This window comes from Bubalus bubalis, chromosome 8 (assembly GCF_019923935.1).
Source record: "Bubalus bubalis isolate 160015118507 breed Murrah chromosome 8, NDDB_SH_1, whole genome shotgun sequence".
NCBI lineage: Eukaryota > Metazoa > Chordata > Mammalia > Artiodactyla > Bovidae > Bubalus > Bubalus bubalis.
In genome coordinates, this window is record NC_059164.1 from 5,465,848 (window position 1) to 6,042,563 (window position 576,716).

The 576,716-nt window shown below is 41.6% G+C and overlaps 3 protein-coding genes across 12 annotated transcripts; 1 reads left to right on the plus strand and 2 right to left on the minus strand.

The window, feature by feature from the left end:
- Window positions 1-56,388: 56,388 nt before the first annotated feature.
- Window positions 56,389-121,025, minus strand: SPATA48 (spermatogenesis associated 48). The gene is made up of 9 exons (XM_006069707.4): window positions 120,269-121,025; window positions 111,828-111,925; window positions 91,243-91,319; window positions 87,943-88,081; window positions 86,063-86,130; window positions 71,525-71,566; window positions 70,098-70,205; window positions 59,648-59,755; window positions 56,389-58,484 (listed from the first exon to the last, which is right to left on the minus strand). Exons 1-9 carry the CDS (start codon window positions 120,825-120,827, stop codon window positions 58,361-58,363), a joined length of 1,323 nt encoding a protein of 440 aa, XP_006069769.4. The 5' UTR covers window positions 120,828-121,025; the 3' UTR covers window positions 56,389-58,360.
- Window positions 121,026-123,801: 2,776 nt separating this feature from the next.
- On the plus strand, window positions 123,802-321,116 carry LOC102400060 (zona pellucida binding protein). Of its 9 annotated transcripts, XR_006552609.2 has the most exons (9): window positions 123,811-124,022; window positions 127,873-127,953; window positions 140,527-140,652; window positions 150,059-150,208; window positions 169,665-169,883; window positions 202,871-202,947; window positions 225,768-225,945; window positions 255,791-255,879; window positions 284,192-288,133. XR_006552609.2 is itself a non-coding variant. In XM_044946407.2 (8 exons), the coding sequence occupies exons 1-8, from the start codon at window positions 123,896-123,898 to the stop codon at window positions 320,103-320,105; spliced, it is 1,068 nt and encodes a 355-aa protein (XP_044802342.2). In that variant the 5' UTR covers window positions 123,809-123,895; the 3' UTR covers window positions 320,106-321,082. The 9 variants fall into 9 exon arrangements, 8 of the variants coding, with proteins under 8 accessions (XP_044802346.1, XP_044802344.2, XP_044802342.2 ...); XM_044946407.2 differs by lacking the exons at window positions 255,791-255,879; window positions 284,192-288,133 and adding an exon at window positions 319,996-321,082 and having other exon boundaries at window positions 123,809-124,022; XM_025290807.3 differs by lacking the exons at window positions 255,791-255,879; window positions 284,192-288,133 and adding an exon at window positions 227,773-230,996 and having other exon boundaries at window positions 123,809-124,022.
- VWC2 (von Willebrand factor C domain containing 2) lies at window positions 312,399-443,378 on the minus strand. Of its 2 annotated transcripts, none has more exons than XM_006069641.4 (4): window positions 442,929-443,378; window positions 440,268-441,069; window positions 414,079-414,208; window positions 312,399-312,773 (listed from the first exon to the last, which is right to left on the minus strand). In XM_006069641.4, exons 2-4 carry the CDS (start codon window positions 440,964-440,966, stop codon window positions 312,622-312,624), a joined length of 981 nt encoding a protein of 326 aa, XP_006069703.1. In that variant the 5' UTR covers window positions 440,967-441,069; window positions 442,929-443,378; the 3' UTR covers window positions 312,399-312,621. The 2 variants fall into 2 exon arrangements, with proteins under 2 accessions (XP_006069703.1, XP_044802347.1); XM_044946412.2 differs by lacking the exon at window positions 442,929-443,378 and adding an exon at window positions 442,307-442,444.
- Window positions 443,379-576,716: the final 133,338 nt, after the last annotated feature.

The following is a 576,716-nucleotide window of genomic DNA, read 5'->3' on the forward strand; positions in this document are numbered from 1 at the left end:
GCAGCTGTGTCCCCTCTCACAGACCAGGCAATTAAAGTGCCCACTGTGCCTGTCAATGGAGGGGCAGCTCTGAGCCGGGCAAACAGATAACTTCCAAATTTCACGTGCCAAGCCTCTTAGGATCCCCTGTTTTACAGATGGGGAAACGGAGGCCACATCCTACATCCTGGGAAGTAGTCCCCTGAGATCCCCACCGCTCCTGAGATCTGACCTCACATTCCTGTCCTTCCTGGGCTCTTTGCTGGCAAAGTAAAAGCCACTCCTGTGAGGGATCTGAGGAGGCGTATGCTGAAAACATTCAGTGAGCTGGGGTCCCTGAAAGTGCCCAGATAAGGCCAGCGCCTCCTTGCGGCACCTAGGTTGGAGCCAAGGCCTGTTTCAAGCATTGTCCAGCCCTGAGTGCCACGTGCTTTGGGATCAGAAGGCCAGGCTTGGCCCAGTGATGGCCGTGTGTCTGGAAAGGGAACTAAGTGTGTGTGGGCTCTGTGTGTGGGGGAGTGGGATGCAGAGGGCAGAGCGTGCACATGTGGAAAAGCCAAGAATAGCAGCCTGCTCCAGCGGGGAGGAGACCCCTTCCCACCGGGCAGAGCAGAGGCTGTTGGGAGGAAGCGGAGGCAGCTGGCGGAGCCCAGGGGCTCTCCAGCATGGGGCAGTTCCTCTAGTGTCGAAGCCAAGGTACGGATGTGGTTTCCAACTCTCTGGAGGCCCCTGAAGATATGCATCCTGGCCGCCTGTGTGCTTGATTTAGAGATAAGTGCTGGTCTGGTACGAAGATGGGGAGGGAGTGCCCAGTGCAGAATCTTGGTGCTCCCCATCGACCAGGTTCCCCTGTGTCTGCTGCCTCCCTGGCGCCCTCTCTCTGGCCCTGCCCTCCGCCCACCACCCCAAGCCATGTTGCTGCCTCCAGTCTGGCCTGGAGCCCCTGTCCAGCTGAGCCCCTGCCCGGCTGAGCCCTGGTGATCTGTCTGTCCAATGGCCACATACAGGCCCTTGGGCTCTCGGTGCTCCAGGAAGCGGCTGGATCAGGGCTTAGAGAACTTAGCAGGGGTATGCCTGAGACACTTGCCAGCTTTGGTCCTGCTTGTAAGAGGTTTTGCAGCAATGCCCTGTGCCCGGCTCATCCCTGGGCTAGACAGGGCCAGTCTGGCCCATCTGCTCCCCTTCAAAGGGCACAAGGCTGCCCTTGCCTTGGCCTCCCGCTGAGTAGGGGACGTCAGCAAAGTCTCTACTTAGGCCTCATCGCTCCAGCTCCTCAGCCCAGGCCCAGGCCACCCCCCTGGGCACCTCATCAGCACCCTTTCTTGTTTTACCAGTACCATCTCCTAGCACATCTGCATACCCAATATATTGTGGCCTCAAACACGGAGCCATGTCTCCCTGACTTCATCACCTCCGTGGTCTTATAGGTGCCTTTGTAAGTTACATACACAAACACCCTCTCTGCCCGCCTCTCCTCCGGCATCCCGAACGCACCCTAACCAGGACCGAGAGCATGAAAATGCATCGCAAACTGCACTGTGAACTGTGTACCCCACGATGCAAGGACAGCGCAGGGGACAGCAGGCCTGGGTGAGGAGGGAAAAGCCGGGGGCACGTGGGAGGGTATGGACAGGCACTGCCAACCGCTGGGCCCTGGGCATCCACCCCGAGGGTGCCACATGGCCGTGCTGGCCCACGCTCAGCTTCCCCCAGCCTGGGAAGTGGCCTGGGCCTGGGGAGGGTGGTGACTGGCCCCCAGCCCCATGAGCCCAGAACAGGTGTGGCCGTGGTTGCCTCCTGTTGCCAGCTAGTGTCTGAGCTCAGCTGCCGGGGCTTCTGAGTGGGGCCTGGAACACGCCTGGCTGATGTCCCATCTCTCTGTCCACATGGCTGCATTGCCCCAAAGCGAAGGCTCCATCCAGCGAGGCTGCCGGTGGAGGAAGGCATCGGGAATGACCCAGCTCCCATCCCCACAGCATCCCCCCCTGGCCCACCGCTCCATCCTAGGGATGCACCCACGTGTATCAATGCGATCAACATGGCCACAGAAACCCCACCTCCCAAATGAGTTAGTGTTGGACCTCTGCTGAGTCATTTATGAACATTTTCAGTATCAAACATGATGTTTGCCACTTGGTGGGTATTCAGTGATGGTTATCACATGAATAAATGAAACAAAGGATGATGAAACAGTTCTTTTCATCCACTGGTGCCCTTTTGGCTGTATTGACCAGGAAGGCTCGGGACTGAACAGAGAGGCAGACGCATGGGGTGTGAAGAGAATAAGCACCTTCGAGTGCCCCCACCCTCGGCCAGCAGCCGACTGCTTCTCCATCTCACGTAATTGATGGGTATGCCTTATGTCACTCCCAGAAGCTATGCCATCAGAATTACTCATTTTGTTAACTCTTCTCATCCTGATTAAGGATGATTTATGTAATTTTCTTTGATAAATATTAATACAAGAAAGAAAGGAAGTGAAGTTGCTCAGTCGTGTCCAACTCTTTGCCACCCCATGGACTATAGCCTACCAGACTCCTCCGTCCATGGGATTTTCCAGGCAAGAACACTGGGGAGGGGTGCCATTTCCTTCTCCAGGAGATCTTCCTGATGCAGGGATTGAACCCAGGTCTTCCACACTGTAGGAAGACGCTTTACCATTCGAGCCACCAGGGAAATACAAGTTATGTTTTAATTCTATGAGATAGAGATTTAATACTACAAAACAGATTTTTATATGAAAAACTATTATAAATTATGTCCTTTCCTAAAAAAAATAGCAAACAGAAACTATTAAAAAAAAAATTTCATGACTAAGCACAATTCGTAAATGTGTCTGCTTCTCTACCATCTGGTTTTCTGATCCATCACCTCACTCGCACTCCACCGCACCCTGTGATGTGGGTAATGTCATTCTCATTTCACCAAAAAGATGCTACAAATACTCAAAACTAAAGTCACAAGGAGGAATTTATTTTGATATGTGCATGCTCTAAGGACACAAAATATGAGATTAAAAGTGGCTTCAGGGGGAAGAAAGGGATGGATGGCAAAGAGACGAAACTAAGATGAAGAGGCAGGAGGCGACCCTGATGTCTGTGGGCAACAGGTGTTCCAGACCCAGGGCTGTGATGTCTCACATTTTGCAGTTGCGACCCAGGGAGACAGATGGGCTCGCTGGTATGATGATGAGTAAAATTCCATCCCTTTGTATCTGCTGAGTAACTTCCGCTCATTTGATACTCTCTTATGAAGGAGGATGGGCAGGCATTTATTACAACACCTCAAAGAGGGGACACTGGGGCCGGGGCTGGCTGGGCCCAGCCCAGCCTTGGGAGCAGCGAGAGGAGTGGGTGGGACTCCTATCCCCAGCCGGGGCCTCCCACGCCTGGGCTGAGGCCCCACGGCCTCCCAGTTCTCACACCCTGGCCCTGACAGTGGTCTTGGGTAACAGGGCTCTGGATGCAGAGGTTGCACAAGTGCTTCTCAGTGAAGCCACCGGGTGTCCTCTGGGCCTGCGCTGGGGACACGGTTATTGCACAGCGGAGGCCGCCCAGATAAGGAGAGATTTGCGAAGTTCCCCAGCTGGTGTGCACACACTCGCAATTGACCCAATGAAATCACTCGCTGGTGGGTGAGTTCAGTGAAAACCATGGACACCACCTGCTAACTCAGTGACCTCGTGGCTAGTGCAACGCCTAGCTGGTGTCCAGGGAATGTTCCACGTGGATCAGCAGCAGGACGAGGTTAGGAATCTGTGATCTGGAGGCCCAAAGCCCCCGACTCCAGCTCCAGCTAGTTCTGTGAGATTCCGGCGAGTGCTCTGGGTGTTGGTTTCCACCGCGGGGAAAAGCATTGCCCAGACAGAGTTTATTTCACAGGGCGCCGTGCAGGAGCAAGAGCAAGAGCCCTGTAAGCACAGACTGTCTTTCTCCCCCTGCAGAACTGCAGGAACCACCTCTCCTACTCTCTCAAGAATCATCTAATTTATCTGCTACTTCGACGAGTATGACTGATAGAAGTACTTTTGGTAGCATCTCTCATTAGCAAGGGCTTCCCAGGTGGCTCAGAGGTTAAAGCGTCTGCCTGCAATGCAGGAGGCCTGGGTTCGATCCCTGGGTCAGGAAGATCCCCTGGAGAAGGAAATGGCAACCCACTCCAGTATTCTTGCCTGGAGAATCCCATGGATGGAGGAACTTGGTGGGCTACAGTCCTCATTAGCAAGAGGATGACATCCAGGTCACAACTCTGCTCTCATCCCAGGCCCCCTATTCCCATCTGAAGAAGATGGGCTGGCCTGGTTGTGTTGGAGTCTCTTCCATCTCAGATCTCCCTCTAGAAAGGGGACGGGTCTGTCTAGGGCCAGTGGTGGGGGGGTGGAAGATACAGGGGGTTATCTGAGTTACACTCAAAGGAACCACAGAAGGTGAATGTCCAGCAGGCAGACTCTGGGCAGTGAGGTAAAGGGAGAGCCAGCGACCCGCAGACCCCAGCCGGGCACACAGGGCCGGGGCCCCTGCACGTGACCACTCCTTTCCTGGCTAAGAGATGCTTCTGTTTGAGTCCAAAGGCTGCTGGCCTGGCCTGTCATCTCACTGAAAATATGTGAATTTACATCCATCAGACTTTGCAGTAAAGGTTTTCAAAATCTTCAAAATGTTCTTTGAAGGAAACCAGGAAAACATTCTTTCCAGCAGGCATTGTGAATGCGCCCATTGCCTTGTGACTCTTCGACCCCTGCTCCGGATTCCACATGGGCTGTCATAGAGGTCAGTGGGAAACCCACCCCTACACCCCAGCCTGAAATCTGCCTTGGAAAGTCATGTGCTCCTGGATGAATGCTGAAGTTTTCTCATTTGAAAAATAACTGCCTGTTAGTTTAGAGCAATCAAATTATGGATGGTAGCTTTAAAAAAACAATCTATTAAGTATTATGTTTTAAATATATATATATATATACACACACACACACATATTTGGGACCAAAAAATCTCAATATATGGATTTACTCTTTCCCTTTGTCAGGAAACCAACTTAATTTTCTGCTTTAAAGCCTAAGATTCTGTGTAAATGCTTGAAAATATTTTGTTCTTGAAAAGTATTGTGATGACCAATAGACCTTCACACTTGAGGACAGTTTCTTCAGGGAAACATAAAATAATTTCTGAATGTTGCCCATATGCGGGACACCTCTGTCATGGTTATGGTAACACCGTGAAAGTTTGGGGCTCCTTAACAGAAATGGCTTCTGTCTTCCACGCCGTGTTTCTCTTCTTGAAGAAAGAAGAGAACAATTTCTAATCTGACAAGACAGTTCTATGACTTCAGTTATGGCCTCATTCTATCTGCTTTCGTCAGAAGGACTTGGACATATGGATGCCTTTTGTAGTTAATAAGGAGGTGGGAGACCTCACGCTGATCAGCGCTAAGAAAATAAAGAAACAAAATAACACAGGCAAGCTGGAGAAAGGTGGCTGACAACACAGAAAGCAGAGCTTCTTATGGCCAATTAACTGGACTGAGTGACCAGCCTGCGGAGGAGCGTGAGTCTGTGATGAGGACCAAGGGCACGACCAGCAGCCAGGTAGTGCCAGCCCATGGTGTGTGCTGGTGAGAGAGGTGCCAGGGGGAGTCAGGTGAGCATCCAAGTCTCTCTATTCATTATTTGATAGCCAAGTGAGCTGCCATACTCCCACACATTACATTATTTGGTACCCAAGTCAGCATCCCTACTCCCACCATTTGGTACCCAAGTCGGCATCCATATTCCCAGCCATCATTTGATACTCAAGTCAGCATCCACATTCCCACTTACTATTCGGTACCCAAATGAGCATCCATCCTAAACAAAATCAGTCCTGAATATTCATTGGAAGGACTGATATTGAAGCTGAAACTCCAATACTTTGGCCACCTGATGTGAAGAACTGACTCATTTGAAAAGACCCTGATGCTGGGAAAGATTGAAGGCAGGAGGAGAAGGGGACGACAGAGGATGAGATGGTTGGATGGCATCACTGACTCAATGGACATGAGTTTGAGTAAATTCCAGGAGTTGGTGATGGACAGGGAGGCCTGGTGTGCTGCGGTCCATGGGGTTGCAGAGTCGGACACGACTGAGCGACTGAACTGACTGACTGAACTGAGCATCCCTACTCCCACTCAATCCTGCATCAACTGAAAGGTGGCTTTCACCAGAAACCTCAGACTGAGCTGCCGAGTCTTTGATAATGTCATGTCACTATCTGCAGCCGCATCGCCCCAATGTCACAGGGTGGATCTTTCAAGGGCATTTCATCCAAGTCTCCTTTCTCTGTTCCTCTTTTTCTGCCCTGACACATCTACTCCATCAGCAGATTCTCACGCCTCTGCCTTCAGTTCTAACATCCTGCACCTACACGCTTCTCTTTATCCCATCTGCAAACTCCTGCCCCCTCTCCCTGGACCACGGCTGTGGCCTTCCACCACTGCCTCACGTGCATGCTTGCCCTCTAATCACTTTCCACATATAGACCAGAGAGACAGCTGTACTCACCTCTGGCCTCTGTTAGCTCCACCTATACATCCCTTGGCCTCCCTTGTTCTTGGAGGAAAACCTGCCTCCCTTCCCACCTGGGTGCCCCACCTGAGGTGCCTGCTGGCTGCAATCCCCACCTCCTGCCCGGCCTCCAGGTCCCAGGGGAGCTGGGTTGCCTCTCCCCTCCTCACTGTTCCTCTGGTGCCTGGAGTGGCAGCTTCAGGACCCAGGTCTTCCTCAAGCCCCTTCCTCAAAGAGGCATCCCCTAGTCACCCGGGTGCCCTAACCCCCAGCCGCCACCGGACCCTTGGGAGGAAAATAGCTGCATTGACTTTATCTCTGCCTGAGCTCCCTGTGGGAGATGTGGTCCCTTTATTTCCCCTCTCTACCACCAGCACTCAGCCCAGGCAATACTGAGTGGCTGAGTTTGATGTTCCAACCAACACATCACTTTTCCAACTGCGGCTTCTCCTGAGCCCCTCGGCTTGTACCCAGACTTCTCTCCTGGACCTGAGTGTCCTGGGCCAGACACAAGCTGGGGCCACCACCCGAGGCATCCATGTCTCCTCCTGCTTCCCTCCTCAGTGTGGCCGCCTCCCCAGACAGCTCTGTCCCCCACCCCCTCCTGCACCATCCCCCGAGCACTGCTGTGGGTAGCACTATCAACAGGATGAGGCTGATGTGAGCACTGGAGCATCTTTCTAGCAGTTTACAGAGCTCTCAGATTTATCTAGGGGACGACAGACATGTTAGTTGGTGACCCCGGGGACACTGGTAAGAGAGAGGTGACAGGGGACACTGTGGAGCTCGTGGGGGACCCCGGCTCAGACCTGGGTGGTGCGAGTGTGCGTGGACTCCTCTAGGCCCATCCCTGCCTCGTTCCCGCCCCACCTGAAGTCCTGGTCCAGTCACTCAGTCCAAGAGGGATGTCAGCCTGGGTGGCCAGTCTCAGGAGTGGACTCTGATGTTGTCCTGTCCCATGCAGGAAGGACCCAGCTGCCCTCTTGGCTTCTCACCTCTCCTCACCCACCCCGCCTGCACGACCTTAGGCTGCACGCTCCCGGCCCCCAAAGGCTGGCTTCTGGGGCAGGCTCCTCCTGGGAGCACCTGCCCCCAGCCTGGGGGAGGCAGACAGCAGCCCCCTGCAGACCCCAGGCCTAGATCCCTGCAGGACTAGTCCTGCTCCCCAGATGCGGGACGGAGAGCTGAGGTAGCAAAGGGACAGACTTGGCCCAAGAGAGGGAAGATGCCAAGCTGCTGCCCAGCTGACCGGGAGCCGCAGGCGTGAGCGCTACCCACCAGGTGGGCCTGTTTCTCATCCAGGTCTGGGCTGGGCTCTGATCCACAGGTGTAGGGACCCATCACTACTGCCACCTGCTGGCCAGGTACCTCATCTGCAGGCTCAGCTCCAGCAAGGTAATTCTGATCTTCAGGTTGGTGCAATCATTCCTTCCCTAATCTTAGGGGAAGAAGCCTTCCTCTAGGGTGAGAGGGCCAGAATCTCCTCCCCTTGCTTTCCTCTCCCACCTCCCACCAAACCCAGATGTGTGCTTCCCACAGACAGCTCCTGAGGGAGGAGTGCGTTGGAACTGAGGATGTCTGTCCCACCTCCAGTGGGAGTTCAGAGTGGCCTGGGTTAAATTCGTCTCCAGGCCTTCAACAGCACTGATTGCGCATCAACCAAAATGAATCATTTTAAAAATGTGTATTAAATACCAGGCCCGACCAGCCACTCCAGCTGGTTTACGTTTCCTTGTGCCTCCAATCATTCATGAAGCAAGGAAGCACTGACCGCCAGCAGCGCCCCTCTGGGCTGTCAGCATCCTCCCGTCAGGACCTTCATTCCAGCAGATGGTGACCGTGTGTCCTTGTCCTCAGGCCTTGCAGTGACGACCTGACTCCTCAAACACGGGCATCGAGTTCTCCTAAAAGCCAGGCTCTGCCATCAGCCCGGGCAGGCTGTCCAGGCAAGCAGCCCACAGGAAGCCGCGTCTGTGTGTCTTCTGGGTGAAGGTGTCTCTTCGCGCGTTCACGCTCCTGCTTCTGCCTTCCCTGATCCTCCTGTGTCCTCACCTGTGCCCCGGGACCAGGTGGCTGTTAAGATGCCCAAGATCCGCACTGTAGAATCTTGCATTATGCAAGCCTTTCTGTTTTCTCTGTCTCCGAGTTGCAGCAAGGCATGGATGGGACCTGACTTTTGGGTTTGGAGTATCTGAGGGGCCAGGAGAAGGCTCACAGGAGTGTCCCCAGTCATTCTGGGAGAAATAACAGGAAGGACTCTCAGAACAGAGCAAAGTCACGAGGCTCCAGGTTGAGGACATGAAGGAGGAGGAGACGAAGGCGGGCCGAGTCTCCTGGGAAGGACCCTACTCCCATGTGAAAGCTTGTCCTGGGACCTTACTTGGCCACCTGCAGGCTCGTGGGATATCTCTGCACACCACCATCATTCATTCGTTCACTTGCTCATCAAGTAATCATTGAGCATTCACTGCCAAGGATCATACCCGGGGCGGGGGCAGGATGTTAAGATGAAGCCTCTATGGTTTCTGTTCTCAGAGAGGGAGATGGAAAATCACCATAATATCACGTGATGGGTGTGAGGTGACATGGAGAATGCTACTTTGTACATGACAACATGGAGCTAAGAAACTCGCCTATCCTGGGCTCCGATGGGCTTCCCCAAAGAAGGGGGAAGAGAACTTGAGACAGAGGAGAGGCACCTCAGTTACAGGTAGAGGAGGGATGGCCCCGACAGAGGTGCCGAGGCTCAGTTTCCGGGGCGGGAAGCAGAGTGGCCTCTTTGAGGATCTGAAAGAAGTCATGAGCTGGGGCAGGGGGCTGCTGGGCTGTGGTCCCCCACCCAACCCCTGGGGGCCCCGTGGGAGAAAGCACAGTGAGCCCTGGGTGGTTTCTGTCCTGGGGGAGATGAGCAGACAGCTGCATGAACCGCGAGGTGGGCTGTCCAACGCTCCTTCAGAGGATGTGCAAGGAGAGCCGCGGCTCCTCCCAGACGGGGGTGTCTGCACCCAGAGCAGCGCCTGAGCTGCCATGGATGCTCAGTGTTTGCTGAGTGAATGAAAAAGTCCTCTGCCCCATCCTTAGGACATGGCCTCCAGCCCAGGGATGTTCCCAGCTCCTCCTGAGTTTTCACTTCCTCTCCCTCAGCTTCAGTGAGGAGGATGTCTCTGGATTGCTCAAGTCCAGGCATAATGAATGGACCATTTGAGAGACATGACAGAAACAGACCCCTGCTTTCTCGTTCCGTGGCTCTGGTTCTCATCTCTGGAACTGTTCCTACTTGCTGGACCTGTCCTCACTTACCGTCCCAGCGGTAGGAATGATGTTACAGGTTGAGGTGGAGGAAACCAAAGATGGAACGGGGTTCATCCCCTTCTCTCCTGGGTCTAGGCAGATGGTGCCCCTGGAGACAGTCCACGTGTCTCAGAGGGTCCGACACACATGGGGTTCTGCTGAGGCTGCGTGGGAGGCTCAGGGGGCCCCGGGCCCAAGGTTCCAGAGGCATTTGGGGACATCACCACTTCTGTCTCTGTTGTGTTGATTTTTGAAGTCGGACTGTGAAATAGCATTCAGGGTGAAAGTATAAGGGTTGAAGACAATGGAGGCATGAAAAAAACTTCAGATAAAGAAAGAAAAACTTAGAGAGGCTAAGTAACCATGCTGAGGCCTCACAGAGAACTCTGTCATGGAGGGCGCAGCCCTGGGTCACCGGGCTCCAGAGCTTTTTTCTAATGCCTGCCTGGGAACCCCGGGGTGGGGGGTGATTGTGCAGATACAGGTTCCTGCACGCTTGTGGGAACCTGCAGAATATGGGCAGTGTGTGCGTCCTCAGTTGTACTTGATTCTTTGTGACCCCATACTTTGTAGCCCACCAGGCTCCTCTGTCCATGGGATTTCCCAGGCAAGAATACTAGAGTGTGTTGCCATTTCCTCCTCTAGGGGATCTTCCTGACCCAGGAATCAAACCCACATCTCCTGTGAGTCCTGCATTGCAAGCAGATTCTTTACTGCTTGAGCCACATGGGCAGAGCTTCCTTCTAAAGTGCACCGGTATCGCCTGACAATGTGATTCTGTGGCTCTTCCATCCAGAAGGGGCGTGGATCTCTGAGCCCTGCCATCTGGAGTTGTGACTAGTGTTGATACAGTTGATGGAAATGGGATTTTGAAAGTTCAGGGTCTAAACCTCTGGAGATCTGGTGGTTTTGCTTTTGACCCTTTGAAACTCTGCCCTGAGACCACCAGCTAGGGGGGCCTATCTTGTCTTCTGGAGGCCAAGCGATCACACAAGAAAAACCAAGGCCAAGACCAACTACCCAACGTGTGAGCCCAGCCCTGCTGAGCTCACACTGAAGGTAGCTGAATGGATGAGATGAGGCCAGAGGATTGGAGCTGCAGCCATTCTCATGGCCCTCAGGAATCTTACTCGTTGGTGTCTGAAGCTGCTGAACTTTGGGGAGGTTGGTTATGCATCAGTAAGTTGCAGCAACATCATGCTCTTCACACCAGGAACTCATCCTGCATCATCTCGCCCATCCTCACAACAACCCGGCCAGGCTCTTATTTGTCCATTTCACAGATCAGGAAACTGAGCCTCCCAGAAATGGTGCAAAAGCAGTAAGTGGCAGAGCTAATGTTTGCACTGTCTACCTGGCCTGCATCCTGCACTCACCTGGTTTCATTCACTTGTCACCAACCAGAGATGAAATCAGACAGCGTGGTAAGTTCTGGAAACAGCGGCTCCTGTCTAGGTCTGCTGCATCTGGTCACAGGAAATGGGGAGTCAAGGAAGGCACCAAGGCCTCCAGGACCCCAGAGAAGAAGGGATGGGCTTGGTTCTGTTGGCTTTACTGAACAAGAACTAAAAACTCTTGTGAGTCAAAAAATACCGTGACTGAGACCCACACTCTTGGCTGTTCTGCAGAGCTGCACAACTTGAGGATGTAATGGAAGAAAACACTGGTGGTATTGGGATCTACTGCTCGTCTGCTGGGTAACAAGCTGTCCCCAAGTTTAGCAACTTAAAGAAATCCAAGGGAGACAAGATTTCAGTGAAGTTGTCAGCTAACATTGCAGGATGTCAGCCATGGGAAGAGGTTGAAGCAGGTCTAAGCATGTGGCTGATGGTGGGAGGATTCAATCCATCGCCTGGTCAGGGAGGAAGAGGGAGAATGAAGGAAAGTCAGCACCTGATGAATGACTCAGGGAACCCAAAGTCAGAGCTCTGTGACAACCTGGAGGGGTGGGGTGAGGAGAGAGGAGGGGGGGTTTGGGAGAGAGGGGACACGTGTATAACTATGGCTGATTCCTGTTGACGTATGGCAGAAACCGTCACAGTATTATAGAGTAATTATCCTCCAATTAAAATCAATAAATTAATTAAAGAATAAAAACCTTTTATGCCTGAATCTAGGGAGCCCTTAATCAGGTGGGGGATGCAAGAGGGGGGTTGGTGGGGTTCATGGGGTTCGACCCAGGGTTGTTACAGCCACCTCCACTCCTGTACAGGATAAAATACTAGCAGCAATGTTCCCAGGTATTTGCAGGAAGTTTGATCATCTCTGCCCCAGTAACAAACAGCTTAGTGACTTGTGACCCTGCAGAGTGACCATGTAAAGTCTGTATGCCTGTGGGATTTGAACAGAAGTGAAGGAATTATCTGATAATTCAAAGAAAAAGTATGTCATTTGATTTCATCCCCCTGGAAAATATCCACACCTTTCTAAATGCCTGTGAGTCTCCGCCAGCCTCTAAAGGATTTAACATTTTCCAAAGGGAAATGGAGGCATTGCCTTCGGATCAACAATCTGGCAATTCTATGATCTCAAGTCTTCACTGCAAAGGGTGTTTCCTCTGCCAGGATGGCCCTTTCCTCTGTGGCACCAAGTGCTACCCAGCCTTTCCTTGCTTTCTATTTTAACTAAATCTATTTGATAAAGATGGAAACATTCCCCACTCAACTTGCTGGTCTTTGATCAAAGAACTGCAGGAGGCAGAATCATTCAACAAAAAACAAGAGGAGCAAGAAAAGAGAGAAAGAAGAGTACAATACAAGAACTTAGCTGAGGGAAAATGGGGAGGGAGCCTGCCAGTCACCATCATCTCTCAGACTGTCTGCTCCAAACTCTCAGTGGAAGGGCTCTCTGTGAAAGAGGATCTGGTCTCCAGGCTTAAGTTTCCCTCCCAGAGAAGCTAGAAAACTGCAGGTCCACTTGTCCAGAGGCTGGAGTGACCTTCAGGCACTGGATCGCTGCAACCCAACACCTGCCAGAGGTTTGCACACTGAAGACAGAGCCAGAGCTCTCTGTACCCTGAGGTCTGTCAGGTCAGCTAGACAGTGTGTACTGGGACCGCCTTGAATGTCTGTGTGTGCTCTGCCTAGAATCTGGGGTGAATTAGAGCAGGATTTCTCATACGGAAGGATCGTAATGGCTAAACAGTGTTTATGAAAAAAGGAGCTTTTCCATTTAAAATTTTTGTGTTAAAATACCTATAACATAAAATTACTCTTTAACATATTTAATTTTTGGAGTATAGTTAATTGACAATATCATGTTTCAGGTGTACGGCACAGTGACTCATATATGTTTATGTATTATATATTTCAGATTCATTTCCCTTACGTTATGATAAAATACTGAATGTAGCTCCCTGTGCTATATAGTTGGACCTTGATGTCTATCTTATATGCTGTAGTGTGCCTATGTCAATCACAGACTCCTAATTTATCCCTCCCTATCATACCCCTTGGAGAAGGCAATGGCACCCCACTCCAGTGCTCTTGCCTGGAAAATCCCATGGACGGAGGAGCCTGGTAGGCTGCAGTCCATGGGGTCTCTAAGAGTCAGACACGACTGAAGCGACTTAGCAGCAGTAGCAGCATAATACCCTTTCCTCTTTAATAACCACAAGTCTGTTTTCTATGTCAGTGAGTCCATTACTGTTTTGTAAATGAGTTTATTTATGTAGATATATTTTAGACTCTGCTTGTAAGTGATGTCATATGAATATTTGTCTTTCTCTTTCTGACTTACTTCAGTTAGTATGGTAATCTCTAGGTCATCCGTATGCTGCCAATGGCATTATTTCGTTCCTTTTTGTGGCTGAGGAGTATCCCATCATGTATATGTACCATATCTTCTCCATTCATTCATCAGACGAAGGCCATTTAGGTAGTTTCCATATACTGGCTATTGTGAAAATCGCTGCTTTGAACATAGAAGTGCAATTGTGCGTGTGTGCCCAATTGCTTCATTCAAGTCCAACTCTTTGCGACCCTGTAGGTTGTAGCCCGCCAGGCTCCTCTGTCCATGGGATTCTCCAGACAAGAATACTGGAGTGGATTGCTTGCCTTGGCCTCCTCCAGGGGGCCCCAGCAATAGAACCTGCGTCTTCTACATTGGCAGGCAGGTTTTTTTTTTACCATTAGTGCCAACCTGGGGTGCATATATCTTTTCAAATTAGAGCTTTCTCTGGATATATGTCCGGGAGTGGGATTGCTGGATCATATGGTAGTTCAGTTTTTAGTTTTTTAAGAAACTTCCACACATTTTCATGGGCTTTCCGGTAACTCAGTTTAAAAGAATCTGCCTGTCAGTGCAGGAGACACGGGTCCTATCCCTGGATCAGGAGATCCCCTGGAGGAGGGCATGGCAACCCACTCTAGTATTCTCGTCTGGAAAATTGCATGGACAGGGGAGACTGAGGGGCTACAGTCCACGGGCTCACAAGGAGTCACACACGACTGAGCAACTGAGCACACACACATACATTTCCACGGCGTGAAGCACATTCCCAGTGCTGTACAGCTGTTGCCATGATGCTGCCAGGACTTCCTCCGAAACTCTGTCCCCACTCAACACTAAGGCACTATCCTCTATCCCTCCACCAGCCGTGGCACCCTCATTCTCCTTTCTGACTCTATGAATTTGACTAAATGCTTCATATGGTGTAATCATACAGAATTTGTTTTTTGCATCAAACATTTCACTGAGCATAATGTCTTCAAAGTCCATCCATGTTGTAGCACTGTCAGAATTTCCTTCCTTTTGAAGGATGAATACATTTTGTTATATATGTACACACACACACACACATACATCTCTATATATCTCACATTTGTTTATCTATTCATCCATCAAGGGACACTTGAGTTATTTCTACCTTTTTGGCTGTTATGAATAATGCTGCTATGAACATGGATCAACAAATAATTTTTGAGACTGTCCTTCTAATTCTTTGGAGCATATATCCACACGTGGTTAGTCCTTGATCATCCTTGATTCTCTGCTTAATCTTCTGAGAAATGGCTGCCCCATCTTGCAGAGTGACTGCACCATTTTATATCCCCATCAGCAACGAAAGCTTCCAGTCCCTCCACATCCTCCCCATCTTCACCAACACTTTCTTTTTTAATAGTGGTTATCCTAATGGATAATGTGGGGCTTCTTTGTTTAGTAGAACAGGAAATGAAGACTTAGCACATTTCAAGCCTTTGCTTAAGGTCAGCCTGCAAATAGCTGCAGGGCTGGGGATGGCGCTCAGAGCTCTGAATCCAAAGGGAAGGGTTTTCTTTCACTCCTTTCCCCGGTTCACCACACACCAGCTCAGGCTTAGAGGGGCTCTTGCCATTTGCAGGAAACAGCTCGTCATGGGGATCTGTGCTCAACGTGCATCGCTGATGAGGCAGAGGTGAAACTATCACCAGTGGTTAGAAGGGAATCTGAAATTGGTTTGATCAAAAACAAGTCAATAACACGAAACAGATAAAATCAGAATACTTCCTGACGTTTGGTGTAAATGCCCAGGGATCTAAATGTGGATAATTTTGGAAGCCAACTGAAGAGATGAGTTATGACTTGTCTCAAGGCTTCCTGCTTTCGGTTGGGCCTGGAAATGGCCGTGCCAGCCCTGCCAGGAGGTCTTCGCTCGTGGTTTTACTGGTTGGGGCTAATTTAGGAAGTGCTGGAAATCTCGTAGAAACCCCTTGGGAAATTTTTACCTTGTTTTCCTGCATCAAAAGAAGTTCCACTCAGTTCAAAAACCCTCAGAAGTGACATCTGGTCTCCCTACTGGCTTATCTAGGCTAACCCTCACGTTCTTTCCTCGGTGCAATTTGCTATCAGGCAGCACGGCCCGGGCATGGAGGCTAGGCTGGGCAGAGAGATTTACCGTGCAATCTGCGGGCACTTGCCTGTGTCCTCCTATTTCACACACATGTCACCCTGTGAAATGCATGTTCATACCCCTGTCTCACCCCAGAAGACCTGGGGGCACAGAAAAGGTGAGTGAACTGATCCAGCGTCCCCCACCTAACAGTCAACAAATGTGAACACACATATAGCTCCCCCAGTGACACTTTTTTCAAGCCCCTGTTTCACAGGAAAGTTGGAACTATTACTATAACAGGTGAATGTTCAAATTCCTCCATCCCGCAGAAAGCATCCCCTGGCTTTAGGTTCGGACTCCCGCCCTCTTGGGCTTCCCGCCTCGTCTCTGGCAGCCATGCCTGCCGCCCTCACACCTGGACAGGCCTGCCGCTCCCGGCTCCCTTCCTTGCCTTGTGCTGACCCCTCACAGGTCCGCATCCTTCCCACCTTTTGAGGCCCTGCCCACGGGGTCCATGAGAGATCCATAGCATCTCCCCTCCCTCTCCAGTTCCCGCAGCACGTGCCCAGAGCTCCCCCCACATGCCCCACCATGAGCTATCCACATGTCACCTTAAACCTAAAAGAGATCAGGTGCACAAAACACCCAGCCTGCTGGTGATGCGCTCAGGAGTTCAGCAGAGGAAGACATGAGTTACAGCCAAACAATGAAAGGAAAAGGTCTTTGCAAATCTCAGGGAAAAGAAAATGTGAACTTGAAGCAGCAAATGAGGAACCCATAGAGGTTAAGATTTGAACGGGTTACTTCGTATTAGTACTGTTTGAGAGTCAACAGAAGAATGGATGAACGAGGGTCGTTGTTGCCAATAGACACTGTTCTCCCTATGCCAAAAATTAAATAAAATGTGGATTTTAAAGTTCAAAAAGAAAAGGTGGGCATGGTTGAGATTTGAGGCTGGCGAAACAGAGGAGGCAAAGGGTGTAAGGGACAAGAGGCTGCAGTTCAGAGTGAGGAGGGGGCTCCTCCGGTTAAGTTAGGTTTTCTTACAGCACACGTCCATTGTAAAGAGATGCCTGGCAGTTAACAGATTTGAACGGGGGGATTCATCATTTCATCCCGGAAAACTGTGTCCTACAGACATAGCATTACTGGTGGCAAGGTTGTAATTACATTTGCTCATGGCTACTCATTAAGAGTGGAAGATCAGGAGAGAAATTTCAGCTCATGTTTTCTTCCTTACAGTCAATTTTAATAACTAGGAACTGTGCTTCATGGCAGGCTCATCAAATTCTCTTTCTGTGAAAAGCAAAATAGGAAAAAGACTTCTTTTTAAATTGGAGTATAGTTGATTTACAATGCTGTATTAGATTCAGGTGTACTGTAAAGTGAATCAGTTATACATATATTCACTCTTTTTAAGATTTTTTCCCATATAGGATTTTACAGAGTATTGAGTCGAGGTCCCTGTGCTCTACAGTAGGTCCTTATTATTACTAGTTATCCATTTTATATATAGCGATATATATATGTCAATCCCAATCTCCCAGTTTATCCCTCCCTCCCACCCCAGTAACCATAGGTTTGTTTTTCACATCAGTGAGTCTATATACTCTTACTCATAAAGATACAATAGACACATTCTGTCTTGTTTTCTTATTCTGTGATTCAAATATATTCTCAGCGATTTGGAAATTACATGTAAGGTTTTCAAACTGTATTTACATATCCAGCAACATGTTAAGCTCAAAAAAGAAATTCGAACCGGAACATCACTTCTCTCTGGACAACTAAGTGCCCAGGCTAATGGCAGTGCCTCTGTTAGTCACAGCCCATCATTTCCATACGCCCACCAAGGTGGGCAGGAGGTGCCCCGTGCCCACGGAGGGCGGTGAGTCAGAGGAACTGGGATCTGTCACCCACATGGGGCTGGCTCGATGGTGTGACTCACCGACACCGAGCCTCCAGTAACCCCCCTGCCTCTTCCCTGGCTATGCGTCTGCGGTGCCGGGTTCCCAGGGCCCAGCTTCTCCTGTGACTAGGGAGCACAGCCTACAGGCCTTGTGGACCCACTGGTTCAAAGACGAATAAGTTATTTTTACTTGGAGACAGTCTCGGGGGGTTGAATCAGTCTGGCGGAAGGTTCTTTCTCTGTTCTCGGGCGCAGAGCGATCTGATGCTCCTTTTGGTTGCATAGCGGCTTCTGACTGACACAGTCCACCTGTGTTCTGAGGCTGTGGCTGGAGGCAGCGATGGAGCTGGAGTCTGGGGGGACATCCTGAGGAAGAAGGGGGGAACCCCAGCACCACCGCAGCTGAATTGAGTTCAGGAGGGGCTGCAGGAAGAGCATCTGAGCGATGCCAGGAGCAGGACTAGCTGACATGCCTCCCTTCTACACTATAATCCCCTGTGTTAGCCTCAAACCTGAGGAGAGTCGTTAGAGGTGACAGTCTGGAGTGTAGCTGTGATTTGAGCCTAAAAGGGATAAGTTCTGACAGTGATCTCATCAAGAGCTGGCTGGAGGCTTCTAGAAAACTGGAGGCAGGACAGGAGCTGACAGCCCCCACCAGGATGGTTGTGGGGAAGTGAGAGCTCCTCGGGGGGCTGCTTGGAGGATGGGTCAGCCTGGAGCTGACTGTGGCGATGGTGGGAAGGGCAGGGCCGCTGGGGGTGGTCACACACCGTTTTCTGTGTGTGCATACTCTATGGCCTCCAACTCTTTGCAACCCCATGGACTGTAGCCCTCCAGGCTCCTCTGTCCATAGAATTTTCCCAGCAAAAACACTGGAGCAGGTTGTCATTTCCTCCTCCAAGGGATCTTCGTGACCCAGGGATCGAGCCTGTCTCCTGCCTTGCAGGCAGATTCTTTACAGTTGAGTCACCAGGGAAGCCCCAGAGGTGGTCAGGTGACGCTTAAATTCCCCCATTTTAGTGCAGTTCTAGAAGAAATTTATTATAAATTGAATCTCAGTTTGTCCTCAATCTAAGATCTATTCACATATAATTCTGGCAAAGAAGCAAGCTTAAGAGCATATCCTGGGAAGATACATGTGATCCAGAAACACAGAGACCCCCAAGGCCAGAATGGAGAGGTAGAGGTGTGTAGGCAAAGACCTCAGGGGAAGGGAAAGGGCCAGCCGGGGCCGTGGAGGCTGTCTGGATTGGAATTTACCCCATATTAAAGTGAAAGTGAAAGTCACTCAGTCATTTCTGACTATTTCAGACCCTATGGACTATACAGTCCATGAAATTCTCCAGGCCAGAATACTCAAGTGGGTACCTTTTCCCTTCTCCAGGGGATCTTCCCAACCCAGGGATCAAACCCAGGCCTCCCACATTGCAGGTGGATTCTTTACCAGCTGAGCCACAAGGGAAGTCCAAGAATACTGGCGTGTGTAGCCTATCCCTTTTCCAGTGGATCTTCCCTACCCAGAAATTGAACCAGGGTCTCCTGCATTGCAGGCAGATTTTTACCAACTGAGCTATCAGGGAAGCCCTACCCCATACTAAATATTAGCAAAATGGCCTCAGCCAACTGACAGGTCCACCCACATCAGTTGGTCCACCCATGTCCACCTACACCCAGACTGAATGCCTAATCTTCACTTGGTGTGATGGCTAATCTTATGTGTCAACTTGGCTAGGTTCCTGTGGCCAGTCTTTGGCCAAACAACCACTCTGGATGTTATTAAGAAGGGTTTTTGTTTGTTTATATTTTAGATGAGATTAACTCTTGAGAGTCCCTTGGACTGCAAGGAGATCCAACCAGTCCATTCTGAAGGAGATCAGCCCTGGGATTTCTTTGGAAGGAATGATGCTAAAGCTGAAACTCCAGTCCTTTGGCCACCTCATGGGAAGAGTTGACTCATTGGAAAAGACTCTGATGCTGGGAGGGATTGGGGGCAGGAGGAGAAGGGGATGACAGAGGATGAGATGGCTGGATGGCATCACTGACTCAATGGATGTGAGTCTGAGTGAACTCTGGGAGTTGGTGATGGACAGGGAGGCCTGATGTGCTGCGATTCATGGGGTCGCAAAGAGTTGGATACGACTGAGCGGCTGAACTGAACTGAACTGAACATTGAAATCTGCAGGCACTGAGTTAAGCAGATTGCCCTCCATTTGTGGGTGGGCCTTATATAATCAGTTGAAGGTCTTCAGAGCAAAGACTAGATCTCTTGAGGAAAAAGAAATTCTGCCACACACACTACTCTTCTGTTAAATCATGAATATGCACATACATACATGTTTTAGGATCTGGCATCCTAAAAGAAGAAGAAGAAAACAATCCCTCTCTTGGTCCCATATCACCTCTCCTGCTCCTGTGCCCTTTTCCTACTGGTTGTCCAACCAAGCTCCCTTCAGGGAGGTTCCTGGGTATCCAGCCCTGCTGTGCTTTATCCAGTCCCCTAGCCCCTGCAGCTCTTGCTGGGGTGCTGAGGAGCTCCAGGCCACAACCCAAAAGACACATTCAGAGCTTATCTAATTCAACCTCCGGCCAGTGTTCAGCACCATTTCCTTTTTAAATCTGCTTCTCCTGCAGGCCTCTGGGGACCTTTACCCTATTTTCTTCCTCTGATCTCTGCTTCTTTTCTGTCTCTCTGCTTAGTGTTGAGACATTGCTGGGCGCAGCAAACCTGATCTGGGCCTCTTTCTTGTTCACCTGCCCTTACCTGAACCTCATCCAGCTCTGTGGATTCAAACACTGTGCTTGCACTCTTTACCCCAATTCTGTTTCTGCTGGTCTGGCCACTCCCTGAAGATCCAGGCTTTCACCTCCACCCTCATAGTCAGCTTGTCTGTGTGGGTGTCTTTCCATCCTATCATGGTCAGGCCGAGCTCTTAGCTCTCACCACCAGGAAATGGGTATTCCTGTCTCGTTAAACAGATCTATGCCATTGCTCAGCCCATAAATAGGTATGAGGTTTCTCTTTTTATTTTCTTCTCTATTTAAGTTTTCACAGCTTTATTGATATATTATTCCATACAGCAAAATTCACCCATTGAAACTGTGCCATTTAGTGTTTTTTTTTAATATATTCACAGAACCGTGCAGCTATCACCATGAACTAACATATTTCATCACTCGAAAAAGAAACTTTGTACCTGCTAGTAATCACCATATCCCCACCCCAACTCACCTCCCCAAGCCCCTGGCAGCCAATAGTCTACATCTCTGTAGATTTGCCTAATCTGCACATTTTATAGAAACAGAGTCATGTAATAGGTGGACTTTTGTGTCTGGCTTCTTTCACTTAGCACAGTGTTCTTGAGGTTCTTCCACGTCAAGTGTGTATTGGCCCTTCATCTCTTCTCTGTTTTGTTTGCTTTGCTTTGTTTTTGGCTGTGATGCACAGCAACTGGGACCCTAGTTCGCTGACCAGGGATCGGATCTGTACCCCCTGCAGTGGAAGCTTGGCATCTTAACCACGGTTATCCACTCCAGTCTGCTTGCCTGGAGAATTCCATGGACAGAGGAGCCTGGTGGGCTACAGCCCATGGGGTCACAGAGAGTTAGACATGACTGAGCGGCCAGCAGGTTTACACTCTCACGAAGCGGGAAGCGGGCCTCTGCCAGACACCAAATCTTCTGGTGTTCTGACCTTGGATGTCCAGCATCCAGGACCAGGAGAAATAAATGCTTGTGGTTTAGGCTCCAGTCTGTGGCATCTGTTACACACCCCGAGCTGATGCCTTGCTGTTCCAAGAACTACAGAGCCAGCTGTGCAAATCTGGGGAAGTTTTTCTGGGACTTGGCGTTTGAACAGGTGTTAGAAGGATGGAGAGGATTTCAGTAGCTGTGGGGAAAAGGCATGAGCAGCATGAAATATTGTTCCCCTTTGTAGGGTTTGTCTGTGACCCTGTGGCTGAAGCACGGGCTACCCCGTGATGTCTTGTTGCCTGAAGCTGGAGGCTGCTCTCTGAGTGCTTCAGGTGTTTTGGTGGCTTAGATGCTGGGGAAGGACAGTCACGACCAGCTGTGGTTCTATCCCACCCCTGCCCCATCTCTGTGTCTTTCCTCATTCCCTAAAGAGCCCTGTCCTGTATCCCATTCTACAGCCTGGCCTTACATGAGACCCATTAAACAAATGAAGAATCAGAGTTAGAGTTTCTCCCCTTGAGACATTCAATATACTACATGCATTGGCTGCCATAAAACACCCCTGTGGAAGTCTCTTGCTTCTGGTCAAGCTCTGGAGAGCATGGAAGGAACTGCCAAGTTGAAGGAGATGTCTCCGCTGAGCGTTCTGCACGGCAGAGGTGGTGGGGAGCTGGGGCTGTGCTGAGGAGCCCGGTACGGCTGCAGTGCAAGGTGGTCAGAGAAACAGGGTGGACGTACCTCCGCACAGGTGATGTTCATGGGACTCCAATCAGGGAGGCACCAGGAATATTACTGCGAGAGTGTGAGACGGCAACAGAGGTGGCTGGAACTGCAGAAGCCAGGAAGGGGGCACCAACAAGACAGAGCTTAATTTTCTCTACACATCAGGTGTACTAGTGTTTAAACAACGAATACCTGGTTTTAAATTTGTATTCATTTAATTACTTCTACCGCAACTTTGTGTAGCAGAAGCAGAAATCCACCTTGGAAAGGAAGTCTGTTAAATAGATAAGTAGTCATTTGAGTTAAATCTCTCAAAAGGCAGGAAAAGATAGAGCGACCTCTCATTTGACTTTAGGCAAATGATAAGGAAAACAAATGTGATTTTATTTTTTCACAAAAAAATCACATACTGATATCAAGAGAGAAAACTGTTTTTCACTCGAGTAGGTAAAAATAGCTGACTTCTCCAGACACAGCTAATGGATCCTTGTTGCTCACAACCCGTAGAAAAAGTGATGGAAAGTCAATACCCTGGTGTTTTCTGTATATCACATGAAGGAATTATCTGTGGGCATTCTAAAATTTTTGGCAAAGGTTAAATGCTGTTATTATGTAGAATCTAAAAAATAATGGTCCGAATGAACTTATTTACATATCAGTAATAAAGTCACAGATGTAGAAAGTAAACTGCTGGTTACCAGAGGGTTAGAAGGGGTGGGAAGAATTGGGAGATTGGGATTGACATATACACACTACTATATATAAAATAGATAATTAGTAAGGACTTGCTGAATAGTGCAGGGAACTGTACTCAATACTCTGTAAGACCTATATGGGAAAAGAATTCTAAAAAGAGTGGAATGTATGTATGCGTATAACTGCTTCACTTTGGTGTATACCTGAACCCAACACAGCACTATAAATCAACTATATTCCAATACAAGTTATTTTAAAAATTCTGTTATTGTTTGCCTTCATCTCTTCCCCTGATGATGCCCCTCCCTCATCCAGTTCAGTGGCCTTATAATGAGAAACCAAGTCCCCATCAATCTCTTGGTACAAACGACATCGTGTACACCAGTTGCAGGTTCTGGGGTTCTTTGTCCTGGACCTGTACCATCCATCTCATAATGGCCGTGACTTTTCTAAGCAGCAAAGAAAGGAGGCAAGTCTGAAAATCGGTGCCCAGTTTGATGATCAGTTTTTATTGTCTGAAATCTCAGCAAAATCATACCATTTCCCTGGGCTCTGCGGGGACGTTGAAAGGATGCGTGAGGCTCAATGAGATGAGAAGCGAGGGCTGCCTCCCTTCTCGTGTTACTGGCTGCTTGGAAATAGTTTGTCAAATTGTATTTATGGTTAGACAGGTTCACGCGGTAGCTTTAGAGTTACCCGCCTGGAACTATATTGGAAATGGAAAACGAAGGAGCAAGAGAATAATAAAGGGTCAATTAAGGCTCCAGGGAAGAGAGGAGAAGAGACAAATTCAGAAAGAATGGTAAAAGGAGTCAGAGATTTTTTTATTACTGCCTTAAAATATCAAGGGAGAGGATTATACAGGAGAGACTCTCCATCCTTATACAGAGAAAGCAAACTCAGAAAGCACTGGGTAACAAACTGCGGCGAGTTGTCCCCATCAGAGCCAGCAGGCGTCAGGTGACGGCTCTGGCCTGTCATCTGGTGTAACCATCGCCATGTGTGCAGTGAGCCGGGCTTACTACCCCAGCTTCACAGCTGGGAGCAGTGAGGCTTAGGGAGCTGAGGTGACCTGCCCAGATTCACCCAGAGGTCACTCATGGAGCTGGTTTTTCCGCCTTACTTTCTAACTCCTAAGCACTGCTCTTTCTGCCAGACTCCTGCCTCCAGTGTGGAGGCAAGGATGCAAAAGCTTCAGCCAAGTTGTGCTCCTTTCTGAGCTGTCTCCTCAGCGAGCCGGGTGGAAGCTCCATCAAGCTCCGACCCAACTGAGCTCAGGGGGGGCCAGCGGTGCCATGGGAGGGGGACTGACGAGTCCTCTTTGGGGGCAGCCCCCTGGCTCAGAGATGAAGCCTTGGTTCCCAGCAACACAGAGAGGGAGGCAAGGGCCGGTGGGCAGGGATTGGTACCCAGGATTTTGGATGGGAAGAGAGAAGGGACAAAGTCCGACTCGGGGGCTGGGCTCCATCCAGTCAGGGCCCTTGGAGGGGATGGTGGGATGCACCCAGGATTATGCTCCTGGGGTCACAGAGGAGGGGCATCTGTCCTCTGGCTCCAGCCCTGGGGAGGAGTAGCACCCCCTGATGCCTTCACCCCTCACACTCTTCGTTGGGCCCAACTTCAGCATCTGCCTCTGAGGAGGACAGGCCAGCAGACAGGGGTCCTTTCTGTGTGTGGTCGCAGAGCCGTCAGCAAGCCCAGAGGACAACCAGCCACAGGCCATGGCTGGAGGAAAAGGCAGGCGCCCGCGGAGGGGAGCCGGGACACAACCGGTGCACACAGGTCTGCTTCCAGACAGGGAGGAGTCTGAGCCTGTGCGTATGCATTACGACGGTGGGCGCTTAATCAAGGGCTTCTCTTCTACAAGAGGGTGGCCTCCTCCTGGCTGTAGGATGCCCCAGGGTACTATCCCAGAAAATCTCCAAGAGTATTTTCTAGGTTGGACCTGTAATATCTTGTTAGATTTGCACAGAGCTTTATGGTTTACCAGGCTTACCTGGTGATTCAGTGGTAAAAAATCTGCCTGTGCTGTGGGAGACCTGAGTTCAATCCCTGGGTCAGAAGATCCCCTGGAGAAAAGAATGGCTACCTACTCCTGTATTCTTGCCTGGAGAATTCTATGGACAGAGATCCTTGTAGGCTACAGTCCATGGGGTCGCAGAGTCGCACATGACTGAGTGACAAACACAGTTTCCCAAGCATATCCATACACAGTATCTCACCCAATTCTTCTGGAGCGCCACGAGCTAGTCCGTGCTCAGAGCCCCATTTTACCAAGGAGGAAACAGATGTCCCGAGGGGCTACTCAATTGTTAAGTAAGGGAGGCCCATTTCAGAGTTTTTTACTTTTACTAACAGCTTCAACTTCTCACTGTTTCACATGATTACACAATGTGGATACTCATACATGTCTTTCCCCAGACATGACTGAGCCCTCTCTGCAAATAAAATCTATTCTGGCCCCCGGCATGTGGTCTATGAAGCCACATGTGCACTTTGAAATGGTGGGGGTGGGGGGCCCAGGAAGAGGAACAGTGGGGACTTAGGTCTTCTCCCAAGAGGGGACACTCACTGTTCTTCTTTCTTTCCATTTTGCATCTGCACCAGACGGTCCTATAGTCATGTCATCACAAAACAAATAGAGCCGTGAAGATGGTTCACAGATTTCACACTGCCTCGGTTCATGTATCATGTCTCTTTCCTGAGTGCTACATGCCAAGCACGTATGCCAGAGAGTGTGTTGTCTTCCCAGCAGTGCTGAGCACGCGGGGACTGCTGTCCCCGTCTCATAAACAAGCCTGGGCTCCCGGAGGTGGGGTCTTCCTCAGATGTGCATGTCTAACAGGCCCTGCTCAGACCCAGTTCCATGGTGCCTTTGGAGACAGCAAGGATGGAAGACACTTGGAGACAGACATCACCCCTCCTTGGAGAGGAGCTTGTTTGTCCAGGTCATACAACCAGTGCTCGTGAAGCATGGGGGTGTCCACTGAGCCCGTCATCCTCCTGCTGCAGCATCGCTGTCTCTGGGCTGTGGCCATGGGGCTGGGGCAGGTGTCATGGTCATAAAATGCACTTCTGCTTAGTGAGGATTTCTCTTTTCCAGGGTTGTCTTGTTTGTCAAGATGGGTATTATTAGCGTACCTCTTTTATAGACAAAGAAACCAAGCCTTTCAAAGATTAAAAACAAAAACAGTCTCACAGACAGAGAAAACAAACATGGTTACCAGGGGGGAAGGGGGAGGGACACATTATGAGCATGGGATGAAGAGGTACACTGCTATGAATAAAATAGATAAACAATAAGGATATATTGTTTAGCACAGAGAAAAGCAACCATGGTTTTATAGTAACTTTAAACAGAGTATACTCTACAAAAATTTTGAATCACTACGCTGTATACCTGAAACCAATACAATATTGTAAATCGGCGAGGTGCTCTGCTGTGCTCAGTCGCTCAGTCGTGTCCGACTCTTTGCGACCCCATGGACTATAGCCCGCCAGGCTCCTCTGTTCATGGGATTCTCCAAGCAAGAATACTGGAGTGGGTTGTCATGCCCTCCTCAAATCAGCTGTACTTCATTCGAAAACTAAGTATGCTTAAGGATAGAAGGCCAAGCTGCATTGGAGCTGAGATTCCAGCCTGGCCCAGGTACCCGAGAGAAACAAGAAGTCCAAGGAGAAAGGAAGCGAATGTCTTGAAGCGAGGCTTGGTTGGTCCTGTCCTGAAAAACAAGCTACTTAGAGCTCGTTAATATTCCATAACACGTTTACGAAGCAAAGGCCTTATGGGGGTTCCGATATAAGGCAATTTTACAAAAGGATAAGAAGTTTCACCACACGGAGACAGATTGTGGCCCACAGCGCCTCTCAGCGCCTTCCAGGGAAGAAACACAGCAGACTCGAGGGCGTGTCCTTCCCTAACGGTGGCTTCAGTGGTCTGAGAGCCTCTCGAATCACATGCAGGTGCATGGATAAAGAAGATGGGACACAGATACACAGTGGAGGGTTACTCAGTCGTAAAGAAGAATGAAGTCACACCATTTGCAGTGACATGAATGGACCTAGAGATTATCATACTGCGTGAAGTGAGTCAGACAGAAAAAGACGAATATCACATGGTATCAGTTATACATGAAATATAGAAATATAATACAAAGCAGACTCACAACAAACAAGCTTATGATTATCAAAGGGGGAAGATGAGGAGAGGGATAAATTTGGAGTTTGGGCTCAACATATACACACTATTATATGTAAAATAGATGAACAAGGCCCTAGTGTTTAGCATAGGGAACTCTACTCAATTTCCTGTAATAACCTACAATGGAAAAAAAAAATTTATATATATGTTTGCTGTATACCTGAAACATTGTAAACCAACTATGTATGTGTTAGTTGCTCAGTTACGTCCGACTCGTTGCAACCACATGGACTGTAGCCCGCCAGGCTTCTCTGTTTATGGGATTCTCCAGGCAAGAATACTGGAGTGGGTTGCCATGCCCTCCTCCAGGGGATCTTCCTGACACAGGGATTGAACCTGTACCTCTGGCACTGCAGGCAGATTCTTTCCAGTGAGCCACCAGAGAAGCCCAAATCAACTATACTTCAATTAAAAAAATTTTGGAAAGAGAACCAACTGTCAGTCAGTTGGTTTACTTTGTGCCTCATGCAGTTAATGGGACTTCAACCATGAGACTCTGGCTTATTCAGTTCAGTTCAGTTCAGTTGCTCAGTTGTATCTGACTCTTTGTGACCCCATGAACTGCAGCACGCCAGGCCTCCCTGTCCATCACCAACTCCTGGAGTTTACCCTAACTCATGTCCATTGAGTCAGGTGATGCCATCCAACCATCTCATCCTCTGTCATCCCCTTCTCCTCCTGCCCCCAATCCTTTCCAACATCAGGGTCTTTTCAAATCACTCAGTCATGTCCAAATCTTTGCGACTCCATGGACTGCAACACACCAGCTTCCCTGTCCATCTCCGCCTCCCAAAGCTTGCTGAAACTCATGTCCATCGAGCTGATGATGCCATCCCACCATCTTATCCTCTGTCATCCCCTTCTCCTGCCTTTAATCTTTTCCAGTATCAGGGTCTTTTCCAGTAAGTCAGTTCTTCGAATCAGGTGGCCAAAGTATTGGAGCTTCAGCTTCAGCATCAGTCCTTCCAATGAATATTCAGGACTGACTTCCTTTACGATTGACTGGTTTGATCTCCTTGTTGTCCAAGGGACTCTCAAACATCTTCTCCAACACCACAGTTCAAAACCATCAATTCTTCAGCACTCAGCTTTCTTTATGGTCCAACTCTAATATCCGTACATGACTGTTGGAAAAGCCATAGTTTTGACTAGACAAGCCTTTGTCTGGCCTATTAATCCCTAATAAAAATTTCGTAGTCATTATTCTCAAAAAGTATGTGTGTGTATGGAGGGAGGCAAGACACTCGGGCCAAGGGCACGAGTGGCATGCTCTACTGCCCGTCCTCAAATGTTGGCATCATCACCTGCACCAGCAGAGAGGAGCTGAGTGTCACCCTCAGCAGGGTGGATGGGCTGGTGATGGTGAGTCGGAGGAGAGTGCTGTGATGATGTCCCCAGCGTGGGGCCAGGACACATGGGCACCTCTGCACACTGGCTGTGTTCGTCCAACTTCCCAGGTATGCTGAGGGTCAGGTAAGCTACGCTGAGGGCAGCAACTAGGAGGATAAGGAAGGGGCTCATCCCTCTGCCCCAGCTGCTCCTCGTTCCAGGACCGGAAGGAGAAGCTGGATTCCCAACAGCAGGAGCCCGTGAACACCACACCCCTGCAGCCTGCAGGGGGCCAGAGCTGGTAATTCCTGAACACTTTCCTTTTTGTGACCCTTATGTCCAACCCTGTGCCGGTCTCATGACCATCAGGCAGAAGCCCTGGATGTTGGTTGCATTTTGCCAAAGTCCACCCCTGGGCTTGAATACAGAGAGGAGCGTTCTGGTCTGAGCTAGTGAAGTGTTACATTTTTGAAGTTTCATCAAGAGGCAAGCACTGAATATGTGTACACATCAGTGAGCAGGCCCATTGGCTAAAGGATAGAGTACTGATTGACATGACCACGTGTTGTGAGCACATGTCTGCCAGGTAAAGGGGTTGGGGGTGCTGGAGAGATGAACAGAGTTGTACTGATGCCTTCAGAGGTGCCTGAGCTCAGATGGGAGGCAGGCGTGTGCATCATCAAAGGGAAGCAGCGGGAGAGGCCGGATGGGAACTGAGAACAGGAATACCTTCTAGTTTCGGAGCCACAGCCCTGTGTGGTCCTGCCTGGGGTGGAGGATGCACTGAAGGCTGGACCCAGGATGGCTTTGAGAGGCTGTGGCATCATAAGACCCACTGAACTTCTAGGCCCCCGCTTCCCAGAGTTTAAGACTTTTCTCCCTCGGCAGCAGTGGGAGGGACTCTCGTTCCTTGCGCTTCTTTCCCCCCGGGAAGTCACCCTTCTTATAACTACTGCTCACCCCTCATCAACTGGAATAATTTACTGACTATGGTCCCTGTTCCTCTTCTCTCTTAAGAGACTATACACAGAGATATGATGATTATTAGTATGACTTTTTAGAAGAGAATTAAAAAAAAAAACTTTTTTAAAACCTCTTATTCAAAACCATGGCATTTGAATCATTTTTGAGCTAACAAACGGAATTTATTTAGGCTAGTTTAAAGGCTAATTGATACAATTTCAATTTCAAATTGAAACGCTACTTATAATGCATTGTCATTCATCTTAATGGGTGTTAATGTTGAGACATAATTGAGACTCTTTGCATAAGAGCATCATTAACCCCGTTATTGCTGATCAATGTACAGAGATGTTCAAATACAGATGCTCATCCGCTCCCATTGGATGCGCGGTATGGGTCTCCCATCCCAAGAATCTCTGGAAGAAGAAGCTTCCAAACACTTTGGTGTGTAACCCTTGGATGCCGGGGAAATAAACAAGACAAAACATGAGGTGCCTAGCATCCTGCCTGGGACATAAAAGGACTCAATGATTAGCTTCCGTTTCTCATGTAGATTGTAATTTTTGCTGCTATTCTCCAAAAGTTATATTGCTTTTTGTTCTCCAAACTGCTCGGAGTTTCCCACTGGATCTAGAATATGTGTTAAAATACAGTAAATGTCTCAGAATGCATATTCATCACAATCCTCATTTGCACTTTCTGTACAGGACAGGAATACTAGAAAATCTTTCTTAGGTGGTAGAACACCAGTCCTCTCAGTGGCCCCATAGAGTAGGCATTCCTTTGCCACTTTGCATCTGAGGATACGGAGGTTTGAAGATGTTAGAAAGTCCCCAGATGCATAGATAAGGTGCCTATTAAGCGATGGAGCTGAAGTCTCATCTGGCGCTGTGGCACAAGCTCTTGATGCCTGCACTGATGGGGGCCTGGGCGGCACCTGGCCCAACGCAGGACGCTCCCCACAGTCCAGCAGAGAAAAGGGACTCCAGCTGGGCCTGCTGTGTCAGAAACCTCTGCCCTTTTCAGTTCCCTTTTCCTCAGGCATCCCTCACCGTGGAGACCAGAGCCCGCCACCATGACCATTTCCCTGAACAGACTCCTGGGTGCTTCCTCAGCCATCAAGGATGTGGTGAGTCCCACCTCTGCCCTCAGCTCTCAAGGGCAATGCTTCGGAAGCATCACGAGAACTAAAACATTGGGGCTTGTCTTTCATTGATGGTGCTTTTGAAGGTCTCTACTGACAGCAAAGACCACAAGAAGTGGGTCTCGCAGACTCCCCCCAGGGAGTCTTCCTTTTCTGGTTCAACAAAGTGCAAAGTGCATTCAAAACCTGCCAGCATCAGCCAGCCAGGCTCTGCTGCAGCTGGGCATTGAGCCAACGCATTTATCCAAAGCAAGTTGTGCCAGAGCTCTGAGTGCTGGGCACACGTATGTGGAAAGATCTAGCCTCTGGTAGGAAAGGAGTTGCCTAGAGTTTAGTGCAGAAATGCAGGTGTGAGCAGCGCAGTGTATGAGATAATGAGGTAATGACCATGACAGTACTGGACTTTACTGAGCCTCTGTCCTAGGTGCCAACAGGCTCAATGTGGATCAGTCCTCATAGTGAATCCTATGAAGGACCATGTTCCATGTGGGGCAACTGAGGGCAAGAGAGGTAAATGACCTCTTCCAGGTGATGCGACCATCAGGAAACAGGATCAGTATGTACGTCTCTGTAGTCTGACCACAGACCGCGAGATTTCAACCACTCCACGGGGCTCCAGAGTGGAAGGAAGACAGAAAGCACAAAGGGAAAACCCAAGGAGGCTGCATGGAGGAAGCACCATCTGACTGGAATCTCAATGCTTGAGTGAGAACTTGCCAAGTGAACAAGAAGAGAGGAAAATTCCCAGTTGAAGAAATAGTCTGCACCAAAGCCTGGAGGTCAAGGTCCTCTCTTGTTTTGGGAACCACATGCAGTGTTACTGAAGCTGACTTCCTGGTGATGGGCGGGGCAGGATATAGGGAGAGAAGAGGAAGTGGCAAGCAGGAGGTGGGGCGGATCACAGTGGGCCCTGAGGCCCTGCAGTGCTGGGGGTTTGGTCCAGCTGATGATGGGGAGCCCTCAAGGAAGGCAGGGACTCCAGAAGTTGGGCCATCAAGTGTCTGGGTTAGGCTGACTGCATGGCTGCGTGTGTGACAGGAGCAAGGTGGGTTGCAGGCAGGAGAGCTGGGTGTTGGGACCAGTCATGGGGCTGCCTTGGTGGTCCAGGCAGGGCAGGATGAGGCTTCATTCACGGGTAGAATCATCAGTACTCAGTGACAAGAGAATGAGCACACGTGGTGGGGACGGTAACAGGGTGTTACGGTCTGCATGGCAAGCAGCAGAAATGACCCACTTAAGCGAAACAGGGACTTTGTCTCAAGAAGTTTAGTTAGCATAACACGGAGTTATGAAGAGGTGAAATCCCTGCCTCAGAGCTGAAAGGCCTCCATTCCAGTCTTGCTAATGAGAGCAGGTGGAGTGAAGCTCCATTTCACCCGGTCTCTTTGGCTCCAACTGTGACCACATGCTATTAGGTCAGACAAACACATGTGTCCACAGGAAGTGAGGGAGGGGATAGGGGTCCCTTGTTAAATGGACTTGGTAGAGGATGGGGTGGCGTTTAATCAAGTGCCCCCCCAAGACTGCAATCCTGCCTTCCCGTCTAGAAAAGGGCAAGATGAGCCTGAAGCAAGCCAAACCAGCTAATTTTTCAATGAGTGGAAAAGATTTTTAGTGCATGGATAGCATCTCTGACTGTAAAGTACAAACTGATTTTAAGAATTAACCGCCCCCCTCCCTCCAATTGAAAAGGAAGTTCCCCTGAGATAGAGGTTTTCAGTTTATGGAGGAGGGTGTCGACCTGGGGACCCAGCTCTCTGAGGACAGAGCCCATTGAGGGCCCTGTCCCCAGTAACCACCAGGGTCTGAGGACCAGGCTACGAATGGAGTCAGGTACCCTGTGTGTGGACGTGCAGACAGCAAACCCACAGTCTGTGAACCCAGGACTGTAGACCAGCCCTGGCAGTTACTAAGCCGAGTGTGAGGATCAGTTTCCTCACTGACATTTTGCTGAAAGATTTCAGCAAATATGTCTGCTATAGACCACACCTCCTTAGCTTCTGATTTAGGGAGTTGAGTTCTTGAAAAGTTCCACAGGTTCAAAACTAGAATGAGGAATCACTGGTTAGGACAATGATGGATGAGGTACAATGATGAATGGCTGGCATCAAAAAGTCCACACACAACAAGTGCTGGAGAGGCTGTGGAGAAACAGGAACCCTCCTACACTGTCCGTGGGAAAGTACATTGGTGCAGCCAACTATGGAAAACAATACGGAGAGTCTTTTAAAAACGAAAAATAGAGCTACTATAAGATCTGGCAATCCCACTCCTGGGTGTATGTTCAGAGAAAAATCTAATTTGGAAAGACTCAAAGCACCCCAGTGTCCACAGCAGCACAGTTCACAGTAGTCAAGACGTGGAAAAACCTAAATGTTCAAAGACAGATGAACAGACAAAGAAGATGTGGTACATTTATACAGTGGAATTCTGCTCAGCCGTAAAAAAGAATTAAATGCCATTTGCAGCAACATGGATGAACCTAGAGATTGTCATACTAAGTGAAGTCAGTCAGACAGAAAAAGACAAATACCATATATCACTTATTACTCCTTGAAAGGAAAGTTATGCCGAACCTAGACAGCATATTCAAAAGCAGAGACATTACTTTGCCAACAAAGGTCAGTCTAGTCAAGGCTATGGTTTTTCCTGTGGTCATGTATGGATGTGAGAGTTGGACTGTGGAGAAGGCTGAGCACCGAAGAATTGATGCTTTTGAACTGTGGTGTTGGAGAAGACTCTTGAGAGTCCCTTGGACTGCAAGGAGATCCAACCAGTCCATTCTGAAGGAGGTCAGCCCTGGGTGTACTTTGGAAGGAATGATGCTAAAGCTGAAACTCCAGTACTTTGGCCACCTCATGGGAAGAGTTGACTCATTGGCAAAGACTCTGATGCTGGGAAGGATTGGGGGCAGGAGGAGAAGGGGACGGCAGAGGATGAGATGGCTGGATGGCATCACTGACTCGATGGATGTGAGTCTGAGTGAACTCCGGGAGTTGGTGATGGACAGGGAGACCTGGCATGCTGCGATTCATGGGGTCGCAAAGAGTCGGACATGACTGAGCGACTGAACTGAACTGATAGGTGGAATGTAAAAAATAGTACAAGTGAACTTGTTTAGAAAACCGAAACAGACTCCCAGATAGGAAACAAACTTATGGTTGCCAAAGGGGGAAAGGTGGGAGGGATAAATTATGAGGTTGAGATTAACATATATACATCGCCATATGTGAAATAGATAGACAACACGGCCCTACTGTATAGAACAGGTAACTCTACTCAACACTCTGTAATAAACCACAGTGGGAAAGAATCTGATAAAGAATACACATGTATAACTGAATCACTTTGCCATACACCTGAAATTAATACAACATTCTAAATCAACGATAATTCAATAAAAAGGTCCACAGGTCATAGGAGGAGAAGCAAGGGTGGAAAACCGATCAACTGGAAAACCCCAAAGCAACCATCTTTTCAATCATTCACTCACCTAACTCCACCGTGTGCCAAGGTCTGTGCTGGGCCCCAGGACCAGAGTAATGGACGAGAGAGGACCCATCACCTTGTGGAACTTACTGTCTTGGAAGCGGTCGTCAGTGAACAAGCCTGATTACTGGAGGAGTCGCTGAAGGAGGAAGCACTGTCATGTGTGATAACATGTGTGATAACACATGGGGTGGCCCCTGGTTATCACCTGCTAGAAGCTTCCTGGAGTCTCCTTAGCTCCTAAACTCCTGAAAACTTTTCCTTGACAATTCTGGACTTGGAGATGGTTTCCATTTGTGACCCTTGCCATGTTCCATCATGGGAAATTTTAAAAAGCAGGAGGGCAAGGTGGGTGGGCAATCTTGGTCCCTAAATGAAGCCCTTTCTGCTTACGTACCTGGTACATCACAGTGATGACTTTAGAACTGCTGCGTGGCACGTTTTATGAACATGAGCATAAGTCTGTGGCATCTGGTCCCTGCCCAGTGCATTCCTGACGCCCCCTACCTGGGCTCAGCCCCTCCTTCAGGGAAGGTTCTGAGCAAAGCAAGTGAGTATCAGGGGCCCTGTCTCCCATCAGCTAGGGAACCAGGCTGGTTGTGTTGCTATAGATACAGGTCAGGATGCTGCATTGATTTAGAACTCAGAATAGAGCTTTTCAGACAATCAGAGAACTTAAGGGCGGTAGACCAGACTTCAGACTGAGTCCACTCATGAACTGGGTAAGCTGCACTGCCCAGTGATGTGTGCCTCCACGGGGCAGAAGTCAGGAGCTGGCACTCTGGGAAGAGCTGCCCTGGTAGAAAGAGGAAGCTGGTGTGGTCAGGATTGGGGAGGACGAAGCAGGAGCTGAACAAGGGGCTGCCCGGGCTTGGGGGACTCAGTCCTGTTCTCCACGACAAACACGGCGGTCTGAGAGGCTAAGGGAGGATGTGAACACATGTCTCTAGGCAGACATAGAGGGATGGGGGGTTTTAATCTGGCATCCTCATGGTCTGGCATCTGGCTCAGAGCGGGTGTCAGTGAGTGTTTGAGAATAAAAGCCTGGCTGATGGAGGGAGTGGAGAAATGGTAGAAGCTTGATTATAATAGCAATACTGAGTGCTGAAGTTGTGTTTGGTGCCTTGGAGATGGATCTAGGCTTGTGAGCCACCCCACTTTCTCCTCACTATCAGTTCTGCTCAGTCGTTCAGTCCTGAATGACTCTTTGTGACCCCACTGACCACAGCACTCCAGGCTTCCCTGTCCATCACCTACTCCCAGAGCCTACTCAAACTCATGTCCATCACGTCAGTGATGCCATCCAATCATCTCATCATCTGTTGTACCCTTTCCCTCAGCATAGCCTTGTAGTTAAGCTCATGGACCCTGTTTAGTTTGAGGTTCAAATTCGAGCTCTGCCACTTATTAACTGAGGCCATGAGTGTGCTATTTAACTCTCCATATGCAGATTTCCCCAACTGTAAAAGGGAACAATAATAGTACCATGTATGTGTGTGTGTATGTGTGTGTTGTGTGTGTGTGAACTCTGCCACCATAAGTGAGATGCTTAGAACCATGCCTAGCACAGAGCTAAGTGTCTGAAATTATTAGCTAGTATTATTAGTTGTAATGGCAGCTGTATATATTTGAACACCTATGTAGTCTAAGTTCCAATTTTCACATTTTCTGACTGTATGTATAAACATTTATCTCCTTTGCAGGAGGAGAGGACTGTAAAAGATGAATGCAATAATGAGGCAGATGGAATCTGACCCCAGACTTCCCTTATCACTTGACTGTTTCAGACCGAGACCATCCAGTTACAATTTTGTATTGCCCGCATTTTTGCTTCCTTTTTTGTCCCTCATAGCTGAAAAGTACATACACAGAATGCAAATATGTTCCAAAATAAAATGATAATTAAGGTTTCAAATGATTTAGCAATTAGCAGAGAGAGGTAAGGACAGAATGCATCATTCTTGTACCTGATGAACATGGTTTGTAAATCTTGGCATTTATGGTCCTGGTTTATGGAATGGCCCTCCATCTCAGGGGCCTCATCAGTCCCAATGAAGCATCATTTCCAGGAGTCAATGCTTCCCAGGTGGAGCTAGTGGTAAAGAATCCACCTGCCAATGCAGGAGATGTAAGAGACAAGGGTTTGATCCCTGGCTCAGGAAGATTCCCTGGAGAAGGGAATGGCTACCCACTCCAGTATTCTTGCCTAGAGAATCCTATGGACAGAGGAGCCTGGTGGGCTACAGTCCATGGGGTCGAAAAGAGTCAGACAAAACCGAAGTGACTTAGCATGCATGCAAGCATGCGTCTGAAACCTACACATCCCTCCCTGAAATCCCAGGAGGATGTTGCCAAGATGGCTGAGGCTGCAAGCGTGGATCCCAGAAGCCCCTACAGCAGGACCACCGCAGAGGTCAGCTGGCCCCCAGCTTCCTCAGCCCAGGCACTGGGGGACTTTTTGGTTGGGACCCTTGGGCAATCCCCCGCTGTTACCCAAACGGTCACAGGGTCTGTCTGGGACCAAGCACAGGACGGGCTTCTCTGAAAGTTTCTCCTGAGAGGAAATGTGATCGAGCAGAGGTGCTGGATAAAGGGAACTTCTGGGCTGGCTTCGTCCAGAAATTTCCTGTCAAGTGTTTCACTTCACGTTTAGGAAAGGATTGAGGAACTCTTGGGAATCTAGTTAACAAAGGTTTAGACTCAAAGAAAAGCCGTTCTCCACCCAAGCCCCTCCTCAGAGCCTGGGACGCTGCTTCCCAACAGTGGGTGGAAGGTTGTGTTATGAGGAGGTGGTTTTACGCCTTGCCTTTTTGTCTCGACTTGCTGGTGGTCCTGAGCTTGCACTTGGCATTGTCGATGCTTTTTTCTTCCTCCAGGTCTCAAAAGAAAAAAAAAAAAGAAAAACAGGAAATACTGTAAGTGGCTCACGTCTACAACACAGCCTGCTCTGCAAAGTGCCTGAGTAACTGTGGTCACTCCATCCCCGAATGCTGTTCTCTTTCTTCCAAACTTTTATACCAATAACATGGCCCCAGGCCAGACCCATTACTATGATACTTCTACTAAAGTCTGCACTGAAACTTCATGCAGTAAAGGATATATATTTTTCAAAGAGGGCATCTTCTCGGCCCCCCTCCATGGGTTTTGAAGAGCAGAATTTGGAAGACTGGAGAGAAGAAAAGAGGACGGGATATTCTTTTCATTTCATGGATCCTTACCCCATATTTAATGCAGCCTCCGGATTTGAGACACAGCAAGTGAGCTCGTAATTATTTCAAACAGTTAAAAAAGCTAGTTAATGATGTTCAACATAAGTAATCATGTTAAATAGTAAAATTTAATTTCTTAAAAACTTAAATCCTCATATCTTCTGGAATGCATTGTACTGTAGGATGTCTGAGTAAATTAAATCCTCTCCTGCACTCTAAAGCATCAATTTCCTTATGGTAATTATCTGCTAGATTGGATCTGTCAGAGGCAGGGAAGCAAGCCTGACATTATACCCTCTTTACAAAAAATGATTACAAAAAATTAAGACGAATGAGTAAAATTAAGGCCGCGGCTGGTGAGCCCCTCAAAGCTCTCAGGGATCAGTCTACATAAGATACCATTGTGCAGGGGACTAAGCTTTTAATGACTAGCCATATAATCAGGGCAAGTCCATTAAAGGACACCAGAAGTTACCGATCGCAGAGATAACAGCAAGAAATGATTTTCCGCCAGGGAGAAGCAATTTATTATACACAAAAACGCGTTTCTGATGGAAGTGTGTGGAGAGAGGGGGAACTTGGTAAAGTTGACAAGATCCCTTCCCTGGAAAGTCTGACAAATGGGCATCACTAGGCCCGGTGCTTGCTTTGTGCCTTTGCCCCTGGCATGCCTGGGGTCCACGGGGCTGTTCTGAGCTGGAACTCACCAGGTCTTGCAGGGGCTCCTCCCGGGCTCACTAGGCCCCCAGACCCAGCTCTGTGGTCTGGACCCCTCAGAAGCTCATTTGGTCAGAGACAGCCTTTGGATCTGGGCTGGACTCGCTGAAGGCACTGTGGCAGCCAGGTTGTTAATCTGCTGGCATAAAGCCCAGCCATGTGTGAAGGCGCTCAGGGCATATAATTGCACGGCTATCACGGCCAGCACATTCATTTAATGAAGTCTAAGGCTAAAGCAAAAGCAGAATTGCCAGTGGAACCCAGAGGAAAGCTGCCCAATCTCTGGGCACAGAGGAAAAATGAATGACTTGGTGTTCAAGGTGCTGCATCAGTTGCCCCATGCCTCCCACCCTCCCATCTGCAAGATACCATCTCTGCCACCAGCCTGGTTGTGTCTTGGTCTGGGCTTGTCTTTCTGTCCATTGATTTCCAAGGATGCCCCTGTCCCACTGTGATGACAGAGTGTTGGTCCCACTCCCCCACTCTGCTATGGGTTTCACACCATTTCCCCTGAGTTACTGAATGTCTCCAGGCCTCAGTTTTCCCATCTGTAAAATGGGATTTCTCATGGCAGCACCACCTCTTGGGTTTATGGAGGCATCAAGGCAGTGCTGGTCTGGCACATTCCAACCGGAGTGCAGTTTCTGCAAACAACTGCAGATTCTCCTGGCTTCCCAGCCACCTCTGTGTGTCCATCTTCTGTTCTCTCCTGCACTCCCGAGGGTGAGGAATGTGCTTTGGTTTTTGTTACATTCCCAGAACCTAACACAAATGCTGGCAGATAGTAGGTACTTTAACATGATGGCTGAATGACAGGCGTGGGGGATTGGAATATTGCAGTCTTGAGTGAAAACTCAAGTTTGAAGCCTCAATTTTCCTCCATTTGGATGCCCTCAAGAACCTGGTTTACACCGAGACGCATCTCATTTTCCAGGGATGCACATGGCACTTCCTGAGGGGAGTTCTGGGGACAGCTGGAGGCGGGAGTGGGGTGCAGCAGGGAGGCCAGGCCTGTCCAGCTCAGATGGCCACTGCAGCCAGCCCTGCCTGTCTTCATTACCCGTTGAGGCACTTCACGGCTAGGTCTCCAGAGCCTGCTTCAGCACGTGCAGTGGTCCCTTCAGCATCTCTGTGCTGTTGCCCAGTCGGCACCTTCCTTCATTGTCTTGTTCTGAAGTTCACGTTCCGTATAACAGCTTCTCTAATGTTCTCAGGGGAAAAGGAGCTGCTTTCAGGACACATTGCTTATATGCCCCTAAGAGCACTGATGAAATTATCGTGCTGGCTAATATCGTCTGTCTCCCTAGCTACCTAAAGGTATGGGGTATATGTTTATTCTCTGTATGCCCACAACGGTCTGGAAGCCTGTCCTGGCATAAACCAACACCAAAGAATACCACCTAACTGTCAGTTGACCAGGAATATACAAGGTATACACAAGGACTGGTGCAAAATATATATGCACCAATCTGACTGAGAGAGCTGCTGTCCCTCCAGACCTGGATCCCTGGAGCATCCGATGACTCATCTCTTGTTAGTCTTCTCCCTTCTTTCTTCCTGTTGCCAATACTGACCATTTCTCATAGCATAAGAATTTTTTTTAAACTGTGTTAGAATACACATAACAAAATGTACCTATTTTTAAGTGTGAAGCTTGGGTTCAGTACATTCCCATCATTGGGCAATCTCCAGAAGTTTTTCATCTTGCAAAAATGGCACTCTGTTCCCTTGAAAATACTGCCCTTCCCCTCTGCCCCGCCCAGCTCCTGGCAACCACCATCTGGCTTTCCGTCTTGATAATCAGACTTCTCTATATAGCTCATATGATGGAATCACACAGTATTTGGTATTGGGTTTGTGTGTGTGTGTGTGTAGCTCATTTCACTGAATACAATGTCCTTAAGGCTCATTCATGTTGTCGCACATGTCAGAATTTGCTTCTTATTCCTTCTAAAGCTGAACAATATTTTATTCTATGTACAGACCTTGTACAGACCTTGTTCTATTGTCCATTCATCCCTGGGTAGACACTTGGGTTTCTTCCAGTCTTTTGTTATTGTGAATAATCTTGACAAAACATGGGCATGCAAATATCTCCCTGAGATCCTTTTTCAGTTCTTTCAGATTTATACCAGAAGTGGAATTGCTGAATCATATTTTAAATTTTTTGAGGAACCTCCATACTATTTTCCATAGTGGCCACACCATTTTACATTTCTACCAGCTGTGCACAAGAGTTCTAATTTCTCAACACCCTCACCAACCCTTGGCATTTTCTTTTCTTTTTTTTCTTTTCCTTTGATAGTAATCTAAGTGATATGTGGTAACATCTCATTGTGGTTTTGATTTGTATTTCCCAAAGGGTTAGTGACATTGAGAGTGTTTTCACATTCTTGTTGACCATTTGTCTATCTAATGTGAAGGAATGTCTACTCAAGTCCTTTGTTCATTTTTAATTGAGTTATTTATCCTTCTCTGTTATGCTCTGAGTTATTTATACATTATGGTTATTAACTCCTCATCAGGCTTGTAATTTGCAAATATCTTTCCTTACTCTATTCGTTGCCTTTTCACTCTGTTGATCATGTCTTTTGATCTACAGGAGTTTTTAGTGCCATAGTCCAACTTACCCAGTTTTATTTTTGTTGACTATGATTTTGGTGTTAAATCCAAGAAATCATTGCCAAGTTCAATGTATGAAGCATTGCCTCTATGTTTTCTTCTAATACTTTTCTAGTCTTAGGTCTTATATTTAGGTGTTTGATCCATTTTGAGGAAATTTTTGATATGATGTAAGTAAGTCAAGGATCAATCTTCTCTCGTAGCATGTTTTATGCTAACAAGATTTTTATTTGTTAAAAGGAATGGGAAGGTTAAAGCCTAAAAACATCCTAAAATACAAGACAATCTTGTCCTGCTATATTTGTGTTTACCAACACCTAATCTAGCAAATATTTGTCAATTGAGTAATCCATTCACGGTTAATGAATATTGAATTTGTGCCTCAGCCTAATCTGTGTGCACTCCTTGCATTTAGACCAGAATCATGCTCCTTCGTTTGGCATTTCTACCAGCTGAGCATTTTTACCACCATTGATGGGTTTAGAACAAGAGGGAGAGAACCCTCTTCCAGGAGGTCTGAAATAGGACAACACACCCAATAAATCCAAGCCATGGCTCTGATCTAAGCCACGGTTCTGGAAGCTGAAGAGTTAATACAAATTTCCCAGAGTGTTGGAGGAGGACCTAAACATGAAGAAGACTGAGAGGGAAGAAGTGAAAAAAGGTACACGCACAGCAGGGCAGGTAACGTGGTCACACAGTGGCCACTGTGAACCCCATGGACCCTTGACACCCTCGACAAGTCCTTGGCCCAGCCTTGGTCCTGGGAAGATGGCCAAGGCCGCCTCAGAGGTCTGGTCTGCATGCAGCGAGGTGCACCTGGAGTAGTGGGTTATGAAGCCCACCACAGTCTGGAAGGGCTTGGCCAAGCTGGGCTCCAGGGCTGGGCAAGGATCCCTGGAGCAACTTGAGTCACCCCACAGAAGCTGACAGAATGCTGTTGGGTCACTTTTCTGTCTGCCATCTCATCCCACACACTCCCCACCCAGAAATGCTATTGGGTGAAGCTTGGGCACCTAGGACCCTTAAGATAGGGACCTAGACCCTGAGAACTGGGAGCTGAAGGCCAAAGTTAGCAAAACCGCATGGTCCAGCTTTATACCCAATGTACTTTGTGTGAACCCTCCTCCACGATTCTGTTTAGGCAGTAAGTGAATAGTCAAATGAGGACCCAGAGATCTAAGGAATCATATAAACCCAACAAGCCTCTAAAGTAGCCCACATGGTCCTCAAAGTGCTTCACAGCTGGCTGCTATGGTCATGCTGCTGCTGCTAAGTCGCTTCAGTCGTATCCGACTCTGTGCGACCCCATAGACGGCAGCCCACCAGGCTCTCCGTCCCTGGGATTCTCCAGGCAAGAACACTGGAGTGGGTTGCCATTTCCTTCTCCAATGCATGAAAGTGAAAAGTGAAAGTGAAGTCGCTCAGTCGTGTCCGACTCCTAGCGACCCCATGGACTGCAGCCTACCAGGCCCCTCCGTCCATGGGATTTTCCAGGCAAGAGTACTGGAATGGGTTGCCATTGCCTTCTCCGGATACAGTCATGAAGTTTGTAGCTACTCACAATATTCTGAAGAGGTGGATAAGAGCTTAGAAATTCTTGAAATCTAAACCTTAACTTACGGGGGGTGCATCTGAGGCCCAAGGATGCCATATGACCTCCTTGACATATTGCAGCTGATCAAAGGCAGAAGCCAACTGTCCCAATATCTTTTCTAAGTTATTTCTGCTTCCACAGCTCCTTATAGACCAGTTGACATTATATAAGAAAATTCTTATATTTTATTATAATTTTATTAAAATTTATTATATTATTTATGTGCTGTGTGCTTGTGCTCAGCCGCTCAATCATGTCTGACTCTGTGAGTCCCATGGACTATAGCCCACCAGGGTCCTCTGTCCATGGGGATTCTCCAGGCAAGAATACTGGAGTGGGTTGCTGTACCCTCCTCCAGGGGATCTTCCCAACCCAGGGATCAAACCCAGGTCTTCCACATTGCGGCAGATACTTTACTGACTGAGCCACCAGGGAAGCCCAAGCTCTGAGGTCATCATAAAAATAAAAGTATGATTATGTGAAATACTTTTGCCTAAATAATTATGGGCTATTTACCTAAGTTTTAATACTTCAGTTGCCTAAGAAAAACATTTTGACGTGATGGTCATCCACACAAAGTACCCAGGTGTTCTGTAAGTAAAATTAATAGCAGAAAAGCAGAAACTGTGCTTCAAAATGAACTCAGGAATTATCTGGGATGTTAGACAGAGATCTCACCTGGGACATGAAATCGAGGAAGTAGGTTTACAGCTAATGAACAGATGGAAACATTTCTTTTGAGTTAAGATAGCAGAAAATCAGTCTTACAGGGGAAGGATATGAGACGGTTCAGTGGCATATTTTCCCACCTGAACCAGTCAGTGACCTGGATGTGAGCAAAGGACTCTTGCTGGTAGTAGAAATGCTTGAGGAGTAGAAATCCTTGAGGAGTAGAAATCCTTGAGGAGTAGAGCTGGATCAAATTTCACTATCACATGGCAGAACCAATACATTTGTCCCGATCATTTCCTCTCCTACTTGACCAGCTCTCTTTGCCGGACTAGATGGGGAAATGCTTCTGTTTTATTCATTTCTATCTGGAGGTAGAACACAGGGTACTTTTTTCCTGGGCTATTGTAAGTTTTTGGTGTTTCCTAAAATAGTGAGAGATTGAAGTAAATGAGTTTGCAATTTTCCCCTCTCATCTTCAACATCTTAGGAGTAGATAAGATGTTAGATAAGATGGTAGACTTATAAATGAATACATGATCTCTCTTTCTGCCAGCAATGCAGGAGACCCAGGTTCTATCCCTGGTTCGGGAAAATACCCTGGAGAAAGAAATGGCAACCCACTCCAGTATTTTTGCCTAGAGAATTCCATGGACAGAAAATCCTGGTGGGCTACAGCTCTTCTACAATCTTCATGGATTGGTGGGCTACAATCCATGGGGTCACAAAGAGTTGGACACAACTGAGCGACCAACAGTTTCACTTTCAATCTCTCTTCACATGCCTGAATCTCAGTTTACTTCTTCCAACACCCATTGAGTTCTCAGTATACTCTAGGCAATGTTTCTACCCTGCTGCTGCTAAGTTGCTTCAGTCGTGTCCAACTCTGTGCGACCCCATAGACGGCAGCCCACCAGGCTCCTCTGTCCCTGGCATTCTCCAGGCAAGAATACTGGAGTGGGTTGCCATTTCCTTCTCCAATGCATGAAAGTGAAAAGTGAGAGTGAAGTCGCTCAGTCGTGTCTGACTCTTAGCGACCCCGTGGACTGGAGCCTACCAGGCTCCTCTGCCCATGGGATTTTCCAGGCAAGAGTACTGGAGTGGGGTTGCAGGACATAATTTCCAGCCTTACAGGACAAACAGGCATATAGCTTAACAATTATGAGGAAGTTTATTAAGTAAATAGATATATGTACAAAATGCAATTAAAACGATAGAATAATTAATTCCTCTAGGGGTTAGCAGGGCCTGGAATATTAGTACTAAGTCTTTAGGTTTGGGGTGAGGAGGTTTGTAGGAAAGGCAGACCTTCCAGGCAAAGCAAGTGAATTCCTGTTACTGTTGTTCAGTCACTAAATCTTATCTGACTCTTTGTGACCCCATGGACTGCAGCATGCCAGGCTTCCCTGTCCTTCACTAACTAAAGGAGTTTGCTCAAACTCATGTCCATTGAGTCAGTGATGCCATCCAACCATCTCATCCACTGTCACCCTCTTCTCCTCCTGCCTTCAATCCCTCCCAGCATCAGGAGCTTTTCCAATGAGTCAGCTCTTTGCATCAGGTGGCCAAAGTATTGGAGTTTCAGCTTCAACATCAGTCCTTCCAATGAACACCCAGGAGTGATTTCCTTTAGGATGGACTGGTTGGATCTCCTTGCAGTCCAAGGGACTCTTGAGAGTCTTCTCCAGCACTACAGATGAAAAGCATCAATTCTTTGGTGTTCAGCTTTCTTTATAGTCCAACTCTCACATCCATACATGACCACTGGAAAAACCATAGCCTTGACTAGATGGACCTTTGTTGGAAAAGTGATGTCTCTGCTTTTTAATATGCTGTCTAGGTTTGTCATAGCTTTTTTTCCAAGGAGCAAGTGTCTTTTATTTTCATGGCTGCAGTCACTGTCCACAGTGATTTTAGAGCCCAAGAAAATAAAATCTGCCACTGTTTCCACTGTTTCCCCCCATCTATTTGCTATGAAGTGATGGGACCGGATGTCATGATCTTTATGAATGTTGATTTTTAAGTCAGCTTTTTTCACTCTCCTCTTTCACTTTCATTTAGAGAGTTCTTAAGGAGGTATAAACAAAACTGGCCACCTTGTGATGGTGATGTGGAATGAGCGGGAGGCAGGCAGAACATGATCCGAGAAAGAAAGGTCGGGTCTGTGCCGTGTAACAGCGTGGATGCCCTGCTAAAGGCTGAGGATCTGTTCTGGGATTTGTTAGGATTTTTCCTGAAGGTAGATGGACTCTTAGAAAAAAAAGTTAAAGTTTGAAGTTTTGTTTGAAGTTTTCCTCGAGCAACACTGAGAAACAGAATGAAGGAGAGAGGGTGACAGAACACACTGGAGGATGTTACAGAAATATCAGACCCGGAATGAAGGAGGTCTTAGGGACGAGAGATGCTGCTGCCCTATCAGTAAACCAAGAATGCTGCAGCCGTCAAGCCATCACACTACAGCCACCAGATGCTGAGCCCAGAGAGAACTCAGAAGGGAAAGAAACCAACTGCCCGCTGCCAAACCCACTTAACCATCATCCGCTGCAGTCGCCGCCCTCCCCAAGGTGTACCCTGAGCAGACTCGGGACGTGAAACACAGGGCACTGGCCTGGGTATCTGAGGTGCAAGTCAGAGGGATGATTCCAGTGCGCCCAGCCTCCTGCCTTTTCCCACATATAGAAAAGCACTACATTCTGTAACTTGAGGTGTCTAGTTTCTTTAATTAATAGTCATCTCTTCATGTTGTGATTTTCTGGTCTGTGTTGCAAAAACTCCTATATATTTTGGCTGCTCCCACTCCGTAGTTCTTCAGAGCAGTCCTTCAGAGCTATCTGAGAGGCTGTGTCTAGGGCTTAAGTCCTCAAAAAAAGTCCACTGAATAAAACATCATTCTCAACTTCTAGGCTGTGATTTTTTTTAGTCAACAAACCAGAAAAGCAGAACCTGTAACATATATGTATATGTGTAGGTGTATACACATATAGGTGTGTGTGTGTATGTATATTTGTATGTAGATAATTTGTATATTTGTATGTAGATATACAGATGTATGGGCTTCCCTTGTGGCTCAGCTGGTAAAGAATCTGCCGGCAATGCAGGAGACCTGGGTTTGATCCCTGGGTTGGGAAGATCCCCTGGAGAAGGGAAACGCTACCCACTCCAGTATTCTGTCCTGGAGAATTCCAGGGACTATGCAGTCCTTGGGGTCACAAAGAGTTGGACACGACTGGGCAACTTTCAATTTCATACAGATGTATATGTACAAATGCACATACACACAGCCTGGAGGAGGCCATGGCAACCCACTCCAGTATTCTTGCCTGGAGAATCCCCATGGACAGAGGAGCCTGGTGAGCTAGAGTCCATGGAGTTGCAAAGAGTCTGACATGACTGAGCAGCTAAGCACGTGCACACACATGCACACACACACACACACCGTTTTCAATGAACCCAATACAGAAGGCTGTGCCACGCCTGAGGCTGGAGCCCCGAGCCCACTGGGGGCCATCAGGACGAATGACTGTGAGCAGGCTGGAACCCCCAGGTGGAGCTGGAGCATTATGAGGACCCAAGGGAAGCTGTGCCTGTTCTTGCTGCCTCTGCTCTTAGTGGTGAGGTTTCCTGGGAACGTCAGGTCCTTCCTCAGTAACCACACTCACACTCCCAGGAAGGGAGGCTGGCGGAATGGCCTCCACTCCTTGTGTTTGACGGACTAGTCTTTGAGCATCTGGACGACAGGGTTCCAAAATGCCACTGCCTCCCTTCCACCTTAACTCTGAGGAGAAAATCTCCCTCTACCTTGCCCTGACAGGAAACACACTAGACGAGGAATTCTGGGAGTGGCCATCACAGAGTGTGAGTATGGTTCAGTTTCCACATTGTAATTAAGCTTGAGGAAACTACCACGGGTTCACTTTTTACATAGAATCAAAGAAGAATAGTTCCACTTGTCTAACAAGTCTGTTAAGACTTGCTTCTCATTACCAACCGCCTATGTGAGACCTCACTCTTCTTGCATACTTCAACCAAAAGCACCCGTTGCCACAGATTGGCAACACTGAAGTAGTTACAAGAATCCAGCTGTCTGCCAGTAAGCCAGATACCAGAGAGATTTGCAAAAATTAAAACAATGAAACGCCTTTAATTTTTGTTGTTTTGCAAAATATAGTTATTTTCATAAGAAGTCACATGTAATGACATTGTGGTTTTAAAAATGAATAAAAATTTTTAAAATTATTAGTTTTAATTTCTAAAACAGTAAACATGAATGACATAACCCAGATGAGCAAATGCCCTTGGTGACTTTCATCATTTTTAAGAGTGTCAAGGAGTCCTGAGTTCAAATGTTTGAGGACTGCCAGTCCACATGATGTAGGAAGTCTGCTCAGATGCAGATGTGTATTTCTTCCTGTGCTCTGCCTCCTCTCTGCCTCGAACAGTCTCCTTTCCCATTCCCTTAGTGAACCGCTAGAGTCACGGACCCCCACAAAGCGCCGTCTGTTTTCCATTCCTCTCTAATAGCTCCCTAGCTATATCTAGGACATTGCTGTCCCTCACACTACTTATCTCTGTGACTGGGCCACATTTCACCCACCCTCCAGAACCTAGTTTTGCTAGAGTGAGACCCCAACCTGAGATGCCTTAGCTGAGGAACCAGACCAGTTGGCACAGCACATTCAGATCCATGCTGAAGACAGAGATGTACAAGGAGCTTGATACAAAAGAAAGACAGTGGATGTCTCTACATTCAATAAAGTGGATCTCATGTCCAGAGAAACAGCTGAGGACAGTCACTTTTTCTGGAATGGAACATACACGTGCAGTGAGGTGCTGCTTTTTTGAAGGAATTTGGCAGTTCCATCTGAAAAGTAAAATCTGAATTACAGGGTAATTTCCAAGAAATAGTTTCTTCTCCTTCACTGACAATTAAAATGAGTGGTGCTTTATTAAATATAGTTTGCAGAAGAACCTGCTTGCCAATGCAAGAGATGTAAGAAGACACCAATTTGGTCCCTGGGTTGGGTAGATCCCCTGGAATAGGAAATGGCAACCCACTCCAGTTTTCTTGACTGGAAAATTCTGTGAACAGAGAAGTCAGGCAGGCTGCAGTTCATGAGGTCCCAAAGAGCTGGACATGGCTGAAGTGACTTAGCACACACAAGTTGCAAAAAAATTCTCAGTTGTCTGAGGGGGTTAGAGGTAGCAGATCTACAGATGCCAAGTGTTTTGAGGAAACCAAACAACAGCTAGATTCCTCATGCCACCAAGAAGCAGGGTGTAGCCTTGGGCACCTGTCTGAATTCAGTTCCTTGTCTGCAACGTGCAAGAAATAATACTGTCCCCCATAGGGTAGACGGGGCTGGCGACACTTTCACCCCTTTGCTTCCCTTCCCTTCTGTCTGCTCCCCCAGTTTTACTTAACTCAAGGTGAGGTCTCCAGTCCACATTCATCGTTCCTCTTACAGTGCTGTTTACCTCTTCACTTCACAAATTCAGAGAAAGTATAGTAAGATTATTTAACAATCCTGATGACTGGGTCCGAGTTACTGAGATTGTGAAAGTGAAAGAAAGTGAAGTCGCTCAGTCGTGTCCGACTCTTTGCGACCCCGTGGACTGTAGCCTACCAGGCTCCTCCCTCCATGGGATTCTCTAGGCAAGAGTACTGGAGTGGGTTGCCATTTCCTTCTCCAGGGGATCTTCCCGACCCAGGGATCGAACCCGGGTCTCCTGCATTCCAGGAAGATGCTTTAACCTCTGAGCCACCAGGGTCCGAGTTAGTGAGATTGTACTGGATAAAAATAACCTTTAAAATTGACTTTTGCAATTCTTTTCTATTTTCACCCATTTCCACATCTTTCAAGGTTGTTCTCAATTTCCTTGACCTGAAAGTTTTTCTCTGAAGCTCCAACATATGTATACTTTGCAGTATATAATTTAGACCTTGGTGATATACGGTTAATCAAGATTCTTAAGCTAATAGAAGAACTTAACCTGTTCTGTGTCCCAGATGTGTGTGCATGCTTGCATACATGTGATTTCAGAAAGTTCAAGGTCCCCCAGCTGGGAAGGGAGACATGCTGATACCTCTTCTCAGCAATAAGCAGAAATTAAGTGCTTCGCCAAATGCTCCCTAATGGGGATGGAGCAGCAGATTCAAATTGTAGGCAATGAGGTAGGGATGGGGAGAGCAGAGGGAAGCAGAAGACAAGAGTAGGAAGGATGATCACCTGAGCACAAGGTAAAGGAAAATGGTTTGAGGGAGGAAACACAGGAAACAAAAGGAGGGAGGAAGTGGAGGTACAGCCAGAGAAGAAAAAGTATAAGGAATCCTGATTTTCAGTTTTATTGGTTGTAGGGTCAAATTCACCTTCTGCTAAGGGAACTGCTCAGAGTACGGGGTGAACAATTACCCATCCATCCATCCATCCCTGTGCCTGTCCGTACATCCATCAATCCACCCATCCATTCATCTACCCATTCATCCAACTATCCATCATTCATCCATGCATACATCCCTCCCTCCGTCCACCCACTCATTCACTATTATGTAGATATTTTTAACTACTTAGTAAGTGCCTGGCTAGGTATAGAACTTGGGCTTCCCTGGTAGCTCAGCTGGTAAAGAATCTGCCTGCAATGTGGGAGACCTGGGTTTGATCCCTGAGTTGGGAAGATCCCCTGGAGAAGGGAATGGTAACCCACTCTAGTATTCTGGCCTGGAGAAGTCCATGGACTGTACAGTCCATGGGGTCACAAAGAGTCAGACACAACTGAGCGACGTTCACTTTCAGGTATAGAACTTGGTTGACACCGAGATAAATAAAACACAATTCTAGACTTCAAGGGATGGAAAAGGAAAACACATAAACAGATCCTATCGTGACAGGTGCTATAATACATTACATACAAAATCTTAGTAACACAATATTAGCAGGCATGGAAATAGGAGGGCTCATTTGAGAGCTGTAGCAAAAGAGAGAACAAGTAGAATTCAAATTGGATGTACGATGACTCCCAGCTTCCAGCTTCAACTTGTGGTGAGTCATGGAATCACTGGCTCATTGAAATCACGGAGGCTGAGTTGGGTTGGAAGCCACAGGACATGGTTAGTGGCGGGAGACTGGCCAGTTATTACGTGATTGGTGCTTCCAGTCTAAGAAGGGAAGCTAAGGTTTGTTCAAGAGGAATGTTACTTTTCATAATAACAATAATTATTAGTATTATTCAATATCTCTAAGGCACCAGTTACCTAAGAATATTCTCTCCTTTGAAACCCTCAACCACCCAGCATTTCCTTAATGAGAAATGTGAGGACACGAATTTCCTGCCACAAATCAAAGCAGGTGCCATGCAGTCTCCCTCCCCCAAGCCCACCTGCTCTGGGGAAACACTGAGTTCGACCTGGGCTGGAGAGTTGGCTGTGAGGGAGGGGTCTCATGGACTCAAAGCCGCCTTTCAAGGGGACAGGTCACTGTCTTCATGGGATATGCATGTGAATTTTGGAAATCTGGGGTCCCCCACCTGCACACCTAGGATAGCTTCTCTGCTCTGGACCCCAGGGAAGCCCTGTCCTCCTGTTTCTCCCAGTCTCCCTCCAGTTCAGACCTTGCTTTCTTTTCAAGCAGGAAGTGAAAAGTTGCTCACAAGAGGTGCTTCTGATGGAAAGGTTTACCTCTCGGTGGTGCGGCCTGCGGGGAAGGGAGGGGTGTGGTGGCCGTGATTGAAGAGGGCTGAGGATTTCTGAAGAACAGCAGCTTCTCTCAGGAGCCTGCTTCAGGCACCACGAAGGGTGAGCCATGAAGAATTCAAAGGAACTGTGATCAAACCACAGGCAACACAAACATTGCCTCCGCCTTCACTAACTTCACCTTCTGAGCAGAAGAGGGCAAAAGGTTCTGCAGAGGTTCCTGGGCTTTGGAGAAATGTCTGATGCTTCCACCTCCATGGTGTGGTGGTCTCCACCCCAGAGTCATGGGGGGCCCTCTCAGAAGGCAACCCAGCACCCGGCACGAGGGTGTGCTCTCCAGGCCCACAGGAGGACGGCTGCACCACCCACAGCCCAGGCAGAGCCTCCCTCGTTGGCCCTTGCAGATCCATCTCCAACTGCAGGGGTCCGCGGACACCTCAGTGTTCTTCTCCTCAAACACGCAGCACCCAGACCTCTGCGGGTGGCCAGGAGCCCCATCTGGGTCTGCTGGGGAAAACTGCACGTGGGTGGGGTGTTGTCCACCAGATTGCCCCTCAGGAGGGGACAGGTTCCTACACCCAACTTCCTGCCATGCACCCTGCACAGTCTTCCTCTGCACACAGAAACACACACACACCCCATTCCAGGAGACTGGCTTGCTCTGGCCCCCCAGTACCTTGGATCAGGTCTCGCTCACTCACCCGCAGGGCATGTGGACCTTAGCCCCCTGTCCCCCTGTTGGTGTCAGAAGGTCTCTTTGAAAGCCCCTTGTCTATTTCCCCACTGACCTCAGAGAGATCCTTTTATTTTTCAACTGGTAGGTTCATCATTAAATAATTCTTAGAGAGATACAGGCCACTGATTTCCCGCAATTTGCATCACCACACTTTAACCTGTGTTGAAAGCCGAGCCTCTGGGTCCTCTGGATTTAGAAGTACATTAAGATTTCTGTGACCTTTATGAGACGGCAGTTGAGACATATTCTTTTAAATAGCAAATGCAACAAAACGGATCACCTAAAGTGCATAGAACTGACCTTAGTTTGATAAACAAATTAAGAGAGAGAACTCTTTTCCCAAAGGGAACAGAAACTCAACAGATGCTATCAGATAGATGACAGATAAATAGATGATTCCAATGTTTTGCAGACATGATTAAGTTCCATCTTTTGATGTGCTGTGGTGCTTTATACAACAGTTCCTTGTTATATGTCAGGTAACTTACTTGAGTTTTTAAAGGATCACATAAAGGGGAATGGCAACCCCCTCCAGTATTCTTGTCTGGAGAATCGCATGGACAGAGGAGCCTGGCCAGCTATAGTCCTTGGGGTCGCAAAGAGTTGGGCACGACTGAGCAACTAACACACACACACACTTAATCAGTACCTGGATGACAGAACAGGTGGGAGAGAAAGCCAGGGATCAGGGTGCACGGCAGCCGTGACTCCAGGGCACAGCCGCAAGTCCCTCTGTCTGCATCAGTGCTGCTCACGGCTGTCAGCACCTCTAGGACTGAACCTGCCCTCAACATCTAATTTATTTTGCAAGAACCTGCACCCTACTGGGTCCAGGCAGTTGAGCCGCAGTGCCCCCTCTTGCCACGTCCACACTGCCAGCAGAGTTCGGCTGAGGGAATGAAACCCTGTAAGCAGAGCCGAGGTCATAGGAGCAGAGGGGACCCGATGGCCAAAGTGTCTCTGGAAGCCAAGGGTCCTTCTTGACTGCAACCTTGCGATCTTGGCCTAGGTTCCATGTTGGACTAGGGTCTGCAGCAGCCTCTTGGTTGTCTCAGTAAGGACCCCTAAGACATCTGGCTCAAAACAGTGTGACTTTCAGTGACGCTTTCCGGGAAGACGTGCTGTGTTTGTCTGCTTAGGTAACTAGCTGAGATGAGAGAGTGGCCCTAAAACAGTAAATGCTAGAGAATATTTACCCCATCTAGTGAGATGGGCTTGAAATCTCTGATCTGCATAAATTAGACCATGGGACCACTGTTTAGGTCTCCTTTTTCCTCAACTCTGCTTCGCCAGGGCAGCCCCACCCTGCTGCCCACCCCCTCCCCAGATCCGCCCTGCTGGGAGCCCAGGGCTGCTCTGTCCTCTCGACAGGTCCCTGGGGCTCTCCCTACCAACACCCAACAACCCCGAGGACCCGTGCCCGCCTGCCCTCCTCCTCAGCAGCCTCCCACCCAGGGCACACCACCAAGGCTGGTCTGTCTGCTGCGTCCTGGCCCTGCCCACAGAAGACGATTTCTGTAAATTTAATGTGACACTTTATTTCCAAAGTGGGAATGCAAGGAAGTAAAGTTGTTTGCATTCACAGTTTAGAAGTTGAAGCGGTGGGGTTTGCCCTTCACACCCACCCTGGGTGAGTGCCCTGTGGGGGCGGCCCTCTTCCTGTGCACCTGCCATGAGAAGGTGTGCCGGGCGGGAGCAGCCTTTCATGTCAATTTCCACCAGGGTGTGGGGAACCTATGCTGGGGGGTGAGACGAACTGCTTTGATCACAGCGAGTGTACTCAAAACCAACCATAGTAAGAAAATACAAGCACATCAAATGAAACCATAGTGCAGTGTGCGAACCATTTGGATAGAACACAGGACTGACTGTGAGTCAAAGTCAGAAAAAAAAGTGCTAAAAATCAGGGCGTCCAGATACTGCCCGTGCATGAAACTGTATTAAAAAAAAATTAACGGAACATACTGGATACCTAGTACTCCTACAGTTTAGAAGTTTCTATCTCCTCCCTCCCCAAAGCTAATATAATTTATTCCCATTTTCAAGAACAGCAGTGATTTGGATAAACCAAGATTTTTTATGGCAAAGATAGATTCATTCCACTAGATGATCCCTTACGTGTATTTGCGTGTATGCGTATATACAAGAATGCCTGACGATAGGAAATATTTTTATTTTTAAAAATGCAAAGTAGTGTTTTTGAAGAAAGATTACTCAGTTTATGACAATAAGGATTTAATTTGTGCACGTGTTTGAGCTGAGATGAGCACATGGCTACTATCTGCCTCCTTAGCACAATCAACACGTTTTTACATTTTCCACTGCTCCTGTTTGCTTGCTGGTGTGAATGCTGGGTGAGGGCCACAGCTCCCGAACCTCAGGCATCTCATCTCACACGATGTTTCACCTCAGAGTATTTGCTGAATGATGAATGTGCACCAGACGAGTACAGCCATCCCCTTCACTGTCTCAGAGAACGAGCTTCTCAGCACTGTTGTGGCTACCATCATACCCAGGTGTGTGGCTGCAATCACTGCACTACCTCTATTGCCTATGAATAAAAGTGTGTGCTCAGTCGTGTCTGACTCTTTGCAACCCCATGAACTGTAGCCTGCCAGGCTCCTTCTGTCCATGGGATTTTCCAGGGAGTGGGTTGCCATGCCTTCTTTCAGGGGATCTTCCTGACCCAGGGCTCAAACCCATGTCTTTTGTGTCTCCTGCACTGGCAGGCAGATTCTTTACCACTGCTTTGTCTGGGAAGCCTCCTATGAATACAGGAACATATTATTCTCCTTCCCTTTCTAAAGTGTGCCTCAGAGCCAGGAAGCAGCTCATGTGGACAGTATGGGAACCAGGACTTGGACCCCATCCAGGCTGATTCTCAAACCCATGCTTGTAGCCAGGATGTCTCCTCCCTGGCTTTACAGATGAATGGAGATGAAAAAACAACATCTTTAAAGCTGATTTTTAAAAAAAATCAACCCTGAAAATGTATTTTGCAGAGAAACGCATCTTAGTTCATCGTAGTTATTTTGCATTTTCTTATTCACCTTTTATATGCTAGTTTATAGATCACAAAGCAGAACTCTTGGATTCCCAAAGATGAAGACAACCCAGTCTACTCTAGGCCAAGGGGCAAGGAATGAATCTACTGTGGAATATTCTCACTTATTAGAAGACAGTCCTGGTCACCAGGTCATGCCTGCTGCAGGGTGATTTGACTCTCACCTGCCACCAATCTGCTTTGGGCAGGACCAACAGGGCTGGAGGGTGCCCCCAACAAAGGCAATTGGGACAGTTTTGACCACTCGGTCCCAGCTTGGGCTTTTCCTTCCTTAGCCAGTGCTCTTTTTATTTATTTATTTTTTGCATGAAACTCTAATGGAGAAACATTAAACACTTAATGTAATGTATATCCTAGAAGTTTCCCCAAGGGTGAAGGCATCTCCCTAAAGTATAAGTCTCTTTCGGTAGAAACAGAAAAATCTGAACCCACATGGAAAGAGGGAAAAGCAGGTACAGTGTCCCACAGAATCAGTGGTCTCAGACTTGGGCATGGGCCAGAGAACTGCAGGGGCCTGCGTGCGTGTTGAACCAGGCGCCTGGTTCAGATCTGCCCTGGGCTCTAAGCTAATTTGGCTTTGAGCTTCCTGGCAGGCATGGGGAAATGGGAGCACTTCTCATTTCAGCATTTCCACTTATGGGAACTGCAATTTCACTCCTGTATATATTAAAAATCATCAAATTTTAGAATATACTGAGGCAAATGGCTAACATAATTCTCATATTCTGACACCAGTTCTTCAAGAGGGACAAATGTTTTCCTGGTACTCGATTCATAGAAGAAATGTGTGTGTGTGTGTCAGGGGATAGTTTCTTTTATAAGGGATTTCAAAGTTTTAAAGATAGTCTTTTCATAACTTTTCAAAATTTTCAACTTTAAAGAAATACATGTCTACTATAGTAATGGTATAAAATATAGAATTAAAACTATTAACTTTTTAAATATTTTCCTACATTATTCTATATGTTCATATATAAAATTAAGATAACAAAATACATACTGTTGTAAATCTGATTTTGGCACTTACCAATAATTGCATGTATGTCTTTCCATGATATAAATACACAGAGATAAACATAATAATACAGAGATAACAAAACACACAGATAATAAACTCCATCGTCTTTTAATACATGTATTCTTATATATTCATGGACAGCACTTTACTAACTTTTCTCTTGATGAGCATGAAGTTGTTGCTAATTTCTGTTATGAAATGTTGTGCCTTCAATCTCTTTGTAAAATATATTTGCTCACTGGTGAAATTATTTGCTTGAAAAAATCATAAGAATGAAATTGCTAAGTCTGAACTTTTATCACCTGGAAAAACTCTTGAGACATTTTTCCAAATGGAAAGGGTTAGCAAGGTCAAGACCAACTAGTGGAAGGTAAAGATACAGACCTCTTCCCATGAGCACTGACCATGGGTAAAAAAAGAAATACCACCCTATTTTTCTAATATTCCATAGATATAAATACTTATTTATTGGTCATTGATATTTTTAATGTATTTGTTAATATCCTTTGACTTATTTCTATTGGTATACTACTTTTTGTCATTGGCTGTTTTTGTAAGGATATGAACCTCCTGTTCAATATACTTTCCCAATAGTCTGAAAAAAAAAAAATTGGCGGCATTTTTGATGTTAAAAGCAGTTATTTCTTTTTCTTCATAATTTCTGGCTTCAGTGGCCTCTTTGGAAAAATTTTCCACTATCCACATGTTATAAACCAATTCTCCTGAATTTTGAGGTCACCTGTCTGAGGCTGTAAATTATCCATTTAAAGCTGTATTATAAGAGCGGTTCTCTTTCTCTTATGGCTGAGACCTGGATCTTCCTTTCTGTTTTGTTTCCAAACAGTTGTCTCTGTACAGGAGAGTGTGTAATTTCTTTGGTTCTGTTTTGCAGCAACAGAAATGGTGGCCCAGTTACAGCTCGGTTATAGCTCAGCGTTTTATTCACAAACAAAGGATAGTACACCCTTGAGGTATGAGGACAGGCCAACCCAAAGGAGAGGCCTCCACCCATCTTGGCTCCTTCTTTTTTTGTCTCCTCCCCCATGAGCCTGCCCTATGCAAATTAGGGCGGGCCAGGAAGGGGATGTGTTTGTTTCACCTGAGGTTCTTACTCTGGTCTGTGGATTTTTCCTTTGTTCCCTTTTCACAGGCTTTTCCCTTTCTTTGCCTTCAGCTACCACCATTTTGGACTCCTTTTCCCTATTCTAGGGCTTCCCTTGTGGCCCAGCTGGTAAAGAATCCACCCACAATGCGGGAGACCCGGGTTCCATCCCTGTGTTGGGAAGATCCCCTGGAAAAGGCCTTTCCCTCCACTGTTGTAGCCTGGAGAATTCCATGGACTATACAGTCCGTGGGGTCGCAGAGTCGGACACGACTGAGCGACTTTCACCTCACACTTTCTGTTTTAACTACCTAACAGTATCATCAATTGAAAAAAAAATCTGTTCTGGGCTCAGGTTTAAAATGATTATCTGTCCATTTCTAGACTTTCTCTTCTGCTCTCCCACGAGTGTCATATCTTCATAGTACTTGTGTAATATTTTTACAATATTATGTTGTAATATCCTTATTTGCAAGAATAAGCTCATTAGAATGCATTTTCTCTTCCAAGTGAATTATTTAGTGATTTCTGACACCGTCTTCCGCCTATGTTTTACAAAACCCGCATAGGTTCTGTGTGTGTGTGTGTGTGTGTGTGTGAGTGTGTGTGTTTGTGTGTGTTATCCCTGGGGATAAATAAAAGCTGAGGCAGTAACTGTCAGAAAGACTGAGCTTGGGGAGAGGAGCCGAGGCCAAGTGGCTGCCCTGAGGAGGAACAGGGATGTTGGCTCCCAGCCCGTTGGAATAAACCAAGACCCAATTCAGAACTTGATGAGCAGATGGAAATCCCTGCAGCTCTCTTCCTTGACTTTTATGATTTTCAGTTGAACTGCTGACCATGGAAACCCAGGTCACAGGACTTAAAACACTCAGAGGTTCTGGTAGTCAGTCAGGCCAGAATTCTGGATCCGTGGTGAGCAGGGTTTGCATTTGACCTTTACGCATGAGAAGTCTGAGCTGGTTACAGTGAAAATGAAGAGCTGCCACCTCACCTCTCCTGGAGGTGGCCCTGGGACTCTGCAGACAAGGCCACTATCCTTCCAGGAGCAGCTCTGGAGGCGCTCAGTCCTTGGATAGTGTCCAGGGGCCGGCGGCATGGAGGGTGTGAACGGTCGCCTGAGGCTGAGGGGCATCAGGACTGGGTGCCACTGGTGCCCTGCTCAGAAAGGCCCAGAATGATAAACAAGGCCTCGGACCTGGGGCAGCTGTGCCTCCTGACAAAGTGGCCTGCCAGGGATGTTTACTGCAAAATGTAATCTCAGGTCCCTGCATTCATCTGCTCCCTGGACAGGGCTCATCATTCCCATCTGTGTCTGGGTGAGAATCTTCCAAGAGATGAAGATTTTTGTTTTGGTCAGATTTTTTGACAGAATTGCTCTTTTCTGAAAATAATTAAGGCTACAAGATTGGGTTCAGAAGCCATTACTTTTCTGCGAAGGCCGATCAGCTCCATAGCACAGATGGAGGGTGGACGGCAGCCTTCCTGTGTATCCTGGCAGAAGGCAGCAGCCAGGGAGGGCGGCAGTCAGCTCCCAAGTCTGTGTAGGGGTCAGCTGAGGCAACACATGATCCTCAAGCAAAAACATCTGATTTCGCCCTTCTGATGGGAAAGCAAGGCCAAACTACCTCCGAAGGATTTACACATTTGCATGGAGTTCTGCGGGATCCCTAGCTCATTCTGAATCTCTTGGGAGAAGAGGCATTCTGTCTCTAATTTTTTTTTAATAACTCAGGGAAGGTTATTTGATCTATAGCAGCGAAAAAGAGCAGCAAAGGTTTCTAAATTCAGAAAGCTGGGTTCTAGTTCTAACTCCACTATGAGTTGTGTGACCTTTGATTAATATTTTCCTTCTCCTAATCTCAGCCTTCTTATTCATAAAATAGTAAGATAGTCGCAAAATGCCCACTGCGGGGTTGCGAGGGCGAACGAGCTAAGGTTTATGAAAGCTCATGGGATCCACAGCCGTGTGGATACAAATACAACCTCATGTGAGAGGATGGAGGGATCTCACACAGTCCACTTCCATGACCACGTGGTTCTGGAGCTGGAGCTCCGCTTGGTCAAGGCCCCGCCAGACACACTGAGAACGTGCCTTTATTTGGCTTCTGTTACCTCCCCATCACATCACACCCAGCACCTCTCCCAGGCTCGGGGGTCACTCAGGGCGGGTCCCTTTCAGTAGCTTGTAGTTTCCTTATCCTTCTTATTGAAGGGATCGTAGGGTGTCACAGTTGTGACCATTCGAGAGAGCGGCCCCTGGTGACGGAAGAGGTCAACTGCCATTCCTTTCCGTAAGACACTAACAAAATGGAGAGAAAAAAAGACATGTGAAATAAAGTGAGACATATAACCTCATGTATTCTCCAACTAATGATACACAAATGGGAGAGATGAAGAGAGAAAGCGATAGGAGTAGAGGGAGAGAGAAAAAGGATGCACAGAACAGAGAGAGGGTGGAATGGTTAATCCTTGTGAGTCCTGTTTCCTTTATTTCATTTATTTGCATTCAGTTCATTGACTGCATACTATGCATTATATCACAGGCTGAAAATCTATCTTGTGCCTAGAATTACAGTTGGTGCCAAGAAGACAGAAAATACAGACAGAAGGAGGTGAAGCTGCAGAGAGGCCAATGAGTAACCAACAGCTACCACACAAAGCCTTGGGGGTGTGGGCTCAGGGTGTGAGGCTGCCCAGAGGTAGAGTCATCTTTCTAGACTGGAAAGGGACCTTTCTGGTTTTGAGAAATGAATGGCTTCTCCACCTTTCACCAACAAAGGAGAAAAGGCACCCTTTTGGGGGACTGCCTTCCTTCTCCTCCCAGATGCACACTGACCTAACTCGAGAGCTTATACTTACATGAGGCCAGTCTCTGGACCTGGCTTAGATGCATTTGCATTTTCAGAGCTGTGTCACCTTACTGGCAAGGCAGGGTTTTCATCAAATGTTTTCAAATTTGAGATATAATGAGCAATAACCCCCTGCTTCTCACTGGCAGCTTCAAAGCACGGAGTCTGCACTAACCTCCCATCAAATGCCTCCTGTTTTCAATTTGCAAAATGGTGTTTAATATATATATATATATATATATATATATGGCTTTTAACAGAATGTTGTCTTTTATGAAAAGTAAGATGGCTATCCACAATAAGTGAACGTGTGTCTCATGTAGTATGTTCTATGCATGTTCTAAGGATAATGCAGAAGGGTGATAAGTATGCAGAGTTGAGTCCAAGAGGCTAAGATGCTGTCCGCTAAGATGCTTTCAATCTCTTAATGCCCTCCTTCTAGCAACAACAGTGGGAAAATGAACTCTTCTGTCTTTTTGGACTTGACACCCTATTTTTTAAACAATGTAAATTTACTCCTAATACTTAATTGCTCTTTAATGGAATAATCATCATTAGGATTTCCCCCTCCCCAATATATCCAAGCATGTTGAGTAATAGGATTCATACTTACTGGTGCACTTCTGAATCTGGTGAGGGGGTCGTTGATGGACGATCAGAATTTGCTGGATGGGTGGCTGTGAAATGAACCTTACCAGTGTATCCTGGAATATTTGCAGAGCTAAAGGAAAGAGTGAAAAGAGGGGAAGAAAGGAAATGCACACAACAATCTGCCAAAGAGTCACGGTCACCAGCACCCAATTATGAAAACATAAAGAAGGACATAATCTAAGGGTTTTGTCCCACGTGAAGGTCTGGAAGTCGGATTGCCAGATAGGAACGCATGCAGGCAGGGGGCAGAGATGAGTAGGTGACAGCCTTCCTCTCAGACTGAAGAAGCTTATTTCAAGTCCATGTTTCTCTGCTGCTTGAATTTGCATGTGTTTTTCATACCTGATCCACCATGGAGCTCTGTTTCCTAAGGAAGGTGGACATGCTTTCCTTACCAAAAAGCAGACCTGGCTCCCGAACAGAGCTCTGCGGTGCCGACTCCAATGCTGGTGGACACACAGCATGATTTTTAAATAATACTTCTTTCTCGCCACCACTAATGTACTGACTTCACACAGTTTATCAAATTTAGCACAATTCCACATACTCCTCTGTGATCATGGCCCTTTTCCTCCAGAGAGAGTAAAAGAAACACACAAGAATGTATGGCAGGTTTTTCAGTGTGGGTATGAAATTCGTCTTGATGAAGGCAAGCAAACATCCAAAACAAATATTCTATTGGGTAATTCAGAGGTGTGTGAATAATAACTACTGTTTTGACATTTTTACAGCATACAAAACCCTTTCCACGGATCATTTTCTGGGAAGAGGTGGGGCCAGTCCGAGTGCTGCTTGAGACACGGGACCTCATCCCTGGGTGCGAGGGAAGATGTGGGGTTGAGACTATCTCAAAGAGCAGAAACATGCTCTCTGCAATCACAGGGCACTTCAAATAACACCGTCTTTGTTAAGTGCAGCTCTCAGGGTCCTCCTGGTGCCACAGTAAGGAGAGAGGAAGGTCAGCTTGCCCCGGCCACTCCCTGGTCCCTCCTCTGGGAGCGGGACATCCCTCGGCGAGGGCCCTTACCTGCCATGGATACCCAGACACAAGGTAAGGAGCAGCGAGGACTGAGTCCCATGGGAGGCGCAGGGTCGGCTCCTCTGAGGGGCCCCTGGTTTGATCCCATCCTGTCCACATGTCCAATAAGGGGACCTCCAAGCACCACTGATGGCTGGAGGAATCGTCAAAACACTCAGTTTCAGAGAGGATACACATGCAGTGGCAGGCGATGAGCAGGCAGTGCGGGGCAGGGCAGTGAATGGTGAGTGCTCAGGGGCTGGGACTCAGACCTGGGCCTCTGACTCTGCTTGTTGACTCGCAGACCCGCACACAGACTACGCCCCTGGAAGCCTCGCTGCCTCGGCTACGAGCAGGGTGACAGGACCAAGCTCAAGGCTGCAGTCAAGAGGGAGGCCAGAGTCTACCTGTGTCTGTGGGCAGGCAGGTCCTCTGGGATCCTTCCGGGCATTAGCACACGAGGGGACAGGACATACAGGGCAGGGCCTGCGCCAGTAAACATTCTGTGTCTCTTCCAAGCACGTCAGTCTGTGACTAGCCGGCTTTCAGGCAATAAAATAGGAGACCCAATGCAGACAAAGGGAAGGGCAAGCACATCAAGGGCCACAGCAGAATGAGCGGTGCAAGTTAACGGATACGGTAGGCTGGGAAATCAGGGAGCCAGGCCTGCCTCCACCCCTCCAGCAGCTGTGAGATTAAGCGGGGAGAGCCCTGGGCGGCTGCAGCCAAGAGTGCACGCAGCCTCCCAAGGCCCTTAGGGTCAGAGGGATTCAGTGAAGGTAAAAGCAGCTGGCAAGTCTTTAGCACTTAGTAGGTGCTCAACTAATTGTAGTCCTAATACAAGATTTCAAAGAAATAAGAAATGTATGAAACAGCAGCCTGGCAGTGAAGAATGCAGTTGATCCGGGACAGGCAGCTGGAGAGAGAGGTAAAGACAGTGGTTTCCCGACGCTGCTGCGCCTGACAACTCGGGGATTTTTCAAAGGTACCAACGCCTGACTCCCACCCACCAGACATGCTAATTTAATTGGTAAGTGCTGTGAGCTGGAAATTGGTTTTTTTTTTTTTTTTTTTTAATCTCTCCAGATAACTCTCATGGGCAGTCAAGTTTGGAAGTCTCTGTTTCAGGTTTCAAGTTTGTTGGAGGGCCCTGGGTGAGTGAACCACCGCTGCCAAATTCTAGGCAGGACCCTTCAGGATTTCTTGGAATCTTCTCCTAGAATTGCAGCTGTATGTCAGAGTGGGAGCAAAAAGTGGGGCAGAGTCATTCATATGTTATATCTCTCCCCGAATTCATCAAAGGTTCCATGCATGTTATGAAGGAAACCCCCGTCCTCTGCGTGAGAGTTTTTTTCCACTGCCTCTAAAACACCTGCAGAATGAAAATGCCTCTAAGGTCACAGCCTTCCATCAGAGCAGTAAGAAGCCAAGATGGAAGCTCGGCAAGGGCTGGATCTAAAACACCATCCGACTATCGGTGCTTTACCTGCGGCGTACAGGTTACTGATGTTAAATAGTATTCTACGTCATGTTATAATAATGAGATTATATTACATCATGTCTAAAAATAACAAACATGAACTAGAGGACTGTATTAATGATAAGCTGCTTGGGCTTGAGAAATGAATGCAGTTGCATAATAAACTGCCACCTATTTGAAAATGAAAGTCCTCACCCACGCTGCTTCTAGAATCTATTCCATTTAACCCTTTTTCAGGGACAACAAAGGGGAACTTTTTTTCCATCTTAAGTGCAACAAGACTACAGGAGAGCAGATTCTGGGGGATGCTCTATAGACCCATGGCTGATGGGTGATAAGCTTTTTCAGATGAAAGACACTGAAAAGTACAGGCTCTGAGAGAATTTCCAAGTCAGCTGCATGATCAGACCCGTTCCCTCGTTTAAGGAAAGCTAACGGAAGCAGGAACCCATTTAAAAATAAGTCGTCTTCATGTCTGTCTTTGCTCCATAGTTGCTAGTCTTCTGAACACCTTCTGTGGCACCCAATTCCCAAAATAAGCCTAGGGTTGGTCCACTATGGGTAACTGAATAAATTACTGCCTAAGTTTATAACTAACTGGCTTTTCTCAACAAAGCATAATAAAATAGAAATTAAATAACTTGAAAAATATAAGGAAGTTTAGTAAATCAGTTAGAGAAAAAGGGGCCCAGATGGCATATAATTAAAAGACAAATAGAAAAATAAAGGAAACATGGAGAAAACCATGTTATATGTAGATTATAAGTCATGCATACGTGGATGAGAATGCCAACAGGAACAGGCTGTCTGTCTGTAACACAGGCCCGAATAATCCTCAGGAGCCCGTACCCTTTGTGACCCTTACGTGGGCTGCTTTATTTAATCTCCCAACACTCCATGTCCTTGGTCCTGGGACCATGCCATGGTAGAGATGTGGGCACTGAGGCTTGAGCACAAGTCTAAGCCATGTGCCCAGAGACAACAAGGCTGGCGGGTGGTGGAACCCCTGAAACCCAGGCTCCCAGCTGAGCAGCATCTGTCACCTGGAGCCTTGTTTATCGAGAGCTATTCTATGTCAGGACTCAAACAGGCTAGGCTCCTGATCACTTTCACATTAAGGAGGAACAGAACCCAAGTGGGGCAAAGACGACTGATGCGAACTAGGAGCGGGGGCATCAGAGAGGGATGCAGCCAGATGCTTGCGCTGAGTGTGCTGGGGGCCGGCATCTGCCTCCAGGGTGGCACCCCTGCCCTGTGACCCTGGACCGGGTCTTTCAGGACGACGTCTCCCCAAGTTGGGGTGATGAAATTCACAGTTCCCTTACAGGGAGTGTGGGGTCAGGGTACCTGGGCAAAGTGTTGGCCTAGTGCAAGAGTAGGGAGAGGAGGAGGCAGGCCTGGGAAGGTGGGGCAAGGGGAGGGAAGGCTGAGGGAGCCGCTGAGAAGTCCTAACAGCACCAGCATGCTTCTGGTCCCTGGGCTGTGCGTCCCTGAATATAATGAGATACTGTGGCCCCAGGATCTGCTCAAAAATTAGTTTCACTCTTATCATCATTGTGCTCTACAGGACATGCTTTTCTCCTTCTGTTCTCAGGGAACCTTTACCTCTTCCGTCCAAAAGGGACACAGAAATGAGCCAACAGCCCCGACCAGAGCAGGGCTGAGGCCCCAGGAAGGATTCACTGGCCGCAGGTGGCCCAGGGGAGTGGGAGCCCTGTTCTCTTAACTGCTCACAAAATGAGTGTCTGGGGCTCTTTAATCATTTACTCTGCCTCAGCCTCCTCATCTGTAAAGTGGGGAGAGAGCCTGTTCCCCCACCTTTGGCCTCATCACACTACTTTGAAAAACAAATGAGAGAGTCGATGTGAAAGTTCTCTGAAAAGGCAGAAGTGTGGGCCAATGTAAGGAACTGCTATTCATAGCCTGGCTTGAAGCTGGGCTGTGGTTAAGATTTTGTTAAAGGTGCAGCACACCCAGGAGGGCAGGGCGGTCCCCTCTGCCGGCTCAGGACTCAGCCCATGGCCGCCCTGGGATCACTTTGGACAGTTACGTGTTATTTGCAAATACTTCATCAGAGAGATAACTGAGCTAAAGGCACAGCGAATGTGAAACTGGGTGAAGTCCTGAACTAAAAGATTGAGATTTAGTGGAAGACGGCACGGTGGAAGCACCAAGCGGGTTTGGGAAACGGTGGTCTGGAAAGCACCGGGTGTGGTGGGGTTGGGTGTGGGTCAGAGGGCGCGGGCTCTGCTCCGTCACCTGGATGTGCCCCCTCCTGTCCTCCTTGGTAAAACAAGGGAGGGGCTGGGCCAGCTGAGATGCACATACCGAGACCCCGTGTGGTCCCTTTCAGAAGAAAGCCCCATTCCCTTTTCTCAGGAAAGGGCAAGGTTCCATGCTTTGGGGTCCTGACTTGGCACAGATCTGCTGTTTTGAAACCATGTGGAACCACAAGATAGGTACTAACAGAAAAAAACTTCTCTTCCACCCTGTTCATTACGCTCTTGCAAAGAATATGGCTCTAGTATTTAGGAGAAAGGTAAAGAACAGATTTGGTAAAAATTGGGGGTTCCTTATGTTTCCCTTGCTTGCTTGACACAGATTATAAGTGAGGAGTGACTTTGTATCTTTTTTTTTTTAAATTCCTACTCAGTTCCCTGAACTTCCAGAACTCCTGTTGAATCTAGCGGATACTATGGATTCTACTTCCCAAAGGAGGCTCAAGTTAGAAGTTAGGAACTTCAGTGGAGACTGAATTACTGTCTTGAATCCCTTAACTCTGAATATCCTTTAATAATACGTCATGCCTGCCGAATCAAAAAATATTTTAATGCAAAACTCATGCAAGAATTCTGCTTTTAGGGATTTGTTCTAAAAGAAATGTGTGCATGATTGTGCAAAGATAATGTGGAGGTTTGTTGCTGTATTTTTTTAACAACAGAAAAAAATTTCAATAACTACTTGGCCCACGTAAACTATACCTTGCAGTGGAGTATCATGCAGCCATTAAAAAGGATCTTCACAGCCCCCCCACTGCTGAGGAGCGTGTCCACTGCACCTGTCAATCTCACTCCTCTCCACACCGCCCCCCTGCACACACACTGATGTGCAGCTGCCTGCACACAGACATTCATGCAGGCCTGGCAGCAAAGTCTAAAATATGCATCAACTTTCAACACTGAGACTGAAAGGAAGAGGTAATTTACTTTTTACAAATATAATTGAATTATTTTTATAATAAACACATTTGGAAGGAAAAGAAGGTGCTATCTGGTGAGCTTAAATGCGAGCACTGAAGGTGTGAGGACACACACTAGACGTAAACTATGGTTCCACTGCAAATATGTTTATATGTTTTGACCTCATAGTCCATTGCAAGAAGTCTCCCTTTAGTAAATAACTCCAAGTTATGGAAAAGATTCACTTAAAAAGTATTTGACAACATTATTTATCATAGTAAGAAACAGAAAACATTTACATATGTAACCTAGACGCTAGTCAACGACAGTGCTGCGTGTGCTGTGCTTAGTTGCTCTGCTGCTGCTGCTGCTAAGTTGCTTCAGTCGTGTCCGACTCTGTGCGACCCCAGAGACGGCAGCCCACCAGGCTGCCCTGTCCATGGGATTCTCCAGGCAAGAACACTGGAGTGGGTTGCCATTTCCTTCCCCAATGCATGAAAGTGAAAAGTGAAAGTGAAGTCGCTCAGTCGTAAGTCGCTCAGTCGTGTCCGACTCCTAGCGACCCCATGGACTGCAGCCTACCGGGCTCCTCCGTCCGTGGGATTTTCCAGGCAAGAGTACTGGAGTGGGGTGCCATTGCCTTCTCCTTAGTTGCTCAGTCATGTCCAACTCTTTGAGACCCCATGGACTATAGCCCGTAAAGCTCCTATGTCCTTTGGGATTCTCCAGGCAAGAATACTGGAGTGGGTTTCCATGCCCTCCTTCAGGGGATCTTCCCAACCCAGGGATTGAACCCAGGTCTCCCACACTGCAGGAGGATTCTTTACCATCTGAACCACCAGGAAAGCCCAAGAATACAGGAATGGGTAGCCTATCCCTTTTCCAGGGGATCTTCCTGACTCAGGAATCAAACTGGGGTCTCCAGCATTGCAGGCAGATCCTTTACTGGCTGAGCTACCAGGGAAGCCCCCTGGAAGTCAATGACAGTACATCTATAAAAATAAAAAAAATTATGGTCTACACAAATAAAATATTATGATGAGTTCATAATAACATGTGCCCATGATGATGCTATAAAGTGAGTGCAGTAAAAATTACATATGTAGCATCATTATAGCTGTATAAATACACACAAGAAAGATGAAGGATGCAGATGACAGATGGAAATATGCCAAAATCTTCATACCAGCTATGTTTTTATGTGACAGTTTAGTTATATTTTTATTATCATTAATTTTTTTCTGTACTTTTTTCTATAATGATCAGATTCCGTCCTACAATTTTAAAAGTTAATTTTAAAACCATTAGCATAATCACCACCAATCCACTGGGCATGTATTGGTGCCCAGAATACAAAATCAATGAATAAGGAACATTTGAAAGCATTCACCTTTTGCGGAAACTGGTGATTCCAACCACTGAACCCAAGAGTCTGTAGCCTTGACTGTGTCTGAAATACGGCTTCCACTGAAAGGGCGGGGCAGGCAGTGTTCCTGGCCTAAGTGTCATGGGTTACGAGGAAATCCTTAAAGATGATCTCATAAAGACGTTTCCCTTTAGGAAAGTTTAAGGTGAGAAAACCAAGGAAGAGTCATTTTTGCTTTCCAGTAGGATGGTATTCTACTGGGCACAAAGTAAGTTTATCTGTTTCTGGGGTTTGGACCTCACGTAGATGACATCACATTGCATGCGTCTTCTGTACTTGGCTCAGTGCGGTACTGAGGAAACAACACAGAATTTTGTTTAGAGGTTCAAGTATATGTAGCAAAGCTACCAAGCAAAGCAAGCAGAGGATAAGCACGAAGACTGATGCGATGACTTCTGGGTTGGGGAAGGAAACTCAGGAGACGAGGTTGTAAGGGGTATACAGGCAGTGTAAGAGATGTGAATAAAATACTATTTCCTTAGCTAGGCCTGGGACATAGGCATTTCCTTGTTATTTTGCTTTATATTTTAAATATGACACTACATATTTTGTATCTATCTCTCATAATAAAAACAGAAAGTCTTTTTCTGTGTTAAAACGTTACAGTGAATGAAAGTGTTAATTGCTCAGTCACGTCTGACTCTTTGTGACACCATGGACCGTAGCCCACCAGGTTCCTCTGTCCATGCAATTCTCCAGGCAAGAATACTGGAGTTGGTAGCCGTTCAGTTCTCCAGGGGATCTTCCTGACGACCCTGGGATCAAAGCCAGGTCTTCTGCATTGCAGGCAGATTCTTTACTGTCTGAGCCACCAGGGAAGCCCTAAAGGGGTCTGAGCCACCACGGAATCCTTAAAGGGGACGCTGCGGCTGCATGGGTGGGAAATCCAACGCGGGCCTCCCGTGGGGCAGGTGAGAACTCTACCACTAACCACCTATGCTCCATTAAAATTCTATTAAAAATTGAAACCTCATCCAAAGAAGAAACTTTGCAACCTTGGATGCCCTCTAGTGCCCAATTTAAGTAAGTACAGTTAATGTCCAATTCTACATGATCCACTCAAATTTCCTTTTCTTAAAAACACTAACATCAAGATGAGGTAGAAGGGCATGCTCCCAAATTTATTCAAGTTAAACAGTATGTTATACATCAAATTTTTAAAATGCTGCCAGACTGCTCTTTACTCTCCTTGAAGAGTGATCCAGAAGAATATATTCTATTCTTCAGCAAGAATGTTTCATAAAACACTTCAAAATTCAAATGTACATTTCAAAGGAAAAATACTAGAAAATTTGATGCCAGCAGGTTTTCAATTGAGTTTATCCTTATGTTCATTCTTAAACTCTTTTTTTACAATCTCTACTTTTAATAGCAATCCTTTCCCTGCAGAAATTAGGCAAGAATCATAACAGACAAATCCTTTCTTAGGACTTAGCTAAAACATCACAGCCTTCAAGGCTTGTGGATAAAAGTGACCTCTCCATACAACCAAGATCAAGAACACTAAACTTGCTTCTCAGGAGCCTCACCCCATCCTGCCTTATACTATCATTATTGGAGTGTGGAGCTCACCGGCCCTTCAGGCTTGCAAGCTACGTGAGGGCCAAGTGTTTGGTACAGTACCTGGGATACTTTATGTACTCTCTCTTCTTTTCTTCCTTTATTTCTTACTGGTTGAAATATAACAACTCATTTATTTCTTCAATGCATTAAGTTGTAGAAATATAATTTAAAACCCAAGTTACTTTTGAAAGATAGTTTACTTTGGTCAAGTAGTCAAAAGAATTAGGGTGTCAGAATGTGTAACACATGAAAATTCAAAATTATTAGGGGATGTAGAGCAGGTATGAAGGACAGCCAATGTGAAACTGAGCTGGTTTGTTATTTTGGCAAAACGGATGTTTAAAAAAAAAATAGAGCAACTGACATTTAAAATACTGTTGGTGATTCACACTATAGGCTTACATTCTCCTGCAAGCCTTCCAGTCATCACAGAAACTGAAGGTGTACCAGCAGTGATGTGCAACAGCTCAGGGCCTAATAAAGAAAATTTGGTCCATGATTACCACAGAATACTACTCAGCCAGAAAAAGAACAAAATAATGCCATTTGCAGCAACATGGATGGACCTAGAGATTGTCATACTGAGTGAAGACAAAGATAAATGCCATATGCTATCACTTACATGTGGAATCTAAACAAAAATGGTACCAATGAACTTATTTACAAAACAGAGTCACAGACGCAGAAAACAAACTTATGGTTACTGGGGAATAAGGGTTGGGAGAGATAAACAGCAGACTGGGATTAACATACACATACTGTTTTGCTGTTGTTTGGTCGCTGATTCTGTCCAATTCTTTGTAACCCCAGGGACTATAGCCTGCCAGGCTCCTCTGTCCATGGGATTTCCCAGGCAAGAACACTGGAGTGGGTTGCCATGCCCTCCTCCAGGGGAACTTTCTGACCCAGGGATTGAACTTGAGTCTCCGGCTTGGCAGGTAGATTCTTTTACTGTTGAGCCACCTGGGAAGCCCTTGTACAGACACGACTATATATGAAGTATATAACTAATATATAACTAATACAATCCCTGCTGAATAGCACAGGGAACTCTACTGAACACTCTGTAATGATCTATATGGGAAAAGAATCTAAAAAAGAGTGGAATATATATATATATATATATATATATATATATATATATGTATAACTGATTCACTTTGCTGTACAGCAGAAACTAACACAACATTGTAAATCTACTTCAACAAATTTTTTTAAAAAACCACACAGAACATCGGCTTATTGTAGTGTGTCTTGTGAATTATCCTAATGAAGCAATTTCTGAGCTTCAGTATTTCCATGGGTGAAAGCAAATATATATATATATATATATATATATATATATATTCATACAACATTGGATGTAAACCCAGGTTAGTCAGTGTTCAAAACTGTAATCTCCTTTGTGAGAAACTATAGTTCTTTCAGGAAACAATATGTTTCTTCTTAAGTTGTGGTCAGTACCAGGCCGTTTTCTGTTTTTTTAATTATTGAAGTACAGTTGATTTAGAATGTTGTTCCAATTTCTGCTATATGGCAAAGTGACTCAGTTATATACACATTCTTTTTTATATTCTTTTCCATTATGAATTTATCACAAGACACTGAATATAGTTCCCTGCACTATTCAGTAGGAACTTGTTTATTCAAGGCCATTTTTCTATTGCTTCATTCACTGAAAAGCCTTAATGACCACGTTTCTTCCTTAATAATAACGTAAGAGGCATAATCACAGGTGGAACTCACCGACTTGAGTTTGTATAAAGGATTTCAGAGCTACGAGGCTTGGCGAGAGATGTGACGTCTCCACAGCGGTTGTCAATGTCATCAGCATTTGTAGACTGAACGCAACCACTGTTGGGAAGCAAAGACTTTTTTATAGTTTTTATTAGAAACATAGAAAACATAGGTGAACATACCCTAACTTGCAAAGGAAATCTTTCCAAAACAGATCAAAATTCAAAATGTAATACATTAACCACAGTGATGGAACAATTTGCCCTAAAAAATAAAGTAAGGAGATTTTCCTTTTTAGAGTAAGAATTGATCTTCGGTTTGGGCCAGAGTGAGTAACAGCTGGCCTGTGTTACTGAGCAAAGAAGTAGGCTGTCTGCAGCCATGAGCCAAGTCCTTCCCTGGAGCCTGGAGATGGCCTGGGGCAGGCAGGAGTGGTGTCCCAGAGTGGAGGAGGCTTCTGTGGAGACGGAAACAGGCCTGGGGTTCTGGGAAACCAGCAGTGTGCCTCCGGGCCTGAGAGAAGGCCCAATCCATCAGTGGAAGTGAGAGGGTGTCCTGGAGGCATTTCTGGGGCCACTCATAGAAAAAGGAGTCAACTTAGCTGGGGAGCAGAAGAGGCTAGAGTAACGGGGGGAGCGGGGGTAAAGATGAAAGGCCCAGATTCTTCCACTTCTTGGATTTTCTTTGTTCCAAGTTACTGTGATCTGAATGTGTATGTCCCCCCAACGAAATGTATATGCTGCAATACTAACACCCAAAGGTGATGGTATCAGGAGGCGGGAGGTACCTGAGTCATTAGTGTCCTTATAATAGGGACCCCACAAGCCCCTCATTCCCTACACCTCCTGTGGACACAAACGTGTGACCAGGGCCGTTCCTGGGCCATCCCCGCTGTCAAGACTGCAGAACTGCAGGAAATAAACGTCTGCTGTTATCAGCCCCAGTCTGTGCCGGGCTGTGCCAACACCCCAAGACTTCTAAAACACAAGGTGTTTCTCCAGTATAAAGCACAGAAGACCCGAGTGGAGGGTGACGCACTTCTCTGCCACCCACGGGAAGTCAGATTTAAATTTAGAAAAGCGAGAGGTCGCATTTCCTGCCCTTCAGCATGTGAGCCCCATTACAGCTTCCACGTCAACTGTAAAAGTCTTTCTGGTTGACAACACCTAATATGAGCAGTATCCAAGGTATTTTACTTCATAAAATAACCAATTTGGGAAAACTGAAAAAAATGCTAACGCTTTATTTCTTTTATCAAAATCTTTAACACATTTTTGATGAAACTGTCGACGGGCACCATGCTAGGAAAACATTACAAATCTGCTAGAAAGTGTATGTTGTTTTAAAGAGTGGGTTACAAACGTGACTGAGCTGTAAGTAACTACAATACAGATGTAAATCTAGTAATTTTTAAAACATTAAGAAATGTTACTTACGTATAGAGAGGGATGTATTTGCTTCTGGAACTTGGACTCACACTTAGAAAAAAAGAAAATATGGGCGACTGAGTTACTGACGTTAAGAAAAATTAGGTTGTCAGAGTACTTCTCTTACTAAGTCTTCAGATATATCTCAAAAGAATGTGCTTCCAGAAGTTTGTAATTTTAAACAACAGAAGAGACTTGAAAATGTAGCTTTACGTGATGAAAAGCAAACACAGAACAGCCAAGGATGAGTAAATCCTTGCTGACTCCTATGATTTAGTTCCAAAGCCTCTTCTCCTAGTTTTTGTTTGCTGTTTTCATCCTCAATGATTACATTGGCAAAGTTGACCTCTAGTTTTCTTAGGGGCTTCTCTGGTGACTCAGATAGTAAACAATCAGCCTGCAATGCAGGAGGCCTGGCTTCGATCCCTGGGTTGGGAAGAACCCACTCCAGGATTCTTGCCTGGAGAATTCCAGGGACAGAGGAGCCTGGCAGGCTACAATCCATGGGATTGTAAAGAGACACAAAGAAGGCAGACATTTGAGTTGACTGAGCCTTGGGTGTAACCCTCCATGGTGGAGAGAAAGCCTCCGTGGCCCAAAGAAGTTCGGTGTCTCAGACAAGACTACAGTTACCTAGGGCACTTCAGGGAGCTTAGGGTTTATTTTGTACTTTCCCTGCTCCAACCCCAGAATTAGCCATTTCTCCAAGGATCTTACAATGTCTTCTATTGGAGAAGGGCATTTTAAACCAACATTTTGGGGCTGGATATGCTTCAAATGTATGTATGAGTGTATATGAACCCGTGTGTGCCTGAAAAGGAAGTGAGAGTGCTAGCTATTTAGTCATGTCCAACTCTTTGTGACCCCATGAACTGTAGCCTGCCCTAACTCCTCTGTCCATGGAATTCTCTAGGCAAGAATACTGGAGTGGGAAGCCATTCCCTTCCCCAGGGAATATTCCCCACCCAAGGATCAAACTCATGTCTCCTGCATTGCAGGCATATTCTTTACTGTCTGATCCATCAGGGAAGCCTGTGTACCTACATGTCTACATATATTTCTGAATATATATATATATATATATATATATATATATATATACACACACACACACACTTATATATACATGCACACACACATATACATGTATTAAAATAAAGGGATACAACAGAGATATTAAGAGCTTGGTAATAGATCACGACAATAAAAGTGAATGAATACCACCAGTAAAGTGAGTCACACCAATATTTTGATTCCCCAGTGCCTATAACAATTATGTTTATACTATACTGTAGTCTATTAAGTGTACAATGGTATTATGCCTAAAGTCAATATCTTAATATTAAAATACTTAACTGCTAAAAAATGTTTACCATACTCTAAGCCTTTAGCAAGTTGTCAAATTGTTGCACGATTGTCAGGGGACGTTCAACTTTAAGGGATCCAATATGTCGTTTTCTTCCTTTGTGTGCCGTTTCTCAAGGACTCTCTATTCCTTATCAGTTTCTGGAAAACAGGAGCGAGCAGAGCTGCACGCAGTTCTCAGGACTGAGATCAGGAGAAAGAGCACCTGCTTGGATTCCTTTCAGTGACTCCCTTCAGTGACCTTTTACTTAAAGGTAATCTATTCAGTTATGCCCCTCTTACTCAGGATACGGAATGCTTTCTGGCCCTTTGAAGATTGTTATTTTCTTGGCTCTGTTTTTGCTCAAATTTTTTTTTACTGCCTAAAGCTGCCTTGTATGAAGATATATAAGCATGCGTTTCTGCAAATAAAGTACACTTGTTTCACTCGAGACTTGGGTCCCCTGCGTCCTTCTCATCGACTCCAGTCCCCAGGTCCCGGTCTACGAAGAGCATGACAATTGGCACCCAAACGGACGTGGTGAACGCCCTTGGTAAGCGGATGGAGTGACTATTAGGACCTACGGAGGTCAGTAAGTGCAGGGTTATAGGACAAATGGGTGGAAAGCCCCACCACTTTTCTACTTTACTTCAGCATTTATTTAAGGTTCAGGGACTTTTGGTTTCATGTCAACGGATGGAGGCTTGTCTCCAAAGAGTGGTTGAATATAACCCCTGGTTCCCTGATGAAGGCAGTTTCGATTTAGAAATTTGTAACTGGGCTAAAGAGAATGTTGAATGAGCCACAAGACGGGGAAAAAATATTCCAATAGATTTCTGGCCCTTATGGGTCCTCATTAAAGCCGTGATCTTGCCATTTCAAGGCAACTCTGGCCCCCCTGATATTCGTCAACAAGCAGAATGCTCATTATATGAATATGAATTAGATGATGAGACTTTACAAAAGGCCCAGTTAGAGCAACATAAAATGTTTCAGAACTTTCCCACCATCCCTGCTCCAACTGTCCCATGCACTCCTCCTCCTCTTGTAATGGGCACGAAACCGAAGGTCTCCTGGATTCGAGGACAAAATGAATCTGATAATGATTCTTCTGATGCTCTCTTTGACACTAAAGCCAACAATATTTTTTTTGATGACAATGATAAACCCCTAACACGCACTCGTATTTATGAAAACGGACGGTCCACCCCTTCTCCTTCATGACGAAGGCCTTCTGATTTACTGGCTTTGCAATCTCGAGTCTCTGAGGCCAATGATCTTTTTGCCCTTCCTGTGTTAAGAAATGTTAATGCTCAAGGACAACTAATACCTCAATATGAAGGCATTGATTTTTCTCACATGCAACAAATGAAAAAGGCTGCAACTATGTATGGCCCTCATTCACCTTTTTCTAAACGCTATGGCATCTTCTATTGGAAATTTTATTCCTTATGATTGGTGAATTTTGATAAAAGCTCTTCTTAAACCAGGAGAATATCTTCAATGGATAATGTGGTTTCATGATGTGGTCCAAGATCGTGCCAATTCTAATGCTAGAGCTGGCACTCCCCAAAACCAAATTACTTTTGAAATGTTAACTGGTATGAGGCAATTTGATTCAGTGGAAGCTCAGATACAATGCCCTCCTTTGTTGCATGAGCAATTGAAAGAAGTTGCCCTTGAAGCTTGGGATCGAATTACTCCTCAAGGGGAACCTAAAGGTAGCTACACAAAGATATTACAAGGGCCTAATGAAGCCTATGCTGATTTTTTAGCTAGACTGGGAGTTGCTATCTCCTGTAGTGTTATCGGAGAGGAAGTCAGAGTGCAGTTAGAAAAACTGCTTGCATATGAGAATACGAATCAGAAGTGTCAGAGAGCCATCACTCCGATTCGTGAGTCCAGGAATATTGATTATTTGAAGGCTTGTCGCAACTTAGGATCAGAAACTCAGAAAATGCAAATGTTAGCTGAAGCAATGGCTGCTGCCTTTAAAAAGGGGAATGAAGGATGTTTTGTTTGTGGGGATAAGAACCATTTAAAAAAGGACTGCCCTAAAAAACGCACAGAAAAAGTTAAAACTGTTAAAAAACCGCCAGGAGTCTGCCCTCGCTGTCGTAAGGGGGTACATTGGACTAAAGAATGTCAATCTAAATATGATGTTGAGGGAAATCCTATTTCAGGAAACTCAAAGATGGGGACTCCCTGGGTCCCCATCAACAAAAACCAGGGGCAAACTCCATCTTTTCCCTCAAACCCTCAACATCCGGCAGTCGATATACCAGCTCTAAATGATTTTATCCTTTTTCCTCAAGCAGTCCCCTCTAGAATACCTACCGGACCTTATGGACCCCTACCCCCACAAACCTTTGGTCTTATACTTGGCCGATCTAGTCTGACTTTTAAGGGAATTACTGTTCACCCTGGAATAATTGATTCAGAATATAAGGGAGAAATTCAAATTATCATGTCATCTCAGATACTATGGCAATTCAAAAAGGGGGACAAAATTGCCCAATTACTTCTTTTACCTTACATTTCTATTAACTCCTCTAATGGTATACGGACAGGTAGATTTGGTAGTACAGATCAAAAGCAATCCTTATGGACATCAATAGTATCTGAATATGCATGACCAAATATAAATATCAAAATTAATGGCAAAATATTTTCTGGTCTTCTTGACATTGGATCCGATATTACTATTATTTCCAAACATTTATGGCTCAAATCTTGGCCTATACAGAGAATTTCTTGCCAAATTGCAGGAGTTTCTCAAACCAAAGTACAAGAGGTTTATCAAAATGTCCAAATATATCCATGTGAGGGATCAGAAGGCCAGCCTGCAACATTATGACCTTATGTGATAGATGCACCCCTCAATAGGAAGAGATTTACTTATGCAATGGCAAACTCAAATATATAATCCACATTTTTCCTAGGGGCCACTGCTCATTTAATTAACAATACAATTATTAAAATAACTTGGAAAAATTACGAGCCTATTTGGACAGAGCAGTGGCCCCTTGTAAAAGAGAAATTAGAAGCTGCTAAGGAACTTACAGATACACAATTGAAATTAAAACATATTGAAGAATCTTGTTCCCCTTGGAATTCTCCCATTTTTGTAAAAAAAAAGAAATCTGGCAAATGGCATCTCTTAACAGATCTTCGAAAAGTTAATATATCTATGAAACCTATGGGTGCATTGCAATCAGGAATTCCATCACCTACCACTATTCCTCAAAACTGGCATATTATTATTATAGATTTACAAGACTGCTTTTTTACTATACCTTTACACCCTCTAGACCGAGCGAGATTTGCTTTCTCTCTTCCTTATCCTAATCATATCAGGCCTCATAAACGGTATCAATGGACTGTGTTGTCTCAAGAAATGATGAATTCTCCCACCATGTGTCAATATTATGTAGCCAAAGTCCTTGAACCTGTGAGAAAACAATTTCCTGACTTTCTTGTTATTCATTATATGGATGATATATTGTTTTCAGCTCCATCTATTTTATAAACTCAGCAGGTGTTTGACATAGCTCAACAATGCTTTAAAGCTTCTGGATTAATCATTGCCCCTGAAAAGATTCAAACATCTACACCTTACTATTACTTAAGATTTGTTGTTAATAGACAACATATTACTCCCCAACTAACACAGATTTGTATTGATAAATTATCACCTTGAATGATTTTTAAAAACTTTTAGGCGATAAATATTGGATTAGACACTCTTTAGGCATTGCAAATTATCAACTAATTTATTTAACACTTTAAAAGGAGATCCCGATTTAAATAGCCCTCGTTCACTTTTACAAGAGGCAGGAGAGGAACTCTGTTTAGTACAAAATAAATTGCAAAAGCAGTTTCTTACTCGTATTAGACTTGATTTACTTCTAGAGTTATTTATACTCCCCTCTCTCCATTCTCCCACAGGACTTCTTACCCAACAATAATACCGGATAGAATGGATCTATACCCATTTTAGAGGGACAAGGTCACTTACACCCAATCTTGATTTGATCACTGTAATCATTATCAATGGAAGAAACAGAGCTAAGACTCTAATTGGCTCCGATCCACATAAAACTGTAGTACCTATTAATAAATCTTAATTTGAGAATGCATTATAAACTTCTACTGATTTCCAAATAGCCTTTCTGGAATATTTTGGAGAAATTTCATTTCATTATCCGTCTAACAAACACTGGAATTTCTTCAAAAATACTGAATTTATCTCTCGCCTTGTCACATCACAACCTATACCTCAAGGTGATGTTTTCTATATAGATGGGACTAAAAACGCCAAAGCCTCATTCTGGTCTCTCAAAGAATATAAAGTCTTTTATACTAAATTTCACTCTGCTCAACAATTATATGCTCTCATTCAGGTTATTCACCTACATTCTTATCCTATTAATATAGTTTCTGACTCCTTATATTCAGTTTTTGTATTAAGAAATATAGAAACTTCTACCATAAATTCGAATCAATCTATTATCCAACAACTTTTCCTTGAACTATAATCTATTATTAGGAACCACACTTCCCCCATTTCTATTACCCATATTCGAGCACATTCTTGTCTTCCTGGCCCTATGGCTCATGGCAATGAACAAGCTGATAAACTTGTCTCTTTTGCTACTCCTGAAGAGCAACATGCTCTATTACACAATAATGCTGGCTCATTACATCAAATTTGGAAAATTCCATACTGACATGCTAAAGAAATCATTAACGATCGCTCTACTTGTAGGCCCCTACATCTTCGACCCATTGCACAAGGCATCAATCCTTGAGGATTACAACCCAATGAACTATGGCAAATGGATGAAACTCACTGCCCTAAACTTTCTCCCTCTTCCTTCTTACATGTCTCAATCGATACAAATTCTTCTTTTATATGGGCCACACCTCTCTGAGGTGAAGCTACATGACATGTTATAACCTACCTGTTAGCTTGCTTTGCATAATGGGAACACCTAGTTCTATAAAAACAGACAATGGCCCTGCCTGTATTTCTAGGCAATTCAAACAATTTTTACAATCATTTTCTATTAAACATACTACAGGCATTCCTTATAATCCACAAGCACAGGGCATAGTTGAACAAGCACATCACACACTGAAACTACAAATAAATTAAAAAAGGGGGAATACACAGGAACACGTCTATCTTCCTTATCCAGAGCAGACTTTACTAGATTCCAATGCAATGTATTTTTTAATCCTATAACTATTTTTAATACAGCTTTACTTGTTTTAAATTTTTTAAACCTACCACAAGGAGATATTTTGACAAAAGTAGAAAAACATTTTGAGGCATTGAAGGACACCTCCCTTCCTCTGCCCATTTGGTATCAAGACGGGTTGACTAAACAATGGAAATCTGGAAAATTAATATTACAGGGGAAGGGGTATGCTTGTATTTCTTCGGATGGATCCAACGAAATCAGCTGGCTCCCTCTTCAGAAGATCCACCCCAGGGGAGCCACTGGCATTCAAGATAGAGAAGAAATCCCCAGGAGGAGGAGATTCCAGTACAAGCCATGGCAGCTTTAAAAATTTCCAAGAAAGGCCACACTCGACGTCATCCACCTTATGATCTCCCTACTTGGGGACAGATAAAAAACCCTTACTAATCAAGCTGAAAATCTGGTTTCTCAACAGGGAATGCCTCAGAATCCTGAAAGTATTTTTGTTGCTATGCTTGCTTTGCTTGTTTTTGCTTCCCCCACTCAGGCTGACTTGATTAATCACACCTATTGGGCTTATATACCTAACCTCCCTTTATTGCAGGTTGTAGAATGGACAGATATAGGACTGGTCGTATCCTCTAATGACTCAGTACATATGCCTCCTCCTTGGAGCTTAGAGGGGCCCTCTAATCCTGAGGAAGAAGGAAGACTAATTAACATTTCTCTAGGCTATGAATCGGAGAAGGCAATGGCACCCCACTCCAGTACTTTTGCCTGGAAAATCCCATGGATGGAGGAGCCTGGTAGGCTGCAGTCCATGGGGTCGCAAAGAGTCAGACACGACTGAGCGACTTGACTTTCATTTTTCACTTTCATGCACTGGAGAAGGAAATGGCAACCCACTCCAGTGTTCTTGCCTGGAGAATCCCAGGGACGGGGGAGCCTGGTGGGCTGCCGTCTATGGGGTCGCACAGGGTTGGACATGACTGAAGTGACTTGGCAGGCTATGAAATCCTTCCTTTATGCATAGGCCCAGCAGAATTATGTATTAATGTTAGTTGACAAAGGTGGGCTTTTGTCCTGCCTCCAAAAAAGAACTTCCACACATTGCTTGGACTGTTTGCTGCCCTGTCTTTTTATGAGAACCATGTCAATACTACCAAAACTCTAGGAAAAGCACAAAAGTGGGAATGTAAGGGGTTTACTTATAAGCATTTTAAATATACTCCTGTTTATTGGGATAGATGGTCAAGCTAAATCAGGAAAATTAATGTTTGTGGCCAATTACACCATTGTTGATTGGGGACCCCATGGTATGTGGTTATCTAACTGCTCAGATGATATTAATAGTACTATGTGTGATTATGTTACTCAAGTAGCATGGAAGGCTACCAACAGTTCAAGGGAACACTTCCATGACAAAGGACTCCTTGGCTGGCTTGATGGTGGAATGGCAGACTCCTCGCCCTCAAATCGTCCTCAATAAATGGATTGGGCCTGAACAATGAGACATTTGGAAACTTGCTGTGAGTACTGGAAAACTTGGAACTTGGGCTGGATATTTCACAGGGACCAGTCATAGTCATAGTAACCATTCCTTCCGTTATAATCATTCATATTTTATACAAGCTTGTGTTCCCCTTCCTTTTGTTATAGCCATAGGGAACTTACAATTTAATAAGACTTTAAATTCTGTGACTTGTATAGATTGCAAATTGTATGCTTGTCTTAATTCCTCTATTTCTCTAAAAAACGAATCCCTTTTGATTCTTCAATCTCGACGTAGTCTGTGGCTGCCAGTAGATCTCCAACGACCCTAGGAAGAGAGTCCCATGGCAGGACTTGCCTCCCGGTTACTCACTAAATTGCTCCGCTGACCTAAGCGATTCGTTGGATGGCTACTTCTTGGCATTTCGGGTTAATTTGCACCACTTTGTGCACCATCTGCACCACTGCTGCTGTTGCAGGCACTGCTTTCCAAACTTCAATTCAAACACAAAACTTTATTCAAAATTGGACTAAAGATGCTCATACTATATGGGCCACTCAGGCTCAGACAGATGAAGAAGTTCAGGATAAAATTCAGGAATTAGAAACAGCCATCCAAAGGGTTGGAGATCAATGAATAGATTTACAAAATCAAGTATTATTAAAATGTGATTGGAATTCTACTTAATTTTGTATCTCTCCTGTTCGGTTCAACCATAGTGCTTACAATTGGGAACAAATCAGATTTCATTTGCAAGATATACATAATAATGCTTCCTTAAAAGTACAATTGTTGCAAAAGGGAATCTTTGAAACCTTCTCTAAGAGTCTACCCTCTTCCAACAATTTGGAAACCTTAGCTGAACAGCTAACGGATCAATTATCTGGGCTGGACCCTCGAGGATGGTTTCAAAGAATTACACACAGTTTTGGATCTGGAACTATAATGCTGATAATTGTCCTGGTGATTATATTTGTACTATACCGATGCCTTTCAACTAAAATTGTTCAAACTAAACAAACTCAACTGGTCAGGGCCTTTTTCACAAAAGTATCTACAGTCACCCCCAAGTATGAAAAAATAAAAAAGGGGGAATTGTCAGGGGATGTTCAACTTTAAGGGATCCAATATGTCATTTTCTTCTTTGTGTGCCATTTCTCAAGGACTCTCTGTTCCTTATCAGTTCCTGGAAAACAGGAGCGAGTAGAGCTGCATGCAGCTCTCAAGACTGAGATCATGAGAAAGAGCACCTGCTTGGATTTCTTTCCATGACTCCCTTCAGTGACCTTTTACTTGAAAGTAATCTATTCAGTTATGCCCCTCTTACTCAGGATATGGAATGCTTTCTGGCCCCTTGAAGATTGTTATTTGCTTGGCTCTGTTTTTTACTGCCTAAAGCTGCCTTGTATGAAGATATATAAGCATTAATTTCTGCAAATAAAGTACTCTTGTTTCACAAGAGACTTGGGTCCCCTGCGTCCTTCTCGTCGACTCCAGACCCCAGGTCCCGGTCTATGAAGACCGTGACCCACTATTAACAGAGATCACTGATCACAGATCACCATTACAAATATAATAATGAAAATTTTTGGAATATTGTGAGAATTACAAAAATGTGTCACAGAGATGCAAAGTGAGCAAATGCTGTTGGGAAAATGGCACCAAAAGACTCACTAGATGCCGGGTTCCCACAAATCTTCAATTTGTAAAAAAAATGAAACAAAAAAAGAACAAACCCACAAAATCAAAAGCAAAATCACAGTATCTGAAGTACAACAAAAGGAGGGTGTGCCTGTCAACGTAAGCTTCCTGGAATGTCCCCAGATCTAAACAGAACCACAGGGTTCATCTTAACCTTTTCTCTCTGACAGTATGAAACCTGACTCTAGCCATCTACCAAAGGCCTACTTTTTTGTTCAAACCTAGCATACATGTAAGAAGTTTTAAAACTGCCAATCCATTTCTGGTGAGAAACACATTTACCAAATAGAGTATAGATAGCACTTATATACAGTTCTTTTTGTCTTGAATCTTACAGTCTTTGGTCCAAACACTGTTTCCAAGATTATGAGGGTTCAAATTTAAGACCACTCCTGATTTTCTCCATCCACTTAAATGTAGTTATGTCATTTGTCTGTAACACAGATTCACTTGTCACCATCTGCATCCCAATCTAGATTTTCCCACTGTCATGGTATCTATCAATCTACGTCTTTCTTTGTGTTCAGTAAAGCTTGCTCTCTGTGGTATACAGTTCTGTGGGTATGACAGAGTGTCCTGTGGCCAGCACCACAGAACCATGCTGTCCCATCTCCCTAATGTTAGTTTACAGGCTCTTTGTCTGCAGCTCTTTCCCTCTCCTCCAATTCCTGGCAGCCACCAACCCACTTCCACCCTGGTAGTTTTGCCTTTTCTAGAATGTCATATAAATGGAATTGTGCAGTATGAGGCTTTTGGGTCTGGCTGCTTCCACTGAACAAAATGCATTGAAAATTGACTTGTGAGCTGTGTGCTGTGCTTATTCTCTTTCATTCCTGAATAGTATTCCTGGCTCTACTCTAGTATCTTCATCTACTAGATGTTTTCCATTCACCTCTTGAAAGCAATCTTGGTTGTTTCCAGATTTTGAAGATATAAATAGAGCTGTTATGGGCATTCACATATAGATTTTTGTTGCTCACGAGAGCAGCATTTGCTAGATAAAGGTTCCAGGGTGAGTGGAACCCTCAGGAGTTCTGAGACATGACAGAACTGGTAAGATATATGGCTTTTAGTTCATTAAATGATTCATCATTAAAACAGTAAATGCAATGGATCCATAGAAACTGGGTGAGCTATTTGCTGTTTCACTACATGACATGTAAATAAAAAAAAAATGTTTATAAACTCTTTTCTTTTCTTTTCCTTTTTTGGCCATGTCACATGGCTTGTGAGATTTTAGTTCCCCTATCAGGGATCAAACCTGGGCCCACGGCAGTGAAAGCACCTAGTCCCAACAACTGAAACTCTAGCGAATTCCTGCAAAAAAAGGTTTTTTCATTAGCTCTCACATAACATTAAGAGTTAGTACCCATAATTTATATCTTTATTCTCTTAAAAGATGTTTGAGTGAGATTATCAACTATTTCAGCTTGCTATGTTTAAACGATCTTAAATTTTGAATGTTTCAGTCTTTTATTTACATTCAGTTCAGTTCAGTTGCTCAGTCGTGTCTGACTCTTTTCGACCCCATGAATTGCAGCATGCCAGGCCTCCCTGTCCATCACCAACTCCCAGAGTTCACTCAGACTCACGCCCATCGAGTCAGTGATGCCATCCAGCCATCTCATCCTTTGTCGTCCCCTTCTCCTCCCACCCCAAATCCCTCCCAGCATCAGAGTCTTTTCCAATGAGTCAACTCTTCGCATGAGGTGGCCAAAGTACTGGAGTTTCAGCTTTAGCATCATTCCTTCCAAAGAAGTCCCAGGGCTGATCTCCTTCAGAATGGGCTGGTTGGATCTCCTTGCATTCCAAGGGACTCTGAAGAGTCTTCTCCAACACCACAGTTCAAAAGCATCAATTCTTCAGCACTCAGCTTTCCTTATAGTCCAACTCTCACATCCATACATGACTACTGGAAAAACCATAGCCTTGACTAGACGGACCTTTGTTGGCAAAGTGATGTCCCTGCTTTTTAATATGCTGTCTAAGTTGGTCATAACTTTCCTTCCAAGGAGTATGTGTCTTTTAATTTCATGGCTGCAGTCACCACCTGCAGTGATTTTGGAGCACCCCCGAAAATAAAGGCTGCCACCGTTTCCCCATCTATTTCCCATGAAGTGATGGGACCAGATGCTATGATCTTAGTTTTCTGAATGTTGAGCTTTAAGCCAACTTTTTCACTCTCCTCTTCCATTTTCATCAAGAGGCTCTTTAGTTCCTCTTCACTTTCTGCCATAAGGGTGGTGTCATCTGCGTATCTGAGGTTATTGATATTTCTCCCAGCAATCTTGATTCCAGCTTATGCTTCTTCCGGCCCAGCATTTCTCATGATGTACTCTGCATTATTTACATTATTACCATTCAATTTATACATGAGAATCTATTATTTTTATTGGGGTGCTTTACACATGTTAAAACCATCTTTTAAATAATCGTTATTAGAACTTAACAGATTATTTTTAGAATTGGCTCAATAAAATCTGTTTGTTGATGAGACTCAATTATTTTTTTCAACACTGTCATTGTTTGCAACTTCAGATTCAGCATTTAAACCTGATTATGATTTTGCATGTTTCCACTTCATTAGTCTTTTTTCTTATAATAATAAAAAATCCTGCTATAAAGGGAAATTTATGTTGGCTCTATTGAAGTGATAAAATTGTTAAAATATTTGAAAAATATCACTTTGATATTATTTTTCCCTAACTTAAATTTTTCAATAACTTACTGATTTTGCTAAGGCTAAAATCTCCCATACTTTGCTTTACAACGAATTGTGGATTAGGTAAATATAAAGTTAAATGTACAAGGTTAACACCCTTCCACTGAGGTGATGAAATTCCAGGGAACAAAAGATGGGATAATCTCACTGTGGGCACATGTATTTTTCTTATACATTATCTGTCTCACACTATTCTTCATAACTGGCCACAGTATTTGTTGCAAAATAAAACTATCTCTTTAAGGTTCCATGTGATTCATTCTTATATTTTCTATTCTACTTAATTTTCACAAAAATTCTGGTTGTGACTCTCCACTAATGGGCTGCAACCAACAGGCCACTACTCAGCAGTCTACTTACTAAACTGGGCCAGGACACCTGCCTACTCCTGGTGAGAAATAGGTTCCTTGCTCAGGCCATAAGTAAAAATCAATTTCAAAAGGTTTAAAGAAATAAATGTGAACAGCAAAATTTTAATTGTTTTAGGAAAAAAGTAAAGAAGGATAATATCCTTATTACTTCTGGACAGGGAAAGATCTATTTAAAATTCCACAGAAAATAACAATATACTGAGGGAAATATTGATGACTTTAGTCATATTAAAATTAAAAACTTCAGTTCAGCAAAGGGCACCACAAAATAGAAAAGTCACAGACTAGAAGGAGATATCTTGATGCATATTACCAATAAAGGATTTTTATCCAGAATAACAGACATAAAACTTTCTACAATCAAAAAGTAAAAGACAAATAACCCAGATGCAAAATATATGACAAGGTAATGTATACACATGAGCATGCAAGTAAGTCACAACTTACAAAAAAATATTAGTAACAGTGAATATTAAAATTATAATGAAGCACAATTTTATACTTTTAAAGTTAGATGTTTAAAATTTGGAAATTCCAAATGCAGGCCACAGAATGCAGCAGTGGGAACTCAAGCATTATTGATGGTTGGTCCACTGGCAAAACTCATTTGGAGAATAATGCTGCAATGTTAAGAACATAAAGGAGTTCACATCTCTAGATGCAGCAATTATAGATGTAAGGATGCATATATAAAGCCCAGAAATATCTTTATACTTTATAAAGATGCAGGGACATTGTTTCCAACTGCAAGAGAAATCAGACAAAAAATTAAATTACGAGAATGGACGACTAAATGGCAGTATATCCATTCACTGGAAGACTGTGTGTCAGAGAAAGTGAATACCTAGAGAAGCCAGCATGTGTGGGTCTCACAAACACAACGAGGAACAAAAACGTTAAGCTGTATGACTGTACGTCTGATATCACTTATACTGAGTCTCCACATATGGAACACAATTTCATATCTTAGTTAGGAATGACATATATGTTTTAAGGGTGCAGGAATATATGAAACATCAAGTCCAGAATACTGTGATCCCTGAGGAAGGCACATCTTCTTGGAGAGAAGTACATAGGGGCTTCTGGGTATTAGTAATGGTTTGTTTCTAAAGCTGGGAAGTAGATACACAGGTTATATCATATTTCTATTTTACATTTTTATATAGGAAATATTCAAAATTAAATAAAAAAAATAAAAACAGGTGATGGCTGGATTGTGAGTTAAAATTAGAAGAAAAAAAAAAAACCCAAAACAGTGACATTTTCAAAGACAGAAATACCAAGTATTTTTAGACTAAATGCATAAAATTATATTTGTGGAACGGTTAGTAATAAAGTCATTGCTTTTAGTGTTAACAGAACACAAAATAACTATAAGATACAAAAGTTGATGGAAAATAATTTATAATCCCTTGAAGCCCAGGTATTTTACAACACTATAAATCTTCATATCAAATGATATAAAAACACTCCTAATTTTAAGTGGTTGTGGTATATTTGATAGTCTACACTTTAAGAAGGGTTAAGGGAAAACCAGAGAAAGCTGGAACACGCACTGGGATTTGGGTTCTCTCTCCAGCCACAAGGACGAAGTGTGAGGGCCTCTGGGATACTCTCCAGAGGATGTGCTCCTCACCCTTGGGCTAAAGCATCCGATGATTAAAGATAAATATGTGACAGTGATGAGAACATTAGGAGATAAAACTTACAAATTAATTGGCTTGACTGGGGCCGAGAAAGATCTTGTTTGAAATCTGTCCCAGAGTCCACCAACCATCTAAAATCATCAAAATGAATGACAAGTATTTAACAAAGTGACTGTAATTTCTAGTATTTAAATTTCAATTGCTGCGATTTCTGGTATGTAAGTTTCAAGTACCGTAATTCCTAGTACACAAGCTCAGTCCCTCCTATCACAGGCGCGGGCCCAGGGTACCTAGTGGAGGCACAGCTGGAGCATTGTCACCTACTCAGAGGGCTGCTCCGGAACCGCTCCTGCTCTCTGCTTCGCCCTCAGGCCCTCAGCGTCAACTCTGTTTTCAGGAGCTGGACTCTGACTCATTAGCCACGTCCTCTGGACCGAAGCCCTTGTTAAAGGTCTGACTTGAGTTCTCATCTCAAGACGGTGCTTTCTTGGCTTCTCAGCCTCAGGATAGTCTCTCCCACCCTGAGCCTGAGCTCTGAATCTCATCCTGCCGTGAAGGACTTTGGACACAAGTATAGTTCAACACCAAAGAATATGTAATAAAAGACCAGCTCTCACAAGGTATAAAATATTTTAAAGGAGTTGAGAGAGCCTTAAAAATATTAATACTTAGGAATCCAGACATATTTTTGGTCCTTTAATTGGTTTTAATTTCTGTGTGCAAATCACATGCTGAGATTTTATACTAATGCTTTATTTTCTCCTCTTATTATCATTTTTTTCACTATAAAAGCTGAAGTGTTTCAAGATAATCTAGACTTCTTAACCTGTAGCTCATGAACCTCTTAGGAGTCCATGTTTAGAACTGTATTTCAATGTATAGCTGATCTCTTTTATAGTCCCGTGTATTTTACATACTAAAAACTTCATTCTGAAAGGTGGTCCCAGGGCTCAGATTTCCCCCAAAAGATGAGGGAATCGAGGGAAGCAGAAGGTGCTTTGCAAGCACAGAGCAAGGACATCCCATGCAACTGTGAGGCCTAAAGGAAGAACTGAATGGTTCTCGAGATATAGCCCAGAGAAAACAGTGGTGAAGGCAGCGGACCACTATCCACAAAAGACAAGGCTGGAGGAAGCAGCAGGTGGGCTCGGAGATTTGAGAGCAGCTCAGCACAGAACGTGACGTGCAATGTGGAGGGTGAGATGTCGGTGGTGGAGCAGAAGCTAGAGGAAGAGATGAGAGAGATGAGGATAAGATGGAGGTCATGGGCAAATAACAGAGACCTGGGTATGTGCCATGCAAGGAGGATGAGTTTTACCTTCTAGAAAGTGATGGGTTTTAATCAGTGTGGTAACATGGAGTGATTCATCCTTTAAGGAAAGCACCCTGGCTTTTATGTGGATATAATAATCCCTGTGATGAGTTTCCCCCTACCCCATGATAAGTTCTTGATGTCAGAAATGAAAACAATGAACATCTCTACCAATAATTGGGTATGCCTGTCACAAAAGCTTTATGATTCATGGATTTTTCCATTCTGCCTCAAAAAGTGCAGAGCTAAGTTCTGGATTTAAGGACTGTTCTCAGCATAGGCTCTCTGGAGGAATCATAATCATATTTCTGTCTTCATTACTTACTCCTTCTTTTGCAATTTTTAAAGTAAACACAGTATTTGAAAATAACTTTTGAGAAAGAGGTGGTCTTTAAATGAAATTTGAAAAGTTTCAATATAGGTATGAATGCATTTGAGGTTATTGATGACTTATGATTATGGAAGTTTCAGTTCCATGAATGTATGTATTTGCTTTGCTCTTTTCATAACAATAAAATAAATATTATTGTGGTTTAAAGTCTGGTTCAGTAATAAATGCATTATTTCAAAAAAATGTAACTATAAAGTAAAAGGGATTGTGCACACATAATTAAGGTCCCTAATCACTGACCTGTGTTATTGCTGGCAATCCTTCGTATCTTTTCAGTGTAAAACAATGTGAAACAGGGTCAGCGGCTTTTTCCACTGTTGTTTCTTCTGGATCAAGTTTTGGTGGTAGCATCTTGTCCCAAGGAACCATTTCATAAGCTCTATAAAATTATTAAATAATGACATTTTGTGAAACATACATATCCAACTAGCATGGTTCCTAACAATATCGCATTCTGTAGTAGGAAGATGTCCCTCAAGACTCCTGCCCCTCATGTACACACTGTACACAACCACTAGTGTGAGCAGAGCAAATGGCTGTGAGAGGTACCACTCCTATGACAGTTTCTACGGCAAATTTATATGGCAAGAGGGATTCAGTTCAGTTCAGTCACTCAGTCGTGTCCGACTCTTTGCAACCCCATGAACCGCAGCACACCAGGCCTCCCTGTCCATCACCAACTCCCAGAGTTCACTCAGACTCACGTCCATTGAGTCAGTGATGCCATCCAGCCATCTCATCCTCTGTCATCCCCTTCTCCTCCTGCCCCCAATCCCTCCCAGCATCAGAGTCTTTTCCCATGAGTCAACTCTTCGCATGAGGTGGCCAAAGTACTGGAGTTTCAGCTTTAGCAACATTCCTTCCAAAGAACACCCAGGGCTGATCTCCTTCAGAATGGACTGGTTGGATCTCCTTGCAGTCCAAGGGACTCTCAAGAGTCTACTCCAACACCACAGTTCAAAAGCATCAGCCTTCTTCACAGTCCAACTCTCACATACTTACATGACCACTGGAAAAACCACAGCCTTGACTAGACGAACCTTTGTTGGCAAAGTAATGTCTCTGCTTTTTAATCTGCTGTCTAGGTTGGTCATATGGAGAAGGCAATGGCACCCAATCCCATGGATGGAGGAGCCTGGTAGGCTGCAATCCATGGGGTCACTAAGAGTCGGACACGACTGAGTGACTTCACTTTCCCTTTTCACTTTCATGCATTGGAGAAGGAAATGGCAACCCACTCCAGTGTTCTTGCCTGGAGAATCCCAGGGACGGGGGAGCCTGGTGGGCTGCCGTCTATGGGGTCGCACAGAGTCGGACACGACTGAAGCGACTTAGCAGCAGCAGCAGCAGCAGCAGCAGGTTGGTCATAACTTTCCTTCCAAGGAGTAAGCGTCTTTTAATTTCATGGCTGCAGTCACGATCTGCAGTGATTTTGGAGCCCCCAAAATTAAAGTCTGATACTGTTTCCACTGTTTCCCCATCTATTTCCCATGAAGTGATGGGACCAGATGCCATGATCTTTGTTTTCTGAATGTTGAGCTTTAAGCAAAAGGGATTGCACACATGTAATTAAGGTCTGTAATCAGCTGAATCTGAGTGAATCAAAAGGTGGCTCATCCTAAGTGGTTCTAACCTAAACAGGTGAGCCCTAAAAGAGGCAAGAAAACAGCAGCAGACACTCTTTAGTTATCCTTAAACAAAACCAGTGAGTCCCGCAGCTGCACTGAGCCGAATTCTGCCAACAATCCAAATGATCCTGGGAGATGAGAACCCAACTGTCACTGATGTCTTGATTCCAGCCTGAGAAACCCTGAGCATTGAACACAGTGTAGACATGCCAGCACTTTCATCTTATGGAAATGTGAGACGATAAATGGGCATGATTTAAAGCTGGTACATTGTGGTAATCTGTTACACACTTTTTTTTTTTTTTTTCATTTGGTCTCTGCAGCAGGACAAGAAGAACATTAATACATAAATAAACTATGGCTTAGAGAACTGAGTTTGTTTGCTTGAGGTCACTCAGCCACTGATGGTCAATTAGGACTCCCATCTCGATTACTGGCTTCTGAAGGGTCAGTTATATTCACATGATGTGAAGCAGTTCATCCCCCTCCTCCCTAAAGCCATCTCTGCATCTTCTTCCTCCTCTACCTGTTGCCTCCTCTTGGTCTCTTTTGCGGGCTTCCTTCTCTCCTTTTCCTTGATGTACACATGCCAAGACTCAAGCTCTGCTCTTCTTTGGCTCATTCAATGCTGTGGCTTGACATCCCTGCCTATAAATCATGACAACCATATGTATTCCTCCAGCCCAGCCCTCTCCCCACAGACTGCAGACCCACAGCCCACTTGATATATCCACTAAGATGCCTAATGAGCAACTCTGATATTCAGCATGTCTAAAACTGACCTCTCTTCTTTCACTCCAAACCTTCTCTACCTGCCTTCACCGTGACAAGCAATGGCTTCAGTCCATGCGGCTGCAGAACCTAAAACCTTGGAATCATTCTTCATGCCTCTTTCTTTCAGACTCATACCCTCCAGCCTGGAAATTGTGTTGGCTCTGCTTTGAAAATGTATCCAGAGGCCAATAACTGTTAAAACTTCCTACTGACCTCCTACCTGCTTTTACCTCTGACCTAGATGACAGTGGCAGCCTTCTAACTGGCCTGCCAGCTTCTTCTCTCACTCAATCCACTCTGAATCCAACAGCCACCATGACTGTTGATATACACACCCGATCTGGCCACTTCACTGCCAATGCCCTACTATTTACAGTTTCTTAATGTGCCCCATGAGATCTGGGTCCTGGCACTTTCTGACTTCTTCCACTACCGCCCCCTTACTCTGCTGCAGACCCTGACCTTTGTTCTTCCTTGATAGACACCTCAGTCACATGTCTGACATGGGGCTGTTACTCTGTAATCCCTTTGACTGGAAAACAGTCCCTCCAGACATCTTCACATCCCCTCATCTCCTCCAAGTTTCTGCTCAAATCTCACTGTGCAAGGAGGCCCACCCAGACCTCTCAGTTGTTCCAGAAGCCTATTACCCCACATGGGCACTCCTGATCTTATCATGTTTTACTTTTTTTCTCATTTTTGCATTGACTTATTACCTTCTAAGATATGATCTGTCTACCTATTAGGCTTGTAGCTTAGCGTCCATCTCCCTTTAGAGTGAGTACTCACTGGAGAACCTCAGCCTGGGGTGTAGACACATAATAGATACTTTGTATGATTCTCTCCTTCAAACTTCTCTGCTCTCCTTTTTCTATGCTGCTGTACCCTTATCTCATCCTCTCTCTCTGACCATTTCCTTTCTGTTCTGGTTTTATTTTTCTATTAAATGTAGGTTTTCCTCCATTCAACTGTTTATTTTAGCAATCAATCAATGTAAGTAAGTAAAGAATTGTGTCTGAAGTTCTTTGAAGTCCTCGCAGGACCCTGAATATTGTGCACAGGAAGGAGATGTGTTATTAAAGAAAAAATAAATAGAAATATATTTTTAAATCAAATTCTATTAGGAAAAAATGCTTACTTTTGTGTAGAGGACTTGTAAAATGAGTCTTTTGCACTATATTTCTTGTTTGATTGTAAAACTGGTTCTTCATTATCCTAGAAGGGGTGAATAATGTTAAAAAGATAAGATATAAATGAGAATTGCTAACGTTTTCTATTCATCATTATTTCTTTTCTCATCTTTCTGCATTTTTCTTTTTTCAAAGCATCTCTTGGATCAACCAGATTTAATGCTTTCCTACTGTCCTCTATTATCTTGAAAATTTACACTGTTTACACACACACACATACACACACACACACACTGCTACTGATTACATTAAAATTTACAAATATATATTATTCTATTTATCTTTTTAATCTCCCTGATTTTTGGCTTAATCATTTTCTTAGTTTAAGATTGTAATTTATATAATTAATTCTAGACCTTTCTTATTTTCTAATATACACACAAAAGACTAATTGTTTCTTCCTAAACACTTTTAACTCCTTTATATAAAATTATCAGTTTTATTTTCAAATTTATAATTTAGGTTAAAAAAACATTTTCTAATTTCTCCTATGATTTCTTCTTTGACCCATGAATTATTTAGAGTCGTGGTACTTCATTTTAAAATATTTGATGCTTTCCCAGACATCTTATATTATTTATTTTTAACTCTGTGGTAGTTAGGGGCTTCCCAGGTGCTGCTAGTGGTAAAGAACCCACCTACCAACGCAGAAGATGCAAGATGTGGGTTAGATCCCTGGGTAGCGAATATCCCATGAAGGAGGAAATGGTAACCCATTCTGTATTCTGGCCTGGAGAATCTCATGGACAGAGGAGCCTGACGGGCTACGGTCCATAGGGTCACAAAGAGTCAGACACAACTGAAGCGACTTAGTATGTGGTAGTTTGAGAACACATATAGTAAACTATAGTCACTGACTTGGAATTCTGAACCAAATTTGCAATCCTGGAATAATCCCCACTTAGTCCTAATGTCTTATCCTTTTTATATATCACCAATTGGTCTTCCCAGATGGTGCGAGTGGTAAAGAACCCACCTGCCAATGCAGGAGACTGAGGAGATGCACGTTCAATCCTTGGATTGGAAAGATACCCTGGAGAAGGTCATGGCAACCCACTCTAGTATTCCTGCCTGGAGAATCCCAGGGACAGAGGAGCCTGGTGGGCTACAGTCATAGGGTCACAAAGAGGCGCACATGACTGAAGCGATTTAACATGCAAATTCAATTTAGTAAAATTTTGCTAAGAATATTTTTCATATGCCTGTTCATAGGCATATCAGACTAATTTTTGTTGTAGGATCTTTTTCACATTTTGATGACAGGCTTCTTTTGTTCTCAGATATATTATTTGGGTCAGATGATATTATTTCTGCCTTAAACATCCTTTTATTCATCAGTAAAACTATCTAACCCTGGAGTTTTTCTGTGAAAAGTGTTTTAATAATCAATTAAACTATTTTAGTAGATAAAGGGCTACTCAGTTCAGCTCAGTTCAGTCACTCAGTTGTGTCTGACTCTTTCCAACCCCATGGACTGAGGCACCCCAGGCTTCTCTGTCCATCATCAACTCCCAGAGCTTGCTCAAACTTATGCCCACTGAGTCAGTGATGCCATCCAACCATCTCATCCTCTGTCGTCCCCTTCTCCTCCCGTCTTCAATCTTTCCCAGCATCCAGTGTTTTCCCTGTGAGTCAGTTCTTCACATCAGGTGGCCAAAATAGTGAAGCTTCAGCTTCAACATCAGACCTTCCAATGAATATTCAGGACTGATTTCCTTCAGCATTGACTGGTTTGATCTCCTTGCAGTCCAAGGGACTCTCAAGTGTCTTCTTCAACACCACAGTTCAAAAGCATCAATTCTTCAGTATTCAGCTTTCTTTATGGTTCAACTCTTACATTCATACAAGACTACCAGAAAAACCATAGCTTGGACTAGACGGACGTTTGTTGGCAAAGTAACGTCTCTGCTTTTTAGTATGCTGTCTAGGTTGGTCATAGCTTTTCTTCAAAGGACCGAGTATCTTTTAATTTCAAGCCTGCAGTCACCATCTGCAGTGATTCTGGAGCCCAAGAAAATACAATCGGTCACTGTTTCCCCATCTATTTGTCATAAAGTGATGGGACTGGATATCATGATCTTAGTTTTTTGAATGCTGAGTTTTAAGCCAGCTTATTCACTTTCCTCTTTCACTTTCATCAAGAGGCTCTTTAGTTCTTCTTCACTTTCTGCCATAAGGGTGGTGTCATCTGCATATCTGAGGTTATTGATATTTCTCCCAGCAATCTTGATTCCAGCTTGTGCTTCATCCAGCCCGGCATTATGCATGATGTACTCTGAGTATAAGTTAAATAAGCAGGGTGACAATACAGCCTTGACATACTCCTTCTCCAATTAGGAACCAGTCCATTGTTCCATGTCCAGTTCTAACTGTTGCTTCCTGATCTACATACAGATGTCTCAGGAGGCAGGTAAGGTGGTCTGGTATTCCCATCTCTTTAAGAATTTTCCACAGGTTTTTTGTGATCCACACAGTGAATGTCTTTGGTATAGTCAATAAAGCAGATGTTTTTCTGGAACCCTCTTGCTTTTTCTATAATCCAATGGATGTTGGCAATTTGATCTCTGGCTCCTCTGTCACTCAGACTTTATTATGTCAGTTTTGATAAGCTGTGTTTTCAAGGAATTTGCTCATTTTAACTAAAATGTCAAGTTCACTGACATAAAGTTGTTTACCATATCCTTCATTAAAAGATAAACTATATTGAGATCTTTAATGAACTAAATCTGATTAATGCATATGATTTGATATTATAGCTATATATATATATATTTTTTTTTCATGAAACCACCACAACAGACAAGATTCAGAGTATTTATATTTTGAAAAAGCATTTCTCATGCTTCTTTGTATCCATATATCCCTATGTTCCCAGTCCAGGTCAACAAGTAATCTGCTTTTTGTCACTCTATGCTGTTTTGCATTTTTAGAGCTTTAGTTAAATAGAATCAGCTAATATATAATATTTTGTTTCTGGCTACTTTCATTCAGTATAATGATTTTCGGTTTCATTCCTGCTGTCACATGTATTAGAATAACAGATTTTACTTGCTGGATATTATTCTATTGTATGGATATGCTACAATGTGTTCATACTTTCACATGCACATGAACAATTTGTTTCCACTTTTTGGCAATAAGGAATAAAGCTTCTCTGAGTATTTATGTTCAAGTCATTGTGTGGACATATATTCAAATTTGTCTTGTGTAAATATCTAAGAGTAGCTTGTCTGGACACTTGATAGGTGTGTGTCCAACTTCTGAACAAAGTGTTAAAGTTTCTGCAGTATTTGTAACAATTCACGTTCCCACCAGCAGGGTGTGAGAGGTCCAGTGTTCTGGATCCTTGTCAACAGTTGGAATTTTCAGTCTTTTAAATTTTAGCTATTGAGATATACTGTATTTAAGTTGTATTTCACTAATGACTCAGCACATCAAGCATTTTTTAATGTGCCCATTAGCCATTCTTATCTTTTTTACTGAGGTGTCTGTTCAGATCTTTTCAAAATTTTTCATTTGGGGTGTTCATCTTGTTCCTGATTGATTTTAAGTGATGTTTATACATCTTAGAAACAAATCCTTTCTTATTTATATGAATGTGAATATTTTCCCATTATGAGGCTTGCTGATTCATTTTTTTAATACTGCATTTTGAAAATCTAAATATTTCAAAAATTTTATAATCTTAATTTTATATTAAGGCTTATTATCCATTTAAGATTATTTTTTGTACAGGTTAATGGTATATCCAGCTGTTTCTGTAATACATTAAAAGACTTTCCTTTCTTCACTAAAATGTTTGGCACATTCGTGGCTGTATTTCTGGACTCTTAGGTTCCATTAATCTGTATGTCTATCATTTGCCTATTGGTAAATGGCAACCCACTCCAGTACTCTTGCCTGGAAAATCCCATGGACAGAGGAGCCTGGTAGCTACAGTCCATGGGGTCGCAAAGAGTCAGACACGACTGAGCAACTTCACTCACACTCATTCACTGATTATTGTAGCTTTATAGTAAGACTTGAAAGCAGGTGGAATAAATCCTCCAACTTGTCCTTTTTATTCAAAATAGTTTTAGCTATTTTAGGTTTCCATTGTATACTGATTTTACAATCAGCTTGCCAATTTCTTCAAAAGTGCCTCTTAGGATTTTTATGGGGTTTGCATTTAAACTATCTACAGATCAACTGGGAAAGTACTAGCATATTAACACTAATAAGTCTTTCTGTCTATAAGCCTGGTTTGCTTTCCATTTATTTAGGTCTTCTTTATTTCACTCAGTATACTACTCTAGTTTCAGGGAAGAAAATGTGCATCAGTTCAGTTCAGTTCAGTTCAGTCGCTGAGTCATGTCCGACTCTTTGTGACCCCATGAACCGCAGCACGCCAGGCCTCCCTGTCCATCACCAACTCCTGGAGTTTACCCAAACCCATGTCCATCAAGTCGGTGATGCCATCCAACCATCTCATTCTCTTTCATCCCCTTCTCCTCCTGCCCTCAATCTTTCCTAGCATCAGGGTCTTTTCAAATGAGTTAGCTCTTCGCATCAGGTGGCCAAAGTATTGGAGTTACAGCTTCAACATCAGTCCTTCCAATGAACACCCAGGACTGATCTCCTTTAGGATGGACTTCTTGGATCTCCTTGCAGTCCAAGGGACTCTCAAGAGTCTTCTCCAACACCACAGTTCAAAAGCATCAATTCTTCGGCACTCAGCTTTCTTCACAGTCCAACTCTCACATCCATACATGACCACTGGAAAAACCATAGCCTTGACTAGACGGACCTTTGTTGGCAAAGTAACGTCTCTGCTCTAGGTTGGTCATAACTTTCCTTCCAGGAGTAAGCGTCTTTTAATTTCATGGCTGCAGTTACCATCTGCAGTGATTTTGGAGCCCAGAAAAATAAAGTCTGACACTGTTTCCACTGTTTTCCCATCTACTTGCCATGAAGTGATGGGACTGGATGCCATGAAGTGATGGGACTGGATGCCATGATCTTCGTTTTCTGAATGTTGAGCTTTAAGTCAACTTTTTCATTCTCCTCTTTCACTTTCATTAAGAGGCTCTTTAGTTATTCTTCGCTTTCTGCCATAAGGGTAGTGTCATCTGCATATCTGAGGTTATTCATATTTCTCCTGGCAATCTTGATTCCAGCTTGTGCTTCATCCAGCCCAGCAATTCTCATGATGTACTCTGCACAGAAGTTAAATAAGCAGGGTGACAATATACAGCCTTGACATACTCCTTCTCCTATTTGGAACCAGTCTGTTGTTCCATGTCCCGTTGTAACTGTTGCTTCCTGACCTGCATATAGGTTTCTCAAGAGGCAGGTCAGGTGGTCTGGTATTCTCATCTCTTTCAGAATTTTCCACAGTTTATTGTGATCCACATAGTCAAAGGCTTTAGCATAGTCAATAAAGCAGAAATAGATGTTTTTCTGGAACTATCTTGGTTTTTTGACTATCCAGCACATGTTGGCAATTTGATCTCTGGTTCCTCTGCCTTTTCTAAAACCAGCTTGAACATCTGGAAGTTCACGGTTCATGTATTGCTGAAGCCTGGCTTGGAGAATTTCAAGCATTACTTTACTGGCATGTGAGATAAGTGCAATTGTGTGGTAGTTTGAGCATTCTTTGGCATTGCCTTTCTTTGGGATATGTTTGGGACAAAATTCTATGTTAGTTTTGGTTTGGTTTGTAAAATATAATCTTAAATTTTCATTTCCCAATTGTTTGCTTCTGATATGTAAAGATACAATTGGATTTTGTACATTAAACAATAAACCTGTGCCTTTAATTGACTCAGCTATTATTTTTAGTAGTTGTTTTGCAGATTCCTGAGGGTTTTCTATATAATATCTATGTAAAGATGGATTTGTTTCTTCCTTTCCAATATCTATGACTTCTACTTCTCTTCCTTATGTTACTTTAATAGCTATTACCTCCATGAGATGGAAATGAAAAATGGCAAGAGCAGGCATTTCTTATTCCTGATTCTAAGGAAAGAAAATTGTCTTTTATCATTACTTTAACCTTAGTGTACCACAGATGTCCAAAATCAGGTTGACGAAGTCCCCTTATAAATCTAATCTGTCCATAGCTTTTATTAAAAATGAATATTGATTCCACTCCCTTGCTAAGAATAGTCTTGGTTATTTATGATTCTTAGATTTCTGTATTCATTTTATAAAGAAATTTTCAATTTGCAAAAAGCTTGGATGTTCATAGGGCTTTCTGTATCTCCTCATACTTTAAAAGCCAATTTGATTTTTATTGTGATGTCATATTCCAATTAACACATTAAAATTGGCTTTTAAAGTATGAGGAGATACAGAAAGCCCTATGAACCCTTCCACTGTACTTCTAAAGTTGATTGTAAGAACAGAAAAATGCAACATAACATCATTTTTTATTAAGTCTCCATCTTTTAAAGATTCAAGGCCATTTAAGACTTTAGAATGAAAAGCCAGGACTAGACCAGGCAGAATATGCTATAATGTATGCTGTGACGGACACTCCCTTGTGTGCTCTCCACAGGAGTGTTGAATATGCTCTTCAACTTCAGGGATTTGTAAGCAGTATTGAATTTCATCTCATGTTCAGTAATCTTTAAGTCCCAAAAGTGTGATAAGTTTTAAAAATTACTGAGCAAATGTCTACAACAGGCAAAGTGTTTTCTTTTGTTCTTTCCTTGCAATTCCATTCCCAGTTGGGTTTGAGGGGTTTTACAGGGTAAAACTACTTATGGGAGTAGTATGCACAGCAGTGTTATTAATAGCTATGTCCCATGTATGAAATATGCACTGGTGCATATCCAGCCTCAGTGACTTGCATGTCGCTCTTGGTAGGGTCTGAGTTGCAGTCCATTTCATGAATGGTCTTTTAGTGGACCAAACAAGTGTAGGCTAAATACTTGACCTATTTTTTGGGAAACAAATCTGTTTAAAATATTTATTTGAAGGACTTGGATGTAAACATGATTATTTGCTATTTACCAGCCTAAGATCTCTACTCTTTAATGTGATTTTTTTTTCCATTTTTAAGAGTAGAAAAGTGGAAAAGTAAGTTTGATATTTTTGTAAGATAATTTATTGGGGGATTCCAGTCCCCTATTAGACAATCATGACCTTTTCCCGTTGCCTTTTTATATGTAAGTAGCCTTTTTATATGTAAGTAAGCTGTTTTTCGGGAGAAGGCAATGGCACCCCACTCCAGTACTCTTGCCTGGAAAATCCCATGGACGGAGGAGCCTCGTGGGCTGCAGTCCATGGAGTCGCTAAGAGTCAGACATGACTGAGCGACTTCACTTTCCCTTTTCACTTTCCTGCATTGGAGAAGGAAATGGCAACCCACTCCAGTGTTCTTGCCTGGAGAATCCCAGGGACGGGGGAGCCTGGTGGGCTGCCGTCTATGGGGTCGCACAGAGTCGGACACGACTGAAGCGACTTAGCAGCAGCAGCAGCAAGCTGTTTTTCACTTGTTTAGTGATTAAGAAGATGTGCTAGAATGTAGATGCCTCATCCAATCATCTGAAACAAAAATAAAAAAGTAAAAGGTAAAAAAAAAAAAAAAAAAAAAGCTCGGATGTTGATTGGAAATGCACTAAGACTAAAAATCAACTTAGAAAGGTCTAAAAAAATTTTAACACTGAGCCTTCCAATCCAGATGAGAGCAAATTGCTCTATTTGGGTACTTTTTAATTTTTCTCAATACACTTTGTATTTTTGCCAGAGGGTTCCCAAATATTTGTAACTGCTGGTTAAAGCATTCTTAGTTGACTTTTTAAAAATTTACTGTGTCCTCATTTTCTTCTGGCTTGTACAGATTCTAACAAGAAGCCTCTGCCATTTTTATATGTGCTTCTTTGTATATACATTTCTTCCTCTACCTGTTTTAGGATCTTCTCTTTTATCACTGTTTTTCAGCAATGTGATTGATGTACATGGGTTCATTTATATTCAGCTTGGCATCTGCTGAATTTCTTGGGTCTGCAGATTTATAATTTCCATCCGTTAGGAATAATTTTGGCTATTATTTCCAATAATTTTTCCCACCTTCTTTTCTCCCCTGGGATTCCAACTACATGTATGTTAGGCTGCTTGAAATTGTCCCACAGTTGACTGCAGATCTTCTCCCTGTGTTTATTTTGGACAGTTTCTATTCCTATGTCTTTCATTATTCTTTTATTTTGCAGGGTCTAATCTGCTTTTGGAGCTGTTTATCTTTAATTTTAGACACTGTATTTTTCTCTGTAAATCCTTTTGCATCTTGTTTGTGCAGCCAATTTTGCACATTGTCATGGTTGTGGTCTCCTCCACAGCCTGAATGTAGGGAACAAATTTGTAACATATTCCTGTTGTTTCTTCATGTCTGTCACTCCTGTGTCTGGTATTATTGATTTGTTTTTCTCTTGACTAGGGTAATATTTTTCTTCTTCTCTGCATAAAAATAAATTTTTTTTATTGTGTGTCTATTTTGCACTTTAGTTTGTTGGTTGCTAGAAGTAGTTTTATACTCAGTAATAGACTCTATTTCAGTGCAAAGTTCAATAATTGAAATCAGTTGGGTGCTTTCGAGGGTTCCTTTTAAACTTTGTTCGTTCAAGTCCAGAGGAACCTTTAGAGGACTGTCTTGACCTGACTAGAGGTGATATCCTTCTGAAACATCTACTGATATCCCATGTATTAGGTGTCTTCCTTCTTTGTGGGGACATGAACCATCCTCTGACTGTCTGAGTGTCAAGAGAATGATTATGAAGTTCTTTACAATAGGTCTTTGCCCAGCTTTGGTAATTTCCTCTTAAGGACATGCAGATCTACACTCAGAGACCTGTGCATTCTTTGCCCCACACCCAGGTCTCCAGAGCCCCTTCTATGTAGCTCCCTCCACCCTGATATCCTACTATGCACATTTTGCTTGACTTAGTCACCTGCAACTCCAGTTTCCTCAACTGCATAAGCATGAAAAGCTTTGTATGATTTCCCTTCCTTGGGCTGTGGTTTGGAAACTGTCACTATTTTGTCTATTTTGTCTCCACTTTGCTGCCCATTTTCTAGCTTTCTGAGAAGGTATATTAATTCAGCAAGGAGAGTTTTACTGGTGTTTAGTGGGGAGAAACTAGGAAAGCTGCTAATGATCCTACAATGCACACAATGTCCCGCACAACAAAGAATTACCCAGCCCTTAATGTCAGTGTGGGGCTTCCCTGGTAGCTCAGCGGTAAAGTATCTGCCAGCTGATTCACGAGATGTGGGTTCAATCCCTGGGTCAGGAATATCCCCTGGAGAAGGAAATGGCAACCCACGCCAGTATTCTTGCCTGGGAAATTCTATGGACAGAGAAGCCTGGTAGGCTACACAGTCCATGGGCCAAAAATGAGTCCGACATGACTTAGCCACTAAATACCACCACCACCAACAAACGCCAATTGTGTCAAGGTTGAGAAACACTGGTTTGACATATTATACTAAGTCTATTATTTAGCTCTTCTTCAGGGACTCTAATTATATATATATTGTTTCTTCTTTCATTCTGTCTGCCCTCTGATGGTTAAGGATGAGAGGCTTGTGGAAGTTTCCTGATGGGAGAGACTGACTGAGGGAGAATCTGGGTCTTGTTCTGATGGGCAGGGCCATGCTCAGTAAAACTTTAATCCAATTTTCTGTTGATAGGTGGGGCTGCATTCCCTCCCTGTTGTTTGGCCTGAAGCCAAATCATGGCAGAGGTAATGAGAATGGTGACCTCCTTCAAAAGGACTCATGCCCATGCTGCTGTGTTCAGTGCCCCTGACCCCACAGCAGGCCACCCATGCCTCTACCAGAGACTCCTGGACACTCACAGGCAAGTCTTGCTCACTCTCTTGTGGGACACTGCTCCTTTCTCCTGGCTCCTGGTGCACACAAGGTTTTGTTTGTGCCCTCCAAGAGTCTGTTTCTCCAGTCCTGTGGAAGTTCTGTAATCAAATCCCACTGGCCTCCAAAGTCAGATTCCTTGGGGTTTCTCAGTCCCTTTGCCAAATTCCCAGGTTGGGAAATCTATTGTGGGTCCTAGAACTTTCTTAACATGTTGAAAATTATTTTGGTATAATTGTTCTGCAGTTTGTGGTTGTCTGCTCAGCGGCTCTATGGTGGGGCTAATGGTGACCTCCTCCAACAGGGCTTCTGCACATGCTGTGTGTCCCAGGTCTGCAGCAGCCAGAGCCCCTGTCTCCACAGCAGGCCACTGTTGACTGGTGCCTCTGCAGGAGACACTCAAACACTCAAAGGCAGGTCTGGCTCATTCTCTGTGGGGTCTCTGGGGCCTAGTGCTCACAGGTTTTGTTTGAGCCCTCTCTGCAGGGAATGGGGTTTGATTCTAAACATGATTTCACCCCTCCTACTGTCTTGCTGGGACTTCTCCTTTGCCATTGGATATGGGGTATCTTTTTTTGGTGGGATCCAACATTCTCCCATCAATGGCTGTTCAGCAGAGAGCTGCAATTTTGGAGCTCTCATAGGAGAAGATGAGTGTATGACCTTCTACTCCACTGAATCCCTTAGAAGAAATGGAGTATCCCTCATAGTCAACAAAAGAGTATGAAATGCAGTACTTGGTTGCAATCTCAAAAATGACAGAATGATTTCTGTTCGTTTCCAAGGCAAGCCATTCAATATTACAGTAATCCAAGTCTATGCCCAAACCACTAAAGTCGAAGAAGATGAAATTGAACAGTTCTATGATGACCTACAAGACCTTCTAGAACTAACACCAAAAAAAGATGTCCTTTTCATCATAGGGGTCTGGAATGCAAAAGGAGGAAGTCAAGAGATACCTGGAGCAACAGGCAAGTCTGGCCTTGGAGTATTGAAGCAGGGCAAAGGCTAACAGAGTTTTGCCAAAAAAATGGACTGGTCATAGCAAAACCCTCTTCCAAAAACACAAGAGATGATTCCACACATAGACATCACCAGATGGTCAATACTGAAATCAGATTAATTACATTCTTTACAGCCAAAGATGGAGAAGCTCTATACAGTCAGCAAAAACAAGACGAGGAGCGGACTGCACACAGATCATGAACACTTTATTGCAAAATTCAGACTTAAATTGAAGAAAGTAGGGAAAACCACTAGACCATTCAGGTATGACCTAAATCAAATCCCTTATGATTATACAGTGGAAGTGAGAAATAGATTTAAGGCATTAGATTTGATAGACAGAGTGCCTAAAGAATTATGGACGGAAGTTCATGACACTGTAGAGGAGACAGTGATCAAGACCATCCCCAAGAAAAAGAAATGCAAAAAGGAAAAATGGTTGTTGGAGGAGGCATTACAAATAGCTGAGAAAGGAAGAGAAGCTAAAGGCAAAGGAGAAAAGGAAAGATATACCCATCTGAACGGAGAATTCCAAAGAATAGCAAGGAGAGATAAGAAAGCCTTCCTCAGTGATCAGTGCAAAGAAATGGAGGAAAACAACAGAATGGGAAAGACTAGAGATCTCTTAAAGAAAATTAGAGATACCAAGGGAGCATTTCATGCAAAGATGGGCTCAATAAAGGACAGAGACGGTATGAACCTAACAGGAGCAGACGATATCAAGAGGTGGAAAGAATACAAAGAAGAACTATACAAAAAAATCTTAATGACCCAGATAACTATGATAGTGTGATCACTCACCAGAGCCAGACATCCTGGAATGCAAAGTCAAGTGGGCCTTAGGAAGCATCACTAAGAACAAAGCTAGTGGAGGTGATGGAATTCCAGTTGAGCTATTTCAAATCCTAAAAGATGATGCTATGAAAGTGCTGCACTCAATATGCCAGCAAATTTGGGGAACTCAGCAGTGGCCACAGGACTGGATATAGTCCATTTTCATTCCAACTCCAAAGAAAGGCAATGCCAAAGAATGCTCAAACTACCACACAATTGTACTCATTTCACATACTAGAAAATTTATGCTTAAAATTCTCCAAGCAAGGCTTCAGTAGTATGTGAACTGAGACCTTCCAGATGTTCCAGTTGGATTTAGAGAAGGCAGAGGAATCAGAGATCAAACTGCCAACATCCACTGGATCACAGAAAGTTTCAGAAAGAGAGTTTCAAAAAAAGACATCTCCTTCTGATTTACTGACTACACCAAAGCCTTTGACTGTGTGGATCACAACAAACTCTGGAAAATTCTTCAAGAGACGGGAATACCAGACCACCTAACCTGCCTCCTGAGAAATCTGTATGCAGGTCAAGAAGCAACAGTTAGAACCAGACAGGGAACAACAGACTGGTTCCAAATTGGGAAAGGAGTACGTCAAGGCTGTATACTGTCACCCTGCTAATTTAACTTATATGCAGAGTACATCATATGAAATGCCAGGCTGGATGAAGTACAAGATGTCATACCAATAACCTCAGATATGCAGATGATACCACCCTTATAGCAGAAAACAAAGAGGAACTAAAGAACCTCTTGATGAAAGTGACAGTGAAAAAGCTGGCTTAAAACTCAACATTCAAAAAACTAAGATCATGGCATCCAGGCCCATCGCTTCATGGCAAATAGATGGGGAAACAATGGAAATAGTGACAGACTTTATTACCTTGGGTTCCAAAATCACTATGGATGGTGACTGTAGCCCTGAAAGTAAAAGACACTTGCTCCTTGGAAGAAAAGCTAAGCCAAACCTAGACAGGATATTAAAAAGCAGAGACATTACTTTGGTGACCAAGGTCCATGTAGTCAACGCTATGGTTTTTCCAGTAGTCATGTATGGGTATGAGAGTTGGAATATAAAGAAAGCTCTGCCGAAGAATTGATGCTTTTGAACTGTGGTGTTGGAGAAGACTCTTGAGAGTCCCTTGGACTGCAAGGAGATCAAGCCAGTCAGTCCTGAATATTCATTGGAAGGTCTCATGCTGAAGCTGAAGCTGAAGCTCCAATACACTGGCCATCTGATGCGAATAACTGTCTCACTGAAAAAGACCCTGATGCTGGGAAAGATCAAAGGCAGGAGGAGAAGGGGACAACAGAGGATGAGATAGTTGGATTGCATCACTGACTCCATGGACATGAGTCTGAGCAAATCTGTGAGTTGGTGATGGACAGGGAAGCCTGGCTTACTGTAGTCCATGGGGTTGCAAAGAGTCGGTCACGACTGAGTTGACTGAACTGAACTCTTTCTTCTTTGCATATCTTCCTTTTCAACCATTTTCCCTTAGCTATTTTGAACTAATTCTTTATTGCCTTTTTATTCTCTTGGATGATTTTCATTAAATTTTTATTTTAATTGCCTTTTTCTTGGGTTTCATGTAATGAAGTCATAATTTCTGAATGAATCTTTATTTTACCTAAAATTTTATTTGCAATTATTCTTTGAATTTCTGTATGAAATTTCTGTACTTTTTCACATCCCCAAATGGTTGTTTGAAAATATATAACAAACTTCGGAGTGTATTACAATGCTCTTCTGTTTTATAGTTGGTTTGGGGAGTAATTGTCTTCACTGAAGTATTCTAATTCTTGTTTTCTGTTTTATTACAGTTTAATTCAATCTGTGAATTTCATGTGGTTTATAAAATTTAAAGTTCAATTGTGCCCTCTTTTGTCAGTGTAGCCAAGTACAATTTCTTTTTTTTTTAAATCTTATTTGACTGTTAGAAGATGGGCTGTGTAATCTCCAATTAAGTAATTCTTTTTGCCTTTCAGGATCTTAAATTTTCTTCTTTCCTTCCTTTTTTGACCCTTTGTCACCCAACCTCCAAAAAGTGACTCTCATTCCTTTTAATCTTCTTCTCCTACACAAACAATTCCCTTCAGAAACTGCCATCACAAATCATGTGCTATTTTAACTCATTCTCTGTAGACTTAGACTTTAGGTTTAGGCATCATTTATATTTCAGTCTTAGTAATGTTTGTTGCTCAATTTTGTCCAACTCTTTGTGACCCCCCAGCCTGTCAGACTCTGTCCATGGAATTCTCCAGGCAAGAATACTGGAGTGGGAGGCCATTCCATTCTCCAGGGGATCTTACCGACTGAGGATCAAACCTGGGTCTCCTGCACTGCAGGCAGATTCCTGTCTAAATCACCAGAGACTTAGTCTATTTATCCAGGTTTTTTTTTTTTTAAAACAAACAAACACAATTTTAGGCTGCCTTCTATTTACCATGTAATTTTTGCAAGACTGTTTTCATTTACCATAAAAAGTTTTCTGTTGAGAACTTCAGGCATGACCTGTTTTATTTTTAACTTCCAGTAATTTCAATTTTAGAGTTTCTCTGTCTTCTAGTTATGCTGATTTTTAAAAATTATTTTTTTATTGAAGGATAATTGCTTTACAGAATTTTTTTGTTTTCTGTCAAACCTCAACATGAATCAGCCATAAGTATACATATATCCCCTCCCTCTTGAACCTGCCTCACATGTCCCTCCCCATCTCACCCCTCTAGGTTGATACAGAGCTCCTGTTTGAGTTTCCTGAGACATACAGCCCATTCCCATTGGCTATCTATTTTACATACGGTAATGTAAGTTTCCATGTTACTCTCTCCAAACATCTCACCCTCTCCTCCCCTCTCCCCATGTCCATAGGTCTCTTCTCTATGTCTGTTTCTCCATTGCTGCCCTGTAAGTAAATTCTTCAGTACCATTTTTCTAGATTCTGTATATATGTGTTAGTATACGATATTTATCTTTGTCTTTTAACTTACTTCACTGTGTATAATAGGCTCTTGAAAACTATTGTTTGTCGTCTTATGAATTGTTTCTGAGTTTCTGTGCAGAAGGCCAGTTTTATGTGGCCACCATTATACTGGCTCCCCCAAAGTTATATTTTTATTCTTCTTGACTGGCACTGACAGATAACTATCAAATGTTTTTCAGTGAACCAACTTGTGGCACTGCTGATCTTTTAAAATGTGTTTGTTTTCTATTTCCCTAATTTCTTATTTTATCTTTATTATATCCTCCCTTCAGTTAAAAAAAAAAGTCCTCTTTTTCTCACTTTTTGAGATGGATGCTTGCATAGTTCTTAAATTTCCAGGACTTCTTCTGCTGTATTTTTTAAGATTATATATTTTCCTCCAGAGATTTTTGTAATTGCATTCCCACACATGTTGCTACAATACTTCCATTTTTAACTGAAGCTATAGTTGATGTACAATATTATATGTTATAGGTGTACAATATAGTGACTCACAATTTTTAAAGATTATACTCCATTTATAGGTTATTATAAAATACAGGTTATATTCCTTGTGTTGTATGATATCTTATTATTGTTCAAGATATTTTCTACTTTTCCCTTATGATTTCTTCTCTGGTCAGTAACTCATTGAAAAACATATTTTTATATTTTCAAATACATACTCTTTAAGTATATTTTGATTTAATTGTCTTGTAGGCAAAGAATATATTCTGTATGGTTTAAAACATTAAAAAAAATTAGACTTGTTTTATGGGTAATATGTAGTAATTTTTATCAATGATTATTGCAAAAATATTTATTTATGTATGTCTATTAGATCAAGTTGTTAACTGTTTTGTTTTATTACACTGTTTATAGTTCTAGGTTATCTCTAGGTACTATACTCCCCAGTATCCCATTGTCATGTTAATCAGCACAGTTTATGATGACTCATATTAGCAAGTCATCAGCAAATATTTCAGTGCCTTTGCAGATAAAAATCCATGTTTAGCGCAGAAGTCACCAAAATCAAACCAACACTGTTAGTGTTATGCATGACTAACAAATACGAAATTTATGCCAAACAAATTGGTGCTACCTCAATATAATTTCTACATCTGACCCATACACATAGGAAAGAATAAGAGCTGTGTTAGAGATGGTCCCATCAGTTCATGGCAAATAGATGGGGAAACAGTGGAAAGAGTGAGAGACTTTATTTTTCTGGGCTCCAAAATCACTGCAGATGGTGACTGCAGCCATGAAATTAAAAGATGTTTGCTCCTTGGAAGAAAAGTTATGACCAACCTAGACAGCATATTAAAAAGCAGAGACATGACTTTACCAACGGAAGTCCTTCTAGTCATACTACAGTTTTTCCAGTAGTCATATATGGATGTGAGAGTTGGATTATAAAGAAAGCTGAGTGCCTAAGAATTGATTCTTTTGAACTGTGGTGTTGGAGAAGACTCTTGAGAGTCCCTTGGACTGCAAGGAGATCAAAGGAAATCAGTCCTGAATATTCATTGGAAGGTCTGATGCTGAAACTGAAGCTCCAATATTTTGGCCACCTGATGTGAAGAACTGACTTACTGGAAAAAGCCCTGATGCTGGGAAAGATTGAAGGTGGGAGAAGAGGGAGACAACAAGGATGAGATGGTTGGATGGCATCACCAACTCAATGGACCTGAGTTTGAATAAACTCCAGGAGTTGGTGAGGGACAGGGAGGCCTGGCTTGCTGCATGATCCATGGGGTCACAAAGGGTCAGACATGACTGAGTGGCTTAACTGAACTGAACTGAGAGATGGAACAAACAAGTAAAACCAATGGGATCTACAGTTAAAAACGAGGCATGGAAAAATACAAAATCAGATCATTTTTTCAATTTCTAAAAAGCATTCTAAATTACAATTATAATTCATTTAAAATATTTTAGATTGTGAACTTTTCAGTAATTTACAAGATCTGTCACAATTAACTTGTTTCCCATGGCTAATTATTGATAAAATTGGTGAGTGATGTGTACCTAAGACTGGTCCTCTTCTAGTTTTAGTGCAAAATTTCTGAAATCTGTCATTTCTTATTGTTCTTAAGAAGATAGCTAACAGGGTCTGAAATTATGCCTCTTCACTTTCTGGTGATCCCTATTAGTGTCCATCGTCATCTTGGTGTATCACATCTTTGGTATCATGCACAGTCTTTCACTGGAAACTGGATTTTTTTCAAATACACAATCTCTTCCATTTCCTGATTAGTCTTGTAAGACAACACTTCTATGTTATGTATCTTCAATTTCTTTATGAACTATTTCAGTTTCCAGGTCCTCAACTTTACATAATCTACATCATTTCTTAATAAACATTCATTTTCTAGTAGCTATTCTTTTGCGGGTGCATCTTCTTTCTACTTCTGTTTTCTGATTGTTTTGCGTGTACTATTTCATAAAGAAGTGATTAAATTTGCTCTTTGACTTCATCTTTGGTGTTCTTGGAATCTGATTCAATGGAGACCTATACTAATGACTCTAGATCTAATTTCTTAGATTCTATGACAAGATTGATGACACTGAAGGAGACCTCTTTATGTGCTAATACTTGAGCATCATTCCATTAAGATCTTCCATCGCCATCATCACGAATGTTTCAGTTTCCTAGAGCTTCTTCATGTTGAACAAGACCTAACAAAAGTTAACAACTAATGCTCAGATTTTTAAACAATATGATTACTGTAAACAATATGAAGAAAAAACTTTCAAAAACTCTCTACTTCTTTCCACTTTTGTGTCTTCCATGCTTTGTCTTTAAGACTTTGCTGCCATGTTTATTGGCTGACACCAACAGCTTCTGCTGTCATGTCTGGCATTCTGTATGGAACCATAACTAACCCTTAATGTACAGCAGACACTGTGAGGGGATGCCCCAGGGAACTCCAGAAATAAACAGCAGTGGGTATAATAATTGTATCTTCATATATTGCTTCTATACTAATCTTATACACATCTGGGATTCCAAATAAACATATGTTCTTTTTCACTGTATTTTCTATGCTTTTTACTTTCCCATAAAAGTAAACAATTTGGTATTTTCCATCTTTTTATAAATTTGCGCATCAAGAGTAGTTTCCTCTCTTTTATCCACTGTTCTCCAATTCTCTCTCTAACCATGTCTGATTCACTACAGGATCCATTTATGTTCTCTGTTTGTTTTATTTTCCAGTTGAACTTTGCATTTCACAATTTCCAACTTGTTTACTAAAGTGTTAGCTCATTTCTTTTTCTTTTCAAACATTTTGTGCTACTTCCAATGTCCATAATCAATTTGTGAGTCTTTTTGTTTTTTTCTCATTTTTTCTGGTTCTCACTCATGGTGTCCATTCTCTTTTTGTGTTTGGTTACAGTTGATTGTGTATTAAACACTATATTTTAAAAGTTATTGACAGAAATAATTTAAGGCTTAGTAATTAGTATATTATTTTTCTCCAAATAAGTTTTCTTTGTATCTGCCTGGAAATGATAGCAATCTTGGGTCACTTTAACACTGGTTAAAGACTTAAAGTTTTCTCATTTATTCTGAAGCCAGTTGTAGTTTTTTTTACTATTGATCTACCCTTACCTTTAAGGTGCCAGCCTTCAGGCATTTAGCTCAAAATAGTGGGTGGTTTTCAAAGATCAATTCTAATTTTTGATGACTTATACCTATGAGACTAGCAAATGTTCAGTTAAGAGTAGTTTCCCCTTTCAGAGCAGCAAATTCCTATCAGGCCAAAGTGACCCTAAGTGCTGGCTTACATTTTAAAGTTTCTAACCTTTCATTGGTTCAGCAATTTCTCTCCATTAGCTTTCTGATATTAAAAAAGTAAATATTAATCTAGTTATTTCCATTGGAAATATTGTCCCATGTTACTTAGTTAGCTTCCATTACTGGTAGGAAAATATCAAGATTTATCTTGACATAAAACTCTATGCTTAAATTTAAATAAGTATGCTTTATGAGTTTTTGCATGACAAGAACTTCAGAATTCTAATTCTAAAATAGATAGCTAGGTAAAGCATATAGCCTTGCCATAAATTTACAGCCTTCGATGGGGGAAAAAATGCATCAGTGCCTTCAATAATAATGTCCCCTTTCCAAGCTCTCACAGGACTTATCAGAAGGAGCAATGGATTCTTTGAAGAGTCTGGAGATGGAATAAGCAAAATTAACACATACAAATTCTCCTTACTATTGAAATCAAATTCTCCATTTCATCTGAATTTAGAATAGTTCAAAACAGGGAAAATCTCCTCCATTTTAATGCCACGATTTTCTTATAGAAAAAAATGCAGACAAGAATAGACATGAAGTCCTGGCATGGGTGGATGGTATCTTGAGTAAAGGAGACACAGGTGACATATATTTTGAGTAACCTTTTTATTCCATGGCCATACACCCTAGTATACCTGATGACCTGTGGGAGGTATGCTCCATTTCTCTTTGTGGTAGAATTAGAAAAGGCAAAGGGAGAGGTGGGAAAAGGAGAAATCAACTTGAAAAACTACGGATAAATTTAGGCAGATCAACTTTAGGAAGGAATAAATACAAGAGTTACAAAAATGGAAATAGATTCCTTGAAGATATCCATAACTTTACTGATAATAGACATTTTTTTTTTTTTTTGCGGGGGTGGTGATGAAAATGTTCAAAAATTAGACTGTAATAATGGTTGTACAATTCAGTGGAAAGCCAAAGAAAAACCCCACTGAATTGAATACTTCAAATGGGCAAGTTTTATATTTTGTAAAATAAACCTCAATAAAGCTGCTTAAAAAAAGAAACATGTCATATCTATGTATCTCTGGAGGAGTCTCCAAGTAATTAGAGTCTACTAAATCCACATAGGAAGATTCAGAAATATATCCAGATTTAAAGTTTGACTTTATCTTTGTGGTCAAGTCAGTTGCTTTAAATCACTAGGTTTCAGCTTTCTCAAATAATATGAGATAAACACATTGTCTTGTCTAGAAGCAGGAACTGAACACACTTTTTTTTTTTTTTTCAATTAATACATGGTAGGAGTGCTCCAGGTGAAGTGTAGGATACAACAAGGAAAGGACGCTGATGGGAATGTGGTTTCAGCTGAAGTCTAGCTTTATTCTTTCCTCAAGGAAGTCAGTCACTGGCAAGTCTGAGTGGTCATGAGGGAGGGTGTATTGTCCAGCTGGCAGCCGTCAGACACGTAGTGTGCACTGCCCGCTGCTACTGGGGAGGGTGCGCTTGCCAGCAGAGGGGGCCTGGTTGAACATACCATCATCCACTACTCACTCCTCTTCCATAGTGTTGCTGTAGGGATGCACAGACAATGAGACTCTACAATGACTGTGAACTTCTGCACAGGGCCTGACAGGTAAGGAAGGAGTACTTTATAAATGGTAGCTATTAAAAAAAAAAAAACAACTTATATGCTAGTTGACTAACAATGCTGTGATAGTTTCAGGTATATAGCAAAGTGATTCCATTATACATGTACCATTCTTCTTCTAATTCTTTTCCCATTTAGGTTATTACAAAATACTGAGCAGAGTTCCCTGTGTTATACAATAGGTCCTTCTTGGTTATCCATTTTAAATATAATAGCATGTAAATGTCAATCCCAAACTATCCCTCTCCCCACCCTTACCCTCTAGCAACCATATGTTTGTTAGTTCTTTAAGTCGGTGAGTTTGTTTCTGCTTTGTAAATAAGTTCATTTGTATCATTTTAAGTGCTATCAACAATATTTCTCTCTCTTACAATTCAGTATGATAGCTATTTGTTTACAGGGCATAAAATATCAAATACACAATGAAATAAGTTGATTACAAATATTACATAACCCATCTAGTAAGAAATTCTTACTGTACATGTTGCTTCCTCATCAAATGTATATGGGTGATTTATTGAGTGTTCTCCATGATGCGGTTGGGAAGGAGTAACTTTCAGTGGGCTCGTCCAACCTGAAAACAAAAATGTATGTGGTTTGGGTACATACATATGAAATACATACAAACAAAATGCAATAGAAATTTATTTTTCCACCAGAACTGTTTTCTACTAGAAAGCTGAACTTAGGTGGTGTTTATTTTTCAATGGGTTATCTAAAAACTTTTCTCATTGAGAACAGAACAGCCCTGAAATTTGTATTTTAGTATAATGATAATAGTGTACAATTATCGGATACTTATTACTTATTATTGTAAGAGATCTCTTGGGTACTATTAATCTGTGTATGTGCATGTACACATGCTGGAGATGCTGGTGACACAAAGGAGTTTACTATGTAGATGATTCAACCTAACAATAAGAGACTAGCAAATATAAAAGCTGCCTTCAACAAATATTTACTGCCCTATAAATGAAAGAGGATGAATATTTAAAGATGGAAAACAGGTTTCCTGTTTTTAGGTGCTCATGAACAAATGGAAAAACAGACATGTCAAGTAGGTAATGCAGTATAATGTGTTAACTTTAATAACAGTTGAGCTCTGAGTGCTGAGGGAGTGCAGGGGAGGGACATCTAATCCAGCCAGATTGCAGGAAGTTAGGAACATCTTTCCGACAAAAGACGACTTCATTTGACAACTGATTACAACTCGGTTAACAACGGAAGTGGCAGAAGTAGAGTCATTCCAGACAGAGGAACAGTATGTGTGATGGCAGGCTAGACCTGTTGAGCAATATCAAAACTCTTATGAGAAATTACTGAAGGTTGGGTATAGCTACATGTTGAAATGGCAGCCAGCGAATGGTAGAAGATAAACAGAAGAGGTCAGCCAAAGTCACGACATGAAAGTCTTGGACTTAACCTTCAGAGAGATGGCCATTACAAAGTCCTTAATCAGAGAGACTGATAACTTTGTAAATTACTCTGGTTTGGACAGGAGACTAGTGTAGGTGTAGATAATGGTTGTACCACAGAAATCCTTTCCCTACTGCATGGGGGCTTCTAATTTGGTCCTCTACTTTTTAGCTTGGGGCTTCCCTGGTTCAGCTGGTAAAGAATCCACCTACAATGCAGGAGACCCTGGTTCAATTCCTGGGTCAGGAAGATCGCCTGCAGAAGAGATAGGCTACCCACTCCAGTACACTTGGCCTTCCCTGGCGGCTCAGCTGGTAAAGAATCTACCTGCAATGCAGGAGACCTGGCTTCAATCCCTGGGTTGGGAAGATCCCCTGGAGAAGAGAACAATTACCCACTTTAGTATTCTGGCCTGGAGAATTCCAAGGACTGTACAGTGCATGGGGTTGCAGTCAGAAACAACCGAGCAACTTTCACTTTCAACTTTTCAACTGTTTACCTTTGAAACCCCATAAATTAATCTAACTTAGCAGATGATGAAACTAAAATGTTAAAATGTGGGGCTAGATGGACAGTACATAGATGTTTAAACATAGTTAGAGGGGTTTGGGATAACACAGGAGTACCATGGTTACCATTGATCCCAATCTGGTGGAGCTCTATAAGAGAGGGCTGCAATTCTTAGGGCTTAATAACATATATACTTCCTGGCTAAGATGCCAGTGTGGCCTCATGAATTGTTTGACCTCCTCTGAGTCTTCTTTTCCTCACCTTTAATGACTGCTGTCACAGCTGTAAAAACTACAACTGTATTTAACGGAACTGGCAAATTGGCATGAAGTCCACATCTTTATTTACAACTTTATTAATTATCAATTAGGAGCTATAACATTATTAGTACCCATGGAAGTAATATCATTTTCATGATGATGATGAAGATTCGGTCAGTATTTAACCAAGGAACTCAGGACAGAATCTGAAAAGAGAAGTGGCAATGGAGGGCCAGAGAATTGGGACCCTCTGTGGAGAAGGCAATGGCACCCCACTCCAGTACTCTTGCCTGGAAAATCCCATGGACAGAGGAGCCCAGTAGGCTCCAGTAGGCTCCATGGGGTCGCTAAGAGTCGGACACGACTGAGCAACTTCACTTTGACTTTTCACTTTCATGCATTGGAGAAGGAAATGGCAACCCACTCCAGTGTTCTTGCCTGGAGAATCCCAGGGACGGGGGAGCCTGGTGGGCTGCCGTCTATGGGGTTGCACAGAGTCGGACGTGACTGAAGCGACTTAGCAGTAGCAGCAGCAGTGGATCCTGAGGGAAGTCAGAGAGTAGCATGTGAGAAGGCCTTCAACAGCACTGCTGACTGTGAAGACGGAGCTGGCCATGTGAGAGGGCTCCAGGAGCACAGTGTGTCCCCTGGACATCAAAGAGCAAGGAAACGGGTGCCTCAGATGTCAGGGACTGAATTCTGCACAACTGGAATAAACCCCAAAGCAGATTTCCCCCAACTCTCTAGATATAAACAAAGAGTACACCTTGATTGTGGCATCATTGGATCTCAAACAAAGAACAGAGTGGCTTCTGACCCACAAACTTGTGAGTAATAAATGTGTTTCATTTAAAGCTGCTAAGTCTGTGGCAGTTTGTTACAGTGGCAAGAAAAATTAATACAGAGGCAGAGGTGAGAGGCCAAGAGGCAGTGCTGATTTCCACAATCATTTCAGCTTTGAGAATGATAATTCTGTGACTCAGCTGGCCAAAGAAAATCCTCCAGAAGATTCTCATGCCAACAGCAGACACATGGCACTTTTTGGTATCCTCTGATTTGAAGCCATTTTTACCAGATGCTTAGAAAAAACAAAAGAAAATAGAAAAACAAGAAAACTAAAATTCTGATTTTAAGCCAGAGTAGAAGTAAACAGTGGAGAAGGAAATGGCAACCCACTCCAGTGTTCTTGCCTGGAGAATCCCAGGGACGGGGGAGCCTGGTGGGCTGCCGTCTATGGGGTCGCACAGAGTCGGACACGACTGAAGTGACTTAGCAGCAGCAGCAGCAGCAAAAGTAAACAGGGCAATGAATTACGGCTACACTGTATTAATACCTTGCGGCATCACACGTATGATGACGCCCTTTCTTTTACTGTTTCAGGATCTACTGCTGCACAACAAACACCGCCAAACCTGGTCATGTAAACAACCATTCATCATCTCCTAGGATTCTGAAGCTCTCTATGTGATATGGCATAGCTTCAATAGCTGGAAAGGTCCAAAATGACCTCACTCACATGGCTGGCAGGTTGGTGTTGACTATTAGCTTGAGCTAGGCTGGGCCTGAAGACCAGTGCCTGTTATTTTTTTCCTATGGATCTAGATTGGGTCTCTCCCAAAATAGTGACTGAAACTTCAGGGGAAGAATCCCAAAAGGACCAATCTCAATGTGCAAGTACTTACCAAGCTTCCACTTGCATCACACTTGCTAATATCTTATTGGTGAAAGCCACTCACGTGTCCAAGTCCAGAGTCAAGGTGAGAAGGAAACAGACCTCATTTCATGGTAAGAGAGTTAGCAAGCACACATCAGAAGGCAGTGAGTTGCCAAAAGCACTTTTGGGAACAGCTATTACACTCCTCTCCTTCAAAACCCAGTCCCACTTCATGCTACCAAATACATATCTAAGTCTTTTGTCAAGGAAAGCACTACGGTATTTCCTCATTTATTAGATATTTAACAAGTTAAAAATTGTGATTTTTTTTTACATTGAATGGGTTTTCTGTGTAACCCAAAATTGTATGAGTCCGGAAGAGTCTATCATGAATACTATTCTCCTATAGGCTTTATTTTTATTATAAAGTATTTCTATAATATGCTGCCTTTAAGGAAACCAAAACATTACAAGAAAGATTTGAGGGCTATTCTATGTATTTTTTAAATTCATGTGTTATCTCTCCTCTAATGGTTACACTAGGTCTTATACACACACACATACACACACACACACACACACACAATACCCTTTGTAAGTTATTTTCCGTAAATTTTCTCTCTCAATATAGCAAAAGGTAGGTGAATTATGTTGACACTTTCAAATAACCAAATTTAGGTTTATTTTATTTTATTTTTTTTACTATTTTTCTATTCTCTATTTTATTTCTATAAACCAAACATTTGACCTTCAAAATATATGATGCAAATATTGACAGACTTGAAGGGAGAAACAGCTGTACAATGATAGTTGAAGACTTTAGAACTCTACTTTCAATAACAAATAGAACAGCCAAACAAAGATCAGTAAGGAAATAGAGGACTTGAACAATAATTTGATCCAACAGACATATACAGAACACTCTAACCAACAGAACACCCAAGCAGAATACACATTTTGCTCAGGTGCATGTGGAACATTCTCTAGTCTATACTGTAGGTGACAAAGCAAGTCTTGGTAAATTTAAAAGGACCAAAAGCATGCAAACTATATTTTCTGATCACAACCAGAAAACAATAAAGTGAAATAAAATTAAAAATTGATATATGAAAATTAAACACCACACCCCTAAAAAACCAATGGGTCAAAGAAGAAATAACATGGAAAATTAAAAATTATCTTGAGACATATGAAAACTAAAATACAACAGAAGTTATGGGATTCAACAAAAGTAATGCTAAGAGGAAAACTTATAGGTATATAAATGCTTATATTAAAAAAGAAATAGATCTCAAATCAACTACCTCAACTTACACCTTAAAAAAACTATCAAAAGAAGAAACTAAATCAAAGCCAGAAGAAAACAAAATAATAAAGATTAAGTCAGAGATAGACAGAATAGAGAATAGAAAAATAATAGGGAAAATCAATGAAAGCAAGAGTTGGTTCTTGAAAAAAATCAACAAAATTGATAAGCATTTAGCTGGGTTGACTCAGAGAAAAAGAAAGAAGACTTAGATAACTAAAATTACAAATGAAAGAGGGGACATGACAGCTGATGTTTGTCCGAGGAGGTCACTGAGAGGCTGTGACCACCCACTGGCCCATGAGGTGAACTCAGGCAATCCAAGGCTCCTTGTCCCCTCCCCTGTCCATAGAATGTATGCTCTGTCCACTGTTCCCACAGTTGGAGCTGTTTCAAGGATACAACGCAGAGACTAGAGTATGGTTGTTGAGGCCACAGTGTACATGATCGAGCCCTGTCAAGTCTTCTGTGTAGGCTTTAGGATTCTGGCAGGCAGGTGTGGAGATCTACTCATCTTGAGGCACCTATGACAAGCACCATAAATAATTTCTCTGCTCATTTAACCTGCCACCCACCCATCTGGGGTGTCTGCCTCTTCCTCTTTGCCCTTTGAGTACAGGTTCAGTTCTGTATTTCACCTGAGGAACTCCTGAGGTTTTGAACAAACTATTTTATAGACATAAAAAGGATTATAAGAAAGTACTATCAACAGTTGTATACCAAATAACTTTATAATCTGCATGAAACGGACAAATTTCCTAAAAACACATGACCTACCAAGACTGAATCATAAGGAAACAAAAAATATAAACGGGTCTGTACTGTATAATTTTCTCATATGAGGTAGGTAAAGTGGTCAAATTCAGAGACAGAAAGTAAACTGATTGCTAGCGGGTGAGAATGGGACGGTATGGAGTTGTGTTCAACGGACATAGATTTCAGTTCTGCAAGATGAAAAATTATGAAGATCAACAGTTCTGACGGCTGTACAATAATGTGCTTAATATCGATGAACTACACACTTAAAAATGGTTAAGATGGTGATTGAAGGAAGGCTTGTGTACCCCAAATTCATGGTGCAGCTCTTATGATGCATCATATCATCAACAATATGATGATATTTGGAGGTGGGACCTTTGGGAAGTAATTAGGTTTGGATAAGGCCATGGAGGTGTGGCTCCCATGACAGGATGGAACCAGGTACAAAAAAACAACTGAACAAAGTTAGATGTCTAGATAAGGTTAAAATAGGATAAAAAATCAGCAATATAACCTTTCAGGATCTTGTTTTGATATCTAAGAAAGCCCACTGGAATGTGATATAATTAATTCTGATAAGATATCCTTCTTTATCAGAATGTATCAGAAATTATGTGTATTAGGTTGGCTAAAATCTGAAAGTACTTATTATTTATAATTAATGATTATTTCCAGAAGCCACAACATCTTTGAAAGCATAGGACAAATTATATTGAATGCAATCCCTAAACTTTGATTGCTCTTTGAACTGTTAAAAGCTAGTAACAGCTACTATTACTTAAATGCTTTACCAGGTTCCATGAATTTTGCTAAATCCTTTGCCTATCTTAGCTAATTCAGTTCTTACAATTTTATAAGAAAATTTAAATACAAAGGAAGTGAAAATTCTGAACTTTGCTTAACTTTCTAACATCTAACAAATGTTATTGTTTCATTCCTTTCTGTCAGATATTTTTACATGAATAACATTAAATAGCCCTCGCTATTAATTTATAAAGTATAACTAGTATATCAATTTTACAAATAAGGATACACAGGCACAGAGATGAGCAATGGCTCCTGGGTCATAGTGCAAGTAAGCTTTCTGCCAGGATTTGAGTGCAGATAGTCTGACTCTAGAGCCTATCTTCTGAATTCTGTTGTACTGATCTAAGCAGTGACATAGAGGCTAGATGAGCTCTATGCTTGGTTCTCAGTGCACATCTGTTAACCCTATGTTAGTCACAGGTTAGCCTTAACAAATTATTTCTTCAACCTCTAATGTGCTGGAATGTTTTGACAGTTCACTCTTTGAAAAAGTCACCTCCCTAAAAATCAACAATAATGTTCTTAAAAATTACACTAGGCTGCGATTTTCTGCTTACAAGCAAAGTGACATACTTGTCTAAAATAGGACAATGAAAAATAATTTTGATTCCTTTAAAGAAGTGTCTTTGACAATGACTATTTTTATTATACATTGAAACATTAGCAAAAGACTGAACTCAAGCTCCTTTCTTGACAGAGAATTGGGTCACTAGTGCAGAATCAGTGAAAATGTACTATGGCTGTGAGATTGACATGAACTCATCAGTGGTTCCTTCAGCGTGAAGTGCATTTGTTTCTTGTAGTATCTTATTACCCTAGATGGTATTTTCCAATGAATTATAGAAAAATAATTGGCCTCCCTGGTGGTTCAGTGGTAAAGAATTGTGGGTTCAATCTCTGGTTGGGAAGATCTGCTGGAGAAGGTAATGGCAACCCATGCTAGTATTCTTGCCTGGGATATCCTATGGACAGAGGGACCTGGTGGGCTTTAGTCCACGGGGTTGTAGAGTCAAACATGACCAAGTGCCTGAACAACAACAAAAATAATTCTTTCTTAAAAAAGGTAGTGAACCTCGTATGCATTATTTACATGAAAATTCCAAACTAAGGAATGTCCCCCTTAGCTGCTGAGGCCACAACTGTAGTGCACATTAAAAGTGTAACTATTACCCTGCACTTCTCTCTCGCTAAAGTACTCTTATCTCATTTAAAAGTTGGCATCCAGAGGGAGTAGCTTGGGACCACTACCTTGTGGGGCTTTGCACTGCTACTCCCTTTAGCCTTTACCCATATTCCCTTCCTGGTCCCAAGTGCCTATGGCTTCTCTTCTTGGAGGAGCGGCAGGAATCGTTGAGTACCCACTGCTCCGAAAAATGGTGATGTCACAGTTTCTCCACACAGCCTCCCTGGGCCTCTGGTCTGTGGTTGGGTGCTCCAGAGGAGCAGGGAAGTGGGCGCAGCCCCGGAAGGCTAGCCTAGGCTCAGCATCTCTTGCTACAGCACCCGGCCTTTTCCTTTCCCAGAAACTCAAATGTGTTAATCTCTTTTCACTCCCTGCCTGTCAGACACATTCCATACAGGAACACTGCCCATGGTTTTTCTCCGAAAGTGTTTCTCAGCACTTCTGGACCAGGCTTGTGACATTCTCTTACAGAGAATCCATAAGGTGCAGCTGTCAGTAACTGTCATCAATTCTGCCTCCAGGGTTGTCGTGGAGTAATTTATGCAGGGGTTGCCTCTCTTCAGCGCTGGTTCTTACCAGACCCTCAAATTTTCTTTCAGCTACTTTCTCACTGCATTTCAGCCTGTGTAAACTTTTTGATAATCATCAGCAAAGTTATTTTTTTCAAGGGAAACAGATAAGGTGGCATGATATGCAATTATCAGAGTTAAATATATTCCTTTGTGGCAAAATTAGGTTATCTGTATGTTTAGAATAAGTTATCTGATATACACGTTGTGTTTGTCACTTACACCAATGAATGCACTTTTTGAAAACCATTTTTTTTACAAACAGGTTTATAAAAAGCTTATCATTCTTACTACATTTTCCTTACAGTCTGTAATTTAAAAATAAGAATTCCTTATTTGGTTCTTTACAATTTTATGTCAAATGAACTGCTAAGTACTGAATGAATCTTAGATCCATGCTCTTCTGTCATTTGAAAGTTTTAAAAATTACAAAGCCCATATCACTTCATTTACCTCCAAGTCTTGCTCTGATGGAAATGTCTGGTACTGCTCTGGAATTCCATCTTCTGTCCTGTTTCAGTTCTTCCAATAAAACTGTTTTCCTTTTTAATGTCATCTGAAATCCTGTGTCTGGCCTGGGAACTCGATGTTGAGGTTTCACATCACTGAAATCTACTAGGCTTGGTATGGTCCTGCCAACGCCAGGCTTTAGGTCAGCATCACCACCAGGACTCAAAAACCCTGAACAGGGGTCTTGTAAGGGTACATCATCCCGAAGTGGAAATAATGGATAATCTGGCCCATACGGCGGGGGATATGGATAGTGTAAATGATAGTCCGGCAGGACTGAAGGGGGATAAGGGTGAAATTTAAGAAAAGTAGGGTTGCATTTCTTCTCCATTCTGCCATAGTCATGTCTGTCCTCAACTCCTTTCACAAAAGGCATGTTCAGCTTTCTTAAGAGAGCACAGTAGTGGGGGTAATCTATGTTCTCAACAGCCTTTGTTCTTGAAAGGAAGGATCCTTCAGAGATACTTATCTTTCCAGGTATGAGCTGTGAATATGTATCCATGGCCTCTAACTTTAAAATTGTGGATTGACAGTATATTAATTGTTTCTGATGGCTTCTTTCTCTTTAACTAAAAAACTATTATATTTTTAATCACTGAGGACTGGTTAAACTAATAGAGTTATTGATTTGGCTTTCTCAATGCCAATAGAGTAGTTTTTTTTTTTTTTTAAGGCAAATATTTTTTCTCCAGTAAAGGAAGTAAGGGACCAGCACAGAAAAAACAAAAAACAGAGCCCATGTTGCTTGGCAACAGTTAGAACTCTAACCCACTGTATCACTATATACAGCATAATTTAATTCTTAGGTAACACTGTATCACTATATACATTATAATGTAATTCTTAGGAAAAACAATTAAACAGACTTGTTAGTAAAACCTCCATGATAGTTTCTTCAGCACTGCTCAGGAAAACTGTGCTCATTTATTTTTCAATTTTTCCATAAGTTGATACTTTACGGGCAAATGATATTCAGTAAAGGGTATAAATAAAGCAGTTAATGAAGAGGCAATATATTTTTTAAGGTATTCTCTCATATATTTTAAATATTTTACCTCATAGATATAATAAACTACAAAACATGCTACCTATACAAATGTAAACTGAAAAGTGCAAAAAATGGATATATATTACACTATAGTTAAATCAATATATCTAATTTTTAAAGAAATTTTACATTTATAATCAAAGCATGGGTTTATCTTTTACATGTCCTACATTAGCCTTACTTACCTTTTTTCCACCATGATGGACAGAGTAAGAGCAATGAGGTTCTTAAACTCATTTCAAGAAAACTACAGTAAGCACCAGCTATTAGCTCAATGCAAAAAAAAAAAAAAAAAAAAAAAAAACATCAATACACTCTTCATTTAATAGCTCATATCAACTAGATAACTTGGTCTTGCATGAAAACAGCTATCAAAGGAATTCCAGACAGTAGAATTTGGGCATGAAACTCACACTATCCTTACTGGAATAAAAAATGCAAATACAAATGACAGACCTACCTTCTGATTTTCAGCAATCAGCTTTCATCTTTAGAATCACACCACATATTAACTAAGATTTCCAATATTACTTCATATTCTCAGGTTGAATATTAGAAATTTACATAGCAGACTAAGGCAGGAGGGACTGGTGAACTGAAGCAAATTCTTGAAGACAGAAAACAGAGAGTTCAGAATTTTGCATGGTGTGATAGTCTTCTCTACCCTCCAAGGTCATTTGCTAAAAATCATGTTGTGCAGGTTGAGTTGTTTATAAAAATTAAAAGAAGTTTTAGCAGAACACATCCTCAAACACAGTGATTTACTGAGTACTATTCACTGAAATTTGTTTTCCAGGTATGCTCAAACAAGTGCAAGACCTTGACCAAAATGCTGGTTGGATCTAAATCATCCAGGTCTCTGTTTACTAAGACATGCCTAGACAGGTAAAATTCAATTTAGGAGTTTATACAGATTAGCAAGCATTTCTAAAGAAGTGAATCTACTCAGTGGAATAAACCGTACTGCATACATTTTACCTATTAACACCTGCATAAATATATCCAGAAAGTCCAGGGAATATGCAGAAATTTCAACTCCCTTTGCTATTAAGATCCAAGGACTTCTTCAGAAGTAGTCCTTAAGAAATGTCTCCATTGTAGTCCCGGTCCTAGTCTCAAAAGAACTCTTAACTCCTTTCTACTAGATGTTTCCTTTTCAAAAAAGTGTATGACTACTGGAATGCTTGCATTATACCAGAAACTAGCCCAGCAGTTGAAGTTAAAATATTTGCAAAACAGACACAATCCTAGCTCTGAAGATACAGCATGTAAAGCAGTCTAGCTGAAAGACAGCAAGGGGTCTACCTGTGGTGCAACCAAGATACACCCGAAGGTATCACTACTGGAGTCACTCTACCAAAGAAGAGTGGAGGTTAGGCTGTCAGTATGAGATTCCTCCTGTGCAATGGACACCCACAGACGGCTTTCAGTCCATTCTAGTTCACTCATACCTTCCTTTTATACATGGTTATTAGGCATTATGTCTTCAGTTGCTTAAACTCCATTCATCCAAGTATTTGAGTTAATTGCGTATTTGCTCAGAGAAGGCAATGGCACCCCACTGCACTACTTTTGCCTAGAAAATCCCATGGACGGAGGAGCCTGCTAGGCTGCAGTCCATGGGGTCGCTAGACTTGGACACGACTGAGCGACTTCACTTTGACTTTTCACTTTCATGCATTGGAGAAGGAAATGGCAACCCACTCCAGTGCTCTTGCCTGTAGAATCCCAGGGACGGGGGAGCCTGGTGGGCTGCCGTCTATGGGGTCACACAGAGTCGGACAAAACTGAAGCGACTTAGCAGCGTATTTGCTTCTATTGTAGCTCTGCTCATGTTAAGTAAATCTTTCTGCTGCAGAAATGCAGAAGACTCTAACTTGTTCTGGCTATAAAGGAACACCCACTTAGGGGGGACAGGTGGTTTTATACATCTTGCTGAACTCAGGTGATAACGTTGCATGCGGTCAATTCCATATAAGGTTGTTTCCCGTTCTTCCCACTCAGGCTCTTCCAGGGGCTCAGGGTCCACTTCCACTCTCGCCTGCTGTGTGGGGCCAGTACATCTGAAGGTAGCAGCAGCCAAGGTTGGGAGAAGCAGGCAGCCCTCTGGGGCTGCACCAGCACTCGCTTCCCTGACCCTCACACCGCAGGCCGGGTTTGGCCTCGACACTCAGATTCGGCCAAGCAGTCTCTAGGCCCACGAACACGCGCGAACTGCGGGGCCCGCGGCTCTTCTCTGGCTCCAGAACCTTCCATAGGTCGCCTATGCAATTCGGATTCCCTGAGATGCTGCGACGTCCCGAAGACTAACAACATTTAGACCCTCCGCGGGGGTCGGGACGACGAGGTCCAGTGGCCTAGTCTACCTGCCAAGCCCCGCCCCCGCCCCGCCCTGCCGGAAACGACCGCCCTCTTCCCGGCCACCCTTCCGGCCCACATCCCTCCAGCTTCCGGCGGGCGGGGTGCGCGCGCCGCCTAACGACCTTCTGGGCCGACGGTCGGCAGGCGGCGGCGGCGTGTGAATGGAGGCTTCGGCCCCGGGCCGGGCGCGGCGGGGCTGGCGGCGGGCCCGGGCCGCGGGCTCCCCGCTCTCCCGGGCCGCGGTGGTCCTGGTGGTCTCCGCGCTGGTGCTCTGGGCGCCCCCGTCAGGTGAGGCGGCGGCGAGCGGCGCGGGGCCGCAGCTCCCGGAGATTTTTGTGTATCACACGTGCGCCCTCTGATGGGAAAGCCTGTATCACAGGTCCCGCCCATATGTTTAATAAGATGTAAGTGCTCAGGAACCAAGGACTTGTCACATTTATGTCTAGATGGGTGAGGTTATTGAAACATCCACCGCTCAAGGCTTGAGGTCAGATGGGCTGTTCATAACCCCCTAATCAGCCCACAGGTCCTTTGCCAGCTTTCCACGATGTTCTGGGCTCTGGATTTAAATATATTTCAAAAACCAGCAGACATCCTACGGCTTTGTCACTTCCCATGGACCTGGAGCTCCATCTGTTGGTTTTAGCTATAAAGTACAAAGCGTGGGATTTTAAACTTTTGATATTTTGCTGTCGCCATTTGTTTCCTGCTTTGTATCCAGAAATCCGAGATACTTCACGTTTTCAAAATACAGTTAAGATATTGAAGGGAGAGCTTAATTAAACGGTCGTCATTTAATCTGAAAGGTTTTGGCTGCGTTATTTTGCGTTCAGGTTTTAGACTTTTTAGAAATATTTAATGTTTCTACCAGAATTGAATCATAGAAAGGATAAAAGAGGTGTGTTTAGAAAAAAGTTGTGTAGATAAGGGGCGATGAGAAAAGAATCCCACCAAGAATTTGAGTGACGAAGGGCTGCATAGATAGGCAGGGATAGGAGAATGGAAAGAAATGGAGTGAGTGGATGTTACAAAATATGCCAAAGTCTTGGCATTAGCTGTCCAAAGGTCATTGCCGTATAACTAGACAATAGCCAATAGCCTTTAGTTACTTCTGTAGGAGAAGGATGCTTCCTGACCATGGCCCATGATCTTATATTACTATTAGATACGACTGTGTGTGTTTGTGTGTTTTTTGATCCAAGAACAAGATCAGGCTTGAGGGTATAAGACATAGAATAAGAAGGCTGTATCTTAATATGTAAGGTATGAATAGTGAAGGCAACATTTATGTAGCATTTTATAGTTTGTACAATAGTCCATTTAGTTCCTACAATAAATCTAGAATTTAATCTCACTTTACAGATGAGAAACTGAAGCTCCTGGAGTTTTAAGTGAGTTTCCAAACACTCATCCAAACACTCATTTCAAACTGGGATTTAAATCCAGGTCATCTGACTTTGAATACCGTACTCTTCTTTGTGCTGTACCCACTCTCTGTTAACAACAAAGAGGACTTAGTTCCAAGTCATATTGCATTTTTTTGTTGTTCTTCCATTTGTTCTGTGCACACACCTGTGTCCATCACATTTGCTTGTTCAAGGATAACTGAACATCATAATATATATATTTAATATTTGCTATGTGCGAGGTATAGTGCCTGGTACAGATTATTATTTTTTTCTTAAGTCTTTTATTTACTTGCTGGTTTTCGCAGAGTGAAAGAATGACTTACAAAAACCTTCCTAGTATCACCCAGCTTCCTCTTCTGCTTCCCATCCCTGTCTTCTCCAGGTTTAACAAACTTACTTTTTATTCTGGTTTCATTGAAATATAGTTGATATGCAGCATTGTATAATTTTAAGGTATACAACATAATGAGAAAAAATTGTTTTCTTGTGTTGTAAACTTCAGATTTATTCTCTCAATGATTCATACATAACTTAGTGTTAATTACATTAATCATATATTTATCATAATTTATATTATTGTATGACCAACCTAGATAGCATATTGAAAAGCAGAGACATTACTTTGCCAATAAAGGTCTGTCTAGTCAAGGCTATGGTTTTTCCAGTGGTCATGTATGGATGTGAGAGTTGGACTGTGAAGAAAGCTGAGCACCAAAGAATTGATGCTTTTGAACTGTGGTGTTGGAGAAGACTCTTGAGAGTCCCTTGGACTGCAAGGAGATCCAACCAGTCCACTCTGAAGGAGATCAGCCCTGGGATTTCTTTGGAAGGAATGATGCTAAAGCTGAAACTCCAGTACTTGGGCCACCTCATGCGAAGAGTTGACTCATTGGCAAAGACTCTGATGCTGGGAGGGATTGGGGGCAGGAGGAGAAGGGGACGACAGAGGATGAGATGGCTGGATGGCATCACTAACTTGATGGACATGAGTCTGGGTGAACTCTGGGAGTTGGTGATGGACAGGGAGGCCTGGCGTGCTGCGATTCATGGGGTTGCAAAGAGTCGGACACGACTGAGCGACTGAACTGAACTGAACTGAACTGATGGCATATTACATCCCACGCACTTACTTATAACTGGAAATTTGCGCCTTTCAACTGCCACCTACCGAATGGGAGAAGATACTTGCAAAGAATATAAATGATAAGGGATTAATATCTAGAATATACAAGCAACTTGTACAATGCAACATCAAAAAATGAAGAGCCTGATTAGAAAAAGGGCAGAGGATCTAATAGACATTTTCCAAGGAAGACATACAGATGGCCAGTATGCCATGTGAAAAGATGTTCAACATCACTAATCATCAGGGAAATGCAAGTCAGAAACAGAATGGGATATCACATCACACTTGTCAGAATGGCTGTGATCAAAAAGGCAATAAATAAGTGTGTGAGAGGATGTGGAGAGGGGAATCCTGTGCATTCTTTGTAGAAATGTAAATTTTATATAGCCACCATGGAAAACAGTATGGAGGGTCCTCAGAAAATTAAAAATAGAACTACCATATGACCCTACAGTATCCCTCCTGGGTGTTTATCTGAAGAAAACAAAAACACTAGTTAGAAAAGGTATATGAACCCCTGTGTTCATTGCAGCATTACTTAACAGCCAAAATATGGGAACAACCTAAGAGCCCATCAACAGATGAATGGATAATGAAGATATATGTACATACAGTAAACTCTTACTCAGCCATAAAAAAAATGATGAAATCTTGCCATTTGTGAGCAACATGGATTTTGACTTAGACAGTATTATGCTAAGTGAAATAAGTCTGACAGAGAAAGACTAACACTGCATGATTTCACTTCTGTGTGAAATCTAAAAAACAAACAAACAAGTGAACAGACATCAAAACATAAAAAGTTGCAGGTGGAGAACAAAAGGTGTTTGCCAGATGGGAGGAAAGAAATAGGTGAGGGAGATTAGTGGTATGAAATTCTAGTTGCAAAATAAATGAGTCACAGGTTTGAAATATACAGCATGAGGAGTATAGGCAATGGTATGTAATGTCTTTGTATGGTGATTTATCATAACTAGGCTTACCATGGTGATCATTTTTAAATCTATACAAACATCAAATTACTATGTGTATAACAGGAACTAGCATAGTGTTGTGGAGTAATTATATTTCAAAAACAAACTCACGGAAAAAGAGATCAGATTTGTGGTTACCAAAGGAAAGGGAGCGGGCAGAATTGGATGAAGGCAGCCAAAAAATACCTGTTCTTGATAAGTTGACATAAACATTGATCCTACTCTTGAGCTTATAATGAAATAAGGAAAATTGTATCTGCATGAAGAACTGTGATACAGTGTAGAGTGATTGTTGCAGATTATGTACTAAAGAGATAAGAATGAGGAAGGCAAACAGAAGGTTTGAGGGAGGAAGGACTTATGATGTGTGTCTTGAAGGGTGGGGATTTGGATTTTTAAAAATGAAAGTATTCTAAGTGGATGTAGAAAAAGTTGGAGCTGAGATAAATAGGGGAAGCGGTAGGTATGTTAATTTCATTGGAGCTGAAACAGGTACCAGGTGTCAGATGTTGACTTATGGCTTCCCTTAAACAAATATCAAATATTGTAAGACAGTGTACTATTTGAATGTTTTGAAATTTCTGGTGAACCATACTGTTGATTATTTCTGTCTTTTTTTTTTTTAATAGTTGGATATTTGGATCGATTACCAAGAAGTGCTCAGTTACCCCAAGATGCCGTGAAAATAGTGGGATCACCAAATATTCCAGGTATTATTAGATTATCAGTAAGTGTAAGAAAGTAAATGGCATTTGTTTTAAATTTTGTCAATCTTTTGCCAAAAACTAATGTTCCCTATATTGTCTCCTATGGCCCTTTTCCTTCTGTGGAAATGGATTAAAGTTGTTTCCACAGAGTTAGAGTCATATAGTCCAATTCTATTTGCTGTAACTGCTTAAAAGTACAAAAATAATTATTTCTAAAAGTTATCTAATTAAAGTTGCCTACAGTGATTTTGCTTGTATAATAAACATAATATTAGGTATATGCAGTTCTTATGCTAAAATTTTTTTAAAAATGAGATCTATACATCATAAAGATTTTGGATTAATGAGATTTTGCAGTAGTAACATGAGGTATAGCATCTATAACTTTTTTGCATTTTTTAAATTGAGGTAAATCCACATGCTTTAAACTTCCTTATTTAAAGTATCCAGTTGAGTAGTTTTTAGTATATTGACCAGATTGTGAAATCATCAGCACTATGTAATTTCACAATATTTTCATCACTGTAAAAAAAAACCTCACTATTACCCATTAAATAGTCACATTCCAGCCCCTGGAAACCACTAATCTACTTTCCATGAATTTGCCCATTCTGGACATTCCATTTAAGTGCAATCACTCTGTGTGATGTGTCTGGCTTCTTTCACTTAGTTAGTGTTTTCAAGGTTCATTTATATTATATAATGTGTTAGTATTTCACTTATGGCTGAATAATATTCCATTGAATGGATATACTACAATTGTGTATCCATCAACTGATGGATATTTAGGAAGTTTCCACTTTTTGACTGTTTTGAAAAATGCTGTTATGAACATTTCTGGACAAGTTTCTATGTGAACATATGTTTTCAGTTCTCTTGGGTATGTACGTTGGAGTAAAATTGCTGGGACATATGGTAACTCTGTGTTTAACATTTTGAGGAACTTACAAACTATTTTTCAAAGAGCCTGAACTATTGTACTTTGACACCAGAAATTTATGAGGATTCAAATTTCCCAGCATCCACATTAACATTGATTTTTGTCCAAATTTTAAAATTGTAGCCATCCTAGTGTGTATGAAGTGGAGTCCCATTGTGGTTTTTATTTGCATTTCCATATTTGACTAATAAGGTGGAACCTCTCTTCATGTGATTATTGACCACTTGGATAGCTTCTTTACAGAAATGCCTTTTCAAGTCCTTTGCCAATTTTTTAATTTGGTTGTCTATTATGTTGTTGAGATGGAAGAGTGTTTTTTTAAAATATGTTCTGGATAGTAGAGCATTATCAAATATTTTCTTCTGTGGATTGTGTTTTCACTTTTTAATAGTGCTTTTTAAAGTACACATTTTAAACTTTGATAAAATCTGATTTCTACTTTTTCTTTGGTACTAGTGCTTCTGGAGTCATGTATCAGAAATAATTGCTAAATCAACAGCCATAAAGTGTTATTCCTCCATTTCCTTAAAAGAATTTTATGGTTTTAGCGCTTATATTTTGGTCTTTGATCCATTTTGAATTGAATTTTGCATATGGTATGCAGCAGAAGTCAAATTTCATTCTTTTGTGTGTGGATATTCATTTGTTCCAGCACCATTGGTTTTAAGAAACTTTCCCTTCTCTATTGAATGTCTTGGTGCTCTTGTTGAAGAACAGTTTGCCATAGATGTATGTTTTTTTATGGACTCTGAATTTTTTTCCTTTGGTTTTACATCTGTCTTTATGCCAGTACCACACATACTGTCTTAATTTCTGTTGCTTTATAGTAAGCTTTGAAATTATCAAGTGTGAGTACTGCAGGTTTTTTCTTTATCAAGATTGATTTGGTTCCTTCGGGTCCCTTGAAATTTCATGTTATTCTAGAATCAGCTTTATCAAGTTTTGGGGAAAAAACCCATTGGGATTTTAATAGGGATTTCATTGAAACTGTAGATCAATTTTGGGAGTATTATCACCTTAACACTATAGTTTTCCAATTCATGAACATGGAATGTCTTTGTTCATGGAATTCTCCAGGCCAGAATACTGGAGTGGGTAGCCTTTCCCTTCTCCAGGGGTCTTCCCAACCCAGGGATTGAACCCAGGTCTCCTACATTGCAGGCGAATTCTTTACCAGCTGAGCCACAAGGGAAGCCCTTGGTATTCTTTAGTTTCCCTCAGTGATGTTTTACAATTTTCAGTGTATGTCTTGTGCTACTTTTGTTAAATTTATCCCTGAATATTTTATTCTTTTTTTTGATGCTACTGTAAATAGGATGTTTTTCTCGATTTAGTGTTTTGATTGCTCAATGCTGTTGTATAGAATTGTATATAATTGAGATTTGCAAATTGATATGGTATCCTTCATCTTGCTGAATCATTTATTAGGTCTATTTTTAACAGGAGGCAGGGGGAGTTTTTTTAAATTTTATGCATATAATATCATGTGATCTGCAAATTGAGGTAGTTTTATTTCTTCCTTTACAATCTGAATGCCTTTTTTCCCCTTGCCAGTTGTTTTAGGTAGAACCTCCAGTTCAGTATTGCTGTTAACAGATAACCTTTTGTTCCTGGACTTGGAGGGCTGGGAAAGGTTTTATTTTTAAGTATTAAGTACTATGTTAGCAGTAAATTTTTGTAGATGCCCTTGATTAGATTAAGAAAGTTCTCGTCTGTTGCAAGAGAACTGTTCTTAGTAGTTCAGCTAGTAAAAACCCACCACTGGTTCAGTCTCTGTGTTGAGAAGATCCCCAGGAGAAGAAAATGGCAACCTGCTCCAGTATTCTTGCCTGGAAAATTCCATAGACAGAGGAGCCTGGCGGGCTACAGTCCATGGGGTCACAAAGACTCACAAAGAGTCAGACATTACTGAGTGCCCATGAATGCACTCAGTTTGCTTACTGCTTTTATTGTGTTGGATTCAGTCAGATGCTTTTATCCATATACTATGATAATCATGTGGTTTTCATCCATTATAATGATATAATAAGGTATTGCATTGATTGATTTCTGTAGTTTGAACTAGCCTTGCATTTCTGGAATAAATCTGAGTTGATTAGGATGTATAACACTTTTTCATGCTGCTGGGTTTGGTATTTTGAGGATTATTATGTACATATTTTTCAGGAAAAGTGGTCTGTAGCTTTCTTATCTTTGTCTGATTTTGGTTTTAGAGCAATAATGGCTTCATAAAATGAGTTGGGTTGTGTTTTGGGTGTGTTCCTTCCTCTTCTTTTTTTTTATTTTTTATTTATTTTTTCTCTTTATTTTATTTATTTTTTAAATTTTATTTTATTTTTAAACTTTACATAATTGTATTAGTTTTGCCAAATATCAAAATGAATCCGCCACAGGTATACATGTGTTCCCCATCCTGAACCCTCCTCCCTCCTCCCTCCCCATACCATTCCTCTGGGTTGTCCCAGTGCACCAGCCCCAAGCATCCAGTATTGTGCATCGAACCTGGACTGGCAACTCATTTCATACATGATATTTTACATGTTTCAATCCCATTCTCCCAAATCTTCCCACCCTCTCCCTCTCCCACAGAGTCCATAAGACTGTTCTATACATCAGTGTCTCTTTTGCTGTCTTGTACACAGGGTTATTGTTACCATCTTTCTAAATTCCATATATATGCGTTAGTATACTGTATTGGTGTTTTTCTTTCTGGCTTACTTCGCTCTGTATAATAGGCTCCAGTTTCATCCACCTCATTAGAACTGATTCAAATGTATTCTTTTTAATGGCTGAGTAATACTCCATTGTGTATGTGTACCATAGCTTTCTTATCCATTCATCTGCTGATGGACATTTAGGTTGCTTCCATGTCCTGGCTATTATAAACAGTGCTGCGATGAACACTGGGGTACACGTGTCTCTTTCCCTTCTGGTTTCCTCAGTGTGTATGCCCAGCAGTGGGATTGCTGGATCATAAGGCAGTTCTATTTCCAGTTTCTTAAGGAATCTCCACACTGTTCTCCATAGTGGCTGGACTAGTTTGCATTCCCACCAACAGTGTAAGAGGGTTCCCTTTTCTTCACACCCTCCCCAGCATTTATTACTTGTAGACTTTTGGATCGCAGCCATTCTGACTGGTGTGAAATGGTACCTCATAGTGGTTTTGATTTGCATTTCTCTGATAATGAGTGATGTTGAGCATCTTTTCATGTGTTTGTTAGCCATCTGTATGTCTTCTTTGGAGAAATGTCTATTTAGTTCTTTGGCCCATTTTTTGATTGGGTCATTTATTTTTCTGGAGTTGAGCTGTAGGAGTTGCTTGTATATTTTTGAGATTAGTTGTTTATCAGTTGCTTCATTTGCTATTATCTTCTCCCATTCTGAAGGCTGTCTTTTCACCTTGCTAATAGTTTCCTTTGATGTGCAGAAGCTTTTAAGGTTAATTAGGTCCCATTTGTTTATTTTTGCTTTTATTTCCAATATTCTGGGAGGTGGGTCATAGAGGATCCTGCTGTGATGTATGTCAGAGAGTGTTTTGCCTATGTTCTCCTCTAGGAGTTTTATAGTTTCTGGTCTTACGTTGAGATCTTTAATCCATTTTGAGTTTATTTTTGTGTATGGTGTTAGAAAGTGTTCTAGTTTCATTCTTTTACAAGTGGTTGACCAGATTTCCCAGCACCACTTGTTAAAGAGATTGTCTTTAATCCATTGTATATTCTTGCCTCCTTTGTCAAAGATAAGGTGTCCATATGTGCGTGGATTTATCTCTAGGCTTTCTATTTTGTTCCATTGATCTATATTTCTGTCTTTGTGCCAGTACCATACTGTCTTGATGACTGTGGCTTTGTAGTAGAGCCTGAAGTCAGGTAGGTTGATGCCTCCAGTTCCATTCTTCTTTCTCAAGATCGCTTTGGCCATTCTATGAGGCCACCATCACCCTAATACCAAAACCTGACAAAGAACCCACAAAAAAAGAAAACTACAGGCCAATATCACTGATGAACATAGATGCAAAAATCCTTAACAAAATTCTAGCAATCAGAATCCAACAACACATTAAAAAGATCATACACCATGACCAAGTGGGCTTTATCCCAGGGATGCAAGGATTCTTCAATATCCACAAATCAATCAATGTAATAATACCACATTAACAAATTGAAAAATAAAAACCATATGATTATCTCAATAGATGCAGAGAAAGCCTTTGACAAAATTCAACATCCATTTATGATCAAAACTCTCCAGAAAGCAGGAATAGAAGGAACATACCTCAACATAATAAAAGCTATATATGACAAACCCACAGCAAACATTATCCTCAATGGTGAAAAATTGAAAGCATTTCCTCTAAAGTCAGGAACAAGACAAGGGTGCCCACTTTCACCATTACTATTCAACATAGTTTTGGAAGTTTTGGCCACAGCAATCAGAGCAGAAAAAGAAATCAAAGGAATCCAAATTGGAAAAGAAGAAGTAAAGCTCTCACTATTTGCAGATGACATGATCCTCTACATAGAAAACCCTAAAGACTCCACCAGAAAATTACTAGAACTAATCAATGACTATAGTAAAGTTGCAGGATATAAAATCAACACACAGAAATCCCTTGCATTCCTATACACTAATAATGAGAAAACAGAAAGAGGAATTAAGGAAACAATTCCATTCACCATTGCAACGGAAAGAATAAAATACTTAGGAATATATCTACCTAAAGAAACTAAAGACCTATATATAGAAAACTATAAAACACTGGTGAAAGAAATCAAAGAGGACAGTAACAGATGGAGAAATATACCATGTTCATGGATTGGAAGAATCAATATAGTGAAAATGAGTATACTACCCAAAGCAATTTATAGATTCAATGCAATCCCTATCAAGCTAGCAACAGTATTCTTCACAGAGCTAGAACAAATAATTTCACAATTTGTATGGAAATACGAAAAACCTCTTCTTTTTTTTTTGGAAGTTTGTGAAGTATTCATTCTACTTTACTTGTTTGGCAGTATTCAGAAGTGAATTCAAGCGATGCTGGACTTTTCCTTGAAGGAAGTTTTAGGTCTATTCAGACTTGCTGTTTCATTATGGTTTCTGTTGAAATATAAGCTGCTTTTATTGAGGGTCACATGTATGTAGTGAGTTGCTTTTCTCTTGCTGGTTTCAAGATTCTTTGTTTTTGGATTTTCACAGTTGATTATGATGTGTCTAAGGTGTGGATCTATTTAATTTATGCTAGTTTGAGTTTATTGAGCTTCTTTGATGTGTGAATTGTTTTTCATCAGTTTGGGAAAGTGCTATTATTTCTGTCCTTTTCTCTCCACTATTCCATGGGACTTTTATATATGTGTGTGTATATATATATGTGTGTGTATGTGTGTATACATATGTATATACACTAACATGTTTGATGGTTTCCCAAAGGTCTCTGAAAACAGTTTTTATCAGTTTATTGTTCTATCTCTCAGATTTCCTGTCTCTCACACTGATATATAGTAAAATTTGCTGACTTTTTTCTCCTGTCTGGTCAGATCTGCTGTTTATTCTTTATTGTCAATTTTTAGTTGCTATCGTATGTTTTAATCCAGAATTTCTCTTTTTAAGATAATTTCTATTCTGTTATTGATATTTTCTGTTTGGAGAGACATCATTTTCATACCTTTTTAAAGCCATGATGTTCTTTGATCATATTTAAAATAATTGATTTAAAGTCTTTTTCCAGTAGCTCCAGACTTTGGCTTTCCTGAGAGACAGTTTCTATTGGTTGCTTTTTTTTCCTGCCTATGACTATGTTTCCTTAGTTTATTACATGACTCATATTTTTAGTTGAAAACTGGATTTTTATAGGTACTATTATGTAGTACTCTGGAAATCTGATTCTTCTTCCTTACTCAGTATTTTTGTAGTTGCTATTTGTTGCACAGGCATCCTCAGAGATATTGCAAGTTTGGTTACAGGTCATCACAATAAAGTGAGTATCACAATAAAGTGAGTATCACAGTAAAGCAAAGCACATGAATTTTTTTGGTTTACCAGTGCACATAAAAGTTATATTTACACTATACTATAGTCTGCTAAGTGTACGATAGCATTTGGTTAAAAACCAGTATATGTACCTTAAATAATAAATACTTTATCCTTCTCCTGGGCATATATCTGGAGAAAATAATAATTTGAAAAGATATATGCACCTCAGTGTTCATGTATTTTTTGCTGTTAAATAGCAGCACTATTTACAATAGCCAGGACACGAAAGCAACTTAAATGTGTATCAAAAGAGAAATGGATTAAAAAAAATGTGGTACATATATACAATATACAATGGAGTATTACTCAGCCATAAAAAATGCTGTTTGCAGCAACATGGATGGACCTACAGGTTGTCATAGTAAAATAAGTTAAGTAAGTAAGTAAAGTAAGTCAGACACAGAAATACAAATATCATGTGACTTTACTTATATGCGGAACCAAAAGAAGGGTACAGATGAACTTAGAAAATAGAAGAAGAGTCACAGATGTAGAAAACAAACTTATGGTTACCAGAGGATAAGGGCGGGAGGTATAAATTGGGAGATTGAGATTGACATATAGATATGACTATAAAAATTCCACAGACAGAGGTTCCTGGCAGGCTGCAGTCCATGGGGTTGCAACAATTTGGACATGGCTGAATGTGCACACACATACACGTATAAAATAGATAACTAGTAAGAGCCTTTGCTGTGCTGTGCTCAGTCGCGTCTGACTCTGTGCGATCCTATGGACTATAGCCCACCAGGCTTCTCTGTCCCTGGGATTCTCTAGGGAAGAATGCTGGAGTGGGTTGCCATGCCCTCCTTCAGGAGATCTTCCCAACCCAGGGAATGAACCCAGGTCTCCTGCACTGCAGGCGGATTCTTTCCTGCTGAGCCACCAAAATAAAGTGAAGTGGCTCAGACGTGCCCAACTCTTTGTGACCCCATGGACTGTAGCCTATCAGGCTCTTCCATCCATGGAATTTTCCAGGCAAGACTACTGGAGTGGGTTGCCATTTCCTTCTCCAGGGGATCTTCTCAACCCAGGGATTGAACCAGGGTCTCCCGCATTGCAGGCAGATGCTTTACCATATGAGCCACCAGGGAAGCCAGAAGTGAAAATCAGTCAGTCCTGTCTGACTCTTTGCGACCCCATGGACTATACAGTCCAGGGGATTCTCCAGGCCAGAATACTGCAGGGGGTAGCCTATCCCTTCTTCAGTGGATCTTCCCAACCCAGGGATTGAACTGGAGTCTCCTGAATTGCAGGCAGATTCTTTACCAACTGAGCCACCAAGGAAGCCCCAAATAAGAGCCTGCTTCTACTCAATACTCTGTAATGGCCTATATGAGAAAAGAATTTTGAAGAGTGGTTATATGTATAAATGATTCACTTTGCTTGTACACCTGTAACTAATACAACACTGTTAATTAATTATACTACAATAAAATCTTTTTAAAAAGAGAAGAAAATACTTTATTGCTAAAAATGCTAGCCATCATTTGAAACTCAGAGTTGCTATAAACCATTGAAGATAAAAAATGTAAAATCTGTTAGGTACAGTAAAGCAGAGTCTAATAGAACGAGGTATTCCTTTAGCATTTGTTTAGTGACTTATCTGAACTCGCTTTTAATTCTGTATTCTTTGCCATCTGTGGTCACTGAAGTCTCTGCTTCTTTAGATGGTTCAAGAGAGATTACACTAAACACCTGAACCAGTTAGTCTCCTAGCATTTTCTGAGAATCTTTGTGTGCCTGTTGTGGCATACCTTAAACATTTAGCCAGGCAGTTGACAGCTCTGTTGTATCCTTCACTTTCTGCTTTGCAGAGACTCAGTTTCAGCCAGAGGTGAGAACTTTAAGGCGTCTTATTCTTACTGAGCACGCTCAGTCTTGCTCACGTGCCCTACTCTGTGCATGCTTGTGGCCTTCTTTTTTCCTAGGAATGTGATCGAACTTCTCAAAGCTCCCATAGACATGTCATACCCAGCTTTTCCTTGTAAGGTTTTGGTTAGAATGATGTTTACCTCAGATGTTCCCACTGCTTCAGGCATTTACAAAGTTAAGTAGCCTGTAGTTGTTTTTAAACAGATTCTTTGAGGGGAAAGCCTTTTTTACAGTGGGTGTGCTCTAAATTAGGTCAGGTATGAGCTAAATCAAATCCCTTATGATTATACAGTGGAAGTGAGAAATAGATTTAAGGGACTAGATCTGATAGAGTGCCTGATGAACTATGGATGGAGGTTCCTGACATTGTACAGGAGACAGGGATCAAGACCATCTCCATGGAGAAGAAATGCAAAAAAGCAAAATGGCTGTCTGAGGAGGCCTTACAAATAGCTGTGAAAAGAAGGGAAGCAAAAAGCAAAGGAGAAAAGGAAAGATATAAGCATCTGAATGCAGAGTTCCAAAGAATGGCAAGAGAGATAAGAAAGCCTTCCTCAGTGATCAATACAAAGAAATAGAGGAAAACAACAAAATGGGAAAGACTAGAGATCTCTTCACGGAGAAGGCAATGGCACCCCACTCCAGTACTTTTGCCTGGAAAATCCCATGGACGGAGGAGCCTGGTAGGCTGCAGTCCATGGGGTCGCTAGTGACTTCACTTTCACTTTTCACTTGCATGCATTGGAGAAGGAAATGGCAACCCACTCCAGTGTTCTTGCCTGGAGAATCCCAGAGACGGGGAAACCTGGTGGGCTGCTGTCCATGGGGTTGCACAGAGTTGGACACGACTGAAGTGACTTAGCAGTAGCAGAGATCTCTTCAAGAAAATTAGAGATACAAAGGGAACATTTCATGCAAAGATGGGCTCAATAAAGGACAGAAATGATATGGACCTTAATGAAGCAGAAGATATTAAGAAGAGGTGGCAAGAATACACAGAAGAAGTGTACAAAAAGATCTTCATGACCCAGATAATCATGATGGTGTGATCACTCACCTAGAGCCAGACATCCTGGAATGTGAAGTCAAGTGGGCCTTAGAAAGCATCACTGTGAACAAAGCTAGTGGAGGTGATGGAATTCCAGTTGAGCTATTTCAAATCCTGAAAGATGATGCTGTGAAAGTGCTGCACTGAATATGCCAGCAAATTTGGAAAACTCAGCAGTGGCCGCAGGACTGGAGAAAGTCAGTTTTCATTTCAATCCCAAAGAAAGGCAATGCCAAAGAATGCTCAAATTCAGTTCAGTTCAGTCACTCAGTCGTGTCCTACTCTTTGTGACCCCATGAATTGCAGCACACCAGGCTGCCCTGTCCATCACCAGCTCCTGGAGTTCACTCAGACTCACGTCCATCGAGTCAGTGATGCCATCCAGCCATCTCATCCTCTGTCGTCCCCTTCTCCTCCTGTCCCCAGTCCCTCCTAGCATCATGGTCTTTTCCAATGAGTCAACTCTTCGCATGAGGTGGCCAAAGTACTGGAGTTTCAGCTTTAGCATCATTCCTTCCAAAGAAATCCCAGGGCTAAGCTCCTTCAGAATGGACTGGTTGGATCTCCTTGCAGTCCAAGGGACTCTCAAGAGTCTTCTCCAACACCACAGTTCAAAAGCATGAATTCTTTGGCGCTCAGCCATCTTCACAGTCCAACTCTCACATCCATACATGACCACACAATTCAGTTGGTTTTTTTAAATACATTTTTCCTGGGTTGCTGCAAGTCTTTGATTAATTTCTAGAGTTCTAAAAATGTTGATTCTAAGAGTATGTGCCACATTGTTATTTTTCATATTACATTTATGAAGGGGGTGATTTTGGGGTTCCTTACTCTGCCATTTTCACTGATATTACAACTTTTATTGCAGCTTTTGTTTTAAAGCTATAGTTTTTAAACCTGAGTTATAAAACAGTCATATGTAACTACCTTCCCTTTTTATTACTTTCTTTTATAGGATATGCTTAAATGCATCCTTAAAATGAATTAATATTTCAGTTAAGAAAAACAATTGAGTCTCAGTATGGTGGGCTAAATTACGCTTCTCCGTAAAGTCATATGTTTAAGTCCTAATCCCCAGTTTCCTAGAAAATGAACTTATTTGGAGACAAAATTTTTATGGAAGTAATCAAGTTAAAATGACGTCATCAGGGTAAGCCCAAATCCCACTCAAATAGTGTCCTTACTAAAGGGCCAGTAACTTGTGCTGAAGAGTGACACTTTAATACTAGAAGCATTTATTAAAAGTAGAAAAAAGAAGAAACATTTAAACTGAGGTAAGTAGAAAATAAGAGGAAAAATTGAGACCAGAGAAGAAGTGGAATGGAACTAAAAGCTGCCTTGTCTCATGAAAGAATAACTCATGTATAAAAATATTATGAATAAGATATGGTGAAGTTTAAATATCATAGCTTAATATTCTGAATAATTTTATATAATAATCTTGTAATGAATAACTATCAAAATGTAAGCTTCTAAAACAGACTTGATTAAAGTACTTAGTAAACTAATAATTAAATTTTCCTGATTGGTAATAAAAAGTTTGTTTTGCTGTTTCCTTCCTTGCCAAAAGTAAGTACCAGACTATACAGTTTCCAGGGACAAAAACACTTTACATATTCTTTCAGGGAACATTAATAGGAAAAATCTGCCTAATTCTTTTTATGTGTCTATTATAATCTTAGATGCCTAACTTAATAATGCTAAATAATAACAATAATGCTAAATACTAAATCACAAATTTTGTACAAATTGGAAAAGACAAAGGATAATATAAGAAAATTATGCACATTACACTTATGAATATAGGTGTAAGTGTCCCAGGAAAACATACTACCAAGAATAGAGGGGAACTTTCTTAACCTAAGCAAGGGTAGCTATCTAAAAGCGGCATTCAATACACACGATGCTGTATGGTAAAAGTTTAGAGAGAGTCTCTGTACAAAGTCAAGGAGAATTTTAATTCTCATAAACAATTTTTATCTTACTGGATCACAGAAATCTTAGTATATGGTTGATCAGTGAAGTATTGCTATGAAATTGCTGAGGACTTGCTAGAAGCTTTTCTAAAATCTTCCTTATCAGTAAATTCAAAATAACTGAATCTTCACTGTGTTCCTTTTGTATCTTCTAGACAATACTATTTTTGCTTGTTTAATGAACAGTATTGTTTAAATTTTAAAGCAAATTGAGAAAATACTTGGTAATTAAAATCAATCAAAGCACATATTTGTCAATTTTTTAATCACATTACTATTCTAAAATTCAGTATGTTGTGTTAGATCACTGTGGATAATGTATCATTCCTATGATCTAAACAAATTTATCATGTCAGTTTCTTTCAGATTTGGTATCTTGGCAAAATAAGTCGTGATATAGAATTATCTTAATACTTTGTAATTAAAATAGTTTTCTGAGAGTGCAATAAGTATACATGAACTCTGAATAAAAAGGCCAATAATTTATACTAAGATTAAGATATACCCATACACACAAATAAAATAAGTGTGTATTTTTTAAAGCTAGTTACTGGAATGCAGTTAAATTTAATTCTTACCAAGCAATAGCAATAATCCAAAGAAAACTTCTGAACACAAGTTGCCCAGACTACAAAAATGTAAGCCATTATAGAACATGAATGAACATAAGATATTATTGGGACATTTTAATATTGTATTTTCAGTGAAAGTATATGTTATGCTCCATCAAAAGAGTCCACATGTGTTATGTGTAACCCAGAGGCTGCGGAATTCTGAACTGATAGACCCATCATTCCAGTGGCATGGGCCTAAAGGAAAAATCATTTCAGGTAGGACTCTGTTTCAGTTGTCATAATTAAAAATGATATGTATGAAATGAACTCAGAACAAAAACAATATTTTTATCTCATATACATTTATCTAGTAGAGCACTTCTTTTTCTTGTGATTTGTTCTTGGAGTTAGAATCTACAAATGTAGATAGTGTGACCATTTTTCATAGATCTTAATTTGAGATAGAGACATAATGAATGATTAAACTGGGAATTCTCTAAGCATTCATATTTCAAAAAATGTTCCTTTTATTATAAACTTCATAAAATCATTTTGGTTACCTGTTATACTTTTGTTAACAAAGTATGTATGAAGAAACAAATATGATTCTTGCTTTTGTTAAAAATACAAATGAGTACTTTGAGCTCTAGATTTAAAACTCTGGTCTTGTTTGCTTTATATAACCCCAAATAGGGATAACTTGAGACTTTATTAATAGTTATGATTTTATATTTCTTATCTTATATTTCATTCTGACCAAAATCCTGACCAGACAATATGGATTATGTTTGAATTTAACTTAAATTAACTTGATTCTAAAATAGCTCAAGGTTTAAAGAGCTACTCCACTTTCTAGGTTAGGTGATGTGTCTTCAAAGTGAATTATTCAGCTCTTAGCTAGTGACTACTTGGTGGATGCCATTGTGCTAATGAGTTTTGTGGGAGATGCGAAGAGCAGACTTAATCTCTGCCTGACTGTAGTACTAGAATATAGAAAGGAATCTGCGTAGGTAACAGAAATTCTGAGAAGTTGAGCAGTTGATACAAATCAATGAAATGCGCCAAGTGTAAAGGCATCCAATACTGAAAATATAATCAGATTTTATTTTTATTGCTCTCTTAAAGCACATAATATAATGAAAAGATATACATTATGTATATTTTACATTTGATATTAAAACTCTGAGAGTTCAAAAAAGAGGCATTTAACTTACTGATTTGTAGTTTGTTACCCCTTTGACTTGGAAATTGAGATGTGAAAGTCGTTGTTCTCTAAGAAGCCAGGAGAGGTCTTGCAGTTTGTATTGCAGTGTATAGAATGTACGTGAATTTGTAATCCTTTAACTGGAAATGATATTTTATTTTACTCACTTTCATAATGGAAAATAGATGTAAAAAATGTAGCTGTTTCCAGGTAAGGATAAAATCATATTAATGCAATGGTTTTATATTTATAAAAACTATTCCCAGAAAATTCTAGAATTCTGACAGCATGATTACAGTTTGTTTTTCAGTGCAGTGTCATATCATAGTTTGCTGTCAGCTGGCTTTAAAGCTCAGCCCTATCACTCTTATTGTTGAAAGACCTAGGAAATGTCTGCTTTTCTTAAAGCCTGAAAAATAGAGCTTTTTGGACTGTAGGTTAAACTACACTGTACTTGGTATATTTTTATGGATATTCCAAAGATAGTTCTCCTCCAGTTGACCCAAAGAAACTTGTAATTATGTACTTGAGCATTCCTTTGGAGAGAAATACCCAGACTATTTAGATGGTTTGGAAGTGTAGGGACCAAGTCTTAGATTTGGTCAGTTCTCGTTCTCTTTCCCTCCCCTGCCCACTCCCACGCCTCCCCTGGTCTCTGTCTCTCTTCCAAAATTTTTGGTTTAGAAAAGTAGTACATTTATTACAAGGAGACCTGTATCTCTTACTTCAGTCCTAATACTATTCTGATGAATTAACTCTTTTTTGGTGTGTGGACTTACCCACTTTTCTAAATATTCAACAAACCTATGAAAGCACATGCACACATGTATGTTGAGCTCTACCGTGTAATTGCATCTTTATTATGTTTTTTAAAAATGAGATTGTAGATTATTTCTTACTCTGATATTTTTGTTATGAAGTATCTGATATATACAAATCTGGGTAAGATATATATATATATGTGTGTGTGTGTGTGTATATAAATTATGAAGCATAATAAAACCAACATCTTAGAATAGAAGCCAAGGTATACCATTCTCAAGACTGTTGAACCTTCTGATGTTTAAAAATCCCATTCTTCTGTCCCCAACCCCTGTCAGCTAAATTCTATCCTAAACTTTTACAATATTATTCCTTAACTCTTTTTAATGCATTTACTACATGTATGAATACACACACAAATACATACATATATCTATTGCATGTGTATTCATACATGTAGTGAATGTGTGCATACACACATATATGGATATATTCTGTAAATGTGTTTTTATTTTACTGTTTTTATTTTCACTTTTATAAAAATAATGAGCAGGTGTACTTTCATCATGTAGCAGATACTGTTCTGAGCAATTTACATACACTAGTCATTTAAATTTCATAGCTCTTTGCAGTAACTGGAGCCATTTTCACCCTTTTATATGTGGAAAATGAAGGCACTGAGAAAGCAAGGTACTTTCCTGGAAGGCATGTGCCTTTGAAGTCTGGCTTTAGAGTACACAGATGGCAATCTAAGGAAGGTAGGACTAGGATTTTCCCCTCTCACCATTTTGTGACTTTCTGTAGTTTTTATCTTTCAAGGAATTTTGTCCATCTTAGATTTTTCAACTTGTTGAGTTAATGTGTATAGTCTGTGACATTTTCTTGTTATCTTTTTATATATTCAGGATCTCTATGATATGCCCTTATTCACTCCAGACATTGATTGTGTCTCTTCTTCATTTTGGTCTTTCTGGCTGCAGGCTTAACAGTTTTATCAATCACTTTAAGGGACCAGCTTTTGACTTAATTTTTCTTTGGTACTTTTCTGTTTTCAGTTTCATTGATTTCTGATTATATCTTAAATTGGCTTATCTTTTTCTTTTGATGGTTGTAGAATTCTGGACTGGCAGGTTTTTTCCAGCATTCCAAAGATGGCATTCTGTATTATTTTTGCTTTCACAGTTTCTTATGAGAAGGCTGCTATAGACTTGTTTTGTCTCTCTGTAGGCACTATGCCATTTTTTTCTGATTAATTTCAAGGTTTTCTCTTTTCCTTTCACTTCAGTGATTTAAACACTAAATGCATTTTGTTGTTGTTGTTGTTATTTGTATTATTCTTCTTTGTTTTCTGCAAGCTTCTTGAATCTGTTTTTTTGTTTGTCATTAATTTTTAAATTCTCAGTCACTTTATTTTCCAGTGTTTCTTCTGCTCATTCCTGTTCCTCTGCTGTTTCTGATGTTTCTATCACCCTTATGAACACTGTTTGAAATTGTTCTGTAACTCTTGGATTCATTCTTCTTGGACGTATTTTTCTCTTTGTGATTCTGGCTTGGTAAATTTCTTTTGACCTAACTTCAAGTCATTGATTCTTTTCTTAGCCATGTCAAGCCTCTTTATGAGCCCATTGGAGGAAAACTTCATCTGTATTACTTTTTTTTTTTAATAATTTTTGTTTGTTTTGGTTTTAGTTCCAATATTTCCATTCAATTATTTCATAGAGTTTCAATCTCTACTGAAATCTCCTATCTGATCTTGCATGCTTTCTATAAAATTTTCCATTAAATTATTTAATGTATCTTTCATAGTTATCTTAAGTAAACTGTCTGATACTTCTGACATCTGTGTCATAGCTTGGTGTTTTGGAAATGTGTCATTTTTTACCTATCTGTATGCTTCTTAATTTTTGTTAAAGTTTGACATTTTGAATAAGATAGTAAACATTGAGTTAAGTATTGTTATATTTGAGATGAACACTTTTAAAAATAGTATTAAACCTTACTATTAGGAGTTTTTATTAGTCAAGAATTGTCTGACTTTGATATTGGTTATTGCCATGGTTACTAAAAATTTTTTTATCTCCAGTATCTCATCTTTGGCTTTGATTTCTCTTTTTCTGATTTCCTCAGAGAGAATCTCTTTCTTACTACTCTCTTAGCTTGATTTAACTGTGTTGCTAGGCTCTTATTAGTGATGGGCAGTTGGGAGAGAGGAGATCTCTAGTGTTCGGATTAAGCCTTAGACAGGTGTGATATCCCTGATCTTGTAGGTATGGCCTTCAGAATTGCTTCATCCTATCCTCCATCCAGCTTTAGTGTTTGCCTGGTACTTCTTGCTGACTCTGCCTCAAGGATGATTTTTTTTCCTTCCTGTTTCCTTCCCTTGTGGCAAAATGTTTCCCCAGTGCTCTTGATAATGATTTTTGTTTCTTCTCCCATTGTAGGTTAAAACATTGCTCCTTACCTAGAGGCAGGGGAAATGAATGTGGGTAGAGTTTTGACAGGGCTTCTGGACCCCCTCCAGCCAGCACCCGGTGAGACTCTTGCTCAGGGTTTCTTTAATATTCCTTTTGAACACCCAGAGATTTTCATGAAGGACAAAGCCTGTAGGAGGGTGCAACTTCCTCTACCCATCCCCCATCTCTGATCCTCAGAGGTTTCACATGCACACACTGTTTCAGTCAGTTCAGTTCAGTCACTCAGTCGTGTCTGACTCTTTGTGACACCATGAATTGCAGCACGCCAGGCCTCCCTGTCCATCACCAACTCCTGGAGTTCACCCAAACACATGTCCATCGAGTCGGTGATGCCATCCAGCCATCTCATCCTCTGTCGTCCCCTTCTCCTCCTGCCCCCAATCCCTCCCAGCATCATGGTCTTTTCCAATGAGTCAACTCTTTGCATGAGATGGCCAAAGTACTGGAGTTTCAGCTTTAGCATCAGTCCTTCCAATGAACACCCAGGGCTGATCTCCTTTAGGATGGACTAGTTTAGAATGGACTCAGTGCAGTCCAAGGGACTCTCAAGAGTCTTCTCCAACACCACAGTTCAAAAGCATCAATTCTTCAGCACTCAGCTTTCTTCACAGTCCAACTCTCACATCCATACATGACCACTGGAAAAACCATAGCCTTGACTAGATGGGCCTTTGTTGGCAAAGTAATGTCTATGTTTTTTAATATGTTATCTAGGTTGGTTATAACTTTCCTTCCAAGGAGTAAGCGTCTTTTAATTCATGGCTGCAATCACCATCTTCAGTGATTTTGGAACCCAAAAAAATAAACTCTGACACTGTTTCCACTGTTTCCCCATCTATTTCTCATGAAGTGATGGGACCAGATGCCATGATCTTCGTTTTCTGAATGTTGAGCTTTAAGCCAACTTTTTCACTCTCCTCTTTCACTTTCATCAAGAGGCTTTTGAGTTCCTCTTCACTTTCTGCCATAAGGGTGGTGTCATCTGCATATCTGACGTTATTGATATTTCTCCCAGCAATCTTGATTCCAGTTTGTGCTTCTTCCAGCCCAGCATTTCTCATGATGTACTCTGCATAGAAGTTAAATAAGCAGGGTGACAATATACAGCCTTGAAGTACTCCCTTTCCTATTTGGAACCAGTCTATTGTTCCATGTCCAGTTCTAACTGTTGCTTCCTGACCTGCATATAGGTTTCTCAAAAGGCAGGTCAGGTGGTCTGGTATTCCCATCTCTTGAAGAATTTTCCACAGTTTATTGTGATCCACACAGTCAAAGGCTTTGGCATAGTCAATAAAGCAGAAATAGATGTTTTTCTGGAATTCTCTTGCTTTTTTGATGATCCAGTAGATGTTGGCAATTTGATCTCTGGTTCCTCTGCCTTTTCTAAAACCAGCTTGAACATCTGGAAGTTTACGTATCATGTATTGCTGAAACCTGGCTTGGAGAATTTTGAGCATTACTATATACTAGCATGTGAGATGAGTGCAATTGTGTGGTAGTTTGAGCATTCTTTGGCATTGCCTTTCTTTGGGATTGGAATGAAAATGGACCTTTTCAAGTCCTGTGGCCACTGCTGAGTTTTCCAAATTTGCTGGCATATTGAGTGCAGCACTTTTGCAGCATCGTCTTTCAGGATTTGAAATAGCTCAACTGGAATTCCATCACCTCCACTAGCTTTGTTCATAGTGATGCTTTCTAAGGCCCACTTGCCTTCACATTCCAGGATGTCTGGCTCTAGGTGAGTGATCACACCATCGTGATTATCTGGGTTATGAAGATCTTTTTTGTACAGTTCTTCTGTGTATTCTTGCCACCTCTTAATATCTTCTGTTAGGTCCATACCATTTCTGTCCTTTCTCAAGCCCATCTTTGCATGAAATGTTCCCTTGGTATCTCTAATTTTCTTGAAGAGATCTCTAGTCTTTCCCATTCTGTTGTTTTCCTCTATTTCTTTGCATTGATCGCTGAGGAAGGCTTTCTTATCTCTCCTTGCTATTCTTTGGAACTCTGCATTCAGATGTTTATGTCTTTCCTTTTCTCCTTTGCTTTTCATTTCTCTTCTTTTCACAACTATTTGTAAGGCCTCCTCAGACAGCCATTTTGCTTTTTTGCATTTCTTTTCCATGGGGATGGTCTTGATCCCCTCTCCTGTACAATGTCACGAACCTCTGTCCATAATTCATCAGACACTCTGTCCTATCTAGTCCCTTAAATCTATTTCTCACTTCCACTGAATAATCATAAGGGATTTGATTTAGGTCATACCTGAATGGTCTAGTGGTTTTCCCTACTTTCTTCAATTTAAGTCTGAATTTGGCAATAAGCAGTTCATGATCTGAGCCACAGTCAGCTCCTGGTCTTGTTTTTGCTCCCTTTATAGAGCTTCTCTGTCTTTGGCTGCAAAGAATAGAATCAGTCTGATTTCAGTGTTGACCATCTGATGATGTCCATGTGTAGAGTCTTCTCTTGTGTTGTTGGAAAAGGGTGTTTGCTGTGACCAGTGCATTCTCTTGTCAAAACTCTATTAGCCTTTGCCCTGCTTAATTCTGTATTCCAAATTCCAAATTTGCCTGTTACCCCAGGTGTTTCTTGACTTCCTACTTTTGCATTCCAGTCTCCTATAATGAAAAGGACATCTTTTTTGGGTGTTAGTTCTAAAAGGTCTTGGAGGTCTTCATAGAACCATTCAACTTCAGCTTCTTCAGCATTACTGGTTGGGGCATAGGCTTGGATTACTGTGATACTGAATGGTTTGCCTTGGAAATGAACAGAGATAATTCTGTCGTTTTTGAGATTGCATCCAAGTACTGCATTTCAGACTCTTTTGTTGACCGTGATGGCTACTCCATTTCTTCTAAGGGATTCCCGCTTGCAATAGTAGATATAATGGTCATCTGAGTTAAATTCACCCATTCCAGTCCATTTTAGTTCACTGATTCCTAGTTAGCACTTGGGTTTAGCAATTCACTGAAGCCTTTCAGCCAATTTTGAAGCAAATGCTTGGGTTCAGGCTCTCCTTGTAGGCACTGTACATTCCTAGATTTCAGGTGATTGGTGGCCCTACCTTCCTGAGGGGTTTGATAGGTTCAAGAGAGTTCATTGACTGACACTTTGTCTGTCTTTTCCCTTATTGTTGTATGATGTTGATGCTCTTATATTTACTCTCTGTATCTGAGCAGAAAGCAAAAGGATAAACCTATTTTTTGAAAGAGTAAGCTAAAATGAAATTGTGCTTAAATTCTGCCATGTAATTTTAGAGAGCTCTGAGGCATGGGTTTCTAGAAATTGAATCCAACTCTAAAGTTTTAGATGACCAAGCTAAATTCTAGAGAGAAAAGTACAGAGTTTAGTTCAATTATTTATTGACTGTTGTTATATGAGTTCTTATAGAGATACGTTATTGCATCCCATTTAAACTTAGTTATTTAACAGTCAGTTTGGTAAGTGGTATTTGTTAAGTGGATTCTTCTCCTGCCTGTGAAATCCCTGGGCATTTCTTCAAAGTGTTTGACTTTTAAATGTTTTAAAATAAGAATGTAGCTGGAGAGTATTTTCTTACAAATTGTAATGATACTAGATTTTCTGGTTGTCATTATATTTAATGTTGTAGTAGGCATTCATATATATTAATACATTTTTAAATTGATACTTCTGTTTGGGGAAATTTCAGTTTCAAATTAATGCCAGGGAATACATAGCCTCATTGCTGACATATTATTCTAAAATTTCTTTACAACTTGTGGGAACCTTTTATCATATGATATGATATATGAGTCTTTGCTGAAATACAGTATATCAGGCACTTGAAAAAGTTTTATCTGTTCCAAAAAAGAGACAATATGTTATGATAAATATATACTCTTTCATTAAAAGATATTCATGAGGAAATAGGCAATACAATAGAAATGCATTCTAAATTTATGTCACATTTTTCAGCTTCATCCAGGATATAGAAATGGGAGTTCTCAAGGCATAATGCTCTAAGTAAAGCACTTGAGGACAGGTGTATCCATCTATTCATTTCTCCTTCAGTATCTGAAACAGGGCTTTTCATGTCTAGAAACTGAACAGATTTTTAGTGAAAAATTAATGATGAAAATTGCTTAATAATAACACTAATTTTTTTGTCTTATTTTGAAGTAATTGCTTCAAAATAAATTTCAATTTGACAATTATAGGCAATAAATTATTTTCTTAAAATAGAAAATGATGAACAATTATTTACTGAGATAATATTTTCAATTGTTATGAATGGTTTATTAAATTATTAAGTAAGTGAGTTTTAATGTCTAATAATTTTTCTATTGCAGAACCATGGTTATGAACTTTCAGAATAACAACCTTTAATTGCTTAAGGACTTACAGCTTTTTCAAGTAATTTAGCGTTCTTTGATTTGTTATACAAAAACAATTCTATGAGATATATTATCATATTTTATGATTCTTTGTTGTACAAATGAATCACAAAAGATTGTGATTATCCCTTAGTTACAGTTTGTGAGAAAGGTACACCTCAAATCCAAGTCCTAATCCTTTTAAATCAGGCTTCTTTTCCATCATATAACACTGCTTTCTCCAATTTGCTACTTTAAGTAATGTTGAAGTTGCAAGAGATCTTACATCCAGTTCTGACTTTTAGCACAGCAGTTCTGATTGTGACTCTGGGCATGAAGTTATCCAACCTATATTTTCTTTCTTGTGCAACCCTTAGAGTTGTAATCCAGCTTTTGCCTAATACCTGTGTAATGACAACCAATCCCTAGTTGTCAGTGATTATATTAAGTCTTTGTTCTAGATACAGTGTTTCATCCTTTTAATATATAGTTTATATGCTAACTGAGAACATAACTCATCTATAAAATATTTATATGCATATATATAGATATAGTTACTTGACAGTATATATAAATATATAGTATTTGATATGTTTATGAATGTTGATCATGCCATCTCAATGCAGCAGGCAGATTAGGAGCACATCATGTATGTGTGATTTTTAGCCTCTTACCACTTAGGCAGCTACATACTTCATGAATTCTGATTAGTGAAATTCTGATACTCAGAAGTACATCTTGGCACCTACTGTCAAGAAACACCAGACACAATGACTGTGTTCCCTCGACTTCTTTAATGTATAGCAGGTAAATTTGGATGGCTTTTCTCCGTTTAGAAAATAGCTTGTTACTTTATCTCCGTCTCATGTTATTTAAGCCACTGATCACTGTATCTTCTTATCTATTAGAAAACAGCACTGCACAAATCACCTCCACAGGAAGCCTTGTATTCCAGAACTTTGAGGAAAGCATGAGTGGTGTTTACACATGTTTTCTGGAGTATAAACCTACTGTGGAAGAAGTCATCAAAAATCTCCAACTGAAATATGTTGTATATGGTAAGAAAAGGTTTTAGTTCTAGTTTAATATTTCTTAACGTTTTCAAATATTTACATATTTTAACAAGTTTGTTTTAAAGGGATTTTGTTATTTTTAGTCTTAAAGAAAAATTTATGCCTGCTTGTATTTTGCAAAGTGCTTTGTAAGCAGTTAGTGGTAAGGGAAGTTCTTTTTTCTTCAGGAGAATGTTGACTTTTACAGATCAATTTAAGACAGTGAATAAAAACAGGATGGTAGAGAAGTCATGTTTTCAGAGTATGAGGGTGATACTGTATTCTGTTCTGCCTTTAAATTCTGAGTATCATTTTTGATGGTTCACTGCCATCCTCCTGAACAAGAACATGAGTTGCCACTGTGTGTAAAACCCTTTTGTGATAACAGTTGGATCTGTTGATGTCTGAGACTGACAGCTGAATTAGTAGTGGAGTGGCCAGGGGAACAGCCTGAATGGAGGTTCCCTGTCATTGGTGGGACCTACATATGGAGACAGAGTCATGGTTGTCAAGGATGCCCTTGTCTCACCTTCAGAGTTTCTAAACCTGTTACCCTACAGTAGCAGGTTTTATAGGTACAATTAAGTGAAGATCTTGAGATGAGAGAGCATCCTTAATTACTTGGACTGGCCCTGGGCATCCACAAGAGTCCTTAAAGAGGAATGCAAGAAGGCCAAAGGCAGAAAAAAAAAATATGATGAAATGAGAGGCTGGAGAGAGGGGCCGTAAGCTAAGGAGGCAGCAGATCTCTAGATCCTGGAGGTGGCAGAGAAGTGGGAACCCCCTGGAGCTTCCAAAGTGAATGTACCTTGATTTCAGCCTTGTAAGACTCACCTTGAACTTCTGATCTCTGAAACTGTAAGATAATATATTTGTGTTATTTTAAGTGACTATGTATGTAGCTTAAGAAGTTAATATACCATTGGAAGCAGTAGGAAACTAATGTACCATTATTTTCACAGCTGGGATACAGAAAATGGCTGAATTATTAATAGTTTCTTGATCATTTTTTGGTCAATAAAAAACACTATCCCATATATTCAAAGAAAGACATAATTTTCATGAGAAATTATATTAACTTTGTTAGGCAAATAATTTGTTTAAACTTTATAATCAGCCACACTTCATTTTTGTTGTAGTTTTTTTCTATAATATATGATATAGGCTTGATATAGCTCCAGTTAAGCTATTTCAAATCCTAAAAGATGATGCTGTTAAAGTGCTGCACTCAATATGCCAGCAAGTTTGGAAAACTCAGCAGTGGCCACAGGTCTGGAAAAGGTCAATGCCAAAGAATGTTCAAATTGTTGCATAATTCCACTCATATCACACGCTTGCAAAGCAATACTCAAAATTCTCCAAGCCAGGCTTCAACAGTATGTGAACTTCCAGATGTTCAAGCTGGATTTAAAAAAGGCAGAGGAACCAGAGATCAATTGCTAACATCCATTGGTTCATAGAAAAAGCAAGAGAGGTCCAGAAAAGCATCTATTTCTGCTTTATTGATTATGCCAAAGCCTTTGACTGTAGATCACAACAAACTGGAAAATTCTTCAAGAGATGGGAATACCAGACCATCTGACCTGCCTCCTGAGAAATCTGTATTCAGATCATGAAGCAACAGTTGGAATTGGACATGGAACAACAGACTGGTTCCAAATCGGGAAAGGATTATATGAAGGCTGTATATTGTCACCCTGCTTATTTAACTTAAATGCAGAGCACATCATGAGAAATGCTGCACTGGATGAAGCACAAACTGAAATCAAGATTGCTGGGGAAATATCAATAACCTCAGATATGCAGATGACACCACCCTTATGGCAGAAAGTGAAGAAGAACTGAAGAGCCTCTTGATGAAAGTGAAAGAGGAGAGTGAAAAAGTTGGCTTGAAACTCAATATTCAGAAAACTAAGATCATGGCATCCGGTCCCATCACTTCATGGCAAATAGATGGGGAAACAGTGGAAACAGTGACCAATTTTATTTTTTTTGATTCCAAAATCACTGCAGATGGTGACTGCAGCCATGAAATTAAAAGACGCTTACTCCTTGGAAGAAAAGTTATGACCAACCTATAGCAGAGACATTACTTTGCCCACAAAGGTCCATCTAGTCAAAGCTATGGTTTTTCCAGTAGTCATGTATGGATGTGAGAGTTAGACCACAAAGAAAGCTAAGTGCCAAAGAACTGATGCTTTTGAACTGTGGTGTTGGAGAAGACTCTTTAGAGTCCTTTGGATTGCAGGGAGATCAAACCAGTCAATTCTGAAGGAAATCTGTCCTGAATATTCTTTGGAAGGACTGATGCTGAAGCTGAAGCTCCAATACTTTGGCCACCTGATGCAAAGAACTAACTCACTGGAAAAGACCCTGATGCTGGGAAAGATTGAAGGCATGAGAAGGGGATGACAGAGGATGAGATGGTTGGATGGCATCACTGACTCAATGGACATGAGTTTGAACAAGCTTTGGGAGTTGTTGATTGACAGGGATGCCTGGCATGCTGCTGTCCATGGGGTCGGAAAGAATTGGACATGACTGAGCGACTGAACTGAACTGATGATATAGATATGTTATTTTATGTAGTTTATATAGTTTATAGCAGCTATACTTTGGAATCTCTCATAAGGGTATATTCACATAAGCTAAGAAATGTAACAGTGCTTAAAATGAATGCTGATTTATAGTAAGGAAAATGATAGCCAGTATTTGCTGAGCATTTATTATGTGCCAGGTAATGCTGTCTTTTTATGTATAACTATAGTAAGAGCAAAACACATATAATACTTATTTTTTTTTTTTTTTTTTTTTTTTTTTTTTAATTAATTTTATTTTATTTTTAAACTTTACATAACTGTATTAGATTTGCCAAATATACTTATTTTTGCAAGGCATTCTTTTTAGATTTTTAAATTTATATTTGGCTATGCTGGATCTTTGTTGCTGTGCACAGGCTTTCGCTAGTTGTGGTGAGTGGGGGCTAGTTTCCAGTTGCAGTGGGTGGGCTTCTCATTGCAGTGGCTTCTCGTGTTGCAGAACATGGGTTCTAGGGCTTGATCTCAGTAGTTGTGGCACATGGGCTTAGTTGCCCTGCAGCATGTGGAGTCTTACCAGACTAGGGATCAAATGTCTGTTCCTGCATTGGCAGTTGGATTTTTAACCACGGGACCACCAGGGAAGTCCTTCAGATTTTTTTTCCCTAACTTCTCTTTTGATTTCTTCTTTGACACATTGGCTACTTAGAATTATGTTCTTTAATTTCTACACATTTGTGAATTTTTCATATTTTTTTCTATTAACTCTAATTTTATTATATTATGGGGTCACCCAGAGTCGGACATGACTAAAGTGACTTAGCAGTAGCAGTCAAAGAAAATACTTTGTATTATTTCAGTCCTTTAAAATTTATTTTGATTTGTCCCTTAAAATAGTTTCTATCCTGAGAATGTGCCATGAGCACTTGGGAAGAATGTATGTTCTGCAGCTGCTAGATGGAGAGTTCTGTAGATACCATTTATGTATATTAGGTTTTGGCGTTATTTAAGTGTTGTATGTCCTTGTTGATTTCTGCATAGTCGTTTATTATTGTAAGTGAGGTATTGAATTCTCTGAGCAATATTTTTAATTGTTTATTTCTTTGATTATTTCTTTTTTTCTTCTTTTGCTTCATTTTAGTGCTTTGTTCTTAGATGTGTGTGTTTATATTTTTCTCTCTTCCTGATAGGTTGTCTTTTTTAATCATAAAAAAAATGTTGCCCTTTATCTATGGTAGCATTTTTTGTTCGTTCTAAAGTTTACTCTGCTTGACAGTTGAATAGCCATTCCTACTTTCTTGTGATTGCTGTATATATGGTGTATTATTTTCCACCATCACTTTCAGTCTATTTGTATCTTTGCATCTAATGTGTGTCTCATGTAGACACTAAGTTCATTGCTTTTTAAATCCAGATTCACAGTCTCTGCCTTTTGATTATATAATAATTCATTCACATTTAATGTTATTTATACAATTGGATATACTTTATCATTTTACTTTATATTTCCCTGTCTTGTGTGTTGCTCTATTTCTCATTCAGTTCAGTTCAGTCGCTCAGTCATGTCTGACTCTTTGCGATCCCATGAATTGCAGCATGCCAGGCCTCCCTGTCCATCACCAATTCCCGGTGTTCACCCAAACTCATGTGCATCAAGTCGGTGATGCCATCCAGCCATCTCATCCTCTATTGTCCCCTTCTCCTCCTGCCCCCAATCCCTCCCAGCATCAGAGTCTTTTCCAATGAGTCAGCTCTTTGCATGAGGTGGCCAAAGTATTGGAGTTTCAGCCTCAGCATCAGTCCTTCCAATGAATACCCAGGACGGGTCTCCTTTAGGATGGACTGGTTGGATCTCCTTGCAGTCCATGGGACTCTCAAGAGTCTTCTGCAACACCACAGTTCAAAAGCATCAATTCTTCAGCACTCAGCTTTCTTCACAGTCCACCTCTCACATTACATCTTGTGAATTAAGTGAATATTTTCTAATGTAGCATTTTAATTACTTTAGTGATTTTTACTCTATATATTTTGAGTCATTTCCTTATTAATTTCTCTAGAGATTACCACATATATCTTAACCTATCAGAATCAGCTTGATATCTTTACTAACTTAATTCTAGTGAGATATAGAAACCTTAAACTTAAGTAGATGCGTTCCTTTTCCATGCTTTTTGTGGTATATTATAAATATTATATCTGTAAATGTTCCAAAACTAACAATACATTTCTATATTTATTTTTTGTATAATTTTATATATCTCAGAGAAGCTGAAATTAGAACAAGTATATACTTATAGACTTTTTTACATAATCTTGTTTATCATTTTTTATTTTCTTAAAATGTTCCTATTCTTCCAAGCTTCCATCTGTAATCATTTCTTAAGCTAATACAGCCTTGCTTCTACCTACTTCCCTTCTGTTTCTATTGGAAAATCTGTATTTATGTTTGGTCCCAGTGATAACATCATGCACACAAATTCTTTTATATAATTGCTTTTTAAATCAGTAAAGAGGAAAAGTAGAAATAAGCACTTATTCTGTCTTTATAATTACATAATTTACTGGTGTAGCTTGTTTTTTGTGTATTGAGGTCATATTCTTTCAGTCTTGAAAATTCAAGAAAATTTGAAGATCTAATTAGTTTTATCCACTTTGATTAAAATTTGGTATTGGGACGTTTGTGAAAAAAGTTTTAAAACACTTGGTCAAAAATCATCAGTCACTGTGAGACAATACTTATTTCTTAACCAGAGTTACAAGAGATAACACAAGTAAACGGAGAATCACTTAAAAGCAAAGAACCTCACATAATATTTTATCAGAAATGGCATTCCAAGAAAACTTTATTTTCTTAACAGAAAGAAAAATTTAATCCAAGCCTTACCTTAGCTTGCTACCAACATAATCAGTTTACCCAACTAAATGCAATCCAATCTGAGAAAATCCTGATCGTGCATAACTCTTTCAATACTTTTTCATAAATTCTCATGCCTTCTTTTACTGAAAACATATCTTACTTTCCTTAAAAGATTTTTCCACACCAAATTACTTTTCTTGCTGACAGATTTTCAAGAGATCAAAAGTCTAGTAAACCTACGTACAACAAAAGTATTATGCTTAACATTGATGACTCCTGAGACTGTATTATGTCTGTATTAATCTATATTAATCAAACCAACAAGCTTAAGCTACCTTCAGTACCAAATGTCAGTTTGGTACTGAATTCTTTCCAGATGACTTCATTCTGGCCACATTACTTTATATGTCTGAGTATTTATATAAGCATTTAATTTCCCTTAAGTCAATTAAATATAGCTTCTTTTGTGAATTAACACACAAACACAGAGGCCTCATATTTCCTCTTCCAAATTTCAGCCATGAATCAGGTACAGCAATGTAAAACCCATCTGTCTGCAAGAGTTTGGTTTAAATTTGGATTTCTAGCAGATGGGACAAATCAAGCTCACTTCTCTAGATAGCTAAATCCGTTTCACTAATATTTAGGGAAAGGATGCTCAAAGTTTGTATTTTTCTTTGACAAGTTCCAAATTATTTACTCTCTTTTTCAAAATTTACATTTAAAAAAGATGGCATAGAGAAAGGTTTCTAGAGAAAAACCAGGTAGGATATTTGCATCTTAAAGGCACAGGCAAATCCCTCCTAGGATAACTTTGTTTCCCCTTTGTTTAGTACTTACAAACCTCTTAAGATAGATGGGGAAGGTTTTGGGAGTGCTAAAAATATTGCTGGGTTTTGAATTATTTTTGGAGCTACACCTCTGGTCCTGTAAAGACTAGATTTGTAAAACAAAGTTTTTTGTGTTTTTTTTTTTTTCCCCCCTTTTAAAAAGGATTGGGTGGCTTCTCAGTGATACTGAGGGACTAATATACCCATTTACCCATGTTGGGATGTTTTACTTTCCCTCCTGTAGGTTAGGGGAGAAGGCCTCTTTGAAATTTCTATCCAGGAAGATCCCCTGGAGAAGGGAATGACTACCCAGGGCAGTAGTCTTACCTTGAGAATCCCATGGATAGAGGAGCCTGGCAGACTACAGTCCATGGGGCCACAAAGAGTTGGACACAACTGAGCGACTGAGCAATGCACATACACATGGTTAGCTTAGTTGGATCAGTGGCCTCCCATTTTGGTACTCTATTTTCAAACACTTTTGGGTATCCTCCCTGGCTTTAAGAAGCTTCCCACATAGCTCAAGTAGTGAAAAATCTTCTGCCTGCAATGCAGGAGACACAGGAGATGTGGGTTTGATCCTCAAGTTGGGAAGATCCCCTAGAGGTAGAAGTGGCAACCACTCCAGTATTCTTGCCTGGAAAATCCCATGGACAGAAGAGCCAGGTGGGCGACAGCCCATAGGGTTGCAGAATTGGACATGAATGAGCATGCATATTCGTGTTCAGACCTTTGATCTGAGGAGGCTTGCCTACTGCCTCTCCCATTGGCACTCTCTGCTTGAATTCTGTAAGCACACAGATGGAACCATTCATGACACTATGGGGTCTGGATTTGTCCATTCAAAGGCAAATAGATAATGGGAGTCTGGGTGCAGGGAAGAAAACCACCTAACACTGTGAACCAGTTCAGCCACCCATAGTTTTACAGCTTAGATGGGCTTGTCAACTGAAAGAGATGTGCAACTTGAGAGTAGTGAATCAAGTTTTATTTGGGGCAAAATGAGGATAGCATCCCAGGAGGTAGCACCTCAAATAGCTCTGAGAGACTGCGCCCAAGAGGCAGTGGGGGAAGGTCAATATATAAAATTTTGGTGAAGGGGAAGTTCAGTACAATTAAGCACTCAATTTATAAAAGATTTTCTGCTAGTCATGAAATGCTGAGGTCCTCATGAAGGGAGTTAGTGCTTTTCTAGATATGAAGAGATGCAAGGATTGGGATCATGAGGTCAGTTCCTGAAAACATCTAACTATCTAAAGACCTGTCCCCCACCAGATTCCCTGGAGCACAGAGTGCCTCACTCCACCCTGAACTCCTTCAGGGGTGTTGAAGGTCAACAGCCACAGCACAGGTTCAGTCTCCTCAGAGGCAGATGGCAGACGCCCTCATTGTCCAAGCACTGGCAGTGCTCTTGGCAGGTGTCGTTTTGTATCTGACAGGATGGAATGGTGATCTCCTCTAGTTTGAGACTGTGTTAGATTCCTCTGGCCAAGACCAATTGTTTGTCCTGGTGGCTGCCATCTCCATAAGGATCTCCAGCTTGGGCTGTTTTCTGGAATTTAGTGAGCAAGTCCCTTCCCGACAAGCAGATGGGGCACTTGGATGTGAGCAGAAATGGATGTGCAAAGGTAAAGCCTTCTAGCAAGCAGTTGAGGGGAGGGGTAGATTACTTGGTTTGGGCTTTCTGTCCATCCCTGTTATACAACATTGAGAAGACAAGGGTCCAGGGACATGATAGCACACAGTAGACAGTCCCCATATTTAGTAAGAAAATGACTTTCCTACCTGCCACATCAAAGATTACCTCAGGTTCCTCTGGAGAAATGACCAGGTATCCTTTGGGAGCCAGGGAAAGTCCTGGGCTCCATCAGTCTTCGGTCCTCTTACCATCATTGGTTTGGTAGCCCCAGGTCCCCTTTGGGACTGAGGGAAGTTCCTCTTCCAGTGACCTTTTCATTTTCATATCAAGCAGAGTCCCAGTGGACTTTTTCCATATAGGCAGCATTTGTTTTTCCAGTGACCCTATTGGCCACACTTAAAACAACAGATATTTTCTCAGTGAGACAGAGGCTTGATCCAGGCTTCCTGGTTCTTGTCCTCACCATGGGTTTTCACAAGGGTGGGTAACCCTGAGGTGGTGTATGGGTTAGGGCTGCCTCTGGTAATTGTGCTGTTAGCTTTTGAATCCTTTTTGCCCTTTCAACCCTATCTCTATTGTTAAATACTACAAAGGCCAAATCCATGAGCTGATTTATGGGGGTCTAGGGTTTCACTTTCACTTTTCACTTTCATGCATTGAAGAAGGAAATGGCAACCCACTCCAGTGTTCTTGCCTGGAGAATCCCAGGGGCAGGGGAGCCTGGTGGGCTGCCGTCTGTGGGGTCGCACAGAGTCTGACACGACTGAAGCGACTTAGCAGCAGCAGCAGGGTTTTCAGGTCCCCAAAGGGGAGTTACAGATAAATGGTCTAGATGACTGTCCCCACTCAGAATTGGGGGGAGTAGGATTTCCCAGCTGTGGATCTCAGGGAGGTAAAGTCGTAAGGGGATCATCTGAAACATCAAGCTCCTGAAGGGGAAGAAGGCACTTTGAAGGGATGTGAACCAGGCACACCTGGCTGGAGTTCTTCAGACCTGGATTTTGTAATAGCGTCATGGACCTTTGGATGGATGGGACTTACTCCCCCCGCCATTTTCCTTTCCTTTTACAAAATAGGCCCAGCTGCAAGATGGTATTGTAATTCAGTCATCCAACTTTTTTTTTTGGCCACATCTCTTGGTTTCCTAGTATGTATTGGGATCATGCAGTATTGCAAAAGAAAATTAATTTCTTTTCCTTAAACCATCCTGTCTAAATTTTCTCCAGTTAGCTAATATGCATCCTAGCAGGGAGTCCTTCAGGATGCTTGTAGTCGCCACCATTTTTTTGGGGGGTATTTTGATAAGACAGGGGTCTGATTGATCCTTGTCAGACAGTAGTTATTTGTCCTGGCATTCTCCCAGTGTCAACAGTGGGGTCCCTGTGAATGCCTGAAATCTGCCACATTGGTTAGCTTGAGGAGGCCGCTTAGATTAGTTAAGAAAAGGAATAAAAGACAGTGGGGGAAGAAGCAACCAGAATCCCAGGACCTAGATCCGTTAGAGACAGAGGGAGGAGACCTCCCTGAGCCAACTGAACAGATTACCTTTATCACTGAAAGAAACAAATAGAGCTGAAGGGTATCTCTCCTCAGGATGTGGTCCATGTGATGTTGAGGAGGGCTGTTGTTGAGTCGCTAAGTCATATCCATTCTTTGCGATCTCATGGATGGTAGCATGCCAGGCTCCTGTGACCTCCACTATCTCCCCGAGTTTGCTCAATCTCCTAGCAATTGAGCAAACTCGGGGAGATAGTGGAGGACAGAGAAGAGCTACCTCTTCATAGAATTAAAAGAGGCAAAACCCAATCTGCCGGCAAAGCCAGCAAGCAGGAGCAGGGATCAATAGATAGTCCAAGAGGTCAAGAGAGGAGTATATAAGAGAAATCTAGGACAGGAGGGAAGGTGTACAGTCATGATGCTTCCCAAGAGACATGTGTAAGCCCACTACCTCCTCTCAGGGGTTGGCAAAGTCTGCCTGTGACCCCCACGAGATAAGTGCTTACCCACACTTCTATTCAAGGGTGTCTGGGCGCCCCACCAGATGTGACCCTTAAGAGGGAGCATGACACCTGGCTTGGTATCACAACTGATGATGGGGTTGAAATAAGGAGGAAGACTGAGTGGGGCTAGGAAGGTGCACAGCTGCAAGCTTCATTGCAGGGAGGACCTGCAGCCCTCTGGAGGGAAGTGCTTGCCCACAACATTCTCTTGGGGATGCAATGATGCTGTAAGCCCCAAAAGTATTTGGGGAGGGCCAGGCTACAAATCTGAAGGAGGATTCAGGGAATTCTCCAGTTTGGGCCCTCTCATAGTTCCAGCATCCTGGAACTGGGGCTGGGATGAAGGATGAGCAGGGAGGGGAGGAGCCACAGGGGAAACTCACCCAAGCAAGTTGTCAGTTGCGTGTGACACAGTCTTTATTTGAATGTCCAGTGGTCATCTTGTGGATCTTCTCAAGTTCACAGAGATAGAACAATAGAGGAAAGCAAAAGATCGAGGGCCTTGGGCCTTGTGGGCTCCTTCACAGACAGAGAACTGGTCTCTGCCAGATCCTGCAGGCAGCGTCAGCTACCACCTAAGGGGCTACTTGAATCTACATGGCTTGTGACAAGTCCCTGTCACCCTTCAGAGTGGGAGCTGTAGCCTAACAGGTGGATGGAGATTATGCTCTTTGAGGCCCCTCTTGGGCAACAGAAAAGATGTTGAAGGAAAGAAAGTGGCGCACAAAAGGATTGTCACGTCCCAGGTCTTAGAGTCCCTGGGATGGCTGCCAAGCATGGGTTCTTGGCTTCTAGCAGGACAGAATTCAAGAAAGAGCCATAGTAAAGAGAAAGAAAGCTTATTCAGGGAGATACACACTCCATAGACAGAGTATGGGCCATCTTGGGGGACAGGAGACACCTGAGTATGGGGATTATCACTTTTTATAGGGCTGGCTAATTTCATAGGCTAATGAGTGGGAGGAGTATTCTAGCTATTTTGGGGAAGGGCTGGGGATTTCCAGGAATTAAATTAGGGCCTTTCCCACCTTTTGACCTTTATGGTTTGGAACTGTCAATGGCGCCTGTAGGTGTGTGTTATTTAGCTTGCTGATGTGTCCCACTGAGCCTGTACTGAGGTGCAAGGTTAAGTGGAAGTTTACTCCCTGACCATCTTGAACCTATTTGCTTCTAATCAGTTTATGTCATATCCTCAGGCTTTGTCAACCTTTTAAAGGTTGTGCCCTGTGGATTCCTTTCTCGGTAATGTGCATATCTATTGTTTTCAACAATCCCCTGGGGCATAAATTCCTCTAAAACTGATCCAATTAAATGTGGGTTCCCCAGGTCCTTCTTTGAGCTGTGTTCTGACCTCGGGGTTGTTCCTTCCATCTGACTCTTCAGGTGTTGCTCTCTGACAGACTAGGCCACCTGCCATTTAGCCTGTATCTCCAATGAGTCTACAAACCTTCTCCAGGTTGTCTTTCTCCATACTGCCAGTGTTTCTGAAAGTGCCCCACAGTTGATCACAGAGTTCCTTCGAGAAGAGATTCTGAGCTCTCTGTTCTGTGGTCTGTTTGTGTTCTCATCCCTGACAGACTCTCTGAGCTGCAGCTCTGGAGCTGGGGCTGGGGACAGTGGCATTCTTCTCTTTGAGTGACACCCTGCATTAGGCTTCCCTGGTAGTTGGTAAAGAATCCACCTGCAATGCAGAAGACCCGGTTTGATTCCTGGGTCAGGAAGATCCTCTGGAGAAGGGATAGGCTACCCACGCCAGTATTCTTGGACTTCCTCTGTGGCTCAGATGGTAAAAAATCTACCTGCAATGCAGGAGACCTGGGTTCAACCCCTGGGTTGGGAAGATCCCCTGGAGAAGGGAAAGGCTACCCACTCTAGTATTCTGGCCTAGAGAATTTCATGGGCTGCATAGTCCATGGTATCACCAAGAGTCGGATAGGACTGAGTGACTTTGACTGCGTTAGGAACTTAGTGTTTGGTGGAGGGGTAGCAGTAGCAGCCCCAGAGCTCTTCAGTGTGTTTCTCCTGGTGTGGAGCCTTCATGCGATGAGCTAGATCAGGGTTGTGGGCTCCCAGTTTTCTCAGAATTGCTATAGCCAGGTTAGAGCCTCCATCTTACAATGTGGGGATGACAGAGGAGGGTGCGAGCCCTCACCTCTCAGCTGTCCTCACCTGCAACTTCCATGTAGCACCAGATACCTCTGGTCTGCACAAGAAAGACTTTTTCTTGTCCTTTCTTGTCTTCACCAATCTGGGTTTCCCTCAGTTGAGCTGAGAAGTGGAGAGAGAGAGAGAACCTGGGTTCAGATCCACAGAGTCCCACTGTTCTTACTGACTTGCAGTAAGAGTGTTTGGTGTTATTCTGTTTCTTCCCCAGTGGCTCGGAGTTAAAAGCTTCTGCCTGCAATGCAGGAGACGTAGGAGATGCAGGTTTGATTCCTAGATGGGGAAGGTCCCCTGAAGGAGGAAGTGGAAGCCCACTCCAGTATTCTTGCCAGAAAATCCCATGGTCAGAGGAACCTGCTGGACCATAGTCCTAAGGGGTTGCAGAGAGTCAGACATGACTGAGCACACATGTGGGCAGGGCTGGAGTGTTCTGTTCAGACATGCTTGAGGAGGTTTTTTGGCTTTATAGGGTCTTAGCTATGGCACATGGTATCGTCTTTGTGTCATGCAGGATCTTTCATTGTGGTGTGTGGGCTCTCTAGTTGTGGGGCATGGACTCTATTTGTGGTGCATGGGCTCTCTAGTTGTGGTGTGTGGGCTCTCTAGTTGTGGTGTGTGGGCTCTCTAGTTGTGGGGCATGGACTCTCTAGTTGTGGGGCATGGACTCTATTTGTGGTGCATGGGCTCTCTAGTTGTGGTGTGTGGAATCTCTAGTTGTGGTGTGTGGGCTCTCTAGTTGTGGGGCAAGGACTATAGTTGTGGTGAGTGGAATCTCTAGTTGTGGTTCATGGACTCTAGTTGTTATGTGTGGGCTCACTATTTGTGGTACGTGGGTTCTCTAGTTGTGGTGCGTGGGCTCTTAGTTGTTGTGCATGGGCTCTCGGGTTGTGGGGCATGGGCTCTCTAGTTGTGGTGTGTGGGCTCTGTGGTTGTGGGGCATGGACTTTATTTGTGGTGTGTGGCCTCTCTGGTTGTGGCATGTGGGCTCTCTGGTTGTGGGGCATGGACTCTAGTTGTGGTGTGCGGAATCTCTAGTTTGGGGCATGGACTCTATTTGTGGTGTGTGGGCTCTCTGGTTGTGGGGCATGGGCTCTCTAGTTGTGGTGTGTGGGCTCTCTAGTTGTGGTGTGTGGGCTCTCTGGTTGTGGGGCATGGACTTTATTTGTGGTGTGTGGGCTCTCTGGTTGTGGTTCATGGACTCTATTTGTGGTGTGTGGGCTCTCTAGTTGTCATGTGTGGGCTCTCTGGTTGTGGGGCATGGGCTCTCTAGTTCTGGTGTGTGGGCTCTCTAGTTGTAGTATGTGGGCTCTCTGGTTGTGGGGCATGGACTTTATTTGTGGTGTGTGGGTTCTCTAGTTGTCGTGTGTAGGCTCTCTGGTTGTGGGTCATGGGCTCTCTCATTGTGGTGTATGGGCTCTCTAGTTGTGGTATGTGGGCTCTCTGGTTGTGGGGCATAGACTTTATTTGTGGTGTGTGGGCTCTCTAGTTGTTGTGTGTGGGCTCTCTGGTTGTGGGGCATGGGCTCGCTAGTTGTGGTGTGTGGGCTCTCTGTTTGTGGGGCTTGGACTCTAGTTGTGGTGTGTGGGCTCTCTAGTTGTGGGGCATGGGCTCTCTACTTATGGTACATGGGCTCAGTAGTTGTGTCATGAGAGCTTAGTTGCTCCTAGGCATGGGGGATTTTAGTTTCCTGACCAGGAATTAAACCCATTTTTTTTTTTTTTTTTTTGCATTGCAAGGTGGGATCTTAACCACTGGACCACCAGAGAAGTCCCCTAGAAATGTCTGAGGGATTTTAATTGTTGATTTTACTTTTAATTCAATGTGTCAGAGAGTGTGGTTTACATAATTAATTTTTAAATTTGTTGACTCCTTTAGGATCTCTAAAAATCTTGCCCTTTGACTATTTTTATTTCTGGAATACTAATTAAACATATTTATTCAGTTCAGTTCAGTCGCTTAGTCGTGTCCGACTCTTTGCGACCCCATGAATTGCAGCACACCAGGTCAAACTCACATCCATCGAGTCGGTGATGCCATCCGGCCATCTCATCCTCCGTCCTCCCCTTCTCCTCCTGCCCCCAATCCCTCCCAGCATCAGGGTCTTTTCCAATGAGTCAAGTCTTTGCATGAGGTGGCCAAAGTACTGGAGTTTCAGGTTAGCATCATTCCTTCCAAAGAACACCCAGGACTGATCTCCTTTAGGAGGGACTGGTTGGATCTCCTTGCAGTCCAAGGGACTCTCAAGAGTCTTCTCCAACACCACAGTTCAAAAGCATCAATTCTTCGGCACTCAGCTTTCTTTACAGTCCAACTCTCACATCCATACGTGACCACTGGAAAAACCATAGCCTTGACTAGACGGACATTTGCTGGCAAAGCAATGTCTCTGCTTTTTAATATGCTATCTAGGTTGGTCATAACTTTCCTTCCAAGGAATAAGCATCTTTTAATTTCATGGCTGCAGTCACCATCTGTAGTGATTTTGGAGCCCAGAAAAATAAAGTCAGCCACTGTTTCCACTATTTCCCCATCTATTTCCCATGAAGTGATGGGACCAGATGCCATGATCTTCGTTTTCTGAATGTTGAGCTTTAAGCCAACGTTTTCACTCTGCTCTTTCACTTTCATCAAGAGGCTTTTTAGTTCCTCTTCACTTTCTGCCATAAGGGTGACGTCATCTGCATATCTGAGGTTATTGATATTTCTCCTGGCAATCTTGATTCCAGCTTGTTTCTTCCAGTCCAGCATTTCTCATGATGTAGTCTGCATATAAGTTAAATAAGCAGGGTGACAATATACAGCCTTGACCTACTCCTTTTCCTATTTGGAACCAGTGTGTTGTTCCATGTCCAGTTCTAACTGTTGCTTCCTGACCTGCATATAGGTTTCTCAAGAGGCAGGTCAGGTGGTCTGGTATTCCCATCTCTTTCAGAATTTCCCATAGTTTATTGTGATCCACAAAGTCAAAGGCTTTGGCATAGTCAATAAAGTAGAAACAGATGTTTTCCTGGAACTGTTGCTTTTTCGATGATCCAGCAGATGTTGGCCATTTGATCTCTGGTTCCTCTGCCTTTTCTAAAACCAGCTTGAACATCTGGAAGTTCATGGTTCATGTACATATTTATTAGGGTTTCTCAATTTATCATCCATATTTTTGGCTTGTATAGTATCAATATATGCAGATCTTTAAATGTTTATAGCCCTGTGTTTTAGGTACCTTTATGTGATTTGTCAAACTATTCTTCAAGGATGTGATGTCTGCAGTTCAGCTAGTCTGTTCACTTAATGTTTTAACTTTGGTGCCATTTGTTTTTCTGTTTCAGTGACTGTACTTTCCACCTCCAGTATTTCCAGTTGTATCTTTGTCTCTAAAATCTCCACTTATTGTTTAGTCATGTCTGCTGGGCTTTGTTCTGTAATTTCCTATTCTTATTTACTACTTTAATACTTTGAGATACATTTCTTAGTTTTGTTTTTAAATTTTCATAATATGTGTGAAAACTTGTTTGTATCCATATCCTTCACAAAAATAGGTGTTATTGCTCTTTAGTTTGTATAGTGAGTATAAAATGCTATGCCACTGTCATGATTGCAGTTTCCTTAGTACTAGTATCTCTGAGCATCATATTCTGTGTTTATTATTCCTTCTGAGATGTTCTATTTCTGTTTTTTACCTGTTTTTCTAAGTTGTGTTCTTACCAATTTCTAGTAAGTTCAAGTACTCTAACTCTGAATGTATATATGAGTAATTTTTCAATAGTGGTCTAGGGACTCCTGGGAGTCCTGAGTCCCTTTCAGTGGGTCAATAAGGTGAAAACTATTTTATAATTATACTATGATATTATTTACTGATTTAGCTGTGTTGAGATTTGCAGTTATAGTGGGTAAACTACTGTGGAGTAATCCACAATTACCCGAAAAAGCTGTTAAAATGTTTCTTGCCAACCAACTACATATCTCTATGAGGCAATAAACCGGCATGTCACATGTCATTGAATGCACAAGCCAGTGTACAAATCCAGCTAACTTCTCTTAAACCAAATATTAAACAGCTTTTCAACATATAAAACGATACTGCTCTTCTCACTGATTCTTTTTGAAGAATGTTATTGTGCCTAAAAGGGTTTTTAAATATTACTGCCTGATGAGTTTTTACCATCTTAAATTTGATTAATAAACATTTTTAAAGTTTTTCAGTTTGAATATCTAGTAATTTAAATATTGGTAGCTACATCCTACATAAAAGTTCTTTGATGGATTCTTAGGGATTTTTAAGAATGGATGTAAAGGGATCCAGAAACCAAAACTTTTGAGAACAGCTCCTGTAGATTTTTCCTGTCATTTTTTATCATTTTTATTTTTCTAGAGCCATATATATCTATCGTCTTTTAAAGCCTCTGATTTTTGCACGAGGGTTTGATTTTGTGAATTGTTGCAAGGGTTCACTGCAAGGACTTGGAGTTATATTGGTGGCTAAGGCGAGGAGTATACAGTAGGAGCAACATGGGGATCGGCATGGACTGAACCCGGAGGAGTCCCGTTCAGGCCTCCTGTGCTCAGTCCTTCCAGTGTGAGGCCACATTGAAACTCTCGCTTATTTAGTGGTGAGAATCCAGTAGCCTGTGTGCCGACTCAATACCCAAGCATTGATTAGGAGCTAGTCATAGAGGCTGACAACAAAAGTCCCAGACTTCAGAGGCGCAGGGTTTACTTCCTCGAGTGGGAACCAGTTTTATCATGTGGGGAACGATGCCTGTTCAGGTAGGAAATGTTTACCAGCCAAGGGCCAGTCCTGTAGGTAGCCTGCGGTGTTCTCTTTTATACAACTTGTTAATAACTCTTTGACACCTACACGTGGATCCTGAATTTCTGTGTGTGTTAATGTGTACTTCTCCCAAAGTTAAGGAGCACTCTTCAGAAGAGGATACTCTTGACACAGTTTTTGAGAGCATTTTGGAAGTATTGTGGCTTATATTCAGGCTTCTTTCTATGGAAGGCAGTAACATGATACATGCCAGAATTCTTGAAAGAAAAGAGAGTTCCTTTTTGGTCCATGAATAGGGAACACTTGCTCTGTTTGCAGTCCTTGTGGTGAGTCTTGCTCCAGCTTCCAGCTTCATCTAGTGAGATTCACTCTTTTTTTTTTTTTTTTTTGTGGTTCACTCTTCTACATGGTGCTTGTATCACATCACATGGCTTTGATGTGATCAGTCATGATGCAATCATTATAAATCAATTATTTATCATATGGCAATGTATGTATCAGAGAAGGCGATGGCAACCCACTCCAGTACTCTTGCCTAGAAAATCCCATGGAATGAGGAGTCTGGTGGGCTGCAGTCCATGGGGTCACTAAGAGTCGGTACGAATGAGCAGCCTCACTTTCACTTTTCACTTTTATGCATTGAAGAAGGAAATGGCAACCCACTCCAGTGTTCTTACCTGGAGAATCCCAGGGACAGGGGAGCCTGGTGGGCTGCCGTCTATGGGGTCGCACAGAGTCGGACACAACTGAAGCGACTTAGCAGCAGCAGCAATGTATGTGTCAGTAAATGCATGATAAGTTTTTAAGATTTATGTAGAAATGTGACATTTTCAGTTTTCTTATTCACAGTTTCATGGACCTTTTTGGTGTGGGGACACAAATCTTCCTTTAGCTTACAGAGCATTGTCCCTTTTTGTCCCTGATTAATTTCTTCTCTGTCTTCTCTGTCCTTTCCTGGAACTCCTTCCGTTTGACATTGTATATCTAGGATCTCTCTTCCTTTTCCCTTATTTTGCTCTTCTAATTTTGCTCTTCTAATTTTGCTCTGCACTACACAAGAATTCCATTACTTCATTTACAAACATATAATTATATTTTTAACCTCATTTTCATGTATTCAGTTGCTTTTAAAATTTTCAGTATTTGTATTTTAAAATTTTTCCAGAATTATTTTCATATTTACCATCTCCTCTCTTCTACAGTAGCTTTATAGTAGTTTTATGGATATGTTTTCTATATTTACTAGTTAGAATTTTACATATTTACAAATGATTCCAACATTAATTTCTTTTATGTTATTTTCCCTTGTTTTTTCATTTTCATATTTTTCTTTAATGCTCCTGTATTTCCCCAGATTTGGTTAGGAAAGTCTGGTTTTAATTCATGATTGTAAATGAAACTGGTAGTTTTCTCACTAATTATAAGCTGTCTGATGTCAGCCTTGAAGACAAAGCCTGGCAGTACTCAATCTGTGCATTTAACTTTGGCTCAAATGAACAGGTAGGAAAGTGAACGGTGGTGGCTCTCATCTCAGTGCTGGTGGTGAGTGTTGCCGCGGCCTGAGAGCCAGGAACAGGCCCCTTATTAGCAAAAATAGCAGCAGAGCTCCCTTTCTTGGAAAGTAAACTTTTCTGATTTTTAGTATTGTAGATTTCTTACCATTTTTCTATTTCTTATATCATTTCAGTGAGATTTTGAAATTTATAGGGGAAAAAAAGGCATTCTTAGTTTCAGATGTTATAATTAAACTCAAGGGACTTCCCTGGTGGCTCAGAGGTAAAGGATCAGCCTGCCAAGCAGCAGACATAGATTCCACCCCTGGATCGGTAAAATCCCTTAGAGAAGGAAATGGTAACCACTTCAGCATCCTTGCCTGGGAAATCCAATGGACAGAGAAGCCTGCTGGGCTAAGTCCATAGGATTACAAAAGACATGACTTAGCGACAAAACAACAATCAAACTCAGTATAGCTTGTAGATATGTTAGAAGCATGCTTTTTTTTTTTTTTTTTTTTTTTGCCTATTGTTAAATGACTAATTTCTTCCAAGATAAATATTTGAACTTACAGAAGTTTCTCTTCTGAGTTTGAGGCATCAAGACATGGTGGTAAAGGGCATAGCCTCTGGGCCAGGCTCCGAAGCTGGAGTCTCAGTTTTCATAGCATAGACATTAGTCATGTGATGTAATTCCTGCCTCCTTCAGTTTCCTTGTGATGGATGTAAAGATTATCCAATATTAATAAATTAAAGAGATTTAAATGAGTTACTGTTTGTAAAGGGCCTCTAATAGTACCTATAAGTCACTTGTAACTGCTAGATGAGTATTTGTTAAATTAAAAATAATATATATATACAGCTATATATAAAAACATACACAGTTGACAGTGTGGGTCCAATCATACATGGATACTTTCAGCAGCAACCATGATCCACATCCTGGGATGCAGAGCCCAGGATACAGAGAAACAGGTAAGGAGGACTGACTATAAATTACACGTGGATTTTCAACTGTGACTGGCGAGGGGGTGTTGGCATTCCTAACCCTGTGTTGTGTTGTTCAAGGCTTAACTGTATTATGAATTTTTTCAAAATAATAATTTGTCTTGAAGAGTTGAGATGTATTTGAATTGCTTAAATAACCGTCACCGTGTTCTCTGTTTAATTTTTTGCAGCTTATCGTGAGCCGCATTATTATTACCAGTTCACAGCTCGATATCATGCAGCTCCCTGCAACAGTATCTATAATATTTCTTTTGAGAAGAAACTTCTTCAGATTTTAAGCAAACTTGTTCTTGACCTTTCATGTGAAGTTTCCTTACTTAAGTCTGAATGTCATCGTGTTAAAATGCAAAGAGCTGGTTTGCAAAATGAATTGTTTTTTACATTTTCAGGTAAGTATATGCAATTCTTTAAGGAAAACGAAGTTAGAATGTGAACTAATTCTAGAGCTGTGTTGTGAATTACCAGAAGCGTTTTTAGAATGTAAATACTATAGATCTGAATGTTTCATATTCTTCACTTTCACATCTTAGTTCTAATAGCCCTCAAATAAATTTCTGTTAATTCATATACTTAATGAAAAGTTTGGATTCCCAAATAATTTAAACATTGCTATCATAATTTACTACAGAATAGAATTTAATGTAAGGAATATCTATCATGGTATTTAGCTACCAAGATTTAATTTGTAAAACCATGTAATTATATAATAAATAGGTTAATAGTGTAGACCAGAGAGACCGTTCTAACAACTTAGCATGTTTTTCCTAATAGTGCAGAGTAAAAGCCCAATATTTTCTGGAAAACCAAGAATTGGTCTTCATATCTGAGGCCTTAGGTTTATAAAGGGTCTGTTTATGAGTTAGCATTTAGGAATAGCCATGCATATGTTTTTAATGAGTCCCGGTGGCAATCTCAGTGTGCTGTTTGCTGTTTCCTTTCTTTCTTCCTTACTCTCTGTCCTTGATTATCTGTTTTTGGTGTTTGATTGCACTTACCATTTCTCTGATATTCCCTTTGCCTTTTCTTGGTACATCTAGAATTGAATGATTAGATATGAGTGAGAGATGTGAGACTTTCAGGGAAAAGAGTAAGTTGGGTTCAACACCATTTTCCAGTCTTTTGTCTTCTTTACTCATTTTTTCTTCTGCCAAAAAACTTGGAGAGTTGTTTTCCAGTATCTGAGGCAAACTATGAAAGACGAATTATGAAAGATGCTTTCCTTAGCTCATCACAGACCCACTGTTAGCATTTCTAAGAGTTATGAGGTATTTGTACCTGGTGTGTTTAATAAATGCTATCAGTAGGTATTTAATATTTATTTTTATATTTTTAATTGGAGGATAATTTCTTTATAATGTTGTGGTGGTCTCTACCGTACACCAACGTAAATCAGCCATAATTACACACACACACACACACACACACACACACACATACATTATATATATATATCTATCTCCCCTCCCTCTTGCGCCTCCCCTCCATTCCAGCACTCTAGGTCATCACCAAGTGCCGGACTAGGCTCCCTTTTTAGCTCGCTGCTAGTTATCTGTTTTACAGGTGATAGTGTATATATGGGAACTTCCCTGGTGGCTCAGTGGTAAAGAATCCGCCTGCCAGTGCAGGAGACACAAGAGCACGGGTTTGATTCTTATTTTGGGAAGATGAGCTGGAGAAGGAAATGGCAGCCCACTCCAGTATTCTTGCCTGGAAAAGCCCATGGACATGTCAGTGCTACCTTCTCAATTTGTCCACCAGTCCATTCTCTACGTCTGTATCTCTCTTTCTTCTCTAAATAGGGTCATTTGTACTATTTTTCTAGATTCCATATATGTGCATTAATAAACAATACTTGTTTTTCCCTTTCTGACACTATACCAGGCTCTAGTTTCATCCACCTCACTATATCTGACTCAAATTGTTCCTTTTTATGGCTAATATTCCATGGTATACATGTAGCACAACTTCTTTATTCATTCACCTGTTGATGAACATCTAGGTTGCTTCCATGTCCTGGCTATTATGTGCTGCAGTGAACGTTGGGGTACATGTGTCATTTTGAATTTTTGTTGTCTCAAGGTATATACCCAGTACTGGGATTGCTGGATCATACAGTAGTTTTATTCCTAGTTTGCTAAGAAATCTCCATACCGCTCTCCATAGTGACTGTACCGATTTACATTCCCACCAACAGTGCAGTAGGGTTCCCTTTTATCCACATCTTCTCCAGCATTTACTGTTTGTAGATTTTTTTGATGATGTCCATTCTGACTGGTATGAAGTAATAAACTCATTGTAGTTATGATTTGCATTTTTCTAATAATGAGCAGTGTTGAGTACCTTTTCATATGTTTTTTTGTCCATCTGCATATTATCTTTGGAGAAATGTCTGTTTTGGTCTTCTGCCCATTTTTTCATTGGACTGTTTGTTTTTCTGATATTGAGCTGTATGAGCTGCTTATAATAACTTGGAGATTAATCCTTTGTCAATTGCTTCATTTGCAATTATTTTTTACCACTATGGGAGTTATATTTTCCTTTTGTTTATTGTTTCCTTTGCTGTGCAAAAGCTTTTAAATTTAATTAGATCCCATTTGTTTATTTTTGTTTTTATTTCCATTACTCTAGGAGGTGGGTCAAAGAAGATCTTGCTGTGATTTATGTCAAAGAGGTATTGCCTAAGTTTTCCTCTATAGAGCTTTATACTTTCTGTCTTTACATTTAAGTCTTTAAATCCATTCTGAGTTTATTTTTGTGTATGATGTTAGGAAGCATTCTAATGGCATTCTTTTACATGTAGCTGTCCAGTTTTCCCAGAACCACTTATTGAAGAGCCTGTCTTTTCTCCATTGTATATTCTCACCTCCTTTGTCAAAGATAAGGTGCCCATAGGTGCATGGGCACCTTAACTTTGGGCTTTCTATCTTGTTCCATTGGTCTATATTTCTGTTTTTGTGCCAGTACCGTACTATCTTGATGAGTGTAGCTTTGTAATATAGTCTGAAGTCAGAAAGAGTGATTCCTCTAGCTGTTTTTCTTTCTCAGAATTGCTTTGACTCTTTGGGTCTTTTTGTATATCCATACAAATTGTGGAATTTTTTTATTTTACTTCTGTGAAAAATGCCATTGCTAGTTATATAGAGATTGCATTGAATCTGTAGATTGCTTTGAGGAGTCCTTCCATGCCTGGGATAAACTCCACTTGATTCATGGTGTGTGATCTTTTTAATGTGTTTTTGGAGTCTGCTAGAATTTTGTTGAGGACTTTTGTGTGTATGTTCATCAATGATATTGACCTGTAATTTTCTTTTCTGTGGTATCATCTTTGTCTGGTTTTGGTATCAGGGTGATGGTGGCCATGTAGAATGACCTTGCTAGTTTTACTTTCTCTGCAATTTTCTGGAATAATTTGAGCAGGATAGGTGTTAGTTCTTTAAATGTTTGGTAGAATTCATTTGTGAAGCCATTTGGCCCTGGGCTTTTGTTTGTTGGAAGATTTTTCACCACAGTTTTGATTTCAGTGGTTGTGATTGCTCTGCTCATATTTTGTTTCTTCCTAGTTCAGTCTTGGAAAGTTGTACTTTAAAGAATTTGTCCATTTCTTCCAGGTTGTCCATTTTCTTGGTAAATTATTGTGTGTAATAGTCTGTTAAGATTCTTTATATTTCTTCATTGTCATAACTTTCCCTTTTTCATTTTTAATTTTATTGATTTGAGTCTTTTCCCTTTTTCTTGATGAGTCTGTCTAATGGTTTGTAAATTTTGTTTATCTTCTCAAAGAACCAGCTTTTAGTTTTATTGATCTTTGCTATTGTCTTTTTCATTCATTTCTGCTCTGTTCTTTATGATTTCTTTCCTTCTTCTAACTTAGAGGTATTTAAAACTTCTTTTTCTAATTGCTTTAGGGGTGAGATTAAGTTGTTTATTTGATGTTTTTCTTGTTTCTTGAGGTAGGCTTCTATTGCTATGGACTTCCTTCTTAGCATTTACATCCCGTAGGTTTTGAGCTGTGTTTTCATTGTCATTTGTTTCTAGGTTTTTTTTTTTTTTTTTTTCCTCTTTGATTCCTTCAATGATCTCTTGGTTATTCAGAAGCGTTTTATTTAGCCTCCATGTGTTTGTATTTTTTACAGTTCTCTTCTTGTATTTAATATCTAATTTTATAGCATTGTGCTCAGAAAAAAATGCTTGAATCAGTTTTTTTTTTTTTTTAATTTACCAAAGGTTGATTACTAACCTAAGATGTGATCTATCCTGGGTTCCATGTGCACTTGAGAAAAAATGAATTCCGTTGTTTTTGGATGAAATATCCTGGAGATATCAATTAGGTCCATCTGGTCCAATGTGTCATTTAAGGCTTGTATTTCTTTTTAATTTTCTATCTGGATTATCTGTCCATTGGTGTGAGTGGGGTGTCTAAAGTCATCTAGTATTATTGTGTTACAGTCAATTTCCCTTTGTATCAGATCAGATCAGTCGCTCAGTCGTGTCTGACTCTTTGCGACCCCATGAATCGCAGCACGCCAGGCCTCCCTGTCCATCACCAACTCCCAGAGTTCATTCACTGAGACTCATGTCCATCGAGTCAGTGATGCCATCCAGCCATCTCATCCTCTGTCATCCCCTTCTCCTCCTGCCCCCAATCCCTCCCAGCATCAGAGTCTTTTCCAATGAGTCAACTCTTCGCTGAGGTGGCCAAAGGACTGGAGTCTCAGCTTTAGCATCATTCCTTCCAAAGAAATCCCAGGGCTGATCTCCTTCAGAATGGACTGGTTGGATCTCCTTGCAGTCCAAGGGACTCTCAAGAGTCTTCTCCAACACCGCAGTTCAAAAGCATCAACTCTTCGGCGCTCAGCCTTCTTCACAGTCCAACTCTCACATCCATGCATGACCACAGGAAAAACCATAGCCTTGATTAGACGAACCTTTGTTGGCAAAGTAATGTCTCTGCTTTTGAATACGCTGTCTAGGTTGGTCATAACTTTCCTTCCAAGGAGTAAGCGTCTTTTAATTTCATGGCTGCAGTCATCATCTGTAGTGATTTTGGAGCCCAAAAAAATAAAGTCTGACACTGTTTCCACTGTTTCCCCATGTATTTCCCATGAAGTGGTGGGACCGGATGCCATGATCTTCGTTTTCTGAATGTTGAGCTTTAAGCCAACTTTTTCACTCTCCACTTTCACTTTCATCAAGAGGCTTTTGAGTTCCTCTTCACTTTCTGCCATAAGGGTGGTGTCATCTGCATATCTGAGGTTATTGATATTTCTCCCGGCAATCTTGATTCCAGCTTGTGTTTCTTCCAGTCCAGCGTTTCTCATGATGTACTCTGCATAGAAGTTAAATAAACAGGGTGACAATATACAGCCTTGACGAACTCCTTTTCCTATTTGGAACCAGTCTGTTGTTCCATGTCCAGTTCTAACTGTTGCTTCCTGACCTGCATACAAATTTCTCAAGAGGCAGATCAGGTGGTCTGGTATTCCCATCTCTTGAAGAATTTGCCACAGTTTATTGTGATCCACACAGTCAAAGGCTTTGGCATAGTCAATAAAGCAGAAATAGATGTTTTTCTGGCACTCTCTTGCTTTTTCCATGATCCAGCAGATGTTGGCAATTTGATCTCTGGTTCCGCTGCCTTTTCTAAAACCAGCTAGAGCATCAGGAAGTTCATGGTTCACATATTGCTGAAGCCTGGCTTGGAGAATTTTAAGCATTACTTTACTAGCATGTGAGATGAGTGCAATTGTGCAGTAGTTTGAGCATTCTTTGGCATTGCCTTTCTTTGGGATTGGAATGAAAACGGACCTTTTCCAGTACTGTGGCCATTGCTGAGTTTTCCACATTTGCTGGCATATTGAGTGCAGCACTTTCACAGCATCATCTTTCAGGATTTGGAATAGCTCAACTGGAATTCCATCACCTCCACTAGCTTTGTTCGTAGTGATGCTTACTAAGGTCCACTTGACTTCACATTCCAGGATGTCTGGCTCTAGGTCAGTGATCACACCATTGTGATTATCTGGGTCGTGAAGATCTTTTTTGTACAGTTCCTCTGTGTATTCTTGCCATCTCTTCTTAATATCTTCTGCTTCTCTTAGGTCCATACCATTTCTGTCCTTTATCGAGCTCATCTTTGCATGAAATGTTCCTTTGGTATCTCTGATTTTCTTGAAGAGATCCCTAGTCTTGCCCATTCTGTTGTTTTCCTCTATTTCTTTGCATTGATCGCTGAAGAAGGCTTTCTTATCTCTTCTTGCTATTCTTTGGAACTCTGCATTCAGATGTTTATATCTTTCCTTTTCTCCTTTGCTTTTTGCTTCTCTTCTTTTCACAGCTATTTGTAAGGCCTCCCCAGACAGCCATTTTGCTTTTTTGCATTTCTTTTCTATGGGAATGGTCTTGATCCCTGTCTCCTGTACAGTGTCACGAACCTCATTCCATAGTTCATCAGGCACTCTATCTATCAGATCTAGGCCCTTAAATCTATTTCTCACTTCCACTGTATAATCATAAGAGATTTGATTTAGGTCATACCTGAATGGTCTAGTGGTTTTCCCTACTTTCTTCAATTTAAGTCTGAATTTGGCAATAAGGAGTTCATGGTCTGAGCCACAGTCAGCTCCCGGTCTTGTTTTTGCTGACTGTATAGAACTTCTCCATCTTTGGCTGCAAAGAATATAATCAATCTGATTTCGGTGTTGACCATCTGGTGATGTCCATGTATTGAGTCTTCTCTTGTGTTGTTGGAAGAGGGTGTTTGTTAGGACCAGTGCATTTTCTTTGCAAAACTCTATTAGTGTTTGCCCTGCTTCATTCTGTATTCCAAGGCCAAATTTGCCTGTTACTCCAGGTGTTTCTTGACTTCCTACTTTTGCATTCCAGTCCTCTATAATGAAAAGGACATCTTTTTTGGGTGTTAGTTCTAAAAGGTCTTGGAGGTCTTCATAGAACCGTTGAAGTTCAGCTTCTTCAGTGTTACTGGTTGGGGCATAGACTTGGATTACTGTGATATTAAGTGGTTTTCCTTGGAAACTAACAGAGATCATTCTGTCGTTTTTGAGATTGCATCCAAGTACTGCATTTTGGACTCCTTTGTTGACCATGATGGCCACTCCATTTCTTCTGAGGGATTCCTGTCTGCAGTAGTAGATATAATGGTCATCTGAGTTAAATTCACCCATTCCAGTCCATTTCAGTTCGCTGCTTCCTAGAATGTCGACATTCACTCTTGCCATCTCTTGTTTGACCACTTCCAATTTGCCTTGATTCATGGACCTGACATTCCAGGTTCCTATGCAATATTGCTCTTTACATCATCGGACCTTGCTTCTATCACCAGTCACATCCACAGCTGGGTATTGTTTTTGCTTTGGCTCCATCCCTTCATTCTTTGTGGAGTTATTTCTCCACTGATCTCCAGTAGCACATTGGGCACCTACTGACCTGGGAAGTTTCTCTTTCAGTATCCTATCATTTTGCCTTTTCATACTGTTCATGGGGTTCTCAAGGCAAGAATACTGAAGTGGTTTGCCATTCCCTTCTCCAGTGGACCACATTCTGTCAAATCTCTCCACCATGACCCGCCCGTCTTGGGTTGCCCCACAGGCATGGCTTAGTTTCATTGAATTAGACAAGGCTGTGGTCCTAGTGTGATTAGATTGAATAGTTTTCTGTGAGTATGGTTTCAGTGTTTGCCTTGCATATTGAGCTATTCATATGCTGAGTGCATATATATTTATAATTGTATTAACTTCTTGGATTGATTCCTTGATCATTATGTCATGCCCTTCCTTGTCTCCTGTAATGGTCTTTAAAGTCTGTTTTATCTGAGTATTGCTACTCCCAGTTTCTTTTGATTTCCATTTGCATGTTTTATTTTTTTCCAGCCACTCTCTTTCAGTCTGTATGTGTCCCTACAAACAAAAAAAGAATGGACAAACCCTCAAGACAAATGATGAGGGCAATACACTCAGACAGGAACAGCCAAAGAAACACTCACAGAGAGAACAGAAGAGAGAAAAAGATTTAAAAAGAATGAAAACAGGAACCATAAAAGAAGAGAAAAGTCAATCCAATAAACAAGCTTAGAAGTAAAAACATATACTAAAAACTAGACTGGCAAACTACAAAACCAAAATCATGGATAAAAATGCAATATGATGAAAAAGTATTGAAAAATTAGATGAAAGTAAAATAAAAATATTTAAAATAAAAGCATTTAAAAAAGCAACAAGTATAAAAATAAGAAATTAAAGGAATAACAAAAAAAGAACAATAATAGAACAAGACCAAAAAAGACCAAAAATATATATGTAGAGATAGTGGTTCAGTTCAGTTCAGTCACTCAGTCGTGTCCGACTCTTTGCGACCCCATGAATCGCAGCATGCCAGGCCTCCCTGTAGATCACCAAATTCCGGAGTTCACTCAGACTCACGTCCATTGAGTCAGTGATGCCATCCAGCTCTCTCATCCTCTGTCGTCCCCTTCTCCTCTTGCCCCCAATCCCTCGCAGCATCAGAGTCTTTTCCAGTGAGTCAACTCTTCGCATGAGGTGGCCAACGTACTGGAGTTTCAGCTTTAGCATCATTCCTTCCAAAGAAATCCCAGGGCTGATCTCCTTCAGAATGGACTGGTTGTGCTAGTAAGAGGAATATCCTCCTGTGTTCTCCATTGTACTCACCACACAGTGACCTCCAGCCAATCTCCCTATTCAGAAAGTTCTCCAATATTTCTGGGAAGATCTCTGGACCTGCTCTTGGCATTATGGTTCAGCTCATACTCAGATCTGGCCTTAGTCCAGCTTGTACTTGCTACCAAAGTCCACAGTTACCCCCAAAGTTCACAGTCTCAAGCAAATTGCAGGGATTTAATCTATTGCACCTGCAGCTGCAGGAGCCATTTCCCATCCTCTTCCCTGGTCACACACCCTGTAGTCTGTTTTGGTTTTAGCGCTGCCTCTGCTTGTAGGCTTCCCTTCAGTGTCTGTTCCCCACCCAGATAAGAGTAAGAGACAGTGGTAGCTTATTAGGGCTCACTTGCTTAGTCAGGCTGGGGAGAGGGAGAGGTATGGTGGACACAGTTGGGGTGTGTGGGGAGTGCCTACTGTGGCTGAGGCCTGTGGGAAGCTGCCACAGTCTGAGTCAGGTTTTGTGCTCCCCCAGGTGTTGATCTTGGAATGTGGGTCTCAGCAGAGTCAAGCTACCTAGGCTCCCAGGAAAGGGTGGACAGGGACTTACACCTGCTCACAACTTGGTGGCGGCTGTGATCTCTTGGGTCAGGACTGGAGCAGCATCTTGTCCCCTGCTTCTGGCATTCATGCAGGCTTTGGCAGAGCCAAGCAGCCTGGCTCTGGGATCGCAAACTGCAGTTATGGCTAGTCCTGCCTAGGGTGGTGGCCAGCCAGTGTATCTACCTCTGGGGTCATAACCCTTGGTTCATCCCAGCTATGGTACTTGTTAAGGCTGTGTCCTGCAATCTGTGTGCATGTGGAGTCAGAAACTCTCTGCAGCAGTGCTCTCTTGCCTCTCTGGTAGGCCCAGGCTTTCCCTGGTTTTCCTCAGCTTTGTCATACTAGCCGCCTCAGAGTACCTTTATGGCAGTCAGCCCCAGTCTTCTCCCTGGGGTCTAACCTGTGAAGTCTTAGTCTCAGCACCCAGAACCCGCTTGCCACAGCAGGCACGGAAACAAGCATTTCAGGCTGGGGATTGCTGGTTGGCACTGATCTCTGTGGTGAATTCTCTCCATTTTGCCTCCTGAGCATGTGCTGCTGTGCTCCTCTCTGAGGTTGCAAGGCTCCCCACTTTCTCTGCTCAAGAGGGGTTCCTGAGTGAGCAGAAACTTTTCCTTCTTTACAGCTCCCTTCCCAAGATGCAGATCCCATCCCAAATTCTGTTGTCTCTCTCTCTCTCTTTTTTTTTCCTTACATCTTTTGCCCTTCTTCATTCTATGGAGGTTAGCTTGCCTTTTTGGAAGTCTAGGGTCTTCTGCCAGCACTTAATAGGTGTTCTATAGGAGCTGTTCCCGGAGAAGGCAATGGTAATCCGCTTCAGTACTCTTACCTGGGAAATCCCACGGATGGAGGAGCCTGGTAGGCTACAGTCCATGGGGGCTCGAAGAGTGGGACACAACTGAGCGACTTCACTTTCACTTTTCACTTTCACGCACTGGAGAAGGACATGGCGCCCCACTCCAGTATTCTTGCCTGGAAAATCCCAGGGATGGGAGCCTGGTGGGCTGCCATCTATGGGGTCCCACAGAGTCAGACACGACTGAAGTGACTTAGCAGCAGCAGCAGCAGCAGCAGGAGCTGTTCCAGGTGTATTTTAGATGTGTTCATGGGCAAGAAGGTGATTTATTTCTGCAGTAATGAACTTTAAAAATCTATTCTTTTCAGTTCAGTCACTCAGTCATGTCCGACTCTGCGACCCCATGAATCGCAGCACGCCAGGCTTCCCTGTCCATTACCAACTCTCAGAGTTTACCCAAACTCATGTCCATCGAGTCAGCAATGCCATCCAGCCATCTCATCCTCTGTTGTCTCCTTCTCCTCCTACCCACAATCTTTCCCAGCATCAGGGTCTTTTCCAGTGAGTCAACTCTTTGCATGAGGTGGCCAAAGTATTGGCATTTCAGCTTCAGCATCAGTCCTTCCAATGAACACCCAGGACTGATTTCCTTTAGGATGAACTGGTTGGATCTCCTTGCAGTCCAAGGTACTCTCAAGAGTCTTCTCCAATATCACAGTTCAAAAGCATCAATTCTTCGGCACTCAACTTTCTTCACAGTCCAACTCTCACATCCATACATGACTACTGGAAAAACCATAACCTTGACTAGACGGACCTTTGTTGGCAAAGTAATGTCTCTGCTTTTGAATATGGTATCTAGGTTGGTCATAACTTTCCTTCCAAGGAGTAAGCGTCTTTTAATTTCATGGCTGCAGTCACCATCTGCAGTGATTCTGGAGCCCAGAAAAATAAAGTCAGCCACTGTTTCTACTGTTTCCCCATCTATTTCCCATGAAGTGATGGGGCCAGATGCCATGATCTTCGTTTTCTGAATGTTGAGCTTTAAGCCAACATTTTCACTCTGCTCTTTCACTTTCATCAAGAGGCTTTTTAGTTCCTCTTCACTTTCTGCCATAAGGGTGGCATCATCTGCATATCTGAGGTTTTTGATATTTCTCCCCACAATCTTAATTCCAGCTTGTGCTTCTTCCAGCCCAGCATTTCTCATGATGTACTCTGCATATGTTAAATAAGCAGGGTGACAATATACAGCCTTGACGTACTCCTTTTCCTATTAGGAACCAGTCTGTTGTTCCATGTCCAGTTCTAGCTATTGCTTCCTGACCTGCATACAGATTTCTCAAGAGCCATGTCAGGTGGTCTGGTATTCCCATCTCTTGAAGAATTTTCCACAGTTTATTGTGATCCACAGAAAGGCTCTGACATAGTCAATAAAACAGAAATAGATGTTTTTCTGGAAATCTCTTGCCTTTTCGATGATCCAGTGGATGTTGGCAATTTGAACTCTGGTTCCTCTGCCTTTTCTAAAACCAGCTTGAATATCTGGAAGTTCACGGTTCACGTATTGCTAAAGCCTGGCATGGAGAATTTTGAGCATTACTTTACTAGTGTGTGAGATGAGTGCAATTGTGCAGTAGTTTGAGCATTCTTTGGCATTGCCTTTTTTTGGGATTGGAATGAAAACTGACCTTTTCCAGTCCTGTGGCCACTGCTGAGTTTTCCAAATTTGCTGGCATATTGAGTGCAGCACTTTCACAGCATCATCTTTCAGGATTTGCAATAGCTGAACTGGAATTCTATCACCTCCACTAGCTTTGTTTATAGTGATGCTTTCTAAGGCATCACTCTTTTAGCAACATTAATACAGTATTATTCCCTGGTGGCTCAGTTGGTAAAGAAACTGCCAGCAGTTCAGGAGACTCAGGTTCCATCCCTGGGTTGAGAAGATCCCTTGGAGAAGGAAATGGCAATCCACTCTGGTATTCTTCCCTGGGAAAGCCCATGGACAGAGGAGGCTGCCGTTCTACAGTCCATGGTATTGCAAGAGAAGGACAGGACTTAGCGACTAAACCACCACTGTTATTAACTCTGATCACCATGCTCTACATCAGGGGTTCCCAACCCCAAACCCCTTGTCTTGTTAGGAAACAGTCTGCACAGCAGGAAGTGAGTGGTGGGTGAGTGAGGAAGCTTCATCAGCTGCTCTCCATATTCACATTACCACCTGAACCATCCTCACCTGCATCTGTGGAAAAATTGTCTTCCACAAAAGTGGTCCCTTGTGCCAAAAAGGTGGCGGTAGGGTACTTTACATCACATCCCTGAACTTGTTTGTATTCTTTGTCCCCTTCCATTCGTTTCCCTCATCCTCTGCCCCTGGCAATCAGCAGTATGTTCTCTTTTTCTGAGTTCAGTTTTTTGCAGATTCTACGTGTGAAATCATATAGTATTTGTCTTTCTCTGTCTGACTTGTTTCACAAATGCCGTTAAGTTTTATCTGTGTTGTTACACGTGGCAGAATGTCCTTCATTTTTTATGGTTGAATAATATTCCTGTTTCATGTGTGTGCACCATATATATTTTCTTTATCCATTCATCTGTTGATGTACTCCAAGGTTGTTTGTCTGCCTTAAGTATGGTAAATAATGCTGCCGTGAACATGAGAGTACAGATAATCTAAGAGATAGTGATTTCATTTCATTCATATATATATATCAGTTTATATCCAGAAGTGGAATTTCTGGATCATATGGTAGTTCTTTTTTTCTTTTTAATTTTTGAAGAACCTCCTTACTATTTTCCTTAGTATTTATACCAATTTATATTCCCACTAATGGTGTACAAGAATTCCCTTTTCTCCACATCCTTGCCAACATTTATCTCTTAGATAATAATCATTCTAACAGGTGTGGGTAATCTGTCATGGTTTTGACTTTCATTTTCCTGATAATTTTGGTTTTGAGCACCTTTTCACTTATCTATTGGCCATTTGAATCCCTTCTTAGAAAAAATTGTCTGTTCAGGTCGTTTTCAATGTTTAATTGCATTATTATTATCATTATTAATTTTTTTTTGCTTTTGAAATGTGTGAGGTTCTTATATATTTTGAATATTCTTGTCTTACCAAACTTAATGGGATTAATCAAATGTTTTATACAGTTCTCTAGGTTGTTTTTTCAGTTTGTTGACTGTTTCTTTTGCTCTGAAGAATCCTTTTTCGGTTGTATGTAGTCTCATTTGTGTATTGTTTTTCATTGCTTGTGATTTGTTGTCATATTCATAATGTCATTTCTAACACCACTGTTGAGGAACTTTTCCCCTGTGTTTTCTCCTAGGAGTTTTATGGTTTAGGTTTACATTTAAGTCTTTAATCCTTTTTGAGCTAATTATTGTGAGTGGTATAAGATAGGAGTATAGTTTCCTTCTTTTGCATGTGAATATCCAATTTTTCCAGTATTGTTTATTGTGTAGAGTACCTGTTCTCAGCTAAGTATTCTTGACTTTCTTGTCAAATATTAGTTGACCTTACATGCATAGGTTTATTTCCTGAACCTTCAGTTCTATTCCACAGGACTGTGTGTCCGTTTTTATGCCAGTACCATATTGTTTTGACAATTACACCTTTACAAATTACACCTTTACAAATTACACAGTATAATTTGAAATTACAAGTGTGATAATTCCAGCTTTGTTGTTTCTTAGGCCTGCATTAGTTATTTGGGGTGTTTTGTGATCCTATACAAATTTCAGGATTTTTTCTATTTCTGTTAAAAAATACATTGGAATTTTAGGAGAGATTGCATTGAATCCATAGATTGGTTTGAGTTGTATGGTTATTTTAATAATATTAATTCCATTCAATTTATGAACATGAGATAGCCTTACTTATTTGTGTCTTCTTCAGTTTCCTTCATCATTGTCTTATAGTTTTCATTGCATGGATCTTTTGCCTCCTTGTTTAAATTTAATTCTACATATATTTTTTTATGGTATTGTAAATAGGATTGTTTTATTTCTTTTCAGATAGTTTGTTATCAAATAGAAATTATACCAATTTTGGATATTAATTTTACATCGTGAAATGTATCTGAATTCTTTTTTAAATTTTATTTATACCAGTTTATTGCTACCAACCCATCTCCTTCCACCCTCCTCATGCATGTGTGCTCAGTCATGTAACCCGATGGACTGCAGCCCACTAGGCTCCTCTGTCCATGGACTTTTCCAGGCAAGAATACTGGAGTGGGTTGCCATACTGGGTTGCCATTTTCTTCTCCCCAAATTCTCTTAATAAGTGTAACAGTTTTTGGTGCAGTCTTTGGTCATATGCAGACAAAGACAGTTTCACTTCTTGTTTGATTCAGGTGTCTTTTATTTGTCTTGCTTAACTAGCTAGGACTTTAGTTCTGTTATTATCGGGATAATGACAATGGGCATCCTTTTCTTGTTTTTTTAGAAGAAAATCTTTCAACCTTTCATATTCAGCATGATGTTAGCTGTGGACTTGCTGCATATGGCCATTATTATGTTGAGGTATATTCGTTCTGTATCCAATTTTGAGATGTGTTATTTTGAATAGATGTTGGATTTTGTCAAATACGTTCTTGCATATATTGAGATGACCATATGGTTTTAATTCTTTCATTCTGTTAATGTAATGAATCACATTTATTTATTTACATATGTTGAAACTTCCTTGCATCTCAGAGATGAATTGCACTTGCTCATGTTGTTTGATGCTTTTAACCTGCTAATCATTTTGGCTTGGTACTTTGTTGAGAATTTTTCTATCTATATTCATTGTGAATATTGGTCTGTAGGATTTTTTTTTTTTTTCTGTTAGTGTTCTTATCTGGATTTGGTATCAGGCCTTGTAAAATCATTTGAGCATGTGACCTCCTCTTCAATTTTTGGAAGTTTGAGAAAGATTAACATTAGTTCTTCAAATATTTGATGCAATTCCCCAGTGAAGCCATCTGGTTCTGGAGTTTTGTGGTGGAGGGGGGTTTGGTTACTGATTCTCTCTCAATTACTATTGATCTGTCGAAAATTTTGTATTGCTTTATGATTCAGTCTTGGGGGGTTTCAGTTTCTGGGAATTTATCAGTTTCTTCTAAGTTGTTCAATTCTAGGTGTGTGGTTACTCACAGTGGTCTCTTCAGCTCCAGTGTATTTCTATGGTATCAGAGTAATGTCTTCTCTTTAATTTCTAATTTCAATTATTTGGGTCCTCCTTTATTTCTTATTCTAGCTAAACATTGTCAGTTTTGCCTATCTTTTCAAAAATCAAGTTTTGGTTTTGTTAATCATTTCTATTTTTCTGTCTCTATTTCATTTATTTCTGCTGTAATCTATCATCTCCTTTCTTCTGCTAATGTTGGCATTAGTGCGATTTTCTTTTTTTTTTTAATTCTTTGAGATTTAATATTAGGTTTTTTATTTCAGTTCATTTTGCTTGATTTGTATTCAATTTGCTTCTTTCAAAGAATTTTGAAGTCTGCTGTCCACATTTGGGTCTCAGATTCATTTTGAGTTAATTTTTGTATATGCTGTGAAATATAGGTCCAACCTCATACTTTGTTTTTGTTTTTTAATCTTTATATTTATTTATTTATTTATTTTTAATTTTATTTTATGTGGATGTACAGGTGTCCCAATACCAATTTTGAAGAGACTTTTTTTCTCATTAAATTGTCATGGTAACCTTGTTGAAAGTTATTTAGCCACAGATATGTGGGTATATTTCTGGACTCTTAATTCTGTTTCATTGTATGCCTGTCCTTGTGCCAGTATCACACTCTTTTAATCATAACGTTTTGATAGAAGCTTTGCTGTAGTAATATTTGAAATTGGGAAGTGGCAGTCCTTACATTTTGTCCTTCCTTTTCAGCATTGTTTTGGCTATTTGAAGTCAGTTGCAGTTCATATGTTTTTTCACACTTGCTTTTCCATTCCTGCCAAACAAGGTCATTGGGTCGAGAGAGGGATCTCGGTAGGCATTGTGGTACATATTGAATCTATAGATGTCTTTGACCAGTATTACCTGCATAACAATATTTTCTTTGAGTCCATGAACACAGGATATCTTTGCATTTGTTTAGGACTTTGTCTTCATCTGCTGTAACAAATACCATAAACCAGGTAGCTTATAAACAATGGAAATTTATTTTTCACATTTCTGGAAGCTGTAATTCTGAGGACACAGTGCCACCATGTTTGGCAGGAACCCTCTTGAGAGTTACAGATTTTCATTATATCCTCACATATCAGAAGGTCTGATGATTTCATTGAGGCTCTATTCTTGTGACTTAAGCACCTTCTACAAACTCTATCTCCTAATACCATCATAATGTATGTACATAGGATTTCAACATGTGAATGCGAGAGGACATAAAATACTTAGACCATAGCAGACTTCTTTAATTTCTATCAGCAATGCTTTATACTGTTCAATGTATACGTCCTGTACCTTTTGATAAACTTATTACTATGTATGTTTATTGTTTTGAAGCTATTTAAGTGCAATAATTTTCTTTTTTCCATTGTTCATCACTAGTGTATAGAAATTGTTGGATTTTTTTATGAATCTTGTATCTTGGTTTAATTAATTAATCATGTCCCACCACACAAGCTATTGGGTCCAGGGTGTTCTCTTTTGGAAGATCATCAGTTACTGATTTGATCTCTTTGTTATATGCCTGTTTGTATTTTGTTTCTTCTTGGGTCAGTTTAGATAATTTATATTTTCATCTAGGTTATCTCTTAATAATTTTTGGCATACAAATATGCATAATATTCTTACAATCCTTTTTATTTATGAAGGGTAGATAATAATGTCTTCTACTTTCATTTCTTGTTTTTCTTTGTCTAGGTGTTTGTCAATTTTGTTGATCTTTTCAAAGAACCAATTTTCATTTTATTTTTTTCTATTCTTTATTTTATTTAAATCTCGTCTTTTATGTTCCTTCTTCAGCTAGTTTTTATTTCATTTATTTTCTCTGCTCATTTCTTATTTTTCATTTTATTCATTTCTGTTCTAGTTTTTATATTTTTCTTCTTCTGTTTTCTCCTATTGAAGTTGTCCTTTTTTATTTTCCTAAAAGTAGAAGCTTTAAGTGTTGATTTTGTTTTTCTTCTTTTCTAATTTTTTAATTTGACACTAAGTTTTTCTCTAAACACTGCTTTTACTGAATCCTGAAAATTTTGGTAAGTGGTATTTTCGCTTTCATTTACTTCAAAATATTTTCAAATTTCTCTTGAGACTTCTTTACTTGTGTGTAACATAGTAGTCTGTTATTTAATGTCCATGTGTTTTGGGACATTCCAGGTATCTTTCTGTTACGGATTTCTAGTTTAATTCATTGTAGTCTGAGAGCATACATTGTATAATTTCTATTTTTAAAAAATCTTCAAAGTATTTTTAAAGGCGCAGAATGTGGTATGCCATGGTGACTGTCCCATGTGAGCTTAAGAAGAACTTTTATAGTTGGATGAGATATCCTGTAATTATCAGTTGGGTCCAGTTGATTGATTGTGCTCCTCAGGGCAACTGTGTCCTTACTGATTTTTTTGCTTTTTAGAGTTGTCAGTTACTGATACATATTGATGTTTCAATGTATATTTGTGGGTTGTACTTTCTCCTTATAGTTCTGTCAGTTTTTGTATCATGAATATAAACAATGTGTTTTAGGCTCATATATATTAAAGCCTGTTATGTCTTCTTGGAAAATTGACTCCTTTACTGTTATATAATGACATTATTTTTCTTTGATAATTTTTCTATCCATGATGTCTCTTTTGTCAAAAGTAAATATTGCTGTTCCAGCTTTCTTTTGATTTGTGTTAGCATGATATTTTTTTCTATACCTCTGATACTTTTAGTCTATCAGTGTCTGTGTATAAAGCAGGTCTCTTGTAGACAAGATATAATTAGGTCTTTAAAAAATTCATTCTGACATTCTGTCTTTTAATTGGTGATTTTAAACCATTGACTTTAAAAATTATTATTGATGGAGTTAGATTAACATTTACCACATGCATTACTGTTTTGTATTTGTTGCCCATTTTTTTCTTTTTTGTCTTCTTTTTCTGCCTTTTCTGGTTTTGATCAAGCATTTATATGATCCATTTGTTTCTCTTAGCATATCAATTATAATTTATTTTTACTCTAGGTGGTTGCCCTATAGTTTGAAGTAGACTTTTACAACTAATACAAGTCTACTTTCAAATAATGCTGTACCATTTCATGGGTAATACAATCACTTTTAGAAGAGGTGGCAAGAAGGCTTCCTTTGTAGCTCAGTTGGTAAAGAATCTGCCTGCAGTGCAGGAGACCTGAGTTCAATTCCTGGGTCAGGAAGATACCCTGGAGAAGGAAATGACAACCCACTTCAGTATTCTTGTCTGGGAAAATCCCATGGAGAGAGAACCCTGGCAGACTACAGTCTATGGGGTCGTAAGAGTGGGACATGACTTAGTGACTAAACCACCACCACAATCACTTTATAATAGAATTGCAAAGTTTGTCCTCTGTTCCCTTATAAAAATGTAGTAATTTAGTTTACTCATCCATAAATTTTACTCAATTAATACATTGTTCACATTATTATTTTGAACAGTTCAGTTCAGTTCAGTCGTTCAGTCGTGTCCGACTCTTTGCGAACCCATGAATCTCAGCACGCCAGGCCTCCCTGTCCATCACCAACTCCCGGAGTTCACTCAAACTCATGTCCATCGAGTCAGTGATGCCATCCAGCCATCTTATCCTCCGTCGTCCCCTTCTCCTCCTGCCCCCAATCCCTCCCAGCATTAGAGTCTTTTCCAATGAGTCAACTCTTCGCATGAGGTGGCCAAAGTACTGGAGTTTCAGCTTTAGCATCTTTCCTTCCAAAGAAATCCCAGGGCTGATCTCCTTTAGAATGGACTGATTGGATCTCCTCGCAGTCCAAGGGACTCTCAAGAGTCTTCTCCAACACCACAGTTCAAAAGCATCAATTCTTCGACACTCAGCTTTCTTCACAGTCCAACTGTCACACCCATACATGACCACAGGAAAAACCATAGCCTTGACTAGACGGACCTTTGTTGGCAAAGTAATGTCTATGCTTTTGAATATGGTGTCTAGGTTGGTCATAACTTTCCTTCCAAGGAGTAAGCGTCTTTTAATTTCATTGCTGCAGTCACCATCTGCAGTGATTTTTGGAGCCCAGAAAAATAGAGTCTGACACTGTTTCCACTATTTCCCCATCTATTTCCCATGAAGTGATGGGACCAGATGCCATGATCTTCGTTTTTTGAATGTTGGGCTTTAAGCCATCTTTTTCACTCTTCTCTTTCACTTTCATCAAGAGGCTTTTTAGTTCCTCTTCACTTTCTGCCATAAGGGTGGTGTCATCTGCATATATGAGGTTATTGATATTTCTCCCGGCAATCTTGATTCCAGCTTGTGCTTCTTCCAGCCCAGCATTTCTCATAATGTACTCTGCATATAAGTTAAATAAGCAGGGTGACAATATACAGCCTTGAAGTACTCCCTTTCCTATTTGGAACCAGTCTTTTGTTCCATGTCCAGTTCTAACTGTTGCTTCCTGACCTGCATATAGGTTTCTCAAGAGGCAGGCAGGTGGTCTGGTATTCCCATTTCTTTCAGAATTTTCCACAGTCTATTATGATCCACACAGTCAAAGACTTTGGCATAGTCAATAAAGCAGAAATAGATGTTTTTCTGGAACTCTCTTGCTTTTTTGATGATCCAGCAGATGTTAGCCATTTGATCTCTCATTCATATGCCTTTTCTAAAGCCAACTTGAACATCAGGAAGTTCACTGTTCACGTATTGCTGAAGCCTGGCATGGATAATTTTGAGCATTACTTTACTAGTGTATGAGATGAGTGCAATTGTGCGGTAGTTTGAGCATTCTTTGGCATTGCCTTTCTTTGGGATTGGAATGAAAACTGACCTTTTCCACTCGTGTGGCCACTGCTGAGTTTTCCAAATTTACTGGCATATTGAGTGCAGCACTTTCACAGCATCATCTTTCAGGATTTGAAATAGCTCAACTGGAATTCCATCACCTCCACTAGCTTTGTTTGTAGTGATGCTTTCTAAGGCCCACTTGCCTTCACATTCCAGGATATCTGGCTCTAGGTGAGTGATCACACCATCATGATTATCTTGGTCGTGAAGATCTTTTTTGTACAGTTCTTCTGTGTATTCTTGCCACCTCTTCTTAATATCTTCTGCTTCTGTGAGGTCCATACCATTTCTGTCCTTTATCGAGCCCATCTTTGCATGAAATGTTCTCTTGGTATCTCTGATTTTCTTGAAGAGATCTCTAGTCTTTCCCATTCTGTTGTTTTCCTCTATTTCTTTGCATTGATCGCTGAGGAAGGCTTTCTTATCTCTCCTTGCTATTCTTTGGAACTCTGCATTCAGATGTTTATATCTTTCCTTTTCTCCTTTGCTTTTCGCTTCTCTTCTTTTCACAGCCATTTATAAGGCCTCCCCAGACTGCCATTTTGCTTTTTTGTATTTATTTTCCATGGGAATGGTCTTGATCCCTGTCTCCTGTACAATGTCACGAACCTCCGTTCATAGTTCATCAGGCACTCTATCTATCAGATCTAGGCCCTTAAATCTATTTCTCACTTCCACTGTGTAATCATAAGGGATTTGATTTAGGTCATACCTGAATGGTCTAGTGGTGTTCCCTACTTTCTTCAATTTAAGTCTGAATTTGGCAATAAGGAGTTCATGATCTGAACCACAGTCAGCTCCCGGTCTTGTTTTTGCTTACTGTATAGAACTTCTCCATCTTTGGCTGCAAAGAATATAATCAATCTGATTTCGGTGTTGACCATCTGGTGAGGTCCATGTGTAGAGTCTTCTCTTGTGTTGTTGGAAGAGGGTGTTTGCTATGACCAGTGTGTTCTCTTGGCAAAACCCTATTAGCCTTTGCCCTGCTTCATTCCATATTCCAAGGCCAAATTTGCCTGTTACTCCAGGTGTTTCTTGACTTCCTACTTTTGCATTCCAGTCCTCTATAATGAAAAGGACATCTTTTTTGGGTGTTAGTTCTAAAAGGTCTTGGAGGTCTTCATAGAACCGTTCAAGTTTAGCTTCTTCAGCGTTACTGGTTGGGGCATAGGCTTGGATTACTGTGATATTGAATGGTTTGCCTTGGAAACGAACAGAAATCATTCTGTCGTTTTTGAGATTGCATCCAAGTACTGCATTTCGGACTCTTTTGTTGACCATGATGGCCACTCCATTTCTTCTGAGGGATGTCGACTTTCCTAGAATGTCGACTTTCACTCTTGCTATCTCCTGTTTGACCTCTTCCAATTTGCCTTGATTCATGAACCTGACATTCCAGGTTCCTATGCAGTATTGCTCTTTACAGCATCGGACCTTGCTTCTATCACCAGTCACATTCACAACTGGGTATTGTTTTTGCTTTGGCTCCGTCCCTTCATTCTTTCTGTGGTTATTTCTCCACTGATCTCCAGTAGCATATTGGGCACATACCGACCTGGGGAGTTCCTCTTTCAGTATCCTATCATTTTGCCTTTTCATACTGTTCATGGGGTTATCTTATTCATACTGTTATTTGAATAAGCTATTGTCAAATCAATTAAAAATAAGAAAAATATATTTATATTGCCTTCTTTTATTCCTTCTCTTATGCTCTTCCTATATTTTATTTATTTTTTAAAAAATTATTTATTTTATCTATTTATTATTATTATTATTATTATTAGCTGATTTGGGTCTTCTTTGCTGTGCACAGGCTTTCTCTAGTTGTGGAGAATAGGGGCTACTTCCCATTGCAGTGCATGGGCTTTTCATTGTGGCGGTTTCTCATGTTTCAGAGCACAGGCTCTTGATGCAAGGGCTTCTGTAGTTGCAGCATGCAGCCTCAGTGGTTGTGGTGCATGCGCTTAGTTGCTCCAAGGCATGTGAAATCTTCTCAGAGCAGAGACTGAACCCATGCTCCCTACATTGGAAGCATGGAGTCTTAACCACTGTACCTCCAGGGAAGATCTGAGTTTTAGGTACATATTATTTTTCTTCTTTATGAGAAGTTCTTTTAATGTTTCTTGCAAGGCTGGGTTTTGGTGACAGATTCTCTCAATTTTTGTTTTTCTGAGAAAGTGTTTGTTTTTAACTTTAGTTTTAAAGAATAATTTCATGGAATTTAGTATTTTAGTTTGGTGGCATTTTTTTTCCCCTTTCAATACTATGTTTAAAATCATTCACACTGTTCTCTTCTTGTTTGCATGGTTTCCAAAGAGAAGTCTGATTTAATTCTTTTATTTTTGTTTTTCCATTTTTCTTACTGTGGTAAAATACATATAACATAAAATTAATCTTAATCATTTCAAGTATACAGTTAAGTTGTACTAAATTCATTCATGCCTATTTGTTTTCATTATTCATCTCCAAAACACTTTTCATCTTGGAAAGCTGATATTCTCTTTTTGTTAAACAATAAGCTGCTAATATCACTGCATCCCCTAGCATCTACCATTCTACTTTCTTATCTATGTGATTTTAACTAAATTCTCATGTAAGTGGAATCGTACAGTAGTTTTCTTTTTGTTCTGGCTAATTTCACTTAGCAACAGGTCCTCATATTTCATCCATGTTCTAACATATGGCAGGATTTCCTTCCTTTCTGAGATCTAATAATATTTCATTCCATATAACATAAACATTTTGCTTCTCCATGGATGTACCAATGGCTACTTGGGTTGTTTTCACAGTTTACTGTTGTGGATAATGCTGCTTACAGGTGTATACGTATCTTTTTGAGACCCCACATTCAGTTCTTCTTTGGGTATATATTCAGTGGTGTATTTCCTAGGTCATAATAATAACTTTTTTTCTTGAGGAACTGCTGCACTGTTTTCTGCAGTAGCTACACCATTTTACATCCCCACTAACAGTGTACAAGAGTTCCAGTTCACCACATCTTCACCAGCTTGTTATTTTCTTTTGTTTTCATTGTAATCATCCTAATGGGTATGTGATAATGTCTCATTATAGTTTTGATTTGCATTTCCCTAGTAATTGGTTTTGTTAAACATATTTTTCTGAGCTTATGGGCCATTTGTACATCTTATATTTGGGGAAATGTCTATTCACGTTCATTGCCTATTTTTTAAATCTGACTGTTTTTTTGATATTGAGTTTTAGGAATTCTCCAAATATTCTGTATCTTTATCCCATAGCAGGTATGCAATTTTCAAATATTTTCTCACATTCTGTAGGTTGCCTTTTGACAAATTGTGTTTTCATGCACATAATTTTTTTTTTCAAATTTTTGTCTATTTTTTCTTTTATGGCTTGTACCCTTGATAACATATCAAAGAAACCATTGCCAAGTCCAGTTAAGCTTTTGCCATAAGTTTTCTTCTAAGAACTTTGTAATTTTAGCTCTTAAATTTAGACGTTTGATCCATTTTCAGTTAATTTGTATATATGCTATTAGGTAGAGATCCAAAATCATTCTTTTGCATGTGGATATCTAGCTTTCTCAGCACCATTTATTAAAAGACCATCCTTTTCCCATTGAATAGTCTTGATACCTTGTCAAAAATCATTTGGCCAATTATTTAAGAGCTTATTTCTGTGTTGTCTATTCCATTAGTATATATTTCTGTCTTTATGCCAATAACATACTGTTTTGGTTACTGCAGCTTTGTAGTGAACTATGAAAATCAGGAATTGTGATTTCTAGCTTTAGTCTTCTTCAGGAGTTTTGGCTATATGAAGTCCCCTGTGATTCCACATGAATTTTAAATTGGATTTTTCTGTTTCTGCAAAAAATGTGGTTGAATTTTGATATTGATTGCATTGAGTCTATAGATTTTGTCTGGTATTGACATTTTAGCAATATTATATTTCCCAATCTATGAACATTGGATGCATTTGAATTTACTTATATTTTCTTTCACTTTTAACAATGCTTTGTAGTTTTCATGATATAAATCTTTCATCCCCTTGGTTTAGTTAATTCCTAAGTATTTTATTTTGTTCTTTTTGATGCTACTATAAGTATAATAGTGATTCCATTTGTAATAACACCAAAAAGGTATTCATTGTAGTGTATAGATGGAGAAGGAAATGGCAACCCACTCCAGTGTTCTTGCCTTGAGAATCCCAGGGATGGGGGAGCCTGGTGGGCTGCCGTCTATGGGGTCGCACACAGTCGGACACGACTGAAGCGACTTAGCAGTAGCAGCAGTAGTGTATAGAAATGCAACTGATTTGCATGTTGACTTTGTATTGTGCAGCTTTGCTGCATTTATTTATTAGTTCTTACACTTTTATTTTTGGAAACTTTAAATGTCTACATATGAGATCATATCATCTGTGAATAGAAATAATTTTTCTACCTCTTTTCCAGTTTGGATACTTCTTATTTTGTTTTCTTGCCACAACACACTGGCTAGAACTTCATTAGTGTCTTGAGATATAATGGCAAATGTGCACCTTCTTGCTTGTTCCTCAATGTAGAGGTGAAGTTTTTAGTCTTTTGCTCATCAACATGATGTTTGCTATGGATTTTCATATATGGTTTTATTATGCTCTGTTATTTTCCTCCTATTCCTGTATTTTTTAGCCTTTTTCTTCATGAAATTATATTGATCTTTGTAAAATGCCTTTCCTGCATCAAATGAGATGTTCCTGTGGGTTTTTCCCCTTCACTCTTCATGTGGTATATAACAATGATTAATTTTTTTACATTGACCCTTTCTTAAATTCTGACTTACTCGTGGTATAAATAAATAAATAAATAAATTCAACTTACTCGTGGTATATAATCCTGTTAATAAGCACCTGAATTCGATTTGTTAGTCTTTTGTCGAGTTTTGCATCATTGTTAATTAGGATTATGATCTGTAGTTTTCTGTTCTTACAGTGTCTTTGTCTGGCTTTTGTGTTCAGGTAATGCTGGCCTTTAAAGATGAGTTTAGAAGTGTTAGCTCCTCTTCAACTTTTTAGAAATGTTTGAGAGGACAGGTATCAATTCTTCTTCTGACTGTTGTTAGAATCCACCACTACAGTTATCCAATTTGGGGTTATTACTGTGTTATTAATAACCTCTATTTCCTTAGTTATCTTCTTTCTGACTCTTCTATCCAATATTGTGAGATATTGAAGTCTCCAAATAATATTGTAGACATGTACATTTCTCTTTTGAATTCTGTTAATTTTTACTTCAAAAATTTTCATGGTCTGATTTATATGTGTTTATAATTGTTACATATTCTTGCTGTGTTAAACATTTTATTAATATATAGTATCTTTATTTGTCTCTTATACCCTTTCTTGATTTTAAGTCTATTCTATCTCTCGTGAGTATAGCAACTCTTAAGTGAGACATTATATAGTTGGATTATGTTTTTTATTCCTTCTTAAATCTTTATCATTTGATTTGAGAATTTAACCCATTTACTTTTATTTATTTATTTTTTGTTTTAAACTTTCAACAGTGATTTTATTATTTTTTTAATTTAAATTTATTTATTTTAATTAGAGGCTAATTACTTTACTTTTCAAGCCATACATCAGTATGAAAATATGAATCCAACACAGGTGTACATGTGTTCCCCATCCTGAACCCCTCTCCCACCTCCCTCCCCATACCATCTCTCTGGGTCATCCCAGTGCATCAGCCCCAAGCATCCTGTATCCTGCATCAAACCTGGACTGGTGATTCATTTCTTATATGATATTATACATGTTTCAATGCCATTCTCCCAAATCACCCCCCCGACACACACAGAGTCCAAAAGACTGTTCTATACATCTGTGTCTCTTTTGCTGTCTCACATACAGGGTTATCGTTACCATCTTTCTAAATTCCATATATATGCATTAGTATACTGCATTGGTGTTTTTCTGTCTTGCTTACTTCGCTCTGTATAATTGGCTCCAGTTTCATCCACCTCATTAGAACTGATTCAAATGTATTCTTTTTAATGGCTGAGTATACCCATCACTTCATGGGAAATAGATGGGGAAACAGTGGAAACAGTGTCAGACTTTTATTTTTTGGGGATCCAAGATCACTGCAGATGGTGACTGCAGCCATGAAATTAAAAGACGCTTACTCCTTGGAAGGAAAGTTATGACCAACCTAGAGAGCATATTCAAAACCAGAGACATTACTTTGCCAACAAAGGTCCGTCTAGTCAAGGCTATGGTTTTTCCTGTGGTCATGTATGGATGTGAGAGTTGGACTGTGAAGAAGGCTGAGCACCAAAGAATTGATGCTTTTGAACTGTGGTGTTGGAGAAGACTCTTGAGAGTCCCTTGGACTGCACGGAGATCCAACCAGTCCATTCTGAAGGAGATCAACCCTGGGATTTCTTTGGAAGGAATGATGCTGAAGCTGAAACTCCAGTACTTTGGCCACCTCATGTGAAGAGTTGACTCATTGGAAAAGATTCTGATGCTGGGAGGGATTGGGGGCAGGAGGAGAAGGGGACGACAGATGATGAGATGGCTGGATGGCATCACTGACTCGATGGACATGAGTCTGAGTGAACTCCGGGAGTTGGTGATGGACAGGGAGGCCTGGCGTGCTGTGATTCATGGGGTCGCAAAGAGTCGAACACGACTGAGCGAATGAACTGAACTGAACTGAATACTCCATTGTGTATATGTACCACAGCTTTCTTATCCATTCATCTGCTGATGGACATCTAGGTTGCTTCCACGTCCTGGCTATTAAAAACAGTGCTGTGATGAACATTGGGGTACACATGTCTCCTTCAATTCTGGTTTCCTCTGTGTATATGCCCACTAGTGGGATTGCTGGGTCATATGGCAGTTCTATTTCCAGTTTTTTAAGGAATCTCCACACTGTTCTCCATAGTGGCTGTACTAATTTGCTTTCCTACCAACAGTGTAAGAGGGTTCCCTTTTCTCCACATCCTCTCCAGCATTTATTGCTTGTAGACCCTTGGATCGCAGCCATTCTGACTGGTGTGCAGTGGTACCTCATTGTGGTTTTGATTTGCATTTCTCTGATAATGAGTGATGTTGAGCATCTTTTTATGTGTTTGTTAGCCATCTGTATGTCTTCTTTGGAGAAATGTCTATTTAGTTCTTTGGCCCATTTTTTGATTGGGTCATTTATTTTTCTGGAATTGAGCTGCAGGAGTTTCTTGTATATTTTTGAGATTAGTTGTTTGTCAGTTGCTTCATTTGCTATTACTTTCTCCCATTCTGAAGGCTGTCTTTTCACCTTGCTTATAGTTTCCTTTGTTGTGCAGAAGCTTTTAATTAGATCCCATTTGTTTATTTTTGCTTTTATTTCCAATATTCTGGGAGGTGGGTCATAGAGGATCCTGCTATGATGTATGTCAGAGAGTGTTTTACCTATGTTCTCCTCTAAGAGTTTTATAGTTTCTGGTCTTACGTTGAGATCTTTAATCCATTTTGAGTTTATTTTTGTGTATGGTGTTAGAAAGTGTTCTAGTTTCATTCTTTTACAAGTGGTTGACCAGTTTTCCCAGCACCACTTGTTAAAGAGATTGTCTTTTCTCCATTGTATATTCTTGCCTCCTTGGTCAAAGATAAGGTGTCCTTAGGTGCGTGGGTTTATCTCTGGGCTTTCTGTTTTGTTCCATTGATCTATATTTCTGTCTTTATGCCAATACCATACTCTCTTGATGACTGTGGCTTTGTAGTAGAGCCTGAAGTCAGGCAGGTTGATTCCTCCAGTTCCATTCTTCTTTCTCAAGATTGCTTTGGCTATTCGAGGTTTTTTGTATTTCCATGCAAATTGTGAAATTATTTGTTCTAGCTCTGTGAAAAATACTGTTGGTAGCTTGATAGGGATTGCATTGAATCTATAGATTGCTTTGGGTAGTATACTCATATGGACAGATCAACTAAACAGAAAATTAACAAAGAAACACAAACTTTAGATGATACAATAGACCAGTTAGACCTAATTGATATCTATAGGACATTTCACCCCAAAACAATGAATTTCACCTTTTTCTCAAGTGCACATGGAACCTTCTCCAGGATAGATCACATCCTGGGCCATAAATCTAGCCTTGGTAAATTCCAAAAAAACTGAAATCATTCCAAGCATCTTTTCTGACCACAATGCAGTAAGATTAGATCTCAATTACAGGAGAAAAACTATTAAAAATTCCAACATATGGAGGCTGAACAACACGCTGCTGAATAACCAACAAATCACAGAAGAGATCAAAAAAGAACTCAAAATATGCATAGAAACGAATGAAAATGAAAACACAACAACCCAAAACCTATGAGACACTGTAAAAGCAGTGCTAAGGGGAAAGTTCATAGCAATACAGGCATAGCTCAAGAAACAAGAAAAAAGTCAAATAAATAACCTAACTCTACACCTAAAGCAACTAGAAAAGGAAGAAATGAAGAACCCCAGGGTTAGTAGAAGGAAAAAAATCTTAAAAATTAGGGCAGAAATAAATGAAAAGAAGCAAAGGAGACCATAGCAAAAATCAACAAAGCCAAAAGCTGGTTCTTTGAAAGCATAAATAGAATTGACAGACCATTAGCCAGACTCATCAAGAAACAAAGGGAGAAAAATCAAATCAGTAAAATTAGAAATGAAAATGGAGAGATCACAACAGACAACACACAAATACAAAGGAATCATAGGAGACTACTATCAGCAATTATATGCCAATAAAATGGACAATTAATGCCAATAAAATGCCAATAAAGTGGAAGAAATGGAAAAATTCTTAGAAAAGTACAACTTTCCAAAACTGAACCAGGAAGAAATAGAAAATCTTAACAGACCCATCACAAGCACGGAAATTGAAACTGTAATCAGAAATCTTGCAGCAAACAAAAGCCCAGGTCCAGACGGCTTCACAGCTGAATTCTACCAAAAATTTAGAGAGGAGCTAACACCTATCCTACTCAGACTCTTCCAGAAAATTGGAAGTATCATGATACTGATACTGGCCTGTAGTTTTCTTTTTTTGTGGCATCTTTGTCAGGTTTTGGTATTAAGGTAATGGTGGCCTCATAGAATGAGTTTGGAAGTTTACCTTCCTCTGCAATTTTCTGGAAGAGTTTGAGTAGGATAGGTGTTAGCTCCTCTCTAAATTTTTGGTAGAATTCAGCTGTGAAGCCGTCTGGACCTGGGCTTTTGTTTGCTGGAAGATTTTTGATTACAGTTTCAATTTCCGTGCTTGTGATGGGTCTGTTAAGATTTTCTGTTTCTTCCTGATCGAGTTTTGGAAAGTTGTACTTTTCTAAGAATTTTTCCATTTCTTCCACTTTATTGGCATTTTATTGGCATTAATTGTCCATTTTATTGGCATATAATAGCTGATAGTAGTCTCCTATGATTCCTTTGTATTTGTGTGTTGTCTGTTGTGATCTCTCCATTTTCATTTCTAATTTTATTGATTTGATTTTTCTCCCTTTGTTTCTTGATGAGTCTGACTAAGGCAATGGCATCCCACTCCAGTACTTTTGCCTGGAAAATCCCATGGATGGAGGAGCCTGGTAGGCTGCAGTCCATGGGGTCGCTAAGAGTTGGACACGACTGAGTGACTTCGCTTTCACTTTTCACTTTCATGCATTGGAGAAGGAAATGGCAACCCACTCTAGTGTTCTTGGCTGGAGAATCCCAGGGACAGGAGAGCCTGGTGGCTGCTGTCTATGGGGTCACACAGAGTCTGACATGACTAAAGTGACTTAGCATAGCATCACTGATGAACATAGATGCAAAAATCCTTAACAAAATTCTAGCAATCAGAATCCAAACAACACATTAAAAAGATGATACACCATGACCAAATGGGCTTTATCCCAGGGATGCAAGTATTCTTCAATATCCACAAATCAATCACTGTAATACACCACATTAACAAATTGAAAAATAAAAGACATATGATTATCTCAATAGATGCAGAGAAAGCCTTTGACAAAATTCAACATCCATTTATGATAAAACCGCTCCAGAAAGCAGGAATAGAAGGAACATACCTCAACATAATAAAAGCTATATATGACAAACCCACAGCAAACATTATCCTCAATGGTGAAAAGTTGAAAGCATTTCCCCTAAAGTCAGGAACAAGACAAGGGTGCCGACTTTCACCACTACTATTCATCATAGTTTTGGAAGTTTTGGCCACAGCAGTCAGAGCAGAAAAATAAATAAAAGGAATCCAAATTGGAAAAGAAGAAGTAAAACTCTCACTGTTTGCAGATGACATGATCCTCTACATAGAAAACCCTAAAGACTCCACCAGAAAATTACTAGAACTAGACAATGACTATAGTAAAGTTGCAGGATATAAAATCAACACACAGAAATCCCTTGCATTCCTATACACTAATAATGAGAAAATAGAAAGAGAAATTAAGGAAACAATCCCATTCACCATTGCAATGAAAAGAATAAAATACTTAAGAATATATCTACCTAAAGAAACTAAAGACCTATACATAGAAAAGTATAAAACACTGGTGAAAGAAATCAAAGAGGACACTAATAGATGGAGAAATATCCCATTTACTTTTAAATTGATTATTGATAATGCAGGATTTACTTATGCCATTTTGTTACTTTCTTTTTGCTTTTGTTTTTCATTTCCTTCATTATAGTCTTTTTTGTCTAGTTGACTTTTTTGTAGTTAAATGTGAAATCTTTCTCATTTCTTTTTGTGTATATTCTGTATTTTTCTTTGTTTTTCTGTGGGAATTACATTGAACATTCCTAATTTTATAACACTGTAGTATGAATTACACAAACCTAGCTTCTATACTATATGTGAAAAATCTCCCTTAAGAGCTCTATTCCCAGTCTTTTCAGTAGATGATGACATAGAATTACTACTTTATAAATTGTGTCCCCCAAAATATAAATTAATAATTAAATTAATTAGTCTCTCAAATTATATAAAACAGAATGTGGAGTTACAAACCAAAGTTACAATAATACTAGCTTGCCGGGGTCCAGCCCCGGCTGATCCAGGGTATTCGAAGGAGAGACGGCTAGGCGACCTATTCAAATGTTAATTAGAGATAATAAAGAGGAATAGAATGAGGATAGCTCAGTAGGAAAATTCAGTGGAGAAAAGAAGCTGAGTGGCTTGGTTTACGCGGAAAATCAATATAACCCGTGACACCAGGTTAGCTCTGACCACGGAGGCCGCAGGCGCCCTCTCGAATAGCGGAAGGTGCCCCACCTTAGACGCCTTCTCGAGTGGGTCTTAGAAGCCCAGGCAAATAAATGGTCGCAGAGGATATCCACGCTCCAGATGGACACTCAGCTGGAAGTTAAAGGGAAGAATGACATGGGGAGACCAAGCGTTGATGAGCAAGGCCCATAGCTTTATTTTCAACAGGGGCTTTTATACCCTAAGTTACACATAGAGGATAATAGGGGATGCAAAATCAGCAGTCTTTGATGCTTATCAAAACCAGGGTTTCTTTCCTGCAGATTTATCGTATACAAATGGTTTAGGTGATTTACATCATCTTCTGGCCAGAGGCCTATTAACATTTTATGACTCTTGACAAGCACTTATCAACAAAGACTTATTTTCTCTAAGAGTAATTATTTTAAGGTTTGGCGCCATCTTCCGAAGATAAGATTACGTTCCTATAGGGTGGATGTGTAATGGGTTTACAAAGGAAAGAATTTACTACCTTAAGGGTCTAAAGTTACTAACACCAGGCCACTACTTATTTTTTCTACATACCAACTGTATTAATTAATGCACATTCAAGGATCAGGGGATGTGAAAACTTGGCAACGAACATTGGCTCATCAATGAAATCTTTTACTAGTTTTATTCTGACAGTTTCTAATTCTCTGAGAGGCTCTAAGCTATTTGAATATCTTAAGCTTCCCGTGCCTCTGGAGGCTGGGAGACTGTAAACAATCGTATGCATAGCTGTAGGTGTCCGGGTAAACTTGTCAGGCGAGTTAGAGAGCCATCTGAGGGGTTTGGATTTAAACACTCCTAATTGCCCAGGAACTTTATTAATTGGAGCTGTAAGTTAACTCTTTGACAGAGAGAGTGAGATGGTGGTGAGGGACAGCCCCCAGTAAAGTCAGAGGTGAGAGCACAAAGCAATAAAGTAGGCAGACTCTGGTTTTTTGGGGGGTAGATGCTCGAGAATATCCGGGGGCACTCCCGAGGCTCGATCCCGCCTTTGCGTATGCCGAGCCCCCTTCCTCATGACCTTTGTCACGAGTGGAATGTCTCTCGCCGGCTCCCGGCACTAGCTTTTAGACTGTTTTTTTGTTAAGTATATTAGACTCTTAAGTCATATATATAAAATCGCTATTACAATCCCATCTGAATCCAATAATGGTAGCTTTTATCCTTGTCCATGTATTTACCTTTGTCGAGGTCTTTATTTCTCTTCACATAGCTTCATGTTACTATCTAGTGTTTTTTCATTTGGCAAGTCTAGGGGTCACAAACTCCCTCAGCTCATCTTATTTAAGAAAGTTTTAATTTCTCTTTCAGTCTTGAAGGGCAGTTTTGTATGCTATAGAATTCTTTCCTTGCTCTTTCTTTTCTTGTATTTATCACCCTACAACACAAAATGTTTCTCTAATGATTATTGTTTATTGTTTGTATGTATCATTGTTTATTCTAATTTTGTGCATTAGAATGTAATTTCAAAAATTCAGGGAGTTTGTAGATTTTGATCACTTATGTATTTGAGCCTCCTAGACTAAAAGTAATAGACTCTTGATAACTACTTAATGAATAAATAGGTACACGAATGCACTCATTTATGAACATGTTCATTTTAGTTACCATGGCTACTACTGTAGTTCAGCTTCTTTCATTTCCCAGTATTATAATGATATATCTCTCTGTGGAGATTAAGAATTGAGTCAGTCAGGTGATATACACAATATTATATGGGTGGAGTTTAGTAGACTATGGAATGAATAAATACATTTATGCATACATATATCCACATATATGGTACAAAAGATAAAATAATTTATTTATTTAAAATAAATACATATATATATTATATGGTACAAAAGATAAAATAATTTCATTGTCAAAAATTGTATGAAATGAATTGCCAAATACTATCAAATTAGTTGATTAATTCTTAAGTTTACTGCAATGCTAAGGTTTTCCTAACTTATATAAAACACATAATTATCTTAGATTTTTAGTTAAAAAGAGTGATTTAACACGTGGAAAATTGCTTTAGTTTTTATTGGAATAGAAATATTAGACACATGGCCTGTTTTATATTTCAAAAGCCAATTTAAATATTGTAATATAGTACTTTAGAACCATGATAAAATATAATTTATTTTCTCAGTTTCATCTCTAGACACTGAAAAAGGACCCAAGCCATGTGCAGACCATAGTTGTGAATCTTCCAAAAGACTATCTAAGGTATGTTACATGAGGTGAGAAAAAAGAGAACATACTCAGTGTATAAGTAAGCATCTTAGCTATTTATAAAGCACATCACCACTACCCTCAAAACACATTCTTAGGGAATTCAACAATAAAAATAAAACTTCATCAAATAACATCAAATAATAAATAAGAATTTAGTAGAATTAATATTTTTAAGAAATGCTTTGAAATTTAGCATTTTTAACTGATTATATTAGGAAATTGATTTTCCCATTTATATGGTCTTATTTGCTATTGCAAATTAATTTATAACTAATAATCAGAATTCTCTCCATGTCACTATTATTCATCCTAAATAATAAATTTGATCTATACTGTTTGTTAACTGTTTTCATATTGCTGTGTACCCAGCATCTTGTATCTATGCTTAGGATGAAAATTATGCTGTAATTCCCAGCAGCAGTTTAGTTTAGTTTCTCTTTTACATTATACTTAACATATTATTTATGCTCAGTAAATTTATGGCAGATTTTCCTACTTCAAATTATTCTTCAATGATCCTGAAAGTGATAGTGTTAGTCACTTAGTCATGTTCCTCTTTTTGCAACCTCATGGGCTGTAGCCTGCCAGGCTCCACTGTCCATGGAATTCTCCAGGCAAGAATACTGGAGTGGGTACCCATTCCCTTCTCTAGGAGATCTTCTCAACCCCGGGATTGAACCAAGGTCTCAGTACATTGCAGGCGGATTCTTTACCACTAGTGCCACCTGGGAATCGCAATGACCCTGAACACTTCATTTAAAATAATATTTTAAAATATTTAGTATAAAATAATTTACATTATGTTGATTGTGACAGTTTCTTACGAAAATCATAGGTAATGCATATTTCATATGCATTGACCTATGAAATAATGCATATTTCATAGGTCAATATTTATTATGTTTACCCAGTGAAATTGACAGGAGAATGATTTCTTAAATTAGTACTCCCTAAGCTCTGACCAGTCCATTCTGAAGGAGATCAGCCCTGGGATTTCTTTGGATGGAATGATGCTAAAGCTGAAACTCCAGTACTTTGGCCACCTCATGCGAAGACTTGACTCATTGGAAAAGACTCTGATGCCGGGAAGGATTGGGGGCAGGAGGAGAAGGGGACGACACAGGATAAGATGGCTGGATGGTATCACTGACTCAATGGACATGAGTCTGAGTGAACTCCAGGAGTTGGTGAGGGACAGGGAGGCCTGGCGTGCTGTGATTCATGGGGTCGCAAAGAGTCGGACACGACTGAGCGACTGATCTGATCTGATCTGAAGCTTCCTGAAGGGCTTCCCTGGTGGCTCAGATGGTAAAGAATCTACCTGCAATGCAAGAGACCTAGGTTTAGTCCCTGGGTCAGGAAAATCCCCTGGAGAAGGAAATGGCCACCCACTCCAGTATTCTTACCTGGAAAATTCCATGGGCAGAGGAGCCTGGCAGGTTGCAGTCCATGGGGTTGCAAAGAGTCAGACACAACTGAGCAACTAAGTAACTTAGTCTCCTAAAAGACAGCTTCAGTTCAGTTCATTTCAGTTCACTCACTCAGTCGTGTCCGACTCTTTGCGACCCCATGAACGACAGCACGCCAGGCCTCCCTGTCCATCACCAACTCCCAGAGTCCACCCAAACCCATGTCCATCGAGTCAGTGATGCCATCCAACCATCTCATCCTCTGTCATCCCCTTCTCCTCCTGCCTTCAATCTTTCCCAGCATCAGGGTCTTTTCAAATGAGTCAGCTCTTAGCATCAGGTGGCCAAAATATTGGAGTTTCAGCTTCAACATCAGTCCTTCCAATGAACACCCAGGACCAATCTCCTTTAGGATGAACTGGTTAGATCTCCTTGCAGTCCAAGGGACTCTCAAGAGTCTTCTCCAACACCACAGTTCAAAAGCATCAATTCTTTGGTGCTCAGTTTTCTTTATAGTCCAACTTTCACTACCACATGACCACTGGAAAAACCATAGCCTTGACTAGACAGACCTTTGTTGGCAAAGTAATGTCTCTGCTTTTTAATATGCTGTCTAAGTTGGTCATAACTTTACTTCCAAGGAGTAAGCATCTTCTAATTTCATGGCTGCAGTCACCATCTGCAGTGATTTTGGAGCCCAGAAAAATAAAGTTAGCCACTGTTTCCCCATCTATTTGCCATGAAGTGATGGGACCAGATGCCATGATCTTCGTTTTCTGAATGCTGAGCTTCAAGCCAACTTTTTGACTCTCCTCTTTCACTTTCATCAAGAGGCTTTTTAGTTCCTCTTCACTTTCTGCCATAAGGGTGGTCTCATATGCATATCTGAGATTATTGATATTTCTCCCGGCAATCTTGATTCCAGCTTGTGCTTCTTCCAGCCCAGCATTTCTCATGATGTACTCTGTATATAAGTTAAATAAGCAGGGTGACAATATACAGCCTTGACATACTCCTTTTCCTTTTTGGAACTAGTCTGTTGTTCCATGTCCAGTTCTAACTGTTGCTTCCTGACCTGGATATAGATTTCTCAAGAGGCATGTCAGGTAGTCTGGTATTCCCATCTCTTTCAGAATTTTCCACAGTTTATTTGTGATCCACACAGTCAAAGACTTTGACATAGTCAATAAAGCAGAAATAGATGTTTTTCTGGAACTCTCTTGCTTTTTCGATGATCCAGCAGATATTGGCCATTTGATCTCTGGTTCCTCTGCCTTTTCTAAAACCAGCTTGAACAACTGGAAGTTCATGGTTCACGTATTGCTGAAGCCGGGCTTGGAGAATGTTGAGCATTCCTTTACTAGCGTGTGAGATGAGTGCCGTTGCAGCCGCTGTGCTCGAGGTTGTCATTGCTAAGGCCAATATCAAACTTTTTTTCTCAATATTTTCTTAGATATTTTAGTTTCATGCCTTACATTTAAATCTTTAGTATATTTGAATTTATTTTTGTATAAGGTGTAAGATAAAGATCTACTTTTGTTCTTCATCTGGAAAAATCATTTGCCCAGCACCATTTATTGAAGAGACTATTCTTTCAACATTGTGCATTGTTGACTCTATCACTGTCTGTGTAAGACCAGTGGACAATATATATGTGGATTTATTTCTGAATACTCTATTCTGTTTCATTGATCAGTATGTCTGTTTTTATGCCAGTATCGTATTGTTTTGGTCAATATAGCTTTGTATAGTAATTTGAAATCAGAATGTGTGATGCTTTCAGCTTTATTTATCTTGCTCAAATTTGCTTTGACTCTTTGGTGTATTTTGTAGTTCCAGATGAATTTTTTTTTGCGAGAGGGAGAAAATGCCATTGGGATTTGGAAACATTGCATTGAATGTCTAGATCCCTTTAGATGTTCTGGACATTTTAACAATATTCTTCCATCTGAATGTAGGGTGTCTTTCAATTTATTTATCTAAAAATTTTTTCTCATCAGTGTTTTATAGTTTTTGATGTACAAGTCTCTCATCTTTGTACTTAGTATTATTTATAAGTATTTTATTTTTCTTTGTATTCATGTAAATGTTATTATTTTCTTGATTTCCTTTTTAGATAGTTTCTTGCTTATGTATAGAAATGCAGCTTTTCTTCTGTTGATTTTATATCATGCAGCTTTTACTGAATTTGCTAATCTAAGATTCCTTTGTGGAGTGCTTAGAGTTTCTTGCATATATGAACATGTCATCTGCAAGCAGAGATGATTTTACTTCTTCCTGTCAGATTTAGATGCCTCTTATTTGTTTTTCTTTTCTAATTGTTCTCCTTAGGAATTTCAGTACTCTGAAATTAAAGTGGCAAACTGGGTATCCTTTCTTTGTCCTGCTCTTAGAGAAAAAACTTTCAGTTTTTCACTTTTGAATATGATGCTAGCTGTGGAATTTTTGTATATGAACTTAATTGCAGTGTTGTGTTTAAGTAAGTTCCTAATATTCCTACTTTACTGAGAAATTTCATTATGAATGGATGTGAAATCATGCTTTTCTACATCTATTGTGATAATACATGATTTCTATTTTTCATTCTTTTAATGACTGATTTGTATATATTGAAAGATCCTTGCATCCCAGGGATGCATCTCACTTGGTCATGGTGTATGATTCTTTTAATATGTTGTTGAATTTTATTTTCTAGTGTTTAGTTGAGGATTCTTATATGTGTGTTAATCAGGAATATTATAATTGTTTTTTAAATTTTGGTGTCTTTGTTTGGTTTTGGTATCAGAGTGGTACTGGCCTCACAAAATGTGTTTGGAAGTTTTCACTCTTCCATTTTTGAATGAAATTTAAGCAGTTTTGGTATTAATTCTTTAAATATTTGGTATAATTCATGTATCAGACATCTGGTCCTGGAGTTTTTTAGCTAGTAGGTTTTTGATAACTGGTTCAGTCTTCTTGTTATTGATCTGTTTATCTTTTTTATTTTCTTAAATTTTTAATTCAGTCTCTGTATTTTGTATGTTTATAGGAATTTGCCATATATTCTAACTTATTCAGTTTATTGGCATATAGTTTTTCATAATAGTCCTTTAATCACCTTTTATCTTTCTGTGGTATCAGTTGTAATATGTCCCCTTTGACTTCTGATTTTATTTATTCAAGTGTTCTCTCTTTTTTATTGTTGTTAGTCTTGATAATTGTTTGTCTTTTTAGATTATCTTTTAAAAAACAGCTCTTGGTTTCCTCATTGTTCTATTGTTTTTCTCTTTTCTAGTTTATTTCTGCCCTAGTATTTTTTTTTTTTTAATTTATTTCTTTTAACTTTGAATTTCGTTTGTCTTTCTTTTCTGGTTTCTTCAGATATAAAGTTAGGTTGTTTATTTGATATTTTTCTTTTTTTCTGATGTAGGCTTTTATTGTTGTTAATGTAACTTGTAATATTGTTTTTGCTGCATCTTATAAATTTTAGTGTTTTGTTTTCATTGGTCTCATGATATTTTCTTATTTGCCTTCTTTGACCCAGTGGTTCCAGGATGTGTTAAATTCCACATATTTGTAGATTGTTTCATTTTCCTTCTGTTATTTATTTCTAGGTTCATTTCATTGTGATTGGAAGATAATACTTCGTTTGACTTTAGTATTTTAATATTCATAATGACATGTTTAGTGATCCATCCTGTAGAATGTTTGTATGCACTTGAGAAGAATACATATTCTTCTGCTAACACTGGAACATTCTCTGGAGCATTCTATGTATTTAAGTTCATTTGGAACATTCTGTGGAGCATTCTGTGTATCTGTTAAGTTCACTTGATCTGTTGTATTGTTTAAGCCTGAGGGTTTTTTAGTGATTTGCTCTCTGAATATTCTGTTGGTTATTCAAATTGGAGTATTGAAGCCTATTATTATTGTATTGATGTCTGTTCTTGCTTTCAGATCTGTCAGTGATTGCTTTATACATTTATTTAAATGCATTGGGTGTTTATATACACCCAATGAGAAATTGGGTGTGTATAAACACCCAATGCATTTAAATCAGGATATCTTTTTCCATGTTTCACTTTCAGCCTCTCAGTGAAGTGTACTTAAATCTAAAGTTAATCTTTGTAGACAGCATGTAGTTGGATCACCTTGTTTTATCCATTAAGCTATGGTATATTTTTCACTAGAGAGTTTAATCGGTTTATATTTATGGTTATTATTGATAGGTAAGGGCCTACAGTTGTCATTTTGTTAATTATTTTATGTATGTTTTGTAGTTCCTTTGTTCCTTTCTTCCAGTGTTGCTGTCTTCCTTTTTTATTTGATGCTTTTTTTCTGCATTGATACTCTTTGATTCCTTTCTTTTTTAAAAAGTTATTTTCTTTGTTGTTACCATCAAGCTTATATATAAATATTTTAGTTATAATAGTCTATTTTAATCTGATAACTTCAATTGCATACAAAAGTCTATATTTATACTCATCCCTGACCTGGTGCAGCCATGAAATTAAAAGACGCTTACTCCTTGGAAAGAAAGTTATGACCAACCTAGATAGCATATTCAAAAGCAGAGACATTACTTTGCCAACAAAGGTCCGTCTAGTCAAGGCTATGGTTTTTCCTGTGGTCATGTATGGATGTGAGAGTTGGACTGTGAAGAAGGCTGAGCGCCAAAGAATTGATGCTTTTGAACTGTGGTGTTGGAGAAGACTCTTGAGAGTCCCTTGGACTGCAAGGAGATTCAACCAGTCCATTCTAAAGGAGATCAGTCCTGGGTGTTCTTTGGAATGACTGATGCTAAAGCTGAAACTCCAGTATTTTGGCCACCTCATGCGAAGAGTTGACTCATTGGAAAAGACTCTGATGCTGGGAGGGATTGAGGGCAGGAGGAGAAGGGGACGACAGAGGATGAGATGGCTGGATGGCATCACTGACTTGATGGATGTGAGTTTGAGTGAACTCTGGGAGTTAGTGATGGACAGGGAGGTCTGGTGTGCTGCAGTTCATTGGGTCACTAAGAGTTGGACACGACTGAGTGACTGAACTGAACCGAACTGACCTGGTATGTTATTGATGTCACAATATACATCTTTTATATTGTGTATGTAATTATAGATTTTTTATACTTTTTTCTCTTTATTATTATACTTTTTTCTCTAACTTTTCTACTGGTTTAAAATGTGATTTATGTGTCATCCTTATAGTATTACATTATTCTGTATTTGCTGTGAGATTTATACTTTTTTATGTTGCTTTTAAATGCTCTTTCAATTTGCTTGTTGGACTGATTTAGCAGTTCTTATAAGGCAGTACACTCACCAGGGCAGAGCCCTGAGATGCTCAGACTTCTAGTGGTATTAAACTCTTTCATTTTTTGTTCATCAAGGAAATTCTTCATGTCTCCTTCATTTTAAAAAGATAATTTAAAGATATATACATATATATTATATACTTTTATAGATATATGGTTTTGCAGATGTACACTTGTATATATAGCTCGGACTTCTAGTGCTGTTAAATGCTTTCACGTTTGTTTGTCTAGGAAATTCTTCATGTCTCCTTCACTTAAAATGATAGTTTTACAGATATATACACTTTTACAGATATATATTTATATATATATTTATATATATACACACACACACACACACACACACATACATACATACAGCGTCTCCATATTTGGCTGCAATAGAATCAGTGTGATTTTGGTACTGTCTATTTGGTGATGTCCACATGTAGAGTCATCTCTTGTGTGGTTGGAAAAGTTTGTTTGCTATGACCAGTGTGTTCTTTTGACAAAACTCTGTTAGCCTTGCCCTGCTTCATTTAATAATCCAAGGCCAAACTTACCTGTTACTTTTAAGTATCTCTTGACTTCTTACTTTTGCATTCTAATGCCTTATGATGAAAAGGGCATCTTTTTTTGGTGTTAGTTCTGGAAGGTCTTGTAAGTCTTCATAGAACTGTTCAACTTCAGTTTCTTCAGCATTAGTAGTTGGGGCATAGACTTGGATTACTGTTACATTGAATGGTTTGCCTTGGAAATGAATGAAGTCATTCTGTCATATTTGAGATTGTACCCAAGTTACTGCATTTTGAATTCTTTTGTTGACAATGAGGGCTACTCCATTTCTTCTAAAAGATTCTTGCCTGTAGAAGTTGATAGAATGGTAATCTGAATTAAATTCAACCATTCATGTCCATTTTAGTTCACTGATTCCTTAGATGTCAGTCTTCACCTTTGCCATCTCCTGTTTGACCATGTCCAATTTACCTTGATTCATGGACCTAATGTTCCAGGTTCCTATGCAATATTATAGCATTGGACTTTGCTTTCACCACTAGGCACATCCATAATTGAACATCATTTATGCTTTTTTCCAGCCATTTCATTATTTCTGGAGGTATTAGTAATTGCCCCCAACTCTTCTCAGGTAGCACATTAGGGGGCTACTCCCTAATGGGGGATTCATGTCATATCTTTTTGCCTTTTCATACTGTTCATGGGGTTCTCACAGCAAGAACCCTGGAGTGGTTTGCCATATTCTTCTCCAGAGGAACATATTTTGTCAGAACTCTTCACTATGAACTGTCTTCTTGGGCAGCTCTGCATGGTTTGGCTCGTGGCTTTGTTGTTACACATGCTCCTACGCCATGACAGAGGAGCTCTGTCATGAGCTCCTTATTGCAAAGTTCAGGCTTAAAGAAAGTAGGGAAATCCACTAGACCATTCAGGTATGACCTAAATCATATCCCTTATGATTATACAGTGGAGGTGATGAATAGATTCAAGAGATTAGATCTGGTAGACAGAGTGCCTGAAGAACTATGGACAGAAGTTTGTAATATTGTACAGGAAGCAATGATCAAAACCATCCCAAAGAAAAAGAAATGCAAGAAGGTAAAGTGGTTGTCTGAGGAGGCTTTACAGATAGCTGAGGAAAGAAGAGAAGCGAAAGGCAAAGTTAAAGGAAAGGCGCACCCAACTGAATACACAGTTCCAGAGAATAGCAAAGAGAAATAAGAAGACCTTCTTACATGAACAATGCAGAGAAATAGAATGGGAAAGACTAACAATCTCTTCAAGAAAATTGGAGATATCAAGGGAACATTTCATCCAAGGATGGATGCAATAAGGGACAGGAATGGTAAGTACCTAACAGAAGCAGAAGAGATTAAGCAGAGGTGGCAGTTGTTGGTGGAAATGTAATTGATACAACCACTATGGAAAATAGTATGGAGATTCCTTAAAAAGCTAGGAATAAAAACTACCATATGACCCAAGAATCCCAGTACTGTGCATAGACCCTGAGAAAACCAAAATTGAAAAAGACACATGTACCCCAATATTCATTGCAGCACTATTTACAATAGCTAGAACATGGACACGTTCTAAATGTCCATCAATAGGTGAATGGATAAAGAAGCTGTGGTACATATGTATAAGCAACTATTACTTAGTCTTAAAAAGGAATGCATTTGAGTCAGTGGTTATGAGGTGGATAAACCTAGAGCCTATTATACAAAGTGAAGTAAGTCAGAAAGAAAAACAAGTATCATGTATTAATGCATATATATGGAATCTAGAAAGATAGTACTAATGAACCTATTTGCAGGGCAGCAGTGGAGATGCAGATATAGAGAACGAACTTGTGGGCATGGGGATCAGGGGTGAGGGAAGGCGAGAATGGGACAAATGGAGAGAGTAGCATGGAGGTACATACACTAACATATGTAAAATAGATAGCCAGTGGGAATTTGCCTTATGACTCGGGGAACTGAAACTGGGGCTCGGTGACAATCTAGAGAGGTGGGATGGGGTGGGATGTACGAAGGAGGTTCAAAAGGGAGTGGACATACATATACCTATGGCTGATTCATGTTGATCTCTGGTGGAAACCAATACAATATTGTAAAGCAATTATCCTCCAGTTAAAAATAAATTTTTTACAAAGAGAAAAAACATCTAGTTGAAATTGAGATGTTTTTATGTATAAAATATACATAGAATTTCTGGGATTTACTATAAAAATAAAGATGCAAATTAGATCAATAATTTTCATTGATTTCATGTTATGATGTATGTTGATATACTGGATTAAATAAAATATGTTCCTAAAATAAACTCATTTCACCTGTTTAAAAAAAAAGAGGTAGCAAGAATACACAGAACTATACAAAAATGGTCTTAATGACCTGGATAACCATGATGATATGGTCACTCACGTAAAGCCAGACATCCTGAAGTATGAAATCAGGTAGGCCTTAGGAAGCATTACTACAACAAAGCTAGTGGAGGTGATGGAATTCTGGCTGAACTATTTCTAATCCCAAAAGAGGATGCTGTGAAAGTGCTGCACTCAGTATACAAGCAAATGTGTAAAACTCAACAGAGGCCACAGGACTGGAAAAGCTCAGTTTTCATTCTAGTCCCAAAGAAGGACAATGCCAAAGAGTGTTCAGACTACCAACAATTGCACTCATTTCACATGCTAGTAAGGTTATCCTCAAAATCCTTCAAGCTAGGCTTCAGCAGTACATGAAACAGAAACTTCCAGATGTACAAACTGGGTTAAGGAAAGAGGAAAAGGAGATCAAATTGCCAACATTTGTTGGACCATAGAGAAAGCAAGGTAATTCCTGAATCTACTTCTGCTTCATTGACTATGTTAAAGCCTTTGACTGTGTGAATCACGGCAAACTGTGGAAAATGGTTAAAGAGATGGGAATACAGTACCACTTTACCTGTCTCCTGAGAAACCTATATGAGGGTCAAGAAACAACAGAACTGCACATGGAACAGCACACTGGTTCAAAATTAGGGAAGGAGTAGTTCAGTTCAGTTGCTCAGTCGTGTCTGACTCTTTGTGACCCCATGAATTGCAGCACACCAGGCTTCCCTGTCCATCACCAGTTCCTGGAGTTTACCCAAACTCATGTCCATTGAGTCGGTGATGTCATCCAGCCATCTCATCCTCTGTTGTCCCCTTCTCCTCCTGCCCCTAATCCCTCCCAGCATCAGGGTCTTTTCCAGTGAGTCAGCCCTTCGCATGAGGTGGCCAAAGTATTGGGGTTTCAGCTTCAGCATCATATCTTCCAATGAACACCCAAGACTGATCTCCTTTAGGAGATCTCTGGTTCCTCTGCCTTTTCTAAAACCGGCTTGAACATCTGGAAGTTCACGGTTCACATATTGCTGAAGCCTGGCTTGGAGAATTTTAAGCATTACCTTACTCCCATGTGAGATGAGTGCAATTGTGTGGTAGTTTGAGCATTCTTTGGCATTGCCTTTCTTTGGGATTGGAATGAAAACGGACCTTTTCCACTCGTGTGGCCACTGCTGAGTTTTCCAAATTTGCTGGCATGTTGAGTGCAGCACTTTCACAGCATCATCTTTGAGGATTTGAAATAGCTCAACTGGAATTCCATCACCTCCACTAGCTTTGTTTGTAGTGATGCTTTCTAAGGCCCACTTGACTTCACATTCTAGGATGTCTGGCTCTAGATGAGTGTTCACACCATCATGATTATCTGGGTTGTGAAGATCTTTTTTGTATAGTTCTTCTGTGTATTCTTGCCACCTCTTCTTAATATCTTCTGCTTCTGTTAGGTCCATACCATTTCTGTCCTTTATTGAGCCCATCTTTGCATGAAATATTCCCTTGGTATCACTAATTTTCCTGAAGAGATCTCTAGTCTTTCCCATTCTGTTGTTTTCCTCTATTTCTTTGCATTGAACGCTGAGGAAGGCTTTCTTATCTCTCCTTGCTATTTTTTGGAACACTGCATTCAGATGCTTATATCTTTCCTTTTCTCCTTTGCTTTTCACTTCTCTTCTTTTCACAGCTATTTGTAAGGCCTCCCCAGACAGCCATTTTGCTTTTTTGCATTTCTTTTCCACGGGGATGATCTTGATCCCTGTCTTCCTGTACAATGTCACGAACCTCAGTCCATAGTTCATCAGGCACTCTATCTAGTACCTTAAATCTATTTCTCACTTCCACTGTATAATCATAAGGGATTTGATTTAGGTCATACTTGAATGGTCTGGTGGTTTTCCCTACTTTCTTCAATTTCAGTCTGAATTTGGCAATAGGAATTCATGATCTGAGCCACAGTCGGCTCCTGGTCTTGTTTTTGCTGACTGTATAAAGCTTCTTCATCTTTGACTACAAGGAATATAATCAGTCTGATTTCGGTGTTGACCATCTGGTGATGTCCATGTGTAGAGTCTTCTCTTGTGTTGTTGGAAGAGGGTGTTTGCTATGACCAGTGCATTTTCTTGGCAAAACGCTATTAGCCTTTGCCCTGCTTCATACTGTATTCCAAGGCCAAATTTGCCTGTTACTCCAGGTGTTTCTTGACTTCCTACTTTTGCATTGCAGCCCCCTATAATGAAAAGGACATCTTTTTTGGGTGTTAGTTCTAAAAGGTCTTGTAGATCTTCATAGAACCGTTCAACTTCAGCTTCTTCAGCGTTACTGGTTGGGGCATAGGCTTGGATCACTGTGATATTGAATGGTTTGCCTTGGAAACGAACAGAGATCATTCTGTCATTTTTGAGATTGCATCCAAGTACTGCATTTTGGACTCTTTTGTTGACCATGATGGCTACTCCATTTCTTCTAAGGGATTCCTGCCCACAGTAGTAGATATAATGGTCATCTGAGTTAAAATCACCCATTCCAGTCCATTTGAGTTTGCTGATTCCTAGAATGTCGACGTTCACTCTTGTCATCTCCTGTTTGACCACTCCCAATTTGCCTTGATTCATGGACCTAACATTCCAGGTTCCTATGCAATATTGCTCTTTACAGCATTGGACCTTGCTTCTATCACCAGTCACACCCACAACTGGGTATTGTTTTTGCTCATCTCCATCCCTTCATTCTTTCTGGAGTTATTTCTCCATTGATCTCCAGTAGCATATTGGGCACTTACCAACCTGGGGAGTTCCTGTTTCAGTATCCTATCATTTTGCCTTTTCATACTGTTCATGGGGTTCTCAAGGCAAGAATACTGAAGTGGCTTGCCATTCCCTTCCCCTTCGGCAGCCGCCCTGACCTCAGAAGTAGGGAGCGGGAAGGAGGGAAGGAGTAATACAAGGCTATATATTGTCACCCTGCTTATTTAACTTCTATGCAGAGTACATCATGCAAAAGGCTGGACTGAATGAATCACAAGCTGAAATAAAGATTGCTCGGAGAAATTTCAAAAGCCTCAGATGTGCAGATGTTACCACTCTAATTGTAGAAAGTAAAGAGGAACTGAAGAGCCTTTTGATGAATGTGAAAGGGGAGAGTGAAAACCTGGCTTAAAACTCAGCATTCAGAAAACTAAAATCATGGCATCCAGTCCCATTACTTCATCGCAAATAGATGGGGAAAAAATGGAAACGGTGACAGGTTTTATTTTCTTGGGCTCCAAAATCACGGCTGATGGTGACTGCAGCCATGATATTAAAAGACCCTTGCTCCTGGGAAGAAATGCTATGACAAACCTAGACAGTGTATTAAAAGAAGAGACATCACTTTGCTAATGAAGTTCCATATAGTCAAAGCTATTTTTTTTTCCAGTAGTCATGTATGGACATTAGAGTTAGACCATAAAGAAAGCTGAGGGCCAAAGAATTGGTACTTTCAAATTGTTGTACCAGAGAAGACTCCTGAGAGTCCCTTGGACTGAAAGTATATCAAGCTAGTAAATCCTAAAGAAAATCAACCCTGAATATTCGTTGAAAAGACTGATCTGAAGTTCCATTCCTTTGGCCACCTGACACAAGAGCCGACTCATTGGAAAAGACCTTCATCCTGGGAAGGATACAGGGCAGAAGGATGAAGGGGCAGCAGCAGATGAGAGGTGTAGACAGCATCATGGACTCAATGAACATGGTGTTGAGCAAACTCTGGCAGTTGGTGAAGTACATAGGGTCACAAAGAAAGGGCCACGACCTAGCGACTGAACAACAACAGAACAGTCAATATTTTTGGTTCATAGCTTGTTTCCGCAGTTTGAATGTATCACTATATACTCTCCTAACCTAAAAGGTTTGTGCCAAGAACTCCTCTGATAGTATTATTTGAGGAGGAGGATGTCCCCTTTATTTGATGAATTTCTTTTCTCTAGCTTCTTGTTAATGTTAATAACAGTATTTCTTGGTGTAGTTTTCTTTAGGATAACATATTTGCTTATATCCAAGGTTTATAAATCCGAATGTCCATTCCCTCTGCAGATTTCTTTGGCATTATTTTTTGAAATAAGCTTACTGGTACTTCCTCTTCTTGAGGGAACTCCCTAGTGAATGTACTGATTTAGTGCTGATGTCAAATGAGTTTCATTGGATTTCTTTACTCTTTTCTTCTTTTTGTTTCTGTGACTGGGTCATTTCAAATGATCTGTCCTTAACTCACTGATTCTTTTTTTTCTGTTTGAGTCTGCCTTTGAAACTTTCTCTGTTGAATTTTTAAGTTCAGTCACTATATTCTTCTTGCTAGAATTTCTGTTTAATTCTTTTTTATGGTTTGTGTTTCTTTGTTCCACTTCTTGGGTTTTGTATGTATCCATATGTATATACATTGTTTTTTTGATGTTTGTCTCTCAGTGTGGCTTACTGAGTTTCTTTAAGATCATTTTGAATTCTTTTTAGGTAATTCATAGATTTTTATGTCTTTGTAGCTGGTTATTTGACCTTTTTTTAGTTCTTCTATGCTCTCATGTTTTCTTGATTCTTATGATCCTGGTAACCTTGCGTTGGTGCCTGGGCATTTAAAGAGAAGTTTCCTCTTCAATCTTTGTATTCTGGCTTCCCAGGTGGCTCAGAGGTTAAAGCATCTGCCTGCAATGCGGGAGACCTGGGTTTGATCCCTGGGTCGGGAAGATCCCCTGGAGAAGGAAATGGCAACCCACTCCAGTAGTCTTGCCTGGCGAATCCCATAGATGGAGGAGCCTGGTGGACTACAGTCCACGGGGTCGCAAAGAGTCAGACACGACTGAGCGACTTCACTTTCACTTTCCAGGGATAACGGCCTTTACTAGACTAGAGCTTCTAGGCGTCTCTCAAGCCTTTCTTCTCATCTCTTGCTTTTTCCTTGGGGATGTGGAGGATGTTTTGAATTGTTTCTTCTCTCAGTCTCACTGAGTCATATTAGGTTCTGAGAGTCGTATCAGGTGCTAAGTGCGAACCAGTCCTTTTCTAGACAGCAGTGCCTGAAGTGTCAATACTTTTTGTGAATTTTCTGTTTCTCTCCTTCCTTCCTGAAGGGGATGTCTTGGACTTTGCTCCTTCTCTGTTGCATGCCAAGTCATGCCAAGTGCTCGAGAGTTAACTTTTTCTTTTCTCCAGGGTAGCATGTAGAGTCTCCATCTCTCTTCTCTCCTGAAGGGACAGTCTCAGGGTTGTGTGCCATTACCATATTTTGTAACGTTAAACTAGTTGCTGGATTCCGTACTGGCTGCTTACATCTGTGTGCTGTTTGTGGGGCATGCGTGCCAGGTGCTGTGGGTTTCCAGCCCTTTTCCCATCCAGAAGCAGTCCTTGTGGGGAATGACACAAAGGCTGGGACCATCAGACTTTCACTTTTCATTTTCTTTCCCCTGAGGGAGAAGTTGTGACTTAGATGTGGTCAAAGTAAAACTGTTTCTCCTACAATTTTCAGTAGGTCTAATCTTGGGCTTTGTTGTCCATGGGGATGCTGGAGCCTTTCTGCTATAATCACTAGTTCTTAGAAAAGTATTTTCATCCCTGAATGATTGTTATATCAGTGTTTTTGTGCAGTGGAAATGAACCTCCTGTTCTGCTATGCTGCTGAACTATTAACTGTTAACAATCCCTGCCTCTCAGTTAGAATATTTAGACCAGTTACATTTAAATTACCTGCCATTTGGATTTAAATCCACCGTTTCCCCATTTTTTCCCTTTTTGTCACATCTGTTGTAACCTTTTCATTAGTGCTACTATTTTATAGTCTTGTTCATTGCTTTGTGTTGTTTTTGTTCAGTTGCTAAGTCATGTTCAGCTCTTTGTGACTCCCGTGGACTGCAACACTCCAGGCTTCCCTGTCCTTCACTGTCTCCCAAAGTTTGCTCAGCTTCATGTCCATTGAGTCCATGATGCTAGCTAACCATTTCATCTTCTGCCTCCCTCTTCTCCTTTTGCCTTCAGTCTTCCCTAGCATCAGGATCTTTTCTGATGAGTTGACTCTTTGTATCAGGTGGCCAAAGTATTGGAGCTTCAGCTTCAGCATCAGTCCTTCCAATACATATTCAGGGTTGATTTCCTTTAGGATTGACTGGTTTGATCTCTTTGCCATCCAAGGGACTCTCAAGAGTTTTCTCCAACACCACAGTTCAAAAGCATCATTCTTCAGTTCCCAGTCTTCTTTATGGTCCAACTGTCACATCCTTACATGACTACTGGAAAAACCATAGTTTTTGCTCTACAGACCTTTGTCAGCAAAGTGATGTCTTTGCTTTTAAATATGCTGTCTAGATTTGTCATAGCTTTCCTTCTAAGGAGCAAGGGTCTTTAATTTCATGGCTGCAGTCGCTATCCTCAGTGATTTTGGAGCCCAAGAAAATAAAATCTGTCATTGCTTCCACTCTTTCCCCTTCTTCTTGCCATGAAGTGATGGGACAAGTTGCCGTGGTCTTAGTTTTTTGAATGTTGAGTTTTAAGCTGGCTTTTTCACTCTTTTTTTTCACCCTTATCAAGAGCCTCTTTAGTTCCTCTTCACTTTCTGCCATTAGGGTAATGTCATCTGCACATCTGAGGTTTTTTATATTTCTCTGGCAGTCTTGTTTCAAGCTTGTGATTTTCTAGCCTGGCATTTCACATGATGTACTCTGCATAAAAGTTGAATATGCAGGGTGACAATAGATAGCCTTGTCTTACTCCTTTCCCAATTTTGAACCAGTCCATTGTTCCATGTTCAGCTCTGTTGTTTCCTGACCCTCAGAGGTTTCTCCGGAAACAGTTAAGGTGGTCTGGTATTCCCGTCTCTTTAAGATTTTCCACAGTTTCTTGTGATCTACACAGTTGAAAGATTTAGTGTAGTCAGTGAAGCAGAAGTAGATGTTTTTCTGGAATTCTCTTGCTTTTTCTATGATCCAACAAATTTTGACAATGTGATCTCTTGTTCTTCTGCCTTTTTTAAACTCAGTTTATATGTCTGGGCTTCCCTATAGCTCATATGATAAAGAATCTGCCTGTAGTGCAGGAGACCTGGGCTCAATCCCTAGGTCGGGAATATCCCCTGGAGAAGGGAATGGCAACCCACTCCAGTATTCTTGCCTTAAGAGTCCCATGGACAGAGGAGCCTGGTATCACGTGGTGAATGGGGTCACAAAGATTTGGACACGACTGAGGGGCTAACACTACTACTACTATACATCTGGAAGTTCTCGGTTCATGTACTGCCAAGGCTTGCTTGAAGGATTTTGAGCATAACCTTACTAGCATATGACATGAGTTGTATATAGCAGTTGTACACTAGTTTGAACATTCTTTGGCATTGCCCTTTCTTGCTTTATTGTTTTTAAATCATAGTACTGCTTTATGTAGATGGGTTTTGATTATTCCATTACATATCATTTAACCTGGTTTTTTACTCTTCAAGGTTTGCTCCTCGCATTTATTTTTTTTTAACATATATTTTTAATTCTTTTTGTATGGATTTGCTTCAAATTTTAACATTCTTAATAGCAGAACCAAAAGTTACTTAGTGTATATAGTACCTTCCAAAAAAAGTGTAAGAACCTTCCTTAAAGACCTTTAACTCATGACCTGCCTTCATCTCTCAAGTTTTTGTTCCATAATATTTTATTTCTTTTTAAAATTTTTTTCACTTATTATTAAGATTATTTCAAAATGTCAGTGTCTGTTTAGATTCGCCCATGGTTTTATCCATTTCTTTGCTGACCATTTACTCTTGTGTCTCTCTTTCCTCATCATGTCATTTTTCCTTCCTCCTGTATTCATTGTTCCACTGAAATCTGAAGACTCACTGCTTTCTCAATTCTGGAAAATTTTTCTGCCTGGACAGCTTTGAAGATTACCTTTTACCCCATTTGCTTCTCTGCAACTCCTATTTAGTATGTTTTAGATTATCTCATTGATTTCTCCATCTCTCTTACTTTTTTATATGTTCCTTTTTCTGTGTGATTTCTTCAGGTATGTATTGTGTTTAATTATTCTTGCTGCAGCTTGGCCTAATCCAATGTTCAGTCTGTCCACAGTTTTTAATTTCAATCTATTTTTTTCTCCCTTTATTAACTGTAATGTAAGGTTGTTTTTCAGATATACTTTCTCTTTTATAATGATATAAATGTCCTTTACTATTTTCATTACCACTTCTGTTTCTGTATGTGTTTTAAGGCTCCATGGTGTCATTTTTGCTATTTTAGTAACTGAAGTTCTCTTGTATGAATCTCTTGACCATCTCGTGTGGCAGTTTGTTTCCTCTTCTGTAGTTTCTAATTCCATCCGCCACTTCATAATTCTGGCTGATAAGTAGTATTTGTCAGTCCTTTATCAGTAGATATAGCCTCTTTGACGTAAGTTGTGTGTGTTTTTCTGTAAAGTTATTATATTTGCTTTTGACTGTTCTCAGGCAAAGCCAACTTTTATGTTAATTTCTGACTTGGTGATTTTGTATCCCATAGAAAATACAACAAAATCCCACACCCACTTTGAAAGCAAATCATTGAGTAGTTAGTAGTAGCTAAACCATTAGTTTAGCTACTACTACAAACCATTCAGTTCAGTTCAGTTCAGTTCACTCACTCAGTCGTGTCCAGCTCTTTGCGACCCCATAAACCACAGCACACTAGGCCTCCCTGTCCATCACCAACTTCCAGAGCCCACCCAAACCCATGTCCTTTGAGTTGGTGATGCCATCCAACCATCTCATCCTCTGTCGTCCCCTTCTCCTCCTGTCCTCAATCTTTCCCAGCATCACGGTCTTTTCAAATGAGTCAGCTCTTGGCATCAGGTGGCCAAAGTATTGGAGTTTCAGCTCAACATCAGTCCTTCCAATGAACACACAGGACTGATTTCCTTTAAGATGGACTGCTTGGATCTCCTTGCAGTCCAAGGGACTCTCAAGAGTCTTCTCCAACATCATAGTTCAAAAGCATCAATTCTTCGGCACTCAGCTTTGTTTATAGTCCAACTCTCACATCTATACATGACTACTGGAAAAACCATAGCCTTGACTAGACGGACCTTTCTTGACAAAATAATGTCTCTGCTTTTTAATATGCTGTCCAGGTTGTTCATAACTTTCCTTCCAAGGAGTAAGCGTCTTTTAATTTCATGGCTGCAGTCACCATCTGCAGTGATTTTGGAGCCCCCCAAAATAAAGTCTGACACTGTTTCCACTGTTTTCCCATCTATTTCCCATGAAGTGATGGGACCGGATGCCATGATCTTCGTTTTCTGAATGTTGAGCTTTAAGCCAACTTTTTCACTCTCCTCTTTCACTTTCATCAAGAGGCTTTTTAGTTCCTCTTCACTTTCTGCCATAAGGGTGGTGTCATCTGCATATCTGAGGTTATTGATATTTCTCCTGGCAATCTTGATTCCAGCTTGTGCTTCTTCCAGCCCAGCGTTTCTCATGATGTAGTCTGCATATAAGTTAAATAAGCAAGGTGACAATATACAGCCTTGACATACTCCTTTTCCTATTTGGAACCAGTCTGTTGTTCCATGTCCAGTTCTAACTGTTGTTTCTTGACCTGTATATAGGTTTCTCAAGAGGCATGTCAGGTAGTCTGGTATTCCCATCTCTTTCAGAATTTTCCACAGTTTATTGTGATCCACACCATTAATAGTAGCTAATATTTGGTTTGTAATTTTCATTTTTAGCATCTTTTTCTGCCTGTCTTCCTTTTTGCTTTTTCTTTCTCTCTTATTGTTGAAACATAGCTACACAAGATCTTTGCTCTGTTATATGTGGTTAGTTGATATTTAGCAGGAGGATTTTCCAGAATATCTGGTGCATCATATGGTTGGAAATGGGAAATCTTTTTCTGATTTTTAAATTTCATTTCTGTCCTCTACTTCCATCTTGTCTGCTTTTATCAGTTAGAAATACACTACTATAAAAACCTTAATATGACAGCTAAATCTCTAATAAGTTTAAAACCTGAATTATGAATTATCTCTCATCTTTCTTCTAAAGAATCTGGTGTTCCAGTGCAGGTTTCATTTCCTGTGGAACAACTACTGCTTCAGTGACCAACTCTGAGTGAAGAGTTGATCCTTTTGCCCATTGCTTCAGGACTCATGTAGACTCTACATTGCAAAGTTAAATTTTCCTTTATTCTAAAGTTCTAGGATTGGTTGTGCTTCTTAGGAATGGATTCCACCTTCCAAGGAATTCAAACTGTTGTATAACCTTTTACTTTCCTTCCTGATCTGAGTGTGTATACATCGTTTGTGTTGGTGTTCCTACCATGAGAGGGATGACTTTGTGTTTTCATTTAATCTTCTTCAACAGTTAAAAAGGACGTTCTCCTATAAGATACGGACATTGGAACATTCTCCTGTAAGATCTGGACACCCTACCTCTCATTTGCTCACTGAGCACCAAGATCACCAGTTTTTTCTGTGCAGATTCACAGTTCTTTCCATTTCATTCAAGATACCTTAAGACTCTTCTCCTTTTCTTTTGTTTTTTGTTTTAGTTTTGCTTCTTAATTCCAGTCCTATTCGATGACTCTAGTCATTTTCCAAAGAGATTCCCAAATATAGGTGTTAACCAAAGTTTTGCAACAGATTCTATCTTAGAAGTGTATTGTTTGTAATAGCTGGTACGTAATGAATTCTCCCCTCATGGTTATTGGAGCTCCAGTCTAAATCTGATCCTGTATAATGTATAGCATTTTTTGCCTATCCTAGGAGTTCCGTAATTTTAAATTGTTGTTGCTTTCTGGGCTTGCTGGACTAATGTAGTGCAAATAGTAAAAGCCTTCCTAGTCACCTTTTTTAGTACCTAACTTGGCATGATCATAGGAACAGATTATGATACTCAAAGGAAGCTGTTCAACTTCCCCATGCAGAAGTTTATATATACATGCATATATATATATATATATATATATATATATTTAATGATTTCTTGTTCTAGTCTTGTAATCAATAACTGATAACTACAGAACATATTCCTTCCATATATGTTTAATCATTCTGTAAAGTTTGGGGTGAAGGGAATAGTAGCTTAGGCTAGGTATTATGATGTTTGTTCTGTAGTATTCTTTTTTTTTTGTTCCATAGTATTAATTCTTCATATCTTAAATTAGGTGATTAAACTATGAAGAATTTCTATAATCATGATTTGTTCTTATGTCATCCAAATTGGTCCAAAAATTTTTGCTTTAAAATCTTTCATTCTACCCAACTTGGAGAATTCTCCAATTTCACCCTTTATTTGGTACAGTTGACCCTTGTCAACCATCAACATAGTCATTATTTAAAAAATTGAGCCAATGATTCAAGTAATTTACTTTCTTTCCATTTCTACCAAATGAGATACTTATCCTCATTCTGCTTTTTAGAAGAAAAATAGGAAACAGAAATCTGATTTGCATGATTATTTTTGTTCATCAAGTCCAGTTTTCCAGATCTAGTTTCATTGTTGTTGTTTTCTGCATAGAATGTTAGGAAGCTAAGTGGTTATGCGTGTGCTCCTGAAAATTTTATTTGTAGTCTTGTGCTTCCCTGGTAGCTCATATGGTAAAGAGTCTACTTGCAATGCAGGAGACCCGGGTTTGATCCCTGGGTCTGGGAGATCCCCTGGAGAAGGAACTGGCAACCCACTCCAGTATTCTTGCCTGGAAAATCCCCTGGATGGAGCAGCCTGGCAGGCTACAGTCCATGGACTCGCAAAGAGTCTGACACGACTGAGAGACTAACGCTTTCACTTTCACCTGGTAGCTCAGCTGGTAAAGAATCCGCCGGCAATGCAGGAGACCCCAGTTTGACTCCTGGGTCAGAAAGATCCACTGGAGAAGGGATAGGCTACCCATTCCAGTAATCTTGGGCTTCCCTAGTGGCTCAGCTGGTAATGCATCTGCCTTCAATGAGGGAGACCTGGATTTGATCCCTGGGTTGGGGAAGGGAACAGCTTCCCCTGGAGAAGGGAAAGCCTACCAGCTCCATTGTTACAGCCTGGAGAATTCCGTGGACTGTATAGCATGGAGTTGCAAAGAGCTGGATATGACTGACTGACTTTCACTCACTATTTAAATATAGTTAATTACATACCAGACTTGTAGCTAATTAATTTGTAAGCACTTCCTTAACTAAAAATAAATAGCAAATTTAACAGAATTTATTAGAAATAAAAGAAAACCATGTAGACTGTAAAAATGTAGTAATTCAGTAATAGACTGATTGAATTTAGTATACTGAAAAAATTTTTACAATCACTTGTAGAAATTTTCATGGCAGGAATATAATTTGAAAGATATCTGAGGAAGTCAGTAGATTGAGATACACCATTAGTGGTTATAGATCAACATGAGTTGCTTCATCCCTGCTTCTTACTGTGTTAGAGGTGAATGTTAGCGTAGAAGAACTGAGCTGAACTGACTGACTTACAGAGGGTGTTAACTCATGACCATACCTCATGCTTTACCAGGTAAAGCTTACTAGTCACTGAAAAGTATAAGCCTCTCCTTACTTTTAGGAGTCAAGACAGAATAATTATTATAAATAAAAAGGTAATTAATTATAGGTCAGAATTATGCCTTAATTATTTTGAAAATTTGATTTTTGAAACAGAGCTAGAAGTTTTAATATGGGCTGTATTCCCTCTTGTTTTTAAACCTAATTTTTCTTATGGAAAGAGTGGAGCAGATGCCTCAGCATTTGCTTCTTAAAGATTCTTAAAGTACATTTTTTAAAGAACATTTAATTGTTAGAGTACATTTCTGAAAGTACATTTCATTTCAAAGAACTGTCTTATTTTTGCTCTTATGCCATAAAGAATCTACAGTGCAGGAGACCCAAGTTTTATCCCTGGATCAGAAAGATTTCCTAGAGAAGGGAATGCTACCCACTTCAGTATCTTCCCTGGAGAATTCCTTGGACAGAAGAGCCTTGCAGTCTACAGTCTATAGGGACGCAAAGAGTCAGACATGACTTAGTGACTGTAACACTTTCACATATTATTCAAAACCAAAGAGACCAAAATGTTTGGTTATATATTTAAATAGTTTCTCTGTGTTGTATTTGAAAATATTTGAGGTTTATAGTTGAAATCTTTTCAGTTTTATAGGTGCTATTTATATCCTTTGAATTCAGAAAAAATAAGGACCTTGAGAATTTTTCCTGTTTCTAAAGACATATGAATTCTTATTTGTTCTAATATTTACATTTATGCAATAATGATTTTTCATACTGTATTTCTGTCTCAGGCCAAAAATCTTATAGAGCGGTTTTTTAATCAACAAGTGGAAGTTTTGGGCAGACGTGCAGAGCCATTGCCTGAGATATACTATATTGAAGGTACCCTCCAAATGGTTTGGATTAATCGCTGCTTCCCAGGGTATGGAATGAATATCCTGAAACACCCACAATGTCCTGAGTGCTGTGGTATGTAATGAAATCTGATTTTATGATTTATTCACTTACCTTCATTATGCCTAAGTGAATGTCTCTCACTTTTATTTACTATCATTTAGGTTTGAAGTAGTGTGTTTGAAAAGACTCAGCCTGAAGATTTAAAAGAAAACATCTGGCTTAATTCTGGCCTTGATTTAATATTAAAGAGGGATTGGGGCATCAGGCAGTTGTCTGGGAGGAAAAACAAATGCTAGTTATGAGACACCTAGAGTTACTTATCTTAATGGCCAAACTATATTTATTTTAGAACCAATTTTTGAGGAGTTTACATTCATATAGCCTAGGTTAGGTATCTGTTTACTTTTTTAAACAATAAGTGTGTGCGTTGCTTTACTGCCAATCCTCCTTCTAGCCTTTGATCGTCCCACTGAAGGGTCTGAGCAGCTCTCTGGATTTCCTCCATCGTGTGCTCTTATTGAAGCACCTGTAGAGGCTGTTATCATGGGGACATGGATGCAAAGTCTTTGAATTTCTAGTTTCAGTTGTTGATTGAGCCAATTAATCCTCAGAGACTTTCTAATAAAAATACCACTAAATTAGTACCATTTTCCAAGTCTCTGTTTCTTCCCCTTTTCTTCTGTTATCTTATGTTCATTTGATAGAGCTCTAAATATTATTTTTACTTCACTTTACTTGGTTAGATTTTGCTCTATTTTTTCATAATTTTGTTTTTGTTTAGGGATATGAATTTTGACAAAATGTTCTGAAAATTCGTCTTAGGAAATACAAATTTAACAAATAACACACTTACAAGTACCAACCTAGTGACTGCTTTGTGAATCTGTGCTTACATACATCACTAGAGCACAGAAAATGATGAAGAAAATCCTAGGAATGCCAAACAGTGAAAACAAAACCCAGTAGTTTAGCTGTCTATTAAATGCATTTACATTATCCATCAATAAGGTCTTTTAAGACAAGCTAAAACATTTAAATAGTTGTATGTCATTAATTCCAAGACTTTGAAATAGTTAAATGTAGCTCTTTCATGTGAAATAATAGGTTTCATCATAATTATTATTGTGATAATAATAATTTCATCATTAATTTTTTTGCATTTATAAAAGTTCAGATAGCATAATTTTCAGATATTCTCATTTTACCATGTAATTATAACATTCAAGTTATTATGTGTTATACTGTTTGATTAGGTTCATTAAGTACCTCTCTTATTCTTGACAACAGACACCTTGGGAAGTATAAATAAAATATGTATAAATATCTAAAATATTTTCTGGCTCTGAAATGCTCTCCCACATGCATGTCTTGGCCCACAGAGCTTAGCGATACAGGAGATATATCCAGGAAACAATTAGTGAACAAGAGACCATTACACGACAGGGAAAAGAACAGAAAGGAAATTATATAAAGCAAACCAAATTAGAAATAGGATGAATCTTAAAGGATTAATGTAATTGGCAAAAAGGCTTTCTGAGTAATTTGATACTTGACGTAGGACTCTGAAGATTCAGGCTTAGCAAGTACCACCCAAGCAAGGGCATGATTGAGCTTCAGATTTCTGGGGGCATTTCACTTGACTGGAGCTAGAGGATTAGTATCAGAAGGGCATGGCAGGCTTTGAGAGCAAAGTGGGAGAATTCAAATTTAATGTGGCAGTATGAGCTGTATCTTTGAATAGAGGAGAGAAATGGCATTTATTTCTTGAATTTTATGGGATTATTATCATTGCTTAGTATACTTATCAACTAATGATTTGTTATATTTCAATTTTTGTCATTCAATGATAAATAAATATTTTAATTTAGATTACTTTTGTGTTATTATCATCTCTGTTAGACTACTTAAGCAAGATGGAGCTCCCTTTTTGCACAGAACTCATTAAGTACAATGTGACCTTCAAGTCCTCGTCATATACAGTTATTTTTGTCTATATCATATGAGGCTATCATTCTAAAAATTTTAAAGAGCACCTGCTACTCAGAAGCACATTTACTTTGTTCTGCAAATTGAAAGACTCTGTAAAATATAGTGGGCTTCTCTGGTGGCTCAGTGGTGAAGAATCCACCTGCAGTGCACGAGACGTGGGTTTGATCCTTGGATTGGGAAGATTCCCTGGAGAGCAATATGGCAATTCACTCTAGTATTCTTGCCTGGGAAATCCCACGGACAGAAGAGCCTGGCGAACTACAGTCCACGGGGTCGCAAAAGAGTAAGACCCAACTTAATGACTAAACAAAAACAACATAAAATACAACAATACTTACAAGACAAAATTAACATATTAAATGAACTTAAAATCCATTCAAGTGTGAAATGAAATACTAGATAGAAGCACATAAAATGTATGAGGTACTGTGTAAAATAACTTACTTCCAAAATGAAGACACTCTATGTTCAGCACAGACTGAAATAAGCAGATCTATTATGTGAGTTTATTTACTTTCTCAACAGTCGGTTAAATAGACAGTGATGTTTTCTTTTTTTCTGGATATCTTACTTTACTCATTTAATTTTCACGTCTAGACCACAGATAAAGATTGTTTGCTTATAAGCCCGGAAACTTAACATTTCTACCTCTACTATTTTATCATTTCTAGTTAACTTAGCATTTTAAATTGATTTTTACTAAAAAACTTCAACTTCACATTTAGCATTGCTTATTATATGCATCATTTTGCCTATAATTTTGACATGAATAATTAAGAAGTTCTAATTTGTTAATTATAGATATCTCATAATTTCATAAATTATATCATAAAAGTACTACAACTGAAGTCCAGCTGGAATATTATACTGTTTCTGATAAAATTTTTTTATAATCCTTATTCTAAAATATGTTTCACTGTATAATTTCTGTGGTTTCTACTATTTCTGTAAGACTCTGTATATCTTGTTTTCCTCTTTATTTTATTCCTATTTAACCTCATCAAACAGCATTTTTGGGCATAATATCCCACTCCTCCTTTTTCTTCTTCTTTAAACTATGGCACTGTCTTAAAGTTACCTGAAGATCTTCTCAAAAATATATCCGAGGTATGGGAGCCAGTCAGCTACATTTATAAGTGTCCTAGGTGGATTGATGTGCATGAAAGTTTAAACCTGCTGAATATTGGTATTGATAAAGCAGTACCTAGATGGGATGCCTTTCCTCCTGCTGAAGCAGTAGACTGGTTTTCATTGATTATAATGGGTGAAGAGATAGCTTTCTGACACTTTATGCAGCATTGTTGTTTTCTGTTACTTTCTTTATAAATAAAGCTTTCTGTCACACATCCAAAGCTTTGGGGAGTCCCAGGAAACTTTAGCAAGATTATCATGATGATGTAATGTCTGTGTTAGAAGTAATCAGCTTACAGGTTAAACATTGGATAATTTTATTAATAAAGTATACTTTCACACTTCAATTTTTCAGTGAAAGTGAATTATTTAGGAGATATAGTTGTTTTTAATAAGGTATTTTAGACTCTAAAAATTTATTCTGCTCACACATGTGTGAACTCTTACTTTAATTTTATATTCAAGCACCAATAAAAATAATAACAAAAAAAGCTGATGTCAGCAAAGCAAACTTTAAGGCAAGAAGTCTTACTGTTACACAAGGAGGCTTTACATAGTGATGAAAGGATGGGTCCAATAAGAAGAGGTGACAATACAGTATTTCTGAATTTGTGAGGACTTAACATAGGTCTGAAATACATGAAAACTGTCAGGTAATACTGGCATATAAAGCAGTATAGAAAAAATTAAGGTTGGACTCAGCTAAAAATCACTTAGTGATGTATTACAAACATAAATAGATCAAGAACTGTAAACATTTTAGAATATAACAAGGAAATATCATCACATCTTCAACATCAGAAAAAGATAAAAAACACAAAAATCACTGATTTTTATAAAAAAAGGTTGTTAATTTTGTCTACATAAAAATTAAGTACTTAGGTTTATCAAAAGATATTCCAAAGAGAAGATAATCCAAAGAGTGGGAAATATATTTGTAATGGATATAACCAACAAAATACTAGGTCATATAAAAAACCTATAGAAAACATTTTTGAAAAAGACAAGACAATTTTGAAAAAAATGGAAAGAGGTTTGAACAAGTAATTCACAAGAAAGTAATTCCAGATGGTCAGTGGATCCGTGAAAATATGTTCAACCTTTTTGTAATCAGGAAAATGTAAATTAAAAACTAAATGAGATCCTGCTACGCAGTTATCAGATGGGTGAAAAGTAAACAGTCTTAATACACTATGTTTAAAGGCTGTGGAGACTTGGGGTACACTGCCTGAATGGATGTGAGTCATGTGCCCGGGGAAGCGGTGTGGCATTATTATAAGCGTGATGATGCACATACTCTATGATCTAGCATGTGACTCTCAGGAAAATTTCTTCACAGCATATGTTTTCATAGTCCCAAACTAGAGACAACCGAAATGTCCATTCATGTTAAAATGTACAAATGAAAGAGTGATATATTCATATAATGGGAGTGTTATATAGGAATGGCTATAATGGGTGAATGGGAATTACAACCGTGTAGATAAGTTTTATAAACATAACTGATGGAAAAGAAGCCAATCAAGCACAGTGTAATCCATACAGTTTGGCATAGCTGAACTGTGTTTTATGGAGATTTATTTATGAATGCTGAAAGCTAAAACTGCAGTGCAGTCGACGGAAATTATCACCGTGACGCACATGACTAGTGCTGACTTGTGATGGGGACAGGGAGTGAGTGGAGTGGGACACAGGAGCAGTGTTGAGAGGTGGCAGGCTCCTATTTTATGTTCCTTAATTGTTTCTAGACAGGTCTTCTGTGCAAGCATTCATTATATTGTACATTTCTATCTTATTTTTTTGTGTGTGTTAGAGTTCAGAATAAAAAGGTAAACATTTAAAATTTTCCCTTAAAGCTTGAGCACCGTTGTTAAAACGCTAAAGGCATGCTAAAGAAAAACATTCACAAGTGTTTCCTTTCTCTAATAATTCAAATTTATCATTTGTGTATGGTATCACCTGATCTTTGTATTCATAAATTTATAATTTTAACAGAGCTATATCAATAAATGGTTCAGCAGAAATAATGAAATTATTGTGACTTTTTTTCTGTTGACCATTAAGTTATAAATGCAGTTGCATGTTACTCTACTCTATGCATATTACTTTTATTTATTAAAAATAGCTAACTAATCATAGGAATTACATTTAAACATTTTGTTTATGTTAGAAATTAGATTATTTCCTTTTTTATGATTGTATTAAATGTTTACACTTTTGCTTAACCAGCTTATTTTTTTTAGTTACTTCTTTGTATAAATTTATAGAAAAATGAGTATTAATCTTAAATAATGGACATTTTGATATTTTACATTTTTTGGTGTGTTTTATAATAGTTTAGCATGTTCACCCTATCTTAATCTCTCTTAAAATACGTGTGTAACAGGGATTACAATGTTATAATGTTTTGCAGTGTTATAATGTATATGTAACGACAGACATTTTGGTATGTCTTTTAATAGATTCTGAGTATGACTTTTCAAAAATTAAAAAGCAAAATTTTATAGCCCTTGAAGTCAGGACCATGTCTCTCACCCTGCTGCATCTGCTTAGACTAATTCCTTTATCTGGGAGATTTCACAGGTCTGCCACTCAGGACTTGTTAACTGGACAGCAGTCCTTTGCACTTTCCAGGTTTTCCTTCTCTTCACTCTGCCTCACTGCTCTTCTACAGTTAATTTCTTGTTCAGAGGTTTCACCCAAATTTATCTGCTTGATTTCATTCCCACTGTAATTTGGATTTCATTGTTTTTTGCCTGGAATGATTATAGTCTTTTCCTAACTGGTGCCCCTTTACTTTTTCTCCTTTGCAGTCCGTATACCATATTGCTTCTGATTATACTTGTGAATTCTAAATGTAATCATCTCATTACTTTAAAACCTTCAATAGTATCATCCTTTACCCAGTGCTACATATTTGTGTCTCTATAGGTAGATATGTTTCTGAATACTTTCTTGTTCCACTAATGGGTTAGTCTATCCCTTCAACAAATAGTTACAACTTTTAATGAGTCTCAAATCTCTGATAAGCCCTGTCCTTATGTACTATGAGGGCTTCCCTGATAGCTCAGTTGGTAAAGAATCTGCCTGCAATGCAGGAGACCCCAGTTTGATTCCTGGGTTGGGAAGATCCCCTGGCGAAGGGATAGGCTACCCACTCCAGTATTTTTGGGCTTCCCTGGTGGCTCACTGGTAAAAAATCTGCCTGCAATGTGGGAGACCTGGGTTCGATCCCTGGGTTGGGAGGATCCCCTGGAGAAGGGAAAGGCCGCCCAGTCCAGTATTCTGACCTGGAGAATCCCATAATCCATGGGGTTGTACACAACTGAGCAACTTTCACTATGTGCTGTGAGGTCCATTGCCTTTCCAGTCAGACTTTTGAAATCATCTTGTCAAGTTCTATAAAAATAGCTGTTGGATTTTGATTGTCACTTCATTGAATCTATCAGTCTCTTTGGTAGAATTGTCATCCTACCAATATTGAGTCTTCCAACTCATGAGCATGATGTGTGTGTATCTGAGTGTGCACGTGCATATGCTTGTGCATCTTCTTTGAAATATATCCTGTTAGGTTTTCATTTAAATGTATCCCAATTATAATTCTTCTTATAGATGTCTTAGAAATATTTTACTTAGATTTGTATCTAGGTAACTGATTGTTTTAAACCTTTTGTTTTGATATAAAATTTAGACTTCAGAAAAGTTAGGAAAATAGTTCAAAGAATTCCTCTGTACTTTTCACCAAAGTTATATCCCCTCAAATTCATATGCTGAAACCTAATCCCCAGTGTGGTTCTATTTGGTGGTGGAGTCTTTGGGAGTTGATTTTTGTATACAATGTAAGAGTCCAGCTTTATTGTTTTGCATGTGGATATTCAGTTTTCCAGCACCAGTTGTTGAAAAGATTACGCTTTACCCATGGAATGGTCTTAGCTTCCATGTTGAACATCAGTTGACCATGTATGTGAGTGTTTGTTTCTGGGACCTCTGTTTTGATCCGTTGGTCTGTATATCTGTGTTTATGCTAATATCACACAGTTTTGATTACTATAGCTTTTTAATAAATTCTGAAATCAAGAAATGTGATTGACCTAGATCTTTCTTTTTCAAGATTGTTTTGTTATTCATGGATCCTAGAGTTCCTTGTGGATTTTAGGATGAGTTTTACTATTTCTGAAAAGAAAAAACCACACACTCAAATTGTGATTTTGATAGGAATTGCTTTGCATCTGTAGATTGCTTTAGGTAGTATTTTTATCTTATTATTTAAGTCCTGTAATCCATGAACACAGGATATCTTTTCAAATTTTTGTATCCTGTTTCAAAACTCTTTCAGCAGTGTTTTGTAGTTTTCAGTGCGTGAAAGCTACAAATTCAACCTTCTTGGATGAATTTATTCCTAGATGTTTTGTTCTTTGTTATTCTGTTTTAAGTGAATTGTTTTCTTGACTCCCATGTTGGATTATTCATTACTGATTTCTGGAAATGCACCTGTTTTAGCATATTGGTTTCATATGGTACAATTTTGCTGAATTTGTTTATTGGATTTAATAAGGGTTTTTTTTGAGTATTTTATACATGTAGGATCATGACATCTATGAACAGAAATACTTTTATTCTTCTTTTAAAATTATATTCATTTATTCTTCTTACCAAATTACCCTGTCAAAAATTTCCAGTATGTTGAATATAAGTGGCAAACGTGGCCATTCATGTTGTTCTTAGGAGAAAAAGCTTTCAATCTTTAACTGTTGGATATGATATCAGTTGTTAGTTTTTCATATATGACTTTTAAGAGAGTTTTCTTCCATACATAGTTGATTATTGTTATTATGAAAGAGCACTGACATTGGCAAAATGTTTTATATAAATTGAGATGAGCATTTTTTTCCCTGCTTCATCCTGTTAATGTGGTATATATAATTGATCAAGTTTTTGTATGTTGAATCATCCTTGCATTCTGGGAATAAAACCCACTTGGTCACAGCATACAGTCTTCTAAATATGTTGCTAAATTTGGTGTATTTTGTTGAGGATTTTTGTCAGCATTCATAAAGGATATTGGTTTAATTTTCTTGAGGCTTTGGTATCAGGATAATGATAACTTTATGAGTTAGGAAGTGTCTCCTCTGCATTACTAGATGAGTTTGAAAAAGGAATTATGTTGCCTCTTTAAATTTTAATAGAATTCACCAGTGTAGCTATCTGGCCCTGGGCTTTTCTTTATGAGGAGGTTTTTGATTGCTAATTTAATGTCTTACTAGTTACAGGTTTATTCAGATTTTCTATTTCTTTATGTGTCATTTTGGTAGATTATGTGTTGTTAGAAATGTGTCCATTTCATTTCAGTTATCTAATTTATTGGTGTTCAGTTATTCATAGTGTACTTTTATATTTCTTTTTGTGTAAAATCAGTAGTAATATCCCAACTTTTACTCAGATTGTTATTTTAGTGTTTTAAGTCTTTTTTTCTTTTATTCATAGTCTAGCTAAAGTGATTAATTTTGTTAGTTTTTTCAAAGAATCAGCTTTGTGTTTTTGTTAATATACTTTCCTATATATTTATATATATATATATTTTTTTTTTGCCTCAGTTTTAATCTTTATTATCTTCATCATTCTGTTGGCTTTGTGCTCTGTTTGTTTCACGTTTCCTATTTCCTTAAACAAAGTCGGGCTTCCCTGATGGCTTAGCTGGTAAAGAATCTGCCTGCAATGTAGGAGACCTGGGTTTGATCCCTGGGTTGGGAAGATCCCCTGGAGAGGGGAAAGGCTAGCCACTCCAGTATTCTGGCCTGGAAAACAGTCCATGGAGTTGCAAAGAGTTGGACATGACTGAGAGACTTTCACTTTCACTTTCACTTTGAGCAGTCAGTTTATTAATTTGAGATCTTTCTTTTTGGATCTAAGTATTTAGAGTTATAAATAACTCTCTTAACACTTCTTTTGCTGCATCTCATAAGTTTATTGTCATTTTCATTTTTCTCAAAGTACCTATTTCCCTTGTGTTTATCAATTGATTCATTAATTAACAGTATTATTTGATTTCCAAATATTTATGTATTTTCCTGTGTTCCTTAATGTACTGATTTCCAGCTTTATTCTATTGTAATCAGAAAAGGCACTTTGTATGATTTCAATCTTTTGAAGTTTATTGAGACTTTTTAGGGACCTAACATATGATCTATCCTGAAGAATGTTCCATGTTCACTTGATAAAAATGTATATTTAGCTATTCTGATGGAGGCCTCTATATATGTCTCTTAGGTCTAATGGATTTATAGTGTTGTTCAAGTTCTCCGTTTCCTTATTGAGTTTTTGTATGGTTGTTATTTTTAAAAATGAGTTATTGAAGTCACTAATATTATATAAAACTCTATTTCCTTTCAGTTCTTTCAGTGTTTGCCTTATATATTTTGGAGTTTTGTTGTTGGGTGAAAACTACATATACATTTATAATTGTTATTTCTTCTTGATAAACTGAATTTTCTATCATATGTAATATTCTTTGTATCTTATAATAATTTTTGTCTGAAAGTCTGTTTTTTCTGATACTAGTATAGTCACCTAGCTTTCTTTTGGTTAATCTTTGCAGGTAAAATTTTTTTTTCTATGTAAGATCTTTTTCTGTTCTCTCACTTTCAGCCTTTTTGTGCTTAAGAACTGAATGAGTCTCTTATAGTTAACACTGGGTGAAACATTTCCTTTTTTCCTTTCCTTTGATCCATGTTGCCGGTATCTCTTCTTGACTGGAGAGGTGAATCCGTTAATATTTAAAGTCACTGCTTATGAAAGGACACTGCCATTTTGCTGTTTCTTCTCTGTACTTCTCATACCTTTGTTCCTCATTTCTTCCATTCCTGCCTTCTTTTATGTTTAGTTGATTTCTTTCTTTTCTTTTTTTTTTTTTGTGGAAGTAAATTTTTTTTTTAATTTTATTTTATTTTTAAACTTTACATAATTGTATTAGTTTTGCCAAACATCAAAATGAATCGTTGATTTCTTGTAGTGACACTTTTTGATTCCCTTCTCATTTCCTTTGTAAAGTTCTTTACTCTGTGGCTCCATTGAAGATGAAATATAGCATCTTATTATAAGAATCTAATTATAACTGGTATCAACTTAGCTTCATTCAAGTATAAACACTCTCCCTCTTTACAACTCTGCGTTCCCCTTAACTTATTGATGTTCTAAATTATATCTTTAGAGGCTTCCCTGGTGGCTCAACAGTAAAGAATCTGCCTGCCATTTCAGGAGATGTGGGTTTGATCCCTGGGTCGGGAAGATCTCCTGGAGAAGGAGATGGCAACCCACTCTGTGTTCTTGCCTGGGGAATCCCATGGACAGAGGTATCTGGTGGGCTACAGTCCATGGGGTTGCAAAGAATGTGATGTGACTTAGTGACCAAACAGCCACAACAAATTTTATCTTTAATATTGTGTGCCCAATAACATAATTGATAATTGTTCTTATGCATTTGTTTTTTAAATTTTACAGAAAATAAAAATAGTGGTTACAAGCCAGAATTGCCATAATTCTGACATTTATACCCACTGTGTGTTTACCTTTACTAGAGATCTTTATTTGTTCATCTGACTTGGAGTTACTGTCTAGCAATCCTTTAATTTCTACTTTGAAAGGACTCCGTTTAATATTTCTTGTAGGACAGATCTACTGGTAATGAATCTCTTCATCTTTTCTTTATCTTGGAATGGCTTTATGTCTCCCAAATTTTTAAAGGACATTGTTGCCAGATATATAATTCTCAGTTGACGCTTTTCCCCCAGCACTTTAAATATATCTTCCTACTCACTGCTGGCTTCAGGAGAGAGAAATTAGCTTAGTCTTATATATAATCATCAAGGCAAAGACAGAGAATACCTTCTATTTTGTCTTCTTTTTTGAGAAGTGTGTTTTGTTTTACTAAAAATTCAATTTCTTTAATACATATGATTAATTAGGTTGAGTAAGGGAGAACATTCAGATAATGTGTGGCCTGTAAGGTATACATTTGTCCCTAGCTTTAGTGGCACTTCACACATTTTGTCATGTTTTATTTTCATTTCCATTTATTTCAAAATGCTCATTTCTCTTCTGATTTCTTCTTAGGCAATTGATTATTAAAACTGTTTAATTACCAACTGTTATGGAAATTCCCAGAGGTCTTTCTTTTATTGAAATCTAATGTAATTCAATTGTTAAAGGGAATGTGTGGTATGTGAATACTTTTGGGGCTTTCCAGATGGCACTAGTAGTAAAGAACCCACCTGCCAATGCAGGAGACATAAGAGCCAATGCAGGAGACATAAGAGATGTGACTTTGATCCCTGGGTTGGGAAGATCTCCTGAAAAAGGGTATGGCAACCCACTCCTACAATCCTGGTGGGCTACAGCCCATAGGGTCACAAAGAGTCAGACTTTTTAATTATTGAAACATGTTTTCTGCTATATGTTTCTGGTTATATTCATGCCCTTATCATTGTGAGGTATTTTTTATTCCTTGTAATAATCTATCCTCTGACTTCTGTTTTGTCTAATATTAATACTACCAACTACAGATTTATTTTTATTGGTGTTATCATGGATTATCAGTCATGGTTCCACTAGAGAAGACAGTCAGTAGGAGATACATATTGAGAAATTTATTGCAAGAAATTGTTTGATATGATTATGACAACTAGTGAGACAATTCCAGAATTTATAGGACAGGCTCTCAGGAAGGGCAGGCAAAAAACTGTTGGCCACTGTCTGAAGCTGCAGTCCACAGGCAGAATTTCTTCTTATTTAGGGGAGTTGTAGTACTGTTGTTAGCCTTTTGACTGATTAAAACAGTCCCACCAGGTTATCTCATTTACTTAAAGTCAACTGATTGTAAACAATCATCTTATCTACAAAGTATCTTTACAGCAATGCTTGGATTAGTGTTTGAATAACTAGTGAGTATCACTTAGCCAGGTTGACACATAAAATTGATCAGTACAAATGCTGTATCTTTTACTAGACCCTTACTTTAAACTTATGTCTTTATGTTAAGATGTACTTATTTAGATAACATGTAATTTTGATCTTGCTTTCTAAATCTAGTCTGTCAGTGAAGTGAAGTGAAGTCACTCAGTCGTGTCCAATTCTTTGGGACCCCATGGACTGTAGCCTACAAGGCTCCTGTGTCCATGGAATTTTCCAGGCAAGAGTACTAGAGTGGGTTGCCATTTCCTTCTCCAGGGGATCTTCCCAGCCCAGGGATCGAACTCAGGTCTTCCACATTGCAGGCAGGTGCTTTACCGTCTGAGCCACCAGGTGAGCCATTATTAAAGTTCTTTAATAATTCAATTCAATTTTACATTAATATACCCTAACAGCAAAGAACTATCCAGGAACTGAGTCTTAGTAGATAACTAAGACTTAGTTCTAAGTCTTAGTAGATAACTAAGACTTAGAAGAAAAGCCTCCATTAACAAACTGGGATTTACATTCATTGAAACATCTCTTCCTCCTTAAAATCACCATCATTTGTACCAAATCTAACCAAATTAAGACCTGTTTGTATTATAGGTCTGTTCTCAATAAACTTGGCCTGATGACTTATATAACCATAATTGATCAGACTTTTGTGCTTTGCTGAGACTTTTATAGAGTCTCAGACTGAACTTTTTTTTTAATTATAAATTTATTTATTTTAATTGGAGGCTAATTACTTTACAATATTGTATTGGTTTTGCCATACATCAACATGAATCTGCCATGGGTGTACAGGTGTTCCCCATCCTGAACCCCCCTCCCACCTCCCTCCCCATACCATCCCTCTGGGTCATCCCAGTGCACCAGCCCCTAGCACCCTGTGTGGTGCATTGAACCTGGATTGGCGATTCATTTCACATATATTATACATGTTTCAAGGCCATTCTCCCAAATCATCCCACCCTCGCCCTCTCCCACAGAGTCCAAAAGACTGTTCTATACATCTGTGTCTCTTTTGCTGTCAGACTGTCAGACTAAACTTTTATTTATTTTTTTTGTTTGTTTTGTTTTTTTATTTTTTATTTTTTGTTTGTTTTGTTTTTAATTTAATTTAATTTTATTTTTAAACTTTACATAATTGTATTAGTTTTGCCAAATATCAAAATGAATCCACCACAGGTATACATGTGTTCCCCATCCTGAACCCTCCTCCCTCCTCCCTCCCCATACCATCCCTCTGGGTCATCCCAGTGCACCAGCCCCAAGCATCCAGTATCGTGCATCGAACCTGGACTGGCAACTCGTTTCATACATGATATTTTACATGTTTTAATGCCATTCTCCCAAATCTTCCCACCCTCTCCCTCTCCCACAGAGTCCATAAGACTGTTCTATACATCAGTGTCTCTTTTGCTGTCTCGTACACAGGGTTATTGTTACCATCTTTCTAAATTCCATATATGTGTTAGTATACTGTATTGGTGTTTTTCTTTCTGGCTTACTTCGCTCTGTATAATAGGCTCCAGTTTCATCCACCTCATTAGAACTGATTCAAATGTATTCTTTTTAATGGCTGAGTAATACTCCATTGTGTATATGTACCACAGCTTTCTTATCCATTCATCTGCTGATGGACATCTAGGTTGCTTCCATGTCCTGGCTATTATAAACAGTGCTGCGATGAACATTGGGGTACACGTGTCTCTTTCCCTTCTGGTTTCCTCAGTGTGTATGCCCAGCAGTGGGATTGCTGGATCATAAGGCAGTTCTATTTCCAGTTTTTTAAGGAATCTCCACACTGTTCTCCATAGTGGCTGTACTAGTTTGCATTCCCACCAACAGTGTAAGAGGGTTCCCTTTTCTCCACACCCTCTCCAGCATTTATTACTTGTAGACTTTTGGATCGCAGCCATTCTGACTGGTGTGAAATGGTACCTCATAGTGGTTTTGATTTGCATTTCTCTGATAATGAGTGATGTGGAGCATCTTTTCATGTGTTTGTTAGCCATCTGGATGTCTTCTTTGGAGAAATGTCTATTTAGTTCTTTGGCCCATTTTTTGATTGGGTCATTTATTTTTCTGGAGTTGAGCTGTAGGAGTTGCTTGTATATTCTCGAGATTAGTTGTTTGTCAGTTGCTTCATTTGCTATTATCTTCTCCCATTCTGAAGGCTGTCTTTTCACCTTGCTAATAGTTTCCTTTGATGTGCAGAAGCTTTTAAGGTTAATTAGGCCCCATTTGTTTATTTTTGCTTTTATTTCCAATATTCTGGGAGGTGGGTCATAGAGGATCCTGCTGTGATGTATGTCAGAGAGTGTTTTGCCTATGTTCTCCTCTAGGAGTTTTATAGTTTCTGGTCTTACGTTGAGATCTTTAATCCATTTTGAGTTTATTTTTGTGTATGGTGTTAGAAAGTGTTCTAGTTTCATTCTTTTACAAGTGGTTGACCAGAGTTCCCAGCACCACTTGTTAAAGAGATTGTCTTTAATCCATTGTATATTCTTGCCTCCTTGGTCAAAGATAAGGTGTCCATATGTGCGTGGATTTATCTCTGGGCTTTCTATTTTGTTCCATTGATCTATATTTCTGTCTTTGTGCCAGTACCATACTGTCTTGATAACTGTGGCTTTGTAGTAGAGCCTGAAGTCAGGTAGGTGGATTCCTCCAGTTCCATTCTTCTTTCTCAAGATTGCTTTGGGTATTCGAGGTTTTTTGTATTTCCATACAAATTGTGAAATTATTTGTTCTAGCTCTGTGAAGAATGCTGTTGGTAGTTTGATAGGGATTGCATTGAATCTATAGATTGCTTTGGGTAGTATACTCATTTTCACTACATTGATTCTTCCAATCCATGAACATGGTATATTTCTCCATCTGTTAGTGTCCTCTTTGATTTCTTTCACCAGTGTTTTATAGTTTTCTATATATAGGTCTTTAGTTTCTTTAGGTAGATATATTCCTAAGTATTTTATTCTTTCCGTTGCAATGGTGAATGGAATTGTTTCCTTAATTTCTCTTTCTGTTTTCTCATTATTAGTGTATAGGAATGCAAGAGATTTCTGTGTGTTGATTTTATATCCTGCAACTTTACTATAGTCATTGATTAGTTCTGATAATTTTCTGGTGGAGTCTTTAGGGTTTTCTATGTAGAGGATCATGTCATCTGCAAACAGTGAGAGCTTTACTTCTTCTTTTCCAATTTGGATTCCTTTTATTTCTTTTTCTGCTCTGATTGCTGTGGCCGAAACTTCCAAAACTATGTTGAATAGTAATGGTGAAAGTGGGTACCCTTGTCTTGTTCCTGATTTTAGAGGAAATGCTTTCAATTTTTCACCATTGAGGATAATGTTTGCTGTGGGTTTGTCATATATAGCTTTTATTATGTTGAGGTATGTTCCTTCTATTCCTGCTTTCTGGAGAGTTTTTATCATAAATGGATGTTGAATTTTGTCAAAGGCTTTCTCTGCATCTATTGAGATAATCATATGGTTTTTATTTTTCAATTTGTTAATGTGGTGTATTACATTGATTGATTTGTGGATATTGAAGAATCCTTGTATCCCTGGGATAAAGCCCACTTGGTCATGGTGTATGATCTTTTTAATGTGTTGTTGGATTCTGATTGCTAGAATTTTGTTAAGGATTTTTGCATCTATGTTCATCAGTGATATTGGCCTGTAGTTTTCTTTTTTTGTGGGATCTTTGTCAGGTTTTGGTATTAGGGTGATGGTGGCCTCATAGAATGAGTTTGGAAGTTTACCATCCTCTGCAATTTTCTGGAAGAGTTTGAGCAGGATAGGTGTTAGCTCTTCTCTAAATTTTTAGTAGAATTCAGCTGTGAAGCCATCTGGACCTGGGCTTTTGTTTGCTGGAAGACTTTTGATTACAGTTTCAGTTTCCATGCTTGTGATGGGTCTGTTAAGATTTTCTGTTTCTTCCTGATCGAGTTTTGGAAAGTTGTACTTTTCTAAGAATTTGTCCATTTCTTCCATGTTGTCCATTTTATTGGCATATAATTGTTGATAGTACTCTCTTATGATCCTTTGTATTTCTGTGTTGTCTGTTGTGATCTCTCCATTTTCATTTCTAATTTTATTGATTTGATTTTTCTCCCTTTGTTTCTTGATGAGTCTGGCTAATGGTTTGTCAATTTTATTTATCCTTTCAAAAAACCAGCTTTTGGTTTTGTTGATTTTTGCTATGATCTCTTTTGTTTCTTTTGCATTTATTTCTGCCCTAATTTTTAAGATTTCTTTCCTTCTACTAACCCTGGGGTTCTTCATTTCTTCCTTTTCTAGTTGCTTTAGGTGTAGAGTTGGGTTATTTATTTGACTTTTTTCTTGTTTCTTGAGGTGTGCCTGTATTGCTATGAACTTTCCCCTTAGGACTGCTTTTACCGTGTCCCACAGGTTTTGGGTTGTTGTGTTTTCATTTTCATTCGTTTCTATGCAAATTTTTATTTCTTTTGTGATTTCTTCTGTGATTTCTTGGTTAATCAGCAGCGTGTTGTTCAGCCTCCATATGTTGGAATTTTTAATAGTTTTTCTCTTGTAATTGAGATCTAATCTTATTGCATTGTGGTCAGAAAAGATGCTTAGAATGATTTCAATTTTTTTGAATTTACCAAGGCTAGCTTTATGGCCCAGGATGTGATCTATCCTGGAGAAGGTTCCATGTGCTCTTGAGAAAAAGGTGAAATTCATTGTTTTGGGATGAAATGTCCTATAGATATCAATTAGGTCTAACTGGTCTATTGTATCATTTAAAGTTTGTGTTTCCTTGTTAATTTTCTGTTTAGTTGATCTATCCATAGGTGTGAGTGGGGTATTAAAGTCTCCCAGTATTATTGTGTTATTGTTAATTTCTCCTTTCATACTTGTTAGCATTTGTCTTACATACTGCGGTGCTCCCGTGTTGGGTGCATATATATTTATAATTTTTATATTTTCTTCTTGGATTGATCCTTTGATCATTATGTAGTGACCATCTTTGTCTCTTTTCACAGTCTTTGTTTTAAAGTCTATTTTATCTGATATGAGTATTGCTACTCCTGCTTTCTTTTGGTCCCTATTTGCATGGAAAATCTTTTTCCAGCCCTTCACTTTCAGTCTGTATGTGTCCCCTGTTTTGAGGTGGGTCTCTCGTAGACAACATATGTAGGGGTCTTGTTTTTGTATCCATTCAGCCAGTCTTTGTCTTTTGGTTGGGGCATTCAACCCATTTACGTTTAAGGTGATTACTGATAAGTATGATCCCGTTGCCATTTACTTTATTGTTTTGGGTTCGAATTTATACACCGTTTTTGTGTTTCCTGTCTAGAGAATATCCTTTAGTATTTGTTGGAGAGCTGGTTTGGTGGTGCAGAATTCTCTCAGCTTTGGCTTGTCTGAAAAGCTTTTGATTTCTCCTTCATACTTGAATGAGATCCTTGCTGGGTACAATAATCTGGGCTGTAGGTTATTTTCTTTCATCATTTTAAGTATGTCTTGCCATTCCCTCCTGGCTTGAAGAGTTTCTGTTGAAACATCAGCTGTTATCCTTATGGGTATTCCCTTGTGTGTTATTTGTTGTTTTTCCCTTGCTGCTTTTAATATTTGTTCTTTGTGTTTGATCTTTGTTAACTTGATTAATATGTGTCTTGGGGTGTTTCGCCTGGGTTTATCCTGTTTGGGACTCTCTGGGTTTCTTGGACTTGGGTGATTATTTCCTTCCCCATTTTAGGGAAGTTTTCAACTATTATTTCCTCAAGTATTTTCTCATGGTCTTTCTTTTTGTCTTCTTCTTCTGGGACCCCTATGATTCGAATGTTGTGGCGTTTAATATTGTCCTGGAGGTCTCTGAGATTGTCCTCATTTCTTTTAATTCGTTTTTCTTTTATCCTCTCTGATTCATTTATTTCTACCATTCTATCTTCTAATTCACTAATCCTATCTTCTGCCTCTGTTATTCTACTATTTGTTGCCTCCAGAGTGTTTTTAATTTCACTTATTGCATTATTCATTATATATTGACTCTTTTTTATTTCTTCTAAGTCCTTGTTAAACCTTTCTTGCATCTTCTCAATCCTTGCCACCAGGCTATTTATCTGTGATTCCATTTTAATTTCAAGATTTTGGATCAATTTCACTATCATTATTCGGAATTCTTTATCAGGTAGATTCCCTATCTCTTCCTCTTTTGTTTGGTTTGGTGGGCATTTATCCTGTTCCTTTATCTGCTGGCTATTCCTCTGTCTCTTCATCTTGTTTAAATTGCTGAATTTGGGGTGTCCTTTCTGTATTCTGGCAGTTTGTGGAATTCTCTTTATTGTGGTGTTTCCTCACTGTGTGTAGGTTTGTACAGGTGGCTTGTTAAGGTTTCCTGTTTAGGGAAGCTTGTGTCGATGTTCTGGTGGATGGAGCTGTATTTCTTCTCTCTGGAGCATAATGAAATGTCCAGTAATGAGTTATGAGATGTCTATGGTTTTGGGGTGACTTTGGGCAGCCTGTATCTTGAAGCTCAGGGCTGTGTTCCTTTGTTGCTGGAGAATTTGCTTGGTATGTCTTGCCCTGGAACTTGTTGGCCCTTGTGTGGTGCTTGGTTTCAGTGTCGGTATGGAGGCGTTTGATGAGCTCCTGTCAATTAATGTTCCTTGGAGTCAGGCGTTCCCTGGAGTCAGGATTTGGACTTAAGCCTCCTATTTCCAGTTATCGGTCTTAATTTTACAGTATTTTCAAAACTTCTCCTTCTATACAGCACCACTGATAAAACATCTACGTTAAAGATGAAAAGTTTCTCTACTGTGAGGGTCACTCAGAGAGATTCACAGCGTTACATGGAGAAGAGAAGTGGGAGGAGGGAGTTAGAGGTGACCCGAATGAGATGAGGTGGAATCAATAGTGGAGAGAGTGGGCTAGCCAGTAGTCACTTCCTTATGTGCACTCCACAACTGGACCGCTCAGAGATGTTCACGGAGTTATACAGAGAAGAGAAGAAGGAGGCAGGAGACAGAGGTGGCCAGAAGGATAAAAGGGGGAAATGAAAAGGAGGGAGACAGATCCAGCCAGTAATCAGTTCCCTAAGTGTTCTCCACCGTCTGGAACACACAGAAATTCACAGAGTTGGGTAGAGTAGAGAGGGGTTAGGGAGGAGATACAGGCGACCTGGTGGAGAAAACGGAGAGTCCAAAGGGAGAGAGAGCAGTCAAGCCAGTAATCTTGTTCCCTAGTGAAAAATGGGTCCTGAAGATTGGGTTTTTAAAGGTACAAAATTGGTAACAAATACATAAAAGCAAAAATTAAAAATCTAGAGTAGAGTTTGGAATTTCAAAAATGTGATGTTAATGAAAAGAAGAAGGAAAAGAAAGAGAGAAAAAACGAACAAAGAAAAACAAGCAAGGTTGCGAAAATTATAAAGAAACTACAGGTACAAAATTGATAACTAATACCAAAAAGCAAAAATTAAAAATTTAGAGTAGAGTTTGGAATTTCAAAAATACAATGTTAAAAAAAAAAAAAAGAAGAAGAAAAATAAAGAGAGAAAACAAACAAACAAAAACAATGTCGCAAAAATTATAAAGAAAATACAGGTACAAAATTGATATCAAATACCAAAAAGCATAAATTAAAAATCTTGAGTAGAGTTTGGAATTGCAGATATACGATGTTATACAAAAGAAGAAGAGAAAGAAACAGAGGAAAAAAAAAGTCACAGAAATTATGAAAAAAACTATACGTACAAAATTGATAACATATACCAAAAGGCTAAAATTAAAAATCTAGAGTAGAGTTTGGAATTTCAAAAATACAATGTTAAAGAAAAGAAGAAAAGAAAACAAAATAAAACAAAACACGGTCAAAAAATTATAAAATATATATATGAAGTTTGCTGAAGAAGAAAAAAAAATAGGATCTTTTTTTTTTTTTTTTGCAAAGTAATAGTTATAAAAGTGAAAATTAAAGGACAATAGAGGACTTAAAAATTAAAAAAAAAAGAAAAAAAAAGAAAGATTGATCGTAAAAATAGTAAAAATATATCTAGGTCTTTCTCTGGTTTTGTTGTGAGTATTGTGGGTTCAGTTCATTTTTGGCTAGTTCCTTGGTCTGACTTATATTTCTCAAGATCTATAGGCCCCTTCCTATGTAATCCGTAGTAGCCACAGGGTTTTAATCTATGGTCTGTAGCTTCCAAGGCGTTTCCCTCTGTTATAGCTTCTTCTGTTTGCTGGTCTCTTCAGTGTCTGGTTCCCACCCTGACACAAAGGGGACGGTTGAGGACACTATTTTTTATTATTATTATTATTTTTTTAGGCTCACTTGTTCAGGCGCGCTGTGGGGAGGGAGGGAGGGATGTTGCAAACAGATAACACTGGCATGCGCTCGCAGTGCCTCAGCCACACTGGGTCTGCCCCCGCTCACGGCGCGTGTAGCCTCCCTGCCCACACTGCTTGGGCTCTAGGTTGTTCCGCCGGGAACAATCAGAGGCCGGCCCTGGGCTGAGCTCCCAGGTCCAAGCTGCTCAGGTTCAGGCACTCGGGTAGTCCTCAGAGGCGCAGACTCGGTTGGGCCTGCGTTTTGTGCTCTTCCCAGATCCGAGCAGCTCAGGTGATGAGGTGTTTGGCGAGCGCCAATGCTGCGACTTATCGCCTCCCTGCCACTCGGTTATCTGGGTGTAAAACCGGCGCACCTTCTCAGGCAGATGTTGACCGTCCAGACCCCCAGGAAGTTTTAGTTAGCAAAGAAGCCTGCTTACAGTTTTATAGATAGTGTCTCTCTTGGGCTGCGATTGCCCCTTTACGGCTCTGGCTGCCTGTCACCGGAGGGGGAAGGTCTGCAGCTGGCTATCTCTGTTCAGTCCTTTGTTCTGTGCGCGGGCCTGGCGGTGTCTTAGGTTAGGGCTGGCTTTTCGCGTGGTAGATATCCCACAGTCTGGTTTGCTAGCCCAAATTATTTCGCTCAGATAGCGCTCAGGACATTCGGGCCGATTCTTACTCTAAGGGACACAGCCCGCGCCGTGCTTCCCTGCCCAGCCCCCGCTTGCTAATGCCGTGTGCAGGCGTCTGCGCTGCTTCTCCACTGGGGGAGTTACCGTAGGGCTCACAATCTGCGATTTTTAATTCTTTATTTATTTTTTTTCTCCCTTTTATGTTGCCCTCTGTGCTTCCCAAGCTTGGAACAGATTCGGCAGTGAGAAGGTTTCCTGGTGTTTGGAAACTTCTCTCTTTTTAAGACTCCCTTCCCGGGACGGAACTCCTTCCCTCCCTCTTTTGTCTCTTTTATTGTCTTTTATATTTTTTCCTACCTCCTTTCGAAGAGTTGGGTTGCTTTTCTGGGTGCCTGATGTCCTCTGCCGGCATTCAGAAGTTGTTTTGTGGAATTTACTTGACGTTTAAATGCTCTTTTGATGAATTTGTGGTGGAGAAAGTGTTCTCCCCGTCCTACTCCTCCGCCATCTTGGCTCCTCCCAGACTAAACTTTTAAAATAAAGCCCTTCAGGGCTAGGAAAACCATCCTTTCACTTCAGTCATTCAGTCGTGTCCGACTCTGCGACCCCATGAATTGCAGCACACCAGGCCTCCCTGTCCATCACCAACTCCCGGAGTTCACCCAAACTCACATCCATCGAGTCGGTAATGCCATCCAGCCATCTCATCCTCTGTCGTCCCCTTCTCCTCCTGCCCTCAATCCCTCCCAGCATCAGAGTCTTTTCCAATGAGTCAACTCTTCGCATGAGGTGGCCAAAGTACTGGAGTTTCAGCTTTAGCATCAGTCCTTCCAAACAACACCCAGGACTGATCTCCTTTAGGATGGACTGGTTGGATCTCCTTTCAATCCAAGGGACTCTCAAGAGTCTTCTCCAACACCACAGTTCAAAAGCATCAATTTTTCGGCACTCAGCCTTCTTCACAGTCCAACTCTCACATCCATACGTGACCACTGGTAAAACCATAGCCTTGACTAGACGGACCTTTGTTGGCAAAGTAATGTCTCTGCTTTTGAATATGCTCTCTAGGTTGGTCATAACTTTCCTTCCAAGGAGTAAGCGTCTTTTAATTTCATGGCTGCAGTCGCCATCTGCAGTGATTTTGGAGCCCCCAAAAATAAAGTCTGACACTGTTTCCACTGTTTCCCTATCTATTTGCCATGAAGTGATGGGACCAGAGGCCACAATCTTAGTTTTCTGAATGTTGAGTTTTAAGCCAACTTTTTCACTCTTCTCTTTCTTTCACTTTCATCAACAGGCTTTTTAGTTCCTCTTCACTTTCTTCCATAAGGGTGGTGTCATCTGCATATCTGAGGTTATTGATATTTCTCCCAGCAATCTTGATTCCAGCTTGTGCTTCTTCCAGTCCAGCATTTCTCATGATGTACTCTGCATATAAGTTAAATAAGCAGGGTGACAATATACAGACTTGACATACTCCTTTTCCTATTTGGAACCAGTCTGTTGTTCCATGTCCATTTCTAACTGTTGCTTCCTGATCTGCATATAGGTTTCTCAAGAGGCGGCAGGTCAGGTGGTCTGGTATTCCCATCTCTTTTAGAATTTTCCAGTTTGTTGTGATCCACACAGTCAAAGGCTTTGGCATAGTCAATAAAGCAGAAATAGATGTTTTTCTGAAACTCTCTTCTTCCATGATCCAGCAAATGTTGGCGATTTGATCTCTGGTTCCTCTGCCTTTTCTAAAACCAGCTTGAACATCTGGAAGTTCACGGTTCATGTATTGCTGAAGACTGGCTTGGAGAATTTTGAGCATGACTTTACTAGCATGTGAGATTACTGTAATTGTGCGGTAGTTTGAGCCTTTCTTTGGGATTGGAATGAAAACGGACCTTTTCCAGTCCTGTGGCCACTGCTGAGTTTTCCAAGTTTGCTGGCATATTGAGTGCAACACTTTCACAGCATCATCTTTCAGCATTTGAAATAGCTCAACTGGAATTCCATCACCTCTACTAGCTTTGTTCGTAGTGATGCTTTCTAAGGCCCACTTGCCTTCACATTCCAGGATATCTGGCTCTAGGTGAGTGATCACACCACTGTGATTATCTTGGTTGTGAAGATCTTTTTTGTACAGTTCTTCTGTGTATTCTTGTCACCTCTTCTTAATATCTTCTGCTTCTGTTAAGTCCATACCTTTTCTGTCCTTTATCGAGCCCATCTTTGCATGAAATGTTCTCTTGGTATCTCTAATTTTCTTGAAGAGATCTCTAGTCTTTCCCATTCTGTTGTTTTCCTCTATTTCTTTGCATTGATCACTGAGGAAGGCTTTCTTATCTTTTCTTGCTATTCTTTGGAACTCTGCATTCAGATACTTATATCTTTACTTTTCGCCTTTACTTTTCACTTCTCTTCTTTTCACAGCTATTTGTGAGGGCTCCTTAGACAGCCATTTTGCCTCTTTGCATTTCTTTTTCTTGGGGATGGTCTTGATCCCTGTCTCCTATACAGTGTCACGAACCTCCATCCATATTTCATCAGGCACTCTTATCTATCAGATCTAGGCCCTTAAATCTATTTCTCACTTCCACTGTATTATATAATAAGGGATTTGATTTAGGTCATACCTGAATGGTCTAGTGGTTTTCCCTACTTTCTTCAATTTAAGTCTGAATTTGGCAATAAGGAGTTCATGGTCTGAGCCACAGTCAGCTCCTGGTCTTATTTTTGCTGACTGTATAGAGCTTCTCCATCTTTGGCTGCAAAGAATATAATCAATCTGACTTCGGTGTTGACCATCTGTTGTTATCCATGTATAGAGTCTTCTCTTGTGTTGTTGGAAGAGGGTGTTTGCTATGACCAGTGCGTTCTCTTGGCAAAACTCTTTTAGACTTTGCCCTGCTTCATTCCGTATTCCAAGGCCAAATTTGCCTGTTACCCCAGGTGTTTCTTGACTTCCTACTTTTGCATTCCAGTCCCCTATAATGAAAAAGACATCTTTTTTGGGTGTTAGTTCTTAAAGGTCTTGTAGGTCTTCATAGAACAGTTCAGCTTCTTCAGCGTTACTAGTTGGGGCATAGACTTGGATACTATGATATTGAATGGTTTGCCTTGGAAATGAACATAGATCCTTCTTTCATTTTTGAGGTTGCATCCAAGTACTGCATTTCAGACTCTTGTTGACCATGATGGCTACTCCATTTCTTCTAAGGGATTCCTGCCCACAGTAGTAGATACAATGGTCATCTTAGTTAAATTCACCCATTCTATTCCATTTTAGTTCGCTGATTCCTAGAATGTCAACGTTCACTCTTGCTATCTCCTGTTTGACTACTTCCAATTTGCCTTGATTCATGGACCTAACATTGTAGTAGGCTCCTATGCAATATTGCTTTTTGCAGCATTGGACCTTGCTTCTATCACCAGTCACATCCATAGCTGGGTATTCTTTTTGCTTTGGCTCCATCCCTTCATTCTTTCTGGAGTTATTTCTTCACTGATCTCCAGTAGCATATTGAGCACCTACCGACCTGGGGAGTTCCTCTTTCAGTATCCTATCATTTTGCCTTTTCATACTGTTCATGGGGTTCTCAAGGCAAGAATTCTGAATTGGTTTGCCATTCCCTTCTCCAGTGGACCACATTCTGTCAGCCCTCTCCACCATGACCCGCCCATCTTGGGTGGTCCTGCAGGACTTGGCTTAGTTTCATTGAGTTAGACAAGGCTGTGGTATGTGTGATTAGACTGATTAGTTTTCTGTAATTACGGTTTGTGTGTCTGCCCTCTGATGCCTCTCGCAACACCTACCGTCTTACTTGGGCTTCTCTTACCTTGGACGTGGGGTGTCTCTTCATGGCTGCTCTAGCAAAGCGCAGCCGCTGCTCCTTACCTTGGACGAGGGATATCTCCTCACAGCCACCCCTCCTGACCTTGAATGTGGAGTAGCTCATCTTGGCCCTCCTGTGCCCGTGCAGCCACTGCTCCTTGGACGTGGGGTTGCTCCTTCAGCTGCCGCCCCTGACCTCGGGCGTGGGGTAGCTCCTCTCAGCTGCCGCCCCTGACCTCGGGCATGGGGTAGCTCCTCTCAGCTGCCGCCCCTGACCTCGGGCGTGGGGTAGCTCCTCTCAGCTGCCGCCCCTGACCTCGGGCGTGGGGTAGCTCCTCTCAGCTGCCGCCTCTGACCTCGGGCGTGGGGTAGCTCCTCTCAGCTGCCGCCCCTGACTTCGGGCGTGAGGTAGCTCCTCTCAGCTGCCGCCCCTGACCTCGGGCGTGGGGTAGCTCCTCTCAGCTGCCGCCCCTGACCTCGGGCGTGGGGTAGCTTCTCTCAGCTGCCGCCCCTGACTTCGGGCGTGGGGTAGCTTCTCTCAGCTGCCGCCCCTGACCTCGGGCGTGGGGTAGCTCCTCTCAGCTGCCGCCCCTGACCTCGGGCGTGGGGTAGCTTCTCTCAGCTGCCGCCCCTGACTTCGGGCGTGGGGTAGCTCCTCTCAGCTGCCGCCCCTGACCTCGGGCGTGGGATAGCTCCTCTCGGCCATGCTTCTGCATGGTCTGTCACAGCTGGTGCACTTCCCCGCAGAAAGCCATGTCAAAGGCTGTCACAGATTTTGCCTAACAGATCTAAGTAATTTCCTCCCTTCTCAGGGTCTCCAAAATTCCTTGAGATTTCTGTACCTGTTATTCAGATAACCTTCCTAACTTATAAAGTTACTGGAAACTAAGAGCTTCCAATCTCTGGAGGGTTTAGATATAGAGAAAAGATAAATGTTTCAATTTGTTTATAAAATATGTCTTTTAATTGGGATCTTTAAACCCAATTTACTATAACTACTCTTACTGTCAAGTTCAAGTGTATCATCTCACCACTTTATGTTTCTCCAACTTATTTTTTGTTCCTTTTTTACTATTTTTCTGCATTCGATTAAATCAGTTGAAGTGTTTGTTCTTCTACATATCTGCCTTATTGACCTGTTACAACTCTGTGTTTTTTTATTGTAATGGTTATTTTAGGTTTATAGTGTATGTCATTAATTTATCACAGTCTGTATTTATTATTATACCACTTCATATAAAGTATAAGCATCTTAAAATATACTTCCATTTCATCCCCTCCTTATTGTTGACATCCATCCAGTTTAGCTTACCTGTGTCACAAATCCCACACTATGTTGTTCTGTTTATTAAACAGTTTATCTTTTATGGGAATATAAATAAGAAGAAAAAGTTACATGTATTTGTTGTTCAGTCACTAAGTCATATCCGACTCTTTGTGACCTCATGAACTGCAGCACTCCAGGCTTCCCTGTCCTTCACTATCTCCCTAAGTTTGCTCAAATTCATGTCCATTGAGTTGGTGATACCATCCAACCATCTCATCCTCTGTCACCCCCTTCTCTGCTTGCCCTCAGTCTTTCCCAGCATCAGGGTCTTTTTCAGTCAGTCCACCCTTCCCATCAGGTGGCCAAAGTATTGGAGTTTCAGTTTCAGCACCAGACCTTCCAGTGAGTATTCAGGGTTGATTTCCTTTAGAATTCAGTGGTTTGATCTCCTTGCTGTCTAAGGGACTTTCAAGAGTCTTCTCCAACACCACAGTTCAAAAATATAAATTCTTCAGCACTCAGCCTTCTTTATGGCCCAACTCTCACATACATGACTGCTGGAAAAACCATAGCTTTGACATATATGGACATTTGTCGGTAAAGTGATATCTCTGATTTTTAATACGCTGTTTAGATTTTTCGTCCAAAGAGCAAGTGTCTTAATTTTGTGGCTGCAGTCACCCTCTGAAGTGATTTTGGAGCCCAAGAAAATGAAATCTGACACCGTTTCCACTTTCTCCCCATCTATTTGCCATGAAGTGATGGGACCAAATGCTATGATCTTCATATTGTGAATATTGAATTTTAAGCCAGCTATTCAGTCTCCTCTTTCACCTTCACCAAGAGGCTCTTTAGTTCCTCTTAGCTTTCTGCCATTAAAGTGGTATCATCTGCATATCTGAGGTTGTTGATATTTCTGCCGGCAGTCTTGATTCCAGTTTGTAAGTCATCCAGCTCATTGTTTCTTATGATATATTCTACATTTAAGTTAAATAAGCAGGGTAACAGTATACAGCCTTGACATACTTGTTTCCCAATTTTGAACCAGTCTGTCGTTCCATGTCCAGTTCTAACTGTTGCTTCTTGACCTGCACACAGGTTTCTCAGGAGGCAGATAGGGTGGTCTGGTATTCCCGTTTCTTTAAGAATATTCTACAGTACTTACCCATCTAATTAGCCTATCAGTTAGTCTTCATTCTTGATGTAGACTCAGTTCCATGTACAATTCTCTTCCTATGGCCTGAAGGATTTTATTTAACATTTCTTCTGGTGTGAGTTTGCTACTGATGAATAGTCATTTTTTTGTTTTCATTTTTGAAAGTTTTGTATACTGGATATTGAACATATTTAAATGTTGACCCTGTATTCTCACTTGAATTGTTCCAGTTGGAAATCTGTATCATCCTCATTTTGTTCCTCTATGCAATCTGTGTGTTTTTTTTTTTTTTTTGAGGATTCTTTTAAGATTTTCTTTTTATTATGCTTTTGAGGAATATAAATATGATGCATTTTGGTGTTGATTTTTTCTTGATTCTTTGTTAGTAGTTTGTTGTTGAGTTTCTTGGATTTGTGGACTAAGTGATCTTCAAATTTGGAAAATTGTATTTATTCAAATAATTTTCCTATTAATTACTTTTTCTCCTTCTGAGATTCTAATTAAACGTGTATTAAACTGACTGATATTTCCCTCATCAATCCAATTAATGGCATCTCTGAAAAGCCTCCAACTAGTATCACACCTAGTTAGGAAAGCCTGTGGGCCCTGACAACTGGAAGAGAAAAGGAATGCCAACTCTCACCACTTTTGGTGAATAGTTTTCTGAACATTCTAGGAAGACTAATAAGAAATCAAGAGCATGAAAACTGTAAATAAAGCAGTGAAACTGTCTTTATTCCTATGTGAGAAGAATGGGTATGAAAACAATCCTAAAAATAAAAAATAAACACTTAGAACTATGAGTTTTAGCAAGGCCATGCTAAAGTGATTTAACTAGAACACAGGTGAAGCTTCCTGTGAAGGCCTCGACAATCTATTGTCTTTGCTTCTGTTCAGATATATCTATTATCAGAATTTGATATTTTTTACCTCAAATCAGGATTTTATGCTTTCAACCCTATTGTGGCAGTCAACACTAGCAAATAATTGGTTTGCTTGATAATCAATGAGTAGTGTCTTATCTTGAATAACTTCTGAAATTTGCGTTGTTTGTGTTCACCATTGACATACAATTTAGTATACATGTTGAAATTATGCAGTTTAATGACTTGGACTATATTCATCCATGAAACTATTACTGTGATCAAGAAGAGGATCTTTGCCATAATCCTGAAGTTTGCTTATACCTTTTGGTAATCAGTCCTCCTTCAATATCCATTCCCAGGCTAACTTTGATATTGTGCTCTGTATCACTACATATTTACATACATTTTATAATTTTTAATAAGTGGACCTATGCAGTATATGTTCAAGCTGGTTTTAGAAAAGGCAGAGGAACCAGAGATCAAATGGCCAACATCCGCTGGATCATGAAAAAAGCAAGAGAGTTCCAGAAAAACATCTATTTCTGCTTTATTGACTATGCCAAAGCCTTTGACTGTGTGGATCACAATAAACTGTGGAAAATTCTTCAAGAGATGGGAATACCAGACCACCTGACCTGCCTCTTGAGAAATCTGTATGCAGGGCAGGAAGCAACAGTTAGAACTGGACATGGAACAACAGACTGGTTCCAAATAGGAAAAGGACTATGTCAAGGCTGTATATTGTCACCCTGCTTATTTAACTTCTATGCAGAGTACATCATGAGAAACGCTGGACTGGAAGAAACACAAGCTGGAATCAAGATTGCCGGGAGAAATATCAATCACCTTAGATATGCAGATGACACCACCCTTATGGCAGAAAGTGAAGAGGAACTCAAAAGCCTCTTGATGAAAGTGAAAGAGGAGAGTGAAGAAGTTGGCTTAAAGCTCAACATTCAGAAAATGAAGATCATGACATCCGGTCCCATCACTTCATGGCAAATAGATGGGAAACAGTGGAAACAGTGTCAGACTTTATTTTTCTGGGCTCCAAAATCACTGCAGATGGTGACTGCAGCCATGAAATTAAAAGATGCTTACTCCTTGGAAGGAAAGTTATGCCCAGCCTAGACAGCATATTGAAAAGCAGAGACATTACTTTGCCAACAAAGCTCCGTCTAGTCAAGGCTATGGTTTTTCCTGTGGTCATGTATGGATGTGAGAGTTGGACTCTGAAGAAGGCTGAGTGCCAAAGAATCGATGCTTTTGAACTGTGGTGTTGAAGAAGACTCTTGAGAGTCCCTTGGACTGCAAGGAGATCCAACCAGTCCATTCTGAAGATCAGCCCTGGGATTTCTTTGGAGGGAATCATGCTGAAGCTGAAACTCCAGTACTTTGGCCACCTCATGCGAAGAGTTGACTCATTGGAAAAGACTCTGATGCTGGGAGGGATTGGGGGCAGGAGGAGAAGGGGACGACAGAGGATGAGATGGCTGGATGGAATCACTGACTCGATGGATGTGAGTCTGAGTGAACTCCAGGAGTTGGTGATGGACAGGGAGGCCTGGTGTGCTTCGAATCATGGGGTCACAAAGAGTCAGACACGACTGAGCAAGTGAACTGAACTGAACTGATGCAGTATATAATCTTTGAATTCTTTCACTCAGCATAATGATTTTGAAATTCGTCAGTATAATTGCGTGTAGTAATAGTTTGCTCCTCTTTATTGCTGAGTAGTCGTCCATTGTATGGATATACCACATTTGTTTATCCATTCACCTGATGATGGACATTTGGGTTGTTTCCAGTTTTAGGCCATTACAAATAATGCTGCTATGAATATTCCTGTACAAGTCTGTGTGGACAATACCTATGACTGCGATTGCTGGGTCATACGGTAAGTTTATGTTTAACTTTATTTTTTTAAAAAGCCAAATTATTTTTAAAGTGGCTGTAAAATTTTCATGTTCTACCAGCAAAGTTGTGGAGTTCCTGTTGTTCTATTTAATAAATATTTTCCAAAGCATAGAGTTGTCACTCTTTTTAATTTTAACCATTCTAATCTGTGTATGTGTAGTGGTATCTCAGATCAGATCAGATCAGTCACTCAGTCATGTCCGACTCTTTGCGACCCCATGATTCGCAGCACGCCAGGCCTCCCTGTCCATCACCAACTCCCGGGTTCACTCAGACTCACATCTATCGAGTCAGTGATGCCATCCAGCCATCTCATCCTCTGTCATCCCCTTCTCTTCCTGCCCCCAATCCCTCCCAGCATCAGAGTCTTTTCCAATGAGTCAACTCTTCGCATGAGGTGGCCAAAGTGCTGGAGTTTCAGCTTTAGCATCATTCCTTCCAAAGAAATCCCAGGGCTGACCTCCTTCAGAATGGACTGGTTGGATCTCCTTGCAGTCCAAGGGACTCTCAAGAGTTTTCTCCAACACCACAGTTCAAAAGCATCAATTCTTCGGCGCTCAGCCTTCTTCACAGTCCAACTCTCACATCCATACATGATCACAGGAAAAACCATAGCCTTGACTAGACGAACCTTTGTTGGCAAAGTAATGTCTCTGCTTTTGAATATGCCATCTAGGTTGGTCATAACTTTCCTTCCAAGGAGTAAGCGTCTTTTAATTTCATGGCTGCACTCACCATCTGCAGTGATTTTGGAGCCCAGAAAAATAAAGTCTGACACTGTTTCCACTGTTTCCCCATCTATTTCCCATGAAGTGGTGGTATCTCATTGTGGTTTTAATTTTAATTTTCCTTTTAATAAGATATTTTCAAGTTTCTATTGGATGTTGGTTTTCTTTTGCACAATGTCTGTTCAGATATCTTTGCAGTTTTTAAAGTGGGTTATTTGTCTTATTGAGTTGTTACAGCGTTCTTAGTTTAGTATGGACAAAAGTTATTTTCTGGTATATATAATATGAATATATTCTTCCAGACTAAGGCTTGCATTTTTGTTTTCAAAGCAAAAAGTTGAAAAAGTCCAGTTTATTAAGTTTTTTTTTTTTTTTTTATTCTGTGGTTCATGTGTTTTTGTGATCTAATAAAACTTTTCCAACCCTAATGTGACAAAGATTTCTACTGTGCTTTTTATTTAGTACTTTTGGGTTTAGCATTTAAGTCTATGCTTGAATTAATATTTCTGTTTGGTATGAGGATAAGGATCAGTATTCATTTTTCACAATACAGGTAGCCCATCTTGGTGATCCAGAACCATTTGTGGAAGACTTTTCTTTTCTCATTAAATTATCCTTGGTGCGTGCTAAGTTGCTTCAGTTGTTTCCGACTCTGTGTGACCCTATGGACTGTAGCCTGCCAGACTGCTCTGTCCATGGAATTCTCCAGGCAAGAATACTGGAGTGGGTTTCCATACCTTCCTCCAGGGGATCTTCCCGACCCAGGAATTGAACCCACATCTTTTATGTCTCCTACATTGGCAGGCAGATTCTTTGCCACTAGCGCCACCTGGGAAGCTCCTTGGTACTGCTGTCAAAAGTCAAAAATTCAACTGAATTAATTCTGGTCCACTTATCCTTATATTTATCATTTCACCAATATCATGTGTCTTTATTAATGTAGCTTTATAGTAAGTACTGGAGAAGGCAGTGGCACCCCACTGCAGTACTCTTGGCTGGAAAATCCCATGGACGGAGGAGCCTGGTGGGCTGCAGTCCATGGGGTCGCTAAGAGTCAGACACGACTGAGTAACTTTTCACTTGCATGCATTGGAGAAGGAAATGGCAACCCACTCCAGTGTTCTTGCCTGGAGAATTCCAGAGACGGGGGAGCCTGGTGGGCTGCCGTCTATGGGGTCGCACAGAGTTGGACATGACTGAAGCGAATTAGCGGCATAGTAAGTACTTTATTTAAAAATTTCTTTGCTTATTCTGTGTTTCTGAATTACTGTAACATATAAGAATGCAGTTGATTTTTAAATATTAACCTGGATCCAGTGTCTCTGTTTAATTCAAATGATGAGAGCTCATAATTATTTTCTAGACCCTGTATATATTTTTTCAAGAATAAATGTATCATCTTCAAATAAATTTTATTTTTTCTGATATTTGTTCCATTTTTTCCTTTACTTGTTTTATTGCCAAGACTAGGTCTTCCAATACAATGTTGAGTAAAAACAGGCATTCTTATCCTGATTCCAATATTAGAGATAACTTTTTCGGTTTTCAGAATGATATTAGCACTAGGACTGTCTTAGATACTTGTTTTCAGCTTGCTGTAGTCCCCTACTATTATTTTCTTTTTTTAGGATGTATTTATTCATTTTTGGCCATACTAGATCTCATTGCTGTGTGCAGGCTTTCTCTAGTTGTGGCAGGCAGGGGCTACTCTTTGTTGCTGTGCTCGGGTTTCTCATTGCAGTGGCTTCTCTTGTTGAAGAGCACAGGCTCTAGGTGCATGGGCTCAGTAGTTGTGACTCATGGGCTTAGCTGCCTTGTAGCATTTGGGATCTTGCCAGAGCAGGGATTGAACACGTCGTCTGCATTGGCAGGCAGATTCTTAACCACTGTACCACCAGGGAAGCCCAGTCTCCTGCTGTTCTAAAGTCATGATCGTGAGTAGTTAATGAATTTTGTCCCATTCTTTATCTGAATTTTTTAAAAATATATTTTTATTATATTAGTATAGAAATTTACGTTGGTTGATTTTCTAATGTTGAACTAACCTTGCATTCCTGAGATAAACTCTACCAATCGTGATCTTTTATTCTTTTGACTTACTGTTTTATTTCATTTGTTAATATTTATATGTTTTTCAGCAAGAGTATTCATCTATTTTTTTAAATGTCTTTGTCATGTTTATGAAATACAGTTATGTTGGCATCATAAAAATGACTTGGGCAATTTTCCCTCCATGAGTTTCTGTAAAACTGATATTATTTCCTCTTTTAATATTTGATGGGTTACTCAGGAAGGTGATCTGTTTCATTGATCTTTGTGTCAGGTTTTTCTACCAAAACTTGTACTGTACTGTAGCTACTGAGTACTAAGATTGGGTAGTGTGATTCTCTTTTCTTCTCTTGCAAAGTTGTGTTAGCTATTCTAGCTCATTTGTTTTTTCTTATAACATTTTCAATTCATTAAGCTGCCTTTTTTATATTATTTGATTATTTTAAGTATTATAGTTAAAACATTTAATGCCATTTTAGTTGTATTTGATTCATTTAATTTCCTTTTTGACTGTACTTTTTATATGTTTTTGGTAGTCTAAAGACTATACAAATTTAAAATTTCATTGTCTACTTAAGAGTTGATATTACACCAGTCCACAAAAATGTAGAAACCTTGCAATGCTTGAAATCCCTTATCTGGCTACCATCTCACCGCTCTTTATTTTACAATCATATTTATTACTTATTGGTACACTGAAACGGCTTCCCTTGTGGCTCAGGTGGCGAAGAATCCACCTGCAATGCTGGAGACCTGGGTTCGATCCCTGGGTTGGGAGGATCCCCTGGAGAAGGGAAAGGCTACCCATTCCAGTATTCTGTCCTGGAGAATTCCATGGACTGTATAGTCCATGGGATGGACACGACTGATTGACTTTCACTTTCACTTTTCACACTGAAAAGTTCTCCAAACCATATTGTGATTTTTACTTTTAATAATCTTACATATTTAAATAACTTAAGGAGAAAATAGTCTTTCATGTTTATCTAGATGTTTTCCATTGCTGATGGAGGTTTCCTCTTCCAGATGTTGTCTGCCAGATATTATCTTTCACATAGTATCTTTCAGGTATTATGTCATCTACAAGAATTTCCTCAACAGTTCTTGTAGAGCAGGTATGCTGGTGGCAAATTGTCTTAACTTTTCTCTGTCTAAAGATGACACTTCTCTATCTATACATCTCTGTTCTTCATTTTTTGATGGATATTTTCTCCGAGTATAGAATTTTGGGTTGAAGGTTTTTTTTTTTTTTTTTTTTCCAGTTCTTAAAACTGTTGTTCCACTGTCTTCTGACCCCTGCAGACTCTGATTTAGAAATCTACAGTCACTTGAATTGTTGTTTCCATGTATATAGTTTGTCATTTCTGTCCAACTGCTTTCTGGATTTTTATTATATATTGTCAACCTTTTGAATGTGATGTTTTTAGACATTTTGAAAAATAATACCTGTTTAGGATTCTATGAGATCCTTGAATCTGTGAACTTGTCTTTCACCAAATTATGTAATATCATTTATATATATTGCCAGATTAACTATTTCTGTTTTCTTCTTCAATATTGACAGTGATACCCATATATTATGCCTATTGCTACTGTAATATAGGTGCCTGAGGGTTTAGTGTTTTTCAAGGTTTTCTGTCTGTTCTTCAGTTTATTTATTTATCTACCTTAGAATAATCTTGTCTGATAGTTCAAGCATCTGTTATCTTGAGGTTAGCATTTGTTTATCTTTTCTCTTGTTAATAGGTCACATTTTCTTGGATTTTTAGGTGTTGATTTACTTTCTATTATAACATTATAACTAGTGAATGTTATGTTGTGTATCTCTGAATTCTGTTATAATCATCTGGAAAAGGTTGATGTTTTTGTTTTAGTAGGAAACCTAATTCAAATCCAGTTCAGTTCTTCTCAAAGACTTTGTTATTGCTGGTTTGGGGTCTTTTCCCTGATTATATGTTCAGGAGTTAGACAGCAATTTGTACAGTTTCAGATCTAAGTTTAGTTCTCTAAAGTCTTTGTATATTGGCTTGGGTCTGTGTAGTGTACATGTGGCACAGGAATTTTGCTGAGTCTTGTACAGGCTCATAACAGAAGTAAGGGAACTCTTTCTTAGCATCAGTTGCCTCCAAGACTTCCCTCTCACCCTGTTGTCTCTCTGGGCTTTATTCCTTGATTCCATTGACCAAAAGTGTGTCACGTCTTCAGTTGAAGTTTTATCTGCCTGTACAGCAATGCTTTGCAAATCAGTCAACCTTGGTGGCATGGCTGGGAGAGAAAATTAAAATAAATGAGACACTTGTCTTGCTGTGAGTTGCTTCTCTTAACTACCTTTATGAATTCACCTAAAGTCTTTGCTTTTTAGACACCCTCAGGTAGTTATTTCGTTTTTGGTTCTGGTTTTAGTCATAACCGTTGGGCTGAAAGGGCACTAGCCCATTCAGCGTTTGGCATTAGACCACCACCACAGCCGAACTGTAGCTCCCTGTGGGAAGAGTTGTAATTAAAACGGTTAACTGACAAAGTGCTTTTTGGGTTTTCTGGGTCCATTTTTATAATTTTATGTGCAAGATGTTTGTCCATTTTCTTTAAATGGTCAAATCTATTCCACAAGCTTAGCAGTATTATCTTATTTTACCACTAATGTCATAGCATCTGTAGTGATACTTCTTCCATCATTCTGGTGTTACTCATTTATCTTGACTAATTTGTTCCTGGTTTTACAAGCTCTAGTTGGAAATTTATGTATTTTATTAGTATCTTCAAAGAGCCAACATTTAGTTTATTGAATTTTTCATTTATCTGATTTCTTTCTTATATCTGATCTTACTTTAACATTTTAAAAATATTATTTTTGCTTTCTTTCTCATCTGAAACAATGTGCTCCACTTTATTTAGTTTAAGAGAGCAGCATACTACATTGATTTATATCTTTTTCTTTTCTTATATAAGTATTTAAGGCTATATGTTTTTCCCTGCCCTTGTTTTACCTTCATCCCACTATTTAAGTTTTTCACTTGGTACAAAATGTTTTCTAAGTTTCTTTGTAATTTTCTTTGTCCCAGGGCTCTTTTTGTAGTATCCTATTTAATTCCCATATAATTTATCATTTCCAGTGTATCTTTATAGTGTTGATTTATAACTATTTTTTTTCCTATTTAGAAAACATGCTGTATATTACTTGGCATTTTTAGTTGTTTTGGGAAGTGTATGGCCCATCTTGATGAATGTTTCCATGTCCTCTTTAAAAATATTTATTCTGGCATTTAAGGTAGAAGTCAAGTTTTCTTTCTCTCTCTTGTTCTGGTTTCCACTTGTTAAATCAATTTGTAAGAGTGAAATGTTGAAACTCAAAGTTGTAATTGTGGATTGGACTATTTCTCTTTTATCAAGTGTTTTGAAACTCAGTAATTATAGGCACCTAGGATTGCTATTTTTTTTCTTGATCAGTTGAGTCTCCATCATTATGTACTGATGCACCTTTCATTCCTGATATGCTGGTTGCACTGAAGTCCACTGTGTTAGATATTAATATAGTCACTCCAGCTTTCTGATGATTGGTGCTTATGTCTTGTGCCAGTTGAGACAGACCATGTTAACATCTGTTTAACCATTTGACAGAGATGTTGATAACATCTTCTGATATGCAGAAATTGTACTTTTAATGAACTCCAGTTTATCCATTTTTAAAAAATTTTGTTGCCATATCCAGTGGCATGAAGATTTAGCCCTATCTTTCCTTCTAGGAATTTTTAGCTCTTGTAATTAAGTCACAGTTGATATCTGTATGGGGTTAAGCATCCAACTTCATTTTTCTGCTTGTAGAAATACAAATTTCTGAGCACCATTTATTGAGGATACTAATTTTCACATTGAATGGACTTGGTACCCTTATCAAGAATCAGTTGGTAATAAATGAATAGGTTTATTTATATTCCATTGGTCTATAGGTCTGTCAGCTTTGATTATTAGTGCTTTGTAGTATGTTTTGAAATGAGGATATATGGCTCCTCCAGGTTTGTTGTTTTTCAAAACTGTGTTTTAGCTATTCAGGACCATTTGCAATTTAATATTAATTGAGAATTTTAAATTTGTTTCTTAAAAAACCCTGGTGATATTTTCATAGAGGTTGCATTGAATCACTAGATTGCTTTGTGTACTATTGACATCTTAATATTAAGTCTTCCTACTGTGAACACAGAATAAATTTCCATTTATTTAGGCCTCCTGTTGTTTCTTTCAGCACTGTGTTGTAGTTTTTAGTATACAAGTATTTTACCTTCTGTTTTCTAGTTTGGTTTTATTGTTTGATTATTCCCTTTTTTATGTGTTTTCTTGCCTGTTTCTAACCCCTCATAATTTTTGTGTAGGTTCCAAATATAGTGATTTTATTTTATTTGGGGCTAAATAATTTTATATTCCTGTGAATTTTGTCTTCTTTCTTTTCAGATGTAATTAATACATTATCAAAGACAACTTGATCATTTCTTTTCTAATTTTATTAGATGTTCTGGTTCAGTATTCAGTCTAAAGCTGTTCATTTTATATGACTTCGCTAAGTGCTCTACCCAATGCCTTTTGAATATGAATTTTCCATTCTGGTTGTTGGGAACAGACACTGTTCCTCATCAGCCTGAGTGATTGCCAGTTACCCTTTCCTCTAGTGTTATCAAAATTGATAGTCCTTTTACCAGATTCAGGTCACTTCCTCAGACACACATGCTGGCTTCTGTTGTTGTATTCAAGCAAGATGTTCTACTCATTTCCAGAGCTCTCTGTCTCTGAAGTTCTCTCCTTCCTGGTTCACAGAAAGAAACTCTGTCTCTGAAGTTCTCTCCTTCCTGGTTCACAGAAAGAATGTAACTGCATTTTTCTTCTTGGACTTCAGTTTTTTCTCTTCAGTTCAGTTTGCTTAGCTGCACCGCAGTTTCCTTTGCCATAATTTGGAAACTCACTGAAGGCAATAAGCTACAACAGTTGTTGTAGTTCAGTCACTAAGTCATGTCCTAACTCTTTGCGACCCCATGGACTGCAGCACACCAGGCTTCCCTGTCCTTCACCGTCTCCTGGAGCTTGCTCAAACTCATATCTGTTGAGTTGGTGATGCCATCCAGCCATCTTGTCCTCTGTTGTCCCCTTCTCCTCCTGCCTGCAGTCTTTCCCAGCATCAGGGTATTTTCTAATGAGTCAGTTCTTTGTATCAGGTGGTCAAAAAGCATTGGAGCTTCAAATTCAGCATCAGTCCTTCCAGTGAATATTCAGGGTTGATTTCCTTTAGGATTGACTGATTTGATCTCCTTGCTGTCCAAGGGACTCTTTAAGAGTCTTTTCCAGCACCACAGTTCGAAGGCATCAATTCTTTGGTAATCAGCCTTTTTTATTGTCCAGCTCTCAGAGCAGTTGTAGAGCTCATGTATTTTGTTTCTTATCTGTCCCTTCTGATCACTGTCACTTGTGGTTTGATGTCTGGTTTCTTGAAAATCATTTTACATACATTTCTATGGTTATTAATATGTTTTGGTTATTTCAGGCAAAATGGTAAATAATTCCTTTTTTTTTTTGGTCACCTTTCAGGGTTTTTAAAAAAGAAACTTAAAAAACTTGTTTATTTTATATTAGAGTATAACTGATTAACAATATTGTGATAGTTTCAGGTGGACAACAAAGGGACTCAGCCATACATGTATCCATTCTCCCCCAAACCCCCCTCCCATCCAGGCTGCCACATAATGATGGCTTACTGTGAACGATGACGGCTTCGTGGTCTCCAAAGAAGGTTTAGCTTCAGGACCAGGGACAAGGCTTGATCATCCAAGAGCTTTTTGTGTAGCAGAGTTTTATTAAGTATAAAAAGGGGACTTAAAATTTTTTTAAAAATTAAAAAAAAAAGAAGAAAGAATGATCGTAAAAATCCGATAAATGGATAAGAAAGCTGTGGTACATATACACAATGGAGTATTACTCAGCCATTAAAAAGAATACATTTGAATCAGTTCTAATGAGGTGGATGAAACTGGAGCCTATTATACAGAGTGAAGTAAGCCAGAAAGAAAAACACCAATACAGTATACTAACGCATATATATGGAATTAGGAAGATGGTAACAATAACCCTGTATACGAGACAGCAAAAGAGACACTGATGTATAGAACAGTCTTTTGGACTCTGTGGGAGAGGGAGAGGGTGGGATGATTTGGGAGAATGGCAATTAAACATGTATAATATCATATATGAAACGAGTCGCCAGTCCAGGTTTGATGCACGATACTAGATGCTTGGGGATGGTGCACTGGGACGACCCAGAGGGATGGTATGGGGAGGTAGGAGGGAGGAGGGTTCAGGATGGGGAACACATGTATACCTGTGGCAGATTCATTTTGATATATGGCAAAACCAATACAATATTGTAAAGTTAAATAAAATAAAATTTAAAAAATAAAAAATAAAAAGGGACAGAGAAAGCTTCTCACATGGACATCAGAATTGGGACCGAGAGTGCCCCCTTGCTAGCCTTAGCAAAGGAGCTATGTACTTTTTCAATTGGTTATTACAGTAAATCACAAGAATGTCTCAAGATTGTAAAGATCTTATCAGACCCATTCCCACAGTTTACATTTTAAGATAATGGGATTAGAACTAACAATAGAAAAATCTTACCAGACCCACTTCCATAATATACATTTTAAGATGACAGGATTAGTCTGAAGGGTCTTAAGAAGAAGAAACACATCCTCAAGTAGGGTACATTGTTGTTATATAATTCTTAGTACAGAGTCTCAACAAAACATGAATTGTTGTGTAATCATTAGTTTAGGATTAAAAAAAAAAAAAAATCTTTATGTGGCTAAGACTAAAGAATGCAGAAAAAAAAAGTTTCTCCTTTTCTCCTCATTGAGAGAGAGCCCCAGACCCCTTTCTCCTCCTTGGGGACCCTGGACTTCTTATCAACCTACCTAAGAATTAACTCTCTCAATAACATTGAGCTGCATTCCCTGTTCTGTAATTTAGGAACTTGTTCATTATCCATTTTAGATAACAGCAGTGTGTACATGTCCACTCCAAACTCCCTAACTAACCCTCACCCCATCTTTCACCCTGGCAACCATTGTTTGTTCTCAGAAGTCTGTGCGAGTCTGTTTCTGTTGTGTAAATAAGTTCATTTGTATAGATTGCACATATAAGGGATAGCACATGGTATTTCTCCTATGTCTGACATACTTCACTCAGTATGACAGTCTCTAGGTCCATCCATGTTGCTGCAAATGGCATTATTTCATTCTTTTTAATGGTTGAGTAATATCTAATTGTATATATGTACCACATCTTATTTATCCATTCTTGTGTTGATGAACATTTAGGTTGCTCCCATGTCTTCGCTATTGTGAACAGTGCTGCAGTGAACATTGAGATGCATATATGTTCTTGAGTATTCATCCTCAAGTCTTGATTATATACTAAGAATGAAATTATTCTGGATTATATGGCAATTCTGTGTTTAACTTTTTGAGTACTTGTCAAACTGTTTAGCACAGTGCATGCAAAATTGTACAGTGCTGCTAATAATATACAAGAGTGTCTATTTTTCCTCAACGCTTGTTATTTTCCTTTAAAAAATTGTAGCTGTCCTTGTGTGTGAAGTAGTATCTTAGTATTGACTTAGTAGTATCTGTGTATTCCCAAGTGACTAATGATACTGAGCATTTTTTCCCATACTTGGTGGACATTTGTATATCTTCAAAAAAATGTCTAGGCAAGTCCTCTGTTCATTTTTTAAGTTGGGTTTTTGTCTTATTCTTGTTGAATTCTAAGGGCTATTTACGTACTCTTTATTTAGCCCATGTATGATTTGCAAATATTTATCTATTCTCAGATATTTTTTTCACTTTACTGATAATGTCCATTTGTGCATAGAAGTTTTTTCATTAAGTCCAGTTTATCTTTTTCTTATTTATTGCTCATGCTTTTGGTGTCATATCTAAGAAAAACTGTTGTGAAATCCAAAATTGTAAAAAAAAACTACCACTTTTCTTTTTCTCAAAGAAAAATATTTGAGGTAATTTTTAGAAAGCATTTTGAGTTAGGGGTCCAGACCTATTCTTTGCATGTGGTTGTCTAGTTATCCTGGACCTTTCATTAGAAAGGTCACTTTGGGTGATTTTGTCATCCTTGTTGAAAATCAGTTGCTGTTGATGTACAAGTTTATTTCTAGACTCTCAGTTCTATTCCATTTGTGTATGTTCTATCATTTTATAGTACTATAGAGTCCCTTGGACTGCAAGGAGATCCAACCAGTCCTTTCTGAAGCAGATCAGCCCTAGGATTTCTTTGGAAGGAATGATGCTAAAGCTGAAACTCCAGTACTTTGGCCACCTCATGCGAAGAGTTGACTCATGGGAAAAGACTCTAATGCTGGGAGGGATTGGGGGCAGGAGGAAAAGGGGACGACAGAGGATGAGATGGCTGGATGGCATCACTGACTCAATGGACGTGAGTCTGAGTGAACTCTGGGAGTTGGTGATGGACAGGGAGGCCTGGCGTGCTGCGATTCATGGTGTCACAAAGAGTTGGATATGACTGAGCGACTGAACTGAACTGAACTGAGCTTATAATGGGGAACTATATTCAATATCTTGTAGTAATCTATAATTTAAAAGAGTCTGAAAAAGAATATATGTATAACTGAGTGAACTCAGGGAGTTGGTAATGGACAGGGAGGCCTGGCGTGCTGTGATTCATGGGGTCGCAAATAGTTGGACACGACTGAGTGAATGAACTGACTGAACTGACCAACTGATACTGTTTTGATTATTGTAGCTTTGTAAGGAGTTTTGAAATTTGTGAGTACTCTAGCTTTGTTCATTTTTTTCAGCACTATGTTGTATATTTGAGACCCCCCTTGAAATTCCATGTGAATTTGAGGATTATCAATCCAACTCTTCAAAACAAGTTGGCAGGATTTTGATTCAGAATACATTGGATCTATAGATTGCTTTGGACTATACTGTGATCTTCAGAGAAGGCAATGGCACCCTACTCCAGTACTCTTGCCTGGAAAATCCCAAGGACAGAGGAGCCTGGTAGGCTGCGGTCCATGGGGTTGCTAAGAGTCAGACATGACTGAGCGACTTCACTTTCACTTTTCACTTTCATGCACTGGAGAAGGAAATGGCAACCCACTCCAGTGTTCTTGCCTGGAGAATCCCAGGGACGGGGCATCCTGGTGGGCTGCTGTCTATGGGGTCGCACAGAGTCGGACGCAACTGCAGCGACTTAGCAGCAGCAGCAGCATACAATGATCTTAATAATACTGTCTTCCAGTTCCAGAACATAGGATGTCTTTCCCTCTGTGTAGGTCTCTTATTTCTTACAGTAGTGTTTTATAATTTTAATGCACAAGTTTTTCACCTCCTTGGTTAACTTTACATCTGGATTTTTTTTGTGGATTATCATGTAGATAAAATTGTTTTCCTAATAAAATTTTGGAAATTTTCACTGCTGCTGTATAGATGTAACTGATTTTTTTTGTGTTGATGTTGTATCCTGTATGCTGAATTCCTTTTTTAGCTCTAGTAATAGCTATGTGTTCTCAGGTTTCTCTCCCTCTTTCCTACTCCCTCCCTCCTTTTTCCCATCCCTGCCTCCCTGCCATGTGTATATACACACATATAATCATAGGCCTGATTCTATGCTAGTTTTAGAAATCAATTCAATTGTTGGGTTTGTGGCCAATTACCTGTGTCTACTTCTGGGTTACCTTATTAAATTTCTCTACTACAAGACTCTAACTGGTTGGCCCTGAGAAAATTTACTTTATAAAAAAATTATAGTCATATTCAGGTTACTGTGATATTACTTGATGGGATACCCTCACTGGGCCAATTAATTATGCCTGCTCTGACTCTGGCCATAAATTTGAGCTTTTTTCTATTACTCAAGCTCAATCAGAGCAACAAGAAAAGTTTCAACAAAGGAGGAAAAAATCTCCCACAATTATAGGATGGATTTATGTAGATAACACCAGGCTATGGAATTTAGGTTTAAAGTCTCCTCTGTGTTGGAAACAATTAGATCATACTAGTCTCCTCTGTGTTGGAAACAATTAGATCATACTAAGGGCAGACACACTGAAACTATATTCACAGAAAACTAGTCAATCTAATCATACTAGGACCACAGCCCTGTCTAACTCAATGAAACTAAGCCATGCCTGTGGGGCAACCAAAGATGGGCGGGTCATGGTGGAGAGATCTGACAGAATTGTGGTCCACTGGAGAAGGGAATGTCAAACCAATTCAGTATTCTTGCCTTGAAAAGCCCATGAACAGTATGAAAAGGCAAAATGATAGGATACTGAAAGAGAAACTCCCCAGGTCAGTAGGTGCCCAATGTGCTGCTGGAGATCAGTGGAGAAATAACTCCAGAAAGAATGAAGGGATGGAGCCAAAGCAAAAACAATACCCAGTTGTGGATGTGACTGGTGATAGAAGCAGGGTCCAATGCTGTAAAGAGCAATATTGCATAGGAACCTGGAATGTCATGTCCATGAATCAAGGCAAATTGGAAGTGGTCAAACAAGAGATGGCAAGAGTGAATGTCAACATTCTAGGAATCAGTGAACTAAAATGGATTGGAATGGGTGAATTTAACTCAGATGACCATTATATCTACTACTGCAGGGAGGAATCCCTCCGATGAAATGGAGTAGCCATCTTGGTCAACAAAAGAGTCTGAAATGCAGTACTTGGATGCAATCTCAAAAACAACAGAATGATCTCTGTTCATTTCCAAGGCAAACTATTCATTATCACAGTAATCCAAGTCTATGCCCCAACCAGTAACGCTGAAGAAGCTGAAGTTGAACGGTTCTATGAAGACCTCCAAGACCTTTTAGAACTAACACCCAAAAAAGATGTCCTTTTCATTTTAGGAGACTGGAATGCAAAAGTAGGAAGTCAAGAAATACCTGGAGTAACAGGCAAATTTGGCTGTGGAATACGCAATGAAGCAGGGCAAAGACTGATAGAGTTTTGCCAAGAAAATGCACTGGTCATAAAAACACCCTCTTCCAACAACACAAGAGAAGACTCTACACATGGACATCACCAGATGGTCAACACGGAAATCAGATTGATTATATTCTTTGCAGCCAAAGATGGAGAAGCTCTATACAGTCAACAAAATCAAGACCAGGAGCTGACTGTGGCCCATATCATGAACTCCTTATTACCGAAATCAGACTTAAATTGAAGAAAGTAGGGAAAACCACTAGACCATTCAGGTATGACCTAAATCAAATCCCTTATGATTATACAGTGGAAGGGAGAAATAGATTTAAGGGCCTAGATCTGATAGATAGAGTGCCTGATGAACTATGGAATGAGGTTCGTGACATTGTACAGGGATCAAGACCATCCCCATGGAAAAGAAATGCAAAAAAGCAAAATGGCTGTCTGAGGAGGCCTTACAAATAGCTGTGTAAAGAAGAGAAGCAAAAAGCAAAGGAGAAAAGGAAAGATATAAGCATCAATGCAGAGTTCCAGAGAATATCAAGGAGAGATAAGAAAGCCTTCCTCAGCGATCAAGGCAAAGAAATAGAGGAAAATAACAGAATGGGAAAGATTAGAGATCTCTTCAAGAAAATTAGAGATACCAAAGGAATATTTCATGCAAAGATGGGCTCGATAAAGGACAGAAAAGGCATGGGCCTAACAGAAGCAGAAGATACCAAGAAGAAGTGGCAAGAATACACAGAAGAACTGTACAAAAAATATCTTCACGACCAAGATAATCACAGTGGTGTGATCACTCACCTAAAGCCAGACATCCTGGAATGTGAAGGCAAGTGGGCCTTAGAAAGCATCACTACGGACAAAGCTAGTGGAGGTGATGGAATTCCAGTTGAGCTATTCCAAATCCTGAAAGATGATGCCATGAAAGTGCTGCACTCAATATGCCAGCAAATTTGGAAAACTCAGCAGGGGCCACAAGACTTGAAAAGGTCAGTTTTCATTCCAATCCCAAAGAAAGGCAATGCCAAAGAATGCTCAAACTACCACACAATTGCACTCGTCTCACACGCTAGTAAAGTAGTGCTCAAAATTCTCCAAGCCAGGCTTCAGCAATATGTGAACTGTGAACTTCCTGCTGTTCAAGCTGGTTTTAGAAAAGGCAGAGGAACCAGAGATCAAATTGCCAACATCAGCTGGATCATGGAAAAAGCAAGCGAGTTCCAGAAAAACATCTATTTCTTCTTTATTGACGATGCCAAAGCCTATGACTGTGTGGATCACAATAAACTGTGGAAAATTCTGAAAGAGATGGGAATACCAGACCCCCTGATCTGCCTCTTGAGAAACGTATATGCAGGTCAGGAAGCAACAGTTAGAACTGGACATGGAACAACAGACTGGTTCCTAATAGAAAAAGGAGTATGTCAAGGCTGTATATTGTCACCCTGCTTATTTAACTTCTATGCAGAGTACATCATGAGAAACGCTGGACTGGAAGAAACACAAGCTGGAATCAAGATTGCCGGGAGAAATATCAATAACCTCAGATATGCAGACGACATCACCCTTATGGCAGAAAGTGAAGAGGAACTCAAAAGCCTCTTGATGAAAGTGAAAGAGGAGAGTGAAGAAGTTGCTGAAAGCTCAACATTCAGAAAATGAAGATCATGGCATCCGGTCCCATCACTTCATGAGAAATAGATGGGGAAACAGTGGAAACAGTGTCAGACTTTATTTTTCTGGGCTCCAAAATCACTGCAGATGGTGACTGCAGCCCCGAAATTAAAAGATGCTTACTCCTTGGAAGGAAAGTTATGCCCAGCCTAGACAGCATATTGAAAAGCAGAGACATTACTTTGCCAACAAAGGTCTGTCTAGTCAAGGCTATGGTTTTTCCAGTGGTCATGTATGGATGTGAGAGTTGGACTGTGAAGAAGGCTGAGTGCCGAAAAATCGATGATTTTGAACTGTGGTGTTGGAGAAGACTCTTGAGCGTCCCTTGGACTGCAAGAAGATCCAACCACTCCATTCTGAAGGAGATCAGCCCTGGGATTTCTTTGGAGGGAATGATGCTAAAGCTGAAACTCCAGTACTTTGGCCACCTCATGTGAAGAGTTGACTCATTGGAAAAGACTCTGATGCTGGGAGGGATTGAGGGCAGGAGGAGAAGGGAATGACAGAGGATGAGATGACTGGATGGCATCACTGACTCGATGGACGTGCGTCTGAGTGAACCCCGGGAGTTGGTGATGGACAGAGAGGCATGGTGTGCTGCGATACATGGGGTTGCGAAGAGTCGGACACGACTGAGCAACTGAACTGAACTGAACACGTATATGTACATTCACATAAATATATATATATGTCTTTTACAGGATCCTCTTTTTTGTTTTACTATTCTCTTGTAATTAAATATATTGATATGTAGAGAGGGTAAATAGCCTTCCTTTTTTCTTTTAATTGATTTGTCAAGTAACATAAAATCATTGAGGTTTTTTTTGTGAATTCAGTGCGGGTATAGATTAATTTGTTTAAAATTTACATTTTTCCATTAACAGCATAAAGTTGAATTTTTAAAAATTCAGTCTGAGAATCTGTCCAGTGATATGCTAGTTTAACTGATTCATGTTATTGAAAATTATATCTGTGAGATTCATTCACACTTTTGTGGTTATAGCACAATTAAATTTTTTTTTCTTTTCTGGGTGTAATACTCTTATTTTATGAATATATCAAGGGAGATATATCTGTTTTATTGTTGGTTGAAATTTCTTTCTGCTCTTCAGTTTTACTGCTGTGACAAACAGTGGTCTTGTGAATATTTTTGTTTGTATATCATAAGTCTTTGGCTAATATTGGACTTTAAGAAATATATTAAAATATGTCAAACTGGATCAATACATCAAATTTAGAAAACACTTTTACAACAACAGTGTAGGACATATCCTATTGTTCTATATCTGTGCCAGTTCTTGGCCTGTTGTTGTTCAGTTGCCTAGTTGTGTCTGACTCTTTGCAACCTCATGGACTGCAGTATGTCAGGCCTCCCTATCCCTCACCATCTCCCAAAGTTTGTCCAAGTTCATGTCCATTGCATCAGTAATGACATCCAGCTATCTAATCCTCTGACACACCCTTCTGCTTCTGCCCTCAATCTTTCCCAGCATCAGGGACTTTTCCAGTGAGTCAGCTGTTTGCATCAGGTGACCAAAATACTGGTGCTTCAGCATCAATCCTTCCAATGAATATTCAGGGTTGATTTCCCTTTAAGATTGACTGGTTTAATCTCCTTGCTGTCCAAGGGACTCTCAGGAGTCTTCACCAGCACCAATTCTTTGGTGCTCTGCCTTCTTTATAGTCCAGCTTTCACATCCATATGTGACCAATGGGAAGACCATGGCCTTGACTGTATGGACCTTTGTTGGCAGAGTAATGTCTCTGCTTTTCAACACACTGTCTAGGTTTGTCATCTTGACATAACTTTAAATATTGGCAATCTGATGAGTATGTCACGCATCACATTTTTATGGTAAAATATTTCAAAGATTTAATATTTTAAGCATATTAAAAGGTACAAATTAGTGGCAGTAAGCATATTCACTCTGTTGTGTGTTAATACCTTTCATGTCCAGAACTTTTTCATCTTCCTGAACTGAACTTCCGTGCCTATGAGACACTGACTCCCCATTTCCCCTCCCCTTCAGTGCTGGCAACCACCGTGCTTCTGTCCCTGTAGATACGACTGCTCCAGGCACCTGTGTGAATGAAATCATGAAAGCATTTGTCCTTTTGTGATTGGTTTATTTAACTTGGCATCTATGTTGTAGGATATGTCAGAATTTCCTTCCTTTTTAAGGCTAAATAATATTTCACAGCATTTGTGTGTGTGTATCACATTCCCACCTCCAACATGTATAGTGTGTGACCATAACACATTTTCATCCCATTCCACAGCACTTTTTGTAAGTTTATATTCCCACATTAATACATTTTCTTTATCCACATGTGTGTGCCATATTGTCTTTATCCCTTCATCTGTCAATGGACATTGGGTTGCTTCCGTACCTTGGCTATTGTGGGTAATGCTACACTGATTGAACATGGGTGTGCAAATACCTCTTCAAGATCCTGCTTCTGGTTCTTTTAGATAAATACTGTATTCGGTTGGGCTACATAACAAAATCCCAAACTGAATGGATTGAACACCAGAAGTTCATTTTTTGCACTTGTGAAGATTGGAACCCCAAGTTCGAGGTATTGGTGACTCATTTCCACTGAGTGCTCTTCTGGCTTGCAGGTGGCATAGGGGGTCACTATCCCATTGTCCTTACATGGTCTTTCCTTGGTTCAAGAAAAAGTTTCGGTCTTTGATGTAGTTCAGTTTATGTTTGTCCCTTGTGCTTATGCTTTTGTTACTGTTCAGTTGGTAAGTTGTGTCGGACTGTTTACTGCAGCACACAGGCTTCCCTGTCCTTCATTATCTCCCACAGTTTGCTCAAACTCATTGCCATTGAATCAGTGATATCATCCAATGATCTCATCCTCTGTTAAACCCTTCTTCACCCTTTCTCAACCTGTATTTTGGTGTCATATAAAAAATAATTGTAAAATCTGAAGTCATAAAGCTTCTTCTGTTTTCTTCCAAGAATTTTACAGTTTTAGCTCTTATGGTCTTTGAGTTAATTTTTATATATATTGTGTAAGCTGAGAGTGCAGCCTCCTTCATTCTCATGTCAGTTTTCCCGGCACCATTTGTGAAAAAACTGTCCTTTCCTCATTGGATGATCTTGGTATCCTTGTTAAAAATTATTTGAGAGTTTATTTCTAAGCTTTATATTGCTTTTGCCTGTGATTCTGTCTTTATGCCAGTATCAGGCCATTTAAATTACTGTAGATTTGGAGTATTTAAATCAGCAAGTGTGAGATGTTCAACTGTATTCTTTCACAAATTTGCTTAGGCTATTTTGTTAAGATTTTCTATTTCTTCCTGGTTCAGTTTTGGAAAGTTGTACTTTTCTAAGAATTTGTCCATTTCTTCCACGTTGTCCATTTTATTGGCATATAATTGCTGATAGTGGTCTCTTATGATCCTTTGTATTTGTGTGTTGTCTGTTGTGATCTCTCCATTTTCATTTCTAATTTTATTGATTTGATTTTTCTCCCTTTGTTTCTTGATGAGTCTGGCTAATGGTTTGTCAATTTTATTTATCCTTTCAAAGAACCAGCTTTTGGCTTTGTTGATTTTTGCTGTGGTCTCCTTTGTTTCTTTTGCATTTATTTCTGCCCTAATTTTTAAGATTTCTTTCCTTCTACTAACCCTGGGATTCTTCATTTCTTCCTTTTCTAGTTGCTTTAGGTGTAGAATTAGGTTATTTATTTGACTTTTTTCCTGTTTCTTGAGCTATGCCTGTATTGCTATGAACTTTCCCCTTAGCACTGCTTTTAAAGTGTCCCATAGGTTTTGGGTTGTTGTGTTTTCATTTTCATTCATTTCTATGCATATTTTGATTTCTTTTTTGATCTCTTCTGTGATTTGTTGGTTATTCAGCAGTGTGTTGTTCAGCCTCCATATGTTGGAATTTTTAATAGTTTTTCTCCTGTAATTGAGATCTAATCTTACTGCATTGTGGTCAGAAAAGATGCTTGGAATGATTTCAATTTTTTTGAATTTACCAAGGCTAGATTTATGGCCCAGGATGTGATCTATCCTGGAGAAGGTTCCATGTGCGCTTGAGAAAAAGGTGAAATTCATTGTTTTGGGGTGAAATGTCCTATAGATATCAATTAGGTCTAACTGACCTATTGTATCATTTAAAGTTTGTGTTTCTTTGTTAATTTTCTGTTTAGTTGATCTATCCATAGGTGTGAGTGGGGTATTAAAGTCTTCCACTATTATTGTGTTATTGTTAATTTCCCTTTTCATACTTGTTAACATTTGTCTTACATATTGCGGTGCTCCTATGTTAGGTGCATATATATATTTATAATTGCTATATCTTCTTCTTGGATTGATCATTTGATCATTATGTAGTGTCCTTCTTTGTCTCTTTTTACAGCCTTTGTTTTAAAGTCTATTTTATCTAATATGAGTATTGCTACTCCTGCTTTCTTTTCATCTCTATTTGCATGGAATATCTTTTTCCAGCCCTTCACTTTCAGTCTGTACGTGTCCCCTGTTTTGAGGTGGGTCTCTCGTAGACAACATATGTAGGGGTCTTGTTTTTGTATCCATTCAGCCAGTCTTTGTCTTTTGGTTGGGGCATTCAACCCATTTACATTTAAGGTAATTATTGATAAGTATGATCCCGTTGCCATTTACTTTATTGTTTTGGGTTCAAGTTTATACACCGTTTTTGTGTCTCTTGTCTAGAGAAGATCCTTTAGCATTTGTTGGAGAGCTGGTTTGGTGGTGCTGAATTCTCTCAGCTTTTGCTTATCTGTAAAGCTTTTGATTTCTCCTTCATATTTGAATGAGATCCTTGCTGGGTACAGTAATCTGGGCTGTAGGTTATTTTCTTTGATCTGTATAAGTATATCCTGCCATTCCCTCCTGGCTTGAAGAGTTTCTGTTGAAACATCAGCTGTTATCCTTATAGGAATCCCCTTGTGTGTTATTTGTTGTTTTCCCCTTGCTGCTTTTAATATTTGTTCTTTGTGTTTGATCTTTGTTAATTTGATTAATATGTGACTTGGGGTATTTTGCCTTGGGTTTATCCTGTTTGGGACTCTCTGGGTTTCTTGGACTTGGGTGATTATTTCCTTCCCCATTTTAGGGAAGTTTTCAACTATTATCTCCTCAAGTATTTTCTCATGGTCTCTTTTTGTCTTCTTCTTCTGGGACTCCTATGATTCGAATGTTGTGGCGTTTAATATTGTCCTGGAGGTCTCTGAGATTGTCCTCATTTCTTTTAATTCGTTTTTCTTTTTTCCTCTCTGATTCATTTTATTTCTGCCATTCTATCTTCTAATTCACTAATCCTATCTTCTGCCTCTGTTATTCTACTATTTGTTGCCCCCAGAGTATTTTTGATCTCCTTTATTACATTATTCATTATATATTGACTTTTTTATTTCTTCTAGGTCCTTGTTAAACCTTTCTTGCATTTTCTCAATCCTTGCCTCCAGGCTATTTATCTGTGATTCCATTTTTATTTCAAGATTTTGGATTATTTTCACTATCATTCAGAATTCTTTATCAGGTAGATTCCCTATCTCTTCCTCTTTTGTTTGGTTTGGTGGGCATTTATCCTGTTCCTTTACCTGCTGGGTATTCCTCTGTCTCTTCATCTTGTTTATATTGCTGAGTTTGGGGTGGCCTTTCTATATTCTGGCAGTTTGTGGAGTTATCTTTATTATGGTGTTTCCTCGCTGTGGGTGGGGTTGTATCCGTGGCTTGTCAAGGTTTCTTGGTTAGGGAAGCTTGTATTGGTGTTCTGGTGGGGGAGCTGGATTTCTTCTCTCTGGAGTGCAATGAAGTGTCTAGTAATGAGTTATGAGATGTCAATGGATTTGGAGTAACTTTGGGCAGCCTGTATATTGAAGCTCAGGGCTGTGTTCCTGTGTTGCTGGAGAACTTGTATGGTATGTCTTGCTTTGGAACTTGCTGGCTCTTGGGTAGTGCTTGGTTTCAGTGTAGGTATGGAGGCGTTTGATGAGCTCCTATCACTTAATGTTCCCTGGAGTCAGGTGTTCTATGATGTTCTCAGGATTTGGACTTAAGCCTCCTGCTTCTGGTTTTCAGTCTTATTTTTACAGTAGTCTCAAGACTTCTCCTTCTATACAGCACTGTTGATAAAACATCTAGGTTAAAGAAAAAAGTTTCTCCACAGTGAGGGACACCCAGAGAGGTTCACAGAGTTACATGGAGAAGAGAAGAGAGAGGAGGGAGTTAGAGGTGACCCAAATGAGATGAGGTGGAATCAAAAGAGGAGAGAGCAAGCTAGTCAGTAATCACTTCCTTATGTGCGCTCCACAGTCTGGACCAATCAGAGATGTTCATGGAGTTATACAGAGAAGAGAAGAGGGAGGAAGGAGACAGAGGTGGCCTGGAGGATAAAAGGGGGGAATGAAAAGGAGAGAGAGAGATCCAGCCAGTAATCAGTTCCCTAAGTGTCCTCCACCGTCTGGAACACACAGAAATGCAAAGAGTTGGGTAGAGAAGAGAAGGTGGGGGGGGGGGGGGAGACAGAGGTGACCTAGTGGAGAGAAAGGAGAGTCCAAAGGGAGAGAGAGCAGTCAAGCCAGTAATCTCGCTCCCAAGTAAAAATGAATACTGAAGATTGGGTTCTTAAAGGTACAAAATTGATAACAAATACCAAAAAGCAAAGATTAAAATTCTAGAGTAGTGGTTAGATTTTCAAAAATACAATATTAAAGAGAAGAAGAAGAAAAAAAACAAAGTCACAAAAGTTGTTTTATATATATATATATATATATGAAGTGTGCTTTAAAAAAGTCTTTTTTTTTGAAAAGTAATTGTAGGTTATAAAAATTAAAGGAGTAATAGAGGACTTAAAAGTTTTAAAAAGTTAAAAAAAGAAAATAAAAAAAAGAATGATCATAAAAATAGTAAAAATGTATCTAGGACTTTCTCTGGTGGTGTTGTGGGCAGTGTGGGGTCAGTTCGTTTTCGGATAGTTTCTTGGTCCGGCTTATATTTCTCAAGATCTATAGGCCCCTTCCTATGTAGTCGGTACTAACTACAGGGTTTTAATCTATTGCACCTGTCACTTCCAAGGCGGTTCCCTCGGTTTTAGCTTCTGTTTGCTGGTCTCTTCAGTGTCTGATTTCCGCCCTGACACAAGGGGGTGGTGGTGGACACTTTTTTAGGCTCACTTGTTCAGTGGCACTGTGGGGAGGGAGGGACGCTGCAAACAAATAACACTGGCATGTGCTCGCAGTGCCTCAGCCACACTGGGCCTGCCCCCGCTCTTGGCGCGTGTGCCCTCCCTGCCCACACAGCTCAGGCTCTAGGTTGCTCCGCTGGGAACCGTTGGAGGCTGGCCCTGGGCTGCATGCATCTCCTAAGTCTAAGCCGCTCAGGTTCAGGCACTCGGGTAGTCCTCAGAGGCGCAGACTCCGTTGGACCTGTGTTTTGTGCCCTTCCCAGCTCTGAGCAGCTCGGGTGATGAGGTGTTTGGTGAGTGCAGTCACTGCGACTTATCACCTCTCCCGTCCCTGCTGCTCGGTTTTCTGGGTGTACAACTGGTGCACCTTCTCAGGCAGATGACTGTCCAGAACCCCAAGAAGTCTTAGTAAGCAAAGAAGCCTGCTTGCAGTTTGGTAGATAATGTCTCTCTGGGGGTGTGATTGCCCCCTTCCGGCACTGGCTGCCTGTCACCAGAGGGGGATGGTCTGCAGCTGGCTAGTTCTGTTCAGCCCTTCTGTGTGCAGGCCTGGCGGTGTCTTAGGGCTTTTCACATGGTAGCTATCCCACAGTCTGGTTTGCTAGCCCAAATTAGTTCGCTCTGATTACCCTCCCGGGCATTCAGGCCCCATCCTTACTCTAAGCAATGCAGCCCGCGCCTCCCTGCCCAGCCCCCGCTGGTGGGTGCAGGCATCTGCGCTGCTTCTCTGCTGGCTGAGTTACCGTTGGGCTCGTAATCTGTGGGTTTTAATTATTTACTTATTTTTCCTTCCTATTATGTTGCCCTCTGTGCTTCCAAGGCTCGGCACAGACTCGGCAGTGAGAGCGTTTCCTGGTGTTTGGAAACTTCTCTCTTTTTAAGACTCCCTTCCCGGGATGGAGCTCCGTCCCTACCTCTTTTGTCTCTTTTGTTGTCTTTTATATTTTTCCTACCTCCTTTCGAAGACAATGGGCTGTTCTTGTGGGTGCCTGATGTCATCTGCCGGCATTCAGAAGTTGTTTTGTGGATTTTACTCAGTGTTTAAGTGTTCTTTTGATGAATTTGTGGGGGAGAAAGTGGTCTCCCCGTCCTATTCCTCCACCATCTTAGGACCACCTCCCGCTTAGGCTATTTTGAATCCCTTGAGATTTCAAATGAGTTTTGTGATGGATTTTTCTGTCTCTGAAAACACCACCACTGAGATTTTGATAGAGATTTCATAGCATCTGTAGTTTTCAGAGACAGAGATTTCATGGGTAATTTTTAGTAGTACTGACATATTAATAACATTAAATACTAAAGAACATGGGATATCTTTCCATTTATTTGTCTTTGGTTTATTTCTGCAATTTTTGGTAGTTTTCAGTACACAAGAAATTGCCTCCATGGTCAAGTTACAATAGCATATATTTTTGATGCTATTGTAAGTAGAGCTGCTTTTTTTTTTTTCATTTCCTTTACAGATTGTCTAGTCTATAGAAACACCACTGATTTTTGCGTGTCAATTTTGTATCCTGCAACCTTGCTGAATGTTGTATCAGTCAATATTTTTTAGTGTGGAATCTTTAGGATTTTCTTCATATAAGATCAGTTCAGTTTGATCGCTCAGTCATGTACAACCCTTTGCAACCCCATGGACTGCAGCACACCAGGCTTCCCTGTCCTTCATCATCTTACAGAGTTTGCCGAAGCTCATGTCCATTGAGTCAGTGATGTTATCAACCCTCTCATCCTCTGTCATCTTCTTCTTCTCCTACCTTCAGTCTTTCCCAGCATCAGGGTCTTTTCTAAGGAATCAGTTCTTCGCATTAGGTAGCCAAAGTATTGGAGTTTCAGCTTCAGCATCAGTCCTTGCAAAGAACATTCAGGACTGATTTCCTTTAGGATGGACTGGTTGGATCTCCTTGCAGTCTAAGGGACTCTCAAGCATCTTCTCCAGCACCATAGTTCAAAAGCATCAATTCTTTGGCTCTCAGCTTTGTTTATAGACCAACTCTCACATCCATACATGATACTGGAAAAACCATAGCTTTGACTAGACGAACCTTTGTTGGCAAAGTAATGTCTCTACTTTTTAATATGCTGTCTAGGTTGGTCATAACTTTCCTTCCAAGAAGCAAGCGTCTTTTAATTTCATGGCTGCAGTCACCATCTGCAGTGATTTTGGAGCCCAGAAAAATAAAGTCTGACACTGTTTCCACTGTTTCCCCATCTATTTTCCATGAAGTGATGGGACCTTAGTTTTCTGAATGTTGAGTTTTAAGCCACCTTTTTCACTCTCCTCTTGCACTTTCATCAAGAACCTCTTTAGTTCTTCTTCACTTTCTGCCATAAGGGTAGTGTCATCTGCATATCTGAAGTTATTGATATTTCTCCCAGCAGTCTTGGTTCCAGCCTAGCATTTCTCATGATGTACTCTGCATATAAGTTAAATAAGCAGGGTGACAATATACAACCTTGACGTACTCCTTTTCCTATTTGGAACCAGTCTGTTGTTCCATGTCCAGTTCTAACTGTTGCTTCCTGACCTGTATACAGATTTCTCAGGAGGCAGGTCAAGTGGTCTGGTATTCGCATCTCTTTAAGAATTTTCCAGAGTTTGTTGTGATCCACACAGTCAAAGGGTTTGGCATAGTCAATAAAGTAGAAGTAGATGTTTTTCTGGAACTCTCTTGCTTTTTCTATGATCCAATGGATGTTGGCAATTTGGATCATACCCACTAAAAACAGGGATAGCATCACTCTTCCTTTACCATTTGAATTTGCTTCCTTTTTCTTGTCTAATTGTTCTGGGCAAGACTCAATACTGTGTTCAATGGAAGTAGAAATGGTCGTCATCTTTTTCTAATCCTGATGTTGCAAGAAAATGCTAAGCTCCCATCTCAAGGGATTTCCTAGTCCAACTTCTCACTGAGAGCACGCTCCGTGTCTTATAGTTTGATCTTTATTTGTGTTTCCCAAATTCGTGATTTGTTTGAGCACTATTTTGTGGATCAATAAAGTAGCAATCATTGGATATTTGTATTTTCTCTTTTGGGCCTGTTTTTAGTTTTCTATCCTTTTCTCATTGATTGATATGAATTATGTATGTTTTCTGAATGATAGTCCTCTGGTGGCTACATAGCTGCAACTATTTCCTAGGTTTCCTGCTTAACTGTTGTCAATTTTATGATTCTTTTTATTAAGTTTCTAATTTTAATACTAAATGAATCAATTATTTTATATTATTGCTAGTCACTTTCTCTTTAAAGAAATTAGTCCCCATCTAAAATTCATGAAGATTTTTTCCTGTATTTCCTTATCATTTCTTTATATGTTGATACTGATCAGTCACCAATGGTTCCTTCTCTTCTTATTGAAATAATCAAAATTTAATTAGTCTACTCTTTTAACTGTAGCTATGAGATATTCCATTCCCTGAGACTCAAACCTGAAAGATGATTTCACTAATTTTGTACTTTAAATTTAATAATATTTTAGCATTTTCCCTCAATTTGGCTTAAGAGAGAGCAAAATATTTCAGAATATATCCTAGGAGAGAGTGTTACAGATAAGGGCCCTGGTCTGGTACTCAGTGGTAAAGAATCTGCCTGCTAATGCAGGAGATACAGGTTCAATCCCTTGGTCAGGAAGACCCCTCGAGAAGGAAATTGCAACCCACTCCCGTGTTCTTGCCTGGGAAATCCCATGGACAGGAGGGCCTGGCAGTCTATAATCCATGGGATCACAAGAGAGTTGGACATGATTTAGCGACTGAACAATATAAATATACAGTATTATGAAAGCTTTTTAAATATAAGAATATTTATTAGAATATCATTATTTATGCTTTGGTTTCAATGGTTTTTTGCCAGTTTCCGTTCTGTTTGTGACAGTCATGTAAAAATATGTGTGTAAGACTTCATGCAGGCTTCTGTTCTCCATGTTTAATGTTTAACATTTTTAATACCTTTGTTCAGTCTTTCTATATTTGTGCTTCAAGAAATATTAATATGTTTCTTTGAGAGAATGTGTACCATGGTCACACTCCTTTGAGAAACACTATATCATTAGAATTTTACCACATGCATTTTTACTTTAAATACTCTTCTTATTACTGCAGTAAATCAATTTAATTTTGTTTACCATTTTTTTTCCATCTGGAACATTAATTTCCAAATAAAATATCTATTAAAACCAAGGAACTCTATGAAACCTAGAACAGAGAATACTTTCTCTGAGTGATGGTTAAGATATTTCCCAATTTGAAAAAATATATATTTTGAAAGAAATATGAAATTAAATAATATAATATGACCCAGATCCAATCAGTGACATGTATTATTAAAATTATGGCACTAAAAAAAAAATCTTACTTCATGGCCTATGATAACCCATCCTTGGATGTGCTCTTATTAACATCTTTGTGGTCCCTTGGCTGATGACATATGCAATAGGAAAATCAGAGACCCAAGCCCTATTAGAGGGCTGATGTCTTCCCATGACCTTCATGGCAGTACACACGTAGAAGAGGTGGGTGAAGATAGCAGCCAGGCAGTGCACAGGGTTAAGCATTTGTTGAGTGCAGTGCTTGTCACAAACTTGGTGTTTTCTTTTGTAAGTCATCTGATTTCAGTCCTCACAATAACACTATGACTTGATTGTCATTGTACCTCTTTTAGAAATGTTCAGTTCAGTTGCTCAGTCGTGTCGGACTTTTTGCGACTCCATGGACTGGAGCGTGCCAGACCTCCCTGTCCATCACCAATTCCCAGAGTTTACTAAAACTCATGTCCATTGAGTCAGTGATGCCATCCAACCATCTCATCCTCTGTCGTCCCCTTCTCCTCCTGCCTTCAATCTTTCCCAGCATCAGGGTCTTTTCAAATGAGTCAGTTCTTCGCATCAGGTGGCCAAGAAATGAGGAAGCTAGAACTACGAGAATTGACTACTTTGCCCAGGATCCCAAACTTAGTCAACAAAAAGAATGTATTTAACATAATGTATTGGTTTCTTTCTACCTTTCTTTATTTCCCATCATGCAGAAGGAACATTGGTAATACTGATGATAGATCCTTATGTTAGGGATGACCAATCTGAGTTACATTTTAGGATAAGTAATTTTTCTAAAATTACCCTTTTAGCCCATGATAGAAATAGAATTTGAAACCAGATGATTGTTAAAAATAATCTGCAAGTCCTTCCCATATTTGCGGCTGTCTTTATACATCTGGAGTATGCTTACTATGGACCATCTGGTAGTCACATTGTTCTAGAATTTCCAGGATGGCCAATAAGCCTGCTAATGTCAACACTGTGGGCTGTCTTTGCTTAAGCTTACATGAGACATTTAGAGGAGTCAAACTCATAGAAACAAATTGTGGAATGGTGGCTGCCAGGACCTAGAAAAGGGGGAATAAGGAGGTATTTAATGGGTGTAGAGGTGCAGTTTGTCCCAGATGCAAAAGTTCTGGAGATTAGTTGTGCAATGATTTGAGTATACTTGACACTACTCAACTGTATACTTAAAAATGGTTAAAATGGCAGATTTTATGTTATGTGCATTTTACCACATTTAAAACCAAAAAGAAAAAAAAATCTTCTTTGAAAATGTATTCTCCATCTAAAGTTAAACTACATGGCATCAGGAGACTGTTACTTACTAACTTATTTTTTATTCACAGTGATCTGCAGTCCTGGGTCTTATAACTCCCGTGATGGAATTCACTGCCTTCAGTGCAATAGCAGCCTGGTGTTTGGAGCAAAAGCATGTTTATAGGTCCATTTTGAGCTCGTCGATGGTTTGTCAAACACAAAAGTATATTTTTGAAGTATTGATATATAATAAATCACTATTATGCCAAAATTAAATGTATTAGATTTTACCAAAAAAAAGATGTCATTTTAATTGAAATGCTGTATATCCAAATTCTTTATACACAGAACAGCCAATAATCTTTATTCATTAATGCCAGACCTACATATGACTCCAAAATATTTCTTGGGTCACTGTATTTAAGATAATTTCAAATATACTATATTAGGTTAACCCAAAAGGTTTTTATGATTTTTCAAAAATTGCCCATTTTGTCATTATTATATGTTAACTAATCTGAGGCCACCATATTCTTCTACAGTAATTGTAATTTCAGCTTGTTTCAGTTCTTTTCTTTAATTTTATGTGATTTTATTCCTTGCAGTTTGAACTTTCATAGCTCAAAGTCACTTTTTTAAAACTCCAAGTCTTATTATTGCAATTTTTAGCTACTTTAGTTAAGACCTAGACCCATACACACACATACCCCCAAACACATTATGGGTTTTTAATACAGTTCACTGTGCTGATCTTAAACTTTTCAGTTTAAAGTCCCTCAAATTATCTTTTTGACATCTTAGAATAAAGCAGTCATTGTAGGTGCCTAAATTAACATTTGAAGGACTTCTCTGGTGGTCCAGTGGTTAAGAATCTGCCTTGCAATGCAGGGGACACAGGTTTAATCCCTGCTCGGGGAACTAGGATGCCACATACCAAAGAGCAGCTGGCCCACACACAGCTAGACAGTCTCTGCTGCATGCCGCAACTAAGACCCAGTGCAGCCCAATAAAGAAATGCATGTCTTTAAAAAATGAATAAATAATTCAACATTTGAGCTTTTGTGGAGACAAAGAAGAGCTAAGCAGCCCCTTCCCCGACAGCCTCTCTAAGGATGAGAGTCCAGCAGCTCTTCCACTCCTTCCCTGTTAAAGTGTCTGTGACAGGCACTGCTACAGCCACCTCACGCTGTCTCAGCCTGGGGTGCTGTGTTCCAATATGAAAAATTGCCACAGATTTAGACGTTAATTACAGGGAAAATACATGAGTAAATCACAGAATCAGTAGCTTCTCAGTTTATACTTACTGCTTTATTATATTTGTATCAGCTTTATTATACTCTTTGGAATGTTTCCTGTGTTTCTCTTCATCTTACCTTTCTTGAAACATGAACACATGTGAATGGCAAATGCACACAGGTTGGATCTGGATGCAAGTGTGCAGGACACTGGACAGTTTACAGAGAGGCATTTACTGACCCTGAGGCCCTGTGTGGCATTTTGAAAGGTCCAGTTACTATATTAGCTTCTCATTTGTTCTCCCTGTGGGTAAGTGTTACCCTGGAATTCTCACAGAAATACAGAGGCAAGGGAAATGGCATTTCTTTGTGAGCCCTAGTGATGTTTCTCTAACAGGCCCTTTGGACTGTAATCGTGTAGTAATTGTTTTCCTCTATTTTTTAGAGGTTTTTCAGGAACCTTATTTCTACCCTTCAGTAACATGTTTCTGCTGTTTTACTGTTTGGGTAGCTTATTGTTCTTCTAGTACATGCTTTCTGTAACTCGTAAAAGACCTATTAAGTCTCCATCTGTGAAAGCAGTGCAGCCTCCTTGAGTTTCCAAATTTCTACATTGTATAGTATGTTGAATTGGGATACGTATTCTTTCCTTTGTACTCCCTGAGTTGGGATTAGTTTCTTCTTATTTAACAGCTCAGAGGACTTGAATTTCCCATGAGTCTTTGTAAGGAGAGACCAGGATCAGCCCCTCGCTGATCAGCTGGGAAGCAGCACGGGGTGTCACGGTGGTGTGGGCAGAGGAGGGCAGAAGGACTCAGGGTGAGAGGGGACAAGGGGCAGGGTGATCAGGGCCAGCTACAGATTCTCACTTCACGGAGGCTGGCCAGGAGCAGGGCCACGCAAATGCCGGGGTGGAGCAAGGCCAGATTTAAGCGTGCAGGCAGAGAGAACAGTTGGTAGAAACTGAAACAGAGAATAGACTAGGAGCAGAAAGAGAAATGTTCATTATTTCTCTTTCTTGGGTCCCATAATGAAATGTTCTTTGCCCTGTTTGATCACGTGTCACATTTATTTTAGTTGCCTGTATGTCTGTCTTTCACATTCAATGATATTAATATACCAGAGTATTCCTAGTTTCCTAGCCTTCTTGATAGCACATAGCTATGACCTTAGTAAGTTTTCAATTACTTAATAGATTATTAATGTCCCATCAATATAAATGCTTTAAAACTAAGATAAAAGTTGCCTCTATCGTATTGACAGATAGGTTGTGGAATGTTGAAAGTTGTAAGCAGTTGACAATGTGTATGATTAAAAACTATAAACTAATCCCTAAGATAGATTGTTGACATAAGGCAGTTTTGGTGTTTATTATTTTTGTTAATATCAAAATAATATCTTGCATTTATATAATGACTTATTTTTATCAAAACTTTTCTTAAATTACACAGTCTGATGTTTACATTGACCTGTGAAGTTATGGCAAATATGATTCCATTTTGTATTTTATTGTTTAGATTTTTTCTCATTATAGATGTGTAATATGCATTCATTTGGCAATATGTAATATTGGTCCAGTAATTTCACTTAAAGGACACTATCCAAAGGAAGCAGATTAGAGATCAGGTGAAATATTCCATCTAGGGTTACTAATAATAAAAATGGAATTAATAGAAATTATCTACAAGAGCAAAATGGTTAAATAAATTATGTTGTTTCCATGTGGTAGCATGTTATGTAGTACTATATAGAGTTTAGAAATGGAGACACAAAGGTAGAGAACAAACATATGAACACCAAGGGTTGTGAAGAGGAGGGTGGGATGAATTGGGAGATTGAGATTGAGTTATACACATTACTGATACTTGTGTAAGACACATAACTAATGAGAACCGACTGTATAGCACGGGGAACTCTACTCAGTGCTCTGTGGTGACCTAAATGGGAAGGAAATCTAGAAAAGAGGGGCTATATGTGTACATATAACCGATTCACTTTGCTGTACAGCAGAAACTAACAGCATTGTAAAGCAATTATACTCCAATAAAAATTAATTTAAAAAATAAAATATTAAAATTTTAGGTCTTAAAACACAATGAACCAAAATGTTAAGAGTGACCATCCTTTGTAATAGATTCCTGTGTGAGGTTTTTTTGATACCATCTGTTTTCCAGATTTTCTGCAATGAAATGAATTACTTTGGGAAATCCTGGAAGCAGTAAACATATTTTGACAAATGACAAGAGTAACCATTTGGGGAAGACACTGTTGCTCATCTCTTCAGTATCAACTTGCCCACCTTCTTCCCAGTGGAACACCAAGTTTGTTTACTCCAGAGAACTGTCCTTCTTAGCCAGTCAGCATGTGGCTTTTTTCTGACCTCTGTTTTGTTGAAACTGTGAGGTGAATGCCCTGAGGATGGAGCCCACACTGAGGACCCAGAGTGGAGACTCAGGAAGAGCTGGGCCTTGATGGTGATGATGAATCACTGCCCGTATTTTGTCTGAATCCCAGCCTGTCCTGGACTCCCCAGCTCTGTGAGATACAAAAGCTTCTTTAGTTAAAGCAAGTTAGGTTTTCTGCAACCAAAAGCATGCTAATTAGTAGAGTGTTCATTCATTATAGGAAATAGGTAAAACAGAGGAAATTAGAAGTAGGGGGAGAATACCACTTATTGCTTCATAACCCAGATGTCAGCAGTGTTAACATTTGGGGAAATTTCCTACATTTGTGTGAATTCTTTATTCATGCATATGCAGCCAGTATGTCCCTTAATATATAATGTTTTCTATAGAATTGTATTCACCTCAACATAATTTTGGGATTCCCTTGTAGCTCAGTTAGTAAAGAATCTGCCTGCGGTGCAGGAGACCTGGGTTCAATTCCTGGGTCAGGAATATCCCCTGGAGAAGGAAATGGCAACCCACTCCAGTATTCTTGTCTGGAGAATCCCATGGACAGAGGAGCTTGGAGGTCTACACAGTCTATAAGCTCACAAAGAGTCGGACACGACTTAGTGACTAAACCACCAACATAATTTTAATGACTATTACATTTGATACATTTCAGCAAAATTAATATGGCGAAACATTTCTAGTTGTTGGACATTTCTGCTGCTTCCAGATTTTCACTGTTCTGTATAGCATTATAGTTAACATCTTCTTTCTTAATACTTTGGTATTTTTAAGTCTTCTCTATGCTGAGTACCCAGAAGTAGAATATTATAATCCTTAGGACCATTTGCTAGATTTCTTTCCTAAAGAATTGTACCAATTTATAGTCCCACCACGGAGAAGGCAATGGCAACCCACTCCAGTACTCTCACCTGGAAAATCCCATGGATGGAGGAGCCTGGTGGGCTGCAGTCCATGGGGTTGCTAAGAGTCGGACATGACCGAGCGACTTCACTTTCACTTTTCACTTTCATGCATTGGAGAAGGAAATGGCAACCCACTCCAGTGTTCTTGCCTGGAGAATCCCAGGGACAGGGGAGCCTGGTGGGCTGCCATCTCTGGGGTTGCACAGAGTTGGACACGACTGAAGTGACGTAGCAGCAGCAGCAGCATAGTCCCACCAATGATATATATCAGAGTACATACTTCACCACACCCTCTCTGAATTCATTTTTAAAATGACTTATTTCAACAGATGGAAATAGTTTCTCATGTTTTTTCTTTCTTGGAGTACTGATGAGGTTGAGCATCTTCTGATACATATAATAGATAACACTTGGTAAGCTTGAAAGTGAAAGTGAAAGTCACTCAGTTGCGTCTGACTCTTTGTGACCCCATGGACTATACAGTCCATGGAATTCTCCAGGCCAGAAAACTGGATTGGGCAGCCTTTCCCTTCTCTAGGGGATCTTCCCAATGCAGGGATCGAACTCATGTCTCCCACATTGCAGGCAGATTCTTTACCAGCTGAGCCACAAGGGTAAGCTTGGTTAAGCTTGAATCCTAGCAGTTCCAAGGGTGTTTGGTTTCCAAGTGTTACCTGCAGTATGTATCAGAAAATTGTATTTGCTGGCTTACAGCAAAAGCTTATCAGGGATGTGCATTGGTTGTGTCAGAATTACCCAGTGGGGACCCCTCCAGTTAGTTATGTCTTGAATAATAATCCTCTCTCTCCTTGAATGTGGGTAGAACCTGTGACTTGATTTTAGACAATAGAAGGTGTCAAAGATGACAGAGTCACTTGCATAATTATATTACATGATGCTCTTTATTAGTGTCCGGGAGCAGGAGATCCTCCTGCTGGCACAGAAGGAGCTGCTGTGTCATGAGTGGACCTATAAGAAGACCAACTGTTAAGGACCTGCAGGGGGCTTAGAGAGCTGAAGGCAGCCCCTGCTGTCAGCTGGCAAGAAAGCAGTGCTTCAGTCCTTAGACCAAAAGGAATTAGATTCTGCCAGAAACTACATGAGCTTAGAAGAGGACACCCTCCTGTAGAAAGGCACCCAGCCCAGCCAACCCCTGCCAACAGCTCTGTCCTGGGTAGAGGACCTCTCTAAACTGTACCCCAGACTCCTTTCCTTAGAAACAGGGATGAAATGAAAACAGGATTGTTTCCAGTCATGAAGCATATGGTGATGTGTTACCCAGCAATAGAGAGTATGTACCCAACACCCCCCTTCATGGGTCACAGGCTTGTGATAAAGGGGCTTGGGTAACTCCATAAAGCTATGAACTGTGTGTGCAGGGCCACCCAAGATGGGTAGGTCATAGTAACAAGTTCTGACAAAACATGGTCCACTGGAGGAGGAAATGGCAACCCACTTCAGTATTCTTGCCTCAAGAACTCCATGAACAGTATGAAAAGACAAAAAGCTTTGATATGGAAGATGAGCCCCCTCAGTCTTAAGGTGTCCAATATGCTGTTGTGGAAGAGCAGAGAGTATTTACTAGTATCTCTAGAAAAATGAAGCAGCTGGGTCAAAGCATAAATGATGCTCAGTGTGGACGTGTTGGGTGGTGAAAGTAAAGTCCGGTGTTGTAAAGAACAATAATTGCATAGGAACCTGGAATTTTAAGTCCACAAATCAGGGAAATTGGACATGGTCAAGCAGGAGATGGCAAGAGTGAACACTGACAGGAATCAGTGAACTAAAATGGATGGGAATGGGCGAATATAATTCAGATGACCATTATATCTACTACTTTGTATATATAGAGAGATAGTGTTCTTGCCTGGAGAATCCCAGGGACGGGGGAGCCTGGTGGGCTGCCATCTATGGGGCGCACAGAGTCAGACATGACTGAAGCGACTTAGCAGCAGATATATAGATATTGATATATTAGATATAAATATATTTATATAATATATAATGTGGACATTTCACATGCTAGCAAGGTAACGGTCAAAATCCTTCGAGCTGGTCTTCAACAGTATGTGAACTGAGAACTGAGTACAAGCTGAGTTTAGAAAAGGCAGAGGAACCAGAAATCAAATTGCCATTGTCCATTGGGTCATAGAGAAAGCAAGGGAATTCCAGAAAAACATCTACTAATGCTTCATTGACTACATTAAGCCTTTGACTATATGGATCACAACACAAACTGTGAAAAATTCTTCAAGAGTTGGGAATACCAGACCACCTTGCCTGCCTTCTGAGAAGCCTTTGTGCAGGTCAAGCAGCAGTAGTTAGAACTGGACATGGAACAGTTGTTGTGGTTCAGTTGCTCAGTCATGTCCAACTCTTTGTGACCCCATGGACTGCAGCACGCCAGGATTCCCTGTCCTTCACCATCTTCTGGAGCTTGCTCAAACTCATGTCCATTGAGTTGGTGATGCTATCCAACCATCTTGTACTCTGTCATCCCCTTCTCCTCCTGCCTTCAATCTTTCCAAGCATCATGGACTGGTTCAAAATTGGGAAAGGAGTACATCAAGGCTGTATATTGTCACCCTGCTTATTTAACCTCTATGCAGAATGCATTATGAGAAATGCCAGGCTGGATAAAGCACAAACTGCAATCAAGGTTGCCAATCAGTAACCTCAGATATGCAGCGGAGAAGGCAATGGCACCCCACTCCAGTACTCTTGCCTGGAAAACCCATGGACAGGGGAGCCTGGTAGGCTGCAGTCCATGGGGTTGCTAAGAGTCAGACACAACTGAGCAACTTTACTTTCACTTTTTACTTTCATGCGTTGGAGAAGAAAATGGCAACCCACTCCAGTGTTCTTGCCTGGAGAATCCCAAGGATGGGGAAGCCTGGTGGGCTGCCGTCTATGGGGTCACACACAGTCTGACACGACTGAAACGACTTAGCAGCAGCAGCAGATATGCAGATGACACCACCCTAATGACAGAAAGCAAAGAGGAACTAAAGAGCCTCTTGATGAAAGTGAAAGAGGAGAGTGAAAAATCTGGCTTGAAACTCAGTATTCAAAAAAGATCATGGCATCCAGTTCCATCACTTCATGGCAAATAGATGGGGAAACAGTGCGACAGACTTTATTTTCTTGGGCTCCAAAATCACTGTGGATGGTGACTGCAGCCATGAAATCAAAAGATACTTGCTCTTTGGAAGAAAAGCTATGACAACTTAGTGTATTAAAAAGTAGAGACGTTACTTTGCCGACAAAGGTCCGTCTAGTCAAAGCTATGGTTTTTCCAGTAGTCATGTACAGATGTGAGAATTGGACCATAAATAAGGCTGAGAACCAAATAACTGATGCTTTTGAATTGTGGTGCTGGAGAGGCTCTTGGGAGTCCCCTGGACAGCAAGGAGATCAAACCAGTCAATCCTAAAGGAAATCAACCCTGAATAATTATTGAAAATACTGATGCTGAAGCTCCAATATTTTGGCCATCTGATACAAAGAGCCAACCCGTTGTAAAAGACCCTGATGCTGGGAAAGATTGAGGGCAGGAGGAGAAGAGGAGAACAGAGGATGAGATGGTTGCATGGCATCACCAACTCAATGGACATGAGTTTGAGCAAACTCCAGGAAATAGTAAAGGGAAGCATGCCAAGGAAGCCTGGCATGCTTGGGGTAACAAAGAGTCTGACACAACTGAGCAACTGAACAATGACAACTGTGGGCAACAACTCCTTAGAAGAAGTGGAGTAGCCCTCATAATCAACAGAAGAGTTTGAAATGCAGGACCTGGGTGCAGTCTCAAAAACAACAGAAAGATCTTGGTTCCTTTTCAAGGCAAACCATTCAACATCACTTTGATCAAATCTATGCCCCAACCACTGATGCTGAAGAAGCTGAAGTTAACCAGTTCTATGAAGACTTACAAGACCTTCTAGAACTAACACCAAAAAAAAAAAAAGATGTCCTTTTCATCGTAAGGAGTTGGAGTGCAAAAGAAGGATGTCAGGTGATACCTGGAATAACAGTAAAGTTTGGCCTTTGAGTACAAAATGAAGCAGGTTAACAGTTTCATGAAGAGAACACACTGGTCATAGCATACACCCTTTTTCAACAACCCAAGATGTGACTCTACATATGGACATCACCAGAAAGTCAATACCAAAATCAGATTGATTATATTCTTTGCAGTTGAAGATGGAAAAGCTGTATACAATCAGCAAAAACATGACCAGAGCTGACTGAGGCTCAGATCATGAGCTCCTTATTGCAAAGTTCAGGCTTAAATTGAAGAAAGTAGGGAAAACCATGGGCTTCCCTGGTGGCTTAGCAGTAGATAATTCGCCTGCAATGCAGGAGTCACAGGAGATGCAGATTCGATTGCTGGGTCTGGAAGAGCCCCTGGAGGAGGGTATGGCAACCCATTCCAGTATTCTTGCCTGGAGAATCCCTATGGACAGAGGAGCCTGGTGAGCTACAGTTCATAGGGTCACAAAAAGTCAGACATGACTGAAGCAACTTAGCATGCATGCACAGGAAGAGCCACCAGCATTCAGGTATGACCTAAATCAGATCCCTTTTGATTATACAGTGGAAGTGACAAATAGACTCAAGGGATTAGATACGGTAGACAGAGTGCCTGAAGAACTATGGATGAAGGTTCATAACACTGTACAGGAGTTAGTGACCATAACCATCCCAAAGAAAAAGAAATGCAAGAGCATGATGGTTGTCTGGGGAGGCCTTACAAATAGCTGAGGAAAAAAGAGAAGTGAAAGGCAAGGGAGAAAGGGAAAGATATACCTGACTGAATGCAGAGTTATAGAGAATAGCAAGGAGAGAATAGAAGATCTTCTTAAATGAACAGTATACAGGCAGAAGAAAATAATACAGTGGGAAAGACTAGAGATCTCTTACGAAAATTGGAGAGATCAGTTTTCATTTCATGCAAAGATAGCCACAATAAAGACAGAAACACTAAGAACCTATGAGAAGCAGAGGAGATTAAGAATAGGTGGCAAAAATACACAGAAGAACTATACAAAAATATATTAATGACTCCAATAACCACGATGGTGTGATCAGCTCACCTAGAGCCAGACATCCTGGAATGTGAAGGTAAGTGGGCCTTAGAAAGCATTACTACAAACAAAGCTAGCTGGAATTCCAGCTGATCTATTTCAAATCCTAAAAGATGCTGTGACTTTAAAGTGCTGCACTCAATATACCAGCAAATTTGGAAAACTCAGCAGAGGCCACGGGACTGGAAAATTTCAGTTTCCATTCCAATTCCAAAGAAAGACAGTGTGGAAGAATGTTCAAACTACTATACAATTTTTCTCACTTCATGTGCTAGTAAGGTTATGCTCAAAATCCTTCAAGCTAGATTTCAGCAGTATGTGAACATAGAACTTCCAGGTATACAAGCTGGGTTTCAAAAAGGTAAAGCAACTAGAGATCAAATTTCTACATTTGTTGGATCATGGAAAATGCAAGGAATTTCCAGAAAAACTTCTGCTTCATTGACTGTGCTAAAGCCTTTGACTGTGTGGATCACAATAAACTGGAACATTTTTCAAGAATTTCTTTATTCTTCAAGATGTGGGCGTACCATATCACCTACCTGTCTCCTGAGAAATCTGTATTCGGGTCAAGAAACAACAGTTACAATTGGACATGGAAAAGCTGAGTGGTTCAAAATTGGGAAAGGAGTAAGACAAGGCTGTATAGTGTCACTTTGCTTATTTAACTTATATGCAAATATATCATGCAAAATGCCAGGATGGATGAATCACAAGCTGGAATCAAGATTGCCAGGAGAAATATCAACCACCTCAGATATGCAGATGATACCACTCTAATGGCAGAAAGTGAAGAGGAACTAAAAGAGCCTCTTGATGAGGGTGAAATAGTAGTGAAAAAACTGGCTTAAACCTCAACATTAAGAAACTGAGATCATGGGATTTCCCTGGTGGTCCAGTGGCTAAAATGTCATGCTCCCAATGCAGGGGGCCTGGGGTTCGAACCCTAGTCAGACAATGGATCCCACATGCTGCAAGGAAGACCAAAGATCCCGTGTGCAACAACTAAGACCCAACACAGCCAAATAAATAAATTAGAAAAATTAAGATCATGGCATAGGTTCCCATCACTTCATGCCAAAAAAAAGGGGAAAAAGTAAAATCAGTGGAGACAGATTTTATTTTCTTGGTCTCCAAAATCACTGTGGGTGGTGACTGCAGTCATGAAATTAAAAGATGCTTGCTTCTTGGAAGGAAAGCTATGACAAACCTAGACAGCATTTTAAAAAGCAGAGACCTCACTTTGCTGACAAAAAGTATAGTCAAAGCTATCATTTTTCCAGTAGTCATGTATGGATGTGAGAGTTGAACCATAAAGAAGGCTGCGGAGCAAAGAGTTGATGCTTTGAATTGTGCTGGAGAAGACTGGGTCCACTGGGCAGCAAGGAGATCAAACCAGTCAATCCTAAAGGAAATCAACCCTGAATATTCATTGGAAGGACTGATGCTGAAGCTGAAGCTCCAATACTTTGGCCACCTGATGCGAAAAGCCTGACTCATTTGAAAAGACCCTGATGCTGGGGAATATTGAAGGCAAAAGAAGAAGAGGGTAGCAGAGGATGAGATGGTTGAATGGACTTGAGTTTGAGCAAGCTTTAGGAGAATGTTGAGGATAGATGACCCTGGCATTCTGCTGCAGGTCCATTGGGTTGCAAAGAGTCAGACATGACTTAGTGACTGAACAACAACCAATGCACAGGGAGTAGACCTTCAGTGAGTGCAGCCAGAGTGGAGGGTGCACAAGCTGGGTCGGCTGAAAGTATTGTGAGTGTCATCTCCAGAGAGCCTGGGTTCAGAATGTTATTCAAACAGCTGAGAAACACACTCACAATTTGCTTATTTGTCTAATTTACTGGACTCTGAACCCAGCAGTGGGTTGCCCTGAACAAAGCTGACAGCCTGGAATTACTTGGCATACTGAGTAAAGCATCTGACAGCTAAGGGAGGCTGGAATGCTTACGTGGACTTTTTATATATGCTTTCTATACTGACCCCCCTATTATTGGCTCCTGATCAGCCCAGAGGCCACTCCTTTCCAGGGCTCGGAAGAGTTCTTGGTGAAGAGAGTGCTGGCATTCTTGAGGCCTATGTCCTTGCAGCCCTTTGTGGTACAGGGACGGGAGTTGAAATGAACTCCATGAATCACTGGAGGGTGATGGCATCCTGGAGAAAGGCCGTGCAGAGGCTGGAGGCAGGTGGATGTTAGGGCTGAGACAGCGATCAGGATGACTAGATCCTGATCTAGTTGTGTTGGTATATCTAGCTAGGGATCTTGTTGTGTTGCTCATGACGCCCCCCAGGACTGAAGGAGTTGGAGGGCAGTTCAGTCTGTTGAATTCAAACTTGGGTTGGTTCATCAGCTCCAGGTCTGCTGAGAATCCTGGCTTCTTAGCTAATCTCCAGAACTGAATCAGTTCACAATCTAACAGATACCTTGGGGCAGAGGCAGCCGCAGTGGCTCTTCAGAAATGACCGCCATGCCGCCCAAGATTTATGCTGCACATTTCACCAGCCTTCCCAGAGAAACCCATGGCCGTTTGCTAAAATGGATGCATAATAGAGAGTCAAAAATATTGAGTACTTTCGAGGTTACTTGATTCTGGCTCTCAACTGATGTTACTGCCAGGATCTGAACACCACTCTGCTCAGGGTGGGGGCTAGTAAAGGAGTGTGGGATCAGTGGGCTGGATGGGTCCCGTGATCCACTGCATGGCCTACTTTTCCAAGTTCCAGGATACATAGTTAAAATAGCAGGTGGATGAATTCCTCTTGTTGGTTCCATGAACAATGGAACAGAGACTGGAAAGGCCTGGTGGAATCCCTAGAACTGTCCCTGCCTATGAAAATAATAAATGAAAAGCAACGTTGCATTTCTGGAGGGATTTAGGAGATTAGTTCTGTTTTCAAAGACTAGAAGATGAAGGATAGTGATTCCTCACACATCATCATACTCCTGTCATCTCTGTGGCCTGTGCAGAAGATGCTGGACCTTAGAGAATGACCATCCAACCCATTAGATGAGGTTCCAGTTGCAACTTCCTTTCCAGTCATTTATTTACTAGAATAAATTGAAATAGGCTAATATGTGGTCCACAGCTGCTGATCTGGTGAATGCTTTCTTCTTTGAAGTCCACCAGAAGCAGTTTGCTTTCAGCTGGGCAGCCAGGAATAACAGTTTTACTGTCCTGCTGCAGGACATGCCAGGTTCCAAGTGCAGACAGCTGGCAATCCAAGCCTTTCATGCCTACATGAAAGGTACCATGCGGTTGCAGTGGTAAACAGGAATTATCATATTCTTCCACCCTTTGGTAAGATACACGTGTCAGAAAGTTGGATATATGCCCCACAGGAATTCAGGAGCCTGCCACCTTGGTGACACTTCTAGGGGTTTTGTGATGTGGTGCCTGTCAATCTCCTTCCATGACTGTGGAAAAATTTCTTCATCTGGCTGCTTCCAGTAAGAAAGGGGAAACAAAGCCAAAGAGGGGAGTTCTCTTGGTTTTGGAATCAGTATGTATTTCTACTAATGTGTTTCTCTTGCTCATTTACTAAGTTACCCACGAAGCTGCCAGTTTTGAATGAGACTCAGAGCAAGAGATGGCTCTATAGCCATTGCAGGCCCTGCACATGCTGCTCCCCACCCAGGCTGGTGTCCCCATGTGACCAGCCACGGGCGAGCCAGACAGGTGTGCATGGGAAGGGCTCGGGCGGCTCCCGCAGGCTTGTGCTCCAACTCCCCTGGTTCCCACTCCTGCCTCCCCACCACACCTGCACCTGTGACCTCACAGGGATCCTCTGGACATATTCACTGGGGAGAAAATGTTTTAGCCTGATTTGTAGAAGATTGTACACAATATGTTGGAAGCACCCAGAAGTAGACAGTTCTAAGCCATACTCAAGGTGTTCCCCTAACAGTAGGGGAGGGAAATAATCCCAAGAGATGGACTTTAAGCTGTGCCCTTTTGTATCCACTTGGTCAGAAATGAGAGTTGATTAGACATCTGGATCTGTATAAATTCTTCAGCAGTAAGCAAAAGTATAGTGGACAGGATTGGAAATTTGGTGACAAGGAGGAAATGTGTGTGACGAGATCTCCTGAAATAAACACACTGAAGGTGAAGTCAGCTGGGAGAGCCTGACCACCTGATGACCAAGGTGACAGCTCTGTGGTCAGTGGTCGGCCTCTCTTCCTCGCCATAAACCAAGTTGCTATGGTGACAGAGATGCAAGATCTGTCTGTTTATCAAGACACAACCTGGCTGCAACGTGTTCTGAGAGCCTTACCTTCCAACAAGAAGCCCCCATTATGGCAGCTTTTACCAGGGAGGTGGCCAGCTGCCCAGGCAGCAAGTGCAGCAGTGGGGCACCAAGACCATCCTGACAGGGGCTGGACTTTGTTCATTCTGGACCAGGGTACAGGTTTGTGTTCCAGTATCTCTGCCAAAACCACTGCCTGGGGTTTGTGATGGTGATTAAGTCACTAAGTCCTGTCTGACTCTCTGTGACCCCACGGACTGTAGCCCTCCAGGCTGCTCTGTCCATGGGATTCTCCAGACAAGAATACTGGAGTAGGTTGCCATGCCCTTCTCCAGGGGATCTTCCTGACCCAGAGATCAAATCCATGGATCCTGCATTGCAGGCAGATACTTTACCACTTACCAAATGCTATTGTAACACTGCTGCTGAGTTCATTCTCTAGGAGGTAAATCCTGGCAATAGACTTGTATTCTTACAGTGTCCTGGCCGTACCCTGTTCCCTGTTGCCGCGAAACATCCTTACTAACAGGATGGTAGGTTGGTCTGGTGAAGACTCTTCTGGTGCCGCCTGAATGGATCACTCGGTGGAGCTCAGGTAATGTCTTCTTGGGTGTGATCTATGCTCTGAATCAGTGACCAATAGCAACTGGCCATCCTCTTCACTGACTTTCACTTACAGAATTATAGTGATTATTTGAAGAAGGGCAAAGTGGAAGGACTGGCCCTCCCTGTGTGACAATAGTATACAGTGTCACTTCTGTACTTAAGATTGTGTTAAGATTCTCACATTTACCCTGCTGATCTACTGGCCAACTGCCTCTTGGCCTCTGCAGCTATGGACTCTGCGAGTTTAGAGGTATTATATAGTATTTACCGAGGTAGGAACACTTCTATTAAACTGTAACCTGGAACTTCCACCTCATGGTCTTGAATCAACATGTTAAAACAGAGGTGACTCAGGTCAGAGGGATTGATTCTAATATTCAGAGCAGATTGGGTTCCGAGCACTCTGGACACAGAGAGGAAGGCTGGGGTTCTCAGTGGCATGTCCAAGCACCTTTGTGTCCTGTGGCAGAGTGAACTGAGGACCACAGTGCCCAGGATAGATGGGGCATGTACCCTGGAAGAGGCCTTGAACAAACAAGTGGGTAAAATGTTCCAACCAGGTGACACTTGGCTTTCATCATTGGCAGCACAAGAACCCCATGTGGACACATGGACAGAAGAGCCAGGACAGCAAGGTGAAACTACATGTGCTGCCAGAGGCATGGAGTCCCATTTTCCTGGACTCTTCTAACTCATGTCAGCCTACCTGGAACAGAGACCAACACTGAGTCCGCAGTACAGTCTGCTTCTCAAGGACACAGCAATTTGATAGCAAGTCGCTGATTTATCTTCTTTCAATGGGCCATCCTTTGAAGAACTGTTCAGCCATTATTGTTCAGCACTGCTTCTCAGGAGCCTTGACCTCTAGGCATGGAATCCTGCCCAGAAGAGTAGCCAGCCAGGGATGGGACCACTCCACAGAGTAGAAGGTGCAGGAGTGGACACTTCACCACCCAGTAGGGGAGCAGGAATGCCATCTGCTTCTTCTGGTGGAGGGCAGGTGGGAGGGCCAAGGCTGCTGAAACCAAGGGTGGGATACACTTTTCTGAGGGTGTGCACCCGGGGTAAGTTAGGTATGGGCAAAAAGTCTCCTACTATTGGTCATCCTCTTCCCATGCTCAGCCTTTCTTGGAGCACTTTTGTCTGTGCCTGTGATGGGTCTGGATTCTAGGGGAGGCAGTAAGGAAACCAGGGAACTCTTTCTGTGGTGCTCCTCAAATCTCACTTCACTTAGGGGACCTCCTGCTTCTTTGAAATTTCCAGAGTCCTCTTTTGTTTCTTTGTTATGTCCAGGGTTTTTAGTAATAAGGAAGAATCTTGGAGGAATGAAACTACTCTGTCTGGCAGAACCAGATGTCTCCTAAAGTATAATTTTACTATCTTAATATTTTGCAAGTCTCAAGTGACTGCCTCTTCCATTCCTGATGTTATTTGTGCCTTGTCTTTCTTTTTGTCCATTAGATTTATAATTTTTACTGTGACATCTCATTTGTCCTCTGGGATATTTGGAATTCTATTAGCAACATATGGAGACTTTTTACTTAGCTCTTCTTATTGATTTATAGTTTAATTGAACTGTTGTCAGGATTTACAATCTGGATGATGTCAGTTCTTTATGTGTTGAGACTTTTCTTTGTAGCTCAGCCTAAAGTCATTGTTTATAAATTTCCACATGTACTTGTAAAAACAGTATGTATTATATAATTTTTTAAGGAAGAATTATGTACATGTCCACCAGGTCAGCTTTGTTAATGAAGTTAATCAGGTTGGTAAATGTCTCTTTTATAAATGAGTATTTTGTCTCCTATTCATTTTACCAGTTATATATAAAAATACTACTGTATAAACTATCCTATACATTTTTATCTAGATCTAATGTTTATTTTTTTACCGTCTTATATCCTTATATTTTAAGAATGCAGTTGACATAAAGGTATTTTCAGTTAAATGAAAACTGAAAAAAATCACTAACTATAGAAATTCACTAAAAGAGATACCAAAAAGTATTGCAGAAAAAATATGATTTTCAATGAAAGATGGAATAAAAAACAGTAAAATAGCAAATACAGGGATATAGCCAAATGAATAATGAGTATCAGAAAAATAATAGTAAAGACAAGGTTAAAGTGCATAGAATTAAAGTGCATTAAATAACATACATAAGGAAGAGGTAAATGGAGTTAAATCATGCTATGACTTGGCATTGTCTGTAAAAATGATAAAAGCATCAATGAGTATTACATCTTAATAAGGCACGCATGTATTCTGCAGTCTGGAGGGTACTGTTTCTGCATATGAAATTCTAAGGTGGCAATGGTTTTCCTTTAGCACATTGAAGATCCTCACTGTCTTCAGAATTCCATGGTTCCTTTTGATACCAAAAGAATTATATCTTCTGTCCATCTTTTTTTGTTGCTTTTGGCAGGAGAATTTTTCTAAGTTAACTAATCTTCCAATTCAATAATGTGACATTCTTAGCTTTAAATTGAAAATTTTTGGTTTTTGTTTCTTTTTAAAGACGTCTTCCTCCAAGCTAACATGGAGGAAACTAGTGAAAATGTGCACTTAAGGTATTTACTGATTATTAGACCCTATTTCTAGTTATGCAGCTTAGTGAGCATTGCATTTAATTTTAGAAGTGACAAAGTGAGAATGCCTTGTCATTACTGTCTGTACTGTGGGATGTTTCTATTATAGATACTGCTTCAGTGTAATGTCCATCCTTTATTTAAATAAGAAGTGAAAACCATAGTGTATATTTAAGTCTCAAGGATTATATTGAAATAACTCAAAGTATTTGTAGCATTTTGAGTATTTTTTTAATGACACACATATTACTCTTCTTGTTTAATAGAGTTTAAAAGCCTGAAATATTTTAGAAGTATTCTTTTAAATGTGACTTTGTGTGGTAGTGCAAAACCCAGCTTAATAGTTCACTTAATAAATCTGCTCAACACACATACCCATGAACCAATGCATGCACATTGGACCTAATCATATAAATTCAGCTCCATACATAGTTAAAGTATTATAAAACATATTATTGGCAGATATTATATATTAATGGGGTACAACTAAGTTATTGTATGTTTTAAATTTATATATTTTAGAGGCATAGAATGAGTCCTTTGCTGTGCTGTGCTCAGTCGCTTCAGTCATGTCCAACTCTGCGACCCTGTGGACTGTGGCCTGCCAGGCTCCTTTGTCCATGGGATTCTCCAGGCAAGAGTACTGGAGTGGGTTGCTATGTCCTTCTCCAGGGGATCTTCCTGACCCAGGGATCGAACCTGCATCTCTTGTGTTTCTTGCATTGTAGGCGGATTCTTTACCCACTGAGCCACCTGGGAAATCCAAATTAAGATAATACTTTTACTTAAATAGAATCTTCAAAAATTTTTTATTATAAAATATTGACTATTTCCACCTTTCCATTTTGGTTCCAGATCCAAATTAATAATTTCCTTTGCATTTCCCACTATATAGCTTTATCTGTCCTTTCAAGTACAGGCATGTTGTTTATTGTACTAAAAATGCATATATATATCACCTCAGTCTACAGGAAATTGTGTAATTCATAAATGCAGTGAGTACAATCCCTACACCAGTCTGCTAAAAATGAAAACAGAGAGCTATGGTTTGATATTCACTTGGTACCTTGTAAGTCATCACACATATTTATAAATGATGCCCTTTAAAATTATTTTTACTTTCAAATATGGATCTATGGAATCAGTGTCTGCAATTATATAAAAAATTAAATGATAATTAGTAAATAACACAAATACACATGTGTATATACATGTTATGCTTATGAGCAAATGGTTATAGACCTTATGAATTACATGGGCAAATTAGAATGGCGAAGTCCACCATGTGGCATCTCTTTCAATCTGCTCTGCACACTTTTTACTGCTTCCATCTAACTTTCTTTGATGTCAGACATAAAAGAAATGTCTACCCAGTGATGCATTACTTGTCTTTTATTTGTTTTGTTTTAATCTGATCCTGCTTATATTTATACTTCAGATCTAAGTGAACTCAGAGCATAACTATTCATCCATTTGTTTAGATGCAATGCATGTATGGGAAGAAAATGTCCAGCTGGAAAATATAGATAATTCTGAGGAATAAATTGAGGGAAATTATCTCACAAAAAGACTACTTTTTAAAATGTCTTTTTTTTCCTTAAGGGAAAATCATGCTTCTCAATATTTTAAAGTTGTGTAACACACTGTTAAAAATCTGTACTAGTATAAATTTACACCTTTTGGTTCCAGATCCAAATTAATAATTTCCTTTACATTTCCCTCATTATATAGCCTATCTGTCCTTTAAAGTATAGGCATGTTGCTTATTGTACTAAAAAAAAGCACATTATGTTTATTTTAAAGACATTTAATTTTTTTCTTTTTAATTGAAGTACATTTACTTTACAATGTTGTGTTAATTACCTCTGTGTAGCAGTGATTCAGTTATACATACATACATATATATGTATGTATGTGTAACTGAGAAGGCAATGGCACCCCACTCCAGTACTCTTGCCTGGAAAATCCCATGGACGGAGGAGCCTGGTAGGCTACAGTCCATGGGGTCACTAAGAGTCGGACACGACTGAGCGACTTCACTTTCACTTTTCACTTTCATGCATTGGAGAAGGAAATGGCAACCCACTCCAGTGTTCTTGCCTGGAGAATCCCAGGGACAGGGGAGCCTGGTGGGCTGCCGTCTATGGGGTTGCATGGAGTCAGACATGACTGAAGTGACTTAGCAGCATATATATATATATATATATTTTTTTTTTTTAATATTCTTTTCCATTACAGTTATCATGGGATGTTGACTGTAGTTCCCTGTAGGACGCAGTAGGACCGTGTTGTTTACCCATCCTGTCTGTAACAGTTGGCCTCTGCTGAGACTGAATTCCCAGTCCATCCTTCCCTCACTCTCTCTTGGTAACCACCAGTCTCTTCTCTATGTAAAGACGTTCAATTTTTTTGCATAAATAGAGGACACATTTTGATTCTTTAGTGTTTCTGTTTGTAAGATCTGTACCTTTTATGGTATTGATTCATTATAATTAATCCAAATCTATAAAAAGATAGGAAATAATATCCTTTATTGCACTGACGCCTATTTTTAAGTAGAAATTCTTCTAGAGAAAAGTGGAGGGTGGCGGCCACTGGACTGACCTGGCCAGTCAAGACTGACGCCCAGAGGGACCTTCTCACCGCCCCAACCACCCTCACCACCGCTGCGATTGTTCCCAATGGGGACAGTCTTTGCCTTCGTTTTGAGACTTAACAAGTGCTTTGAAACCACAGATTAAACATGGAATGTAGGCACATGGGGCTTTTCCCAGATGGCACAATGGTAAAGAATCCACCTTCTAATGCAGGAGATGCAAGACGTGGGTGTGGTCTGTGGGTCAGGAAGATCCCCTGGAGAAGGAAATGGCAATGCACTCTAGTACTCTTGCCTGGAAAATTCCAGGGACAGAGGGGCCTGGTGGGCTACAGTCCATAGAGTTGGACACAACTGAGTGAGCACATGCACAATGTGGGCAGATTACATTTACAATTAATTTATATTAGTTAAACTAAAGTTTACAAGGATTAAATGAAAATAAAATGTGGGTGGAGTATAACTAACCCAAGAAAGCACTTAATACTGTTATTGGTTCCATACAATCTTAACCTCATAATTCACTCCCTACTATATATCAGGAGATTGCAAGGTTTTTACATTTCAAATGGTGGTACTAATGCAAATTTATGACTTTAGTGCAAAAGTTCAAAGTGGCATGTGATGCCAGAGCTGTTTTTACTGACCTAAGGCCCAGACAGTAAAGAATCTGCCTGCTATATGGGAGACCCGGGTTTGATGCCTGGGTCAGGAAGATACCCTGGAGAAGGGAATGGCAACCATTCCAGTATTCTTGCCTGGGAAATCCCATTGACAACAGAGTCTGGCGGGCTACAGTCCATGGAATCACAAAGAGTCAGTGTCCTAAACAAGAGCTCCCTAGGCCAAAAGGCCAGGTATTTTTTGGTCTTCCAGGCCTAAACCATACTCAACATACAGGATACACTCAAAAAATGTCTGTAATATGACTTCCATGGTTAAGGAAGGTCAGTAGATGCTGCCCTGGGAAATTTGATGAAGGCGGAACCACCCATTCCAGCCCTGACTATGCCCCATGCAGAGAAATGGACCAGACAGATGTGGCCTCAGTCCTAACACTGAAATATAGACAAGTCATCCACCATCCCCGCCTTGATACAGCAGAGTTGACAAAAGAAAGAAATCAGATGAAAGAATCTGAAATGTCTGTTGCGCTGCATGTCATAAAACTGGCTTAGTTTCAGGAAGATGAGTCCTAATATGTGGTCGTATTTTATACATTTCAGTGCAAGGACCATACCTAAACAAGATATAAAACACCACTGATTACTGAACACTCTTAACAAGGGATGCTGGTACAGTTTGATTAGAAGTAAAAACCATATGACAAATCTTTAGACTGCTACTGCTAAGTCACTTCAGTCGTGTCCGACTCTGTGCGACCCCATAGACAGCAGCCCACCAGGCTCCCCTGTCCCTGGGATTCTCCAGGCAAGAATACTGGAGTGGGTTGCCATTTCCTTCTCCAATGCATGAAGGTGAAAAGTGAAAGTGAAGTTGCTCAGTCGTGTCTGACTCTGAGCGACCCTATGGACTGCAGCCTACTGGGCTCCTCTGTCTATGGGATTTTCCAGGCAAGAGTACTGGAGTGGGGTGCCATTGCCTTCTCCGAATCTTTAGAGAGTCATATTTTGTGAGGAAAAAATTTCAGTCTCACAACTGTCAAAATCACCATAGCTGAATTAGAGGAATCTGTGGCTGTTCATTCCCTGTACGTTTGTGGGTTAGAGTAGAAGAGCATTTTGGAAATTTCCCTCTAATTCCTAGAGTGTCTGCTATTAAAGCAAATGATAAGACTTCAAGTCTCTGGCTCTGGTATAAAGTAGAGTCTGTTTCCATCATTGAGTGAGTAGGCTGAAACTAGAGTCAGTTTTTTAATTTCTGAGTCTACATTTACTTTACTGCCAAAAAAAAAAAAGATACGTTAAGTACTGCCTGGGTAAATTGCATAATTCTTGGCTTACAATTTGTGTTTCTTGATTGCCTAAATGGGTTATTTCAGACTATGAAATAAACTAGTCTGTTATATATATAGTATGCTGATAATTTCATAAAAACATATTACTGCATATTTTCACTCTTTAATTATAGGAAAATACATGCTTATGAAGAAAAAAAATTCCTCAAATTACACAGAAAAATAGTTGTGTTCTTTTGATAAGGTAAATAAAATGGGAAAACAAATATGCTAAGAAAGTATACTGAAGAACAGTTTGCCTGAAATTATTTCCAAGATTTTTTAAAGTAAGAAATTAATTATTAAATGTTATATAAAATTGAGAAATGTTTATATTTTCTGAAAATTGAATTAAAACTTAGGTGTAACTATTTAAAATTTTTTTTTATTCATCAGACTTTGTCTGATGTGCTCAAAAATCCTGATTATTTTTGATTCTGTGTCTAAATCATGTGGCAGCCACAGGCTTTGTGTACTTATCTGAACCTAACAGGTAGGAATTAAATAAAATGTATTCCTTACACCAAAAAATGCCCATGTGCCAAGCAGTTAGACCACATTTTCATTTACGGTTTCTGAATGTTAATGAAACTTCGGTTGAGTACTCTCAGCTGGCATGACTGTCCTGTGTCACTTAATGTTCAATGAGATTTATTACTTTTAAAATTAGGCATGTGGACTTAATTGCCACATTTATATGTTAGGTTAGAACAGCAGGTTCTTTGCAAATTCAGATTGAAGTTTGACACTGGTGCCGGCAGATTCTTTACATACTGAGCCAATGGGAAAGCCCTAAATATAGACAACCATAAATTTTTAACACTTTTCCAACAGGCTGTGGAAATCTGTATGTAGATCAGGAAGCAACAGTTAGAACTGGACATGGAACAACAGACTGGTTCCAAATAGGGAAAGGCTGTATATTGTCACCCTGCTTATTTAACTTATATGCAGAGTACATCATGAGAAACGCTGGGCTGGAAGAAGCACAAGCTGGAATCAAGATTGCCGGGAGAAATATCAATAACCTCAGATATGCAGATGACACCACCCTTATGGCAGAAAGCGAAGAGGAACTAAAAAGCTTCTTGATGAAAGTGAAAGAGGAGAGTGAAAAAGTTGGCTTAAAGCTCAACATTCAAAAAATGAAGATCATGGCATCCGGTCCCATAACTTCATGGAAAATGGGGAAACAGTGACAGACTTTATTTTTCTGGGCTCCAAAATCACTGCAGATGGTGATTGCAGCCATGAAATTAAAAGGCACTTGCTCCTTGGAAGGAAAGTTATGACCAACCTAGACAGCATATTAAAAAGCAGAGACATTACCAACAAAGGTCCATCTAGTCAAAAGTATGGTTTTCCCACTAGTCATGTATGGATGTGAGAGTTGGACTATAAAGAAAGCTTAGGGCCAAAGAATTGATGCTTTTGAACAGTTGTGTTGGAGAAGACTTGAGAGTCCCTTGGCCTGCAAGGAGATCCAACCAGTACATACTGAAGGAAATCAATCCTGAATGTTTATTGGAAGGACTGATGTTGAAGCTGAAACTCCAATACTTTGGCCACCTGATGTGAAGAACTGACTCATTTGAAAAGACCCTGATACTGGGAATGATTGAAGGTGGGAGGAGAAGGGGACGACAGAGGATAAGATAGTTGGATGGCATCACTGACTCAATGGACATGAGTTTGAGTAAACTCCAGGAGTTGGCAGTGGACGGGGAGGCCTGGCTGCTGCAGTCCATGGGGTTTCAAAGAGTTGGACACGACTGAGCAACTGAACTGAACTGAACTGAATGGAAACTTTTCTGTACTGATAACTCAGTTCATTGATTCATTAATTCATTAGATACTAGCGAGTTGTTTAATCATGTAAAAAATTCAAATGTGCAGGAGCACTCACAACTGTGTAAGAAGGTCTAAGATAAGAGATTTACATTCCAAAAATAGGAAATAAATACCAAAACTATAGACTTGCTTTATCATCAGTGAGTACCAGTGTCTCCTCAGTATAAGAAATAGTTATGTTCAGCATCAGAAAATTTACACCAAAATATTCCCTGGAGGAGGGAAAGACTACCTTCTCCAGTATTCTTGCCTGGAGAATCTCATGGGCAGAACCTGGTGGGTTACAGATCATGGGGTTAGAAAGAGTTGGACACGACTGAGCGACTTTCACTTCACTAAACTTCCCTGACTTACATCAGAAATGGCCAATGACTGTCTTATGGCTGCTGAACCTAAACTCTGCAACAGTAGGGATTGGCTAATAGTGTGAATCAAAGAGCTTTTAAAGAACAGAGTAAAAATAAAATGAACCATAAGGCAAAGTATGATATGATTTTGAAATCATGCTTAAATACACTATTCACAATAGCCAAGACACAGAAGCAAACTAAATGTTCATTGACAGAGGAATGGATAAAGAAGATGTGGTATACATACAATAGAATATTACTCAGCCTTAGAAAACAAAATAATGCCACTTCCAGCAATATGGATACAGCTAGAGATGATTGTACTAAATGAATTAAGAGAAAGATGAATATATGATATCACTTGTATGTGGAATCTAAAATATTACACAGATGAACTTATCAATGAAACAGAAATAGACTCACAGACATAGAGAACAGACTTGCGGCTGCCGAGAGGGGGCGGGGTGAGGGAGGGATGGATAGGGAGTGTGAGGTTAGCAGATGCGAACTATTATATAGAGAATGGATAGACCACAAAGTCCTGCTGTACAGCACAGGGAACGGTATTCAGTATCCTGTGATAAACCACAATGGAATATAAAAAAGAATGTGCTTATATGTACAATTAAATCACTTGGCTGTATAGCAGGATTAACATAACATTGTAAATCAACAATAATTTAATTTTAGAAAGTAAATCATGCTAAAATAAGATACCAAGTGAATAGTATGGTGGGGCATAGAATGACCATATAATCTGGACCAAGGAAGGCTCCTCACAAGTAATGACCCTTAAGGTTCATCCTGAAAAGTGGCTCCACTCTCCCAGCACTTAAAAGGCAGGGGTGGGAGGTTGAGACATCGTCAGAGCATTGTCTGAGGCACCCAGGGCCTAAGTGCTATGAGCCAGTGGCTGGGTTGGAGTGTGGACCTGGACCTATTTGTGAAGATGCTAGTCTGCCATGCTGAGGAGTCTGGCAGTTCTGTGTGCAGTTGGGAGAATTCAGTCAAAATGGAAATCTATGTTTAGGAAAATAAAGTAGACTGGGAGGTTGATTTGCAGTGAGGAGCATGGAACAGTGAGGAGTGGCAGCTGGAATGTGAAAAGTACGAACCATAAAAATGCATTTTTTCTAGAATATGTGTATTGCTCGCTGTAAACCGGATTATTCAGGGAAAATGACTGCATCAGCCATTAGAGTGCTAGTGGGTGGGCATCTAGTGAGAACATTATGTTCCAAATTACACTGGCCAGAGAAACCATGTGCTGTAATCAATGGTGCCACTAACGGGGCAAGTGGGTGAAGAATCTGCTGCAATGCAGGAGACACAGAGACTCAGGTTCAATTCCTGGGTCAGGAAGATCTCCTGGAGAAGGACATGGTAACCCGCTCCAGAATTCTTGCCTGGAGAATTCGGTGGGCAGAGGAGCCTGGCGGGCTGTAGTTTGTGGGGCTGCAAAGAGTTGGATACGACTGAAGCGACTCAGCACAGCACAGCACTAATGGGGATGCCGGAACTGCCCTGTGTGTCAGTGGGGAGACATCTGAAAACAAAAAGCTGATGCTTTCTTGCCTATTAAAGCAAATAGAGTTAGTTGTTACTATTTAACTAATTTGGCTTGTGTCTATGCTTTTGTTTTCACTGTTTCAATAATCTATATTTAAAATAATTGATGTAGTTTTCAATAATGCTTGTTAGAAACTGTATTTGCATGTTTCAACTAATGGACACATTACAAAATCCATTTCAATGCTTAAAAGCAAAACAAAATAATCAAAAACATCTGAATTCTCTGAAAAATTTTGGACTTCTTTTTTAACACTATAGATACACAACACAACATTGGGGGAGTGAAGAGAAGAGTTTATTAAATGTTCATGATGGGAAAAATTTTTTAATGTTGAGAATTTGTCCTTTAATATGTTTTCCTGCACACCAGAGATGAAGGCATGGAAGGTATGAAAAGATTAAAAAGAAAATAATCCAATGCAAATGAGTTTCAAAGCATATAAACTCCTTGAAGGCAAGCACATGCTCACCTCTCCATCTGAACTGCAGGCTTGGCACATCACCAAGGGTACAGCTAATGTCTGTTGTATGCAATAGTGAAATAAGAGCTTTGGTAACTCCCCAGGGCTTCTGTGTAATGTCCAAGTACTGATGGATCCATCCAACAAAGAAAGAGCCTATAACCGAAAGAATGACTCTAACTTGAAAATCTAAAAGGTCAGATTAGAAAGTTCTAGAATCACTCTACTGTTACACAAGTACCTTCATGTTTTCAGATATGTAGTTTGAAGACAGTGTCCCAGGATGACATCAGGTTCACTGTCTCTGCGCAACACGGCAGCAGGTTACCTGAAGTTCTCACTGAGCTCACTGCCCCCGGGGAGGGATGACTTCACCAAGGGAAGCCGGGGGGCTCTGGGCCGCCTAGGTGGGGTCTCTAGTGGCAACACGTCCCCTGGAGAGCGGAGGGGCTTCCTGTGTGCTGAGACAACCCTACTTCCCCAGGGGGCTGGGCTGTTTGTTGGCAGAATCATACCTTTGTATAACCTTGTCCCATAAAATGTTTCCCTGGGACGATGGAGAGATGGCTGATGTCTAGTAGCCTTTAACGCCAAAAATTAAATTTTGGAAAGCTGATCATACCTGAGATCGTCTAGGTAGCACTTCCCCTGAGGATTTTCATGAAAAGCAGTGTGCAGAACCCATCAGGCCCAAGATAAAAATGAAATATAAGCATTTGTAAATTTCCAGAGGATTCAGTTAGCAGTGGCTTTGCAGGTTACAAGGTTCACATGGGTCAATTTTTTAGTGATGACAAAAGTTTCAAATTTCCTTGACTCTTATTCATACTTTAATGACTGAATGATTTCTTTGTATGGAATGAAGCCTCTCCAACTGCCTCTGCTGACCTCTAACACAGCTCCCACCACAGCACAGTCGTTTCTTATTCATGCTACACCAGAGGCAAAAGTCCATTAAGGCAGGAAACCATGATTTATTCCTTTTTTGTGGTCACAATTAATTTGTACTTAATGGATGCTTAACTTAAATTTTGGAATAAATGTATGGGACAAAAAGCTTTAAAGACGTCAAAGAGTGACCATAATTCTCCCTTTTCTCCATAAACCGATCAGTCTCTGGCTACCTTTTTCATCTATGTGCCAAGTGTTGATGTGATTGGTAAGGGCAGAAGTATTCTCTAACACACACTGATCAGACCAGCGGGGACTGGCAGTGGCTTCTTTTATCCACATGAAGAGAAATGGAGTCAATTTGGAAGGACACGTAACTCCAGGAACACTGCACGTGACCTTCAGTGCTACTTTAACATATTCAACAGAACTGCTTTCTCACTTGGCTCTTGCGGAGTGATGAACACAGGGCTCTCATTCAGGACTGGACTACGCCAGTCGTGGAGGAGAAAGGATCAGCCCCACGAGTCCATGGACTAGCTGGGTTGTCTGTACTGCATGTAGATTGAAGGCATAGATTTGTTTGGGAGTTCAGTTTCCCTTACGGCTCCTCTGAGAAACAAAGGCCCCCTATTTGCTTTCTTCAGCACAAGGCACCAATAATGCAGATTGTCCAGCCTATTCTGCTCCTCAGTTTATGGCATTATGTAAAGTCATGCTTAGAAGAAGTAAACTACATGAAGTGACATATTTGTGTGCATCTACCCATGGCCCACGGTGTGGGAGCTTTGAATGAAGAGAAAAATGGTGTATTGGTTACCTTTGTAGCTGCATCGCCCAAATGACTGAGCATGGAGATAATAAAAGCAGAAAGTTACAAGAAGGAAGTATTAATATTTGTGTGAATTAGACCGGATCCTTTCCCTGGTGGCTCAGAGGTAAAGCCTCTGCCTGCAATGTGGGAGACCTGGGTTTGATCCCTGGGGCAGGAAGATCCCCTGGAGAAGGAAATGGCCACCCACTCCAGTACTCTTGTCTGGAAAATTCTGTGGCTACAATTCATGGGTCACAAAGAGTCAGACAAAACTGAGCGACTTCATTTTCACTTTCATGTAAGGATCAGCACTACATACATCTCTGTAATGAAACAGAATTTGGACAGGATCCCACCTGAAACTGTCACCACATTGTTAATCAGCTACACTCCAGTGTAAAATAAAAAGTTAAAAAGAACTTGGGACAGGATCTCAGGAAAAATCCATTCTCTTATCTCATGATCCATTCATGGGTGCAATATTCTCAAGATTCTAAGGCGAATCAGCGGCTGCAAATAACCCCCTGCGATGGAATCAGGACTGAAAAAGAAAGGCAGGTACACAGCTCGGACAGTTGACAACACAGCATTTTTAATCTGTATCTATAGAAAACATGTATAGAAGCTCTCTAATAGAGGGATTATAGAAATACATTTCATATATAATAGTGGACTTCAGTGTACTTACTGTGAAAATAGCACATTTATTTAGAGACGGAATTTTTTTTTTTTTTTTTTTTTGCCCAAAGTTCTTGTGGATGTTTTGAAATACGTCCAGTTCTTTCTCTTGCAGTCTTTGTGATAGAAAGCAAAAGGACCAACAGTTTTCACGATTCCTCATCGAAAGTCTTATGTGTTTAGCCGGTGCCTCCCAGAGTCGCCCAGAAGTCCCGGCTGGGGCAGTACTCCCGCAGACGCTGAGGCGCGGGCGGCCGGCCCTACATCTGCCTGCACTCATGTCTGGTGCACATGGCCTGGCGCTCGATGCGCCACGTCCCCTCCTCGTAGGTGCAGTGACAGATGGTGCACTCATCCGTCTTCACCTCTCTCCCGGCAGGGATGACAGCGGTCTCCGCAAAGCAGTTTGGGCCTGAAAAGAAGAAACAGGCTGTACTGATGTATGACACGTGTGCATAAGTATACCACAGATTTAACCGGGGACTTTGCTCTCCCCTACAGGTTTTATCCACTCTCTTTCAAGATGGACAGTGAAAAAGTTACGGTTTCAGCCTAGGACTGCTCCCACTTTTTTCCTGAAATGCAAGCCATGTTGTTGAAAAGCTTTATGAGTGACAATCTTGGGATTTTCATCTACAGGCTATTCCGTTCTGGGGCCAAATCTGCAATCGCTTGATTGAATTAATTCCAAGTCATCACAGAAAAACTTGATTAATTGGGACTTTCAGAGAACAAGGCTTATTAGGAGAGACAGCAGAAACAAGCATATTGCTCAAACTGAGCTAAACTCAGTGTTACCACCACATCTCTTAGAGCAGGTTTCAAAAGTCAGTGGATGGAACAGCCACCCGGACGACTCTAGAAACCCTTATTGCTCGTCCCCCACCAGGACTTCTGACTCACAGCTTCTCTACCAACAGAGGTGCCACGTGCATTTTACTCCATGTAAAATCCAGGACACAAAGAGATGGGTGTCAGGGAGATTTCCAGTGCGAATTATTTCCATTGGAGCAAATGGTTTCTATGTTACGGTTCACACCCCCAACTCAGAGGGGAACAACTGTGCAGACTCCAAACCTTCTAAAATGAAGACTCGGGTCCTCACTGCAGCCTGAAGAGACGCGCTGACCCTGAGTTTCAGCCTGGGGCACTCATGCTCATTCTCCCTTCCTTTGCTTCTAAAGTCTCTGACAGTGTGCTCACACCAAAGCACGTTCAGCGACACTTTTCAAGTCATCAACAAAAATCACAAAATTGATAAATTACTTCACTAAAACTCCAGGATAAAAACTGGCCTTTTTATAATTCCAGTCAGAATAATTCTAAGCAGAGTACGCATGCTTCAGTGGCTGCGGTCACTGTAGGACTCTGGATCTTTGTCAATGATTTACAACCACTGCAGTCTTTATATTCAATTATCCCAAATTCAGCTGGTGAGAGAGGCCAGAACTTCAGGCTGCTATGCTCCCAGGTCCTTTGACTAACTCCGTCAGCTGCTCTCAGCCTCCTCCATGTCTGCACCAGCAACACGTTTCAGCTCACCTCGGCTCCTCTGGAATCAGCCTCTTCTCTGAGGGGCTGGAGTCCTTTGGTAGAAAGGAATATTGAGGATCTGAGACCTGATTATTGCAAGTGCCTGATACTTCTGCGGTGACATTGCTCCCAGCCCCTCTCAGTGGGCACAGGTAGGAAGGAACACACACACACACACACACACACAGGTTTTAAATGGTGAGTTTACATTATTAGAATTCAAAATCCTTTCTTAGATTTTATATATGTATATCTTTTCTCTTACAATGAAACAGTTCAAATTTAACATATTTATTTGAGTGATCCTATTAACTCTTTGCTTAATTGTACTTAGATTTTAAATTATCTACCTTCTCTTGCACTGAGACTGTTTATTAAACCATAAACATGTTGGGACTTTCCTGGCAGTCCAGTGGTTAAGACTCCCCGGTTCCACTGCAGGGGAATGCTGGTTCAATCCCTGGTCAGGGAACTAAGATCTCACATGCTGCATGGCCAAAATAAAAATGATAATAATAATAATAATTAACATACTCAACTATTTTCTCTCTTGCACAGTTACATAAATGTTTTAAAATGACACCATAAGTGTTATTCCTAGTAAAGAAAAAAAGTTTTTATAGTTCTTACAGTCAGTGTATTTTATTCACAAGTCGCTCAGTCTTCTCTCTGTGTGGTCCTTGGGACAGTGATGTGTGGAGTGAGGCTCATCTGCTTCACTGCATCCTCCCCCTCCAATCTTCCTTCCTCCTCTGCCACCTGCCACCCAGCCACTGCAGTAACCACTTTTACTACTAGTTCTAATTTATCCCCTAGTGTAAATTTTTTAAAAGAGTAAACAAATTATTCATCTTTCTTTCACAAAAGATAACATTCTCCTAACTGTGTATTTGGGTTTTTCACTTCTAATTTGTCTTGGGGGGTCACTCCACATCTGTACACAGAGCTCATGTGAGGCAGAGCCCTGTGTCCCCCAACACACGTGGTGACTGGGGACTTGGAGACTGCCCCCTCACCCCATCATGTATAGGAAATGCTTAAATGTGGAATGTGTTTGTTATCATTTGTTTCAGGCAAGGAAGAGATATGGTAGAGCCAGGCTCACAAGAAACTGCTGATAGCCTTCTAGTAAAATCTGTACTCATGAGGAAAAGCAAAATCCCACATAAATACCAAGTGTTCAAAAAGGAAAATTAGGGGAATTCCCTGGCAGTCCAGTGGTTAAGAGCCAGCATGTTCACTGCCGTGGGCCTGAGTTCAATCCCTGGTCAGGGAACTGAGATCCTGTAAGCCCAATGGTGAGGCCAAAAAAAGTAATTTAAACACATGATCTGAGAAGGGGAATGTAGCAACTCACACTGTCTCATATAAGAAAGTCTTTGCTCTATAAGCTTTCAAAATACTTATATATAATGTCATCTTCCTATTGTTGATTGATGAATAGTGAGAAGAAACCCTGATTCTCAGCCTCACTAAGATCAACTCTGGATAAAATTCAGGGCAAAGTGCTACAAGCATCTGGACCATCAGAGGTTTATCTCCCAGGCCTGCAATTTAAAAAGAGTAATTATTCCTGGTAAAATTTTATTATGACATAATTCGTACAATTTTGACCATTGTTTCATGTGGATTATGTCCTATAACCCCTTCCCAACACCTTGTAGAACCATCTGTGTTGCTATGCACACCACGAGGGGATGGCTTTGTCCAACATGGCAAGATTGACTGAAGGGGAGAGGGATTTGTGTTCCAACTTTGTGCATTTTGTTCAAAAGTCACTTAACTTTTGTCTCTGTGTGGTCGTATCAGTGACACAGCGTTAGGCTATATAAATGTTGACCCCTGAAGAATTTACAAAATAAACTTTATATATATGTATATATAATTTATTCTATATATAATTTATATATGCATATATTTTATATAGGTTTATACATATATTTTATGGGCTTCCCTGGTGGCTCAGATAGATTTATATAGATATATAAATATAGATTTATATATATAGAGAGATATATAGATAGATAGATTTATATAGATATTTATATTTTTCTGTATATATCTCTATATAAGTCTATATAAAATATATATGTTTTTTATATATATATATATATATATATATATGCATATATGGTGGTGCTTTAGTCACTAAGTCTTGTCCGATTCTTGCAACCCTTGTTCTGTACCTGGCCAGACTCCTCTGTCCATGGGATTTCCCGGGCAAGAATACTGGAGTGGGTTTCCATTTCCTTCTCCAGGGAACTTCCTGACCAGAAGTTGGAATCCAGGTCTCCTGCACTGCAGGTGGATTCTTTACTGACTGACCTATGCAGGGAGCCCTGTATATGTATAGATAGATAGATGTACTCACACACATACACCAAAGGAGCTGATGGGGTACAGTGGGTGTGTACACGTCTGTGTCATTTATCACAGGTGTAGCTCCGTGTGACCACCACCAGAACGAGGACAGAGCTGTTTCATCACCTTAAACTCAGAGTCGAAAACCCAGGTTAGGTTTTCATCAAGTACAAGTTATGTTTCCCTGCCGGGCGCTGATTCCCATGGAGGTCTCTGCTCTGCTGAGTTGTGACACTATTTCTGTCTCTATATGTCTGCAACTTTAGGGGGATTCAGTTTGCTTTGTGATCTTACTTTTCTGATGGATCTAAAAAATATTACTGATGTTTCAGTTTGTTGAGCTTCTTACTTGTGTTTAGGAAGAAAAGGTGACTGGAAATCCTATAGATTGATTTTTGAGCCCACTTTGCATTCCTGGAGAAAACAATCCCACGTGGTCATAGCATAAAATTCATTTGACTTGCTGGATATTTTGATGAGACATTGTGTTAGCACATATTCATTAAAGATACTGATTTGTACTTTTAAAAAATATTGTTTTTGTTGAGTTTTGGTATCAGGATAATACTGATTTCATAGAATGAGATGGGAATTATTTCCTCCTATTGCTGGAAGGCATGATAAAAGTGATATTAATTCTTTAAATGTTTGGTATTAATTCTTTAAATGTTTTTCTCCAGTGAAAACAGTAGGACCTGGAGTTTTGAGGGGAGTTTTAAAACTATGAATTCAGGTTCTTTAATAGCTTTTACACAGATTAAAAAATTAGTTGCTCAATAGTGTTGCTCTTTGTAACCCGATGGACTGTAGCCCACCAGGCTCCTCTGTCCATGGGATTCTCCAGGCAAGAATACTGGAGTGGGTAGCCATTCCCTTCTCCAGGGGATCTTCCCAACCCAGAGATTGAATCTGGGTCTCCTGGGTTGCAGTCAGATTCCTTACCATCTGAGCCACCAGGGAATCACCCTTCATACAGATTATCTGTATCATATTGAGTAAGTTGAGGTAGCTCATATTTTTCAAGGAGTTGGTTCATAACTTCTAAACTGTTAAATGTATGTGTGCAGAACTGTTGTTAGTACTCCTTTATTATCCTTTTAATTTCTGTGAGATCTATAACATCTCCTGTTTTATTCCTAATCTTAGTAGTTTGCATCTTCTGTATTTTTTTTCTGTATGTCTTGCTAGGTGTTTATCAGTTTTATTGATCTTAGAAAACCAGCTTTTTATTTCATTAATTTTCAAAACTGATGTTCGGTTTTGTTATCTTTTAGTTCTTCTCTTTACTATTTTATTCTATTATTTTTAGTTAGTTTTCTTTTTCTAGTTTCTTGAGTTGTTGGCTTATATTAACAATTTGAGAATTTTCCTCTTTTCAAGTGTAAGTTTTACTTCCATAAATTTCCCTTTCAAATCTACTGTAGCTGTGGTCTCATAAGTTTTCAACGTGTAGTTGTTATCTTTTCATTTTCATGGAACACTTACTTTAATATTATAGATTTGTAGCCCAAGAACCACTAAGAGACTTGAGAAAAAAATACCACATATGAGAATTTGATGAACTAAAATATAAGTCACTGAAGAGAACCATGACATACAAAAGCAAATTCTGGTCACCACAGTTATTCAGTGTCAAATAAACCTTCATTAGAAAGTAGGGAATAGAGAAAAATAGATTTTAATCTTGACTAACTAATCTAAATATAATATCTAACTTTCTTATTTATATGGTACTTTGGAAGAAATATGAACCATACAGAGTTTTATAAATATGAAAATGAGATTTAGACCATTAGTCCAAGTCACATGACTCATAACTAATTACTGATACATTAAATTCTGTTGATCTGGCCTGGCCATTATTCAAGGACCCTCAGGGTAAAAATGGCTAATTTCAGAATGGACACATCATATAATGTTTTCTTGCTGAAGAACAGCTGTGCAAGCAGGCAGCTGATGGGCACTGCTGAGCTGAGCTTTTCTGTGTCCTTCTGACTTCAGAGCAGGGGGGTCATGGTGGGGGGTGGCTGCTGTTCACATCACCTGGACCCCATTAATATGGGCACCCCTTCACTGGCACAGTGTCAGAACAGTTAGTGTCAGGCCCAGCCCAGGCCCCGAGGTGCCAGTGGAGGGGCTGAAAGACAAGGAGGTCTCCCCGTTATGGGCCCAAATCAAATCTCCCGAAAGGGAGTCTGTGTTGAGTCCCCAGCTTTGTCCTAATTACCAATGTGAGTAAAACGGTGTGGCTGCCATATCATTACACAAAGGGTGCTGCAGCCATCAAGCCATCACATTACAGCCGCCAGATGTGAGCCCTAGGGGAACACAGCATGGAGACAGGAAGCCAACCATCTAGCCCTCATCCACTGCTGCCACCCCACCCCACCCCCCAAGATGGACCCAGAGGAGACTCAGGTTGAGAAAGCCCAGGACACTGGCCCCAGGTAGCTAAGGTGTAGCTCAAAGGAATGATTTCAGGGAGCCCAGACCCTGCACTTCCCACAAACAGAAAAGTGCTAAATTCCTTAACTTGAGATGTCTGGTTTTCCTTAATTAACAGTGTTGATGTTCTGACCACCTTGTCTCTGTTGCAAAAGTTCCTATATATCCTGGTTCCTCCCATACCTCCTCTGAGCAGTCCCTCAGATTACCCTGAGAGGCTGATTCCTGGGCTTAAGTCCTCAGTTTTGTCCATCAAATAAAACATCATTCTCAACTTCTGGGTTGTGCTTTTTTTTTTTTTTTTTCCCAGTAAACATTAGTACAACCCAGCCTAAGATAGGTGCATTCACTGAACTAACAATAAACTAGGCTGAGACTCATGAATTTCAAACCCAGCCTGGACGGCTGACACCTGTAATTAAGCGCTCCTCCTGGCTGCTCCTGTGTCTCCCGCAGAGCTGCCTGTCACCGTGCCCCCTGCTCCCCTTGCTCTCCCCAGTGGGGAGCTCCTGGGAGCCAGAGCCACAGACACCTTGGAGTTGCATCCCAGGGTCCAACACTGCACCTACACAGAGCCAGAGCTCAGGACAGGTACACCCAAGTGAAAGTTTCAGAATTAAATAATGAATTGACACAAGAAAAATAAAATTCCTGTGGCTATATAGATGGGTAAGCTGCCAACATGCTGTAGATTTTACAAGGACTGGTGAGTCACAGGAAGACAGGATGTTAATGAAGAAGAGCCCAAATGGGTACCTGGGGGCTCCTCCTCCTCCTCAGAGACTGAACACTGAGGAAGAGAAACCCAGACAGCTGACCTTGTATATGTTTCAGGTGACTTTAGATATGTCAACTAAAAAAACGCACAGTCTAAAAGTTGCAATTATGTTTCATTTGGCATGTTTTTGAGGACTGTAGCCCGGGAAGCAGCCTCTCAGTGAACTCCAAGGGTCTGTTCAGAAGAGATAAAGGAGGAGCCAGGACACATGGGAATTTTTGCTGAAAAAAATACGTAGTTGAACATCAAAAGATTATGCTAATCACAAAATCCAAACATCACAAGCTAGTGATTTTAGCACTTTTATGTGTATGGGAAGATGCAAGAGTCTGGGCTCATTGAAAGCATCCCTTTGATGTGCATCTTAGCTATCTAGGGCCATTGTCCTGATTTTCTCCATCCTGCATTCACCCAGAGGTTCATGTTAGGGGTGAGGGGACAGCTACAGGGGCTGATGCCTTGGTGGCCCCAAATTTATTCTTTACTGAAATGGCAGGTGACATTTTTTTGTCCACAGATATATTAATGGCATTTGGAAAAGGACTGTTTCCTGGAGTTGCCATTTCTTCCACTCTTCATGATGCTACTATTTTGAAGGCTAAACTTGATGATGTGCCATCGTATTGAATAAAGCTGGGCCTAACTAGCAGAGTAAGATGACGAATCGTTTAAACAGCCTGGCCACAGCATCTGTGTTTCCTCAAGCAGGTGAGTGTTTGCACCTTGTGTGTGGGATCAGAGGGAAGCAGGAGAAGGCAGAAGATGCTGTCAGAACCTGGGACCTCGGCCAGTAGACTGGTCCCTTGAAGGAGGAAGTCCCAGGACCTGGGGACCCAGAGCATCACAGGAGAGGAAACCAGGAGGCGGCTGCAGGCTGGTGGCCTAGACGGAATCTGGGGATGCTCACGGGCACCCCTTTGGGTCCTGCTTACACCCCAAGAGTGGACAGTGAGTCCCAGGAGCTCAAGCCTCCCTCATCAGCTTTCCACAGTGACCACTAAAACTATATTGGAAGAAATGGTGTAAATTGGAAATAAATGAAAACAACATAACCTCTAAATATTCTATCTGAATTCAGTGAACCTTAGAATGCCTTTGGCAATGGCAAATGTGTACTCTGTGGTCATCATTCCCATGTAGCATTCTGAACTAGGAGGGCCAGCTGGCATATTAAATTATACCAGAAACTTTGCAGAGAAAGATATATGTTTTGCAAAAGAAAGTCAGATATGCAACCTGAATTCAAATATCTTGATTTCTCTAAGTTTCAACGTTCCCATCTGCATGTTGAGGCAATCTGAACAAAAGACCTCCAGAATCTAATATTTGTAGTATGAACGTTCTTCACCTCAATTTTTCCACCTTGCAGTTAATACTCAGGCATCTCTTGTAGAAAAACGGAGAGTAAACAAATAAGAAATGGAATATTTCCTGTCATATCAGGATGGAATCACAAAGATGTCACAGTCACCAGGAATTCCAGCCACCACAGACGGTGAGCTGGTGAGCCCTCAGGAAACTCAGGAAGGAAGGAATACCTGCCCTCTAGCAGCCATCAGACTGCAGCCATTCCCTATGGTGAGCCCTGAGGAAACTCAGGATGTGGAAACACGGGATACTGGCCCCAGATAGCTGGGCTGCATACCAAAGGACTGATTTCAGTGAGCTCAGACTCTTGCATCTTCCCATACATAGAAAAGTGCTAAATTCCTTAACTTGGGATATCTGGTTTCCTTTAATTCACAATAATCTTTTGATGTTCACACTACCTGTCCTTTGCTGCAAAACTTCTATATAACCTTGCTCCTCCCCTTGCCTCCTTAGAACAGTTGTCTCAGGGTCACTTGAGATGCTATCTCCCGGGCTTAAAGTCCTAATGTTCCCACTGGATAAAACATAACTCAAATTTTAGGCTGCATGTACTTTTTCAGTCAACACTATCCCACAGAGCGCCTTATCATCTTCTTACTCATTTGGGAATTGTTAGTGTTGAATGAAAAAAAAAAGCACAACCTAAAAGTTGAGAATTACGTTGTATTTGGTGGACAACACTGAGGACTTCGGCCTGGGACACAGCCTCTCAGATAACATAGGCTCAGAAGAGGTAACGGGGTGGTAGGGCGGGATATACAGGGATTTTATAAACAAGACCAGAGAGTTGGAGCGTCAAAAGATTACTATGAATTAAAGAAAACTGGATATCCCAGGTTAAGGAATTCAGTGCTTTTCTACCAAGGGAAAGATGCAAGAGTCTGGGCTCACTGAAGTCATCCCTTTGATCTGCACCTCAGCTATCAGGCCAGTGTCCTGTGCTCTCTCATCCTGAGTCTCGTCAGGATGCACCGAGGTGGGGGAGCAGCAGTGACTGAGGGCTTGCCAGCAGGCAGGCAGCCTATTTATCTCCATCCCGAGTGCCCTCAGGCCTTGCCTTCGGGGCAGCTGTAACGTGATGATGGCTTGACGGCTGCAGCATCCTTTGCTTGGCAGCAACATTTTCCATTCACACCACGATAGAGTGTATGAAAAACTCTCCCACTGAGATCAACTCTAAGGTTTGGATAAAATATACGTGTATTTAAAAAAAAAATGGTTTGACGATGTCAGACAGCAAAGGACTTGGAGGTCGAGCTGTCAGAGAAAAGGCAGGTTCACTGAACTGAACTCCACACTCACAGCCCCAGTGCTTAGGGTGTTTGCAGGATCTGGAGCAGAGATGCATATCTGCTGAAAACGGAGCTCAAGGTGGCAGCCTTCTGACTGAGCTGGGAGATGGGAGTTAGCATTGGAGCTGCCAGGACAGCTGGGATCTGAGAGGGAGGCTGTATCTGAGAAGAGGGAATCGCAAAAAAGTGAGGAATTTTCCTTCCAGGCATTTACAGAATGCAGAGCTGCGATGTGCCAGCCAAGACAAGCAGAACCCAAGCAGAAAGCAGTGGCTGGGTGGCTGGAGCTTGCAGAGACCCACCAGGACTGCAGTGCTCAGGAGGGAGAGTGGAGGGGCCCTGACAAACAGCAGGGGTTTTCAACCAAGGCTTCAGAAAGGCTGTGTCCTAGGAGGGTGCAGGGGAGGTGGTGGGAAAGATGCCTGAACAAAGCCTCACATCCATCCGCAGCTAGATCACTGTGCCCTCCTGTATTCTGTCAGCCCAGAGGCTCCATGCAGAGCCTGTACAATGTCCCTTTCATAGTATCTGTCATTTAATTAAAAATAGCCAGGTAAGCCAAGAAATAACCCCAAGCCAAGAGACACAAAATAGGAAATGAGAGACTCACAGGTTATCAAGATATGTAACAAGTGACTATTACAGAAGGTTTTTTTAAGTAATAGATGGACGTGATCCAGAAAAACAGAAGAAAAGTTGGAGAATTTCACTGAGAACTGCCTATACTGAAAAAGTTGAAACTGCAAGAGGCAATAACAAGAATTCAGTAGAGGGTTTGCTAAAAAGATGAGGCAGAGCAGAAAAGGGTATCATTGATCTAGAAGACTGGGCTCCCGGCAATACCTGTGAAGTGAATGTGGTGAGATCAGAAATGCGAGGACAGCCCCCTGGGATGCGCCAGCAGCCACAAAAGATACCTGTCCCGTGGACGCCTGGTCTTGCGGTTCCACATGCAGACAGCAGTAGAGTCGGCCGGTCCATGCAGCCCATCCATCCAGGCGTGATGGGATTCTGAGCCAGCCCCAAGGTGGTTCCTGGGTTGGGTGGACCCCCACCACCATCACCACATTGGGCTTCTCCAAAAGCCTAGAGGATCTCATTGATTTTGAATGGTAAGCTGTGCAATCAGTAATAATGTTATGAATTAGAAAAAAAAATCTATACTCATAATGGCATAAAATGTATTGAACCAGAGTATTCCTCACCCTATTTTACACATAAATTGATATCTGAAAGAGAACTGGATTTAGGAAACCACTGAGCAGCTAAACAACAGCCACAGAGCTAACCACATGGATCAACACTAAGTTACGATGAACAAGTAAGGAAAAGGAAACCAAGGACTGTCTCTGTCTCCCATGAGCCAGGATTCAACCTGAGGAGGGAAAAGCTGAAAGGAGATCTAGTGATGGTCTGGAAAACATTTAGCAGGTGGCTCTCAGATACAAAAGGAGAAGGGAAGAAGACCCAGGAAATAGAAGCACCATTTATACGTTCACCACATCCATCCTGGAGCTGCAAACATGTGACTCTGGATGGAGCCGCAGACTTGGAGATAGATGTGACTGACCATGTGGGCACAAAACGCAGGCTGTTCAAGTCAGAGAACAATGCCATTAACATGACAATTATTTGATAATTCTAGTCAATTCTATGGAAAGACAAATCTTACGGCACACAACAGGAAATTATGAGACATTTTTAGTAAACCCAGACATATTCTACTTCACTGAGAGTTTAATAAAAGTTACAGTTGTGCAAAGTATCCCCCTATAACTTTAAATTCAGCCCTACAACTATTATATCCTCCTTATATTCCCTAATTTTATCAAATTGTGTGCGTGCATGACTGCGTGTGTGCTCAGTTGTGTCAGACTCTCTGCGCCCCTGAGGACGGTAGCCCACCAGGGTCCTCCGCCCATGGGATTCTCCAGGCAAGAATACTGGAGTGGGTTGCTGTACTTTCCTCCACGGGATATTCCCGACCCAGGGGTTGAACCCTGGTCTCCTGTATCTTCTGCGTTGCAGGCAGATTCTTTACCACTGAGCCACTGGAAAGTCCTAATTTTATCAATTTGATGTTTTTCATCTTTTTTTAATTTGACATGTTACCAGTCATAATTTTATTTTTTGGTCACACAGATAGTTCTTTTGTTTTATCCTTTCTATTTTTTAAAATTTCTAATTCACTATTTTTCTATTTGTTTTATAAGCTACTAACTTCTGTGTTATTTTTAGACTTTCTGTTTTTCCCTCTCTGTTGGAACCTTTGCTTGTTTTATTTTTATCCTTGTTTAGAAACGGAAATATTTAAGACAGTGAATTCCTTGAGGACTAGTTCACGTTCACAGCTGACTAGCTGAAGGGTTTCTTGTGTAGAATCTCTTCCTTCATTCTGCTCTTTTCTCTCTGTCCCTTTAGTTCAAACTGGCCGTGTTCCTGCTGATGTAACCCGTCTCTATTCCTGGCTTTCACTGGGGTGGCCGATTAAGTCCAAGAGTCAGCAGCATCACTTTATTAAATGGTTTCAGCCGCATCCTTAGTCTTCTGTTAGAACCAGCTTTCTCATTTTTTGAAATACGGATACACTGAGAATGTTACAAATTCCGAAGTTCTAATTCCCTTCTGCTTAACAGTTGTTGGACTCTTTTCTTTCATAATTCCAGAAATTCAAACATTAACTAGTTTCTGTCGACATATTGGACTCTCTTCAGTGCTTTCCACTGATGCTCGGGGAGCCATTTCCATTAACAAACTCAAACGCCTCTTCAACAGGAACCTTTCTGGGGTTAATTTGTGTTCATGAGTTCACTGTTCTGATGCTCTTCCTGACTTTCCTGTCATCATGGCCCTTTCCATCTTTACACCGTTTGCCCATCCACACCTCTGAGCTAGCTCACTTCAATCCTATGTGTTCGCCACTGCAATTTTTAAACATTAGCAAATAAGATTTCAATTTTCTAATGGGCTTCCTAATCTCCCTGAGTTATTTTAAATCTAATTTCATAGATAGGTCATTCTTTTCATGTATTTTGAAAACTCAAATTACCTCTTCCATTTTTTTTTCCTGTTTTGTTTAGTACATTTATTTTATTTTATTTAATACATTTACTTTTGCATGTGAGTTTCTGTTTTTGGATCCACAGAGTGCCTGGCCACATGTCCATGAGCCTGAGCTGCTTCTCCATGGCAGGGCCTTGCTTTAATGTCCAGTCACTAATCTGGGAGAAGTCTCCCTAGACCAGGTTTATGCTTGTCAGTTCAGATGACCTCACCTCCTTTTTTCCCTCTCTCCTCAAGGTCAGACAGCTGCAGGGCTTCCCTCTTCATTTCCTCAAAGATGATTCTTTTTGAAAATCCTGTCTGTCTAATCCTGTCTTAGTGTCTGTCTCAGAGGGTCCAGATCAGCACAATGAGGAAGACAAAGTCCAGCCAACAAGGTTGGGGGTGGGGTGGGCAGAGAACAGGGACATAACACACTTTTAGACATATTGAGAGGACAGAGTGGGCATGGACTGCTGCTTCAGGGCAGATGAGGGGCAGGAAAATGCAGACAAAAAAGTAGATGCAGCTTATAAATCATCTCAATTCCCTTTAAGAAATTAAAGAATCTGATTCCTTTTAATAATTTTTTGCTTGTGCTTCTGGAATGAGACTATTCTGATCTTAGGGCTTTAAGAGACCCACATTAGTCTCTTCAACTGCAGTCTGGGGGCGGGGACACTACAAGCTTTCAGGAAACTGGACTCAAGGGCTTGGTTCCTAAACCTTTCCTGTCTCTCCTTCCCCATCTACCTCTCCCTCCCTCCCTATCCCTCCTTCCTCTCTTCCCCTATAAAGCTTGCAGAGTTGTATCCGAACTATTATGGACATTCTAAATTATGGGGACCTATGGGGGAAAAGACTGGAAGAGAACACAAAAATGAAAACAGCGGATGGTTTACAGACATGAAAGCGTAGCATGTTATACTCTTTTTTAACTTGTGTTTTATTGCCATTATATACATGTAAATGATTAATACAAGGGGGGCAGGAGCATGGGGGTGGGGGAGGGAGCCAGGCTCTGCAGAACAGAGAGAACATTCCAGGGATCTGTCCTCCTATTTCTCTTTGCAAAGTTTGCACAACTTCCCTGTAAGGGACAATTACCTCCCATTAGTTTTGTTTTCTATTCAATTAATTAAAAAATAGAACAAATATTGGTTGCATCACCAGTTTGTTCTTCTTTTTTTTTGGCATATGTAAATCTACTCTTAAATATTTATTTACAATCATTCTCCATGTTAAATAATTTCTAAAACAGAAAAAAAAATCTGTGAGCAGCAGTTAAGCAGGCAGGTGGTGTTTCAATGTTGATCTAGGGGCTGTTTTCTTTTTCTCTTGGGCACATAAAATGATGTGAAAATAAATTTATTTTCAAGATAAATTTCAACAAGGAATAGAAAAACTTAATTGGAGATTATACCAAATAATTAAACTTTTAGTAATTTTAGTATTTGTTCTTTGTTTCTAAATATATCTATGAATTCAACTCTGGATATAGATCTCTAATAGTACAAAAATAAATTTATAATTATTTCAGTTAAAATTATTATTAAATCAAAATAATTTCAGTCATCATTAAAGAAAGAGAAACTTCCCTTCATAGCTTATTTATGGTTATGCTAATAGAAATCTAACTGAATGAAAGACATTGAGGGGAAATTGATACATCCTAAAGCAGTATCATGGTGGCATATTTCATGGACACAAGCAAAGCATTCTGGATGGAAACAGTAAGAATGTCTGAAGGAGACTGCTGGGGGACTTCTCTCGCGGTCTGGTGGCTAAGACTCCTGGCTCCCCATGAAAGGGCCCAGGGCTGAATCCCTGGTTGGGGAACTAGATCCCACATGCTGCAACTTTGTCTAGTGAAACCATATAAATAAATATTTTAAAAACTAAAAAACAAACTGTTGGGAAAAACAATTTGTCCCCCCTAAATGTGTTTCTTTGGCATGAGGGTTAATTTAGGCTGATTATAATAGCATCTGGTCCCATCACTTCATGGGAAATAGATGGGGAAACAGTGGAAACAGTGTCCGACTTTGTTTTTCTGGGCTCCAAAATCACTGCAGATGGTGACTGCAGCCATGAAATTAAAAGACGCATACTCCTTGGAAGGAAAGTTATGACCAACCTAGATAGCATATTCAAAAGCAGAAACATTACTTTGCCAACAAAGGTCCATCTAGTCAAGGCTATGGTTTTTCCAGTGGTCATGTATGGATGTGAGAGTTGGACAGTGAAGAAGGCTGAGCGCCAAAGAGTTGATGCTTTTGAACTGTGGTGCTGGAGAAGACTCTTGAGAGTCCCTTGGTCTGCAAGGAGATCCAACCAGTCCATTCTGAAGGAGATCCGCCCTGGGATTTCTTTGGAAGGAATGATGCTTAAGCTGAAATTCCAGTACTTTGGCCACCTCATGCGAAGAGTTGACTCATTGGAAAAGACTCTGATGCTGGGAGGGACTGGGGGCAAGAGGAGAAGGGGATGACAGAGGATGAGATGGCTGGATGGCATCACTGACTCGATGGACATGAGTCTGAGTGAGCTCCGGGAGTTGGTGATGGACAGGGAGGCCTGGCGTGCTGCGATTCATGGGGTCGCAAAGAGTTGGACACGACTGAGCGAATGATCTGATCTGATCTGATTTAGAAGAAACAGAAGACTCAGAAGAGTTTATTTTTACCTCCTCTTTAGCTGCCTAACGAATTGAGATAAAGGGACTGGATCAGAGCATCACCAGGGAGGGATGAGTCTGCAAAGAGCTGGGGTGAGGGGTGGGAGTGGGGAGAATGGGCATAGCCCAGACATCAGAGTTCACTGTGTCGCACTGACCCAGCAGACATTTGTTTATCAGCATTTTCTTTCACCGGGCTTCCCCAGTGGCTCAGTGGTAAAGATTCCTCCTATAAGGTAGGAGGTACACCTAGACACAGATTTGCTCCCTGGGCTGGAAAGATCCCCTGGAGGAGGGCATGGCAACCCACTCCAGTATTCTTGCCTGGAGAATCCCATGGACAGAGGAGCCTGGTGGGCTACTGTCCATGGGGATGCAAAGAGTCAGACACAACTGAGCACTCACTTGTTTTCTTTTCCCTCTTCATGTGAATTGCTTTCCTCTACTATGAAGTCCTAAATCACTACCCCCAACATCCTCTTCTGTCTTTACTTGAAGATGGTATTTAAGGTGAGGGATTTGACCATTTTAGTGAGTAACTCAGCCTTCCTGGATCTCTCCCAAGTATATCGGTTATTATACTTTGTTTATTTTTTCCTGTTAATCTGTCTTATGTCTGTTTAACTCTTAGACCAGCCAGAAGAACTTAAGGAAACTTTCTTCCTCTGCAGTAAAACTATGGCACACATTTTGTGGGTCTAGTAATGCCTATTTTGAGTCTCCTAATTATTTCCAAGACAACCCAAACAGCTAAAGCCATGACAGGAGACAAATGGACATCTTGCCCAAGGGTAGAGGTGGGGTAGAGGTTTGGTCTAATGAGCTTTTATTTTTTAAACAAATAGTTCACTGTTATTCCAGGTTTCCTCTTACCCCCAAAACAATTTCTCCCCTGGTCTTATGAATTTCTCAAGTTGGGCAAGCTGTATTGTCAGATGATAAAGTGGAGTTGCTAGGTGGGCAACACTCCAAAGCTGTGAACTAGTAAAACAAAAAGACTTGGAGAGCTGAGGCCAATGCTATTCTCGTCTCCTCAAGCTCATGCATCTTCACTTCTTGAACCAGTAGCTTCTGAAGCCTGAGGACAACTGCATGCAAGTGAAACAAAACTGGCTCCCTTGGCCCAGAAGAACCAGGATCACGAATGAATACTTCAGCGAGACCAAGGCCCCCAGACAATTGGAACCAAGAAAGGGTGAAACATCTGAATGGACCAATTACCATAGAAAAGATGGACTAAAAGACTGCTCTTCAAAAAAGATACCAAGGCCAGGTAAACTAACAGTTGATTTTAAAGTAACCTTTAACCCCAGGGCTATTTAAATTATCCTGTCATAGGAAAAAATGAAGACTACCTCCCAGGAAGTCAGGAAAACTTTACTATGGAAGGCTAATAAGGACAATAATGATGTACTGAGAAATGCAAGTATGGATAAAGTTAGAAAATGTATTAATATGTTTTATATTAATACATATAAATTTTATCATGAGATAATTTGATAACATTTAGCAGATATACTTAGTAAAATATTGCAAAAGCAGAAAAGTTCTTAAATTAAAAACAAACTATTTTACCAAAAAAATCTAATTAGAATTATCTTCTTAAATGATGAGATACTAAAATCATTTCAGTTAAAATCAAGGATTGAAAAAAAGCAAAAAACAAGGACTAGAAAAGCATGTCCCCTCTCATAACTGTTTTATTTATAGTTGAAGACTGTAGAAAATGAAAAGGGACAAACAATGAAATCACTCAACAAATACTGGGAAGCCACCAAGGAGTCTAACATCCTGCTGCTGGTTAAGATGAGACACACAGAAAACCAAATAACTCTCCTTTTGAAAAAGGAAGGAAGAAAACAATTCCATTGACAACAGTGATCATACCGAAAGATTCTAAGAAATAATATTAACAAAGGCAGCAAAAGCTTACTGAAAAAAATAACTGTTGAAAGAAATGACACAAGAACCAAAGAGAAGGATACTCTGTGTACCAGGAAGGAGACATTTTACATCACAAATACTGTGGCTCGGGGCCTGCCCACTGGGGCTGGGGCAGAGCTGCTTGCAAAGGCCACCGTCTTTGAGTCAGGGCCCTGAATTGCTACCCCTGGGAAGTTAAAGTGAAATAGGAGTAGCTGGGCCCTCGTGGGACAGAAGCGCTCTTTGGTCAGCTTGATCACAGTATAGCAAGCTGGAACGTGCAAACAGAAACCCAACATCATCTCTAGTCTTGAATGATTTCTGCAATTTTGCCAAGAGTATGTAGCAAATAATAAAAATGAATAAACACATAAGGAGATCAGTCAACAAGAATAAAACATGTAGAATAGAAACATAATTGCTTCAGATATTGGAATTACCTGACACGGAATTTTTTTTATACTCAAGTTTAAGGTAATATTAAGTAAAAGTGTAAGGTCACTATTATTGCGTTTTATACAAGACTGCAGTCGAATCTGTATGGAGACAGAAAATCCCATCTACTTTTCTATCTCTAGTCCCAGATAATGTTAGAGTGTTTATGGAATATAATTGGCTATACTTAGGTAACTGTACTTCCATCTCTCCATGTCCTGAGACAGAAATTCTCCAAGACCAGAAAGGAATGAATGTAAACTCAATACATTAGTATAGCCCCCCACACACACACACACAAAATGTCAATCATAAAAGAGACTGATCATCCATATAGCACATGAAGATACTGTCACAAAGATAAATGTCCAAGGAAGTCACAATAATATGAATCTTATAAATAATCCCCCTGGTTCTAAGTCCAGGCTCACTACGCAGACATTTTTGATTAATGTTATACCTTTCAATTGTTTATGCATTATAAAAGTGACACAGAATTTAAATGCAATTTGCTCATTATGCTAAAGAAGGGAAAGGGCAAAATTGAGAATTTTGGCAGAGACTAGAAACTATAAAGAAAGAATCAAATGGAAATCCTAGCACTATAAAAAGTAGTATTTGATATTATCATGGCAATGGGAAAAAATAACACAGAGTAAGCATATCTGAAGACGGAATGAATGAGCTGGAAGACAGTTCAGAAGAAAATATGCAGGATGAATCACAAGTAGACGAAAGATGAAAACCTATGGGGAGCATGTGACAGACACAAAGGGACTCGAGAGAAGAACACATTAAACCAGGGGTCCACAGACCCTTTCTTAAAGGGCCACAAAGAGCAAGTGTTCTTCACATGTGAACTAAACAGTCTCCAGCAAACTCAGCTCTGCCACTCGCAGCATGCAAGCAGCCAAGCACAATACAGGAATTTGAGCAAGCACAGCTGTGTTCCGTAAACTTTATTCACAGAGACAGGCAAAGGGTCAGATTCAGTCAGCCAGCTACATTGCTGAGTCCTGGTCTAACCGATGAAAAATTAAAATACCAGCAGTCAAGGAGAAAAATACGCATAAGCAATTTTTAAAAAGATTATGGCATAGAGACATAGGCAGACACAGAGAACAGACTTTGGGCACAGTGGGTGGGGGAAAGGGTCAGAGGAATTGAGAGAGCAGCACTGAAATACACACATGCAGTTTAGTTCAGTTCAGTTGCTCAGTCGTGTACAACTGTTTGGGACCCCATGGGCCGCAGCACGCCAGGCCTCCTCATCCATTGCCAACTCCCAGAGCTTACTCAAACTCATGTCCATTGACTCAGTGATGCCATCCAAAAATCTCATCCTCTGTCATCCACTTCTCCTCCTGCCTTCAAACTTTCCAAGCATCAGGGTCTTTTCCAATGAGTCAGCTCTTCACATCAGGTGGCCAAAGTATCGGAGTTTCAGCTTCAGCATCAGTCCTTCCAACGAATATTCAGGACTGATTTCCTGTAGGATGGACTGGTTGGATCTCCTTGCAGTCCAAGGGACTGTCAAGGGTCTTCTCCAACACCACAGTTCAAAAGCATCAATTCTTCGGTGCTCAGCTTTGTTTATGGTCCAACTCTTACATCCATACAGGACTACTGGAAAAACCATAGCTTTGACTAGACAGACCTTTGTTGGCAAAATAATGTCTCTGCTTTTTAACATGCTGTCTACGTTAGTCATAACTTTTCTTACAAGGAACAAGTGTCTTTTAGTTTCATGGATGAGGTCACCATCTGCAGTGATATTAGAGCCCCCCAAAATAAAGTCTGACACTGTTTCCACTGTTTCCCTGTCTATTGGCCATGAAGTGATGGGACCAGAGGCCATGATCTTAATTTTCTGAATATTGAGTTTTAAGCGAGTTTTAAGCCACTTTCCTCTTTCACTTTCATCAAGAGGCTCTTTAGTTCTTTTTCACTTTCTGCCATAAGGGTGGTGTCATCTGCATATCTGAGGTTCTTGATATTTCTCCCAGCAATTTTGATTCCAGCTTGTGTTTCTTCCAGTCCAGCATTTCTCATGATGTACTCTGCATATAAGTTAAATAAGCAGGGTGACAATATACAGCCTTGATGTACTCCTTTTCCCATTTGGAACCAGTCTGTTGCTGCACGTCCAGTTCTAGCTGTTGCTTCCTGACCTGCATACAGATTTCTCAAGAGGCAGGTCAGGTGGTCTGGAATTTGCATCTCTTTCAGAATTTTCCACAGTTTATTGTGATCCACACAGTCAAAGGCTTTGACATAGTCATAAAGCAAAAGTAGATGTTTTTCTGGAATTCTCTTGCTTTTTTGATGATCCAACAGATGTTGGCAATTTGATCTCTGGTTCTTCTGCCTTTTCTAAATCCAGCTTGAACATCTGGAAGTTCATGGTTCACATACTGTTGAAGCCTGGCTTGGAGAATTTTGAGCATTACTTTACTAGCACGTGAGATGAGTGTAATTGTGCAGTAGTTTGAGCATTTTTGGCATTGCCTTTCTTTGGGATTGGAATGAAAACTGACCTTTTCCAGTCCTGTGGCCACTGGTGAGCTTTCCAAATTTCTGGCATACTGAGTGCAGCACTTTCACAGCATCATCTTTTAGGATTTGAAATAGCTCAACTGGAATTCCATCACCTCTGCTAGCTTTGTTCGTAGTGATGCTTTCTAAGGTCCACTTGACTTCACATTCCAGGATGTCTGGCTCTAGGTTGGTGATCATACCATCATGACTACCTGGGTTGTGAAGATCTTTTTTGTATAGTTCTGTGTATTCTTGCCACCTCTTCTTAATATCTTCTGCATCTGTTAGGTCCATACCATTTCTGTCCTTTATTGTGCCCACCTTTGCATGAAATGGTCCCTTGGTATCTCTAATTTTCTTGAAGAGATCTCTAGACTTTCCCATTCTATTGTTTTCCTCTATTTCTTTGCACTGATCACTGAGGAATGCTTTCTTATCTCTTCTTGCTGTTCTTTGGAACTCTGCATTCAAATGGGTATTTCTTTCTTTTTCTCCTTTGCCTTTTGCTTTTCTTCTATTAACAGCTATTTTAAGGACTCCTCAGACAACCATGTTGCCCTTTTACATTTCTTTTCCTGGGAAATGGTCTTGATCACTGCCTCCTGTACAATGTCACAAACCTCTGTTCATATTTCTTCAGACACTCTGTCTATCAGATCTAATCCCTTGAATCTATTTGTCACTTCCACTGTATAATCGTAAGGGATTTGATTTAGGCCATACCTGAATGGTCTAGTGGTTTTCCCCACTTTCTTCAATTTAAGTCTGAATTTGGCAATAAGGCATTCTTGATCTGAGCCACAGTCAGCTCCCGGTCTTGTTTTTGCTGACTGTGTAGAGCTTCTTCACCTTTGGCTGCAAAGAATATAATCAATCTGATTTTGGTATTGACCATCTGGTGATGTCCATGTGTAGCGTCTTCTCTTGTGTTGTTGGAAGAGGGTGTTTGCTATGACCAGTATGTTCTTTTGGCAAAACTCTTATTAGCCTTTGCCCTGCTTCATTCTGTACACCAAGGCCAAATTTGCCTGTTACTCCAGGTATTTCTTGACTTCCTACTTTTGCATTCTAGTCCCCTATAATGAAAAGAACATCTTTTTTGGGTATTAGTTCTAGAAGGTCTTGTAGGTCTTTATAGAACTGTTCAGCTTCAGCTTCTTCAGCATTACACATTACCATATGTAAAATAGATATGTAATAAAATGTTGCTGTATAGCACAGGGAGCTCAACCTGATGCTCTGTGACAACCTAAAGTGTGTGTGTGGGGATCTAGAGGGAGGGGACAAATGTATACTTATGGCTGACTCATGTTGTATGGCAGAAACCAACACAACATTGTAAAGCAATTATCCTCCAATTAAAAAAAAAGATTACAGCAGAAAACTTCAAAAACTTATGAAAGACATTATGTCCCTGATCAAAGAACTCCTACAAAACAAAGAATATAACTTTTTAATAAAGTAATAAACAGCTTGGAATAGCATAAAAATGCTCAGAAAAAAACAAAAACAAACATGAAAAAAAAAAATCAAATACAAAATCTTAACAGCAACCAGAGAGAAACAGCAAAGAGCAGCCTAAATGTAAAGCTGAATCTTGGGAATTAAATGATCAAAAACAATGAAAAAGTATATTCAGAGTTTTGAGAGAAAATGACAGTTAAACTAGAGGACACACTGAGCAAACATTTAAAAATTCTTTACATAAATTCCGAGAGACTTTTTGAGGTTTCACCTTTGGGTGGGTTTCAAATGAACAAGTAGTGAGGAAATTCATGACTACCAGAACCTTACTAATGGGCAATCTTCAAGCAAGACAATTACTTTCCAGAAGGAACTCAGATTGGCAGACCCTCAAAAAGAGCAGCAAAATCATAAATATGTGAGTGGATACAAATGAACATTGTCTGAGAAAACGACAGTATTAATGTATTGCTATATATACAACAAAGCTGGAGGCAGGTTACCTGATTTCAAATTATATTACAAAGATATAGTAATACAAGCATAATGGTATTGGCATTAAAGAATAATATATAGGCCAACAGAACAGATGAAATTGCCCAGAAATAAACCCACACAAATAAACTCAACTACTCTTCCCAAGAGGCTCAAGAATATACAATGAAGAAGGGATAATCTCTTCAAAAATGACACTGGAAAAACTGGATTTACACAGGCAAATGGATAAAGCTGGACCTCTAACTTATACCATACAGAAAAATCAACACAAAATGAATTAAAGACTTAAAAATAAGACCTAAACCCATAAAACTGCTAGAAGAAAACTTAAATAAAAACTGGTTTGACAGTGGTCTTGGCACTGATTTCTTGGATATGACACCAAAAGCACAGGGGGAAAGAGTAAGAATAAATAAATGAGACTATGTCAAACTGAAGGAAACAAAAAAACTTCTGTACAGTAAAGGAAACAATTAACAAAGTGAAAAGGCAACCTACAGAATGGAAGAAAATATTTGCAAAATTATATTTTCAATAGGGGTTAATATCCAAAATACATAAGGAATTTATATCACTCAGTCACAAAATCAAATAAAGAACCCAAGGAAAAACACTGGCAGAGGACCAGAAGAGACACCTTTCTAAAGAGGGATGCAAATGACCATAAAATGATGCTCAACATCAGTAATCGTCAGGGAACTGCAAACCAAAAGCACAATGAAATATCATGTCACATCTGATAGAATAGCTATTCTTAAAAAAAAAAAAAAGTGCAAAGATGTGGAAAAAAAGGAACCCTGTGCACTGCTGGTGGGGATGTGAGTTAGTGCAACTGCTGGGAAAACAGCATAGAGGTTCCCCCAGTTTTTAAAATAGTACTACCACATGCCCAGGAATCCCACCTCCGGGCACATATCCAAAGGGAATAAAATCACTATTGTAAAGAGATATATATGCAAGATAAGAATCAACCTAAACAGCCATTGCTGGATAAAGAAAATGTGGTATATATACAATGGATGACTATTTAGCCTTAAAATAAAAGGAAATCCTACCATTTTACAACAGCATGGGTATAAATGGATGGCATTATGCTAAATCAAATAAGCCAGATATAGAAAGGCAAATACAGCATGATCTCATATGTGAAATTTCCAAACATAGAAACTATTGAAACAAAGAGAAGAACTGTGGTTATCAGGGGTTGGGTGTGGGGAGATGTTGGTCAAAAAGTGCAAACTCTCTGTTATAAATAAGTTCCGGAGACCTAGTGGACAGCATGGTGACTACAATTAATAATCATTGCATGTTTGTGACATATCTTAACACAAGGTCATCATGTGAAGTGATGGACAGCTTGAGCTAATGGAAGGCAAAAGCAGTAAAAGACCCCCCCAAACAGACAAAATAAATCAAGAAAGGAGAAGCAAACTTAAGCCAAATGACACAGGATGCAGGAGGCTGAGCCCTGTAACACGGGAATACACGCTCTCCAACAACATTCACAAAACCCAGCGCACACTCCAGGGGAGGGAGAAGCACACGGGGCAGCCACAGGTGCCACCACGGGTGGCGGGGAACGGTGGCCGCATGGAGACCACTACCTGCTCCAAAAATACTAACCAAGGCTTCCATAGTGCAGCCTGTGCCTGAAAAGTGACAATGGCGCTCCAGGGATAAAAGGACCAGGCAGGTTCTCTGTGTCATCTCCCTGATGGAAACGTCACACCACAGACTAGTATTTGTCCATCCACGGGTCTGGGCTTTGTTCACGGTAGGGTCCTAATGGAGGAAGGCAAAGGATGGATGGATGAACGAATGACTTGGGGAACATCTCTGAGCATCATCTGCATGCCAGGAAAGGGCCGTGTTCTTTCTTCCAGTGTATTCTCATTGGGTTTTCACACCACAGCAATGGATGCTAGCGGCAACATCTTTCCTCCCGCTTCCTTCTGGCAGCATCTCTCGTTCTGGCAGAGACTGACATTCAGACAGAAAGTTCTGCAACTCCAGGGTGTTGTGAGGAATAAATGTGGTTAAATGCACTTGAACCCTCCAAACCTGTCAGAAGGGATTGGGCAAAATCACCATGAAATGAGCACATCAAAAGCATCTCACTGATAAATTTAGACTTTGTGTTTTAAGTTGACTTGGCAGGTTGTGTCATATTCCTTAGATATGAAGGCTGAGCAAATAAAGGAACTCTACCACAGTAATTAAGAGCATAGTTTTCTAGCTAATTAAGCCGTATTTATGCATACCTAATGAAGCTGTGTTGACAGGTAATGATTGAATACAGATATAGGCTGTCAAGAGAAAGGGGAGGCGAGGGGGATCTGAAAATAGGATAAAATGTCAAGGATTATGAAAAGAAAACTCTTCCCCTAACCCTGGCCCTGGTGCTGCTCTCTATTAATGCTCATATACTTCTTCAAATAGGTATTTAATTGAAGTACTAAATTAAATATGAATTATATAAAAGCATGGGCTTCCCAGGTGGCTCAGTGGTAAAGAATCTGCCTGCCTATAATAAAGGAGCTGCAGGAGATGAAGGTTTGATACCTGGGGTGGGAAGAGCCCCTGGAGGCGGGCAGAGCAACCCACTCCAGTATTCTTGCCTAGAGAATCCCATGGACAGAGGAGCCTGGAGGGCTACAGTCCATGGAGTCACAAAGAGTCAGACATGACTGAGCATGTACATAACGATATATAAAAAGCATATCTCTGAATACAGCTTGAGAACTACCTTATATTTATCTATGAGTTTGTGGTCTTCAAAGGGCTTGTACGTATGTTTGATTATTTTTAGAACTCCGTGAGGCAGGTGCTACTTTCCCATTTTACAGATGTGAAAACCAAGGCGCGAAGCTGTTTGCCAATGTGTCAATCATAGGGTGGCAGGCAGAAAAATCAAAATCGGGACTCTTAAATGAAAAGCATATGTATTTTCCATTGCACCAACCATAACCGCTCCCCATGTGGAAAAGTCCCCTGTTTTGTCTAACTTTCTTAGACAGTGCATCTTAGTGTCCTTCCATGTGGACATGACTTAGCCACTGACCCTGGACTCACTGACCCTGGAGTCCAGGTGCTCAAGAGTAACTTACACTCCTGAAACAGCTTGTGTATAAGTCGTGGCCGATGAAGTGGGTTATTTCCTGAGAATGAACTTAGAGAAGTAGAATCCCTGGGTCACCCATTCTGAAAGTTTTTAATACTTTATATACTGAAAGATTTTAATACTTTATATATGTGATCAAGTTATGTTTCAGAAATGCTGTGGGATTTCACATTCCTGGTGCAGAAGATGAGAGCTTGAGTGCAATACAGTATTGGGGCCTTCTGCTCCTTCTTACAGCTACTTGTTAGCCATGGTAACAAATGCCAAGGAGACAGTGGTGAAAAGCACGGGCATGATTTCTGTCCTGGTGGAACCGAGACTGGGGTCCGGGTGGGGCAGACAGATGCCATGGACAGTGGTAATAACAGGACTACTGCCTGGGTGTACTGACTGTGGCCAGCTGTGTCCCGGGCATTGAGTACATAGTAAGTGATGCCACCCTCATCCGATCTCATCAGATCACTAATACACCCCCTCGCTGTACAGAGGAGACAAGTGGGTACCAGGGGCGAGGTGGTGACCCTGAGCCTCAGAGCTGAGAAGGAGAGGGGTGTGCTCCTGACCTCTGACTCTCCTTCCTTTACAGGAGTGTAGTAAGTCCCCTACATAAGAATGAGTTCTGTTCTAAGAGCAGATTTGTAAGTCCAATTTGTTCATAAGTCCAACAAAATGAGCTGAGGAACCCAACTAACTCAATCGGCTCTGTAGTACAGTACTGTAATGGGTGTATAATACTTTTCACACAAATGAAACTGAAAAAACACAAACAATAAAGCGTGTTTAAGCTTACAGTACAGCACCTTGAAAAGCACAGCAGCGCAGCACAACGGCTGGGCTACAGAGACGAGCACCGAGGGGCCAGCCTGGAGGAGATGGCAGAGCCGAAGGGTCGGCAGCCACAGGAGATGGAGGGCGGCTGCGGTCCCATTCATGCCTGTGTTGATGGAATGCGTGTTTGCACCTTTCAAAGTTCATAACTTGAAAGTTTCTATGCAGGGGACTTACTGTAATAGCTCAGATGGATGCTCCCCCTTGCAGCATGCTCCCCAAGGACACAGCTTTCCTGGATTGCTGCTGGCTCAGCACTGGGGCCCCACATGGCAAGCGTATTGGATCCACATGCTTGTATTTCTCCACTGTATAAGTCCATTAAAAATTTATTTCCCATAGAAACAATATCATAAACAGTTTCTAGCCTTGTCCCCCAAACTTATTTTACTCATTTGAAATGATATTAGAATGCTAGAATCATTTTAACTACATCTTTGTGCAATTTAAAACTCATTTGCATAGAAGTTGGGAATTCCAGGAATCTGGTCCCTCCTACAAACAGGGGTGGGAGGAGGGCAGGTTGGAAAAGATGGACTCAGAAGATATAAAACCCAGGGCTGACTCATCACCCCACATCCCTTAGAAGGAGGGTGGCCTGCTTCGGGCTGCCAAGGGGGTCTTCCATGTGTACAGTTCAGTGCAGTTGCTCAGTCGTGTCTGACTCTTTGCGACCCCATGAATCGCAGCACACCAGGCCTCCCTGCCCATCACCAACTCCCAGAGTTTACCCAAACTGATGTCAGTGAATTTCAAATCCCAGGAAAGACAATAGAGTAAGATAAATGCCCTAGATCCTCTCACCCAGACTTGGCAACTCTAATTGTTTTAGATGTGTGTGTGGTGTGTGCCATTCCTGGATTTTGCAAACTGTGGCTACAACACCTAAGGTGAGGGTCTCTTTTCCCCACTAATTCCAATCCCATTCTTCCTCATTCCTAGAGAAAGCCTGTATCAATCTCTGCTGTGTGTGCTCTGGCTCCATCAACAAAACCACACACACTCACACACAAATGCATGTGCATGCACACACACAAACATTCCAATCATAATAATCCACCAATTTTAATTTGTTTAATTTCTACATTTTAACAAGCATATTATAAAATATGGGCTTCCCAGAGGCTCAGTGGTAAAGAATCCGCCTGCAATGCAGGAGACACAGGAGATGCAAGTTCAATCCCTGGCTCTGGAAGATGGCTTGGAGGAGGGCGTGGCAACCCACTCCAGTATTCTTGCCTGGAACTCCCATGGATAGAGGAGCCTGGCGGGCTGCAGTCTATGGGGTCACAAAGAGTGGACACGACTGGAGCAATTGAGCATGGCACAGCACGGTTACAGCACGCTATAATATATAACATTAACATACCTTGCTTTTAATTTTTTTTCCTTGGTTATGCCTCTGACATTTCCCCATGTTGACATAAATTCAAATTCTGTAAAGCAGTACATTTTGTGTTTGTATTGTATGGTAATGTACTGTTTGGTAAAGAATGTACCATAACGAGCTCATCCACTCTGCTGCTGAACACTATGCAGACTGTTTCCATTTTCTGTATCAAAAACAATGATTCAACAGGTATACATGTTCAAGTCTTCTTGCAGTAATATGAAGCCCATGGGGCTCTCTATATACCCAGAATCAGAATTACGCGATCACTGCACATTGCCTTGCTATGTGTGTGCTCAGTTGCTCCAGTCATGTCCAACTCTGTGCCGCCCTGTAGACCTGCAGCCCGCCAGGCTCCTCTGTCCCTGGGATTCTCCAGGCAAGAATACTGGAGTGGGTTGCCATGCCCTCCTCCAGGGGATCTTCCCAACGCAGGGATCGCACCTGTGTCTCTTACGTCTCCTGCACTAGTGGGCAGGTTCTTTACCACTAGCGCCACCTGGGAAGCCCGCTGCCTTGCTATACATATTTACAGTTTAAACAAGTTGCCAGTCCAGGTTCGATGCATGATACTGGATGCTTGGGGCTAGTGCACTGGGACGACCCAGAGGGATGGTATGGGGAGGGAGGAGGGAGGAGGGTTCAGGATGGGGAACACATGTATACCTGTGGTGGATTCATTTTGATATTTGGCAAAACTAATACAATTATGTAAAGTTTAAAATAAAATTAAATTAAAAAAAAAATCTTCCCCCAAACTTCCCCCAAAGCAGCCCTTCCCTGCATGTTCGCCCCAGCTATGTTCAGCATCATTTCCCTATGGTGAGCCAAGAGCTGTTACTCTAATTTTCCAAAATACTGGATGAGAACTGGCTTTCTTCAGTTTTTTTAGTTCCCCCCAAAAACTAAGGTTGAATATTGTTCGGTATAATTTTTATCTCTAGTATCTCCTTTCTCCTCCTGCTCTTTTCCCAAATATTTCTTCTTATTAATTTATGATTTAATTCATTTGAGGTACCAAATTCTTATTTTTGTGGTATTTTTGTATTTATTATACAAAAATATTACAAGCAGATATATAGTTTTTAACTTCAAGAAAAATTTCACCATCCCATATGCCATAGATTCTTATAGGTGCAATGCCTGTTTGTCACAGATGGAATCCTAAACCATCTGGGACTCATGTTTTCATCCAGAGTGAGGCGCTGTGAGCCCCAAAGGTCACCTCATTGGCCACTGCCCCACAGGCCTTTTCTCTTGGGGTTCCAGTAGGAACTCTACCCCCTCTCCAGGCTGGGATAGGCTGAACCAGGGCATTCCTACATATACTGGGATATCCCGGCTGTTGAACATCATGTTTGTCTTTTAAAAAATATGTATTTATTTGGCTATGCCAGGTCATAATGGCAGCCTGCAGAGTCTGCAGGTTCTGCAACTCTGTTGCTGGATGTGGGATTGGCTCCCTGACCAGGGATTGAACCCGGGCCCCCTGCATTGGGAGCGTGGACTCTTAGCCACTGGACCACCAGAGAAACCCTATAAGTCTTTTTCTTTTGGGACGTTCTTGCAAATCCTTCCTGCAAGAGCTATGCTTTTCTGACTGAGGTGCGTCTTCCCTACATCTTCCTGACATCTTATATGGGAAGCATTGATATTGTTAAAATGGCCATGCTACCCAAAGCAATCAGATTTAATGCAATACTTACCAAGTTACCCATGACATTTTTCACAGAACTAGGACAATAATCCTAGGACAATATGGATTTTTTGTTTCAGTGACCACATATTTCAGTTGTAGGATTTTTTTTTTTACTTCTTTCTATATCTTAACTACCTTTTTCTGTTTCATAGTTTGCTGTTCTTTAAATGTTTTATCCTTCCATTACTTTTAATTTTGTTTAGTTTTTAAAATTTTTCCTACATGTTGTCTTATTACTCTTTCTTTCTCCTTCTTTCTCTGCTCTTTTCCCTCTCTCTCTGTCTCTCTCTATGTATGTGTGTGTGTGTGTGTGTGTATATATATATATATATATATATATATATATATATATCAGTTCAATTTAGTTCAGTTGCTCAGTCGTGTCCGACTCGTTGCGATCCCACACCAGGCCTCCCTGTCCATTACCAACTCACGGAGTTCACTCAGACTCAACGTCCATCAAGTCAGTGATGCCATCCAGCCATCTCATCCTCTGTCATCCCCTTCTCCTCCTGCCCCCAATCCCTCCCAGCATCAGAGTCTTTTCCAGTGAGTCAACGCTTCACATGAGGTGGCCAAAGTACTGGAGTTTCAGCTTTAGCATCATTCCTTTCAAAGAAATCCCAGGGCTGATCTCCTTTAGAATGAACTGGTTGGGTCTCCTTGCAGTCCAAGGGACTCTCAAGAGTCTTCTCCAACATCACAGTTCAAAAGCATCAATTCTTCAGCGCTCAGCCTTCTTCAGAGTCCAACTCTCACATCCATACATGACCACTGGAAAAACCATAGCCTTGACTAGACGGACCTTTGTTAGCAAAGTAATGTCTCTGCTTTTCAATATGCTATCTAGGTTGCTCATAACTTTTATTCCAAGGAGTAAGCATCTTTTAATTTCATGGCTGCAGTCATCATCTGCAGTGATTTTGGAGCCCCCCAAAATAAAGTCTGACACTGTTTCCACTGTTTCCCCATCTATTTCCCATGAAGTGATGGGACCAGATGCCATGATCTTCATTTTCTGAATGTTGAGCTTCAAGCCAACTTTTTCACTCTCCACTTGACACTGATGTATAGAACAGTCTTAGGGACTCTGTGGGAGAGGGTGAGGGTGGGAAGATTTGGGAGCATGGCATTGAAACATGTAAAATATCATGTATGAAACGAGTTGCCAGTCCAGGTTCGATGCATGATACTGGATGCTTGGGACTGGTGCACTGGGATGACCCAGAGGGATGGCATGGGGAGGGAGGAGGGAGGAGGGTTCAGGGTGGGGAACACATGTATACCTGTGGCGGATTCATTTTGATATCTGGCAAAACTAATACAATTATGTAAAGTTTAAAAATAAAATAAAAATTAAAAAAAAAGAGGCTTTTTAGTTCCTCTTCACTTTCTGCCATAAGGGTGGTGTCATCTGCATATCTGAGGTGATTGATATTTCTCCCGGCAATTTTAATTCCAGCTTGTGCTTCTTCCAGCCCAGTGTTCTCATGATGTACTCTGCATATAAGTTAAATAAGCAGGGTGACAATATACAGGATGTACTCCTTTTCCTATTTGGAACCAGTCTGTTGTTCCATGTCCAGTTCTAACTGTTGCTTCCTGACCTGCATACAAATGTCTCAAGAGGCAGATCAGGTGGTCTGCTATTCCCATCTCTTTCAGAATTTCCCACAGTTTATTGTGATCCACACAGTCAAAGGCTTTGGCATAGTCAATAAAGCAGAAATAGATGTTTTTCTGGAACTCTCTTGTTTTTTCCATGATCCAGCGGATGTTAGCAATTTGATCTCTGGTTCCTCTGCCTTTTCTAAAACTAGCTTGAACATCTCGAAGTTCATGGTTCACTTATTGCTTGGAGAATTCTGAGCATTACTTTACTAGCATGTGAGATGAGTGCAATTGTGCGGTAGTTTGAGCATTCTTTGGCATTGCCTTTCTTTAGGATTGGAATGAAAACTGACCTTTTCCAGTCCTGTGGCCACTGCTGAGTTTTCCAAATTTGCTGGCATATTGAGTGTAGCACTTTCACGGCATCATCTTTCAGGATTTGAAATAGATCAGCTGGAATTCCATCACCTCCACTAGCTTTGTTCATAGTGATGCTTTCTAAGGCCCACTTGACTTCACATTCCAGGATGTCTGGCTCTAGGTCAGTGATCACACCATCGTGATTATCTGGGTTGTGAAGATCTTTTTTGTAGAGTTCTTCTGTGTATTCTTGCCACCTCTTCTTAATATCTTCTGCTTCTGTTAGGTCCATACCATTTCTGTCCTTTATTGAGCCCATCTTTGCATGAAATGTTCCCTTGGTATCTCTAATTTTCTTGAAGAGATCTCTAATGTTTCCCATTCTGTTGTTTTCCTCTATTTCTTTGCCTTGATCACTGAGGAAGGCTTTCTTATCTCTTCTTGCTATTCTTTAGAACTCTGCATTCAGATGCTTATATCTTTCCTTTTCTCCCTTGCTTTTTGCTTCTCTTCTTTTCACAGCTATTTGTAAGTCCTCCCCAGACAGCTATTTTGCTTTTTTGCATTTCTTTTCCATGGGGATGGTCTTGATCCCTGTCTCCTGTACAATGTCACAAACCTCATTCCATAGTTCATCAGGCACTCTATCTGTCAGATCTAGGCCCTTAAATCTATTTTTCACTTCCACTGTATAATCATAAGGGATTTGATTTAGGTCATACCTGAATGGTGTAGTGGTTTTCCCTACTTTCTTCAATTTAAGTCTGAATTTGGCAATAAGGAGTTCATGATCTGAGCCTCAGTCAGCTCCTGGTCTTGTTTTTGTTGACTGTATAGAGCTTCTCCATCTTTGGCTGCAAAGAACATAATCAATCCGATTTCGGTATTGACCATCTGGTGGTGTCCATGTGTAAAGTCTTCTCTTGTGTTGTTGGAAAAGGGTCTTTGCTATGACCAGTGCATTTTCTTGGCAAAACTCTATTAGTCTTTGCCCTGCTTCACTCCGTATTCCAAGGCCAAATTTGCCTGTTACTCCAGGTGTTTCTTGACTTCCCACTTATACACACACACACACATAAACACATGTGTATATGTATGTGTTTGGGGGTGTAATTTCTCATAAGCTTGATTCTACTTTCTGTGGTCACTACTTTTTTTGAAAAAAATCATTTATTTGTTTTAATTTTTCTCCTATACCTCATCCAAATCTCTTGCCCCACATTTGCACAAACCGAGGCATCACCCTGTGTTTCCTTCCACAACACTCCATTATCACATCATATGGTAACTAAATGAATAAAAGCATACAGAGGTTTTTCTTTTGTTTTCTGCAATGCTTCTCTTAGGAGAAACGACTTTTCTGTTCTTATTTTTCTACCTCAAAACATAATATAGAATCTCCACCAAGCAATTCATCTATAACTAAGTCGTCCCTTTTAATTACTCTGTATTAGCTCATGCGTGCACACACCGTATTTCCTTTAGTCTTTCCATTACTGATGAGCATTCACCATAATTCTTTATTTTTTCTGATTGTACCAATAACATGAAAAAGAAACCCATGTCATGTCTGGAGGTTTAACTGTATGGTGGTCTCAGGGGTTAAACTGTTGGGTTGAAAGGTACATGAGATTTCAGTTCTAGGCAATCACTCTCCTTTTTACCCAGGAGGCAGTAAAAGTCTCATAAAGATACGAATGATCAGAACTTCTCTGGTGGCCCAGTGGTAAAGAATCCACCATCCAATGCAGGGGATGTGGGTTCGATCCCAGGTTGGGGTACTAAGATTCCACATGCCATGGGGAAAGCCCATGTGCCAAAACTAAGACCCAACATAGCTAAATAAATAAAAATAATATTTGTTAAAAAGATACAAGTGATAGGTATCAGCATGCATTTTTTATTTTCACTACTCAAATCCTGCTATAAATTGATACTGTATTTCTTGATCACTTTATTTTAAAAATACTTTCTTCAAGTCCATTTTGGAATGTTCCACTCTCTTGACATCCTTAGGGAGAAATCTCCAGTTTGTTGGTTCTGTGGGGATATTTTTCATGGCTTTGTATTTTTTTTTTTTAGTATGTTTTACTATTTTTGATAAAAACTCATATTCCAAAGCAGTTGAAGAGGCTAAGAGAGCCCAGCCCATACCCTGGAGCAGTTTCATGGTCATTTTGCCTGGGCACTAAGGGGTTCACCTGCTATTAATCAGTTTTTTGATAGTTTCTTGAATTAAGGTTGCCCCACCAAAATCATTGTGAAAGAAGTGGTGGGTCTAACTTTCCCTCTCGAGGGTGACTCTGTTCCAGTCATGACTTACTATGCATACTGCATCTTCAGCTGTCTAGATGGATGCAGGGCAGGGGGAATTTCTGTTACTTACTCATAATACTGTCATGGTTTCCCAGCTCTTGCTTTAAATGGAGACACTTCTCTGACCTTCTCGATGCACATGGGCTTCTAGAGCCTTAGCTCACCTGTGCAGGTGTGAAGATTTCAACCTGCAAGATACACCCTATCCTTTATTACCCAAGTAACTGTCAGCACTACCGTCTACTCATCATTTAAAACATTTAGTTATCTATATGCATGCATGCATGCTAATTTGCTTCAGTCGTGTCTGACTCTTTGCGACCCTATGGACTGTAGCCTGCCAGGCTCCTCTGGCCATGGGATTCTCCAGGCAAGAATACTGAAGTGGGGTGCTAGGCCTCCTCCAGGGGATCTTCCCCACCCAGGGATAGAGCTTGTGTCTCTTACATCTCCTGCATTGGCAAGTGAGTTCTTTACCACTCGCACCACGTGGGAAGCCCCAGTTTTCTGTATAGTAGAAGATATAAATGTTGCAGGTTGATGAATATTTACACATGCACATACTTGTGAAGTTACCACCCTGATCATAAACATGACGTTTTTATGTCCCCAGGAAAGTCCCCCTCATGCCCCTCACACTATGGTATTCTTTTCTCACCACCCATTACTTATCTTGTTCTTGAACTTCAAATAAATAGAATCATAGGTTATGTACTCTTTTTTAAGGCCTCTTTTATTCAGTGTAATATTTTTGAAATCCAACCTTGTCTTGCATGTAAGCAGCAGTTCGTTCCTTATGACGGCCGAGTGGTTCTCTGCTGTAGGAATTTGTCATAGCTTGTTAATCCGCTTGCCTCATGATGGGCACCGAGGCTGTTTCCAGTTTGGGGCTATTGTGACTGAAGCAGACATGTACATTTCTATAAACATCTTCCAGTGGACCCATGCACTCTTCTTGGGCATGTATCTAGGAGGACAGCTGTGTGCATTGGGAGGCTTGGGGTTAAGTTTGCAACATCAAGTTAAGAGAACACCAGGTGCTTTTCTACAGCAATCAGGACAGTGTGATATCGACACAAAAACAGATGCATGGATCAATGGAACAGGAGAGAAAGCCCAGAAATAAACCTAAACCTGTGGTCAGTTAATCTGTGCCAAAGGAGGCAAGAATATACAATGGGGAAAAGACATTCTCTTCAGGAAGTGGTGTTGGGAAAGCTGGCCAGCTGCATGTAAGTCAATGAAATTAGAACATTTACTCATGCCACACACAAAAATAAACTCAAAATTTATTAAAGATTTAAACATAAGACATAATGCCATAAAACTCCTAGAAAATAACATAGGCAACATGTTCTCTGATATAAATTGTAGCAATGTTTTCTTAGGTCAATCTCCCAAGGCAATAAAAATAAAAATAAACAAATGGCATCTAATCAATCTTATAAACTTTTGCACAGCAAAGGAAACCATGAACAGCTTGAAAAGACAAACCTACAGACTGGGAGAAAATACTTGCAAGTGATGTGACTGACAAGGGCTTACTCTCCCAAATATACAAACAGCTCAGACAACTCAACAACAAAAAAACAACAGAAAACTCAATCAAAATATGGACAGAAGGACTAAATATATATTTCTCCAAAGAAGACATACAGATGGCCAATAGGCACATGAAAAGATGCTCAACATTGCTAATTATGAGAGAAATACAAATCAAAACCACAGTGAGGTACCACCTCATACCACTCAGAATGGCCAGCATCAAAAAATTTACAAAGAATAAATTCTGGAGAGGGTGTGGAGAGAAGGGAAATCAGTTACACTCTTAGTGGGAGTATAAGTTGGTGTAGCCACTATGGAGAACAGTACAGAGGTTCCTCAAAAAGCTAAAAATAGAATTGCCATCTATAGCCATCCAGCAATCTCACTCTTGGGCATGTTTCCAGACAGAAGTATAATTAAAAATATACTTGCACTCCAATGTTTACAGCAGCAAGAGTCACAGTAGCCAAGACATGGAGACAACCTCAATGTCCACCTTAGAGGAATAAATAAAGAAGATGTGATTTATATACACAGTGGAATATTACTTGGCCACCAAAAAGAAGGAAGGAATGCCATTTGTAACAACATAGTTGACCCTCAAGATTGCCATACTGAGTTAAGTAAATCAGAAAGAGAAAGACGAATATCATCTGATATCACTTACATGTGGAGTCTACAGACAGAGGAAACAGACTCACAGACACAGAGAGGGGACTTGTGGTTGCCAGTGGAGGAGGGCAGGGTAGGGGAGGGAAGAACTGGGACTTTGGGATAAGCAGATGTAAACTATTGTCTACAGGATGGATAAGCAACAAGGTCTCACTGTATAGCACAGGAAGCTCTACTCAATATCCTGTGATAAATCACAATGGAAAAGAATATATAAAAATGTACACATGTGTATAACTGAGTCACGTTGCTGCCCAGCAGAAATAAACACACCATTGTAAATCAACTACACTTCAATAAAGAAGATTTTTTTTAAAGAACCAGCTGCTTTACATCCTTGAGATCACTTTCTATTGGCAAGCTTTTTAAAATGTTAACCATTATGGGGAAAACCATATCCTTTTTTTTTTTTTTTTTTAAATTTTATTTTATTTTTAAACTTTACATAACTGTATTAGATTTGCCAAATATCAAAATGAATCCGCCACAGGTATACATGTGTTCCCCATCCTGAACCCTCCTCCCTCCTCCCTCCCCATACCATCCCTCTGGGTCGTCCCAGTGCACCAGCCCCAAGCATCCAGTATTGTGCATCGAACCTGGACTGGCATCTCATTTCATACATGATATTTTACATGTTTCAATGCCATTCTCCCAAATCTTCCCACCCTCTCCCTCTCCCACAGAGTCCATAAGACTGTTCTATACATCAGTGTCTCTTTTGCTGTCTCGTACACAGGATTATTGTTACCATCTTTCTAAATTCCATATATATGCGTTAGTATACTGTATTGGTGTTTTTCTTTCTGGCTTACTTCACTCTGTATAATAGGCTCCAGTTTCATCCACCTCATTAGAACTGATTCAAATGTATTCTTTTTAATGGCTGAATAATACTCCATTGTGTATATGTACCACAGCTTTCTTATCCATTCATCTGCTGATGGACATCTAGGTTGCTTCCAGGTCCTGGCTATTATAAACAGTGCTGCGATGAACATTGGGGTACTCGTGTCTCTTTCCCTTCTGGTTTTCTCAGTGTGTATGCCCAGCAGTGGGATTGCTGGATCATAAGGCATGTCTATTTCCAGTTTTTTAAGGAATCTCCACACTGTTCTCCATAGTGGCTGTACTAGTTTGCATTCCCACCAACAGTGTAAGAGGGTTCCCTTTTCTCCACACCCTCTCCAGCATTTATTACTTGTAGACTTTTGGATCGCAGCCATTCTGACTGGTGTGAAATGGTACCTCATAGTGGTTTTGATTTGCATTTCTCTGATAATGAGTGATGTTGAGCATCTTTTCATGTGTTTGTTAGCCATCTGGATGTCTTCTTTGGAGAAATGTCTATTTAGTTCTTTGGCCCATTTTTTGATTGGGTCATTTATTTTTCTGAAGTTGAGCTGTAGGAGTTGCTTGTATAGTCTCGAGATTAGTTGTTTGTCAGTTGCTTCATTTGCTATTATCTTCTCCCATTCTGAAGGCTGTCTTTTCACCTTGCTAATAGTTTCCTTTGATGTGCAGAAGCTTTTAAGGTTAATTAGGTCCCATTTGTTTATTTTTACTTTTATTTCCAATATTCTGGGAGGTGGGTCATAGAGGATCCTGCTGTGATGTATGTCAGAGAGTGTTTTGCCTATGTTCTCCTCTAGGAGTTTTATAGTTTTATTTTAACTCCTTTGACCAAAAGATGTTAAAATAAGGATTTAAAAATTTGCAAAAGGATCAGTATAAAAATCTAAGCAATTTAAAACTCGGAAATAATCATGACACAGAGGTTGCAACACCTATTTTTCAGCATCTGAAAATCGCTCAGTTGTGTCTGATTCTTTGCGACCCCATGGCCTATACAGTCCGTGGAATTCTCCAGGCCAGAATACTGGAGTGGATAGCCTTTCCCTTCTCCAGGGGATCTTTCCAACCCAGGGATCAAACCCAGGTCTTCCGCATCACAGGCAGATTCTTAACCAGCTAAGCCACAAGGGAATCCCAAGAATACTGGAGTGGGTAGCCTATCCCCTCTCCAGCAGATCTTCTGGACCCAAGAATTGAACCGGGGTCTCCTGCATTTCAGGAAGATTCTCACCAAATTTGAAGTATCTGAGACCATTCTGTTTTCCTATCTGGAATCTTCCTACCCTACTGGAGGCTTTGATTTTCAGTCTTTTATCTGTTTGGAATAGTCCTTCCCCCATTCTCCACCGAGACAGGTGGACACAGCCTTTCAGATGACTTGACCATACCTCCCTGGAGTCCTGGGTGGCATGAGTCCTCCACCCACTGTTATTTGAAATGCTTAATTTAATTATCACATGGGATTATGGTCAATATTGCCTCTTCTCCTAAACTTTCAGATGACATGTTACTTATATTTACAGCCACAACTTACTGCAGCATTTAAGCACCGACTGTTCCATGAATTTCATGGAAAAAAATGAATGAAAAAGTAAATGATCCCTCACTTATAGGGTTTTCAAAAATTCCTTGTCATTCAGAAAGATAAACAACTGATATTTTTCTAAGTTGTAGTTTATTCCTCTGGAAATTATATTCTAGGAAACCCTATATAAATTTGAGACCAAAAAGTCCTTCCATATAACACTTTTCTTACCTCCCTACATGAGACTGTTTAAATGAGGCATGTGAATGCTTATAAAAACCGGCCATAGGTGTATGATCATCCATGCACAGGAATGTTTGTAGCCACTTTCTCTAGTAGGTGATTCTGATGTTTTATACAATATAAACATAATCTCTTTGAAATAAGAGACAAATACCATATGATGTAATTTGTATGTGGAGTCTAAAATATGACACAAATGAACCTATGAAACAGAAACAGAATCATGGACATAGAGAGCAGACTGGTGTTTGCCAAGCAGGGGAGGAGGTGGGGGAGGGATGGGGTGGGACGTAAGGATTGGCAGATGCAAACTATTATACAGAGAATGGATAAACAACAAGGTCCTACTGTAGAGAACAGAGAGCTATATTCAATATCTTGTGATAAACCATAATGGAAAAGAATGCAAAAAAGAATGCATATATGTATATAGCTGAATCACTTTGCTCTACAGCAATAATTAACACAATGCTTAATCAACTGTACGTCAACAAAAAATAAAAGCACACTATGTCCAAGTAGATAGTTTAGTTCAGTTCAGTCACTCAGTCGTGTCCAACTCTTTGCGACCCCATGAATCGCAGCACGCCAGGCCTCCCTGTCCAGCACCAACCCCCGTTCACTGAAACTCAGGTCAATCGAGTCGGTGATGCCATCCAGCCATCTCATCCTCTGTCGTCCCCTTCTCCTCCTGCCCCCAATCCCTCCCAGCATCAGAGTCTTTTCCAGTGAGTCAACTCTTCGCATCAGGTGGCCAAAGTTACAGCTTCAGCATCAGTCCTTCCAATGAACACCCAGGACTGATCTCCTTTAGGATGGACTAGTTGGATCTCCTTGCAGTCCAAGGGACTCTCAAGAGTCTTCTCCAACACCACAGTTCAAAAGCATCAATTCTTCGGTACTCAGCCTTCTTCACAGTCCAACTCTCACATCCATACATGACCACAGGAAAACCATAGCCTTGACTAGACGGACCTTTGTTGGCAAAGTAATGTCTCTGCTTTTCAATATGCTATCTAGGTTGCTCATAACTTTCCTTCCAAGGAGTAAGCGTCTTCTAATTTCATGGCTGCAGTCACCATCTGCAGTGATTTTGGAGTCCTCCAAAATAAAGTCTGACACTGTTTCCACTGTTTCCCCATCTATTTCCCATGAAGTGATGGGACCGGATGCCGTGATCTTTGTTTTCTGAATGCTAAGCTTTAAGTCAACTTTTTTACTTTCCTCTTTCACTTTCATCAAGAGGCTTTCTAGTTCCTCTTCACTTTTTGCCATAAGGGTGGTGTCATCTGCACATCTGAGGTTATTGATATTTCTCCCAGCAATCTGGATTCAAGCTTGTGCTTCTTCCAGCCCAGCGTTTCTCATGAAGTACTCTGCATATAAGTTAAATAAGCAGGGTGACAATATACAGCCTTGATGTACTCCTTTTCCTATTTGGAACCAGTCTGTTGTTCCATGTCTAGTTCTAACTGTTGCTTCCTGACCTACATATACGTTTCTCAAGAGGCAAGTCAGGTGGTCTGGAATTTCCATCTCTTGAAGAATTTTCCACAGTTTATTGTGATCCACACAGTCAAAGGCTTTGGCATAGTCAATAAAACAGAAATAGATGTTTTTTCTGGAACTCCCTTGCTTTTTCCATGATCCAGCAGATGTTGGCAATTTGATCTGTGGTTCCTCTGCCTTTTCTAAAACCAGCTTGAACATCTGGAAGTTCATGGTTCACGTATTGCTGAAGCCTGGCTTGGAGAATTTTGAGCACTACTTTACTAGCGTGTGAGATGAGTGCAATTGTGTGGTAGTTTGAGCATTCTTTGGCATTGCCTTTCTTTGGGATTGGAATGAAAACGGACCTTTTTCAGTCCTGTGGCCACTGCTGAGTTTTCCAAATTTGCTGGCATATTGAGTGTAGCACTTTCATGGCATCATCTTTCAGGATTTGAAATAGCTCAACTGGAATTCCATCACCTCCACTAGCTTTGTTCGTAGTGATGCTTTCTAAGACCCACTTGACTTCACATTCCAGGATGTCTGGCTCTAGGTCAGTGATCACACCATCGTGATTATCTTGGTCATAAAGATCTTTTTTGTACACTTCTTCTGTGTATTCTTGCCACCTCTTCTTGATATCTTCTGCTTCTGTTAGGTCCATACCATTTCTGTCCTTTATTGAGCCCATCTTTGCATGAAATGTTCCCTTGGTATCTCTAATTTTCCTGAAGAGATCTCTAGTCTTTCCCATTCTGTTGTTTTCCTCTGTTTCTTTGCACTGATCGCTGAGGAAGGCTTTCTTATCTCTTGTTGCTATTCCATGGAACTCTGCATTCAGATGCTTATATCTTTCCTTTTCTCCTTTGCTTTTCACTTCTCTTCTTTTCACAGCCCTAAATTAGATGTACCTCATCTCACAATCACTAAGTGTCATCCTCAGCTGACTTGTGATCAAGGAAATAAATCACCAATGGATATTTTGAAATGTATACAAAAGAGGCTGGTGTCTGCTTTAAAACAAAGCATGCATGTCTCTTACTAATTAAACTGAATTGTTGATTCTAGAGCATCTATGTGCGTTAGAGCTCTAGATAATCTATGTGCGTTACCACAAAAGATAAGAACGCAGTTATTGTAAGGAAAATGGATTATTACCTGAGCCTTTATCCCTTTGATGGAATTTTTCTGACATAAAATCCATGCTCCTGTAGGCAGTGGGCACCTGAATCTGTTTGGGCTGATCTTTTTGCTCCCTGCTTCTGTACACGGGGCCTTGGGAGCAGCCCCATGCCCTCAAGTTCATGCTTGATTGACAGGTGTACCTTAGGACCCATCTCCTGCGTCCTCAGCCCAGAGCTCAGAGGAGCTGGTGCCTCAGGCTTTCAGGCCCTCAGGCATAGCCCAGGACCTGGATGTCTCTGTGAGCTTTCCATTCATTTTTTAAAATTTATTGAAGTATAGTTGATTTATGACATTGTGTTAATTTCTGCTGTACAGTAAAGTGACTGTTATACATATATATTAAAATATTCTTTTTCATATTCTTTCCCATTATGGTTTATCAAAGGATATTGAATAGAGTTCCGTGTGCTTTACATTCTTATTTTTAACAGCAAGTAGAAGGTGTCAGTGCGTGGGGCATATTTCATTTAGTGTGGAGCATCACTTCGCTAACATTTTTCTCAAAGTGGGCTGTGCAGCCCCACCCCTCCTGGTCCTGACATCTGGGCCATTACCATGCTCCCCCACCCCTCCAGTCTATGCTGAGTGGCAAATTTTGACACGAAATAAATTAATGAGAACGTAGACTGTCTCATTTTCTCCCAACTCTCCCTTCCCAGCGATCTCCAGGAGTGAAAAATCTTTAAACATGTATTTTAGTGAGATCTTGGTCAATATCATTTCCTTGTGGAATTGTTCAAGGATATGGACAAATACAGTCTCGATCCCTTTGCAGGAAGTTGCTACAATGAAAAGGCTTTCTTCCCCGCTGTTCTGTATCCAGTGGACCCTGGAGAGACAGCCACAGGATATTTGCAGGACCCTTGGGTGTTGCCATTTAAATTTCATGAGCCATCTGCTCTCTGCTGTGAGTTACGAGGATAATGATGTTCTCAGTTCTGGATGATCCCCGCTCTTGGCTAATGTCTCATTTGGGAATCTCTTAGAAAGAGGAGGACACAGACGGCTTCCAGATCTCTCTGTCCTGGGAGGAAAGGGGGCTCTGCCTCCCCACCCCTGCTCACTGGGACTACTCTGGGCACGTTCCTGCCTCAGGATGTCCAAACTAAAACGAAGCAAATGCAGAGCCAATCCAGCAACAGAGGGACACTGCCCAGAACCTCAGCCCCCAAGGTGGTGTTTACAACCATCCTATGAAGCAGCATCTCATTTTATCCCCTCCTTCTAACAAATGAGGAAATACCAGCATCCCTGACATTGGCAGTGACTCGTAGGAAAAAACCTACCTCTGCCTAAGAGTCCTTGGTACTCCTGATGGGATAGAGGTGAGCCAAAGAAGGAACCGTTTAGCTTAAGGCAGAATTCAGAGCAAAACTGGAGCAGCTAGAACGTTCTGAATTGAAAAACAGTTTCACATTTCTAATATCACCAACTGGCAGAAAAGTCTCAAAGGAAGAAATGGCCTTGGAGGAAAACATAAAATCAAGGCATGGCCTTAAGGTCTTAGACAGACCTGGGAAAGATTTCAGGTGGTGCCTTGCAGAGTTTCTGCTGGACAATGGGTGCTGAGAGTCACAAGGCCCTTGTGTCACAGTTGAGATGCTGCCATAGTAGACAGATTCCTGGGTGCTGAGACCTATGTGGTCCAGGAGAACTGGGAGGAGTTGAGAGGCAGCTTTTCACTTGAGTGTTTGAGATGGAGGCGGGTGGATCATTGGTGTTGAGGGTGGTTGGTGCTGGGCTGCTGCCATGACTGCCCCCTTGTGGAAATTTCTCTGAACTGCACCCTTACATGAACGTGAAAGTGTTAATCGCTCAGTTGTGTCAGACTCTTTGCGAGTCCATGGACTGTAGCACACCAGGCTCCTCTGTCTATGCAATTCTCCAGGCAAGAATATTGGAGTGGGTTGGCATTTCCTCCTCCAGGGGATCTTCCCCACCCAGGGATCGAACCCAGGTCTCCCTCATTGCAGGCCGACTCTTTACCCTCTGAGCCACCAGGAAAGCCGCATCCTTAGGTGGTCTCCACCAATCTGATTCTCTACTTCACCTGTGACTTGCTTTTGACAATGCGATTACAGCAAGAGATGTACAAACAGAAGGAGGGTTGTCTTCTCTTGCTGTTTTTCAGAATCCTGGGCCTCTCAAGTGAAGGAGCCTGGGTGAGCCTGCCTCCCAGAGAGGAAGGGACCACCATTTTTTGGGGGGGGGGGCTGGTCCTCAGGCTTGTAGGATGTGGGGTCTTAGTTCCTGGATATGGGATCAAACCTGGGCCACAACAGTGACTCCTAACCACCAAACTGCCAGAGAATTCCCTAGGGACCACCAGGAAGGTCTTACCTTTTGTTTTAAACAAATGTAAAAGGTACATGTTTTGGGTCATGTTTTCTAACTGAATTTTTGTGTGTGTTGAAATATAATTGGTTTTGTACACTGATCTTTGAAGAATATGAAATTCAGGAAAAGAGGACTATATTGTGGGCCCTGAGGTATGGAGAGACCTTTAAGAACACGTGGAAAGAAGCCTCAGCATGCTAGCCACCCCCTCACCATCTGCAGAATCCTGAGCTACAGAAAATAAGTTTCGCTTGAGACACAAAACTTTGAGGTGGTCGGTTACAGCAAAGCCCATTGTTCAGTACTCATGCTATTCCCATTTTTCAGCTGAGAAATCTGAGGACCGAAAATTTAAGTAATATATCAAAGATGACAAAATGGACAGGAGAGAACCCATGATTTGGTCCAAGGTGATCTGATTTCAGAGTCCAGCTCTTGAATCACCACCCATGGTCCACTCCTCCTAAACTTCATAGTCATACAAAATCAATTACATTTCTATACAACAAAAATCAGAAAACATCACATCCCATTTACAATAGTTTAAAACAAAAAATTAAATCTTTAAGAACAGAGAGAACAAATGCATGAACACCAAGGGGGAAGTGGGGGAGTGGGAGGGATTGAGAGATTGGGATTGACATATATACACTACTATGTATAAAATGGGCTTCCCTGGTGGCACAGTGATAAAGAATCTGCCTGCCAACGCAGGAGACGCATGTTCGATCCCTGAATTGGGAAGATCCCCTGGAGAAGAAAATGGCAACCCACTTCGGTATTGCTGCCTGGGAAATCCCAAGGACGAGGAGCCTGGCGAGCTAGGCTAGTCCGTGGGGTCACAAAGAGCTGGACATGACTTAGTGACCGAACAACAACACGTGTATAAAATAGTAACCGATGAGAACCGACTGTGAAGCACAGGGAACTGTACTTGGTGCTCTGTTTTGACCTAAATGGGAAGGAAATCCTGAAAAGAGGGGAAGTATGTGTACATACAGCTGGTTCACTTTAGTGGACAGTAGAAACCAACACAACTTGGTAAAGCAACTCTCCTCCGATAAAGGTTAATCAAAAAGAATACAGAAGGGTGTCAGCGAGCAAGCAGAGGGGACAGCTTTACACACCCACCCCCACAGAAGCCAGCAGCAGTCAGTCAAGTCTGTTGGCGTCACGGACGGCTTCCAAAGGTTTACAGTGGCCAGTGAAGCAGGAAAGAGGGAAGTGCTGGCTGAAGAAAGGCCCCGCGGGGCTTTCACTTGCGGTCCCCAGTTCAGCCTCGGTGTGGAAGCCTGCAGCCCGCCTGCCCGGGTGGGAACGCAGCCCTTGGTTTCCGGGGCAGCAGAGCTGACCGTATCTGCACAGTGTCGTGTGTGTCTGTCTGAAGCTGTCTGGGGCACCCTGAAGGAGCCACACAGGGTCCCTGCTTCTGTTCACTGGTAACTCACTAGGGCAGAAAAGCAGCAGAGACTGTAAGAGGACGAACAACCTGCAGCCATGGAGGCAGCACGTGACTGCTGATGAGCTTCTGCGGGATCAAACGTGACAGCCACCAGGCCACTGGAGCGTGGGAGAACGGGCCTGTGAAGAGTCTATGTGGATGCTAGGTCAGTCAAAAGGGCCCATGCTTATGGGAGTTCTGGAAAACCATGCAGAAGCCCAGAGCAAGACTCATGGTCAGAAGTTTCTAAAAGGGCTCTAAGCTTTCATTGCAGGCTGATCCCTATGCTCAGCAGAAGCCTTGCTAAGGACTGAAGTAGGGCACCAGCACAGACTGAGCCAGTCTGCAGAGACTGTTTTTTTTCCTATCTCTGTTCTGACCCTGATGCTGGGAAAGATCGAAGGCGGAAGGAGAAGGGGACGGCAGAGGATGAGACGGTTGGATGGCATCGCTGATTCAAGGGACATGGGTTTGAGCAAACTCCAGGAGATAGTGAAGGACAGGGAAGCTTGGCGTGCTGCAGTCCACGGGGTCACAAAGGGTCGGACACCCTGAGAGACTGAATGACAACAACAACAAATTCTCGGATAACATAGGAAATCCTGGAGAATCCACAAGAAAGCTGCTAGAGTTAATAACTGAACCCAGCAAAGTTGCAGGTTACAAGATGGACACACAAAAAATAATTTGCATTTCTGCTGTTGCTGCTAAGTCACTTCAGTCGTGCCCAACTCTGTGTGATCCCACAGACGGCAGCCCACCAGGCTCCCCCGTCCTTGAGATTCTCTAGGCAAGAATACTGGAGTGGGTTGCCATTTCCTTCTCCAATGCATGAAAGTGAAAAGTAAAGTGAAGTCGCTCAGTCGTGTCCGACTCTTAGCGACCCCATGGACTACAGCCCACCAGGCTCCTCCGTCCATGGGATTTTCCAGGCAAGAGTACTGGAGTGGGATGCCATTGCCTTCTCCATTGTATTTCTATACATCAGCAAAGAATCCAAAAGAAATGTCAGTTAGCAACTCTCTTTAAAATAGCATCTAAAAGAAGAAAATATCTAGGAGTAAATTCAATGACAAGGTAAAAAACCTGTTGACTGAAAGCTATAAAACATTGCTGAAAGAAATTCAGGAGGCCACAAATCAGCAGAAAAAATCCCATGTTCATGGTTTGGAAGACAATATTGCTAAGATGGCAATATTCCTCAAAATAATCCACAGATTCTATACAATCCCTTCAAAATTCCACCAACTTTTAAAAAAATAGAGATACAAAGTCAAACCTTAAATTCCTATTGAATTGTAAGAGGCCTCAATTAGCCACAATAATCTTTAAAAAAAAGTCATAAATCCTCACTTCCCAATTTCAGAACTTAATACAAAGCTATAGTAGTCAAAACCATCTATGGGGTCGCAGAGAGTCGGACACGACCGAAGCGACTAAGCAGCAGCAGCAGCAGCTACATGACAAAATTTATAAAAATAAATTCAAATGACAAATGAAAAAAAATAAAAAAATAAAAAAAAAACAAAACAGTGCAGAGAACAAAAAACATTGAAACACAATTGAGAGTCTAAAAAGAAACCCAGACATCTATGGCTACTGATTTTTGAAAAAGTGAAAAGTGTTAGTCTCTCAGCTGTCTCTGACTCTTTGTGACCCCATGGACTGTAGCCCGCCAGCCTCCTCTGTCCATGGGATTCTACAGACAAGAATACTGGAGTGGGCAGCCATTCCCTTTTCCAGGGGATCTTCCCAACCCAGGGATCAAACCTGAGTCTCCCGCATTGCCGGCAGATTCTTTTTCAGAAATCCACAATTCCCACATGTGGCAGATCTGAGCCACCAAGGAAGCCCCTGATTTTTGACAAGGATGCCAAGTCTATTCAATAACATAAACAGTCTCTTCAACAAATGGCACTGGGAAAAGTAGGCAACCACATGCAAAAGAATGAAGTTGGAATCCTACCTCACACAATACACAAAAATGAACTGTAAATGGACTTTGACCTAAATATAACAGCAAAACCATAAAACTCATAGAAGAAAGCAAGTGTGTCTTCATGGCCCCAAACTTGGCAATGGATTCTTAGCTAGACCACAAAGACGAGAGCAACAAACAGATAGACTGGATTTCATCCAAAGTAAGAACTTTTGTGCAGCAAAGGACATTTTATCAAGACAATGCAAAGACAACCCACGGAATGGGAGAAAATATTTGAAAACTGTATATCTGATAATGGCTTAATATCCAGAATATAAAGAATTCCTATAATTCAACTATAAAAGACAAACACCCTAATTTTTTAAAAAAATAGACAAAGGACTTGAATGGCTTCACTGTGACTTATTTACTTGTTTATCAATCTCCCATCTCCTTTTTGCCTTCCCATCCTAGCAAACACCCTTCTCTGAATAGAAGTCCCAGGAGAGCAGGGAACTTGTCTGCCTGGAACTCATCATTGATCAATCTACAGTGGGAGTCTTGGAATAAATATTTGTTGAATGAACTGTATGAATGAATAAATAAACTCTCCTTTTGTTCCCCAAAACAACAACAAAAACCCTGCAAGTAAAAAAAAAATGCAAATCACATTATTAGGGCCAGATAGCTTTATTGATGGGGAAGGGCAGAATGTCTGTTGGTAATCAATTTCACTCTCATAAAAGAAATCAAGACCATGGACAGCAGCTGTCCCAGGCATGGACTGATCTGAGATAACAGGAAGACGATCTAGAAAGTTCTGAGGAGGGTGTCTGTGGGCATGGAAGGGGCACCAGCCCTGAAAGGCAGCCTTACACCCCCGCACAAAGCAGAGGCCGGGTAAACTGCAGGGCCTGTTCCTCACTGGCTTGAGTCTCCTCTCGCCCCGGCTCCAGCTGGACCCTGCCTGCCTGTGGGGAAGGCGGACCTGTCTGGGAGGCAGCGAGCCTGGAGGCTGAGGACTGAGCTGGCCCTAGGGGATGATTCTGGCTGAGTGACTGCTCACATCTGCTACCACAAGACCCCCAGGAACAGTTGTGGAGAACTGCCCTGCCCTCCAGCTCAAGCACCAATCCTGTCCTGACTTAAAGGAGCAGGATCTCCCTAAAGCCTACAGTTCCAGCTTTTCCCTCACACCATCCTGACTGGTCTTCCGTCGTCACCTCTCCTGGACCCCTACCCTCTTTCACTCCTGGACCAATCAAACCGAACCCTCATCCCTGAAAGGTGAACTCCCATTCAGACACAGTAGCCGGGTGCCTGTCAAGTCTGTGTACCCCACCATTAGCGATGTGGTGTCTAATTAATCCAAGCTGTCAGGGATGATGATAAGGATCCAGAAATATCGCTAAGAGAGAAAACGGACTGCCAGGAGACTGTCACCAACCACTTTAATCAATGATTGTGAAAAATCCTAACTTCAAAGACAATACCATGCCAAAAAGAAAGCAGTGCCTTTTGGAACTATGAGATACACCCTTTATTCTAGTAAGAAGCAGATCTGAGCAAGCTTTTCACACCATCATCTTCTTGATTTCTGTTTTCCCAGCTTTACTGAGGACCACAGTCATTTCTATTTTAAAATATGAAAGCTGAGAACTCCTCATCTCTCCCAGAGAGGAGCTCTTACCTGGTCTCGCGTCTCCACTGTACGTCCTATTTCTCTCGAGACAATGAGTAATACTTCCTTCCCTGACCCTGAACCAGGTAGTCACCAATGCCAGTCACTGGACAAATAAGCTTTCTGAGCTTCCGCTTCCTCATCTGAACGAGTGTGGATGACAAGAGCTGTCTCACTCAGCGCTGTGACAGGTGTGGCCCAGGTAGAGCGCTGGGCACATGCTCGGCTGTGCTAGAGATACAGTAAGCGGCAGCTAGAAAAGTCAATGTGCTGAGTGCCCTTTATGTAAATCCTCTCATTTAGCCTTATCCTAAGGGTGCTTCCGCCATCAGGAAATGTTCGCGCCTGGTTTATCCCACCGCATCCTTGGAATGGTGGACACAAGACTCAAGTCTGGAGTCACAATCTTCTCCCAACGGGCAGAGCAGATCAGCCCCGGGCATCCACCCAGGCCAAGGCCCCTTCACGCAGATCCCACAGGCCCTGGGAAGGACAAGGTGGACACCTTCATGGTGGTGCTGGCGATCATCCACCATCCTGCAGCCTCCTGGGAGGTCTGCTCCGCAGAGCCTGGGCTCCCCACCCAGCAGGGGGACCCCGGCTTTCTGGGCTTGCTCCCTGCTTCTACGGGGATCCCGGGCACACAGCACACCCATCCCTGGGGACCGTCCTCACGCAGAGGCTCCCCCCGCACCCCCCCACCCCCACCCCGCTTCGAATTGCTGTGGCTTTTGCTTAGGTCGTTGTTACTGCAGATGTTTTCAGTGTAAAGAGGAATGAGAAGAGGGTTGGGTTGGAGGTGTGTAGTAATATGGACTTTTATGGAAGTCGAATGACCGCTTCTCCCCCACGGCCAGCTTGTTCACTCACCGGAGTCATCAGAGGGCCACCCCTGCAGGCCGTTGTCTGCGCATGCAGTTCAAGCTTGCCACCAGCAGATGGCGTCGCTGTCTAGGTCGTCCCCTAACACTCCTTTTGTTTAGGGGTTCGGGGGCGCGAAGAGATCATCTAGGGCAGGTGGGGAGGAAGCCCAAGTCCCCAAGGCCTGTGCCGGCCCAGGCTCTGGAGGAAGTTAATTTAAGACAGAAACGCTCTCCCCCTTACCCTTGTCTAGAGGAGCGAGAGCCCCCCCCGCCCCGCCCCGCCCCCACCTCTTTGCCCTCAACCCAGATCCATCATCTCCAAATTTAGACGAAAATCAAAAAGCCACAGAAACAAGAATACCACTGAATATCGTTCTCCCTGGGTATGGATTTCAGCCCTCCTGTCCCTCAGTTTAAAATAATGATAAAGGCTTGATGTAAAGATGGAATGAGACCGTCTCCCTGACACGCGGGGCAGAGCCAAGCCCTTTAAGTCAATCAGCAGCACGTGGTCCCCAGCCACCGGGTCCGGGGGTCTCCCCTGTGGGCAATCTGCCACAGCCTTCCCATTCGGGTCCTTCAGAATACACGCAGGTGCAGGATGCCCGGACTGGAGACAGAAGGGCGGCCCTGAAAGAGGAGAGCCCCTGGGGAGGGGAGGGAGCCTGAGAGAGGGCAATGATCAGACACGTAAGGATACCTGGGCTCTGTTGACCGGCTCCTTGGGGCACGGCCTTGGGTGACTCTCCATGGCAGGTCCGGGTCGTGGGTAGGTGGCCGTGCCATGCCTGCTGCATCCCCAAGAGGCTCACACCACACGCAAAAGTATGGTGCACGACTGCAGGACCCTTTCACTTTCCAGCTTCCCCAGCCAACATGGTCCAGGGTGATGCAGGGCATCCAGCATCCCAAACAGATGCCTGTGGGATTTCTCCCTAGGGGCTGGCCCAGGCTGGTACCTGCTCCGAGAAGAGGGCTGTGGGAAGGGCTGTTCCATCAACCTGTCTTTATCTCCTGTGTTCTGAGGCTTTGACTTCTGGTTGCTGTTGTTCAGCACTAAGTCCTATCCCACTGTTTGTGACCCCATGGACTGCAGTGCACCAGGCTTCCCTGTCCTTCACCCTCTCCCGGAGTTTGCTCAAACTCATGTCCATTGGGTCTGTGATGCCATCCAACCATCTCATCCTGTTGTCCCCTTTTCCTCCTCTGCCTTCAATCTTTCCCAGCATCAGAGTTTTTGACATGTGACATATATGTGTTTGTGGGTATATATATATATATATATATATATATATCTATACACCAGCTTCCCTGGTGACTCAGATGGTAAACAATCCACCTGCAATTGCAGGAGACGTGAGTCTAATCCTTGGGTCAAGAAGATCCCCTGGATGAGGGCATGGCAACCCGCTCCAGTAGCCTTGCCAGGAGAATCTCATGGACAGAGGAGCCTGTCCATAGAGTTGCAAAGAGTCAGACACGACTGAAGTGACCGAGTATGCAGGGATGTACATATACACACGTACACCCATTCAGAGCCCTGGTCCGCACCACCTGCTCTACGGGCCACCACTCAGGACAACCGGCCTCCTGCCCTGATTCCCCCAGGACTGGGTACCAGACAACCAGGGGTCGCCCCTGCCTCAGCCCTGAAGTGATTTGAAGTGTCTGTCCTAAGCCTTGCTCCTCCCCAGGGGACCAGACAGCAGAATCAAGACTCTGGCCCACAGCTCCTGGTCCCTCGGCCCCCTGAGTAACCCTGGCACCTCCCCCTGTGGCGCGCATGCTCCTTCCTCCTGGGAATCTATGTTTCGGGCTCTCTTGTGACTAAGTCATCGGCTGATCTGCTGGCCTCACCATTCCAATAATCACAAAACCAACATTGTGAAGCCCATGCCCTCCATGGGGTCACGGGTCTGGCCCAGGGCTGGCATACACGGAACACCACCCATGTCTCACTCACCTTGTGAACCTCTAAAATGTTACAACACAGGCAATGTTGTGATGCCAAGTTCAATAGGAAAAACTGGGTCTGACAGTTAATACATACACTGTCAAAGCTTACGTAGCTGATACTAATCACGGATGGAACTTAGAGCCTAATCAGTCATTAAGTTAGCAAATTAACTTTTTTTTTTCTTTCTTAACACTGCATCCCACAGAAGACTCTTATTTCCTGGCCGTGACTCCTACTTTTCATCTACTCTTTTAACAAGGTCATCTCTACATCTTCTGTTGTTTTGAAGCATTTTGCGAATTGTTGCGAAGCCAACATTTTCAAAGACATCCAAAGTTTGTAACACAGATCTTCTGCTCCCTGCAAGCTAGAGAGTTAAATTCTGCATGTAGGAAATTCACAGCCCCACGCTGAATAATTCACATATGCAATCTGTCAAACTGCTAATTATTGCTTCAAAGAAAAACAATCAGATATTTGTATCATAATATTTTACCTCATCTAGGTAAAACTGCCAAGGTGTCAGCATGATTAAGAAACCGACTTTCCTGCCTGTCAAGTGATGCTCGGGGAAATTTACATACGCATCTGTACACGAGAAGGGGAAACGTGCTCCTTCGTATGTTATGAAATTGTGAGTTCATTTGACACATGCGGTGGGGGAGGCTAATGTGTCAGGACCTCTGGGCACCGTGGGTACGAGACGGAGGTCTGTGGGGCTCGCGGCCCAGTGCAGGGAGTGAGTGAGGCAGTGTTAGTAACAGCCTGATCAGCACACAAGGCGAGAGTGGTCTGTCCTAGGCCCCCAGGCTTTCTGCATTCTGCAGGACCACATCCAAATTAGGAAGGTGGGGAAGGGCATTCCAAACCCGGGGAAGGGCAGGTGCAGAGACAGAGGTGAAGGAGAATCGAGCTGTTTTCCAGATGTCAGAATATCCCCTGGGGAACAGGGAGGCAGAGCTCGAGCACAGAAGCGAGACACCCCCGTGTGTGACTGTCCATCTGAGGCTGCCCAAAGTAGGAAGGGCTTGTAATGGGCAGGGGTGAGGTCACGTCTCATCTTAGGTGATGGCTCAGCTGTGGGTCCTGTGGCAGGTGAACAGGAAAAGGAGATGGGCGGTCAGAGTCATCGGGTTTGACGGGTGGAGAAGAGAGGAGAGATGCAGAGACATGGAGGAGGCAGGAAATTCAACAGGTGGAACTAACTGGACAAGGGGCAGCTGTGGGTACCAGGAAGAAAAGGGAGAAAGTCCATGAAGATTTCTGGGTTTGGGCCAGAGGGGAGAGGGTTCCTGGTGCTCCCAGGGAAGCCTGGGCTGCAGAGGAGGATGGAGTAAGAGTCCGCTGAGGGCAGTCGTGCTAATCGCCCCACCTTTAAAGCAACTCAGAAACCCCAGTGTTCCATCTGGGAGTCGTGCTTCATTCCTAAGGCCCTGTTCTCTCTGCACCAGGGAAGAAGCCCCTTGGGTTGGTGGGCTTTGCTGCAGTGGAGTCAGCTGACTCAGACATGCTTCTGAAACCTTCCTGTAAATCCTTCCCTGGGCCATCTCTATACCACATGACTCAATGAATTGTATGCTCATTAATGAATATAAACAGCTAAAAGAATGTGCCTGGAATGCAGGAGACGCAGGTTTGATCCCTGGGTTGGGAAGATCCCCTGGCAAAGGAAATGGCAACCCACTCCAGCATTCTCGCCTGGAGAATCCCATGGACAGAGGAGCCTGGCGGGCTGCAGTCTATGGGGGTCACAAAGAGTGGAACACAACTTAGTGCCTGAACAACAACAGAACTAAAACCCCTCAGTAAATGGAAGATGTCAGCATTCTCCATTCCTGAGAAGGTCAGAGTTTGACAACCTTGGGAAGCCAGGTTAAAGGAGTGCAGGCCGGGCACACAGCCCGATCCTTATAAGCAGCCCTGCCCTCAAACCATTGCTGTAAAGCTCACCAAACCTCCCTGGGTCGGGACATACAGTTATGAGGCAGGAGCCTGCCCCATCCCCCTTTGTTTGGCAAAGCAACAAAGCTATTCTTTTCTATTTCACCCGAAACTCTGTCTCTAAGACTTGATTTGGCACCAGTGCAGAGGCTGAGATTTAGGTATCACTGCTACATGATTCAGAGAAGGCAATGGCACCCCACTCCAGTACTCTTGCCTGGAAAATCCCATGGACAGAGGAGCCTGGTGGGCTGTAGTCCAACGGGGTCGCAAAGAGTCGGACATGACTGAGCGACTTCACTTTTATGTTTCACTTTTATGCACTGGAGAAGGCGATGGCACCCCACTCCAGTACTCTTGCCTGGAAAATCCCATGGACAGAGGAGCCTGGTGGGCTGCAGTCCATGGGGTTGCAAAGAGTCAGACACGACTGAGCGACTTCACTTTCACTTTTCCCTTTCATGCGTTGGAGAAGGAAATGGCAACCCACTCCAGTGTTCTTGCCTGGAGAATCCCAGGGACGGGGGAGCCTGGTGGGCTGCCGTCTATGGGGTCGACTTAACGACAGCAGCAGCAGCAGCTACATGATTATTGGGTTATCTGTTTAAGGAAGGATCCTACAGACAAGACCCACTGTCATGTCACGGAGGTGGCCTTTTCCGACATTAGTAGCCTAACCCCTATTTTGTTCTCACGTCAGCTCTAAACTTTTAGGGTTTTCCTTACATTGTTTAAATTACTGTATAGTTTAAACGGTCACACCTAGCAGGCATCCACTTAAAAATGAAAGTTACAGCGTATTTGTTTTCTTTCTTACTCTAAGTGAGCTAGAGTGGATGGGTCATATATTTTTAGATTGTTTTGCTTCCTGAATGATCTAGTCTCCTATAAGCTGTGGTGCTGGAACAGCCACTTTCTTCTGCACACTAAACTTCCGCATATATTTTCTGAGTATAATGCTAACAACACCACTTAAAAGGGGCTAAAAGGTCCTCCTCATGAGAGCTGCGCATCGTCTATGACTCACGCGATATAAAATCACTTTTATAGCCAGACAAGAAAAATGCAAATATAAACATTTTTCTCTGCCTTTGGCCCCTTGTCTCCCCAGCACTCTGCACTGTGTGTCTGCACTTACGCATCCACCAAAGCTCCCCACAGGCAGGAACACCTGCTCGAATGCACACAGCAAAAGTGTCAGCAGGACAACTGCTCAACACAACATTGTTCCTTGAGCTTGTAAGGGGCCACGTGACCCACCACGATGATGCTTAGATCTGGGTCATGTAAACTGTCAATAATATGTAATTAGATGTTGAGCCCTTTGTCTCTAAAAGTGATATAACTGTGTCTATACTTCTAATGGATGGGACAGCTCTCAGAACTTTCTGAGATGCTCTTCCTGGGCTATAATCCTCAAATTTGTCTCGAATAAAATTTTCCATGTCTTGGATTGACTAATAAATTTTCCTCAGCAAGTAGAATGTGAAATTTGTTTGGTGGTCGCTCAGAACCAATGAGAAGAGAGGCCCTGCACACAGGCTCTCCAGGCTCAGAAACCGTAATAGGTGAACAAGATCTCCTACAGAAAGGGGGCTCTATGAGACATGTCTCCATAGACTGACACATCGTCAGACACATGGACGAGAACAGTGAATGGAAAGAGGGATTACAAGAAAAACAGACCTTCCTGAGTCAGTCTGCACTGCAGCCTTGTTAGGGAACCGTCGACGAAAACTGCCCATCTTGGCCAGGCACGATGATGACAACTTGGCTGAGCGGTCTCACAACAGGAAGTCCCGATATGGAACACAGTGCTGATGGTAGGAACTAACTGGAAGTATTCAGGAGGGGCAGAAAGCAGGGAGGAGATGCTGCTTGAGCATGTTAGCCCATAACATGCCCTGCCAACCTCCCAGAATCCTTTGCACTGGAATCCGTCTTGGCTGAGAGATGCACACACCACCATACCAGGAAGGACCCCGAGTCGGACTAAATATGGGCCAAATAAGGAGACTGTCCAGAGACAGCCCGGAAACTAATCCCACCACCATAAAATCTGAGACTGTGGGCTATGTTGCAGAGCAGTTCTCCTGGCTTCACTTCCCCTCCTTCTCTCCACCTGGGCACCCCTTCCCAATCAAGCCTCTTGTTTCTCATCATGCGTGTCTCCTCAGACAACCCATTTCTGAGTGTTAGAGCCCACACTCGGGTCCTAGAAGGGATCCCCTTGCCTATGGGCCCATAACCCCTCTCTCTTGCCAGAATGGCTGAGGGAAACAACTCCACGTCCAAACCTGTTTTCAGAGCATGTGCCTTGTTCTGCAGTTTCCAGTCACATTGACGTGTGAGAGAGGCAGCGTGGGCTTCCAAGGCAAAAATGCCTGCAGCTGTGTCAAGGGAGGACCTCACACCCTGAGCAGCGAGCCCTTCCTTAGACTCGCCAACACGTTTAATTTCTGCTCCCCGCTCTGAAGCCTTTTACTTTTGGTCACCTCCAATTCTATGCACACTCAGCTCTGCTTACTGCTTTTGCCAGATTCTCTTAACAAGAATGCTGTGTAAACATCTCAGACTGTCTCAACAAACACTAGTGTCCACAACAAAGCCTCAGCCTTGGTTGTGTTCTCTGGCCAGTAGGGAGCTGTCCCTGCTCTTGTTCCCTGAGGCTGCCACACAAAGGAACCCCTCCTGTGCCAGACAGACAGCTTTGCTCCTGTGCCTTATGTCTCATTACTGGGACAGAAAAACCAACACACCCTCCTCCAGGCACCCAAGTCAAACCAAGTCTCTCAACTCTCCTCTTCAGAGGGGATCCAATCAGGAAGAAAGCATTTCTTCTCCCTCTGCTGATGCCCTTTCAGTCTGCCCTTCCCCCACCCTCTGGTGCCATCAGCTCAACCCCAGTGACCAGCGGCAGTGCTGACCAGAGACTCCTGCTTGGACTGGGTTACCCACTGACTCAGGGTTAGAGAGAGGGCAAGAGAAACCAGCCGAATATGAAAGGGGCTTGACTCACCATGAACTTGAGGGCCCCTGAAACTACAACTGGAAATTCACGACAGTCTTCCAGAATGGCACCCTGGCGTTCATTGCAGCGCTGTTTACAATAGCCAAGACATGAGAGCAAACTCTATGTCCACTGACAGGGGAATGGGTAAAGAAGATGTCGTAATATATACAATGGATTATTGCTCAGTCATTAAAAAGAATGAAATAATGCCTTTTCAGCAATGTGAATGAACCTAGAGATTGTCATAGAGTGAAGTCAGTCAGACAGAGAAGGGGAAATGTCATATGACATCCCTTGTAGGTGGAATCTATAAAGAAATGATGCAGATGAACTTACAGAACAGAAAGAGACTTACAGACTTACAGAACAAACTTATGGTTTGCTGGGGGGAAAGATGGGGTGAAAGGGTAGTTAAGGAGTTTGGGAGGGACATGTACACATTGCTATATTTAAAATTGATAACCAAAAAGGGCTGACCGTGTAGCACAGGGAAGTCTGCTCAATGTTATGTGGCAGCTGGGATGGGAAGGGAGTTTGGAGGGGAATGGATACATGTGTATATATGGCTAAGTCCCTTTGCTGTTAATCTGAAACTATCACACTGTTAATTGGCTATACCCCATACAAAATAAGGTGGCGTAGAGGTTAAAGCATCTGCCTGCAATGTGGGAGACCTGGGTTCGATCCCTGGTTCGGGAAGATCCCCTGGAGGAGGAAATGGCAACCCACTCCAGTATTCTTGCCTGGAGAATCCCATGGACAGAGGAGCTTGGTGGACTACAGTCCACAGGTCACAAAGAGTCGGACACGACTGAGCGACTTCACTTTCACTTTCACATACAAAATAAAAAGTTTGAAAAAGAAAAAAAAACAGTAAAACAGTGAATAATTAGAATAAGCAGTTTATTGTACGTAAAGTTCTTGAACCGTCACTGAAGCAAGTGTCTTAGATATTTGGGAAGAAAAAATACTAATTTTGAAAATAGGCAGGACCCATGGGGCCCTCCTGGGTACAAAAGGCCCTTTGTTCCCTTTTCTTGTTTGTTGAAAAAGACTGTAGTCTCTGAGGCCTGCCCTGAGTTCCAAAGAGGAGATGCAAACAAGTGCTAATTAGGGAGGTGAGGGGATGCAGAGACAGAGGAAAAGCAGTCAAGCAAGGAAAGAAATCACAGTAGTTGAACCTAACAATATCTCTGAGTTCTTCTGCAGGAACCAAGGCCCCTGCCCCTGTGGAGGACGGGGGCTTCAGGCTGAGGTCCCGCACCCGGAGCACTGCCCTCTGACCTCACCCCCAACCCATCTGAAGAAAGCCACACACCTTGCAGCCCTCACCTCAGTCTGCCTTTAAAAGCTCTTCCCTGAAACCCCTCCAGAAGTCTGGGTCTTTTGAGTGTGAGCCACCCATTTTTCTTGCTCAGCCTTGCATAAACCTTTCTTTGCTCCAAACTGACTGACGTTTCCATTTGTTTAGCCTCACTGTGTGTCAGGCACATAAACTTATATTCCACAGTGCTATATATATACCTTCTCTTCCCAAAATAAATAAAAGCAAAGGAATTCCCCAAGTGATTATTGCTTTGGGCGCCTGACACCCTGGTTTGTGCTCAGTAGCCTGCAGCATCCCTCCCACGCTGGACCAGGGACCCTGCCTAAAGCAGCAGAACAGTCCAGGAAGAAATGGGTGGACACAGAGTCAGGTCCTGACAAGGTATGACGTGTAGTCACTGCGCTGGCTCCCCCTACACTCAGTGCCAGCTACCCCTCCCCATGTTCCCCAAAGCTCTAGAACATGATGAGGATTCTAATGGTTTGCATTTGGCATACAAAGAAATGTATATTTATCTACATGCTGGCTTAGGAAATAGAATAGCTTTCAAGATTGACTCTACCTTCAACCCAAGGACCCGGGCTCTTCTCAGGCAGCCTGTCCTCGTGGGGAGAGTAAGGTGGCAGGAAAGAGGGGCCAGACTTCAGGGCAGGCCCTGTGGGGTGAGTGGTCCCTTACCATGAGAGAGAAACGCCCCTGTGTCCATCTCCCAAAGAAAAGCATGACACCCATTCCAGGGGACTCACCATGGCCTTGAAATCAGGGAGACACAACTTGGAATCACTCATGTAGGAAAATCATCAAGAAAATCTTAGCTCAGAAGCCACTACACCACATCTGTTTTGAAGACTTCTAACGTTCTTGAAACATGGGATCTCACAATTAGCAACGTGGTTCCAACCCCAGGGTTCAACCTGGGCTCCTGTCAGAAGACTCTTCCTCTGTCAAGGGACTTTCTTTCTGTAGGCAGCTCTCCCATCTTAAAACAGGAGGGAAGCGGGCAGGGCACAACCTTTAAACAAGGCACAGCCATCGAGGACACGACAAAAACTGGTTAGAGCCAACTAGGTCCACGATGACAGAAGTTTCGGCTTCCAGTGGCCCTTGAGCCTCCAGACACGTTTGTTGTAGCACAACCACGAAACAACACAGCTGCAGGCACCGTGACAGCTCCCAGGCTGACCACGAAAGAGTGGGCAGTGGCCCAGCTCCTGAAAACCTCTGCCCCTTCTCCAAACCAGTTGGAATAATCCTACCCCTCGTTAGCCGATGAAATTACCAGCCCGTAAAAACTGATCACCCCATATTCCGGGCCTCTCGCCTTCTGCAGTGGCCCACACTCTGTCCGCGCAGTGGGTTTCTCTGTAAGTACATTCACTTTTGACCTATCACTTGGTGTCTCACTGAATTTTTTCTGCAATGACACGCTGAGAACCAGAGCTTTGTTCAGACCTGAGACCAGATGCGTGATTTCAATGAAAAGACAGGGGGTTCAGGTCCCAGTCTGGGTTGTGTGGTTTCTACCTTGCAATGTTTTCAACCATTTTGGGGCTCCCGGCTGCACTGGTCCAACATACCTGGTCCTGGACCGTTCAGGCCTGGGCCACACGTGGGGACTTTGATCTCAGGAAAGGAAAGCAGACCGAGTTTCCACACCCCAGCCCTGCCTTTACTGAAGGCGCCAGCCTCCCCAACTCTCCTCTGTGATAAGCCCCAGGCTTCTCTCCACTCCTTTCCACTTCTTTCACATTCTCAACAAGAATGTGAAATACACGGTTCAGGGCAGACAATTTTGGAGGGACTCCGGACATTTTGGAACAAGCGAAGCCTGGATGCCCCTCAGTGCTGAAGGTATTAGAGTGTGTGGGACAGAGCCTTGCAGGTGACAGGGCGTTGCTGATGGCAAGGGGACACCACTGCCCAGCGGGATCCCAGCAGCAATGAGGACCTCAGGACACACACGGACTGCGTCCATGTTCTGCTCTGCATCCTGCCTTACGTATCCCAAGGGGCCATACCAAAACAACACAGACTGGGAGCTTTAAACAACAGAAGTGCGTTCCTCAGAGTTCTAAGAGGTAAGAAGTCAGGGGCTGCTGATTCCGCTTCTGAGGGGGCCCTGGGCTGCAGACACCTCATCCTCCTTGTGTCTGCACATGGCACAAAGAGGGTGTTGGTGTCCCTTCCTTTTCTGATAAGGACCCTGATTTGATTAAGGTCCTCGGCATGACCTATTTAAGCCTTACCACCCCTCACAGGCCATCTTCAACCACAGTCATATTGGGGGTGAGGGCTTCAACACAGCATTGCAAAGGGAAATTGTTCAGTCCCTAGCAATCCTTAATAGTTGTGTGACATGGGGCACTTTATACACCACTGCTAAGCCTTCTTTTTTGATTTGTGAAATGTACATTATATTTATTTCCTAGACTCACTGTGAGGCTTAAAGGATAGATTAAAAATTCACAGACAATCCTGGAAAATTTTGGGTCTTGAGAAATATATTACAGTTATTTTCACGGCCACCCTAACTTTACGAGGATGTTGGTCATGTCCGTTAATCTCTCCTGCGGGACTTTGATCACACCCTGCTGCCCTGTCTTCCAAAGGCAGACAGAAACCACAGGCAATTTCTAGGAACGGTAAGGGTCCCTGCTCCCCCAGCTTCTGCAAGGATCCCAGCTAGGAACATCTGCTTCTCCACGGATAAGACCTGGAGAGACAGGAGTCTGCTCAAATCCTGTCCTGGCTCACATGCCTCTGCCAAGAGCCAGACCCCCTGAAAACTCTAAGCAGTTCTCCTAGGAAATGAAATGGACCACTCATCTGCCAAAAAGGCATTCTTTAAAGAAGAGATTATAGGTAAATCTGATTGCAAGTCTTAAACACAAGACCCTTCAGGAGTCCTGGATGAAAATGTCTCACATCTGGAGAGCAGCTCACCTCTCCTGGTTCTGTGTTCCTGGCACCAGCCAGAGACGCAGCCCCTGACTCTGCCCCCCAGCGCCCATCACCAGGCTGGCCCACATGGAAGAGTGCCTTTGGGACCCCCTGGCCACAGCCCACCGCTGCTGTAAAGTAATACTGGGATTAACCAGGACATCTGAGACTTGCTTATTTGCCTGGAGAGGCAGCTTCTCCTGGATCTCCTTCCACTGAGCTGTTTGGCACCTTGCCATCACAGACAGAGAAGGTGGTAAGCAGATTTTCAAACTTTATGCTTGCATTTTCTGCAAGGAGTTCCAAAGATGTTTTTTATTATGTTATATCCCAAGAACTTAATGGGATATTCAAAAAAAAGAAAGAAATTGATATGCCCCTCTGCAAGCAATGCATTTTATTTACATTATTAACACCATGGATCATGGAAGGTATTAGATTTCTCCCCCTTGGCTACTAGTGAATGCAAAACAAAGTGTGTATTCTGTCTCTAATAAGTGTATATGACCTTCAGAAAGCATTGGGGGGGGGTCATGACTTTGCTACTGGATTTATTTTTTTCCTCCTTTCTTTCAAATTGCTTCAGTTTTTAAATCTTAAATCGCTTCATATTCTGTATCTTCCATGAGCCTTGTCAAGTACTTTTTCAAATGAAGTGGAATGAAGCAGATACAACTCCTTTTTCATGCAAGTTTCCCAACTTTGACTGAAGAACACACACAAGCCAGTGATTCCCCCATGGCTGGGCCAAGTGCAGGTGGCCTGTTCTGATGGGGTGGTCAGGATCCACACCCTAAACTCTCCACTTCCACGCTCAGTCTTCAGGGTTCCAAGGCAGCACCACGTGAAGGATGACTCTTCACTTTAAGCCAGTAAGAGAGGACCCTCAAGGTCCTTCCTGTGTCCTGGAGATACCCATTCTCCCACCTGGTATGGCAAGCTCATAACTGAGGTTATCTGTCATTACTGGCTTCTTTGTATTTAATACTAGTTTTTTTTTTATATCTATCTTTCTGATAGAGATAATTTTCAACAATTATTCTAAGATGTCTGAACTTAATTAAGTTTGATTACATAAGGTGGTGTGAGAAACATTTGCATGGTTCATTGAGTTTCACAGAGCTCTGGTTATTTAAATATCCCTCATTGAATATTTCAGTTGCAATTCTTAAAGTCCTCACATCTCTATGGAATATGTTTAAAATATATTCGAAAAGACTGGGTCATTTTTTTTAACGTTCTCCACTCACTTCAATAGCTGCCACATATTTTCATCTATAAAGCCAATTTTCAATGTCACAGAAACCAAGTAACTGAGACTTCAAAGACTAAAGTTTCAAGTCACTAGTAACTACATTCTTTAGCAATTAATTGTGCACCCATTCTTATGTCTTTTGAAATTTTGTTCACAGGCAGAACAAAGGTAGTGTGAACTTCTAACCTGAGAAAGTTGACCTACAGATAGCTATATCTATTAAACAATGGTTTGTTTTCTTTTCCAGAATACACACATAGATAAAATTATTTTTTGGCACCCAAAATTCTGAAAAAATGTTGCCTGACTCCAAGAAAAAAATGTATGAATTCTGTGCATGCCTAAGCATATATTTTAAATACGGTTGGAAATAAAGCCATTGGCAAGACATTACTTTCAGTGTAAAAATATTAATGAATGCCATCAACCTACACATTTGTCTAATTTACTTTAATTAAAAAATTTTACCAGTTGAAACGTTCTCCTTTACTTACTGGGCTAAAATAGTCTGTCTAAATTAAATTTGATGACTTGATGCTATATTGCATAAATGTGGGAACAGAATCCCAGACTTTGGTTAAATCCAGAATGAATATGAAATAACTAATAGGTCCCTTTCTCTGGCTTCTATTGACGATGTCTTCATGTTATCACTGAATGTCCATGAATGGATAAGCAAAGAGTTGTATTTTCTCCTAAAGCAATTTACCTATCTCCTACTGTCTTGTATAAGGAACTTAGTCATGACGTTATTTTTAGAGGCTTTGTTTTTGTAAAAAAAAAAAAAAAAAATAAACAGAAACCCTAAATAGAGCTGGGAGACCAGCAGGGGGAGCTCTCACACCCAGAGACCACAGCCTGAAGCACAGAAAGACCCCTCCTTTTTTCTGGCAAAGACTCAGCCAGTGAGAAGCCAAGGATTCTGTTTACTAAGCCCTCCCACCTTGCTTTATCCTCCATTAAAAGCATCCTCCTCCCCATGTGGGAACTTGCACTTGGCTCCCCAGGGTTGCAGACTCTGTTTTGCAAGTCTCTGCTGATCCCAAACAAACCCACAGTCTATTTGTTTCCGGTTAACAATTTCTTTTGGTTTAAAATACAATGGTCATTATAACAAATTGAAAGAAATATGTAAATAAAAAACCAAGAGGTTTAATAACTTTCTAAGACAAATAGCCAATACCATTCACTTGTATATGTCCTTTTGGTGAGAATAAACAAATCTCTAGCCTATTTTATTACACTTTCTGATTAGTTGTTCCCGCTTTACAGGAATACTACTGACTTTTTTGTATCAACAGTTTAGTGAACTCCTTTATTAGTTGCAATGACTTATCAATAGATTCTTTAGATTTTCTACATTTTGTCTTCTGTGAATGAAATATTTTTCTTCCCCTTGAAATTCTTACTCCCTTTATGTTCACTTGTTTCATTATATTTATTAGAATTCTCAATAAGATTTTGAATTTTTAACAAATGATGAGAATGGTTTTTCTTTTCCTTGAAAAGAATACTTATTCAGTTCAGTTCAGTTCTTAAGATGATTTTTATTCTTTAGCCATGAATGGGGACAGAATTTTGTCATATTTTTCTATTGAATCTTTTGAAGCAATCACACATTTTCTCATTTAATGTTTTAATGTGACTGATACCTCACTGACTTTTCTTACCTTTACTATTTGTACATCAGGAAGTTAACTCTATCAGATCATAATTCAGTTTTTGTTTCATATTAATGGATTTGGTTGGATGGTATTTCATATAGTAATTGTCTGATATATGTTTGTAAATAAGATTGAGTTACAGAAACTGTCTTTTATCAAAGTTTTCTGGCCTCTCAATTCTTTATGAATTGGGAGAATTTCCTATCCTTTATTCAAAGAAACACAAGATCTGCCTCTTTCTGGGAAATTTGATGAAGCCTTCCTGTGAAACAAATGAGACCTTATTTTTGTGAACAGATTTTTAAAAACTAAATCACCAGTTCTATTTTTTAAAAGTTTACATGGCTATTTAGGGCTTTACATTTTTTCTTCAGTCAATTTTAGAAACTTATGTTTCTCAAAAAATTATTTTTTTACTTAAGTTTCAATATTTTCACATAAACTATTTACTGTATTCTTTTTCTAAAAGGAAAAGAACACATTGTATTTTTTTTATTAAAAAAAGAGTGTGTTGTATTCTCTTTTATAACCTTAATTACAGTTGCAATTGAGTCTCAGATCTTTTCTCCTAAATATCACCTGTCTTTTCTGTTTTCTGCTCAAGCTTGTGAGTTTAATATTATTTTGAATTGCAGTCTCACCTTCAGTGCAGTTTGATCGTTTCTGGGATTGATTTCTTTATTTCTGTCTTGTGAAAATGCCATCACATGGTCTGAGCTTTCTTCTGCCAGAATTCCACATGTCTAAGTGTTTATCTGTGATCTGGGAACGGCCAGGTAGCACACTGGACCCCCGAGCACTGCGCTGAGACTGACCCATCTGTAGTCCTGCTGCACCTGTACTGCTGTCCCTAGGGCCACCCCAGCCCCCTTAGTCCACTGAGTCTCTGCTCAAGAAAATGCAAAGTTGCTAAAGGGCCCCTGTCCAGCCCCCGAGCCCAGCCACACAAAGCAACTCCCCACCACCCATTTTCTACCACCTTCCATTTCTGCAGGGTCCGCATCCCCTTTCTGCTCTCTCTTCTCCCCTTAGAAACCTGCCTCACCTCCTTCTCAGCTGGAGTTGAGGTCCTCTACACTGGTCCCTCCCCCACTGCCAGGGTCTGAAGATCAGTCTTGCTGTTTTTATCAGTGCCTAGTGTTTTGTTCATGGACAATCTTCAACCCTGATTTTTTCTGCTCCCCCTGCTCCTCACAGCAGCATTTGCAGTCCTGGCCCATGTGTGTGTAGAGGAGCAGAACAGGCCTCTTTGGAATAAAGATTGTTGGGGACTGATTATTTTGACTGGCTGCCAACCCAGGAGAGTCTCAAAAAAGCACAAATTACGCTTTTGTGAAGAAAATGTATATTTATATGGGAAATCTACATTTTAGGGGTGTTTCCCTCTAGGTATCAGGAAGAGAAGGATAACTAATCAGAAGAAACTCTCTTCCACAGAGAAAGCTCTCAACCTCAAGTCTGCAGGACAACCTAACCCTTGTTTTCTGTGCTTTTCCTGGTCATATCCCAACTGACCCCCCTCTCATCACCCTCAATCTCATTTGCCTTTAGTTAATACATTTCTGCTTTCCTCTTGTTAATCTGTTATTATGGGGGGTCTCAGGCAAGAACTTCAAAAGGTAGTGTTAAAATTATTTTTCCTTCCTTACCCGTGTCACCTGTTGATGTATCTCCCCCCTCCACTCACCACTGAACACAGTCTACATTAGAAAACTATTGAAAGGGTGTGTTCTAGGTCTTCTGAGTCACAACATCTGCAGCCAAATTTTCTGTCCACACAGGAGGTCACAAGCCAATCCCTGGGTCCTCCATACTGCTGTCGCTCAGTCGTGTCCGACTCTGCGACCCCGTGGACTGTAGCCTGCCAGGCTCCTCTGTTCATAGGATTTCCCAGGCAAGAACACTGCAGTGGGTTACCATTTCCTACTCCCGGGGATCTTCCCAGCCCAAGGATTGAACCAGCGTCTCTTACGCCTCCTGCATTGGCAGGTGGATTCTTTACCACTAGCGCCACCTGGGAAGCCCCCAGCGTTTCAGACTGCCAGAGTCACTGTGGCGTTGGTTGTCTGATATTCCTCTAGACTTTACTTCTTTCTTCACTTGTAGCCCTTGTGGGATTTTACTCACATGTTTCCTTTCAAATGAAATTATATTTTTCAAAAAGAAACAAAAAAAATCTATATTTATTCAGCATTTTGTATCTGCAGTAGGAGAGGTTCCATCTGCTGTGTTGGCAGAAATGCTTGTATTTTCCATGTATTCCTCAGTATATTTTACAGACACTTAGTGGGACTAACAAATCCGCTGAATAATCAGTTTCTCATTAACTTGTTCCAGGCATTTCTATTTATATAATTGGAATCCAACTCTGGAAGCTCTGAATGTTGTTGCCAGCCTGGGCTTCTTAATGTGTGAAGAAAGCCCTCTGCCCAGATTCATCCTCCATATAATTGAACTACTGGATTCCCACAGAGTCCCTCATGGCAATGAATTAGCCTCTGGGGATAATGAATAGAGGACAAAGAACAGACAAATGAACCATATCAAATCAACCCTGAAGTCTGCCCCAAGGCCTGCATAACCCACACAATGTTATTCAGTGGATCAGAGCAGTCCTGCTGCAGAATGAGGGAAGAGTTGGAAAGTACAAGTGGACATCACTCCCGAATCCTACGCATCAGCCTGGACCTCTGCTGGTCTCACCCTACCAAGGTACCAGCCCCCATGTACAGGTCAGCCTTATAGACCCTGGCTATGATGATCCAAAGGCCACGTCCACAGACACTTCTCTGGCCTGAACTCCTCCTCTGAGTTCCAGAATCGAAATTCCTACTTGATAAAAACACTTGGATTTCTAATAGGCTTATCAATAAGCTTATCTAATAGGCTATCAATAATAAATAGGGTCATCGAAAAGTGAACTCCTAACCTGCCCCGACCACCACCTTGCTGTGCCCACATCCTTCTCAGAATCAGCACGACATCAATCCCATTCATCTTGTTGCTCAGGCTGAGGTCCCTGCAGTGAACCTGGACCTCTCTCTGTCTTGAATGCCTGGATTAAACCCATCAGCAAAGATGACTGGTCTGATCTTCGATCTCCAGCCCTCTCTCTGCTCATCCTAATTTCCTGGATTTTGCACATTTCCAACTCAAGATGTGCATGGTTCATAGTTGTGATTCTAGGAAAGTTCTTCTCCCTGGGACATGTGTAGAGCATGGTCTCCTTGAGGACCACACTTCAACCCCAGGGCCTGATGAAGCCCCTGAGGGAAGCAAAGTAACCGCTGGGAACAGTTTATTGTCAGGAAGCTAATAGAATCTGAGAAAGCCTTGCTAATGTTGAATCTCATCTGAAAGTCAAGAAATCCCCCCATTCTTTTGTGTTTACAGTGGACTGTAAAGCATCCCTCTTCCCCAAGGGATAGATGGAACTCATAGAGGACCCCTTGGTTACCCAGGAAAAGGTCATATCTAAACCCTCCCATTCTTGTCTCATAAATGATTAGCTCAACTGCTTTATCTCTAAGGATCAAGCAGAATGAAATGCATGCTAACCTCTCTCCCAGGTCTTGACATCATATTACATCTTCTAATTTGATTTGCAGATGGTGAGAAAATGACCCATAAATAAATAGTAAATAAAATGAAAATTTTCATATTAACTGAAAATCCTAAGACTAGACTGGCTACAATGAATCTGGATGCATAAATGGAATCAAGCATTTATATTTTACTGTGAGGAAAATGATCAATTAAAAATCATGGTTATGAGATCTTTAGTCAAATTATTAAAACACACACATTCATACAAATGTGGGCTAATAAAATAAAAAGGAAGCCTTTTCAAAAATACTTTTTCTTATTCCCAAACTGTCTCTCAGTTCCTGATGGAGTATGATAATTCATTACCTTTCAGCCTGAGCAGCAGACAGCCCCCCAGAGGAGAGCCTGGCCTCAGGTAGAATGTTCTCTGACCTTCTGTCCAGTCATCCTCCTTTCACTGCCCCCCATATCCTCACCCAGCTCTGTCCACCATGATCACTCTCTCCTCTCTATCAGAGCAAACCTACTTGGCTGGGCTGGAGACACTTGCAGGTGTGATGGTGTGATATTGCAATGGTCCCTTTTCCCCCTCGCAATAATTCTTCTGAATAAATGTCTCTTCTCCTGCACTTGAGAGTTTACTGGTAGTCTGTTGTCTCGTTGATAGAACAGGATGGTACCATTGTTGCCCTAGTTGGGACTTGCTCTCACTGTCACAAAGGCATGGCCACCCAGTTTTCACCCACCCCTCCAGTGCTGGAGGTCATGGCCCCCCAATGTCTGTCTCAATGGGGAACAGCCCCATTACTAGCAGCATCTCTTTACAGAGACAAAATCTGCCACCTGTTTATTCCACACATGTAGGCCCTCGGACGGAGAAGGCAATGGCACCCCACTCCAGTACTCTTGCCTGGAAAATCCCATGGACGGAGGAGCCTGGTGGGCTGCAGTCCATGGGGTCACTAAGAGTCGGACATGACTGAGCGACTTCACTTTCACTTTTCACTTTCATGCATTGGAGAAGGAAATGGCAACCCACTCCAGTGTTCTTGCCTGGAGAATCCCAGGGGCGGGGGAGCCTGGTGGGCTGATGTCTATGGAGTCACACAGAGTCAGACACGACTGAAGTGACTTAGCAGCAGCAGCAGCAGGCCCTTGGAAGCTAAGAAAAACAAATTTAGTCCCTTTCCCAGGAAATAAGTACTCAATTATTACATTTCTTCCTTGAAACCTCAGCAGCTTCTCTTCTTCAGGTTAAAAAATTAAGCTAAAGACACACACTATTTATCATCTTGTTCCTAAATCCTGGTGTCTGCAACATGGCATAATCCTCTTTAGGACTGCCACTGAAAAAAATTTAAGCTATTAACAATCTGAAGCACAGGATATTATTTCACAGACAGAACATCCACATCAAAATAAATTAGAATGGCTGCAAAGAGTGATAAGAGATTAAAAAACCAAAACCACCCATGGAAACCAGTTTGATGGGAACACAGGAGCAGAGTGGGCAGCATGGGACAAGGACACTCTACTCAGGACCCAGGAGAACCTTCTCAAAGCAAAAGAACGGTTGTTCCCTGGAAAAAGCAGACAAGCAGATGCTATTGCTCTAGCCATGCTAAAGCAGTGAATTCCAGGGTACTTGGCAATTAATAAACATTCCATGAGGTGGAAAATACTGAAAAGTGAGAAATAATGAAGGAGTGACATCAAATAAACAGCAGCCTAGGAAAACTATCATGGGCCAAATAGACGTGTATGTGTGCTTGGTCACTTGGTTATGTCCGACTCTTTGCGACCTCATGGTCTGTGGCCCACCAGGCTCCTCTATCCATGGAATTCTCCAAGAATACTGCAGTGGGTTGCCATTTCCTTTTCCAGGGAATCTTCCTGACCCTGGGATCGAACTTGTGTCTACTGCATTGCAGGCAGATTCTTTACCATCTGAACCACCAGGGAAGCCTCCCAAATAGACACGAATCACAGCAATAACAAGGTGAGCTTGCACATTTGGAATTGCATCCAGGAAACCCCACGTGGGTGAAATCAGAGCTTCAGCACAGTACCCAGCACCCTGAGGAGGAGGGACTCTGAAAGAAACTGCTTCTCTCCTGTTCCAAGACTCATCAACTTGGAAAGATATTTTTTTAAACTTTAAAGAAAAAAAAAAAACGAAGATCCAACAACTTGCCAGGACAAAAAGGAAAAGTCTTCAGGTTTCCTCCTGGAGACTTTGAAGAAGGGGATGTGATGAGCGCAGCGAGAAGAAAGGGAGGCCCCCCTGCAAATAGTTATCCCATGATGCTGACTCTTGCTTTGAAGACAGAAGAAAAATGTCTCAGTCGCTGGAGGACATGAGAAAAATCTGTAAACACATTCCTGAGACTGTAAAAAAAAATCACTACAAGCAGCAATAGAGATCTCACAGCAGATTACCTAGAGAAAATAACATTAACTCAGAGGACAATGGATGAGATTCAAAGGAATCTCTATGAAGCTCTGCCTTCAGTTCAGTATAAAATGTCTCAAGCAAGGACCATTCCCACCCTATGGAGAAGGAGTTGGGGAAACTATAAAACCTAAGCTGGTTTGTTGTGGCTGTCATTTGTCTAATGTGTTAAGCATTCTAGCGTTGCGTCTGCAGAAAGACCCAAGTGAACTAAATCCAGAAAGGGAGAGCCTTGTATGAGACAAGAGATGTCTTTACAGTGGCAGAGCGAGGAGGAGGCAGTCAGTGTGGTTAACAACTTGAACAATCATGAGAACAAGGACCAGCCTGATACTCAGACCCCAGGAGAACACGTGCCTTGGAGGTGCGTGCCCACCGAGGCCGGCAGAGCAGAAAAGCTGCTGAAGATAAGGAAGCCAGCGCCTCAGCTGGGGAGCAATACCCAGAAACCCAAGAAGTCAGTGACCGGGTTGTAAATGGAGAGAGACTCAACATTTCAGCAAGTTGGTTGTTGGAATTCAACACTCAGCAAAACACAAACAAAAAACCTCCAGGCAAACTGTGTTCAAATCCCAAGCCTTGCAAGAGGGCAAGTCCTGACCCCACTCTGAAAACATCCAAAGCCAGTAGATGGCTTGACCCCACCTGGGGGACAGCAGGGCGACGACACAACAGGGGGCCACCAGCTGCCCGCTGGAAGGGCTGCACTTAGAAAGCCACAAGGCCAAGTGCTAGTGAAGGGTGGGGTCGACAGAGGGGAGACACGGCATAAACGCTTCCTGTAACTTTAAATACAAGCCCAACCCACAGCCCACTCCATATATACCTGGGTCACGGAGGGCATATGCATGTTTAGGACAAGGCCAGCATGAAGTCCATGGCGCTGTGCTCAGCACAGCCCAGACTGGAGGGGCCCAGAGGTCCATCAGATTGTAGGATGTTTATACAATAGGTATTATTCTGCAAGAAAAAGAAGCTGAAAGACAAATAGCACCATGAATGAAGCTAAACATGTTATCCTGAGTAGAAGAAACCAGATACAAAACTTCTCTCCACTTATATGACGTCTAGAAACACACAGAAATTATCTCTAGAGATAGAAACAGGAAAATACGTTCCTCTGGTAAGTGGGGCAGTGTGGGGATTAAAACGTAATGAATGTGAAGAAATTTTCTTGAGTGATGGTTAGGTGGATGGACATAATTATCAAAACTAGGACTGGGTGATGAAGACCGCGCATTGTATTATACCTAAACTGTGTCTCACTAAAAGCTTGATCAGAATAGAGAAGCAGACAAAATTCATTCTGGAAACATATACACAGAAGAGCTTGGGGAAAGTGTTGCATTTCACAGTGGAAAACTACAGGACCAAGATGTGATGAGCTGTCCAGAGGGCCTGTCCCCACCACAGACGTCTCCCAGTAGGACGGTGGGGCACCGGGGCCATTACGTGCCAAGACCTTAAGATAGGTGTTGGCATGTAATGGTACAAAGCAGACTTTGTTCCTGGTACAAAGCAGCCTTCCTAAATGCAATTACTCTTAAAAATAGGATGTAGGAACTTCCCCTGTATTCCAGTGGTTAAGACCGCATTTCTACTTCAGGGGGCACGGATTCCATCCCTGGTTGGGAACTGAAGTCTTATATGCTGTGAAGTGCAACTGAAAAAAAAACATTTTTTAAATGAAAAGTAAAAATAGGATGTAATGGTAAGAATGGCAGAAAATAATGAAAGCAGCTTTTTCAAATGCAGTAAAATCCAGCAGATACATTTGGCATGGTGTGTGTGTTATGTCTGATTTTTGAGACCCCCTGGACTGTAGGCTGCCAGGCCCCTCTGTCCATGGCATTTCCCAGGCAAGGATTCTGGAGTGGGGTGCCATTTCCTCCTCCAGGGGTTCTTTTCAACCCAGGGATCGAACTTGTGTCTCCTGAGTTGTCTGCATTGGCAGGGGCTTCCCCACGTGGCACTAGTGGTAAAGAACCTGCCTGCCAGTGCAGGAGGGCACGCCAGTTCACCCCAGTGTTCTTGCCTGGAGAATCCAACAGACAGAGGAGCCTGGTGGGTATAGTCCATAGGGTCACACAGAGTTGGACAGGACTGAAGTGATTAGCACCATTTAGTCACACGAAAACCTCTTGTCTCTTACAAAGAAAAGAGGGTTACTGTTCTAATGATTAATAAATACAGAAACAACAAGAGACTACAAAGGCTGGAAACAATGTTGAACACATCTGAAAATGGGTTCAGTATTGATAAAACACTCAAACAAGCTGGACTCTTCCACAAAAAGGAAGATGCTGCTGCATTTCGGATGAATAAAACAAATTGAAGCTGGTCAAAACAACTTCACTGAGAATAAACACAAAATCAAAATAAATATTCTAAAGTTGTAGAATGGGCAAAGCTTCACTCTATTTGCATAAGTATAAAAGCTTCTGAATTGACTATCAAACTCCAAGATTATTAAAAACTACATAAAACCTAAATATAAAAAATCCAAGCCCTACTCAAAAATACAACTGCAAGCTGAGATATCTAATTGGGTTATCAGAGTATGAAACACCAGGCTAAGCAAAGATAATAAAAATATTTGAAAATTTAATAAACATACGAAAACATGTAAAAGTAATAAGGAGGCGATGCCTCCTTATGTGAATAAAGACAAGGAAAAAATAATTGTGGATAAATAGTTTTTCTTGAGTGACTAAAGATGAACGTTTTACCTAAGAAAATATATCAAATTCACATAATATTAGGTTTACCATAAATCAAGTAATACATAGTACTTTCTGTGAAAAACCACACATTTTTATTTATATAATACAACTATTAAGTGTCAGCCTTCATTAAAGAACTCAAGTCATCTTTTATGATGTTTTCCAAACTTTCAAGTAAGTACTTCAAACAATCGATTTAGAGACCTAAGAAATCTGTTAAAGACTTTTTAAATGTAACTGCTGAAAACCTCACACCAGATTTGCAGTGTATAAAAACATTAATAATAAAAATATCACTGGTTTTGACATGTAATATTTATTTCCATTCATTTAGAAACAGTGTACAATTTCAGTATGATTTCTTCTTTAAGCTAAAAATAAGTGAGAGAAGGCTTTTTCTGTTTTTCGTCTCAGACACGGACTCCAGCCAGTGGATCTGCAGACTATACCCTTAGAATCACACCTGGGTTATCATGAGTCTTCAAATGAAACTCGTTGAATCACTAACTGTAAATTTCACACTTTAAAATCAATGAATAATTCATTTGTACCAAGTATATGATTTAAATGTTCTAAGTTGTTTAGCCACTGATTTTCTTTTTTGACTATTAGATTTTTGTGTGTGAGAGAACATAAGAGTGTAGCTTGTTAAAGAACCTTCATTCTGAAAACTCAAAGTAGAAGATTTCGATAACGGTGGTGGTGGTACAGTTGAAAAATCCTCCTACGGATGAAAACTAGATGAAATACTAACAATTAGAAGGCACTGGGAAACAAAAGCAGGAAAAAGTCTGAGAGACTTTACTCTGAACAAACACTGAGAACAGAGGGTGAGAATCACAACTTTGTATCTTTCTGGTTGAGGGCAAGCCCAACAGGCACTTTCCACTCCACTCAGAAAAATCCGTGCTACTGCCTCCAGGAGAGAGTCGGCGAAAGCTGGAGACGGCAGGGAGGGCGCTGCAGTGCGAGAGTCACACAGGGGTGCAAAATCTGAGCCCTGAATCTCTCTCCCTGTTGACCACCAAGGAGGGATCTGCAGGCGAGATCCGAGGCGCTGGCCTGAAGGAGGTGTGTGAGAGGGGCGTCCATCCTGAAGTGCAGAGCACCCTGAAACACCCTCCTGCAGCCTGCGGCTTGTGCAGGAAGAAGCTGCAGCCTTCCTGGCGGGAAGTGTCTGAGGACGCAGGCGTGATGGGCAGGGGAGTGGGAACATGGGGAGAGGAACCTGGAAGCAGGAAACAGGCAGGCTGGGCTGAAACGCAAGCGTGGACAGCACAGGCGCATGGTCCCCAGAGGCGGGGCTGGGGAGGAGGAGCTGAGGCACGAAGGCCTGGGCAAAGCCTCTGCAGGGGCAGGAGAGACACAGGTACAGAGTGAGTCCAGGAAAGCCAGCGCCCCCTGGGCAGACAGCAGCAGTCCTCAGACACATAACAGATCTGGAGGCGCTGAGGCATCCATCTACACTATATAGGTTTTAAAATTTTTCAATTGAAGTATATTTTATTTACAAAGTTAATTTCTGCTGTTAAGCAAAGTGGTTCACTTACACACATATACACACTCTTTTAATATCCTCTTCCATTCTGGTATATCACAAGATCCTGAATACAGTTCCCTGTGCTATACAGTAGAATCCAGTTGTTTATCCATTTTTAAACAAAAGTAAATAGCCATGGAAAGAAACAACCACGAACATGCCTACCCGATGCTGGAGGACAAAGGCTGCAGGAATTGACTCTGACGGTCTAAATGCTGGATGTGCAAAGACAATAAAGCAGCTATTAAAATAAGCAGAAAGAATCTTTTTAAACATGGTCTTAATGAGTCAATGAGTGAACATATAAACTCAAAACTGAAAAATGAGAACTGTAAAAATAGTTCTGTAAAATTTCTAGAGCTGAAAGGACAATAACTGAAATGAAAAACTCACTAGATGAACTCAATAGCAGACTGGAGGGGGCAGAAGAAAGAACCAGTGAAGTTGAAGGTGTATCAGTAGACATCATCTAAGCAAAAAACAGAAAAGAAAAAGGTAAAGGACTAATGAAAAGATTCTCAAAGCCCTATGAGACAATTTAAGACATTTTCACATGTGTACTTGGAATCCAAGAAGGACAGAAGAGAGAAAAAGAAGCATAATAAATAACCAAATAAAAACTCTCACAAATTTGGTGAACTTAGCAAGGTGGTAAGACAATGATTAATAAACAGAAATAAAATGTATTTATATCTTGAAGCAGCAAGCAAGTGGAAAATAAAATATAATGGCATTTGCATTTAATATTAGGGAAAATCATATAAGAAACTGAATGAACAAAAGTATTGCAAGACTTACACAATAAAAACTATAAAACTCACTGAAAGAAATTACAGACCTAAATAAATGGAGAGAGATGCTATATTGGTGAATTGGAAGTCTCAATTAGGTCAAGGTATGTATTCTCCACTATTAATCTATAAACTCCATGCAATCTTAATCAAAATCCAAATAGGTTTCTTGTAGAAAGTTGATTTAAATTTCTTTATGACAATGCAAAGTCCAAAGCAATCTAAAACACACGATTTATAATAATTCCAAAAGAATGCAGAGTCCAACACTAGCAGAAGTATCAGTGGATCAGAACAGATGGTCCAAAAATAGGCTAAACTTACATGGTGAATCGATTTTTGACAAAAATGTCAAGGTAATTAAATGGAAATAAGATAATCTTTTCAACAAATGATTCTGGGACAACTTGGTATCAATATGCAGGAAAAAACAAATACTACCCCTTACCTCCCACCACTACTCCAAGTATGAACTACAGATGATGTGTCTGAGACATGAAATTCTAAAAAGAGAAACTTTAGCAATTTGAGTTAGTCAAATGCGCCATCGATAAGATACAAAAAAATATAAACCACAGAAGGAAAACTGATACTGTCAGTTAGTGTAGTTCAGTCGCTGAGTCATGTCCAACTTTTTGCAATCCCATGAACTGCAGCATGCCAGGCTTCCCTGTCCATCACCAACTCCCGGAGCTTGCTCAAACTCATGTCCATTGAGTCAGTGTGATGCCATCCAACCACCTCATCCTCTGTTGTCCCCTTCTCCTCCTGCCTTCAATCTTTCCCAGCATCAGGGTCTTTTCTAATGAGTCAGCTCTTCCCATAAGGTGGCCAAAGTATTGGACTTTCAACTTCAGCATCAGTCCCCTCAATGAATATTCAGCTCTGATTTCTTTTACGATTGACTGGTTTGAGTCTCTTACTGTCTAAGGTCTCTAAAGAGTCTTCTCCAACACCCAGTGCAAAGCATCAAATTTTTGGCTCTCAGCTTTTTTATGTTCCAACTCTCACATTCATACATGACTCCTAGAAAAACCATAGCTTTGACTAGACGGGTCTTTGTAGGCAAAGTAATGTCTCTGCTTTTAAATATGCTGCCTCAGTTTGTCATAGATTTTCTTCCAAGGAGCAAGCGTCTTTTAATTTCATGGCTCCAGTCACCATCTGCAGTCATTCTGGAGCCCAAGAAAATAAAGTCTCTCACTGTTTCCATTGTCTCCCCATCTATTTGCCAAGAAGTGATGGGACCGGATGCTATGATCTAGTTTTTTGAATGTTAAGATTTAAGCCAGTTTTTTCACATTCCTCTTTCAGTTTCATCAAGAGTCTCTTTTAGTTCCTCTTCACTTTCTGCCATAAGGGTGGTGTCATCTGCATATCTGAGGCTGTTGATATTTCTCCTGGCAATCTTCATTCCAGCTTGTGCTTCATCTGGCCTGGCATTTTGCATGATGTACTCTGCATATAAGTTAAATAAGCAGAGTGACAATATACAGCCTTGATGTACTTCTTTCCCTACTTGGAATTAGTCCATTATTCCATGTCCAGTTGTAACTGTTGCTTCTTGACTTGCATACAGATTTCTCAGGAGGCAGGGCAGGTGGTCTGGTATTCCCATCTCTTTAAGAATATTCCACAGTTTGTTGTGATCCACACGGTAAAAGGCTTTGGTGTTATCAATAAAGAAGAAGTAGATGTTTTTCTGGACTTTTCTTGCCTTTTTTATGATGCAACAGATGCTGGCAATTTGACCCCTGGTTCCTCTGCCTTTTCTAAATCCAGCTTGAACATCTGGAAGTTCTTCATTCATGTACTGTTGAAACATTGCTTGGATAATTTTGAGCATTAATTTCCTGGTCTGTGGGATGCGTGCAATTGTGAGGTAGTTTGAACATTCTCTGGCATTGCCTTTCTTTGGGATTGGGATGAAAATTGACCTTTTCCAGTCCTGTTGCCACTGCTGAGCTTTCTAAATTTGCTGGAGTACTGAGTGCAGCACTTTCACAGCATCATCTTTTAGGATTTGAAATTTCTCAGCTGGAATTCCATCACCTCCACTAGCTTTGTTTGTAGTGATGCTTCCTAAGGTCCCCTTGACTTCGCATTCCAGGATGTCTGGCTCTAGGTGAGTGATCACACCATCGTAGTTACCTGGGTCATTAAGATATTTTTTTGTACAATTCTTCTGTGTATTCTTGCCACCTCTTCTTAATATCTTCTGCTTCTGTTAGGTCCATATCATTTCTGTCCTTATTGTTCCCATCTTTGCATGAAATGTTCCCTTGGTATCTCTAATTTTCTTGAAGAGATCTCTAGTCTTTCCCATTCTATTGTTTTTGTCTATTTCTTTGCATTGATCAATTAGGAAGGCTTTCTTATGTCTCCTTGTTATTATTTGGAACTCCGCATTCAGATGCATATATCTTTCCTTTTCTCCTTTGCCTTTCACTTCTCTTTCTTAGCTTTTTAAAGACCTCCTCAGACAACCAGTTTGACTTTTTGCATTTTTTCTTGGGGATGATTTTGATCACTGCCTCCTGTAGAGTATCATGAACCTCCGTCCATAGTTCTTCAGGCACGCTCTCTATCAGATCTACTCCCTTGAATCTATTTGTCACTTCCACTATGTAATCGTAAGAGATGTGATTTAGGTCATACCTGAATGGTCTAGTGGTTTCTCCTACTTTCTTCAATTGAAGTCTGAATTTGGCAATAAGGAGTCCATGATCTGAGCCACAGTCAGCTCCTGGTCTTGTTTTTGCTGACTGTATAGAACTTCTCCATGTTATGCTCCAAAGAATATAATCAATATGATTTCTGTATTGCCATCTGGTGAAGTCCAAGTCTAGTGTCATCTCTTGTGCTGTTTGATGTGGGCATTTGCTATAACCAGTGCATTCTCTTGGCAAAACTCTGTTAGCCTTTGCCCTGCTTCATTTTGTACTCCAAGGCCAAACTTGCCTGTTACTCCGGGTATCTTTCGACTTCCTACTTTTGCATTCCCATCCTCTAAGATGAAAAGGACATCTTTTTGTTTGTGTTAGTTTTAGAAGGTCTTGTAGGTCTTCATAGAACCATTTGACTTCAGCTTTTTCGGCGTTAGTGGTTGGAACATAGACTTGAATTACTGTGATATTGAATGGTTTGCCTTGGAAATGAACAGAGATCATTCTGTCATTTTTGCGATTGCATCCAACTATTGCATTTCAGACTCTTTTGTCGACTGTGAGGGCTACTCCATTTCTTCTAAGGGATTCTTGCCACAGTAGTAAATATAATGGTCATCTGAATTACATTCGCCCATCCCATCCATTTTAGTTCACCAAATCTTCAAATGTCAATGTTCGCTCTTGCCACTTCCTGTTTGACCACTTCCAACTTACCTTGATTCATGTAATGTTGTTTTTTACAGCATTTGACTTTACTTCCATCACCAGTCACATCTACAACTGGGCCTTGTTTCTGCTTTGGCTCAGCCTCTTTATTCTTTCTGGAGCTATTTCTCCACTCTTCTCCAGTAGCATATTGGGCACCTACCAGTCTGGGGAGTTAATCTTTCACTGTCATCTCTTTTTGCCTTTTCATACTGTTCATGGGGTTCTTAAGGCAGGACACTGAAGTGGTTTGCCATTCCCTTCTCCAGTGGACCATGTGTTTTCAGAACTCTCCACCATGACCCATCCGTCTTGGGTGGCCCTGCATGGCATGGCTCATAGTTTCATTGAGTTAGACAAGGCTGTGGTCCATGTGATCAGTTTGGTTAGTTTCCTGTGATTGTGGTTTTCACTCTGTCTGCCCTCTGATAGATGAGGATAAGAGGCTTGTGGAAGCTTCCTGATGGGAGGGACTGGCTGTGGTGGAAACTGGGTCTTGCTCTGATGAGTGGGGACATGTTCAGTAAATCTTTGACCCCATTTTCTGTTGATGGGTGGGGCTGTGTTCCTTCTCTGATACAGTAGATGCCACTAAAATTAAACTGCCACCAAATTAAGTACCTCTGCTCTTTGAAAGATGCCATTAAGAGAATGAAAATGTAATCTACTGACTGAGAGAAATATTCACTATATATCAAAAGATTTGTATCAATCTCTTTAAGTCAATAATAAGGATCAAATAACTCTATAAAAATTGAGCCAGATTTGAAAAGGCTCTTCACAAAATGAGCTGTACAAATGGTAATTGCCTACATGAAAAGATGCTCAGTAGTCCAAAGGAAAAAAGCAAATTTACCTCTACTAGAACTACCAGAATTTCTAAAAGTAAACACTGCCAAACCAAACGCTGGTAAGTCTGTGGAGGTAATGGTGTAATATGGTGTGTGACAAGGGTTGTGTTGACCCTGTTCTGAAGTTGGGGCTGAAATCTCTCAAGTACCCTCCCTGTGCAGTAACTAAGCTCCCATCCTAACTTCTTCCCTTCTCAGGCTCTGACACTCTTAAGTTAGAATACACATGCTCCACCTGCCCCAATACTTCACACGCAGGAATGGTCTCTTCTTACGGAGACCACAGAATTATTCAAAATCCCCAACTGCTAGGAAGCCAAGTTGCTCCACCTGCAGGCCAACTCAGTTCAGTTGCTCAGTCGTGTCCAATTCTTTGTGACTCCATGGACTGCAGCATGCCAAGCTTCCCTGTCCATCACCAACTCCCAGAGCTTACTCAAATTCATGTCCATGGATTCGGTGATGCTATCCAACCATCTCATCCTCTGTCGTCCCCTTCTCCTCCCACCTTCAATCTTTCCCAGCATCAAGCAGGGTCTTTTCAAATGAGTCAGTTCTTCCCATCAGGTGGCCAAAGTATTGGAGTTTCAGCTTCAGCATCAGTCCTTTCAATGAATATTCAGGACTGATTTCCTTTAGGATTGACTGGTTTGATCTCCTTGCAGTCCAAGGGACTCTTGAGAGTCTTCTCCAGCACCACTATTCAAAAGCATCAATTCTTTGGTGCTCAGCTTTCTTTATAGTTCAACTCTCACATCCATACATGACTTCTGGAAAAACCATAGCTTTGTTGGCAAAGTAATGTCTCTGCTTTTTAATGTGCTGTCTAGGTTGGTCATAACTTTTCTTACAAGGAGCAAGCATCTTTTAATTTCATGGCTGCAGTCACCATCTGCAGTGATTTTGGAGCCCAAGAAAATAAAGTCTCACTATTTCTATTGTTTTCCCATCTATTTGCCATGAAGAGATGGGACCAGATGCCATGATCTTAGTTTTTTGAGTATTGAGTTTTAAGCCAACTTTTTCACTCTCCTCTTTCATTTTCATCAATGAGGCTCTGTAGTTCTTCCTTGCCTTCTGCCATAAGGGTGGTGTCATCTGCATGTCTGAGGTTATTGATATTTCTCCCGGCAATCTCTATTCCAGCTTGTGCTTCATCCAGCCTGGCATTTTGCATGATGTACTCTGCACAGAAGTTAAATAAACAGGGTGACAATATACAGCCTTGGCGTACTTTCTTCCCGATTTGGAACCAGTCAGTTGTTCCATGTCCAGTTCTAACTATCGCTTCTTGACCTGCATACAGACTTCTCAGGAGGCAGGTCAGGTGGCCTGGTATTCCCAACACTTTAAGAGTTTCCCACAGTTTGTCATGGTCCACGCAAAGGCTTTGGTGTAATCAATAAAGCAGAAGTAGATGCTGCTCTGGAACTCTCTTGCTTTTTGGATGATCCAGCAGATGTTGGCAATTTGATCTCTGGTTCCTCTGCCTTTTCTAAGTCCAGCTTGAACATCTGGCCATCCAAAACCTGCAGGCCATCTCCATGTATAAGTTTCCCCAGGTTCCTGTCACTCTGCCCCTGGAGGCAACCTCTCTGGAGTGGTAAGTGACAAAGAGTTCTGCCTTTCATCATTCCAATGTCTTTCTGTTGTGTTCTTCCATTCAGGGACCCAGTATCATTTAATTATGAAACAGAATGGAGCATTCATATTTATTGAAGAGAAAGCAAAATGGAAAAGTCACTTTGGAACACTGGTGGGCAGTTTCTGACAAAGTTGACCATGTGCATACACTCACACTTAGAAGTTTCAATTCCTAGGAATCTACCCAAGTTATCACACTTCTGCACAAAGGCTTATATGTCAATGTTCGTATCAACGTTATTGGTATTTGTCAGAGATGGAAAACAACTCAAAAGTCCATCAAGTGGTATATTGATAAATTGTGGTATACTCATAAATGGAATGCAACAAATATGTGGTTTATCCATACAATGGAATATAAGAAACAAGTGTATTTGTACAATGTAATTCAGTAAGATGTAGTTTATACATACAATGGAATATAATAAAATGTGGTATATCCCTACAAAGGAGTATAATAAAATGTGGTGAGCCCCTATACTGGAATATAATAAGATGTGGCATGTCCATCCAATGAAATATAATAGGATATGGTGTGTTTTTATGGTGGAATGAGACCCAACAAGAAAAAGAATGTGACGGATACATGCAGCAGTAGTGTGGATGGCTCTCAGAGCATGACACATGAAAGAAGCCCGCAGAGATCCATCTCTCTGACTGCAGTCACATGAAACTCTACAAAAGGCAACTTAAAAACACCGTCACAACAGAAAGCAGGTCGGCCATTGCTTGGGAACAGAGTGTATGGGTTAGGGGGTTAGGGATGAGAGCTGAGAACGGAACTGCAGAGCCAAAAAGAGGCCTTTTCTTATATGCAACTTAAGAATGCTAAACAAAACAAACAAACAAACAAACCCATACATTAAAAGTAAAGTAAAAACACTACATAATTTATATATGATGAAGCAAAACTGACTGAACCATGAAGAAAAATCTACACAGACAAACTTGTTAAAGCCACCCTTATTTTCCTAGTTAATTTATCATTTACTACCCTTAGCCCCAAACTCTGTCTTGTCAACTCTTCAAAAACATATGGTTTATTTGTCCAAAGGTAGAAGAGCCTCCTCCTTGATCACTTCATCGGATCTTTAACTCTCTTGTGAAGGCTCCCATATATGTGTCAAATTTTAATAGAGTCTGTATAATTTTCTCCTTTGAATCTGTCTTTGTCGGTTTTCTTTTCAGACACAGCCATGAACCTGAAGAGGATCAAGAAAATTTTTTCCTCCCTTACTCTAGGAATAATTATTTTTGGTATAGTTCATAAAATCTATTCAATTTCTTAACTACATAATCTCAATTTGAGAGATCTTTTTAAGTTGCCTATTATTTTAAATATTTCATCAAATTATCTGGAATTTTTTTTCCAGTTACATTTTATGTTAAATGGGAGACATCCTTCTTTTTAATTGTTACTTTCATGGATATGCCAACTATTTTCACAGGTAACATCTTTACAACACTGTATAGGAATTTTCCTTAATAAATAGGTTTGAAGACAAAAATCATCAAGTAATTAATTCATCTCTGTTTATGATTTTTTTTTTGAGTGTTCACTGAATTCAAATGTTAGAAAAGTCATGGGCTTTCTCAGTATAGAATATCTAGAGATCCAGCAAAACATATAAGCTCAATCAAAACATTCTACCCACAAACTGATATAGCCGAAAACACACTAAGAAAATTTGAAAATTAAATCTTAAACATACGTGGGGGCCACTGTATGCTTGGCTCAGTTGCTCTGGAGACAGCACTGTCTGGTTCACAGGTTTTGTTGCAACAATGGTAATTTTTTCAGACCTCAAAAGCAGATTTTTTCTACTTGTTGAATTCTGATTAAGGATCTCCAGTTGATTTTGAAAGAAACATGCAGCCAAAATACAGAGAATTCATCTACAAAAATAAGTCAAAAATTGTTTTCAAGCACTTAGCTTGACTTCACAGTGGTTCTTCCCAGGTTCAAAAATTTCTAAAGAAAAAAATCCAGCTGGCAAAAGAAGCGCTATTGCCAAGCTGAGTTTTTATTCACAAAAAAGACATGCTTAGAAAATTATTTAATAATTTTGACAATGATAGCTTCTGTAGTTATTTCTAGCATATCAATTTGTTGGGATACAATTATGAATAACATATGCACCACAATCAACTTCAAATCTACCCAACTGATTCCTTAAGTTAGGTAGGTCATGTTTTTATAATGATGCTCTTTTCTGCAAAAGTGAATTCATAGTAGCAGTTAAAAATAATTTTACTTTCAACATCGAACTTCTCAAAATGCACCTAAAATAGAATTAGCAATTGCACTAGATGTTTGTCTTTGATGAAATTAATTTCCAAAAGCTTGGCCCTGATTCCTGAAACTGCATTGTAAAAAAGTCAACTGACTTTGTTTTTGAAAATAGCTGAATTGATCTATGTGAGGCATAGGAAATACTGATATAACACTGACATTATTTAATTTTTTACTGTTTTTCTATTTCTATTGGAGACAACTTATTGACAGCTGTTGTTTTACTTTCTGTACAAATACATGAAACGCTGTGGTTGAAAAGGAGTAATGTTAATCAAGATTAAGTTACTCTCAGTGAGAACTCACAGCTCAGAGAATGACAGCTTTGTCACGCCTTCTATTGTCATGCCTATTAAATCACTGTCTTAAGACGGTCTTCTTAAAATCACTACCAGCTTATGAACTAGAAGCTAATGCTTCTTAAACAGGTGGATGTTTTCTAGTTTATTCCTATGTGTTCAGTGAGTTTACTGCAACCCTCCAAAATGACTAGACAAAGTTTGTGCGAATTGCAAGTTCATCACCAATAGCTTTGAGAAACAGAAAATCAATATTGAAGGTTTTTTAAATGTTCATTTTCTTCCTAATTTCATTCCTTTAAAAATTTTTGTTTAAGCCTGATGCTAAGAAAATCATTAATAACTGGATGAGCCACAAGGGAAGACCAAGAATATTGGAGTGGGTAGCCTATCCATTCTCCAGGGGATCTTTCCAACCCAGGAATCAAACCAGGGTCTCCTGCATTGCAGGCAAATTCTTTACCAGCTGAGTTATCAGGGAAGCCCTATTTGCTAAACAGTGAAGCGTTATTCAGACTTGCATGACAAGGGTGCAGGAGTCAGGAGAGTAGCGGGGCAAGGCTCAGCTGCTCATTCCCGTCCAATCACCTTCTCAGGGAGCCCCATCCTGCCAGACTACTGCTCCCTTGGGGCACGTGCGTGTGCTAAGTCACTTCAGTCGTGTCCGACTCTTTGCGACCCCATGGACTGTAACCCACTAGGCTCCTCTGCCTGGAGAATCCCTTGGGGTAGAACTGGCCTTTTTCATCTTTTTAGCGGTGGCAACCCACTCCAGTACTGTTGCCTGGAAAATCCCATGGACTGCAGAGCCTGGTAGGCTGCAGTCCCTGGGATCGCTAGGAGTTGGACACGACTGAGCGACTTCACTTTCCCTTTTCACTTTCATGCATTGGAGAAGGAAATGGCAACCCACTCCAGTGTTCGTGCCTGGAGAATCCCAGGGATGGGGGAGCCTGGTGGGCTGCCATCTATGGGGTCTCACAGGGTCGGACACGACTGAAGTGACTTAGCAGTAGCAGCAGCAATTTCAAAAAAAATTTTTGAAATTTTGGATTTTTGCCCATTTAATAAGGTGTTGTAAATTACTGTAAGTTTAAATGATGGGGAAGAAGAGCCAATTTCAGCTTTTCTGTGCATTCCCTGTATATGAACACACCATCAGAACACAGAACAAAAACCAGGTTCTTGTGTGTTTGATTAGAATTTGTGAAGAAAAGGTTAAGCATTTCCCCCACAGGTAAAAGAGCACTTGGAGGGCGCTGGATTTCAGTTTTCTTTCTTTTTTTAAAATAAATTTACATTCTTTCCAAATTTCCTCCAAAGTAAGACCCGACTGGATGAAAATAGCTTTCCTTAAAACAAATATCCTTTTATTCCCACCGCCACCCCACCCCGGCTTATAAAATCTTAATGAATGAGCCCTTCCTGGAGGCTTTTCATTACTCAGGGGCCAGAGGGAACAGTCTTACATCTTCATTATTTCGATGTTGTATCTTACATAATGAACAGCAGGCGGCCTTGGTGATCATGATTTCCTGGAGCCTGGGGTTTGAAGCAGTTGGTGTGAGATGTTCCTGGCACTCAAGATGGGTCAGTGCCCGGAGAGACAGTGGGGCTGAGGGTCAGGAAGGTATTTACCAGAGCTGAAAAGACAAAATTTCCTTCCAGGGTTTCGGGAGCTTGGTATGCTCACTCTTTCAAAGTCAGGGCAGGGAGACTGGTCTTATTTAGAAGGAAATAAGATCCCGGAGACATATAAAAAATACTGTAATTAACATTTTATTCTCAACAGCTAAGAATGGACAATAAAGCAAGCAATTCCCTGGCCTCGGGGCCATTCACGGCTGCACAGGAAGGAACCAGCCATCGAGGCATCACTCCTGGGGGAGCCAATGTCCAGGGCCGCAGGGCTCTCTGTGAAGGAAGGTGAGAAGCGTGTGTAATAGAGGACACAGGCGTGGGCACTGGCCCAGGAAAACAGGTCTGTTCCAGAGTGTTCTGATGCACTCCAGGTGGAGGGAGCAACCGCAGCAGAGCAGGTGAGTGATACGGCCAAAGCTCTGGGCAGGGTCCGCCCAAGCAGGCAGGGCCTGCGGGAAAGTGGGAGGCTGTGTGCTGGGCCTCTCCAAGGGGTGGCGAGGGGCCTTCAAAAATCTAAATAGTAGGAGATAACTGAATTTGGGACTTTTAGGGGGAAATGTATGATACTTTTGAAAATATCAATCACTTATTTCCTAAGGCATAGCCCTCCTTTAAATTTTATATATATTTTGTTGTTATTCAGTCGTTCAGTCACGTCCGACTCTTTGTGACCTTATGGACTGCAGCCCCCCCAGGCTTCCCTGTCCTTCACCATCTCCTGGAGCTTGCTCAAACTCATGTCCATTGAGTCAGTGATGCCATCCAACCATCACGTCCTCTGTCGTCCCCTTCTCCTCCTGCCTCCAGTCATTCCCAGCATCAGGGTCTTTTCTAATGAGTTGGGTCTTTGCATCAGGTGGCCAAAGTATTGGAGCTTCGGTTTCAGTATCAGTCCTTCTAATGAATATTCACGTTTGACTTCCTTTGGGATGGACTGGTTGGATCTCCTTGCAGTCCAAGGGACTCTCAAGAGTCTTCTCCAACACCACTGTTCAAAAGCATCAATTCTTTGGTGCTCAGCCTTCTTTATGGTTCAATTCTCACATCCATACATGACTACTGGAAAAACCAAAGCTTTGACTATACGATTTCGGTGTTCTTGCCCGAGAAGATGAGCGCACATCCTTCTAGTCCACCATCTTTAGTATACATACATACATATCTATATATATACATGGCTTCCCAAGTGGTGCTAGTGGTAAAGAACCTGCCTGCCAATGCAGGAGACATCAGAGATGCAGGTTTGATCCCTGGGTTGGAAAGATCCCCTGGAGGAAGAAATGGCAACCCATTCCAGTATTCTTCCCTGGGAAATCCCATGGACAGAAGAGGCCGGTGGGCTACAGTCCATGGGGCTGGTCACCAAGAGTCAGACTCAACTGAGCAAATGAACATTATATATATATATATATAATTTATAAAGGCAACTTCATATATATTTTCCCCCATTTTGTTTATCCCCTTTGACATAAATGAAAGTGAGGTCCAGACATGCAGCACAGGAGGGTGGGGGAACCCAGAGCCAGCAACCCTGCTGCCTGCTCTAGGCCCCTGGGGAGGCTCCAGTCCCCCTGCCTGGATTTTACATGTCTTTCCACTCACTTTAGGGGAAGGTGATATAGGATATTCTTTCTGTAGGTATTCAAAGAGGAAGTGTTTTTAACTTTTATCTTGCTAATTTATGGAATGACTTACTGATATAATGAAGATGGGGGAAAAAACAAGCAAACATCTGAATTAACCAAAGAAAGGAATCTTGTTCCTTCCATGTCCCCAAAGTGGATTGTTGAGTAAGGCTGCCTGGGACAGGTTTGCATTAGTGTCAAAGAATAATAGAGTTGTTATTATTGTGAGACACTAAATATATAGTGTCAGTATATACATAGTGTCAAATAATAATAGAGTTTTAGCACTGAAGGGCTCTTCAAGTCATCTGGTCCAATTGGAAAGTATTTACTAATCTCTGAATCGGGGTCCTCAGCCACTGAAAACTGCTGAGGAATAGTTCTAATGGTCAGAAGAGACTGCCGGGCATTGCATCACTGTCTGCCCTCCTTCAAAGTCCAGCCATCTTTACTCAGTCCCCTCCAGAGGACCTGGATGCAGGAGTACCAGCAACTGGTGCTCTCGAGGGATGAAGTTTAAAGTGTTCTTTGGTACCCACCAGGACCGCATGGCCTCAGGCGACCAAAGCATTGTTCAACTACTGCATTTTTATCCAGTGCTATGAGAATCAGGGCATCACATAGGTTAAAATATAGACAGTCTATTCAGGGGCCTACCTCTCTTATTGTCTAAAACATGGGAGTGCTCCTGATTAAAGAATGGTGATGTCTCTCTCCCTACAATAATGCTTTACTCAGCGATGGCTGATGTGCTTCCCATAGACACTCAGCGAATGTGTGATTAAAGATAAATTCAGTTCACAGCTGTCAGGATTACCAAATTGTAACTGCTCTTAAGTGAAGGCATTTATCTGAGAAAAGATGAGATGCAATTTTCAGAACCAGTGGTTTATGGGTACCTCCCAGGGTAATGGGCTCTTTTATACCTGGAGTTTATCTTCCTGAAAGACAAATAAGAGCTTTGGGTTTTGCTGTTAGTATAAGAGCAGAATGTGTCTGCTGATCATCAGAGAGGATATTTGACATCTCATGGACGTACCCATTGAAGGCCTTTGAGGAGAATATTCATTGGCTTGTTCTCTTCGAGATGGAGACAGATTGGGTGAGCTGTCCATGGGGCTATTTGTCTAAAACTGTCGGCCACTGACAGCTCATTTCTACCAGAACACATCCCATGGAAGGGTTCTGAAAGCAATTCAACTTACCTCTGGTAATGGCACTATTGATCAAGCTGTGGATGGGGTGAAGGTACCTGCCCGCCTTGGATGAATGGCTTTATTGTATCTTGTGACAATAGATTTCCCTTTTGCTGAGGACACAGGCTGGAGATAATGTGAGACAACTGTATTAATGACCAAGTGGCTTTTAACAGATGAATGATGGTGAGGGAGTATATATGGATAATCTTACAGAGGACAAATAATCTTGCTTGTGAAATACAGCTGGAAACGTGACCTCTTTTACAGCTGAGGTCCTCACTCCTGGCTGAGGCTGGACAAGCTGCCACAGCATTTGTGGTACAAATTTAGGGTTTCCTTGAAAGAAAAACTGGTGAAAGAAAAACATGTGGAATTTTTAGGAAGCACAACATTTTTTTTTAAGTCTTTTAAAAACTATTTTTTAATTGGAATATAGTTGATTTACAGTGTTGTGTTAGTTTCAGGGATAGAAGAGCAAAGTGATTTAGTTCTATGTACATATATACATTTCTAGTTTTCTCAGAGTCTTTCCCCATATAGGTTATTACAGAGTATTGAGTAGAATTTCCTGTGTTCTACAGGAGGCCCTTGTTGACTATCTATTTGATAAGAAGCACAATTTTAAATGGAGCCCCTAGGAAGCCAAGGACGGGAGAAAATGGCTCTGAGGCTTGACTGGGCAGCAGGCACTTTGCATTTAATCATCATGACAAGTCTGGGATAAGCATGATGACCTAGGGATAAGCATCCTTCATCCTAAGTAGGTGAAGACAAAAAGCAAGTCCAGTCAGGGGACAGGGGTTCAGCTGGAGACTCATGTGTCCAGCTCCAAAGCCAGGGTTTTCCATGCTGCTCCTCCAGGTTTAGTCTAAGTCGACAGCTGCACTCGCTGGACAAAGACTATCCGTGAATCATGGCCTTTGTTCCAACAGAACCTTCAACCTTTCCTTCCGAGCACCCTGGGTCTTGCCAGCAGAATAACTGCTTCTGTTCAAATGCAAGTGCGCCTCTCCCACCCTCCAGGCGCTTCTCTGGTGCCTTGCTACCTCGAGATTAAATCTGACCCCCTAATACGGCCTAATGGTCATTCGAGAGCTGGTTTGTGCCACCCCCCTGCCCCCGCCTCTCAGGACCCAGCCGTGCCTCCACTTGCAGGCCTGTGGGGCTATCCCAGCCCACACACAGGGGCATCTTCACCCCTCCATAGCCCGCAGGACTGCAGTCCTCCCTGCCCCATCACAGCCTCCTTCCCCAGCGAGGTCACTCGGGTCCCTCCTGTGATCTTCTCCATTTGCTGTCTTATCTCCTGGCACACAGCAGAGGATCCAACAGTACCCGCTGATTGGATGAATGAAACTCACATAAACCCACCTCCTTACTTAACTGTCAAAAAGCATCCATAGATACAGCTACACTTAATATGCTCATTTTCCAGAAAGGATTACAGAGAAATGAGGTTACTTGATCAAATTCTTATTCTGAAGACTGCATTGTATTCCAGGGCAGTCCAATAATTGTTTTTTTAATATGATTTTTAAAAATCTTTATTTATTTATTTTACTTAGGTGCAGCACACTGGCTTAGTTGCCCCTCAGCATGTGGGATTGCAGTTCCCAGACCAGGGATGGAACCCTAGTTCCCTGCATTGCAAAGCAAATTCTTAACCACTGGAGCACCAGGGAAGTCCCCAGAAATTGGATTCCACATCAATGACTTTCAACCATCAAGAACCACTCAACCTTCTCTTTAAAGGTATTTTGTTAAGAATGTAAAAGAGTAGAACACATTGAAAGAAAAATATCATCAAGCTATTGTCGAGTTTTTGGGCTTAATACTCAAACCATGGACACTGTCTTCTATAAATTAAATTAATACAAGGCTAGCAATTTTATCACAGAACCAGAGGTTTCACATTATATATGACCTCCTATAAAACAACATGGCGATATTATCAGAGTGATAAAAATGTTCCAAGCCTTTGCCCTAATCATCTCACTCCTGGGAGGTTATCCTTAAGAAATAATTCATGTGTGGCGGATTCATTTTGATATTTGGCAAATCTAATACAGTTATGTAAAGTTTAAAAATAAAATAAAATTAAGAAAAAAAAAAAAAAAAGAAATAATTCAAAGCAAACAGAGCCGCACACTTGGCGATGTTTCCTGCAGTTTTCCCCCTACTTTCCTCACCACTTTCATCATTATTCAAGGAAAGCAGCAGACAATATTTACAGACCACTTCCCCTCTAGTTGATGAACTCATTAAGGGCAGGAACCTGACTCATCCTTGCATGTGATGGAAAATATATAATAAGTGCCTCCATGTTTTATAAAAGCAATAAATATGCACACACACACACACACACACAGACTCCTCTACAAAAGTCCAAAAAAAAAGAGTCAAATATTCAACAAAAGAGTAGTTTTAATTACCTGTCTCCACCTTTCCCATAAGAAGACAATGTGATTCAAGCTCTGGGCTGTGAGAAGGACCCATAGGGGAATTAACCTGCTTCAGGAAGCAGGTTAGTGAAGGTTTTCTGAGTAAGGACATTTGTGCTTACGTCTTTATAAGGAAGGGGCTCCAGGCCTGGTCCTCTGCAAGTTCACAGAGCATCATGTAAAGTGGCCGAGCCTCGTGGAGACTGGTCTATGACCTGAGTCCTAGCACCGTCTGAAATCTAAGGTCAGATGCAGCTGGACTCTAGGAAACACGCAAATAAAGCCAGAGTCGTGCATTTTCTGCCTAGAAGTTTCAACACGCACTTCACTCAGAAAAGCACTTCATTGTGATAATCAGGCAACAACCACTTTGTGGCAGTCTTTTAAAAACTGAGAGTATGCCCAATGTTTGCAAACAAAAGTGTCATTTTAAGCTATCCACAAATTTGCAATGAGGAGCTGATGATTCAAAGATCTCCCGAGGAGATGCGAAACAAATTAAGCTCCTGGATTCAAGAGATCAAACCCGACCCATCTCTTCTCTTGGTCTAACGTGTCAGAAGTGAAGAGATCTGAGAGCCGTCTGAGCTCAGGACACCGAGGACCCTGATCTGGCGTGGACCTTCGCAAACCCAGAGCTGATCTTAGTTCACAAAGGATGAGGAACACTGTGGGGCAGGTGAATGCTTCTGTAAAACATAAATATGGGTGCCCACTGGGTTTTGTGAGGATTCATGGAATAGCCTCTGAATCATCGCTCCCACAAAACCAAAGTGTAAGTCAATACACGGAATAGAAATATGCTAGCACTTTGGAGTTGAGCTCTTGGGAAATTCTAACAAGGAGGTGAATAACGTTTTTACATTAAAAATACTGAGAAGGGAGTTAAAAAGTATAAACTTTGAGCTGTAAATTTAAAAAGTCACAGGGATGTAACATACAGGATGGTGATTTTACTTAATACTGTGTTGTGTATGTGAAAGTTGCTGAGGTTAGGTTTCAAAAGTTCTCAAAAAAAGAAAAAATCTGTAACTGTATGGTGATGGACGTTAACCACTGGATGTAAATCAATTTTGTAAAAATTTTGCACAATACACAAATATCAAATCATTAAAATATATTTAAAAATGCCATTTGCAGCAACATGAATGGACCTAGAGATGATCTTACTAAGTAAGTCTGAAAGAGAAAGATAAATATCATATGATATCATTTATATGTGGAATCTAAAATATGACACAAATCAACATATCTACAAAATAAAAACAGACTCACAGACATATGGAAAAGACTTGTGGTTGCCAAGGAGTTGCGGGGGAGAGGGAAGGATTAGGAGTTTGGGATTAGGAGACGTAAACCAGTATACATAAGATGGATAAACAACAAGACCCTACTGTATAGCACAGGGAACTGTCTTCAATATCCCGTGACAAACCACAATGAAAAAAATATATATATATATCTGTATACCTGAGTCACTTTGGTGTACAGCAGAACTTAAAACAACATTGTAAATCAACTATACTTCAATAAAATTGAAAAACAAAGCACACCAAACTGGGGAAAAATATACCACATGCCTCATATCAGCAAGTTACTAAATCACTGTGATCAGATTTAAACTGTCTTCATTTTAATTTTTTGTTTAATATAAAAAAATAAGAATAGTAAACAATTCTACGCCCCCAAAGACTGTAAATTGGAGTGATAAAAAAATTTAATTATTTTTAGGAAAATTGTTCAGCAGAAAGTGATTTTCTCTGGGGCATTTCTTTTTGTAGGACTTTCTTTTATCAGGACTTCCTTTTCTGCATCGGCTACTAGAAAACTTATAGTCATCTCTGCAGCCTGTCTCTAAAATGAGCTGTTGAAACACAGGGTGTTGGGGAGCAGGGATCTGTACTAAACCATTCAACCATCTCAAGGCATCAGAGTCCTTTTCAATGAGTTGGCTCTTTACATCAGGTGGCCAAAGTATTGAGGCTTCAGCTTCAACATCAGTCCTTCCAATGAATATTCAGGGTTGATTTCCTTGAGGATATACTGGTTTGATCCCTTTCATGGATCACAGCCTTGTCGTGGCAAAGGGGTTGGCATAACTCAATGAAGCCTAGAGCCATGTCGTGCAGGGCACCCAAGACAGAGGGGTCATAATGTCGAGTTCTGAGAAACTGTGGCCCACTGGAAGAGGCAATGGCAGCTCACTCTGGTATTCTTGCTGTGAGTACCCCACAAACAGCATGAAAAGGCAAAATAAGATTACATGTTACATATTTCTATAAACTCTGAAATCTCTAGAAAAACCACAAAATGCTTCACAACCTCAAAAAGATCTCATTCATGCTGAAAGTTGCACAGCTCCAAAGTATGCTTCTTTTCTTAAATTTGGGAAGACAAACCAAAGAGTGAGAAGATAAGTACCTCTAAGCAACAGTTTTCCAAAGATGGTCCCAGACCAAGAGCACCAGAAGCACCCAGGGAGGCACATGCTAAAAACGCAAACTCTTTGGCCCCATTCTTGTGCTTAGTTGCTCAGTCATATCCAATTCTTTGCAATCCCAAGAACTGTAGCCCCCCCCCCAGGCTCCTCTGTCCATGGGATTCTCCAAGAAAGAATACTGGAGTGGGCTGCCATTCCCTCCTCCAGGGGATCTTCCCAACCCAGGGATCGAACCTCTGTCTCCTGCATTGCAGGTGGATTCTTTACTGTCTGAGCCACCAGGGAAGCCCTCTCTGGCCCCAGCCCAGACCAGCTGGATCCAGAACTGTGCAGAGTGGGAGGCAACAGTGAGTCCATGTTATAATAAGCCTTGCAGGTGATGCTCACTAGGCCTGAATGGAGTGAACACTGCATTCTGGGGTCTGGGATCCCCAAAGAGCACAATATTTGCATGAGATCTGGAGGCAGCCAGCAACCTCCGTTCTCAGGGGATCTGCAGCCCTGTGTCCTAGGAAGCTGGATCACCAAGAAGAGTCTAGAATGGCATGGGGAAGAGGCACTGAAGGAGGGAGAGAGGTGTCCACACTGTAAGTGAAGGGTAGAGAACAGGAGGTTTGCACATCTACATCAGGCATGGGGCTCCAAGCCCAGAAAATCTAGCAAAAGCTATAAACCTTTATGGGCTTGTGTGTCTGCAACTTTTTACAACCTCTAAGCCCTTCAAGGTGCATAACAGTATATACTTAGCAGGGTCTCAGCTAAGGCACCAGTGCAGGTTTGAAAGGCTTAAGGAAGGATGAAAGGCTGTGTAGTCAAGGCTGGCCTTAGAAATCAGCCAAGGGAAATTACAAAAACTGCACTGGGCCATCTTTTAAAGAGATCTGTCTATATTTCTAACGGCTTTATTGAGGCATATTTGAAATACTATAAAAGTCATAAAATGCAAGCATACAATTTAATGATCTTAGTAACCAACACAATTAATAAACATTCCATCACCTCAGTAAATTCTGTTAATCCTCTGTCTGATCCCACGGGCTTTCTCTCTGTAAAAAAAAATCTGTCTTCTCTACACATTCCGAATAAGTAAAATCATACAATATGTGGTCTCTGCAACTCGCTTCTTTCATTCAGGATGTTTTTGAGGTACAACCATTTTGTAGCATGTATTGTTTGCTGATTTCTTTAAGTTTTTTTTAATGTTGGCCATTTTAAGGTCCGTATTGAATTCGTTACAATATTGCCTCTGTTTTATATTTTGGTTTTGGGGCCACAAGACATGTGGCATCTTCGCTCCCACACCAAGGATCAAACCAGCAGCCCCTGCACAAGAAGGCACAATCTTCACCACTGGACACCCAGGGAAGTCCTTGATTTCTTTTAATAGACCCTGATGGGGAAAGATTGAAGGTGGGAGAAGGGGACGACAGAGGATAAGATGGTTGGATGGCATCACTGATTCAATCAACATGAGTTTGAATAGACTCCAGAAGTTGGTGATGGACAGGGAGGCCTGGCGTGCTTCAGTCCACGGGGTCGCAGAGTCGGACACAACTGAGAGACTGAACTGAATATTCTACTGCATGGAAATAAACACATGCTGTTTATCTATTCACCACTGCAGGACACTTGGATTATTTTCATTTTTTCAGCTATGAAGGATAATCCTGTCATGAATATTTATCTAACACCTTTGCATAGACATATGTTTCATTTTCTGGGATTGAATTCCAGGATGGAATTGCTAGGACAGATAGTAAGTTTTCTCTTCACTTTTTTTTTTTTTTCCTTCTCTTTTGGCCGCATCACAAGGCCTATGGGATCTTAGTTCCCTGACCGGGGATTGAACCTGGGCCCTGGCAGTGAAAGCTCTGAGTGCTAACCACTGGACTGCCAAGGAATTCACTTGCTTCATTTTATAAGAAAATGCCAAATTGTTTTTCAAAGTGTATGGACTATTCCTACCAGCAATGTGTTCTAGTTGTTGAGTCTAGTTTCTCCACATCTTCCACATCTTTGCCAATGCCTGGTATTATCTTTATTAGTAGTATTAAAACCATTCTAGCAGGGTACACTGGTATCTCACCGTGACTTTAATTTTTATTTCCCTAAGGACTAAGGAGGTTGAGAATATTTTTATGTGCTTATTTACATTTGTTTATCTTCTTTGCTGAACTATCCGTTCAAATACTCTGCTCAATTTTTATTGGGTTGTTTATGTCATTGTGTTATATGAGTTCTTTATACACAATGGACAAAAGACTTTTATCAGATATATAATTTGTAAACATTTTCTCACAGTCTGTAGCTTATATTTTCACTTTTGTAATCATATGTTCTGAAATATGGAAACTTCTCATTTCTATGGCATTCAATTTATCAGTTTTTTCCCCCTTTTATGGATTATGGTTTTGGTGTTGAATCTAAGAAGTCTTTACCCAACTAAATGTCATGATGATGTTTTATTTGTTATTATATAAAAATTACATAGTTTAAAGCCTTACATTTAATTCTGTGATTCATTATGAGTTAATGCTTGTATGTGGAGTGCTCTAAGCAAGGATCTAAGTTATTTTTTTTTCTTTTTACACAAGGGTATGTAATAGCTCCAGCCCCAATTTTTGAAAAGACTCATTTTTTCCCCACTGAAAATGCCTTTGTATGTTGGTGGAAAATAAACACGTAAGGATTTACATTCTGGACTTACTTCTAGACTTTCAATTCTGTTCCATTACTGCATGTCTATCCTTGTACTAACATCACAGTTTTCGATTATTAAGACTTTAGAGTATGTTATGAAATTGGAGAGCACCAATTCTTCAGTTTTGTTATTTATCAAATTGTTTTGTCTATCCTTTATGATCCATAGGAATTTTAAGATCAGCTTTTCAATTTTTGACTCAAAAAGTATGCTGGGATTTGTACAGAATTTCATTGAATTTATAGATCAATTTTGGAAGAACTGCAATCTTGATGATATTGAGACTTCTATTCATAAAATATCTCTCCATTTATCTATATCTCCTTTCTTTCCATAATAATGTGTAACTTTCAGTGTACAAATCTTGCACATTGGTTGTTAAATTTATTCCTTAGTATTCTACTCTTTTTGATGCTATTGCAAATGGAACTATTTTCTGTTTCATTTTTACTGTCTATTGCTAGTGGTTTACTGCTTGTTACCCAAAAATAGACTTTTTATACATTAATCTGATGTTATTCTTCATTAGTTTTAATAGTTGTGTGTGTGTGTATGTGTATACTTTGGAATTTTTCAAATGCAGAGTCATGACATGTCAGAGTAAAGGCAAATTTATCCCTTAATTTGCTTTATCATTATTTTCTTCTTTTTTTCCCCATCATGTAGAATATCCACTACAGTAATGTACAAGTGGCAAAAGTAGACAATCTTGCCTTTTCCCTGATCTTACTGACACAGCATCCAGTCTTTCACTATTATGCATGATGTTACCTACAGCTATGGATTATCCTCTGGTGGCTCAGAGGGTAAAGAATCTGCCTACAATGCAGGAGACCTGGGTTCAATCCCTGGCTTGGGAAGATTCTCTGGAGAAGGGAATGGCTACCCACTCCGGTATTGTTGCCTGGAGAATTCCATGGACAGAGGAGCCTGGTGGGGTACAGTCTATGGGGTCTCAAAGAGTCAGACACAACTGGGCAACTAACAGTTTACTTCGCATAGATTATTCTTAGCTGAACTTTATCAGGATGAGACATTTTGCTATTTTGTTGGGAGATTTAATCATCAGTGAGTGATGAATATTGTCAAATACTTTTCCTCCATTTTTGAGGTCATTATTTTTTATTCTTCATCTTTTTGATAATACACATATTACCTTGCAATCCTGAGATAAATTTCACATGGTTATATTGTATCATCCTTTTTATGGTGCTGAATTCAGATTGTCAATATTGTGTTAAGGAGTTTTCTACCTATAATCACAGAAAAAATTGATCTGTAGTTGTGTTTTCTGTGTGATGTCCTTGCTTCGCTTTAGTACTAGGGCCATAAGAATTCTCATTTAAAAAATTCATTTATTTGTTTTTCACTGTGCCACATCTTGATTGCTGTGCATGGGCTTTCTCTAGTTGCAGTGAGCAGGGGCTACTCTCAAGCTGCAGCACGGCAGCTTCTCATTGTGGGAGCTTCTCTTGTGGAGCACGGGCCCTGGAGCATGTAGGCTCAGCAGTTGTGGCACGTGGGCTCTGTTGTCCCACAGCATGTGGAATCTTCCCAGGTCAGGGCTCAAACCATGTCCCCTGCATTGGCAGGCAGATTTTCAGCCACTGGACCACCAGGGTCAACCACCTTGTCTATTTTCTTAGTTATTTTTCTAAGCATTAAAATATGCATCTTAATTTATCGTTATCTACTCCAGATTAATACTAGCTTAATTTCACTAAAATAGGAAATTCAATTTACTTTTCTCTTGTGGCTGTGTGCACCAAGAACATACCCTATTACAGAGTGTTACAAAAATAGTGGTGAGTAGCAACATTCTAGTATGTAAAACTCAGTGAGAAAACTTGTTTGTATGATTCGTGGAACTAGAAGAAGGACACTGAGGTCCACAGAGTGGGAATTCCTTTAAAATTTTCTCTCTCTACTCTTAATCCCTACTTTCCCATCTCTCTGTTTTGATGTGTTAGATTGGTTTATTCATTTGTCAGATATATGTATTGCATATTTTCCCTAACATGTGGGCTGCTTTGGATTGGTGTAATAGTGTTGTTTGATGAATAGAGGTTCTTAATTTTAATAAAATTCAACTTATCAATTCTTTCCATATATAAGTCTTTTAAGAATCTTTTAAAATTCAACTTTGTCGAATCAAAATTATAAAGATGTTCTCTGTTTTCCTCTGAAAGCATTATTTTAAATTTCATATTTAAATCTGTAATATATTTGGAATTGATTTTTTGGTACTATGTGAGGAAGGAGTCAAGATACCTTTATCTCCAGACTGCTATCCAACTCACCTAGTACCATTTACTGGAAAGATCACCTCCTCCCCTGTGCCACAGGATCAGCGTGATCATGCATCTGGTGATCTTTTATGCCTGAGTCTTTTCTGACTCTATTCTGTTCCCATTTGCCAGTTTTTTGATCTTTGAGACAATACCACAGTGTGTTCATCACTTTTATAGTATAGATTTTACAGCTCCGTTATTCTTCTTCAGTATTTCACTGGCTAGCTTTTAACTTCTGTATTTCCATGTAGATTTTAAAACCAACTTGGTAATTTGCACATAAAAGTCATTGTATTTATTTTTTATTGGCATTATGCTGAATACATAGATTTTGTTTACTTAACAGAATAATTTGAGGCTGCCATCATCTTTACGTTACTGAGTTTTCTGATTATTATATTGTCTATCCTTCCATTTACTGAGGATTTCTTTAATTTCTCTCAATAAAGCTTTAAGATTTTTAAGTGTGGCAATCTTGTCCAAGTTTGTTATATTTACTTCTAATTATTTGATATGTATGATGTTATTTGAAAGAGTAGTTTTTAATTCATTTCTATTTGTTTGTTGCTGGTATCTAGACATAACAGCTGATTTTTACATACCAGTTTTATAAAAGAAACAGTATAATCAAGTATTAGTTCTGATACTCATAGTTTCCTTTATTTTTTATGGACAAAATTGTAGTATCTTAAGCAATGACCAAGTGTTTCCATGAGATAGGTACTATTTCTTTGGTAAAAATTTTAGAAAAGTATAATGTTGAAGCCATGTGGGAATGGTCTTTTCCTTATGAGAAGGATGTCTCACGCACACACACATCATTCAATGCTGTGCAACTCACTACATGTGGTTTACTTATGATCTTATCCTGCTGTCTGAAATACATGAGAAAAAACCAAAATCCTACTGTGTCTAATTCTTAGTGCCTCTCACATATTTTCCAAGACAGTGCTTCTAATAATGTGAAATCTCTGTATTTATCTTAAAAGTTTCGTAAAAACTGTCCTTTTCCTCTAAAAAATAGCCATCCTCATTCTCTGGTGGAAATAAAGCTGTAAATAACTAACATCAAGTAGCACTGAATACTTCAGGGGGATACACAATCCCTGTGAATTGTGCTTTTGGTGTACACATTCCCCCTCAGGTATAACATTCCACATCGGAGAACCAGAGTTAGTCCCAACAAGACTCTCACATTTCAAGGCCAATGCCCTACATCTGTCAGCTTTCTTCCTCTGAGTGCTCAGAGTGCACACGCGCAGGACGGAGTCTTCGGATCTCTGGCTTGAAGGGAATGTGTGCTGTGAGTGTGAGCTGCATCTGAGGTGCACGAGCACCAGGGAGAACCCGGAATCCTGAAGCCAGCAGGACACTCCCTGTATCGCCGAAAAAATCCGAAAACCAGCCCCACACAAACCACCATTTTATCAGAGAACATCCTCGGGAGATTGATCTATACAAGACAACAACGTGAATGTTTTAAGTCGCATGTGATTTGTGATCATTTATTTATATTCCAGGCATTCTTGATTTCAAACTTCTGCACCTTTGATGCAAGTGATTTTGGCAGCTTGCAACTGAACTGTTATTATGCTTCTGTTGGGAGAAGGAGTTAGTTAATGCCACAGGTTAAAACATTAGAGTGTGAAAGTGAAGACTGATTTCCCAAGATCAGAAGTTAAAACCTTCATGTTCCACCCAAGCTAAGTCTATCCAAGCACATAATTTTATATAAGGCATCACTTCTGATGTCCTGTAATCTGTAACCTATCAGATGTGTAACTTTTTGTTATGAAGACACTGATTTTTGTGTGCAGCTATAGGGACAGACCACCATAAATTATTCACTGATCTCAACCAACTATTACAGGATTTTCATATCTGGGGGAAACTGTTCTCATTTTTCAAGCAAAATTTTCACTAAGAATTCCAAGCACCATCTGCCCTGTCAAGGTCAAAATACCCTACACCTAGAGACAGATGAAGGCCAGATTATATCTAGTGAATATGTTATAACAAAACTTAAAGAGAACTTACATGATTAGACACATTTAAATTTATTTATGGGTCCATTTCTGAAAATAAAAAGTTGTTTTTTTGATATAATTGGATCAAACTTTTGAATACAAATCCTTTTGTAATAATCCTTCTTAATCTAGCTTAAAAAAAACATATTTATCCTCCTTCTAAGAGTCTCTAAGATAATACTCACCAAATCCTGCCTTATTTCATCTTATGCTGTCTCTCAAGGTTAGAGGCAGAGCGTTTAGAAGTTTGACTTCAGAACAACCATCTTCTCTCCCCTCAAAACATCAGTACAATATTAAAACATCCCATGAGTCTCTGACCAGACCTTATTTATACAGAATTTACTTTTGAACATTGTTTGCTTATCCAAAAAATAAAATTATATTTTAATAATAAAAATTGAACCAAACAGAAATAAGTGACTTTAAATCTTTATAACATTTCAACATATCCACACAGGATAAAGAATTAATTCAAATAATTTCTAACTCTATATCATGACTGGGATATATCTTAAGGGCAAAAAGAACTGCAAAGAAAATAGTGAACTTTGCCCAGTAGGTATAAACATAAGATATCCTGCATATTTTATGGAAAAGAACAACTAAGCAAATAAATTGATAATACTGAGTTATATACAGAGATGGGGACAAAGATAGAGATCAAAAGACATAAAACAAACGAAACAGGGAAATTTGAACAATGGGTATATATAGTGAAGGGTATATCTCTGTTCCTTGTGCTATTTATCAATATTCTGTAGGTTTGAAATTTTTATAAAGCTTTTGGGGTTGAAAAAATCCTCAAGGATGCAAGTCACGTTTTCCTATGTTTTGTAAACATTGAGATGAGGACTCCCTGACTGTCTAAGGCCAAAACTTTGCTTTTTATCATAACTGACAAGTGAGACACAGTATCTTGGATACTTAGGACGCCAACTATTTGAGCCACTTGTATTGAAGCTATTCACTAAATACTGTTGACTCGGGGAACGGCGGAACCAGGCCGCCAAGCGCAGCGTACTGCAGCCTGGACCTCAAAGGTTCTAGTCCCAAACCTACGCAGATACCAGCTCCCCCTTCTCCAGGCTCCCTTCTCTCCACAGCGCACTGAGATGCTGCCGCATCCTGCTTCCACAGAAACTTCACCTCCTCTCCTATTGGCTTCTTTCAAGAATCGAATAATCTCCCGTGGTGACATCTGGCTGTCTGTGTGTGCCTGGAGGTGTCTGTGGCACCTCACAGCCACACAACAGCGATGGGCATTATGGCAGAATCTCAGAATTGACTTCAGACACAGTAACAGCCCGGGTAACCATCCGCCACTGACAAGGCCCACATCTCCTGGCTTGATGTCCAGCAACTCCACAGCTGACAAGCTGGTAACCTCACAAGTAAGCTCATCACTCCTTTGATACACTCTGGCCATGGGGGAGTTGCTTTCATCTTTCTGAGACACCTGCTCTGGCCTCATCTTGCATCATGGCCTTGGGGCCACACGGAGGCGGCCCAACCCCCTCCCAAGACAGGACCCCCCCCGTACCTGAAGATGCGCTTGCGTGACCAGAGTCAACTCTCTTCCAAGCGCTTCATCCATCCACCCACCTGGGTCACAGTTCTTCAACCCCCCTCCTGAAGAACCCACTCTCATCAACACCCCCGTAAGTGGTGCCCAGACAGGCTCAGAGCTCAGGTACAAAGCAGTTTCCACCCTGCAGGTTGAGGAGACACTCTCCCTGGCTAACCACGTCCCTTCTGCCATCTCTCTTTGACAAAGCACAGGAGGCTTCCGATCTTCCCTGGCCTCTCACATGGAAGAAGAGAGGCTTCTTTCTCTTCCTGCCGAATTTGCTTAAGAAAAATATTCAACGGTGTTCCACGTTTAATTCACTTAGTAATGAAAAGTAAATGAGCCCAACCGGCATGTTTGATTTGTGGCGGAAAGAGAGAAACTGCTTTGCAAGAACAAACAAAGTTAAATTAAAGCAAGCGACTCGCCCAGACAGTGGAAATTGAATTTTCCTCCAAAGAACTTAAACACCTTTTAAAACACGGGACTGATACCAATAAGAGGGCAGGCCTTACTGGAACCCAGCTCCCGCAGGTTCCCCGGGGCCCAGAGGGCAAGGACTCGCGTGCTAGGGCGTGGATGCAAATACCGAAACTCACAAGCCTCCCATCCTGCAGCCTGTTCTTTATCCCGTCCTGCATCCCATCGTGCCTCTCTTCCTGCGTCCACGGAAAGCGCTAGGGAACGCGTGCGTCATCGCGGCGCGCAGGGCCAACCGCGCAGGCACCTACCGTTTTTGCAGATGGGGCAGCACTGGTCCGGCTCGTACACGGGGTCCACGCACTCGGTCTGTGGACACGCGGACACCGCGCACAGCACTTCCCCGCTGGCCTCGCAGCGGCACCGCTCGCACGGCGACACCTGCAACACAGGCCACGGTCAGGGGCAGCGTCTCCATCCTCTGCTGAAACCTCACACGCTTCCCCAGCCCACGAGGACAGGGACTGAGGTTGAGGAGGCTCCCCTGGGCGTGAGTACACCCACCCGCCGGGGACCCCGAGGTTGCTCTCTCCCTCCTCGCTCCACACTGGGGAGCCTCTATTTTTATTGTTAACTCAGAACCCACATAGTGAGCTTCTTTACAAGCTTTCTGTTGAAGAAAGATTTTTGTTTCTCTAAAAATTACACAGCACGTTGTACTGAGTTCTTGCCCACCCAGGCATCCTGTAGATCCTGCATAGCCCTGCCCAGGGCCAGCTGGCCTTCAGGGCCCACTCTTATCATCTCTGCCCAGTGAAGAAAGCAGAGCAGGACAGGAAGGGGAGGGGTGAGGGAAGGAGAAACCTAGGGCTTCTCAGAGCTGGGCATGTGGCCAGGGGCTGTCCCAACACGACCTCATTTAACGCTCAGGGCAGCAGTAACCACACCTACTCCAATGGTGGTCCTTGTTTCTGGCAAGGAAACTGAGGCTCAGGTGTCAAGCAGTGGGCCACAGGTGGGGCAGACCTTTCATCAGAGGCAGGGCTTCGGCTCCAGAGCCCAAGGCCACTCCTGGGCCATTGCTTCCATCACCCAGTATCACCACATCCTTCACATCCTGGTGCCAGCTGGCCTCACTGAATTTGCCAGCCGCTGGCCCCAATGCCACCTTTTTGGCTCTCTCCAATCCAGCACAATAAGGGGCTTCCCAGATGGCACTAGTGCTAAGGAACCTGCCTGCCAAAGTAGGAGATGTAAGAGACGTGGGTTCGATCCCTGGGTCGGGAAGATCCCCTGGAGGAGGGCGTGGCAACCCACTCCAGTATTCTTGCCTTGGAAATCCCATGGACAGAGGAGCCTGGGGGGCTACGATCCATAGGGTCGCACAGAGTCAGACACTACTGAAGCGACTTAGCATGCCATCAAGCATTATGGCCATTCCTGGCAAGGCTGGACACTGCCAACAAATCCCCCTGTAGTAACTCAGACAGGTCGTGGTAGGGATGATATTTATTTCCCTGGAAATCCCCAGCGGAGTGAGTTTTCATCTGGGTTGACCCATGATAAAGTGAAACAGGACGTGCAGACCCAGCAATCGGACCCTGTGATGTGGGACAGTGCAGATGAGGGGAGGACTGTCAAACCGAGTTTTCTGGACAGGGAAGCCCTGATTCACTTTTGCTGGTAACACCTCTGGCACAACCAGCACCACACAAAGGACTCTCATGGCTGCTCCCTCGGACTAAACAGTGCAGATGCCCCAAACTGAAATCTCCACTCAGTGAGCTGACATCTCCACCGAGGGGCTCGCTTACTGCATGAGGCAAAAGCTCTACTTGTACTCAAAGGCATGGTTTTCAGGCACTAGACCACTTGTAGCTGAGAATCAGGAGTGAGGGGGTGTGAGTATGTGTGTTCACACTTGAAAAGTAAGAGAAATAAAACACTGAAAAAACACTTTAGAGTTGCCCAGGGTTGACTGGTTTGCATTACAATCTTAGAAGTTAAAGTCAATTTGCCAGCAATGTAAAGGCACATATTTGAGACGCAGTGCAGGCATGAGAAGGTTCTCTCGCTTCCATAACGAGCATGGCTCCACTGCTCCCCTTCTGTCCTCTGTCTCCTACCAGTTCCCCGCTCAGCCAGTAGCATCCTCATGTCCAGGGTGGGTTCACTCAGTGAGCAGGATATGAAAAGAATTGTGGAGTTTTCAAAAGCAGAGATCTTGAGTTGCAAGGGCTCCAGCTCACTACAGGTCAGAGGCTCCAGAGCGGAGGCATAAAGCACAGAGTGGGTGGGTTAGACAGAGGGGAGGCACTTCCCGCCCCAGAAGTGAGGATAGTCTCAGTGGGAGGGCTGGAGACTCAGGGAGGAGCAAGAGGGCCGGGAGTCACTGCCGTCTGTCCTCAAGAAACGGGCACAGGGAGCTCCCTGGTGGGCCACCAGTGAAGACTCCATGCTCCCAACGCAGGGGCACAGGCTCAATCGCCAGGGTCAACTAAGATCCTGCATGCCTCATGGTGTGCCAGGCACCACACACGCCCTGGCTATCATGCAGGAAGCAGGAAAAAGCCCCATTTGGGTTTGGGAATTTGAAAAGAGAGAAGAGCCCTCCTGTCCTGTCCTGTCCCCAGGACAGGGCCAGAAAGGCTTCATCACAGGTCCTAAGTAGCCCCTCCTGGAAATCAGTCTTCTTCTTGCTCTGGGCCTGAGACAGCACCCTGCCCCACCACAGAGCCATACTCAAATCACACAAGCAGCTTGGACTGCTGTTTTCTTTAAGGACTGCAACTTGGGACTTCCCTGGTTGTCCGTGTTGAGTCCTGCCTCAGGGCCACAGAAGCAGAGCCCAGAACCAAAGTCACCTCTGAAGCTGACTCACCCCCTTTGTAACTGTTGTCAAAAGCCCCCGTGATCTTCACGAACAGATTAGGTGACTCTAAATTAGGCAAAGATGCCCAACAGGTGGTGCCAGTAGTAAAAAATCCACCTGCCAATCCAGGAGACATAAGAGATGCGGGTTTGAGCCCTGGGTCAGGAAGATCCCCTGGAGGAGGGCATGGCAACCCACTCCAGTATTCTTGCATGGAGAATCCCATGACAGAGTAGCCTGGAGGGCTACAGTTCACAGGGTCGCAAAAAGCTGGACACAACTGAAGTGACTTAGCACGCACACATACCACCCTACACTGCCCTAACCAGTCACCTAGTGCCAACCTTCCAGCAGGAATTTTCTTTGTTTGGAGGCTATAAAAATCAGCTACTAACCTACGAAGATCATGGCATCTGGTCCCATCACTTCACGGGAAATAGATGGGGAAACAGTGGAAACAGTGTCAGACTTTATTTTGGGGGGCTCCAAAATCACTGCAGATGGTGATTGCAGCCATGAAATTAAAAGACACTTACTCCTTGGAAGAAAAGTTATGACCAACCTAGATAGCATATTCAAAAGCAGAGACATTACTTTGCCAACAAAGGTCTGTCTAGTCAAGGCTATGGTTTTTCCAGTGGTCATGCAGGGATGCGACAGTTGGACTGTGAAGAAAGCTGAGCGCCGAAGAATTGATGCTTTTGAACTGTGGTGTTGGAGAGGACCCTTGAGAGTCCCTTGAACTGCAAGGAGATCCAACCAGTCCATTCTAAAGGAGATCAGTCCTGGGTGTTCTTTGGAAGGAATGATGCTAAAGCTGAAACTCCAGTACTTTGGCCACCTCATGTGAAGAGCTGACTCATTGGAAAAGACCCTGATGCTGGGAGGGATTGGGGGCAGGAGGAGAAGGGGACGACAGAGGATGAGATGGCTGGATGGCATCACTGACTCGATGGACGTGAGTTTGGGTGAACTCCAGGAGTTGGTGATGGACAGGGAGGCCTGGCGTGCTGCGATTCATGGGGTCACAGAGAGTCGGACACGAGTGAGCGACTGAATTGAGCTGAACTGAACCTATGAAAACTATTGACTCTCCCCGGTCTGTCAGGAAGTCTGCCCGCTGTACTCACAGCGCCCACTTTATCTCTGCTCTTTGTCCTTAATAAACTCACTCCCTTCTGAAATGCTCTGTGTCTGGAAATTATTTTCCAACCCATGCTCAAACTGCCTCAACAGTCCAGTGGTTAAGACTCTGCACTGTCCGTGCAGAAGGCCGCATTCAATCTCTGGTCAGGGAACTAGATCCCACATACTGCAAGCCACAGAAAAGATAGAAGATCCCATGCTGACTTGGCACAGCCAAATTAATTCATGAATAAATTAAGTAACGTAAACTGATAAATAAGTTTTTTTTTTTTAAAAAGGTTAGCAACTTGATCAAAGGTTGGATTGTGGGTTTTACTATCACAAAATATTTGGAAATCCTGGTTCAACTATGTGGAGGTTTGTTTACTTCTCAAAAATCGGAGTTTAGGCTTACAGTCAAGATCACAAGGGTGTCCCTCCCAGACTTCAGCCCGTGCTCTGCCTTCCCCAACCACGTGTGTGGCTGAAAACCCCCTTGCCCAATGGTAGCAGGCGGGGGGCAGCAGACTGGCCTCTAGGACCCTGGTGGGAGGTCGGCCTGCCCAGGGCCTGATTGGATTCCACACGGCCGCTCTGACTCCAGGCACCAGGTCTGAGCACTGCCCGAGCCACAGAATCCTCAGCTACCAGCTCGAGCCCCAAAAGGCCTCTTGCCACCCCATGTTCTCTGTCCTTCAGTGCAAACTGAAGGTAAGGATGCCTAGTGCATTCCTGAATTGTGAGTAGCAACGTAAGCTTCTAAGGTGCATTTCTGCAGTCTCTCCTGTTAGCAGTAGCTGCCTACACTGTGTATAACACATCCAATGACTGGAATATCACCCTCTGCAGTCTTCCAGTTACAAATCCAAGCTTTGTACATATCAGAAATTAGATGCAGAGCCTGGAAGAGCACTTGGTCATTTGAGGAAGAGGAGTCTACTCTCAAGGAATCCACCATGGACTGGAGTAATCAACTGTTGTGTTGAAGGAGAAGAACACGATTCTTCAGAATGAGAGTAAAGATAAGCTCTATGTCATTCATTCATTTATCCCAGTCCTGAGGCCAGATGACGAGCCCCCACTGTGTGCTATTTCCAGAAAGGTGGGAACATGGGTCATGGCTAGGAGGGGGGATGATGGCTAGGAAGGCTGGTGAGGGGCCAGCAAATGACCAGCCTGGGATCCAAGTCTGGATGCCAAGGGCCGCTCTGTCTCACAGGCCTCCTCTGCTTTCAGAGTCACCTCAGTGACCGTACAAACAGCTTTAAAGTGGATCTCATCTGAAGGGTTTCCCTAAAGAATCTGCCTGCAATGCAGGAGACCGTGGTTCTATCCCTGGGTCAGGAAGATCCCCTGGAGAAGGAAGTGGCAACCCACTCCAGTATCCTTGCCTGGAGAATCCCGTGGACAGAGGAGCCTGGTGGGCTCTAGTCCATGGGGTTGCAAAGAGATGGATACTACTGAGCAACTAACACTTTCACTTTCAACCTGAAGCAAAACCATGAAGAACAGACTTGCTGGAACATGTTTTTGCTGAACCATCTATGAACAGATAAAAGAAAGATGACTAGATAAAGATAAAGATAAAAGAAAGTGACTAGAATGTTTTCATAGTTAGAACCTCAGAATGCTCAGTAATGATGTACATGTCCATATCACATATGTGTAGGCAATAAGACTCTACATTAAATACTGAGTTTATTTCTAAACAATTAAGTAGGAACAAGCAATGTAAGTTACACATGAAATGATTCTTAAATGTAAAATGAGGCCTTCATGATGGACATTGCTTGCAACAATCGCCTCACACATAAATGATCTGTATAAGTGAGTAGTGGTTTGGGAAGACCTTCTGTGCAAGTCATCTATTAGTGGTTGTATTTTATCCCATATATTTCACATTCATGAATTCAGGTGCAGTCCGATCTCTGTCTGTAAGGAGCTTTGCCTTGTGTCATTTCATAACCATGATTATGATCATTATAACTGTGAGAAGGACCAGGATGTGAAACACGGCAGAAAACTACTGTGTTCAAAGGCAGAATTTGATTCCCACTCTTGTCTGTGTCCTAAACGTCTTTCTGTTCTCAAAGCAGCAACTTATTTTGTACAACATGTACCTTTTTTTTTTTTTTTACTTCTTTTACCCAGCATTGTGACCTTGAGATATATCTCTGCTATAGCATACCATTCCTTTTTGATCATATTCCATTGGATAGACATGCTGCTGTTTGTGTATCCATTTACTTGCTTATGGACATTTGGGTTGTTTCTAGTTTGGGGCTGTTACCCGTAAAGCTGCAATGAAAACTCGGGGACACAGAAAAGAAACTAATTTCCAGACACTTCCTGCTGCTCCATCCCGCCTACACAGCACCTTCTCCTCACCATCCAGCAGAATGTCCACCTACTTCGGAATGCCAATATACTTTTCTTAAATCCAGTTTCTACACATCTTTCTGTCCTGTGCTGCCAGAAAAGGCCGGTGGCCCAGGTGAGAAGTCAAAGATGCCTTGTGTCACCTGAATTCTGCTGTCTGACTAACAACCAGCATTATATTTCCAATCTGGGACTTTGTCCTGGGGTTGCTGGCATGGGAGCCATGAAACCTAATTCCACGCTGAATGCAGATGCCCCTGCCAGAACAGGCGAATTAGAGACCATGAAAATCCTAGTTAAATGTCCCAAGAAATTGTAACATTTTCATAGATGGGATTAATTTATGCACAAAGAGATGTCAGCCCAGACCTTTCTCAACTAAAATCATTCAACCTGAAATAAACTCTTCTCTTTATTTCATCCATCAGCAGAGAGATCCTCTTTATTTTTCTAATTGTTGTACTGTTGGATTCTGCAAAGTAAGATTAACATGAAAACAAAGAGAAACACTGAAATCTGGGGCTTCCATCTCCCTTCCCCTTTCCTGCTCCCCCATCCTCTCCTTTCTTCGAATCTCTGTAAGCCCCAGGGCCTCTTGAATTCCTCCAGGCACACTGGCCGAGAGTACAGTCCTACTCCTAGCCTGCAGTCAGCTGCTAACTAGATTCAGCACAACTCAAAAGCCAGGGCTGAGTCCCTGTCACATCGGGATAGTTATAGCAACTGAGCTGGTGCAAAATGCTGCACAGGTTCAATAAATATTGACTGAATCAAGGAAAAAATGGTTGGAAAGACACAAGAGCTAAAATTAACTTGCACAGCACATGAGAAACAGAAAAAAAAAAAACCCGAAATCTACAGCTTTGCTTCAGAAAGGGCTGGTCACCACCTGGTAAGGAGCTCTGAAGGATTAGACACCCACACACAAGGCAAAGGGAAGACAGATCCTTCTATTATGAGGGATCAAGATTTGGATTACATGCTTAATCCACAAGCGGACGAGAAGATACAGACATTAGAGTGATATAAATACGAAAACGGAGACTTACAGAAAGGATCCGACAGTGCATAGAGGGATGTTCGGAAATTAGGCCCCTAAACCCACAGCCTGACATCAGTAAGCAATTCCTGGAGATTCTGGAGCAGTCCAGTCCTGCACGTGGGAAGCAGGTGTCCCACCATGCTCTGCCTGTTACATCTCTCCTAACTGTTCTACTCTGTGTGCCACAGTTTCCTATAAATAGCTAAAACGTATATGGAATACCTGAGGACTCATACTCTGACAAGCTAGAACCAAGATTGCTGGGAGAAATACCAATGATTTCAGATATGCAGATGATACCACTCATGGGTAGAAAATGAAGAAGAACTAAAGAGCCTCTTGATGCCAATGAAAGAGAGAGTGAAAAAGCTGGATTGAGACTCAACATTCCAAAAAGTAAGGTCATGGCATCCAGTCCCATCACTTCATGGTAAATAGAAGGGGGAAAAGTAGAAACAGTGATAGACTATTTTCTCGGGCTCCTAAATCACTGCGGACAGTGACTGCAGCCATGAAATTAGAAGATGCTTGCTCTTTGGAAGGGAATCTATCACAAACCTAGATAGCGTATTCAAAAGCAGATATGTCACTTTGCTGACAAAGGTCCATATAGTCAAAGCTGGGTTTTTCCAGTAGTCATATATGGATGTGAGAGTTGGACCATAAAAAAGGCTGAATGCTGAAGAATTGATACTTTCAAATTGTGGTGCAGGAGAAGACTCTAGAGAGTCCCTTGGACTGCACAGACATCAAACCAGTCCATCCTAAAGGAAATCAACCCTGAATATTCATTGGAAGGATTGATGCTGAAGATATAATATTTTGGCTACATGATGTTGAGAGCCGACTCATTGGAAAAGACCCAGATGTTGGGGAAGACCGAAGGTAAGAGGAGAAGAGGGTGGCAGAGGATAAGATGGCTAGATAGTATCACTGACTCAATGGACATGAATTTGAGCAAACTCTGGGAGATAGTGGAGGACAGAGGGGTCTGGAGTGTTGCAGTCCATGGGACTGTAGACTCAGACACAACTTAGCAACCAAACACCAACAAACATACTCTTTTACTTACCCAATGGACCAACTTCAGATACAAATATGGACGTTACCAGATGTGGACACACCCACCCTGCAGACAGGTTTATGCAGGCATGGGTCCTGGGACAGAAAGACAGGAACAGGCTGCCCAGGACCTACCACCAAATCCTCCCACCTCCACTGGCTGATCCCATAGGCTCCCTACCTAAGAGAATCCTGTATCTCACAGGGACATAAAGACATGCCGAAGTCATTCACCACAGTGCCCAGGTGCAGACAATGGCAGGTGCCAACTGAGCTATACACATGTCACAACTCCTAAAGGTGAAGCTGTCCCTAGGGGCTGGAGGGAGAGGAAAGAGTATAGACTGGAATGGGGGTAAGTCAGCTGCAGAAGAGGTGGCAGGCAGAGAAGGGGCCCCATCCAGGCAGAGAGGATGTCTCACTGCTCCTCAGGTCCCTCCTGGGGCCAAGAACCTACCCTAAAGAGACTCAGAAATCTGACCTGGTGAGAACAAACATTTTCTACCATCAGCAGAACTAAAAGAACTGTTCTGAAACTAAAGAACAAGAACTCGGTGTTGGTGCATCTGAGTTTTATTTATATATTAGTCATTCAGTCATGTCCGACTCTTTTGTGACCCCATGGACTGTAGACCATCAGAGTCGTCTGTCCATGGGATTTTCCAAGCAAGGATACTGGGGTGGGTTGCCATTGCCTTCTCCAGGGGATCTTCCCAACTAAGGGATATACTATGACTTTTTTTGGTTAATTATTCTGATAATCTCTAATTAAGGAACAAGTTGCCATGCAGAGATACATACAGATTTTAACTCTTTTTTTTTTTTTTCAGGAGAAGTTTTTCAATAGTTTTAAAATAAAAACTAATGTAAGTGTTTTCAAGTTTAAGATACTACATCACTTTCTCATTTCATTTTTTTAATCTGCAAAACAACAATCTAAATAAAGTTTTGAAAAGAGAATTCCTCTGTTCACATGTTATCTTTTCTCTACCCCCCCCGAATGGATAGTAACTTCTTTAATAACCACTCTTTACTTTTCTGATGTTGTATTTTCATAGGATAAGGTTATTTTAAGAAAAAATTTAATGTGATAAAAGAAAATGTTATCGAAACTAAAAAAAAAAAGAGAGAGAGAGAGAGAGAGAAATAAGAGGCAGGAGCTAAAACTGCCCTTCCCTAAAAGCAGTCTAGGCTTGGCCCTGGATGGCAGCATCCTCCCAAAGCCACTGCCACACTTCTGTCACCAGATGGCGAGAGTGTCCTTTCTAGCTGCGAAGTGTCTTCCCCAAAGTGCCCAGAGTCACACTTGTGAGCAGGATGCACTTAAGGGGAATCAAAAAGTCCCTTCTACTTAAACCACAGGTCTCATCAGCTTCTGATGACTGGGAGCTGGGTTATTTTGGAGCTGGAGGAAAAGGCAGGAGCAATGCTTTTCAACCCTGCTTTTGTATGGAGTGAACACACACCCGCAGGGCTGATGAACGGCCAAGGAACCTGCTTAGCAAGTCAGAGCAGTTGGCTGGAACTGAGAGTCTGATCAGGCCCCTCGGTCATTCAGGTACCAACTTCACGAGTATGTCCTGGGCCAGTCTTTCTACTCTGACCAGTATCTCCTGACTCCCAGCAAGAAGCCTGAAAAATGCTATGCGGGTCCCAGCTTTCTTTTCAACAGTCACTTTGGACTAAATCCTTCCCCAACCTTACTACAGGTTCCACACCTGAAACTGTCTTAAATTAGTGCAAGGCCTCACTAAGCCCCTAAGCAGCAGAGGCCTGCCTGGGATATGGGGCACCAACCAGCAGCCTGCATCTCCCAGGCTCCGAGCGCTCTCTGAGCTCCACCCTTGTCCATCAGGGCCACAGGGGGCGCCCACTCCTATAAGGCTCTCTGTCCTCCCCCTACCACAAGGACAGCAGCTCTGGAGTGAAACGAACCTGATCCATAGCCAGCTTCCAGCCACCACACTAGCCAATGGTCCTTTGCAGCTACAGAAAGCGGCTGCTTCCTCTGCCTTTAGAGACTTTTGTTTTGTTTTGTTCTTTTTGTCTTTCCCCTGGCTGTCAGAGAATGGATTTGCACACAAAGGGACTTAATTAAGAACTGTCCCCAGGAGCTGTCAGTTTCCAGTCTCAAGAAGAACACAACTTCACCCACCACACACACAGCAGATGAACAGAACAACAGTCTAACAACCCGACAAGGCCCTGCTTTCTTCGCAGGCACCAAAGACTGACTTTTTCTCCTTTATAGTTTAGCTTGAAGCAGGACCCTCTGTCTAACATCTTTCAAAACTTCTTGTGAATAAGTCCTCTGGGTAAATTTGGATCATGCAGGAATTCATTCACAAGGGGGATAAATGTGGACAGTGTTTACATGGTGTATTTCACCTGGTGGCAAGCAGTCAAATAGTTGGGATGAGAATGAAGAAGGCTGTTTCTTCTGAGATGAAGATCCAGACCTGGTGAGTGTCCTGGAAGGGTCCCGATCTGACAGATCACACAGTCAAATAAGATGCAGCAAAAAGCCTGTTGGCCTCCTGTTAAGAGCTGAACATTTGTAAATTCATATGGTTAAAATTCATTCGGTGAAGCTCTTACCCACAGCGTGATGGTCTCTGGAGGGAGAGCCTGTGGGAGGTCATAAGGGTAAGATGAGGCCGAGTTCATGAGGGTGAGGCCCTCAGGGTGGGCTTAGTGTCCTCCCGTGAGAGGAGGAAGGCCCTCTCTCTACTGTGTGAGGACATGGTGAGAAGGTGGTCATGTACAAGACAGAGCAAGCAGAATCAGACGCTGGAGGCACCTCAATCTTAGACTTCAACTCTCCAGAACCAAGAGAAGCAAATTTCTGTTGTTTCAGGCACCCAGTCTCATGTATTTCACTCTAGCAGCCTGAGCTAAGACACCACCTGCACCCGCATTTCTGCAGTGGAGAGAGGTGTGTGTCCACGTGGACCCAGCCCTGGCCTCCAGCTCTTGGCTTGCTGCAAACAGAGCTGGCAGAAAGGAGGTAGGGCCAACAAGGTCTGGAGTAACCCCAGCCTGGACCCCACTCCCAGTAGGAAGGGCTCCTCTCTTCCCATTTGGGATCACGGGGGATGGTGAGATTTTGATGAAACAGCTTTAATACTTTACCTATTCACAGATTTCTAAAATTAAGACTTTAATAGACGGGATATGAGGCCAACTGGGCATGATCCACCCACTCAGGCCAAATGGGGGGAAAAGGCCAGGGGAGCAGTTCTGTTAAAGCCAAACTCCTTCTGAGACCTCCCTGGTTGTCCAGTGGTTAGGACTCAATGTTTCCACTGCCAGGGCCCAAGTTCAGTCCCTGGTCGGGGAACTAAGAGCCCACAAGTTGAGTGGTACAGCCAAAAAAATTTGAAAAGCCCAACTCCTTTTAAATAATGAGAGGATCTAAACTCTTTTGTTTTGGAATTAGCATAAAGGTTAAAGATAAGGAATCCTTAGGAGAAAGAAGCAATAAAATGAATGGGCTTCCCTGGTGGCTCAGTGGTAATGAGTCTGCCTACAATGCATGAAACGCAAGAGACATTCGTTTGATCCCTGGGTCAGGAAGATCTCCTGGAGAAAGAAATGGCAACCCACTCTGGTATTCTTGCCAGGAAAAATTTCATGGACAGAGGATCCTGGTGGGCTACAGTCCATGGGGTCACAAACAGTTGGACATGACTGAAGCAACTGAGCATGCAGAGCCTTCCTTTAATATACAAATGACAAAAACTAAGTGTCTTCCAAGAGCAGGCTTTTAAAAGGCGGATGTGAGATGTGATGAGAGGACTGGTTTCCTTGGGGATACAAGTTCAGAAATGAGGCAGTGACCTGGTGATAACAGGGAGTGGTGGGGACTCTGGCAAATGGAAAAAGCACTTAACACACTGAAGCCCATGTGTGTATTCCTTCCTGACACACATTTCAGAAGCACACAAAACCATGCCGCTGTCTTTCAGCATTCTTCACTTGGGATGGAAGTAATAATCCTTAAACGCTAAACGGGGAGAGATGAAGACCTCCAGAGGCGAGCTGACTCAGTGGAGCTGGCGGGAACAAGGGTCACAATCGCCAACTAGAAAGTGGCCACGTGGACACATCTGAGGTTGGAGCCTGGCTCCCAGCAGCCTGCCTCAGCTGTCAATCACCCAGCAAGTGCTGGACCACGGGCTGAGCCTGGAGCACAGGCATCCTCAGCTCACACCTTTGGCCCCTGCACTTCCCCTTGAAGCTCAGCCTCTTCCACAGCATCCTGCAGTTACAACAGGCCAGCCCAGCGGTTTCTCCAGTTAATGAGGTCCCTTTCCACAGAGGTTTAAAAGACCATGGGGCTCACTCACAAAAAAGGGACCGTCTTTGAGCTCAGACACCTCCCTGAGAGCCAACCATTCAATTGTGCCGGTGGCCCCTCACTGTTACCTCGGAGCAAGCTGAGCTTACTTCCTCGGCTCCCTGGAGGGCACAGGAAGCCTGAGGGGAACTCTGTTGCCAGTGGGAGGTGACCTGAGCTGAGTGGTTGACATCACAGCACAGTTTATCCCTCAGGCCACTGGTGTCCCCTGCTCCTCACAGGCCCAGGCAAAGGCAGCAGGCTTGTCAGAATTCTTTCTCTTCCTGCCAGACCCTGACGTTTCTGCAAGTGTGACATGACTCAACTACTGGCCAGTGGAGGCAAAGTTGCTCCTGGCCCTGCTCCCCGTGGGAATGGACGGCCAGCATCCTGGCCACCCGCGTCCCTGCACTGGGGCCTGGGGAACAGAGATGCCCCTACGACGGCGTCCACCGGCCGGGAGCACTGTGTCCCCAGAACATGACTGTCAACAATTCAAGAGTGTGACCAGGCCTAAAACTATGGCTCCCGACATCTTAACAGGGATGAATAAATATGAGTCCTGGCTTGTTGAAATGAACTTTATTTGTTTCAAGCCTTTTGAAACAAAACTATTGAGACAGATTTGGGGGGAAAAAAAAAACTCACAGAATTTAAAAGTAAAATGCAAGTAACAATTTTTTTTTAATGATTTTGTGACATGGACTGTTATTAAAGTCTTTTTTGAATTTGTTAAAACATTGCTACTGTTTTATATTTTGGTTCAGGGGCCACAAGGCACATGCAATCTGAGCCCCTCAACCAGGAATCAAACGGGCGCTCCCTGAGGTGAAAGGCGAAGTGTTAACCCTGGACCACCAGGGAAGTCCCCAGGGAATTTTTAAAGTTGGACGAGGGAAATGTAAACGACTGTACCATGTCAACCTCCAACGAAAGCAAAGACACAAGACAGAAGGTCCAACCTCTCTAGTACAGTGTGTGTTACTATTTATTTCTGAGCTGCCTCAGGGGCAGAAGGGCCATATCACTAAGAAGTGGCATCACTAGCTGTGGTTTTATGCATGTGTATGTATGTATGTGTATATATATATACACACACACCTATGTGCATATATATAAATATATACACACCTGCTGCTGCTAAGTCGCTTCAGTCGTGTCCGACTCTGTGCGACCCCATAGACGGCAGTCCACCAGGCTGCCCCGTCCCTGGGATTCTCCAGGCAAGAACACTGGAGTGGGTTGCCATTTCCTTCTCCAATGCATGAAAGTGAAAAGTGAAAGTGAAGTTGCCCAGTCATGTCCGACTCTTTGCGACCCCATGGACATATATATATATACACTTAAATATATTATATGGGAGAAGGCAATGGCACCCCACTCCAGTACTCTTTCCTGGAAAATCCCATGGACGGAGGAGCCTGGTAGGCTGCAGTCCATGGGGATGCGAAGAGTCAGACATGACTGAGCAACTTCAGTTTCACTTTTCACTTTCATGCATTGGAGAAGGAAATGGCAACCCACTCCAGTGTTCTTGCCTGGAGAATCCCAGGGATGGGGGAGCCTGGTAGGCTGCCATCTATGGGGTCGCACAGAGTCGGACAAGACTGAAGCAACTTAGCAGCAACAGCAGCAAATATATTATGTAGTGTGTGTGAGTGTTAGTAGCTCAGTTGTGTCTGGCTCTTTGTTGACTTCACAGACTATAGCCCACCAGGCTACTCTGTCCATGGAATTGTCTAGGCAAGAATACTGGAGTCGGTAGCCATTCCCTTCTCCAGGGGATCCTTCCAACCCAGAGATCAAACCCATGTCTCCTGCATTGAAGGTGGATTCTTTACCGTCTGAGCCACGAGTTTTTGTTGTTCAGTTGCTCCGTCATGTCTGACTCTTCGAGACCCCATGGACTGCAGCATGCCAGGCTTCCCTGTCCATCACTGTTTCCCAGAGCTTGCTCAAACTCATATCCATTGAATTGGTGACACCATCCAACCATCTCATCCTCTGTTGTCCCCTTTTCCTCCTGCCTTCAGTCTTTCCTAGGATCAGGGTATTTTTCAATGAGTTAGCTCTTTGCATCTGTTGGCCAAAGTATTGGAGTTTTAGCTTCAGTATCAGTCCTTCCAATGAATATTCAGGGTTGATTCCTTTTGATCGACTTGTTTGATCTCCTTGCTGTCCAAGAGACTCTCAAGAACCTTCTCCAGCACCACAGTTTGAAAGCATCAATTCTTTGGTGAAGCTCATATAATGTTATGTATACTTAATATATAAGAGTGTGTATAAATATATACACACGCATATATCTTTCTTTAGCTTTATTGGGATTCCTGAACTGGGAAACAGGGGTCTTTCAATGAGAAAGTCTCCAGCACTATCTCTTCCTTTCCCCACATTCTCTGCTACCTCTCTCAAAATTCTAACTGCACGTATGTCACCTTCTCTCTCAATCCTCCACGTCCCCAAGCGTGTCTTTCCTACATTCCACCTGTGCCCCTGTGTTTCCTTCCGGGCCACGGCTTCAAGTCCACCCCCAAGTTCACTAGATTATCTCAGAACCTGCATCTGCCATCCTGTCAAACTCTCCCCTTGAAGATCAGTTCTAATGACTGTAGCCTTCCTTTACAGATGTTCTATCTGATTCCTTCCCAAAGCTGATGAGTACTTTGGATATAGGGATATTGTTTACCCATTCATTTTATTCCCGCATTTATTTCTCTAGGCATAAAAAATAATTCTCATTTATATCCTGACATCTGAGTCTGATCTGACTGCTTTGTCTCAGCTGCTTTTTCTCCTTCTGTGTTATTGTTATTTTGACATCATATTCCTTGGAACTGTATTTGCAGGGAGTCTCTGAGGCCAGAGAGTATTTGCCTCTGCCTGATACCTGTGGGCACTGCCAGTCTGGGGCCCCTTTAAATGAAAATATTCCACGTGGATTATCCAGAGCACTCAGGGAAGCATGACCATCCACATCCACAGGAGAGCACGTGAAACTGCTGACCGTGAGCCCCAGCTCTGCCCACAGTGAGGCTGTCCAGGGTTGTGTCTGCACTGCCCTCCTGCAGGACAGACTCTTCTGGGGAGCCTGCTTCTATGAGACATACCCTGATCTGACTCTCTCCACCTGTGGTCCTGGGCTTGCCATGTGCCCCAGCCTGGCCATAAGTATCAAGCATCCAGGTCCCAGGCATCAGTGATGGCCGTCAGCCAGCCACCCCTGAAGCCAGCCACCCCTCTGGCTGACTTTCCTCTCTGGATTCTGATGTCCACCTCCAGAGACTAGTTTCTCTGTGAGTGTGTGTGTGTATCTCTTTTTGCCATTTTTGATGTGCTTTTAAGAAGATGTGCTTTATTGTATGAGATCCAAGATTTCATGACTTTTATAAAAACAGTGGGTTTTTCAGGCTATAAGTCTTCCATATTCTCAGGCAAAATCACCTCTGCCATGATCGGAAATGCACAGAGCCTTAATTTTCCAACGCTCTGTTTTTCCATGGGCCAGGGCCTCCCTGAGAACTCACAGGGCCATGGGCAGATGCCTGACATCATTGCTTTCTGCATCCATTCGAAAGGCACTCTGTGTCCTGGCCGCACCCCAGTGCCCGGCAGAAATAGAAAGAGAAGTGAAATCCAGCTGGCAGGATCTCAGCCTTGGAACAGATAAGCAGCAAGAAGGATTTCCGGCTACATGGTCAGAACCATGCCATGAAGGATGGCTACAGGGGCTGCAGACTTGAGTGGAAAACTGAAACCTTTACTCAAGCTCACAACTGTTCTATTTGAAACAGGCTTGGTCTTTCCCCCCAAAATCGGCCCCAGGATTCCTCTGCCATTTAAAGGCAAACCATCAACAGCAGTGGGTCTGAATGAGTGGCCTCCACTTACCTGTCTGGCAGACACCCCGTGCCCCATGACTAGCCTCTTGGCACATCTCTGTCTACAAGGTCCCTGCTCCTTGACTGAAAGGACCTGGCAGTTTCTCACCGTATCTCCGGGATCTAGGCCAATGCCTGCAAAGATTTATTCAAAAAAGTATTTTTGAATAAATAAACACAAGAATGAATTTTCTGTTGGGATGTATCAGATCCGAGGAAGGACTATTTACAGGAACACACAGCCCTCTAGAGTCACCTCCTAACAATGAGGACCTTCTCCATGGGCCATCCTCCTGGAGACCAAGTGCCTCACTGGAGGCAGGACCACTCCTGAGATGCTCACCCCCCAGGCCACACGAGCAGCAGGCTTTTGCGCTGCTATTTGTACAGAGCTCTGTGGGTTCTTACATCTCTCACCTCCTTCCTATAACATGACAGACAAGCAAGATCCTCTCTACAGTTTCCTAACAGCTAATAAGGTGGCTCTGTTGCCTGGACTTCCCAGTTGGTGCAGTGGTAAAGCATCTGCCTGCCAATGCAGAAGACATGGGTTCGATCCCTGGGTTTGGAAGATCCCCTGGAGGAGGAAATGGTAACCCACTGCAGTATTCTTGTCTGGAAAATTGCTTGGACAGAGGAGCCTGGCAGGCTGCAGTCCATGGGGTTGCAAAGAATATGGGATCACAAAGAGTTGGTCATGACTGAGCAACTGAGCATGCATGATTATCATCCTTGGGCATAGAACAAGGGCTCATAGTGACACAAGGGCTCACAAGGACAGAGTCCTTGAAGTTCTAGAGACTGACTATGCATGCCAACTGAAGGACAAGGCTGGAGAGGGTGGCCAGGGTCCCTGAGCCGCCTCTGATGCAGGCTGGCTTGTTTGATTTTGAAGTTGCTGGTTTTACATGGTGGCATCTCTTCACTTGTGAGCAGACAGCATCACACAGCCACGTGACTGCAGGGCCATGGGGAGTCAGGCCAGCGGGGAGATGGCCTCCTGGGGCCAAAGCCCTTCTTAAGAAGCAGCTTGGCCCTGGCAGATGGCTACCATCTGGGACTCCCCCTGTTCTCATGCAAACTGGCAATTGAAGTATCTGTGTGAACTTCTCACTTGTTAAACGTCTACTCCAGTGACACAAACAGCTGATGTTCTGCGAGCCAAGCAGAACACTCCCTGGGCCAGGGCTGGTTGTCAGGCCTTCCATCTGCCACCCCGGCCTGACGACCTTTGAGGTCCTACCCCCTGGTCAAGATCTGGAACCTACTGGAACCCTCCTCTTTGCCCTCAGGGAGCTCCCAGGGCTCAGAGCTCATGTTCTCCTTACAACTCAAGATTTCATACTTTGAAGCCCACAGATGCTCATTTTGTTCCCTATGGCTTTGTCCCCTATGTTATAATTGAAACATAACATACATCCACATAAACACAACCAAATTCATTCAGTGTTTACCAGGCCAGTATAAGCCTTTCCTTTTCCAGGTACCAGAAATTCTTCCAGCCACACACAAAATGCTCCTCCACCCCATGGGATCAGGAAGATAAGGGGGCAGGGCTGGAAGGAAAGGTCCAACAGACCAGGACTCAAATCCTGCCCCCCCACACCCTGTTACTAGCTTGATGACTTTCATCAAGTTACTTAACTGTTTTGAAACTTAGTTTTCTCTCCTTAAAGAAAACACCACCAACTCATCAGTCTGTTGTGTAAATCACACCCCCAACATATAAAACATATAAGCCCTGGATAAATGTTGGTTTTCTTCTTCTCGTCATAAAAGACTAAACTTTTAGGTTAGCAGATATTGGTCCTGTCTAAAACGTCTGTAAGACAATTGGTCCACGCCAAAAGACCCTTAAAATTTGGTCCTGTTCAAAGAATCCATGCCAAATGATTTGGGACAGGACCAAACAGCAGGTACTTTTTCCTTTTCTAATGAATACAGTTGATTTACAATTCTGTGTCCGTTTCTGGTATACAGCAAAGTTATTCAGTTTTTTATATATATAAATATCAACATATATGTACATATAACTTCAAGCTGGTTTTAGAAAATGCAGAGGAACCAGAGTCAAATTGCCAACATCCACTGGATCATCGAAAAAGCAAGAGAGTTCCAGAAAAACATCTATTTCTGCTTTATTGACTATGCCAAAGCCTTTGACTGTGTGGATCACAATAAACTGTGGAAAATTCTCAAAGAGATGGGAATACCAGACCACCTGACTTGCCTCTTGAGAGATCTATATACAGGTCAGGAAGCAGCAGTTAGAACTGGACATGCAACAACAGACTGGTTCCAAATAGGAAAAGGAGTACGTCAAGGCTGTATATTGTCACCCTGCTTATTTAACTTATATGCAGAGTACATCATGAGAAACGCTGGGCTGGAAGAAGCACAAGCTGGAATCAAGATTGCTGGGAGAAATGTCAATAACCTCAGATATGCAGATGACACCACCCTTATGGCAGAAAGTGAAGAGGAACTAAAAAGCCTCCTGATGAAAGTGAAAGTGGAGAGTGAAAAAGTTGGCTTAAAGCTCAACATTCAGAAAACCAAGATCATGGTGTCTGGTCCCATCACTTCATGGAAAATAGATGGGGAAACAGTAGAAACAGTGTCAGACTTTATTTTTGGGGGCTCCAAAATCACTGCAGATGGTGACTGCAGCCATGAAATTAAAAGACACTTACTCCTTGGAAGAAAAGTTATGCCCAACCTAGATAGCATATTGAAAAGCAGAGACATTACTTTACCAACAAAGGTCCGTCTAGTCAAGGCTATGGTTTTTCCAATGGTCATGTACGGATGTGAGAATTGGATTGTGAAGAAAGCTGAGCTCCAAAGAATTGATGTTTCTGAACTGTGGTGTTGGAGAAGACTCTTGAGAGTCCCTTGGACTGCAAGGAGATCCAACCAGTCCATTCTGAAGGAGACCAGTTCTGGGTGTTCTTTGGAAGGAATGATGCTAAAGCTGAATCTCCAGTACTTTGGCCACCTCATGCGAAGAGTTGACTCATTGGAAAAGACTCTGATGGCTGGGAGGGATTGGGGGCAGGAGGAAAAGGGGATGACAGAGGATGAGATGGCTGGATGGCATCACTGACTGGATGGACGTGAGTCTGAGTGAACTCCGGGAGTTGGTGATGGACAGGGAGGCCTGGCGTGCTGCGATTCATGGGGTCGCAAAAAGTCCGACACGACTGAGCGACTGAACTGAAGTGAACTGAACTGATAACTTTTTCAGATTCTTTTCCATCATTGGTTATTACAAGATACTGAATATAGTTCCCTGGGCTATACAGTAAAGCTCTTGTTAAATAACTATTTTATATATAGTAATGTGTATTTGTTAATCCAAAACTCATAAATTATCCCTTCCCCAGCCTTCCCCTTTGGTAACCATAAGCTTATTTTCTATGTCTGTGAGTTTATTTCTCTTTTGTAAATAAGTTCATTTGTGTCATTATTTTGGGGATTCCACATATAAATGACATCAATATTATATGATATTTGTATTTCTCTGTCTGACCTTCACTTAGTGTGATAATCTCTAGGTCCATGCATGTTGCTCCATGCCAAGGACCTCTTGGCATGGAGCAAATATCTTTTGAAAGTTGTGGATTGGACCAAGTGATCATACAGATATCAAGGACATTTTGGCATAGATTGAACATCTTATGGACCAGAGTTTTTAGGAAAGTTTGGATATGAACAACTGTCCTGCAGGAACTTTTATAGTACTTATCTCATATGTGCATACAAAGTACCATGTGGAACAGGTAAAAAAAGCAGTCATTCACATTAAGTTTCTCCTACCTGAGTTAGGGACACATCGAAAGATCTAGAGAAACCATATGGACTCTCCTTGCTTTAAAAATAAAATTGTTACCACTTAAATGGCTCTAGATAGAAAGGCAGAAACTAAGAAGTCCAGAATTCATCTTACTAGGAACCAAAACAAACTCAGTGGTAGCAACCCCACACACATGAAACTGACTTCCATAAAAGAACGTCCACTTTACACAACTCAGTTCATGTTCTTTTGCAAAGGAAAACAATAATGGTATTATTTTGATTTAAGTAGCATCAGTAGAAAGAATACAAATCCTATTAGACTGAAAAACATGGAGAATTGTGTCTTTTTCCTTCTTGGCACTTTCTCATAATTGCATTACAGATCTGTTGAGATGATGATGCTTTTGATTCCAAATTTCACGTAGGTTGTTTTCCATTAATAAACTCCTAGAAAGGCGATTTTGTAGCAAGCCAGATGCTGACGCCTCAGGAAAGGCATGTAACTCAGTGGTCCCCAAACATCTCACCCGTGACTCCCTCATTCACTGATTTCCTGTCCAACTTTCCCCGTGCTTTGAAAGACAGCCTAGCAAGGAGCACGTATTAATAATTCATTTTCTCTTTCCTTCAAAGGCTTATACAATTGCCAATCAGAGCTCCTGATCTGCCACAATAACCAGTGTGGACACACAGAACTGATGTGATTCCCACAAAAGCAAAGTGAAAGTTCAGTTCTCCTGAGTGGCCTTATCCAGGGGAGTCCCACATTCCATGAGATTCTGTGAAACAGGGAAACAAACCTGCAGACCCCAATTCTGCCCTCACAGTCCCCCAGAAATCAGGATTCCCAGGAGGGGAACAAGTTCTTCTGTTGCTCAAAATGGAGTCATTTTTTAATGAAAGAATTCACATTTGACTTGCTGCTGGTCTGCATGGAAGTTCTCAGGGGCACATTTAAAAGTGAGGCCCTCGTGTGACACAAGCGCCCACTGCCTTAAGTAGATGATAATTCCTAAAATGGTGCTCCGAATGGAACAGACACCGGATCACCGCGATCTGCGTGGGCAGCTTCATTATGTTTTATTTATGGTTCTCAGGCATTTTGTGTGCCACCCGTCCCTCTGTGCCTTTTCTATGAATTCGTTCTTCCAATCACTCTTGCTGATGCGTCCTTGTCCCACCACACTCTTTACGCCTCCCTGCACCCAAGCCTATGAGGTCAACTCTGATCACTGACACCCGATGTTACAGGCTGGACTGGGTCCTCTCCCAGATTCAGACATTGAAATCCTAAATCCAAGAGCTTAGAATGCGGCTGTACTTAGAGACAAGGTCTTGACAGAGGCCGTCCAGGCGAAATAAGGTCATACGAGTGGGCACTCGGGAAGACAGCCATCTACACCCCCAGGAGGGAGGCCTCGGGGGAAACAGCCCCACCCACTCCTTGATCTTGGACCCCCAGCCTTCAGGGCTGTAAGACAACAAACTTCTACTGTGGAAGCCACCACGTCTGTGGGATTTTGTTAAGCAAACGGAAAGGTGCTCATGTATAAAAAATATAAACCAAGAGATAGGCTTCCTTACTCAGAGCTGGAGACTTGTTGGTGTAAGAACAGGATACTAGGTATGACTTGAGAGGCAATGGAAGGCATTCTAGTAGTAACTATGCTTTTATCTGGATATACAAATGAAATTGCAAACACCCCCGGCGGGATGAGGGTATTACTCTTAAGTATTATTAGCAGCTCAATGGTATTTCATTGAAGAGTGAGGTCTTCAGCTGACATCTGCCCAAGATCAACTAGGCTGTAAGGAATGAGGGTTTTAAAGGGGTAAAGAGCCTGGAGAGAAGGGAAGAGACAGACTGAAGTACAGAGAAAACTGGGCAGAGACTGAAAGTGAGCAGGACTCTGTGGGGCCCTCTCTAGTACAAAAACCTTTCTGTGTTTTATTTCTCCTTTGTAGGACAAAGATTTCAGCCTCTAAGACCTTTCCTGAGTTCCAAAGGGCAGACTCAAACATCAATAATTAGGGGCATGAAGAACGCAAAAAGAAACCATAGTGCAGATAGAGGAGGGCCCTAGTTCCTCCTGGGGCATGGACACAGACCTCTGATATCTATCTTTGAATTCCTTTGCAGGAACTAAGGCACGCACCCTCCTGGACAATGGTAACTTCAGGCTGAGCACAAAATTCCTGGAGCACCGCCCTGTGCCCTCACTACCAACCAATCAGAGGAGGGTTACACACCCAGCAGCCTACCTCCCAAATTTTGTCTGTAAAATCTTGTCCAAAACCCCTCTCCCTCCCCGTGCTCCTTGCCTTGTTGTTATTGTTGTTCAGTCACTCAGTCATGTCTAATTCTGTGCGACCCCATGGACTGCAGCACGCCAGGCTTCCCTATCCTTCACTATCTCCAGGAGCTTGCTCAAACTCATGTCCATTGAGTCAGTGATACCATCCAACCATCTCATCCTTCTCATCTCGTCCCCTTCTTCTCTTGCCTTCAACCTTTCCCAGCATCAGAATCTTTTCTAATGAGTCAGCTCTTAGCATCAGGTGGCCAAAGTATTGGAGCTTCAGCTTCAGCATCAGTCCTTCCAATGAATATTCAGGGTTGATTTCCTTTAGGATTGACTAGTTTGATCTTCTTGCAGTCCAAGGGACTCACAAGAGTCTTCTCCAACACCATGGTTCAAAAGCATCAGTCTTTTGGTACTCAGCCTTCTTTATGGTCCAACTCTCACATCCATATATGACTACTGGATGCATGGCCCTGCAATAAATACACCTTTATCCGCTCCAAACTCTGAGGTTTCAGTTGATTTGGCTCCAGTGTGCAGCTGGCACAATGACTGCAGACAGGCCCCCAGGACAGAGACCCACAGGAGGGCTGGGAGAAGTGATGTTCTGCCTGGGGCTGCCTACACATCACAGGCACAAGGATCAGTTCTGTCGAGCTCCCTGTCTCTATCCATAACCTCCTCTCTCTCAGAAAGTAGAGTACAGATTACCAAAGAGCCTGCGTGCCTCAGGGAAAGCGGACCAGAACCAGCCTCCCTTTCATCTCCAATTTTGCCATGGTCAGCAGTGTTTCATGCGTGACCCTTGAAACCACAACCTCCGCTGAACTGCATTTTTTTTCAGAGAAGCCCCCAGAGCTTCAGATATAAAATGCTTTCCTTTTCTGTTTCCTCTGCTATGCAACCTGCAAGCCCTGGCGGACCTCCTGGAAGCCCAGTGGGCCCAGACCAGGCACGGGGGCAAACCCCATGGACTCACGGTTGACCCTGCGCACTTAGTTGCTCAGTTGTGTCTGTCTCTTTGTGACCCCATGGACTGTGTAGCCTGCTAGGCTCCTCTCTCCATGGGATTCTCCAGGCAAGAATACTAGAGTGGGTAACCATTCCCTTCTCCACAGGATCTTCCTGAGCCAGGGACTGAACTCAGGCCTCCTGCATTGCAGGTGGATTCTTTACCAATGAGCCACCACAGCTGACCCTAAACCCTTCTAAGCTCAACCTCCCAACACCCCTGAACAAAGCCCTGCATCCTTTTGGTCTTGGAAGGAAACGTGCACAAAGCCGCACTAAATCAGGGAAAACCTACAAATGTTCCTGATACTAACAGAAATGAACAAGCACGATATATACAGTGAAATCCTCATGCAATTGTACATGTCATAGGAGCAGGAATACAGTGGAAATTTTGCAGCAGCTGCTCAACCCTTATGCATGTGTCATCCTAGCAGCTGGTAATGATTGGATGAAAGTTAAGAATGAAGGGTCACTTGAAGGTGAAAGATGCACTTAATACTCTAAAAATAGCTTTATTAATATTTTGATTCTTCCCAAGAATCATCTCTCCAAACTCCCTTTTGCTAAAATCTCCCATCTCCAGAATGGGAAACACATTCCACTTTCATTTGTTCATTTTCATGCTTAGTCGTGTCTGACTCTTTGCAACCCTATGGACTGGAGCCCTCCAGGCTCCTCTGTCCATGGGATTTCCCAGGCAAGAATTCTGGAGTGGGTTGCCATTTCCTCCTCCAGGGGATGTTCCAGGCTCAGGCATCAAACTTGAGTCTCCTGCATTGCAGGCAGATTCTTTACCAGCTGAGCCATCAGGGTAGGCACTAATTTTTGGAAACAGGAATCCACCAGGAGATTCCCCCAACAACCATATACACAGACAGTCCATGGCATCCAGCATTTAGCAATGGATAACTCAAACAGATTTGAATTCTTCCTTCTGCCTGTGATGGCTGCTCTGTGATGTGTTTGGGCTTCTGAGATCAAAATGTGAGTAATTCCTCAGCACGCCTCGTGGGATACATAAGAAATGATTATGTTACTACACAGTGCAGACAGTAAATACTATTAATAAAAAAACTAACTCCTTGTCTTTGATCTTATAACACTTTCTGATGAACCTGAAACTCCAGGGAATTGTTGGGCTACAGCCCCATTCTGGCCAACACAGAAGGTGGCTCCTTGGGGTCCCACTAGCTCCCAGGGCCAGCTTTGCTTCTGCACTTCCGGGCTGCACCCAAAACTTCTGGAGAGGCATCTGTCTGGCTCTTCAGTCCTCTAGGAGAATTTTGAAAGCAGAGTTCCTGACTTCTATTGTATGGCCAGGGCCTGGTTCCCATAAAGTTCTCATCAAAGTTGTCTGGTCCTCCAAAGGGCCGAAGCCAAGAGTTGTGTTCAACATGTTCGCCTGGAGTTAGACCCTGAATGTCAGGTGGTTAGAACTCCAGGGAGCCTTAAGGAATGGCTAGCCTTACTTTACAGATGACAGGAAAGACAGTGTTTCTACAGCACTCAGGAATTCATTCCTGAAACTCACTACCTGATGTCACCCCCTGGCCACATTCTCAATCTGTAGATCTCAGAGGCTCCATTCTGGAGACCCTGGAGGAGATTCCTCCCCATCTGCCTCCTCACTCAGCTTTGGGGGCCGGAGGTCCCAGGACACCCTCTGCTGCCCAGAAAAACTCTGGCATGCCAAGTCAACTGGCCAAGTCCAGGAAGGCCAGAGGCTGAGCCAACCCTGGGGGGCTGGAAAGGCTGAGCAGGGGTGCGGGTGGTCTGCCAGGGCCACTAGTGAAGAAGCAGGGTTCTGGGCAAGTTTAGCCCCTGGCCAGCACACCCACTGGGCAGTATGTCCACCCAGCACCCGTGGGGCTGGGCTTTTGGTGTAAATAGAGCCTAGAGTATGAAAGCAGGCTTGAGGCACTGAATCTGCTTCTTAGCAGCTGTGTTGCCCTGGACACCTTATTTAAATATTCTGTGTCTCAGTTTCCTCTTCTCCATCAGCTGGAGGTAACAGATCATAATCGACTTTATAGCCTAGCTTGAGGTTTAACTAAGTTAGTATAGGTGAAAATGCAGCCTGGGGGTGGGACATTACTGTAGGCATTCAGGAAATAGCAGTACTAATATTATGACCAGTACTCACCTAAAATAAAAGCATTTTAAAAACCATAACCTGGACTTATTTTTGCCATGGACCATGTTTTGGCATCCAATCAGCAACAGTTTTGTTTTGTTTTGCTTTAATTTCTAGAACATCTGCCTGATACCCAGCACATAATCCAGGGAAATGGCTTATTTATATGAATAGTCTCCCTTAATGAACTATTAACTGAAGAATACATCCCAAACAGCAAGGTAAATTGCCCTGTGTTTGAAAACAGGGTGAACATTTCAGCAGCAACACTTTTAACTCCGGAGCAGCCAATTAAGGTTAAAAGCGCAGCCAGTACTTTTGCTTGGGCTTTGGTGCCACGGGCTTTACTCTAAGGAAACCCTTTTGGAGCAAATGCATGTCAGCTGGGCACGTGGCTTTCAAAAATTACCTCTGCACTGACAAAGAGAGGGGACACAGGCACAGCGCCGTCCACCTCAGAACCACAGGGCGCCTCTTCTCCAAAGTGGGGGCGAGGAGCCAGCTCACCGGCTCCTGGGACGTGCAAAGTCGCCCGGGCGCTGGCCTCTTACCACGAACTCCTCCAGGGTCTGGTAGGTCTTGCCCCGGAACTCGCAGTAGTTCTTCCTCTCCTTGCACTGCGGGCAGCACTGGCTGGTGTCAACGTGGATGCAGCGCGGGTGCAGCCGCGGGCACTCGGGCTGTGCACACAGCGGTCCCTCCTCGGTGCACAGGCAGGGGCAGGCCGAGGGTCCCGGAGCAAACTTCTCCCCGATCGCGTACACGAAGCCGCTCTCGTCCACGCAGCCCTTGCCCCGGTAATCCGGGTACGCGTACTCCTCCGGCGGCTCAGGCGTGGGCTCCGACTCCGGACCCGCCACGTCCTGGGAGGCGGCGGCCGGGGGCTCTTCGTGCGGGGTGTCCCCGCGGGGTCGCCCCTGCAGGTCCCCGGCCCCGGCGCCCCCGCCCTGGGCGGCCCAGGCCTGCTTCTGCCTGCTCCACGCCTCCCGGCCGGCCAGCCCGCGGCCGCTCTTGCCCTTCCAGTCCCGGCCGCCGCCGCCGCCCTCGTCCCTCGCCGGGCGCCCGAGCTCGCTCACCCGCCCCGGGCCGTCCCGAGACGCGTGCTCGCGCTTCTCCTGGCCCGGCCGCTCCGGCGCCTGGGCCAGCTTCTCCAGCGGGATCCTCGGGCTGCACAGGGCCACCATCAGGCAGCAGGTGAGCAGGAGGGAACTGGACAGCGCGCCAACTGCCATCGCAGTGGAGCTGGGCATTCCCTACCGCGTCCCGGCGGGCGGGCGGGCGGGGAGCGCGGCCGAGGGGCGAGTCGCATTCACAGCCCGGGGGCGCGCCGCCGCCAGCCGGGAGCCACCGTCCCTGCGGAGAGAACAGCAGCACAGCTGAGCCCCGCGGCCCGCGCGCGCCCGGCCCCCTCCCGGCCCGGAGCCGCCCGACCCCGAGGCTCCCTAGATGGACTCGCCGGACCACGAGGGCAGGGGCTGCATTCCCGGCGCCCGGGCGCCGCCGGGGGTCCTACAGATCCAAGACTGCGGGCCTGGACACGGAGGCGAGTCCCAGAAAAACACCGCCCCGCAGTGTGCCCCCTGTCGTCGTTATTAGCGGGTGGTGGAGCGGTGGGGCTGCAGCGAGCTGGGCCCGCGCCCCCTGCAAGGCTCGGATGGAGCCACATAACTCCAGCGCCTCGCGCCCCTCTTCAGGTCCCGGCCACACTTCCCCAAAGGTCGCACAGTGGAGAATTCCGCAGTGGAGTGGACGGTGAAGACTGTGCAGAAAAATAAGAAGGAAACCCTTCCTCGCTTGCCTGAGGGCGTTTGGGGAAGAGGGGAGGGAAGGAAGGGAAGAAACCTTGCAGGGCCCGGTGATTCATCTGAAAAACTTTTCAAACGCCGCCAGTGCGGGGCGCAGACGCCCCTTCCCCGCCCTCCAGCTCGGACCCGGCTGCCGGGGGAAGAAGGTCCCCGACTATCCCCCAGCCCACCCCCAGTTCCCGGCTGCGGGTCGGGGATTCCGCAGGCTTCTCTTCCTCCGCCAGCCATCCGGCAGCGGCTCAGCGACTCCGGGCGCAGACCAGAGACCCTCGTGTGAGCCGCAGCGCTCAGTCTCCTAATTTCTTTGACCCTGGAGGGGGTCGTGGCCTTGGAGCAGGAGGGCCCAGCAGAATGAAGGTGTGCGGTGGAGGAGGCTGGAGATGGAGGGCGGGGGCGAACGCCCCTCAGTCTCCGGGTCTCCGAAAACCTCTCTGGTTCCCAAACTTTCTGCGGCCCAAAGGGGCCGACAGAACCCTAGACTAGACGCTGCAGGGTACTGTCCGCCCAGTCTCTCTCCACCTAGCCGTCCAACTCCCCAAATCTGTGCGCCCCGGAGTGGCTTCCTCCGCCTCCCCACCCTCTTCCAGTAAGCAGGGCTCCTCTGTGCCTTCTGCTCATTTCCAGCCCCAGCCCGGTGGACCTCATCCAGGCGATCACCATATTTACAAACTTGGGGTCTGGGGTGGGGGGACTTCTCCTGAGCAGCAGGGATGCTGAAGGGCCCCCGGGGCGCGGACACCCAGCATGCATCCTCATCCCCGAGGGCGGGCGCCCAGCCTACATACATGAGCGCAGGGCGCCGGCCGGACGCCGGGCTCGCGGCGGGCTCAGGGGCAGCAGCGGCGGGCACGGACCCTGGGCGCCGGCGCCCATCCTCCGGCCGGCGAGGGCCCGGAGCGGAGCGCACCGCGGAGAGCTCAGCCCCACCTGCGCGCGCTCCGCCCGGCGCGTGCACTCAGCTAGGGCGTCTCCGTGGTCTGGCTCGTCGCGCCGGCGGCCGGGAGCCGTGGCCCCAACTCGCGTCAGTTTCTGCGCCGCCTTCCGCCGCTCATCCTCCGATCTGGTCCCTGCGTCTCCGCCACGAATCGCGCCCCGGGGCGCCCCAACTCATTCTTGCTCTTCTCGGGCAGGCGCGGAGAGCTCCCCGGACCAGGCAGCCGAGAGGCTGGGGTGTCCGCGGCGCGTAGGAGGCAGAAGAGACGCCCGGAGCGCGGCGGGCGGGCGACGGGCCCCGAGGCCGGAGTGGGAGCCCTTGCTCCCGCCTCCCCTGCCGCAGCCGCTTCCCGCCCCGCGCGCTCCCCGCCCTCCTCTGCGGCCGGGGTTTGGGAGGCGTCCCCGTGGCGGCCGGCACTACCCGGGGGTTGGAAGACCTCCCGCCCCGCTGCCCGCCTCGCGGCCGAGACCCACCTGTCAGTCTCCCGCGCAGCCGCCTCCCCACCTCCGCCGCCGGCTGCCATCCTCCAGTCTTGTCATTCACCCTCCGCTGGACCTTCCATCTGGGCTTTTTCCTTTCCTTTATTCTTCCCTTTAATTCCTTCCTTCCTAATTGGCCCCCTCTGGCTTTCCTCCCCGCGGACAGCCTGGTCTTGCGACTGTTGAAAAACCCGAATCAAACTGTGTTCAGTTTGGAATTCGAAGGCCGTGTTAGCTTAGCATAGCAGCTTATGCGGAGTTTTTTTTTTTTTTTTTTGGCTTCTTTCTTTACATTCAGAAACCCAGAAGTATAGATGTGTAAGAGTCAGAAACCCATAACAATGCGCGCAGTGTACTTTCAGACTCTCTGCCTATCTCTCTTGTCTTCCACTGCCCAGCCCCACCCCGGTCCCTCTGGCTCCCCTTTCCTGGGTGAGGGACTCCTGTCACCGAATAGAAACATCTGCCAGGTTAACTCGGCTGGAATGCTAAGCTGTCCAGCAGAAGCCTGTGTGGTTCAGACTTGTTTTTACTCTGGTCTTGCTCAATGAACATGCTACTTTTCTTTGATAAGAAAAGGAAGGAGAAAAGGAAATTGTTCAAATTAACTCCAAAAATGAAATTTTTTGTAGAGATGTCTATTCCCAGTCAGTGGTTCTTACTGTGTCATCTTAAAATCACTGACAATACTCAGATGTATAAACACACAACCTTTATCCTACAAGGTCAGGCCTTGGCCTGGGGATGGGTGTTTGAGAGCAATTGCTTTCCTCTTCCACAGGAGATGTGGCTGGATCCCTGGGTCAGGAAGATCCCCTGGAGGAGGAAATGGCAACCCACTCCAGTATTCTTGCCTGGAGAATCTCATGGACAGAGGAGCCTGGTGGGCTACAGTCCATAGAGTCCCAAAGAATTGGATATGCCTGAGCAACTAAGCATGCAAAGTACCCACCTCTTGATCCTGAACAAACCATTTGAATGAACTGCGGAAAGGCCCTCTCCCAGCCACAGAAAGACTGCGCAGAAAAAGTTTCTCCTGATTCACCTAAGCAACCTCCCGCCACAGCCAACCCCGCACCAAAAAAGAAAAAAAGAAAAGCAGTTGGGTGGAGCGTTTCAACCTCCAGAAAGATTTAAGCCCTTCTGCCTTTGCATCCTGTCACTTCAAGAGACTGGTCACACTAGCCTGTGGGACTGAGCAGCCTGGCCACCCAATCATTTCACATCATGTTTGTCTTTGTTTTAACACCAAGGAATCTTTGTTACCTTGTTACTTGTTGTAACACCAAGTTACACTGGCGTAATCCCTAGTAGATGTGACTAAGAAGAATAAAACTTTAATGGTATGTGCGAAAGATTCTACTTCTAGCTAATAAGTTGGTTGGGGATCCGATAGAGGGAATCACAAAGTCTCTTTTGATCTCACCTCAGTCAAGAGCCCTTGAATCAGAAGGCTTTGTGCCTTCGTGTGTGGGCACAGTGGAGAGCTGTGGTGAGAGATGGTGGCTCCTCAAAGAGGCCTGGCAAAATGAGGGAGTAATTACACTGCCCAGTGTCCCAACACTACCTTATGGCAGGTAACTCTCAGGAGTTCTGTTAGAGGGCAGATGAGATGAGGGGAGAAGCAATTTTAGAAGGATTTCTGTACTTAGTGGAGAACAATGTCCATGCCACCTTGATTAATCAGCTGAGAAATTCAAGGCAATATCTGGGAAATAAAGGGGAATCTGATTCTCCTTTTCTTTCTCTCTGTCTCTTTCTTCCCTTCTCCTCCCTCCCCCTTCCTCCTTTCCTCTCTCTCCCTCTCTCTCTTTCTTCCTTCCTCAATTTTTTTTTTCTTCCTTTCTTCCATCCTTTCTCTTATCTAAGTTCTTCTCAGGTTGCAGAGTAGGAGGGAGCGGCAAAAAGATTTCTGGATGTGGAGTAAGGTGACAAGGTCTTATCAGGTCCCACTAGGGGCAGTTTTGTGACCTCAGACAATTCACCTGCTGTCTCAGGGTCACCATTTCTCGTCTTTAAAAAGGAAGAAGAAGAAGAAGTGGGGGGGGGGGGAAGCATCTCTGAGTAGGTAGCAACCCCAAAGAGCTCTGAGACCATGGCATGTTTCTGCCCCCCTGACCTGTTGTAACTGACTTTATTAGTCTTAAAGCAACCAACAGAAGACCTGAGTCTGTGAGTGTGCCCACAGCCCCCAGGCCCATCCTGAGAAGCAGGCAAGGCGGATGGGTTCCAGGCCAAGTTCAGAGTTGCCGCATCCTCCGTTTTCTGTCTCCTGAGGTATAGCTCGTTTACTTTCCTTTTTATCAAGGCTTGTTTCTGGCTCCGACACAGCCCCGTAGCCGCAGACTGTGTCCTAGCTCTGGGGTGTCTGCACACACCTTTGAAAAGGTGGCTTATTAAACTAGGGCCTCCTGCTGGACTTGATTCATCTTCTCGTGCTTTCAGCCCCGGAAGCAGATGCGGAGGGAGGGGTGGGAAAAGCTGGGAGAGCCGAGCTTGCGACTCACACAGTCCTGGGCATGCGCACGCCGTCTCATTCATTCCATGCGGCCCGCCCGGGACACCACTGCTGCTCGCCGTTTTGCCAGTGGGGAGCCACACCTCAAGGAAGCTGTGAGCTGGCTAAGGTCCCGACTCACAGGGCAGACGCCAGGTGACACTGGAGCCTCAGACTCTAACTCCAGGGCTGCTGGGCCAGCACCACCGATGCCTTGGTGGTGCTCTGCCCGTGACTTAACTGTCCATGTCACGGGGACTCCTCAACCTCCCAATCCAGCTGATCCTTGCTGCCTTTGCATCCCGGGTCCTACACTTCTGAGAGCACACAGTCGCAGAGGGGATGGGAGGGATCAGAGCGGGCTGTGTGCCCTGTGGTCAGCTTCAGGGACTTCCTAGTGGTCACGTGTGTGGATCAGGCCAAACTAACCTACCTTAGGGGCTCAGTCTGTTTCTGCCGAGGAATCAGGGACAGAGTGATACCTGCATAACTGAAGGAAGGTAACTCCTTCGAGGAAAGAATTAGACCAGATGCACTGGAATGGAGGTGTATTAGGAGATAAAGTGGCAAGAGATGTCATGAAGCTTGGGTCTGCTCCCAACTCCCCTAGAGGGATGAGACAGGGTTGTTTGCGGGACTCAGCGGGGAAGAGGTGGTGTCTGTGGCTTGAGAGTAGAAGAGAGACTATGGGATGAGGTTACATGCGTATGTGCCAGTCACTGCAGTTGAGTCCAACTCTTTCTTACGCTATGGGCTATAGCCCTCCAGGCTCCTCTGTCTGTGGGATTCTCCAGGCAAGAATCCTGGAGTGGGTTGCCATGCCCTCCTCCAGGGGATCTTCCCAACCCAGGGATGGAACCCTCATCTCTTATGTCTCCTTCATTGGCGAGTGGGTTCTTTATCGCTAGTGCACGTGGGAAGCCCATGGATGAGGTTAGCATGAACAAATAAACAGCCATGGTATAGAGGGTCTGATGGAGACTAGAAAGTGGATGCCTGGGGGCCTAGCATCTTGTGCATTTTCTCCACAAGCAAAGGGGATTGGGATGCGGGGAGAGCTTCTCCAGAGGTGGCCGTGGGTGGCAGGGTGCTGCCAGCACTACCAGCCCTACTGGGAGGGGATGCAGAGTCATTTCTGTGGCAAGGAGAGCCTTCTGGAAACTTCTGTTCAGTAAAGATGGGGCAGAAAATGCAGAGCTTCAAGCTTCTCACTACATCCTGCTGGCTCCTGCCTGTCTGGGCCTAGTGCCTAAGGGTTGCCATTATTGAGTTCACACCTTTACTGAAGTTGCATTTATCTTGAATTCTGGTCTTGGGCCAGAGAAAAGCCATAAAATCTCCGACTTTCCAAGTTGGAGGAACTGAAAGCCACTTGCACCTGAAATCAGGGTCAGGCAGAAGGCTGACCACCAGCTCAGCCTAACGAATGAGAGAAGCCACCTTGGACACTCAGATGCCTTTTTATAGTTGTGCCCAGAGCAAGCCTGGCCGTTAAGAGAGCCACCAGTTAAAGTTCAACTCTGGACCAGGCTATGCAGGCAGCAGCTCCATCCCACTCAGCCTCTGATCCATGGCCAGAGCGGAGAGTTACTGCTCCCGGGCTGACCTGCTGAACAGGCGGCCTGATTACCTCATACCTCGGGGACTCGTCCCTCCCAAAGTCAGCAGCATCTGTTCAGATAATTGAATGGATGACTTACAGGTATTCTTCTGAAATCAGTGGCAAAGCATGTTTCTTGAAAGGAGGTGGCCGGGGATCCATTTCAAACACACTGTAAAGACCTGCACTGCATTTACATCGCAGACCCCCCAGACCACAGACACATGGACCCATATAGAAGTTTCCAAAACAATCCTAATGGAACCAGGGCCCCTCAGAATTGATTGGCCTGAGAAGGACAAAATGGGGTGGGCTTCCGCTGGCATGGGCAGTGCTCTCAGAGGAAGGGCCTGTGGAACCGAGGTGAAAAGTCTCAGGAGCCACTCTGTAGGGTTTTCCTCCTCCTTTGGGACGGTTTCGAAGGAGGCAGCTGGTCAGATGCCGGATGCCATGCCATTCTGGGCAGGGTTTTCCTTGCAACTGGTGAAGGGAGTCTGGGGTCCACTCTGGAGCACTTCTGAGATGGGGTGCATTTTCTCATGACTGTATCTTTGGCCCCTGGTCTTCCCAGGAGTCAGGCACCAGACGGGACCGTGGCACAGCCAGAGACCTAGCTCTGTTTATACTCTGCTCCTAGGTCCCCCAGAGTGGGATGAGAGCCCAGCACAGCAGGAAGCAGAAGATCTAAACAGACATTTCTCCAAAGAAGAGATGCAAATGGCCAAGAGGCACGTGAAAAGGTGTTCAACAATGCCATAATTGTTATAGAAATGTAAACAAAAACTATGAGCTATCGTAACACTCCAGTCAGAATGAAAGTAAAAGTGAAGTTGCTCAGTCATGTCTGACTCTTTGCGACCCCATGGACTGTAGCCTACCAGGCTACTCCATCCATGGGACTTTCCAGGCAGGAATACTGGAGTGGGTTGCCATTTCCTTCTCCAGGGGATCTTCCCAACCCAGGGATCAAACCTGGGTCTCCCGCATTGTAGGCAGACGCTTTACCATCTGAGCTACAGAGCTCTGGCCAGTCAGACTGGCCATCATCAAAAAATCCACAGACAGTAAGTGCTAGAGAGGGTGTGGAGAAAAAAGAACCTCCTATGCTGTTTGTGGGAATGTAAATTTGTGCAGCCACATTGGAGAACAGTACGGATATTCCTTAAAAACTAAAAATATATTTACCATATGATCCAGCAATCCCACTCCTGGGCACTTTTCTAGAGAAAAACATGATCCAAAAGGATACATGCACCCCAATGTTCACTGAAGCACTGTTTACAAGAGCCAAGACATGGACACAGCCTAAATGTCCATCAACAGAGGAATGGATAAAGAAGATGTGGTATGTATACACAATGGAATACTACTCAGCCACAAATATTACTCAGCAACATGGATGAACCTAGAGATCTTCATACTGAGTGAAGTAGGTCAGGAAGAGAAAGACAAATACCATAAGACATCACCTATATGTGAAATCTTAAAAAAAAAAAAAAAAAAGGATATGAAAGAGAAACAGATTCACAGAGAATGAACTTATGGTTACAGGGGTTGGGGGGGAAGGGCAGGGGAAGGAATAGTTAGAGAGTTTGCGATTAACATGTACACACTGCTATATTGAAAACAAAGGAGAAGAAAGCGGAGTACAGAGCAGAGGGTATTCCCCGGAGGATCAGTAACACCACTGGGTGGTACATGTGTCTTTGGTAGAGAGTCTGACGACCTGTCTTCCTTGGATGACCTCTTCCCTGGACCCCAGGCTGAGTGGCTTCTTGATCCTTCCATGGTATGCCAATCCCTGGGGGATCTCAGCACTCTCCAGATGTCACTAGCTACTGGAGTCATGGACAGGAGGGGGACGGACCCTCAAGAGAATCGTTTGGGAAGTGGTGGCCCAGAACACTACTAGGGCTCAGACCCTGGGCTTCTGACATGAGCGTGTATGTCACAATGATGATAAGGAAGTGCTTCCTTGCCCCAAACTACTTCCACATAGACCCCGAACATGGGAACATCCAGACATCTGGGACTTAGGGGTATAAGGACGGTGACTGAGTCATAAATCTGAGATAAAAGCAGAAGGAGATGGTCAAGGGTTGGTGCTTAAACCAGGAGCAATCAAGGACCAAGGGAGACTGTGGGAAGCCTGTGATGGCAGGATGTCAGTCAATGTCATCCATCATGTATCTCATGTTAACAGTCCGTGACATCCTGCTGCACACAGAGCCTTCCCTGGAGTCAATTTCTGCTGGTCCTCCTGGGATAGGGAGTGGTGATTTAGACCTGCAAACCAGAACAAGGCTGACATCATATGATGGCCCCTGCAGGGCCAAGAGCTTTTTATTTTCAAATCTACATTTCTGAGCATTTGCAGAACAGTGTTGCTTATACTTGTTTAACGATGCCCTTCACCTTCCACAGCTCAGCCCCCTTACCGCAAGTCACTTCTGTGTCTCTCGTTCCTGTGGCCTCTGCAGTATGTAGCCAGGTTGTGACAAACGTTTGTCAGATGAATTAGGGAAGAATCCAGACAGTGTGAACTTTGAGGGTCGTGCCTTTCCTGAATCTCCTGCGACTCCCCAACAGTCACACTGGGCTGAGTCACTCATCGCAGTCCTACAGGTGCACTTGAGGGTTTCCGGACTTCCCTTTGCCCTCACTAGAGAATGTGCAAGTTAGGTTTTATATCCAGCTATTGAGAGAAACTCCTTTCTTCCAGGACCAGCAGAAGGAAGAGTAAAACTTCTCTGTGGTCTTGAGCCATGAAGAAGCCTTGTCCACTGCTCTGTTGTTGCCTGCTGTGTCCTTTTCCTTCCACTTTCCTGCAAGATTCTAGAAAGAAACACTTTAAGGAGTCAACTGAGGGTTTAGGGGCTCAAAATCAGGTCCCCACCACTGGTCAGTAAAGATTCAGTCGGGTATCCACCAAAGCTGGGTCCTTGGTCCTTGATTCCTCCTGGGTTAAGCGCCAACCCCTGACCGTTTCCTTCTGCTTTTCACTGACTAAAACCTGGTCAGTGAAGAGCCACTTAGGTGTCCACTGAACTTGGATAGCCAGCAAGGGTTCTCCATAGTATACTTGTGGAGTTGGTCCTCTGTACATCTGTACTCCATCTTATTCTTTACATCAAGTTATTCACCTGGGCCCATTATTCTCAACAGCCTCATTTTATCTTCCTGTAAACTGGCTCACTAGCAGATGTTTGTTTCATTGGGAGATGTGAGGAGCACAGCTTGGCGTTTCTATGGCCAAAAGTGGGCCATCTCAGGGCACTACTGCTGGTTTGCTTCCAGGGGGAAGCCAGTTCACTAACTGGAATTCTTGGAATAAAGTTTTTCAAACAATTCCAAAGCTACCACCTATTCAGTTCAGTTTAGTTCAGTTGCTCAGTCGTTCTTTGTGACCTCATGGACTGCAACATTCCTGGCCTCCCTGTCCAGCACCAATTCCCAGAGCTTACTCAAACTCATGTCCATTGAGTTGGTGATGCCATCCAACCATCTCATCCTCTGTAGACCTCTTCTCCTCCTGTCTTCAATCTTTCCCAGCATCAGGGTCTTTCCCAATGAGTCAGTTCTTTGCATCAGGTGGCCAAAGTATTGGAGTTTCAGCTTCAGCATCAGTCCTTCCAATGAATATTCAGGGCTGATCTCCTTTTGAATGGACTGGTTGGATCTCCTTGCAGTCCAAGAGACTCTCAAGAGTCTTCTCCAGAACCACAGTTCAAAAGCATCAATTCTTTGTCGCTCAGCACTCTTTATAGTTCAACTCGAACATCCATACATGACTAATGAAAAAAACCATAGCTTTGACTAGACAGACTTTTGGTGGCAAAGTAATGTCTCTGCTTTTTAATATGCTGTCTAGATTGGTCATAACTTTTCTTCCAAGGAGTGAGCATCTTTTAATTTCATGGTTGAAGTCACCATCTGCAGTGATTTTGGATCCCCTCCAAAATAGTCACTCTTTCCACTGTTTCCCCAACTATTTGCTATGAAGTGATGTGACCAGATGCTGTGATCTTAGTTCTCTGAATGTTGAGTTTTAAGCCAACTTTTTCACTCTCTTCTTTCACTTTCATCAAGAGGCTCTTTAGTTCTTCTTCGCTTTCTGCCATAAGGGTGGTGTCATCTGCCTATCTGACGTTACTGACATTTCTCCCAGCAATCCTGATTCCAGCTTGTGCTTTATCCAGCCCAGTGTTTCTCTTGATGTGCTCTGCATATAAGTTAAATAAGCAGGGTGACAACATACAGCCTTGACATACTCCTTTCCATATTTAAAACCAGTCTGTCGTTCCATGTCCAGTTCTAACTGTTTATTCTTGACCAGCATACAGATTTCTCAGGAGACAGGGCAGGTGGTCTGGTATTCCCATCTCTTTCAGAATTTTCCACAGTTTCTTGTGGTCCACACTGTCAAAGGCTTTGGAGTAGTCAATAAAGCAGAAGTAAATGTTTTTTCTGGAACTCTCTTGCTTTTTTGATGATCCAACAGATGTTGGCAATTTGATCTCTGGTTCCTCTGCTTTTTCTAAATTCAGATTGAACATCTGGAAGTTCACGGTTCACATACTGTTGAAGCCTGGCATGGAGAATTTTGAGCATTACTTTGCTAGCGTGTGAGATGAGTGCAATTGTGTGGTAGTTTGAGCATTCTTTGGCATTCCCTTTCTTTGGGATTGGAATGAAAACTGACCTTTTCCAGTCCTGTGGCCACTGCTGAGTTTTCCAAATTTGCTGGCATATGGAGTGCAGCACTTTCACAGCATCATCTTTTAGGATTTGAAATAGCCCAACTGGAATTCCATCACCTCCTCTAGCTTTGTGCATAGTGATGCTTCCTAAGCATCCCACTTGACTTCCCATTTCAGCATGTCCGGCTCTAGGTTTTTGGTCTCACCACTGTGATTATCTGGGTCATTTTGAAGGCGGTCATCATCTCCATTACCTCCACCATAGTTTGGCCTCTGGTCAAATAACAGGGAGGGAACACTGCCCCACCCATCAACAGAAACTTGGATTAAAGCTTTACTGAGCATGGCCCTGTCCATTTGGACAAGACCTAGTTTCCCCCTCAGTCAGTCTCCCCCATCAGGAAGCTTCCATAAGCCTCTTATCCTTCTCCTTCAGAGGGCAGGCAGAATGAAAACTGCAATCACAGGAAACTAACCAATCTGATCACTTGGAACACAGCCTTGTCTGACTCAAAGAAACTATGAGCCTTGCCATATGGGGCTGCCCAAGATGGATGGGTCATGGTGGAGAGCTCTGAAAAACATGTCCACTGGAGAACGAATGGCAAACCACTTCAGTAGTCTTGCCTTGAGAACCCCATGAACAGTACGAACAGTATGAAAAGGCCACCGCCTATACTTACATTCAAATCATCTTTCTCCCTTGTGTCTCAAAGTTACTATTATTTCATTCATTAGAGGCTTGTTTACTAGTTTATGCTCATACTGATTTTACTAGAGATTGCATGCAGTCAAAGAGATATAGCCTTGGATATATCAAAGTTTGCCACCCAATATCCATTCCTTTTCTCCTAATAACAAATATTAACCTGTTTTCCTCTAGAGAAGAACCAAGCCCTACTCCATCCTCAACCACCTGCTTCTCAGGCAGAACTGTCAAATGGGGCAAGGGACCTCGTCTGGCCCGTGTCGTGGTCCTCTGACCACAGAGGATGCTTCAGGGGTGTTCATGAGGTCCTTCCAAAGCTATGAGAGTCACGTCTACCTCTTCTGCTTGAATCATCTGAGGATTAAAGTTTTTTTCTCATTCTCATTGACTTGAGTCTTGTGAAAATCCAGCCTGGACCTGCCAGGGTTTTTACCTGAAATGGAGACAATACAGAGGGAAATTGAAGCAAGAAAAGAAGACAGATTCAGTCTTGAAAATATTATGTGAGACCCTCGCAGCCTTAGAGAAGGCTGGTGTCTTCCATGGTCAAAGCCAATACACATTTTTTTTTTTTTTTTTTTTTTGCCCAAGTCTATTTGAATTCGAGTTTTCCATCCCTTGCAAATTAGAAAGACTTGGCAAATATAATGGCTTACTGATGGACTTCAGCAATGTCATAATTCTAATAGCAGCCCCCATATATGTGCAGACACCAAAATCCCACCATAATGGTTAGACTGTCAATGGTTTTAGTCCTTTCCGCAGCATTTGAAAAAGTGCCCTCTCACTTAGAAATGAAGCCACTGCTTTTTCTACACAAGAATTCCTTTCATGCCATCCCAGCAAATCCTCCTCTGTGTGCTGAGGCAGAGCTGTGTCTGAATCGCACAAAGACTCACCATAGCAGCACTGCTACATTCTTTTCTGGCAGCCCCAGCATCCAATCCAGATTTCTGGGTCTCTTCCAATTATAACACCATTTAGAAATACTGAGCATCTCCCAGCCTTGAATAATGTATTGATCCCTTTAAAAGAAGAAATACTCTCACAGGCCCCCAATGTTTGCTTCAGTTCTTTTCATTGTAAAAAATGTATGCAAATAGAAAACACTACAAACTCTTAGGCCTTTAGCTTGTAAGTACCTATTTTAAAAGCACCTATAAATTTACTGATAGGATATAAAATAAACTACAAAACCAATGGAACTGAAGCGAACCACATTAGTCTGGGGAGACCGAGAAGGGCCGCTCCTGAAGATCTGTGGGCAGGGTTGGGGGCCGTGTGGTCATTTATGCAGGCTCTGAGCCCAGCATGGGGAGAAGGCTCATGCTGGCAGGGTGTGGGTCCTCCAGCATTTTTCTGTATTCAAATAACTTCAGTGAGCACAGCTTCCTGTAAAGCCACTGGTCTCTACCTATCACAGCTACAACATTCATTTGTGAAGGCTCACTACTATTCTTTTTCTAAATAGCCACTTTAAAAAATTAAAATATAGTGATTTACAATGTTGTGTTAGCCTCAGGTATAGTAAAATTATTCAGTTTTATATTTCAGATGCTTTTCCATTATAGGTTATTACAAGACATTGAGTATAGTTCCCTGGTATACAGTAGGTCCTTGCTGTTTATCTATTATGTATATATAGTAATGTGTATTTGTTAATCCCAAACTTCTGCCCCCCCCCCCCATCTCACTAATTTATCTTTCCTCCCTGCTTCCCCTTTGGTAACCAGAAGCTGTTTTCCATGTCTGTGGGTCTGTTTCTATTTTGTCAGTAAGTTCATTCCTTGCTCTTTCTTATTGGGTCTGTGAGCATACAATATGTCAGCATACTGACGATCATAACAGAGCTGTGGGACGTGAAGAATGCCGCCGTCCTCCCTGACGTGACCCTCAGGGGGCCTAGATCACCAGCGTTTTGGAGGAACAATCTATAAACAATAACTTTCACATATATATATTGAAATATATATATATATATATATATTTGTGCTACATTTTGATCATGCTTGTGTCACCGGACGCCAATCAAGATATACATGATTGCACCTCACAAAGTGCCTTATTAAACCCTTGAGTCAATCCCTATCTGACTGCCAGCACCAGCCCTCACTTCCCTCCCAGAAAACTTCTTTCATTCTCCTGCTTCAAGACTTCCTTTCCCTGGACTCATGCAGCCCCACAGAGCCTTCCATGCTTGGCTTCTTCCAGTAACTCTAACACGTCTGTGATTCCTGCATACGTTACAAGGACCAGGAGGACGTTCATTCTCGTTGCTGAGTAATGTTCCTTTGTATGGCTCGGCAGTAGCTTCTTTTTGTGCTTGCTTGCTAATGGACATGTAGCATGTTGGCTGGCTTTTAGAATAAAAGCTGACATGAACATTTTTATACAAGTCGTTTTGTGGATACACATTTCCATTTTTTTTCCCCAGTAGGATTGCTGTGTCTATAAGTGTGTACATAGCTTTATAAGAAATTACCAACTTGCTTTCACAAATGATTGTAAATGTTGTACATTTCTACCAGCAGTAAGAGTGTTCTCACTGTCCCATCTCCTTGTCAACACTGATGTGATTCATTTTTAAAGTTTTAGCCACTCTAGTGGCGGTGAATCAGCGTGGTCTTCATTTGCTTTTGCAATGTTAGCTGGCACTATTAACTTAACTAAGCTGCGTTCTTTTCACGTGCTTTCTTGGCTTTTGGTATATCTTATGTTTTGAGAACTGCTTGAAATTGCCCTTTTTAAATTTGGTTATCTATCTCATTGAATTTCTGGAGTTTATACATTTTGGATAGAATTCCCTACATAAAAGTACTGTGAATGTTTTCTCCCATTTTCATTGTTTAAAATTTTTTTTAAAGCTTGCATTTTCAACAGTTTTTAACAATGACATGAAGATAAACTTTTAAAAGTTCATACTTTCATTTTTTGAACCAAAGTCTCTTGAGGAACAGTAATTTTCATAAATTCTGGCTTATCAAATTTATTCATTAGTGCTCTTTTCTTGGGTAAGTGCTTTGTAAGACATCTTTGTCTACTCCATGATTGAGAATAGTTTCTTCCATATTTTCTCCCAAATGCTTTACAGTTTTAGTTTTTATGTTCAGGTCAATATCATTTTGTGGTTTATCCAGGTTGAGGTCAAGGTTTATTGATTTACTTTTCACATAGATATCTATTTTTTCCAGCACTGTTGTTAAGACAATTTTCTTTCAGAATAATAATTCTGAAATTGTCAAAATTCTATCAACCACTGTATTTTTTGAACCTCTCATTCATTGGAGAAGGAAATGGCAATCCACTCCAATGTTCTTGCCTGGAGAATCCCAGGGACAGAGGAAGCTGGTAGGCTGCCATCTCTGGGGTCACACAGAGTCGGACACAACTGAAGCAACTTAGCAGCAGCAGCAGCAGTTTGTTGTATTATTAATACAACCATCCTTATGGCAACACCTATCATGTCCTATTTAAATAATTTCATTCAACTCAGTTCAGTTGCTCAGTCATGTCCGACTCTTTGTGACCCCATGAACCGCAGCATGCCAGGCCTCCTTGTCCATAACCAACTCCCGGAGTTTACCCAAACTCATGTCCATTGAGTCGGTGATGCCATCCAACCATCTCATCCTCTGTCATCCCCTTCTCCTCCTGCCTTCAATCTTTCCCAACATCAGGGTCTTTTCAAATGAGTCAACTCTTTGCATCAGGTGGCCAAAGTACTGGAATTTCAGCTTCAACGTCAGTCCTTCCAACGAACACCCAGGATTGATCTCCTTTAGGATGGACTGGTTGGATCTCCTCGCAGTCCAAGGGAATCTCAAAAGTCTTCTCCAACACCACAGTTCAAAAGCATCAATTCTTCTGTGCTCAGCTTTCTTTATAGTTCAACTCTCACATCCATACATGACTACTGGAAAAACCATAGCCATGACTAGACAGGCCTTTGTTGGCAAAGTAATGTCTCTGCTTTTCAATATGCTATCTAGGTTGGTCATAACTTTCCTTCCAAGGAGTAAGCGTATTTTAATTTCATGGCTGCAATCACCATCTGCAGTGACTTTGGAGCCCAGAAAAATAAAGTCTGCTACTGTTTCCCCATCTATTTGCCATGAAGTGATGGGACTGGATGCCATGATCTTGGTTTTCTTTTTTTTTTTTTTTTTTAAATATGACCAAGTGACATTTTAATAATAACTGAAAAAAGAATCTTCAGATCATTTACATACATGATTATCAAAATACAAATTATATTGACATGTGCAGCCATTGACCTAACTTGTAAAACAGATGGCACTGAGTAACCTGAATACAGTGGTTTTCTGAATGTTGAGCTTTAAGCCAACTTTTTCACTCTCCTCTTTCACTTTCATCATGAGGCTCTTTAGTTCTTCTTCACTTTCTGCCATAAGGGTGGTGTCATCTGCATATCTGAGGTTATCGATATTTCTCCTGGCAATCTTGATTCCAGCTTGTGCTTCTTCCAGCCCAGCGTTTCTCATGATAACTTCATAGTAAGCCTTGAAATCAATTAATGTCTTTCCAACCTTTAGATTTTTTTCTTAGCTTTAATAAGTCTTTTGAATTTTTATGTGAGTAGTTGAATCAGTGTGTCAGTTTCTATAGAAATGCTTGCTGGAGTGATGTTGAGACTATAGATGCATTAGAGAAAAACTGGCATCTTAGTAACATTGAGTTGCCTAATCCATGAACATAGTATATTTCTGAATGTTTAGCTCTATTTTCTCTGTGGAATTTTAATGTAAAAATCCTGCACATACTTTCTTAAATTTATTAGAAAAATATTTTCTGTTTTTAGATGCTATCATAAATGATACTTTAAAATTTTATTTTCCAGTTGTTTATTGCTAGTATATATAGTAATGCAGTTCGTTTTTGTATATTGACCTTATATCTTATGACCTGATTGTCATATTAGAATTATTAATTATTAATATTAATTAATAATTATTTTTTATTTTCTTAAGAATTTTTTAAAGCAAAAAGTATATGGGATTCAAAAAATACAGTTTTACTTATTTTTCAATTACTATGTTTTATTTTTAAATGTTTCTTTAGGGACCTCCAACAACATGTGGGAAAATATTCAGAGCCTTTTCTCCAATTCTACATGGAAAGCATTCAAATTACATGATTGAATACAATGTTTAGGTTTTATTTATGGTTTATCTTTATTAGATTGAAGAAATTTCTATTTTTTCCTTTGCTGGTTGTTTTTATGATGAACAAGTGTTGAATTTTGTTTATCTAATTTATGTGTCTGTTAACCTTCATATATGATTTTCTCCTAACGTGAGAATTACATTGTTTGATTTTTAATATTGGACAAATATTGCATTTCTGGGATAAACCCAACAAAGTTAGGATGCTCATTTCAATTTTATAATGTTTAATGAGGACTTTTATGTACATGTTCAAAAGAAATATTGGTTTACATTTTTTCTTCTAAGAACTTTATCAAGTTTTGCTCTTAGGTAATGCTGGCTTCACAGAAGAAATTGGGAAGCATTTTCTCAATCTCGCTTTTCTGAAAGCATTTAAGATCCATACAGTTTCTTCATTTAATGCTTAATAGAACTCACCAGTGAAGCCATCTGTACTTGAGGGTTCCTTATTATTGGAGGAAGTCATTGAGAGGATGTGACTGCTGGACCAGGGTAACTGGCGGCTTCTCAGCTCCACTCTTCCTCCTTGTTCTTAGAAGGTGTGATCTGCTTGTCTTCCCCAGGATAGAAGTTGCCGGAGGACACGGCCTTGAGATAGTAGAGTGTTGTTGAGACCACTCGGATGATACATGTGACTGAATCCAGGTGAGTCCTCTCTGTAAACTTTCAAGATTCTGGCGGGCAGGTGCTGAGAGCTACTCATCTTGAGGTGCCCAAGAGAAGGCTCATATGTAAGTCCCCTGCTTACTGAGCCTGCTGCCTTCCCATCTGGAGAGTCTGCCTCTTTATTTTCTCCCTGCCTTCTGAGTGTGAAGACCACATTCAGATCTCACCTGGGAAAGTCCTGAGGTTGCAAACCAACACTGTGAGTAGAAGTTCAATGATAAATTCTACTTGAAAAATAAATATATCACAGCTAAGGTTTCTAGTTTGTGCCTCTTTGGTAAGATATTTTCGAGACATTTGGTAATTTTATCTAAGTTGTCAAATTTTGGCATAGTGTTATTCATACTATGCCTCTGTCATGCTGTTAATGCTGAAGCCATTCAATCTTAGTTGTCTCTCCAATTTCATTCTTCTAGCTTGTGTTTGCTTTCTGTTTCCTTGAAATTTTAATCTTTTCAAAAAACAATGTTGGGATCTGTAGATGTGTTCTATAGTTTATTTTCTGTTTCACTGGCTATGTTGTGTTCTGCTCTTTTCCCTAGTTTTTGAATATTAGAAGCTTAGGTAATTAATTTTATATTCTTCTAGTAAAATATAACCATTTAAAGCTACTAATTTTACTCTGAAGAACACTATATCTATATCTTATATATGTTGATATGTTATCTTTTTACTGTTAAGTTCAGAATATTTTAAAATTTTTCTGGAGATTTTTTTCTTTGATCTAGTTCTTATTTGAAACCTTCCACAATACACCAAATATTTGGAAAGTTTTTAGTTATTTTGTTATTACTGACCTTGAATTTTAATGTAATTTGAATGTCAGAGAATATAATACTTATGACTTCAGTGTTTTGAAATGTACTGAGACTTGTTTCATGGCCCAGCATGTTATCTGCCTTGATCAATAGTCTTAGAGCTCTAGAAAACACTGTGTATTCTGAAGTTATTAGGTGTAGTGTTTTACAAATGTTAATTATGTCAAGTTGGTTGATAATATTATTCATATCTCTATATTCTTAGTGCTTTTTTTTTGTTTATATTGCCTATCATTTACTGAGAGTTAGCAAGACTGAATTTCAGCCCCCCATCCCCAACCAGTCCCTCCCATCAGGAAGCTTGCACAAGCTGCTTATCCTCATCCATCAGAGGGCAGACAGAATGAAAACCACAATCACGGAAAACTAACCAAACTAACCACATGGACCACAACCTTGCCTAACTCAGTGAAACTATGAGCCATGCCATGTAGGGCCACCCAAGATGGATGGGTCATTGCAGAGAGTTCTGACAAAACTTGGACCTCTGGAGAAGGGAATGGCAAACTACTTCAGCATTCTTTCCTTGAGAACCCCATGAACAGTATGAAAAGGCAAAAAGATAAGACACTGAAAGATGAACTCCACTGGTTAGTAGATGTGCAATATGCTACTGGAGAAGAGCCGAGAACTGGCTCCATAAGGAATGAAGAGGACATGATGCCCAGCTGTGGTTGTGTCTTGTGGTGAATGTAAAGTCTGATGCTATGAAGAATACACATAGGAATTTGGAATGTCAGGTCCATGAATCAAGGTAAATGGGAAGCGGTCAAACTGGGGGGATGGCAAGAGTAAATGTCAACATTTTAGGAATCGGTGAACTAAGATGGACTGAAACGTGTGAACTTAATTCAGATGAGCGTTATATCTACCACTGTGGGCAAGAAGAAATGGAATAGACCTCAGAGTCAACAAAAGAGTCTGAAATGCAGTTCTTGGGTGCAGTCTCAAAAATGACAGAATGATCTTGGTTCATTTCCAAGGCAACTCATTCAATATTACAGTATTCCAAATCTATGATGCAACCGTTAATGCTGAAGAAGCTGAAGTTGAACGGTTCTGTGAAGACCAAAAAGATATTCTAGAACTAACACCAAAAAAAGTGTCCTTTCATCATAGGGGACTGAAATGCAAAAGTAGGAAGTCAAGAGATACCTGGAGTAACAGGCAAGCTTGGCCTTGAAGTACAAAATGAAGCAGGGCAAAGGCTAATAGAGTTTTGCTAAGAGAACACACTGGTCATGGCAAATACCAGATGGACATGGACGTTACCAGATTGTCAATACTGAAATCAGATCGATTATATTCTTTGCAGCTGAAGATGGAGAAGCTCTATACAGTCAGCAAAAACAAGACCTGGAGCTGACTGTAGCTCAAATCACGAACTCCTTATTGCAAAATTCAGACTTATATTGAATAAAGTAGGGAGAACCACTAGGCCATTCAGGTATGACCTTAGTTCAATCCCTTATGATTATACAGTGGAAGTGACAAATAAATTCAAGGGATTAGATCTGATAGAGTGCCTGAAGAACTATGGATGGAGTTCTGTTACACTGTCCAGGAGGTGGTGATCAAAACCATCCCCTAGAAAAAAAATGCAACAAGGGAGAATTGTCATCTGTGCAGGCCTTATAAAGAGCTGAGAAAAGAAGAGAAGTGAAAGGAAAAGCAGAAAAGGAAAGATACACCCATGTGAATGCAGAGTTCCAAAGAATAGCAAAGAGAGACAAGAAACCCTTGTTAACTGAACAATGCAAAGAAATAGAGGAAAAGAGTAGAATGGGAAAAACTAGAGATCTCGTCAAGAAAAGTAGAGATACCAAGGGAAAATTTCATGCAGAGATAAGAACAATAAAGGACAGAAACAGTATGGACCTAACAGAAGAAGAAGATATTAATAAGAGGTGGCAAAATACACAGAAGAACTGTACAGAAAAGGTCTCAATGAACTGTATAACCACAGTGCTGTGGTCACTCACCTAGAGCCAGACATCCAGAAATGCTAAGTCAAGTGGGCCTTAGGAAGCACACTACAAACAAAGCTAGTGGAGGTGATGGAATTCCAGCTGAGCTATTTCAAATCTTAATGGATGATGCTGTAAAAGTGCTGCACTCAATATGCCAGCAAATTTGGAAAACTCAGCAATGGCTGCAGGACTAGAAATCGTCAATTTTCATTCCAATTCCAAAGAATGGCAATGCCAAAGAATGTTCAAACTCTCATACAATTGTGCTCATTTCATGTTTTAGCAAGGTAATGCTCAAAATCCTTCAAGCTAGACTTCAGCAGTACATGAACTGAGAACTTCCAGATGTACAAGCTAATGTAGAAAAGGCAAAGAAACAAGAGATCAAATTGCCAACATCCTTTGGATCATAGAAATAGCAAGGGAATTCCATCTGCTTCTGCTTCACTGACTATGCTAAAGTCTTTGGCTGTGTGAATCACAACACACTGTGGAAAATTCCTAAAGAGATGGGAATACAAGATCAACTTACCGTCCTCCTGAGAAATCTGTATGCAGGTCAAGAAGCAACAGTTAGAACCAGACATGGAACAATGGACTGGTTCAAAACTGGGAAAGGAGTAGGTCGAGGCTGTATATTGTCACCCTGCCTATTTAACTTATATGCAGAGTACATCATGTGAAATGCAGAGCTGGGTGAAACAGAAGCTGGAATCAAGATTGCTGGGAGAAATATCAACAATCTCAGATATGCACATGATACCACCCTTATGGCAGAAAGTGAAGAGGAACTGAAGAGCCTCATGATGAAAGTGAAAGAGGAGAGTGAAAAAGCTGGCTTTAAACTAAACATTCAGAAAACTAAGATCATGGCATCTGATCCCATCACTTCATGGCAAATAGATGGGGCAAGAATGGAAACAGTGACAGACTTTATTTTTTTGGGCTCCAATATCACTGCAGATGGTGACTGCAGTCCTGAAAATAAAAGATGTTTGCTACTTGGTAGAAAAGCTATGACAGAGACAACACTTTGCTGACAAAGGTCTGTATAGTCAAAGCTATGGTTTTTCCAGGAGTCATGTAGAATGTGAGAGCTGGACCATAAAGAAGGCTGAGTGCTGAAGAACTGATACTTTTAAACTGTGGCTCTGAAGAAGATACTTGAGAGTTCTTTGGACAGCAAGGAGATCGATTAATCAGTCAATCCTAAAGCAAATCAACCCTGAATATACTTTGGAAGGACTGATGCTGAAGCTGAAGCTCCCATACTTTGGCCTCATGGAAAGAACTGACTCATTGGAAAAAACCCTGATGCTGGGAAAGACTGAAGGCAGGAGGAGAATGGGTAGACAGAGGATGAGATGGTTGAATGCCATCACTGACTCAATGGATGTGAGTTTGATCAAACTGTGGGAGATAGTGAAGGACAGGGAAGCCTGGTGTGCTGCAGTCCATGGGGCTGCAAAGAGTCAGACATGACTGAACGACTGAACAACAGCAACCATTTGTATGGTGTATCTTCTTCTGTTTTTGCAATCTTTCTATACACTTTACTATTTAACATTCCTCTCTTGGGACCAGCGTAAAGATGGGCCAGACCAACCTTGCCTTTCTGAGGCATAAGCAACTGTGTCCCTTCTTTATGGCTTTTTAAGTGAAAAATTCTGCCTTTTATTTAAAGAAAGTGAAAGTCACTCAGTCAAGTCCGACTCTTTGCAACCCCATGGGCTATACAGTCCATGGAATTCTCTAGGCCAGAATACTGAAGTGGATAGCCTTCCCCTTAAGTTTATTGCAATTATTCATGTGATCAGCTTTATGTTTGCTATCTGTGTGTCCTTTATTTTCATTGCTCCTTTAAAGGTTCCCCGTTTGCTGTTTTCTTGTGGGTTCATTAGATATTTTGTATCATTTCATTGTGTCCCTTTTATTGACTATTAGGTGCATGTTTTTGTATTACTTTTGTCATGGTTGCTATAGGGATTACAATGATTATCCTTAACTTGAAATTCCAGCTTGATTAATATTGCAGTACTTTATGTGTAAGGTAAGAATTTACAACAATATAATTCTATTTGAGTTGGTGATGGACAGGGAGGCCTGGCGCGCTGTGATTCATGGGGTCGCGAAGAGTCAGACACAACTGAGCGACTGAACTGAACTGAACTGAACTAAATTCTATTTGCACCCTGTCCTATTTTTCATGCTACCATTGTTAGACATTTTGCTTCTCCATATGATATAAACCCCAATATAATTAATATATATAAAATATGTTCAGTTCAGTTCAGTCGCTCAGTTGTGTCTGACTCTTTGTGATGAACTGCAGCACGCCAGGCCTCCCTGTCCATCACCAACTCCCGGAGTCCACCCAAACCCATGTCCATTAAGTTGATGATGCCATCCAGCCATCTCATCCTCTTTCGTTTCCTTCTCCTCCTGCCCCCAATCTCTCCCAACATTAGGGTCTTTTCCAATGAGTCAACACTTTGCATGAGGTGGCCAAAGTATTGGAGTTTCAGCTTCAACATCAGTCCTTCCAATGATCACCCAGGACTGATTTCCTTTAGAATGGACTGGTTGGATCTCCTTGCAGTCCAAGGGACTTTCAAGAGTCTTCTCCAACACCACAGTTCAAAAGCATCAGTTCTTTGGCGCTCAGCTTTCTTCACAGTCCAATTCTCACATCCATACATGACCACAGGAAAAACCATGGCCTTGACTAGATGGACCTTTGTTGGCAAAGCAATGTCTCTGCTTTTTAATATGCTATCTAGGTTGGTCATAACTTTCCTTGTATGTGTGTGTGTGTATATATATATATATATATATATATATTGCTTTGAACAGTCATAAACTTTTTTAATGAGAAAAGAAACAAAACAATATTTCTATTTGCTCACATTCTCATTCTTTCTAGTGCTCCTCTTTTCTTCTAAACATAGAATTTTCCATCTGGTATCCTTTTTTAGTTTCTAACTTGAAAAACTTCCTTTAGTTTGTCTTATCTGCTGGCAATAAAAATCCCTCAGCTTTCATTTATCTGAACATTTCGTCTTTATTTTAGAAAATTTTTATTACTGGATATTAAATGCTAAACTGATAAATTTTTATTTTCCCTGAGAATTTTAAAGATGTTGTTTCACTGTTTTTGATCTTCCATTGTTTTGAATGCAAAGTCTATTATTTTTCATTGTTTACCTGTATCTAATATGGCTTTTTCCTTGGCTTCTTTAAAGTTTTTCTATATGTGCTTTTAAGTCATTTAACTCTGTTGTTCCTAGGTGTCATTTCATTTATACTTCTGTTTAAAGATTTCAGAGCTTTCTATATCTCTGGGTTGCTGTTTTTGATCATTAAAAAAAAATTGTCAAGATCAGAAAACCAATTTTCTTTCCTCTTTCTCTCCTCTTCTTTTCTCCTCCTGTGAAATGATGCCTTAGCCCTTGATCTCTAGGACAATCTGTAGTCTTGTCCTTTTAGATTTCTTCACATCCACAGCACCTCAGTGATTCATTAAAACACTCTCTTATGACTTTTGATTGATATAATAGGTCTGATTTTTTTTTTTACATCCTTCTAAATACTAACTGAAGTGGAACCTACTCTTCTGATTTTAAAAATTATTTGATGAATGAAAATTAACTGAAAACCAATGCTGCTAAGTCGCTTCAGTTGTGTCCGACTCTATGTGACCCCATAGACAGCAGCCCACCAGGCTCCCCCATCCCTGGGATTCTCCAGGCAGGAACACTGGAGTGGGCTGCCATTTCCTTCTCCAGTGCGTGTAAGTGAAAAGTGAAAGTGAAGTCGCTCATTCATATCTGACTCCTACAGACCCCATGGACTGCAGCCTACCAGGCTCCTCTGTCCATGGGATTTTCCAGGCAAGAGTACTGGAGTGGAAACAAATACAAAAACCTCAACATCTATGTGCAAAGTTTTCAGGATCTTCAGGTGTCACATTGGAAAAAATATTATTTTAATCAATCACATCTCCCTGGGAAGTGAAGTTAATAAGGAACTTTTCCTCGCCTTGGAAGCCTTTACATAGAATATTGGAAAAGTCAGTAGAAAGCCCTCTTATTTAACCCATAAAACTGAAAGCCAGATCATCCTCAGAGCCAGGGCAAGAGTCTGAGCTAAAGAGGCAGGCTTCTTATTCCTGGATTCTTTCCTCTTGGGATTGCCAGACAAACATGTAAAATACCTTATGAGATATACTGTATCAAAAATATTGTATATTGTTTATCAGAAATTCAAATTTAGCTGAGAATCCTGCATTTTTGTTTGCTAAACCTGACAACCCCATTTCCATTGATTGCATAATGCTGACTTTTTGTGTTAAGAGTTTCTATAAGAAGACATGATAATGACAGCTTTCCCTGTTTTCCAAGTCAAAAGGTAAAAATAAATGCCTATTTTAACATTCTGCTCCTCTCTGTGATCAGAGCTTTGCTGGTAGAGATTTTGACATTTAGTGAAATCACTTTATGGTCCTGAGTTCTGGGGAAAGGATCCAAGCAAATGTTTGTGGAACTGAAGTTTCTTTTGTTACATTGTAACCTCCTTGAGGACAAGGACACAGTCTTCTTACTGCTATCTGAAAAGCATTTAATAAAAAATTAAACTTGCTCACTTAAGAACATTTGGAGAATTAAAACAATGTCTAGGAAAGCAATAAACACTGATAAGACCACTGGAGAAAAGCTTCCTCACACCTTGACCCATTCCTTTCACTCTTTATATAGTCAGAAGAAGGGTGTGTGTATATAATTTTAGAATCACTATGTCTCAGACTCCAGCAGTCAGCCTGTGAGCAAAGTTATACGCCTATATACAGAAACAGTTTCCTGTTGTAGCCTGCAAGGTAACTTTTTTTTTCTTTTTTTTTTTTAAATTTTATTTTATTTTTAAGCTTTACAATATTGTATTAGTTTTGTCAAACATCGAAATGAATCTGCCACAGGTATACCCGTGCTCCCCATCCTGAACCCTCCTCCCTCCTCCCTCCCCATACCCTCCCTCTGGGTCATCCCAGTGCACCAGCCCCAAGCATCCAGTATCGTGCATCGAACCTGGACTGGCGACTCGTTTTAAATGCTGACTACATACCTATTTACACACAGATGCAATGCAATGGCACCCCACTCAAGTACTCTTGCCTGGAAAATCCCATGGCCAGAGGAGTCTGGTAGGCTGCAGTCCATGGGGTCGCTAAGAGTCGGACATGACTGAGCAACTTCACTTTCACCTTTCACTTTCACGCATTGGAGAAGGAAATGGCAACCCACTCCAGTGTTCTTGCCCGGAGAATCCCAGGGACGGGGGAGCCTGGTGGGCAGCCGTCTATGGGGTCACACAGAGTCGGACACGACTGAAGTGACTTAGCAGCAGCAGCAGCAATTCTTAAGGCTTAAGATTACTCTGCCTTTTGTGTCTTAGTAATTGTTTTTTCTTTTCATTTTTTTTAAATTTGGAGGTAGTTAGTTTTTGCATATTTTTATATTTATTTTTTATTGAAGTATGGTTGACATAATGTGTTAGTTTCAGGTGTATGGCAAAGTGACTCAGTTTTATACATATATATTTATGTATATTCCTTTTCAAATTGTTTTTCCCTATAGGTTATTACAACATATTGACTATAGTTCCCTGTGCTATACAGTAGGTCCTTGTTGGTCATCCATTTTATACACTCTAGTGAGTATCTGTTGATACCAACCTCCTAATTTACCCTGGCCCTCTTTCCTCTTTGATAACCGTAAGTTTGTTTTCTATGTCTGTAAGTTTGTTTCTATTTTTCTAAGTGCTGGCCTTTTATTAAATATTTTTAACATTTTAAAATGCATTAAATATTTATTTTTATTATTTTTTGTCAGAACCCCGAAGCATGATCCCCGACCAGGGATCAAACTCTTGCCTCTGCTATGGGAGTGAGGAGTCTTAACCACTGCAGTGCAAGAGAAGTCCTTGTTTCTGTTTTGTGAAAGTGAAAGTGTTAGTCCCTCAGTGTGTCCAACTCTTTGCGACCCCAGGGACTGTAGCCACCAGCCTCCTCTGACCATGGGATTCCCCAGGTAAGACTACTGGAATAGATAGCCATTCCCTTCTTCAGGGGATCTCCCCAACCCAGGGATTGAACCCAGGTCTCCTGCATTGCAGGCAGATTCTTTACCACTGTGCCACCAAGGAAGCCATGTATTTCTGTTTTGTAAATAAATTCATCTGTGTCATTTTTTTAGATTCCTCATATAAGCTATATGATATGATAGTTGTCTTTTCTGTTACCCTAGATCCCTTGCTTCTCCAAATAATACAGGCAACCTCGAACCCCCCAGTTAGAATCCCCCTGATCCCCCCTTGCAGAAGCCTACCTGTTCCCACTGTAGCAGCTACTTGCTTGCTTGTTTGCGGTGAGTCCAGCCATTAGCTGGCTTTCCCATCCCCCTGACCTCGTTCTTGGCTGTGTCCATCCAGTGCCAAAGCGGGCTGGAGTCATCTAGAGTGGCAGCCACCCCATCACTGAAGAAACCTTAAAACTGATCCCAAGGAGGAAGATGTTGGAATTCTTGGAGGTAGGCTTAGGCCTTCTCAACAGTCCAGCTCTTGATTCCCTTTATTAGGGGATGAACGTTGTCTACAAATATGTTGCTTCAGTGACAAATAGTAACTGCAGGGGCCATGTGGTCCTCAGCATGGTTAGTATGTGCATACAGCATTTCTATTATAACATGATACTTCAAATTAATATATTTATTTGATAGGTGGCCCTGGATATGTCTTTGCTTTGAAAAAACCCATCCTGAAAAAGCTAATCTCTCCAAAGATCATGGACGTTGGGGAACCATAGCACAGAAACTAAAGGAGGCCCTTGCTTTCAAAAATAGGTTCTCCTGTGGGCTAGAAATAGAGCTTAAATATCAGGAGTCTTGATTACCAGGGAGTCCTGTTTGATATTCCCCCAATTTTTTCTTCAAATATAAATTCTCAAGAAGGCTTCCAAGTCTCACAAATCCACCTGCTTTGGGGAACTGAGCAAAGTCATTTCCATACTTGGTCCCAAACTCACTGAATAAATATTTCTCCACCTGCCAAGTGTCTGGAGCTTGGCCATCTTCCTCTCCTGCTGCAAATCTCCCCCGGCCTTCAAAAATGTCTTCTCCCCGAATGCCCAGCTCTTTCAGACGCTCACAGCAGAGCTCTTGGGGCTGTGAGTGACACATAAATTTCAGCTGTGCCTTTTCCTTCTTAAAACAAAAAGTCTCCATGGACGGTGAGAAGATCAGGCCCTGGAATGGTCAGTACAGGTCTGCATGCTCCCTGCTCAGGTGCTTTGGGTTTGGCTGCAGATTTTCCCAAGTCCAACTTACCTGGATCAGTCTGGAGTAATGTAAGTCATGATTTAAGCAAGGTCCCCCTTCTTCCCTGGATGGGGCTTCCTGGGTAGCTCAGCTGGTAAAGAATCCACCTGTAATGCAGGATACCTCGGTTGATTCCTAGATTGGAAAGTTCCTCTGGAGAAGGGATAGGCTACCCACTCTAGTATTCTTGGGCTTCCCTGGTGGGTCAGACGGTAAAGAATCCATCTGCAATATGGGAGACCTAAGTTTGATCCCTGGGTTTGGAAGATCCCCTGGAGGAGGGCATGGCAACCCACTCCAGTATCCTTACCTGGAGAATCTCCATGGACCAAGGAGTCTGGCGGGCAACAGTCCAGGGGATTGCCGAGTCAGACACGGCTGAGTGACTAAGCACAGCACAGTACAGACCCTTCTTCCTTGGATACCATGTACCCTGGAGACTCTGGGCCTCTCTCAGACGGCTGTTTGAAGTGTGGCTGACATAATGGGAAGGAGGTTCTGCTAGTATTTTGTGGCTTGTAAGACAGCCTCTTTTCCAGACAGTGGAGTTGAGAAGAAGCATCAGTTAGTGGCCCAAGCCTGTCAGCTGGACTGGATCTTCCTGCTGCTTCTTTTTCTACCTCTTTTCATCTTTATCTTCAGATCTCCTCTGGGATTCCTCCATCAACTTGGACCTTCCTTTTATTGAGAAGCTCATTTCAGGTGACTGCCTGCACTTAAATCACTTTCAGGGTAGCAGTGATGGGATTGAAACAGTCTTTGGAAGCTAATGGATTTCTCTCACTTCTTATCTGCAGATTGGAGGACAAATTTGATGATCTTCAGTATTTACAAAACTCAAACGGTGGATAATGAGGTTATGTGATTTGTGCATGCATGCTAAGTCACTTCAGTTATATCCGACTCTTTGCAACCCTATGGACTGGAGCCCATCAAGCTCCTCTGTCCATGGGATTCTCCAGGCAAGAATACTGCAGTGGATTGCCATGCCCTCCTCCAGGGGCTCTTTCTTACCCAGGGATGGAACCCATGTCTCCTATGTCTCATGCATTGGCAGCTGGGCTCTTTACCACTAACACTGCCTGGGAAGACTTTTTCCACAAGAGAAAGTCATTTGCAAGGGCCCTAAACTACTCCTCCTCTTCCATTCTGTCCAGTAAATCTCTTGGGCAATTGAAAATTTTGTTTGTGGAGATTCTGATGAATTCATTGCCAGCTCTGATCTGGTGACCACCCAGCCCCTCCTTCCCACTCAGCCTGGAGCTGGTGCTGTGCTCAGAGCCCCAGGCTTTGGCCTCTCTCTCCTGCCCTGCCTTCTGCACAGGCTGTTCTCTCATCATTGGGAACTTTCCTAGCCAATTTGGGCCTGAGAATCATCACTGTGAAGCACCCAGTAAAATGCCATCTTTTCCAGAAAACGTCCCTCCACTTTCCCAGTGGGACATAGCTAAAGTGTCTGTACAATCATGACGCTTTTCTACACCCATCTCACCCTCCATAAAGGTCTCCTCTGGCTCAGATAGTAAAGAATCTGCCTGCAATGAAAGAGACCTGGGTTCGATCCCTCGGTGGGGAAGGTCCCCTGGAGAAGGGAAATGCAACTCACTCCAGTATTCTTGCCTGGAGAATCCCATGGATAGAGGAGCCTGGCGGGCTACAGTTCATGGGGTCCCAAGAATCAGACAGGGGTTCAGTGACTAACACTTTCACATTTCACCTGTTATGTAGCTTGTTGAATAATTGTTTCTTTGAAGAAATTGACTCTGTAGCTCTTACATAGTAAAGACTGTGAGATCAGAATCCCCTTCTGTTTCATCTTTATTTCTTTATTTCACAGAGGATCACCATGGGTGCAGAATACTCACTGCAAACGATTTTTAGTAAATTGATTCATTTATTAAAATATGAAGTATTTGCCCACACGGTCTCCCAAGATCTTTTGCCATTTTATATCCTTAAAAGTCCATCTTTACTGATAAATCTTCTCTTGCCTCGAGCTAACCATTTTAAAAGAAATTATGAGATCCTCAAAGCAATAGTTATTTAAAATGATCAAGCTATTTTATTTATTACGAGGAAAGCTTTGTGTTTGAAGAGAGAAAGGAGATTAGTAAAGACAGAGAATTATTATGCACGCACACACATATTCACCCAAACTGACACATCAGTGGTGGTTCTTTCTAGACAATGGAATTCTATGTCACTTTTTTCCCGTGTTTGCTTACCTGCACTTCCTAGTTTCTTACAATGACTATAGTACTTGAGCTTATTGAAAAAAAAAATAAAAAATAAAACAATAAAATGCACAGCTTAAAGTAAAAAAAAAAAGAAACAAAAAAACCAACCAAACAGTAAAGCCATAATTTGGGGGCATTTATCTGTTTCTCAAGGGTAAGGAGCTGTCATGCAGAGCTTGGTGAGTCTCTCTTCTCATCCTTTGCATTCCTGTTCTTCTTCTTCTCTAGTCTGATGATGGGGACATTCTAATGCCCTTTGTTCTATGCCTGTTTCACACATGAGGAAGTTAGAGCAGAGGAGCTGCAGTGTGGCCGGGCCTGCTCGCGAGAACCCCCATCTCTCTGCTCACATCAGGGAGCTGCTCACAGAGGCTTTCCATCCCACCTGGGCTTTCACCTGCTGGCATCCCTGGCAGTAGGTCTCCCCTCAAATTTCCCAATGACCTATTACTCTTGAACTGTCACACTATTTTTTTTTTAATATTTTATTTCATTGTACTGTGGTAAGAATACTTAACAGGACATGCATGATGAACAACACTGATTGACTTTGGAACGTTGACCCAGCTTGTACGCTCAAGATGAAACACTCTTGGTTGGGATACATGACAGTCTTCACGTGGTGCAGGATTTCATTTGTGAGGACTGACTAAGTATGTGTGCATTCATGTTCCTAAGTGATATTGTTCTGTGATTTTCTTTGTTTGTTCCATCGTTGCCTAGTTTGGGTATCGGAGTAAGGCTTGCATCACAAAACACATTCTCTCTTTTTTGTACTCTGGATGAGTCTGTATAGTTTGGGTATCATTTCTTTCTTAAGTGTTTCTTAAAAATTGAACAGTGAAGCCATCTTCTGCAGTTTTCTGTGCTAGAAGATGATTAACTATCAATTGAATTCCTTTCATAGATATCGGACAATTCAGATTATCATATTTTAAGCACAATACCCTCTAGGTCTATCCATGTTGTTACAAATAGCAAGACTTTTAAAAAATGAAAATCTAATATTTCATTTCAAATACATACAAAATATGTATTTCTTTATCCATTCATCTATCCATGGGCATCTATTTGCTTTCATACTGTGACTATTGTAAATAATGCTGTAATGAATGTACAGGTGTGTATATCGTTTTCATTTAGTGTCTTTTTTTTTTTTTTTTTCAGAAAATTACCCAGAATGAGAATTGCTGGGTCATATTGTGGTTCTATTTTTAATTTTTTGAGGCACCTCCAAACTGTTTTCCATAGTGGCTGCAGCAATTTACATTCCCACCAGCAGTGAATGAGGGTTCCCTTTTCTCCACATCCTGGCCAAAATTTGTTGTTTTCGATAATAGCAATTCTGGCAGGTGTCAAGTGATATCTCCTTTGGTTTTGATTTGCATTTCCCTGATGATCAGTGATGTTGAGCGTCTTTTCGTGTGCCTGTTGACCATCTGTATGTCTTCTTTGAAAAAATGTCTATTCAGGCACCCTGCCCACTTTTTAAATCAGTGTTATTTGTCCTAATTTTGCCAGTCTGTCTGTGTTTGTTCCTTTGTATCAGATATATCAGCTACATGTCCCAAGCTTGAAGGGGCGGCCTGATATGGAAGATGTCCTGTTGGATACAGAGATGCAGCGCCCACTCGTCACCAGAACTGGTTTCCCCAGGGTCATCCTGGGGGTAGGGGGGCTCCTGTTGTGGTTTGCCTGTGACTGCTGCGGGCATCCTGGTGGTGGAGGCTGATCCCCCAGGTGGGAGCACTTTGGAGGGCCACCCTGGGGCGTGTGGGTTGGGCAGGACAGGTCATCAGAGGAATGACCAGGCAGGGCACACAGGGTGAGCTAGTATGATGGAGGGTGACAGAAATAGGGCCCACCAGAGATGGGTCAGCAGGCGGAAGGAGAGTGAGAAAAAAAAAAAAAAAAGGGACCATCCCATGCTTCCATCCTCAAGGAATTTTCAGGAGGCCCCTCTCTCCCTGGCAGCCTCTTTAAAATTAGTCAAAGTATCTTCTGCTCCTGAGGCCCAGGTGTCTTTCAAGCTGCTGCCTCTGCTCTGGAACTCAGAAGGAGGGAGTCTGTGTGGGAGCCCTTCAAGTCTCAGCCTCGCTCAGCCCTCAGTCGCTCCAGAATGGAGCCTTGCTGGTTTCTAAACTCAGAGGAATAGGCAGGGGTGGTTCATTCTTCTGGCAGAGTTGCCCCAGCGGAGGATCCCCATGTGGGGCTCGGACTCCTGGTTCCTTGGGGGTGGGGGCCTCCGTGGTGGTGATAGTCCCCTGATTTGTAAGTCTGTGCTCTTGAGGTGCTGGTTCTGACTGGACCGTGTCTCTTCCCCTCCTCCGCATCGCCATGTGTCCTTTTCCCTATATCCCTAGTTGTAGACACCTTGTTCTGCTGGGCTTCAGGGCATTCTCAGAGGTTGTTGTCTATGTAGTTGTAGTGTGGATGGATCCCTGAGCTCAGGGTCTTGCTACTCTGCAGTCTTGATTAGACCTTACCTGGAAATTCTTCTCTTCTGTTTTATAGTCATCCTATCATGTCATCCATTATTAGGGTCTCTTTACTCTTTGCTGAATGTTGTATATATAACAGAAATGTATGCCATGTACAGGCGCTTCCCAGGTGGCACTAGCGGTAACCAGCTTATCAATACAGGTAGACCTAAGAGATGATGGCACCCCACTCCAGTACTCTTGCCTGGAAAATCCCATGGACGGAGGAGCCTGGTAGGCAGCAGTCCATGGGGTCGCTAAGAGTCGGACACGACTGAGCGACTTCACTTCACTCACTTTCACTAAGAGATGCAGGTTTGATTGCTGGGTTGGGAGGATTCCCTGGAGGGCATGGCAGCCTACTCCAGTATTCTTGCCTGGAGACTGTCATGGACAGAGGAGCCTGGTGGACTATGGTCCACGGGGTTGCCCAGCACACATGCCATGTATATGTCAAATATGTATGTATATTTTCTGTGCATAGAGTTCTTATTTATAGACAATTATCTATAATTATGTAATTAATTATATATTATATATACAAGATAGATGTCATATATGTGCCATATATATCTCTTAATTATATATAATTACTGACTTCATTTATAGGCTAGTTCTTTTCTTCCTCTGAGCATGCTAATGTTTGCTATGTTTTCGTTTTTCTTCTCCCAGCATGGTCCCTATTGCCTGCAAGTTGTTTTTATTTTTTGTTTGTTTGTTTGTTTATTCCTATTATTTCAGGAAGTCTTTCTTTTCTGTGAGAGGAGCTTTCTTCAGATATGTGATCATGCATGGCTGTTGTCTGACCGTCAAAAGGGCTGAAAAGCTGATCAGGGGCTCTGTCGTGGGTGAGGCTTGTTAGTTTTGATCTCAGTTGTAGCGGAGCTGATGTGGGGTAACTGCTGACATTTCGTCTCTAGGTCCTTCCTGTTGGGTTCACTGAATTAGCCAGAGAAGAGCCTTTCCATCATGGGGTAAGGGCCTTCCTTCCATCATCCCTGGGGAGCCTGGTGTGGGGAGTGTGAGGAGGCTCTGTTCCCAGCAGGACCGTCTCAGTCACTGAACTCTCCTTGGGTGGTGAGTATGTACCTGGATTCCCAGGTAAGCTTCAGATCCTTAAAGGCATTTTCAGGCTTCAGGCTGCAGCATGGCCATGTAGAGCGGAAGGCATCTCAGGGCGGAATGGCTTCTCTTCTTGCTGTCACTAAATCCTCCTTTTAAAAAATGTTTCCAAAGGTTACTTTTTATTCTAAATAAAACATCTTTTATACATTTGAAGAACACGCTCAAAGATGTAGCTCTTTCCTGGGTTCATTAAAACAGGGAAGGGAGGTTCTGGGTGTCCCAGTGACCACATGAGGGAAATGCATGACTTCTGTACACACACAGGGCTTGTGCGTCCACTCCCGAGTGCAGCGAACAAACAACAGAGCAAAGCTGCGTGCAAGGTCAGAGACTCACAGAAAGGGAGTTTTAGAAAAATGTATTTTGTTCAAGTATAGTTGATTCACAACGCTGTATTAATTTATGCTGTACAGCAAAGTGACTGAGTTGTACACATATACATTGTATTGCAGGCAGCTTCTTTACTGCTTGAACTGCTAGGAAAGCCCCCCCCACATACACAGTTAATACATTGTGTATTAATTACATTGTGCAATTAATACATTGCTTTTGTTGTTCTTTTCCATCATGTTTTATCATAGGATATTGAATATAGTCCTCTGTGCTGTGCAGTAGGATGCTGTTTATCCATCCTACAAATACTAGGTTGCATCTGCTATTCCCATCTCCCATTCCAGCTCTCTGCCACTACCCCTCCCAGTTGGCAACCACAAGCCTCTTCTGTATGTCTGTGAGTTTGTTTCTGTTTTGAAGTACATTTGTGCTATATTTTAGATTCCACATATATGCATATGACATTTGTCTTTCTCTGACTTACTTCACTTAGTATAAGGTCTCTAAGTCCATCCTTGTTGCTGCAAATGGCATTATTTCATTCTTTGTTATGGCTGAGTAGTAGTTCATTGTATATATGTACCATATTTTCATTATCCATTCATCTCTAAATGGACATTTGGGTTGCTTGCATGTCTTGGCTATTGTAAATAGTGCTGCTATGAACACTGGGGTGCCTGTATCCTTTTGAATTATGATTTTCTCAGGGTATATGACCAGGAGAGAGATTACTAGATCATATGGTAGTTCTATTTTTAGTTTTTTGAGGAATATTCATACTGTTTCCACAGCGGCTGCACCAATTTACCTTTCCACTAACCATGTGAGAGGGTTCTCAGAGGAAGGGGTTTGGGACAGAAGTCATTAGGTTCAGGAGTTTGTCTAGATTACTTTCCCTAAATATTCACCTATTTGTTAACTCATTTGTACATTATGTGAATATTCGGGGGTTTTATTTTGTCCATCCATCTTTATGTCCGTAAACGGGGTGTTGCTTTGAATATTAAATTGATGAAAAATACTGAAGTTCTAGATGACAGTGAAGGAGGAAAAAGGCCTAAAATGTGAAAAGAAAAACTTTGTATGTTATAGAATACTAACCAGTAAACAGTGATTCACTTTGTTTCTATAAATGCTGAAATATTTTGAAATCTGAAATAAAATATTCATCTATGTTCAGTATTAAAAATGTCAGTCACTCAGTTGTGTCTGACTCTTTGTGATCCCATGAACCTGCCTGCCAGGCTCTTTTGTTCATGGGAGGCAAGTATTTCAGGCAAGAATACTAGAGTGTGTAACCATTCCCTTCTTCAGGGGATCTTCCCTACTCAGGGCTCTAACTCGGGTCTCCTGCATTGCAGGCAGATTCTTTACTGTCTGAGCCACTAGGGAAGCCCCGTGTTCAGTATTAGTAACAGTTATAAATCCTGTAACTCACCTTAATTGTATGTTAGCATTAGTCTTGACCAGAATTTCATAAAACACATAAGCTCATTCGTTTTATACATATTACATTATCTAATACATTTTTGACAAATATTTCAAAAATGCAGGTTAACTTTATTTTTGCTTCATTTTTATAAATAAGCTAATGAAGTGGACATGTGATTGGGAATTGATAAAAGCACTCCAAGAAATGTATTCATCCTAGTTTTTTCCTGAGAAATACTGAAATACATACTTTGAAGTAAGAGTGTATCTGGTCTCAGAAAAATCCCTTTAAAACAGATCTCTATGGACTTTCCCAATAACTCAGCAGTAAAGAATCCACCTGCAGTACAGGACACCCAGGGTTGGTTCCTGGGTCAGAGTTCTCTTGGAAGAGAGCATGGCAACCCACTCCAGTATTCTTGCCTGGAGAATGCCATGGACAAAGGATCCTGGTGGGCTGCAGTCCATGGGGTCACAAAGAGTCGGACAGGACTGGAGGGACTGGACATACACATGCACCCTGGGCTGTCCTAGGTCCTCTTGTCATCTGCAGGAGTGATGAGTAAAGTGGGACACAGCTGAAGAAGGGCTGGACAAAGCTGACTGCTCCACAGCATAAGAAGTCCTCAAGGAAGCCTGTCTGGCTGCGGCTTAGGTGGGCCCCTCATATCACTGCTCTATGCCATGAAGAGTTCTTTGCAGTGAAGGTCCCTGCTGTTGTGGGGCCATGCCCCTACCTGGCCTTGGGATGAGGGAGCTGCTGAAATCTGTTTGTCTTTTGGGTCACAGGGGCCCCCACTCTGGCTTGATATTGAGGGGGTTCTCTGGTGAGATTGGAGGTCTGCCAGGAGTGACTGACTATAACTGTTGGGAGGAGGGTCCATGTGAAAGATGGAGAGATGGCCTGCCTCCCTCCTCTGCATGCAGCCTCATCCCCACAGCAACTCTGATCACAGAGACTGGAGTCATCAGTCACTATACACACACTCAGGGTGTTGCTCTGTCAATCATTCAGCTTCCAGCCGCCTCCTGCTCTGGACTCTCTTTGCTCAGGTCTCTGAGGTCAGCTCCCACCCCATCCATCTGATTTGAAGCCTTCAGTATCTTTTGTTCTTATCTCCTTACTTGGTCTCACTTTTTCTGTAGGTTTATGTATTTTTTCAAATGAACCTTTATTTTTAAAGTGTATCTGGAAGGAGCATGTTTCAATACCTGTGTTTAATCTCCCATTTAAATCCAGAAACTGAGTGCACTCTGCCTGAATTTCACCCCATGCTATCTCCATGGTTAGCAAAGTATATTTTGAAAATGAAGACAATAGGAGATGACCTGTCTCATTCTTTATTAAAACATATATTGTGCGGCTTGTCTGTTGCATCTAATGATAGATCTATTGATAGGAAAGGCCCCAAAAGAAATAAGGATCTCATTTTTTTGTTGTTGTTGAAAGTTATTTTATGTTTTATAATTGGAGGACAATTGCTTTACAATGTTATATTGGTTTCTGTCATACAGCAATGTGAATCAGCCGTAAGTATACATACATCCCTAACCTTTTGAACCTCCCCCCACCCCCCTACCCCACCCCAATCCTCTAGGCTGTCATAGAGCATTGGTTGAGCTTCCTGTGTTATACAGCAACTTCCCACTAGCTATTTCACATAATGGACATGTTTCAATGCTACTCTCCCAATTTCTCCCACCCTCTCATTTCCCTGCTGCGTCCACAAGTCTGTTTTCTATGTCTGCATCTCTCTTCCTGCCCTGCAAATAGGTTCATCAGGACCATTTTTCTATATTCTATATATATGTGTTAGTATATGATATTTGTTTTTATCTTTCTGACTTACTTCACTCTGTATAACAGGTTCTAGGTTCATCCACCTCACTAGAAGTGATTCAAATTCATTCCTTTATATGGCTGAGTAATATTCCATTGTATGTATGTACCACAACCTCTTCCTCTGTTCATGCACATCTAGGTTGCTTAAGATCTCATTTTTAAAACTAAACACACACACACACAAACACACACACACACAAGCCCAACAAAACATATACATGGATAGCAATTAAGAAATCCCAGATGATCAATGAAATAGAAGCTCTTTAGAATGACTTTTAGTATGCATTCTCAGTCATTTTGATCATATTTAACTCCTTGAGACCCCATGGACTGTAGCCCACCAGGATCCTCTGTCCATGGGATTCTCCAGGAAAGAATAGTGGAATAGGTTGCCGTTTCATCCTCCAAGGGATCTTCCAGAACTAGAGATTGAACCCATGTCTCCTGTGGCTGCTGCATTGCAGACAGATTCTTTACCACTGAGCCACAGGGAAGACTTTTAGCATAAATAAGGCCTTAATGCATTAACAAAGATTGTTGATTGCAGATCAACAAAGGAGAGAACAAAAAGTTGGAAATGAAATGTTAATAAGTGAAACAGTTATGTGTGTTTAAAAATAACATTATTAATATATGTTTTTAGAACAGTTTTAGGTTCATTGAGGGGGGCAGAGAGGTTTCTAGTATACACTCTCCCCCAGCACACAAACTCAGCCTGCCCCGTGGTCATGATCCACTACTGAGGGAGGGTGCCATTTGTGGAAATGGATAAACCTGCACAGACACATCATTATTGCCCAGAATCTATAGTTTACATGACTGTTAGCTGTTGATGCTGTGTATTCTGTGGGTTTGAACAAATGAAAATCACAAGAATAAATCATTATGGTATTGTATAGTATTTTCCCTGCCCCAGACTCCTCCGTGCTCCACCTGTTCAGCCTTCCCTTCCTCCAACCCTAGGCAATCACTGATCATTTTACAGTTCCCATGGTTTTAACTTTTCCAGAATGTCATATAGTTGGAATCATATAGTGTGTAGCCTTTTCAAATTGACTACTGTCACTTAGTAATGTGCATTAAGGATTCCTTCCTGGCTTTCTGTGGCTTGATTACTCCTTTATCACGGAGTAATATTCCATTGTCTAAATGGACCACAGTTTATCTACCTACTAACCTACTGAAGGACAGGCTGGTTGCTTCCAAGTTTTGGCAGTTATGAATGATGCTGTTATAAAAATCCATGTGCAGGTTTTTGTATGGACATAAATTTTTTACTCCTTTGGACAAATACCAAGTAACATGACTTCGTTGCATCATAGTAAGATAATGTTTAGTTCTGTGAGAAGCCACCAAACTGTCATACAGAGTGGCTGAACCCTTTTGCTCTCCTAGCAGCGATGAATGAGAGCTCCTGCTGCTGCACATTCCTGTGAGCATTTGGTGTTTTCAGTGTCCCAGACTATGGTTAGTCTAATACATGTACAGTGGTGCCGTGCTGCAGCTTTCGTTTCCATTTCCCTGGTGACATGACAGGGATCATCTTTCCATATGCATGTTTTCCACCTACATGTCTTTGGTGGAATGGCTGTGAAGTCTTGCCCCATTTTTTGATTGAATTGCTTTCTATTGTTGAAAGTGAAAGTGAAGTCACTCAGTCATGGCCAACTCTTTGTGACCCCATGGACTGTAGCCTACGAGGCTCCTCAGTCCGTGGAATTTTCAAGGCAAGAGTACTGGAGTGGGTTGCCATTTCCTTCTCCAGGGGATCTTCCCAACCCAGGGATCGAACCCAGGTCTCCCGCATTGCAAGCAGACGCTTTACTGTCTGAGCCACCGAGTTTCCTGCATTCTTTGTATATTTGGATAATAGTCTTTTATCATATGTGTCTATTGCAAATATTTTCTCCCAGTCTGTGTTTTATCTTCTCATTCTCTTGATACTGTCTTTCATAGAACAAAAGTCTGAAAGTTTAATAAAGTCCAGCTTGTCAATTATTTCTTTCATAGACCATGCCTTTGATCTTCATATCTAACAGTCATTATTGTACCCTAGGTGATGTAAGTTTTCTCCTGTGTTATTTTCTAGTTTTTGTTTTGTTTGTTTTATGTTTCGGTCTATGATCAATTTTGAGTTACTTTTTGTGAAGGGTATAAGGTCTGTGTCTAAATTTGTTTCTTTTGCATGTGGATATAGGTTGTTTCAACACCATTTATTGAAGAAACAGTCTTTGCTCCACTGTGTGGCCTATGTTCATTCCTTGGAAACCAGTTGACTGTATTTCTGTAGGTCTGTTTCTGGATTCTTTATTCTGTTCCACTGATCTGTTCATGTCTATTCATCTCCTCTTTTGCCAAAACCACACTGTCCTGATGACTGTAGCTTTATATTAAGTCTTAAAATCAGGTAGGGTCAGTTCTCCAATTTTGACTTTCTCCTTCAATATTGTGTTCAATTTCGGTGTCTTTTGACTCTCCATAGAAATGTTAGAATCATTTTTTCAAGATCCACAAAATAATTTGCTAGGATTTTTATTGAGACCGCATTGAATCTATAGATCAAGTTGGAAAGAATCAGCACCTTGATAATGGTTATTGGGAAGTTGACAGTCTTCCCATCCATGAAAATGGCAATTGTTATATTTTTAATATAAAATAATTATATATTAGAACAAGTAAATGAGCAATTAGCTGATGTTTGTGATAAGACTTTTCTTTCAGAGCAAAATCAATAGATGAAGTCAAGAAAAATGTGTAACTGATTATAAACATTTTACATTTTCTGTAGTCCCAGGTATTCTCATTGTAACATTATTTATTATTTTTTCTACTTTTCTATAAGCTCAAATATTGTACATGGCATGAATTATATAATAATACAAATTGCCATAACAGTTTACAAACAACTTAGAGACTTCAATTGCCTGAACTTCTAAATCACAAAATGAATGTAAGCTAGGGTTTTACAGTTTGAAACCTCAAGTTTCTTATTAATTCATACACTTTTTTCTATATGAACATCCTGGTTTTTCCACTAAATGTTATCTGACAAGCACCATTTTATAGACAGACTGACATGAACTGTAAATTGTTTTCCTTCCAAAGTGAAGATGAGCTATGTCTATACAACTGCCACTTTAGCAGCTCTATAAAATGTCCCTTCTCTCTTAATTGTTTTCCTGTTAAGAAAAAGATAAAAGGAGGACGTCAAACACAGATCATCCTTAAATACCTTAAGTGCTTATGGATACTAAAAGTTTTATTCTCATCTTGAACAGTGAGACTGCAATGTTTATTAGTAATTTACATTTATTCTAGTAATTACAATTGGTAGTAGGAATAAAGAGAAGAAAGACTGTCCTGGGATGGTTTATATATGGAGGTGGGTTGAAATGACAAAAGGGGTCTCTAGTGCCGTGGATAGTAAATAATATGATTTTATGGTGTCAGGGGTATGGTCTCAGATGGATAGTGTTGGGGTGGAAGTGGGCTAGGGTAAGATTAGGGTTTACTCTACTTCATCAGGTGAAAACACAAGGACCCTCCGGTCTGCTGGCAGGCTGAACTCCTTGCAAGCTAAGTGATTTGCTTCCACTTAGCCTCAATTGGGGAGAAGGCAATGGCACCCCACTCCAGTACTCTTGCCTGGAAAATCCCATGGACAGAGGAGCCTGGTAGGCTGCAGTCCATGGGGTTGCGAAGAGTCGGACACGACTGAGCAACTTCACTTTCACTTTTTACTTTCATTCATTGGAGAAGGAAATGGCAACCCACTCCAGTGTTCTTGCCTGGAGAATCCCAGGGGCGGGGGAGCCTGGTGGGCTGGCGTCTATGGGTCACACAGAGTCAGACACGATTGATGTGACTTAGCAGCAGCAGCCTCAATTGGGTGAACCATTCAGGATCATAACTCAGCCAAACTACAAGTGTTTACAGGACATCCACAAAGAGTGTACATGGATGTCTATGGTCTATGTTGTTGAGTAGATTTGCTTTGAACTAGGGCTGAGATGCATCTAGTTCAGTCTGAGAGGCTATCATAGTTGCTTTATAATCATCATTTAACATTCTGATTGATCTCCAAGTCCATTCTAATCAATCAGTGTCTGTTCTACAGCAGTGCTAAATGTTTTGAACGTTGCTAGGTTTATGCTGCGTGCATGCGAAGTTGCTTCAGTCATGTCTGACTCTGTGCAACCCTATGGGCTGTACACTGTCAGGCTCCTCTGTCCATGGGATTCTCCAGGAAAGGACACTGGAGTGGGTTGTCACACCCTTCTCCAGGGCATCTTCCAGATCCAGGGATCAAACCTGGGTCTCTTATATCTCCTGCATTGGCAGGTGGATTCTTTACCATTAGCAACACCTGGGGAGCCCAGGTTTATACTGCAGGGAATTTGAATATCTACAGATGAGCTTTGAGGTGAGTTTGCCATTGGAAATTTTGGAAAGTTGCTCACTACTTTGCATAAAAAGGTAAAAGGAAGCTAAAGAGGGGAGACAGAAGGGGAAAGAGGTGGGAAGCCAGTGATATGGTCTGAGCTTGGGATACATATGGGATGAAGTGTCCACCCCTTAGAGTGGGCAGATGGCTAAATGACCATTTAAGTTAACTTTATTTCACTTAAATTCCTTTTTTTTTTTTTTTTTAGTATTATCCAGTAGGTTCAAAGGAAATCTAAATGCTGTAAAGTACACAACAGTCCAAACACCCAGGTCTTCATCACCTGCCTTAAGGGCAGTAATGGTCCCCTCAGACCTCTTACTTTCATCTTCTACCTTCCCTCCAACTCCAGTGAGAGAACCCCCATCCTGGATGCTGGGTATCTCATTATTTTATTTATGGTTTTATCTCAGTCCTCTAAATTTCACTTACTGTAGCCTGTTTGAAACTTTGCATACATGTACGAAGATCCAACCAGTCCATTCTAAAGGAGATCAGCCCTGGGTGTTCTTTGGAAGGACGGATGCTAAAGCTGAAACTCCAATACTTTGGCCACCTCATGCGAAGAGTTGATTTATTGGAAAAGACTCTGATTCTGGGAGGGATTGGGGGCAGGAGGAGAAGGGGACGACAGAGGATGAGATGGCTGGATGTCATCACTGACTCAATGGACGTGAGTCTGGGTGAACTCCGGGAGTTGGTGATGGACAGGGAGGCCTGGCGTGCTGTGATTCATGGGGTTGCAAAGAGTCAGACATGACTGAGTGACTGAACTGAACTGAACTGAACTGAACAGTATTTTTTTATCCAATATCTTTCTCATGAGAAATATATTTTGCCATAGTGGCAAAATGTAACCATGGTTCTTGAATTTTAGTCCTACACTCCCTGATGACCAGGAGGGATGGGATAGGGGGAGGAGGGTAGGCTGGGGAGGGAGGAGATGTAGGTATAATTATGGCTAATTTGTGTTGCTGTATGGCAAAAATCAACACAATATTGTAAAAATGTTTTTTTAATTAAATTTAAAAAATGGAAAGAAATACAACATTCTTCATCCTGATTCTCCTGTTCTTAGACGTTTTTTCCCACTTGTTTTTTTTTTTTTTAACTTTACATAATTGTATTAGTTTTGCCAAATATCAAAATGAATCCGCCACAGGTATACATGTGTTCTCCATCCTGAACCCTCCTCCCTCCTCCCTCCCCATACCATCCCTCTGGGTCGTCCCAGTGCACCAGCCCCAAGCATCCAGTATTGTGCATTGAACCTGGACTGTTTGTTTCTTAACAATGGTGTCTTAGCTTGAGGTGCACACCTGCCAGAGATTCTCTAAGGTGTGTGATTTGGAAGGAATGTGTTGGATTGTGTGATATACAAGTCTTTGGCTTTACTCAAGTTCATCAAATTGTTTTTGGAATTGACTGTACCAGTTACACAGCGCCAACAGTGGGTGTCAGCTCTTGTTGCTCTGTGCCTCTCCCCAGCATTACAGGCTATGGAAGAGTCAATAATGGTTTGATTGACACTTGTTTCACATGAAGATGAGTATATATTTGTGTATTCATTTGTCATTCATGTTTTCTCTTCCCAGAAATAGCTGTTTAAGTAGTTTGCTTATTTTCTCTTAGGTTGATTTTCAGATTGCCACTGAATTGTAAATGTTCTTGATATGTTTTTACATTGCCCTTTGTTGACTATATATGTGACAATATCCTTACCAAATTCTTGGTTTCACTTTTCATTCTTTTTTTGTAAATTAACTAATTTATTTTAATCGGAGGCTAATTACTTTACAATATTGTATTGGTTTGCCATACATTGACATGAATCCACCACGGGTGTACATGTGTTCCCCATCCTGAAGCCCCCTCTCACCTCCCTCCCCATCCCATCCCTCAGGGTCATCCCAATTCATCAGCCCTGAGCACCCTGTCTCATGCATTGAACCTGGACTGGCGATCCGTTTCTTATATGATAACATACATGTTTCAATACTATTGTCTCAAATCATCCCACCCTCGCCTTCTCCCACAGAGTCCAAAAGACTGTTGTATACATCTGTGACTCTTTTGCTGTCTCGCATAGTTTTATTGTTACCATCTTTCTAAATTCCATATATATGTGTTAGTATATACTGTATTGGTGTTTTCCTTTCTGACTTACTTCATTGTGTATAGTAGGCTGCAGTTTCATCCACCTCATTAGAACTGATTCAAATGCATTCTTTTTAATGGCTGAGTAATACTCCATTGTGTATATGTACCACCGCTTTCTTATCCATTCATCTGCTGATGGACATCTAGGTTGCTTCCATGTCCTGGCTATTATAAACAGTGCTGTGATGAACATTGGGGTACACGTGTCTCTTTCCCTTCTGGTTTCCTCAGTGTGTATGCCCAGTAGTGGAATGCTGGGTCATAAGGCAGTTCTATTTCCAGTTTTTTAAGGAATCTCCACACTGTTCTCCGTAGTGGCTGTACTAGTTTGCATTCCCACCAACAGTGTAAGAGGGTTCCCTTTTCTCCAGGATTTATTGTTTGTAGACTTTTGGATCGCAGCCATTCTGACTGGTGTGAGATGGTACTTCATTGTGGTTTTGATTTGCATTTCTCTGATAATGAGTGATGTTGAGCATCTTTTCATGTGCTTTTTAGCCATCTGTATGACTTCTTTGGAGGAATGTTTATGTTTGTTTATTTGTTTAGCAGAAACTCTTAATTTTAAGGTGGTTAATGTAGGAACATATCTTTTTTCTAGCTTTTTATTTTATTTTTTAAACTTTTTTTAATTATATTTTATTTTTAAACTTTACAAAATTGTATTAGTTTTGCCAAATATCAAAATGAATCCGCCACAGGTATACATGTGTTCCCCATCCTGAACCCTCCTCCCTCCTCCCTGCCCATACCATCCTTAAAATCATTAGATTCATAGGAAGTTGTAAGTAGGTTGCATGAACCTTTCACACAGTTCTTCTGATGGTTGCATTTTACATTACTATAGTGAAATATCAAAAGCAGGAACTAACGTTGGTGCAATGTGTGTGTGTTGTCTGCCATTGTGTCACACGAGTACGGTTAACACCAGGTCAAGATACAGAACCAATCCACATCCACATGGGTGTTCTTCCTGCTCCCCTCTTAGTGTCACACAACACCCACTTTCTGCCACTAACCCTGACTTTGACAAGGTACCCACAAAAGCCCAAAAGGGCCCTATTCTGTTCCTAATGATACTGAGTTGTTTTTTAGATATTTCAGAGACAACACAATACAAGCACAAGTCACATAGCTCATGAAGCATGAGCAAATAATAAGAATAATAATACTGGGCTGATCATTTTTTGAATCACTGTTTGGAGTATATATGCTTGTATTTCTGCTTGGATACATACCTAAGCTTGGAATTTCTATATCACATAATACATGTATATTTAATTATAGAAGATTTTAATTTTTTTAAAAATATTTTCTACCATATTGATGCTATGTGGCTATGATAGCATTTGTAGGTTAATTGTATATCTAGCATTCTTGCTATACTCATGGATTTTTTCATAAGCAAACGTATTATCTGTATGGTATTTTATTTTTGTTGCCTGCTATCTTGACAGTGTTTATTCTGCTTTCTTGTCTTACTGCACTGAGTAACAATACTAGTTTGCAGAATAAAGTTAATGATTAGTGTCCTTGCACTTTTTCTTCACTTATAATGCAAGTATTTATGGCTGGATTTTCTTTTAAAACTCGTTGGGTATGGCAACCCACTCCAGTGTTCTTGCCTGGAGAATCCCAGAGACTGGGGTGCCTCATGGGCTGCCATCTATGGGGTTGCACAGAGTCGGACACGATTGAAGCGACTTAGCAGCAGCAGCAGCAGCAGCAGCAGGGTATGTATTAGTGTTAACTATCATTCAAAATAAATACTTTCAAATTGTGTTTCTTCTCTGACTCTGAGTGTTTAAAACAGTTTTTTAAATTTTTGAATGTATGGACTTCTTATTTGTGTCTGTTATTGATTTCTACATAATTATATTTTTGTGATAAAAAAAAATTGTCTCTGAGTCAAAGCCTTGAAATGTGTTGAGGTGGCTGAAAAGGAATGAAACAAATCTATGGTTTGATTTGTTCATTATTAGGTCAAGGTGGTTATTATAACTCAAATCTTCTATAGTCTTACATATTTCCTATGTGCACTCAATCTATCAATCACAAATAGGGTGGGTTTGCTAAAATGTTCTATGAAGATAGTCCTTATTTTTTGTGTGTGTCTTATATGAAGATCAGCCTACTTCTTATCCTATAATTTTATTATAAATGTTTTCAAATATACAAGATTGAAAGCAGTTTACAGTGGAGTCCTATAAAACTGCCAGCTACATATCACAGTTAACATTGCACTATGCTTGGTTTTTCACATATATGTTCATTTCTTTCTCCACCTTTCAATCCAGCTTATACATTTCAAAGTAAACTTCAGTACACTTTCGCTTCTGCTGCTAAATCACTTCAGTCATGTCTGACTCTGTGCGACCCTATGGACTGTAGCCTACCAGGCTCCTCTGCCCGTGGGATTCTCCAGGCAAGAATACTTGAGTGGGTTGCCATGCTCTCCTCCAGGGGATCTTCCCAACACAGGGACTGAACCCAAGTCTCTTCTGTGTCCTGCACTGGCAGGCAGGTTCTTCACCACTAGCACCACTTGGGAAGCCCAATATTTCAGCAGGTATCGTGTATAACATTGAGAAGAATTCCATATTTACTTACTCTAAAAGAATCGAGATAAAATTTACTTGCGTAAGTGGATCTTTGGTAAGTTCTCATGACTGTGCACACCTGTGCAAATAAAAGCTTTGTCAACATGTAGGACATGATCATTCCCTGATGTCTCCTCCTGATAAATCCTTGCTAAACCCAGGCAATTTTTCCTCTGATTTTTTTTCTACCCCAGATTAGTTTTATCTGTTTTTGACACTTATATATGTAATAATACAGCATCTTTTATAAGGCTTTTTTCCGTATAGTGTTGCGATTTTGAGATTTATCCATGTTGTTTTGTTTCTTCCTTTTTGTTGCTGAATAGGATTCCATTTTTTTCTATATCTATACCACTGTTGTTATATTGATTTTTCTAGGGATGGACACCTGGCTTGTTTCTAGTTTGGGGACATACATATATACAAATTCACATCTGTGTATTTTATTATTCTTGATGAATTGTACCTTTTGATTAGAATGGTGAAAGTTTGTCTCTAGAAGTGTTCTTTACCAAAAGACTATTTTCCATTTACTAATATAACAGCACCACTTTACTTTTGGTTATTATATCTGGCAATAATTCTCCATACCTAAATTTTGATCTCTCGGGATTTTGATCTCTCTTTGCAATGAGAATCTGTCATTTATTAAGAATCTCTGATTTTTTTATGTTTATTTTAATTTTTATATTTTTAAATTTGTTTTTCATCTTTTTATTGTGCTGTTTGTCTTTTAGACTGGATCTCTGTCTTTTTTGGATTGATTATATAATAATAGTCAGTCTTTTTATAATCTTCATGAACAAGATAGGACCTCTGAGTGCTTTAACTTAGATTATTTTTCAGCTTTTATAATATTTTCGTTCAGTATATTGGTTTTATCCTATTTTATTTAATCTTTAAATTGAACAGTAATATTAATTTTAGGTCTAAATAGTAAACTATGTTGTTAAGTATTAAATTTTTTACTTATCCTATTTGCTTGCTTATTTCACTTTTCAGCTTGGATTATTAATTTCTACTGAAAGTATAGTCTGTACAAGTTACTAAATTATTTATTAGTGGATAAAGAAACTCACTTTTTTCAGTAAAATATCATTATTTCTGTGTTTAGGTTTCACTGATTCTGGTGCAGAATCTGAAAAGTTCTCAATCATTATCTGAACTAATATTGCCTTCTTGTTTAATCCGTCTACAATCTTTTCTCTGAATTTTTATTAATAATCTATGTGTGTTAACCTCTTCTTTATATTTAAAAAATATTTTATGGTTTTCTTTTCTCTGTGTTGTACTCTGAATAATTTTTCATAATCCATACTTATGTTTCTTTGTAGTCCAACTCTCACATCCATACATGACTACTGGAAAACTCATAGCTTTGACTAGACAGACCTTTTAATGTAGAATATCTAGGCAATTTCTAGGCAACTTGTAGAATTTCTAGGCAATTGACTGGTTAATCATTTCTGTGGAAACAGTAGTTCAGAACCAAAGATTACCTTACCAGTGTAAGATCTCAGAGAAATTGTTGCATATATTGTGAAGTTTTAACTGCTATAGGCTGTGGGTTATATACAATAAAACTGTCTTTTTCAATATATGGGGCACCATCAGATTTCTGACCAGAAGCAAATCTTTTCTTAATATAGATCTTAATTTTATCTCTTTTATTTGAAAGCCGAGCACCGAAGAACTGATAATTTTGAACTGTGGTGTTGGAGAAGACTCTTGAGAGTCCCTTGGACTGCAAGGAGATCAAACCAGTCAGTTCTAAAGGAAAATGAATCCTGAATATTCACTGAAAGGACTGATGCCAAAGCTGAAACTCCAATACTTTGGCCACCTGATGCAAAGAACTGACTCAATGGAAAAGACCCTGATGCTGGGAAAGATTGAAGGTGGGAGGAGAAGGGGATGACAGATGATGAGATGGTTGGAGGCATCACCAACTTGATGGACATGAGTTTGAGCAAGCTTCAGGAGTTAGCGATGGTCAGGAAGCCTGGCATGCTGTAGTCCATGGGGTCGCAAAGAGTTGGACACAACTGAGTGACTGAGTCCCTTGCAGTCCAAGGGACTGTCAAGAGTCTTCTCCAACAGCACAGTTCAAAAGCATCAATTCTTCAGCGCTCAGCTTTCTTTATAGTCCAACTCTCACATCCATACATGACTACTGGAAAAACCATAGCTTTGACTAGACAGACCTTTGTTGGCAAAGTTATATATCTGCTTTTTAATATGCTGTCTGCTGCTGCTAAGTCACTTCAGTCGTGTCCAACTCTGTGCGACCCCATAGACGGCAGCCCACCAGGCTCCCCCGTCCCTGGGATTCTCCAGGCAAGAACACTGGAGTGGGTTGCCATTTCCTTCTCCAATGCATGAAAGTGAAAAGTGAAAGTGAAGTCACTCAGTCGTGTCTGACTTTTAGCAACCCCATGGACTGCAGCCTACCAGGCTCCTGCGTCCATGGGATTTTCCAGGCAAGAGTACTGGAGTGGGGTGCCATTGCCTTCTCCGAATATGCTGTCTAGGTTGGTCATAACTTTTCTTCCAAGGAGCAAGTGTCTTTTCATTTCATGGCTGCAGTCACCATCTGCAGTGACTTTGGAGCCCCCCAAAAGAAAGTCAGCCACTGTTTCCCTATCTATTTGCCATGAAAAGATGGGACCGGATACCATGATCTTAGTTTTCTAAATGTTGAGTTTTAAGCTAACTTTCACACTCCTCTTTTACTTTCATCAAGAGGCTCTTTAGTTCTTCTTCACTTTCTGCTGTAAGGGTGGTGTCATCTGCATGTCTGAGGTTATTGATATTTCTCCTGGCAATCTTGATTCCAGCTTGTACTTCATCCAGCCCAATGTTTCTCATGATGTACTCTGTATAAAAGTTAAATAAGCAGGGTGACAATATACAGCCTTGACGTACTCCTTTCCCTATTTGTAACCAGTCTGTTGTTCCATGTCCAGTTCTAACTGTTGCTTCCTGACCTGCATACAGATTTCTCAAGAGGCAGGTCAGGTGGTCTGGTATTCCCATCTCTTTCAGAATTTTCCAGTTTGTTGTGATCCACACAGTCAAAGGCTTTGGCATAGTCAATAAAGCAGAAATAGATGTTTTTCTGTAATGCTCTTGCTTTTTCCATGGCCCAACAGATATTGGCAATTTGATCTCTGGTTCCTCTGCCTTTTCTAAATCCAGCTTGAACATCTGGAAGTTCACGATTCACGTACTGTTGAAGCCTGGCTTGGAGAATTTTGAGCATTACTTTGCTAGCCTGTGAGATGAGTGCAATTGTGTGGTAGTTTGAGCATTCTTTGGCCTTTCTTTGGGATTGGAAGGAAAACTGACCTTTTCCAGTCCTGTGGTCACTGCTGAGTTTTTCAAATTTGCTGGCATATTGAGTGTAGCACTTTCACAGCATCATCTTTTAGGATTTGAAATAGCTCAACTGGAATTCCATCACCTCCACTAGCTTTGTTCGTAGTGATGTTTCCTAAAGCCTACTTGACTTTGCATTCCAGGATGTCTGGCTCTAGGTTTGTGATCATGCCATTGTGGTTATGTGGGTCATGAAGATCTTTTTTGTACAGTTCTTCTGTATATTCTTGCCACCTGTTCTTAATATCCTCTGCTTCTGTTAGGTCCATACCATTTCTGTCCTTTATTGTGCTCATCTTTGCATGAAATGTTCCCTTGGTATCTCTAATTAAGTCGATGCTTTAGCTGTAAACAACTATGTTTCCTGTTGTTCCATTCTGGTTTTCAGGATTGTTTTTTATCCACACCTGAAGGTGTGATGTTCATATCTCACCCCTAAACACAGATCACCATTTAGACTCCCAATTCTAGGTCTGCTCAAGCTTTCAATACCTGTTCCTTCCAGAAGTACTTTTAAGAATATGACTATGAATTTCTTTGTGATGCTAAAACTAAGCTCTTCTACCCTTCCTAAAGAAGTTTTCAATAAATTTGGTTCTGTAGCTATGTTAATTTGTTTTCTACCTATGATTCTTTTAATCAGTATAAGACAGATGGAGAGGACACTTGTAGAATTTCTAGGCAATTGAATGGTTAATCATTTCAGTGGAAACAGTAGTTCAGAACCAGAGATTACCTAACCAGTGTAAGATCTCAGAGAAATTGTTGCCTGTATTATGAAGTTTTAATTGCTGTAGGCTGTGGCTTATATACTATAAAACTTTTTTTTTCAAGATATGGGGACACCATCACATTTCTGACCAGAAGCAAATCATTTCTTAATATAGATCTTAATTTCTCTCTTTTATTTGAATTTGTGTCCTAATCAAAAATCTACCATAAATTCTACTGACACTACAATTTCCACTCTCTTCTCTTCTATTGAAGTCAACTGCAATGCTTTGGAAGACAATTGTTCCTTAGGCCCTTATTTTCAAACATTCAGAAAACGAAGATCATGGCATCCGATCCCACCACTTCATGGGAAATAGATGGCGAAACAGTGGAAACAGTGTCAGACTTTATTTTTCTGGGCTCCAAAATCACTACAGATGGTGACTGCAGCCATGAAATTAAAAGACGCTTACTCCTTGGATGGAAAGTTATGACCAGCCTAGATAGCATATTCAAAAGCAGAGACATTACTTTGCCAACAAAGGTTCATATAGTCAAGGCTATGGTTTTTCCTGTGGTCATGTATGGATGTGAGAGTTGGACTGTGAAGAAGGCTGAGCGCCGAAGAGTTGATGCTTTTGAATTGCGGTGTTGGAGAAGACTCTTGAGGGTCCCTTGGACTGCAAGGAGATCCAACCAGTCCATTCTGAAGGAGATCAGCCCTGGGATTTCTTTGGAAGGAATGATGCTAAAGCTGAAACTCCAGTACTTTGGCCACCTCATGCGAAGAGTTGACTCATTGGAAAAGACTCTGATGCTGGGAGGGATTGGGGGCAGGAGGAGAAGGGGACGACAGAGGATGAGATGGCTGGATGGCATCACTGACTCGATGGATGTGAGTCTGAGTGAACTCCGGGAGTTGGTGATGGACAGGGAGGCCTGGAGTGCTGCGATTCATGGGGTCGCAGAGAGTCGGATACGACTGAGTGACTAATCTGATCAGATCTGATCTGAATGGCTACTGCAGTTTATGATGATAGTCCACACATAGAAAACACAAGCAATGATTGTTGGATTGACTGAAACAGAGTTGAATCATATAAGTTATCTTTTGGTTTACTGTGAACTTAAAGTCTTTACACAATTCAGCATAATCGTACTTCAAAGTCATTTTTTAAACATGAGCATATAAAATGGACAATTCTTACGCTAAATAATAATTAAAGAAAACAACTACTTTTAAGAATGAAAAAGTATTTCATTGTTAAATAGTTCATGTTTTAATGTTTAGATCTGCAAATAGTAAAGTGTTACATAAATGTTTGATTTTATTTAACTCAGATACTAATTTGGCCTTTTTGCCAAGCCTGCTTTTAATTGCTTTAAAATTACCAAATGCCTGCCATCAAAGAGAAAATGCAAGTAATCAGACCCTCTGTGAGCACAGCAGGTGCAGGAGACAGAAAGCAGAGGATGAAGCCCGTCCACAAATTCCTGTCCTAGAAAGAAATTTCAGAGTTCAGCTTGGGATTGTGCAAGCAGCATATGGATTTGCTTTGACACTGAGGATCTAATCCAAGAGCTGATTTGCTTAATTGAGATCATGCATCTATTGTCTTAAAATACCCGTCTAGAGAAAGTGCTAATTCTACAGGCAAATAATATAATGCATGTGAAAATGATTTTAAAACCAGTAAGTCGTGATACAAATGCGAGTTATTATTATAACTATGATCTATAACATTGTATTTGGCTGCAGATGTTTTTTCTTAATATTCAAATTTAAAACTCAACTACTGAAATTGAGTGCTTTAACCTTGTTATCATTTCTGAGCAATGGACACACCCACAACTTTTTGGTTCAAGTTTTCATGGTAGTAAAATGATGATGGATAGCAATAATAGTTATTTTTTAATTGAAGTGTAAATAACATATATTAGTTTCCAGTGTATAGTGTAATGATTGAATATTTGTATATATTATAAAATGATCACAGTATGTCTACTTAACATCTATCACCACACATGCATAGTTGTAAAATTGTCTTTGGTTCAAATTTCATGCTAAAAGAATGGTCACAGAGAGCAATAATAATTGTTTTTAATTGCAGAGAAACACTGTCATTATTCTCTGCTCTGTCCTAAAAGCCAGGCTATGGGTAATATTGAAAATTAGCCCTTCCTTTGATTTGTTTTTGTGCTCCGATGTACAAACTAGGTTCTCCCCTCAGCTTCGACTTGAAGTAGGAGATTATGGGAAAAGAATAAGACACATGGAGAAATGTTTGTGTATCAAAGTTTTGTGAGTAAGCAGATTTGTGGGTAAACATAAATTTCTGTGTGACAAGGCTTTATAACAGTAAAATATTAAAAGCAACTTTTCATCCAGTTTATATGGATTAAATAACACTTGATATATCCATATGATAGAATATTCTATGGAATTTCCCAGGCGGCACTAGTGGTAAAGAACCCACCTGTCAATTCAGGAGATGTAAGAGATAAAGGTTCGATCTCTTTGTCAGGAAGATTCCCTGGGGGAGGGCATGGCAACCCACTCCAGAATATTTGTGAGGAATTTATGACATTATGTGTATATATACATGATGTAATTTTCCGTGAAAAAGCAGTAGTCATGGTCAGTCACACATTAGGATTTAAATGTTGTGTAAAATGTGGCAGAAATAGTGGATGGAATACATTCAATGACTTTTCTATTTTGCCTACAATATGGTGCAGGTTGTGGGACCTTCGTTCCCCAACCAGGTACTGCGCCCTGGGCCATGGCAGTGAAAGCTCAGAGTCCTAACCACAGGACTGCCAGGGAATTCCCTATCTTGTCTAAATTTTGAACAATAAGCACATTTTTTTTTGTTGTTGTTGTCAGGACAAAGAAATAAAATATTACTTAAAAATGTAAAGCCTTTACACTAAGACACTCATTGGCCAACTACAGCCAAACCCAGCCAGCAACCTGGATTTATAAGTGAAATTGATTGAAACACAGCTTCTCCCACTTGCTTATCTGTTGTCTGATCCTCTGTGTTCAACAACTGCAGAGGTGAATAGGTGAACAGAGGCCATATGGCCCGCAAAGCCTGAAGTATTTATTATCTGGACCTTTACTGGGAAAAGTTTGCTGATGGCAATTGTAGGCTCTTATCCTGCTATTAGTCTCTTCCTGGCGATTCTTTTTTTAGAAAAATTATTTCCATTTTATTGAAAAATGTGCGTGCATGTACGCTCAGTTGCTTCAGTCGTTTTCGAGTCTTTGTGACTCTATGGACTGTAGCCCTCCAGGCTTCTCTGTCCATGGGAGTCTCCAGGCAAGAATGCTGGAGTGAGTTGTCATGCCCTCCTCTAGGGGATCTTCCTCACCCATGGATCGAATACCGATGTCTCCTGCTTTGCAGGAAGATTCTTTACTGGGGAAGCTCTTATTGAAGTATATATTTTTGCTTGTTCTTTGATTTTTTAAATTGAAATATAGTTGATTTACAGTGTTGTGTTAGTTTCAGGTGTACAGCAAAGTGATTCAGTTATATATATATATATATATATATATATATATATATATGCTGCTAAGTCACGTCAGTCGTGTCCGACTCTGTGTGACCCCATAGACAGCAGCCCACCATGTTCCCCCATCCTTGGGATTCTCCAGGAAGAACACTGGAGTGGGTTGCCATTTCCTTCTCCAGTGCATGAAAGTGAAAAGTGAAAGTGAAGTCACTCAGTCGTGTCCGACTCTTAGTGACCCCATGGACTGCAGCCCACCAGGCTCCTCCATCCATGGGATTTTCCAAGCAAGAGTACTGGAGTGGGTTGCCATTGCCTTTTCCGATTATATATATATATATATATATATATATATATATCAATCACATTTATATTCTTTCTCAGATTTTTTTCCCCTTGTAGGTCATTATAAAATGTTGAGTGTGGTTCCCTGTGCTATACAGAAGGTCTTTGTTGATAATCAGTTTTATAGTATGTTCATGTTAATCCCCAATTCTTAATTTATCCCTCCTCAGCTTTCCTCCCACTCCACTGTTTTCTATGTCGGTGAGTCTATTTCTCTGTCTAACTTACTTTCTCTAGGTCTATCCATGCTGCTGCAAATGGCATCGTTTTTTGATGACTGAGAAGTATTCCAAGTGTAACTCTACTACAGTTCTGATCCCTGCATCTGAGCAGTACTCAACTAGCTCTGCTCCCCCTGATCCCTTCCTTACCCAAAGCAGAACTTCTCCCTGGAACTCCTCACTGTTCGTTTTTTGGGAGCTCATGGTGCACTGTCAGCTGCTCTGGGAGGTCCTGGGGGCATGGACATCAGCAGGGCTCTGCTTGGAGCCAGGACCACCAGCACCACCGAGATGCCCCTTCAGCCACTTCCTGGTGGATGTTGTGCCTAGAAGCCCCATCACTGCTCTGCTCTTTTGGAGGCTGAGGCTGACCCAGTACCTCCCCCTGGTGTCCACCTCCAGAGAGGCAGCCCCTGCACTGACCGCCCTGCGTCCTGACTGGCTCTGTGAGCCTATTCAATTCTCTCCAAATCCTTTCGCACACTTTTTGGAGCCCAGTGGATCTCAGACAATCCCATATATGACGCCTTGGCTGCCTGTCTCGGTCCCTAATAAGATCTCAGTGCTACAGGCTAAACCCTGTCCAGGCAGCAGGCCAGCAGAAGACAGGCCCGGTCAGACACTTGGCCCTCCCAGCTCATTGGCAGCAGGAAAGAAAATTGATTTTCCTATTCACGAGGACTGCAATAGGCATTGACTGTCCTTCAAGTGGAAAAAAAAAAAAAAAAAAACAGCAACAACAAACATGTCCGGACACGTACGTTAGTTCATGTCCGGTGTATATAGGCCTATGCATCATGCATCCTTTGCTTTTATGTACTTCACTGCACAATATTGTTGCTGTGCAACATGAGGCACGTACTAACGAAAACCTGATGGAATTGGAGGCCTAGAGAAAGGACAAAGAGAGACAAGAGGGTGAAGAAGTAACTGAAGAACTGAAGAGGTTCATGATGCAGGAAATGGCAAGTGGATTTTCTTTACAGAGGCACTGCTAGTTTTGCGGGCTTCCCTGGTGGCTGAGGTGAGGTACAGGACCCGAATGTAGAACAAACAGTACCTGAAAGTTGCAGCCTCCGTTCAGAATGCAATTCAGTACAGTTGTGTCATCTATGATAAGCAAAGAACAGTTACTACCCAAATATCACTGGATCGTGTTTTCAAGAGGGTAGATGGAATTGAATTCAGCAAGGAAGTAGAACCTGTGCCATCAACGGCAGTCGTAAGTGAGATTGCAGCCTGCCCTTCGTCTCCTAATGCTGACCATCCCTCAGCTCCACCGCCTCCTACCTCCTTTCTCTTCCAGTCAGTAGCTCTTCTTGCCTGTTCACTCGATGTCAGTCCCTGTATGTTAGCTGCTGTACTGTTCTACTGTACTATTCAAGGTACTCTACTGTAAGATTAAACATGTTTTATTTTTTGCTTGTTTTTTATGTATTATTTGTGTGAAAGCATTATAAACCTATTAGAGTACAGTACTATATAGCCAATTCTGTGAGTTGGGCACCTTGGCTAAGTTTGTTGGACTTACGAACAAATTGGACTTAATGAACATCCTCTCAGAATGGAACTCGATCATATTTGTATGGGACTTACTGTATATTGTGATTTTCTGGGATTATGATTTTTCATGTTATGATTTTTTTCTGGGATTTTCCAAGTTGCTAGTTCAGTTTAGTTCACTTCAGTTGCTCAGTTGTGTCCGACTCTTTGCGACCCCATGAATCGCAGCATGCCAGGTCTCCCTGTCCATCACCAGCTCCCGGAGTTCACTCAGACTCACGTCCATGGAGTCGGTGATGCCATCCAGCCATCTCATCCTCTGTCATCCCCTTCTCCTCCGGCCCCCAATCCCTCCCAGCATCAGAGTCTTTTCCAATGAGTCAACTCTTCGCATGAGGTGGCCAAAGTAGTGGAGTTTCAGCTTTAGCATCATTCCTTCCAAAGAAATCCCAGGGCTGATCTCTTCAGAATGGACTGGTTGGATCTCCTTGCAGTCCAAGGGACTCTCAAGAGTCTTCTCCAACACCACAGTTCAAAGGCATCAATTCTTCGGCACTCAGCCTTCTTCACAGTCCAACTCTCACATCCATACATGACCATTGGAAAAACCATAGCCTTGACTAGACGTACCTTTGTTGGCAAAGTAATGTCTCTGCTTTTGAATATGCTAAGTTGCTAGTAGTAAATCAAATTTTTGAATGTTGATGTCATGAAGTCAAGGCTACCAGGTCTGCTGATATGAAGATTCATGTCTTACATACATGGGCTCTGAATCATAGGTGCCCTCTAAGGACCCCTTCTTGAATAACTTCCTGACCAACAGACTGCCTTACTCGCATCTCTGGAGCAAAGATATCCGGGTTTTCTGTGTAACACGGGTTCAGTCCTGTACATCTGGGAACCTTGACTTTTCTCCCTTGAGATATGCAAACTTGTATTTTGTTTGAATAGTTCTCACTTCCTTTGAGTAGAACTTGGGTTTCTTGTGGCCATGAGTTCCCATTATTCAGTCTTTCCTACATCACATTTTAATAATCTCCTTCTAGTTGAATATTTTGGATATTAACACACTGGTTAGTGTCTGGTGAGGTTGCCATTCTTTTTTACACTTGATTTTGGAAGATCATGTTTGCCCCTTACTCTCATAAGCCTGGGAAGAGGTGATTGCTTTGGTCTTCACTTCCTTCGTGGGCATCAGTTCTCAAGGGTTAAAGTTTTAAAAGCTCCTCCCACCAGCACACAATTCAATTAGAATTTTGTTCACGCCTTCGAGGTTCTATATGAAATTGCTGTTCAGCCTCTCAGTCATGTCCAAATCTTTGCAATTCCATGGACTGCAGTATACTAGGCTTCCCTGCCCTTCACCATCTCTGAGGGCTTTCTCAAATTCAAATCCGTTGAATCAGTGATGCCCATCCAGTCATCTCATCCTCTGTTGTCCCCTTTTCCTCCTGCCTTTGATCTTTCCCACCATCGGAGTCTTTTCCAGTTATAGTTATTTCTGAACAGATAAAATGAAGCTGAGCAAACACTTTGAACTTTGTCAATATTATCAGAAGGAAGCTCAGATGAAAGTAAAACATATTCAGAGATGCCCCATGTCACCCTAACAGGCATCCTTAAAAATAGCCATACCCAAATGAGTCCCCTGTGCAGTTGTAATGCTGAGTCTCAGGGCACTTTGTGGTGGCTGGTCCTTTCACACAGGGTGTTAGGCATCAGTCATGCTTCCTTTACAAGAACAGTAGACTTTTTAAGGATCCAAACCACACCCAGCCTGATCACAGATCTCCCTTGGGAAGGAGAATACAAATGCTGCTGAATATGTATTTTATGTCCTGCAGTTCACTCACTGACACTCCTAGTCCATTAATCACTTTTATGTGATTTTATTTTTGCAAGAAGGGATGTGGTGGCTGCATCCATCATTTGCAGTCATCCTCACAGCCTTCATCAATCTGAACATGGACGTGATGTCAAAGACGACTACCGTGTATAGTATAGGCATCTTTTACCTGGAGCTGGGGAATAGGAGTCCCGGATGTTTGCTGCTTCTGCAGTGGATGAAACTGGAATAGATGCCCTTCTCTAGCCTTGAGCTTAAGTTGTGTTTTTGTCACATTAGTCACTACTATTTAGGCCATTTTCTAGCCACACCCTGATGGGCATTGCCCTCTTTAAGAAAGAACTCAGCTGGGCACTCATTTCTACTGCAGTGAGTACTAACCAAGGGTCCTTTAGAGATCAAGGCCAAGAGATGCTTGAATGGTTCCCTCAAGCTCAGAAGGCAAAGATGCTGGATCATAACCCCTGGCAAAGATGTGGGAATTCCACGAGGTACGGCTCCTTCTCCAGGGTGAGGTGGTCTCCAGCAACCTTCTATACCTCTTACTTTACCATTTTAAGCTTTTTGTAAGAGAAATATTGTCAGTGAGACTATTGACTTTTTAAGGAAGGTGGTGTTGCTGGCCCCCAGCGAGGAAGGCTGGCTGAAATGACATTGTGTATAAGATATGATGTCACACTGAGCCCAGGGGTTGGACTTTGAGTTCTGCCCACTGAGCACTCAATATTGTCAGAATTGTAGAACTGACTGAGCTTGAAGGATGTTGACTAGTATTAACTAAATACCCGTGGGAAAGAATTGTACACAGCAGATATTCAGGTTCTTGTTGGTGGTTTAGTTGCTAAGTCATGTCTGACTCCTGCGACCCCATGGACTGTAGCCCCCCAGGCTCCTCTGTTCATGGGATTTTCAAGGTAAGAATACTGGAGTGGGTTGCCATTTCCTTCTCCAGGGAGTCTTCCTGACCCGGGGATTGAACCCAAGTCTCCTGCAATGCAGGCAGATTCTTTACTGACTGAGCTACCAGGGAATTCCTCATCTCCAGTTCCCAGGAGATTCGCTTTTCCTTGGGATGCACTGTCAGTCCCTTCACCATGGAGAGAGTGGGCAGTTTGGAGGGCTTGTGTCATCTGGGAGTCACTTCTGGAACTTAGAACTGACTGCGCGGCTTTATTGTCTAAGGTTGAATCAATCACTGATAGCCAATGATTCAATCTATTGTGTATATATAATGATGGGCTTCCCAAGTGGTGCTAGTGGTAAAGAACCTGGCTGCCATTGTAGGAGACATAAGTGACATGGGTTCGATCCCTGGGTCAGGAAGATCCCCTGGAGGAGGGAATGACGACCCACTCCAGTATTATTGCTGGAGAATCCCACAGACAGAGAAGCCGATAGGGCTAAAGTCCATAGGGTTGCAAAAAGTCAGACATGATTGAAGTGACTTGTATGCACGTATGTAATGAATGCATGTATGTAATGAAGCCTCTATAAAAAACCAACAAGGGCAGGGTTGTTTGGAGAGCTTCTGGGTTAATGATCCAGAGCACATTCACTTGGCACAGAGTGGGACCTCAAACTCCATGAAGACAGAGGCTCTTTGTTTGGGATTCATCCTTTGTATCTCTTCACCTCTGTCTATCCTTCAGTGCTCTTTGCAGTAAATGGCTCATCTAGTAAGTACATCGGTTTCCTGAGTTCTACAGGCTTCCCTGGAAAATTAATCAAACCTCAGGATGAGTTGTGGGAAGCTGTTGTATAGCCAGTCAGAAGTACAGATAAGTGCCTGGTCTTATGATGGCTGTCTGTCTGAAGTGGAGCGAGGTTTTACCGGACTGGCTTCCCTGGTGGTTCAGCTGGTAAAGAACCCACTTGCCAATGCAGAAGACACAAAAGACTTGGGTTCCATCCCTGGTTTGGGAAGATCCCTGGAGAAAGAAGTGAAAACCAGGATTCTTGCTTGAAAAATTCCATGGACAGAGGAGCTGGTGGGCTACAGTCCATGGGGTCACAAAGAGTCAGACACGACTGAGCACACACACCCATGCCCCGTATCTAGGGGGTCTCATGTAGTCTCTGGGTAGACAGTGTCAGAACTGAGTTGAATTGTGGGAACCCCCAAAGCTGGAGTCTGGAGCATTGCTTGGTGTTTTGGGGGAACACCCCCTGCACCCTCCCAAGCAATGGAATTGGAGTATCGGACCCTAAATAGTGCACTGTGCAGATGCCCTCACAGAGGGGCCCATGCTTGGTTTAGAATGCCACTCTCACCTTGTTGAGTAAGAGACCCTGCCATTCGTTTGCACCAGGCCCCATCGATTTTGTGGCCAGATGCACATGGAAACACACAGAATTGCTTGCTGTGAAATATGAAGGCTTTGCCCTTGAGGATTGCTTGCCAAGGGCTCTGGACATGGAGTGGGACATTCTCTCAAACATGTAGATGGAAGGGCAGTCTGGAGCATCACCAAGGGGAGAAGCTAGCCTCGTGATGGGAGGTACTGGACAGCATTATCACTGAGGTGTGAAATATGATTATAAATGAGATGGCCCAGAACAAAGTCAGAAGCTGGAAAAAGTGGCATTCCTTGTTGAGAAGTCAGTAGTTTGCTCCTAGATCGTGATGAGTGTAAGATATTGGAGCCCTGATGTGGGCGGTGCCTGAAAGCCTTAAATGGCACATCCAGGTACTCACATTTTGTGGTGGAGTATTTTTCCTTCCTGGATACATTAGCGTGTAGAAGACCCGATTTCCTTCTCTATATAGTAAAGTTACTGGCTCATCTCAGTAACTGAAAACTTTTTTTCATTTTGTAGCCCAGTCATCCTAGATACCATGAAAGAATGTCAAGAATATCTAATTTTAAAAAAATTTAATCTTTTGCAACTGACCCATGGATAGCAGGTAAAAGTCAGCATTGCTACCTCTCGAGAGATTGTCCATGTCATCTTGATCCATTAGCTCTTTGAAAAAGGCTTATATCCAGAAGATTATAAGCCTTATAAACTCTCAGTGGGGAAGAAAATCTAAATTAGTCTTTTTCTAATTTACAATGAAAATAATTGACAACATTTATATGAGGCATGCCTGGGCTCCAAAATCACTGTGGAAGGTGACTGGAGCATGAAATTAAAAGATGCTTGCTCTTTGGAAGAAAACCTATTACAAACCTAGAGAGCATATTAAAAAGCAGAGACATCACTTTGCTGACAAAGGTCTGTCTAGTCAAAGCTCTGGCTTTTCCAGTAGTCATGTTTGGATGTGATAATTAGAACATAAAGAAGGCTGAGCACTGAAGTAGTGATACTTTTGAACGATAGTGCTGGGGAAGGCTCTTGAGAGTCCCTTGGACTGCAAGGAGAACAACCAGTCCATCCTAAAGGAAATCAGTCCTGAATATTCATTAGAAGGACTAATGGTGAAGCTCAAGCACCAATACTTTGGCCATCTGATGCGAAGAGCTGACTCATTGGAAAAGACCCTGATGCTGGGAAAGATTGGGGGCAGTAGGAGAAGGGGATGACAGAGGATGAGATGGCTGGATGGCATCACCGACTCGATGGACATGGGTTTGAGCAAGCTCTGGGAGATAGTGAAAAATAGTGTACTGGTGTGCTTCAGTCCATGCTGCTGCTGCTAAGTCGCTTCAGTCGTGTCTGACTCTGTTCGACCCCATAGACGGCAGCCCACCAGGCTCTCCCGTCCCTGGGATTCTCCAGGCAAGAACACTGGAGTGGGTTGCCATTTCCTTCTCCAATGCAGGAAAGTGAAAAGTGAAAGTGAAATCACTCAGTCGTTTCCGACTCTATGTGACCCCATGGACCACAGCCCACCAGGCTCCTCCATCCATGGGATTTCCCAGGCAAGAGTACTGGAGTGGGGTACCATTGCCTTCTCTGGCTTCAGTCCATGGGGTCACATAAAAGAGTCATACATGACTTAGCAACTGAATAGCAATAAATATTTTAAGTACTATGCTAACCATAGATACCTCTGCTTATTCTTATAAAAATACCATGAGGTAGGACCTATCAGTATACCCATTACACTGTTGAAAAACTGGAGCTTAGAACATAGAGAAAAGATGTGTGTTTGCCAAGGGAGAGGAGAGGTGGGGCAGGAAGGTTTGGGAGCTTGGGCTAGCAGATGCAAACTGTTATACATATGATGGGTAAACAACAAGTTCTTATTGTATAGCACAGGGGACTACAGTCAGTATCCTGTGATAAACCATAATAGGAAAGAATGTTAAAAAAGAATATATATACGTGTGTGTGTGTGTGTGTGTGTGTGTGTGTGTGTGTGACTGAATCACTTTGCTCTACAGCAGAAATTAACACAACATTGTAAATTAATTATATAAAATAAATTTTTTAAAAACTGGGGCTTAGAGAGTGAAACAGTTTTGAAGGTTATATAGATAGTGAATGTTGGAGCTCAGCAATCTGACTTTGGAGAAGTCCCCTAACTTCTGTATTCAATGAGAAACATAAACATAATTCTGACTCCTCTAATGTACTTATTTACACTGAACTAGCCTAAGACTGATACTATTGCATTACTGCTTGGTTGACATCAGCTCCTTTGCTTAAGCCCTGACCCAACTCGAGGGGAACTCAGACCCTCCTCCTCCTCTCTGCATCACGTTGATCTAGCTTACCACTAGTATACTACTTAGAATGCTAAGTTTGATCACTGGCTAGCTGACCAGACCCTCCCTATCAGCCCTGGGTGCCTCCAAAGAAATGATGCTATGTGTCTGAAATCAGCATTTAGAATAGTATTCAACACGTTAGGTCTCCTCTCTCTCTCTTTAGTCGGTAAGTCGTGTCTAACTCTTTGCAACCCCATGGACTGTAGCCTTCCAGGCTCCTCTGTCCATGGGATTCTCCAGGCAAGGATACTGGAAAATGGGTAGCCATTTCCTTCTCCAGGGGATCTTCCCCACCCAGGAACTGAACCCAGGTCTCCTGCATTGCAGGCAGATTCTTTACCAACTGATCTATGAGGGAAGCCCCACCCATATCAAGTGGAGGAGGGGGGGTGGGTGAAGGGCTGTGGATAATTCCAGACCAGAGTTTGGGAGATCTGAGGGGGTTGCAATGTCACACTGCCCTTTTGAAGGTTGACCTATGCCCATCTCATCTCCCATGCTTTCTCTGCTTCTTCTGTCATGATGAGCATCCTTCTCTTAAAAGTCTTCCCTTTTCAAATGGCTGGCTATTTTTGCTTTTATGAACAAGGCTAAAGGGAGATCCTTCTTCATTGTTTTTCTATTCTTGACAACTTTTCCAGAAATTGAGGACTCCCAAGGGAGGTTTTAGGGACTATGGTGGCTCAGAAGCTGAAGAGTCTGCCTGCAATGCAGGAGACCAGGGTTCGATCCCTGAGTCGGGAAGATCCCCTGGAGAAGGGAGTGGCTACCCACTCCAGTATTCTTGCTAGAAAATCCCATGGACAGAGGGACACAGTCCATAGTGTTCCAAAGAGTCAGTCACAACTGAGCTACTAACATTTCACTTTCACAAAGACTTTCCAGCCAGCAGAGCCATCTCATTCTACTCCAGACATTTTAATTTGTCTTCAAGGAAGCCCTGGGATTTGGAAAGCTGAGTGGAGATTCTTTGTTGATTCTGGGAGAACCTGGAAGTTTGATCATTCTTCTGTGTTCCTGTCCTACTATAAAGGAAAGCTTTTGATTTTTTTGCATTTCTCCTCCCTACGCCTGCCAAGTTAACATTTTTTGACTTCAGGATAGTTGGGAGCCAGGAAAAAGCACTTCTTTTATTTAAGAAGTATAATATTTTATTTCTTTCCCCCAAGTTTTTTTTTTTTAAACAGATTTTGCTTTTCTCATTTGCCTCCAGTCAAATTACTAGGAGGAGATGATGCCACAGAAACTGCTACCTTATTTGCTTTTCTTTCTGACTCACAGGGTAACGTGCTTAGTCACTAATGAAAAACGCCAAGCTCCATCAAATTCACCTTCTGATCGCACATGATCATTACTCATGTGCGAGGCTTATCAGGTAGTTTTGGGAGGCGAAGCAAAGCAAGCTGACCCTGCCATGAAATAAAATAAAAGCTTAAATGGCTCTGGTTAAATCCCAGTTCTGACATTCTCTAGATACAAAATCTTGCATAAGATCCTTTTTCTCTCTGAATCATATTTCTTTTTTCTATAAAAATAGAGTTGCTCTAGAGGTGTGTCATTATTTAATTTAAAAACAAGTCTCTATAAAACTTCCATAATAGTGTCTGGCAAATAGTAGCTCTGCAACTCATGTGGATGTCCTTTCAAATTTTCTTTTTTAAAAAAATTTTGGCCACCCTCCCATATCATGTGTGGCCATGGTTTGCTGCTGCTGCTGCTGCTTCTGCTAAGTCGCTTCAGTTGTGTTCAACTCTGTGTGACCCCATAGATGGCAGCCCACCAGGCTCCATCGTCCCTGGGATTCTCCAGGCAAGAACACTGGAGTGGGTTGCCATTTCCTTCTCCAATGCAGGAAAGTGAAAAGTGAAAGCGAAGTCACTCAGTCATGTCTGATTTTTAATGACCCCATGGACTGCAGCCCATCAGGCTCCTCTGTCCATGGGATTTTCCAGGCAAGAGTGCTGGAGTTGGGTGCCATTGCCTTCTCTGATAGTTCCCTGAACAAGGATCAAACCTGCATCTCCTGCATTGAAAGGCAGAGTCTTAACCATGGACTAAGAGGGAAGACCATGTCTTTTCCAGTTTTCTATGTTAGAAGCTGGATATCAAACATCTGTATAGTGTAAGCAGGTTGCAGGTATCTGGATTGATTAGCTGTACTGCCTCTGCTTGGAAATTCTGGTGGTTACTCACGACCCTTGACTCTCCATGGAGTCTCTTCTGACTCCTAATTGTAGAGAGATCTCTCTGAGAATGAGTTGAAGAGATGTAGTTGAATTGGGCAGCGGTTTCATGCAATTTTGGATTTTGCTTAGCTGTCTATTGTAGCATTTCCTTTCCCACCCCCCAGGTAAGAGGTCAGGTGACTACAGACTTTGGGATAAGCTCCCAAGGAGTGCATCTCCTGGATCTCACATCCTTTCCTGTCCTTCTCCACTTTAGTGTGGCAGGGTCTGTCTCCAATAGGAGGTGGTAGAGGTGATGTCACTCCCATGATTACATTTGGCAAGATCATGATGTGTGTCTTTCAAGAAGATTCTAGGGGACTCACATGAGTAGCCTGCTCATACTCATTCCACAGCACAGAGTGATTCTTATCATCTCCGCCCAGGGTTGGAGGAACCTCTCAAACATGGGGTGCTGTGTTCACAAACCTGCCCAGGAACCAACCGTGCCTCCCTGCTGTCTGCCCTGAGCTCTGGGTTGAAGATCCCTCTTCCCGCATTATTTTTGTCCATGTCTCCTGCTTTGGTTGGAGAAGGAAATGACAACCCACTCCAGTATTCGTTCCTGGGAAATCCCATGGACAGAGAAGCCTAGCAGGCTACAGTCCCTGGAGTCGCAAAAGAGTCAGACGTGACTGGGCGACTAAACCACCAGCAGCAGCAGCTTTGGTATCACAGTTCACTGATGTTCTTGAAGCTGACCTTGCTTTACCTGAATACTTCAGGTGTGCTTACTGACTTGTAGTTGAGCATTTTTTGGACAGAGGGACAGATTTTGCAAGGAGAAAAACAAAAAGAAATAGTTCTGTCTCCCTTACCCAAACTAGTGCAGGGAATTTCATCCTCGTTACTTTTCATCACGTTGGTTTTCCCACTGCTATTAGAATCATTTGAGATGCTAGCATTCAATAAATTTGCTAATTACCCTGGCTTTTGTCCACCCCAAAGAAACAATGAGTGCACTGTCCAAATATTCAACTATGTCTACGATACATTTGTAGGACAAATCTGGACAAAGCATAGAGTCTTATTCTCCAATGTAATGTTTGCAAACCCAGATAGTTCCTTCCTATGGGGTAAAGCAGACATAACCAGAAAAGTTGCTCAGACATTGTTGGGACTTCTTGAGAAGGACTGAACACTCTTGTGTTTAAGGGATTAAATCCAAATACATTGTCTCCTTTCCTTTATGGTTCACAGCGATTAAGTGTTTTATGCTTTGTTGTTATCATTGTTATTTGTGTTTGGAAGGGATGGACCTGACCTTCAAATGTGTGTGATAGAAACTTTGTCAAGTGTGGGCCACATCATTCCCATGGACTTGCTTTTCACACTGTAAGAGCCTAATGTCCGGAGTTCACTGAACTGCTGATGCTACATAAGAAGATGCTTAGTTCTCTCTATTAAAAGAGAGTGAAAGAGAGAAGCCTGTGTGAGGTTCTCGCTGCTCCTCTCACCAGAGGTGCTGTGCACCACACAACAATGTGCTCAGTGGATCCTTCATCCATCTCAGCCTCTCTGAGCATCCCCTGAAGTTACAGACATTCATTTTACTGGACCAGACATACGTCTCCACGGCCCTAGATGGAGAGTCCCACGTTCTTTATTGCAGGCCATCAGGCAGTAATAACTTTTAGTCTTCAAAGTGCAGATCTAGATTCAAACTAAACAAGAAAAAGAAAATGCCACAGCTTGTTTTTGCAAACCTATTGCTTGCCTGATGGATACTTAAGCAGCAAAGCAATTTTCCTCCTGATTGTTGTTACTCTAACAGGATTGGCAGTGGCTTGTCCTCATCTAGAGACGTCTTTGAAGGGCTGTGACTGTGTGTCCACTTTTAACTGAGTGGTACCGCTGTCACCGTCATCGTTGTCCCCTTGGCTGGAGGCCCTGTGCCAGGCTTCATGCTGGCTATGCATCTTTTCCAACACCCACAATTTCCTTAAAATGTAGGTTTTAGTATTTTTCTTTTGAAAACAAGGAAACTGAGGCTCAGAAAAGTGAAGTGCTCAGATATGACTTCAAAGTCCAAAAACATGAAGATGATGTTCGTTTCAAGCATGCATGCTCACACATTTGGGTAAAAGAGTCATGTTCAAGTGGTGGGTAAAGCTGGGAGTGGGCTATAAAAATAATTGTGTCAATTTAAAGACACAGTGAGAGAACCACACACATTTATTGAATGGAAATGTACATACTGAATAAAAATTAGTTGGTAACTTAACTGTCTATTGAATAAAAGTACAAAACTACATTTAAAGGTATTAAGTATGTTGCTTAATTTGAAACAGGTTTGAAATCTCATCCCAGTTCCTTTTTGGCTTCTTTGTCTTTGAACAAGTGGCTATAAAAATTCCAGGAAAATGCTTCCAGTCACATATTTACAAGAGTCAGATGGGGAAAATGTGCATTATCAGAGCACAGAAGCCATCTGAGTGCATCAGGCACAGGTACTCCATCCATCCTCCTCAGCTGGAGTAGAATCTCTCTTTCTAGTACCATACATTCTTTTAGGAAAGGGAAAAAGTTATTCCCTTAACCAAGCATCCCCAAAACTGATTTCTTCTTCTAAAGTTCTTTTTCTCCCTTAAACAAATCTGTTACAAACTGGTGAGTAAAGGCTGGAGTGGTTCCACAGAAGCTTCTCATGCAGTCAAATTTCTTTTAGTGCTGGGATGTGATGTGTGTGTTTCTCACACCTCACTGTCTTTACATCCCATGATTTTTCACCCTGATATTCTTCCCACAAAGTCCACTTCTCTCCCCTTCAGCTGTGGGCTGTGCCCTGTGGCTAGTTCTGACCATTGAGGTCACAGCTGACCTTAGGCAGGGGTGCCTGCTGTCAGCTGCACAGCTGGGAGGGCTCTCAGAGCATCTCCAGGAACCGGGAGAGAACACAGTCTGGTTCTGCATGGAGGATGAAGGACACATGGACCAGAGTTACCCCAGCTGATGCACTAACATGTGAGTAAGAAGTAAAGGCTTACACGCATATGTCTGTAAGACACTGAGCTTGTCTGTTACCCAGTGAGAGCTGACCATTACAAACCTTACGGTACTTTCTCGGACCCGGAACCTCCTAATTCTTTTGCTTCCTCTCCCTGCTTTTCCCTGGAGATCTTTCCCCAGGGCCTTCATAGGCTGGCATCTCCTTGAGCATGTAGTGTTGGTTACGTCATTTCCCTGCTGGCCTGCATGCCTGGAATGATCTCTTCCAAGAGAAGATGATAATCACAAGCATTAACAGGATGGTTTGGGGAGTCAAATGGCCCTGCATGGTAGAGATGGACCAGGCCACTTAAACTTGAGTGCACATACCTGCTCTAACCTCAGTTTTCCCATCTGGAAAATGTGGACCACAACATCTCATAAGGCTTTTACAAATAGTACAAAGGAATAAATCATTTGTTATGCAAATTTAACCTGCTTAATGAGATTTGCTTATTGTATTTATGCTTAGTTAATGTACTTAAATCTTTTGCTCTTGTGTTTACTTTCCTCTATGGTTATTTGTCTAACCTTCATTTTGAGAGTCCTCACTTTGGGTAAGAATAGGGAAGGAAATGGCAACCCACTCCAGTATTCCTGCTTAGAAAGCTCCACAGACAGAGGAACCTGGCAGGCTACAGTCCATGGGCTCACGCTTAGTGTCTGGGCACGCATGCATGCACGCACACACACATGCACACGTGAACTTTGAATAAAAGGCAGTAGGTGTTACCTGGATCCACAAGAAAGCTCATTCCCCATCTTTCTCAGCGTCTCCAGGCGGATTGTGTAGAAGCATAACAGAGAAAATACATTTTGCGGGGCATGATGCAGATCATCACGTTTCTGTCATAGTATGTCCTTAGTGGTTGGATAGAGGTTGAGAGATGGCTAAGGATTCTAGAAACGTCTTTGCCTATTCATGTTTTACACTTTTTTTGTTAAACCTTTAAATTGAATGCATTCTACACTCAATTCCCACTCAATGACTCTGTTTTCTTTTAGATGTTTCTTTACACCCAGCTCAAGTTGACAGTAAACAGGCAAATTTTCACTTATGATTGCTCTGCTAGCTGTTACAGAATAATAGCATTTGTTGTTCTGTTCTAGCCATGAGGAATGAGGAAAGACACATACAAAGGTTGCTTCTTTTATATATGGCTTGCTTTGTGGAATTTTTTAAAAATTATTATTTCCTGCAAATTTATAACCTCATTATTCCTATTCAATATTTGAAAATATTTTAAAACTGCAAACTGAGTAAATTCTAAATAGCTGTATAAATATAGGGTAATTTTATTACAATTGAAAAAATCTATATATAGGTCATTTTATTTGGGGAGTTGTTTATGCCCATCTCCCTGTTTTCTGTCTCCCTGTTCTCCGTAAATGAAACTCACTCCACTGACTCAGAATTGAGGAAGCCATAAGCTTTCTGCCGGGTGGGGCAGGGGCAGATAGTTCTCATCCATGCTGGTTGGTACATGGTAGGGTGACATCTTTCTTGTCTTCCTGAATTATTGCTTCTTAGTCTCTCCATCTATACACACAAACTTCCTGGGGAAAACTCCATTATCTCTGTTCCATTTCAGACCCTCCCTCCTCGTTCTGACTGAGCTTTCTGTTTACTTCTTAGAACCAGGAACATTGATCATTCTAGCGTGTTTTCTTCCCTTGGAACACTATTGACATGATTATTCATATGTAGGAGTAAACAAATTCAGCTTGTTTTCTTCTGGGAACCAATAAACCTAGAAGCTATTAATTTAGACCAGAGAAGAGGAGTTTAAAAAGCATTTCCCTTTTTAGTGATGCTTTCCTTGTAATTTTATTGTATTACATTTGGGAAATAACACGAGAGTCCTCTTGTGGCTAATTTAACACCTGTTCTAGAATGGAAAGGTCTTTTTTTTTTTTTTTGTAGTCATTTGTGTATTAATTATGTCGCTTTCCTAAAGAAGAAAAAAATAGATTATGTATATTTTGCAACAATTGACAAAAACAAAATTAAATATGAGTTCTAGGTAGTACTGCACTATACAAACATTTTCAGAAATATTAGAGTCAGTGGATGGTGAAACATCATTCCTACACAGTGTATTTCTTTCTGACAATTTTCACAATGTCCTTTGGGGCTTTTTTTTTGGTATAAATTATGAGAAGCTTGCAACTTTGCTTTCCATAAGGTTCAATAGCTTTGAAGCAAAATGTTAAGGATTTGAATGACTAAAGAACAAAACATTATGTGTATAGGAGAAAAGAGTTACCATTGTGAATCCCCAAAAATGTGGATTTTAGTCCAAATGTGGATTTGGACAACTTATTAATAAACTGTGCAAAATCGAAACATATCCTCTCTGCATCTCAGTTTCTTCAGCCCTAAAATGGAAATAATATTAAAGACAGGACAAACCTATTGTGGGGTTAAATGTGCAGCCTCCAAAATATATTGGGTCCTTTCATTTGAAGATGATGTTTGATTAAGAACACGATGGAGCTTGCTTTCCCATCACTGTAAGAGGGGATGACGATGGGTTTCGGATCCAGCCTTCATCGGCTACGTCACCCTGAGGTTACCTGCCCCCGAGGCGGCAGCCTCACATTCCTCCACCACGGAGAGGGGCAACCATTAAACCAATTTTGTGAGGTTATTTGAGTAGGAGAATATATCAGAGGGTATGATTATCAATTGAAAATGGCATTTTTTTTCTTTCTTTTTTTGTGGAAAGATTCAGTGAGATATAATTTACGTACCACAAAACTCACTACTTAGAGTGTGCTTTGCACACTTTTTAGCACATTTATTCGGAAATCAGCCACAATCTAATTTTAGAAAATTGTTATTAACCCTCAAAGAGACTTTGTTCTACTGGTGGGGAGGCAGGGAGGAGCAATATAGAGGTGGGGGAAGGGGAGGTACAAACTATTTGATGTCAGACGGCTCAAGGATGTATTGTACAATAGGAGGAATCTGGTCAACATTTTGTAACAACTGTAAATGGAAAGTAACCTTTAAAATTGTATGAAAATAAGTTTTTGAAAAGTATAAGGCTTTCCAGAGTCATGTTACAGTAATAAATTTAAAATTAGCTTACAAATGTGAATAGGATAGAAAATGAACCTACAAATACTTTTTAGTGAGAATATTCCATCTCCTGCACACATCTATTGAAATATAATATTAGTTTTGACATTAAGTTCTGATTAAAAATCCAAAAACTGAAAATATGGGTTTGATATAATCTTTGTAAAAGGTAAAAAATGCAGCTTTGGTTTGGGCAGGTCTAGGATGTTTTTAAAGGTACTCTAATGGCAATTGACACTAGGAACCTCATGTTACAACTTGAAAGATGCAACAGAACTGCCTTTGACCATCAGTCACTCCTCATTTCTACCCATGATTGCCCCCATCTCGTTGACCCCAAGCTTTAGGCAGCACTGATCAGCATTTATCTCTAAATTTCATCCATCACAGATGTTTCCTATGATGAAATCCTAAATATGTACCACGTTTGAGAGCAGCTTCTTTCACTTGGCATCATATTTTTGAGGCTTATTCATGCTATTACACGTATCTTGCATCTCCATCAGCAAGTATCAAAGTTTTAATTTCTCTTCATCTTTGCCAACATTTACTGTTCTCTTGTGTTTTCTATTTTAGCCATTCCAGCGATGTGAGGTGATCTCATTGTGCTTTTGAGTTGAATTTCCCCTAATGACTAATGATGTTGGGCATCTTTTCATGTGCTTATTGGCCATGTGTATATCTTGACTGGAGAAGTTTCTATTAAAATCTTTGCCCACTTTGAAGAATTATTTATGTATTCTGGGTACATGTTATTGGATATATTATTTGCAAAGATTTTTTTCTTTGTATGCATGAGTGATACTGGAGGGATAAAAGCAAGACAGCTTCTCTTTCTGCAGGATAATAGAGGTCCTTGACTATTACAGGAACACCTACAAATAAGCACCTATTTTCTGAATTCTGCTCTGCCCTGCTGTCTGCCATCAGCTGTGAAATGACAGCACAGACCCCCACACCTACCTGTCTCAGGTGGAAGTTTGGTGAGACAGAAAGAACGTGGCTCAGGAGTGCGGCAAACCTGTATTATTTCTGTGTTGTTGGCAAACCTCTCTTTTCTGAGTCTCAGCTTCTGTTTCTGTCAGCAGGGACAATAACACTGTTCCACATAAATAATAAGATTAAATGAGATGGTCTGTGTTAAAGCACAAGGCAAACACAGAGTGGATATAAATACATGGTTGCCTATACCCTCTGTTATGTGGATTGAGGGGTGTGGATATAGATGAAACAGATTTGCTGCTAGGCAGCTTCCAGCCCCCTCTTACTCTACTCAATCTCATGTACCCACTGAGCAGGCACCCAAAAGAGCCTCAAGCAGTGCTGGACAGAGCAGGTGTCCCCAAGCCCCTCTGTAAGAGGTGGAACTTGTTCAGTGAAGTCAGCATTCTTGTTTGTAAATTAAAACAGAAATCAAGCAAAAACCCATACAAAAGCTATTGGGAAAGGCATGGTGGTCCTGGCTGGGAAAGGGCAGAGGCTGGAACCAGAAACGTCGGGCAGGCTCTGCTTGGGGCGCCAGCACCAACATGACGATCATCATGCATGCGCTTTTTGGCTAAGCCCGGTCCCTGCACAACCTGAGCAGGACCATATTGTTGGAGCTCAGAGGGTGGCCCTGCTCCACTCACCCTCCCTGCTCCAGGCGTGGCCTCCCCAGAGCGAGGAAACTGCCTTCCCCAGGAGCGAACAGTGAGAGTCCTCTAAATAGGAAGGACCAATGGTTTATACTTGGTTACCCATTAGCTGACTTGGTTAATAAATCCAAATTGCTTTGTAGATAGGTGAAACCAAGTATACTGGATATTAGTCCAAGATGCCCACACGGACTAATACCCAGCACAGACTCTTAGGTTTAGCGGGGTCTGTTGTGTGACAGGTGGGCTGGTGAAGACATGAGTAAGGGATTATGATCCTGTATAGTATTATGGCAGAAATGAGTATCCATAATGTCAAGGCCATTGATGTCTGTAGGCTCGTAAATTTAGTAGCACAAACCTAACATTTTTACACCTTCTAATTGTCATGGGTTACACTCCTGGAACTCGTGCTAAAGGGACATTTTAGTGACTGAGGGAAGATATCCTTTTGTAGACCTGAAATCTGTCCTTGGCACAGAGTCTGGTTTTCTAGGTGATGATGTACTAAAGACCTAGTCTTAGATGCTTCCTAGGTGACAGACATGGTTTCCTCTCTGTCATCCAGTATCCTGATCATCTCTTACCTGCACTGGCTTTTCCTGGGCCTTTTGTGTCCACATTCTATGTAGTGCCTGGAGTGGCATATCCCATTGACCCTTTCCTCATTTCTTCCTGGTTAATTCCTACTTAATGACCAGAACCCTGTTCAAATGTCACCTCCTCCAGAAGCTTCTCCTGACTGCTCCTACCAGCGTATTGGCTGTAGCTCTTCATTCACCTGCCTGTGCTCCCTTCTTAGATCATGGGAGTTTCATGGGTTGAAAGTTGCTGCTGCTGCTGCTAAGTCGCTTCAGTCGTGTCTGACTCTGTGCAACCCCATAGACGGCAGCCCACCAGGCTCCCCCGTCCCTGGGATTCTCCAGGCAAGAACACTGGAGTGGGTTGCCATTTCCTTCTCCAATGCATGAAAGTGAAAAGTGAAAGTGAAGTCGCTCAGTCGTGTCCGACTCCTAGCGACCCCATGGACTGCAGCCCACCAGGATCCTCCATCCATGGGGTTTTCCAGGCAAGAGTACTGGAGTGGGGTGCCATATTAATTCTTGTCACTCACAGTCACAGCAATTCACCCCGTGGAGTTTGCAATTCCTAATCCACATTTGGTTCAGGGATGCTATATCTAATAGTTAATTACTCCCAAGGGAAGCATTCGTGACTGCTGGGCACCTCGCCTCCTCCCAGGGCCAGTTGTTGAGATTCCCACCCACCCTCTCTGAAGGTCTGAGGCTGTCCCATGCTCCCATCTTCTCCATCACTGTTAGATTTTAGGCTTCACAAGCAACAGATGATTTTGGCAAGGCAACGACACTCTCCCAGCAAAGAGTCCTCTCATTCTTCCTTTCTGCTTTCATGTAAATACTTGTACTCGCCAACATGATTTCTACTTAGTGTTTATTTCTCTTTTACCAAATGAGGTAGTTATTGCCTCATTTGCATACAAGATGCAGGACTTGAGAAGTGTCCACAAATCACGATAATTAACACTTCTGCACACTCAGTTTCACCTATCTACAAAGGAATTTAAGTTTATTAACTAAGTCAGCTAATGGATAAACAAGTATAAACCATGGGTACTGTTCTCAAGAGCAGGAATTGAGATGGGGAGGCTCTAAGTGATTTGTCTGAACTGTTCAGCAAATGCAGTGCAGAGAGAGAGTCTGCACCAGGCTGGCTGGCTCTCAGCCCCACATCAGACTGCTGGCACAGGCCAGGCTGCAGGGCAGGGAAGGAGGGTGATCAGCTATGCAAATCAGGCTGTTACATCCTACAGAAGCATTGCCTGCACCACGTCTGATGGCTGGGCACAGCTCAGGGAGAGCAGGGTCCTGAAGGACTGTTTTAACCAGCTCAGCGGGGCAGTGCTCAGTCTTGGTGAGATACACAGCATCTCCTCTGCTACTGGGTTGTGTAAAGAACCTCTAAGTCCTCAAATTCAGGATTGTCAGAATTGCCTTTTGTAAATGAAAGGCTTTGTTCTTTTGAGAAAAGTTAGTTAATCATGTAATAAATACTTTAAAAACAAGATATTTGTTTAGCTATTCCATAGTGGGTATTTGGGAGAAAAGGTTAATAAAAAGGCAGTCTCTTTATTTATGAGAATGCTGTTGTGTTCCAGATGCCTTTGTATGTGTGGGGTAATTTCATTTTCCCAGGGAAACTCTGGGAGGTGTGATTATTTGTGATAGATTGAGAAACTTGCCCAGAATCAAAGGTAGAAGTGAATAACGTCTGGCTATTTAGACTCAGGTCCATGTGATTTTGAATCACATGCATTTTTTAGTGAATCAACAGAAAATAGTACAGATCAAAAGTGATACATTTCTGGATAGGAATCTGAAATAGAATATATATATATATATATATATATATATATATGTATATAGGCACATAGATATGTATATACATGGGCTCATCTTGCTATGCACCTGAAGCTAACACAGCATTGCAAATTAAATAAACACCTCAATAAAAAATTGTTATTAAAAAAAGCTGAAAAGAAAGATACACCTTTGCAAAGTGAAAACACCTAAGCATCCAACATGAATAAAAATCACTCATCAACAATCAGAGTGCTGTTTTCAGGCAGCTGTACAAGATATTCACTGTTCTGGAGCCCATATCCATTTAAAAAATTTGATTTTTATTGGAGTAGAGTTGTGTTACAATGTTGTATTAGTTTCTGCTGCACAGCAAAGTGAGCCAGCCATACATATACATATATTCCTCTTCCTTGAATTTCCTTCCCATTTAGGTCCCCACAGAGCACTGAGTAGAGTTCCCTGTGCTATATGGTCGGTTCTCATCATTTATCTGTTTTATACACAGTATCAGTGTTGTATATGTCAATTCCCATCTTCTAATTCATCTCACCCTCTTATTCCCCCCTTGGTGTCCATATTTTTTTCCACATCTGCGTCTCTATTTCTGCTTTGCAAATAAATTCATCTGCATCATATTTCTAGATTCCACAAATAAGTGGTATTGTTATTTTTAAAATTTTTATTTATTTTTAATTGGAGGATAATTGCTTTACAATATTGTGTTGGATATGATGCACCCCCAAGCATTTGGCTACTTTTAAGTTGGGGAAGACAGCCTGGAGAATGCAGATACATCCTTCCACCGGATCTCTTAGTAACCCTGCCTGTGCTCTAGTCTCCTCATTGCAAACAGCTGGATAGGATGATCTCCACCTTGACTTGCAGCCATAAAGAGGCTGTAATCTTGTCTTGTTTTGAGAGGGTGACTGTTGAGCATGGCAAGGACCATGAATGCAGCCAGGGTAGTCAAAACACAGATTTGGGCTATTCTTACCTGTTCATGGATCCTTCTCTGTAACTTGTTGGCCCTCTGTTTTGGGGCCAGTAACTTAGACACTGTTTTACGTTACTTCATCTGTAAAAATAGAGACAATGATAGTAATATCTATACAGTAATTTTTGTGGATTAAAAGGATGAATATTCGGGAAACACGTAGGGCAATGCCAGGCATCTAAAGCCTTGTTATTGTGTCCTCCAAGTCCCCTGGGGGTGGGGCTGTGACCTCTTGGTTTTCAGCCATCTTTCCAGGGCAAGGCATGTGGTTGGTACTTGCCATACGCTGAATGCAGGGCCTGAGGTTTGGTGGAAGGAATGTTACAGAGACCCGACTTCATCTCAGGGCTCTGTCATTACGTCTATCATGACTTTGTCATCTCCTTTCTTTATTCTTTTGAGCATAGTTCATAGAAGGGCTTGTCTTTTTCTGCATCTTTCCTTAACCTGGGAATGATCCTAACTGGGCTTCCCAGGTGGTAAAGAACCTGCCTGCCAGTGCATCAAACATAAAAGACAGTCCCTGGGTCGGAAAGATCCCCTGGAGGAGGGCATGGAGACCCACTCCAGTATTCCTGCCTGGAGAATCCCATGGACAGAGGCTCCTGGCTGGCTACAATCCATAGTGTCACAGAGTTGGGCATGACTGAAGTGACTTATCATGCACAACCCTAGACAGCTGTTCTTCCTCAAAGCACAGGCTGGACTTCTTGGTAAGTAGAGTCCTGAGCAGAATTAGAATGGGACCTACTGTTTAGGCTTCTGAGGATGTGTTCTTGGTCCCCCCCAGCATATCCTGCATCACCCTGTGGAATGGGAAGGCAAAGAGGGTAGGGAAGATGGTTCTGGGAAGCAATAAATGTAGCAGAGATGTTAGGAAGGAATTGCACTGACCAGACAGGATGGAAGTGTGTTTTGTAGACCTGAGCATCCCTTTGTAATATTTACTTTTGGTGTGGATGTTACATCCGTGGCCCCAAGAAGGGATGTAAGGGTGTTGGCCTAAAAGAGAAAGTTAGGAGGTGCTTTTCAGCATTCCTGGCAGCAGCTGCTCCATCTTGATGAGACCTGGAGGTGTTTCTGATGGGTGTTCTGGGAATAATGATAAAATATAAAGTCCAGAAAGCAATCACATTGAAACAAAATAATGGCTACCCAGGAATAACTCTAAGAAGGCAAATGTTACCCTTGGTGAGAGTATCAGACCATTTCATCTCTCACCGTGGAGAACAGACCATCCTCTTAGATCTTTGCTTTGCAGATTAATTTTTTGTTATTAAGAAGATAAATAGTACACAATCAACACTTCAATCTAGGTGATGCTGAAAGCAGCTGATTAATTTAAAATGAAAGGACCATACTCAAATGAACTTACCCTGCAAGGAGAGACTCATGTATCATGAAGAAAATCAGATTAAAAGGGGCAAGCTTTGTAATAAAACTAAAGCACCAGGCATCTGGGAATTCAGCCAGGGAGATGCTTGTGGCTCCAGGTTTTCAAGAGAAAAAAATAAAATTTTAGAGTGTCCTGTAACAGGTGTTCTGTAAGGTAGGGTTCTATTGGCTGATGAGAATGCCATTTCATAAAGAAAGAGACATATTTGTATTTATCTGAGAAGTTTATTGTGATGTATTTATGTGGAACTTATTTGTTGAGTTTTCTGCAGGACTGAATATTGATGGGATGGATACTTAATAGAGCTGAGTAGCACAGTCTAAAAATTTGAGAGATGATAAATAAGTCTATATTAACAAGTAATGACAGAACCAATATTATGGGTGTCATCTTGAATATATTAAGTATTAGGTTGTTTTTTATTTCTCTTTCACTAAATATAACATGTATTACTCATTTAAAGCAGTCACTTGAAAGGCTGTACATATTCATTATAACATGGCAAACTTTCTTTGGAATCTGTAATTTAAAAACTAATATGTATCTCCTTTCCATCATTAAAAAAACATCCATGATGCCACACATGGATACTCCTAATACTTTCATGATTTTTTAAAATTTTCACCACCATTGCTTTGTAAAGTTTATTTCATGTAAATATAATCATGTCACAAGCAGACTTTTACTTCAAAACATCAATTTGATGTGAGTTAGTACATTTCATGACTATGCAGTAACTGAGTGAGTAATAAACCATCATTTGGTTGAGATTGTTCTGCTGTTGGACTCTTCCCCCTAATTTTCTCTCCCATAAATCAGTGTCTCCTCGCCAGTGTGCAACTTTACTTTTGTAGAAGAGTTTTACTTGGAACCAGCCAGGAGACTTTCACACTCATGTGTAGTTTATCAAGAGTCTTTATAATTCTAGCAAATCTTTTCCATATTACCAGGCAGACAACTAGATGTCCTTCTCCTGCAGATGCATCTCCACATGGCTCTCTGGCCACAGCCTCTCCCATTGAACCTTCTAGAGTCGGCTACTAGGATCAGGTTGGATTAGAACATCATAACGTAGAAGCCAAGGTGTCAGGGCTGGGAAAGTCACAGAATGTGGAGGCTTGGTGGTGGTGAGGGAATATGGGAGTTTTATTTGCCTTCTTCGAATCTATGCTACCCTTCTTTTATGTGGCCCTCATGTGTTCTCAGCTGGGTAGACTCCACCTCTGACTCAGGAGGGTCAATCAGGGTAATACGGTGATTGGTTGGGAAGTGGGCTTAAGGCTTGAGATGCTCCCCATATAGTGAAGCTGAAGACATTTTATAATTGGTATGGAAGAGACATAGTGTTTCCCCAGATGGGCAGCATGGCACTCTGGTAATACTAACAGCCATCTTTGGGGGGCAAAGGCAACACATTTAAGAATTGAAACCTCAGGTCCTCACAGAGAAATAGCTGTTGCATCAATAGTACCAAGAAGACTAAGTGTGAAACCTATGAACCTCCAAACTTTCTAATCACTGAGTTGATAAAACTCCTTCCTGGCTTAGGGCATGTGAGGGGGCTTTTTGTTCCTTCGCCCAACAAGATGGTAATGCAACAGGATGCTGCTTTAGCCTGGGATGAGGAGATGGAGAGGTTATTTGAAGATAAATCCTGGTAATGACAGGTAGCCACCAAGACAGAAAAGGGTCAAGAGCAGAAGTCACATTAAGGCAGACAGGATTCATGTGTGATAGGAAGGAGGAAGAACATTCTGTGGGGCTGGTCTTGCTATCCCTCATAAGAAACTGAAGCTTAAAATTTTCAAATCGGGTAGAGCATTGAGTAAGTAATGCAGCCAGGAATTGAGCTCAGATCTGGCTGGTTGCCTGCTTTTTTGCCTTTTCTACTATATTTTCAGCTCATCACCTTTCATAGGAAGCCCACATGCCTGGCTATAAGGGAAGGTGTAGAAGACACCTCTGCAATAGGTGGGTTTACAAAGAAATGTTTCCAGCCTGTCTCTTCTGCTGATGACACATTTGTAACCATAAACAAGCACAGGTTGAACTTGACCTGTTCAGAGGTCTGATTCAGCTAACACGCAGGACTTTGTACCCATGGGAGCCAACATGTCCATTTGCACAGATCCACTTTTCCTTTGAGTTATGATAATATAAACAGCTGCCCAGGGGTGAACACAGTGGACACTGTTACATCTGCTGCTGCTGCTGCTAAGTCACTTCAGTCGTGTCCAACTCTGTGCGACCCCACAGACGGCAGCCCATCAGGCTCCCCCGTCCCTGGGATTCTCCAGGCAAGAACACTGGAGTGGGTTGCCATTTCCTTCTCCAATGCAGGAAAGTGAAAAGTGAAAGTGAAGTCGCTCAGTCGTGTCCGACTCCTAGTGACCCCATGGACTGCAGCCTACCAGGCTCCTCCATCCATGGGATTTTCCAGGCAAGAGTACTGGAGTGGGGTGCCATTGCCTTTTCTGCTGTTACATCTAATGCAGAGCAAAGTTGGCAAATACTTTATGGGGAGAATACTCAAGACTTTATGTTCTTCTTTCATGAACACACTGGAAACTCAAGGATGAGCTCTGTAGCGCTGGCATCAGTGGGGTAGAAGATTTTGAATGTGGGTTTAATTCTGGAAATAGGTGATCACTTGCCATCTGCACCCCCCCCCCCCCAGAATTCTGGCAGCAAGCATTCTGTAAAGTGCTCAGTGAGCCAGGAAGCAAAGGAATTCTTAGGAGGAAATCTCCCTTGCTCTGCCGACTTCTACCTGTCTCAGCCTTCACTCTAGGGGCTGAAACTCAAATGTGGTTTTTTTGGAGGAAAAAGCCCTGATGACACTTCTCTGTTCTACTATTGTTTCTGACATGCAATCATTAAGTTGGATTGATTCGTTAGGGAGAATTGAAGTGTTTTTGCTGCTGTAAACTTCAACCCCTCCTTAAGCAATCAGTTACACTAGAGTTAGGGGGCCACAAAGACATATGGATGGAGACTCTCTGAATAGCACAAGGGTTTTGCTACACAAGCTGGAAATATCTGTGTGGATGATTAACAGACGAGAAAGGGAAGCGTGAGCAATTCAGCTTTTATGATGTGCCAGTCATAGTGCAATAGTATTTATAGGCATTACTTCATTGTGTCCTCACAATAATCTCACAAAGAAAGCCATTTAACCACCATTTTCCAGATGAGGAAAATGAGCTTCTGGAAGCACCAAGCACACAGCTAACAAGCGGCTGCTCTCAATTGAAACCTGACCTCTGAATCCAAAGCTACTGCTCATGTCTCCTACATCAGGCAGACCCAGGACGTAAGTCTAGTTCATGAGACTCCAAAGCTTGTACTCGTCTACTAACAAATATAAATTAAAAAAAAATGCAATAGAAGAGAGTGATGGATTGATGCAATAGAGTTTGGGAAAGCAGAATTTATGTTCACATTAAAATATTTATGCTATTAAACACAAAATCCTTTGAAAATTGATTCCTGATTTAGACTAGATTAAAAAAAAGACCATACTATTGAGTACAAAACATACCAGTCCATTGTAAGACATTCAGAGTGAAGGTGGGGATTTGGGCATGTGAGTACACATGTGTGAGTGTTTTAGTTTTTCACTTGTAAAGTAGGAACAATTTATCTCCTTTTAAACAGATTTAACACAAAGAACCGACTGCATTCCTGTCCCATTGTATGTTTTCAGGAATACTGAGCATTTTAATATCTGAGCTGCCGTGTGTCTAATTTAAGCAAGACATCAATCTAAAGCAAAAGTTGGAGATAGTTTCTACTAAATAAACTTGCACAAATGTCAAAAACCAATTACAAAACTACCATTTTATTTTAGTAATACATTTTAATTCTTGTTCTTTTTCAATGAGGAGTGAGTCTTCAGACTTCAGATTAGAAAGTTCAGCTAAGGAAAACAATAAAATAAAAATTATTATTAGCCAGAACCTTTAGAAATAAAATGATTTTACTATTAACCTGAATATAATTGTACTTATTCTCGAACCCCACATCTTATCAGCAGCTATACAAAGAGGAGTGAGGGGGAAAACCCAGGCTGCTTCCCCTCACCAGCCATGCTCTCGGTGGGAGATGAGGTGGTGTGCTGATGACCCCAGAGCGATGTATGTTTTGTGTCGCCTGAGGGGCATCCCATCATCACTACTGAGGAGCTATGCTTGGCTCCAGGCAGAAGTGGGAGCATCCTTCATCCTCCACTTGATGTTGGTGCTGGGCAGTGCCTGCGGATGCCTGGAGCAGCCCACTGCTTCCCCTCAGAGGCAGCCACTCTGCCTCTCTGCACAGAGTCCTTAGTTCCATAAAGCTCAGCCATGGTGCAAGCTGTGCAGATTTATAATTCATTTTTATAATTATAATTATATTATATATTTTATATAACTATATATTAATTTTATATAATTGTATATATTAATTATATATCCTATAATTCATTCCTTCTCCCTGCTGCATAGATCCTGAACCAACTGATAAATGGTCTCAGAGGCAGGTGAGAATTAAAATATCAGAGTGACTAGTCCTGCTGTGTTGTTGAAGATAGCAAGGTTTGGAGGTACAGTTTCCTGAGTTCCTTGAAATGCCAGCCGTAGCCCTGCTGGGCGCCCTCCACTGGACCGGTCTGCTCCCTGCTTGTTCTCTGCAGAGACAGGGAGTGTGGGGCTGGGCAGCTCCTGCCTGTAGGGAGCTTCCGAGGCAGAGCCAGGTGCCCCATCATAGGGAACACGATTAAAACGGAGAGTGGAGGGCACTCAAATGTGGATTTAGCACAGTGTTGCTTAGAGAGAGAAACAATGTAGTGCCGCTCAAGGAGAATGAGGTAGCACAGCCCGCAGGACACATTCCGAACCCTTGTCTCCTAGGTGTTGCCAGAACTCGCATATCACGCCTGGCAGCTCTCCGCACTTAGCTGCTGCTGGAATCACCTGAACAGTGCTGGACATAAAGGCCGGGCGCTGCCTCCAGCCACTCTGAGTGAGTTTACCTGGACATGGATGACATTTCAGCATTTTCAAAATTCTCCCCCAGGTAATTCTAATAAGAAGCCAAGGTTGAAAACTCCAACAGGACTCTCAAAATGATTCCAAATTCTATTTGATGTATTTAAATTCTACTTAATTAGACAAAACCATCTGGACCAAAGGCACAAGGCCCTGGATAGATACACAGAAAGGAAATGACCTGCTCTGAGGCCAATGCTAATGGTCAAGTTCAACATTGAACAGGCCACCAGGATTGTCATTCTGTCCCATGGAAAAGGCCATCCATGGTGTGAATTTGAATCAGAGAATGGTCATCAATGAGGGGACATCCCATCTATGAGGGGAGCAGTCATAGAAGGATAATTGCTGCCTGTGACATTTACTAAACAGTATCAAACACATGTTATAAATGTGACTCAAGTACTGAAGAAAAGGGAAGGGAACCATTTCCTAGGGTTGGATGTGTTTAGTAGCAGATATTTAATTTGCTTATGAGCAGAGGGAAGCCTCCCTCACAGGGCTTTTGATTAGGAAAAAAATCAGATAGACTTTGAACATGTCAATAAACAGAGCTGAAGACCAGCACTGTCATGTCATGGTTCAGATCAGGACGAACTCAGTTACATCATGTGGATTCAGAAAAGGATGGGATAAAGGAAGAAAATTCAAAAAAGAATTCAGGCCTGGCAATAACGGAAGCTGTTTAAAACCTTCATAAACTACATGGTACCAATAATTTAGGATAAAAATTGTATTGCATCTGTAGATTGCTTTGAGTAGTATGGACATTTTAATGTCCGTTCTTTTAATCCAAGAGAACGAGAGTTTAAACTGCATCCTTCCATGGGGGAAAGGCTATTTTATTCATTTTTTCTCATTATGTGCCAGTGTTCTGGGCTTCCCAGGTGGTGCTAGTGGTAAAGAACCCACCCGCCAATGCAGGAGCTGCAGGAGACACGGGTCCGATCCCTGGGTCAAAAAGATCCCCTGGAGGAGGGCATGGCAATCCAGTCCAGTGTTCTTGCCTGGAGAATCCCAGGGACAGAGGAGCCTGGCAGGCTACAGTCCATAGGATTGCAAAGAGTCAGAGATGACTGAAGGGAGGAACACATGCGCCAGTGTTCTAGGAAGCTCTTGAGTTTACCGGGAAGTATTGAACTAGCTTCCCTGGTGGCTCAGACAGTAAAGAGTCTGCCTGCAATGCAGGAGACCTGGGTTTGATCCCTGGTTTGGGAAGATTTCCTGGAGAAGGGAATGGCCACCCACATTCTTGCTAGGAGAATCCCATGAACAGAGGAGACAATCCATGGATCATATAGAGTTGGAAATGACTGAGCTACATGCAGCAGCTCTGTTTTGCATTTTGCACATACCAGGGTTTTGAATCAGATTTTTCTTTCCTTTTTTAAGGGAAAAAAATGTTTGGTGCTTTAAGAAAGCAGCCAAGAAGACTCCATCTTAATGCTAAATGTACATTGTTATAATTCCAAAGAGTGAATCCTAACATTCTAAACAAATTCTTTACTTGTCACCTTCTATTAAATTACCATGAACATTCACTCCCAGGGCTATTGCTCTAGATGGAGAAGTAGGCTGGCTGGAGCCCACCCTGATTGCAGGGCTCCAAGGGCAAAACAAGTTATATAGAGAGATTTTAGATACAGTTCTTTTTGGACAAGTATGCTTCTGGCTATACATCAGTGTGTTTTTTTAAGCTAATGGTCTTTTATTAAGGAACTGTTATTTAGCCACTAAGTCGTGTCTGACTCTTGTGACTCCCTGGACTGTAACCTACCAGGCTCCTCTGTCCATGGGATTTTCCAGGCAAGCATATTGAAATTGGTTGCCATTTCCTTCCCCATATTAAAGTATAGCTGATTTACAATGTTGAGTTAGTTTTTGGTGATTCTGAGTTAGTTTTGGTTAGGTTTTGGTGAATCATTTTGGCAAAGTGATTCTGTTATACATATACAAAACTAATTCTGAGTTAGTTTTGGTTAGGTTTTGGTGAATCATTTTAGCAAAGTGATTCTGTTATACATATGTGTATTTTTTCAGATTTTTTTCCATTACACAAGGTTATTAGAAGATATTGAATATAGTTCCCTATGCTATACACCAAGATCTTATTGTTTATTTTTTAAATTAATTTTTATTGGAGTATATTTGCTTTACAATGTTGTGTTGGTTTACACTGTACAGCAAAGTGAAACTTGTATCCCATATCTTTTGGATTTCCTTCCCATTTCAGTTCAGTTCAGTTCAGTCTCTCAGTCGTGTCCTACTCCTCGAGACCCCATGAATCACAACACGCCAGGCCTCCCTGTCCAACACCAACTCCCAGAGTTCACTCAAACTCATGTCCATCAAGTCAATGATGCCATCCAGCCATCTCATCCTCCGTCGACCCTTTCTCCTCCTGCCCCCAATCCCTCCCAGCATCAGGGTCTTTTCCAATGAGTCAACTCTTCGCATGAGGTGGTCAAAGTATTGGAGTTTCAGCTTCAGCATCAGTCCTTCCAATGAACACCCAGGACTGATTTCCTTTAGGACGGACTGGTTGGATCTCCTTGCAGTCAATGGACTCTCCTTCCCATTTAGGTCATCACAGAACCCTGAGTAGATTTCTCTGTGCTATACAGCAGGTTCTCATTAGTTATCTATTTTATACATAGTATCAATAGTGTATACATGTCAGTCCCAATCTTCTAATTCATCTCAAACCCCGCCCCCCCATTTCTGCTTTTAGTGTCCATGTTTGTTCTCTACCTCTATGTCTCTGTTCCTATTTTGCAAATAAGATCATCTATAACATTTTCCTAGATTCTACATATTGAATCTGAATTCAAATGTTGTTTAGAACACTAAACATTTGGGCAATAAAATAAAAGGAAGAAACATTAACATACATTAACATAAGCCTCTTCGTTCCTGTGTATGGATAAAAACAGAATATACACACTCAGCTCTCCACTCCCATAGAAAAACATGCCAGTTAAGTGAATGTGTTTATACACTCAATCAGAGACAGATGATTGCAGCTCTGAATAAAGAGTAAAGTGATCCAATTTCTTCTTGTTCTACATCAACTTTTCTAAATTCATAGGTAGTCTTCACTTAGGCAAGAAAACAAGACTGGAAACTCCTAAGCAAATGCTGATGGGTTTAATAGCATGGAGCATGGGAATGAGACCATGGGTAGGGGAGACAGAAAGCACATCTGAAGAAGCTTGCAGCTGCTTGTGCCCGGCTCACACGTGCATGTGTACACACCTGGGTTCCCTGGTTTGACAACGGGAGACGTGCCTTGTGAAAGTCGGATTATGAGCCCTGGGTGGACAGGGATCGAACATCCAGTGCATCTCTTCCATGACTGGGATTTAGTAGCCTATCTTACTTAATATCTCATTCGATGTCTCACCGAAGCCTGAGGTTGGGAGACCTGCCTTGTGCCTGGGATCTGAGCTCCAGCAGAGCTACTCTTCCAGGTAAGACCACTGCCTTCACCCTCCTGCTATGCCCACTGTTTGTGCTAGTCTCTCTCTTTTCTTTTAATACTGTTTATGCCTAAACAATAACTGTTTTATCCCCTAGAGAGGTTCTCCAGTTGGCTGAAGAAGAATCATTCTCATCCCACGTCTGTGAATCTGGATTAATTAATCTGAAGTGGTCTCAAGGATATGATTAACATTTTTGGTGTGTAAGCAGGTTTGGAAGCATAGCTTTCTGATTTTCATAGCAGGATTGAAAATTTAGGAGCTTGTGATATTTCATTTTAATTTTATTCTACATAATATGTTCCATTGAGGATTCTTTGAAGCCTAATGAGCCAGCACAAACAAGTCATTTCCCATAGGTCAGGAATGCAAACGGTCCAGCATTGCCCCTCCTCCTAACCTTTAACTTGAATCTCTGCTGTTATTCTAGGAATTCAAATATTTTGCAGCATTTTTCTTTTATTTTTTAATGATGGAAAATTGCTTTACAACGTTGTGTTGGTTTCTGCTGTACAACAATGAAAATCAGTCAAGAGGAAAATCCTTTTCCTCTTGAGCCTCCCTTCCCTCCTCCCATACCACTGCTTTAGATCAGCACAGAGTGCCAGGCTGGGCTCCCTGGGTTATACAGCAACTCCCCACCATTCTACCTGATGTTCACATATGTCAATGCTACTTTCTCCATTTGTCCGACCCTCACCAGCCCCTGCTGTGTCCACAAGTCCATTCCCTACTAGGTCCGTCTTTTTCAATAAATGTCTTCATGTTGTCTTATGTTAAAAAATTGTTGTTGTTTAGTCACTAAGTCATGTCCAACTCTTTTGAGACCCCATGGACTGTAGCCACCAGGCTCCTCTGTCCATGGGATTTCCCAGGCAAGAATTCTGGAGTGGGTTGCCATTTCCTTCTCCAGGGGGTCTTCCCAACCCAGGGATTGAACCTTGGTCTCCTGCATTGCAGGTGGATTCTTAACCTCTGAGCCACTGGGGAAGTCTTTTTGTTTCACAAAGAATTGGTTTAGTGAAACCAGGGTAAGCAAAAAAGGAAATGTGAAAGGATCATTGGCACACTAGCAGATCCCAGCATCAAAAAGGTGGGCTTGGGCTCAGGAGGTTTGACAGCTCAGACCATGTAGCTGTCCCTCCATTCCCCTCGGACCCCATGCTTTCCCATCTGCCCTTCATCTTTCATACCAATCCTTCACCCTCTCTCCCCTTTCTATCACACTATATTTCTTTCTCTCAATTTTTTTCTTGTCTTCATAAACCTGGCTTCCTCAGCCTTAGATTTAAGGATCCTCAGTTTAAATAGTTATTGGAGAAACTTTTAGTTTTAATGTCCTGATCCCAAATGGCTGGAGGAAGAAATGGACTTTGCCAGCTTGCACTCGAGGTCCATTGCTGATGTGGTCATCGGCACCTTTAGGGGAGTGTGCCCATCTGTAACCATGGGAGCTGATTTCTAACTGGAGACATGAGCAGAACCATGGTGACAGATTGTGCCTATGAAAGAGACGCTGAAGGCAAACTCTACATAGAACTTTTCAGAGTCAAGTTTCAAACAGCATTTGTTTGTAATAAAAAGGAAAGCTGGTAAAAGAAGACTTAAAGTATAAACCTTTGAGTAGGAAAGTAAAAATTACTGAGGAAAAATAAGAAACAAGATGTAACAATGGAAAAAAAAAAGACTAACATCTTTGTAACATGAGAGATACTTCACCAAGAAGATACTTTTTATCCCTCAAATATTATATAGAAACATTGTGGCTAGCTAGCTATCAATCATCTATCTATCGGGAGAAGTGGAGAGTTAAAAGCAGACCCCTCCCACCCACACAGATGTAGAATTCCAGGTGGTTGAAAGAACCTGAGAAAAGGAGAGAATTGTCTTCATCATCAACTACCTCAAGAGACTGAAACAGAGACCAGATGAATGTAAGAAATGGGAAATGTTTGACAAGTTCTTTTATGGATCTTGGACCTACTGTTACATTTTAGGAATGTGCACCTCTAGCATTAGTGAAATGTGCCTGTGAGGTACACTATTCCAAGTGATATCTGTTTACTATTTGGCTATGCACACACTCTTGTCATGTCCACACTCAGTCATGTGTGTGCACTCTGTCGTGTCTGACTCTTTGTGACCCTATAGCTCCTCTGTCCATGGAATTTTCCAGGCAAGAATACTGGTGTGGGTTGCCATTTCCTTCTCCAGAGGATCTTCCTGAACCAGGGATCGAACTTGTGTCACTTGCATCTCCTGCATTGGTAGGCAAGTTCTTTAACCACTGAGCCACAGGGGAAGCCCATTATTTGGCTGTATTCAGTCTTAGTTGCAGCTTGCTGGCTTCTCTGGTTGTGAAGTGTGGGTTTCTTTCTGGTTGTGGCAGGTGGAATCTTACTCAGCAATCTAACCCACATCCCCCGCACTGGAAGGCAGATTCTTCATCACTGGACCATCAAGGAAGTCCCCCAAGTGATTTATATGATGCAAATTCTTAAGTTAAAACTGTAAATGTAAAAAACATTCTAACTATTCTCTACCTGGTATGCAAAATTGGATTTACACAAATATCTAAGTTCTCTTTTCTAAGACTCATATAATCGTAAAAGATGTCTGCCTTCATGTATATGTTTTGCTTCAAAGTAAAATGTATATTTTAAAGTACATAGCTTAGTGTCAAGTTCATAACTAAAATTTATTTTCTGATAAATATTTTAATTGTGAAGAATTCATGTGCATTTTTTTTCAGTTTTAGGAAAAAAAGCCAATAAGTTTCAATAACTTAATCAGGAGGAGTTTTATCTTGAACATGGCAACAAAAGTCTGCCTTTTTCTTCTTCTGGAAATTATTTAAAACATAAAATGAAAAGAAGCAAAAAACCTTTTTTTTAGACTCAGATTTTAGTAAAATAGAAAATAGATAAAATTAATAAGTTCCAAAAACATTCAAGAGACTAACCAGGAGTGGAGAAAAAAAATGCTAGGCTGGAATGAATAAAGGAAGAGACCAGTAGCATCAGGTATAAGAAAAACATACTAAGAAACACTAGTGTTGAAAGAGAAAATCACAGACCTGAGTGTAAAAATCTAGCAGCTGAAACATTCTGGATCAGCATTAGTCAAAGGAGCAGAGAAGGTGGCAGGAAGAGCCATGGGTTCATGAGAAGCCTTTCTGTCCTCCTCAGCTAGTAGGAACCAAATTCCAGGAAAGTCGAGTTATTATACAATGAAGTATAAAAGAAATATAGTATTTGTATAAGGAAAGTGTAAGAAAAAATGAAGAAAAGAGCAGCAAAGATTACTAGTAGATAAACAACATCACTTTGCTGACAAAATCTGTATAGTTAAAGCTATGGTTTTTCCAATCATCATGTACAGTTGTGAGAGTTGGGCCCTAAAGAAGACTGAGTGTCAAAGAATTGATGCCTTAGAACTGTGGTGTTGGAGAAGACTCTTGAGTCCTTTGGACAGCAAGGAGATCAAATCAGTTAATCCTAAAGGAAATCAACACTGAATATTCATTGGAAGGACTGATGCTGAAGCTGAAGCTCCAAGACTTCATCCACCTGATGCAGACAGCCAACTCTTTGGAAAAGACTCTGATGCTGGGAAAGATTGAAGGCAGGAAGAAAAAGGGGATGACAGAGGATGAGATGGTTGGATGGCAGCAGTGACTCAATGGAGATGAGTTTGAGTCCCCTGGAGGATGACATGGCAACACACTCCAGAATTCTTGCTTGGAGAATCCGCATGGATAGAGGAGCCTGGAGGGCTACAGTCCATAGGGTCGCAAAGAATCGGACATGACTAGGAGATAGGGAAACCTGGCTTGCTGCAGCCCATGGGGTTGCAAATGGGTATAACTTTCCTTTTCTCCTTTATCTTTCACTTCTCTTCTTTTATCAGCTATTTGTAAGGCCTCCTCAGACAACCATTTTGCCTTTTTTGCATTTCTTTCTCTTGGGAATGGTCTTGATTACTGCCTCCTGTACAATGTCACAAACCTCTGTCCATAGTTCTTCAGACACTCTGTCCATCAGATCTAATCCCTTGAATCTATTTGTCACTTCCACTGTATAATTGTAAGGGATTTGATTAAGGTCATACCTGAATGGTCTGGTGGTTTTACCTACTTTCTTCAATTTAAGTCTGAATTTGGCAATAAGGAGTTCATGATCTGATCCACAGTCAGCTCCCAGTCTTGTTTTGGCTGACTGTACAGAGCTTCTTCTTTGGATGCAAATAATACAATCAATCTGATTTCGGTGTTGACCATCTGATGAAGTCTATGTGTAGAGTCTTCTCTTGTGTTGTTGGAAGAGGGTGTTTGCTATGACCAGTGCACTCTCTTGACAAAACTCTTTGCCCTGCTTCATTCTGTACTCCAAGGCCAAATTTACCTGTTACTCCAGGTATCTCTTGACTTCCTACTTTTGCATTCTAGTCCCCTATAATGAAAAGAACATCTTTTTTTTTTGGGTATTAGTTCTAGAAGGTCTTGTAGGTCTTCATAGAACTGTTAAACTTCAGCTTCTTCAGCATTACTGGTCAGGGCATAGACTTGGATTACCGTGATATTGAATGGTTTGACTTGGAAATGAACAGAGATCATTCTGTTGTTTTTGAGACTGCATCTGAGTACTGCGTTTTGGACTTGTTTGTTGACTATATGGCTACTCCATTTCTTCTAAGGGATTCTTGCCCACAGTTGTAGATATAATGGTTATCTGAGCTAAATTCACCCATTCCAGTCCATTTTAGTTCACTGATTCCTAAAATGTTAATGTTCACTCTTGCCATATCCTGTTTGACCACTTCCAACTTACCTTGATTCATGGACCTAATATTCAGGTTCCTATGCAATATTGTTATTTACAGCATCAGACTTTACCTCCATCACTAGTCACATCCACAACTGGGTGTTGTTTTTGCTTTGGCTCCATCTGTTTATTCTTTCTGGAGTTATTTCTCCACTGTTATCCAGTAACATATTGGGCACCTACTGACCTGGGTACTTCATCTTTCAGTATTCTATCTTTTTGCCTTGTCATGCTATTCATGGGGTTCTCAAGGCAAGAATACTGAAGTGGTTTGCCATTCCCTTCTCCAGTGGACTATGTTTTGTCAAAACTCTACCATGACACATTTGCCTTGGGTGGCCCTACACGTGGCATGGCTCATAATTTCTTTGAGTCAGACAAGGCTGTGAATTAAGAAGAGGTGGCAAGAATACACAGAAGGACTCTACAAAAAAGATCATCAAGGCCCAGATAATCACGATGGTGTGATCACTCACCTAGAGCCAGACATCCTGGAATGTGAAGTCAAGTGGGCCTTAGGAAGCAGCACTATGAACAAAGCTAGTGAAGGTGGCAGGATTGCAGTTGAGCTATTTGAAATCCTAAAAGATGATGCTGTGAAAGTGCTGCACTCAATATGCCAGGAAATTTGGAAAACTCACCAGTGGCCACAGGACTGGGAAAAATCACTTTTCATTCCACTCTCATAGAAAGACAATGCCAAAGAATGTTCAGACTACTGCACAATTGCACTTAGAGCAAAGTAATGCTCAAAACTCGCCAAGCCAGGCTTCAACAGTACATGAACTGTGAACTTCCAGATGTTCAAGCTGAATTTAGAAAAGGCCAGTGGAACCAGAGATTAAAGTGCCAACATCTGTTGGATCATACAAAAAGCAAGAAAGTTCCAGAAAAACATCTACTTCTGTTTTATTGACTACACCAAAGCCTTTGACTGTGTGTATCATAACGAACTGTGGAAAATTCTTAAAGAGATTGGAATATCAGACCACCTGCCCTGCCTCCTGAGAAATCTGTATGCTGGTCAAGAAGCAACAGTTAGAACTGGAATTGAAACAATAAACTGCTTCCAAATAGCGAAAGGAGTACATCAAGGCTGCATATTGTCACCCTGCTTATTTAACTTATATGCAGAGTTCATCATGAGAAACACTGGGCTGGATGAAGCACAATCTGGAATCAAGATTGCTGGGAGAAATATCAATAACCTCAGATATGTAGATGACATCACCCTTATGGCAGAAAACAAAGAGGAACTAGAGTCTCTTAATGAAATTGAAAGAAGAGAGTGAAAAAGTTGGCTTAAAACTCAACATTCAGAAAACTAAGATCATTGCATCTGGTACAATCACTTCATGGCAAACAGATGGGAAAACAGTGGCAAGAGTGACAGACTTTATTTTTTGGGGCTCCAAAATCACTGCAGATGGTGACTGCAGCCATGAAATTAAAAGGAGGAAATTAAATTTCCTTCCTCCTTGAAAGGAAAGCTAAGATCAATCTAAATAGCATATTAGAAAGCACAGACATTACTTTGCCAACAAAGATCTACCTAGTCAAAGCTATGGTTTTTCCTGTAGTCATGTATGGGTATGAGAGTTGGACTATAAAGAAAGCTGAGCACTGAAGAATTGATGCTTTTGAACTGTGGCATTGGAGAAGACTCTTGAGAGTCCCTTGGACTGCAAGGAGATCCAACTAGTCCATCCTCAAGGAAGTCAGTTGTGAATATTCACTGAAAGAGCTGATGCTGAAGCTGAAACTCCAATCCTTTGGCCACCTGATGCGAAGAACTGACTGGCTAGATAAGACCCTAATCCTGGGAAAGATTGAAGGAGCGAGGAGAAGGTAACAACAGAGGGTGAGATGGGTGGATTGCATCACTGACTCAATGGACATGAGTTTGAGTAAGCTCCGGGAGTTGCTGATGGACAGGGAAGCCTGGCGTGTTGTAGTCCATGGGGTTGCAAAGAGTCAGACATGACTGAGCCACTGAACTGAACTGAACTGATGGGGTCGCAAACTGTTGGATGTGACTTTGCGACTGAACAACAACAATGAACATTCATTGGAGAAATATTGCCCTGGAGGAGAATAAAAATTGTAATTAAAGCACTGGCTTAAGTTAAAAACAATACACCAAAATGTAGCGAATAGTTGCCTTTGAGGAAAGACCACAAAACAAGGATAATTTGAAACAATCAAGGACAGTACAGGACAAAGGAGGAAATGAGGAATGAGCTTAGAGAAATATAAAATAATTGTTATAGAAATAAAGGCAAGTAAAATGCAGAAGGGGTACTGTGGGATGCATAGTAGAGGACAGAGAGGGGGAAAAATGAAAAAAGTAAGCAAAATACACGAAAAATAAAAATTTGTTAAAAGTTAAAAAGAGAATTCAAACCATGAAACACAAGGAAAGGTAACTCAACACATGCAAAATTGGTATTTGGACAGAACAAAACAGTAAGATGGAAAAATATTTAAAGATATACTGGAAGAAATAAAATTAAGATTACAGTTTATATCTAGAAAGATTATACTGTATGCCAAGCAAGACTTTCCCTAAAATGGTTAACTGTGAGGCACAAAATGATAAAGCTACTGGAGCTCACACACAAGTGCCAGGCACAGCTTATTTTACAGTTTTTTACTTTATTGTATCTTAAGGATATTGTTGTTTTTTTTCCCCCCACAAGTTGCCAGTTTGTTGCATCCTGGTTCCAGTAAATCTCTGAGCATCATTTTCCAACAGTACTTGCTGACTTCATGTCTCTGTGTTACATTTTGGTAATTCTTGCAATATTTCAAGCTTTTTCATTACTATTACATTTGTTATGTTGATCTATAGTCTCTGATGTTACTACTACAACTCACTGAAGGCTCAGATAATGCTTAGCATTTTTTAACAATAAAGTTTTTTTTGCTTTGAGCATTTTTAAGATTTATTGACTTCAGAACTATAAATACCATAGGCATACAAAGTAATTTGAATGTTGATTTATATTTTTATATACCTACTTACTGTTGCAAATCTTACTTATTTCATATTTTTAACTGAAGTATAGTTGCTGTACAATTTTATATAAGTATACAGCATAGTCATTCACAGTTTTTGAAGGTTATACTCCATTTATAGATATTATAAAATATTGGCTATATTCTCCGTGTTGTGTTATATATGTTTGTAGCTTATTTTATAACTAATAATTTATACCGCTTACTTAATCCCCTACTTTCCTTCTCCCCTTCCTTCTCCACAGTGGTAACAATAGTTTATTCTCAACATCCATGAGTCTGCTTCTTTTTTGTTATATTGGCTAGTTTGCTGTATTTTTTAGATTCCACATATGACTGATATCATACAGTGTTTGTCTTCTCCTGTGTGACTTATGCTTATTTCATTTAGCACAATGTCCTCCAAGTCCACCCACGTTCCTGCAAATGGAAAAATAGTGTTCTTTTTAATCGCTAGATGTATGGCATTCTGTGTGTGTGTGTGTACGTGCGTGCAAGCACGTGCATCTTTTACCCATTCATCTGCTAATGAACACTTAGGTTTACATTGCTTCCGTATCTTGGCAGTAAGTAGTGCTGCTCTGAATATTTCTAATTAATGTCTTTTTTTTTTTCTTTTGATATATACCCAGGAGTGGAATGGCTGAGTCATATACTAACTCTATTTTTAATTTTTTTGAGAAACTTCCATACTGTTTTCCACAGTGGCTGCACGACTTTGCATTTGCAACCAACACTATAGGAGAGTTCCTTTTCCTCCACACCCTCTCCAGGATTTATTATTTGTAGATTCTTTTCTGATGGTCATTCTGACAGGTGTGAGATGACATCTCACAGTGGTTTTCATTTACATTTCCCTGGTGATTATTGTTGAGCATCTTTTAATGTGCCTGTTGGCCGTGAAAAAAATGTCTACTCATTTCTTCTGCCCATTTTTAAACTGGGTTGTCTGTTTTTCTGATGTAGAGTTGTATGAGCTGTTTGTATAGGTTGACTATTAACCCCTTATCAGGCAGGTCATATCATTTGCAAATATTTTTGTCCATGCTACAGGCTGTCTATTCATTGTGTCGATGGTTTCCTTTGTTATGCAAAAGCGTTTAAGTTTAATTAGGTCCCATTTGTTTATTTTTCCTTTTATTTCCTTTGCATTAAGAGACAGATCCCCAAAAAATATTTCTATGATTTATATCAAAGAGTTTTCTGCCTGTTTTCCTCTAGGAGTTTCATATTATTTGATCTTACACAAAATGTTTAAGGCTATATCAAAAAAGAAACAATAACAAACAACACTATACAGGAACAAATAAATGCAGGTAGATTAGTTCTAACAGATTTGGAACACTTTTGTAGAACCTTTATAATTACAATAGCTTGGTACTTGTCTTCTAATATCATGTAGACTGAGGAGCCTCTTGATGAAAGTGAAAGAGGAAAGTGAAAAATTTGGCTTAAAGCTCAACATTCAGAAAACTAAGATCATGGCATCTGGTTCCATCACTTCATGGGAAATAGATGGGGAAACAGTGGAAACAGCGGCTGACTTTATATTTTCTGGGCTCCAAAATCACTACAGATGGTGACTGCAGCCATGAAATTAAAAGACGCTTACTCCTTGGAAGGAAAGTTATGACCAACCTAGATAACATATTGAAAAGCAGAGACAGTACTTTGTCAACAAAGGTTCGTCTAGTCAAGGCTATGGTTTTTCCAGTGGCCATGTATGGATGTGAGAGTTGGACTGTGAAGAAAGCTGAGGGCCAAAGAATTGATGCTTTTGAACTGTGGTGTTGGAAAAGACTCATGAGAGTCCCTTGGACTGCAAGGAGATCCAACCAGTCCATCCTAAAGGAGATCAGTCCTGGGTGTTCATTGGAAGGACTGATGCTAAAGCTGAAACTCCAATACTTTGGCCACCTGATGCGAAGAGTTGACTCATTGGAAAAGACCCTGATGCTGGGAGGGATTGTGGGCAGGAGGAGAAGGGGACAACAGAGGATGAGATGGCTGGATGGTATCACTGACTCGACAGACATGAGTTTGAGTGAACTCCGGGAGTTGGTGATGGACAGGGAGGCCTGGCGTGCTGCGATTCATGGGGTCACAGAGAGTCGGACACAACCAAGTGACTGAACTGAACTGAGTAGAAATATATTTTAAAAAAACCTCTATACTTACATATATTCAGTATACTTACTAAATATTCTTCAATATTACTTACTAAATATTTTGCTGGTGGCTCAGTTGGTTAGGAGTCTGCCTGCAATGCAGTAGACCTGGGTTCGATCCCTGGGTCAGGAAGATCCCCTGGAGAAGGAATTGGAACCCAACTCTAGTATTTCTGCCTGGAGAATTCCATGCACAGAGTATCCTGATGGGCTCCTACAGTCCATGGGGTCTCAAGATTTGGACATGAGTGGGTGACTAAACCTACCTATCTCGTACCTTTCTTCTACTAACATCATGTAGGCTAATAGAACTGTATTAAAAAAAAACCCTATACTTACAAATATTTAGTATAAACTAAAGTTGGCGTCTCAAATCAGTGGGGAAAAATATGGACCATGCAATAAATATTATTGAGAAAATGAGGCTAGCCATCTGGAAAGAAGTTAATTTGGATCTCCACCTCCCAGTGAACAGCTGGAACAACTCTATGTGGGTCAAAGATTTAAATGTAATTAATGAAAATTAGAATTTATTTATAACCTAACCATGGTAAAGAACTTTCTAACTGTAACTCACAATCCAAAAGCCATAAAATAATCAGTCTGACAAGTTCACTATTTTAGAGACAGTAATCAAACCACAAATCATATACTTGATCAAAAACAAACAAAAACTGAGCATAGTCACAATTTTAATGATGGGATCTTCTTGCTAAATGAAAAGATGCATCAGGCTATGTGATTGAGTTTCCTCAACTCTCAATCAAATTTGGCAAGTTGAAACTTTGTCAATATCCTCTACCAGTAAGGCTGTGGGATCAAGGAATCACATATATTGGAAATGTGGAAATGTAATCGTTCTATAGGAGAGAAATTTATCAGTATTGATCAAAATGATCAATGCATACCCTTTGGCCTATCAATTCTGCTTTCAAGGATATGTCCCATGAGTATATTCACATGGTGAAAATAGCATATACACTATATAATTTGTTGCAACATTATTTTTGATAGCAAAATGTTCTAAATTTTCATTAATACAGGGTGGTAAGATGAATACAGGTCCTTTTTTTTTTTTTTGTCTATAAACGGTCACTATGAAACAATTAAAAAAAACCCCACTCTGTTGTATAATAGAAATATCTCTGGTGTCTATCATAGATTAAATAAACCAAGATTCAGCCCACTTTGGGGCATATGCTACCTCCTGTGTTAAGAAGTTGGAAGATGAGACAGCATTATAGTTTTTGCTTATGTGATCCTGAGGGTATGTCTAGAAGGATATACAAGAAAATAATAATAGTAGTTACCTGGATGGAGGTGAGATGGATGTTAATTGGTCAGAGGGGGAGCACAAGTGTTAGGGTTGTTCTTTTATTTTGTTATATCTGGAAAGATTAGACCATATGCCAAGCGAGAATTATTCACTTTGTTCTTTTACTTCTTATTTTGAATCATATGAATGTATTATCTTTTCAACAATTTAGTAACTACTGTGAATATAAAAGTTATAATACTTTAATAAATGTGCATGGCATAATAATTCTGAATGAACCTGAGTGACATTCATTGACACCTTTGTAATATATTCTAGATTTTTTTGGCTTTTTTTGGTATGGAACCTGGAGAAGGAAATGGCAACCCACTCCAGTACTCTTGTCTGGAGAATCCCATGGACGGAGGAGCCTGGTGGGCTACAGTCCACAGGGTCGCAAAGAGTCGGACATGACTGAGTGAATCCTTAGTTGGTATGGACATTTCCAGTTGCTTCATTCTAAATGTTTATGTAAAGGAAACTATAACTTTTTCCCACAAACATTTTGACAATTTTTGCCTAAAGTGTCAATTATTCCTGGGATGTACATTGTTTCCTTTGCACATTAGCTTCTAATTTACTGATGATGTTTGAGAATTTGACATCAATGGGTTTAATAGTTCTAATGGCAATGGGAATTGCTCTTTGTAGTCATATGACAAGAAATGTGTTGTAACTGCACATTATTTGTACTATTTATAAGTGGAATAGAATGTGTGGTGAACACAGTCGTGGGTTGTATGAAATTTGAGAGAAGAATTTGAGTCCATTGCTGGGTTGGCATTATTTGGAGTGACCCCTAGCCTAGTAGAGAGTCTTTTTATGGCTGAACTGAGGTTTTGTAGCAGCCTCTGGAGTAATGAGATAGGAAATGGACACAGTCACTTAGCTGGCCAACTGCTGGTCCAGGGAAGACACAGGTGTGGCAAACCAGTCACCATGTCATCAACCTGTGTGGAATTACCACTTCAGTCTAGGAAATATTTTCTAATTTCCCTTTGTTTACTTTTTGATCAATTGATTATTTAAGATGTGTTATTTAGTATTTGAGAATGTCCTAAATTTCCTGTTAGAAAATATACTTTGTATGATTTCAGTTTAGTTCAGTTCAGTCGCTCAGTCGTGTCTGACTCTTTGTGACCCCATGAATTGCAGCATGCCAGGCCTCCCTGTCCATCAGTCCTTTCAAATTCACTGAGGCTTACTTTGTAGACATTGAGTGAAATTTGTGATTTATTACTTCTAAGTACACATATCAAGAAATAATTACAACAAATAATCTAGCATTTCAAAGATATTTCTAAAATAAGAAGCTATATACAACTGAATCTTATCACATTGTAAATCATTTAAAGACCAAACTGAAAATACAGAGTCTGGAAATATGGCACAAAATGAAAATCACATCATCTAAATTTAGAAGCATCTGAGAACATGAATGTGAGCTAGTTTCCATCCTTGTTGGATGGATGTCTTCACAGACTGTTCATTTCCCTGTTGGGTAATATGATGAAAACACCATAGCTTCATATGTTCTTTTGCTTTATTCTTAGCCATGAGTCTTTTCTACATGAAATAGCCCAGATCGGCTACTTTTGATTGATGTATTCTCATATCACAGATGATTGCAGTTGTCTTTCCTCAGGTGTTAGGGATTTTCATGACAGAAGATTCTACATGGAAAGATGAATTCTGTAATGTTTCAAGCAGAGACGTGATGTATCACAAATCCCACTTCTGTTTCTTCCTGGACTGACTTCTAGACCAGTAGTCCTCTAAGTTTTGTTCTCAGGGTCCCTTTACACTTTGGAAACTTGTTGGTGACCCTAAAAATGCTTTTATTGGTATGTATTCTGTGTATTTATATTTGCTATATAGGAAATTAAACTGAGAACCTTGAAAATCTTAGTTAATTTATGTAAAAAACAATAATAAATCTAGCCCATGTTAATATAAATAATTTTATCATGAAATATAACTCTATTTTCTATAACAAAAATAGAAAAATGGCATTTTGTATGTATCTGCAAAGCAGAAATAGACTCACAGACATAGAGAACAAACTTGCAGTTGCCAAGGGGGAGGGAGGTAAGGAGTGATGGATGGGAGTTTAGGATTGGCAGGTGCAAACTATTATATATAGGATGGATAAACAAGGTCCTACCGTATAGCACAAGGAACTATATTCAATATCCTATGATAAACCATAATGGAAAAGAATATATATATATATATATATTTATTATGAACAACCTAGATAGCCTATTAAAAATCAGAGACACTACTTTGCCAACAAAGGTCCGTCTAATCAAGGCTATGGTTTTTCCAGTGGTCATGTATGGATGTGAGAGTTGGATTGTGAAGAAAGCTGAGCGCTGAAGAATTGATGCTTTTGAACTGTGGTGTTGGAGAAGACTCTTGAGAGTCTCTTGGACTGCAAGGAGATCCAACCAGTCCATTCTAAAGGAGATCAGCCCTGGGTGTTCTTTGGAAGGACTGATGCTAAAGCTGAAACTCCAATACTTTGGCCACCTCATGCAAAGAGTTGACTCATTGGTAAAGACTCTGATGCTGGGAGGGATTGGGGGCAGGAGGAGAAGGGGATGACAGAGGATGAGATGGCTGGATGGCATCGCCGACTCGATAGATATGAGTTTAAGTAAATTCTGGGAGTATAAATCAACTATACTTCAATAAAAAGGAAGTAATAATATAGATATAAATCCAGAAAAATAGAAAAATGGTATTGTTTGTTTGCAAATGTCTTTTATGTCTAAATTAACAGGACAATGCTGGATTCACCCACCTGTTTCTAAATTCAATCTGTTGCAATATATTGTTTTGGTTGAAGTAAATACAAAGGAAATATGACCTCAGACAGACCTACATGTAGCTTGAAAATGGACTAGCGTTTTAAAAGCATTCTCATTGTAGATGTTAATTGTAGTTGTAATTAAAGACTTTCTTTTTTGATTTTCTACCAACACTGGGCATGGAGTAATTTCTTTCTTTCCTTTTTTTTTTTTTCTGCCTGGAGCGTGGGGAGCAGTTCACATTGCTTGCTGGGTCTTAGTTCCCTGACCAGGGATTGAACCTGGGCAATGGCACTGAAAGTTCAGAATCCTAACCACTAGACCACCAAGGAATTCCTGAGATATACTGTCTTTTCCTTAAAGTTTAGTTGCCAAGAACTTTACATACACTGCTGCATTTATCTAGCTTATTCTCTGGATGTATCTTAAAAAAAATGTATTGAATATCATGTATGATTTTTGTAACGATAAGTGTCAGTCACTTGGAAAATATGAGCTCACTGGCTTGTGCAAATCTGCCTTCAACTGTTAGAAATGTAAAAGTATGAGACACTTGCTGCTGCTGCTGCTGCTCAGTTGCTTCAGTTGTGTCCGACTCTGTGCGACCCCATAGACGACAGCCCACCAGGCTCCCGCATCCCTGGGATTCTCCAGGCAAGAACACTGGAGTGGGTTGCCATTACTTACATTCCCACAAATTATGAGTCAAGTCTAGAAACCGGGCAGCCAGGAAAGAAAGCAAAATCTAGAATGACTGGTCTAATGTGACCCTACAGGGTGAAAACAAGCGGAAACTTCTAAATTGGTGGAGCAATGGGATGTGAAGGAGAGAGGACTGTGGAGATCCTTTCCCCAAACAAAAATGGAGATAATCAGGGAAATTCTCCATCCATCAGGACCTGGGATAGCTCTGGATCTAGGAGAGCAGTTTGTCCAAGGCTCTGAGGGAGAGTGGGCAGAGGTTGCCCCGTCCCCCACCTCCCAGTACCCAGAACATAGGTGTGTTATGATCACACGGCCACCTGGGTTGACAGATCATCAACCCATGAACTGCCCATCTGCACTTGAAGGTGAATATCCTGTATCACCCAGAAGCTTTGGAATCTCAACTGATTTTGCAATTTAGGTAAGAAGTGAAGTACATTCCTTGGGGTAGGAGCGAGTGTCCCTTTGATTGAGAGGAAGAATGAAATGAATGTTTGGGCACAAGAAGAGAGGACTAGGGCAGGGACTGCTGGGGTTTCCTCAGCATTTCCTTTCCCCTGAATCTAGAGCTGGGCTTGATTTCTGAGCAATCCTCGGGTTTAAGTGGGGCTAAAGTGGTGACCACATGGCAGTGTTGTCATGCAAACAGAGCCATTAATGCTGCCTTAACTAAGTGAAAATGACACTGTGGTGATAACAGATTTATCTAGTGTTACCCTTGTAATACTAATCTTATTTAGCCGGTGTTGCTAACACAGCGAATTGCACTTTCAAAGTTTACAATCTACTTATGTCATATATGAAATAATTTCTGTGAGACATTCAGTGGCAGAGTTGAGTAGTTCAATGAAAAATACCATGTGGAGGTGGTACTTTATATCACATTTAATAATTAATGTATAGTCAGTCATCTGAAAAAATTTGATTAATGTTTAGGGTTGTTAGGAAAATCGTCCATTTGAAAATGTTTCAAAAATAAAGATGTATTAGATTTGCCAAATCTAATACAGTTATGTTAAGTTTAAAAATAAAATAAAATTAAAAAAAAAAACAAAAAACAAACAAAAAAAAACACTCAACATTCAAAAAACCAAAAAAAAAAAAAAAAAAAAAAAAAGATGTAGAATGCCTTTTATCTATTCTCAATTTGATTGGAAGAGTATTTATATATAAAAAATAGGCAGAAACAAAGAATATATTGAAAGGAAGGCTTTAATTAACTAGAGAAATTTGATTTTGAGGCAATTAAAGAGTAGAATAAGCTTGCAGAAAAGTTAATCAGTGATAATTAAGATAAAATTAAGAATCACTATGGATCAAAGCAAGTTTAGAAAATATAATGAAATAGAAAATAACTTAATGTCACTTCATCTAAGAAAGAAAGGAACTCCTGATGAAAACAGAAAACAAATGATAATATATTATGAAAGGTAAACTAGAAAAGACATTTATTTAGCCATAAATAGATCAATAAGCAAACCTTTAAAATTATCTAGGAGAAGGGATTGAAATTTTTAACAAATGCAAAAAAAGAATGTATAATTAAGAAGCATGATGATTCAACAATAAAATGGATAAAGGAATTGTGATCTGTCCATGGAATGGAAAATCATAAAGTGATAAATAAGGAATGACTTGTTTTCCAAGTGTAACTGAGGGAAATAAGCCACACATAAAGAAATAGGTACTATATAATTTTATTTACATGAAGGCATTATATTCAGGATCACAGGATTTTTAAATTTTTCCATTTTTATATGTGAATACATTTTACCATTTCTAATACTAATGCCCTCAGTCAATGGCCTGTGCTAATATTATTGCTTATTACCAATATATCATCACTGGTTTGATTTTTTTCTCTGTTTGACTGTCTCAAAAGAGATGGAGCATAATGAAAGCACTGGCTGTGTCAGGAGGATTTAAGTTCTAGATCTCCCTGTGCTACACTAGCAACATATAATCTTGGGGAAAATCACATTGTTTCTTTGGAGATCAATTTCCTCATTTGAGTGGTTTATGGAATAGAACCAAGGGCATCAATCTGACTCTAGTGCCAACATAATTGCAGCTATATAATTTGACTTAGCAATGACAGGGACGCCATTTTCTTTCCTAATTAGAAAGACAATAACCTCATCTTTCACTACCTGAGTATAACTACTTTAAAACTTTGTACTCTCCTGAGTACATTGTGATATAACCAATACTCTATTGATAGCAAGCAAATGTAAGCAACAAGCAGACAATTCCAATAGCTCACATCTGTAAATAGAAACCAGAGTTAACTTTATGCCTGGTGGTCTTTTCCATAATAAAATGTACATATTACTAAAGCAAATAGGAACTGTAACAGCTGCATATTCAGGACTTGCCGGTTTGGCAGTTCTGTGAAGACTGTGCAAATTATTAGCACTTGTACTGTGCTTGGAAGCCACTTTGCAGAAGAAAAAAAAATAGGAAGCAGTTTTATCCTAACATGGATTTTGAAACAAGTATATTGTCTTGGAGGGCACACAGTGTGGAGATTCACATCAAACTGATACTTTGGACAAATAACATCTTGGGAAAATTGGGTGTCACTTGACTTTTGTACCTGTGACCAGGCTTTGACCTTGAAGAGGCAAAATAAAAATTTCTCTTCAAACAAAATTGGGTATACAAGTGTGTGGATTGGATAAGCAAAAACTCAAAAAGAGAGAATTCCTCTAGCAGTGGATGAATGATCCTTGTATGCAATTTTAAAACTGTGGATGTTACAAAGAAAAAAATGCAAATCAAATTCCACCTCTTTAAGAGATAGAGAGTTGTGATATATTTTTATAAAATTGAAATCATTTAGCATATTAATTCTCCATCCTTGTTTTTCACTTAACATTCTATCATATGAATTATCTACATCATTTACTTGCTTTTAAAAGTAAAGTTAATTTCATTTTGTGACTGCAATTTATGGGTAAACTATACTGTATTTAACCATTATTTTATATTGGAGATTCTCCTTTTTTGCTCTTAAATACAAAAGTGTGGTCACTATATAAATATCTGCCTGTACTTCTGATAACAAACTAAACATTTTTTTCCTAGAAGCAAATGAAACTATTAGGCCACAGGGTGTCTTAATTTTAAGGTCTTAAAGCATATTTTGGAATAAATTTCCAAAAAATATTTTATCAATTTTGTGTTTACAGCAGATGTGAATTTTTAACTTTGTTCATGATTAAATTAGTATGGATTCATACAAATGGTTGACTGTAAGGTTCTCTGATACTCTGGCCTTAACACAGGTTGGAGGGAGTTCTTTCTTCTGGTCCCCTACATAAAAACAAGTTCCATTCTGAGAGTACATTAAGTTCAATTTGTTGTAAGTCCAACAAAGTTAGTCTAAGTACCCAACTAACACAATAAACCATAGACTACTATATTGTAATAGGTTTACAATACTTTTCACACAAATAATAGATGAAAAACAAAAACAAAAAAACATTTGTAATCTTACAGTGCAGTATCTTGAAAAGTACAATAACTGAAATACATTGTCTGGCATGCATGTTCACATCTTTGAAAGTCTGCAACTTGAAGATTTTCTGAAGGGCACTTGAGACTTCCCAGATGGCTCAGTGGGTAAAGAATTTGCCTTCACTTTGCCCGCAGGAGATGCAGGAAACATAGGTTTGATCCTTGGGTTGGGAAGATCCTCTGGAGGAGGGCATGGCAACTTACTCTAGTATTCTTACCTGGAGAATCCCATGGACAGAGGAGCTTCTTGGGGTAAAGTCCATTGGGTCGCAGAGACTCAGACATAACCAAGGTGACTGAGCATGCATGCATGAACATAGAGGGCAAACTGTATTCGGATTTCTCTTGACTAGGACCAGGCACTAATGGGTGTGTCTGAGGATAAACAGAGTTTACTGATCAGAGCAGCTTTGAGAACAGGAATTTGCTGGAAGTAATGGAGACTCTGTTTCTTGGGAGAGCTGATAATTAGAATCTATTTGTCTCCATGGTAAAATATTTATTTCTCCAGAGATACTTCAAAGAAAGCAAAGGATATCTTTTTCTGGTAAGTTTATAATATGTGCTCCTCATGGTAGTGGCATATGCCGTGTAATGCTTAAAATATCAAGAATGTAACTTCATAACAAAAGAGAGAAATCATTTACTTCCACTTGCAGTCCTTCCTCTGGGTAAGTCGTATGACCTGGTTTCTGTTTTATTTCTGTAAGGATTTTTGTCTTCTCTAATTGAAAGAAGAAATGAATACATCAGCTGAATGCTTATAAGAATTTTACTGGTGAGAATGTAGCTACCAGATTTAGTTCCAGGACAGTTAAGAAAGTTCTCTTAACTGTCCTAGGTTTTCTTCTTTAGAGCTATTTGAAGAGTTGAGCATTATCTAATTCATATTCCATTTTTTCCCAACCATATTTGGTGTCAAATTGATGAAGGTAGCAATTTATAAGTCTATAAAGTGGTTTCAAGGCTTGGGATTCAAAGACTGATGTAATCTAGACAAATAAAGTAGAAACATAATCATAAGGCTGATAGCTTAAATTTTATAAAAATATAATTAAATATAACAAATTAACATATGCTATCACTTTATATCATAGAAATCACTTTAGCATTCCCAAATAGGAAGAGTTTATCTCTTACTCCTCATGTACTTTCTATCTACCTCAGAGCCGTCAATTTGAAGCAAATTTGCTTCATATTCTTGGAGATGATTGTCTTTATATCTGACAAGTATTTTTTGTTTATTATTTGATTGAAATTTTTGTTCCTTTGTTTTAAAAAATGTTTATTTTTTTGGTGGTAGCAGCCAATTGGAAGCCTATTTATTCTTTAACTTCCATTTTGTTTTCTTTAAATTCAGAAGTAACTTAGTAATTCACTACTTTAAACACCCCATCCCACCTCCTCTAAATATCTTCCAATGACATGTGCTGAATCTTGCCAAGGAGATGGTTGCAGTGTGTATCTATCTGAAGGCCATGGCTTTGTTCCTTTTACCAAAAAATGAAAACTCAATTCCACTGTGCATCCTAAGGGTTCATTCCAATTTTCAAAAACAGAAAAGAAACTCTTTAGGACAACTAGCTAAGCTGAATTTTAAAAAAATTCATGCAAACACAGCTTGGTTGGGATAGGATTCCACTCCCATGGCCCATGAATCCTTGTAATTAATCCTCCCTCTCAACTTCACATTATGATTTGATTAAAGAACATTTATTCTAACTGAAAAAAAGTAACATCATGATACAATGGCCTTTGTTCTCATTGAGTTGAGGGCCATCCATGCATCACTCTAGGCTGACTTTTGGGGACTGGTGAGAGGAATAGGTACTTTTCAAGCTGCTGTTGTTCAACTAAGTCATGTCTGACTCTTTCCACCCCTGCAGACTGCAGCATGCCAAGCTTCCCTGTCCTTCACTATCTCTGGAGTTTGCTCAAATTCATATCCATTGATTTGATGATGTCATCCAACCATCTCATCTTCTATCAGACCCCATCTCCTCCTGCTCTCAATCTTTCCCAACATCAGGGTCTTTTCCAATGAGTTGTCTCTTTGAATCAGGTGGCCCAAGTATTGGAGCTTCAGCCCAATACTTCAGCTTCAGCATCAGTCCTTCCATTGAAAATTCAGGGTTGATTTCCTTTAGGATTGACCAGTTAGATCTCCTTGTAGTCCAAGGGACTCTCAAGAGTCTTCTCCAGCACCACAGTTTGAAAGCACCAATTATTTGGCACTCAGCCTTCTCTATGGTCCAAGTCTCACATCTGTAATGACTACTAGAAAAATCATATGAAATAAACAGTATATAAGAATTTATAATACAAAATCAAGGCTGTTGCTCTCTTCCTCTCAAATGTTTTCTTTTAATGAAAGAGTCATAATTTTGAGGCTATTTAAAAAAATTATGTGGGAAATTGATTCTTTATCTGATAAGAAATTATTTATTAATTTTTGATTGATTGCTTGAGTGACTTTGCATATATACAGTGAATTAGTAAAGGCACCCCTTCCTACCCAATGAGTGGTGCCAGAGTACAGAGCTTAGTGATGGGAGGTGGGCTGGAATTCAGCCCCTCTGGGTGACCCTCTGTACAGCTCACAACCACAGCAACTTCAGCTCCAGACAGTAATAGATAAGAAAAGGGCCTTGCTGTCCTCAGCCTTCTGGTCCTCACCTTTGCTTATTTCTGACTGTCCCTCCCAGGCATGGGTCTGCTAAGCCTTGGTGACACTTGTCCACCCAACTTCTTTGTCAGTGTTCCCACCAGGGATAGGTGAGCCCAGTCATTTGAAAACATTTCAACATAATGTGCCCCTTATTTTTCATCTTGAAACTTCCAAGCCCACGTTGACAACTCAGAGAAAAACTAACACGTGGAGAGAGGTAATTTCAAAAGCCTACTGGCTTATGATTTCCCAAATTTGCTGGCATATTGAGTACAGCACATTCACAGTGTCATCTTTTAGGATTTGAAATAGCTCAACTGGAATTCCATCCCCTCCACTAGCTTTGTTCATAATGATGCTTCCTAAGGTCCACTTGACTACACATTCCAGGATGTTTGCCTCTAGATGAGTGATCACACCATCGTGATTATCTGGGTCATGAAGATCTTTTTTGTATAGTTCTTCTGTGTATTCTTGCCACCTCTTCTTAATATCTTCTGTTTCTGTTAGGTCCATGCCATTTCTGTCCTTTATTGTGCCCATCTTTGCATGAAATATTTCCTTGGTATCTCTAATTTTCTTAAAGAGATCTCTAGTCTTTCCCATTCTGTTGTTTTCCTCTATTTCTTTGCACTGATCACTGAGGAAGGCTTTCTTATCTTGCCTTGCTATTCTTTGGAACTCTGCATTCAAATGGGTATATCTTTCCTGTTCTCCATTGCCTTTCACTTCTCTTCTTTTCACAGCTTGTAAGGCCTTCTCAGACAACCATTTTGCCTTTTTGCATTTCTTTCTCTTGGGAATGGTCTTGATCACTGCCTCCTGTACAATGTCACAAACCTCTGTCCATAGTTCTTCAGGCACTCTGTCTATCAGATCTAATCCCTTGAATCTATTTGTCACTTTCACTGTATAATCATAAGAGATTTCATTAAGGTCAAACCTGAATGGTCTGGTGGTTTTCCCTACTTTTCTTCAATTTAAGTCTGAATTTGGCAATAAAGAGTTCATGATCTGAGACACAGTCAGCTCCCAGTCTTGTTTTTGCTGACTATACAGAACTTCTCCTTCTTTGGCTGCAAAGAAAAATAATCAATCTAATTTTGGTATTGACCACCTGGTGAAGTCCATGTGTAGAGTCTTCTCTTGCATTGTTGGAAGAGGGTTTGCTATGACCAGTGCATTCTCTTGGCAAAAACTCTATTAGCCTTTGCCCTGCTTCATTCTGTACTCCAATGCCAAATTTGCCTGTTACTCCAGGTATCTCTTGACTTCCTACTTTTGCATTCCAGTCCCCTTTAATGAAAAGAAAATCTTTTTTGGGTGTTAGTTCTAGAAGGTCTTGTAGGTCTTAATAGAACCATTCAACTTCAGCTTCATCAACCTTACTGGTCAGGCATAGACTTGGATTGCTGTGATATTGAACGGTTTGCCTTGGAAATGAACAGAGGTCATTCTGTCGTTTTTGAGATTGCATCCAAGTACTGCATTTTGGAATCTTGTTTGCTATGATGGCTACTCCATTTCTTCTAAGGTTCTAGCTAAGTTTCTTCTAAGATTCTATTATATTGGGCACCTAGAGACTTGGGGAGTTCACCTTTACGTGTCCTATCTTTTTGCCTTTTCATACTGTTCATGGGGTTCTCAAGGCAGGAATACTGACGTGGTTTGCCACTCCCTTCTCCAGTGGACCACATTTTGTCAGAACACTTTGTCAGAACCATGACCCATCTGTCTTGGGTGGCCCCACATGCATGGCTCATAGTTTCATTGAGTTAAACAAAGCTGTGGTTCATGAAATCAGTTTGATTAGTTCTCTGTGATTGCGATTTTCATTCTGTCTGCCCTCTGATGAATAAGGATATGAGGCTTATGGAGGGTATAGCGCAAGCCCCCTTGAGGTCACCATTAACCCCACCACAGAGCCACCATAACTTACACAGGACTGGGGAAACAGACTCTTGGAGGGCACAAACAAAACCTTGTATGCACCAGGACCCAGGAGGAAGGAGCAGTGTCCCCACAAGAGACTGACCCAGACTTGCTGGAGACTTGCTCTTGAGAGTCCCTTGGACTGCAAGGAGACCCAACCAGTCAATCCTAAAGGAAATCAGTCTTGAATATTCATTGGAAGGGCTGATTATTGAAGCTGAAACTACAACACTTTGGGCCACCTGATACAAAGAACTGACTCATTGGAAAGACCCTGAGGCAGGGAAAGATTGAAGGTGGGAGGAGAAGGGGACGACAGAGGATGAGATGGTTGGATAGCATCACCAACTCTATGGACATGAGTTTGATTTGGTGATGGACAGGGAAGCCTGGCATGCTGCAGTCCATGGGGTCGCAAAGAGCCACTGAACTGATAAGACTTCAAGGAAGTCCTTTGTATTGAATTGAACTCTGCTTTATGCCAGCTTAGCCATTTGAGTCATAGATTTTGTCAGGTTTATGGTTCTGAGTATTAGAATTAAACTCTTTTTTGTTGTTGCTCAGGCTTAATTTATGACTCATGACCAGGGTGAGTGTCATGCACTGGTTGAGTGTCTATCAGCCAGAGACCCTCAGGCTTAAAAATAAGCCATCCTTATAAAGTATGAAACTTTCTCTGATCTTGGCCCAAACCTAACTATGCAGAGTTATATGATTAACAAGCAAGAAGAGAAACACCGAAGCTGGCATGTGTTTGGATATCAGTGGATCCTGAAAACAACCTTTATGTGCATCTGACTAGTTTGAATAGTAAGATGCCCACCATCCACAATTCTGTAAGTTTCAGAAAGAGGAAACACAATGTTCTGTGTAAATTTCCATAGTCTTTGCTAAGGTGGACACAAAGTATTTATTACATTTTCCAACATTTCAACAATCTTATGGATGCCACAAATAATAGTGGCCAGTTTACCACGTATGGACTTCACCATTCCATATGTATTGGTTCATTGAAGAAATTCATTTTTGCCTGGACACTGGAAAATTGGGATCTGAAGCCCCTTTTTCTATCTTTCAGGTTCTTCATGACACTTCTCAGCTCTGCATCTCCCTATTCCCCAAAACTGGAAAGTAAGAATCTGAAGCCTGCTCTTTTGTAAGTTTCTGGGGTTGTGTGGTCTCTGTTGTGTCTGTGTCTCTAGTAACTGTTCTCCTGCCCCCTTTCCTCTGCACATGGTCAGGATGACCTGCCCAGACTTGACCTCTAGGACATTTCAGCTCATCTGACCTGAAGCAGCAGCCTGACTGGCTCAGGTTTGTCTGTGGCTTGGCCTTTCTGGGTCAGTCATTGTCAGAAGTCTGGGAGGCTATGGCAATAGAGACTGGGTCATGAGTATAGACATTACCAGACACCACCCCACAGTGATTTCAGGTTTTGGGAATGGGTGCCAGGGGCACCAAACCATGACATGACCTACTGGAGAGTGGGAGCCCTGAAACAGGGAGGTGGGCCTGGCCTGGTGTCCAGGTTCACTCAGGACTTTGTCAGTTTCAGCACTGATAGAACTGAGGAAACCCATCATTCCCAGGCAAATATGAACTTCTAGTCACCCTCAGTTAGTGTGGAGGTTTTCCATCACCTCCAAGTCTGTCACCTTCATCTTGAATGTCTCTAAGGAGCAGGGCACTGGGACAGAGGAGACGCTCAATAAACATTTCCTGATTAAGGAATGAATGGACTAATTGCAAAAGGATGAACACTAGCCAGGAAAAAAACAAACACAAACAAAATTCAAGCTGCTGATTATAGTGAGAGTCTCCCTCAAGCCCCCTGGAATAACTGGAGCTGAAGCTTTAACCTAAAAGCTTGCATCCCAGTGCTAATGACTAGATGGTGGTACCTGATTCCCCGGGAAGAGAGAAGTGATACTGAGTAAGCTCCCCACTTTTGTGTCTATTGCATTTTAAGTAGGCAGCAGAGACAGGAGCAGGATGCTCTGAGGACACAGTTAAACCTGCTTCTAGTTCTGAGCTGGTTCTATTACTCACTTCTTGCCTTGCTATTGATTTCATTTATTTCACTCCCAGATTTGTGGCAGTATAATTTCCACAGAGAGTTTACTATTCAGCAATGGTCCTTGTAACCGCAAAAATCTCTCTGTCATCATTGGTCTTCCCAGTGTTCCAGCCTGGTTGTGGATCTGGCGATGGAGTAGTAGGGGAGGGGGTTGAGAGAGAGAATGCATGGACCCATCTGTACAGCAGTTGCTTCATTTCAACCATTTGCCAGATGAATAAACATCCACTTGGCTCTCTTCCGTGTAAAGAACTTTCTTTGACTGTGGCCCCCTCCCCAAAAAACCCAAGTTTCAGGGTCCTGGTTGGGAGTTTGAGCCACTAGACCAGCTGTGGGAGAAGCCTGAAGCCTTGAGGAAGGATCCTGAAGACAGTTCACAGCAGGAAACTGTCCAGTGAAGTTGTGCATCCAAGAGGGCTTGGCAGAGAATCTTGGAACCAGGAGACAGGAGAGAAACTGGGGAGGCGCTGTTTGTGTAAGTGAGCAGTTTCAGGATGGAGAGCTGAAAGCAGAACCCGGAGAAACTTCTGGACCTGAAAGATATAATCTAGACAGAGCAGGCTTTTTATTCCTGGACAGGGAAGGCCACTTTAGACCAGCGCAGATCCAAGCTTGAGTCCTGCCTCAGACCCTCGGGCACATTATTTAAAGTCACTGGGTCTAGTTTCGTTGTCTATAAAATGAGGCTGAGATGCATGGTCTCCTGGCAGTTTCGGGTAATTAAACAAATTATGCATACTGTAAAGCGCAGACTTGGTGATGGTTTTTTACTGCTCATTCAAGAATCCCTTTCGATGATGCTGTAGTTAGGTGCATAGTGAAATGTGGGCCTGCAGGATGTTGTAACTTTTGCTTGTGCTGTCAGGAACTCTTCCTGCAGACCAGTACTCTGCTGGTGGGTAAGAAATACACAACGAAAGCTAAGACCTGTTAAGTTTGACAGCCAGAAGTACAGTTAAAGTGACATTCCATTTCAAAGGAGGGAGAGGACTTTTCTGGCTTAGGAAGTCTTCACAGAACAGTGGGGTCCATTGAAAGGTAATGAAGGGACCAGTGGTTTCCCAGTTGGCTGGCATGTGTGGAACTTTCAGTTATTAAAGATGTCTGTCTCTGCCTCACAACTATTGATCCTGGGGGCCAGTATGTCATCATGTGCTGTGAAGTAGGGTTGGGGCAGTGCTCAGATGCCTTTTTCCAACACAGGTGGGAGCCCAAGGAGAAGAGGGCAGAGGAATCCAGACAGAGGGCTCCAGTGGGAATTCATAGGGTCTCCATGGCCAAGGACTAGCGCTTTGGTTTGGATACACACAACCAGAAGTTATAGAGAAGGTAGCATAGTTATGGTCACACTGTTGTTGCTCGGAAATGACTGTGAGGGACCATTCATAGACTTTGAGCAGGAAGATAAGACACTAATTATATCTCAACGTCAGAAAGTCTCACCTGAAGATAGAGAGCCTGTGTCTAGAGGCCACAGAAACATTCCAGGTGAGGCATGAAGATGGCATCAGTTTGTGGGCTCACTGTGGGATTCAAGGCAGGGTAAAAGCACCTTTCTGTGGAGGCAGTTTGAGGCTCTTACTTGGCCATTTCTGTGTTCTCAGTTCTCTAGGCTGGGGGCTGAGGTGTTTACATCAGTTGGCATGCATGTGGTGACTTAAGACACAGAAATGTCTGATCTTGTAGTTCTGAAGCCTAGGAGTCTGAAATAGCTCTTACCTGGTTAACATCTAGGGGTGTGGGCTGCTTTCCTTCTGGGAAGCATCTGTAGTCTGGCTTCTTCTCCTTGAGAGGATGACTGCATCCTCAAGCTAGCAATGGTGGGGTTAGTCCTTCTCATCCAGCACCACTTTGGCACTGACTCAGATTCCATGTCTCCCCTTCCCATTTCAGGGATCCTTGAGATTACATTGGTCCTGCCAGGACAATAATGGGTCATATCTTCATTCTAAAGTCAGCTGATAGGCAACATTAATTCCATCTGTAACCTTACTTCCTCCTTGCAGGTAATGTCATAATGTTCACAGGTTCCTGAGCCTTTCCTAGTGGCTCAGATGGTAAAGAATTTGTGTGCGATACAGGAGACCCCAGTTTGTTCCCTGGGTCAGGAAGATCCCCTGGAGAAGGGAATGACAGCCCACTCCAGTATTCTTGCCTGAAAAATCCCTTGAACAGAGGTGCCTGGTGGGCTATAGTCCGTGGGGTCGCAAAGAGTCAGACATGACTGAGTGACTGACGCACTTCAGGCATTAGGACCTGGTCATCTTTGTCAGGGGCACATGATTCTGCCTCCTCAGTGCTGGACTGAATGGAGCTGGATGGAGCAACAAATTAATTAGATGCTTGCATTTCTGTGTATATATGTGTCTGCACACACACAGTTTCACGTTGAGGAAGGTTACAGCAGATAGTAGCAAAGAACATGCTGTGATGGAGATAAAAAAAGGGGGAGATGCAGAAACAAGTCTCTTGGAACAGGTGACTTCCACTCCCAGTTCTGGTGGTGGAGGCAGGACCTCTGCCTCAAGTCAACACAGGAGCACAGCTTGGTGACCAGCCCTTTCTGGGTAAGATCTTTGGGAAAGCAACTTAGACTCTTTGCTCCCTCAGTTTTTCATTGCTAGGGAAAAATAATAATGATTTATCTTTAATGATTGTTTTAAAGATTGAATGATATAACAGTTTTTATAAAACATCTAGTATCACTGCTGATTCCCCAAGCCTAGAACTTCTGTGTAGAGAAATTCCTCAATATATTCTTGTTGAATGAAAGAATTCATAAAGATTTTTGTCCTGGTGCAGCAGGGCTATCATTTTTGGAATTGTTTTTAAATGGACTGTCATATTCTGCCTTTTTTTTTTGGCCCTGGAGACTTTATACCCGTTAAAAAAATGTTTCAGAGAGAAAGAAGACACATCTGTTCATCAATATACTTCCTAACCCAGGGATCGAACCCGAGTCTCCTGCATTGGCAGGCAGATTCTTTACCACTGAGCCACCAGGGATGCCTATAAAGAAACAGTACACAGATGTTAAGTTATTTTCCAATATATTCAAAGTTGTATAGATATTTTTATGTTTTAATGTTAATGGTGAAAGTCAGAATTTGATATTTCTGATATGCAAAGGAACTACTCTGAGAGGGAGGTTCATGGGTCATGTTTATTTTCTTCTTTATGCTTCTCTGCTTTTACTAAATTCACCTATTTAGTATTGGCACAGGCTCTGGGATGAAGAAAACACTGTGCAATTTAAGTGTACATGAATATTGGCCAACATTCCACTATTAAAGAAACATTATTGTAAACAAAAGTTATTGCTTTAAGGAAGCTTCAGTTGTGTCCGACTCTGCGCGACCCCATAGACGGCAGGCCACCAGGCTCCCCCGTCCCTGGGATTCTCCAGGCAAGAACACTGGAGTGGGTTGCCATTTCCTTCTCCAATGCATGCAAGTGAAAAGTGAAAGTGAAGTCGCTCAGTCATGTCTGACTCTTAGCGACCCCATGGACTGCAGCCCACCAGGCTCCTCCATCCATGGGATTTTCCAGGCAAGAGTACTTGGGGACATAGAAATAGAAGTAGACACAGATATGGATGTTCAAGGAGATGCTGATGTAGATACAGAGCTGGAGGCGGAGGTGGGGAAGGAGATGTAGATGAAGATGTGAAAACAGACACAGATGTGGATGTACATGCAGGTGCAGATGTACTGTAAGTAGGTACAGAGATGGACGCCTCAGGACCTGCTTGTACATGCCTATCCAGCCTACTCTCCCTCCTCATTGTAGATATCTATGTATTTTTTTCTGATTTGTACATACATTTATGCTGCTTCATGCTCCCTTGCCTTTTCTTACACTGTTTCTTTCACCTGGAAAGCTCTTCTCTCCCTCTCCAGGCAACTTCTTCAAGAGATAGCCCAGAAGGACACTTCAGAAAACCTTTCATATACTCTTACGGCAGATGGGTTGGCGTTCTGTACCATCTCCTGATCCCTGCATTTTGCTTTGTCTTGGTATTTATTACATAGTGGGGATTAGTGTCTTTCTGCTTAGGATTAGAATTGGTGGCAGGCGGGTGAGCATAATAAAACGGTTTTCAAATTGGGTCCAGATTTCTCCAGGAGATTGCTAGCTGACACCTGATCAAGCCAGAAGCATTTAGTGCCCACATATGGGCTTGTGCTCATAATTGCATTGGTGCCAAGGAATGTTTCTTTCACTGTCACCGGCTAATGGGAAAGTACTAGGGTGAATTAACTTATAAGAGACGTGCTTGCATCTAGAGCAGGCCAGATGGCACCGCGGCACACTCACTTATGAAGGTTCACAGTCGTTCCAATACAGGGAAGCGAGGGGAGACGTGAATCATTGCTGACACAGGGCAGTAGACACAGCGATGCGATTCAAGACGACAGTCTCTGCCGCATCCAAGTACGATTCAACTTAAATTATATTGGTTTTGTGTTTGGTATGTTATTTGTAGGTGTTTTCCATATCACATTTGCATGAGAACTAAAGGAATTTATATTGGCCTTAATATCTTGTGAGAAGGCTGTGTGAGCCTTTCCCCTCCCCATAAAAGAAGTTTGAGAAACACAACCCAAATGCCTCCTTTTCTAACTGCTGTACAGGTGACTTTGGGAAAATTCCTTAAACTTTTTAAACCTTAGTGTTCTTCTTGGAAAACAGGGATAATATTGGTTCCCACTTTATATAGTTTTTTAAATAAAATTAAATGAGATAGCTGGTGATAATTAAATGATAAAAAATTAAATGACAAAACAGAAAAAATGTTTAGCACAGTGAGTTATATGGTTATGAACTAAATGCATGTTATTATTAATATTACTAGGCAAAGTGAAAGCAAGTGATACATATTAGGCAACTCTGTCCCTGAAGAAATTTGTATGCTTGGAATATATCTACGGTGTAAAAATGTTCATTAAAATAAATTCCTTTTCTCTGTAGTTTTGCAAAACCAGGCTTCTTGCAGAAAGGTTTAGTGCTTCAGTCCTGAATGAATCAGAAGATGTGTTGATGGCTCTGTCTTTCAACTATCAGCCTTTTAATGAAGCTACCAGCCCCGCCTGGAATAGGTGGCCCATGACTCCTGGAATTCCAAATGGATTCCAGAATAGCCTTTGCTGCCAGGCAGACCAGGGTGCTTCTGCTTTAGAAAGTGATTCTTTCATTTTATTTTTTTGGCTTTGTATTTTTTATTTAATTTTCAAAATTTCATATTGAAATATAGTTGCCTTAAAATGCTGTGTTAATTTCAGGTGTACAACCAAATGAGTGAGTTATATTTTATATATATATATAAAATATATAGTATATAATATATATACTAATATATAATATATACTATAATACTTTATATACTATAAAGTATAATATATATACTATAATATATACTAATATATAGTATGTATATATATTATATATATACATATATGTATATATGTATTATATGTATTATATATACATACTATATATTAGTATATATAATATAATAATATTATATTATATATAATATAATATATATTAGTGCCTATATATTTATATAAATATATAGCTATTTAATATATAAATATATGAGCTATTTATATAGCTCAGCTAGTATAATATACATATAATATATTATATATAATACATATATATGTATTATATATATAATATAAATATATGAGCTATTTATATAGGTCAGCTGGTAAAGAATCCACTTACAAATCAGGAGATCCTGGTTTGGTTCCTGGGTCAGGAAGATCCCTTGGAGAAGGGATAGGCTACCCACTCCAGTATTCTTGGGCTTCCCTGGTGGCTCAACTGGTAAAGAATCTGCCTGCAATGCTGGAGACCTGGGTTCAATCCCTGGGTTGGGAAGATCCCCTGGAGAAGGGAATGTCTACCCACTCCAGTATTCTGGCCTGGAGAATTCCATGGACAGTATAGTCCATGGTGTTGCAAAGAGTCGGACATGACTGAGTGACTTTCACTTTTGGTCACAGGTGGTGCTACTGATAAAGAATACACCTGCCTGCCAATGTAGGAAACCTAAGAGATGCAGGTTCAATCCCTGGGTCAGAAAGATCCCCTGGAGTGGGAAATGGCAACCTACTCCAGTATTCTTGCCCTGAGAATTCCATGGACAGAGGAGCCTGGTGGGTTACAGTCCATTGGGTTGCAGAGTCAGACACAACTGAAGTGACTGAGCACACACACACACACACACATATATATATTCTTTTTCAGATTCTTTTCCCTTATAGGTTATTGCAAAACATTTAATACAGTTTTCTGTGCTATACAGAAACCACAAGCAGGTCCTTGTGGTTTATTTTATGTATGTGTATATTACTTTAGTATGTGAATATGTTAATCCAAACTCCTAACTTATGCCTCCCCCAGTTTTGCCTTTGGTAACCATAAATTTGTTTCCTCTCTATGTGAGTCTGTTTCTGTTTTGTAGATTAGTACATTTGTATCATTTTTTATAAAGTGATATCACATATAAGTGATATCATAGGATGTTTGTCTTTGCATGGCATTTCACTTAGCATGACAGTCTTTCCATCCATGTTGCTGCAAATGGCATAGAAATGCGGGCCCAGTGCACAATCCTGACCTGACTTACACCCATCCCCACCCTCCTTCTCTGTGTTGACTCAGGGGTTTTTGATCGTAGCGACACTTGTATTACCCGCCCAGTGCCCGTCCCCTGGGACTGCAGGCTCCTACTTACAGAGAGCCCTCCGCCAGGGAGACTTTTCCAACTTCATCCTGGTTTAGTGGACAGATCCAGGAGAAAAACATGTTCCCACAGGACTCTTTGTTATGTTCTCATGCTTGGAATCCCTCCACTGTGTCCTCTTGTTGCCTGAATGACACCTGGATGGTTCAGACTTGGAGGTACTGCTAGATCTACCAACTGCATATTTCTAAAGGCCATCAATAGACTCCAATCAGACATCTAAAATATATCCTCACTCCAAAGGGCATGTCTTGGGCCAGACTCTAATTCCCCCTTCTCTTCAGCTGCCTGAAATTGCCTTTAGTGTGACAACGACTTGAGTTAAAGTCGTAAAAGAGTAAACTTCCTTGGAGATGAGGACAGCGTGGGGACTCACACAGGGTTAGGGGCCTGGAAGAGGTTGCACTCTTTAAGCAGGAGATGCAAAGGCAGGTCTCTGTGATAGGCTCATTACCAGCATGGATGATTGACAGAAAGGAGGTACAGACTTGAACAGATACCTTAAAAAATGAAAATGTGTATGTAGTAAACCCATGCACAGATGTGCAACAGCATGATCAAAAGGAGAGATGAAAGCAAAGACCTGGTGAGGTTGTGTTGCACACTCATTCTATAGGCACAGAAGAGCAAATTCTGGAGGAGATTGCAACCACAGGGCTCTCATCTACTCTGCTGGACTCTTGCATGAGAATTGTATAAATCTTATGGATGTTGAACTGGTTCATAGTGCTTTTCAGGTCTACTATATTCTTCTACTTTTATGTATAGACATTCTATTAATTTTTGAGATTTTGACATTGAACTTCAACTAAAAATCTTAATTTATATACTAAAAAAATAATTGTAATATATAGTGGATGGCACTAGTGGTTAAGAACCTGCCTGCCAGTGCAAGAGATGTAAGAGATGTGAGTTTGATCCCTGGGTCAGGGAGATCCCCTGGAGCAGGAAATGGCAACCCGCTCAAGTGTTCTTGCCTAGAGAATCCCATAGACAGAGGAGTCTGGTGGGCTATGGTCCATAGGGCTGCAGAGAGTCCAACACGACTGAAGTGACTTTACACATGCACTCATAGTGAATCTTTATGTAACTTTGTTCTATACTTACCAAGTCTTCTGTAAATGTATTATCGTACTTTGAGAATTTAAAAAATAAAAATGAAAGAGGTAAAAAAAAAAAAAAAGATGCCATTGGTTTCCATCAAGATGTCAACGACCCGACCTTTGGGTAGTTGACACACTGGTGCTTCATGCACAAAGTTACTAACTAGATGGCCAGTGTTGTTGAACTAAGGATTATGATTAATCCTTTTATGGGCTCTTGTGCCATAAAGAAAAAACAACAATAAAAATAAAAACAAAAGAACAATGAACAAACAAAAGCCAAAGTCAATTCTTCTTGCTGAGAAGATGACATTGGATGATATATGTAAAATGTGTTCATACTGTGAGGTGCTCAGAGTTTCAGCTCCTGGAGTCAGAATCTTGTTTCTAAAGACTGTCTGGAGGTTAACAGAGTTCTGAGGGGCAGGCCAAGCACAGTCACGGGGGCCAAGGACCAGTAGGGGCATCTGGCTTCGAGTAGGAGGGCATGGGCTTGGGGACAGGACTGTTTCAGGGGACTGAAGAAAGTTTGTCTGTAGGGGGCAGCCCAGGACCCAGCAGAGGGTTTAGGCAATGGTTACAGGGTGCCTAGGGCAAGAGCAGTGGTCATGCTCCACGTGAACTCATAAGAAACAAGGGAAGGTTGGAGGTCCACTCATGCTAGAGAGGGAAAGTGGGGGACAGATGGGGTGTAAGAGGCTGTGAGCAGGGAACAGGAGCTTGTCTGGAGGTGGATGCGCTGCCTCTGAGTCCAGGGCCTGAGGTCTTACGCCTGTTCTATGAGTTACACTGTGAGGTCTGCAATGAATTAACCTACCTCTGTGTTCTGCCGTTTGTTTCCTGCAAGACATATAACGTAAAGTAGCATAAGTATATAATATATAATTGGAATTCCCTGGTGGCTTAGATGGTAAAGAATCCACCTGCAATGTGGGATATTTGGGTTTGATCCCTGGGTTGGGAAGATCCCCTGGAGGAGGGCATGGCAACCCACTCCAGTATTCTTGCCTGGAAAATCCCATGAATGGAGGAACCTAATAGGCTACAGTCCATGGGGTTGCAAAGAGTCGGGCACGTCTGAGCCACTTCACCTCACTTTGGTGGCTTAGCAGGAAAGAATCTGCCTACAATGCAGGAGACCTGGGTTCAGTCCCTGGGTCGGGAAGATCCCCTGGAGGAGGGCATGGCAACCCACTCTAGTATTCTTGCCTGGAGAATCCCATGGACAGAGGAGCCTGGCGGGCTATGGTCCATGGAGTCACAAAGAGTCAGACACAACTGAGTGACTAAGCACAGCACATAATATATAAGTATCCATAGGGAGTCAGATCTTCCCTTTCACTCCCTCAGTCCCTGGTTCCATGAAACTGTAGGACCTTTTGGTGTGGGGTTCTCTCAGCAGTGAGATGACCTGTGTCTATGCTGATCTCCCAGACTTCTCCATGTATAAATGGGAACAGGGAAAGTCAGCCCTTTGTGGGTTCAGTCTCTTAAACCATTGCCACGACTGGAGGCTTCGTTGCTAGTTCTGTCTGCTTTGTTTGGCTGTACTGACACCGGGCTGCCCAGTTGCCTCTGCAGGAGTCTGAGCTCCTGACCTGTGTGGATCAGACTCTCCAGGGTATGACATGGAGGTCATGGATCATGCTCTGTGTCTCTTTTCTATGGGTGATTTGTGGACTGTTGAGCTGCAGTCATGTTTGAACGTCCTGCAATTACTCACACTTAATATACTGTGATTCTTAATATGCCATGAATATAGCTGAAATGAAAATTGTGTTATTGAAGGGACAAGTATTTTTTAAATTAATTCAAATTAAATTATGCATTTGTATAAGCCAGGACTGTACACAACAAGGACTGCCTTTCACCATAATTTGTTTTGTGTTATTATCAAGCACATGGAAGATAATCAGTGCAACCCAGCCCCCACCTCCAACCCCCACCCCCAGTTCCATGGCACAGCCTACCCTTTCCACAGTGAGGCTTCATGTGGGCTGCCTGCCTGGGGGGGTGGTGCCCTTGAATGTGGCTGCCCTCAGTGCAGGGCAGAGCTCCAGACATCTTCTCACGGTCATCTTTGTTCACGGTATCTCTCCACCCTATGTCCAGTCATCAGTTTGAACTAGTTTAGTCCAGTTCCAAACTTTTGACTCTCAGATCTGGATCTCCACAGATGTGACACTGTCCTAGCAACCCCCGACCAAACACCTGGGTGAATGGACACCTTGGTGAATAGTTGTTCTCTCAACTCATCACTGTCTCCTTTCATCCTCCTTCTCCCTACTGAAGTTTCAAGCGAGGCTCTATTGATTAAGTGAGCTGAGTAATTGATCCGTTTACTCATGCTTTCATTTCCAAATATTTATTAAGGACCTAATATGTGTCTTCCATGCACTAAAATGGACTGTGGGAAGTCTCTTGGTCTTCCCCTGAATGTTGTGAGCTGGGAGCTACAGGCAGAGACCACAGCACTGCACACCCCCTGACCCACATCTTCCTCCAGGGCCCCCACATCCTTCTGTTCCTCTGGGAGGTCCATTTAGGATTCATAAGACATATTGTGTTTAAGGTGAGCAGAACTGACCAAAAACCTTGACTTTGAAGGAGGTATTTTAAAATTGCTACTGAAATCATCACTGCCATTTCACTCTGAAAAGCACTTGAGGCATTTTCCTTCTGTTTCTCGTGATGCTCCTGGGCCCCTGTGTTCCCTGTGGATCAATCTCCGAGGCTAGGGAGGTACAAATCATTTGCTCCAATTAAGACAGAGTGTGGGCTGTGGAGGGGTCCCGAGAGCTTTTTAAAGGGCTCCTTTTGGGAGCTGCTTGGTGCAGGCTGTCCAGCATCTAGGGGCATCTGTCTCCACAGGAGGCCCAGGAGGATCCACCCTCTGGGAGTGGGTGGATCCCATTGTGGTGCTGTAGGTTTGGGGGAAACAGGCCTGCAAATCCTCTGATTGTGACCACCACACAGTCACTTCAGAAGCCAAATCAAGTCAGTATGTGTCTCCTGGGAGTTTCCTGAAGGTGGACCACGAAGATTGCCCAGGAGCCTACCCAGGACCCTGAACTGGGATGTGGCCAGTGAGCAGAGTCCATTGTTTGGGAAAGAGACAGATTCCTACAGATTCATAGTGCCTTGGAATATTCTCTCTCGACATTCAAGTTGTTCAACAAAGAAGAAAAACACTGTCCAGAAAAAACACCATGTTGGGAGAAGGGGGAGAGGGCACAGGCTCTTTGATATGTCAGATATGTCTTTGATATGTCAGAACAGACGGAAAGAAAAGAAAACATTTATCTTAATGTTTCCATTTTATAGATGAGCAAACTGTGGGCAGAAAGATGATGTGTGTCTGAGAACCAGCACAGGGCCTGAAATGGCTTCGGATGAAGTTTTTCACAGACATTTTCCATCACAGATGTTTATTTGCTGATGGTGTCCTATAGAGGCAAATTATGTTGGAGGCGAAATTAAAATCTGGTGCCTGAAACCACATATGGGGAACCCTGTGCTGCACACACAGGCTTCTTTTCTGCCAGTAGATATGCTCTGATCTTAGAGAAAAGATTGGTTACATGTCATTTCATAAACTTACCAGAGAATTTTCCTCCGAAATCTCCCATTTGGAAAAACTCTCAGGAAAAGTCTCAGGGCTCAAACATGCAACTGCATTCTGGTTCTGTGTTTACTGGTTGATCACTAAGACAAGTGCCTTCATGCTCTAGCTCTTGTTTTTTCTTTTCTCTGTTTGGAAAATGAACATAAAACAGTGAATTCTATGATTTTTTTGGATAAGAATTAATTTTTATAAAAGCATTTTTTTAAAAAGGGAATTCAATAGAGAAAGGATAGTCTTTCCAACAAATGATGCCAAAACACAAAACAGTAAATCTAGACAAATACCTTACATTTCTCACAAAAATTAACTCAATAAAGACTGTATATCTAATGTAAATTGCAAGACTATAAAACTCTCAGAAAATAGCAGGAAAAATCCAGGACACATTAGTTTTGGACATAACTCCCTGCAGACAATGGGCTTCCCTTGTGGCTCAGCTGGTAAAAATCCACCTGCAGTGAAGGAGACCTGGGTTCGATCTTTGGGTTGGGAAGATCCCCTGGAGAAGGGAATGGCTACCCACTCCAGAATTCTGGCCTGGAGAATTCCATGGACTGTATAGTCCATGAGGTTGCAAAGAGTAAGACATGACTGAGTAACTTTCACTTTCCTACAGACAACAACAAAAGCATAATCTATGAAATAAAAAATTGATAAGTTGGATTCATTAATATTAAAATGTCTGTTCTGTGAAAGATACTGTTAAAATAATGAAAATACAAGCTACAGGATGGGAGAAAATATTTTAAAAAACAAGTCTTTGATAGAGAGTTGGTGTCCAAAATATATTTTAAAAATCTCTTAAAACTCAAAACTTAGAAAATGACAATAGCAAAATTTTTTTAAAAAAGGAAAAAGTTTGAACAGATTTCTCACAAGGAGGTTATGCAAATGGAAAATGCACATATGGAGAGCTATTCCACGTCATTTGTCATCAGGAAAATTCAAATTAGAACAACAGGCAGATCCTTCTACACACCTGTCAGAATGACCAAAATTCAGTACACTGACATCACCAAATGCTGGTGAGGAGGTGGGGCAACAGGAACTCTCACCATTGCTGGGGGGAGTACAAAATGGTGCGGCCATTGGAAGATAGTTTTGCAGCTGCTCACAAAACTAAGCACACTTTTACCATTTTATCTGACAATCGCTCTCCATGGTACTCACCCAAAGGAATTGAAAACTATGTGCACATAAAAACCCACACACAGATGTTTCAGTTCAGTTCTGTTCAGTTCAGTCACTCAGTCATGTCCGACTCTTTGCGACCCCCTGAATCGCAGCACGCCAGGTCTCCCTGCCCATCACCAACTCCGGAGTTCACTCAAACTCATGTCCATTGAGTTGGTGATGCCATCCAGCCATCTCATCCTCTGTCATCCCCTTCTCCTCCTGCCCCCAATCCCTCCCAGCATCAGGGTCTTTTCAAATGAGTCAACTCTTCGCATCAGGTGGCCAAAGTATTGGAGTTTCAGCTTTAGCATCAGTCCTTCCAATGAACACCCAGGACTGATCTCCTTTAGGATGGACTGGTTGGACTTCCTTGTAGTCCAAGGGACTCTCAAGAGTCTACTCCAACACCACAGTTCAAAAGCATCAATTCTTCTGTGTTCAGCTTTCTTTATAGTCCAACTCTCACATCCATACATGACCACTGGTAAAACCATAGCCTTGAATAGACAGACCTTTGTTGGCAAAGTAATGTCTCTGCTTTTTAATACGCCATCTTGGTTGGTCATAAGAAAGCCTTCTTCAGTGATCAATGCAAACAAATAGAGGAAAACAACAGAATGGGAAAGACTAGAGATATCTTCAAGAAAATCAGAGATACCAAAGGAACATGTCATGCAAAGATGGGCTCGATAAAGGACAGAAATGGTATGAACCTAACAGAAGCAGAAGATATTAAGAAGAGATGGCAAGAATACACAGAAGAACTGTACAAAAAAGATCTTCACGACCCAGATAATCATGATGGTGTGATCACTGACCTAGAGCCAGACATCCTGGAATGTGAAGTCAAGTGGGCCTTAGAAAGCATCACTATGAACAAAGCTAGTGGAGATGATGGAATTCCAGTTGAGCTATTCCAAATCCTGAAAGATGATGCTGTGAAAGTGCTGCACTCAATATGCCAGCAAATTTGGAAAACTCAGCAGTGGCCATAGGACTGGAAAAGGTCAGTTTTCATTGCAATCCCAAAGAAAGGCAATGCCAAAGAATGCTCAAACTACCACACAATTGCACTCATCTCACATGCTAGTAAAGTAATGCTCAAAATTCTCCAAGCCAGGCTTCAGCAATATGTGAACCATGGACTTCCTGATGTTCAAGCTGGTTTTAGAAAAGGCAGAGGAACCAGAGATCAAATTGCCAACATCTTCTGGATCATGTAAAAAGCAAGAGAGTTCCAGAGAAACATATATTTCTGCTTTATTGACTATGCCAAAGCCTTTGACTGTGTGGATCACAATAAACTGTGGAAAATTCTGAAAGAGATGGGAATACCAGACCACCTGATCTGCCTCTTGAGAAATTTGTATGCAGATCAGGAAGCAACAGTTAGAACTGAACATGGAACAACAGACTGGTTCCAAATAGGAAAAGGAGTACATCAAGGCTGTATATTGTCACCCTGTTTATTTAACTTATATGCAGAGTACATCATGAGAAATGCTGGACTGGAAGAAACACAAGCTGGAATCAAGATTGCCAGGAGAAATATCAACAACCTCAGATATGCAGATGACACCACCCTTATGACAGAAAGTGAAGAGGAACTAAAAAGCCTCTTGGTGAAAGTGAAAGTGGAGAGTGAAAAAGTTGGCTTAAAGCTCAGCATTCAGAAAACGAAGATCATGGCTTCCGGTCCCATCACTTCATGGGAAATAGATGGGGAAACAGTGGAAACAGTGTCAGACTTTATTTTTCTGGGCTCCAAAATCACTACAGATGGTGACTGCAGCCATGAAATTAAAAGACGCTTACTCCTTGGAAGGAAAGTTATGACCAACCTAGGTAGCATATTCAAAAGCAGAGACATTACTTTGCCAACAAAGGTTCGTCTAGTCAAGGCTATGGTTTTTCCTGTGGTCATGTATGGATGTGAGAGTTGGACTGTGAAGAAGGCTGAGTGCCGAAGAATTGATGCTTTTGAACTGTGGTGTTGGAGAAGACTCTTGAGAGTCCCTTGGACTGCAAGGAGATTCAACCAGTCCATTCTGAAGGAGATCAGCCCTGGAATTTCTTTGGAAGGAATGATGCTAAAGCTGAAACTCCAGTACTTTGGCCACCTCATGCGAAGAGTTGACTCATTGGAAAAGACTCTGATGCTGGGAGGGATTGGGGGCGGGAGGAGAAGGGGAGGACAGAGGATGAGATGGCTGGATGGCATCACCGACTCCATGGACGTGAGTCTGAGTGAACTCCGGGAGTTGGTGATTGACAGGGAGGCCTGGCGTGCTGCGATTCATGGGGTCGCAAAGAGTCAGACACGACTGAGCGACTGATCTGATTTGATCTGAGGTTGGTCATAACTTTTCTTCCAAGGAGTAAGTGTCTTAATTTCATTGCTGCAGTCACCATCTGCAGTGATTTTAGAGCCCAGTGTTTGCCACAGTTTTATTCCTAGTTGCCAAAGCTTGGAAGCACCCATGATTTCCTTCAGTGGGTGATGAATAAATAAACTGGTGCATCCAGACAATAGAATACTATTCAGTGATAAAAAAAGAAATGATTTATCAAGCCACAGAAATACAGTGTGAGGAAACTTAAATACATATGACTAAATGAAGGAAGTCAATCTGAAAAGGCTGCACACTGTTTGATTCCAATAATATGACATCCAAAATAGGCAAAACTATGGGGACAATAAAAATATTAGTGGTTTCCAGGGGTTGGGGACACCTGGCCGACAGAGGTTGAGACGGTTGGATGGTATCACTGACTTGATGGACATGAATTCGAGTAAGTGATGGACAGGGAAGTCTGGCATGCTGCAGTCCATGGGATTGCAAAGAGTTGGAGATGACTGAATGACTGACCTGACTGAGGGGTTGGGGGAGGGATAAACAAGCAGATCACAGAGGAGTACAACTATTCTGTATAGTACTATACTGGTGGATACATGTTATTATCTGTTTGTAAAAACAGTAATGTAAGTGAACCATACATTACGGTTCCATACATTACATACGTTACAAAAGAGTGAACCTTAATTTAAACTGTAGGCTTCAGCTAATGTTAATGTACATATTGACTCATCACTCCTAGCAAATATACCACAGGATGCAAGATGTTGCTGGAGGAAATCATATGTGTGGGGTGAGTGTAAGGTACCTGCAAGCTCTATGGACTTTCTGTATTTTCCCCTAAAATTTTCTGCAAACCTAAATTTGTGCTAAAAATAAAGTTTATTAGTTAAGACCCTAAAGAAAAAAATGCGTGTAAAACACTCACATGTTGGCAATATCCAGTAATGTGGCTCCTTTAGGTGAATAAAATGTCTTCATCACTGACCTCTGATGCCCTCACCTGGCATGGGTGAGTTCTCCATATGCTGTCTCCCTGTCTGCTTGGTCAGCTCTGCCTCAGGACCCCTTGGAGAGAAATACCCTGAGAGTGACAGAAAGATGTCAGTCACTTGTAGGGAGTCCTGAAACGTGTAGGCACAGCATGGCCACGTGAGAATCTTCTTGTGACCGTTTATTGATGTGTCTTTCTGGATCCCCTGGAGCGCACATCCTGCTTGCACAGGGAACTTCACTGTTTAGCATTTCAGCATGAAAAGTTGCTTTGAGCCCTGGCTCCCAGGGCGCTATCATTCTGACTCGTATCACTGGTTTCTGTCCAATAAAAATGGTGCAGATAAAGGTGACAAATTCTGCCTTCATCTGAAATGCTCTATTTTGTGACCCAGCGGAGGGAAAGATAAGGACATTATTAAAGGCAACGAAGAGGATTTAGCGTCAATCCATTCAACCCACAGATCATCTGCTCCCACCTCCAGGAACCAGGGGAAAAGACCCAAGAAAAATAAATGATATTAAGTCACCTTCAGCAGTGCTATGGAACAGAAAATGGTCGTCCCATCTGTGGGCTATACATTTTGCAAGTTTCTATTATTTTTTATTCTACTGGGGAGTTGGCATGAGATCTGGTTTTCAAATTAGATTCCCATTCACCAGAGCTTCAGGGTGTCAAGATATGGGGGTAATTGGAGAGATGAGGATACTCTCAAGGCTCAGCTCAGAGCAGTCTGGGCTGTAGAGAATGGCCTCCATGCTCCCTTTCATTTTTAACACATGCACACCTACATCAGAACAGCAGAGGAGGCTGGAGGTCAGATACACAGCAGCAGGGGGAGTCACAAAGCCCTTCAAGAAAATTGTGTGCCTATAAGGCATTCCTTATAACCAGGTCTCAAGACTCTGGGCTTATTTATTTACTCTGTGTCATCATTTACCTGGGCAATGGGAGTATCCACTGTGGACATGATTGTCAAAGAGACTGAACTAGACAAGTTGCTCCCATCTCTTCCTTTCACAGGGGTCTTTATGCCCCAAAGGTTGAATGAATCACAGGCCAGGGCTTTAATACCTCACTCCTTGGTGGGACATGTTGATGGAAAAACAGCTCAGAGCTGAGCTCACAGGATAAGCTAACAAGGCTGCCTGCTAACCCGCCCTGAAAAAGTGAAGGCTGGACCAGTTTCTCTGATGGTAGCCAGAAACACCCTCAAAATCAGGGCATCAAGAGTGTGCTTCATATGTAAAAGAGACACAGATGTAGAGAACAAAGTTCATTTCAGTTCAGTTTAGTTCAGTCGCTCAGTCATGTCCGACTTTGTGACCCCATGGACTGCAGCATGCCAGGCTTCCCTGTCCATCACCAAATCCCCGAGCTTACTCAAACTCATGTCCATCAAGTTGGTGATGCCATCCAACCATCTAATCCTCTGTCGTCCCCTTCTCCTCCCGCCTTCAATCCCTCCCAGCATCAGGGTCTTTTCAAATGAGTCAACTCTTCGCATCAGGTGGCCAAAGTATTGGAGTTTCAGCTTCAGCATCAGCTCTTCCAATGAATATTTAAGACTGATGTCCTTTAGGATGGACTGGTTGGATCTCCTTGCAGTCCAAGGGACTCTCAAGAGTCTTCTTCAACACCACAGTTCAAAAGTATCAATTCTTCAGTGCTCAGCTTTCTTTATAGTCCAACTCTAAAAAGCAGAGACATTACTTTGCCAACAAAGGTCCGTCTAGTCAAGGCTATGGTTTTTCCAGCAGTCATGTATGGATGTGAGAGTTGGACTATAAAGAAAGAGAACAAACTTATGGATACCAAAGAGGGAGAGAGGAGTTGGATGCCAAGGATACAGTGATGGATACTGTGATGGACTGTATTGGGTCCCCTCTACATTCAGCTGAATGTTGTAACCATAACCTCCTATGAGATGGTATGTGGAGATGAGACCTTTGGGAGTTTATCCAGTTTGGATGAGGTTACAAGGGTGGGGCCCTCATGGTGGATTCAGTGGGCTTATGTGAAGGACACTGAAGACCCCAGCTTCCTCTCATTTTCTCTCCGTTTTATGAGGACACAACTGAACTGTGGCTCTTAGCTTCCCAGAAGGCTAACTGTCACCAGGAGCCAAACTGGAAGGTACCTTGATCTTGGACTCCAGCCTCCAGAACTATACCCTGTCTGTGGTACTTGTAGCCTGAGCAGACAAACACAGGGATGAGTTGGCAGCCTCAAGAGCAGCTCTCACATCCATATTTCATGTTTTTGCTAAATACTGTGGGTCAGAGGCATGAGCCAGACAGCCATGAAGAAGGATCTACCTCCTAGCTAAGTTCAGGCCAGTGGTTGGAAAATCAACTCAGAGGCAGAATTGTCTGAACAGCACCACTCCCACGGCAATGCCTTCCCTATGTCCCAAGGCGTACAGCCCTCTTGCTCTTTCTCGTTATTCCTGAGAGTCAGCAGGTGGGACTGGGCATGTGGGCTCAGAGATCAGCTACCAGGGAGCAGCATGAAGCCTCTGAATGGCACTCACGCCCTGAACATGGAAATGGTGCTGGCTCCCAGGGCCTCTTGGTGAGGCCGAAGGCTGCTTGCATGGGTGGGGGCTCTGGTGCCAGGATGTGCAGGAGGGACCCAAAGGTGGCTACCGGCAGAGGGCTCTGACCAAGCCAGAGCTCAGCTCTCCATTCATTTACCTATATAAGGAATCCATCATCCCTTGAGGAGAATCAACATCTCAACAGAAGCAGACCAGGCTCATGAGGCAGAAAGGATCTGACCCAGAAGACAGTAAAGAACATAGGAAACCCTTACCTTATGAGATTCAGACAAAATGATATCTAGAGGATAAGAATAAGAAGCTCTGAAGAATGAAAAAAAAACTAGAAAATTGAAAGCAAGAGGGAATTCTTGGTCTTCTGACATGCAATTAATAAAACTATAAAATTAGGGCTGAGTGAATTTTGCAGAAATAATGATTTAGAAAAATGTTCGTTAGTGACAGCCCAGGGCCAAATTCAGAGGGAATTTTCATGAATCCCTCAAGCACATGTGGCTAAAATTCAGAAACATGGTGATATTTGGGGGCTGGTATCTGAAAAGTGCTCAGAAATCAGAGAACAGGGCAAAGGAAAGAGAAATGGTGACTAAAAATATGGAGACAGCATCCCATCAGAAGGGCTCACTTAAGGCCATTCAGAACACTGCAGAGAGATACACATGGACAGATCTTAAATCAGGTTCAATTTTAGAATTTAAAAATAGAGAAAAAACCCACAAGTTTCTGACTGAAAAAAAAAAATTTCAACAACTCAACAGGTTAGGGTATGACAACAAGTCAGAATATCACCAGCCTTGCCACTCTTAGCACTAAATGCTTGAAGACACAAGATCAATGCTTTCACTTTTCTAGGAGGAAGCAGATTAACATCCTTACATTCCATATACACTCAAATTATTATTTACCAGGGAGGTCAAAAGATGATATTTTAGGAGTAGCAAAGACTGAAAGCTATCAGAGTCCATTTACTATTTCTGACATCATTAAGCAAATATTTCAGATAAGGATAAAATAGCCAGAATAAAATGTTCAAGAAAGGTGGGAAGTGCACTCAGGACACATTTGTTATTGAGGAAGAAATAGTAAAGCATAAGGGATTCAAGTAATTGTGATGCATGTTTCCAAGGCGACAGAATGGAGGCAGTGTGGACATAGGCATGATTTAGCTGTAGATTAAACTGTCTTCTAAGGAGCTCTGTGGAATGACTGTGCTCTGTTGACATCTGCCACATGCATCTTCTCTGGGTGCAAAGTCCTGGCAAAGCTGAGGGAAGTGTTATTTGAGAGCTCCTAGACTCTTGCCTTAAAAATCCCATGGACAGAGGAGCCCGGTAGGCTGAAGTCCATGGGGTCGCTAAAAGTCGGACGTGACTGAGTGACTTCACTTTCACTTTTCATTTTCCTGCATTGGAGAAGGAAATGGCAACCCACTCCAGTGTTCTTGCCTGGAGAATCCCAGGGATGGGGGAGCCTGGTGAGCTGCCATCTATGGGGTCGCACAGAGTCGGACACGACTGAAGTGACTTAGCATTAGCAGAAAGTTCATCTACTTTACTCTCTGCAGTAAATGGCCCACATTCTGTCTTTTGTCCTTGGTGTATGACTACTTCTTGGGGCTTTACTTTCACTTTTATGTGGTTCACAGTTGCTGACCCATCACTCCGATGCCAGGGAGTTATTGATTCCAGTTATTCTTCTCAACTGATCTCCTGTCCACAGCTTCCTTAATGATCGCTTTTATTAGGTAAGGTTCACAAAAACAAAAGGAGGCAGTTTGCATCTGTCTTGGTAAATGTCATGTTGATAGAGATGATTTATTACAAAAATTTCCAATGGGCATGTCCCCTATCTGGGAAATGCATCACCCAGTTCTGACCAATTAAATTCCTCAGTTAAAACTAATTAGTTGACAAAGAGTCACCCTGGGTCCCCATGTATAAATGGCATGCTCCATGCTTGGGTGGTAAGATGGAGCATGGATGATGTCAACAAACGTTTATCTGTGGAAGGCATGGTGTGTGTCATTATTAGCTATACACATTTAGTTACATTGTCTTATTTAGACTTTAAAGCATTTTACTACTTGAATTTTCTCAATCGGAACATAAAGACATGACAAATGAACTTATTTACAAAACCAAATAGACTTACAGACATAGAAGACAAAGATGATTACCAAAGGGGAAAGTAGGGGAGGGATTAATAAGGAGTTTGGGACTAACTTATATACACTACTATATATAAACTGGGTAATAAACAGGGATCTACTATAAAGAGCAGGGAACTACACCTAGAATTTTGTAATAACTTGTAAGGGAAAACCATTACTATGAACAAAGCTAGTAAGAGGTGATGGAATTCCAGGTGAGCTATTTCAAATCCTAAAAGTTGATTCTGTTAAAGGGCTGCACTCTACATGCCAGCAAATTTGGAAAACTCATCAGTGGCCACAGGACTGGAAAAGGTCAGTTTTCATTCCAATCCTAAAGAAGGTCAATGCCAAAGAATGCTCAAAGTACCGCAAAATTGCACTCACTTCACATGATAGCAAGGTAATGCTCAAAATGTTTCAAGCTAGGCTTCAACAGTATGTGAATGGATAAATTCCAAATGTAAAAGCTGCATTTAGAAAAGGCAGAGGAACCAGAGATCAAATTACCAACATCTGTTGTATCATAGAAAAAGCAAGAAAATTCCAGAAAATATCTGCTTCTGCTACACTGACCACACTAAAGTCTTTGACTGTGTGGATCACAACAAACTGTGAAAAATTCTTAGAGATGGGAATATCAGACCACCTTACCTGGCTCCTGAGAAACCTGTATGCAGGCCAAGAAGCAACAGTTAGAACCAGACATGGAACAATGGACTGGTTCCAAATTTGGAAAGAAGCATGTCAAGTATGTATATTGTCACCCTGCTTATTTAACTTATATGCAGAGTGCATCATGCAAAATGCCAGGCTGAATGAAGCACAAGCTGGAATCAAGATTGCTGGGAGAAATATCAATAACCTCAGATATGCAGATGACACCTCCTTAATGGCAGAAAGTGAAGAGGAACTAAAGAGACTCTTGATGAAGGTGAAAGAGCTGAGTGAAAAAGCTGGCTTAAAACTCAGCATTCAAAAAACGAAGATCATGGCATCTAGTTGCATCATTTCGTGGCAAATATATGGAAAAAAATGGAAACAGTGACAGCCTTTATTTTCTTGGGCTCGAAAAATCACTGCAAATGGCGAATGCAGCTTTGAAATACAAAGATGCTTGTTCCTTGGAATAAAAGCTATGGCAAACCTCAGTGCAGTTCAGTCACTCAGTCGTGTCCGACTCTTTGTGACCCCAGGCCTCCCTGTCCATCACCATCTCCCAGAGTTCACTCAAACTCACATCCATCGAGTCGGTGATGCCATCCATCCACCTCGTCTTCTGTCGTCCCCTTTTCCTCTTGCCCCCAATCCCTCCCAGCATCAGAGTCTTTTCCAATGAGTCAACTCTTTGCATGAGGTGGCCAAAGTACTGGAGTTTCAGCTTTAGCATCATTCCTTCCAAAGAAATCCCAGGGCTGATCTCCTTTAGAATGGACTGGTTGGACCTCCTTGCAGTCCAAGGGACTCTCAACAGTCTTCTCCAACACCACAGTTCAAAAGCATCAATTCTTTGGCACTCAGCTTTCTTCACAGTCCAACTCTCACATCCATACATGACCACAGAAAAAACCATAGCCTTGACTAGATGGACCTTTGTTGACAAAGTAATGTCTTTGCTTTTGAATATGCTATCTAGGTTGGTCATAACTTTCCTTCCAAGGAGTAAGCGTCTTTTAATTTCATGGCTGCAATCACCATCTGCAGTGATTTAGGAGCCCCCCCAAATAAAGTCTGACACTGTTTCTACTGTTTCCCCATCTATTTCCCATTAAGTGATGGGACCAGATGCCATGATCTTCATTTTCTGAATGTTGGGCTTTAAGCCAACTTTTTCACTCTCCTCTTTCACTTTCATCAAGAGGCCTTTTAGTTCCTCTTCACTTTCTGCCATAAGGGTGGTGTCATCTGCATATCTGAGGTTATTGATATTTCTCCCGGAAATCTTGATTCCAGCCTGTGCTTCTTCCAGCCCAGCGTTTCTCATGATATACTCTGCATGTAAGTTAAATAAGCAGGGTGACAATATACAGCCTTGATGTACTCCTTTTCCTATTTGGAACCAGTCTGTTGTTTCATGTCCAGTTCTAACTGTTGCTTCCTGACCTGCATATAGGTTTCTCAAGGGGCAGGTCAGGTGGTCTGGTATTCCCATCTCTTTCAGAATTTTCCACAGTTTATTGTGATCCACACAGTCAAAGGCTTTGGCATAGTCAATAAAGCAGAAATAGATGTTTTTCTGGAACTCTCTTGCTTTTTCCATGATCCAGTGGATGTTGGCAATTTGATCTCTGGTTCCTCTGCGTTTTCTAAATCCAGCTTGAACATCTGGAAGTTCACGGTTCACGTATTGCTGAAGCCTGGCTTGGAGAATTTTGAGCATTACTTTACTAGTGTGTGAGATGAGTGCAATTGTGCGGTAGTTGGAGCATTCTTTGGCATTGCCTTTCTTTGGGATTGGAATGAAAACTTACCTTTTCCAGTCCTGTGGCCACTGGTGAGTTTTCCAAATTTGCTGGCATATTGAGTGCAGCACTTTCACAGCATCAGCTTTCAGGATTTGAAATACCTCAACTGGAATTCCATCTAGCTTTGTTTGTCATGATGCTTTCTAAGGCTCACTTGACTTCACATTCCAGGATGTCTGGCTCTAGGTGAGTGATCATACCATCGTGATTATCTTGGTCATGAAGATCTTTTTTGTACAGTTCTTCTGTATATTCTTGCCACCTCTTCTGATCATGAGCTCCTTATTGCCAAATTCAGACTTAAATTGAAGAAAGTAGGGAAAACCACTAGACCATTCAGGTATGATTGAAATCAAATCGCTTATGATTATACAGTGGAAGTGAGAAATAGATTTAAGGCAGTAGATCTGATAGATAGAGTGCCTGATGAACTATGGATGGAGGTTCATGACATTGTACAGGAGATAGGGATCAAAACCATCCCCATGGAAAAGAAATGAAAAAAAAGCAAAATGGCCATCTGGGGAGGCTTAAAAATAGCTGTGAAAAGAGGAGAAGCAAAAGCAAAGGAGAAAATGAAAGATATAAGCATCTGAATGCAGAGTTCCAAAGAATAGCAAGAAGAGATAAGAAAGCCTTCCTCAGCGATCAATGCAAAGAAATAGAGGAAAACAACAGAATGGGAAAGACTAGAGATCTCTTCAAAAAAATTAGAGACACCAAAGAAACATTTCATGCAAAGATGGGCTCGATAAAGGACAGAAATGGTAATGACCTAACAGAAGCAGAAGATGGCAAACCTAGAGAGTGTGTTAAAAAGCAGAGGCACCACTTCACTGACAAAAATCTGTATAGTCAAAGCTATGGTCTTTCCAGTAGTCATGTATGGATGTGAGAGATGGACTGTAAAGAAGACTGAGTGCTAGAGAATCGATGCTTTCAAACTGTGGTGCTGGAGAAGACTCTTGAGAGTCCTTTGGACTGCAAGGAGATCAAACCAGTCAATCCTAAAGGAAATAAACCCTGAATACTCATTGGAAGGTCTAATGCTCAAGTTGAAGCTCCAGTACTTTGGCCACATGGTGTGAAGAGCAGACTTATTGGAAAAGACTCTGATGCTGAAAAAGATTTAGGGCAAAAGGAGAAGAGGGTAGCAGAGGATAAGATGGTTGGATAACATCACAGACTCATTGGACATGAACTTGGGCAAACTCTGGGAGATAGTGAGGGACAGAGAGGCCTGGAGTGCTGCAGTTCATATGGTGGCAAAGAGTTGAGTTAGGCATGTTAGTTAGTTAGTTAATGAGTTAGTCCATGTTAGTTCATGAGTTAGTTAGTTAGTTCATGAGTTAGTTCAGGGGTTAGTTCATGTCATTGACTGAACATTAATGAATATACACCTGTGTTGTGCTTAGTCGCTGTGTCGTATCCGACTCCTTGCAACCCATTGACTGTAGCCCACCAGGCTCCTCTGTCCATGTGGATTTTCTAGGCAAGAATCCTGTAGTGGGTTGCTATTTCCTCCTCCAGGGGATCTTCCCAACCCAGAAATCAAATCCAGGTCTCCCAAATTGCAGGCCAATTCTTTACCATCTCATCCACCAGGGAAGTCACAAATATATATAGGCTCATAAATGTCTGTACATATCACTAAATCATTTTTCTGTAAACCTGGAATTAACACAGTATTGTACAGCAACTCTCTTCAGTAGAAAGAAAGAAGAAAGAGAACGTGAGCTCATGAGACTCCTCCCTCCCTGGAACTTTCCCACATACTTTCAAGCATTACAGAAGAAAACATCTGGATACCGACCTTGACTCTATTCCAACATGTGGGTACAGTCTTGAGTGGCAACATGGTTATTTCTCTCCTCCAAGTTCTTTTCAGGGATTATAGCCTGAACCTCCCTACCAGGTATTTCTTATCTCACAAGTGAGTGTAAGCATCCATATTCACAGAGGATGGTCTAGAATATTCCACACACCTGTTTCTTCAGGT

Coding starts and splice junctions, on each gene's coding strand:
- LOC102400060 (XM_044946407.2), top strand. CDS start 123,896: ATGGAGGCTTCGGCCCCGGGCCGGGCGCGGCGGGGCTGGCGGCGGGCC. Junction 150,209..169,664: donor ACTGAAATATGTTGTATATG/GTAAGAAAAGGT, acceptor AATTTTTTGCAG/CTTATCGTGAGCCGCATTAT. Junction 169,884..202,870: donor ATTGTTTTTTACATTTTCAG/GTAAGTATATGC, acceptor TTATTTTCTCAG/TTTCATCTCTAGACACTGAA.
- VWC2 (XM_006069641.4), bottom strand. CDS start 440,966: ATGCCCAGCTCCACTGCGATGGCAGTTGGCGCGCTGTCCAGTTCCCTC. Junction 414,209..440,267: donor AGACCCTGGAGGAGTTCGTG/GTAAGAGGCCAG, acceptor CCTGTGTTGCAG/GTGTCGCCGTGCGAGCGGTG. Junction 312,774..414,078: donor CTGCCCCATCTGCAAAAACG/GTAGGTGCCTGC, acceptor TCTTCTTTTCAG/GCCCAAACTGCTTTGCGGAG.
- SPATA48 (XM_006069707.4), bottom strand. CDS start 120,827: ATGGATACATATTCACAGCTCATACCTGGAAAGATAAGTATCTCTGAA. Junction 70,206..71,524: donor AAATACATCCCTCTCTATAC/GTAAGTAACATT, acceptor GCTTCCCAACAG/TGGTTGCGTTCAGTCTACAA. Junction 59,756..70,097: donor CTTTATACAAACTCAAGTCG/GTGAGTTCCACC, acceptor TCTTTCCTTTAG/CTCTGCAAATATTCCAGGAT.